Source organism: Emydura macquarii, unplaced genomic scaffold, assembly GCF_026122565.2.
Source record: "Emydura macquarii macquarii isolate MOO-44397 ecotype Brisbane River unplaced genomic scaffold, CSIRO-AGI_Emac_v2 contig_1390, whole genome shotgun sequence".
NCBI lineage: Eukaryota > Metazoa > Chordata > Testudines > Chelidae > Emydura > Emydura macquarii.
In genome coordinates this window covers 8507775-9084490 of record NW_027131527.1, presented here as the reverse complement: position 1 = coordinate 9084490, position 576716 = coordinate 8507775, and the positions used below count along the sequence as shown (strand labels likewise).

Genomic DNA, 576716 nt, shown 5'->3' with positions numbered 1-576716 from the left:
GAGCTGAACAAGGCTATTCATATGAGTAAGGTTTGGCAAGATCAGGCCTTTTAATTGTTTTTGCAAACTTTATAAGCATTAATGCATATAATTTTTATCTTTGTCCTAGGATCACATTACCTCTTGTGAGAAATCACCAGTTGTACAGGAATTTAGATCAAAACTACAAATTATTCCGCCCTATATTTGCTGTGTAGAGGTGGACTTTTGTGGATGAGGGAACATCATCCACCTCCGTATGATCAATCTTCCCTTCTCCTAGACCCTGAAAGAGCCTCCCACATGGATGGAGTTCCATAGTTGTGAATAACAATGACTGGGGCCAGGCTGGAAGCAAGATGACTCATTCCTACATCCCCATCAAATCTCATGAAAAAAAACCTCCCCCTTTCAGCCTTTGAGATGCCCCTTAAAGGGGGGTTCCCTCCATTATGATAGCCTGGCTTAGGCCCTTGCAGCCTGACTCTAACACAGGCACACTATCAGCAAGTCATGGGAGTTGAAGAGCCAACACAGAGACTTGGGGCCTCCATGGCACATCTTGGCAGATTGATATCTTCTGCAGCAATACATAGGTGCTGGAACTAGGGATGCTGGGGGTGCTTCTGCACCCCTTGGCTTGAAGTAGTTTCCATCATATACAGAGTTTGCAGTTTGGTTCAATGGCTCTCAGCACCCCCACTACACAAATTGTTCCAGCACCCCTGGGGCAATACCACTGTCTATTCCATTGCACCACAATCATAGAATGGCTCAAGGGAAATTCATTAGTGTCTTTCTCCCTCCAGAGCCTGTCTCCCACAAGTATTTCAGACGAAAGGAGTAATGGTCCACTTCTGTTTATTCATGAAACGAAGATCAATAAGATTCAAAATCTGATGCCGCTAACATTTATTAAACCTATTTATTTTACTGGGACTGAGTTGCTTTTGACAGACAATATTGCTAGCTCCTTGGGGCTAGATTCATCTAAGTAATAACAGAGCACTACTGTATATTTTCAGTTCCAGAACTGAAATAACTCAATACCTTGCCTACTTTTAAAATTCAGAATTGTAGAGATTATTAGCAATAATTTGGGTTAAAAAAAAAACCCTTCTAATCCTTCAGATTCAGTCAAGGTCTGGTTCAGTCAATTATGTCTCCTTTCCTGACATCCATCTCCTCAAGCTCCTTCACAGGTGTCAAGGAGCTTGATTACATGAACTCTCCCTTCCATTCAATAGCTCTGTAATTTTCCAGGAGGAAGCTGAAGGTAATATAAAAAGTGTTTTCTATACTGAAAGCAGATAGTCCTTTACCTTGTAAAATTTTAGATATTTTCTGCTGCATCAGACCCAAAGAATGTAAGTACACAAAAGCTGAGGGATAAAAGAAAAAAAGATCAGGTCAATTCTTCTATAACTTCTGAAAACTATTTATTTACAACAGATCTGCTTCTATATGCCAGTGCATCTGGGAGGGGCACAGGCAGCGGAGCAGAGAAGGTGAGAAAGGCATCTTTGTTTGGGTTCAGGTTTACTTCTGCTCTAAATGCACATTGTATACAATGGGTGTATAAAAATGCATGGTGCATAAAGAAAAATTCCAGGTAGCAACATATTGGTTAGTTTATGGTCAATTACTGAGGCAACTTTAAAAAAAGGAAATAATTCCTGTTTGTCTTCCAAAATCCTATTCTATCAGTGATCAATCAACAACAAACATTCATAGATATACAATAAAATATGAATATACTATCTCAGAGCAGTAGCCTAAACTGGCAGAGCAGAAAATAGATGTCAATCACATATTTCAGCATTTTCTTTATTGTTGCTGCTGAAAATTTGTTTTTTTTAAAAAGGCAATATATTTTAATATGTTACTATTCAGCTTTTCCCTTGAAACTTTACAGAATAATTACATTTCCTTAAACATGGTAATGGTTGGTAAGACTAGGTTCAGTTTTTCACATGTATCAATAGCAACACCAGTACTGACTTTTTTTTTTTGCTCCACACTAGCTAGTCTATTTTCTTTTCATTGAGAAGCAGAGTAAATACATAAAAACTATTAAATAGATCCACATCACTAATTTCAATGCTTCCATCTTCATTTTCTTTTGACTTTTTCCCACGTATGCGGACATCTCTTTATTATAGTTATTGCACTGGATTTTCATACATCCAGTCTACAATTCAATAAATTAATTACCTACAAGACACTTTAGAAATTCAGAAATCTATTGATACCCTCCAATCCAGTTTTAGCCTTCCACACTGACTAATTGTTACAGATAAATAGTTAAACCCACACTGCTTTTATCTCAAGAGTTTCCATTTACCATTGGGCTGGTAACAGGTAAATTTTCTCAGTACTAAATACTTGCTACCATGCTGCTTATTTCAGTTTTCTGCTTCTGGAGCTACTCTTGTTTGTTTGTTCCCTATGACTCACCCCTCTGAAATTTAGTCTCCCCCATTGTTTCTATACCATTTATATTTGTGCCAAGTAACTGAAGTTTGACCTGTTGTAAGCAGTAAGGTCTTGACTGGATGTTTCCAGTATCTGATGGATTTGTCTGGGCTTTTTTTCCTTTCTTCCACACATTAAACAACATTAATGCAATCTATAACCACTCTCTCTCTCTCATGCCTGATCTCACAGTATCTCCACATCTAACTTTGAGTGAATATGTTTTTTCTAATTAAACAAATGCAAAGTTTATCAAACCTGCATTAAATTGTGATAGGGTGAAATAACTAGGCTTGGACTGTGCTTGGCAAACTGATGTTCCTTGTCCCAGATGGTGTGAAGTCCTTCCAACTTCTGCTGATACCAAAGAATTTTTCCAGATTCCATTTTGTATTTCTGGCTTCCATTCTGAATAAGCAAGAGTCACTCCACCGTTAGAAGCTGCAGCTCACATTGCACTAAAACCACAGTGGGGAAAGGTCAGCAGATCATAACAATGGTGGCAGACTAAAATTAGAATTGACAGTTTGCAATGACTGGCATGCTTGGAACGTTGGCCACTGAGCGTTCGTGCATAAGAAAGATATGACAGGAAGATATTATCAAACGCATCTGGAAAGTTCTGACATGACAGTATTAAAGTCAGTTTATCAGTGGGCAGAGGGGGAACTAGGTGGTTAGGAGCGAAGCAGAGCAGTTGGTGGCTGAGGAGAGAAGAGAACAGTGCCAAAGAAGTAAGCAAGAAAGCAGCAGCAGCAACACCACCACCACTACCTCAAGGAGTCCTGTCACTAGAGCAAAGTCAGTAGACAGAGTAAGCTTGTCTGTTAAAATTTAGTATAGTACAGTATTAGTGTGTGTATGTGTATGCCTGGGTTAATAAAGATTGTATGTGTGTTGATTGTGGAAGAAATGTTTCTGTGTAAGACCTAAAAAAAACCCTTCAATTTTGTCAGCAACCTGCAGCAGTTGGCCATCTGAAGCAGGGCACAGCCATTTAGGATCATTTCAAACTGTAAGGCAATATGATTTGGGGTGCTCTGTAACCTGCTATAAGGGATTTGTGGTTTTAGATTATTATTGTATTAAAGATTGTTATTTGCACCAATAAAAAGGTGCTTTGTTTTGGAAAGAACACTGTCTTTGTGTCAATCATTTATCAGAAAGCTGTGTCCATGTTATCCAGGTACTTCCTTAGCCACCATGGAGATCCATACCTCAGGAAAACAGATCAGCTGGACAGGGATTTTTTTTGTTAATGGGAGCCTAAAAGATAGAAACCGATAAAGCAAGGTTAAATAAGAAACAGAGGAGATGTTAATGTAAGACTTTATATTCTCTTTCCTCTTAAATTGGGGCTAGAGGAGGTATTTGATTGTGTTATGTATTAGTGTTTGTACAGTGTTTGTGGGACTCACAATCCACGAGTCTCTAGGAGAGATTGAAACTTTAAACTGGCTCTGAATGTTGATTCTACAGTTTGTCCTTTAGATTCTAATCTGCATAAATCTTTACCTCTTATATTAATCTGATCCCCAGTTGACTCAAGATTTATTGTCATGTTTGAAGGAGGCCTTAATTTTACACTGAAGCAACAACACATGGTCCAGATTCATTATCCCTAGTTTGAATAGCCACCGACTCAACCAGCACATCCCATGAACTTATGTTTAGGCACACAATGAGGCAAACACATTTGTTTGTTGATGTTTTTAAGAATTTGGAATTTTTCTAATTTTTTAGGATGGAATGGGAATCTGTGCTGGATGTCCAGTCAAAAGTATTAAGTCTGCAGAAATGGATAACAAGAACAGGTACCATGAGGCTTCTGCTACTTTTTCTACCACTGGGACTCAGTGTTTAGGATGGATCCACAAAGTACATGGGCATGCAAACAAAGAGGAATAACTTTTAAAGTTAACTGATTTTTTTTTAACCATAAATGATGGTTTCATTTGAGGTTCAGGCCATTTCACGCATCCCTAGTTTACAGTGTCTTGTTAATCAATTGATCTTCAACCTTTTGTGGAATGTTTATATAACAGGTCAGTAGCATGCAGGGTACAAAGAAGTTAATGAACCACAATCTTCTGTGGTATAGAAAATAAATACTCAGCACTTTCCCAAAGTATGCACTGAATCCTTCTCTAACATATGAATAGGTGAATTGGGCCCCAATTTATAATTCAGGTCATCACCATATATATAGGTTAGGGTCACACCCTTCACTTACATATTTAAAAGCAGTGAGGATCTGCTGAAAAGAAAAGTCAATCCATTAACTTTTAAACTGTTGATAACCAAAGTACTTCCGAAAAATAAATAATACAGGGACTGAGTAGATAATAGAGACCCTATTTAATAATGTGATAATCCCTACTCTGGGAGAGGAAAAATCAGCTTCCACCCAACTGAAGAGTCACTGTGTATCTCTGAAGCACACAGTTTTTAAACGCTTAGAAAAAATCACAAGACAGAGATAATGTACAAGTGAAATACAGGCCCACCAAGCTCGCTCACATAACTGCAATTATGACACTTCTACAAAAATGTCAATAGTAAAGCAATACTAGAAATTATTTTAATAAGATTTGCTGTAATATTGAAAATATTGAAGAGGATTGCTTTCATCCTGGCATAACAGTATTGCACATACCTGTTTAGAACTGTTCTCAAAAACCATTCCACCCTCTCCAGTTACCAACCCTTTCACAACACCTCCCACACCTGACAGTCAGAATCCCCTCCCACCCACTCATTTGATTCCTCCCAAAAAGTGACTTGACACCAGCCACTCAGCTGCCTAGTTCTCCTAAAATTCTCTGTACCCCAATCTGACCACTGCACCTTTTTAAAGCTCCCAAAATTTCCCTATGGGCCCCAGCCTTATAGTCCGGCCAGCTACAGAACGTTTCTACAATTACCCTTCCTCTTCACTGCTGAGCAGTGATGCCTACTCACTGCTTTGCATCCCCAAGCTCCCCCAGTGCAAAACCCTTCCATTTCCCCCTCCCACATACCCAACTTTCCAGCACCATCCTATCTCCTGTCCACTGCTCAAAAGAAATGCATCAATTATCTATTCAACCATCCAACTAACCCACACAACCTACACATATCTGATCATATGACCTTAGGCTAAAACCTCCTAGTTTACAGCTGTCAATTAAAAATGAAAAACAGATTAGAAACCCAGAAGAAAAAACACAATTTCAAACAGTGCAGTTAAATGATCTTTCTGAAGCAACAGTTATTTTACATTTTGTTTCACATCTGTCCCTCTGACACCAAATCACCAAGACAAGTGAGGAAAAAGGAGCAATGGATGAGGTGGAGAATGGAAAAAGAAGTCAGAAACAGCTTCTTTTAAAAAAGAAAAAAACCAAAAATCTGCATTTTGTTCAAAGATTACTTCAAACAATACCATTCCCCTTTTTCTAAAGATCCACAATGAAGGTTGGCACAGTGGATTCTACAGGTGTGAGCATCAGCAGATGCAGGTGTGAGCATCAGTATGGTCCAAGCTTTCAGAAGTATTTCATGCAGCACTGCTTTTTACCTGTCATTTCTGGTTAAAAGATGTATGTGCATCCAGCTTGAGCGACATGCACATCCATGTAAGACCTCTGCACCAGAAACCAAGAACAAATGAGCTTGCTTCTCCAGCTCATCTGGATTAATTCTGAACATCTAAAAATAACTTCTGTTGCCACATAAGGAGAGGTCTGGGTTCGTAGGCTTGAATAAATGTTCCACAGAGAGTAAAGAGAGAAGTGTATTCTACTTGTAGTGAACTAATGGCTTAAATAGTTAGGGGACAAGATTAAAAATTTAAGCAATACACTGCATTTACCTATTACCCATTTAAAGTACTCTTCACACAGATGTATATTAATCCCTAGGAAAGGCAGATGTATTCCTACAAAGAACTATTTTAACTACAGTTAGGAAAGACAGGTTCCAAATAAAAACACAGATGTAACAGAATCTTTAAGGGACACAGGTAAAGCTGTTTGACCCTAGCAAAATTGTACTTATTATCTTATAAATATAAAGTAGCACTCTTCTTTGGGAGCCCCCTGAAACTGGATGATCTTGTTCTGTACTTGTCCTGCTGATAAATAAAGAACTTCACTCTTCAAGACTTTCACTCTGGAACCTTCCATAAGAACCAAACATCACATAAAAAGGTTTTTAAAAAATATACACTCAGACTGATCCTCTCAACTAAATAGGAAGAGCAAAGGATATTAATTATTTCCTGTACCACCTTTTTTTTTTATATATACATTTTATTTTCAATTTCTCTTATTAGCCAGCTATCCTGTCAAATTTATCTTTTAACCTTTCTACCATTTTTAAATATAAGGGCAAGAGACTCCCCTCAACTGAGTTTGAGTCTAGACATACTAGCAGTTCCTATGATAAATTATTACCCTAAATAGGAAAGGCACAACAAGAGCTCAAGACATGGACATCTTCCCATGGGCTGTCTCCTAATCTGCATGCTCCCATATCATCTTAACTACTTTCAGTAAGAAAGAAAACCAAAACTAAACCTCCCCGGAGAACTGTCACTACAGTAATATCCAAATCATAAGATTGATGCATAATGGGGAAAAAAAGTAGCAATGGAGGCAGAGTCAGGGGTGGATGTCACTGATATCTGACTTCAGAAGACTTTGGACAAGGTTACTCTGGTGAAAAAAAAGCAGGATGGCCACTATAGACCACTGATCAGCCAATAGACTACTCTTTCCTGGTTAGTCTGCTCATGTCTTCCTAACACTTCACAACTGTCTATCCTTACAGTCCAATTAAAGGCTAAACAGTCCAAAAATATAATTGATCCCTTTGAGGTAGACAGTGTTAAGACTGGCGAGTGCTCAAGAAATCATAGTCCAAAGCAATTAACATGACCAAATACTGCCCAGAGTCTAATCTCACTTTTCTAAATAAGGTTATCAAAAAGTTATGAAAGGGTAGCACCCCAATTAGATTCTTCCCTTCCTCTTTATATTTAATCTGGATTTCTTTATTACAGATTGTTTCCCTCTACTCCTATTATCTCCAACCATCCAGGTACAGAAGGCCACATCACAACCTTTAACATCCAATTAGAATAAAAGGCACAGGGTATTGGCATCCAATATTGGACTGATGGCAACCTCTTCAACCTCTCTTGCCTCTGTACCAGAACTAAAGTAACATTGGCAACAATAACCGAACTCCAGTACGCAGATGATTGTGCTGCAGTTGCACACTCAAAGGAGGATCTACAAACAGCCCTTAATTGCTTCTCTGAAGCTTACAAAAGCCTAGGGCTATCCCTGAAGATCAGCAAAACAAAAGTTTCCCAAAAGCCTGCTCCCGGTCAATCATCAGACCGAGCAAAGAAGATCTACACTGACGGAGAGGAACTGGTAAATGTAAAACATTTTGCCTACCTTGGCAGCCAGAGGGCAAATATAGATGCTGAGATTTAGCGTAGAATCCACTGTGCCAACCTTGCCTTTGGCAGACCTTCCCACTAGGTTGTTCAACAACCACAACATCAGAACATACACTAGACTTTTAATTTACAAAGCAGTGGTAATCCCAGCTCTCCTCTACATCTGCAAGACTTGGGTGACTACAGAAAACACCTGAAAAATCTGGAATGCCAGCACCAGCACTTTCTATGGAAGATCCTCAACATAACGTGGGAGAATTCCTAAACTATCCTCCTCACGGAGGCCAATATCTTCAGTACTGAGGCCCTGATTATCCAGCACCAGCTGAAATGAAGTGGGCACTGTGTGCGCATGCCTGATGCATACCTACCAAGATAATTGCTGTACGCCCAACTCACCAAATGAGAAAAGAAACAAGGAGGCCAAAAGAAATGCTTCAAAAACACTGTGAAGACAGACATCAAGAGCTGTGGCATCAACAACACACACTGGGAGACAGTAGCCCAAGACAGGGCTAACTAGGCAAGACATGTCAGAGAAGGAATGACCACTTTTGAGGAAAATCTCCTCACACTGGTCACAGAAAAATTCCAAAAAAGGATAGATCTTACAGCAATCGTGGCCCAACCCTGCCTTCCAATACCACCTGCAACATCTGCTAATGAGTCTGCGGCTCAAGGATTGGACTCCTCAGTCACCAAAAGACCCATACAAAAAAAAACCTGTGAAAGAGATCATCCTCAGCCCTGAGGGACTGCCAGTGCCAAGAGTAGAAGGGAAGTGCTATACTGTGTATGTTACTTAAAAAATCCTGTAAGAATGGTATGTCTGACCTGGGCCTTTTCCACTAATAAAGGTGTCATATCCTGGGGCTGTAGGGCAGCCTGATGAGCTTGCTGCCCTGAATGCTACTGTTCATGATTATATCTCACCCTTCCTTCTAAGCACATTATCAGCTCAAGTACATTTAAAAATCTGAAACCCGGTGAGCATCTTTGCATTTTTATCATACGCAATACTTTGTTAAAGGTCCCTTATACATTTATGAATTTATGAGAATTAGAACAACAAGGATTATAGATTAACAACATTTAAGGAAGAAAAAAAATCTGACACTATGTTGTGATCATTACTTTTAACAATCCTAGGTGAAACCCTCCCCCACATTAGAAACTACATATAGCAGACAGCACTAAGATAGGAATTTTGCAGTAAAAACAGTATGTGTGATCAAGGAGATACACCACCTAGTACAGAGAAGCTCCAATACCTGATGGGGGTCCGTAGACCCAACTACCACTATTAAATAACAGCCCTCCCTCAAGACTTAATCATGATCCCTGGCAGAATAAGGACATCACTCATTTCATCATCTTCAATCAAACCCCTATCGCCTCTGAAATACCTATAATCTAGTATGAATAAGGCACTCACATATCTACAACTGGACTTCTACGATAGCCATTTCTAGTCTTCCTTTGGTGCACCCTACTTTAAAAGGCTCATGTGTGTCTAAGATTTGCTAACTAATTCTTTTTAAAAAACAAAACACTGATCACAAACTCTGAGTACACTATAAATTTTTTAAGCACAAAATACAATAAAATTCAAAGACAAAACTTTCATAGCACCAGAATTAAGTCCTTCAATTCACAGGCCCTGATATGTTACACAGTTACAAAATATAAACTACATTAAATTATTTTGCTGCCTTCAACACAATCTCCTTCTTTTTCCCCTCATTCAGTACTCTTACGTTCCCCCACTTGCCCTGCTGCCCTCAAGAAAACCCTATGGATTCAGGAGCATCTCACAGTATATATTAAAGATCATCAAATCCAATTTCTGGTGAACAAGGGCAGGAAATAAGTACTAGAATCATGGACCCCCTCACTGAGGCTGCCCTGCCTCCAGTCCCCTCCCATTTGTATTGGGAAGAAAATGTCAGCTCAAGTGCATCCTACAGAAGTAACTGTTGTGTTACTACATATTATAGGAGAAAGACAGTCTCAGATAGTGCTATGTGGGTCAAAACCGACATATAATGACAGTAATTCACTTCCTGGCTTACCAGCCGAAATTGGTATTTCAATTTTTCATTCTGACCTTATAAGTCTTTAGATCTGAGAAATCTTGTAAAATCCCCATGTTACCTTAGTCTCACTGTTACAAACTCTTACTTTCTTTACTATGATTCCATTGTTTCTAGCATTAGCAATTCTTCTGTCACAGCTTTTACATTAGGCTCTCCCCATATTCCTCTTCAAAGATTCTTTCTGAGATAACTTATGAGGTTCATCTATATAAGACTCGTCTAGTTAGCATGGTTTGAACCAAGCGGGAACCAGGTAACTGAACAAGAAAAGTAGAGAAGCAAATAATCTTAGACCACCTGCCTTAAAGTAGGTTTTCATGTTGTCTTTTCAAGGGCAGCTAATGGAGATAATAATTAAATACAGAGGTGCTTCTCCTTCTCCCCTCCCCATCCTTCTCTCTCTCTCTCTCTCTCTCTCTCTCTCTCTCTCACACACACACACACACACACACTCAGCCTTAAGCAAACAAAGTTTCAGAAAATTATCTAATAATTTAAACCCTTCACTGGATCCAGAACAATAATTGCTAGGAGGTCACAACCACTTTGCTTTATAGCAGTTCTGGAGCTGTAGTTCTAGGAACAAACCAAAAGGTTTGTGTGTTGGTGTGCAAACTCAGCTATTGTCTGTACACTATATTCACAAATAGACTTAGACAACCAGCTGACACTAAGTGTCTAAGCCCAACAATTAGGTGCCACAGAGGTCCTCAAAACCCACATTCAGCTGCCACGTAATCCTATAAGCACCTTAATTTCTGCTGCTTGACATGCACAAAACTTCCTAAGTCCTATCACCACTGAGCTGCTGGGCTCCAGAGTGCATGCCTAAATACCAGCAAGATTCTCAAACTAGGTGTTCCCTGCCCATCTTGCCTGTGGGACCCAATCCTTTAGGCATGATCAGGTCAAACACAAAAACAGCTAGGGGTGAACAGGTTGAGAGTTTATGGGCAGGTTGGCTGATGCATGTGTATGTGTCCCCTTATACCCGTGCTTAATTTGTGCCAGGGCTTGCCAGGTTGAGCCCAGGCACTTCTAGGCTTAGCAGTTCATAGCCCCATCACCTCTGGGCTTGCTGTGTCAGTTATGAAAGTAAAAAAATTGCTTGAGTCCTGGCACCTGAGTGGCCTAACCACAAGGCTTTGGGCCGTGGTATACCGAAGAGATGAGAAGCCAAGCCCCCAGGTGCTGGGCCAGCCCTTCACAATGCACAGAGGACAGGGGGCACAGGAGGCTCTGAGGGGCAGCTGGAGAGAACCATGGTGCAGGCGGAGGGGTGGGGAGCTGTGGCTGACCAGGAGGAGCTCCCTCGCATGCTACCCTGTGGCCAGGGGGTGAGGCTGCCCTGCCCAAGCCAGCGCCAGGCTCAGGGACTGGAGTGGGAGATGCAAGTGCTGCACAGTGGATAAGTGTTGGGGGGAGCGGCAGAGCCGCTGCCATGAATGGCGGAAAGTTCCCCATGCAGGAGGAGGTAAGCGGTGTGTCCCCCATTATCCTCTGCAGGTACAGATTCCTCCCTCCCTAGGGCAGTTGGGAGGTGGTGCCATCTGGTGGGAGCCGGGGACCATTCCTGCTCTGCATGGAGGGGGCGGGGGCGTGCGAGGCCTGGGGGGTCACACATGAAGGCTTGGCTGGAGACCCATGGTACACCACTGGCTTTGGGGTATTCTGGGCGGGGTCTCTCTCAATCTCTCCTACTGAAGCTGTTCCACTTCATATAAATCATTAAATATTATTTGGGCCAGAGAGAGCAAGAGAGATATCGACTTTATACCCCAGTGGTTAGGGCACTCTCCTGAGATGTGGACCTCTCTGGATTGAGCCTACTGATATTAAACAATAGCATTTGTGATTTCACACTCCATTTGTTTTATGGTTTTTATTTGGAATCTTTAGAACTTGTGAAAAGCTTCAAATTCTCCTGACTAGTCAATAACTTTATACTAAGAAAAGAAACCAAAGCAGTCTGAAGGTCCTCTCCCTTGAGTTTTAACAAAAAGAAGAAGGTTCTACATGCACGAGTACTCCCACACATTCTAAATCTATTTGCACAGCAGCTCCTTAGACATCTGTGTCCCTTAGCAGGGGAAAAACAGGTTACCTATATAGTCTACCAACTTTAAATTAGCAAAATCTGACAGAGTTTGGCTTGAGGTAATGCAGACATTACAATTCCTTCCAGAACTGAGTTAACTACTTTACAATCAATCCCATCTCAAAAGAAAAATGAAAACAAGAGTCTGGTTAACAACTGTTAACTAGAATCTGAATGGAATATTGAGAGATGAGTCTAGCAATCTGACTGCAGAAGACACAGGGCATCAGCCATCTAGAAGTTACCCTATATATACTATATGAGCATTGCAGCTTCAATCAGTAAAGAAAAATGTATGCCTGTATTAATTTTTTTTAATCTTCAGTTTTTAAAAACAACAAACTGGGCATTGAGCATTTCTGGAGACTGATGACCAGCTGGGATCTGAGATATCAACTTGCCTCAGCTAGATATTAATGCCTAGGAAATGCCCTGGATCTCAATCACTATGACTTAATAGTTGTTAGTTTTTCCTCAAGATCATTTATTTTAAGGCTGTGTCCTACTAAATATTACCCATTACAATAAGATAACCTCCAAATATCTCATCTCAAAAAAGAAAACTTTCTAGATTGTTAATAATATACAGTATGACAGGCAGGTACAGTGGCAAGATACTTGACATCTAATCTATTATCAGCACCTATATTAAACTGAAAGTAGAACTGTGATGGATTGGAGAATCTATGTACAATTTATTAATGCTGGCTGTTCTTATGAAACTGCTGTGTCATTCAATACCTCACTGTATATGGCAAGGGTTGCCAAACTTACTGACCCTCAGAGCCAGATATGATAATCTTGAGAAATTTGAGAGCTGCAAGACACGCACAACTTTTACACATGCATTTTTAAAAACATAAAACATCCTTATTGTTTCACAGCTAATTACAGCTAGAGCTAGAGGCCTTGTGAGTCTCCATCCTGGTCATAAGTTTTCTGTCCTGTGGTGAGGAGGGGGGGTTTTGGGGCTTCACCCCATGGGAGACACCTGCCAGGGGTTGGGGCTTCTGTCCTGTGGTAAGGAGGGGGGGTCTCAGGGCTTCCGCCCTAGCAGGTGCATCCCACAAGGCGGAAGCCCGGAGAGTCCTGTCCCCACCCCACCCCTCGGCTGGTAGGCGGAGAATGGGGGAAAAGAGCAGGGGGGCTCCACAAGCTGCATTTGAGCTGTCAAAGAGCCACAGGCGGCTCACAAGCCACAGTTTGGCCATCCCTGGTATATGGAGCCACATACTGTCAAGGCTGTATCATATATTCCACAGACCAGGGATGGAGGGTCATTAAACTTGATGGCTCCCATTCAAGTGGAAATGCCTCAGGATAATAAGATTGCTGAAGCCTAGGAAAACCAATCTGATCAAGTTTGTCTGTATGGCTAGCATTTAGAGCAATGGGATTTCCCCACAGGAACAAAGAAATCAAGTGTTAAAATTGAGACTGTCTATACACTACAGGTGCTACACTATAGCACCATAGTGTGGATGCTTCTTACATCAAGGGAAGGGGTTTTTCTGTCAACATAGATAATTTGTCTCCCTGGGTGACAGTAACTAGGTCAATGGAAAAATTCTTCTGTCGACCTAAACATGTCTACACTGGGAGTTAGTTTATCTTAACTATGGCTCTCATGGGGTATAAATTTTTCACTCTTGAGCGACATAGCTATGTCACTCTAGATTCTATGTGTAGAACAGACTTGAGTCTTAATAGCCACAGAGTCTGAGAGACCCATAGTGGGGAGGTGAGCTGAAATGCTCAAAGGGACTCAGATGCAAAGGCAGCACGGGCAGGACAAAGGAAGAAAGGAGTATGCTTTCATAGAAGGGGTTCTTGTTTAAATGCAGGACCAGCTGAGGAAGAAGGAAACTGGCTGCACAGGGGAGAGAGAGAAAGACAAGACATCCTGATTTGGAGAAAAAGCCATGTGCAAGAGTGGGGGTACCAGCTTTCTTAGAGGACTCTGTCCTGAACCCAAAGAATGCCCACGAGCAGTGAGAAAACTGATGCAGGACAATGTATACAAGTGTTTTTATTGTTTTTTCTAGATCTGTATATTTCTTGTGCTAGCTAAAATAAAGAATGATGAGTTTTTTTAATCCTTAAAGCTAGTGGCTGTTTGCTTCCACTACCATGTGTCCCTAAAGAGGTGAACTGTAAACCCACAAAGTTGGAACTTTGGGAAAATGTGTGCTTAACTTACTAGGGAGTCAGCACAGGTCTTGGACGCCAATGCAGCTGGGCCATTGGGTCTCATTTCCTTAAAGAGGGGACAGACTGACAGCCTCTGTCTAGGAAGTGCACCAGAAAGTCCAACCAAAGAGAATGCTGCAGACTACTCAGACAAAAAGGACTTTAAAGATCCACTATGGAGGGACCCAAACACAGCAGAATGGTGAGTGCCCAGCCAGAGGGAGCATTACCAGAGCTGTGTGACAAGGATACAATAAAATTTAAAGCTGTCAGGAATTTCTTTGAATGGGTTAGGGGCTCTGAAGTAAAAATGTACCTGAAATGTAAATGTATATTTTCTTAGCCATCTCCCAGCTTGCTTTTCACTGCTTATACTTTAAGCTTTGTGTAGATAGCAGACTGTGAAATTTATTAAACTCCTGTAGATTTCCCATTTCACAAATCAGAGTTTGAACTTCAAATTAACACGAAATGATTGATTTGAGCAATAAAAGCTACAAGATACCATAGTCATCAGCCATCTACATCCATGTAGTTTTAATCTATGATGTTCTTATTCATTAAAAGCACACATCTTTTATTTAACCAAATCATGCAGAGGAAATACGTTAATACTCCCTGCCATTGGTATATGTCAATAGGTCATTATCGGACTTCAATTTGCCAAAATCCTTTTCGCACTTATTTCCTTGATCATGTCTTCAAATACAGAGTCTGTGAGGATAATCTTTAATCCATGGTCCACCAGTTCACAGATCCATCAAGGCTCCTTCACTAGTCCAACTGTGATGTCTGCATTACATACGCACAACTGGAACCCACCATCCACCTCAGGAAACTAAGAGCAATAATGTAATATGGGGCCTTTATCTGTTAGTGCTGCCTTGCAACAGGACACAGAGCTACACCACTTGACTCTATCCCCCTTATGCTGCCACACTCATTTCTGTGTTCACCAAGTCTGTTGTCCAGCCCTCTGGCCAAGTCCTTAATAGTCCCTGTTCACTCCAGGATAATGGACAGTCAAGAAGGACAATCAAAACTAAGTGGGCCTCTAGTGGGGGCTAGACAGAGGTATCCCGAGATTAGAGCCATCTTCTCCAAAGTCCTTGGCTGGAACAGATATGGGAATCCAGACCTCTCCACACCACTGGTTTCCAGCTCAGACTCCCTTTTGGAACAGCCAGAACCAACCCTTCTCAGTCCCTTACTGGTCCTGGAGCTACAGCCTACATCTCCTCCTCTGTAGTCTTCCCCAGCCTCTTGCCCTGCTTTTTCCTCTTTGGAGTGTTGATTTCTCAGGTAGATTCTCACCAATCAGCTAGAGGGATCCTCTCTCTGGAAGCTCCCTTATCACCTCTCCTGAGTTCCCCCTCTAACCGAGGTCCTTAATCTTTCATCACATCCAGGTTCTTCCCTGCCTAATTAACTACCTCCCATTTACTTAGTGAATTAACTACTTCCATGTGAACCTGCGCTGTCTCATCTGCCTCTTGTGGAGCCTGTCAGAGACAGGCTGGGCCCCTGACCTCTTCAGAGGGCCAGCTACACTCTGACAAATACCTAGCAATGAATAACAGCAATAATAAATAAATATCTGTCTTCTTTAATAATTCACATACTGTTACAGATTGTACCCCTATGTTCACCACTTTTATAAAACTATGATAAAACGTGTACAAAGTATACCTTGTGAGGTATCATTTGAAAACTCAGTTTGCTGGTCATTATTATCCTGGTAAAATGTGTGTGGCAACATTATATGTAAAGTTATACGATTCTACTGTATGATGTTACCAAAGCATATTCCAAATCTAGGGAAACAGCTTACCAGTTCCTCAGAGACAAAAGACAAACAGACACCTCATCCAGGTGTCAACCAAATCAACTGGACAATCGCCTGGGTAAGCTGCCATTCTTTGGCAGGAAGAGGGGTGTGAGCAAGAAATTTACATCTTGGCAAAAAGACTTGCTGTCACCTGAACCCCAGCTGGAGAGGATTCTCAAAGAAGAGAAATTCTCTAATAAAGGAGAATAGAGGACACAAATCACCCCCGTCTCCTCATGGCATCAACAACATTTGAAAGACAAAAGGAGCATCATTGAACTGAGACAGAGGTCCTGGCTACAAGATCCAGTCAGACTGCTGGAAGCATATGGCAAGAGAGAAATCTTTGCTTTGAAGTCACCTACCTTGATAAATTAGGTATTAGTTTGCATTTTACCTTTTATTTCTTTGTATCCAATTCTGATTTTTATGCCTCATTACTTGTAATCACTTACAATCTGTCTTCTGTAGTTAATAAATTTGTTTTATTGTTTTATCTAAAGCTGTGTCTGTTTAGATTGTAGTGTTTGGGAATTCTATTTGAAATACCAAGGTTTGTGCATATCATTTTCTATTAATGAAATGATGGACTTTCTATGAGCTTGTATTGTCCAGAAGGAAAGAGCAGGGCAATACAAGATGCACATTTCTGGGGACAATTCTGGGACTGGGAAACTGCTAGTGTCACTCTGCAATGTAATTCAGGAGTGACTGGCTAGAAACATTTCTATTACTCATCTGGGAGTAATTTACACGCTAGAGGCTGTGTGTGAGCAGGCCAGGCGTGGTTGTTTTCACAGCAAAGCAGTGTGAAAGCACCCCAGCCCCTCAAGTGGAGAATTGAGGGGACACAGCTGTTCAGCAGTCCAGTTTGTACCTGGAGAATGTTATACATACTCCAACTGTATAACTGACAATGTAACAGTATGATACTTAACCCAGACAATAACCAAAAAAATGAAAGCAGCGAGGAATACAAATAAATAATAATAATAATAATTATTATTATTATTATTATTATTAACAACAACGGAGAAGTGTGAATAACAGGCAAGATTCTCTCCTATGCCAGGAATTCTATTCAGTCCAGAAGAGATGGGGGCATCAGGGAGCCAGTTCCAACACACTGATTCTTGGGTCAACCTGGGCCTGGACACAGCTTAGAGGTGCTGCTGGGAAATTCTAAGTTATGCCATTGACATCAAGTCCTTAATGGATCAGGCATCAATTGAGGAATGGTGTAGCAAAACAGATCTTCACCATGCCTTGGAGGAGACCTAGATCCCACGTGGTTACGTACAGCAGAGACTTCCCCTCACGATACCCAAATGTCTCCCATATTGGTGCACAAAGAAAAAACTGCAAAGCACTTTAATATTAATTTTAAAATATTCTGTGCAACTGATATACCTAGAACAGTTTCAAACTGAGTCACATACAAGGAAAGGCTCAACTGCCAGCAGCCCCATATTTCCCAAGCCAGTTGCAGTGTTCAGGAATTTTTAAAAAATCATGGGGGCACTGTACATTATTCATTTGTAGAGTACCCTAAATGCTTTTATTTAGAAGTCAAATATCAATCTACTATGATAAATTATTAAACCTGTTTGATTTAACATCCAATCAGATTGAAAAAAATTAACGAAAACAAACTCTGCCAAAAAGAGAAAAGATAGCTGTTAAAATATCACATCAGTCACATGCTGCAAATGGAACATATGGCTCTTCGTCTAGCTTCCATGAGTATCTAGGGCTTGTGTAGGCTTCCAACGTCACAGAAAAAGGTGGGAGTAATTAATGGTTATGTCCCAAAGTAAGTACTAATGTATTAGGTAAGACTGTTTGGAGAAAGGAAAAAAAGATTCACAATAAGGTAAAGGGAATGTAGAATCACATAACGTACTATCTGAGAAACAAAACCTAGCCCGAGATCAGAGAAAAACAAAGCAACTGAGCTCAAACCACAGACATGGGAACATTTTCTGAGAAAATATTCTTTTGAATGTGGGAGAGTTGCTGGACTCCATTAAAACACACATTCAGCCTTCACTCTTCTTTAGTTAAGATAAGGTTTGTTGCCTAGCATGACCTGATCATGCTTGACAGAAAGATCTACTTGCTATGTCCTTTTTTTCTATTCTGTGCTGTATCCCTGGAAGAAGCAGGATGCAGTCTCTTGTTTTTCTGTGTCCCTTACAAAAGAAAAATGGATATCCAATTACTGATTAGTTTGGCTGACTGTCCACATTCTCAAGAATGTGCAGAGTCTGTGTTCACACTTCTGTAGTTTAATGTGAATCCTGGTACTATTTTTGGACATGTATTTGCCTTCATTTGGAGTACATGAGAATTTAATTCTCATTTTTAAACTTTTCATATCTCAGATAATCAAAATTTTGTTTTGCATATGGCTGTTGGACTAGTAAAATGCTCTTTTAAAACCTAAAGATTTTGATGGAAGTGAAAATCCTTCTAATCATGAGCCTTTAAATCCAGTTCAAGCAATTTATGAGCTCCACAAATGGCAAAATTATTTAAATGCTGTAACACTAACCTTGCAAACTTCAAATATCTTGTGGAAAAGACTCAGTCCAAAGTCTTGTGACTACAAAAAGAAGTGTTGCATGATTCTTTTTTATTCTTCCTTTTCATTCTTATACATTTTATATAGGATATACTAATAGCATGATATCATAATATATGTGGTTATATTCATTGTTCAATATTTGGTTGAATGATTTGGATTCCTTTCAGCAGTTCCTGCTGAATAAGCAAGCTCCTTTAGAGGTGGTCTTTTCTGTCAGTGAGTAACTAAAGGGATATTTTCCAGCAGGACATTTCTGTCTCTTTCATCATCTGTCTTCTCCCTCTTTTGTATCTTTCCATTTCCCTCATTTCCAACTTCTGTATCCACTTCTATTTTTATTGTACTTACCACTGGAGGCCAGACATCACAAGAGATAAAAATTTGCAATCTCAAAGTTGTGTGTCTGTACTGATCAACCTGCACTTACATGCTCACTTGATCAAAGCTCTCTGAGGCAGTTCCATAACACTTAGTACTTCTACAGTTACTTTCATCCAAGAATCCCAATGTGCTGCAGAAATGTTAACTGAACAACACCATTGTGAAGTAGATAAAGGATTTCTTTAAGATACCAGAGAGCTAAGACCTTCTGCTGTCAAGAAGAGAGACTTTCAGTATGTACAAATTTTAATGAGACTGTGGGCATCCCTGCTTCAAATAAACATAACATGATTGTGGAAGATAATGCAAAAGGAAGAAGTTTCTTCCCCTACAAGTCTTTTATACATAAAGTGATCAGAGAATCATAAAAATGTAGGGCTGGAAGAGACTTTGAGAGGTCAAATATGTCTCAGTTTATCTAGGCTGTTCTGGTTTCTCATACAATGTCCCAGTAACTTAATTTGGGATATTCAAAAATGTCCCAATATTTCATTTCTTCAGTAAAAATTTATTGTGACTATATTTTCTACCTGAGTGAAAATTCCAGCAGCCTACATTAGAGTCCTTCAGCTAGTCTCCATTGGATTCTACTGGAGGATCAGAAACCAGTAGGCCAAACAGCCAATTGCTCTCTTCCAAAACTTAGTTAGTCATGTTAACCATGTGGAACTGATAGAAACTAATTAAATATTTTCGGTTTTAAGTTTTCACTACAATAGAGTGCCAAAACTAATTTAAAAAAAACCAAAAACATTTCCACATGCCAAGGGAATGCAGATGATGTGGAATGCACATAGAACTTTAAGTAATTACATACTAATAATTTTAGATGCCCCTTTAAGAGATCCAATGATTTTTTAATCCATTTTAGTTTATTGAAAAAATGTGAAAAAATTCATATTCTTTAACTGAAAGCTCTAAAGCCACAATAAATAGCAGTTAAACAATAAGGCACAAGACAAACTGTGCAGTCCAGAGGGACAGCTCCTTAGAGCTCTACATGTCCACTAATACCCATTTGGTTCAAATTAGGAGTGGCCAGTTTTAGTTCTGAAATCAACATCTTTCACAGAAGTGTCATTGTTTAAACCTGGACCTGCAAGGGCCCAGTCCACCACTAAATAAGTTCAGTGTGGCCTCCAAACCTATGTTCCCCTTATTAAAGCATAGAGAGCTTGTGTAATTTTTATTTGAACATTATCTAACACTACATAGTACTATCATCCCCAGATGTTCAGAAGTCTTGAGTCAAGCTTCATTTTGGGTTCTTTCTATTTGCCTTCTGGTTTTTGACTCTTTAGGTTGCACTCAAGGTCATCTTTTCAAGCTTTTCTCTGCAGCCATGAAGACCTAGAAATTTACTTCTTTTTAGTTTTTTAATTTAAAATTAAAGCTGAGATTCTTACATATTCAAAATTACTCTAGGACCTCAAGGCTTTAAGAAACTATCATGAGATGCACATTAAAACTGCAAGAGTTGGCAACACTACTAACACAACAGCAACCAGAACCAGGTGTTGGCTGCAGTTTCCATATCCCTGCAGTCCTGAGCCTTCCTTGCAAGTGAGAAATGAATTTAGGTCACACAGCCTCACCCACATCCTTCCATTACAACAGCAGTGTTGGAATGGTGCTGAATCACTATATAGTATTATAATGGACAAGTTTGGTGAGCCTGAGTGCTAGAGGATTCTGGGAGCAGGGCCTCTTAGCACTAGACAGTGGAAAATCACTGAAAAGGCCAAACTCGCACTTGGCATCGACATGAGCCATGTATGTTTGTCCAGGCCGTGTAAGCAGCTGTGCTGATGTGGAAGACCAGTGGTCACAGTCAGCCAATAGTCAGTTCGCCTGGTGTGTACACACGGAGATGCGTAATGGTGAATGTGGGACTAGCTGACTTGGGTCAACTGATCCTATAGAACAACGTGATGTCAGGTGCCTGGGGGAAGAAGTTAATGGAAAGTGAATATCAGCCGATCCTTGTAGCCCCCTCCCAAATTATGAATTAATTATGATATGCTAGATGATATGCTAGCAAAGCATATTTTGCATATTTTGGGGACATGTGACTCCTTTGGGACGATGGTATAAGTACTAGGAAGATCACATGGTAACTCGCTTTTGCTCTTTCTATCTATCTATATCTCTATATACACACATATATCCAAAAAGGCTGGTGATACTGTCGGACGGAAGAGTGATGTGAGAGCAGAGGGCATTGGGGTAGCCAAGACCCCGCTACGAGGGACTCAGAAAACAGACCAAGTACCTGAAGGAACCCAAAAAAGGAAGAGACAGTCTTCACCTAGAAGTGGTAGCTATTCCTCGCTTTGTTTACTAATCAGGATGCTATGTGGGGCCAGCATAGTTACTGAGGGTTAATGCTTATGAAATTGAGGCTTACTAAGGAGAGGGATTGTATAGTCCTTTCTATGTGTTTGTGATACCTGCTTTTCAACAAATAGCTCTGCATTGAAGAGATTGAATCCTAGTTTTCACTGGTATGATCATTGGGTGCCCAGCTGTGGGTACATGAATTGATCTGAATTGATCCCCAGCCCAACATGCAGCTGCTCCAAACAAGCCCAGGTAAACCAAGTAGGAAAGCAAGGCTCCCTTGATAGCATTTTCATTTTCACTGTTGCCAAGTCTCACAATTGTATCTTGACTCTCACAGTACTGTGTTTTTCTTAAATCCCCAGCTGCACAAACTACAGATTAAGAGAAAATCTCAGCTGTCATTTCAAACAAAGTAATTTTTTAGCCCCCAGGGTCATGGAGAAAAGTTTGAGAAGAACCAGACTTATGTGTTTAAAAGTAACTGATACTGGTTTTGATTAAACAAATCAGATACCTTCATTTTAATAAAGAATAAAAAATAGCATTGTATGGTTTATGAGGCTTAGGACAAAGTTAAGGTGATTTAACCATTTAATAAGTGTGTGGTATAATGTGCCTCATTGCTACTATGGAATAGAAGGCAGAAATTAAAAAAAGAAAATAAGGCTCTCACATTTACCATCCATGCTGACGTATGACGTATTGACGTCAGCAAATCAAACCACTTGTGTCCAGAACGTTAAAGCTACTTAGACAATTTTCATTCAAAAGATTATGTATCCCAGCAATACCACTTGTTCCATAAACAGTGAGTAAAACCAACATACTTCCTTACAGCATGTTTCTATTTCAGAGATGTTTTAACTAAATATAATCAATGCATAACTTCACAGTTACACAGCCCATTGTCCATTACTCTTGCATGCCCATTTGACTGTTCTGTCTGTTAATGAACTAAGCTCAAGTCAACACTAAGAAGACTGTCTCAACCCTGGACAGTTTCATTTAACTTGACAATTACCTCCACAGTCGTACATACAACTTCCTCAGTCTTGATATTATAGGCAAGAATGTTCTCAAGGAAAGACCCTGAGTAAAACGAGATTACTTACCAGTAACTGATGTTCTTTGAGATGTGCTGCTCACGTCCATTCCATTATAGGTGAGTGCACAGCACCGTGCACAGTTCCCAGAACTTTTTTCCCCATAGGGCCAGTTCTGGTGCCCCCTGGAGTCCCACGTACATGCCGCAGTATATGAGGCACTGCCGGCCCTACGCCCCCTCAGTCCTTTCTTTCTGCCAACTCCGGCAGCGGGTACCAGGGGTGGGTTGTGGAATGAACATGAGCAACACATCTTGAAGAACATCAGTTACTGGTAAGTAACCTTGTTTTCTTCTTTGAGTGATTCTTCATGTCCATTCTATTATAGGTGAATAACAAGCAATACCTTGGAGGGGATAGGAGTTACCGGTGAGCTGCTGTCAGCATGGCTCTGCTGAATCCCATGTCCTCTGTCGCCTGCTGGGCGTTGGCGCTTGAGCTCTGGTTGTGCGCTGTGATGATTCCCGGAAGGGACACCCTCGCCTGCTGATCACAGAACTTGATGCATGATGTAACCCGCGAGCAGATGCCACCTCCTCTCCTCCTCTGAACCGTGCGGTTTGGAAAAACACGAGGAGAAATTTAGTTTGGTTACAATGAAATTGGGAAACCACCTTGGGCAGGAAGGCTGGATGCAGCCTCAACTGCACCTTATCCTTATAGGTATAAGGATCTGTATAAGGGGTCTCCGAGGTCAAGGCCCTAAGCTCAGAGACCATCCTAGCTGAGGTAATGGCCACCAGGAAGGCTACCTTTCCTGAAGGCATGAGCAGGGGGCTTGAAGCCATGGGTTCAAAGAGGGGCCCCATGCATCTCAAGAGGACCCAGTTAAAACCCCAGGGAGGCCCCGGGTCACAGACCTCCAGGTACAGCCTCTCCACCACTGTGAGGAACCTGACCGACATGGGATGGGAGAGCAGCAGTCTCCCGTCTGAAAGAATATTGCCACCACGTCTGAGTGCAACGGCCAGTCGTGGAGGAGTAGGAACGACTTGCTGAGGCTACCTGCCTCATCGTTCCCCACTCCTGGGAGTCCTTGCAGAGGGGCGCTCTTCCCCCTGCCTGTCTATGCAAATCATGGCTGTGGTGTTGTCCGTCAGCACCTGCCCCACTCTGGCTGTCGGGAATCGGAGGGACACCTCATACGCTTGGCGGATGGCCCTCAGCTCCTTCATGTTGCTGTGCAGGAGCTTCTCCTCCTCCGACCAGAGCTCCTGATTGCCTGGGTCAGTGCTGATGCGGGCTCTCCATCCTATAGTGGAAGCATCAGAATTTAGGGTGACCAACTGGACCAGTTCCTTGAACAGAACACCTTTCATTGCCCAGGGAGTCCGCCACCAGCGGGTAGGCCAAAGGGCAGTGCTAAACTATTTAACTGTTGTTCAATCCCCTGGGGACTCCTGTTGGGGGGCTGAGGACAAGCTGGGGGGTTGATTCCTACTTCTGAACCCCCTATTCCTGTCTCTATTTCTATAAGGTTGAAACGACCTAGAGGGAGACCTTGGCTGCTGCTGCACCTGGAGCCATGCCTACCACCTGGAAGCCTGGGCCGTGTACATGCCCAGGAAGCGAATCGTGGCTCTGGAGTCCTTCAGACCATGCACCTTTGCATCGGTCTGATCGGAGAATAGGGCCAACCCATCGAAGGGGAGGTCCTGAATTGATTGCTGCACCTCCTGGGACAGGTCCAAGGATTGCAGCCACGAGCACCTTCTCATGGCAATGGCAGAGGCTATGGCCTTACCCGCCAAGTCAGCAGTGTCACTGGCTGTCTGGAGCGCTGCCCTAGCCACCGTGATTTCCTCATCCAGGATGGTGGTAAGGTCTGTGGCCTGGTCCTGAGGCAGGGCTTCAGCAAACCACCTGAGGGAGTCCCACAAATTAAAATTGTATCTACCCAGGAGGGCCTGATGATTGGCAATCCTGAACTGCAGGGCTGCCGTTGAATAAATTTTTCTCCCAAACAAATCCAGCTTCTTGTTGTCTTTGTCCCTGGGAATGGAACCGAGCTGACCTTGCCCATCCCTTTGGTTGGCTGCGTCTGCCACCAGGGTTCCCGGGGCCAGGTAGTAAACAAATACGTGAACCCTTCGGCCAGGACATAATACTTTTTCTCAGCCACCTTTGACGTAGGGGCGACCGAGGAAGGGGTTTGCCAAAGGGCCTTTACAATTTTAGGACCCTGTCGTGGACTGGTAAGGCCACCCTCGCTGGGGCAGCCATCGTCAGCACATTGAAGAGGGTATCATTGGCCTCCTCTAACTCCTTCACCTCCAGTCCCAAGTTAGAGGCCACCCTCTTGAAGAGCTCCTGGTGTGCCCTGAAATCCTCCAGTGGCGCCATATGGTCCCAGGAGACTGCCTCGTCCAGTGAGGAGGAAGAGGACTGCCGAGGTGCCTCCTGCAGGCATTCTCTCACCTGACAAAAGGATGCACCCGTAGAAGGTCCCTCCATGATGTCCAACTCCTCATCTGAGGAGTGGTGTGTGAGCCGGAGGCACAGACCAAAGCCCTGCTGACAGGATGGATTGTGGCCCCTGTCCCATCTGGATGCCCCATGGGGCCCAATAAGGCCTTGCTGCAACCATTGCTGTGGCCATTGACCCTGGGGCCAATCTGGGGCTGACTGCATTGCCGGCTGTGGCACCTTGTGGGAGCAATGGCTGTCCTGACAACTGTCCCCCCTGTGGGACCCCGAGCCACTAGACCTTCGGTGCCATTCACGGCCTCGGTCCTGGGTACCGCCCGGTGCCTGGGACTGTTCTCTTGACGCCTCCAAGCTAGAGGATGATGAGGACCGCCTCCATCACCGTGACCGGTGCCAGCGAGTATAGGTGCGTTCCGAGGAGCTCGAGGTACCGGAACACCGTCTCGGCACTGAGGACTTATGGTGCCACTTACCCTTTGGTGACCGAGACTGGTGCCGCTCCAAACTCCGCGGTGTCGAGCCCGATTCCAGCGACCGGGTTCCGCGTCTGGACTGCACAATGCCAAATCCTCCAACAGTGGCTGGGTTCTGCGCCGCCTCGGCACGGGCGAACTCGATGCCATGGATGTGGAGCCGGAGCTGTCTGAGTGTTGCCTGGTGGACCTTGCCGAGAGGGAGACTACGCATCCCAAGTCGAAGCAGGCCAGCTCAACAACGCCAACCTGGAGCGACTGCTGGGGGAGCGTCTTCGCTCTACCTCCAGTGGCCATCTGGCGGGAGATCTTCCTCCTCATACCAGGGGGACCCAACGCAGGCTTGCTCCATGACACTAGCCCCTTCTCCCTTGGCGGAGGTGGCTTGGGCAAGGCCAACAAGCTCTTGCCGCCTGAAATGCCTTCAGTGTCGACTGCATCAGCAGGGGCACTCTCCCACTTCCAGGAGTCAGGGGAGGCTCCCTGCTCGAAGATGCAGGCATCGGAGAAGACTCGACAGGCCATGGCCGGTGAAGGAAAATAATTGTCTGCTTGACTATAGTTACTCCATTTTTGCAGCTTCTTTGTTTATAAGGCAAGGCCGTTTCACTCTGTGCACAGATCATGGAAGTTCTTAGGAATGCAGAAGGAGATAAGCCTCAGCTGAATTCAGCAAGCTCTGCAACCTTGATAGATAAGTTGTAGTTAGCTGCAAAACATCTGTAAAAGTATCTTATGAATAATAATATAGACCAATAGTTATAGAGAAAATAGGTTTGTGCCCTTGTAAGGGGGATATGTATGGTCTTGTCATGAATGTTTAAGTAGCAATAAGGTATAAAACTGTCTGTAATCCTTTGTTCGGGGTCTTTTTCCACTGTCCACTTGTGGGCTTGGGAATTGACCTTCTGCAGAATAAACTCTTTTGGAGACTGTTCAGCCTGAAATCCTGTGTGGGTCTCTTATCGGTGCAAGGTAACGAACCACACTTGGAATCTTTTTCCAACACTGGTGCATCTCCGCACTCGACCCTGCTCGTACCGACGGTGCAGGGGAGTGTCTGCGCTCCGCATGCTGTCTCTTCTTCTTCGGCACTGGAGACGTTGCTTGGTGCTGAGTCAAACCCGGTGCCAGCGGTGCACTCTGCACCAAGGTGATGCTCGGTGCCGTGGAGCAGGATGGCTCGGACACCAGGCAAAGCACTGCCTCCATGAGCAGGACTTTTAACCCAATCTCTCGGTCCTTCTGTGTCCGTGGTTTAAAAGCCCTGCAGATCTTACATTTATCCTTCCTGTGCTCTTCCCCCAGGCACTTAAGGCACCGATCGTGGGGGTCGCTGAGCGGGAAAGCCGTCCCGCAGGAGGCACACAGCTTAAACACAGGCGACCGGGGCATGGCCCGGCCACTCTAAGTCCCTCAGGGACTTCCTATCTAACTACACTTAACACTACTTAACAACTACTTAAAACTAACTAAAGTACTTTGAATAACAAAGAGTTCAAACAAGGGGAATGACACTTGCAGAGAGCAAGGCTAGTTCCAGCAACCGTCACGGGCAGAAAGAAGGAACTGAGGGGGCATAGGGTTGTCAGTGCCTCATATACTGCAGTATGTGCGTGGGACTCCAAGGGGCACCAAAGCCAGCCCTATGGGATCTGCTAAGGTGAAAAAAGTTCCGGGAACCGTGCATGGTGGCGTGCACTCACCTATAATGGAATGGAAATGAGCAATCACTCAAAGAAGAACCAGAAGAAATTCCAAAACAGCTTCTTTTTAAAATGTAAAAATTTTTATTTAAAGCTATAGCCTTTAAATTCAATTTCATTACTCAAATCCCGATCTTCCAGCTCAGAACAGTCAGGGCAGGCCCAACTGTTTATTATTTTAAAGATTACAAAACAGACTGGCATGTATTGTCTCAGAAGTAATCTACAGTGTAGTTTAACATAGACCCTTAGTATCTACATGAGCAATTTTTTCCACTGGACTGCATTCTTCTTAAACTGCTGTAAGACACTTTTAGCTATCAAATAACAAAAGTTTCTTTCTAGCATCTCCAGTGATAGTAACCTAATACATTTGGTCAATTTTCTATCTACAATCTAAAACACAAGCCAGTGAAAAAAAAAGCAGTGAAAGTGATAACTTCCTTGCAAGATACTAACAATGTAAGCTATTTTTAATTGCCATTAGCTCTTGTGAAAACAACTGCACACCATAATACACTTTGTAATGACAAACAGGACTGGGCACCTAAGCTTTATCCTTACCTGTCCTTTAAGTGTCCCTGGAACATGACTAGACTAATAAATCAGATGTGTGTTGTGAGATCTCGGTTATATCAAACTGAAATATCACAAGAACAGCTCACAAGATTTCAGTACTGTTAAATCCAGACTATGCCCTGGCCCCAATAGGCCTCAAACTGGAACTTTATTTTAAACCTAATCCAGGTCTGAACACCACCTCTTCAGCTCACATATCGAGCTTCTATTATACTTCAAGTTGGTGAATTTATGCATGGTGCAGATATCCCAAATAATACCAAAAACTTTCCATTAGTTGCAACACTAGGTTTGCACCACACAGTCCAATAAAGAGTCTAGCTCCAGTCAGTATGTGACTGAATGCCTACATAAATGTGGAATCCACCATTGATGACAAGACCTGCAACAAGTACACACCGGACTGAGGACAACGAGAGAGTACTTAATTTTTTACAACTTGTATGCTAAGTGATCAGCAAGGAGAAGGTGCTTCTGCCTCTTACATTAAGGGAAAGAGGAAGTGGAGAGAGTGGAAAGTTACCCAAACACAGAACAAAAGAAACCAGGTGACCAATCAGGGGTTTAAATAAGGATTCTCAGGGGGAAGAGATGGAGACCAACACTCAGGAATCTACAGGCAGCGGGAGAAAGGTAAGTTACAGGAGGTGAGGGAGGAGACAGTGTTTCAACACAAAAAAGATGCACTGGAACAAAGAGTACTTAGATGACTCCAGATAGCCTAAAGAATGCTCTGGAGTGGTGAAGAAACTGAGGCTAGGAAATGCATGTAGGGTTTGTTATTTTGTATGATCTGTACTCTTGTGCTTTATCTGATTAAGTAATAGAGCAATGGCATTGTAATCCTGTACTAAGTCTCTGCACGTTATACTATTCACAACGATCACAATAATAGAATCACAGAAATCTATTCCAGTCCCCTGCACAGAGAAAGAACTACCCTGACAGGTATTTGTCTAATCTGATCTCCAAGGACGGAGATTCCACAACCTCCCTAGGTAATTTGTTCCAGTATTTAACTACCTGCACAGTTAGAATGTTTTTCCTAATGTCTAACCTAAATCTCCCTTGCTGCAATTTAAGCCCATTGTGTCTTGTCCTGTCCTCAGTAGATAAGAAGAATTTATCACCCTCCTCTTTATAACAACTTTTTCTTACTTGAAGACTCCCCCTCCCCCCGACATACCATTCCTCATTCTTCCTTCTTGAGGCTAAACAAACCCAATTTTTTCAGTCTTTCCTTGTAGGTCATGTTTTCTAGATCTTTAATCATTTTAGTTGTTCTCCTCTGAACTTTCTCCAATTTGTCCACATTTTTCCTTAAGTATGATGCCCAGAACTGGACACAATACTCCAGCTGAAGCCTTATTAGTGCTGAGTGGAAGAATTACTTCTCATGTCTTGCTTACAACATTCCTTCACATACATCCCAGAATGATGTTCACTCTTTTGGTTACAGTAGTACATTGTTGACTCATATTTAGTTTCAGATCCACTAGAACCCCCAGATCCTTTTCTGCAGTACTGCTTCCTAGGCAATTATTTCCAAATTTGTTTCTGTGAAATGGATTATTCCTTCTTAAGTGTAGTATTTTGCATTTGTCCTTATTGAATTTCATCCCATTTAGTTCAGACCAGTTTGTCAAAATCATTTTGAATTCTAATCCAGTCCTCTAAAGTGCTTGCAACCCCTCCCAGCTTTATCATCTGCAAACTTTATAAGTATACTCTTCATGCCATTATCCAAATTATTTATGAAAATATTGACTAGAACTGGACCCAGGACAAATCCCCACTTGCTGTGCCCTTCCAGTTCGACTGTGGACCATTGATATCTACTGTCTGAGTAACATTTTCCAACCAGTTGTAAACCAACCTTATAGTAGATTTGTCTAGCCTATATTGCACTAGTTTGTTTATGAGAAGGTCATGTGAGACAGCATCAAAAGCCTTACTGAAGTGAAGATATATCACATCTGCTGCTTCCCCCTATTCCCAAGCTTGCTATCCTGTCAAAGAAGGATATTAGGTTGGTTTGACGTGATTTGTTCTTGACAAATTCATGTTGACTGTTACTTATCAACTTATCTTTTAGTTGCTTACATTAGATTATTTGCTCCATTATTTTTCTGGGTACCAAAGTTAAGACAAATTGTCTCTAAGTCCTAGGATTGTCCTTATTCCCCTCTTTATAGAGATAGTACTATAATTTGCCCTTTTCCAGTCCTCTGGGATCTCTCTTGTCTTCCACAAGTTCTTAAAGATAATCATTAATGGCTCAGGGATCTCTTCAGTCAGTTCCTTAAGTATTCTAGGAGGTATTTCATCAGACCCTATCAACTGGAAAACATCTAACATGTCTACAATTCTTAACTTGTTCTTTCCCTATTTTAGCCTCAATCCTACCCCGTTTACATGAATGTTCACTATGTTAGGGAATGTCTACACTAGAAAACTTAAGTCAATCTATGTCAGTAATTACTGTGGAGGTTCGTGGTTACACTGCCCTCGTTTTTGAGTTTCAGGTTATTGAAGATATCCTGCCAGCGTGCTCTCTTACCATACTTCCTATTCCTACACATTGGGATAGCTGGTTCTTGTGCCCTTAATAATGTCTCTCTAAAAAACTGCCAACTCTCCTAAACTCGTTTTTCCCATAGACATGCTTCCCATGCTTACCTACCAGCTCTCGGAGTTTGCTAAAGTCTGCATTCTTTAAGTCTATTGTCTTCATTCTGCAGTTTTCCCTCATACCATTCCTAAGAATCATGAACTTTATCATTTCATGATTACTTTCACCCAAGCTGCCTTCCACCTTCAAATTCTTAACCAGTTCTATTTGTCAAATCAAATCTAGAACAGCCTCTCCCCAAGTCACTTTTTACACCTTCTGAGAGAATTAAACAATAAACCAGATGGCTCACACATTGGGGTAGAGTTCTGGGAGAGGGTAAATTTAAGTGACAGGGAAATCTGAAGTGTCAGCCCTGAGCACAGATGTTAAGCAATTTGACAACAGGTTCAAGCTCTTATGAAAGAGTGCTAGACAGAGGGCCTGAGCCCCAAGTGTGTGCTTAGGACATCCCCTCTTAAAAGACTGGGGCAGAAACTGGACTTAAAACATCCAGAGATCCAGAAGTTTGGATTTCCTTCACAGCAGACTAGTGGGCAGACAGTAGGGGGCACATGACTGGATCCATGACAGAAGCCATACTGTACAGGAAATCAGAAGATACAAGAGCTGTTGCATCATAATCCAGAAATTTAGGATCACAGGGCAATCCTCAAATGAGTCTATATACGATTCTTCACTTACTTAAAAATACCTGTAGCAATCACAGCACAGATCTTGTGACCCCATTTTATAAAGCTTACATCCAGTGTATAATTTTACAATGGCTGAATTTGACCCATTGATCATTTCGGATACTGCTTTCCAAATGGACATTAATTTTTTTTTGTGAATTTTCTGAAGCTTCAGAAGTCAGTTTCCCAATCAGCCTTAATTCAGGTATTTCCTAACTTTTGAGCACTTTAACATTCTAACACAGTTGCTTTGAATGTAACATATATTAAGGTGGTCTGAACACCACCCTTTATTTTTTTCCTCACTAGTCCATAAGTAAGAATGCTGGGATTACGCTGCACTCTTGCATGCTTTATGGCTCTTTGGGAAAATGCCCTGGTTCTACAAAAGCACAGAGAAATGTATTTATTCCTATATAATCTTCCCCGAATTTCAGCTCTATGCATAATCCCAAAGGGAGTACAATAGCAAAAAGTAAAGAGAAACAAAAAGAAAAAAACTGAACTGATTGATAACTGAGATATTAACCAGGTCAACCTACCAACATTGTACTGGGGGAATCTGCTGTTTGCTGATTCTTCACATAAAGACTATTGCCTCTGCTATATTAAATATTTTATCTTTTTTGTCAACTATTTCAAGCATATGTGGAGAATTCGCTTAGCTGGGGCTACAGAGACCTAGTAAATACTAAATTATATCTCAGAACCCTCTAGAGGCCAGTCCAGAAGCACCTTGGTCCAAGCAGCAAAGTCCTTACAGGGCTTTTTTTTAATTGTGCTTTTCAAACCCTAATCACCAAAGGGCTAGCAGGGCTGAGAATCCCTCAGTCGCAAGGTGCTTTCAATCTCTTCTGTATATGAAATAATATACTCAGGCCTATTATGTGAGGGTCTAAAGAGCTGGTACTGCCATTTCCTAGTTGCAGACAATTGTCAGCACAAGCACCAAATGCCATGGCTGCAGCACTGTTTGGAGGCAGCACAGGGAATGTTGGCTAATTGCTTTCACAGATGTTTTCATAACACAATTTACAATGACTAATTCCAGTCAGTTTTCCATCAAACTGGTGGTTCTGTTGTGGAATTTATGGGCCCCTACATCTGTATGGCCAGAAGGCCCCAGATTTCCTCCTGCTAGTACTATATCTTTTACACAAGCTCTTAAGGAACTGGAAGCCACGTGGTAGCAGATAGACACAATCTGGAGACGAAGACTTTGCTTCTCTTGTCCTTCCTTCCTTAATTTTCCTACCTGAGTTCTGGTGAACTCTGTCTTCCCTGTCACACCTGTCTCCTGCAGACACCTAAGCTGACTGTTCTGAGGAAGCGTCTCCTGTCTGTGCAAGAGGAAGAAAAGGCAGAACTTTTTGGGAGGTGGGATCTTCTCTCTTCCCTCCTTTTCCTTCTTTCTCTATCTGTTTGCTCCTTCACTCCCCCTTGCTTCCGGCTTTCTCCCTTACGTTTTCCTTCTCCTCTGCCTTGTCTGTGTCCTCCATCATTTTGACACATATATCAGCCTCTCCTATTTCACGCTCATGAGTGCTGGTCTGGGGCTACTCACTAGATGCAACATCACACAAAGCCAAGCTCTCTTCCTTTGACACAATTCATAAGACCCTTGTCCTGTCTCTTTCCTCTTCTCCCCATGGTTCCCCCCCCCCCCAAAAAAAACACACTCTCTCTCTCTCCCCCTCCCCCACATATATGTATTCATTCCTACGCCACATAATACAACTGTAACAGGATGGCTTGCCCATGGGCTGGAGAGGCTGGCGCCAAGATAAGTCATCCATGACTATCAGATTAGTCTCATTTGTGGAGGATCACATACTCTAATAGAAAAGGCAGCAGGAAGCCGTTGGTACAAGTGGAAAACAGAAAAAGGAAGCAGAGGTAGAGGGCTCAGCTCTGCCCAGAAAAGGCTGAGGCGTGATAACTTCAAGTAAAACAGAATGACTGAGAACCAGAGCTAATTATGAAGTGTTGAATTATGATTGTGGACTCTATGTTGAGAATCCTTTGGATTATTTTGTGATTAAGGACTCTAAGGTCTGCGTGAACTATTTAATATTAAACCCACCCCAGAAAGGGGTACTGTGAACCTCAAAACACAGACTGACTGTAGTGTTAAGGGGGCCTCTGAAAAACAGAACTAATAAGGGCAGGGCACCTGTAAAGCCTCCTCCCCAGCCATCAGGGGCCAATCAAGTAGCCACACAACTACAGCAACCTTCAAACTTTAGGACACCTTAGATTTGAACCCTGAATTGCATCTTCTCCCATCCACAGTGTTTAGGGCTCCACTCCAACTGCACCAGCTACTTATTATTCAGTACATACATGGCAGTTGCCCTTCTCCAATATACACGTCAGAATGGGAAGCAGAACACTGATTCCAAGAAGCACTGTGGTGGTAGCCCTAGCAGCATAAGACCAGCACAAAGAGCATCCCATTACTGAGGGTAAATAAGGGAGGATCCAAAGCTCTTGATTTTAGCTTCCCTACATACTCTGTTATCAATTCCATGAGCATAAATTAATTCCCCAGGTTAACATTACACTCTATCTTCCCTTTCACTGCTTGTCTCTAGCCCTGTCCATTTTTAAGTTATTTACCTATCTTAGGCAGTATAGGGTGTATTTAACACCACCACTCCATGGTACTCTTTATCATCTTGTCAGAACGCTATAAGAGGAAACAGCAAAGCAAGATTTTATTAGAGTCAGGAGCTTGTTGTTGCAGACTGAAATGTATTCAATTATTTTCCTGTCCTACTGCAAGAATCTACTAATGAGACTTTTGCATACACATTGAGAGGGAAAGCAGACACACATACCCAGTATATTTGTAAAGGCAAGTAAACAAATACCAGCATTATTTAAAGTCTGACATTTCTCCTTAACAATGGGATACATTTTCCATTTGCCCATCTACATGATGAACTTTCATCTGCCTTGCCGAGTGTCAACACACCAGTGAAATCATGTTAGTTGAGCATCTATACACTTGCAATAAAAAAAAACTTACATTTTCAATCTCTCAATCTCATTCAATACGTTATCTGAAAACTTTTCTATTAAATTAATATAGAATTGTGCTAGATTAAATAAATGATCTAAATTACTAGATTAGAATGCCATTAAACACCTGTTCAACTCTGAGGTTTTGCTAGCACCAAAAATCTGAGTTCAGTCAATAATGCACAGTAAAAAGTATTTCTATTTATATAGCACTTTTTATCCAAAAGGAAACAAAACTCTTTCATGCTTCATATATGAAGTCATTTTGCCCACTGCCAAAAAGAAGTCCCTTCTGGGGTAGAAATCATCAACTACTGAAAGAAATCCAGAGAGTAGGCAGCCAGAGACTCCCACTGGTAGGGGCAGAAGCAGCAGCCAAAATTTTGATCTTTGGGTCTGTGGATGCTGAGAACATTCTACAGCGCTGACTAAAATCTCTCTCTGCCCTGTTCTCTGCTATTTGCTGAAGCCTTGTTGCTTTCTTTCCCTCTCTCCCTCCAAATCTTTTCACCTCAGATTCACTGCATCCCTGTCCCCGCACCCCTTCTTCCCTCCTATGACCCCTTCCTCCTAAACTCGCCACCACAAAAAAAAAAAAAAAAAAAAAAAAAAAAAGGGGGGGGGGGGGGGATGGGACACCCATTGAGGCCCATTTTTGGTTGGCCCTGAAGCACTACCATAAAACTGGATTAATAATTGATAACTGCACCAATATTTCTACACAAAATAGCTCAGGACAAAAAGCATATTTTATTCAACTAAAACCACTCAGGAAATTGAAGAGACAGTATATTTACTTGGTTTGGAATTTGGCCAGAATAACTGCGTTAAAACTTTTACTCTTGGAAAAGTTGCTGTGGGATCTTTTGTTACTATGGGTAGTAAAGAGTTTGGTTTTGTCACATTTGAGAGACAGCATTACTGTTTATGCATTTCCCCCTTGCACAATGCAAGAATATTTACTCAGTACTCACTCACAGAGAAGAAAGCTGCATATTCAGTCACCACTTCCTGCAGCACCTGAGCTTCTCTTGTAGATGTCTAGTGCAAGACACACTCTATATGATTTGTGAGATCTGGAAAGTTCACAGCCTGAGACAGACAGGCTCCTTTACATGCAACTAATTACAAAGTGTAACAGTAATATTTTACACAAATTCAAATTCCCACAGAGCTGCTGGAAAGAATGTGCAGTCTATTTCAGACCAAAAGAATAAAGGATATATCAAATGTCTACACGGTGTACTGTTACATAAAACAAAAACTACTCAGGCAATAATTCCAGAATTCAATTACTGTATAAACTAAAGACGAAAACTGAGCAAATATAGGCAGGGGCTATAGCAAGCTTAGCTTTTGCAGCCAGGGAAGATTCCATGCAATTGTTGGTCAGCTATAGAATTTAGGGCTAGTCACTGAAGCTGCTGAGATAAACTTTTTCTCTAGGCCCTTCCCCTCATTCACCCATCTCAGTCGTTAGAGATGCTATTATTTACTACTCTTTAATATAAGTATCTGCAAAAGTATAAGAAGAAAGAAGGCATTACAGACGAGGAGTGGAGGAGATTAAGAATGTAGAATTGGAAAGGGAGCGTGCTAGCCAAGTAGGCTGGAAAAAACGTATTAAGGGAAATGTTTACAGGCATTGTTAGTCAATCATATCCCTTGATACAATCAGTTCAGGGCACAGCAATAGCTTCTGCATATATCAGAATAAATTCTAGTTCATATTTTCACTGTGTATAATCTTGTGTTTGAAAAAGGTAAAAGTCTAAAAGAAATAAAATAGTTGTAGGTATAGAAAAGTAATACTTTTGCTATATGCATATATTAACTTAGAAAGTTACTTAATCAGCTTCAAGCCTAAGAAATGCGTGAGAAAGAAAAGAAGGGGAGGGCTAATAGATAAAGAAGAAGTTGAAAGCCAAACAGACATCAAGTGCCTGAATACAGATAAAGGGCAAACCACAAGATGTAGAACTCAACGTCTACCCCCTTCCTGCTTTTGCTAAGGCTATGTGCCAACCTAGGTTAATTAACGGGCCCAGTAGTCGGGAGTTGTCTTCCTTGAAAGGAAAAACCCTTGACTAAACAATCCCGCTAGAAAAAGGTCAAAAATGCACCTTAAAAGACGCATGCTTAATGAGGTGTTAGAATATTATCACACACCCTGCATAGAAAATTGGTTCATTAGCATGAACGTGGAATGACGTTTGTATGAAAAAGACAATGTATGTAGTAGGCGGTCACGAAAGGTGAAAACCTTTTAGTACCCAGCCAATGGGGAATGAAGGGAGGGATTCTTTCGGCCGGGATAGGAAATATATACTGCTGAATAATAAAGGAGGGGCGCGCTCCTTTCAGAATAGATTTTTGTTCTGGAGTTGTGCCCAGCTTTGCAAACCTGTTAAAGAAATAAAAAGTAGGTTTTTTTTACTCTTTACCTGTATCCGATGTTCTTTATTAAACCTTTTTAGTCCTAAGTGGACAAATTGAAAAGGTATTTCTTACATGTTTAAAATGGTATCAAGACTACACTGAATTTTTATTTTCTGGTAGTTTAAAGACGAATTCCAGATCATTGGTATGGATGTAAATACTGTTGTGCAGGGGTTCCCGAATTGTTTGCTGGCACAACCCCTTTAATTGCTTCCTTCCAGGACCCCAGACAGCATGGAAGATGCCATGTTGCTCCCCAATATGGCACCTTCTCTACAGCAAGATCTCATATGCACTATACTTGCAAGGTTATGCCGTGCGGAGCAAAATGGCATCCTCTGCACAGAAGGGACACTGCAACCCCATCTGCTGATGGCATGATCCCATTTGGGGTCATGACCGACCATTTTGGGAACTGCTACTGTAGCGTATTCTGAACCAAAAAATAGGAAAAATCTTCTGTGGAGACATATTAAGTAGGGAGAGAGACAGATGAGACAGGTTCCCTTTTATTTTCTCTTTTTACCCCTTCACTGGAGCTTTCCATTGCCATCTTTTTCTGTGTTCTGTTTTTTAAGTACTAAAAGTTTTGCCATGGGTTAAAAGCCCTGTTCCCTGCACCAACACAGGATCATGTGCAACAGGGGGACTGAATGCAAATTTGACAAAAAGCAAGCGTATATTTGAAAGACTCATGAGTAGAAATAAGCAAAAGTGTGGATTTTGGCTACAGAGAGAATTAAAATTGACTATTTTAAAATGGAAATTTTAAAGAGAAATTAAAATTGTGAAAGTGTGCCAAACCATACAAACATGGGGGACGCTTGCTTTCCTCATCACAACTCATTTTTTCATTTACATGAAGTCTTCTAAAACCCTCTTTGCTAGAGAAACTTGAAGATTGTTCATGACAAACCTAGCAAAAGTTCAGACGAGAGAATACCATTTTCCCTCCTCTTTGCAAAGGCACATTTCCTTATTTCCTGCTACGGCCCTGATTCAAGAAAGCACTTAAGCACATGCTTAAGTCCCACTAAAGTCACTGTCTCACTGCAATATGACTTCCACGGGACTTAAGCCTGTGCTCAAGTGCTCTCCCAAATAGGAAATCCCTCCTGAACTGAGGTTTATATGTATAAGACTGTTCATACCTCTTGATAATCTACAGTAGCAAGTCACTCCACTAATAGCTAGAAGGAAAATGCTACAGTTAACAGTGGCCTATTACATCCAAGCCAACAGAGCCTAGTACGCATTAATAGCAAGGAGGGGGTTGAATTCAAACTTTATACAAAGTGTTGTCTGTATCCCAATTATCAAGTTTTCACCTTGAAAAACTTTAGTTTTCTACTCTCTAGATTAAATGCATAGGAGACATCACAGCATTTCTGCCTCAGTTGTCATTGTGAATGGAGCCTGGCAGCAGCAAAAAATATTGAAATCCCTGATGTATTTCTGTTTCTTCAAGAGGGACCATCTCTTCCAGTAATGAAAAGTCTTCCAAAAATAGTGCCCAGGGATGAAACCTCACTCATCGTATTTCCCAAACTTGGCAGTTATGACAGTTTTATTCCAGTGTATTATTAAAGCTTAGAACTATATTTACATAATTAAACATTGATCTGCTTTTTCTCTCTACATCACTCATTTCTATGGAATACATTAATTCAATCTCTTCTGCATAAATGAGATTTAGTAGATATCAAGTGGTGTCACTCAACAGTACAAAAAATTTTGTCCATCTGTGGAAACGTACATGAAAATTTTTAATCATAAAGCCATTGCAACGTTGGGATAAACAGCAGGGTTAATGGAAGGAAATTTCTGTGTAAATAGGTATGCATCCATTTCCATATTCTTCAACTGTGTGTTCAGCATTTTGAACAAAACAGAGTATAGACATGAGGGGTGTATGTAGATCTGATGTCAAAAATGCACCCAAAGTAATTGTGACATTTATATTTATAAGATGCATTTTAAAAAGCATCTACACAGGATAGTAGACACCTTCACTATAAGCAATCAAGTCATACTAGCACAAAATAGCCTCTGGCTCCTCCCCCTTCCCTCAAATGGCCAATCCAGCCACAAATACCAGCCTCAGCTTTCAAATAGCAGAACTAAAGTCTGGGAAAAGAGATGGACTTTGCAGCTTGCTTTGAGGTATGTTACATAAAAGAATCTGTAAAGGCTTCTCAGTTAAGAGGGACTGTGATAAGGCTTTGGCCTTGAGCCTAGTTTTTTGAGTCCATGCAAGAACATAGAGAAAAATATTAACACATGACAATTTTCCTTTGAAGAAAAAAACACCACTATTAAAAGCTTTTGGCAATGGTATTTGTATTATTCATAGTCTGATCCAGAAATTGACTCAAAATGAATATCAGCTGCACAGCCCTAGAATATGAAGATACTATGAATGACCAACTTATTGATAGAAATGGAAGAACGTATTCAAGTATATTTCAAATTCCATTGAACTTTATGATCTTAAATTTATTCAGGGGACTTAACTGTAGAAAAGTTTTTTCTACCGTAGAAGATTTCGTTTTAACTGCACAAGGTGCTTGCAGAGGTTGACATCCTCACAAAACTCAAAACCACTGACTGACACCGAAAGAGGCAAATTCTGATTCACTTATTTGAGGTTTTCCAGTTAGTTCCAGAAGGGAAGGTACCATCATTTTAGGACTCTCAGATGCTATCGAGGGAAGACTGTACTCAGAAAAGGGTAACAGCGAGAGGGGACCTGTGATGCATCCCAGGAATGCCCACCTCAATACCCCCTGCTTTTAGTGTGAGGGAGTCTTGTTTGTGCCTGCTGTTGATCAGCTCCCTGATTCCACCAGCCCCTGGCAAGCACAATCTTCCAAGTCTCCACAAATCTTGCTCTTTCTGTATAGATTAATGATAGGCACACACAACCTCCAGAGTGCTCTGTTCCAATGAACACTCTCAGGTCCTCTACTCCCAATGGAACAGTGCACACTAGCTTAGCATATTCAACTCAGGATCACCAATCTACTTAAGACACAGCACTTAGCTATATTTATAGCTAAAACAAGAATAAATTTATCATCAAAGAAATTCAAATGATAGTAAGTAACATTATTGGAAACAAATGCTTACATATAAAACAATCATAGAACACTTTCTACAGCCTAAACTTAACTCACAAAACTTTTCTGTCTCCTACAGGATAGCGTACTCTTTTTCCCCAGCATTTTCAACCAGGATGGCTGAGAGCTGCTTTTCAGAAGATTAAGTAGGCTGGCAACTTGTCTTCATAAACTGAAGGATGCCACAGCATCTCTCTGCACCCCCCAGCTATACTAGACCTTTGATTTTTACCTGAAAAGGGGATCTCCCCCTACCCTGCTGTTTGCCTCTCCCTCTTAATTTCCTTTTGAAGTCATCACAAGCTCTTCATTAGCATTTAACTCAGTATGCTAATAGATTTCTAATGTCAGACCCACAATGATCCACCACAGAGATAAACGTCTCCTACCTCTTATCTGGATAACTTTGTCTCAATGCATGCTACTTCTGAGGGACCTGCCTTTAACTATAACAACAACATAATTTCTGCAAATATACATAACTCCTCCAACATTTTGCATAATACATCTCATAAGGAGTATGATGACCAGTATGACGCAGGCTTTCATGAGGAACATTCTTTTGGTGAACCCAGGGGATACCTGTGCCCTCTGCCAGCTAGAATCAAGAGATCCTTGGGTCACAGATCCTGAGGAGATACCCTGAAGAAAATTAACATTTCCTCTTATGGAAGAAGAGCATGAGAGAGGTAAAGCACATAAGCCCCAATTTTGTCAAGTATTTAAGCATGTGTATATGAGCTGCCTCGTGGACTTCAGTGGGACTGCTCACATGCTTCAATGATTTCCTGGATCAGAGCCCTAGAGAGGAGAAAAAAGATGGACCTAAGAGCATGGGAACAAACATATAATGGGCACAGCCTTGAAAACAGAAAGGCCTTAACAGAAGAGGAAAAAGTGGAGGGAGAGGAAGGAGGAAGAGAATGCTCTTTAAAAAAACAAAAAGTTATTCCCTCTGAGCAGCAAGAGCTCCAAAGCCAAGACATCACAATGGGAGATACCAGGCTGAGATATTTGCACAGGCAAGGATCAGAGATTTTAGTACATTTATTTACAAGTCATCTCTCTAGGTTTTTTAAAAGTGTTTCTGGAAAAAAATCAGAAGATAGCACAGCTGACAGAGAGTAATCCTTACAGGGCCTGAGATGCAGGGATTAAGTCATTGTGTTGATCATGGAATTCCTGTAGCTATTTGTCCTTTTTCAGTTGAACCTGAATGGGCGGGGGATAAACTCATGTTTATAAACTCATGTGGTTATAAACTCATGTGGATTTTAAACATAGGTCACAATCTGTTTCTTATTCAGCAATCTTAGTTAGTTAATGAGGAATCGGAAAGTCAATATTTCCTGTAGGAGAGTGGTGACCTCAATATAATTACTGACAGAGATTCAGGCACTGATTGCAGAAAGGATGAGAGAAAGGGTGTACAGCAGACTTATGAAAAGATGTTTTCACAAAAACTTTTGATAATTCTATTTCATGGACAAAAAATAAGTTTGTTTGTGGATGACTTTTCATGTGTCATTGAAGACCAACCAAATGGGAACACACAAATGCTGTACCGAAAGGACTCTTAACTTTATTCAGCCAAATGCTAAAATCTATTTCTCTCATATGTACTGATGCTTAAGGGGGAAGGCACTAAGCGAGTCTCCATAACTCAGTCAAATGACAAGAAAAAATTGACACTGCTCATAGCAATGGCAGCATCTGGCCACCTTTTGCCATTCAGAAGAGAGTCCTCCTGAGGCAACATTCTCAGAAAATTGAGAATATTTAGCACTCTTATTCTCACAATGCTGGAGTAATGATGCACCATTATGTCAACACAATGACAGAGCCTGTCACTGGGGAAAAAAAATACCCAGGCTGCCTTCAAACTCACCACAATTTTGTCTGACACTTCCAATATTTCAGGATCCTGAACTTCTCCATGGCAGAGGGTTTTTGTTTGGTTGGTTGGGTTTTTTGGTCAATTATTGCACTGAAATAGTTAGGTCATCTAGTAAATTGTTAGCTCAAGCCTCTCTCTGAAGTTTTTCTGAACAGAATACAGATCAAGTTAGCTTTCAAGTGATAGTAAGGCTCTGAAAGCTGTAAGACTGATCTGCAGTTATCACAGAATGTGGGTATGTGTATTTTTCTATTGGCACTAGTGAAAGAAGATCCCCAAAGGATTCAGTTTCACCCACTTGTTCAGACATTTATACGGAGCTAATCAAAACCTCTCTGGTACAGAAACTGGGCTGAAAGTCTGATAGCAATAGAATTTCTCCTATGATTGCTATTACCATATATCCTGCTTCCAGCTGGGCCACAAGTATTGTACACCATTAGTGTATCCTTTTTTTAAGGATTTTGGCGCTTATGTTTCTGATCGATCTTACTCAGAAGCAGGAATGCCAATGAAAGTGAAAAGTACTAAAAAATATTCTGAACTTTCAGACCTGAGGTTTAAACTTTGCTTAAGTTTCGGGCAAAGGGTCACTTGCAAGCAGAATACTTTCCCCAAGACTGTTCTTGGTTCAAACCATATATGGGCAGCCAGGTGTGGAATACCTATGACTGTAGAGACCTAGAATTGTATGAGCCCATCTAACAATATGGTACTGCTTGTATGCTCTCCAAAGGCTCTAGGATAAGATGGATAGAATGTTTCATAGCTGGCCAAACATCCCCTTCCACATGATCTTAGGGAGATCCACAAAGAGAAGGCTCCATTCATCTGCATAGTGTGGTCCAGTGTTTTTAAGTGCTAATGTTTGCATTGGATCTATATGTTAGTAGGTCAAGTTACAGAACCACTCTATTTGGTTTCCCTCCCAGACCTCTTTTCCACTCAGCTTCCCTAGATCTGTTTGACTCCAAACTTGGGTATCTTTATTTGATATACAGCAACACTATGAATAAGGTTCAAACGTGGAGGGGAAGGAGAAGTCAATGCAGGGTAAATCACAGCTCTAAAGTTACACAGACACCCTCTCTCTACCTTTGTATATATTACACATACGTTGCATTACACATTTTTGTATTGGCTTTGTTTCTTTGCAGGAACCAATCCCTGTACAGCCTATTCTGTCCATGCATTGTCCATGTTCGACCTGCTCTTTACCGCATCTGTCTTCCTAGTTTCTTCACAAATATAGGAAGCTGCTGCAGGTAGTAATCCCTTCAGCTATGGAATATATTTTCTGTCTAAGCTATGCCAACAACTATTAGATCTGGGCTCTTTGAATGAGGGTCCTTTATAGGCCATGCCAAACCATGCCTCTTCTTTAGATATCTCTTTTCTCATACATAAAACACTGTATGAGTTTTCTGAATGGAAATTAAAACTTACCCTAGGCAGTTGATCAGTTGAAACATAAAAATATTCTTCTCTCTTTACATTTTCACTTAACACACATATTTGCTTTGATCTATTTTCTATAACTATAATTGAAAAAAAAAATCACTATTTTTGTCTGGATACAGAAGATTGTCTCTTAAAAGACAGTTACATTTATGAAGTCCTCTCTTTACTCCATATCAGGATTTTTTGTAAATGCACATCCTGAAATCCTGACTAGTAAGTGAGAGATTCGTTATGCTTGACATTTAAGATACATGTTTTGCCTTTTGTTTTGGGACCTTTTGTTTAAAGGGCAGTGAGCATCAAACCTAATCTGACTTCTAATGACTCTAGTAAACATGTCTGAATGAATAAATGCCAACACATTTAAATACTGTATTAAATGTACTTGTTTCTCTACTGACAAAGGTAAAACTACAGCACTAGTCAGACATTGCAATTGTAGACAAAAGGTGACAAATTTTATATTTATTTAAATGGTCTTGTTTTGGCAGTCTACTTGTCTTTGTAAGGCCATTTTTATCTCCAAATGTTATCTTTGTTCACTGCTGTATAGTATGTATTGCAGACATTTGGAACAAACACATTTTCTTGGACCTGAAAGATACTAAGTGTTAAAGAATAGCTCATATTTCAATTTATTTCACATACCTGTTACAGTGCAGTGAAATTTAACAAGCATATGTGAGAGAAATAGTATACCTAATCACATAACAGGGTGTTAAAAAAACTCACTGGATGCACATTTTAAAATTTTCCCTGAAAGGAAAAGGGGAAGGTTGCAGAGTCAGACAATCTGGGTGAATCCTTTGAAGTGGAAGCAGCGTCTCAGGCTCATCTGGTGAGTGGATTGAGTTGTCACCCCTAGGGAGGAATAGCAAGTCCAGATATGCCTTTAGACTGCTGATCCAGATTGCCAAGAAGTAATATCTCCAGTTTTTAAAGCAGCATTTGGAGGAAAACACATCCATTTATTTTTAAAAAAGTTATTATAAATGGGCCTGGTATAACAGATCCACACAGAGCATGACAGCCTACTACCGCTACTGGTTACTCCATTAGCTCAAGCAGCAGAGGACTATGCCATGGATCTAAAAGGTTCCAACCTTGCTAATGAGCCTTGTAGGGCCAATATGATCATTGTGACTCAAAGCACCCTAAACACTATTCTAATAATCTTTGTACAAAATATGCTTTGTGAGGTATCATTGAAATCTAATAAATCACTGGTCAATAATACCATGGTGAAATGCATTTAACACCATTTTATGTAAGACTATCAACTGCCTCTGCAGATTTTACTTGTTCAAAATCAGACAGACCTGCCTAGACAAAAGTTATTAAACAGGCCTCTCCTAAACAAAGGAAAGTAAGTTTACCTCAGTTTACACAAACAGGAAATAGAACCATCAAGACAGCAAGAGGAGGAGGAGGAGATGACAGGAAACTGAACAATTTGCTTTTTAGCAAAACAAGTGGGATGTGAGGGGGAAGAACATGGAGCCTCCTTCACCAAACTCCATGTTACTTTCTTACTGGTTGAATAAACTTTACTTTGAGGAGTAACCTGCAGAAGAACCCATTTCACAGGTTAACTGGACTATAAAAAGAGGCAGAAAACCCCAAGTTCTCTCTTTCAGCCAAGAAGACAAAAGGAAACAGCACCTTTGGGCCCCTGGAAGAGATCGTGACCAAGAGGAGGGGTTCAGCCACCATCGGGCTGGAGAAAGAAGTCAGAAAAGTTATCTTGAACAAAGCCATGAACCAAACCTTGCCTTGCTATATTGTTTTAGACTTTTAGATATACTTTCACTTTATTTGCTTGTAACTATTTCCAGCTTTCTTTCTTATATCTGAGCTCACTTAAAATCCTCTCTTCTTTTGTTAATAAACTTGTTTTACTGTTAATCTAAACCAACACTGCTGCGTTTGTACTAAAGTAAGTGTCAGCTCCAGTTAATGTGGCAAGCTGGTGAGTTTTGTCTCCTTAAAGGAGCAAATGGATCTTCTCATTCCTCTGAGTGTTTCTGGAGAGGGCCGGACATTGCAGAGCACAATCTCTGGAGCAGTTTGGGGCTGAGGGTGTGTTTTAACATTAACCAAGTCTGGTAAAGACAAAAAAAGCGTATCCATGATAACTGTTAGCAAGATGTTGAATTCAGCTACCTTGCATCAGAGCCGTACAGCGCATAGAACATGAAGTGCATGCTGGCTGTATGTCCTCCGCAGGGAGCCACAAGTAGCAGAAGCATTTTGGGGCACTCAGGATTATAATACAAGTGGTGACAAAACCTCTCACTGATCTCAATTTCACCCCAGAATGTGACAGCCACATAATGAAATTTATCTTTTCAGTTTGTTTTTCAAAATGCCATGGAATTACATAAAAACCATGTTTTAAAAAAATGGTCATAAAGGTGGTTAAGTCAAGCACTCAAAAGTTAGGAAATGCCAGAGTTAAGGTTGCCATTCTAACTTAGCGGACAGAGAAAGAGTCTGCAGGCAGGCCAGGTCTGGCTGTCAGAACTTCAGAGTCCAAGACAGGCTAAAGTGAAAACTGGGAGTCAAGTGTTCATGAGGGAGGCCAGGTCAGGATATTAGGAAGTCAGAATCAGGCAGCACAGGGAAAAAGCCAGTTGCACAGATGACATCCTGGGCCTCTGGTTGGTTTACATAGAAGCAGGGAACCAATCAGGACCCACAGAGTTTCACCAACCCGTCACTCATTCCTTAATCTTCTCTTATAATAATAGACTCAAGGAGCTCTATTATTTAGAGGCATATTTTCTAATCCTTTAATCATTCTTGTGGCTCTCCTCTGAACCTTCTCCAGTTTGTCAACATCCTTCTTGACTTGTTAACATTGAGACTGAACACAGTATTCCTGCAGTGGTCATTCCAGTGCCAAATACAGAGGTAATATAATCTCCCTATTCCTATTCAAGATTCTTCTGCTTATACATCTGAGAATCACATTAGCCCTTTTGGACACAGATTCACACTGGCAGCTTATGTTCAGCTGATTGTCCACCATGATTCCCAAGTCCTTTTCAGAGTCCTGCTTCCCAGGATAGTGTTTCCCATCCTGTAAGTAGAACTTAAAATCTTTGTTCCTAGATGTATGATTTTACATTTGGCCTTATTAAAATGCATCTTGTTTGCTTGCACCCAGCTTACCAAGTGATTCAAATTGCTCTGCACCAGTGAGCTGTCTTCCATCATTTACTGCTTCCCTGATCTGTGTCTCACCAGCAAATTTTATCAGTAGTGATTTTATTTTCTTCCAGGTCACTGATAAAAATAAATATTCGAGATAGTTGTAGAACCAAGAACTGATCCCCATGGGACCCCACTAGAAACATACCTGCTTGATGATGATTTCCTATTAGCCCATTTTTAATCTATTTCTAGAAGGATTCACGTCCCAGGGAGACCAATAGGTCCAGGGATGAAACACATACTGAGGTAGAGGACACATGAGGGTAATACTATGATGAGGATTCTTTGAATATCCCTACTTTCTTTCTGTATCCTCTCTAGATTCCCTACTAGATTCTGGTTGAGCCATCCAGGGTGGACAGTGTGAAACATCCACTGTGCTCTAGGGAGGAAGAAGAGTAGATTTTCTTCATAGGTGGGGAGTCCTGTCCAGATACCAAGATTGGTGCCAGGTCAGGTTGAGGCAGAGGAACTTGATGGCATGAAGCTCACATCTCAAATACTCCAATAAATAATATAAAATTTACCCTAGGCAGCTGATCTCTAAGTAGATCAGCCAGTGCTGTGAAAGGCTTTAAGAGTATCTGCTGCCACAATGTTCATCAGTACTGTGAAGGTTGTGATCAGTACCAAGGGTGAAGAGGTGGGTGCTAAAGGTTTTGGTGCTGAAGACAATGCTGACAAGCATGGCACCAAGATGATAGTCCTTGAAGCCTGACTTGGATTCCACCATCAGAACAGGTACACCCCTCTGTGAGAGGGAGGGGACAGAAGAGAAGATTATTTACTTGTAAGAGTACCTCTTTTTGTTATACATAGACAGTGATAGGGTGTGCAGAGATACTCATGAGTCAAGTGTGTTCATTGGCTACTGGGGGCCCATAAAGCTGGTGTGAGGTTTGAAGGGAGGAGCCAAGAAGCTGCTGCCTGGCTGGTGGCAGGGGTAATGAACGCAAATCTTGAGCTCTCATAGTGGGAGAGAAAGTTGGCTGGGACCAAGAACTAGGGAAGACTGCTGCATCTCAGTGCCTCTCTGAGGGAAGGAAAGTGTTTGTATCTGTTTGGTTTGGATACCCTGAAAGAGGTGGAATTGTTACACGACCTAGCTAGAGGGCTGATTCACAACAACCCAGAAGGTGTTGGATGCTAGGTAGGCTACCAAGAGGGGAACAGAAGTACAGCCACTATTGCACCATACCACACCATAAGGGATGCATGGGAGGACACACAACTACATATGTATATTAGCCAATGGGCAAAGAAGATAAACTAATTTTAGTTTCACTAACAATGGAAAGAACAAAGCTAAAGCTATGTCACACAGTTGAGGGACGTGGACACTGCCAATGTTTCATCTTGCGGCTATGAATGGTAAAAATTAATTGAGTGGCAGTTGATGCCACCTTGCCCCTTATACTCTTGGCTATAGTGATTGAAAGGGCAGGTGGGGCACAGGCATAGCCACAACATACACTGCTATTCAAAAAAGACCTTTCATGCTTGGGGTGCATCAAGTGCACCTAGGGAGTGGAATCTGTCAAGACACTCTCTCAAAGCAGTGTAACCCTTCTGCCAGGTGGTGTTGGCACCAACAAGGGCTAGGTTCCCTCTTCAGGGGTTTATCTTAACAGTACAAAATAGAACTGGCTCAAGCTCCAACCCAGTAATCTGGGAAAAAATAGGGTTACTTACCAGTAACTGTTGTTCTTCGAGATGTGTTGCTCATATCCATTCCAATATAGGTGAGTGCGCGCCCCGTGCACTGGTCCCCGGAACTTTTTTCCCCTTAGCGAGCCCCATAGAGTTGGCTCAGGTGCCCCCTGGAGTACCGTGCTCATGCCGCGGTACATAGGGCACCGCAGACCCCGCGGACCCTCAGTCCATTCTTTCTGCCGACCCTGTTTTCTATCTTCGAGTGATTGCTCATATCCATTCCAGTATAGCCATACTTTGGAGGTGGGTAGGAGTCAGTGTTGAGCCGCTCTCGCCAGCACGGCTCTGCCGAAGCCTGCGTCCTCTCTCGCCTGCTGCATGACGGCGTAGTGGGACGTGAAGGTGTGGACCGACGACCAGGTCGCTGCTCTGCAGATGTCCTGCAGGGGCACTTTTCCCAGGAAGGCTGCCGAAGAGGCCTGGGCTCTGGTTGAGTGCGCCGTTATAGCTCCTAGAAGCGGCACCTTCACCCACTCGTAACAGGTCCTGATGCAGGCAGTGATCCAGGTGGAGATGTGCTAGGTGGAGACAGGTGAGCCCTTCATCCGGTCTGCCACTGCTACAAACAGCTGTGTCGACTTCCGGAACGGCCTGGTCCACTCGATGTAGTAGGCCAGGGCTCGTCTGACATCCAGGGAGTGCCATCTCCGCTCCTCCTCCAAACCATGCGGTTTAGGAAAGAACACGGGGAGGAAGATATCCTGGTTATAGTGAAACTGAGACACCACCTTAGGCAGGAAAGCCAGGTGGGGTCTCAGCCGGACCTTATCTTTGTAAAAGACTGTGTAGGGGGGCTCCAAGGTTACAGCTCTTATCTCGGAGACCCTCCTAGCCAATGTAATGGCCACCAGGAAGGCTACCTTCCAAGAGAGGACGAGGAATGGGCATCTAGCCATGGGCTCGAAGGGGGGGTCCTGTCAGCATGGTGAGGACCAGGTTTAAGTCCCAGGGAGGCACCGGGTCGCGGACCTGGGGATATAGCTTCTCCACCTCTTTGAGGAACCTGACTGACATGGGGTGTGCAAATAAGGATCTCCCTTCCAACGGCTGATGGAAGGCTGAGATGGCCGCCAGGTGTACCCTGAGGGAGGCCAGTGCTAAACCTTGGAGCTTCAAATGGAGGAGGTACTCCAAAATCACTTGTATGGGCAAGCAGCTCGGTGGGATACCCCAGGACTGTGCCTAACAGGTAAAACGCTTCCACGTGGCCCGGTACACCACCTGTGTGGAAGGTTTTCTGCTGCTGAGCAGAACCTGCTCGACTTGCATGGAACAGGCTCTCTCTCCCTCCGTCAGCCACAGAGTCTCAATGCTGTCAGGTGGAGGGAATCCAGGTCCGCGTGGTGCAAGCAACCCTGGTCCTGGGAGAGCAGGTTGTAACACCTCGGGAGCGGCAGCGGCATGGCTATGGACAGGTCCAGCAGCATGCTGAACCAGTGCTGCCTCGGCCAAGCTGGGGCAATCAGTATGATGTCCGCCTTGTCTCTCCTGATCTTCAAGAAGACTTTGGGCAGCAGCGGAATGGGGGGAAACGCATACATCAGGGTTCCCATCCATTCTATAAGGAACACGTTGGAGATGGAGCCTGGCTCGTGACCCCTGAGCGAACAGAACCTCAGGCACTTCCTGTTCCAGGACTACGTGAACAGGTCCAGTTGGGGAATACCCCACTTACGGAAGATAAAACTTATCACCTCCGGGTGTAGTGACCAGTCGTGTTGGGGTAGAAACGACCTGCTGAGGTGATCCGCCTCATCGTTCCTGACCCCCGGGAGGTGAGAAGCAGATATGTGGAAGTCGTGTCTCACCGCAAAGTCCCAAAGTTGAATGGCCTCCTGGCAAAGAGCTGAGGAGCATGCTCCCCGCTGCCTGTTCATATAGAACATGGCCGCTGTGTTGTCCGTGAGGACCTGTACCATTCTGCCCCTCAGAAATCTGAGGAAAACCTTGCAGGCCAGGCGGACTGCTCTGAGCTCCCGGACATTGATGTGGAGGCACCTCTCGTCTGGCGACCAGAGCCCCTGGGTACTCAGGTTGCCGCTGATGTGGCATCCGAGGCGTCTGTAATCAGGGTTACTTATGGTGTCAAGTCTCTGAAGGGAACTCCCTTCAATACCTCCCCTGGGTCCTTCCACCAGTTTAGAGAAGTCAGTGTCTGCAAGGGAACCGAGACTACTCTGTTTAAGGGGTGTCTGGCTGGAGCATACACCGAAGTCAGCCCCGCATGGAGAGGCCTGAGTTTGAGGCGAGCCAGCCTCACCACATAAGTACAGGCTGCCATGTGTCCCAACAGCTGGAGGTCATCCAGGTATGGGAATATCTGGACCCCTCTGCGGCGCAGGTGGGCTGCAACCACCGCCATACACTTTGTAAAAACCCTGGGGCCAAAGGGGAGAGCTGAGAACTGGTAGTGGCAGCCAGCTACCACAAACCGGAGGAACCTTCTGTGACCAGGAAGGATAGAAATATGAAAATATGCGTCCTTTAAATCAAGGGCAGCATATCAGTCCCCTGGACCTAGGGCAGGAATGATGGAGGCTAGGGAAACCATGCGGAACCTGAGGCATCTGATGAACTTGTTCAGACGTTGGAGATCTAATAAGGACCTCAGGCCCCCCTTGGCCTTGGGAATTAGGAAGTATCGTGAATAAAATCCCCTTCCCCTCTCCTGCAGAGGAACCTCTTCCACAGCCCCTAGCTGGAGGAGGGTGTAGACCTCCTGTGTGAGGAGATGCTCGTGAGAGGGGTCCCTGAAAAGGGACGGAGTAGGGGGGGAGTCTGGGGGAAGGCCGTAAGCTGGAGACCATAGTCCCTGAGGACTATACCGAGGACCCAGCGGGCACATAGTACTTTTTTTTGGCGCCCTTAGAGGTAGGGGCAACCGAGGCAGGGGTCTGCCAGAGGGCTTTGGCCAATTTGAAGACCCTCTCGTGCACAGGTAAGGCCACCCTTGATGGCCCTGCCGCCCCCAACACCCCGAAGAGGGGGTCTTCCTCCTCCAACAACTCCTTAAGCTTTAAGTTCAGGTTGCTCGCCACCCTCTTGAGCAGGTCCTGGTGAGCTCTGAAGTTGGGCAGTGGTGCCCTATGGTCCCTGGGGGCCACGTCATCCGGTGACAAGGAGGAGGACTGCAGGAGAGGCCCCGTGGAGGGACCCTCCTCAGGGTCCGATCCCTCCTCAGGAGGATGGCCCTTATCCGGCTGGCTTGGTGGGGGGAGGGGGCGTGGCTGGACCACTGATGAGTGGACCGAGGTAGTGGCCTGGCCCAATTGGGTACCCCAACGCCCCCAGTAGAGCCACTGCCATGGCCCCTGTGGCTACGCTGGTACTGGCATTGGTGACGACTGGGACACCTGGTGGCAGGTCCGGGACCCAGAGCCGCTGGACCTCCACTTACCACCCCTGACAGGAGAGCGGCTCTGGGAAGAGGACGATGAGCGCTGGTGCCAACGTCTACGGTGCCGTCGTGGGGATGAACTACTGGCAGAGCTAGGTGATCGCCTCCTCCGCCCCGACGTCTTGTGGCGACACTTCCCACCTCGGGACTGGGAGCGGTGCCGCTGGTGCCGATGCATGGAGCGAGACCGGCTGCGAGGTACCGAAGCCGCCGATGCCAAAGCTGCCGGCTGCTGTGACTGCGGTGAAGCTGTCGTAGCCGGTGGTCAACGACTGGTCTCGGCGGGCACCGGGATTCGCGCCAGGCTGCGTGCTAGGGATCGAGACCGGTGCCGTGTGCTGGTTGGGGTGCGTGCCGGGGATGATGAATGGCGCCGAGCAGGACTCTCTATGGAAGAGTGAAAGCTGGAGCTGTGACCCCTACGCAAGGCGGAACTGGAGCGGCGTCGCCTCGCACGTGAGCCTCTCGACCGCCCTTGGTGCTGCAGTGTCGAGGAGCTCAACGACTCGGTGTCGGAGCTGGGAGGGGAGCCCGCACTCTCTACCCTCCGTGACTGCCTGGGGGGAGACTTCGACTCCTGTCTCCACCACCCACCGGGGCCACCCAGCGCGGGTTTACCCCAAGATGCTGGTCCCTGTGCCCTCGGCCGAGGGGGGGACGGAGGCGTGGACATGCCCATGAGGGCGCATGCCGCGGGGAACGCCTCCGGCATCAACAGTCCCTGCATGGAGATGCTGGTGCCGGAGTAATCTCAACGACATATGGCTGGGGCATCTCCTGACTCCCCCCAGGCCGAATGGGCGGTGCGGGGGAGTCCCGGCGCGCGGCGTCCTTCCCCTTGCAGCGCTTCAATGCCGGGCCCTGGAGTGTTGAGGTCGGTGCCGATGGAGTGCTTCACACCAAGGAGATGCTCGGTGCCACGGGGGAACGCGCCAGTTCCGAGTCTGGCTGAAGCGCAGACTCCATAAGGATAGCCTTCAGGCACGCATCTCTCTCCTTTGAGTGCGGGGCTTGAAGGCTTTACAAATGTGACATTTGTCTCTTCGGTGCTGCTCTCTGAGGCAGCGGTCGTGAGGGTTGCTCACAGGGAAAGCCTTAGCACACACGGTGCAGGCTTTGAAGCCGGTTGAGCCAGGCATGGCCCAACCTGAAACCCCTTAGAGCTACTATCTAACTTCTTAACTACTTAGCTCTATTTAACGTTTTAACAGTCTATTAACAACAACAGTCTATGCAAAACAAAGGGGATGCTACTTGCTGAAGCAAGAGGCAGATGTTCCAGTAACCATCACAGGTGGAAAGAAGGAACTTAGGGCCCGTGGTGCCCTATGTACTGCGGCACGACCGCGGTACTGCAGGGGGCGCCTGAGCCGACCCTACGGGGCTTCCTAAGGGGAAAAAAGTTCCGGGAACCAGTGCATGGGGTGCGCACTCACCTATATTGGAATGGATATGAGCAATCACTCAAAGATAGAACTAAATATTTCCCCACTCACAAGCACTGAGTCTGTATGTAACAAAATAAGAAAAATACAGCAATAGAAAGTACTCTACCAATAAGTAAAACACCCACTGTCTTGGGCACTGTCCTTTTTCCTGGTTTCCCACTGTGATGCTAGGCCCGAAAAAGCCAACCCACTTTACAAATTGCATGGCCCATATCTGACCTTTAAAGATATATTATAGGAAAATACAGTAGTAGTGAGGGTCATTCCTCATAAGTAGACTAGAGCTTTGATATGCAAATGTATCATTGGTAGTTATTTGATGTTGTTTACCTCTCTCTTGTTAGAGGTTAGCAGTGTAGATAAATTGCTTTCCTGTCTATCACTGTTCTATTGATTAAGAGTTCAAAAGGAACATATGAACATTTAGATGGAATTTTGAATGTAACAATACTACTGTTTGTATTTCTCTTTGAAGTTTAAGTAGTAATTATCTGTAAATGGTTGTAAATGGCCAATTACTTTGTGCTAATGTAACTAGCTACCTGTGTACACAGGACATAGGAAAAGATACTTCAGAGTCCCAAGTAATCATCTATTAATTGTTCAAGGAGACACCTGCTGTCAAGAAAATATCGGTCAGCCTGCATGGATCTATAAAAGACTCTAGTGGACTGATTCTTTTTATCTCAAATCTGTCCAAGCTCGTCAGGGAAAGTTTGGATTGCAAGATTTTGATCCCAGCACCAGCCTGGAATCACCCTGCTAATTCTCATAGGAGAATTTGAACAAACTCTGCACATGAACTATTTAGTCTTCATTTCTCTGGACTGGATTTCTAACAAAGAAGCTATAAACAAGGACTGATGACCCCCAAGTTGTTTGGGTAATTTCAGAGGCTTTGCAATTTAAGAACTTTGCAATTCAATTATCATCTTTACTTTGAAACTGACCTCAGAGCTTTATTTTCATCTGTGTATGTATACTGACCTTTTAACCATTACTCTCTTTCCTTTTTTTAAAATAAATGTTAGTTTAGTTAATAAGCACTGGCTTTAAGCATATATTTGGGTATGAACTGAACTATTCATTGACCTGTTTGGTAATATGTCTAATCCTTTGGGATTGGGAGAACTTTTAACATATGATGGATAAAGATTTTCAGTGATTCCCATCATATTTGACTTGGCTGTCAGGGTGCTAGCCAAAGGATTAGGTAGTTTTAAGGGAACTGTATTTTGTCTACTGAATGACCAGTGAGGTTATTAGAACGTGTTTGTTAGTGGCTTGGTATATATTATGGAAGAAAAACCACCAGTATTTAGGGCTTTGCCTGCCCCATTCTTTGCAGTGTGCCCTGTTTAAACTATCTCAACTTGGTTCACCTGGAGGCCAACATCACACCCACCTTGGAGTGTGAAAGTCCAAGGGAGAAGTCCCCTTTTCCCTCTGCTGCATCCCACCCACAGTTTGTTGTTTAAGGTCAGCAACACCCTCAGAGTCCAGTGATGTGTTTGAGTGGGTTCACTGTCCTCTCCTGAGGGAACAGGGTGGTTGAGCGATGCTTCCGCCGCTGCTCATCTGTGTCTCCAGCTCTTTGTCACTGTCATTATTGCTGCCTCTCGCTTCAGTGCTGTGGTCTGAGGTTCCACCACTTAGCCCAGCTCTCAATGATTTCAGCTCTTTAGTGATTTCACTGAGTATTGGGGAACCTCTCTGCTGCTGCTTCTTGTGCTGTTTTTTGACCACTGCATTGTCTCCATACCAGGTCTAAGGTTCAGCCCCTACCTCCATTCAGCTTATCAGTAAGTTCAGCTCTAATGAGCACGGAAGGGGAAAAAAGTCTCAAGTGAGTCTAGGCAGCTCTGCTTTTAAACACCATGAGGGGCAAGCAGGGGGAGAAAGGTCAAATGACTTCTGCCTTTAAACAGGTCAACACCACCAGTTAGAAACACCTATCACTACCCCTGGCTTAGCAAGTGAGGTTAAAATTTACTGTGACCCCTTCAGTCAAGGCATGCTAAGCACAGTCCTGCTGTCCTTTACTCATACAAGATAGATAACATTTCATTATTCCAGCAATCAATACTAAAGTGAATTTTAACCCAAAACAGCCACAATTGATCACTTTGGCAACTCAGGCATGTCTCTTGGTCCCCTAGGAAGACTAGCTGTGTCTGTGCAAATACAGTCAGCTCCTGAGGTCTTTTCCCCCCAGTTTATTACTAGATGTCAGGGAAGAGCTCATTCAGACCCTGCTTACAGAAGAATCAAATGTTTGGGGAGGAGGAGAGGGGGATTGGGTTTTGTTGTTTTTTTAAGAAATGTATCAGTTTCAATTAAACTTTTGTTGGGAAGGTTTCTCGGGTCCAAGATGGAATTTCTGGGGTGGTGGGGAGGGAAGGAAGATACACAGAATAGCCAATAGACCAGTAGTTAAGGCACTCACCTGAGATGTGTGAGACAGAGGGAAAAGTTTTTGGCTCTAACAGATTCTCTCTCTGACCCAATGAATATTTAATTCTTTATACACAGTGGAACAGCTCCAATAGGAGCATTTGAAAGAAACTGACTCCATAGCCCAGTGGTTAAGCACACTTACCAAAGGTGTGGAAGAGCCAGCTTCAAGTCCTTGTTCAGCCCCACCTCTGATTTCAGTTTCACATGTCTCAGGTGAGTATCATTGGCCTATTGGCTACTCTTTTTTCTCCCCCTCAACATATTCAAAAGGTCTGTGAGTCCATAGATAAGGCCTCGGGCCGTTTCTTTTTCTTCGGTGCCATTTTTTGCGTCGGTGCCGTTGTCGGTGCCGGTGGAGCGCTCTGCACCAACGACACGCTCGGTGCCGCCGGAGACCTGGAGGGCTCGGAGTGGGGTCGAAGTGCTGACTCCATTAGCATAGCCTTCAGGTGGGCATCGCGCTCCTTTTGTGTCCGAGGTTTGAAGGCTTTGCAAATTTTGCATTTGTCCTTGCAATGCAGTTCCCCAAGGCATCGAAGGCATCTGTCATGGGGATCGCTGACAGGGAAGGTCTTCACACAGGTCGCACAGGCTTTAAACCCGGTAGAGCCCAGCATGGTTCAGTCCAAGCCCCTAAGGGCTAATGCCCTACTTAACACTATCTATTTAACACTATAACTATTTAACACTAATTTAACTATAACAATTGAACGAAGAACAAGGGTTGCTACTTGCTTGTGCTAGCAAGGGCAAGTGTTCCAGTTACTGTCACGGGTGGAAAGAAGGAACTGGGGACCCGCAGGGTCGGTGGCGCCATATATACCACAGTATGAGCGCAGCACTCCAGGGGACGCCGGAACCGACCCTGCGGGGGTTGCTAGGACAAAAGAGTTTCCAAAGACTCGTGCACGGGGCGCGCACTCACCTATGTTGGAATGCATATGAGCAATCACTCAAAGAGAGAAGGTCTGTTTTGTTCCTGTGCAGAATGAAAACATTCTGAAACCTCAAAGTTTTTCATGAAAAGCAATTCCTGTTTTCTGGCCAGGCCTATGATTTACTGTAACACTGAAAGTAACACAGCTTCTTTCTGGCATGCACCCTCCATCCATCTAGGCACATTGGCTAGCACATTTGGGGGGAGAGAGGACAGCAGAGGCACCAAGGTATCACCTCTTTCCAGCCTACTTCCCACCCACTTATTCAGAGGGAGTGCTAGTGAAGCCTTTGTGTTCTGCACAGGACCTGGATTCAAGATCCCCCTAACAGCAGCAAAAAAGAGGAGGGAAATGTCCCCCACCTATTCCCCTGAAAAAAACATATTAGTGCTGCAGACAATCTAACCCTAATGTAGCAATCCACATTTTTAAGAAGAGGTGTACTCTACCTACTAGTTGTATTTTAAGTGGTATTATGAAGCTTCCTCCCATTGTTGTTTCCTATAGTTTGTTGGTGTTAGTTGTCAAATAAGGGAACTTCCTCCTTTTAACTGCTGCAATACAATTTCAGTATCAATTTCAATAATCAAAAATATATTAGTAGCATTTACCTTTCTCCTGTGCAACTGCAATGCAAATCTGAAATCTTAACAAAAAATTACTGGTTTCTGTCCACACTTTAAAAGTGAAAAACAAGTAGTTTTCATACTGCTAAATCAGCTACTGCATACTATATGATACACTATTTAATACAAAAATCAGTCTCCAGGACCCATCTGAATTAGGAGAGAGTGGCTGACCATAAAACAAAAACCAGTCAAAAACCTAATACTAACTAAATTAAATCACAAAAAAATAATAATTTTCTAAATGCAACTGTTGCCAGAATGCAGGCTGAGAAAGTTGTCAGACAGCATTTGACTTATACTTGTATTACTTTTGCTAATACCACTAAAAAGATAATTGAGGCACTTGTATTATACCACATTGCTGCACAGAAATGGAAGTGATTAAATCAGATCAAGACTAGAGTATTTTAAAGAATGAAAAAACCCTGACAATCTAGAAAGAATACAGTACTTTTCCGCAGAAATATATCACGCACAAAAACCAGGTATGGCTTAATAACAGATCACATTAGTTGAGTTTTAAATATCTTCTTTCCACACGATCAGTGAAGTTGACAGGGATATACTGTATAAATTTGTCCTCAGCTGTAATATTCTCACCAAACTCTTCTGTAAATGACTTAATGCATGGTAAGGAGTTTATTGCAGGCTGCAAGAGCCCAAGTCTTCCGCACATGTAAACTGGCGGTTATGTTTTGGAGGTATGCTGATTTACACAAGCTAGGATCTAGCCCTTTGTTTTTTAGATAAAGCAAATCTAAATGCTTAGGGGAAAAGAGACTGAAATTATACAGGACTAAAAGTGAATACCAGCAGGGTTTACACAGACCAATTAATATGCAACACATTAGTGCACTAAAGGCATGTGATTTCTAAAGTGCACTATTACCTCATCATGTAGAAAAGTCCTTAGTTTTTAATCACTAGTATAAAAAAAAGTATTTTATTACAATTTATATTTTTCTGGTTATCTAAATCTTGTTCGATGTTTTTTCTCTAACATACATTTTGTCAAGTTCCAAATTCTTAGTTACAGCAATTCACAAAATCAAATGGATATAATACTTTGATGTGCTAAATATAAAGATTGTTTCCTTAAATACCTTGCCTTTTATCCAGTTAGAACAAATAAATTCAATCAATGTTTTAGTATTGTGCTAATGCTGTAAAGAGTTACCAAAAAACAAACCTGAGTAGAGACACAGTGCTGTGCATTCAGAAGTGAGCAATGGAATGTTATTAAAATTACTGGAAACATGTTACTCTCCACTCAACAGGAGTTGCCAAATCCTTAAAAATACAGAATGTTGGGCTTAAAAAAAATGTTTCACACAGAGATTAAAAAATTGCAATATGCAAAGCCAATCTGGAGAAAGGGAATTAAACATATACTTTCTGGTATCTTACCCCTTGCTGCCATCTGCAGCTCTCATAAAAATAGTGTTCTCTAATTAAGAGTTTCCATTTCAGAGCCCTAGACACTGTAAATTGAGGAACCATTTCAAACACACTAACCATAAACTCTCCATTACAAAACTGTGATAACTTGAATAATGCTATTGCCCTGATTGTCAGTTCCAGTATAAATGTTGTACTCCATTTAATATCCACATAGCATAGAGGAATACAAGGGGACAGATTCTGCTCCCATATACCCCAGTGTACATCAGGAGTAATACTACCGAAGGCAGTGGCGATATAATACCAGTGTGAAAGCAGAATCAAAACATGAATCTTCTGTCCAAGGTTACCAACTGTCTTATCAGGAATCACACAATATTTAATATTTTTCTAAAGGCCCCAGTCCATGGAATCATGTGATTACAAGAGACTCTCAAAGTAGTCTTGTTACAAGGAGAAAGCTTGAAAACCTGAATTCTACAGGATCAAAAATAGAAGGTAAATAAAGAGAACCCAAAATGTATGTTTAAGATCTTGTGATTTTTTAAGCCAATATCATGACCTCTGTGACCTGAGTTTTGAATGTTTGGCGTTGACAATACGTAACTCTCAGATTTAGCCATGTAGATTGTTGTTGACAGCATGTTTTTACAAAGCAAGCTATGGAGGATAATGTACACTGCATATGATCCATTTGATCTTGATCTTCAGCTAGCTGGCCTGAGTTAGCAGTCTGTGGAGGTGTGCCCACTTGTCTTCTCTTCACTGCTATGGCCCTTTATATTCATTTTCTGGCGGGAACTTGGCCAGAGTCATTCCACCTCTGGACAGTTATCAAAATACACCTAGATTCTACTTAGCATCACAGTAAGCCAAACAGCCCCTTGCTTTGGTCAGCAGCCAGAATAGAACCAGAGTTGCACAGTATCATTGTGGCTGGGAAGCTCCTGTGGTCAGTTGCTCCCCAAATTACTTCTGCCATAGAATATTAATCCTGATTTGCAGAACAGAGGAAATACGCCAGTCTGTATAACTATGATTATGGCTACTCCAGGCTATACCAGATTAGTCCTCCAGGATTCTAACCATAGATATCCAGCCAGGAGGAATCTACCCAGAGATGTAGTCTAGAGCATAATTTTCTCATCCAGTGGGTTGTGACCCTAGAGGGTCACAAAAGGTAACAAAGAGAACTGAAAATTGTATTACAATTTGAAACAAAGAAAATCTGACTCCTCTATACCTCGCACACTCTTATCCTTCAAGGTCACATGTTCTCTATCAACCTCTCAAAACACCCACATATATAAATTGTATAAGCTTACCATGAGTACAGTTTTTACTCATATTTTTATAGCAAGTGTAAACAGGTCACAAAAATGTTTTGATTTTGAGTAAGGGATTGTCAGCATGAAAAGCCTGAAAAACACTGATCTAGCACATCATCTCATAGCTAGCTATAGGTTTGGAGCTATGGCTGGAGCACTGTCTCTCCCCCAGGCCTGGCAGCAATAACCAGGAAAAAGCAGGCAGAGCCCACCCCACAAACCAGGGAGCAGTCAGAGCTAGACATCTAGCAAGGAACCGGTCTCTCAGGAAGACCACCCCTCACAAACCAGAGAAAGGAACAACTGGCACTAGGGCCTAGCAACCCCACCACAACCTTCCACCCATTCAAAGTTTAGCACACCTGCTGTCAGAGACCAGAATGTGGGTGGTAATACTTAGAGGCTAGAGCAGGAGGCAGTACCAGAGTCAGAGCTGGATTCAGAGGCCAGAATCAAGGGTCAAAGCCAAGGGTCAGGAATCAGTGCCAAGGGGCAGGCCCAGAGTCAGGAATTGGAGCTGATGGTCATTACCTGGAGAGAAGCAAAGCTATGCCCAAGGCAGGAGCAGGGTTGGGAACAAACAAGGACAGGACTACCACAGCTATAGGCAAATGTTTAGAGCAGCTACTGCACTGCCGCTACTGCTGGACTTCTGAGCTGATCTGCTGACACTTCTAACCAATCAGGCAGTGTAGTCCATCTGAAAGCCTCGGACAGACCAGCTGAGCTTGTTAAATTGCCTGAGACTGGCTCTGCTGCAGAACCTGATTCCCATCAAACAGCAGCCAAAGTTTCCTGGAGAACAAAGTCAGGGAGATGATGCAAAAAGTCTGCCAGAAGCATAGCAAATCTTATGTTTCTGAAGCTCATGCCACAAAGTATTCAGATTTGCAAATTAGGGTTTGATTCATTTGCATAAAATCTCCAGATTTCTATGCCTTCAGCCTTAATGGGCATTCCTGGGACCTTCAGTGCTACAGCACAGATCATTGCCACTTTACAGAGCCTGAAGAATATCAGAGAAAGGTTATCTGTTACAGATAAAATATAACAACTTATGTATCCATGTAATCCATTCATGGCTTTATGGACAAGTAGTCAGTTCAGCATTCAAATCCATATAATGTTCCTGTATGCTATAATTTCCATTTTCATTGCTGACACGTGAAAAACTATATATTACCACACAACTCTTCTGTGATTACAAATATCCAGGTTCTGAAAAGCACAAGTTATTTCAGCTAAAGTCAGCAACAATGCTTGCTCAAAATGTTTCATTCTGATCCACTCTGCGATTACATATTACAGTTTGCTGTTTTGTTTTACGTTTTTTAAAGATTCCATTAACTTTTGCTAATACCTCTTTCAACAGAGGTAACATAGATCTCCAATTCTTCTTTCTCATTTTTTGCAGCAGAGGAGCATGGAAACTGAGCCTAAATATATTGAGAAGATGCTGTCAGGTTTTCAAACACATGAATAACATGACAGTTCAGAAATATGCAGTGCATATTTATTTATATTAATATGTCATTAATATTCTGGCATTTTGAATCATATTTAATATAGCATTTTGGAATGGAGTTAATTCCTGTTTTCCCCACCTACTGTCTATTTTTGATTATCACAACCATTCTGCTACTTCTCTAGATCAGAAGGTGAATCAAGATTTGAAGCTGTATCTCAAATCATTGTTACTTTGTTCTGTATCTGAAATGCAGGCTAGAAATCTCGTGCAAGTATGTCACCATAGGCATTAGTCTAAAAAAGTTACAAGTGTTCTCCATGAGTATATTCTACAACCATAGCAGAAACAATGCTCTAATTTGCTCTTCAGATGTTATCATTTAGTATATTATGGTCATGTTCAAAGGCCCCAACTGTGATCAGGGCCCCATTATGTTAAATACTGTAAAAACACAGTGAGAGATAGTGCCTGCCCCAAAAAGCTTACAGCACACCTCCCAAAAGTTCTGTATTTCCCCCAAAACCTCCTGTTCTAGATGAAGCAGGACATTTCCTACATTCACAGACATCTGGGGACAGTGTGCCCCAGACCCCCCATTTGAGAGGGCCTTCAAACAAAGTGGCATTGCAACCTAGCACATGGTCTCAATGCCACTCAGGTTTGGCTGGGTCATCTCTCTATCTATCTACAGAGGTGTGGCCTGGCCAAACCTGAGTGATGCTGCATCCTGCTTTAGCCACTTGAAATTTTGGAAGGCATGTTAAAGTCTAAATAGATGAGACAGACAGGCTGAGAAAGGAAACAGAAGATCGTGCAAGGTCACAAAGCATAGGAAAGAACAGAACCCAGGTCTCTGATGTCCCAGTTCAGCGCTCAACGACTGGACCACATTGCTTCTCTGATATTTAACTAGTTGTTTAGATGTTTCAATCAAACCTAGCTTCAATAGGATCCTATCCTTGTTGCCTTGTGTTAGGAATAATTAGGCAGACAACGTTCTTAAAATATAACTCCTTTATGGTAATACTGCTAACGCTACTGGCACTTGTTTTCTTAGTTCAGCCCCGTTTCCTCATTTCTAAAAACCTTCACTCCAGGAGCAGGGAAGCAGGAATGGTTCTCAACCATTCAATGATTAATGTGTTATAGGGTACGTCTACACTGCAGTTAGAAAGGTGCTTCCCAGTGCAAGCAGGCAGACTCACGCTAGCTCTGCTCAAGCGAACACACTAAAAATAGCAATGTAGCTTGAGGCAACCTGGGCGGTGGCTCATACCCAAGCAAAGCTAGCACATGTCTGTCTATCTGCATAGCGAAGCATGCTCCCAGGTGCAGTGTAGACATACCCATACATAGGAGTTAGTTCTCCTCATATTCTCTAGCTTACCTAATGAGCACCAGCTATCTTTTGTTGCATGGAGCAACAACATAATGTACTGGAGACAGCTTGTTGTTGAAATCTAAGCAAAGGAAGGAATGAGAGCTGCAGAACAAGAACAATGGACTTCAAAAAACAGACTTTAACAAACAGAGAACTGGTAGGTAGGGTCTTATGGAAAGAAAAACTAAGGGGGGAAAAGGAGTTCAGGAGAGCTGGCAGTTTCTCTAAGAGACAATATTAAAGAAACAGCAAACTATCCTGATGCAAAAGAAAGATAGGAAGAACAGTAAGAGGCCAATAGGGCTACATCAGGAGGTCTTTAATGACCTGAAAATCAAAAGGAAATCCTACAAAAAGTGGAAACATGGACCAACTGCTACAGATGAGTACAAAAGAATGGCACAAGCAGGTAGGGACAATACCAGAAAGGCTAAGGGACAAAACGAGTTATACCTAAGTAAGTGACATAAAAGGCAATACGAAGAGTTTCTATAAATACATTAGGAAGAAGAGAAAGATGAGGAAAAGTGTAGAGAGTTAAAAAAAAAAAATACAAAAATAAAGAGTAAGTGCAAGGCTGAAAGGGTGAACTGCAATTAGAACTCTACATATTATATTTGCTGCAATTCAAATCATATTTCTGACAAGAAAACAGATTTTCAAGTTGACAGCACACAAAGTCTGATGGTTTTTGGAAAGTTAGTGCCATCTAGTGCATCAAGATGAACACTACATGATGTATACAAAGATTAGGAAGAAAATTAGAGAGACAAGGTGGGTGAGGTAATATCTTCTATTGGACCAACTTCTGCTGGTGAGAGAGAAAAGCTTTTGAGCTTACACAGAGCCCTTCTGCTCTGGGACATGTACTCAGAGCATCACAGCTAAATACAAGGTGGAACAGATTGTTTAGCATAAGTATTTACATATTTCAAGGGACCATTCAGGATGAAGCGGCCTGTTAACACTCCTCCAGTCATGGGGGGAAAGGAAGGAGAGGGGAAAAGCAGCTGGGGAGGGGGATTGTTAGAGGAAAAGTCATTTCTCTGGCAAGTATCATGTACTTGCTAATGAATTTTAACTAGTAGAAAATTTATGTTTTTAATCAGAATACCACAGAGTACGGAACTTTTTTTAAAAAAAGGTTGTTTATTATGACAACACTGGCTAAAATACAGATTGAGAAAAGTCAGGCACATTTTAGTAGGGTAATTTTTTTTAACAGCTGCTTTAGTGGTGGTATTATAAGATCCCTGATATGGTAGGGAGTCAAACTGATGTATGATAAGATTATACAGCAAGAAGAGGAATAAGTCTTTCCGATAATTCACATAATTTTATCAACCATGTTTCTATACCAGAAATAGAATGTGAAAAAAACCTTCATTTACCTCGAGAAAATCTTTAATAAAAATTAGCATAATGTTGAATCTGTGTCCAGCACAAGCTGACAAGAAATAGTTGTGGGTTTTTTTCCTTCCTATTTGTAAGAGGCTGAGAATAAATGGAAAAAATATCACTGAGTTACTCAGAACTTCATTACTTTTTAAAAATAACTGCTAGAGCATTTTAACCGCAAAGAAAAAAAAGACAAAAATAAGGATGAAAGGAATCTTCTGATGTTCTAGTAATTCTATGTGACTCATTATATTGGGAATAAACTAGCAACACTCCTTTTCTCTACACATAAAACTGAATCCAACTCCCATTTAAATCAATGGCAAAACTCCCCTTTGATGTCACTGGGGGCAAGATCAGGTCCACTATGACTTGCTGTTCCTCTCTCCCAGTTCCTTAAAGAATTTCGAGTTAGCTGGACATGTTGGGTATAATTGCAACTGGCTAATAAATAACCTTGCACCAAGGCTTTAGGATCTTTGCCATTTATTTATAGAGCCATGCAAATCTGTGGATATCCGCAGGCCATTTTTTGTGGATCATGGATCAGATGTGGATCTCAAAGGCGGGGAAACAGCTTTCTACAGCTCATAGCCTTTGAGGCCTGCCTTCACGATCCAGGGGTGGGGGCTGGCCACCAATCAGCAGTTCCACAGAGGGTCCCGAGGCTGGGCTGGAAGAAGAATCAGAGCTGCCCTTCTCCCCTCAACCTCCCAAAGCAGGAAAGCGTTGCGGTGCCAATGCAGACACTGCTGCTGCTGGACAACCCTTCTCCAAACTGCAGCAAAACTCATGGGTTCCTAAACCGGTGCAGCAGAAGTGGGGCTGTTTTGAAAGAGTATTTCATGTCTCAGCATGCACGCGCCCTGTACCATGGAGAGCGCATCTCAGCCCAAGGATAGCAGTGATTTTACCCGCCTCCCTGTATATTGACTCCATTTAATGTAATGACTCTTAAGACCTGTCAGCAGAACTGAGCCAATGGATGCAGCTCCATAGGCAGACACTTAGAAAGCTGTCAAGATGCCCCTCCTTCCAGTTTTTCGTTATCCATCTGGAAAATTGCAGAGGTTACAAGAGCTTTTACAATATCAAGATGAAATCATCTTGTCAGCAACAAAAGGGCCAGCTTCTTTACCCCAATTCCAGCAGCTGTCTTACTGCCACAGGCTCACTCCCTCATGTGTGGAGGAGTCTCCCATCAGCTCACCCCTCCCCATCCCACTCCAGGATTGCCCAGGCACCAGGATCTCAGCCTATGTTATGCTCTGCTCACTCTACACTGAAGAGGCAGGAGACTCCAAATTCAGATTAAGGAAAAAGTATTTGTCCCCACTCCAACTCACAGCCTCCTTCTGTCTGTCTGTTCCTCCCACCTGGTCTAACCTTCCATTTTAGAGGGAAGCAAAGGAAGCAAAATGGGCAGTTCCTTTTGTAGGGAGATCAAAATCATATGGGCCCCCTAGCACCAATTTCCAGCAGAGCCACCATGGGTATGAATTAGGGATAGGTGAACTGCCGCCCCCTTGGGGCCAATCAGCTGTTTGGCGGGGCCCAGCTGGCTGTCAATCAGCTGTTCAGTGGTGGCTGGCCGCACAACAGCTGATCAGCAGCAGGGGGAAGGGAGGCTGGTCACCAAACAGCTGATTGGCAACTGGTGAGGGGCTGAAGGTGCAGTGCAAATGTGGATAAATATAAAATAGGAAGTATGTATAGTGGGTTGGATAGAAGCTGATTCTCATGGATGCTGATTAGATGCAGATCCACATTTTTGTATCCACGCAGGGTTCTAGTTATTCATTTAAGAGGAATCTGCTGTTTTAGGTAATTTACTGTAATTTGATAAATGGAGAATACATTTTAACAGATCTTGTATAATATCCATTTTTATTGCATTTTACTTTTTGTGTTCTTGAGATTTATTTTTTTTTAACTCAGTGTTCATTTTCAATGCTTTCAATGAATTTCTGGATGGATATTGGTTTGGTGCATGGAAAATATTATTTTAACTTTCTATTCCTTTACTGGGTATCCAATCACTGTGACCTCTGCATACTTGTTCCACTACTCAGCACGTACCACGAACCAAAATTCTAAGAGGAAAATCAGATTTGGAAAAGGATTATAATGAATACCTAATGGGTATCTCATAAGCAACAAAAGCTTTTTCCTGAAAGATGAGGAGACTTCTCCTGATGGGAAGAAAAAAAAAGGGAACCATGTACTGTAATGAGAAGGTTGAAGAACATGAATCAAGCTGTCTCACATGAAAGCATATGCAAGTTATTATAACTGTGCATCACACTGTACGTGAAGCTGTAAGCCAAGAATAGCAAGGAATGTGAAGTGAGAAGAGAACAGAGATTTCATCTTGGAAGCAGTAAAACAAAAGTCAAAATCAAGTCTATCCAAAACATAGAGTTTCTAAAAGCCATGTTTCAAACTCTTTCACCTCTATTTACAAACCCATAATATGATCCTTTCATGGTTTCATATTGTAGAATGTCTTATTGTCTAGTTGAATGCATTAATCAAAATCATTTATATAATTTATTGTTGTAACCTGAAGTAGCAACAGTCGATCATCAAACACACTATTACAAAAATGTTCTTTTCTCATTCACAGAAATAAAGTTAATTAATTCGAATTCAGATTAATCAATTCAGATACTACAGTGACAGCAGCCAGGTAAATACCTGGATAGATAGACAGACAGACAGAAATGTTTTGCCAGTCCATGGACTTCTTAGATACTAGCTTAACTGTGAGCTCAGACAATCAGACACATATAGCTGCATTTATGAACAAAGGCAATTTTACTCAGTACAAAGCTAATGAGCTTTGAGACTCATGAGCAACAAGTTCATAATATATGAGTCACTTTGTTTGTCATTACCCCAATCTACCACCATATTTTCAAACGTGAAAACACAGTACACAGGCTGATACACTCTCTAGTTGCAAAGGTTTTTAATTCAGCATGGGAAGCTGTTATTTTTTCATTTAACACATAAAAATGCAAATTATGCCATGCCATACATAAATGAAAAAGAACTGGCTTGCCATAGTGGCACAACAACGTGATTCAGCTGTGAAAAAGGCTAATATCATTCTGGGGGCTGTTAACAGAAATGTCATGTGTAAGATATAGGAGATAATTGTCACATCTATTAGGCACCTGTGAAGCCTCAACTGGAGTACTGTGTCCAATTCTGGGAAACACAGTTCAGGAAAGATGTGGACAAATTGGAGTGAGTCCAGAAGAGAGGAACAAAATTGATAAAATTTTTAGAAAACCTGACCTATGAAGAAAGATTTTAAAAACTGGGCATGTTCAGTTTGTAGAAAAGACTGGGGGGGGGGGGGGGGGGGGTGGTGACCTCATAACAATCTTCATATATGACTATTATAAAGAGGATGGTGGTCCATTGCTCTTCATGTTCACTCAATGTAGGACAAGAAGCAATGGGCTTAAACTGCGGCAAGTGAGATTCGGGTTAGATATTAGGAAAAACTTTCTAAATATAAGGGTAGTTAAGCTTTGGAATAGGCTTCCAAGGGAGACTGTGGAACCCCCATCATTGGCGGGTTTTAAGAATAGGTTAGACAAACACCTGTCAGGAATGGTCTAGGTTTACTTTGTCCTGCCTCAGTGCAGGGGGGCTGGACTTGATGACTTCTCAAGGTCCCTCCCTACATTTCTATGAGTCTATGATTCATACATGCAAATAATATTTTTAGTTAGAAAACCCAATGTCAATTCATCAATCCACATTTCAGCTAAAGGAACATGAATTGCGAAAGCAAAACGTCCTCTTTATAAACAGCAACTTTTTAAACAAACTTTTTCCTCTTTTTGTTACAGAATGAACACTAACAAAAACATACACTCCCCTTATAGATTTGGGTTCACACACATGAAGTGACACTACAACCCAACATTTCCACACACTTATTTTGTTTTCCTGAACTTTCTAAGATGCCTCATCATGGGATGAAGAATGGCCCAGAAACGGCTTAAATTCTGACAAAATCCTGACAACCAAAAATCTTGATAGGGTCATAAATTTCACATTTAACACTGACAAATCAAGTTCTCCACTAGGTCAATATGCAACAACTTTCTGATCCCCATCATTTACCTGGTGGATCACAACAAAGGGTCATTAGCCAGGTCACTGGCCCTATAATCAGCGCAATTTTGAGGGAATTCAACAGAAAATAGATGAGGTGACCCAAGCTCATACCAACAGAAGTTAGTGGTGGATCCCTCCGTTCTTCATTAAAAAGTAACCATGAAGTGCTGTACATGGTTACACACAAACAAATACAGCATGGACACAATACTGTTGACCCTTTTGACCTAAGTAGTTAGCCAAAAATTTGGGATCTAGTAGGTTGTTACATTTAGGGGGTGAAAGTCATGTGTCTCTGAACATAGAAGGAATCAATCAGCAGGAAACAGTTTCTTTTGTTCACAACACCAGAACATTCTTTTCAGGCACACCCAAAAAACTCTACCCAAGTTTTTTAGCTGCTCATTCAGGATCTTTCTCTCTGTCAGGACTTATCTCTACAGGGTATTTAATCCAAAACTTTTTGATACACATCAGAAAATGCACAGTATGCAAGTCATTCAAATAGCAGGCACAGGTTGCATCTGTTCAAGTCTTTCAATTTGCATCGTGTGTACAGATGGTGGCAGTTTGCTATGTACTAAGGATTTGGTGTTCTCAGGTTTTCCCATGGTCTTTTGCTTCACTGCAGTGTGCACCCTGTGCTTTTTTTCCACTGTGAATTTTGGAATACAAAGTGGAAACCAGGGTAGTTCCTTTTTTTTTTTTAAATCCCATGTTTCCACCGTCTCCACCTCATATTACCTTTCTGGGCTGGCTCATGCCATTTTTGAATGGCTGTCAGACAACATGGACCCAACAATGCTTCGCATCGCTTTGGTGACATGCATAAATATGCATTGGCTGCTTGGGCTGTATTTCATCACTCAAAGCCAGATAAATTTGCCAGACTTCACCCATCACACCACTGAGCAGATATTGCAGCAGCAGCAACTCCTCCAGCTGAATCTCACTGAGGAGATTCAGTGGCAGAGGCAGCAGGAGGAGGAGGATGAAGAAGAGGACACTCAGCAGCTGATAATAGTGGACCAATTCCTGGAGCAGCTTCCCAGCATGCAGCACCATTTCTGGGCTTGAGAAACCTGTGTGGATTGGTGGGAATGGATCGTTCTCAGACCTGGGATGAGCAGCAGTGGTGAGAGAATTTCAGGATGGGGAATGCAATCTTTCAGGAGATATGTGCTGAACTAGCCCTGGAGCTGTAGCGGCACCATGCCAACATGTGATGCCTCAGACTTGTGAGCAAGCGGGTCGCCATTGCTATCTGGAAGCTGGGCACCCACAAATGGTCCATAACCAATCAATTCAGCATGAAGAAATCGACTGTTGGGACCATTGTCATGCATGCCATAGAAAAAGTGCTGTCACACTGAAATAGAAAGCTTGGTAATGCTCAGGAAATTATTAATGGCTTTGCACACATGGGCAAACAGTTTTGGGCAATTGATGGGACCCATGTGCCTATAATTTGATCCATTCCCCAACCCTACCACCAGGGTGCAGAATTTATAAACAGAAAGGGGTATTTCTTCATGGTGCTCCAAGGGCTTGTTGGCCAAACTGGGTCATCTGGAAAGAGCCATGATGCTAGGATTTTTCAGAGCTCAGCTCTATTTAAATTAATGGAAAAAGGACCGTTTGCCCTCTAGGATCATTATGGATATTAATGGTGTGGAGGTTGCTATGGTTATCTTGGGAGTCCTGACTCATTCTCTGCTTCCCTGGTTATGGAAGCCATACACAGCCACCTAGACAGAAGGAAGGAACATTTTAACTACTACCTCAGAAGCTGCAGATTCCACTTTGTTGTCCATGTGCCCATGCACACAAGATGAGGTTTTTTTTTTGATGAGCAGTGTCCATTGGAACCATGCCTGAACCCTAGGTGCCCTTGTGCCTCCCTGTCCAAGAACATAAATTGTGAGTGCACCCAGCTGCACCTCAGTTCTCTCAGCAACACAGAAGTGAAGCAGAGTAGGACTCTGTATTAGTGGGGAAGAAGGGAGGGTCATGGAATCTGCAAATAGCACATCTCAAAGAACAACAATTATTGTAGGGTAAGTAAGCATTCCTGCAAGTGCTCGTCCACATAAGTTCAATTCTTGGTGACTAACATGCAGTTGTGTATTTGCTTCAAGGTAAAAGTAGCAGTATGTTAGGCAAGATCATGTATCTGTTAGGAGGTTTTGTATCCTCACCACTTATTCTAACTATGAATCAAACTACCACCCGCTTTGCATTCATATCAAGCTTATGGTGAACTGTACTGTAACCCTGTTGTTTGTGTTTCCAGAACCTTTCAGAAATTATGCCAAACATAAACCAAGTTTTTTTTTCTAGTGATAATGAGGATAATTGGTGCAGGTGCTAGAAGTAATTGGGGGCGGTATCTCTGTATCCTAAAAACAGGAGGTACAAAGTAGAGAAGAGAAGACAGGTCTCTAGTAATTTTGGGCTTACCGGCTGTTGTAAACAACTTGGGTATAAAATAGGTGGTTTTTGAAGTCATACTTTTCAACAGTGAAAACGTAAGCTGCAAGTCTGTTTCACTCAACGGGCTAAAATATAAACCCTTTTTTATAGTACTGCTCTGTCTTTAACTGGTAAACGTTGATTGAGCTGCATTATCTGACATCTGAACAGTAATCTAAATCAAACCCTCTTACAAGTCCTACTGAGTGACTGTAGAACAGCCCTACCAAAACTGACATTTGACCTGGAAGTCTGTACTAGGGAATAGTGACTGGTACATGTGTGACTCAAGCTCTGTGTAGCTGCCCTACAAATTTCAGGTATAGAAAAGGCAGCAGATGGTGCCTGAGACCTAGCAGAATGAACTCTAATATGGCTAAGAGGATTTTTTGTGGTTAACTCATTACAAAATCACTGACACCCATTTGGATAACCTCTGTGTGGCTATAAGTTGCCACTTAATTCTGTCAGCAAAAGCCACAAATAGCCTGGGTGACCTGAATGACCTTGTTCTTTGTAGATAAAATGACAACACTTTCACTACATCAAGAGCATAAAGCTTCACTTCACCCACGGTAGAGTGGGGTTTAGGAAAAAAACTGGGAGCTGAATAGATGGATTTATATGAAACTGTGAGACAGCCTTGCACAGGAACTTTGGTAGAGGCCTAAAAGTAACCCTATTCTTGTGAAACACCATATGCAAGGGCCCTGCCATAAGGGCCTGAATCTCCCTACCCTCCTAGCTGAAAAGCAGTCTTCATTGACAGGTGGTATAGGGAGCAGGTTGCTAACAGTTTAAAGGATGGGGCTGAAAAGAAACACAGTGTTGCCCTAGATAGGAGGGTGATGTGCAGATATTGTTGCTAGATGAACTCTTATAGAGCTGTTGGAATGTCTAGATTGCTTCAGTCTAGCAAATTGCTAAAATGGTGATGTCAGGGAGAAAGCTTGTGCTGAGAGGCCCAGATTGCGAACATCTTCCATTTAGATTTGTAAGTCAGTCTGATTGAAGGTTTCCTTCAGGGAAGTAAAATGTCCTGAACCTCATCTGAGAACAGCTTCTTTTTGTGGATGTCTTTCAACCGGCATCAAGGCTGTCTTGCAGTTGCCAGAAAACTTATTGCTGACCTGGTCTGTCAGGGTATTCTGAAGACTGAGAAGGTTCAGAGCTACTGTTGTGACTAGGTTGAGAATGCATCACATCCATATCTATTGGCTTCCTGACAAAATGGGGCTGATCTTGTTTCCATTGCCTGTTGCCATAGTGCCCCACAGTGGTGTTGTATGGCAGCCCTTGGATTGTTGATCCCTGAATAAGAGGCCAGAAAGCCTTGCAAGCCAGATGGAAGTGCACAGCTCTAAGATGTTTATATGCAAACAACCTTTTTGAGGGGACCATAGTTCCTGAATTTTCAGGTGAGCTAAATAAATTTCCCCCACCATTCCTGAATGGAGGCATCTATCACCAAAGTTTTGGTAGGGAGAGTATGGAGAAAGATACTCCACTGCATACTTAAAGAGGGTCTTTACATCAGTTTAATGAGGAAAGGACTTCTTGTGGGACCATCATGTCCATGGAGGGTCTACTGACTAGATGTATGGATCTTAATCATCCTTATATGGAGCGAAGGTGAAGTCTGGCATGTTGTTTGATATAAATGCATGATGCCACCTGATCTAGCAGTTTTAAGACTGTCTCACTGGTGTTCTTAGATGGGCTTGGGGCTGACTGGTAAGATACATTGTCATTTGGGATCTGTCCTCAGGTAGATAGGCTCTTGCTGTTCTGGAGTCTAATAGTGCTCCTATTAACTGTATGTTCTGAGTCAGACTCACTGTGGCCTTCTCTCTGTTGACTTTGAGACATAGTGAAACAAAGTGAGTTAGCACTACTTGAACCAAGTTGGGCACGTGTAATGGTGATCTTCCTTGAATTAGCCAAAGTGAGGATATATCTGGATTCTTTGTCTCCTTAGGTGAGCTGCCACTACCTCCAGATGCTTGACATCATAGAAAAACCAAAAAGCAGAACTCTTTACTGGTAGTGGGATGTTCCTACCAAGATTCTGAGATATTTACTGTGACCTGGGTGTACTGATATATAAAAATAGGTATCTTGCAGATTGAGAGCCATAAGCCACTCTTGAGAGTTAATGAAGGAATTAGATGGAATTCTGAATTTGAAAAAGTGGATGGTTTTGAGACATCAAATATTGAGAATGGGCCGCCAATCCCCTTTCTTCTTTAGGATTAAAAACTAGTGGAAGTAAAAGCCTTTGCTTCTGATCTCTAAGAGAACCTCCCACAGCTCCCAGTTGTAAAAGGTGCACTTTTTTCATGTCTTAACAGACCTTCATGAGAAGAGTCTCTGAAAAGGGAAGGAGAAGGGGTAGAGGAGTTTTTGAGGGACTGAAACTGAATAGAATATCCTTTGTTGATGATCCTGAGAACCCAGCGGCTGGAGAAGATCCCAACACAAGCTTCTTGAAAATAAAAAAAGACAGTTACCAAGTTGGTAGCAGTGTGTGTCGGAAGAGTAAGAACAAAAAAGATCATTTCGTGGTTTGTGTAGGCTCCCTCTATTGGCATCAAACTACAGCCTGGTGGAAGCCCCAGCCTTTGGGTCAGCAGAGAAAAAGGGAGAGGGTTGTGTGTGATGGAATCTCTGCTTCTTCATCATTGGCTTGGAAAATCTCTGTGGTTAGCTACAGAACTGGTTCAGTAGATCTGCCTAAAATATGACTGCTGCTTCCCCTTAAGAGACTGAGACATAGAACCCAAGGAACATAGAGTTCCCTAGAATCTTCTAAAGTGTAAAGTGCTTCGTCTGTCCTGCTACTGCACAGCTCATTATTAGAACTAATCAAAACACAGAATTTCCCTTTTCATAGGAAATTTCAACATTTCAAATTTTCCAACAGAAATTCCATAAAATTTTTATTTTGGAAATACCAACACATGGTGAATCTGAAACAAAATATATTCTCTGAAATCCCAGTAACTTCCAATACATGATTGTTTCCAGGACATCTAGTCAGATTCTGGAGGACTGAAAACTTGACAGCTTCCTCATGACCCAAACAGATACTACTGGCTAAAAGAATCTTATTTCACATACACAAAGCCCATTAGTAGAACCAGTGCAGACAATCACCCAAAGGAGGATAATAAGATTCCCTTAATCTGCTCAATTAATCCTCAAACAATTTCACGAATTTATTCCTCAATCAGATTGGGGAGAATGTAATAGGGTTATATATGGAGAAAGTTTCTATTAAATATTTTTTTCACAAATAAAACTAGCATTTCCTGAAAGCAAATTTCTTATTCTTTGCTGATGGTGTTCACAAATATAATGTTATGGCTAATAATATAACCATAAGTTATACTATATTCACTTTCAACAGCTCACAGTTGGAGATAAAGAAAACATCCATGACATTTCAGAAAGCTAATAGCTTTCTCTTCCAAGAGGTCAGCTGTTTTCTTTTTCTTGCTGTCAAAAGGAGAATAATTTTGTGTTCAAGAACCTCGTGATCACTTAAATCCAAAACCACATGTATAGTCCCTCCCAACATCTATCAGTTCAGCTGGGAAAAAGTACAGCATATATAGTAAATGAACTTCCACCTAGTGACATTTTGAATCAACTAAATAAAAGACAGAACTAAATTCACTGTATAGATAGTAGCTTCCCCAAGACAGAGCTAGAAGAATATCTAAAGAGGCCCAGCAACTGCTGAGCCCAATCAAGTTTACCTTCATGAAATGTTCCACTACTGCATCTTTGGTATTGTTACTAACCCAACACAGGATATGGCTGTGAGTATTACGATACTCTAGGCCTCAGGTGTCTGGTATCATTTTGGATGTACCACAGTCTGGGAGGCAAGTGCTGTAGGTGCTACAAACACTACGCTTTTCAGGCTCCTGCCCTCTGTTAGTTCCCAAGAACATCCACACATTTCAAGTAATCAAGAGTGTTTTTTTTACTAGGGCCACCAGAAATAAGAAATGCAACCCTTCCACATTGTCCTCCTGCCTGCAGGCCACTACTTTGTATCCTGTTGCAGCTACTGCTGGCCACCTGCAAGCAATAGGACGTCTCTCTGGTCAACTTTTGGGGTGGCCTGCTATCCAGCTCTCCCTCCATAGCCTGCTTCCAGGCTGTGCCTCCAGCCTCCCTCCTCAGCCTGGTCCCCTCTTACCTAAGGATATTAATTCCCATTCCTGTGGTTAAATGATTATGGAGCCCACTACTGGCTGGAAGTTAAGCTGGATGGGAAACATGCCCAGAAACGACCTAGCAGGTTACAATACAGAACTGCAATATCTATTTGGCATATCTTCAGACTTAAAAGCTTTTATTATGTTGGTTCCATTGTCTTAGGTCACATTGATAACGTATTCAGCAATCTGCTGTTTATCAAGCATGACCAGAAGTGTCTCCAGAATATATATGTCCATGAGCTTGCTATCAAAATCCTTGGCATGCAGCATAAGTGTGTTCCTTATTAACTCCTTTTCTACCGATACTGTTTCATGTCCATGTAGCCACAGTAAGACCCCAATCAAAGAACTTAAGCCACTGCTTCACTTTAAGGTTATGAATAAAAGTCAGTGGGGCTATTCGGATGCTTAAAGTTAAGCACATGCAAGGTGCTTTGTGAGACAGTCTTATAGGAGTAGAATTTCATGCTTTTAAAATCTAACTTATCATTTGGTTCCAAAGATTTTCACACATCTAAGACATAACAGCATGGGGGAAAAAGCTTTGGGACTGGAACAGGTAATGAGGGTCCAGTAGTTGACGTGGTCACCCAAACACAAATCTTCAGCAATTGAAATTGGCTACTGAGCAAGCTTCTCATCAAGGACTGTTTCTCTTTGGGTTTGGAAAGTAGATTTATCAAAGATTCCTTTGAGCTGTATATTTGTGTGCAGTTTATGCTTAGTGACATGCTTATCTTTAGTAGGATTACTGTTCTAAGACTCAGTGCTCTTTGGTAAATTATTTTATAGTACAGTTACATTTCAGAAAACCTAATCTCCATGTGTCCTCATAGCAATTGTGGCAGAATCTGCTTGATTGCCACAAGAGGTTGTAGTTTTGCATTATTGTAGTCAGCTTTTGCTAGATTGGAGGACCACAACAGAGGAAATCTGCTATGTTATAGTCTGCTTTTTTTCCCCTAGTCTTTTTTTAACAAAATTAAAATACATTTGTTCAATATGCAAGCAGAAAACAGTACAGTGCTTTTATATCATATACTATAATAAAAAAATTAGTGTGTCCATGAGGAAAGAAAGTAAAAACAAAATAGGGCTACCACAGTTTTGCTATATTAATTACAAAATAGTTGATGATAGTTAAATAGATAATAATGATAGAAAAAAGAAAAAGCAACAGAGTTAATGTGTTCTGTGTTCCACAGTGCATAGGGCTGTAGGGTATATGGTGCTTATATTATTAATACGGCATAGCATGCAGTAAAATATATTCATAGTAATAAAAATAAATACAACTGTACAATAAAACAAAACTATGACAAACTCCAAATGTTTAATTAAGCTTGACTTCTGTGCCACGCACTACTGCTCATGCATCTTTGTCCATTTTATATAGCAATTTGAGTATCACTTGACTTTACTTTCCCCCAAAAGATGTGCTCATCTCGGCTATTGCCACCCAGAATTTTGCAAGCTATTCAAGGATAGTTTCATTTTCTTCTTTAAAGGCTATGATTATAGGCAAGATGTCTCTTCTTGAATTAGGAGGCCAAAGTCAGAGAAAAACAGAATGGTTCTAAAGCTGGATTTCTTTGATCTTTGATCTACCACAATCACTAAACTGGGGGGGGGGGAGAGAGAGTTTGTTGTTTGATTTTAATGGAGATCTGATCATCTAAAGATAATTATATTACTGGAACTAAACTCTGTACTGATTTGTACCCTTTATAATGCCACTTATATTAGGTGGTTTATAGATTTGCAGATATTAAGGTCTGGGGGTTGCCTAAATCTGACATCCTGCACAATACAGGTATATATTACAATAATATAATAAAGTGAAACTTTATTATAAATCAGCAGAGAATTTATCACAGGAGAAATCAAATCCAAGGGTCAATCTGTGGCTCACTGACTGAAAATGGGTTTTCCAGAATCCATTGTCCCAGAAAAGGAAACAAGATCTGCCCCTTCTCCCTACCAAGCTGATACTAACTTTACAGTAACACTCTATTTTCAAGTATTTTCTTCTCTAAATTTAGCATTTTATAACTTTTCAGTAGGCAGTCCAGCAGTTTCTTTGTAAACAGGGATTAAAATAAGGGAGTTTGGAGGCAGAGTTTAGCTTCCCCCACCCAGCCCCCTTTACTGCATCACTGTGGCCTTTGGTAAATCTTAACTATACTCCAGAGTGCTAGCTTTGTTCTCCCAGGTATTAATCCAGTATTCAACAATCCCAAGAATTCTGCAAGTGGCTCATTTTTCACTGTATGCCCTCCAGCAGCCAAACGGTATTTTCTAGTATAGTAGCTGATGACTCTTCTCCTTTCTCCTGGACTCAGAACACCTTGTGGGAATTTCAATATATTAATCTTTTTACTTTCAGTATTATTAGGATGACCATCACTGTCATTTCTGAATAGGAAATATTTACAGATTTGAAGAGAGGGATTTGAACATGATAGTGCAGTAGCAGTAGTGCTAGCCTAAGCAGTCTGTTTTGTCACTGTACATTTCCTTTTGTTAGCCCTCTTGATTTGCCCAGGAGTTGCTTAAACTGTTCAAGAGAAAAGAACATACCTGGTGTCCTGAAGCTGTAGAATAATGATTCATAGTGATAATGTTCAACAAGAAAGCAGCCCCAAATATGATGAACTGAGAGAGCAACAGTTAAAAGTTTAGCGGAGGGGTTCTCAAACTAGAAGTCATGAGGTTATTATGGGGGGATTGTATGCTATCAGCCCCCACACATGCCGGTAAGGATGACATGGCATGGGAGGGTCATCACTTTATGGGGGGGTGTCACAGCCTGAAATATTTTCAAAGGGGGATCCCCAGCAAAAAAAGTTTGAGAACCCCTGATTTAGAGAATACTCCCTGGTTTCTATACTCCACTTATCAACTGAGTCCTCAAAGTAAAAATAACAAATGTCTTATTCCCAAACTTGCCTCAATGGATACCATTGAATGCTGAAAGTCCTAACATAAATTGCAAGAGATTAGGCAGAGTATGCCACTACAGCATCCCTGATAATTATATCTATATTTTTCTCAAAACCTTATCTGTGTAATTCCAGATATGAGCACTATCAGTGGATTCATGCACTATATGAACTTGAACTGGGATTTGTTACGTTCCTAAAACGTCATGTATGGAAATATTAGGCCTAGATCAGAATCTGAACCAACAGTCAAGTTTTCAGAGCTGATCCCTTATCTCTAACCAAATTTCTACTCACTGCTGTAGATGTTGTTTTAGGAGAAAAGTTGTAGCTCATGCCAGAAGGGGAGATAGGAGATATTTGCTGGCTGATATGGGTAGACAAATGGACTTGGAGGTGCAGTTGCAGAGCTGGATGAAGAATGTGGCCCTGCGAATAGAAAGAGTACTGCAGCTCTTATCTCTAAGCTGTTCCTGAAAAGCTACTAAATTGTTTTTTGGGGTCTAAAGGGCTAACTACATTGCAGGGACAAAACTATATAAAATTTTCATTCTCTGTCGTACTCATCTTGTGATCCTGGAATGGTGCAAAACTAAGGAGTCATTTTTCAGAATGTAAATTAATGAAATGCCGCACTGACACTTTATCAGGTTGGTTCTTTCAGGTGACTATATACAAATATTTTTCAGATACTAGCAGATAGCTAGGCAGGCTCAAGTGTGGTATTTCAAAGATTACGTATGCTTAGTTTAATTTTTTTTTTTTAATGAAGAAAATGGTTTATTCTGAACTTTCATAAACATTTACTTCAGCATTCAGAGGCTTAATTTCATAGGTAATTGTGAAGAGTATTAATTGCTCCACCTGTACTGATAAACCTTCTGCACCCTACCATGGGATCCATTTGAGACCATCCATCAAACATCTAGTCATTTTTTCTGCACATAAAGCCCTGCCACGAACATTTTATTTTAAATGCTTTCCATTATTCCTCTACGCTAATTGGCACATTAGTCATAGCAAAGGAACATTTGCCTACTACCTCATCAAACGTCTTCTAAATGCCTTAATTTCACAAAGCTTCTCTAGATTTACATGGCACTGACTTCTGGAGTGCATACAATGGGGAGAATGAATGAGAATGAAACTCCATTCAAAATAAAACTATAAATGCTGCTCTTAACATTCAGATACTCAGCAAGTTCTTCAGTGAGTAACCTTTTCACAGCTGGTAGTCTATCTCACCAGTAATGCTACCAGTTGTCCATTATCTTTCCATTGAAATCAGTGTAATGTTAGGCTATAATGAGTACATTCAATAACACAACAGATAGTTCTATTTGGCTATACGTCTGTAATAATTCACAGCATTCAATTTTTTAACACATTTGCCTTTCATTTCTAGAATTAGCTTCAATTCATGGCTAAGTGATATGAGTTTTAGTTGTTAAACCCTTGGTACTAGTTACTCATTTAAAGTTTTAGTTATTAAACTCTTGGTCCTAGTTAATGATTTAAAGTGCATGTTTTGACCCTCTTCTCTCCTTCACAAGAGCAACCTGTCTTCTGGCTCCTCCAAATCCACAATAAAACCACAGACCTAATTCACAGGCTACTTCCTCTCCTGCAAAAGCCACCAAAAATTTCTCTGGTTCTCATAATCCTTGTGATGGGGTGTACAAATCATGCACCTGTCTGGCCAGGGTTAATCCCACTTTGTGGGCCGAGGAGGCCATGACCTCTTGGCTTTACTGAGCATGCTCCACCTGCAGCTCCAGTACTAAAGAGAGTAGTCCAGCTCAGTTGGCACAGACCACTGAGGTGAGAGGATGCCTCTTGCAGGTTCCTGCCCAGGAACCACCAGAGCCCCAGATCACCGCAACCCAGGCAGCTGCCTCACTACCTGAAGGAGGCTCAGAGGGAACAGAGTCACCAGGAGCAGCAGCCCACAACCCCAGAGAACTGTGAGAGCTACAGACTTCATTGCCAGGGAAAGAGGTAGACAGTAACCCAGGGGACTTAAACTTTGCTAGACAGGGGAAATCAGGGAACCAGTCACACCATGTTTCAGGAGGACCCCCACTGGTGGCAAGTACCCCTGACACTGCTCGAGGGAGCAGGGAGGGCCAGAGCCCCCTACCCTGGGTGCCACAGACCCCTAGGTGGCACCCCACTGCCCCACTCCTGCTGCCCTGACTGAAAGGACTGCTTTATTGATTCCGGCCACTAGGCCTTGTTGCCCTGCAAAGCAGGGCTATTCTACGGACTCTGGCCACTAGGTCACACAGCCCAAACTGCCCTGAAACACAGTGTGGAAAGTTAGATCCAACCATGGGGTCACAACACCTTGCCCCCAGTCCCAAAGAGGGGGGGCACATACAAGCACAACAACTGGTGAAGAATGCGGGCAATGATCTGGCGCTGACAGTAGGTTCCTAATTGGAAAGAGGGACGGACGGCATCAGACACCCCACATCCTCACATCTCACAGCCATGGAAACCGAAAAGCTTTGAAATGGCTATTGGAGAGCCAGCAGCAACAGACCGCACAGCAGCAACAGTAGCAGGTGGAGCTGCTCCAACAGCTAGCCTCCCAGCAACCCCAGATGGCGCAAGAGCAGCAACAGCAGCTGATTCAGGAACTGGCCTCCCAACAACAGGCACAGCAGGAACGGCTGACCCAACAGATGGCAGTGCTGCTACGCCCCCTGACCCTTTACCACCCTCCACCCTGGCAGACCAGAGGTGAGTAGCAGTGAGGTAGGGATACCGGTATGCCTAACAAAGATGAGACCCAGCGATGCCCCCAAGGCATTGCTTGTGACTTTTGAGCAGGTCACCACTGCAGCCTGATGGCCACCAGAGCATTGGACCACCCTCTTAGCCCCATCCTGGACCAAAGGGGCATGAGCCCTGAGACATACCGCCAACAGCTTCGCCACGAACGATACCCAGCTGGGGCCAGATCCATGACATGGCCCAACGATCTGGGATTACTGTTGCAGGCGGTTAGAACCAGAGCAATGGTCGGGAGTACATGTGGCAGAGGCGGTTGCGCTAGAACAATTTACGCAGATCCTGCCCACTGGGGGGAGAGTGTGTGTACAACGGCACCACCCAACAACTTTCACAGAGGCCATCTCCTTGATGGAGGATTATATGGCCACCGAAGGACTGGAGCAGTCAGCATGTAACCCTGGGAGTCAGAGGGACCGAGATCAACCTCTGGACTAAGGGCCCACAGGGCCGGAAGGGGGAGCCCATGCCACCACACCAGGCCACTGACCCCTACGATGGATCCAAGCATGACAAGACCTGGACAAAGGACAAGCCAATTGGGGGGCGGAGCATACCCCGGACCACAATGCCTGAAGCGGGAACACAAGACTGGTGTTATGAGTGTGGACAGGAGGGAAATTTCCAATGCGATTGCCCCTACATGGACTGTAATTACGGGCAGGTATGGATAGCTGGCCACCGAGCCCAGAAGAAAGAACTTGGCAAGATCCTGATCCCGATACAGGTGGATGGAACCCTGACAACCATCCTCGTCAACTCAGGATGCAGCCAAATGCTCATCCAGGCTGGCCTTGTCAAGATCATGGGCCTGGCGGAAGTGCCCATACACCTACACTGTATCCACAGAGATGTGCGCCCGTATCTTATGGCCAGGGTGCGACTCAAAACTGCCGATGGGGAAGAACAGTGTCTAGGGGGTGGCCCCAACACTGGCGTACTCAGTGATCTTGGGGCACGACTGGATGGGGTTCGTGGACACATACAAATTGGAGCGCACACCCCCTCCCGACACAAAGGAGGGTTATTGGCCCTCTCAGCGGGTGATGCCACTGGAAAAGACCCCAAGGGAACTCCCACCATACCGAATACGAACTGCTCCTGGGCCGAGGCCCCGGTAAAGGAAGGACCTGATAGATTGGACATCGACAGGGACTTCCTAGAGGAACAATGGACTGACCCGACCCTCAGCCGGGCATAGGAGCAGGCAATGACCACCCTCAGGAAGAGGATCAATCCCAGTGTCCCCCCTCTCCTCCTGGGACCCGCTTTGAAGTCTGCAACAACTTTCTCTATAGGCTGGTCCAAGAACCACAGACAAAGGAGGAGCCGCACCAACTGTTAGTCCCTGGAGGTTCCAGCAACATCTGCTTCGCCTGGCCCACTCAGTGCCCTGGGCAGAACACCTGGGGAGGAAAAAAACACTACAGTGGGTGGCACAGAGATTCTTCTGGTCCAACATACACGAAGTAGTACAGGCCTACTGCACTTCTTGTTCAGAGTACCAGAAGGCCAGCCCAAGGGCCCCTCTCTTTTATGCCCCTGCCAGTGGTGGGAGTCTCCTTTGAGCGTATCGGCCTGGACCTGGTGGGACCCCGGAAAAGAGCAGCTCAGGTCACAGGTATACCCTCACGTTGTGGATTATGCAACACTACCGCAAGGCCATCCCACTGCAGACAACTACAGTCTCTATGATTGCCAGTGAGGTCCTGCAAATTTTTGCCTGAGTTGGACTCCCTTGCAAAATATTGATTGACCAAGGAGCCAATGACACATCTAAACTGACGGTGAAACTCTGCCACCTGCTAAATATCCATGCCCTCAGAACCTCTGTCTACCACCCCCAGACAGATGGGTTGGTGGAACGGTTCAACAGGACTCTGAAAATGATGATGAGGCAGTTCACAGAGGACGACCCGAGCACTGGGATAAGTTACTGCCAGCACTGCTCTTTACGGTGTGAGAGGTCCCACAAGCGTACACCAGTTTTTCACAGTATGAATTCCTCTACGGGAGCCAGCCTTGGGGCATCCTGGACCTTCTGAGAGAGACCTGAGAGGAACAAGAGACCAGGGTACAACAGTCCATCCATTATATACTGTAGATACAGGAATGATTCCAGGAGCTGGGTTCCATAGCCCACAAGAACCTGCTGTGGGCGCAGCATGCCCAAGAGGAACAGTACAATCAAGTGGCACAGATGTGGACCTTTGAGCCCAGATATTGGGTCTTTCTGTTACTATCCTCCTTCGAGTTCAAGTTGTTGGCCAGATAGCAGGGGCCCTTCGAGGTAACCAGGCGGGTAGGACCCATCAACTATGAAGTAAGGCTGCCTGGGAGCTGGAAAGTCTACTATGTAAACCTCTTCAAGACCTGGAAAACTTGAGAAGGCCTGATGATTGCTCCGTACCCTCCTGAATCAGAATTGGGGCTACTAGGCAATGAATCCACAGAGCCTGGGCCAGTGGCCATCGGGAAGGAATGTGACCTTGAACAACAGGACCAGATATGACAGCGAGTCCAGGCCTTCACCGATGTATTGTCCACCCATCCCAGGAGAATGCACGTGATATGCCACCACATCGCCGTCATCCCTGGACAGAAGATGAGGGATAACCACCAGTCACTCCCCAAGATGATATGGGAGGATCATACAAAAGGAATTGGAGATGATGCTGGCCATGGGGGTAGTCGAGGACTGGCTGGGAGGAACACCTCTGACACCTTGCCAGCATGCTGCAAGCCATGGGAGACACAGGCCTCACAGCGAACCAAGCCAAGTGTCAGCTAGGCCAGCGGGAGGTGACCTACCTGGGCTATACCAGAGGCAGGGGAGAGCTATGCCCCTTGGTGTACAAGGTGCAGGCCTTGCAGGAATATCCAACCCTCATGACAAAGAAGCAGGTACAGCAGTTCCTCCAGCTGGCCGGTTACTATCGCTGCTTCATACCTAACTTCGTGATGCTTGCTACCCCACTGACGGACCTGACAAAGAACACTCAACCATGGAAAGTCAAGTGTACAACCCCACAACAACCCTCCACTGTAAACCCCAGACTCTCACCAAGCCTCACTCCTCCAAATTCAGGGGTACAAGATTAGTCCCATAATTTAAACAACTGTGAACTTTTTCTTGCAATACATTCAGATTAGGCTTCAGCTCTGTTTAATAACTTGCAAAGGACTTCCAACTCTCAGAAAGCAGAGTTCATTCACCAATTACAGTTAATTAGCTTCACTTCATTTTCTGACTTGCATGAGGAAATTCATCCAGTTTTACATTTTCTGAAATAATTATTTCAATATTCCACATTACAATTTTTAACAAGTTGATTAATGGCCTAGAAAAAACAGCAAAATATTTGGCTTCATACCTGCATATTATTGTAAAAGTGATAAGATAGTCTTTAGCGAAGCAATTTCTCAAATTATATATACCTTGTGGAATGCATGCTATAAACCCAGTGTAAATTTAATTATTTGTAATTAGTTGTGTGTTTGTAAACCTAACAGTTCAATCATGTTTAATTAGCCTCATTGTAATTGAAACATTTGATAGCTGCATGTTATCTTGTTAAACTGATGAAGAACACCTGGAATGTGTAATTAGTTCCAACAACAAATTAACTTGAACTAAAATCTGCTATTAATAATTATTCCCCTTCCTTCCTGGTTGATCATTAAGCTGAGGATCATAACAAATAGCCAGTTTAAAGCCCACGTAATTTATTTAAAAAATAACATGGCTGCATAAGCCAAACTACTACCAACTTTACTCTTCAGAAACACATCCTAAAATACATGGGTGCCTTAACAAAGATGCCTATGTATTTTTCACAGGTCATTGTTTTTCCTGTTGAAAAAACAGCAGACAAAAGTTTATCTGTATTTCCAAAACTAATTTCCAAACTCTAGAGACTAGGTGAGGTGGAAATGGGCAGGTGGAAATCAAACCAGATGGAAGTCCCTGAGGATAAATTTTCATGTACTTCCTCAGCACTGGGAATTCCTACATGGCATTTTCAACTGGTAGTCTTAGGCTTTGCCAGCTATTTTGATAAATAACTTGGAAGAGCAAGGTTTCTTCTATACAAATTGGTATCAAAACCAAAATTAACAGAATAGTCATATGTGAGAAGAATACTCCCTCTCTGCACCTAAATGGAAAGCTCCTTCTGTCAAAAAAATAAAAATAAAAAGAGTTACTCATGTGTAACTGGAGTTCTTCTTGATGGGCTTTCACGCTCATGGGAGGTGCCAAAAGTACTCATGAGTGGGAATGTGCACAGACCACTTGAAGAAGAATGTTTCAATTTCTAAATTCAAAGGACTCTACCAGTATATCTATATTGCAATTAAACACCTGTGGCTTGCCCACATCAGCTGACTCAGGCTTGTGAGGCTCAGGCTGTGGGGCTGTAAAACTGTAAAAGTTCAGGCTCAGTCTGGAGCCAGGGTTCTGAGACCCTCCCCCCTCACGGGTTCCCAGAGCTCAGGCTACAGTATGAGCATCTATACTGAAATGTTACAGCCCCGTAGCCTGAGCCCCATGAGTTCAAGTCAGCTAATAGCGGCCCGTCGCGGGTGTTTAATTACAGTGTAGACATACCCAAAGAGGGAACAGTATCTTTCCTAAAAACTGCAGTTGAAGCTATTTTTTCCAGAGTCATCTCTCTAGAAACTCAGAAGAGGAAAGATTAAGAACTAACCTCATATAGCTTTGCTAGCAGATGACTAAGGGTGGGGACAGGAGAGAGATATGAAAATAGTCTACCAATATTTGAAGAATGCAAACATCAAGAAGGAAGTGGAATTTTTACAGTGGTATAAAGGAGTGTGGTAAAAGATACTTGATTGTGAAGGCCTGATGGACAAGTATAATGCCTCCCTCCTTCACTACTGCAGCACTGAAGCTGTTCCCAGCATCACAGATCACAGGACCGGGGATATCATTTGACCCACACTACATAAAACAGCATAAATATTTTTTCCAGATCTAAGTCCAACTACCCAAGTCCTTATTCTCTTGATAGAGCCAGTTCTGCAATGTGTGGAGCTACTTCTATAGGAGTCCAAGGTACCCATCCACCTCCTGAGGACAAACAGAAAATTCTACATAGTGAGAGAAGCTTTCTTTTCTTTAAATCAAAGGTTGCAAACTTATTACATCAGAAATCAGGGAAGATCACCTATCTGCAGTTTTGGAAGGCAAGTCTTGTGTATGTTACAATGGACCGGCGTGACCCTATATAAACTACATAAAGAACATCAGTAATTTAGACAGTCAGTTCTTCAATTAAGGAAAATTGATCACATTTCTGGAAAAATTCCCAGACAAATATTTAACTTTTTTTCCCACTTACCTGCAGTCAAACAGAAGCAAAAATTTATTAGAGGCCTGGGAAAACTTCCATATGAAAAAACAACCATCAGGCTGGCTCAACTAAAAGCAACCTTTAAGGACATATTAGAAAAGTACTGAAATGGTAAACTGTAGATTGTTAGCATAGCCATGTTAAATAAAAGTTTGGAAGGGATATAAAACCTCATGATTAAGGGCATAAATTAACCTCCAATTGAGAAGGTTAGAAAGAAACTTCCCTATTGTCAGTTTCTTGCTCCTTCCCCCAAAACATCTGTACTGGCTCCTGTCAAAGAAAGGATACTGGACTGGATGGATCATTGGTCTGATTCAGTATAACAATTATGAATGTTCCTAAACAATAATTTAAAAAAAACACTAATGATGGTACATCTCCAGCCTTAATGGAAATTACTACTGCAGCAATGGCTCTGAGTCAATGAATACTTATCCTTGTCATGTGACATGAAACTTTTGTAATCCTGACTCATGTTGGGTGACAGGAAATGTGGCCAGTGTCTTTCCAACACTCCTGTGGTTCCACATTCTTATCACAACTACAGCCCTTCTTGTGCACCTCCAGTCACAAGGAAGACAGAGAAATTTACGAATTAAAAAAAAAAATGTATCTGCTGCTCTTTAGAGCAGGAAGCGCCTTTCTCTGTCAAATGTTGGTAAGTGGCTGCTGTGGGATTCATGCACCCAATCAATCTTTGTTCAACTAATAGTTGCCTTCTTTATCTTCTCTCATCCTTCCACCTCCCATTTGTCCCAAATAAAATTGAGAAAAGAACACCTCAGCATAATGCACCCATGAGCCTTTTCTGGCTACCCTGCATTTCTAAGCTGTCAGCCAAGGAAGATTACTCTGGCTCTATGATCCCTTGAAGGATTTTCCCTGTCTGATTTGACAGTTAGCGAGGGAACGCAAGCCCATGTCTAGGGTATTAGGCCTAGTATAATTCAGTATAATCTTAGACATTATTCACTATATATAGCATAAACTTAAAAAAAAAAAATTAGCCCGAAGTAGACACGACATGGAAAATTTTACTTCAGCCCAAACAATCAAGTTTCACAAAGTTATAAGCAACTGAAAACTGGGTTTTATAAGTGTAAGCGGGGGATTGGGCCCACTATTGTGGGGAACTTTCCTTGCTTGTACAATACCCCAGTAGAGTTGATTAGCAAAAGGATCTGAGTCCCTGCTCCCACTCCCTTTACCCAGAGGCCCCACTTGACCTCGAGGGCTCCCCTCCCACTCTTCTGTGTGGTGGGGTGCCCGTAACCCTGACAAGGCTGGGCCCAGGATTTCTGGGACTCGACCCCCAATCTTGCCATGGTCCCTTAGGGCAGGGGCTAGGGTGTCCCCACTCCGGGGTACTAACTCTGCGCTGGGCACTTCCCTGACCCACTGATCAGTGCATACAATACAAAGCAATACAATTTATTACACAAACAGCAATCAAATCAATTAAAAATTAAGAAAAGAGTAAAAAGGTTAAAGGAAAACATCCCAACACCGCCCCCTGTCCTGGGGCACCACGAACAGTGTCTCTGGGGTTCACAGTCTGTCACACGTTGCAGGCCCACTGTCCAGGCCCTGGCTATGCTGCAGGAATGCAGAGTCAGCCCCCTGCTCTGCCAGTAGCCACACACTCCCAAAGTCCCTTTTGTTCTCCCCAGCTGCTCACCACACCCAGCTCCAGAAGGCTCCTGACCCAGCTCGCTCTGCTCCATGTAGTTGTGCTTCGCTTTCTGGGATGCCCCTCTGCTCTGCTGCTGTACTTTGGGTCAGCTTGGCTCCATTCAGTTTTCTGTGCTCCTCTTCCAGCCTTCCAGCTGCTGGCTGCTTTGTCCTTAGCTCCCCTCAGTTCTGCCCCTGCATGCCCCAGCAGGCAGCCCCAGCTCACAGGGAGGGCTGGGCTCCCCCCACCCTCCTGGCTCTCTCATTAGCCTGCCCGCCCTGTCAATCAGGCTGACCTGAGTTGGCCTCTCTCCACTGGCCCTGGGGGCTGTCCGTTCCAGGGTCCTGCTTCCTCCAGAGATGGCCAATCAAAAAGACCCACTAAGTTTCAGCAAGGGGCTAATAGACCCCTTACATAAGGTAAACTGTCAGACAACCTTAACTATGAGCACATTACTACTTGCCCTACCTATTACACAGAGCACATATTGCCATTAGGAGGTATAAAGTTTGTCTGTTTCCCTGGACTGGGACTAGGCTGCCCCATAAGAATGATACCAGCTTTACACATCCCCTCTGAGGGAGAAAGTCTCAGAAAAGATTGCAGACTTCATTAGTTGAAGGGATTTTGAATCCTATGGGGTTGAGGGGGGTGTGTGTGTGTGTGCGCGCATATATATATGTATTGTGACAAAGCTCTTCCTCTACTTGGTGGGTCCAGCGCTTCCTTCTAGCGGTAGGTCAGGGAACTGTTTTACCCTTTAGTGTTCTTCCACCTTCTAGTGGTGGGGGAGGGTAATATAGCCTCTCTAAGATGGCCACTCCCTCTTGGCTCCTGCTCTTATGTCTGGTTCTCACAGGCCATTGCCTCTTCACTGAAGCTCTTGCCCCTCCAGTGAATGGCCGGTAGGAGGTAAGGGTTGGGGGGGCCCAGTCCCACCCTTAACTCCGGGCCCCAACCCAGGGACCCTACAAGTAGCAGCCTCGTACTGTGGCTTCAGGAAAGTTGCTAGCTTCCTTGTGTTACTTCCCCATGCCCCTTGACTTAAGGGCTGCACCCTGTCCAGACAGGGGTTCTTCCTGGCCTCCTTGCGAGGGAAGGCTCTTGACCACCACACTGGAGTGGTAGTACCAAATGAAATGTCCAATTCTATCTTTCTCCTTCTGGCAGGGTCTTTTCTCTCAGGCTTCCAGGCCTGGGAAAGGTCCTTTGCCCTCTTCGGGCAGGGTTTTCCCTCCCTCAGTCTTTGTACCTGCAGGGTTCTCTTCTGCCAGTATTCTGCTCCTTCTCCTAAACCTTCCTGCCTCTTGACAGCATCTTGCCTGCTCACCCTCTCAACTCCAACCACACCCTTTCTCTGGTGGGGAGACTTTTAACAAGTCTCAGGGGGCCTTGATTGGCTCCAGGTATGTTAATTAACCTGGAATAACCCCTGCTCAGCTACCAGGGGAAAAGGGACTTGCTGAGCCTGGGGTTGATATATCAGCCTTCTCGCACTCTCCGGTAGCTTCCGGGAGCAGTGGGCACTGTCCAGGGTTCTCTGCTCAGTGTCCCCTTCCGGTTCCCTCTGTCTGACCCTTTGACCCTCACGCTCCTTCCTGTTTTCTCATTTGTTGTCCCACGCAATCAGTTGAGTCCTGGATCCAGTGGCTCCTCCCCTTAAGATGGGGAAGGGACCTTTAGTGATGGGCCCACCCAGCCACCCTTTACTGAAATAGTAGCACTCTCTGGTAGCCATCTAGTCTGACCCTATCACTATATATATATATGCTATGTTCATCAAAAATCGTTTGTAAGAAATTGTTCATCTCCTCTAGCAAATGATCCCTATCAGGTTTTTCCAAAGAGTAATGACATTTACAGTGAACTGTGGCTAAATCATTGTATGGAAGAATTTAGAGCTCTCTTACATGCTAGAGTTTTAACTGACCATAGAATCGAGCTATTTAGCTAAAAATTGACCTGGCAGAGCCAGATGGTTACAGTTGGCAGTGTGAAAGGATACTGTACTTTTTTCTCTGATGCATAGTTGCAACAGCTTTAGTCAACAAAGCAAACAAATATTTATACTTCAGATTATAAAACACAGTCTACAAATTAGTCTCAATATTACACTTCAAGCAATAATACACAGCTCCAACAAACAAACATCTCTGAAGTAAAAGCATCAAATAGGATACTGACTCTGGCCACAGAGATTAGTTTGATGTGAATGTTATGCAAAGTTTTTATTTCTAAAAAAGGACAAGGGCATTTCTATCATATGTAACATGATTTTCCTTCTGAAGAAGGTGGTGGTGGAGATCAAGCAGATGAAGTCTGTGAGAGAAACCAAAGAGACGCCATATTGGATAGAATACCGAAAGCTATCCTCCAAGACATCAAAGACTGAGCCCACTGATGGGGTAGTTATGCAGAAAAAGGAAAACAAAAGATAGATGGAAGAATAAATGCAACCAGAAAGAGTTATACTAGGATCAGAAGGAAATATATATGGAATCTAGCCATCCACAGTAGACATTTTCCTTAAAGAGGAAACTGAGGAAATCAAAATGGGGTCAAGTAGCCTGACCAGTGAGACTAAAAAACAAGCACTGAAAGAAACACTTCACAAAGAAAGAAGGGACAAATAATCCTGACTGGTGACATCACTGAGAAGAACCTGAGAAATCTGTGATGAAGATGCAAGGAAGCAGACGCTACACAAATTTAGACTAGAAATTATCACTTTTTTTTTTTAAAAAAAAGTGATAATTAATTATTGAAACAACTTACGAAAGTGATAGTAGATTGTCCATCACGATATTTTTAAATCAAGATTGTATTGTGATAGAAGTGGAGCAGATAGATAATAAGGTTCTGAATACTGTAGGTTTTGCTGTGTATTAATCATAGAATCATAGATACGTAGGGCTGTAAGAGAGCTCGAGAGGTCATTTAGTTCAGCTCCCTGTACTGAGGCAGGACCAAGTATAACCTACACCATCCCAGAAAAGTGTTTGTCTAACTTGTTCTTAAAAACTTCCAGTGACAGGATTCCACAACCTCCCTTTGGTCACCTATCCCAGTGCTTAACTACCCTTACTGTTAGAAAGACTTTCCTAATGTCTAACCTAAATCTCCCTTGCTGAAGATTAAACCCTTTACTTCTTGTCCTGCTTTGAGTGGACATGGAGACTAATTGATCACTGTCCTCTTTCTAACAGCCCTTAACATATTTGAAGACTGTTATATGGTCCCCCCTCAATTTTCTTTTTTCCCAGACAGAATGTCTTTTAACCCCTTCCCCATAAGTCAGATTTTCTAAACATTTTATCGTGTGTTGCTCTCCTTTGGACTCTTTCCAATTTCTCTACATCTTTCCCGAAGCAAGACACCCAGAATTAGACACAGTACTCCATCTGAGGACTCACCATGCCAAGCAGAGCAGTACAATTACCTCTCGTGTCTTACATACAACACTCCTGTAAATACACCTCACAATATTAGACTTTTTTGCAACTGCAGCACCCTGTTTACTCATATTCAATTTGTGATCCACTATCACCCCAGATTCTTTTTAGCAATATGACTGCCTAGTCATTTATTTGCAATTTTGTATTTGCGCATAGAATTTTTTCTTAAGTATAGTACTTTGCCCTTGTCTTTATTGAATTTCATCCTGACTTCCCACCAATTCTCCAGTCTATCAAGGTCATTTTAAATTCTAATCCTGTCCTCCAAAGAGCTTGCAATCCTGCCCAGCTTGCTTTCATGCACAAATTTTGTAAGTTCTTTTACCAGTTCTTTCTCTGCTCTGGCTTGTATTCCTTCCCCGCCGTTGTTAATATTGGGTTAAACATCTGGTCACAATAACTTCTTTAGTGAAGACTGATGCAAAATAGCTTTCTTAGTGTCATCTGTTATCTCTCCTTCCCTTATAAGTAGCTGACCTATACCTTCCTTCATCTTTCTCCCATTCCTAATTATTTATAGAACTTCTTCATATTGCATTTTATGTCCCTTGCTAGATGTAGCTCATTTTGTGCCTTAGCTGTTCTGATTTTGTCTCCACATGCTTGCACTATTATTTTGTACTCATGCATAGCAATTTGTCCATGTTTCCACTTTTTGTATCATTCTTTTTTTATTTTCAGTTCATTACAGAGTTCCTGATACAGCCATATTGGCCTCTTTCTGTTCTTATCTTTCCTTCGCAACAGAATAGTTTGCTGCTATGACTTCAATATTGTCTCTGAGAAACTGCCAGCACTCCTGAACCCTTTCTTCCCTTAGATTTTCTTCCAAGGGAACTTGCTTACTCGTTCTGAGTCTATTAAAGTAATCTTTTAAGTCCATCATCCTTAGTCTGGTGCTCTCACTCCTTCCTTTCCTTAGAATCATGACAGTGTTTCACAATCATTTTCACCGAAGCTCCCTTCCACCTTCAGGTTCACAACCAAGACTCTCTGTTAGTCATAATCAAGTCTAAAATGGCTGCCTTCCCAGTTACTTCCTCCACCTTCTGAAAGAAGTTGTCTTCAACACATTACAAAACCTCATTGGATACTTTGTGCTTTGCCCCATTGTTACCCCATTATTACTATGAATCTTAAATAAGATAATGGTATCTGACCAGGTGAATGAGAGAGGTTATTTCATATTGGATTATCAGACTTCCTTTTGTGAATACTTTGATCTAATTTGTATTGGAATAAGTGGAACATTTATTAGATGCCTATAATGCTTGAAATCAATGGGAAGGCAGCACAACAGCTTCCCAGATAAGAATATATAGCTGCCCGCTGGGGAGACACTGGTGGCAAGCTGTTAGCTTCAAAGATCTTGTATCTTGTCTTTAACACACTGTAAACCTTATATTTTGATGCTGGGGACTACCAGATCAAAGGACTACAAACCATTTAAATGTGTTTAGATTCCTGGAATGGGGCTTCATTTGTGAGCAGCTGCCCAGGCAGAAAGGCTGGCACAGACTCACTCTGGAGCAGTCTGAAGGAATTTCCCCTCCCCACATCAGATCCAGACAATGGTAAGCTTTACAGAAGAACTAGATTTGCATATAGTATGCTTTATTGTTTTAAGGTGTTTTCTCTGAAATACTTTTGTTCTAAAATAAATATTTTGCTTTAAGGAAGCTGCTTGGTCACTAATTATCACTGTCATTTCCCCAGAGGGAACAGAATTGCAGGATCTAAGTCCAAGTCAAATCTGGTCTGAGAGCAGGAGGAACAGATATTTTCACTGCAAGAAAGAGATGATGTCTGAGACTTAAAGGAAAAATCCATTTGCATATGAGGTGCATGTTGCCTGGTAACTGTGACATGGATGTTTTTCTAAAAGATATGGTCTACTTCAAACAGGAATTAATTCAGGGAAGTCCTAAGGCCTTGTTACACAGGTGGTCAGAACAAATTAACACACTGGTCCTGTCTGGCATTATAATTTATGAAGATAAAGATTAAAAGATAGGGATACTTGTTTCTGCATGCCAGGCTATGAGATAGGCCACGAAGGGTGGAACATAATCATGAAAAATGCTAAGGAATTTGTAGTAATATGGCCCATGTGGGCATTTGACATGAGTAAAGGGAAATTCAAGAATAAAGATGAGACTTGGGAAGAGAAATGAAAACTTAAAATCAGACATAGCTATCTTTTTAGAGAGTCTGCTGGCACCATTCATGAGTTTAAGGGGACTGCACTGCAGCCAATTGATGGATTTACTCATGATGTGAAGATGATTTCGTTGACCACTGAAATATGTTCTGGAATGAGAAGAAAGTGCTTGTTTTAGAATGACAATCTCCACTTAAACACAAAGGGAACTATTTTCCTGGATTCTAAACTGTCAAGACTGATTAGGCAAGCTTTAAATAGGAAGGAAGAGGCAGAGGAGATTCCACAAGCATTGTATTTCCACTTGGTAAAGTATGAGGTTGAAGGGGCTGTTGTGCCTCAGAAAAGGATAACTAGTACTGTAGGAGTATTAATGTACTGAATTATCCATACACAAATAAGGAGTATGGGAAATAAAAACTAAAAGTGGCACTAAAAGATAGGGATTGTGAACTAATGGGCATAACTAAACTTTTTTTATTTTATTTTTTTTAATTTAAAACTCAGCTCCCTCTGTTCTCTTATAGTTTGGAAAGAAAAAGTAACAAATGGAGAGGCGTTACACAATGACTAAAGAATTTACTAGGACGTTCCCAAACAAGCTTTCTTCTTTTCTTAAATGTAATAGAAAAAACAGTTGTTCTAAACTAAGGTGCTCTGATTTTAAGGCCAAACATATGAAATGACCACAGCTTGGAAAGGAGATCTATTCAGAAAAGGAGTTATTTGATTAAAATGATGCTTTTCTGATCTTTCACAATATGTATAGTAAGTTAGTGAAATTGTTGGTTTCCTTTAGCAACTTTAGGCTCATGAAGCAGTAATCGTGCTAGTCCAAAAAGCTAGTCCAAAAGCTGCAAAAGATCCCTCTATTGCAATACCTAAAATGAAAAGGGCAGATATTCACAATAAACTGCCTTTTCATTTAGCCATGCAAAAAACACAGCAAGGTAGTGAAGCATATACTGTAACAAGGTGTTAAACATATACAAAGTGTTAAACAGACCTCAGTTAAATGCAGGAATACAAACGTTAAAGGGAAAGGGTGTAAAGAGGTAAGAAACATGCATGCATATCTGTTCAAACTTTGGCCCCCTTATTTCCCTCTGTTCTGGGCTTGTAATGGGAAACAAAGCAGCAAAAATTCTTGCCAAAAGTGGCCTAAATTCATAGAAGGAGTTGAAGCTGCAAAATGTGACTCCAAAGAGACACACAATCAGAGGATGACTCAAAATTGCTCAGAATAGCAGAGTTTTTTCCACCTCCACAAAACAGAGACTAGTATATTAGCCAGAAGACCATCATGACTTTTACTCCTGGGGGAATTCTGTATCACTGTGCAAGCACAGAATTAATGTGCCTCGCAGATTTTTTTTCCCTGCAGAATAATTGATTTTGATGTGGAGGCGAATGGAAGCCACGAGGGGGGTATGCTGTAATTACACCTTTTGCCAACCAGGGCCTAACGTAATGCCAGAAAAGGGGGCAGCTGACTTAACGGCTGGAGCAGCCAGCCGTGGAAAGGGAGGGGCAGTTACCTTCCTCACAGCATCCTCTGCGGGGCCAGGTGAGGAAGTACACGATATGGAGGGGGAGAGGTAAAGACAGATCAGGCACACAGGGCTGCTGGGAGAGGGGAGGGGGGTCACACAGACGAGTTCAAAAGAGCTGGGAGGGAGGCAGACTGGGGTAGGGTCACAGGAACTAGTGGGGTGACACTGAGCCAGGGTTAAATGGGAGTGGGAATGCAGGGCCACATGGGGATGGGGGAATGGGAGTGACTGAATGGGACTGTAGGGACTCAAGAGGACAGGGGCCACTATGTCTGGCTGAGTGAGGGTGGAGAGACATATGGGGACAGGGGTGTGTGGAGTGTAGGGCAACATGGGGTCATATGCAGATTTGCAGGGCTGAAAGGAGAGTGGGGGTTCAGGGAAACATGGGGACAGGGACAGATGTACCTGACTGAATGGGAGAGCTTAGGGGTCAGCCAGGGTCTGCATGGGGAAGGCTCCACAACTTCCTAACAATCCTTCCAAAAACCATTCCAAACTTCTCCCACCCACACCCAACAACCCTCCAGCTTCACTCCTATGCTCCTTCCCAACAATTACTTCTCTCCCCCTCTGCTACTCCATTTCTCCTGACTCCCCCAAGCCTTTGCATTGCTTCTTAGGGGTGCAGGAAATACGTTTCTATATTGTAGTTTAAATAAATTATTTCTCAAAATTCTGTATTAATATTCTTAGTATGGAATCTATTTGTCAAAAAACATTTCCTGATTTTTTATTGTAGTCTGTATTGCTGACAGGTATTTTGAAACAAATTACCAAAATAATTGCAACTTGCATGATTATATTGTGTTATTTTTTACAAATAAAATAAGCAGAATTTTGCAGAATTTTAAAATATTGTGCACAGAATTTTTAGGTGCAGAATTCCCCAAGGAGTAGACTTTCACAAACTGTCACATTTACAAAAATCTTAGTAAATGCTAAGTAGGATAGATTCCAAATTTTAAAAATTTGGGAGATATAAGCACTTTTAAATACAACTGATTTTTATTACCAGTTTTCTATAAGAACTGGAATTAAAAAAGGGGAAAATTTGTTATTGAGACTGATACATCAAACATCTGGCAGAAGGGGGATATGAGACACTCACCATATAATGATGTATTTAAGGAGATCCTGTCTGAATGTCTTGCTTCTGCTTCTAAGAAAATGATATTTAAGATTTATTTTTATTACCCAAAAAATGAAGAATCAATGGAGCTTCCCATAATAAAAAGTTCTAAATTGACAGAAACATGAGTTCAACTTTACCATTTCCCTGATGATGTAATTTCCTTTGAAGCAGTATCCTCAGTTGTGGTTATGAACATTAAAGGAAGGTAAGAGACTATCAGAAGATATTCAGGAATACTTTCACCAGCTGAGTTCTAAAGCCCACAAAAATGGAACATAAGACAACTAAGTATATATATAAGAAAATATGAATTCTGTGCTTTGTGTAACTATTGAACTTTGGGACAGGACTGAAAATAAATGCACATATATAGACGTTTTATGCAATCTAAATAACAACTTTCTCTGCAAATTGTATTTTGTGATTTTAAATATTTTTTTATATAATTTAAGGACCCAATCATGACAGTTACAACACACAGATGGATCGTTGTGTCCCTGAAGAAGACTGCTTACGTCAATGGAATTGCAAAGAGACACAGCAGTCTGCCCATGTGTTGTAACTTGCAAGCTCACAGTCTACATATGAAAATTATGTCAAAATGCAGTATCTTTGCCTTAAGCTTTTCCTATCAGGTGCATTAACAAAAGGACTAAAGTTCAAATGATAGGAAACAACCTTATAACAACATGGCAAATGTACATGTAAAAAAAGTAGTAACTTAATATTTATTATTTAATTTTTTATTTAATTACAACACTGTTTTGGCTAAACAATCATAACAACTATGAAATACCTACTCCAAAATAAATAATGTAGTTAGTCAGTGAAATCTATTAAAATTATTTTTCTATTGCAGATATTTCCAATTCTTATTGAAAATAATAATTTTGATTATATCTCATAGTTGATTAATTTTTTATACATTTCTTCTATCTCTACAATTATAGCTAGCATTTAGCTACTGGCTAATTGCATCTTTTGAATTAATATTTCACTAAATGTTCAGTTCTAATCTACTCCCTCTTTTAAATATACCTCTGGTCTGCAAAGACCTCTTTCCCCCCCTCCAATGTTGCAATTTGTCATGTTAAATTTCTTTGTTGTTAAGTGGATTTTATAAAAAAAAACCCTACTGTACCCAGCATTAAAGATAATTTACTTCCTTCTGAAATTTTCTGATCAATTTGATAGAATTTCTCACATTATCCATGTTATTGTCAGGGCAATAAACTATTAAAATCTTTGGTCTTTTTGTATTGTGAGGTATGCAGTAGTTTAAAGCAAATGGAACATGAAAAAACCTATTGAGTACATTAGCATGCACAGGGAACAATTATTTCTAACGATTAAAGCATGTCTGAATATACAAGGCTGCCCTGCAACCTTCCAATCAGAAGATATCTTTTAAAAACCACTTAATTATTACATATCACCTCAATTTCATCATTATAGTTCAATTTAAAGCTAACAGTTACATATTACAAAACAAAATACCGGAATATTACATTTTTTTAAAATAAAAATTGTATGTTCTATGTCCAAAATGTGTGGTTTATTAAGTCATTACATTAATGCATAGATTTGTCATCTCTTTTTTCACAAGTTTTGGTGAACTTTTTCCATCTTCTCAATTGCCCTCCACATAAAAATAAACTGTTCAACATACTGGGAATGGCATTTTACTTTATGCCCCTTGACATTTCCTTTCTGGTATCTCAGTAGCTCCACACCTTCATTATGAAAGCACCTCTCCAACAGATGCTTGATTTTTTCACCAGAAAGATGTTTTTTGAAACTTTAAGTGTTTTCTTCGAATGGGTTTACCTGTTAAACAGATGAAATATAAATTATTAAAACAATTTTAAGTATCTTATTTTTCCTGATTTTCATGGGTTAATGTCATATGGGGAATTCAGCATACTTTCCGTTGATCAACATAATTCAAAAGTGAAGTGAAATTAAAAAAACAAACTGCACAAATGTGAGTATAAGAGACTTGTGTTTCAATTTTTCAACTGAATTCAGTACTACATTAAGTATATATCAGGGTGGCCAAACCGCGGCTCACAAGCAAAATGCGGCTTTTTTACAATTAAAGTGCAGGTCACAGAGCCCCCTACACACTCCCCACCATTCTCTGCCTACCAGACTGAAGTAGGGAGTTAGAGGCTTCTGCCCCATGGGAGTCTGGGCTCAGGGCTTCAGCGGAATTGGGGCAGATGCCCCAAACCTCACCATCCTGCTGCAGGGCTGAAGCCCCGAGGCCCGGCAGATGGGCTCCGTCTCTCAAACTTTCAAAGACTGTTGTATGTGGCTCAGAGCATCAGTAAGTTTGGCCACCTCAGGATGAATTTTTAATTTGTTAAAACTCATTAATTCTTTAATATAATAATTAACATAACTAACAAAACTCATTAATTTGTTAGTGTGTTAAGGACACGTAGTATTCTTTTATTTCCAAACTACCTGTATTTACTTCATAGGATAAACTTTGTTGCTGTCATTAGAAATCCTATCATTCATATTAATCAGAGTAAGACACATGCAAAATTTTTGAGTGCATTACACATTCTATATCATGAGCTAAGTAAGTTTCAATTATTTACAGTAAAGTTTATATCACCATACAGGATTGGAGGGGAAAAAATTGTTGTTTCTACAGTATAACAGAGATACACAGATGCTTGCTGAATCCTCTGAAGAAAACTTTATGCAAATTCCAGCAATTTGCATGAAGTCACTGTACTGCTCACTGCAGTAATAGGTTTCAACTAAACACTAAAGCTACAGTATATCTTTTCAAATATTCACAGTTGTATTTTTGAACCTACAGTAGAACCTCAGAGTTATGAACACCTCAGGAATGGAGGATGTTCGTAATTCTGAAATGTTTGTAACTCTGAACAAAATGTTATGGTTGTTCTTTCAAAAGTTTACGACTGAACATTAAACTTAATGCAGCTTTGAAACATTATTATGCAGAAGAAAAATGCTGCTTTCCCTTTATTTTTTTAGTAGTTTACGTTTAACACAGTACTGTACTGTATTTGCCTTTTTTCTCTCTCTGCGGCTGCCTGATTGTGTTCTGCTGGTTCCAAATGAGGTGCGTGGTTGACTGGTCAGTTCGTAACTCTGAGGTTCTACTGTATCATTATTGACCATCAATCAGACAAAACTAAGTTATTTTTAGTTTCAAAAGTTTTACTGGGTGTTCATCTACTAGAGGGAAGTGCTCCAGATGGCTTCTAACAAAGGTAGAGAAATAAATAAGGGATTAAACACTTCCTCAAATAACATACACTGTTTTTTAATGTTATATTCCAGTAAAGGACTTAACATAAATAAAAAGAGCTCAATGCAATACATGAGACAGTGACTTAAATTGGCTTACTGGAGAAGCACAAGTTATGTTATATATAGTATCACCTGTGGTTATTTCAGGTTGCTTTTAAAAATTATATTAAACAATAACAAAAATGCATTATGGTTTATGTGCAGTATCTTATGCATAGGTGAAAATGAGTGAAAGAAAATTTATTTTAAAGCTTTCTTCTTTGCCATGCAAACAATTTTTTAAAAAATGTTAAGCTCTATTTAACAAATACAGACCAAGGACATTATGAACAAAGAAAAAACAGATTTTTAAGATTAATGCCCAAGCTGAAGAGCTTAGAAATACAATGGGACTTGCATAAGATGTACAGAAATTGCTTTAATAAAAAGCTAGATTTAACAAAAAATGATTTTTACTCTGCCTTTTTGTTTTTAAGCATTTGGTATATGGGACTCTGAAGGTCTTCAATGCTCTCTGCAATTGGCTTATTAAGAGTTTCTGGAAGAAGAAGAGTCAAGAATCCTGCTGATAATCCACTGATTCCAAACACCATGAATGGCACAAATGGGCTAAGAGATTTCTGAAATTAAAAATCAATGATAAAAACCCCAAATTAATTCATGCTCCACATATCTTAAAATACTGCAGCATTATTCGATCATGTTTCATATATTAATTAATTATACATAAAAACAAGTTACATCAAAAGGTCTGTTCTTCATACCATTTATGTATGTAATATCCAATAACATTAATGGTAATTAGACATATATTAAGAGAAGAATTACAATACAGAAATTATTACACAAGCAATTATTCATACCAAAACCTCCATTATGAACATTGGCAAGCCAAAGAGCATTCAGGTACTAACTAAATAGCAATATAAAATTTGCTGACAAAGACATCACCACCAGATAACTAGGTAACTCACTTCTAAGAGATAAAATGTTAATTTGTTTATTTCTCAAAGGAATGAAGTTTTATTAAAAGATATTTTATTTTATTAAAACAAAAAAGAAAGAAAAGAAAATCTAAAACACACAATAACAAAAACATCTTCTCTCATTAGTTAAATCTGAAATTTGACCATATCAACATAATTAAATATAGCTTAAAAATATATTTGCAGAGGTATATAAACATCCCTTGAAAAATATCTACATGCTATACCACAGTCAGGAAAGTAATTCTGAGATTATTCCAATAAACTAGAAGTCTTGGAAAAAAGTGTCAGTAATTAACATCAACAACATAAAAAGTTAACTTACCAGGGATGGCACAAATGGAGCCAAAATACCACCAAATCTGCAAGCCATTGAACAGACACCCAAGCCAGCATTTCTGTTCCAAAGGGGGTAGGGGAGGGAAGGAAGGATATGTAGTTTCAAAACGTGGGTATGATTAGAATAGATCCTTAACAAGTAATTCTACTGTAAATATCATCCAAGCTTTATTGTTCTTTTCAAAATGAAATGTATATAAATACTTTCTTAAAATGTCAGTCCATGACTGTAGAGATCCTGACAATGTTGGTTTTGTTTGGTTTTGTTTTTTGTGGGGAGGAGGTAAAGAAGAAATGTCTATTCATGTAATTAATATAAGTCCAGCAGGTAAGTCAACCTGTGTAGCAGCAAAAATGTACTATTAGCCAACCAATGAAGAAACAGTAAAAATGTACTATTAGCCAGCCAATGAAGAAAATTTACCACTCATCTCCCCAAGGATATCCATGCCAAAAAATCCATCCTCTGATGCAGTGCAGTCCTTCCCAAAAGCCTGACCAAAGAGATGGGCTTTACATCATGCCCTACAAGTCAATAAATGTGGGCTACTTTAGACTGGGCTACAGAATGATTTCCAAAGTTGACAGGAACCTCTCAGAGAATGATCTAGAACTACTCCTTCCCTTATAAACTGAGTGAGCTCCAGCTTAAGAGTCTCTATTGTAGTATCTCATAGAGAAAGAGGTAATCTCAGATACGGGCATGGTCCTAATTCATTTAAGTCTTTATAGATCAAAAACAAAACCTTAAAGTCCACACAGAAGCTAGTGGCCTGTCAGTGCATTTCCTGGAAAACTAGTGTGTCAAGCTCCTGTGGATGCTCCACTTTAGGTGACTATAGAGCAGTGCCCTGTACTGGAGGAGAGACTTCAGTGTTAATTATTTTGTACAGATGACAGTACAGTTAAGCCTAATGAGGCATCCTTGGCAGATGCCTAATCAATAGCATAATGTTTTATAAAAGTATGTGCTAATGCCCATGTTGCGGCTTTGCATATGTCCGTTATAGGAACATCATTCAGAAAGGCTACAGAAGTGGCTATTGCTCTCATAAAATGAGTTCTGGTCCCTGAAGGAACTTGTAAACTCTTTTGTTCATAACATACTTGAATACATGTTGAAATCCATTTGGATAGCCTTTGGCTGGATATGGCTTTGCCTTTCGAGCGGTCCGCTAGAGATATGAAAAGTTAGTTTGATTTCCTAAATGTTTTCATTCTCTCCAGGTAGAAGGCTATGGTCCTTCTGACGTCGAGAGTATGGAGTGCTACTTTTGGTGGATTGTTATGAGGTTTCAGATAAAAGGTAGGTAGATGGATAGGTTGGTTAATACAGAAGTCCGAAACTACCTTTGGTAAAAATTTTGGGTGTAGCATAAGGGTGATTTTATCTTTGTGAAATATCATGTAGGGGGGATAAGTCATCAACACGCTAATCTCCCCTACACGCCGGGCTGATGTAATCACAATTAGGAATGAAACCTTCATGGACGTGTGGAGGAGTGAACATGTTGCTAGAGGCTCGAATGGTACTCTAGTAATGGATCTGAGCACTAGACTTAGGTCCCATTACAGTGTGGGGGCACAAACAACTGAAAATACTCTCTACAGACCTGCTAAGAATATTTACACCATCAGATGAGATAATATGGTTATACTGTTAATTTTGTCATGAAAGACAATGATTGCTGATAGATAGACTTTTAAATAACTAATAGATAAACCTGATTTCTTTAGTTCTAATATGTATTCAAGAATTATTGGGACAGAAGAAAATGTTGCTTCAATTGGTCTTCCTTCGTACCATAATTGGAACCTGTGCCATTTCTGTAGGTAAGTCTTTCTTGTTGTCAATTTTCTGCTGTTTATTAATATCTATCTAACCTGTTCTGAGGAGATCATGTCTCGGGGAAGCGTAATCTCTTTGCATACTGACATATTTAGGAGATCCGAGAACCACATTTGTCTCAGCCAAGCTGGAGTTATCATTATGGCAGTTGCCTTGTCAGTTCTGATTTTGTGTAAAGTCTTGCATATCATTGGTATGGGTGGAAATGCATAGAGTAGTCCATTGCCCCATTTGAGTAGGAAAGCATCACCCATCAATCCTAGTCCTATTCCTGCTCTCGAGCAGAAAAGATGACACTTGCGGGGTTTTTTTGCGGCAAAAAATCTATCATTGAATGCCCTCATAGGTGAAAAATTTCCTTGAGGACTTCGTTGTTCAATTCCCACTCATGATAGCGTGCAAAATGTCTGCTTAGATTGTTTGCAGTTTTGTTTTGCTTGCTGGGCAGGTATGCAGCCGATATGTCGATGTGTTTTATACACCAGTTCCATAGCTTCATTGATTCGCTGCAGAGGGAGTGGGATCTTGCTCCTGCCTGACGGTTTATGTAAAACATACACACTACGTTGTCAGTCATTTTTATTGACTTATTCATTATATGCGGTAGAAAGTGGCGGCAGGCACTGCGCACTGCTCTAAGTTCTAATATGTTTATGTGAAGATAAGTTCCTGCTTCTAACCATAGGCCCTGAACTGTGTACTCCTGCAAGTGTGCTCCCCATCCTAGGAGTGACGCATCTGTAGTAATCATGATTGAGGGAGGGTTTGGGGAAAATTGAATTCCCATCATCATGTTCTTTTCCCGAGTCCACCATATAAGGGAATCTTTTAATTCGTTTGGTATTGTCAATAGTCTGCCCAGACTGTGTCTGTTTGGTTTGTATACTGAAGCAAGTCATCCTTGCAGACATTGCATGTGAAGTCATGTGTGTCGCACCACGAATGTTTTAGCTGCCATGTGACCCAGAAGCTGTAGGACAACACGTGCTGTGACAGTATGCCTGTTCCTTACTAACCATATCAGGTCCGTAATAGCTCTGAATCTCGGCATTTTAGTGGTGCCCTGGCTATTGTTGAATTCAAGTCTGCTCCAATGAATTCCAGACGTGGAGTCGGATTCAAAGTGAACTTTTCTATGTTTATTCTTAGTCCCAGCTCCTGAAACATTTTCGTGGTTTGATCGGTAGTATACTTGTCTAGGCTTTGGGTAGATGCCTTTATGAGACAATCATTCAAATATGGGAAGATGAAACTCCCTGTCTCCTTAAGTGTGCTGCTACAACAGCAAGCACTTTGGAAAACACTCTCAGTGCCATGGAAAAGCCAAATGGTAGAATGCTGTATTGGTAGTTGTGGCCGGAGACCATAAATCTTAGGAAACGTCTGTGCACTGGGTGGATAGTAATATGAAAATACACGTCTTGGAGGTCGAGGGCTGAGAACAAGTCCTGTCTTTGCAGTGCCAGTATTATTGTTGTTAGAGTGATGATTTTCAATTTTTGATGCTTCACAAATTTGTTCAATGCTGAGGTCTAAAGTTTCTTACCACAAAATAGTGGGAATAGAATCCTTTCCCTATGTGCTGAGGTGGTACACATTCTATTGCTCCTATTTGTAGAAGATGGTCTATTTCACGTAGCGAGACTTGCACTTGAGATGGGTCCCTGAAAAGGGACAGGAAAGGGTAGTGTGTGGGAGTGGGGGGGGGGGGGGGGGTTTTGGATAGAAATGGGATGGTATATCCAGACTTTATTATTTCCAAAACCCATTTGTCTGTTATTGATGACCAATTCAGATGGAACGGACTTAGGCAAAATTCAAAGTTTTTCTTTAATGAGGCTGGCACTGCATGGTGTTTGGGGTTTCTCAGACCCTCAAACAAGCACTCAAAACTGTTGTTAGGACGTCACAGGTTGAGAAGTGGTGGATGTCTGCATTGTTGTGATCTTTGTTTTCCCCTTTGGGGTTCGTACTGCTTATACTGTGGTTGGAAGGGATGTCTCTGAGGGTAAGGCTGAAACCTCTCCTGTTTCCTTCTCGTTCCAGGTGTATATATATGCCTAGTGTCCTGAGGGTTGCCCTGGAGTCCTTCATAGAATGCAGGATTTTATCAGTCTTGTCGGCAAAAAGCTGTGTTTTTTCGAAGGGAAGGTCCTCTATTTTTATATGCAGTTCCCTTGGAAGGCCTGCGCAGTGAAGCCAGGAAGCTCTATGCATGACAACGGCCATGGCTGTTGTCCTAGCCACAGTATCAGCCACATCTAAGGCTGCCTGCAGGGATGTTCAAGCTACGAGTTGTTCCTCATTAATCAACTTTCTGTGTTGGTCTCTCTCAGCCTCTGGGATGTCATTAATGAATTTGTGATAACTTTTCATAGATGTTATGATCATAGTTTGATAGTAGTGCTGCGTAATTAGAGACCCTCATTAATAAGGTGGAGGACGAATATACTTTTCTGCCTAATAAATCAAATCGTTTCCAGTCCTTGTCGTGTGGCATGAATTTATAATTCGTCTGTTTTCCTCTCTGGTTGGCCGCATCTACAACTAGTGAATTCAGAGGTGGATGGGTAAATAGAAAATAATATATTCCAGCCACAGGGATGGAATTTCTATCATTCCTCTTGGTGGGAGGAATGGTTGCTGGTGTCATCCATATATTATTAACCGGTTCCATTAAAGCCTCATTCATCGGGAGGGCGATTTTTAAGGAGCTGCTGTATGCAATATCTTCAGCAGTTTATCATGTGACTCTGTCACTTCTTCAAGAGAGATCTAAGTCCTCAGCTACCCTCTTGAAAAGATCATTAAATTGTTTTGGATCATCTACAACAGTTGGTGCAGGGGGAATCACAGCATCATCAGGTGAAGATGATGACTCGTTTGTGGGAGGAGAGGTATCCTGATCCCCAATGGAGATCTCTGCCTGAGTTTCTTTCCCTGCTTCAGCCACTGTACCTTAAGTTGATGGTCTCATTGATTTCATTGTACTCACATGGGAGCTGATAGGTCTTTCCTAAGGTCTAGAATAGGAGGAGAAAGCATCCCAGTTATGCCACTGCCGAGGTCGGTGCCATGGTCCCAATCAGCTCCGTTATGGTAGTCGGTGCCGAGACCAGTGCAGTATCAGAAGACGGTGCTGTGATCAGTGCATTGCTAGGAGTTGGTGCCGCTGTCAGTGCCGTCTTGGTCACTGGTGCCACGGCCGGTACATTCTCTATCACCAGTACCGGGTTCGGTCTTGGTGCTGGCGTTGGTGCCGTAATTTCTCTTGGCACCGTATTCTTCTTTGATGCTGTTGGATATGGCGGTGCTGTAGTAACCGTTGGTCAGGCGGTTTCTGCACCATATTTTTATGTGGTGCCGTACCAGAGGATGGCTTTTTTAAATCGCTCAACTCCTGGCCAGGATCCTTTAGGTCCTTGGGTGGCACTGACCATTCTGTACCTCAGGATTCTTTTGCCTCTTTGGTACTGCATTTAGGGGACAGCCTCTTAGGTGAACGCTTTCTCTTTGATGCAGAACTAGAAGTAGGAGATGAAGCCATTTTCCTTGGCAAGAGTTCTGTGTCAGGCTTGCCTGGTTCCAGGTCAGACGACGGTCTGAGGGATTTTTTCATTAGGATTAACTTCAACCTCAGGTTTCTGTCTCTCCTGGCCCTCGCTTTAAAATGTTTGCAATATATAACTTTTTAAGTTCATGGGTTTCACCCAGGCACTGTACACAGAGTGAATGTCCATCCGACACTGGCGTAGCCTCCCTACAGGAGGTACATCTCTTAAAACCAGGGGAACCTGACTTATACTATTCCTATATGTTCCGCTACACAGAGAAATAAAATAAAATAAATTTGAAAAAAAAAATTTTAACCAGGTAAGTAACTAGTTAGTAACTAGTTTTTTTTAAACAGGTAGTTACTAACTGACTAAAACAGACTTAACTACGGCTAACTGCAGGAAACACAGGGTTTGAAAACCAGTGACCGAGACGTCCCTCAGTACCCGGTATCGGATGAAACCATCAGGTACGTTAAACAGAGGGAAAGATTTCCAACTACTAAGTGGGGCATGCAAATACCAAGAAGGGAATATACGTGCGATAACTCAAAGAACTTCTGTTTCATGAAGGTTTTTGAGATTTTGAAATTTGGCTTCACTGAACAAATCTGAACAAAACCCAAACAATTCAAAATTCTCTTGAGGAAAATTCTAGAAAAAAATTGTTTTGGATTGAAACATTTTGTTTCAACAAAACTGTTCTGTTTTGAGTTTGACTTTTTTATTTTATATTTTCTTCTAATATATACTACAAAAAATCAAAACAAAGTAATTTCAAAACAAGAATTGAATTTTTTTTTGCTTTATTCAAACAAAATTTCTGTGAAAATAACAAAATTTCAGTGTTTCAATTTTGACGGAGCTGCATTTTCTATCAGAAAATGTTGTCAAAGTTTTTCTAACCAGCTCTATTTATACCTCTCTAAAAATAGTATAAACTAGTACACATTTTAATATTTTGTAACGCAAACTAAAAGTAACAGTAACACAAACTGTAATAGAGCTGGAGAAAAGCACAGAGACATTACTAGGGTTCTGTCTCACTACCACAGGAGGTAAGAAGGAACTAAGTGACAATTGAGGCTGCCCCCACGCTTTATGGCTTTGGGGGACAGGAGGTGGAGAAAAAACTAGGGTTCAAGTGTGTCTGCAACAGAATAATCTCTCATGTGCATAGGACGCATGCACACCTAACAGTAGAATTGATAGGGACAATCATTTGAAGAAGAAACAAGTGTTATTGGGGGTACAATAGTTTTGTGTTGGTTCTAGTAAACTATATTCCTGTACTGAGTCATTTTCATTCCTGGATTGAGTCATTCATTGTTTATTGCAGTGTGAAAAATTTCTATTATTCTTCTATCTATTATAAGATTAGTTTCTGGACCAGCAGGTGATGCACTTTTGTTTTCTTTCTATATTTTCTGGATATTATGTTATTGCACAGATATGCCTCCTAATTATTTAGTTATTTCTGAATGTGTCTATGGTGCTAAATAGGTGTTAACTGAAATTAAAACCTTCGTGTATTTTACTAGTAATAAATTGAAGAAATGGATTATACTATGACATCTCTGCTTTCCTCTTTATTTGTTTAAATTTTTGGTTTTGAATAAAATATTTAATTTAACATACAGCATAGTTGAGCTTCAATATATAACGGGGAAAGGAATGTGGAAGACGGTAGCAAAGCATCATAATACCACAAGGTGGTGCTAAAGTTTTGTTTTCAAATTAACTCTCTGGCACAAAAATTGAAGTGCTAGTGTGACACTTTTCTTGTACAAAATAATGAAAATATTTTAAACCAATTAAAATATCAAGAATATATAAACAGACGTAATCATGAAACTGTAAGCGAGAACATTTTTAATATGGGAGATGCTGCGATGCAATACCATACCATTTTATTAAACAGGATATGCGTAATCAAATTTCAAGAATGAAGACAGTTTAGAAATATGCTACTCTTTTTCCCCCTGCCCTCCACACTCCACTCATCCAAACATAACATTTGGTTATTTTTGTTCCAGAAATAAGTGTGAAGATTCTCATGGGGGCACTGCTGTACATGATTAACTTTTTTCTCCCCTAAACACAAATGACTCATTTCAATTACAGTGGAGTACTGGTATAATTCTTAGTAAATATGGCTGTTGCCTATCTTGCAATAGCAGCAATATGACTTATGGAGAAAAAAATGTTTAAACTATATGATTATTGCGAAACAAACAAAAGCCAACAAATTAAAATGTATCAGTCCAGACTTAATTCATACGGTTCAGACTCAGGGAGAATGGTAAATATGGTAAAGTGAGGCAAACATTAAAAACACACAAAATTTTTGTAGCAAAACCCAAATTCAACTAGTGTTTAGGTGAGTTAATTTTAAACTTCAGTTGTGATATTTTATAAGCTGAGAATTACTATGAACCTCCAGTGCTAAGTGCAATTCAAGGTGTTGGTGGACATTTTTTTAAAACTCTGACTTTCCCAGGACCACCCTCAACTCAATGTTAACACAATTACTGTCAGCTGGGATGCTCTTGCATCCTAGCTAGTATCTCTCCAGTAGCATCAGTGGCTCTTCCTTAATGGAGGACCTCAGCCTTTGGAATTTGCTCCCATTGCCTGCCTCCTAGAGCTCTAGATTTGTGTATTTCAAAGCAGAATAACATCTCATGCATGTACAGCCAGCTCCAATGAGCTGCAGGGAATTACACAGCAATATAGCCTGGAACAGCAACCACAGCAGAGCAGGCAGAGGCCCAGCCAGAGGGGTTTTAACTATCCATGCTCTCCAGACCTTCACAGCTAGCGAAGTCAACACATTGATTTTTACAGTTTGAACTATAGACTTTGTCTGGTTGTTTGGTCCAACCCCTTCTGACCCCTCCCCTACATTCCTTCTATTAACAGCCTCACTCTCTTTGCCTGCTTTCTGCTGCTCCTTCCTTCCCCATTTCACTCTGTGTTGCAACCCCTTCTTTATTATTTACTCATCTCCTAGTGCTATTTCTCCCTATCCTCTAATAAAGGAAAATGAATAAAAGGAAAGAGAAAAGAAACTAACAAGCAGTGTACCTATCATATTTCTGATGACTTTACTTGTATGTGGTTTTTCCTCACCTCTTTTATCCCTGCTTTTGCTTTTACTGTCTTTTTTGACTGCAAACTTTCTGGAGAAAGTACCATATCTTCCCATATGTTTGTTTACACAGCAGCAAGAACAATGGGGCCCAAATTTTGACCAGCACTTTTTGGGCACTACTCCCAGATAAATGACAATATTTTGGGGTATTTCAGGGGATATGCAAGAGGGTGGAGAACAGTAAGGGTATTGTATACTTCATTTCTGTAACTTGGCTGTTAACTTACTCTTGATAACAGCTGTGGTAGTTTTTGTCAACCTATTGTGTGTGAGGTATATATGGCAGGTTTTTTTTGATTCATTTGTTTGTATATTATATTTCTGTAAAACACTGTGTTGCTGCTAAGGGTCTATATAAATTGTTAAACAAATTGTTAGAAATATTTAATTAAATAACATGAAGATATAAACAAGTAATTGTTTTTCAAAAGACATCACATAATTGCTACATAGGGGATTAAGTATACAGCAGTGTTATAACAACGCAGCTTTTTATTGCATGTGCCATACTGAACAATTAAGTTAAAATGTTCTTCCACCACATTAATTATGGTATTTGTATAGAAGCAAGACAAGGAAGAAGTCATGAAGTAGAAATTTGTTTTTCTGCATAAGAATATTACAAGTAAAATTAGTGCTGGAAATAGGAAAAATATATCCAGAGTTATATTTAATGAAGGAAGGATATTTACTGTTCACATTTTTAAAGTGGATTTAGTTTGTGTGAAAGTTGCCAGTTCAACAGTTACGGAGAGTGAAGTTCTCAACCCATAAAATGGTGTAGAACATGTGTATGATATAAAAAGTATATTCAAGTAATACATTTTACTATCCGTTGCCTTGATAAGTGTGAACTCATGTTGTTTTACTAAAAAATTACCAAAGAGAAATTAAAATAACCCAACAATTAGTAGCTCCTTTTATGTGAAAATTGTTTACATACTTGATTTATCAACTGTTTCAGACTCTTTAGCCTAACCAAAGAAGGCTCAGGAGAGATATGATTGCTCTCTATAAATACAGAGGGATAAATACCAGAGAGGGAAAGAGTTATCTAAGTTCAGCACCAGTGCTGACATAGGAACAAATGGCAATAAACTGATCATCAGTAGGTTTAGGCTTGAAATTAGATGAAGGTTTCAAACCATGAGAGGAGGGAAGTTCTGGAAGAGCCTTCCAAAGGCAGTACTGGGGGCAAAAAACCGTAAGTTTATGGAGGGTGTGGTATGGTGAAACTATCTACCATGTCACCAATCTGCAACTGCTTATAGCAAATATCCCCAACAGCCAGTGATGGGACACTACTCTGAGTTACTAGAGAGAATTTTTTCCCAGGTGTCTGGCTGCTGGGTCTTGCCCACATGCTCAAGGTCTAACTAATCACCACATGTGGGGTCGAATTTTCCCCCAGGTCAGATTGGCAGAGACCCTGGGGGGGTTTCGCCTGCCTCTACAACATGGGGCATGGGTCACTTGGGGGTTTAAACTAGTGTAAATGGTGGTTTCTCAATAACTTGAAGTCTTTTAATCATGATTTGAGGACTTCACTAACTCAGACAGAGGTTATGGGTCTGTTACAGGAATGGGTGGGAGAGGTTCTGTGGCTTGCAGGAGGTCAGACTAGATTATTATGATGGTTTCTTCTGGCCTTAAAGTCTGTGAATCTAAATGTTTTCCTTTGAGCCAATATTAACAATTAATAGAGTAATACAAGTTTAAACAAATCATTAGCCAGAAGTTACATTTCATATACCAAAAATGATTCTGCACATGAATTCAGATCTAAATTTTCAATTACCTCACTACTGTTGGGTAGAGCTCAGAAGTATAAATATACACTATGTTGAAGGCAGCACTGACAGCCAATTTTCCACACAAAGCCAACAGAGTTGGACTGAAGAATAAACCTTTGGAAGAGAGAAAATAAATAAATGTGAACATTAAGAAATACAAAAACACCAGAAAACTGTAATGTATTAAGTTGAAAACATGGTCTTTTTCAAGAGACTTACACGCAAATATAGCATTTACTCTTTGCTAGTAAAGTTAGCTTTTATACTGGAAGAACAATCTATCCTGTCACTTACCAAACATCCTCATGAACTAGGATAAGAAAGAATTAAAGTCCTCTTTTCTTTAACAAAAAAAAAAAAAAAAATCCCCTTAAAAAGTGTAGGCCTTTTAAAAAATATATATATATTTTAAACCATTTGTAAATGGGTTTTACACAGTAATTTTTTTCTGGCTTTATTGTCTGACCTTGTGCATGCCCTGTGGAGTCAAAAATTGATGCCCTATACTCAAATTTATGATGCCACTGCACCACATATACAGCACTTCATCACACTGACAGAGGTTTTTCTGACAATTAAAACACTATATTACTTTTTATTACAAATATTTGCACTGTAAAAGTAAAAAAAAGATAATGCAATCTACAAATTGACGCATTAAGGAGCATACGAATGTTTAGCATATCTGGCACATAAATACCTTGAAACACCAGCTACAACAGTACCATACAAACACTTGTTCTCACTTTCAGGTGACATTGTAAATAAGAAACAGGCAACATTATCTCCCATAAATGTAAACAAATTTGCCTGTCTTAGCGATTGGCTGAACAAGAACTAGGATTCAGTGGATTGGTAGGCTCTAAAGTTTTGCCCTGTTTCGTTTTTGAGTGTAGTTATGTGGAAAAAAAATTCTACATATGTAAGTTGCACTTTCATGATAAAGAGATTGCACTATACTACTTGTATGAGGTGGACTGAAAAATACTATCTCTTTTTTACAGTGTAAATAATTGTAATAAAAAGTAATATAAAGTGAGCACTGCACACTTTGTATTCTGTGTTGTAATTGAAATCAATATATTTGAAAATGTAGAAAAACATCCAAAAATATTTATAATACATTTTATTTGGCATTCTATTATTGTTTAACCGTGCGATTAAAAGTGCAATTAATCACAACTTTTTTTAATCTAGTTTATTTGTTTTGCATTAATCACTTGAGTTAACTGTGATTAATTGACAGCCCTACGTGAAACCTTTATTTCTTCACTTGGAGCACCCAGTAGTGGCCCTGTAAATTTAAATCTGTCTGGAGGAATATATCCAGAGGGAAGTGCTTTAAATATTTCTGAAAATGGGTAATTTTGTGCTGCACTGAAAATGATGTTGGAAAAGAAGAAAGTTCCAAGTTTCTTATCAAGCTCAAATTTTTGTCACTTATTTTTATGGCATAATCACCAATTAGTTGATCTTTGCCATTTTTTGTGTGTCTGCGATAACACACTGCTCATAAATTGATGTTAAGGAGCTGCTGGAACACCTGGAATATGGAATGATAATCATGACTGTGCTTTTATGATAATGGCATCCAAAATGTTGCACATGGAAGGTTATAATACACATTAATGTTTTGCTCTGCTTCTTCAATAGGTAAAGTTTTATTCAGTGGTACTTTTGAGTTTGAAGAACACAAATAAATATTTACATTTTACTTTAGAAGAACTATCCGTGCAGGAAAGTGTAGCCCTCAAACTTCCTATTGCACAGATAAAAAATCTGTCCAGCACCCATAGTCAAACACCAGAAAAAGTCCAGGATATGACTAATTCAATGTGAATTGCTTTTTTAAAAACTGCATGGTAAAATTTTCCCTCCCAGATACACACAATAACTTTCAACTTTAACAGACTGCTTCACCACTGACATCAATGGAAGAGCTGCACAAGTTAAAAGAACATTCAATGTAGATCTGAGCAAAGAATTTTTTCCTGATTAGAACTTGCTACCTTTGTTAACCAGAGTTCATTAGAAGAGACGAAAATGGAGGAAGCTGCTCCTACCTCTTAGAATTATTTCCGAAACTAAATAAAATTATAGCCGTGTTTCCCCCACCTTCCAACTTACGAGTTCCAATGAATGAATTTCTTACTCCTAAAATAGTCAGAAGGAGGGATTGGGGGATTATAAGAAAGTTCTAATTGTGTTTTAATTTAAAAAAATAAGCTACTTAATTGATCAACAAACATCATTAATGGCTGAACAATTGTAATTTGTTTTATTCCACATGTGAAATGACTTGGATCTATTTTGGTTAATAAACCAGCTGAGCTATTTAGAAATCAAGTGTTCTGATAGATGGGGACATGCAGTGTATGTGTTTAGTACCTAATTATAATTTTAAATCCACTGTAATAAAAATCAAGATTTTTTGTTAACTATTTCAAGGAATGCAGACTCAGTCTAATAAAAAAATTGCTTTCTTTTAATAATAACAAGGTCATATTAGAGAGGGAACAATCCTCACTCCATGCTAGGAAGTGAATCAGACCATATGATGGTGAAAGCTGAATTGTTTAACCGACTTCAATCATTCTGGGCCAAGAACCAACTTTACTCACACCATCCTGGAAACTGATACACATAGTACCTTTATCAATCATCCACAATACCAAAACTCCAAATGGAGTAGGCTTTATGAAATTCAGCAGTGCTTCAGGAATCAATACTCTATGCTGGTGCACTATCTTTAAAGATGAATTACTTTTTTACTTTTGCTTTGACACATGGATGAACAGACCATCATACTGTTTTTTAAAAACTATCAGAAAAAGTAAAAATTAAGTTTGGATTGAAAGGGACTATAATGAAAGTCACTCAGTCTTAAAACAGCAAAAGCTACTAGTTATTTCTGCCTGCAAGCCAAACAAATATAACTTTTTCTTAAATCAGTCTATTTTAAAAAGTGGGTAGAATTGAATGTCTATGGAAAGCTGATATTTGGAACTGCAGCTCCACACTAGCACAATAAGCTATCTATTCCATTGAAATGGACACCAAGGTTATATGGTTTTAATAAATGTTTATTCCCTCACTTGCTCACCATTGTAAAATAAACTGAGGATGCAATTGCTTAGTGTGGTTTTATATTTCAGATTGAGTGCTCTTCCATTTTTTTAGTATTGTACTGAAATGTGTTACGGTAATATAGTATATCTTATCCTCCTGAAGCAATCATGCAAATGAGATGTGTATCTCATGAGACTATTCCACTGAGAAAAGTTTTAAATTAAAAAGGAAAAAAATGCTTAAGTTGTAGTTCTGTTTCTCTGAAGATATAATTCAAAAAAGATGCCCACTCCTAAGCCTCAGCTCATTACCATAAGCCTGGAAGAGCTCCCTCAGCTTTTAAAGAATTTTGTCCTTGAGGCTTGCAGTAGCAGGGTAGAGAGTGAGTCAGGTCCTCTATTGGCTGGATATAAATGCTGCTCTCTGAACATTCCAAGACTCAAAATATGCCCCACTCCCAAAACACAAAAATTGGGTGCAAACACTGAGACATCTTAAAAGGAAATAACCCCCAAACTCTGAAGGTGTAATGGTTGCTGAATGAGAATCCCTTCGGAATGGTATCTCCAGAGAACAAGAATTACATAGAAGAAATTCTCTCTTCTCTAAAGATCACATTCACCATGATTCTTACTCCTAAACAGTAAGAAGCTGGGTGGAAGCAGTATCTCTGAATGAGGGCCCACATGAATGCCTTAGCTTTAATTATGACTAAATTCAGCACTTTAATGATGACCACCTATTTGGTCCTAGTCAGGGGAAGGATCTACAACAGCCTGGGAGGCGTTAGCACCAAGTCCTGGAGCTCAATAGTGATGGCTGGCTCAGGCTTATATTTTGAGTATTTATTCTTCACCGTACACTGGTCTGGCCTTGGCCTGCACTTACAGGTGTCCCTACGATGCTGTAAAGAGGCATTTCAAGCACGTATCTTTTTCAGTACATTGGGTGACATCAGCAGGCAAATTTGACATACCCACATATCAAGGTCGCCTCCTAAGCAAATGCCATATTGAATACGGTTATGCAACCTGGACACAACTGTGTTGCACTAATATTCATATGCGCACAGAACTTAAAACCACAATCTCTTTCTAGTTTCCATTCTTATATTATTTTCCATTCATTTAGACAGGTGACAACATGACTGGATAACGCTGAGTTAAATTATGCCTGTCAAACTAACAATCTGGCGAAGAATGGTCTGGCTATTTAAATGGCAAATTTTACGGCAAAAGAATTAAATACGGTGGACATGACAAGCTTTTAAAAACAAAGGTTTTGTGTTGTTCTTGTATGTTCGTATAGTTAAAGAAAAATGATAATTTACTTTTAAGGAAAAGTGAATTTCTAATTTATAAATATCAAGGTAATCTTTTTTTAATATAACTCAAAAACAGTCAAAAAGATATTTAAACAACTTACTTCTGGACTGCAACAAATGACAAATGTCAGCCAAAACAATGCATTTTTGAGAAAGTTAGAAGAAACTGATTATAGACATTTAGAATATCTAATTCAACAAAGTATTTAAGCATGTGTTTAAAACCATTCATATTAAGGAAATAAATTAAACACATATTTAATAATAATTACCACAACACAATAATATATCGTGTGTATTAACCAAACATATGCAACCTCTATGTAAACCAGTTTAGTTTCTCCTTTCTAGACTTCTGCCATACAGCAGTTGAAAACACTCAATATTCTTCCTTTAACAACTCAACTTTCCTACCTCCAGGAATGAAAAATCAATGGACAAATCTGAAGCTACACATTGTGCAGCAGAAAGAACTGACCTCCTCTAGAAACATTTCCATTTTTCCCACTTATTTTTCTTTGGAATTCAATGACTACTATATATCCCTATGTATATATTTCTTTTATTTTTGTTGCTACACACATATGCACTGACCATTTCAACGGTAAAAACATATTTTCCTGTCCATCTAGTCAGAAAAATATCCTCTCCTCAAAGAAAATACAATTTTCTGAAGATCTAACAAAACAATGAGTCTCAAGTTACGGTACAGTATCTCTGCAGCAGGAGGGCGTAGCCTCCCTCAGAGACTGACAAGGAGGGACCACCATTCACCCCTGGTGCGCGGAGTCAGGAAGGCCATGCCCACCACACTGGAAGCAAAGGGGCAGGGACAGGAACAATAAATACAAAGGGTGGGCCCTCCAGTTCACTTGAAGCAGAGCCACTGGAGGAGGAGGACGTCTCTCACCCTGCTGGAGTGGGAACCTAGAGAGGACTCCAACTGCACCAAGGACGCACCTGACCAACCTGAGCTGCCTGACAACCCAGACACTAAGAAGCTACTGGGACTATCACTGGTGGTTTAACCTGTGGAGATCGATGATGACCCCGGATGCAGGTACACCCCGAGGGGAGGGTAAGAAGTAGCCCAGAGATAGCTGACTACAGTCCAGCTATGCTCCTGCCAGAGCGCTGGTCAGCGTGTTTCGGCTGCAGCCCCAATGACTCAGTGGCGGAACATTCTGCAACGGTTAGGACCCTAAGCTGGGACGCAGTGGAGTAAGACAGGGCCAGGTCCTCCTATCCCCTGCCACCCGTGGAGTGGCAGACTCCCTCCCATCCCAGTAGGCCAGGAGCCCTAAACTGTTTGGTGCTCACCCCTACCTGGAGCCCTAGACTGTTTGTCTGATGCTCACCCCTGCTGAGGGCCCGGGGCTGCAGACTGCTTATTTGCTCTGCCTTGCCTGCTTATTTGCTCCCCTCACAGACGGACAATTAGGGAGGGCCACGCACTCCTACAATCCCATAGTAACATTACTATTTTGTAATTTTAAGTAAAATAAAAAGTACATATGACTAAATAGCTCCAGTTCATTCATTCCAGTTCATTCATTCTACAATGAATCCAGTAGGATTTTTTAAAAACGACTGTAATAATTGTGAAAATACTGTTTGTCACAACTTTATTCAATAGTTTGCACCACGTCCACTTCTACCACAATCAAAACATCTCCCAAACATACACAATCTTTACTAGTCCCCTACTATTTCCTAACAGATTAGCTGAGTTTAATTGTACAACAGTTATCTGTAGATAGACTAGCTCAAGTTTACTTAGACAGCAGTACATACTTACCAGCATTTTCTGGTAAAAACATGGTAAATATACATGCAAACCCTGCAAATATCAGAAAAGAAGTTGTAGTTTTACATCTTCCGGACCTAAAAGGAAAAAGAGCACATGGTTCGATAAGGTTAAAATCTAAACTCATCAAGACAGAAAACTTGTTTTTTCGTATTTGTCTGTGAAAGGCCAAATATTATATAAGGGCTGTAGTAATAATAATTATAAACATATTGTACCATGTTTCAGATAGCAGTTTCAGTTCTGTAATTAATTTTTTTTAATTACAAGGCATTAGTATTCTCAGAAACTGTTTCTAGCAAAATACTTAATTTTTTTCTAAGAAGTCTTATTGAATTCATATTCATGAAAACTGTCAACTTCTGCAACAAATAAGTTAGGGGGTCTACAAATAGCAGCCTCACTCACCACACAGCCTTGATTCATTCCATGAGCACAATCCATTGTGCACAAAGAATGAGCCAGGGATCCTATGAAAAATATATGTGATCAAGTAATTAAAAGATTGTATAATAATGCATACACACAAGGGGACTGAATTAAGGCTGCATAGGCAACCTTCTTTCTGGAATTGCTAAACTCTGAGTGTTTGAATATGCAACTTTAATGTTTTTTATCATAGTTTTTGTTGTAATATAATGTAAAAAGTATAAAATAAATATAAAATGTCATTTAGTGTAAGTCTTGGCAAGAATACATATGGTTCCACAAAGGCTATTTCCACACCTGTTTACTTTGTAATAAAAGTAAAGTAGACCTGACTGAAGCACCAGTCAACAGTCACATTTGCAGTATTATACTATATAAAATTCATATTTACTAACAAAATAATACAAATACATTTGATTATAAGTTAATTAGTTAAAGAGTTGATAATTCAGCTGAAAAATTAAATATATCATCAGAATGGTCAATGTGGCTGTTACTCAGTTTATTCTGTAAAATATACTAGATGTTTCTACATATTTTCTCTTAGCAGCAGCAGAAGTCTAGATTCCTTACAATCAATATACAGTATTTGCATTAAAATGATCCTTTTCACCCTCTTGAAACAAAATGTAAGAATTTTTAATGCATTGTACATTAAGGCTAATACCAAACTTCAGGCTACCTGGCTTGTTACAGCTAATAGCTATTAAACCTTTATAACTACATACATCACTATGCCCTCATAATAATGGATTTTAAAAAAAGTTGTCAAATACAGTGGAATATATTTTCAACAAATTGCACAGGGACTAAGCTGAATATGTTCCATGAATGTGTATTCTGCACTTTAAATTGAGGTCCTTGATCATTTTAGCTTGGCAGTCTTACAAGCTTAGTGAGTTTTGCCATCAAAACTTAAATGTGAACTCCTGGTTGCACTGAAGTCAGTGGAGTTTTGCCACTGATGTAAATGGGGCCAGGACCTCACTCCAAGTTCCTTGAATGGTAGTGGGACTAAAGTCCTACACAACTGAGGATTTCTAGACCTACCGTTTAGCTTTTGGCACTAACAAACATTTCTATAACTGAAAGCCTCCAAATACAGAGAGAAATATGAAAAATTATGGACTAAGTGATCATGACTTTAAAAATACTAAACCAGTTTTTCTTCAAAACTGGCTTCGTTTTTTAATGCTTGATAAAAGTAAGCTAAGTTCAAAGTTCTTGCTACTTCTGTTTGTTTAGTTATTTTATTAGTTAGTTTAGTTATTTAGGTGCAAAATTTCCAATCCAGATATAGAAAAAGAGTCATCTATGCATACCGACAATTATTTTACTCAGATTTTTCCAAAACAGAAAAAGAATTTCATCCATCGGCTGACACTAAACATTTAAAAATTCAATCTAATATGACAAAGTTAGGACACACCAAAAAGGGAGGGGTAGGAAAGGCAAATCAAATTCCAATCTTAACTACGGGAGGCACTGCATCCCAAAAGAAAGACAAAGATAGTACAGTAACATCTTTTATTGGACCAAAAGACAAGCTTTCAAGCTAACACAGAACTCTTCTTCAAGGAAAAACAGTTTCAGAAGTAAAGAAAAGTACATTAAAAAAAAAAAAGCTAGAATAAGATTTTCTCTATGATATATATACAATTCTAGCCTTACAGTATAGACATAAAACTAGAAAGTTACTCTTCTTACCAGGATTTCTCAATAAAAAACATGCAGAGAGGAAATGCTGGAACTTCTATAAGGCCATAAAGAGCCACATTTAGATACAGATTTCCTCCTAATTCACCAGCATTGAATGTTAGGCCGTAGTATACAAGGCTGCAGACATACCTGAAAACATCCATAAAGTTTGATTAGTTTTGATAACACGCATTTAAAGCTAAGATCTTAAGTTACAATTTGTTTAAATATGTACTAATACAGAGAGAACTATCATTTCACACACAACACTATGGACCCCATTCAAAAATAAAAGGGATACTACAGATCCTGCTTAAATTCACAAGGCAACCCGATCTTCTTGCAAAAGTGTCATCATAAATATATATGCAGAACAACCTGGGGGATTTGACATTCCGTAAGGATTTTTAAAAACTGTTTAACAGACTGAATAGACGTTAACTTCATATGCAAACCAACAGTGCAGAAACCTGTGCAAGAAAAAAAAAAGTATGTATAGCTGTGTCATGGCTGGGTTGTGGGCGACCAGACCTAGTAGTTGGAGCCAGAGTTCAAAATCATGAGACAGGAGTTAAGAATCAGCCAAGTCAGGATGCTCGGAGATCAGAAGCAGGAGATATACTGCAAATCTGAACCACAAGCTGGGAACCAGAGTCAGGTTGCATCAGGATACCAGGGGGTCAGAGACAGGAGCCAAATGGAAATCAGAAACCACAAGTCAAATGCCAGGAGTCAAGCTGGGTTAGGATGCCAGGAAATCAATTTAAAGCAACAAGAAACACAAGGCTCACTATCCAGCGCAGGACAAAGACAAATTGTTCAGGCAGCATCTTATTTCTGCTGCTGGCCCATTGGCCCTATTAAGCCAATCAGCTACTCTGGGACTCTGCCAATCGGACCTCAGGGACAGAGCCACACACTGGGCCCCAAGTAAGTCATTGTCAGCAGGATGCCAGGCTGAGGGCTGGAGCATGGCTGCTCTTAAGAACCCTGCCTGTCTGAGTTCAAGACCTGCGAGACATGACAATCTATTGTTTAGGAGACACTATATGTCAAACTGAACTTCTACCCTTAAAAGGTAATCCATCCAAAACATATAGCTACATTTGCTATACATCAGACAGGTACATGAAAGAAGAACAGACTGTCCAGGAGCAGGAGAAAAGGTCACGTAACAAATATTAAAAGGATAATATAGTGTCTAGGTAGGAGCAAATAGTCACTCTCATGGATCAAATATATTACCTCTTTTGACCCGAGCAATTTGCCAAGTTTGAGGTGTTGCAGATTGTTCCACCAGAGAAGTTGATGAAGTCAGATATTTTCTTTGATGCAATCTTGTTTATTTGTAAGGAATGTACAAAATCCTCTTCTCTTTCTCCCTACACCCTCCCAAACACAGGAAGAACCCCGAAAACAGGAGATAGGCTTGAGGCTGTAAGCAGAGCAATTCTTTTGCCAGCACCAAACCCAAAAACACCACTTTCTCTAGGCTTCTCTCATAGTCACAAACTGTGCTTGTCCATGTTGTGTGTCTCTCTCTTCCTGTATGCTGCCTCCTGCTTCTCTCCCATCTACATGTCAGACAATACCCAGCATATACCTTCGCTCAGTTCATCAAATTTCTGGCCAATCTTGAATTTGCCTTTGTTTTGGGGGGAGACATATGCCTGTGTTCTGTGGTTGGAGACTGCTACTATTTCAGTCACATGTTTACATTAATCCTGAAAGAAAGTGGTAGTCATACCCAACCCATAACAACAAAGTGTAACACAACACACAACAATATACTCAGCAGCAACCATAGAAGTTAGCTATATCCAGCAAAATATGATTAGTCATTCAGCTAAAAGTTTCTGCACGTGTATCTTCACACTCTAGAAGTTTCCTTCAAAACATAGAAATAGATAAAGCAACAGCAGTGAACAACACTATTTTGAAAAAGCCAAAGGTGAATCAATTAGTGAAGTTATTTTGCTGATTACCAATAATATTCTTTAGCAAAATAAAAACCTCCCCTAAACTCCTCCTCCTCTATTTTTTGGTTTCTTGTGAGAGAGTATGTCAGACTTGTTGGTAGGGTGCTCTGACAATAAGCCACATCTACCACACATTTCATTTCACTACCAGAAAAATACTTCCAAAGCCTTGGAAAACTTAACTAATAACCATATAAATTATTTCAAATACATAACTTCTGTAATTATGCACAAGACTGTTTAGTTAATTTACATCAGAAAAGTGTAATTAGATAATGCAAGATTTGAGACATGTGTAAATAGCAGACTAGAGAATGTCAGAAAAACCGAAATTCCTGGGAGTGGGGGAAAAGAGGAAGGGTTGGATTTGCTTTCCTGTTCTTGCACCAGAGAATTCTTGTTTTTCATTTTGCAGCATATGATTCTACAGGTGACATCCTTCTGGAAGAGAGTACTGAAACAATCACCTTTCTTGAATAGTCCATTCTTCTTAAAATATTTCTTCTTCAACATTCAGGAAAGAAGAGACCCTTGACATAGGATTTCCATCTTCCCAACAGGACAGAATGGGAGTTCTAAGGATATTACTACCAGACCTAGATATCAAGGCCTTTGTGGCCAGTTCAATTTATTAATGATATTGCTGCTTTTTAATATTGTATTTTTATTACCCAACCTATGAGAAAAGAAGAGAGAACATGTGTAAGAAGTTATTTTGCCAGAGATGCCTGCAGCACTGAGACTCTGGGAGCCCAACAATGCCAACTGGCAGAAGGTCTCACCTCCTCCCATACTGTAACTCACATCAGGCCTGACATACTCATTGTGCGAACACACTGTTGAAAGGTATGTTATGTAAGGTATCATATGGAAACTGGTGACACACTAGTCCCAATCATCATTGTGAGACATATGTATGGATTGTATACAAAGAGTTATACATGTGTGATGGAAATATGTTCTTAAAATGTGTTTGGGAGGCAGAGCATGAACCCAGCCTGCCCTAGACAAAGGAATGTGTATTTATCTGTCTGATCAGCTTGGTTACAGGGAGAGGACCAAAAGAAGCACATTTATACATAAGGTAAATAAAGCCATCAAGCTAAACAAGAGGGAGGGAAGACTGTTTAACAATCATGCCAGGGGACAGAATCTGCAACCCAGGAAGCCTTTCTGGCTTTTGAGGCAGAGACAATAGACTCTGAATATAAGGGGAGCAAAAAGATATTTTAGTTATCCATTATTGAGGGAATGAGCCTATGAAAACTGGATCTTCTTGGCCTGAAAGTAAACTTGATGGAAGTGAGAAACTGCTTAGCCAAAGACTGTAATTTGCTAAAATTAAGTTTTAGTCGCTAGAAAGATAGGGGTTGTTTGGGATTTTTTTGTAACGCTGCCTGTCTTATATTCATATTTTGTATCACCTAAATCTCTTTTCTGTGTTAAATTCTTCTTTGTTTTATTACAAAACCATTTGCGTGCAATATATTAAAGTTCTATTAAAGCAAAACCAATCATCTTGTGTGTGTTTTCCCTCTTTGGAGGCAGCGAACTTGACCATTTATGAGAGCATCACAGTGAGAGGAACTGGACACTGAAAAGGGACATCTCTGGAGAACTCTGGCTTCACTGATTGTTACTTGCAAGGCAAGGTTTGGACTGGCAGATTCCTGAAGAGTTTGCCAGTAAGGCAGACAAGATGATGTGTCAGGGAACTGATACACAGCATCAACAAAACTCATGCTTGCTGATGCAGAGAGGGGTAATTGTGGCTTACAGTTCTGGGTGTCCTGAGCAAAACTTCGTAAGTACATCTTCCAAGGAAGGCACAAATAAGATACAAGTAGCTAACTAAGCAGAAAGCTGCACCTGCCAGAAGGAGCATGGCCAAGGACATATGCTCAGCATGTTATTTTCAAAGGAGCATACTGGAACAAGTCATTCTCAAGGTACAAGTAGTTTGTGCCATTAATTATTTTCATTGTTCCCCACAACAGAAATCTGTTTGGCCTCTAACTAAACAAAGATACATAGAAACACTTGGCAGCAGTTGATGGCTGGTTTGAATAGCAGAAGTAACATCCTTCCAGCTCACAATATAAACAACCTCAAATACAGTGAGGAGGGGAAAGGAGATGACAATCACAGGCTTCCTAATTAGCACAGAACCCAATGAGATCCTCACAACAGGATTTCTGGGCTACAGATTAATTTCCTCTATATGCCTCAAAAATAATCCTTAATTCCAAGGATTTACAAGCAAATCTGAAAAATCAATTATGTTATGAAAGTCACTGTGCTGCTTGAAGTCACAATTGTCCTAGAGTTCCTGTTCAAGAACCATCCAAGGACAGCCTAGGTATTAAGGGCCAATCTGCCACTTTCATCTGCATAGATCAATCTCTTAGTGCCATTGTCAAGGAGGTGGGTCTTTATGTTAACTTCCAGGGATACTGGTAACAACAGCAGGCCACAAAACACCATAGTCCATTGCTTAGTTGTCCCACGCACTATTCACTGCACATGTTCCCTTCAAGGAACTCACCTCAAGAAATAAGGCTGCTTACGGGACCAGGAAAAGGTTCCTTTCTATTAGCACAGAGCTCATCTGTGATACACATGTAGTGGAACAGTAACCAGATACTTATAATGACATATTTACAGATACGATGAACACAGATCTATGTTGAGACTATTGTATTTAATGTAATGAATGTTATCTGTTATGTTATCTGTTATTTTTGAGCCAGACCACTATATTGAGATGGGCCAGATACGAGCCATAAAATATTGAGAGCCCTTTGTATCACTATATGTTTAGGTATTTATGTGATCCTGGCTCACTGGGGAGGGAGGGGGATTTCATGTGGAATGTGGAATCATTAGGGGGTGATAAATTCAAAATTCCAAGGCTGGCTATGCAGATACCTAGCCCTTTGAAGCCTGACCATGTTGGTGACAGAAGGAAGGACTAGTTTCACCTGTTTTGACAAGGCTGGAAGAAAAAAAGGCTTTTGTTTGACATATAAAAACTGAGTTTAAACAGACTGAGGAGGTTTCCATTTTGATTCAGAAAATGGACAAACTTTTGTATAAGGGGAGGCCCCAACCCTTGCTGGAAGGGTAGAAGGATTTTAGCCTACCAGACTCCCCTGTGGAAGATGGACAATTTCTGGTGAATCTAGTATGCATCTCGAACTTTTATGTTTTCTCTGTAAATGTTTTTATGCTTGAATAAATTAACTCAGCTTATGAAGGCTATGTGGTCACTGGTAAGAATGCTATCATTGTCCTTGGAGGTAAACTAAAGAGCTGGGGCTGGACATGTGTCAGACCTGTTCGTGGAGAATCACAGTGAGATCAAGGGGACTGCAGCCTAAGACACCAGGGAGGAGAGTGAGATATGGGTCCCTGCCTCGAGAGAGGTAATGGTTTTTAGACCTAAGATGGCACTTCTCGAGCACACCATGGAGGGGGGGCATTAAAGGTATAATTACCCTGAAACTGTGACAGAGATACTCTGGCATCTGACATTTGCAGAGTAGTGAGACTTGAGACCTACATGGTGGTGGCTTCTAGGTGAGAAATGGGATTTAGTTACAGATTTATTGTCTGGGATACAATTGGAACAGTCTTCCAAATAAACAAATTTCTATGATGCAGGAGATAAAGCTTATCACTTAAAGACATGGCTTATGTTCAAATTCCAAAACTGCCTTTGAGGAAATTCATATTGCTGCCCCAGCTGATAATAGCGTTCTCTGTGGAGAAAATGGGCTCTCTCGTCATGTCATCCTCTTTTTCCCTTAGGAAACATGCGGCAAATATCTGGGTGCGAGTGTGCCTATGTGTTCACTTCTCAGGCACAAAAACGAGTGGTTAAATGGGCTAAAAGGAAATTTTCCAGCTTGACCCTTTGTACGGTTCCAATGTTGCAAAGCAGCCAGAAACTAGCTGTATCTTCAGATGAGAGGATTCTTTTGGCATGGAAGAGTTTCTAGTGGACATAGAACCAGCACAGCCAGCTCCTATACAACGCTTCTGCAGTCCTTAATGCAGAAGGCATGGTCAAATGCAGCTTACGCACAGCCCTATGAGAGCTGTTATCAGCTGTCAGACTTTTGCCAAGTGCTTCATTTGGTGGTGTACCTATCCATTGGGGTCACCAACCAGTCCTCTTCATGAAGGAGGAAGACAGGTAACTATGCCTCTGCACTGACTATCACACATTGAATCAAGTGACTATTTGTAACCGGTATCCCCAACCCTCATTCCGGAATTGCTGGACCACCTGAGGACTGCCACTATCTTCACAAAACTAGATGTTGGAACAGCTTACAATCTAGTGTACATGAACAAGGCTTGGGGATGAATGGAGACTGATTTTTGTACCTGATATGAGCACTTTGAATACTTGGTGATGCTGTTTGTCTTAACCAATGCCCCTGCAACATTTCATGAACACTGTGTTCAGGGATATCCTGGACCAGTATGTGCTTATCTGCCTCGACAATGTAGTGGTAATCTTTGAGAACCCACAGCAGCACTACTGCATGTCCATTCTGTCTTAGGGAGACTATGGAACCATGGGTTGTATGCCAAACTGGAAAAGTGCACCTTCGACCAGACCACCTTCGAATTTTTGGGGTATATCATCTCCCCACAGAAATCCAAATGAACTCACAGAAGGTGAAAGCCATTTGCAACTGGACAGCACCCTGAACCCTCCAAGAACCTCAGCGCTTCCGGGGCTGTGCAAATTTTATAGGAGATTCATTGTTAACTTCTCCCAAGTAAAAACTCCCTGCACTTCCCTTCTCTGCAAAGCTGTGCAATTCGCTTGACACAGCATTAGGATTCTTCCAATCTTCTGGAAATTCCTTGCGCTCCAAACCTTTCCCATCGATGGAGGTAAATCACTTACCTGGGCAGCAGTAACTAGGTCAACAGATCTTCCACCGATCTAGTCATGTCTTCACCAAGCGTTAGCTTATAGTTAAATACAGTGTTCTGGCACACTCCTGAGTGACACAGCCAGGTTGATTTAAATTTTAAGCGTAGACCAAGCCTAAGAGATATGCTTGCCAACAGTCTCAGAATGCTGTCAAACATACCAGGTAATGCATGGAGGGAGATGGATGAGACAATGTTGAGGTTCAAGGATTCAAGCACAGGTTGTGGGGAGTGTTTAGGGCCTACGTTCAGGGATGGAGAGACTAAGGAAGGCGGTGCAGAGAACAGTAAAGAGAATGAAAGAAGTGTGTGTTAATGATGGGGAGAGATATAAAACTACCAGCTTCTCTCTCTACAGATCCAGCAGCAGACCCAGTTAATTAGTCTGACTGTCAAAAGAAATGACTAGATGATTGAACATCTGTATTCACTACCTTGATAATTTCATATGAATATGTCTGATCAGCCTTTTTGACAATTGACATCATTGTCAATTCTTTATTCTGGAGGCCAGAATAATATGCTCGTGTCAAATCTCCAGTGCCTCTGTTACCCTTTCTTGGTTTCCCATTTCCCTGTTCTGTACAGAATGCTTTGCTTACTATTTCAAATTGCACACTGTATGTATTTATGCCTATGTTGTGACTTATCAACCTGATTCTGAAGATGTTTTATCTAGCAAAGATTACTCTGTCACATTCTATCAATACTTCCTTCATCTCTGCAAACGTGTGTGTGGAACAGCTGATTTTTTCATTTATTGCCTACTAAATGTCTCAAATCTGATGCTGGACTATTACATGAAATTTCCCTCTTTGTTTCATGGAATAGAGCTGCCCCTTAAACACAAAAGTTAGAGTTAGGTGTTCCCGATCAGCTTAAACAAAGTCAGAGATCTTCCTGTGACTTATTTCTGTTTTGGTCAAAGGCCTTTCTTTCCAGATGTGTGATCTCTGCTCCCATTGTGGGCCCATTTTTCAAATTGTTCTTGATGCAATCAAGGGCACTAAGCTCAGTGCATCTCCCATTGCTACATGTGGGCCCATTTTTCAAATTGTGCTAGATGCAATCAAAGACACTAAACCCAGTGCATTTACCATTCCCATATGTATACCAAGCGTGCACTCATATTTGATATTTTAAAAAAATGTTTGCACCTGCATTTTATCTTGTGCGTAGCCATGTAATAATTACAGCAATAGTCCTATAGACCTAGATCTATAAGAACAGCTTAAGCAGTTAGCAAAGGTATAAGGCCTTGTAGAATCATAAAATAGAATCATAGAATATTAGAGTTGGAAGGGACCTCAGAGATCATCTAGTCCAACCCCCTGCTCAAAGCCTGAGTAAGAGTAGATGCTCAATAAGTTGGCATAAGTAAGTAAACTAACAATGACCTTAAGTCACAAAATGGCATAAAACTTTGTTTATTGTTTTGTAATGATCACAAATATTGCAAACTGCTGGTAGGTAACCGCAAGAAGGCAGTTTGTACCAGTTTAGAGTATTTTTTGGAGGGGAACATTAGCAGATGCTCAACCGCAGGTAACCATAGTAATCCAACTAATGTATATGTTAATCGGTTTTGCTTAATTAATACACTAACCTATAGGATAATGGCACCCCAATATTATCAGGGTGAAGAAATTCAGATATGGTAAAGGAGGAAAGACTTATGCATGAGGACAATCAAGGCCTATAACACATCTGATCTCAGGTACAGCCACTGGAGTTCTCCATCAGCATGCCAGAGTTGGAATGAGATCTGTCTCAACCTTTAGAGCTCTCCCTGAGGACAGACTCAGAGTGAGTATATACCTGCAATGGTGCCAGTCGTACTGACATGTTATATTATATAACTTTACTGGTTTGGATTCTTTTACTCATTGGACTAATCATTGTAATAATAAAACATTCACAGTTACAGAAGGTCTTCCTTGAGTGTTGTTGTTACTGTGGTGCCCCACAGGGCTTCCACAGCAGTAATTCTGACAAGAACCTAAGAAATTACAGAGTGCTAATTGGGCAAACTAAATAAATAATCTAACCAATAATTAATCAATAGATCAGGCATCATATACAAACTGATGACCAGATGGTGTGCCCACACTTTCCACACAGTACATCAAAACCGGTCTACTTTGAATTCTGAGTTTCATTTTTACACCTATATTTTGACAATTCATATATTTAGTATATATTATTCAGTCAGAATGTAAGGCGGAAACAATTTTTATGATTTTCTGTATTAGTATTTAATTTTTTTAAAATGTTTTGTTGTCTCCAGCTCATGTCATTACTTTTCGGAACAGTTTCCAGATAACACAACTTGATCAAAGATATTACAATGTACTACCAGCACAATGTTTCAGAAAATCAATACCAGAAATTAACAGAAAAAAAATCAGAATTTTGCTTTGAGAAAGCTATTATTCAGTAAAGGGAAGAAACTGAAAACCTTAATCAGTTTCTCATGTTTGACTAATTCATGCCATCTCAGCACAACTCCTTTTTATTACTTACCAGATATACATCAAGATGACAGTTCGCCACCGAAGGACTGGGTGTTTTACTAGGTTTAGGATGCCAGGTGCGGAGTCATTCTTTTTCATTGTTCCTGCACATGGTTTCAATTTTATAGTCAACCTTTCTTTTCCATTACCCCGGGCCATGTACTGCAGCACATCCTCTGCTTCTGCAGTATTCCCCTGAGAATACAGCCATCTTGGTGATTCTGGAAGCATACTACCAAAGAAAGATACGATATTGAACGTTCATTCCAACCAACAAAGTACTGTATCAAATTATTTCTTTGCAAAACACTACAAGTGTTGTCTTGTAAAGTAACTGTATATTAAATCTAAACATTTGAAATCATCTATCTTATAGTACAAGCAAGTTAAAATGCAGATATTTTCTCAGCCACTTTATATCAGGTACCCAAATTCTTCTTTTTTTTTTTTTAAACCATGTCACATATTATGGAGAAAATGCTATGATTTCCAAGTGTTTCTAAAATGTAATTTAAAGCCAATTCTTGACCTCTTCTGAAATGATGCACAAGGGAACAAGAAAATACATCTGAAACCTTCTCAAATCCCATTCACTGAGCTGCCCAAGGCAGAATTTTATCCTTTGTGTTAAAGAATGTCTTAACTCTTCATTCCCTAACAGAATACCCACATACTCACATCCAAGGAAAATGCCCTCACTTTGGAATTACTTTGACACTATATCTCAGTACCAATTCATCTCTAGTCATAGAAAAAACTGAAACTTTAGTTCCACAGTAACATCAAAATGTTTAAAGCAAATTCCAAAACAGTAAAAATCATAATGAAAAATAGCAATATTGAATTGTTAAAACATTTCACCAATTAAAAAAAAAAAGGCTAGAGCGAAAAATTAGGCCTTGCTGCATATGATTATAATTAAAGTGATCTGTTTCAATGGTTCTCAACTAGCGGTATGCGTACCTAGGGGGTATGCAGAGGTCTTCCAGGGGGTACATCAACTCATCTAGATATTTGCCTAGTTTTACAATAGGCTACATAAAAAGCACTATCGAAGTCAGCACAAACTATAATTTCTTACAATGACTTATTTATAATGATCTATATACTATAAACTGAAATGTAAATACAATATTTATATTCAAATTGATATATTTTATAATCATATGGTAAAAATGAGAAAGTAACATTTTTCAGGAACAGTGTGCTGTGACTCTCTGTATTTTTTATGTCTGATTTTGTGAGCAAGTAGTTTTTAAGTGAGATGAAACTTGGAGTACAGAAGATAAATGAGACTCCTGAAAGGGGTACAGTAGTCTGGAAAGGTTGAGAGTCACTGACCTATTTCACATTTGCTAGTCTAGCAAATAAAATAATGTTTCAGAAATTCTCTGCTCTTCAAAGTCAATATGTTGAAAGCTAATAAAAAAAATACAGACACATTTTTTTCTGGCATACTGAAGACTTAACAAAAACAAACATGTTTGCCACAAGACGAAGGCATACAAGATACATGCATAAAGAGTGTACCTTAATATTTATTTATTTTGTATTTTAATATTTAATATTAATTTCATTGCTGATTTAAATAACAAGCTTCCTACATAATGTTTGACAAGTGAGGAATCAAACTCTACAACACAAAATTCACTTAAAGTCACCATAAGCTAGCATTTCCAGAACAGAGAGACCAAAGCTAAATTGACTTGGTCAGTATGACAAAAACAACAATAAACTAGGCTGTGACATTATACTGGCACTAAAATAATACTGATTTGCTACTTGTCCTAACAGTATCTACCCAATTTAAATATATGGAATATTATTTCAGCTTAGATCATGTTGTGGAATGTGGACTAGAAGTCACTGCAATGTGTAAGTGCACCAGAAGTCACAGCCTCTCTCTTTTTCCTTAAAAAAAAAAAAAAAAAAAAAAAGGTTTTCCTATTCTACCCTAGTGTGGTGGACTCCCCCAAGTCCCCACCAGACCACAATTTAAGTTGTTTATAATATCTTTCTCCTGTTGTAGCAAATGGGGGAATTCTCCAAGCAAAAAACAGGGTTACTTACCAGTAACTGTTGTTCTTCGAGATGTGTTGTTCATATCCATTCCAATTAGGTGTGTGCGCGCCCCGTGCACAGATTCCCGGAACCTTTTCCTTAGCACACCCGCAGGGCCGGGTACAGCGCCCCCTGGAGTGCCGCGCTCATGTCGCGATATATAGGGCACTGCCGGCCCCGCGGGTCCCCAGTCCCTTCTTTCTGCCGACTCCGGCAGCGGGGACGGAGGGTGGGTTTGGAATGGATATGAGCAACACATCTCGAAGAACAACAGTTACTGGTAAGTAACCCTGTTTTCTATCTTTGAAGTGATTGCTCATATGCATTCCAATTAGATGATTAAGTAGCCATACTCTCGGCGGCGGGTAGGAGTCACTGGCGAGCAGCTCTATTCAGCACAGCTCTGCCTACTGGTGCATCCTCCCTCGCCTGTTCAACAATGGCGTAGTGGGTCGTAAAGGTATGTACCGACGACCAGGTTGCTGCTCTGCAGATGTCTTACAGAGGCACGCTCTCTAGGAAGGCTGCTGAAGAGGCTTGGGCTCTGGTCGAATGCGCCTTCACAGGGCCGGGCAGGGGCATTCCTGCCCGTTCGTAGCATGTCTTAATACAGGCTACAGTCCATGATGAGATTCTCTGGGTGGAGACGGGAGAGCCTTTCATACGGTCTGCTACCGCTACAAATAATTGCGTGGACTTTCGGAAGGGCCTGGTTCTCTCCAAGTAGTGTGCCAGGGCCCGTCTGACATCCAGAGAGTGCCACCTGCGCTCATTCGCTGACCCATGTGGTTTAGAGAAAAACACAGGGAGGAAGATGTCCTGATTATAGTGGAATTGGGACACTACCTTGGGCAGGAATGCCGGGCGGGGTCTTAGTCTGACCTTATCTTTATAGAAGACAGTGTACGGGGGCTCCGATGTCAATGCCCTTATTTCGGAGACCCTTCTGGCCGAAGTGATGGCCACCAGGAAGGATACCTTCCAAGAAAGGACCAATAGGGAGCATGTGGCCATGGGCTCAAAGGGGGGTCCTGTTAACATGGAAAGGACCAGGTTTAAATCCCAGGGAGGGATGGGGTCTCGAACCTGTGGAAACACCCTTTCAATTCCTTTAAGGAATCTGACAGACATGGGGTGGGAAAAAAGGGAACGCCCTTCCAGCGGCCGATGGAAGGCCGAGATGGCCGCCAGGTGAACCTTCAGGGAGGCCAGGGCTAGGCCCTGAGTTTTAAGGTGTAGAAGGTATTCCAGGACCACCTGTATGGGCAAGCTGTCTGGGGAGAAACCCTTGTCCTCTGCCCAACCAATAAAGCGCCTCCACTTTGCCCGGTATGTAAACTGTGTGGAGGGTTTCCTGCTACCCAGCAGAATGTGTTGGACCTGCAGGGAGCAGGCCCTTTCTCCCTCCGTCAGCCAGAGAGTCTCCAGGCCATCAGGTGGAGGGGGTCCAGGTCCGGGTGCAACAAGCGCCCCTGGTCCTGGGAAAGCAGGTCGTATTGCCTGGGGAGCGTGATCGGAGTAGCGATGGAGAGGTCGATCAGGGTACTGTACCAGTACTGCCTCGGCCACGCTGGGGAAATCAGTATGATGTTTGCTCTGTCCCTCCTGATTTTGAGCAGGACTTGAGGGAGGAGCGGAATGGGGGGAAATGAATACATCAGACCCCCCACCCATTGTATTAGGAAAGCGTCGGACAAGGAGCCCGGCTCGTGACCTCGAAGCGAGCAGTATCCCGGGCATTTCCTGTTCAAAGATGACGCGAACAGGTCCAGTTGGGGAGTGCCCCACTCTCGGAAGATTGAAGCCACTACCTCCGGATGCAATGACCATTCGTGTCGGGGTGAGAACGATCTGCTGAGGCGATCTGCCTCGTCGTTCCTGCTGCCAGGGAGGTGAAAGGCGACTAAATGAAAGTCGTGTCTCACTGCAAAGTCCCATAGGCGCATAGCTTCCTGGCACAGGGCCGAGGAACGCGCTCCCCCCTGCCTGTTCATGTAGAACATGGCTGCGGTGTTGTCTGTGAGGACCTGCACCACCTTGCCCCTCAGGAATCTGAGGAAGGTCTTGCAGGCCAGCCAGACCGCTCTGAGCTCTCGAACGTTGATATGCAGGGCTCTCTCCGCTGGAGACCACAAGCCCTGGGTACCGAGGTCTCTGCTGATGTGGGCTCCCCATCCCACATCCGAGGCGTCCGTGATAAGAACCACTGACGGAGTCAGGTCTGTGAACGGGACTCCCTTGAGCACCTCCCTCGGAGTCCTCCACCATTCGAGGGAGGACAGCACCTGTGGGGGAACCGTGACCACCTTGGTCAGTAAATGTCTAGAAGGGGCATAGACCGAAGCCAACCAAGCCTGCATAGGTCTTAACTTGAGACGTGCCAGCTTAACCACGTATGTGGAAGCTGCCATATGCCCCAACAGCTGTAGGCAATGCCTGGCTGTCGTCGTGGGGGATCTACAAAGGTCCGCAATAATGGAACCCATCGCCTGGAATCGGGGCTGTGGAAGGAAGGCTCTTGCGCGTTTAGCGTCTAGGGTGGCTCCTATGAAATCTATGCGCTGCACCGGGGTAAGAGTGGACTTCTGCTCATTAATGAGCAACCCCAGTCTGGTGCATGTGGCGCAAGTCAGCTCAAGGCTGTTCTGGACATGGATTCTGGATCTGCCCTTGATGAGCCAGTCGTCCAGATAGGGGAAAATTTGTACCCCATTGCGGCGGAGGTGGGCAGCCACCACCGCCATACATTTGGTAAAAACCCTAGGAGCTGAAGACAGGCCAAATGGGAGAGCCGTAAATTGATAATGATCTCCCCTGATCCTGAATCTCAGGAGCTTCCTGTGTCCTGGAAAGATGGAGATGTGAAAGTACGCATCCTTCAAATCCAGGGCAGCATACCAATCCCCGGGATCTAAGGCGGGGATTATAGAAGCCAAGGAAACCATACGAAATTTAATTCGTCTAATAAACCTATTCAGGCGACGGAGGTCCAGTATAGGTCTCAGACCTCCCTTGGCCTCGGGGATCAGGAAATACCTGGAGTAAAAACCCCTTCCCCTTTCTCCTCGCGGAACCTCCTCTATAGCGCCTAGACGCAAAAGGGAGTGAACCTCTTGCACGAGCAGGTGCTCGTGAGCTGGGACCCCTAAGGGGGATGGGGCAGGAGGAGAATTTGGGGGAAAGGCCGTGAGTTGAAGGGCATATCCGTTAAGGACCACCCCCAGAACCCAGCGGTCCGTAGTAATTGTCTCCCAGGCGTGATAGTATGGCGGAAGCCTGTTTTCAAAGGGCCGGCTAACTTCCAGGGTAAAAGGAAGAGTGCCAACCTCAAAACCGCTGTCAAAAGCATTTATTACCGTTTCCGGATCCAGGCTTGCCACCCTGCTGCACCTGTGCCAAAGAGCCCCGCCGGTCCCGGCGATTGGGCCCTCTAAACCGCTCCCGACCCCTCCTTGGCTGGGTGGCCCTAGGAGGTGGCCTGGGCGGGGGGGGGGGGCGGGCGGCATTGAGTTTGAGTATGAGACTGACGTCCTGATGTCTGAGGGGTGTAGAGTCCCAGTGACCTAAGGGTGGTCCTAGAAACTTTTAGAGCATGCAACTTATCATCAGTCCTCTCAGAAAAGAGGCCTGACCTTTCAAATGGCAGGTCCTGAATCGCTTGCTGGACCTCAGTAGAGAGCCCAGAAGCCTGCAACCAAAAGCAGTGGCGCATGACGATGGCGGAAGCCATCACCCTGCCTGCAGTGTCTGCGGCATCACTAACCGACTGTAAGGCTGCTCGGACCACAACCTCTCCCTCCTGAGCCACAGTGGCGAGGTCTGCAGCTTGATCCGGGGGAAGCGCTGCAACTAAGCGGTGCAGGGAGGCCCACAAGTTCTGGTTGTATTTACCCAGAAGCGCCTGGTGGTTGGCTACCCTCAATTGTAAGGTGGCAGTGGAGTAAACCCTGCGGCCAAAGAGGTCTAATTTTTTCCCCTCCTTGTCTTTGGGAGTACTTCCCTGACCCCCCTGGCGGTCCCCTTGGTTGGCCGCATCGACTACTAGAGTTCCCGGGGCAGGGTGGTTATAAAGGAACTCAAAGTTTTCCTTGGGAACATAGTATTTTCTCTCCGTTCCCTTAGATGTAGGGGGAACAGAAGAAGGCGTCTGCCAAACTGCCCTAACTATTTTCATGACTCTGTCATGAACGGGAAGGGCCACTCGAGAAGGCCCAGATGACCCTGAAGGCCCAAAGAGGGGGTTGTCCTCCTCGGACATTTCCTTAAGGGTTAGACCCAGATTATTGGCTACCCTCTTAAGGAGGTCTTGATGCGCCCGAAAATCAAAAAGGGGCGACTTATGATCCCTTGAGGTCCCTTCATCAGGGGACGACGAGGAGGATAAGGGAGTAGGCCCTGTAGAGGGGCCCTCCTCAGGGTCAGACTCCGCTTCTGAGGGCACGTGCGGAGCTGGTTGAATTGGGGGTGGTGGAGGCTGAACCACCCCCGAATGGAGCGACTCCACCCCCTGGGTTGGATGGGAGCCCCAGGGACCCCAGTATGGCCCTTGCCAAGGGCCTTGGGCCCAGCCCGGAATTGGGTACTGAAAGGCCTCCCCATGTCTATCACGGTGGCCAGAGCCCGCTGACCGCCTCTTACGGGCCTTAGGCGGGGAGCGGCTTCGTGAGGAAGAAGAGGTCGAGACGTGTCTACACCTGTGGGGCCGTCTAGAAGAAGACCAGCTAGAGGAGCTGGATCTCCTATGTCTATGGCACGACCTCTTGTAACGCCGCTTGCCACCTCTGGAGTGCGAATGGCGATGTCTGCGGCTAGGTGCCGGGGACTGAGTGGGAACGCGGCTTTCCCGCCGTCGCCGCACCGGTCGGTACTGTGCCAGGATCGAGCGTAGAGTACGCCGGTCTCATCGGTGCCGAGGGGAACGGTGCCGGTCTCATCGGTGCCGAGGGGAACGGTGCCGGTGTCGTCAGGGTTGGTGCCGGTCCCACCGGTGCCGAGTGCGTCGGTACCACAGTCATCGGTGCCTGTAGTGATGGTACCGAGGTCGTCATCACCGAGTGCGTTGGTGCGGTTGACATCGGTACCGACGACGTGGGGTATGGCAGTACCGGGTACGGCGGTACCGGAGCGCTTAGGGGCACCAGAGGCGTCGGTGCTCTTCCCGTCAGGGAGGCGGCCGGTGCCGTAAGAGATGGAGGTGGTGCCGATGCTGACAACGCAGCGTCCGGTGCCGTAGCAAGGGTGTTCAGCAGAACCTGCTGGCCCGGTGCCGTCAGCTTGTGATGGTGACCAGGGCTGCCAGTAGGCGAGCCGGTGCGGTGTCGAGATGTTTCCCGCACCGGGGTGCTCGAGCCCAAGCTGCAATCGGTGCCGGAGCCGGCGCTGGAGCTTCTGCGTCGGTTCTTGGGGCCTCTTGACCGCCCCCGGTGCAGAGGCGCTCGACGACAGAGTCGGAGCTCGGAGGGGAGCGGCTCTCCACCCTCCTTGACCATCTGGGCGAGGATCGGGAGCAGTGTTTCCTCCACCCACCGGGGCCACCCAGTGCAGGTTTGCCCCGAGACACAGGTCCCTTGTCCCTTGGCCGAGGGGGGGACGGAGGCGTAGGCAAGGCCATGAGGGCCCTTGCCGCGGCGAACGCCTCCGGCGTCGACGGCCCTTGTAGAGGCGCTCCCCCACTCGCGTGAGTCGAGGGAGGTTCCCTACGAGGAGACACCGGTGCCGGAGGAGCCTCCACAGCACATGGCTGGGGTGTCTCCTGGACAGCTCCCTGCTTAGGTGGTCGCAGGGAGGAGTCCATCGAAGGGATCTCCGACCGCTTCTTCTTCTTATTCGGCACCGAGGATTTCGGTGCCGCTGCCGGTGCCGGAGGAGCACTCTGCACCAAAGAGACGCTCGGTGCCGGGGATCTCGACGGCTCGGAGGCCGGGCGCAGCACGGACTCCATAAGTAAAGCCTTCAGTCTCGCGTCCCGTTCTTTTTGGGTGCGAGGCTTAAATGACTTACAGATTCGGCACTTGTCTTTTCGGTGCTGCTCCCCGAGGCAACGAAGGCAGCGATCGTGAGGGTCACTCACTGGAAATTGCTTAGAGCAAAGAGTACAACTCTTGAAGCCTGTGGAGCCAGGCATGACTCCGCAGGAGCCCTTAAGGGCAGTTAACAAGTAACACAGTCACCAATTGACTTTTTTGAATAACAAAAAGAAACTAAATTAACAGTAATGGTTTTGACCAAGAACGATAAGCTAAGGACTGCTGCTTGCAATAGCAAGGGGCAGAAGTTCCAGCAACCGTCAGAGGCGGAAAGAAGGAACTGGGGACCCGCGGGGCTGGCAGTGCCCTATATACCGCGACATGAGCGCGGCACTCCAGGGGGCGCCGTACCCGGCCCTGCGGGTGTGCTAAGGAAAAGGTTCCGGGAATCTGTGCACGGGGCGCGCACACACCTAATTGGAATGCAATATATATGAGCAATCACTCGAAGATAGAACAAGAAAGATCCTTTTCTTCCTTCAGAAGGGAAAAAGAGTAAAAGAAAGGCAAAGGTGTTCTGTATCTTAAACAGTCTTTTGGGGTCGCCCATTTGGGGTGTGGCTTAGAATCATAGAATATTAGAGTTGGAAGGGACCTCAGGAGGTCATCTAGTCCAACCCCCTACTCAAAGCAGGACTAACCTCAGCTAAATCATCGCAGCCAGGGCTTTGTCAAGCCGCAGCTTAAAAACCTCCAACGATGGAGATTCCACCACCTCCCTAGGTAACCCATTCCAGTGCTTCACCACCCTCCTAGTGAAATTTTTTTTCCTAATATCCAACCTAGACCTCCCCCACTGCAACTTGAGACCATTGTTCCTTGTTCTGTCATCTACCATTGAGAACAGCCTAGCCCCATCCTCCCTGGAACCCCCTTCCAGGTAGTTAAAGGCTGCTATCAAATCCCCCTCATTCTTTTCTTTTGAAGACTAAACAAGCCTAGTTCCCTGAGCCTCTCCTCATAAGTCTTGTCCTTCAGCCCCCTAATCATTTTTGTTGCCCTCCGCTGGACTCTCCAAATTGTCCACATCCTTTTTGTAGTGGGAGGCCCAAAACTGGACACAATACTCCAAATGCAGCCTCACCAATGCCAAATAGAGGCACTTCCCTTGATCTGCTAGCAATGCTCCTACTAATACAGCCCAATATGCTATTAGCCTTCTTGGCAACCAGGGCACACTGCAGGGCACACTCATACCCAGCTTCTTATCCACTGTAACCCCCACGGCCTTTTCAGCAGAACCGCTGCCAACCCCATTGGTCCCCAGTCTGTAGCTGTGCATGGGATTCTTCCTTCCTAAATGGAGGACTCTGCACTTGTCCTTGTTGAACCTCATCAGATTTCTTTTGGCCCAATCCTCCAATTTGTCTAGGTCACTCTGTATCCTATCCCTACCTTCCAGGGTTTCCACCACTCCCCCTAGCTTAGTATCATCTGCAAGCTTGCTAAGGGTGCAATCTACCCCATCCTCTAGATCATTAATGAAGATATTGAACAATACCGGTCCCATGACTGACCCCTAAGGCACTCCGCTTGTTACCAGCTGCCAGCTAGACATGGAGCTATTGATCACTACCCATTGAGCCTGATGATCTATCCATTTTATAGTCCATTTATCCAACCCATACTTCTTTAACGTGCTGATAAGAATACTGTGGAAGACTGTATCAAAAGCTTTACTAAAGTTAAGGTATATCACATCGACCACTTTCCCCACATCCACAGAGCCAGTCACCTCTTCATAGAAGGCAATCAGGTGGTCAGGCATGACTTGCCCTTGGTGACTGTTCCTGATCACCTTCCTCTCTTCCAAGTGCCTTAAAATAGATTCCTTGAGGACCTGCTCCATGATTTTTCCAGGGATCGAGGTGAGGCTGACTAGTCTGTAGTTTCCTGGATCCTCTTTCTTGAAGATGGGCACTGTATTTGCCTTTTTCCTATCATCAGGGACCTCGCCCAATTGCCATGAGCTTTCAAAGATAATAGCCAATGGCCATGAAATCACATCAGCCAACTCCCTCAGCACCCTCGGATGCATTGCATCTGGCCCCATGGACTTGTGAATGTCCAATCTTTCTAAATAGTCCTGAATCGGTTCCTTCAGCACTGAGGGATGTTCACCTCCTCCCCATTCTGTGCCGCCCAGTGTAGTAGTCTGGGAGCTGACCTTGTCTGTGAAGACGGAGGCAAAAAAGGCATTGAGTACCTCAGCTTTCTCCACATCCTGTGTCAGTAAGTTGCCTCCCGCATTCTGTAAAGGGCCCACACTTTCCCTAATCTTCCTCTTGCTGGTAACATACCTGTAGAAACCCTTCTTGTTCCCTTTCACATCCCTTGCTAGCTGCAACTCCAATTGCACTTTGGCCTTCCTGATCTCATTCCTGCATGTTCGAGCAGTATTTTTATAATCCTCCCTAGTCATCTGACCAAGCTTCCACTTCTTGTAAGCTTCTTTTTTGTGTTTAAGCTCACCAAATACTTTTTTGTTAAGCCATGCTGGGCGCCTACCATATTTGCTATTCTTTCTGCACATCGGGATGGTTTGTTCCTGTGCCCTCAATAAGGTTTCTTCAAAATACAGCCAGCTCTCTTGGATTCCTTTCCCCCTCATATTATCTCCCAGGGGATCCTGCCCATCAGCTCACTGAGGGAATCAAAGTCTGCTTTTCTGAAGTCCATGGTCCATATCCTGCTGTTCTCCTTTCTTCCTTTTGTCAGGATCCTGAACTCGACCATCTCATGGTCACTGCTGCCTAGGTTGCCACCCACTTCTACTTTCTCTACCAAATCTTCCCTGTTTGTGAGCAGCAGGTCAAGAGGAGCAGGGCCCCGAGTTGGTTGCTCCAGCACTTCCACCAGGAAGTTATCCGCAACATTCTCCAAAAATTTCCTGGATTGTCTGTGCTCTGCTGTATTGCTCTTCCAGCAGATGTCAGGGTGATTGAAGTCCCTCATGAGAGCCAGATCCTGTGAACTGGAAACTTTCCCTAGTTGACTGAAGAAAGTCTCATCTATCTCGTCCTCCCGGTCTGGTGGTCTATAACAGACACCCATCACGACATCACTCTTATCGTTCTTGCTTCTAAGCTTAACCGAGAGACTCTCAACTGGCTTATCTCTAATTTCATACTGGAGCTCAGAGAAATCATAGTGCTCTCTTACATACAGTGCAACTCCTCCACCCTTTTGCCTTTATCAGCTGATATAATGTCTTTAATTAGGGTATGCTTCCAGGCCCTCCTCTTGGGTCACCCAGCTTTATGCATGGTCCATGAAGTCTCAGAGGCAGTGAGGCCTGCAATTCTCCCTCTTGACTGATCTATTTCTGTCAGTAGTCTCTGAGGTACAGCAGTCTTCTTCCTATTCTGTAGCCTGTAGCAGGCTCTGTCTTTTTAAGCTCCCCCTCTTCAAGAGCACAAGCCTTACAGGTGCACCTGGTTAGTGCTGGCTGAGCCCATAAAAGCTCATTAGCCTCCTCTCTATTAGAATGAAGATAGGCCCCTTCACACCTACTTATTTTATAATTAGCTTTTCCTTAACAATTCTCTTCACCAAATAATTTATCTTTTTTGCTCCAGATGCTACACTCTGTCTCAGAGCATGGGTTTTACAGAAGGATTTTAGGTAGCATGGCATGCAGAATTAAGGATCTTACCTTCTTCACGGGGAACACAGTTCTAACAGTTTTAAAATAGTAAATCAATTAAATCGGATACTCAGTGAGCCTAATTATTTTAATTTTTTGCAATAGTACAATAGTTACAGTTAACAGACAATATCTGTTGATTTCTTACCACTTGATTTCTCCAGTTTCTAGAAACACATCTTGCTACTTTACTTTGCAAGACAAAAATGTCTCAACTATTTTTGTTGTTTTAAAGAGGAATTAATGTATAATTGTCTGCCTGGAAGTATTTATCAAGCCCTTGTTTATACTTCAAACTTCTGAAATGTAACAGTGCAAAGTAAGAAGCCCTATCATCCACTCATTATTTTTCCAAAATGCTGTTATTGGATTAAAATGGTCATCAATAAGAAAAGCTTTAAATTGCCCATCAAAATGAAAGGAGTGGGTTCTCTTCAAACAGCTTTATCCCATGATTCCTCCCCATTTTATATTTCAATTTGGACATTTTGATAATGTATTTGCAGAATACTATTCCAATAAGTCATAAGAAACAAACTAGAAAACAAAAACATTTTAACTTAACTCTGTTTTGCTCCATGTTGTATTTCAGTGTATAGGTTACTCTGACAGATGCCTTGAAACCAAAGTTAAACTTTGCTCAAAATCCCTGATGCTCTTTAATTAAAATGCAATACATTTTATTAATTATGTTATGTGTGGGCTCTTGAAAATAACATTTGAAAACAAAAACAGTAGGTTTGGTAAGACTACCTGCATTTCAATTTCTGAAGGAAATTAAATTATTTTTGTATTTGGGCCTTTCCTTTTTGCCAAATTAATATTGGGCCTTACAACGAAGTATCTCAGAAAATAAATTCTATATCAAAGAGATAGTTATATTTATGATAGAAATGGAACATGTTAGAGAAGCAAATGATGTTATATGAGACTTCCTCTCATCTCCCCCCATCTGCTTTTTTTTGGTGAGGGGAAATGGGGAGTAGGAAGGATTTTTGCACATTGGAATATCTTTGCATGACAAATAATTTCAAACACAGGCCAATGTGGCGCCAATAACATGAAGGTGAAACATTGTTTTTGATATTTAACTAGTGTGCATATTTTTATATTATGAAAATACTATATTATGCTAGCAGCTTTAACTATAGTTTTCATTACTAATAACATTTATATGATACATGTTTTCTTTTCACATAATACTCAAGTGTGTCCTGTGACAGCACAAGCCAGATAAAAATTTATTCGACTCGTCAAATATTCATTTATCCAAAATTCACTCTCATAAATAATGCATATTAGAGAATCCACTTAATATCACCCATCTATCATATAAACAGCAACCATTTGTGGTACTTTCAGAGCCAGATATAGGGACACTCAAAACAAGCAAATTCTCACCTGAAATTTTAATGGCAGATGCAGAACACCTTTGATAACAGAGAGCCAACTCTCTTGGCTGGCTCACAGTTCATACACCCTGGCAGCCCTCATCTTCCTCCTACAGATTTGCTACTGCACTGTATTGGACAATTCTCACACAACTACTTCTTGGGTCTTTGCCCACCACAGCATTAACAGCAAGCTGGCAGACTACCTCCTCTTCTGGGTTTTGCTGTCCCTACCCTACACTGCTCTTGTCCCTTTATTTCTCCATTTTTACCCCAACTCCTGGTGAGTCACTCCTACTTCATTTATTAAATCAGAAGAAGTTAAAAGATTTCTGTGTACCATTACGAATCAAATGGGAACATATTTAACGACATGAAGGCAAAGCTTTTGGCTTCTAGCTTCGTATGCTTCCATGTCAATAAGGTTAACATCTCTATTTACATGATAAGGACAGGGTAGGCTTCTTTTGGCATTTTTTCTTCAAAGTCAAGTAAAATCTCAAAGCCTTTATTAGTGAAAATAACTGCCAAAACCTCTTCCACCTGTGACCTCATATATGCACTCATCTAGTCTTGCTTGGCACATAAAACATTTGAAAAATCAGCTGTACTTCCACTTCTCTATCTTTCAATGACAAAAGAAATTTTTTTTGTTAAATAGGTACACATTATAGTCTTATACACGTAAAAAATTTGAACTACTTACAAAGAAAGAAGAAAGAAGAAAACCCCTGGAGAATTTGATACAAATGCGAGGAAGCGCCATTCCCTTATGTTGTAACCCAGTAAGGCATAAACTGCTATGCCAACAGCAAATGTCAAATTTGTTAACGAGCCTGAAAATAAAAACAAAAAAGCCACTACATCAAACAATGATGAAAGTCCACATTCACATGCCTCAAATTTCTAAACAGTGAAATACACTAAGTATATACTCTTCCTAGAGTATATAATGACTTTACAACATTCTTATTGCAGTTGGCATATTGCATATTGCAGTGAGTTAATTTAAATAAATTAACTGATTCTAATAGTATATGGATTCTGTATACGTATTTACAGAATTTTAATATTTGTTTTGTGGGAGGCAGCCAGAAAGGGAAGGGCAATGAAAAATTGTATAGAGAAACTGGGGTGGGAGAGGAAGTGAAAGGAAATACTATAATTGATTTAATTGGGTGCATGATGACAATCTGAAGTGGTAGTGAGTCAGACAAAATTGGGAGAGAACTCTAAAACTGGAAGGGTAGTTAGTACTGTATAGAAAAATAATGAACTAGAGAGATACTAGGGTAAACTTACCAAACCTTTCTGAAGAACAAATATCAATAATAAGTGTTATGGAAAACATGTAGTCAATGTCAATTACAAAAGCCTAAGAGCAAACTGTTAGCAGTCAATGATGTGAGATAATAGTACTAAACTGGAAGTTCTCAAACTGTGGTCGATGGAGCCTTGGCCACTGCTGGCAGCTAGAAGCTCTTCTTTAGCACTGCTGTGAGGAGCAGTATTCACTAGCTCCCTCTCCCTGGCAGCCCTTGATCTGTTCTTCAGCACTCCCTTCTCAATGGCTGAGAAGAACTAAAACAACAAAGCACCTGAAATGGCAAGTGAGTATCTCTTCAGCCCATCAGGAGCCAGTCCTGCAGGGGAAAAGACTGGGGAGAGCAGAGATAGACAAACAGGAGGCAGACAGAAACAACATGAGTTGGAAAAGCAGAGACAAACAAAGGAGAACCAGTAAGGGAGAGGGGGAAATCAGAAAAATTGGAAAAACAGGAAGATAGAAAAAAATAAAAACCTACTCCCTCTTTCCCAAAAAAAGGCAAGAAAATATAAACCAGAAAAAAAGAATACAAAGACTGAAGAAATACAAGGGGAAAATAGGCTCACAGCCATTACAGTTAAACATTTAGGGCCAAATTCTACACTCAGTTAGTCCAATGCAAATCCACTAAAGTCAGAGTTTCTCTAGATTTACAATAGTGTGATGGAGAGCCAAATCTGGATATTTATTATTAAATATACGTTAAATACTCGCACTATCAGAGCAAAGAGACATTTTTAAAATATTGGATTTAGTACAGAATATGAAAAAAGCACCAGGTATGTGCTAGCTTACTTTTGTGGGACAGAAAAAATAAAAAGTACTTTTAAAAAAAATGGAGATGGGGAAAGGAAGAAGAGTTCTTGTCATTATAAATATTTTCCCATAATACCAAATCACGAGATTGGGAAGTTGGGGGAGAAGAGGGTATCTTGAAAAAAATTAATGAAAAATAGTCCACAGATAGTTTGGGGAATCACTATGTTAATTTTGAAATAACACCATTATACTGTGATTAATCATAGCGGTCCCAATCCTGCAGATTTTATTCAAGCAAAATTCCCACTGAAACCACTGGGAGTTTGGGCAAAATATTGCATTTACTTGACTCATGATAGTCTTTATATGTACTTAAATAACTTCATACATTTAAAATTATTTCTAAAATTGCAAGAATTTACAAAAAAAGCCAAAAAGTCTTTGTAAGATATTTGCAGTATTCTTAACTCTTACCGGTTAATGCCCAGAATGACTTTCCTACATATTCTTGTGTCAAGACAAAAGACACTAGAGACATTCCACCATTCATAATCCCAACAATGAAGCGTGACACTGCAAAAATTTCATAACTTGGAGAAAATGCTGTGACATACCCAAAAATGACATCAAAGAACAGACCTGAACAAAAGAGAGTATAAAAATCTGATTTATCAGTCTTCAAAAATAGTGTAAATTCAGAAAAGAGAGAAGGAAAGACAGGACTGAATTACTTTCAGTAACTACTATTCTAAAGGTAGTATCTCTGTGGATTCACACACTTGGGGTTACAAACATCTCAGGTAACGTGAGTAGAGCCCTGCAAATTCACGGATATTCGTGGATCATTTTTTGCAAATTGTGGATCAGATGTGGAAGGTCAAGGATTCCATGACTTTCTGGGACCTCCCTGACGTCTGGGACAGGGCTGGAGCAGCTGTCAGCCCTGGGGCTGCGGCTGAACAACTGATTGGCAGCCCTGGGGCTGCGGATACACCTAATAGAGGGAGCGCAGATTGCGGGTGGGATACAAATTTATTCTGGCAGATGTGGATTGGATACAGATCCACATTTTTGTATCTGCGCAGGGATCTAAACATGAGGACTCCAAACTGTTTAGTCTCTATTACCTCATCTCCAAGTCTCACACCTGAGATTTGTAATACCAAGCATGGAGATCTACAAGAGGACACTTACCTTTAGACAATACCATCTTTCAACAATAGACCCTTCAACGGGAAGTATAACTGCAAAATAAATGACCATGACAGAGTTATCCATCGTAATCCAAAGATTAAGTCCAGATCAACTAACCCTACCAGTAAGAACTACTGGTAACTAGATGACCTGACTGGCTGATGGCAATTCAGCTATGGCATAATAATCACATGACTTCAGTGTCCTAAAATATACTTTAAATTAACAAAATGATTTAAGAAAACTACTATCTGCAGGAAATGACAATTACACAACTAAATTTCTTCCTTTAAAACGAAGTACAACCACTGACCCACAATCTTTAGTTTTGAACTTTAGAGCTAAATGGATGCTTCATAAAACAAGGCACTATGAACAAGTTAGAAATCAGAAAATTTAGCACAGAGGGGAAAATGGGCATCACTGTTTTATTTCATAAAAAGGTTAAAAATGCAAAGAGAAACGATAATTTACGAAAATACAACTGTGCCTCAAGAACCTCTTAATGAGAACCCATCTTAATGCCGTCCGGCAAAGGGGCACAGAGGTAGTGCACAGATATTACAGGTAGCTGTCCAAAGTCTGGCATGTACATTCTAGTTCACCAAAAAGAGCCATGTGAGGTCTCTACTAAAAGCTTATATCATTCTGAGCCTCTTACTCATAGTGAGATGTATGTATAGATGATATTTAAGAAGCTGTATATATGTACTGAAAATATGTTTTAAAGTCTGTCACCAGCCAAGCAGGAAAACAGGTTTTCTTCCAGACAGGAGGTAAGATGTGTATCTCTCTGTCGAAATGTAAGTTAAGCATTGTAAGCCAACGCAGTGGAATTCCCATTAACATACAGAGTCAACAGCAAAGGCAGGACACTGAAGAATAAACTACAGGGGGTCATCCTGACTCATACAAACAATGAACTTGGGGAAATATAAGGAGAAAGCAAAAAAGAGACCACTTTATCCTGCACCTAAGTAGTAACTGGGCAGTATGATTACATCCATGAAAATGGGATATCAACCAGGCCTGGTTGAAAACACTGCAAAGGACATATTGGGTGAAATAAACTTCTTTAGAGTAGAAGTTAGCCTATTAAGTTAAATTTAATCTCTACAAATCATGTTACAATGTTGTTTTTTATGTAACCCTTCACTCGCTCTTAAATCTTGATGTGATAATGATAAACTTTTCATTCTTTTCATTATAAATATATCTCAGTTTTATGGTTTTATACAAGTAACTGATCCTGAGTTGAATCAAACAAGTTCATGTGCACCATGCCCCCTTGGGGACAGTAGGCCTGGTATTTCTGTGAGTGTTCAGCGGATAAGGGGCTGGACCCTTCTGGAGAATGCTTTGAAGGGACTCAGGGACTGGGGTACACCTACTGTTAACTTGCTAGGCAAAGTAGGGGTTGGCGTAGCAGACTGGAGAAGTCAGAGAACTGACACCCTGTTAAAGCACAAGCAAGTTTCCCTCTTGCTGGAGGAAAGGAGATAAGGTGACTCACAGCTCTGGGTACTCTGAGAATCAGCACAACAACGTTTTACAATAAGAATACACAAGTTAAGGAAATATAATTAAGTTTCTGGAGAAGGAAGGAACTGAAGAAAAAGCAAGATGGAATTTTAAAACTCATGATAAAAGAACCATGATAAAGAAACTATTGATAAGGTTTCTCTGGAACATATGGAAGCACTATGGTATGTGTATGATCAATCTTGAAAATATATCATCAGGCCAAGACATATGCTTTCCTTATTAATCAAAATGGCTTCAATACTGAGTGAAAAAGGGCAAGAATAATAATGTGTTAGTATTCTTTCCTCAGATAGAGTCCCTGATGCCATGTGGTCTTGTGCTACACAAAGGGGATCTAGGAACTAAAGTAATCTTTTCTAAGAAAAGCAGAAGCAAGCACAGGATTTCAATGGAACTGACTGAGAAATATTATGGGGATGGTAAAATGCTACCTCAGTTGTAAGGATGCAAAGAAGTGTGGCTAAAACTGACTTTCAAAAACCATGAGAAGTGAATTCCAATGGGATGAAACTGTGCTGTTTAGACTACACATTAACATAGTTTGACGTCTTGCCCCAAGAAGTAAAAAGCTTCCACAAAGAATTTGTCTGAGTGCTACTAACTATCTAGAAGTTCTCCTTTACTTTAAGCAGTAGGATTAGTTGTTTGGGATCCAAATGTTCAAATCACATCAGGTCTGGATTTCTTACACACTGAAAATAGTGTCTCTTGAGGAGCCCAAATCACTTTAAAAACATTAGAGGGACAAGGTGAATGAGGCAGTATCTTTCATGGGATCAACTTCTGTTGGTGAGACAGATAAGCTTTCAAACTTACACAGAGCTCTTCTTCAGGTTTAAAATAAGAATGCTTATGACAAAACAGGAAGAAAATATATTGTATTAATGTGCTGGAAAAAGACTTAGCTTTACACATCTGAAATTGATAAGTCTATGTGTTGCAAATTCTACAAGAAATTGCAACATATTTTATCTTCTTTTGATGGAAATAAGCGATGATTTGTGAAAATCCATGTTAGTACAGTTTACTTGGCCAGCATGAACTCCCATATGATAGACCAATGGTTTCCAACCTACAGTGCGCAACCCCCTGGGGGAGGGCATCAAATATTACAAGGGGTCCATGCGGCTTCAGTAATAATAACCACCCACCACCTCCATTACCCTCAGCCCATGAGGGACTGAAAGAGGCAGGGTCACACGAGGCGTGTGGTGGTGGTTGCGCCTGGGAATACTTAGCTTCTTACTCAGGTAAGAGTAACTTATTATTAATTTCCAAAGGGGTAGCCATGTTAGTCTGTATACAGCAAAAACAACGAGTCCTGTAGCAGTTTAAAGACTAACAAAGTCAGACAAAGTGGGTTACAGCCCACGAAAGCTTATGCCTGTAGAAATTAAATTTGTTAGTCTTTAAAGTACTACAGGACTCTCGTTGGTTTTGCTTATTATTAATGTAATTTAGTGTTGTTATTAGTATCATTATATGTGTTTATAGGAGTTATATGTGTTTATGGCCGGTGAGGAGGTAGGTCGGGGGTTGTAGGGCATGTGTTTTACCTAGCGTTAACTAGTGGGGCTTTCACTCAAAAAGGTTGAGAACCACTGTGACAATAATTACTGGAAGGCTGAAGAATGTAAGTCAAGTTGCATTATAGCTGGCTAAGTAGTAGAAAATTCAAATTCCAATAGGAAGGTATCAAACATGAAAAAGTTTAACAATGTGCTGTACAATATAGCCAATTTCATAAAACCTTTTGAACCAGGAAATAGACTGTCAAGTAATACTGAAAAACAAAACAAAAGCAGACAAACAAATTCAAATGCTTTTTTTAAGCCACAGCTGGTGGAAAAACAATATAATCAACACAAAACACAACAAACTTTCTTCAGAAATACTCTTGCCTCAAAAACATTCTTGTTCCCATCAAGGAAATAAACTTTTATTTGAAAAGTATGATGAAATGCATATCTTGTGTAACCCCAATGGAAAAATACTAAATGCTCTTATTCTGACCCTCATTTCCTTCAGGTGCAAACATTCAGATATTATGTTCAATTAGAAAATGTGTAAGAAACAATGGTTTTACTTTAATATTACCTGATATGTACACTTGTTTCCTCCCCAATTTATCAGACAATGGTCCAAAAAATATATTTCCAATAAGCAATCCAGCAAAATACAAGGATGATGCTAGGCTCACTTTATAGGCTTCATGTTTGATTAAGTACCACTGTTGAAAATAAAGGAATCTGTAGTTTAAAAACAGGAATATAGATTCATTGCTTCTTGAAAATATTCAAGAAAACTTAACACTTTTACAATATAGAGAATTTTTAGAGACACTTTTATAATAGAGAATATCTCATGCCATTATTCTGATCTTGCATTATGTTAAACTGAGTTTAAAGCTCAATGACAGATTATGGCCAACAACTTTTTAAATTTACAATCTTCTCTTAAGAAGTTTCATGACAATATATTTCTCATGCTACATTTCAATGTTATATGTTTGAGCAGAATAAAAATGCATAGCAACAAACGGTGATCCATCAACAGCAACACAGTCAAAGTTATTAGAAATAGGAGATATTGAATGTTTAATAGCATGAACTGGAAATTTTCTGACTTGTTTCTGAAGCACAAGATTATAATAAGTATGCTAGTCAAGCCATTTTGACAGCTTCAAACTAAAAGGTAGCAAATAATGTTCATCAGTAACAAAGCAATATAAGATATACTTTACTTTACTATTGTCTTGCCCTGAGCAGTATTTCTCAGACCACCAGAGATTCATGAGGGCCTTTCTGGTAGTCTACAGAATAAAACACTGAAAACCAAACAGAAGGGGATCAAGGGATTGCATGGGAAGGTTGTCTAAGAGGATTATTCTCTTGTGAGAACTTTGAGAACCATTAACCCACATTACACTATTTTGTAAAGGCAGAACAAAAAACTTATTTTTTCTTGCTCTGTACAAAATGAGACTCTTTGTGTGAGATGGTACAGTAATATACAAGCTATACAAAAGCCACTACTGAGATCTCCTGTTAGCAGATAATGTAAGTATGACAGGTTGTGTTAAAGAAGGAGCTAGACTTCCTAACTTAATTTTTTTGTGTGAATTTACTTCAGTTATGTTAATTTAAAAGATACTTTTAAAAGCAAATGAAAACATAAAGCAAAAAAAAAAAAAAATCTAAATACTTGATAGGCCATGATTACTAGTAGGAAGTCAGCCAGACTAAATTCACATTTGGACATTTAATATACACAATTTGGTTACTGATAGAAAATGTTTTTTGAGCAAAAGAACTCCTAACTATAACTGTTAGATGGCCTACACCAGGGGTTCTCAACTTGTGGCTGGTGACACTGGAATTTCACAAAAAAGTTTAGGAGGCTTGTAAACCACCTTCTCTCTTTCTCCCTATATTTTCCTTTCATTTAAAAAACAAACAAACAAACAAACAAACACACACACTTTGGTTTGGTCCCCCTGCCTTGCTGGCTGTTGCCTCACCATTCTCAGCTTTCCCACTGAGGAGAAGATATTTGGATTACAGTGCATGCCTCCTGCACTGTTCCATGGAGCCAAACAGCAAGGCATTCATGGCTACGTCCCTTTCTTATGTCCTCTATGGAATTGCCTGACTTTCCTCTCTGCTAGCCTCTGACCAAAACACACATCAGAATGCTTGTCAGCTACTGCACTACTTCAAAAGGGTGACTGCAGTAGCTGAAAAAGGATTCTGGGGCATATACATAGCTAGTAGAATAATTTAAAGGCCAAACATCCATCTTTCCAAAATAATCCACTGAATTATTTAATCAAAAGTTTACAAAATCAGGTGATTTTCATTAAATGGCAGTGTTATAAACATGAAATCCCATTAAGAATTATACTTGGTGTCAACACAAAAAGCAAAAGCCTCCAAGCCTCAGACCTAGGGACCACCGATTGTTCCCTCAATCTCCGATATTAGGATCAGTTGCTGCCAGTCTAAAGCACTATGCCCTCTCCAATATCAGTTAGAAAGCTGACAAATTAATGATATGGCTGCAGGTGTTTGGAAACAAATGTTTAGAAGCCAGTAGTTTTCAACACAACTGGATAAAACTACAGAAGTGTCTGCTGTTCAAACTTTCAATATTTGTCCAGTATGAGTGGGAAGCATCCATACAGACTTCCTGTTTTGCTGTCCACTATGAGGATGCACTACAAAGGACAAAAAATCTTTGAAGCTTTCCAGTAATACTTACAACTGGGACAGATTGGTATCGCTGTACTGATATTCACACTGATGATGCCAGAGATATGACAGGAAAACACACTGACTTTATGTCTGGGATGGCATACCTAGCCATTGGAACACACTGATCAATTCAAGGAAAAGCTTTTGGCAGCAAAGATGGATGGCAGCAGAACTGAAAACAGGTACTTGGAAGAGGCTGTTAGAGTTATAAACTTTACTAGCTCTTAACTATATTGTATGAAGAAATGGGCACACAACATCAGCAACTCCTCTTCCACACACAAGTTTGTTGGTTTTCACATGGAAGTTTTTAATCTCTTGTCTGAGCTCAGAGACCACCTTTTTTCCCTTGTTTAATTTGGCTTTGCCCTTGCTGAACAATTCACTGATCAGGATTAGATTATTCTGAGACTTTCCAGGAACAGAACATGACATGGTTCCTGAAAATGGGAATTCCAGCATCCTGGAGTGGTGGTTCAGGGGAGAGTGTTCATAATTCCTGGGAGGATGCAACCACCTTATATTTCCCATATTGCTAAATGGAAAGAGAGGAACTGGCTTATAGGTTGCCGTACCAGGCCAAGTTTGACAACCACAGGCCTACATGAAGTGTGCTGGTATATTCAGCCCTGGTCATAGTGATCTGGTGTCCACATACCTAAAATCATTACCACAATTAGCACAAACTGACATTGTAATTGTCAGTCTCAATAGATAGGTCAATCTGAACAGACACGGAAGTGACCTATCCTCTCATTCCTAGATGTGGCCTCTTCAAGTCACAGTGAAGGCAAACTGAAGGGGAGTGTGGGGAAGCATGAGTGTCTTGTGAGATGCATGACATCTGGCAGGATGAGAAAATAAGTATGGAATCCCAAAATGCCATTCTGACACATTCATACTTGAACTGCACTTTAAGAAGACTGAGCAGCTACTGCAAATTCACAATAAAATATTTCATAGCCATCTTCAAAGGATCCACACAATCAAGTCCTAGCATCTTTTGCAAAACCAATTACACTCACATAGTTACTGTTGCTCATGTATATAATATGGAAAATAAATCAAATAGGAAGATCACTAAAAAATATAGATAACCACAACACTAAAAATGGACTGAATAGAGACACTGGATTTATGGCTTATTATAACAATCTAACCCATTAACAACCCTCCCCGCAACTTCCTTTCCTTCCTCTGACTGAAGGGGTGTTAACAGGCCACTTCACCTTGAATGGTCCTTTGAAATATCTGTTAACTACTTATGCTAAACAATCTGTTCCATCTTGTATTTAGCTATGCCACTCTGAGGGCAGGTCTATGCTTAAAACACTGCAGTGGTACAGCTGCAGCACTTCATTCAAGATGTTACTTTGCTGAAGGGAAAGCTTCTCCCCTCAATTCACTTCCCTCACCTGTATAGAGTGTGGGGCTGGTGTGATGGGTATTTGGGGCCACAGTTCTGGTTCAGAGGAATAGGGGACAATAAACAAGCTTTTTTGCTCTTTCCACAGCTTTAGAAGGTTGACATGGTAGATCTGGGTATGTTTCTTCTTGTCAGACTTCATAGTTAACTGGCCCAACTATGCATACTACTTTGTACTAGCTTTGCCATTTGGCAAGTAACTTGGACTTCATGCCTGGGAATAGAAAGAATACCCAATCACCTAACTTAAATACATGCATACTTACTTGCCCCTTTGTTGTAGGCTTGCTCATGGGTCAGTTGAGCACTGAGGAGGTGTTCTTTGGCAAAGGCACTAAGGGCTTCAGGCCTCTCCCAAAGCTTTAGTACATACTGTAGAACATTTTCCATCCTAGGAGCCTGTCCTTCCCAAATCTCTCAGACCAGATAGAGGATCCTCTGGGGTTCTCTCCTTTACAAGAGACCAAACAGGGAAAACTCGATAAATGATTGGGGGACTTCTTGAATAGCAAATAATTGGGAAAGGAGAGATAATCAGCTGATCCCAATACTAGTGGTCCTCCAAAAGAAACTTTTTTAACATCCACTTTGGGGTCTGGATGAATTGTTCAATCAGACCATCCATTTATGGGTGATAGACCAATGTATGTAGGTTTTTATTTTTAGAATATCACATATCGGTTTCAGCAGCTGAGACGTAAAGTTAGTGCCATGAGGGTCTCTTTAGTTACCACTACTTGAGCAAAGATTTTCAGCAGTTCCCCAGCGATAGTCTTTGGATTGGTGTTGCACAGTGGAATTGCCTCAGAATAACGGGTAGCATGATCGACTATTACTAGTATGTGTCTGTATCCCACTGAACTTCTTTCAAAGGGGCCGATGAAAGTCTATCCCGATGCATTCAAAGGGGACATCAACGATGGGGAGGGGGACCAGAGGAGCTTCTGCTCTGCCTTTTGGTCCTATTAGTTGGCATGCAGGACAGGAGTTGCAAAAGGTTTTTAATTTCCTGGTGTATTCTGGGCCAAAAGAAACTATCTAAAATCTGGACCAGGGTTTTCTCATGTCCAAGGTGACCCATGGAGGGGATAGCATGTGCCAGTCGCATGACATTGAATGACCCTTCCCATCAGTCGGTCTTTCTCCCGCCAGTACAATCACTCCACCTGGAGCTCAAATCAGGGGTACTGCTCTGCTTGGTGAAGGTGTATCACTTCCCTGTTGACTTCTAGCAATTGGTCATAAACCTGACTTAAGGTTTCATCCTCCCTCATTTATGAAGTCCATCTCTCTGACTAGGATGTCCCCCTCCTGGAGGGGGAGGTGTCAATATTGCCTTGTGGTTAGAAGGTCCGTTAGGAGGAGCCTCCCTTTGGTTGAATCCCCCCGCTCTTCAGGGTCCAGCTCTTCATCTACAATGGCCAACATTGTTGGCTGTGAGCTCCCATCTCCTCAGGTCTCCTTGATTATTTCCTCTGGGATCTCTGGAGTTGGGTCAAACCCCCTCAATACCTCACAGAACACTTCCAATCCCAACCCAAGATAATGAGGTAGACTAGTGTGGAGGTCAGTTCCACTACAAGGGACTTCATGTTCTCCTCTACAGTCAATTGCAGTTGTGCACTGGGATAGGGTTTATCGTCTCCATGGATGCACTGCAGGAAGACAATCTCCCCGGAAGCTTCAGGGTCTAGGATCAAGGGTCTGCTCACACCCAGAATCTGCTAGGCCCATTACCTCACTTCCATTTATCTGCACAGGGATCATTATCTCTGCGGGCATTTGTTTATGGGTACTGGTTTCCGCCATCCACACCTGTCCAGAACCACATTCTATATGGGGCAGATGTGAAACCAGTGCCCCAGGCACCCACATGAGAAGCACGCCCCTGTAGTTAGCCAAGGAACTGCTGGCCATGGGCCTGATATCTGAGGTTGCCCCTCCTTCAGTGCCCAGCCTGCTCCCCACTTCTGGCTTTCATGCAGGAGCACCTAGAGGGGACCCAAGGGCCTTTGTCTGGGTTGGGGTCTGAGAGGCTAGGTTTTCCTACCAAGGTCCGGGCCAGAGCTTGGCAGCTATCTGGGCCCCTTAGGGGCCACTGCTTCGGAGACCACTCCATCTGCTAGCCAGTTACCCTGGCTGGGCTCTCCCTTGAGTTGAGGGGTCTCTTTGGCCTCAGACAGTTACTCTGTGAGGCAGTTAGACCCATCTCAGCTGCTAAATAGTTCTCCATCAGTTGGACTGCGTTGGTTAGGGATTCTGGCTGGTGTTTAAGTACCCAGTCCCTACCCTGTCAGGAGTATGTGGGCAAACTGTTTCACTAGGATGAGCTCAGCCACCTCGACTCCAGTTCATGTATCTGGCTTTAATCACTTCCAGCAGAAGTACCTTAGTTTCTGGGCGGTGACACAGGGCGCGGCTCTCCGAGGTCTCTCTCCCCCCAGAACCTCTGTTGGAACTTCTCCTCCATGATGTCGAGGTAATTAAGTATGACCACTTTCATCTGGGCACAGTCTCAGAAATATGCAGCATCCAGTTTCCGATATGTGGCCTGCACTGGTCCTGTCAAGCAAGGTGCCAGCAGGATAGCCTATTGGTCAGGTGGCTATAGGGCTGCCATTGCTCCTCATTCAAATGTTCTCAAGAAGGCTTTTGCGTCATCCTCAGGACCCATCTTTGTGAATTTCACAGATGGGACCCCTGGGCTCGGGCTTATAGACTCTGGAGGGGAAGCCTGGGGAGACCCTGAAGGTGCATTAAGACCACAGCCTGTTGGAGCAATCATTGGTGCTGTTCCCATTGTTGTGTCCCTAAGTCACAGACCAATTTGGGTCAGTCAGTCCTCCCTTCTCTCTTGGGGTGGGAAAGTGCCTGCATTCTCCACCAAGTTGTGATGGTCTTCACTTGTGGAAAGCGTTGCCTAGTGGTCAGAGCTTAGGCTTTTCAAAGTGCAGAGGAGGATCTTAGGGGGGTCCAGGCCATCCCACTTCACCAGGCTCCAGCCCAGGGCCCTGTGAGGGCTATCAAAAACCTGACAGCCAGGGGTGCCTTAAGGCTGCCCTCTCTGGACCACCTCTTACCACCCCATGATTGTCCAAAGTTCACTGTCTATAGTGAGGAGATACTCAGGAGATCAGCTCACCTCTTGGCACCTCCTTCTGGCCATGAGTGACATGGCAGCTCCTTCTTTCTCCGGGTGCTGACTACCTCCTCCTGTGGATTGACCCTCCAACAGGTCAGTGCCAAGTCTCTCCCCTGCTTGGGTAGTCCATAAACAAAACAACGGGAATTGACACAAACAAACTGAGTCCATGTGAGAGGTGGAGGGGGGGGAAATGCCTGGTGTATCTGAAGTAGGTCCTCCCTTCCCTTAGAGAGGAAACTTTGGGCAGCTGTTGTAGGGAGAGCTGAGCTCTGTTCTCGAGAGCTGAGAGTTGCAAGTTTGCTCTCTTCCCTGGTCTGCCCCTAAGTGAGCTGCTCTGCTCCCTTTTAATTCCTCCTCCAGTCTGTGCATCTCTTGGAGGTAGGATGGGATGAGGCTGGCTGAGCCCAGAGCAGCTCCTTTCCCCCTTGTGGCATTCCTTCTGGTCACATTTTCAATATCATCCATTCTGCTTTTAAGCTCAGACGGGGATGGACATATTGAAGAACCCACGACAAGTCACAAAATCTGTCACAGAGAGAACCTGAGTCAATGTTGCATCATTTCTCCCTGCATCTAGTCTTTAAACCCTTCCAAACATTATACAGCCAGGTTTAGGGAGAACAAACAGAGGAATAGTTTCTCTAAATCAGCAGTTCCCAGACTTTACTGGTTCACATAACAATTCTTAAAAAATTGTGAAGTGAATGGATGAGACATCACACTCATGTACCAAAGTTTGAAAACCACTGGCCTAGATAACATTCCTTAGCAAGTTCACTGAAAATTGCCCGTGACAATCAATCAGCATAACTCCTGCAGTTTCCTTTAGAAGCCAGGCAACCCTCTCAAAAAAGAGTTTTGATGCAGACAGGGATGCAGACAGGGGTGATGAGGACCCAGGAGGGAACACAAAGAACACCAAGCCTTATGCAAGAATGCCACAAAACACATAAAACTAGAGGGCAAAGCACTACGTCCAGTCCCCAGGATGCAAACCTTGGTCCAGTTCATCTCCATCCCTCAAGATGGCATGATATTTTGGGAAATTCAGAAGAGTCGTGTGAGCTTATTTTTCAGAATAATTGTAATCTTCCTATAGGGAGGACATGATGCAGCTATAGTTAAGATTTACTACACTGAACAGTATAAAAAAAGAACAAAAAAATCATTCCAACTCATTCCTGAGTGATAAGTATTCTTGAGAAGCTGAATTCATTCTCAGCAGGAAACTGACTGTACAATGAGTTGATGTAAGATTTCAAATATGTAATTAAATGGTGTAAGCTACAGTAAGTTGTCCTCTTTAGTGAAGGGCTCAAAAAGATTTGGGGTGAAAAAAAACCCCACTAAAAATCATGAAATTAAGACCAAAGAGAATTTAAGACAAAGCATCTCACTCAGAAGAATATTGAACTTACGTTCTGTAAAGCCAAAGATAACAGTATCCATAATTTGAACCATAGTTTCTCAACCTGTGGTATGTGTACCCCTGGGGGTACACGAGACAGGCAGGGGGTACCTGGGGAAAACCAGAGTGAAGGGGAGGCGGGTGGCAGCCGCCAGCTCTTGAGGGAGGCAGGAAGCAGCCCCCTGCTTCCCGCTGGGTCCCAGCTCCCAGATCTGACTAGATCGGACATCTGTCATACCACGCATGGCCTTATATGCTCAGCCCTTCTTCCAACATATGGCTCACATTAGTCTATAAATATAAAATCCTGTGGAAAATTGAGTGTTGGAGTACTCATTAAAATTCTCAGAAGTCAGGGGGTACTTGCTACTAAACAGGTTGAGAAACACTGATTTGAACCATTAGACATGTTTATAGATTGAAGAAACTGAAAGAAATAGTAATAAAGCAGAAAAATGTCAGTTCTGATAAGTATAAAGGTTAGATGCCTGGCCCAAGTGACATTTTTATCTTCATCAATTCCTATGTGCTCAGGTACAGAAGAATTTGTGCAAGCAACATATTCAACTAAGTCTTCTTCAGGCTTCACAAGAGAGAATCCTGCACTGATGATAAAGGAATAAACCAGAAATACAGAAAAGAATCATTAAGCAATGATAGAGCACAAAATACTTGCCTCAGTTGCTATAGATGTGAAGTTATCTGCAAATCGGACACGTGTGGCAAGCTCCTTTGTGCTAGTAGGAATTTTTCCTTGGTCAATATGATACTCTGGCACAGCCCCCACTAGTACAATAAGCATAGACTGACAGGCCACATATACCTTAAAAGAAGAGACACAATTGTTTAGAATAAACATTGACATGTTGTTTTTCAGAAATATTTTAACCTCTTCACTGAACAAATATTTAAAACTTGAGATACAATAGTTCTGCTAATTACAAATCACAATGTATTGACTTTGAGTCCCTAGACATGAATTCACAGGTCAGGGCATTCTTAAGGGACAGCAATCATATCATAGATAAGATTTGCAATGTTTCTATTAAAATTTTTATTTTGCTACCCTCCCTCAAATTTCAAAATTCTTTTAACATATTTTTTGCTGCTTTGTAATAAGAAAACAGAAGGGAAATTAAAAATTACTTTACTAGGGACCTCTAGCTGATCTAGCACTGAAGCCAAAATTTAATTCAATTAAAGTCTGTTTTCAAGAGTTATTAACATTCTATTTAGCAACATCACTAGGAAATATCAACTCCAGCAACAAATCAGTACAGCAAAACAACAGAGTTAGAAACCTGTTTTCTCTAGCACTTTTCCTTGCAGAGATTGAACTTGATCACTAGGGAGGCTAGACAGTAGAAAAAGGAAGTTTCCATCAAAAGGCTCATAATGATGCTCTCCCTTCCTGCAAGCCTCAGGCGGTCCACAGTAAGTTCGAATGCCTTGTACAAGAAGTGAAACCTTAATTCTGTGTTTCTAATATTTAATTTTTTTATTTAAACCAACATTCTTGAAAATTAGTATACCCCCAAAACATAACCAGTTATTGATGCTGTATTGTCAATGGAAGGAACTCAACTCTGAAACTAACTTCTCCCAACAGGGCCCAATATATCTAGTTTTGCAGCTTGATTAAGGGATTGAATCCATTTGTATTTGGATCAGTCAACTTTGTTGTTGTGGCTGACAACGTGTTTACATGCCTACTTGTAAATGGGACAGACGCAATTCAGAAATTTAAAAAAAATATGGTGTACTCAGGAATGTAACAAAATTATACAATTTTTCCTAAGGTTTGAGATTTTAACAAACCAAGTAATAGAAGTTTTCAATTAAAAGGTCTCATTTAAAGGAATATTTAAGATACACTATTCAGAGAAAATTTTTTTTTAATATTACCTCTGAAGTTTCAAAGTATTTATATTTCACCTTTGTGGGTTTTTTATTTGGCACTTTTTTTAAAAAACAGTTTGTATATGAATCATGCCCAACTTCCTCAAAAATGGGTACCTAAAGCTAGGCTTTTAAGTCAATAATCAGATCAATGGAAGTTACCGAGAGTCCAGATCATCTGAAAAACCAAATGAGCTAGAGACAGCTGCCTTGGCATCAGCCCACAAGACTTAGGGGCAGAACAAAACACTTATGTGATTCTTGAGCCAAAGACTATCAGTCCTGAAGCAGTTACAAAAGAACTATAAGTGAGGAAACTAGCACAGAAGAAATACTACAATAAGCACGCCAAACAGTTCAACTGCAAGTGCAAGAGAAGGTTAGATTTCAAATAAAAAACACCCAGAGACCTGTGAAAGTAACAGCTATACTATCTGGACCAAGGTCATAAATCATCTACCTCCCTTGAAGTGCCTTTCTACTGGAAGAACTGCAAGTCATCTAACTAACATCATGAAAGCCACTAACTCTTATCTCTTGATGAAATCTAGAAAAATGACAGTGTTTTTCTGATGAGAAAAGTTAACATATGCCCCCAAATACCCACTACATCTCTGACAATGAAAAACACAAGGAGCAGCAAACATAGGCTCCATATAGAAGCTCCATCTCAGCAACTAGCACATCACTGCAGAAGAAATTCTGAACAAGAAGTGGCTACGTGATCAAAAAAGACACTGATGGCTTGTTTTCTTTGCATTTGATTTTTTTTAAAAGGGAAGATTTAGAAACAGTAAACTCTAATACTTGGATCCATCACATGTGAGTGGGGCCATGAAATATCAGCCACTTTCCAACACCATCCAAACTTTTTTGTTACACTGTGGCTACAAAGCAATCTTCCTGGGGTGAATCTTGAAAGACCAGTTGTAAACTTCAGCTACAACAAAATGTGGCAATTACTCCCCACAACAATTCCTACAGGGTAGTTAAGTACTATCCCAATTTTACAATAGGGAAAATGAGATATAAAGAGGTTAAGAGACTTGCCCAAAGTCATACAGCAGGTCACTGACAGATACAAGAAGAGAACACAGCAGTTCCTGATTTCCAGCACAGTGGCTCAATCTACTAACCTATAGAGCTTCTGATCAGAGGGTGGAGGCATCTCACACTGGACTGCATCAACATATTCACAGGTTCAAAAAACAACTAAAACATAAAACTTACTACCAAAGATTACTTGTATACTGGCTCATGCACATCCAGGCTTCCATCTTATATTAAAAAAACAGATGTAAATTTTGCCACCCTGGCACTCCAAAGTGCAAGGAAACTTCAGTAGATACACAACAAATGACATCATTTGTTTAAAAGGATAAGTACTGGTTTGCACTATAGGTAGGGCCCTACCAATTTCTCAGACATGAAAAACATGTCACAGACCGTGAAATTGGCCCTTTCCCATGAAATCTGTCTCCCCCATGCTGCTCGGAGCACCCCAGCCAGAGGCCCCTAGCTGCTAGTCCTGGCTGGATTAGGGCGCACGCTCCCAGCAAGATGAAGGAATTTGGAAGCCTCCTTTAGATACAGAAGCCTCCAGGGCTGCAGCCGAGTGCAATGGGGGAAGCACTGGAGATGGGATCAATCTCACCCATGCTGCTTAGGAGTGCCCCAGCCCAGCCAGAACTAGCAGCTAGAGGCCCCTGACTAGGGTGCTGAGGAGCACAAGAGACATCAGAAGCCTTTTCTGACTGCAGAAGTCTTTTGATTACCCAGCCTGGAGCTTCCTGCACAGGGGGAAGTACCAGAGGTGGGTTCAATCTCCCCAGTGCTGCTAGGAGCACCTCACTAGAGGGCCCTTAGCTGCTAGTCCCAATCAGACTGCAGCACTCCCAGCAGCACAGGGGAGATCAGATTCACCTCCGTTGGGCTACCAACCCTAACAACACTTTTGTGATCCCTCCCTAACCTCATTTTGGGTCAGTGTTACATCACCTTGAAATTTCAGATGAAAATATCTGAAACCATGAAACTGACCAATTTTCAAATCCTATGGCCATGAAATTGACTAGAATGGAAGATGAATTTAGTAGGGCCCTAAATCTAGGGGACTCATGAACAAGGACCATCTTAATTTAATATGAAATAACCTTTTTGCCCCAAACATATAAAACTATTCTAACAGAAATGTCATTTAAACACCTGTTTTACAGTACAGTATCCAAAATATTTCTTTTGTAAGCACTGTGTATTATGATAGGCTGGACTCTGAGCTAATCATGTGAGAGAGGAAGGGAGATCATCTGTTTGTCTGTTATTCCAAACGTGGGAGGAGGTTACAAAGTGAGGCTGGCGTTGGGAATCCGGGATTACAGCAGGGCTCCGTGGCCAATAATCCAGAAGGAAACCGAGCCTCGCGGCTGCTAGGGGAAATCACCCTCAAAACCAGGATTCCCTCCTCGGCCAGCCCTGGTGAGTCACGCCTAGGTCCCCTCCGGGTTCGGCTCGGCTGTGAGGGCCAGTAAAGTCACCCGCACTCACGGAAGCAGGATACGCGATGCAGGGTGTCGCGCGAAGCCACGCACACTCCACTTTGAAACCGCCCCCTTGAAGCGTGCGCGAGGCAGCCAAGCATGAAGCCAGACGGGTTTAGTGAGAAATTAAAACACGCAGTCCGGGGTGGCGCGGATGGACACATTTGCTGGAGCTGAGGGAAGGCCAAAAACCCCCCAGCAGGAAGCGCCTTCAGGTTCTCCCCCATGTCACTCACTCTCTCACACACACACCCCACGGCACCCACTCGCCACGCCCCTCATACCATTAAAAACCCTCCCCAGCCCTAGCCCCAACGTGGCGCATCTGGCTCCCTGCCCCAGCCTCCACCCCCAAGCAAAAACGGCGCCTCCTGCCGCCACCGCCGGTCCCGCCCAGCCAACGAGGAGGGCGCTGGGCAGGGGTTCGTTGGGGAACTTCGCCGACCACAGTAGGCTGGGCTGAGCGGTCAGCGCGTCCCCCTCCCACCTGCAGCAGCACCAGGAAGGCGGTGAGGCGCTTCTGGCTCCGGCCGAACTCCCCCACTAAGCCGAACGCCTCGTCCAGCTCCATGGCTCCGCCACATCCCCGCCAGCCAACACCAGGCACGAGTGGGGCCGGGGGGCGGGCGCCCTCTGGCGGCAGGAAAAGCCTCAGCTGCGCTCGCTGGGAAGGAGGAGGCCGCGCGTGGCAGCCGGGAGCGGAGCCCGCCCCGCACGAATAGCCGTGAGGGAGACGAGCGCGGCCTACCGCGCCTGTAACGGTCTCACTCCGTCTCCTCCCCGCCCCCGCCTACTACTTGGCTGAGGAGGAGGAGGCGGTGGTTTCAGAGCACCGCCCCCTCCCTCCCTCGTGTGGGCGGAGACTCGGCGAGAGGAGGACGCGGGTTAGCGCGGAGCCTGCGGCTGCAGAGAAGTGAGTAGGCTCCCGGAAAGAGCGCATAGCGGCGGCTGCGGCGCGGGTGTCTCGCACCGTCAGGCGTGAGGGAAGCTTAGAAAGTTAAACAGGCGGAAGGCCATAGCGGAGCGGGACCGGCCCGGAAGAGGCGCTGAAGGCTTCGCTGCCTCTGCACTGCGTCCACATCACGCTAAGCTCGGACTCAGGGTTCCACAGTTGGGGCTTCTCCACACCTGAGTCAAGCCCTGCTGCTTCGCCGTGTTAGATGCAGCCCCACTGCCACTGTGCTGTAGGACTCCCCCGAAAGTATCCCAGCCACCAACTTTCTTAGTCCTCTGCATAGTCAGGTAGGGTGTATAGTAACAGGTTTTCCCACACCACCCCGCACAAAGGACTAGAGTGGCCACATTTTTGGAGGGCATGAACAAGTCTGGGGTATGGATGGTTGGATCTGGACCTGCATAATGTAGGGTAGAGGCAGGAACTGTAGGTTGGGACCCTGGGTTCAACAGTTCTTAACCTGAGGTCACAAACTAGTGTAGACCCTCATGCCTGAGGCTAATGAATCCAGTGTCTGTTAACTCCCATTCAGCTAATCCTGGGCATACATTGCAGTGTAACCATATGCTTTGAGGCCCACTAGGAACCAATACAGCAACTTTTCATGGAGCTCAGATACTACATCATTGGCTGCCACTATAAACCCATAGCAAATTTAAAGGAACTAGCCAAATGACACCCAGCATGCTGAAAATCACATTGTTCCTCCAGAATTAGAATTAAATTCCATGGGTGATGTAGTCTTAGCTTCATTTCTTTTCATGATGGTATTCTTTCCCCACTTCTGAAAAGACAGAGTTGACAGTTGGCCCACTTTCAGCAGGTGATCTTGAATGAGATTTTAGTCCATTTTCACAGCACAACAAAAATGCCCTAGCCTCATAAAATTATCATCACACAGCTTACTTGTAGAGGTCTGCAGCTCCCTCCTGTATTAGGAGCATTTTGAGAGGTAAGGAAAGATTTCAGCAGCATTGCCTCATGGGGCAGAGCAGAACACCCATTCTCTCCATCTGAGAAGCACAGAATAGTGGGTCCTACATGGGTAGTACCCTTCACTCAAAGTCCATTTTAAAATGTCATATTACAGTATCTTTTCTTTGGATGTCACTGCTGCCTCTCTGATCCTCTCATCTGAATCTTTCCACTAACTTTTGTTGCTCCAGAGCCAGTCTAACTTCCCATAAAGTATGAGTCTCACTAACTATAATAGAGTTGGAGGGGAATCCTATGCACAGCTTCAGAGTGTGCCAGTGCTGCCTCGTATCTGTTAAAATACTTATTTAAAAAAAAAAAAAAAACTTTCTCCTGTAAATTGCTACATGGATGTTGAGTTATATAACAAAGGTCACTTCTCTGAAAACAGATTTCTAAAAATATTATAAATAATTCTATTGAGGTGATGTTTTTATGCAAAAGCCTTAGAAAAGCAGATTACTTTCAAGAATTAGTTATGCCATGGAAGGAACAATGCCTCTTTTCCCACCTGTGTGAAGTTACTTTCCTTTGTAATGTGCAGTGAGTTCTATAGAGAGAGCTAAATATTTAATTAAAGGATGTTAACTGATGTGTAAGAGGGTATTTCACAGTCTATATTGATGGAAACAAATGGAATTGCAGAATGACAATGAATATAAATTCTCATATGCTTGGGAGAGGGAAAATGCAACCGTCCTCCTCTGCTTCCATGTCCAGCTTGATCCCATCTCTCTCGGCCCCCTTCCAATTCTTTGCAGAGCTAAATCTAATGATCCCAACGGTAGCTTGTAGAAAGAAAAAACATGTTTGTTGGGAAAGTTGTAAATTCCTGTGTGGCAGTTCCCAGTAGTATTACTGCACCTTGTCAGCAACACTGAACCCACCTTATCATCTGCATAGTACTTTTTTAACGAAGCACTGTGTCTGACGGCAGACTGTAAAGAAGATGCAGCACCATAGTGGGACAGACACTAAACAACTGAAGGGAGAGAATCTTGATAAAGAACTGTGATTAATAGATTCCAAAGCCCAAAGAGACTATTGTGATCATCTAATCTGACCTCCTGTATAGCACAGGCCTTGATGTTCCCCAAAATAATTCCTAGAGTGTACTTTATAGAAAAACAGTTGTGATTTAAAAATTAAGTGATACAGAATCCACCACAACCCTTAGTAAAATTGTTCCAATGGTTAACTTAAATGTATACCTTTTGTCATCTGAATTGGTCTAGTTTCAACTTTGTCATTGGATTGTGTTATACCTGGCTTTCTCTACTAGACAGAAGAGCCCATTATCAAATGTGTTCATGTTGGTAGTTAAAACTAATTTAGTCACCCCTTAATCTTGTTAAATGAAATAGGTTGTGCTGCTTGAATCTAACCACTATAAGGATTTTTCTAATAATTGTAATTAATTCTTGTATTTCTGAACCCACTCCCCTTTATGACCATGCTTTTAGAATTGTGGACACTAGAGCTGGACACAGTACTCCAGCAGTCATCACTGCCACACACAGTGGTAAAATCTCTACTCCTACTTGAGATTTGCGTGTTAATGCAGCCACTGATTGCATTAGCCCTTTTGACCACAGCATTGCCGTGAGACCTTATTCAGCTGATTATCCACCATGGCCCCCAAATGGTTTTCAGAGTCACTGCTTCCCAGCATAGAGACCTCCATCCTTTCAGTATGGCCTACATTCATCGTTCCTCCATGTATACATTTAGTTGCATTAAAATGCATAGTGTTTGCAGCGGTGACCTGTCCTCTTCATTATTTACCACCAGCACCACTTATCTTGGAAGCTGTGTGAAACCATATTGACGCTGATGGACATGATAGCCACTCTTAATTCAGAATAAATACAAGAAGCAGTTAAGCTCCCTTTAGAGTAAGATAGCTAACAGTAGGACTAACACCCAAAACACAGGCCACGTACAAGATTGCTAAGAAACTGATCTGAGTGGGTGAAGAAGTTTCATGGGGGGAGAGGGGAGGCTGACTGCAGACACAGGCCCTAGGCCATTATGGATACAGTAATATAATTTTTCAAAGTGCTACTTCTTCCTGGTACCCCTTTCCTCTCTACCTATCTTCCCTCAGGCTTTTTGTAGCAGAACATCCCAAACTTTTAAAGGGCTATCATACCCTGTGCTGGGAAGGACTGACCAATAGGTAGGATAATCTGCCCCTTAAAAGCAATCCGTACACCAGTGCCATAGTGTGGGACATTTTCTATATTGACAGAAAGGGTTTTCATGATATAGTTAATTCATCTCTCCAACACGCAGTAGCTAGGTCAACAGAGGACTCCTTCCACTGACCTACCCGTCTACAGTGGGGGTTAGGTTGATTTAACTACAGCATTTAGGGTGCAATGTTGCTAGATAAATCTAATTTTAACTGTAGATGAGGCTTAAGTTTAGGTAAAACAATATGCATGTTGACCTTTCAGTTAACCCTTTTTCCTCAGATTACTAATTTTTACAAATAAATAACTGTTTTCAAGAAAACATTGTGTCACTACATACAACTTTCAACTCCTGGAAGGAATTATAGGAGGGCAAAATCCAGCTGCCAAGGAAACACTGCTGGTAAACAGGGATTCTGTAACCAGGAGACCCACTCTAGAAGTGGAGAGAATCACAGAGGAGCCTGGCCCTTGGAAGGATGCCCATGAAAAAACTGAGCAACGGTCAAAGATTTGGCTTACTCCGGAACAATGACAGTATGTAAATATAGAACACCACTAGTGATTTCCAGAAGGTAATTCACCAAATACAGATACAATCAGGGATTTATTTAAAATCTTTAAAAATTTGGCCAGTGTTTATCAATATTACTTTTGCCCTTGCTGTTTAAACATGCATTTCTGGAACACTGGTGTTGCTGAACATGGGCTTAAAGATGAGCTACAAAGGTTTTTTGTTTGGGTGGCTTTTTTTTTTAAATGGGGCATGCATCCTTTTTGCACCTCTATGGAGGTATAAAAGTCAAACTATTTTTTGAGTCCTGCTTTTTTGCTGTAGAAATATTTGTATAAAGTCTGTCCCTCTCCGCTTATGCTGAGGAACTCTAGTTCTCACAGTACGCATAATGTAAGCTGATGTTCCTTGGAGATGGGGAATGAATTGCTACCCAAAATCTTTTGCTTAATTTTTTAACGTTTAATATAAATGGTTAGTAATCTGATTAAAAGCCCCTTCCCCTTATATTGCGATATTTTCACTTCCCTTTAATGTCATGGTTCCACTAATTCTCCAGTCAGCATAAAATTCTCAAGAAGGACGTGAAATTTTAGTGGGGGACACAAACAAAAAACCTTAAATAGCTTTCATTGTCTTTACTGTACATCAAAGCAGCCAAAGAAAAGGTGCACTTCATTTTTCTTTATAAGTCCTCTCATAACAGAGTACCAAGCATGCTAAGGAGTACTTTCCTTAGTTAAAAGGGACTTCATTTATGGACTTTTACTGATAACACTTCGTTCTTCTAAGTAGAAAACGGTGTCTGCAGGATCAGGCCCAAAATAAATTTTCTCCTAACTTCCCACCATTGCTATGGCTGCTTCCTCTCAGTCAGTGTTAGCAGTGCTGCTTTGCCACCTGTTCCTGTTTTAAACATTTTCTGTGGCTACATACATTTCACACAGTTTAGGGGATCTTTTAAAGCCAACAAGATGAAATAGTTCTAAATTCCAATTAGAGCTGACGAGAAGAAACAGAAGGAGATGCATGCTTGGTACATACATTAAGGAGCATGCTATCTTAAATTCCATGGCCATGAGTCCTTGTTCAGTAAAGGCCGTGTAAGTCACAAAAATGAACTAAACATATACTGCCAATAACTAATGTAATGACAAAAGCAATCAATGAATGAACCTTAACACACCAAAATTAAGTTAGCAAGGTTTTTCATTGGGATGAGAAGGGGGCATGTAGCAGTAATCTTTAAATGTTATACAGCATCCTCTATTGGCTAATCCATATAACTTTATTTTGACTTCAAAGATGACCCTTTGTATCAGTCAAATGAAAAGCAAAGTGGTAAAAGCAGGCTGCCATTTCAGATTGAGGGGGCACTTTAACCATGATTCCAGGGTTACTTAGGCACCTGAAAACTAGGATTATTTTTTTTTTTTTAATCTAGAAATTTGTTGACAGGAGCACTGTATCTAATTCCTGTGAAAATATATACAAACATCACTTAAACCCATATTGGAAGTTTATATGCAAATTTAGAACAATCAGGAGATAATATAGCAAGACACTCCAAAACTGATACCTGAAGGCTTGGGATTGGAAGCCTTAACACATAAGGAGCACAAATTTTGATACTTTGTACACTCCCTCTAGAGAAAGAAAGAAAGGAAATCTGCTTACCTCTGCAAATGTTTTTTAAATGTAATGTTTAATTAAAAAAAATCCAGCTGAATATCGATTGATAAATACCTGTGTAGGCTTGCAGTTTCAAAAACAAAAACGCTGACGTTTCCTCATCATATAACTACCCTAATTTTATTTACACACTTAATGTTTTACTTATTTCAAGTCAATGTTAATGGAATAACAAGCTTTTATGCACACAACAAGTTCCTCTCTCTCTCTCTCTCGAATCAGGCACTTAAAATATTTAGTGACAGTTTAACCATACATCAGACATTCCTTAAGGAGCTTCCTACAGCTAGTGTGCTGTTTAAGATGAGGGATTTATAATAATAAAATACAAACAAGTTTGGTTCTAGGAAGTCTGGAGTTTATTTTACATTGTTTTAAAACTGCATCCTGCTCATAAAGTAGCATACACAAGATCATTTCAAGAGACGTTGATACAAATGTTAAAAGCTTTTTCTTTACACTCAAATATGTAAACAAGTTGACAGTAATTTAATATTATAAGAAAAGTTAAAGCTTATATTTCATTATTTTTAAAGCTACTATCTTCAGTGTCAATGCAGACTAGTTTAGGGATACTTGTAGCATTGCACAATGCGAGTTCTTGAAAATGTTACAATACTCCCTTCACAAACACGTATCTTTTATAGAAAAAGTATTTCCAAAAAATACTGAAGTCCTAACTGATAAAAGCAACATAAAAAAATGTAAAAGGCATCTAGTTATGCAGTCACTGCTAAATACATTTTTAACATTTGCTGTGTCATTCTGTATACCAAATTTTTCCTATAATGCTCATCCACATTAATTCATTAATGTTGTTGAGGTGTTCAGGATAACATCCGATCACTTGAAAGGCAGGGAAGTAACAAATAAAATGGTCAACACTGGTAGTTGCTTTGCTTTCAGGGTCTGCATTACACTTCTATTCAAAGAAGGTCATCAACAGTTTACTTTTTAGATTGCTACTGGTGGTTGTACATGTGATCAAGATGAATCTGTTAAACATTAATACAAAATTCAAACCTTTTCCAAATGCATCTTGTTTCTCTGGCTAAATGTTTTCAAATTTTGTATAAACTTATCTTTAAGTAACTAACATTACAAATACTGTAGACAAGGTCAGAGTTCCCTGAAAATACCTTCTTCTTTATACCATATTTGAGTTATTTAGTTTATATATTTCTATTTGAAAAGACATAGAATAAAGTGCTAATTTCCTCAGAAGTAGACTTACATTTTTATTTAACATTTTCTGCGAAATCTAGTAGCTAGATCACTTTCACCATTGCTAAAGCCAAATCCTGAAGATACTCTGCCACAATGTTTGAAAGATTGCATAATATTTCAGATAATTGGTTGACTAAGTTTGTCTAGCATGGTAAGAGGACAGCAAATAAATAGGTAGTTTGGTTAACCAATGACTAACAGGACACAATGAGCCTACAAGTATCTGAAGAGTGTAAACTCCAGGAGAGTGAGAAATTTACTACGAAGTAGTCATTAATAATGAAGGATTAAATTAACAGAGAAAAGCATAGGCTGTCAGGAATGACTTGATAGTAAGATCTATGAGAATGAACAACAGTCTGAAGCAATTAAAATTAGGTAGGCCAGCATACAAGTAAATTCATATGCCAATATCTTCATTAACATGGACTTAAGAGTGCCAGCACTTCCCATCCTGTACTTCTCATACCATTCCAAGAAAATTTAATTCCCAGAACTCACACATTGGAAAACCAGGAAATGCAGACAACCAGCTTCTGTTCCGGAGCACAGCAGAAGAGCAAACCCCAGAGCACTTTCCCTTGAGTGAAACTAAGAACATTGCTAAAGTTCCTTCTTACTGAAGTGCTAAGCACAAAATGCTCCTACGCTATGGTGCGCTTGGCAAGTCAAGTCAGCTACAGAGAAACCAATCTTAATAGGCCCAAGTGTAATAGACTGTGTCAAGTATATGGCTGTGCAATTGTGTTTCAGAGTCTCAGCTTTAATTTAAAAATTTTCTAGCCCTTAAAGTTACAAAGACCCTAAAATGTTAAGATGTAAACTAATAGAATAATTATGCGCAAGTCTGCAGACAACCTGAAATTACAGCTCTGAAAAATAAGAATTGCCCCATTCTGCTACATGGAGTGCCTAATGAGAACAACTTGACATTATCACATTAGCAGAAAACAAAAGCCAATGTTATCAATTATTGGTGGTTATAGTGGCAAATATTAGGATGCAATGGTGAGGTGGGGAATGAGGAATTCAAATATTCTTTCCAAGTTTAAAGTCATCTCTGCCCATTCAAAGACTGGATAGGGAAAGATGCACCTCCAGCTACAAAAGCCTCAACTGACTCATGTCTTCCTAAGCATCACAAGGTATGAACATCCTCCTATCTTACCTATCCATTTGTCAGAACATCCAGCTTTAATACTCCACAATGGTTACAGTTTTCAATACAAAAATATGCAGCATATTCAAAATTTGGAGCTAGTATTAAATCAAATTAATTTATCAAAATAAAGACTACTATGTTAGCTAGACTGGGATGACAGGGAGGGACAAAGGATTTAGGAAGGCAGTGCTGTATAAATCCAAATGTCTCTGCTGCATAATTTAAGTTTAACAGGCAGTGAAGCACACAAAGCCCAGCTGATGGTGCTAAGATACCTGGCAATAGGCATTGTGCAAAAACCTAGAAGAACCGAACAAGTCTCTAACAAAAGCTGTTGCCCAAGTATGTAAGAAAAGCATATAAATTGGGACTAGTCACCTTAGTTCTATTTGGTAGCATGACTCTGGTGCACTCATTTGGGAGAGGGTGGCTGTCATCTGGTATTTCATCACATCTTTTAGTAAAGCTGTGTCAACCGTAGCCCTTTAGTCCCTTATGGAATGTAACCAGTACCAATTAAAGGGTTTCCAAAACTCCCTTTGTACAATGCTTCCACTGTTCCCATCAGTATTGTTATTGTTCTCTATAACAGTGGTTCTCAACCAGGGGTACATGTACTCCTGGGGGTTCACAGAGGTCTTCCAGAGAGTACTCAACCCATCTAAATCAGTGTCTCTCAACCAGGGGGTTGGAATCCCCAGGCAGGTCACAGGACAGGTTTTGGGGGAGGGGAGGTTCTGCAAGTGCAGGGCCAGCATTAATGGTGGCAGGCAGGGTCCCATAAAGCTAAGTTACATGCTTCAGCTCCAGGCAGCAGGGCCTGGGCTACAAGACAAGTGAAAAACAGGTTCAAGTATCTCACTGAAATGTAAGTACAATATTTATATTCCATTTATTTTATAATTGTATTGTAAAAATGAGGAAGTAAGCATTTTTTCAGCGTGCTGTGACACTTATTTTTATGTCTGATTTTGTAAGTGAGTAGTTTTAAGTGAGGTGAAACTTGGGGTATGGAAGACAAATCAGACTCCTAGAAGGGGTACAGTAGTCTGGAAAGGTTGAAAACCACTGCTCTATAAAGCTGTTTGCAGTAATTTCACCAAATTTACTGTTGCAGTTCTGCTCATAATGCTAATGTAAACCATCCCTCATTTTAACAAACAGTGTCCTCTAACTCTGCTCAAATTATCTACATGACCCTGTGGTTAGAATGCCAGCAGCTGCTTATGCCTTATGTATACTAGTATACCAAAAGATGCTCCCACTAATGGAGCTGCTCTGCTGGTGGTAACGATAGAAATAAGAGAAAACATCTAGCTAAGACAAGATTTTAAAATCTGTCAGTGGGCCGCTACTGAATGGGGGTAGAGGGAAGGGTCCAGAATGAAATACCTTCTATGTGATCTTACTGTATTCTTACAGTTTCTACTTGCTGGATCTCTCTCACATCTGGGAAAAGATCTGAAGAGCAGGAAGTCTTTGGAAGTGATCCTATGACATGCCTTCCTTTAAATTGAGACTGACACTTATGTCAACACTGAATACATTTTAAATTCCATTTAATTTTTGAACATAGTATTTTCCTTCCATCCCTACTGGCTACAGAGATATTTGTATAAAAAAGCTTCTACACAATAATATTTTCCTTCCATCCCTATTGGTTAGAGATAGTTGTATAAAAGATTCTTCAGAATTAGCCTGCCTCTCTCATGTCAAAATCCAAAACAAATCACTTCTGTGAAAGAAGTTCTGATGTTGGGTTACAACATTGCTGACTGAATCAGCTAGAAGGCAGTCTTGAAAAGAGCTATTTATACACAAATATCTTAGTAATAATTTCAGCAATAATGAAAAGTACATATTTTTAAACATTTGTCAGAAGGCTTTTGATATAAAAAAAAGCTATTCTGAAATATAATATTGTAAAATAAGCCATAACAAAAACCTATAATCTAGAGCAGGGGTGTCAAACATATGGCCCGCGGGCCGCATCTGGCCCACGAACCTTTTTGATCCTGCCCGTGTTCAGCCAGTGTAAGTGAGTCGTGCGGACGCATTTCTCTGCGTATGGCATTGCCACTTTAAGAGATTTGTCAGTGGAGAGCATTGCCACTTTAAGAGAAAGTCTTAAAGCGGCAATACCTTCCTCCGCAGAACCCTGCCACCGAAAAGCGGAAGATGCCCTGAATTTTTCGGCGGAGGGTATTGCTCCTAGAAATCCCTTAGAGCGGCAATGCAGTCAGTCCGGCAACAGGGTCCCTAGTGAAATCTCACCGTCGAAAAGGGGAAGATGGCCCAAATTTTTCAGCAGAGGGTATTGCATGGCCCCTGTGAAGCGCAGTTTATGTGAATTTGGCCCATCACCATCAGCGAGTTTGACACCCCCGATCTAGAGCCTGAATAGTCCATGAGATGTGCATGCATTACTCCATTCATTTCAATGGAAGTTGTACCACACAACTGATGAATTCATCAGATCCCCAATATCTAGCAATTGCTGCAAATTTTCATCTTATCTTTTATTGAGAACTGTCTATTAGTTATAAATCACTTTACATCTGAATGTGCTGTAGAAAGAGTACTCACAAAAGGCACCTGACTAAATTCTTTAAAAGTTAGTAGCAGTTATCTATTGCATTTTCCATGTGCTTAAGTAACCAAGAGCAAAAGATGTGGTAATACAAGGATTAAATTGCTGTCATTTAAAAATACATTGGTGAATTTTTTTTTTTTTTTTTTTTTTTTTTTTTTTAAAAACACCACTAATGTTACATGTACTGCTGTTAAACAGTAAACAAGTAGGCAAAACTGTTGTACAGATATCAAAGTGCACCTATTAGTATTTAAAATATTAAACCATGGTACACCTAGTAAATAAGGTGTAAGAAGGTCTTTTAAGGACATGCCAAATATAACTGGCTTTTCCTTTTTCCTTCCTCCACTCTCATTCACTGTCCTTTAAAACTGTACATTTTTACACCACTATCAAAGATTTTTCAGGAATCCTGGTTTAGAAAAAAATTCAAGTATACCTATTTTTGCATTGTAACACTACGGGCTTAATTTTCGTAAGAGCTGCATACCCCAAACTTCAACTAAAGTTAATGGAATTTGCAGCTGTTCAGTACCTTTGAAAATCAGGCTTTGTTTTTGTCATTCATTAAATTCTTACAAAGTTTAATAAGTGCAGAAATATAGGATTTTTCCTAGCCAGATGTAACAATCAAGTCAAAATAAGTCATAAAAGATAAGTATCTTATCCAGCTGTTTAGAGAAAAATGAGTTACCACCATGCTTAAAGTTTTTATACACGCAAATCCTCATCACATGATGTGCTAAGTCAAGTTACTGTAAAACAGCAGTTTGTCTTTAAAGTGTAGTATACTTAAAAATACACTGCAGGCCTCTTCTTTACTTTATATTTTAATGAACCATACCGTATCTGAAAGAGAAAGTTGTGTTAGAAATCAAGTGTTACTATTTAAGTTGCATAAAAGTTAAAGACAAAAAAGGGGATTTAAAAAAAAAAAAAAAAATCCAAACATTTGTTATGATTCAGTCTCAGAATATTTAAAATCAGTTGCCACAAGCAGGTTTTAAATGTTTCGACCATTTGATACTGAACTAGATTGAATAAATTCATCCAGCTATCATGAGTGACTGAACATGTTAGTTGTTAAGATCTTACAATAGTTGTGAAACTCCCAGAGAGTTGTTTAGGGTATTTGCCCTTCAGTCTGAGAGCCTCTTCTGTGGGATTCTACATAGTTTTGTTTTGTACATTTTAACACATATATGGGATTACTAGGAAGCTGTTTGAGGAGACATGACAATAATATCCAGCTGTTTATCTCACCTGATCCCACCAATGCTATCACACCTTACCCAGGGGTAGGTAGAGGTTGGGGCATGGAGGACTAGCTGACAAAAATCAGCAAGACCAAGATACTGTCAGGCTGGACAAGCAATCAGAATATATATCCTCTTACTTGTGATTGTGTACTGGCCATCTATTATTAAAGTTCATTTCCTGGTGATACTGATGGTCTCCCAGTTGGTGTCACATAGCTTTATTTCAGCTATAGCTGGCTTGAAACATGGAGCTATTTCTTTGTATGAAGACCCTCCTGTTGCAATCCATGCATCTGTTCACCTCCAAGTCAGATAATTGCAACAGGCTTTTCCTGAAGTTTCACCTTAAATCAACTCAGAAGCTGAAGTGTAGAATGGCAGAGCCTATAGTTGGCAGCCCACTTGTTAAAAAGGTATCACTCTGTGGAAAATGACAGATACTCTACGATCTGCTCTGGCAGTCTCTTGATTTCCAGACAGAATTTAGAGTCATGTTTTGAGTTACAAAGCCCTAAATAACCTGGGATGTGGCTATGTGAGGGACTGACTTTTCCCCTATTGTCCTGTACGGCTGTAGTCAAAGGTGCTTCAGCCAGAGCACTCACTATGAGAGAGAGCTGTCAGCAGGGTATTCTCCATGAGAGGCTCTCTGCTTAGAAAGCTACTCTTGCCTCCTCCCACCTCCATTTGTATCTAGAACAGGCCAAAATTTGGTGACCTTCAGGGTGTGCTGAAAAGCCCCTCTTTTCACTCAGACCTTTGAAGGGAAGAAATGCTGTGATGGGGTCTGGCCTGTGTTTGTGTTGCAGTATTGTTGGTTGGTCATTTGTTTGAGGAAGCTCCTGATTCTCTTACTGTATCTTTAAATTTGTAAAGTGCATGTGGAGCCCTGCATAGGAGCTTTTTCCCTTTGCATTATAAATAGAAGTATCCATAGGATACAACCAAAAATGTGAATGGCCCCGTCCCTTACAAGATCCCTGTGTGTCCAGGAAGGGGCAGCAGGATGCATCAGCCACACCTCAAATGCAGGTGTCATGACAGTCAGCTCCCTCCCTCCAAACTGTTTCCAAACTCTGGGCCTTACGTTCCACTATTACATGACAAGCACACATCTGGGAGACAGTGATCAGAGAAAGAGCTTAATATCTTTTCAGTTATTTTTACATGTCCAATATGTTTTTCCCTGACTAGCTTATCCTTCTCGTTTCTCTTTTAGAAGACAGAAATGGGAATGGGTCCAGGCTTGGGTGCGGCTTTTTGGACCATAACTACATGCTGTGTTCCACATTCCACTTAATTTAGAACCACTCTTTGTCCTTTAAAAATAAAATATTCTGATTTCTTGGACTACTGTGATTTCAAATTACATTACTACTAATAGAATGCAATACTTTCAAGTAAAACATTGCACTTGCCTCTTTACGGCTTTTAATACTTTTCACAGATTTCATGCTTTGTGATCTTCGGAGGCCCCTCTGAGTGAACATCTCATCCTCTGAATGAGTCCCCTGCATATCCTCATCTGTTTTATCATCTCCAGAATCTTTTTGCAATGGAATTCTGTAACCTAAAATAAAGTACATCAGGTAGACATTTGGATGAGATAAGTCCATATAAATAACGGTAGCACAAATGTTAATGTAAATATTTGTAAAGAGTGCAAATAATAAAATTTAGGAAAGTTAAAGCTATTTCTTAGCTTCTTAGATGGTATAAGCTTTTCAATTTACTAAACTGTCAAACAACAAAAATTAAGTCCATTTTAATAAATACATTCTTGACATCTAAAAACATAGCTGAGATTTTTTTGCGGAAAATCCATCCATTGTCAGTCTGTTCATCTGTTTCAAGCGAGGAGGGCAAACAATAGTGCACTCTAAAATGTCAGATGGCACAACAGTCATTTACTGGCCCAGGCCACGTAACTCTTAAAACTCTGCCATGATACAGTGATGTCTCTACTGGCAGTCTAATTGTTTATATAGTAAAGATCAAAGCCACCCTGCTACCATTTGCTGTTTTCCTGAGCCATTGCCGTTTGGGATTAACATCAAATAACTGCACAGATATACCAAGTATAGAACTGCCTTTAAGTAATAGTTGAAGTTTCAAATCAGTATTTTTATTGCTGTTTTATAAGACACTTTTTTTTTAAATTTCAATTTTCAGATAAAGAATTCTTTAAGTAGTATGTCAGGTAAAATGTAAGATGGAAGGTAGAAGGGCTGAGATAGAACTTGAACAAATAGTCAAAAATATAAAAAAACTATTTAAGTATCAGAAAAACATTTTTGGCTAATTGCATAGTTTGAGGGCTTAAGAGGGTTTTTAATTATATATTCTCAACCTTAGCTTCAATGTTTTGTGTTTGGGAATATATATTGAAAAGAACAACCCACATCATTAGCCCCCCTCAGCTCTACTATTAAGAGATTTGCAGCTAGAGATCACCTTATAGGATTTATAACAGGCAAACTCTGGAATGTGTTAGATGATAAATCCTAATACAAATAATTTTTCAAATATCTGTGCATGGAAGTATGTGCAAGACATCCTTATCTCTATAAAGAGAGACAAAACTTGTTGTCTCCCCTCAGGTACAGTATCTTCTGATAGCTACAGGAATGGCATCAAAACTGCTAAAAGAAAAGGAACTCATGTTTAAGCGTTTAGGGTTAACAGGTTCCTACCTTTTGCATGCTAAGTGCAAATTCAGACTACACCTGTCCTAAATTTAACTCCGTTATTAAGATTCTCACCAGAGGGCGCAAATGGCTTCCAATACGCAATTTCAAAGCTTAGCTACAACCTTTCTGAAACATCTTATTTTGTACCCATGCATAGAAAAATACATATAAAATACAAAAAACAAACAAGTGGATTACTAAATGGATGAATTTTAACAAGACTAAATATTGCATGATTTAATACTATAGATAATTTAGGTGATAAACATTTATCCTAATACAAATGACAGTATTTACTCAAACTGGAATGTCAAGAGATCGTTGTAGTGTAATAGTTATCTAGAAACACCATGTACATAGCAGCCGCATCACCTGTAATGCAACCATATGTACACATAAAGGGAAAGCCCAGAAATTCCTAGTGTGACCAACACTCGTATCTTATTAACATGATGGTCTCTACACCAGGCACTTCCTGGGAATTAATCCTCAGATCAGGTGAAGGCCATCACCTTCCCCCCATCACTATTTATCCCCAGGATGTCCTGTATGGCCATTATTTAAATAATGAAGCTATTTTTATGGAAGATTTACCCCAGGCTTTTCAATATTTAAGTGAAACAGAAAGGAGGAAAATAAAGCAGAACTATTCCTTGTAAAAGGCATCAACTATTTTAAGTCAAGCTTCAGCTATAAGGGAGGATTTCCATCCTTTTGAAATTTTTCATATTTTTTAAAGTAGCACAGAGACTATTAATAAATTAAGCACTATTAATGAAATAATGGATACTTTCCAGAATCTTTACTGTTTAATATACAGTATCAAAAATATCCTGGAGAACCACCTGTTAAGTTGTGCATTTGCACTTATACTGCATTTCAGTTTCTGTGCTATCACTAAGTACTATTCATCCCTCCCAAATTTTATTTTCCCATGACAACTCCTCAAATGATTAAATTTTTTTTTTTTGGCTGCAAGAATGTTCACCTTTTAACCAGTGACTTTTATAACCACCTTTTATAAAAGCCTGTTAAATTCACCCTTATTAGTTTGTTCTCTTCCTATTTACTTAATTGCCACAGTTTTTCCACATTTCATGACACTAACAGTGACAACTATGGGTTGCATCCAATATATTTGTCTTCCACTTCAGCTTTACTGTTTTATTACAAACTCAACAAAATACGTAGGAAATAAATTATCCTTGTATCTCACCCAGTATCGACATGCGGGGAAAACCACCACCAAGAAGAGTTCAGAACCTTAGTTATGATGGATACCATCCTAATTGAAAGTGTTCCAGATCAAGCCAAATCTATTCAAATTTGAAGGAACAGATTGGCATTTTCTCCATCAACAATATTTAAGAGAATATAAAAGTTCTTGTTATTTCCACTTCCTGGCTTTTACATATCAGAAATTTAACTACAATAAAAGTAGCCCAAAACTTTAACAAGATACATACCCAGAGATTCATTGACAGAGCTTTTGGTTTTCTTTTTGGTTTCAGGTAAAGTCTGATAAGGTCTTTGTCCCACTGGCTCATCTCCTTGAATAGCTGTTAAGTCATGCATACTGAAACTTCTCAACCTTTCAGTTATTGCACCCTGACCCTGAAACACAATAATAGCACTTTTCAAGAACAAATGGAGAAGCCTTTAGATTTTGCTCTTCAAATTGAGTTAAGAAGGTTAAGTACATGCTTTCTTGCTGTGTTACAAAATTCTTTTCAACATGCAGTGGATGTTCATTTGTTTTAAGCAGCATTCATTTTTTTTCCCTCATGTAAATACAGTGACCTACCATGTAGATGGAGTATTCAAGGCTATTTATCAACTTTATAAATGTTACATGTGTCTTTATTGGATTGTATGACAGCTCCATGTTGGCGTTACAGGAGCTAAAATACCGGGCAAATCCTCAGGCACGTAACAAGTCTGGAGATGCTTTACCCTCTGGGGAAACCGTATATATTGGTGTGGCCTGATTAAACAGGCTGTCAGAGAAAGAACTAAAAATATATATAACATGACCAGCCTAACAAAGAGAGATCATTTTCTTGATCCAAGAACTGCTGGACTTGAGACTGTGACCAGAGGGGCAGGCCCTCTGAGAGGACCTGAAGTACTTTAAAACCTGCCAGGGTCTCCATGTGGAAGAGGACAGACACCTTGTAAACCAGACAGGCATGTAAGCTGTTTATTAAGATAGGTTTACTCTACAATGCATTTGTTCTCGATTAATACTTTGCTTTACAAAGACTGGCTGGTCACTGGTTAATTCAGTCATTGCCCCTGAGAGAACAGGACTGCAAGTGCTGAACTAAACTCAGACCTGCTGAGATGAACACAGTGAATTGAAGAAGAATTGCAGCCTAAATCCCCAGTCTAGACAGAGTTGTGGGACTCTGCCCTGAGAAAGATGATGGCTAGAGGCCTGATACCTAAGTGGGGTATCCTGAAGGAGGCCACAAAGAGGTCAAAAGTGCAGTTACCTTGAGAACTGTGACATAGTAGCATTTTGCTCAAGCTTAATATTAGATTATACCTTGTAAAAGGAATTTTTAAAAATCATGAATTAAGTTAGTGTCCAAAAGCATTAGGGAATTGGACTACTTATTATTTCTGATTTATTTATTCCTTATTCTAGATGGATTAAAGAGATTTCCCCCTCCTCCCCCCAAAAAAAACAAAAACAAAAAACAATGCCTAATGCATCAGGCAATGTATTACCTAGCACCACTTTTCAAATATCTGAATATAGTTGTAATAGCCAAATTACCAAATAGTCAAATTACCAAGACATTCTATAACGATGTACATGTACTTGTTTATCCACAGTATAAAAAGTATTTGAAACAGAATATAAAATCAGTAAACATACTGATAGATACTATACTTTTGCCCTACATTCAAATTTGCATCAGTAGTAGTGGAGGAGCTATAGAGAGTTATAACAGTAATGAAAGTAACATAAGAATTGGCACCGATGACATTAGAAACAGCAGACTGAAAAGACCATATATAACCTCTGTCTGTGCTAATGGCCTAGCTGGGATGCTCATCAAAACATCTGTGCTGATGTAATATTACAAAAACAAAATATGTCTAGTACCTCATGCCAGCATAGCTACAAAAGTACTAATGATCAAATACTGTATAGTCATCTGATGATTGCATGAGACACACCTTTGGGATTTTTTAAGTGCCCTTTCTGGAAAAAATTGTTAAGCAAATAGTTATTTGAAGTGAAATTACAGTAACAGTTGAAGATAAGCAATTTAAAGATATTTAAGCCAGCTTTGGATTGTTCAGCCCTAACTCTCAAATGTATCTTCGTATTTCTATAGCAGGAAAAAATGTTTAGGTGGCAGTTTCAAAAGCTTGGCTAGATAATTCAAAATGATCTTCCTGCGTGACCTTGGACAAGTCATTTAGTCTCTCTGTGCCTCAGTTCCCTATCTACAAAACAGGATATTGGTACTTTCCTACCTCACAGAATACTGTGAGGGTGAATACACTGAAAATTGTGAGGTGTTCAGATACTAGAGTGATGGAGCCATACAAGTACCTAAGATCTCTCTCAAAAGATCTCTCTCTCTGTTGATTTGCTCTGAGGGAAACCCCTCCTTCCCTTTTGACAGAAATTGTTGTCCATGTGATTCTCTGAACTCCTTGAGGAAGGGGATTCTCAGTGACCAGCCAAGTGCAACTGTCCTGACATCATCCTCTGGGGATCAACCTGGGTACATGCTGGGAAGCAGATACACTAACTCCATCATAAGAAGTTCACCAAGGCAGGGAGACAGGCCGCCTCATGGCCATCTGTAACACTCTGGGCGTAGATGTGGAAAGCTACATAGTGTGAGTTGTCCCAGTCCTAAAAGAATTTCTGGAATTGCAAGCCTCTTTCTACAGGTGTCAGCTAATAAAGGTATTGTTCTCTTCACTTGCTGGCGGCAGGAACAACTGAGTTGCCCTTTATATACACAAGGAACGAAGTCACCAGAAAGAACGTATGTACAGTGTTTAGGAATGACACTCAAGATCTTTGAATGGCATAGGCTAGGGCACTAGAGAGAAAATTTTTGATATTAACAATACAGTTTAACAGTTACGGGGACTTTCCTCTTTCTGCACTCTAAAAATCGCACTAATATCTTAATACGTCTTTGGTACTAGGACTCATTTTTTCCCAGGCAACTTATTATTTGCCCTGGACTATTTGTACAGATATTCATGAGAATGCATAACAAATTACAGAGCAAGTATCCTGCCATTCACAGTAGAATGGCTCTGAAATCTATACCGCATAGACATGGAGGCAGAATTTATTCGTTGCCTCAGAAAGAAAAAATGGGTCTGAATGTAATTTCAAATTCTGTATTTTTTAATATTCTTGACTAGCCAGAAGGAATTAGAATTAATATGATGTAATCATGGCTAGCCAGGCAGCCAGGTATTGGAGACAGGGAATGACCATAAAGCAACAGCATATTACTGCAGGTGGTCATTTTAGCTATAAAACGTATTCTGCTCAAACAGCAATATTAACCTTCTTTTAAAAGAAGGCCTCACCTTACTTAAATAGCTACTCTTGACATTCCCTCCCAGCCTCCCATTCCTACTCTGGATATTTAGGGCATATTAACATCAGAATATATTTTGTTTAAAATTGTTATGGTTTCAGGCATGTGGCATTAATAACTTAAAATGATTAATACATAAGAAAAACCACCAACATGAAACAGTTTTCCAGCAAACGTAAGATCACCATGCAATTTTCTTTATAATTACAGTGGTCTTTTAAAGCACCATTCATAAAGTAAATCTCACTTTTAAAGAGTTAAGGAGCCCCAGAAAATGAAAGTTTGGATACTTCTTCCAAGTCTTATTTAAAAAAGACTAATTAAAAATCCGATTCTTTTGTGTAAAGCACTTTAAAAGGTGAACAGCTGTTTATACTAACTATAGTAGTAGTATGAGTTACAGTATTCACCAATTTTATGTTTTATAAGTTATACGTCAGTAATAAGACGTAAGGTGAGAGAGCTGTTGGGATAACAGCTTACTTTTTTGCTGAGCTGACTAGCATCACACCAGAGACTGCTGAATCTATTTACTATGTCTTAAATGATACAGGTGAATAGTTAAGTTTCTAGATACAAATTTTACATTTCAGACCAAGGAAAATATAATATTTATCATTAATATTCCAATGGAAACTTGAAAACATATTCCTTGCAGTGTCTGAACACCCGAACAGTGCAACATGCCCTAGTGTATGAAAACAAGAAAGTAAAACTGCTTGCATTGTCAAGAGAATTGCCAAATTCAGGACAACTTGAGACATGTTATCTGAGATAGTAATAAAAAAGACAGATGTCTAAAATGATATAATGTGAAAATATTCCTTTTATGGAAGTCTGTTTAATTTTCTTCACTGGATCCAAAGCCCAGTAGTCAAAGGTTTCTCCCAAAACAATAGTAAGTTACAGGTAAGTGGTATTTCCATTTTGAGAATTTTACATATTTCTATATGATGCTTTTTGGTGGCTTATTTGGCGCTTTAAAACCATTTCAATACAATTAATAAGCATATTAGTTTCACTTGTTCTCATTGGAAATTATGTCTTATTAGGCCTGAAGTTGTTGACCAAATCAGAATGTAAGAATTCCTAATTCTAAATGCTATTTTCTGCATTTTTACTGAAAAGTGGCCAGTTGAACTGATCAGTATAATTTTATCTGTGAAGTGTAAATTTCTCCAATCTCCTATGTTAACCAAAACACACCGTTAAAGTGTACAAGTTGTTTCCAGACTTATTTCACTAATTATAAGTTGACAGTTTTCTTGTTACTTTCATCAGTGGCTTTTCAATCAAATATTTTGGGAAATCCCCTTCATTTATTTCAGTTATGTTGCAGGCAACCAGGAATATGCGTACGTTATTAAACTGACATTGCACTTCATTCAGCTTTACGATTTAATATAAAAACACTACTCAAAGCAAGAATATGCAAATCAGAAAACTATAATGCAAGCTTTCAGGAAGTGCCTTACATTAAAAAAATGGATCTGAAATCACAAAACAGGAATTAATTGCACACAAAACGTTTATCTGTAGTAGTAATTTTTCGTGCCTTGTTGTAGATGCAGTTACCTCAACTTGATTGAAGGAAAACAGCAGAAAGAAGCCAGAAATCCTGTAAACAGTGTGATTATCAGCAAGAAAGTGCAACAAAAGACAGAAAAAAAGAATGATCTTCCACTTGCTTGAACATAAGTGTATATTTTGATTTACCATACTCAACCGATATCCATTATCCAAAAAGTTACATGCTTTTTAAACTACTAGACATAATATAAAAATGCCCACAAAAATGTAATCCTTAAATTATGTCCCCCTATTTTTAAACATTACTTTTAGAATGAATCCTTGAATTAAGTGGAGTAATTACCCAATATCACTTTTCTTTTTTGTCCATAATATTTACACCGAACAGTTTAGTATAAGTGAAAGTTACCTTTACAGCAGCAGTCACTGCAGCAGTGGCTGCCAAATTTAAACCCTGCCTCCCAAAATTCACCATAGTTTCATAACCTCGTTCTTTGGCTTGCACAATATACTCATCAATCTCCTAAAACAAAAAAACAAAATACATATTTAAGTTTGTGACTGCATACAAAAATCTCTGAAAGTCATGTGATTGCATTACCCCATAGCATTACTTTATCATCAAAACTTTGATAGAAGACTTGAAGGTAAAATATATTTATATTTCAATTTATATTAAGTGTATTAGTTAACATTTTAAAACACAAAATATTTAATTCTTGCCTTTAATGCTAAATTTTGAAAACCTTTACTTACCCGTTCCTTTGAGGAAAGAAGAGGATGGAGAAACTTCCTATACATTAAACTTGCCCCCCTAGTATATGGGGAGAGCAACCAAATAACAAAAGCAATCTTCAACTCATAATATAATGGAAACCTGCAAACAAAAAGTTATGCAATAAGTGTGATAAGAAGGTAGATGTTAATTCACCACCAAAAACAAAGCTTTGCAGAAAACAAACAAACTGGTTATACATTTTTGGCAACAAAATGTTACACTATCTTTTCATCTAAGGTTCTTAATATGATCAGAAGGAGGGGGGAATCTATCTATATTGAGTAAAGATGGTTTTTTAACAGATGAACATCTGTTTAATTGACTTGGTTTTCATTTAATATAATGCCATCAAAAGCAACGAGGGTAAGATTTTAAAATCTTTCCATGTTTTCTTGCACTATACAATTTTTTTTAAGACACTAGATTTCTTCTACATGAGTTTTACGATTCCATTCTCCTCTCCTGTGCTTTACTGCATGGGTAGCATTTTTCTATCCCTACACTTTAGGGAATTAAAGGCACTGCAAATTTAGAAATGAGGGACACTATCTATTATGCAAGGTCCTGACAGCAGTTCTTGGAAATGTCACCCACAAATACAAGTTGGTAATTATATTACCTTCTCTGCACTAAATCATCAGAAAAATTAATTATATCCCAAGTTCTATGCAGGATCTTACCAAGAGATCATTAGGTCTGCTACTGTTTCAGTAACAGTATAAAGAGCAAACACAATCCAGTACATCATCCATCGAACCTGAGAATGAAAAGATATGATCTTCAATAGAAAATTTTTAATTTAAAATGTCAACTTCTAATAAAAAAAATTTTAATTGGTCCATCAGGACACATCAGCTGCTACAACACAAGAAGTTAAGCAATGTCTTTCCATAGATGATACTGAGTGACTAAAAAGAAACCCACAAACCAAAATTACCAAATGACAAGAACAAGTAGGTTTTTTTTGTTTTGTTTTCCTGTTGTTCTGAGCAGATGGTCTGGCATCTGGAGGCAATTGTCTGAAGCTGCTAGAGGCTAAGACAACTAACTGTGTCCTCAGGGGTATGATCCCACCCAACCTGCCTTGACTGACAGATCTGGTACTGCTTCCAACTAGCCACTATCAGGGAAAAAACATTGTGTAATTATGCTGTGGCACTTCCCTGCAAAAAAAAAAAGGTCATCAAGTGGAAATCATACTGCATCCTCTCTAGTTCACTCTCCCCTTCCAGGACAGGGTATCATTTAGATACCCTTTCCAAAAAATAAATTTTCACTAACCAAGAGAGTCCCCAAAACCTAAACTCTCCCCAGTATGTGTGGCTAAAAAATGATTAATGTTCATTTTCCATCATGGTTCTACAAAACACCTTCTCCACAAGAATATAGGTGATGAGGGGTGAAACTGAACTCCATCATAACAGAGAAGTGGCTTGGCGAAACTGAGGTGGCCCCAGGTGGATCACAAAAAAGAGAGAAAAAGCACTTGGTGCATCACCTTGTAAGAAATTTGAGATTCACTGCTTTAGTATACACAAAACGTTTAATGTCGGGAAAGTAAGTAGTATACACCATATTACTTGTTAAATGGCTGTATTTTAGGCTTAAATTCTACATGAGTATTTAGCTCTTTAGGCAGCATTGACACTGCTGCAAGCAAGGGGAAACAAAAGTACTTGCAATCCTATTCATGCACTGAGAAGGACAGAATATTGGAGTAAGAATAACACCCATGCCCAACAGCAAAATTTTGCTTTTAAAAGGATATATTCCCATGAGATATGCATGTCATGATCACTAATGACAGCCTGTGCATCAAGGATTATTTTGTCTTCTCAATGTATTTGTGTGTACAATGTACCAAGATAGAAAGCCAGATTAAAATAAAGGATATGCTCAAGAAGAGTGAGCTAGACAATAATGACAAAAAAAGGCAAAAATTAGGAAAATCCAATTTCAGAGCATAAACTGATTTCAGGGGTCAGAAATGAAATCCATCTCCCATTCGCATACAGAATGTTAAGCAAATTGGTGTCCTACTTTTGGCAGTGTCTGACCCCTTATATTTCAGAGGAAGAAAATACACCCGACTTCATGAATCAATTGACTGACCCAAAACAAAAGATATTTTCTTATTAGTAATGAGTCATCAATATATTTTAAATATTCCAATGCAATTTGTTTTTATGAGTAAAACAGAAAATGAAATGCTACCTATGAAGGAGACAATTCTTTCTTTAATGCATTTGTAAATTGAACAAAATAGAAGGGATAATTTGTACAGCCTCAAAGCTTCTTCCTACACTGCATTTGTCAGACAATTTAAATGCTGTTTCTTTTATTGTTATTCTCTTTTGAAAGAGAAATAAAAGGGCATACAGAGAAGACAGAACAAAAATATTGTTAACATTTACAATGGGCTGGTCTTACACTACAGACTTTTGTTGATCAAAGTCGGCTTTTTGCACCGAAACAATGGTGGTATACACACTACAATTCTCCCCCAACTCCCCAATGACCCACCTCCCCGAATTTTGCCACAAAATAAAACCACCTCAATGAGAAGCATAGAAAGATAGAAGATTAGGGTTACCAGGGACCTCAAAAGATTATTTAGTCCAATCCCCTGCTTAAAGCAGGACTAACCCCAATTAAATCATCCCAGGTAGGCCTTTGTCAAGCTGGGCCTTAAAAACCAAGAGAGAGATTCCACAACCTCCCTAGGTAACCCATTCCAGTGCTTCACCACCCTCCTAGTGAAAAAGTGTTTTCCTACTATCCAACCTTGACCTCCCCCACTGCAACTTGAGACCATTGCTCCTCGTTCTGTCATCTGTCACCACTGAGAACAGCCTAACTCCAGCCTCTTTGGAACCCCCCTTCAAGTAGTTGAAGGCTGCTATCAAATCCTCCCTCACTCTTCTCCAGACTAAATAAGCCCAGTTCCCTCAGCCTCTCCTCAAAAGTCTTGTGCTCCAGTCCCCTAATCATTTTTGTTGCCCTCAACTGGACTCTCTCCAATTTGTCCACATCCTTCCTGTAGTGAGGGGCTCAAAACTGGACACAGTACTCCCGATGTGGCCTCACCAGTACTGAATAGAGGGGAATAATCACTTTCTTCAATCTGTGGCCATGCTCCTACTAATGCAGCCCAATATGCCGTTAGCCTTCTTGGCAATAAGGGCACACTGCTGACTCATCTCCAGCTTCTTGTCCACTGTAACCCCCAGGTCCTTTTCTGCAGAACTGCTGCTTAGCCAGTTGGTCCCCAGTCTACAGCACTGCATGGGATTCTTCCATCCTAAGTGCAAGATTCTGCACGTGAACGTCAGATTTCTTTTGGTCCAATTCTCTAATCTGTCTAGGTCATTCTGTATCCTCCCACATACCTACCGCCGCCCCCAAATTTAGTGTCTTCTGCAAACTTGCTGAGGGTGCAATCCACCCCATCCCAGAGATCATTAATGATGATGTTGAACAAAAATGGCCCCTAAGGCACTCCGCTTGATACCAGCTGCCAACTAGACATCAAGCCATTGATCACTACTTGTTGAACCTGATGATCTATCCAGCCATCTAGCTACCTTATAGCTTTTTGTGCCAAACTTTAGCAACACTGCGCTTGGTTATGTTGCGGTAAATGGCCTCCAGGAAGGTCCCACAATGCCCATCCTGACTGCTCTGGCCATCAGTTTGAACTCTGCTGCCCTGCAGCCATCCACCCGTTCCCTTTTAAAGTCCAAGGAACTTTTGAAATTCCACTTCCTGCTTGGTTGACATGGAGATGTCACATCGCATCCTCCCAGATGACCATGGTGATTCCATGCACCAAACACACTCCCACTCGAAGCACACCAGAGCTTCTGGATCTGATCAGAATTTGGGGAGAGGAGATTGTACAGTCCCATCTCCACTCCAGCTGAAGGAACTTTGATACTCAGTCAGATTTCTTGTTCCATGCCTGAGTAGGGCTGCAGTGCTGTGCGAAAATCAAGGAGCTGCAGTAGGGATATAAAAAGGCTAGGGAGTCAAACCGTTGCTCTGGTGAAGAACTAAAGACCTGTCCTGCCACTTCTATAAGGAGCGGGAAGCCATCCTTGGTGATGACCCACTGCCACCACCAAGAGACCCGTGGATACCTCTGCAGGCCCAGACAGCAGACACCAGACTTAACCCCGATGAAGAAGTTGTATATGAGGAAGTAGAGTTGGAAGACAATGTGGAGCAGGGGACTGGGTCATTTGGTGACATGGGGAGTCAGGACCTCTTCTCAACCCCAGAGGGTTCGAGCCAGTCCCAGCCCTCTAGCTCGGTCAGGAAGGATGCAGGAAAGGGGAGCTCGGATAAGTGATTTTTTTTTTAAGCTGATGCTGCTTGGTTACATGAGGTACAGCAGTCCTTTGCTTTATTTCATTATATAGCTGGTTGAAGGGACAGAAATGCACAAGAGTAGCCGTGTTTGCATGTGCTTCCCATTCCACTGCGCAGCTAGACAGGGCAGTGGAAAAGTGTGTTAATGCACACTAACATTTCACAGGAATCCTCCAGAGAGATCTCTAGGAACCTTTCTACAAGGTACTCGCTAAACTTCTGTGGGAGATTCCTTAGCACAGCTGCTTTGTTTCTTCCCCTGTTATAGGAAACTTTCCTGTGCCAATTGGCAATCACTTATGCAGGGACCAAAGTGGCACACAGGTGAGCAGCATAGGGATCCAGTTTGAAGCTGTTCACATGGATGAGCTGCACCCTAGCATCTCTGCTTACTCAAGAGAGATCAACTTCTATGGCCCCCACCTGTGGAAAATAATGGCACAATCTGAAATTTTGTCCCTATCTACCTGCCTCAATATCCTCAAAGAATCACCTAGACCCTTTTCCCCAGCATGAGTGCCCCATCCCCTCAGGCACAATTCACCATGACCTGAGCAATTTTCGAGCTGTGCACTTGCCAGGGGACACTGAGAAAAAAAAGCGTATTTGCACTCTCAGTCATGATTATGTTAATACTTTATTGTGCTTCTACAGATGTGCCCTGGAGGGGAAACCCCTACACTCCTGCTGAGCACTTATGGCTGATAAGGAAACAATCATGGAGAAGCAAAGAGGAAATGTTCCAAGAACTCTTCCAGTCCTCTGACGGAGGGGGGGGAAGAGGAGACCCAGTGTAACTGAAAATAAAAAAATGGAGGAGGGAGAACCAGGAGTAAGTGGTAGTAAGTCATGAGCACATGATAAAAGCCATGGAGGAGCAAACAGAGTTGCTAAAGTCACTAATAACACTACAGACTACATTCATGTATGCTCGCCCTACCCCCATTGCAGCCAATCCACAACTGCTTTCCATGCCCTCCCCAAACTCCACCCACACATTCCCACCACATTCTAAGCCAGCCTCAGAACCTACCCCTTCACATACCTTCCCGAATGAAAACTGGACTTACACCCATCTGTCATAGCTCACACGGCCCTCACTGCTTCCTCTTCTATCCCAGCTTTTTCTGTGTGTTGTGAATAACTTATTTAACACAGACACTGTGAAGGATAAGCAATCTTTATTTGTCTCTTGCACACGGAGTTTGCAGCTCACAGATACACACTGCAAGCTTGACAGCAGTCATAGCATGGCAGAGTGCTGTTTATAGATACTTTATTGATGCTCATTGTCAAAACGGTTCTTCAAGGCCTCCCTGATTTGAATGCCCACCCTCCACTCCCGTTGTGTCCCTCTAATAGCCCATATATCTGGTTGTTCATAGTCAGCCTCTGCACTTCACCCAAGAGGAAACTTTTCACCCTTATCTTCACAAATATTATGGAGCACACAGCAAGCGGCTATAACTCTGGAAATAATTTTCCTCATTTAGCTTTAACCTGCCATAAAGGCATCACCAATGATCTTTCAATCTGCCAAACGCACATTCAACAGTCATTCAGCACCTGCTCAACCTGTTATTGAAGCACTCCTTGCTGCTATCCAGGTTGCCCCATACAAGGCTTCATAAGCCATGGCATTAAGGGGGAGGCTGGGTCTCTCAGGATCACTATGGATATTTCAACAACCCCCACTGGAATCTTTTGCTCTGGAAAGCAAGTCCCAGCTCGCAGCTTTCTATACAGGCCAGTGTTTCTGAAGATGCATCAAACATCTTTTACTGACCAACCCACGTTGATGTCATTGAAATGCCACGGTGATACACAAGCACCTGAAATACCAGGGAATTACCCCTTTCTATTGACATATTCTGTCATAAGATGGTGTGGGGCCAAAATTGGGATATGAATGCCATCTATCACCCCACCACAGTTAGGGAATCCCATCGCTGCAAAACCATCCACTATTTCATGCACATTTCCAAGACTCTCAGTCCTTTGTAGCAGAATGCGATTAATGGCCCTGCACACTTACAACAACAGCGCTAGCAGTTGACTTCCTGACTGCAAACTGATTAGCGACCGACCAGTAGCAGTCTGGAATTGCCAGCTTCCACATGGCAACAACTACGTGCTTCTCCACAGAGGGCAGTTCTCATTCTGGTGTCCTTGTGCCACAGGGCAGGGGCGAGCTCCACATACAGTTCCATGAAGATGGCTTTGTGCATTCGAGAGTTCTGCAGCCAATGTTCTTCATCCCAGATCTGCATAACAATGTGATCTAACCACTCAGCGCTCATTTCACGCACCCAAAATCGGTGCGTCACTGTGTACAGATGCTCCGTGAATACAAAAGAGTAATCTGGCATTTGTTTGCATGGCACACAACAAGTCAGATGCCTCTGATTCCTGTTCTGAATGGGAGCTCATCATATACTGCATGAGCAGCTGCAATGTATTTGCAACACTGACAACTGGAGAGCAATGCAGATCCATCCTTTTAGATGGAGATTGTGTGCGCACAGGAAATAGAGACCATTGAAAAATGCCACAAAACAGTCAGAAACCCATGAAATGATGGGATGGAAATCAATGCATCATGGCATGTTGAGCCCAACCCATGATGCACTGTGATCCTCTCTGCCTTCCTACAACTCCTAGTGGCACAAGGGGGCGAGTTGCACAGTGGGACTGTGCAATGTGAACGTGCTTTGGCAACACAAGTGCTGTGTGAACAGGCACAAGCATTGTAATTATAGCACTTTTGTTCGTCGCTGTACTTGTATTAACACCACTCTCCACTGTAAACAAGGCCAAAGACAAAAGAAACATCAAAATCTGGAACCATTGGATGCAACAGGGCAATGAGTTTTATCAGTTTTTACAGTGTCAATTTGGTATCATTTGCATGAAGGCAGGTACTTTTAAAAATACGAGAATAATCTGTCACCCCAAATGTACCTCTACTTTACAGCACTATTTACATATCTCATCACTGGCCACTATTCTGTGCAACACACCTGCACTTGCTTTGTTATAACTTGAAATCCATCAAGTTTATAAAGAGTTCTTAGTATTTCAATTTGAACAGAAACCCAGACAACCATGTGATGACATCTTTTGCTTCAAGGAATTAGAAGTTATTTTAAACCTGAGTCAAAGTAAAATCAATGTACACAAGAACTGTCATTACTACACACATGGGCCATGTCACATTTAAAGTGGTGATCATCCTATGTACTTATACAACCTATATCTGGACAGAAGTGCATGGTTTTTCCCTTTTCTTTGGCATTAAACACTGATGCAATGAAAACTTTTGATATATTACACTATAAATACATGTGTGTACTCAAATGTATTCTTGACCATACTGAATTTGAGTGACTGTAGCCCTTTGAATTTCAAAAAATTCTCATATTGGTCTAGGAAAAATCTTACCTCGAAGCCCAGCATGGCAGTGTAGACCAGGTCTATGACCAGTGGTTCTACACCTGGACTGTGGACCAGAGACCACAGCCTTTACTGCAGTCCACAAAATGTTATGTTTTGAGAACTAAGCTGAATTATTAGTGTGACGTGGAAACGGAAGTAGGTCTATTAGAAGATCTAATATTTTCCTGTTCTGTAACTAAGCATATATGAAAGTTGCCTCTCTTTCAGCAACAAGATCTGCAAATCTATTACGATGATTACTTCAGCCTGCTCGCAGCTTCGGGACAGAACCAGACCTCTCAGTCAATGGCAGCAGGGAAAGTCCTCTCAAACTAAGAATTATCCACAGCCATGTAATTCAAATCTACTTTCTCTAAACATTATGTTGTGTAAATTACATTCTGAGGTGAAAAAAAGCACAATGATTTCTACTACCACCACCAAGCATAGTAAATTCCACATAACAAACCCAAACCCTGGGATGTGAATTTCCATCTCTATTTTGAATTATCCATTTGTCTCCAGGTGGGCTGGATCTGTGGACATTATTCAAAGAAAATAAAGTTTAATGAAGGCCTAGATAAGTCTTATTCTTCTTCATGTTAAGATCCACCAACCCATTACAATAGTTTTCATAGTGTGCCATTAAGGTAGGAAGCAGTATCATCCTTTTAAATATGGACATCCAAAACAAGGTAGATTATACATAAAAATCTCCATCTTCCACTGGGCACTAAGGTACTGCCAAAAGAAAAGACATGGCAATGGATAAGATGAAAAACCAATATGCAAAATCTGAATTTATGCATTGATGGCCATGTGACAGTCCAGCATATCAATACAAAAGAAGTGACTATTCTGCTCTGAGACTATCAGTGTTCCTAATGACTGGACTCGGCTTCTTAATTGAAGGAGGCATCTTTCTTGTTTACACTTAAGTTACGTCTACACTAGAAACCTAAGTCAACCTATATTAGGTTGCCTTACAGCCACTGCGGTAATTACTGCAGTGGTTCATGTCCACATTGCACTTCTGGGGTCGGTAGTGCATGTCCTCACCAGAAGCGCTTCCACCAACTTAAGGTGGCAGTGTGCGGAGCTGAGAGCTCTTTTTGCTCTCAAATAGAAAGAGTCTGGTAACAACCAAAGGTGTAAGTCCAGATAGGGCTACCTGAAAGATCCGCAGACAGCTCTGCCATCACAGAGGACAGCTGATGACTTCACACTTGTTCTAGCTACCACTTGCTAAGAAGAGTTTTCTCCTGTTGTACCTCCTGGACTGCTTCAACTTGCCATATGATCTGTATTGCTTTCTATAGTGACTGGCAAGAGCCAAAACAGTAAGTCAACTTTCCTGACTCTGAAGAGCCTGAGCTTACTATAGTTTCCCACTGTATCAGTAAGAAATTGGGATTTGTCTGAGCAGTTGATCCAAAGGATCAAAGCCCCATATAACTGCAAAAAACAGATTTGAATCCCACTTTTTCTTCTTTCAAGGGAGAAGCCCAGAGACTGAATTTTTGGGGGGACCATGCTTGCAATATCCATCCACATAGGCATTGCTTATGAAAGCATACAAGAGCGCTTACGGTGTTAGATTCAGTTACATGTTTGTATATTTATTTTTGTTGGTCTGATGCAACCTGAAAGTTTTCATTCCCAAAGGAAGAAACCAAGACAATGTCTGTCTGCTTGTGAAGGGCCCATAGAGTGAAGCAGACACTCTTCAGATAGAAGTCTGTCAGAAATGCCTAATCTCTGACCACCAGGAAAATAGCCATCTTTACCTTCAGTATTGGAACCAGGTTAAGTCCTGAGTGGTGCACACCAAGGAACCTTCTAGGCTAATGAAGTAAAGGCCCTGGGAGGCGGGAGAGAAAAAGAAATAGTAGGCCAAGAGGTGCCTTACTGCCTTCCAGTTCTTCCACATCTAGTTTACTGTCCCTCTCATCACTCCATAGCCATCTGCTGGGTAAGGAGGCAGGGAGGCCTGGCTAAGTGCAACATAAACTGGGGACAATAATCTGGGCATTAGAGCATAGTGACCTATAGTGACAGCTGAAAGTGACAGACCAATAATCAGAGCATGAAGACCTGTAGCAACAACTGAATCCTGCTGTTTTCCAGTCTTTTAGAGGTCTCAGAAAGTTCCTATCCATCTATTACACCTTGCCAAAGTACACGAGAAGGGTATATTACTTTTCTAGGGCAGCTGCAAATATAAGTGTAGTTTCACAACACTCTGTACACTCTTGCCTGAGTATCCTCTGTTCTTTAGTTCAAGTATATTTAACGATTTGATTCTCTAAACTTTTTTTTTTTTTTTTTTTTGGGGGGGGGGGGGGAAGAGCGGGGCGCGCAAAGGGCAGGTGAGATAAGGGAATGTTGCTTCTCCGGGGCCAATTCTTTTCAGTTCTGCCTGCCTATTTCCTACTGAGGGAAGGAGAGTTGAGGCAGCCCTTTCTGGACTGGGTTGTGCAAGGCAAACTGAACTCTGCTATCAGTTCACCAACAAGATACTCAGGAAGGTGTGACCATTCCTTTTGCCTTTGCCTTTTCTCAGCCTCTGTCTGCCACCTGCAGGCAACCACCACCACAAGTGCTTCAGAAGGGGAAGGGAGATGCAGCTCTCGGAATCAGACACATTACAGAACCAAATTGTTAGTCTAAAATTTGAAATAAAGTTTAGATTTTTCCTCAGAAAAGCTGTACAAACAGAAAGGTCTGGCTGAGCTCTTAGTCACTGCAGAGGCAGAAAAAACTAGAAAGAATTTAAGAGGCAGGGCACTGACCTGCTACCAGCCATTGACAGGTCTGGTTCTCTTCCCAAACTACCAACCGACTGAAGTTCCTATTGTAATGGATCTGTGGGCATTGGAGCCAAGAAAAATTAAGAGCTGGAAAACCACTACTGCTACAAGGAGGAAAAAAAAGTATGGTTTTACAAATTAAAAGAGCAGACATCCAGTTATGCTGAAGACCATCAACCTTGACAATTGTAGTATTTCACTGGAAGACTAACTAAATTTTAAACTGGCAAAGGTTAAATGCCAAGAATAAACTTAATGTTTGAATGATCATATATACACAATAGCTTTTTAGATCAACAAATCTAAGAGAGTAACTCATGAAAATGCACTGCTTGCTAACATTCTGGATTCTGTACAGCATAAATAATTAATACCAGGAGTTTACATAAACACAAATTTGATCTATGTATGGAGAAAGAGCAAATAGATGGTAATAGCAGCAGTTGTGTATTAGGTATGATGGAAATCGGAAAAGCTGCTTGTAGAACATATATACCAAACTGTCAGCCTGCATTTTCAGTGTTTTTAAGCCAATTTCTTTTATGAATGAATGTGTGTCAAGTTTTGGTTCTCAATGTTGTTTAACAGCTACTTTTCTTCAGGATCGGTTTTGTAATATATTCAAAATTGCACAACTGTTGTGCAGTTTTATATTGTGCTCTGATCCCATGGTTATATAGAATTTATGGTTTCACTTTGTTCGTTACAATCGTTTCAGAGTGGTTAGATTCTAGACATGCTTTTTTTCAAATTTTGCATATACACCCATCCAATTCATTTAAGAAATTTTATGATAGAATACTCTTTCCATCTACAGAAGCTGGTACTTAAAGTGAATGACCATTATAGTTGCCGGGACACAAGTTGACAAATTCTTAACACTATTTTAAGAGAGTTTGGTCTTTCAGGAGTGCTGTTTATGGTTCATAAACTTAAGTTACTTCAGTAACTGCCTGTTCAATGAAATATGTAAACTATTGCTCTGCAAGTCATTGGATGCATTTGACATACTTTTAACTTTGTAAAAGTTGGCTACACCCAAAGTAATTTATTTTCACTTTAACAATACTTAATTAAAAACTTTCACACTTTTCCCAAACAGAAGAGGTAGCATCAAAATGACCATGCACATTCAAAGAGAAAGCACACACAAGAAACTAAGTAAGTAGCTACAAAGGAGGGTAAGTTCAAGGAGCACATAAGTGTCTTGGGTCAGATCACTCACTGAACCTGAAACGTCTAGATCTGAAAGTATGCATCTCTACTGCATGAGATAAAATTTTAAGTCTACCACCTCTAATGCAGTAACATCGTCCAACATGTATCTGCAGTCTAGACATTAGAGAGGGACAGTCATACTGTGTTAGATTAACTCATTCTAATGCCTTGTAAAATTTCAACCACAAATTGAAATTCTCTTCCCTCAGAGTGTCTGCTACATCCCAGTTAGCTGCAGGAGCATACGGTTCATGGAATCGTAGACCTCCAGAGTGCATTACATAGGTGGAAAGAAGTGGATTGGTCTTCTATTTAACTTATACAACAACCAAAACCTTATATGCAGGTTACGTATAACACCAGTACTATGGGTCAACCACCTTCTAAGAATACATTTCTTTCTAAAAAGAGGATCTAAAAATTCAAAAGATGGGAGGATATCGAGATGCCAAACAGTTTATATGGCAGAAATAGATAATTAAGGCAGTTTGTCCAATTTTAGAAATATTTACCAAAATAGCCAAGAATAAAGGAAGTAAGCAACACCTGTTCAGCAAAACAAAGTGTATTTTACAGAGGACAAAAGCAGTGTTTGTCTTGATTGTTAGACAAAAGCTACAGCTGTGCTCTACTACTACTAATTAAATATTGTAATGTGAGAAACATTCTTGTTGGGAGAAAAGCATTTAAAACATACTCTTCTACTGAGTATTAATTACCTTGTTTGGTGTTTTAACCACCATCACTCTGAACTCAAACCTGGTATAATATGGACACTTATACTCACTGCATTTACCATAAAATGCTAGATATGCTACCAAAAATGGGTGGGGAGAAGGGGAATGAGAGTCCAGGCTACAAATTGCTACATTGAAAAAGAGACCACCTCCATGAAATATTATATCCATGTCATGTAGTAACTGTTGTATACAAAACCTTAAATTGCATAAGCTTTTACAACAGCATGAAAAATAAAGCTAGAAACTGGTTTCTTAAGGTTTTTGTACACAAGCATATTTTAAACAAGTACTATTTGAATACTACAGGAGGTTACTTTAACAAGACTACAAAACAGAGAAAATAAATCCAAAAATCAGTAAAAAAAATGCTGCCAAAATAAGCTTTTGGGTTTTTGTTTTTAAATACAGGCAAAGTATAATTTCCTGAAAAGGAGCCATGTGTACAGACAATAAGTTTTAAAAAACAACATTTTCCAAGGAGCCCAAATGACTTAGGCTCTTAAGCATCCATTGGAAGTTTGACTTTCGACGTGATTGACATGGAGCTGCTATCTAACAATTTATTACTACTGTATTATGTCCTAGCTATAGCATAGTTTATTGTAGGACTATACAAAAAAAACTGTTCGACAAAAGCAAGAAGCAAACAGCTCAAGCCTCACCCTCCATTTTGGCCAGTCAACAATTCAGGGCTGTTAGAGACAATGTCTGAGCTAGTACCTATGAAGGTCCTACCTCTAGGCTTCAGCCAAGTTACAAAACTTGCTTTGCCACACAGGGCCAATGTTTGGAGCCAGCAACTCAATGCTTTTTTTTGCCTCGGTCTTCACAGACAAGGTCAGGTCAATGATCAAGAACAATCAGCATGAAATCAGCAAGAGCAAGTTATGCCTGACCAACCTGATTGCCTTCAGTGATGAAATAAATGGCTCCGTGAATGTGAGGAAATTGGTGGATGTGATATATCTTGACTTTAGCAAAGCTTTTGATACTGTCTCCCACAGTATTCTTGCCAGCAATATAAAGAAGTATGGGTTGGATGAATGGACTATAAGATGGACAGAAAGTTGGCTAAATCATTGGGCTCAATGTGTAGTGATCAATGGCTTCATGTCTAGTTGGCAACCAGTAACAAGCCGAGTGCCTCAGGGATCAGTCCTGAGGCCAGTTTTGTTCAACATCTTCATTAATGATCTGGATGATGGGGTGAACTGCACACTCAGCAAGTTTGCAGATGACACTAAGCTAGGGGGAGTGGTAGATACGCTGAAGGGTACGGATAGGACACAGAGTGACCTAGACAAATTGGAGGATTGGGCCAAAAGAAATCTGGTAAGGTTCAGCAAGGACAAGTGCAGAGTCCAGCACTTAGAAGAATCCCATGCACAGCTACAGACTGGGGACCGACTGGCTAAGCAGCAGTTCTGCAGAAAAGGACTTGGGGATTACAGTGGACAAGAAGCTGGAGATGAGTCAATGTGCCCTTATTGCCAAGAAGGCTAACAGCATATTGGGCTGCATTAGAAGGAGCACTGTCAGCAGATCGAGGGAATTGATTATTTCCCCTCTATTCGGCACTGGTGAGGCCACATCTGGAGTAGTGTGTCCAGTTGTGGACACCCACCGCCAACCCCACCCCACAGAGAAGAGGTGAACTAATTGGAGAGAGTCCAGCGGAGGGCAACATAAATTATTAGGGGCCTGCAACACAACTTATGAGGAGAGGCTGAGGTAACTGGGCTTAGTCAGTCTGGAGAAGGGAAGGCAGCTGCTATCAAATACCCCCTCACTCAACTACCTGAAGGGGGGTTCCAGAGAGGCTGGAGCTAGGCTGTTCTCAGTGGTGACAGATGACAGAACAAGGAGCAATGGTCTCAAGTTGCAGTGGGGGAGGTCAAGGTTGGACAGTAGGAAAAAACTTTTTCACTAGGAGAGTGGTGAAGCACTGGAATGGGTTACCTATGTAGGTGGTGGAATCTCCATCCTTAGAGGATTTTAAGGCGCAGCTTGACAAGGCCCTAGATGGGATGATTTAGTTGGGGTTGGTCCTGCTTTGAGCAGGGGATTGGACTAGAAAACCTCCTGAGGTCCCTTCTTACCCTAATTTTCTATGATTCTATGAAAACAAGACAAGTAATATAAAACCAACAGAATGAAACCAGTGGGCTTGACAGCAAGGAACAGACAACAGCAGCAGACAGATAAAAGTAAGTTTTAGCAGGGTAAGCAAGAGTGTATTTGTTGTGGTTAGTTATTGTGATGTTTGCATGAGTGCTTTAATTTGGAGTTTAGAGTAGATAGGTACACTGGAGATATCTTGGTAAATAGACTGCGCAAAGTTACAGAACAAGGGATAGAAGCATAGGTGATGGGGGACAAGAGAGTGGAAAAGACATAGGGGAAGAACATAGCAGAGGCCAGAGATTTGAAGAGCATTGCCCTGTTCTCAGAAGAGGTAAACTTGCTCAATTATCTTTCTTGCTTATTTGTTTTTGCATGTATATGTTATTAATAAACAATAATAGCATCATCCTAAAACATAGAAAAATAAAGGCTAAAAAACCGTTTAACCCTAAATTTAAGTGTATTTCTTTTTCAACAAGGTGCAGTGTTTTCAGGACAGGAAGGAAGGAACATTAAAGATGGTAAAAACATCTAAAAAGTAGCCACACTCTAAAAACAAGTCCGTATTCATATATCTGGAGACCAGAATATCTGATTCACTATTCTAGAAGCAGGAGGAGTACATATACCAATAAGATCAGATAATCATGTGCTTATCACTTCATTATAATTATTATTCACTATTTTACTCCATATTGCTCATAATGTCAGTTTTAGACTTAACTGAATATTTAATTAAAATCACATCTCTAAAGTCTAGTACTTCAGATTTTTTTAAACCCAATTTATTCCCAGGGAAGGAGAGACAAGGGATTTGGTTATGTGCTGGAAGCCTGTTACATAATTTCCAGCCACAGGAATTCTCTCCTTTACAATGCAAGGCTCATTTTCAGTACAGAATGCAATCTACCAGTGCTAGTTTACAAGTGACTATTAACATTATACACAATTATACTTTATTTTCAGGCTTATACTGTAGTATAAAGCCAAAGACCCTAATTGTGGAAGACCTATCCTGCAAATTGTCAGTAAAGATAAGCAGTGCTACGGATCTGTACTATCTCCAAGCTAAGGGTGCTCTGTTCTTAAATTAGGACAGATGAATTACAAGAGTAGCCAGTTAAGTAAACAAAATATTTTTACTACCAAGATTATGTAGCTGTGAGTACAGTTAAGCAGGTACACTTTTGTAGCATGAGGGCTAAAACTGTATTTTTAATAAAAACTTCAAAAAAAAAAAAAAAAAAAAAAAAAGTTTGTGTCAATTCTAAACACAACTGCTTCAGTTTTAGCACTGCAACATTTAGACTTTCAATACATTAGAGCAATTTTGAACATTTCACACACCCCTGAAGGGTTCAGAAATAGAAACCTTAAATTAGGGTCCTAAACCCATATTTAAGCACTGCAACGTGGAATTTTTCTCGACGACATGAGTGATTTAGGTGTCAGAAAAAAAAAAAAATGAGTGCAACTCTGAAGTGGTAATTTAATAAGTTTCACACTTCAAATGCTCATCTGCAATGAAAAAGACAAGTCCAGGGCCTTCCTAACATCCTTACTGCAGTAATACCACAAACTCAAATGCAATTGATAAGCAAATACCTCATGCTATATCCACAAATACAATATAAAGGTGGTGTTATTTCCATAAATCAGGAAAGGCAAAATGCTTCTGCTAGCTTATACTCCATTAGGATTTGTAGTTTGAAATCACTGGAACTTCAGCTCCAGAATGACCTAGGAGCACAAGTTCAGGTTCTACTGTGAATACTTGGGCTTGTGTGAAAACCAAAAAAAAAAAGCATATACACCACCTTTCCAGTTCAAGTCTTTAAAAGTTTTCATCTAAAATTGCAGTAGCCCAAGTTCTCTAATTAGTTTTACAACCTTTTCATGTGATTTAAAGCTTTTTTTTTATTTTAAATGAAGTGATTTAAATTACATGGATATAAATTGCTCCACCCTGCTACAAAGTAGTATTTTCATTTCATGAAATATTTGTGGACCTAAATCAATTAACTGGGAAATACTGTAGATTACAATGACTTCCCCTACTGATGCAGATATTTACTTACCAAATAGCAGTATTTTTATTAAATATTTTATGCACTAAACATTAAAGAAAAAACGTTAACTAGATTTTGCCCTAAAAGAAATAAAAATAGAGTTCAATATTACTTGACATTACTCAGCTGCCATTTCAATTGTCCTCGTCACATAGCTGAATCGAACTAAAAAGCTACGATACCTGTTTTAATATGCGAAGCCCTAAAAAACTCAAATACTTTAATAAAGCTGCACTGATTCACAATCCTAATCTGTCTGAAAATAGTAATTTAGATCCAAAATTTGTAATCACCATTCATCTAAGGGACCTGCATAAGGTACACCAAAACTAAACGTATGTCCTTGCAGTAATTACTGAAGTATTTGCTCAAAATCCTTTGAGGTTTAGAACCATCCATTTTCTCTCTCTCTAAAATTTACAGGAGAATCCAAATGCAGCTTCATATTTGGAATCCAATCATCAGAAAAAATGACCTAAAACAAAATGGAAAACTTTAAACAGCAATTTTAACAGCTACAATACTTTTCAACCCGTTTTCTCTCCATATTCACACTGGAAATTAGTTTAAGTGAAGACAGCAACACTAGTTAAATAATGGCTTTGTTAGAATAGCAAAAGAAATCTTGCAATTGTTCCTCTGACTTTAGAGAATCAGGAAAGCTCAAAAACCAAACTCAAGCATTCAGAGGATCTAAGTCAGCAGTTCTCAAATTTTCAATTTGTTTTTTAAATATAGAAGAGCTGCTCCCCTTCTGATTGCAACTGCATATCATTCCTCTGGTAATTACATAATTAATGTTCTTACTATTCTTTCATAGAAGCAATTTTTGTATTTTTAGATTTTTTTATTACAGTACAGTTAATTACTGTGTACTGTAATCCCCCCTCTTCTCTGTTCTGGTCCCTCCTAGGCTACATGTACCCCTCTTGCTCCTACTGCCTAGTCCTCTTCTCCCTGAGCATTTGCTCTCTCTCCTGGACATGCCAGTTAGGTAGCCACTTGATCTTCTTTCCCCTTGCTCTCTTGGGCAAAGTGTCCAACTGCTTCAATCCCATTTCCACAGGTCTCCTACATATTCCTCTGCAGGTGGCTAGCAGCTGCACTATCATTGGCTCTGTCTCACAATGTCAGCTACCATTTTCCTCTCTCTGTGTGTGGCAGCAGACCCTAATCAAATCTTTCAGGCTGGCACCTCTTTCTCATTTTTAGTAACTTATAAGGACTTCCAGGCTTCTCTTCAAAATATAACAAAGGGTAAGGACACCATATAAGGTCACCAGCCATAAACAGCCCATCATTTAAAAACTACTGATCTAAGGATTAATTTATTTAACCCTGTACACACCATTAAGTTGCACACTAAAATATACTACATATTGATTTCAAATGGAAGACTGCTCCTTTTCAGAATGCCCCCACACTTTGCCATACTGTACAACATTTTAACTACGATAATTTTCACCTTCATTGTAGAGGCAGCCATCAATATCAATTAACGTGGAGCTTCCCTTACCTAACCGTACAGACAACCGGCATGCAAAAATCTTAAAAGCTGCAATAGTGAAAGACCATGCCTCATTTCACCTTATCTAGGTGTTTCCTTAACACCTAATTGGACCCCTTAAATGCAGTCAGTATTTAAGGAATACCACCAAATCACACTTGTCTGAAAATTCTTTATCTACTGTTAATAAGATTACTACAACTGCAAAATTAGGGTGTATCTTTTGTATAGGATGTCACCTTTTGCCTGGTGAACTTTACAGTTTCCCCCTGGGTAGTCAATTTCACCTATTGGGAAAGTCACACATCAGCAATAGAAAAAAAGCTTAAAGAGGGAAATGTGATTTTCAAACCACAAAGCTGGCTGGGGAAAGGTCATGTTTAAATACTAAAATCTCCTTAGAAACTGAGTAAGCTTTGACATTGGTGTTCATACACTTCTTCTCTGAAACATGACTGAGGGTATGTCTATACTGACGGCAGCAAAGTTGCTGCCATCAGATTGACCTTTCTGGATCGACTGAGCAGTCAGTGAAGACCCATTCAATTGATCCAGAAGTCAACACTAAAACCACCCCCCCAAGGGGTGTAGTGCTGCACCAACAGGAACACAGGTCCCATCGGCGTAGTGCAGTGAAGACGTCGCACAGAAGGGAAGCACAGCACTCTTCGTAGCTTGCATAACTCCCGTCAACTGCCCCGAATCGCCAGGCCTGAAAGAAGCATTGTTGGGCTATTTTAATAGAATCAGAAATGTAGGACTAGAAGGGACCTCAATAAGTCATCTAGTCTGGTCCCCTGCACTCAGAAAGGATTAAGTGTTATTTAGGCCAGCGGTTCTCAACCCTCCCATGTGAAACTCTGCCGCGGAAAATGGGGAAACGGCGGAAGGGTTTCGGCGGCGGGTATCATTTCCGCCGCAAAACCCCGCCGCCCATCTCTCCCCGCCGCCGTGAAACCCCACCGCAAATCCCTCCCGCCGCCGCCGCGAAACCCCGCTGCAAGTCCACTCCCTTTTTTTTCCCTGAGTGGTACTCGGGTCGGGTACAGTCGGGTCAAGTGGTACTTGACCTGACTGTATCTGGCCCGAGTGGTACTCGGGGGGGAAAAAAGGTTGAGAACCGCTGATTTAGACCATCTCTGACAGGTGTTTGTCTAACTTATTCTTAAAAACCTCTCATGACTGAAATCACACAGACTTCCCTAGGTAATTTATTCCATTGCTTAACTGCCATTACAGTTGGTTTGACAGGAGGAAAAAGCTTCCTAAATCTCCCTTGCTGCAAGTTAAGCCCATTACTTCTCATCCTGTCCTCTGTGGATAAGAGAGCAATTTATCTCCCTCCTCTTTATAAAAATCTTGTATGCACTTGAAGACTTGTCTCCACTCAATCTCTCTTCTCTAGGCTAAAGAAACCCTAGTTTTTCAATCTTTCCTCATAGATCATGTTTTCTACACCTTTAATCATTTTAAATGCTCTCTTCTGTACTTTCTCCAATATGTCCACTCCTTTCCTCAGGTGTGGTGCCCAGAGCTAGACACAGTACTCAAATTAAGGCTATATCAGTGCTGAGTAGAATGGAAGAATTACTTCTCATCTCTTGATAATTGGTTGGTGAAATCTAAGTATAGAACCTATGTGGGGCTTGTGCCTTACTCCTTAACAATGTGCCCTCATGTTGGTAGTCACACTCTTGAGCCACAATGGGACAGCTTGACACAGAGAACAATATCTGCACCTTGGATGGTGTGGTTCCACCTTTCATTTTCTGAGTTCACAGGTGGAGTCTTGTTAAGACTCAAATGCTACTTGATTAGGTAGCAGCAATGTATAGGACAGCCTATGTCCATCCAAGACCAGGAAAATGCAATTATTCCTTTGTTGTTATCATCATTCATGCCTTTGTCACGGAGACTGGACTATTGCATTTAGTGTTATATCCAAGACCTATGATTTGCAATGCCTGCTATCTGGATTCTGGGTGGAACGTAAGGTGTTCATTTAGAAATGCTAGTTGGCCTAGAAACTACCTGAGACACTATTTATTTCCCTGTGATTGTGTGTTGCAAACCCTATCCATACTTTTGGGCGTGGGGAGATCTGTAGGAAGGAGACAATTTTATTTTTCCTGGCCAGTATAGGATTATGTGGACTAAAGGAACAGTAATGATTAGCATTATTATAATAGTTTTCTTCCCTATTAGGGACACCTAAAACTTTGGATAGGAGATCTTATATTTTATGCATAATACAAATAATGTTGCTGCAGGGCTAATTAAAGCTTTTGAAATCTGCAACCCCTCTGCCTTCAACAGGTTTGCACAGCATAGACAGTTGGAGCAAAAACAATTATGTTGACATAAAATGGAGTTAGACCTCTGCTCAACCTTAACAGTTTTCCTTCTGAAGTACTAATATGAGAAAAAAAGCAATAAAAACCTCATGGAAGTGAGAAGTTATGACTGAATAGACCAAAGGGAAAGATTAGTTGAGTAAGGTGGTAAAGTATGGTTCTACTTGAAAACTTTAGTGCCAACCTCTCCCCGTACAAAACCAAGGAAGTTAGTTATTAAAAAACTGAAATGTTTCATTAAGGCAGCACAGTTAACATCACAGTCAGGAAACCCAAAAATTAAGCATCTTATGACATGAAGCCCAATCCTGCAAATACTTTTACACACACGAATAACTTTACACACAACTACACCTAACGAAGTCAATGAGGCTACTCACCAACATATAGTCACGTGACGAAGTTGGCAAAACCAATGACCTAACTTGACCATAGTTCATATTGTTGGAACATATTTTATGTTGTTCTTCTTATATCATAATCATGTGTGCTAAGCTGTGTGACTTGTACAGAAACCTTAATTCCTAAATCAGCTAAGCAACCTTGATGTTGCAAGTATATAATTTTTGTAATATAGCCTTAATAAATATTAGATAAAGTCATGTCATGTCAAGGCTTTCATTTGACTACAGATTACACTGCATAACTTGGTGAAATTTACTTCCACTAAGTTTCAACAGAAGCATTAAGTTTCATTGGACAAACAAGAAAGGAGTGGGACTTACATATTCCTTCACATTTTTTGTCTTCACAGCTTTGTAAGAATAATAAGCAGGGTACAGCATCCCGAACACCAACCTACAGAAAAATAAACCATTTTTAAAATCCAACAAGCTGTATATAAAACAAAGCAATTCTCATTTATACCATTAAAAGGATGAACAACTTAGACACAGCATTTTAATAGCTTAAAACAAAAATATTTTAAGACAGTTTGAAGGAAACTCTGAACAACGTATAATGGCAGTGTTTTAACTCAGGATGGCTAAATGCCCCTGTACAGGCTTATCTATTTCTTAAGTCCTGCCTCTAACAGAAGACTGCAATATCACTGATTATAGAAACTGCACTGATAGCAATGGTACAGTGTGTGTGTGTATACACCAACCATCATGTTTCAGGTGTAGTTCTACCACATATCCACATGCAGCTCTTTGGTAAGTCATGTCACTATTCCATAATTGCCAACCCAGCTCTTTGAAGCAATGTCTCATGGATGGTTTTGAGAGATTCTACAATATCAAGAGAATTATGGAAAGTCCAAATCCATTTCCCTGGAACTCCCTAGGAAACCCAGACGTTTTTACAACGTATTGCTGAGATGGAGGCTAATCCAAATGATAAGAGCTCATTCTTTGCTCAGACATTTTGAAAATTCTTGAAGCCATCCACAGGAGGCAGAAAGGCACTGAGTGCTGCCAGGTGCATTCAAAACAGAATTGAGAGCCAGGCCTGACAAATGAGGGCAAGGAGGCAATTGAGGACGACTAGAATAGACACAGTGCTCAGTGAGTGGTGGTGGTGGGCCACGCTTGTGAAGTGCTCATTTAGCTCAGTAGCAGGCTCTGGCAGCTTCTCTCCAGTTTTGGGTAAAGATTTGAACTGGGGTAAAGCATGCACGGTCTGCCACTGATGCCCATCCAAATACTAGGCTGTGAGGTGAAGAGGGCCCAGATTGGGATGACGGAGCCTCCCCCTATACTGTGTGAGCAGAGCCAAGAGTGTGAAGAGGTGGAGTGGCACAGTCTGAAGAGGTCCATGAACCAGAACTGACAAGGCCAGAACAAGGCTATGAGTAGGACAGTGGCTCTGTCCAGCAAATCCTGCACAACACCAGTGGTAGGAAGGGGAACAGGGGGAAAGGCATAGCAGAGGCTGCCTGTCCAGGGAAGGAGGAGAGCATCACCATGAAAGCAGGGCTGGATTCACACCTTGTGTGCCTGTAGGCACAGTATTTTCAGTGCCTCTCCCCCCCACCCTGCCTACAGCTAACTTTCATGTTTTCAACATGTGGGAGCACGATGGGGGAGATAAGGGCTGGCCAGGCCAGCTCTGCGTGAGAGGTGAAAGAGGAGCTGGGGCAACCAGCTCTGCCAGTTTCGTGTGGGCAGAATATGCTCACCCCTGGGCTCTGACTTCCAGCCTGGCTAAGGGCAGGGCCCCAGGAGAGACGGGGAGGAGCAGGGTGGCGGGACCAGAGTTCCAGCGCTCATGTGGGGGCTCCAAGCATAGGCTCTGTTCACCCAGGCAGTAATCTGCCACTGTTTAGGTGCCCCAGAATGCCAGCAACCCAGGCACATGCCTACTGTGCCTACTTGGAAATCCAGCCCTGCCTGAGTGTCCTCCCCTAGAGCTCCTCTGGAGCAATAGAGGGGCAGCTTTCAGTTCTTTGGAGTAGCAAAGAGGTCCTATCATGGGGTACCCTACTTCACAAAGAAGCACAGGAGCATGGTATTCTGTAGCTCCCACTCGTGACAGAAGTAAAGTCCTGCTGACCACATCAGACAGGGAATTCTGGGTGTCCAGTAGGTACATGGCTTGAGCATCACGTGGTTCTTGATGCACCAGTTCCGAAGGCAGGTTGACTCAGAGGGAGGGAAATGTGGCACGGCCCTGCTTGTTGACATACCTGACAAGATTGCAGCAGTGTAACAGTTGAACATGGAGGGACTGAATGAACAGGAACAAGACCTGCCATGCTAAATGGAATGCCCCCATGTGCATCATGGTTTCCTGTGGTGTCCACATCTCCTAAGCTGTATGGCAGCCAAGAGTGGGCTCCCCAGTCCACAAAGGATGCATCCATCATGATGGTGGCCTGTGGTGTAGGAGGGGTGAAGGAGGTACTGATCATGATCTTGAAAGGATCAGACCACCATGTGAGGGAGGACAGAATGGCCTTGGGAACAGTGACAATGTACTCTATATGGTCTGTTGGGTCTGTAGATGGAAAGGAGCCAAGCTTGAGGACAATGCATATGGAGACGTGTGTGCAATGTCATGTAGGTGCAGGCTGCTATGTGACCAAGGAAAGAGAGAGCAGAGGACTATGGTGCGTGGTCTGGGACACGGCCCAATGACTGCTATCACTGCTGCAAAGCGGTCCGCTGGGAGAAAAGCACTCACCATGCTGGAATTGAGTCATGCCCCAAGTGTATTGTTTGTGTAGGTGTCAACACTGACTTTTTCCTCATTGACGCAGGTACCTAGAGATGCCAGGAGACTGCAAAGACAGGATCCTGGAAAGTGCTCCCTTTCACAATAGTGCTGCCAAGAGCCAGTTGTTGAGGTACAGAAACACAGGAGTAGCCTACGCAGCACATCTGGGCTGCTACCATGGCAAAAGACTTTTATGAACACTCTTGACATTGTTGCTGTGCCAACCAGGAGGACCCAAAATTGATAATGCTGTTGCCTTATCCAAAAAGCAGAGGGACTTGTGGTGGACCAGATCAACATCCACATGGAAGTAAGCCTCTTTCACATCGAAAGCCATGAACTAGGTCCCCAAGGATAGGAAGGGGATAAATCAATGCCAGTGTTAATTGCACTTTCTGATGAACGTGTGAGCTCCTGATGAAGGGCGGTACTCTCCACCCTTCTTCAGAATGAGGAAGTAAGGTGAGTAGAGGCCTCTCTCCCTATAGAGGGGCGCAACAGGCTCTATCCATTTTTTGTGGGAGGATCAGTTTTTGGGATTGGTCCCCAAGGAGGAGTCGGATGGGGTGGGACAATGTGGTAGGATTGAGAGTAACTATGGAGTATCCATGGTGAATAATCTCCACTACCCAACCGTTCATGGTGATCTTGCCTCAACTGTGGGCAAATAAGGCAAGATGGCCCCCAAAGACAACATGGGGCGCTGCAGGTGGCATCAGTGAAGGTTTGAGAGTCTTGACCTGCACATCAGAACTGAAGTCTGGTCTATTGCTGGGAGAGGGTTGAGAAGATGGTTGTAGTAGAGGCAGGGAAATGAGGCCATTGTGATCAGTGTTGTTGACATGGGAGCTCTTGCTGGCACTGGTAGTAGGCCAGGAGTGAGCGCTGGTGGAAGGGTTGTTTCTCCAACCTCTGCCTTGGGACCAGACATATAAAACAAGGCACCGCAGTGTGGCTCTGGAGTCCTTCAGCTAGTGGAGGGATTTGTCCATCTTATCATTGAATACCTTGTACTCATCAAAAGGAAGGTCTTTGTTCATATTTTGGACCTCCCTAGGGAAGCCAGACAATCGTAGTCAAAAGTCTTTTTGCGTAATGATCCTGGTTGCTAGAGAGTGAGAGAACATGTCAACTGCATCCACAACTGCCTGAAGGCCACATTGGCAACCAGTCACCCTTTGTCTAGCACCACCTGAAATTGCTGTTGGTGCTCTGGTGGCAGCTTGTTCTGGAATTCTGCTAGCCTATTGTAGTTGTTAACATCATACTTTGCTAGCCAAGTCTGGTAGTTGACAACGCAGAATTGTAGTCCTGCAAAAAAATTGACCTTCCTGATCAGCAGGTCCAGTCTCTTAGCTGCCTTGTCCAGAGGAGTACTTGGCCTGTTCTGCAGCTGCTTGGACAGCCAGGGAGCTGAGGTGTGGATGGGTGAAAAGAAAAATCTGTCCTTCAGCAGGCACAAAATAGCTCCTCTCTCTGCCCACTTACATGTGGGCGCTCATGAGACAAGGGTATGCCAAACTGCTCGCGCTGGCTGGAAGTTGGCCTTGTTGATAGACAGGGTTATCCTAGATAGCCCCTGGGGTTGGAGGACGTCCAAGAGTTGATGTTGTGGGTCCTGAACCTCCTCCAACAACAGAATTCCCAGGTCTGCCACTACCCTCTGCAGCAAGTCCTGCTATTGGTGTGGTCATCTGGTGGAGATCATGAGAGGAAGATGATCATCTCGTCCAGTGAGGAGGATGCTACAGTCAGGACCAGCAGAGCCAGCAATACCGATTTGATGTCTCCCTCTTCTTCACACACTAGACAGCGTCGATGGGTGTCGCGGGGGGGGGGGATGGCCAGTAGGATGCCCGAAATAGTACCTGGCGGCTATGATAGAAATCCCAACGTCTCCAGTATGGCCAAAAGGAAGGGTCTGATGAGGTGGGCCCTATAGGAAGCAGTACCAGGCCTCTGTTTTTGGGTAATATGTTGGAGGTTAGAGCAGCCTGGGGTGTATGCCCAGACTGGCATGACATTGGAGAGAAGGAAGATTCCACCTCCAAAAATTCCTCAGACATTCCGGTGGAGGGATGGAGAAGTAGGAAGAGCATTGGTACCAGAGGGCTGTGGTGCACCAGAGGGATGGGCTTCTTTGGCAACAGCAGAAGAGGGTTCATCCTCCGGGGTTGGGATGTCACAAGTGAACAGGGGGCCAGACAGAAGTAGAGACAACTCTTCCAACAGAAATGCCTCCCAGCATCCAGGGGTCTGTGGAGAAGCTGGAGGGGTCTGGCAGGGTCTGAGACGCCGGCATGCCTAGTAGGTGCACAGGTGCTGGTGGAACTGGCAGCATGCACGTTGGTGAGCATTCCAAATGCTTGTGTGACAAGGTCATTGTTAGATCCCATTTGTGCCTGGCCTTACCCTCCATGCAGAGAATCTTGGGTGCCAGTCCAACTGGATCCATGCATGACATCTCCCCTGACCTGACACAGCTCAGGGAGGAAACTGAACTTGGGAGCATCCACGGTAGGAATTAGGTCCTGTGCCTGTGAGTGTTGTTTGCTTTCACGCCGGGACTTATCCTTGGTCTTCAGTGCTACTGGTTCCAGAGCGCTCACTGCTGGTGATGGTCACTGTACAGGAGAGTCTCCCACACCCAGATCCCAAGTGCACCCTGGGACTCATCCCTTCCTCCATCAGATATTTACAAAGGCTGAACTCACAGGCTTCCTGAGTCCAGAGCAGGAAGGATTTGCAAATAGCATAGTGAGTCACAACGTGTGCCTCACCCAGGCAGTAGAGGCACCGCTGGTGCTTGTCGCTCACAGAGAAGAAGCCCAGGCAGGAAACAATTTTTGAAGCCATGAATCTGGGGGCGTAGAAGAACTATACTAACTGTACTTAACAGTATAAAAGCTAATTACAATTATTTACAACAAAGCAAAAGTGAATCACTTTCTTAGAACACTCAGAGCACAAAGGACTCAGGCCATGCAGCAGTAAGAAGGAGCTAGAGAGGTTTTGACCCACACACTCTCTTATACACTCAGCTGGGAGCACAAGGAGACACACTATGCACCTGTGGGTCAGCGGACTCTGCTAAGAAACACTTCAGGGCTCAGGTGTATGGTGCACATGCACACCCACCTGTGGAATATACATCACCTGAAGAAGAGCTTTTCTACTATGATCTCTCATAGACAGAAAAGTTCATTCCCTTGCAGACACATCTTCTCCATCTATAACACTATGGATTAATAACTTTGGGGACCGTTCAGTGGGGCAGATGTATGAAATGTCTTCCTCAAAATTAGTATTCAAGCATGCATCTCATTTGAAGTACTTGGAAAAGTCAAAAAAAAGTCATTTGTTGCTACTACTTGATTCCAGAGGTCTCTCTGTATAATAATCCAGAACTAGACCAGTACATCCAATTTAAACCTTACTCTTGACTGATTTCAAAATTATTAGGACCAATGTAAGTGGGAAAGAGTACTAATCCGGGCCATCAAATATTGCCTTTTCTTTTGAGTTATTCTTCAGAGGTTCAGATGTCTGGAGCCTATATTTAAAAATTACCTTAGTCCTTAGATCACCAAAGAACAGATTAAACCTCTAGAAGCTAAATCCTCTAATCAGTCTGGTATGAGCAAAGACTTGTGGAATTTCTTGAAAACACAGATCCTGGGAGAAATGATCTTCAAACGTCAATTGAAAAAGTGAGTCACTGTAGTAATGGCACAAAGTTCTTTGATTTACATTAGTTGAATCCTCATGATTAAAAACAAGGCAAGGACAGGATAACCCCATATAATCTAAACCAGTTGTTGGGATCCTCTTGCTGGGAAAGCACAAAACGGAACTCTGGTCTAGGCAAATAAGGGGTGGGGAAAAATGGATTTTCACATTTAATAAATGAATGCATGATTTTTAAGTGCTGGTTGATCAAGACATCTGAACAGTGTAAAGAAGAGTTCAAACTCAATTGTTTCAGACAACTTTATTTTACAAAAGGGCCAGATGAAAATACAAGCCAAGCATCTAAATGTTTTTTTTAATAGCCAGAATCACATTAATTAATTAATTAATAGCAGTAGCCAGAATCACATTAGCTAGACAGTCCAGAAACCTAGTTCATAATTATAGCCCGATGTTTGCTAAAATTACGTCGGAATTAAGATGCCAAAAAGCAAGATAACATCTCAAGCAGCCAGTGTTTTTGTAACCTTACAGTCAGAGTTTAAGACCAGAAGGAACACGAGATCAACTGACTTCCTGTATGTCACAGGCATCCAACATAACCCAGCACCTGCACAATAAACCCAATAACCAAAATTAGACCAAAGTATTACAGCCCACAGGAGGAGACTAGAGTATGGTGGGCCAGAACAGGAACAGTAGAGACTGAAGTGCATAGTGCCAGAGGGACCTCCAGTGGCTGGGAAATCATTAAGTGAGATGAATCCACACAATGCAGAGGAAGGTGAAAAACCATGAAGTCACTGCCTGTCTGACCTGGGGGAAAATTCCTTCCTGACCCAACATATGGCCATCCACTAGACTCTGAGCAGGTGAGCAAGAACCAGCCAGACAAGCAACTCAGAGAGAAGATGCTCAGTGCCATCTCAGAGCCCAAAACCAAACAAACCACTACATTTTTGGGGTAAGGGGATCCCTTCCTGACTTGATAAAGCTCTAGCTGGGATGATTTAGTTGGGGTTGGTCCTGCTTTGAGCAGGGGGTTGGACTAGATGACCTCAAGGTCCCTTCCAACAGCAATCTTCTGTGATTCTAGGACTCCTCAACCTCTACAGCAGCATATTATTTTTTTTGAAAGAAAAAACTCCATTGCAATATAAAATTCTGTTGCACTTTACATAGCATAGATTAAGAGGGTCATTCTGTAGTTTCAGACAGTAGAAGGTGGATTAAAAAGTTTCTCTATTAGCTTGCTAAGGAAAGGAAAGTAGGGAACTAAGCAGCTATTTGCAAGCTTCTTGATCGATATGGACTGTTGCTTATTTTAGAATAAAAGGCATAACATTCTGTTAGTAGGGGCCATAGGCATACCTTATTTTTTCAGCAGTCAGGGTAAGCAAAGAACAGAGTTGCAGGTTGTAGCTCGGAAAGCTGTCAATGCTTCAGGTCACTTCTTATGTAAATAGACCAAATTATTATAGAACGTTGGGTTTCTGATCCTAACTTGGGCTGTAATCCCTAGTGCTTTGAGAGGCTCTCTCCCAAATGCAAATGATTTTTGAGAAATAAACTAATAGTTCTTCACAATGAGAAATGATATGCGCTAGTGTTAAGACATGTATTTAGTTATTTAGCATACAGAAGAGTTCGAAGGGATGAGATTTTGCTCCATCTCTAGCATGTAACTTGTGGGTTTTTTGTCTCCACCACCACAACAGGGTAGATTTGGAGGAATTTACTGAGTGTCTGAATCAGACCGTGATTCTCTAGCACTGCTAGTTTTCTTCTTTTCTGATTTTCCTGCCACCAATCATCCTAAAAACCATGTAGATCTGCAAGTACTGGGATGGGTGCTTTGGTACTACAGAGTCTATAGGTGTCTCCGGAAAGTGGCTGTAATACATCACTAATTTGTCATACCTCACACCAACTGCTTCTGGTTCTCAGCTAAAACACTTGCTTCCAATTAAACAATATAATTGACAATGTACAATTACACAGGAGAAAGAGAGAGGGTGTATATATAACCCAAACTCCAGTCTTTTTAAGTCACACTTTGCTGAAGTGTAATTTTTTACCTCCTTCTGCATGGATGGTGAAAATCTAGAATTAAAAGTTAGTTGTGGTGTGGCCCAAGGTGAGCTAATGCACAAAGACAGTAAACGGTTTGGGAGAATGATTGAGTTTGTGTGTTTGTGCAACACCTACCGCAAAGTTGGGGCCCTCAGATACTACTGTAATGTAAACACAATTTTTCCGGGGCATGAAAGTCATCTTAACTTAAAATTAATATGCTTTTTAATGATGAAGTGGTCAAAACCATAACTCCAACAAGTTTGTGTGTATGGAAATAGTCTTTGCAGTGTAGAGCTGGCCAAAGTTTCAAACCCGTGTTGTAATACCAATGGAGCTGCAATGGTGGAAGTGCTAATGTGAACTAGAATCAGGCACTCTCCATACTGTTGTGAAACCCTGCTCCTTACACTAATAAAAGCCCACTGTAATCCTATCTCCAAACAACCTCGGTGTTGGCACCACTAAATTCACACTAGTGCAGGGGTTCTCAACCTTTTTTCATCTGCAAACCCCTAGAAAATTATATTATATAGAGACTGAAAATTTACTGAACAGAATTAGACTGTCTTTCACAGATCCCTTAGACATGGTCCACAGGTTGAGAACCACTGCTCTAGTGGGCTTTTCCATCCCCATGGAGCTAGATGGTCATGCTCCAGGCTCAAATGCACCAATTTACATCAGTCCACGGATTCTATACATATTTCAGGGTGAGATGGTTGCTACAACCCCTTTGCCCTGGTGTGATGGTCCAAAGGTTGAATCTCGATTCAATGCCCTAAATCACAATATAATCAAAACTGATTAAATTATCTGAGCAGTCACAAATCAGTTCAGAATCTTCATAGTGAGAAAGAAGCACTTCCGAACCATCCTTCCAGAATATGTTGCCTGGATAAGAAGTGACATTTTGTCAGGAAGTAGAACCCCTAGTCAACTAATTACAACAATTACCTTTCAATTAAATTTCACAAGTTTCACAAAGACCCACCTATAGACTGACCCTCTGAGAGGCACACAGCATTACTCCCTCAATAGCTTACCAAATAAATAAATAAAATAAAAATAAAAAACTATCAGTGGAAACACCAACATGGTTTCCCCCCCCCCCCCCCCAATATCATTTATCACTATATGAACCCAATCATGTGCGCTAGAGAGATCATATAAAAAGCTAAGTGTCCTGTGACCTACTTTCGGAGACTGCCCTTAGATCTAACTTTCTGGTCACACATACTACCCTGAAATATACTTTCCAACATGTGTCATGACAAAGCCAGCTGGCTAGATCATGTGAAAATATCCCACAAACTCTGCAAAACACCTATTAAAACCTTATCTGCTAGAGAACACTGAACCACGTAAGGCTCAGAAGAGAGATTCATACTTAATATCTAGACAGACATACAAGATATGAGTAAAAGCATAGCGTAAGAGCCTGCAAATAGAAGACACCTTGTATTATCCAAGTGCACTTGAACATATCAGTGTGAATCTAAAAACATAAATATAACCATTTCAAGGGAAGATGGGGTTTAGGAAACCTGTTACTCAAAACACCACACGACTCATCACCAGCACCAAATCAGTCACCAACACAAAATAAGTCTGGCTCTACAGGGATTATAAAATAGATACAATCTTAACTATATTATGCCACACCAGTCTCTATATTAAAGGCTCATTTATCTGCATGCCCATTACTAGTAAACAAATTGATTTATTTTATCAAAAATACTTCTGACTTCTTACTTCCAGTTTAACAATGGACTTATGTAATACAGAAATTACTTACCAGGGTAAATACATGAATATTTAGTACACCTAGATGTTTAAGTCAATTTTTTAATCTTTCCATAACTATTTGAGACCATTAAAGTTGAGTGTGTACCCTAATTCCAATTACTGTTGCCATTTCTCGACGATAGAAAGCTTCATAAAGCTTTTAGATGTACACTAGTGTAACTTCTCCACCAAGAACAGAATCAGAACACTGCCTCAGTCAACTCCATCCATCTCCAATTTCAGGCCTAGTTTACACTAGAAAATTAAGTCATCTTAACTACGTCACTTGGGCTGTGAAAAACCAATACCCCTGAGAAGCGTAGTTAAGCTGACCTAACCTTCCGTGTAGAAATAGCACTGGATAGATGGAAGAATTCTTCCACTGACCTACCTATCACCTCTTGGGAAGTGGATTACCTATGCTGATGGAAGAACCCTTCCCACTGGCATAGGCAAAGTTTCTATGATTAAGCACTCCAGCGCCATGATGCAGCTGTGCCACTATAGTATTTCAAGCGTAAATAAACCCAATCTGAAGGGCCTATTTCTAAAGCTGCTGGCAGCCACTGAAAAGTCTTCAGAAATCATTGTTCTGCTTTTTTTTGGTTGCTAGATTTTTGTTCAGCTACACTCATGAAAAGCACAAACACCAACTGCCTGAAAACTGACTCATTCTGAGTTCATCTGTTCCTGTGGATTATTCACCACTGCAAGTTGTAACTGTTTGAGACATCACAGTAGCCATCTTTGGTATCAGACAGATAATGGTAAATTGGAAGTTAGTAGTAGATCAGTTCAAAAATATATCTTGTTATCATTAAGATACTCAGCACACTCTACTCTTCCTGCTCAAGTATTGAAAATACTATGTTTACACTGCACACCTGGTTGCAGCATGCCAAAGTAGGATGCAGCCACACTGTAGCACATAGCTACATGTGTTAGTGAAAGGCTCTACTGGATGGAGGCAGCTGGGAAAGGATCGTGTTTATTTGTAATAGTGAATTGAAGGAGTCAGTTACAAAGAGTAATGGACAGACTAACCAATGATTTTCAGGAAAAAGCTATGACAAACTGAACTGTAGTTTCAGTTTACATTTTGAATACTTTCAGCAAGTAAGAGGACTAGAAACAATTATTTTGAAATATGAAAGCTGATGTTTATGACAAATCTTTTTTGTGGTAAGGTGGATGGGTGAATACCTCAATTAGTGTGTTTGGGGGGTGAGGAATGGAAAGAAAAAAACAATAGGGCGACAGTTATACTGAAAGACATCTATGAAATGATGAAAGGAGAGTTTATTTTTAATTGAGAAGAGGTAGTAGGTGTCAAGAGAAAGTAGCTTCCATGCCTTAACACTCATCACAAAGGCATGATGGCTTATCAATTTAGGATGCTTTCATCAGGATCTTAACACCTAACAGCAGGTGGTGTTGATCAAGGACAGCCATCAGAATACAAACTTGAATATAGCGGATATACACAAATGAGGGACAAGGAATGCCACAAAAAATTATAAAAACAGAATTAGAAGTTTTTGATTTGATTGTAGTGAGGTAACAAGCAAGTTAAAATATGTTCTCTATATACCAGCACACAAAGAAATACAGTTTAGAGTTCACCTCACACTGTCCCATGCATTCTCACTGAGAAAGAATGGTTTTCAACCCCTTGGAAAAAATAATTTCTATCTATTAAATTTATGTTTTCAGTATTTTTAGTTCATGTCGAGGAATATCTGAGTGCTGTCACTATCTTGATGGACACACAGAAAGTGCTAAAACAGACCTTAAATAAAAATTTACCCCTCTCCCCAACTGTACACTTGAGAATTTAGAGTTTATCAAAATGACTTGATACCCATACTCTGAACAGGTTCAATAGCCCTTTATTTTGTAGGTTTTATCTTGGGGGAGGAAGGGGAGCTCAGAAACAAGTAATGGAAAGATTAAGATTCTGAAGATCCAATTGCAATATTTAATAGATATGTCTACATTAGTACTGCCAAATTCTGTGATTTTATCTTGAATTTCATATTGTTCTTAAAGCCCCAGCTTCTGGAGTGAAATGATTACATGAGAACCTCAGCTGTGAAGCTTTCTTAAGTTCTAATCCTTGCAGTGGCAGAGAAAAGATTCAAAAACAATCATCCATGTGTACACTTAAAGGCTCAAAAACCAGAAGACAAGCAAGGAGAAGTTTCTTAAAATTTATTTTTAAGTCATGATTTGAGGACATGATTTGGGATTTTTCAATCCCAAATCATGTTCACTACAGATCTTCTGTACAATTACTTTAATGCAAAAATTCAGCAACTATTATTTTTCACTGGAGAACTTGAATCTAGCATGTTCAGTTGTAAGAGGTTTCTACAGTCCAGCTACACCACTAATGAGTTTGCATTGAAACCTGACATACACTGGTTAAGGTGCATGCACAAATGCACGAAGACTTACTCAAAAAAATTCATATATTCCTCATTATACTGGTTCTATTTAACTTTCAACAGCTTTAAATATTGCTCTGTTTTCTCACAGAAAAGTCACCCCAGTACTCTAAGCAGCAATTATCCATCCATTCTCTACCTGTATTCCCAATGTGTCATTCCTGAGGAAAACCTAATCCTTTTATTATTTAAAAGGCCACAGGGTACAGAATCAACCTTTTTCTTTCCAGAGTTTCCTTGGATATATTTTTCTAGAGTTATATTGTTCTCAAAACCAAATTGTAAAAGTTAGCATGGAAATTATCTAGTGGTTACACAATTACAAGATAGACTTCCACAGTTACCAATCACATCAGCTGCAGAGAATTTCTTTATGCTCTTAAGTATTTGAACACATTTGTTCTATTGCTTCACAACAGTTTATGCTGGAAAAAAATGTATCCAGTGTGTTAAGATATTGTTGCATCCTATGAGCTGTCAAAGCACCAGCATCTCAAAACTTTTAAGATGATCTTTGTGATGTAGGAGGTGCTTTAATTTAAATACACATATATAAGGAGTAGACAGATGCTTATAGCAGGAAAGACTTACAGATTAGGGTACAAAGCCATTTCCATTCTTACTGTTTTCAGTGAATATTTTCTGCAACTTCTGCAACTGGTCTGAAGTTTTCCAGTTCTGTCCTCTGGCTGAAGATTGCTTATTTAAATGCTATCACAGTTCCATCATTTTTGAGTACAGGAGAGTGAGAAAATGCTCTTCTCCACTACATGCATCACATATTTACAACAGCCTTGGTGCCCAAACAGCTGGAGGCAGGAAACTAAAATTTAGGACGGAAGTGAGCTTAAGTGAGAACTGCCTCTGAATGTTTCAGGGGAAGACAGATTTTACTTATGAGACTGACACAAAAAGCAAAAGACACCACACTTCAAACACATAATACATTTGGTACAAGTCTAATACCTTTTAAAGTAATATTCAGAGTATTGTGCAGCCTGCATTCACACGTGGAGTGGTAAGTTAGCTGTTTAGTGAAAAATTTAGTCAAGGCTCACATTGAATAAAGGCCCACAGAAGCCCTGGCCTCCTTCACCGCACATCTTGTGAGGTAAGACTGTACAACTCAAAGTTCTATGAAGATACCCACCAGGGGCATGTGCAAGGGGTGTGCGCAAGCAGGGGCACAGGCCCCCCCACTCAGCAAGGGCACAGAACTCCTTCACGGTCAGGTGGAGACAGCCAGCTCCTCCTGCTGCAGCTGGACAGCCAGCTCCACCAGCATATGTTCCATAGCACATGGGTCCTCATTCTGTAGAATCATCAGTTAATCACATAAAATTAAAAGAAACATTTTTAAAACTAAGGGAAATGTATGAAAATTCAGTTTAGAGTAATATTTCCTTGGTGACATGTTTTAAGTGTTACTGACAATGTCACAGAACTAAACAGAAGTGTCCTGCTGCAGACTGTTTTCCTACAGATTCCTTTGAGGCTTTGATTGAAAAGTTACATAAAGGAAAAATATGACAATTAACACCCAGAACAAAAGCCAGAAAGTGAATGGAAAGGAAAGGAGAAAGCATTTTTCCTTTTCTACTCTTCCCTCCCTAAGCCAGGAGTTCTAATAGAACAGCCACATTAACAAAGAGAAACAAAGCAAAAAGCATTATGTTGGAACTCTCAACTTCAGATAAAGTTCTTCTTTCTTGGGGATTCTTGTGCTTACCTCCTATTTTACTGATTTTTATTATTAATTATTATTATTAATAAGTAAAAGCAGGAATTGCACAACTCTTCCCAAAAAACTTTAACTCTGTCATCTGGACATGGGAGCGGATTGCTGATCTGAAGTTAAACACAAATGGGGAATGTTCAATATTAGTTTACCTCTTTTCTGTGTCTATACTTATGCCTATTATGTGATAGTTTTTCAATCTTGTTCACAAAAGTAATTCTCTATTGCTTTTAATTGAAAGGTGGGAAATGCTTCCTAGTTTCAATTACTGCTACCTCCTACACATTTACACTTATACAGAAAGACAAAAAGACCCAGTGTTGGGTTTAATATTATGCACGCCTGGAAAACATTTTCCAAAATGTTACAGGCTACATGATGTATTTGAATGTATTTCCTTTGCTGTGTGGAGACAAAAATCGCATAGTGGCATCTGCAGTGCCACATGCACCGCCCCCCCCACACGGATAAAGAAACAGCCTAGGGAGGGTTGACTCAGCAGCACGAACCGCACGACCCACACGTACCTGCCTCCTTATAAGGGGATGAAGCAACCTCACCTGCTGGTGCATGGTCAGCAACTGCCCAGGAAAATTGTAATCACCTGGTTGGCCAGTCAGTACCTGCCCGGGAAAATCATGAACATCTGGTTGGCTAAACGCCAAGTCATGACCTTAAAAGGTCATGAAGCAAATAGCAACCAATGGGGCTTAGCCTCTGCTGACCACGGGAAACTATAAAAGTTCAAACTCAGGTAGCAGAGAGCAGAGAGCAATTGTATATACCCGGCACCCTGCGTATCTCTTGGTCACGTCGGTTCGGCGGGCTGACGCATCTTCCCCAGCCTGCTTCGTTGCGAACTGATCACTCAAAGCGGCTCTCTCCCGTCTGCAGTATATAAAGCAAACGGCAACTGAATTTGGCCAACATGGTATACTTTTACATAATGTTTGTGAGTATGGATTAACTGTTCTCTGTTGTGTTTTTCTTGTAACTCCTTCGGGGAACTCCAAAACCGGGCACCCTAGTGTCACACGCTGGCAGCCATGCGTTGATCCGGAGAGATCACAAACGCAAGAGTCTTGGGTGGTGCACTTTGTCCTTTCGCACACGGAGTTCTCCTGCCCTTTGCTATCACTGTTTGCTGTGCAATTGCTTGCTGTGGAACTGAACTGTTTATTGTAGAATAAAAGGTTTATTGATTAAGCAAACCTCTAGAATCATCACTGTCTCGCTGACCCCCTGTATCCCAAACTGAACCTATCAGAGTTTCTCTCTCCGTTTTCACATGGCGTCAAGAACAGGATACGGGATGGTCGAGCAGGATAGTAATGGTTACCCATGCCCCTGGGAGGATCCACTAAGGATAGGGCACGCATGGGCACATCTCCATCATATGAACGAGACCAGTAATGGCGAAAATAAGCACCTGCACCGGTTTATTTTCCCAGCTGGATCCGAAGAACGGACCTGGATGGCTGAGCTAACTAACTCACAGCTAAAGTGTCTCCTAAGGTGCCATCCCAAGCTGGAATGGAGCCCGCATGGTCCTGTTATGCCCCAATTGATAAATATCAAGGTCCTTAAGCAAGACCATAGTTTAGAAAATCAATTAGGTGCAGTTAAAAAGGCAGTAATTTCCACCTTTGGGGAACCCGCCATCAACCCAGTTATGCTACAGCAAACTGGTCCAGTCATCCGCGACCACGTGGGTGAGCTAGTTCAGGAATTAGAAAATGTAAAAAGCCTAAACAAACTGGGGATGAAAAAATATGGAAAGGGACCTTTGGGCCAAGTGCTATTTCACGCTCTGGTGAGAGCATGGAATGCATCCAGCCTGCTGGAAGGGAAAGAAACGGTCCTGCGGAAATTGTTAAGTCCCATTAATAAAGAGGGATAATCGGACTGGGAAAAACCAGACCCACCGCCCGCATACCCGTGGGTGGATCTGGCCAAGGCAAAGGAGCTCAGCTTTGTTCCTCCCACACTCTCTGCCTCACAGAGGGATGAGGTAGCCCAGCCTCACATGGAAGCCATGCTAATTGTAGTCACTAAGACTGTGATTGATGCAGATGGGGACAAAACTACCTCTAGTGTTATGAGGGACAGAAACCGAGCTGAAATGAAACAATTAATTGAGGAAACACAAATCAACCCTAACGAGCCCTTTCCCATATGGGGAGGTAGAGTGACCATGAATTCAGGACAGGAATTAGTTAGCAGGGACGAGGCTCTGCGGCTAGTAAGAAACATACAGTGGAGGATGGGGGCTGGTAACGCAGCCGCGGTCGCAAATAAGGGATGGAAACCTTGCCCTCCCAGCCCTGTTAACAATAATGACGGAAGGACAAGTACAGGCTTATGGCTTACCCCCAGGTAGTATTACAAACGTCATTGACCTTTTATATGCAGTGGCAGGGTTTTCAGTACTATTGTTTGGGGGGAGGACTGCCCCTAACGGAAGCACAACAGAACAGCCCATACCCAATCCGTAATCTGAGGGACCCAGGTCAGGTTCCCATAACGGAACAAGCAGTAAAAGGGGCTATGGCGGGGTTAAAAATCACCGGACGCCTAGACCATCCTGTGGCTCCGAACAGCTGTCGGTGACCCCATTAACACTCTTTATGATATTGGGAACCAAATTCAAATACACACTGCTAGAGCGTTCCTGCAGGACAGTGGCAGGTATAAGGGAAACAAGGGAGTTAGCAACAGATCTCCGCTTACAAAGTTAGTCCGTGCTTTGTTTGGATATCTGTTAAACAAAGGGCTAGAACGGAACCAACTCAGGGGGAAAAAAAAAAAGTGAATTGCTGGAAATGGCTAAAGAATATGGATGAAGAGAATGGGACACTGATGCAGATGAGTTGCAAAAAAATTAGGTAGGGCCGAGGTCCATCTATTTGGCCCAATTACTAGAGATACCAGACCTCACCAGTCCTTAGAGGTATTAGACCATGCCCATAAAGTAAAAGTTATTAAGCTCTTCCTGGATAGCTGGGCTCAAGTATCTGTAATAGCTAACACCGTTCCCCACACCCCAACGTCCTCCAGCCTCTGGGTACAGGGCATTAACGAACTTAAAGAAACCCCAGTGGTATGGTTTACAGTCCTACTCCACAACCGGAGGTACAAAATCAAGGGAGTATTAGGGGGCACCAATCTGTTGGGGGTTGAAGATATACGGAAATTCCAGCTTGGTAATAGAGTTTTACAAGCCCTACCGTGTACTATCGTACCCCCACAGCCCACCGAGGCTGATAACCGCCTAGCCCATGAGCCTGAGTTAACGAACCCTACAGCTTGGAAGTATCACCATATCCCGCTAAAAGCGGAACCTAAAGAGGCGATACAGATCCTTATCGCCCAGTTAATCAAAAGCCACAGAATAACACCCACAGTCAGCTCCACTTATGTTTCTAGCGCGTGGGCAGTTAAAAAACCCCATTCTAATGCATACCGCATGGTGACCGACTACCGTCAAGCCAATGATCACATAATGGCCATCCAGGCGGTTGCTAAACATACAAAACCAGAGATAGAGGCAATATTGTCAAAAGATCCACAAGTAAAGTGGGGATGCACGTTGGATCTGAAAGACATGTTTTTTCAAATTCCTATGGTCGACCACAAGGGTGTCCTAAATTTTGTAGTAGGGAGTCAGGTCTATAATTGGCATGTCCTCCCTCAGGGATATAAAAATTCACCTGCAGTGGCTCAGATCTGGTTACACAAAGATTTAGTTGAATTTTGATGTGTCCAGTCAGACATAGGTGCCACCGTCATTTCCTACATGGATGACATGTTGGTATTTGGAGAGCAAGAGGCAAAAGTGTCCCAGGCTACTGCCCTACTGGTACAGTGGCTACAGGACAAGGGGTGGGAAATCAATCTTGTTAAGTCTGCTCTGATGCCCAGTCAGTCATTTACATTCCTGGGCTATCAGGTCACGCCAGAGTCCTTACTAGCTACTGCTGGCGAAGCAGAACTTAGAGGCGGCGTTGGCAGTGGAGGTCAAGGACTGCTGGGTTTGTACCAGAGAATACACTTCGACAGGCAAAGATCTTGTTGGGTTCGTTCCATTACCCTTCAACTCCTCATTAAACCAACCCAATGAGTCCCAGTGGGATCATCACGCCTGGCTTCACTCTCGGTCGCCTGCACTGACTACCCTTGCCCTGACTACCGTTGCCCTGGCCTTTGAGTTGCCAGGTGCTGAACTGTGCTTCGAGAGGGTGCCAAGCCTGACAAACATGAACGTCACATGACATATGGTCGGTTGGCAACTGAACTGTACTTGAACTATCACCCCCACCATCATAACGCATCGAAACGGATCTCATGTTGTAACAGACAGGGAAGGGGGGGTTTAACCTGTCTTCACTGTGTTATTCTCCTGCTAACCGCGGGATCAACGAACCCACTTTTAACTTCTCCACCTATTATTTGGACTTAGGTGCAACGTGGAGTTGGCAACTTAAGAGAACGGGTTTCTCCATGTGGACAAAGCACATCAATGTTAGTGCAGATTGTGCTAGAATTTGTGCTAGACCTTACAGATCTTTCACACTCCAGGAGATCAGATGCATCAAACCCCGACTAACCAACACAAACACCCCCCCCCCCCCCTTATGGCCCGGACATTGGATTTGTGGCCCTAATGCCTATTCAACTTTACCTCTCACCTTTCAGGGCCGTTGTACCATTGGCTCTGTTGGGCTGTGCAATTGCTTGCTGTGGAACTGTTTATTATAGAAATAGAACTGTTTATTATAAGAGTAGAATTGTTTATTGTCGAATAAAAGGTTTATTGATTGATTCTAGAGGTTTGCTCATCACTGTCTCGCTGACCCCCCCGTATCCCAAACCAAACCTATCTGAGAGTTTCTCTCCATTTCCACATGCTGGTTACATTCAAATAAAATCTGCCATCAAAAACATATATTAAAGAAATAAGGGGTATTTTGTGCATCATTACAGCATACACCTGTCTTTAAAGTAGAAGGCATTTATCATATAGATGATTTTTCATTGGCAAATTGGCATCAAATTGTTTAGCATCCCAATTACAATAGCTAATGGTTTGCTATAACCTAAAGAAACAGGTCTTTAAATTTAAAAATCATTGACAATCCCTTTGCACCGTTTCATCCATGTTCTTTTTCCAAAAATCAAACGTTTCTACCATGGCAAGTTATCTATATAGTGTAAATTCTGGAATTATTTCATGACAAATCGCAGATCACTTTTAAAAGATCAAACAGCTTGTCTTGTGGCCAACAGTTTCCCTTTAAACATGAAACATATGGGAAAGAGGCTGTTTTACAGATTCACATATTTTAAACTTTTCTTTTTATGACTTGCTCATCAGGGATTAAAAGCCATCTTGATCCAAAATCCATATGAGGAATTTGGATACCAGATTTGTCTTGGGACCTTTAAGTTACCAAAACATATATCTGTATGAACATATTAGCTGTTGGTTTCACATAAGACTACGAATGATAAGTTATTCCACCCAAGATGTGGAAGTCTTTGTGAAATTGAAACATGCCTCAACTAAGCATATTCTGGATAGCGGAACATGCATGAGTGTTGTTTTGCACCAGGAACACCCTTTTATGCCATATCACAATGCTTTTGGTATTCTTACATCTGAAATGCAAGAGACGCATGCATTTAAACACTGTTTTCTAATATGGAATATATGCCAAGATGATGAACTAAGAATGTCATCCCCCCTCACAGTATACCTCTAGCAATGCTCCATCTGGAGCAAGTATGCTTCAGTCCCTCAGCTTGCTATGGGCCAACTGCATTGAGCATGCTCCCAGCCCTACCGAGTTCCCAATGTAGTACCAGAGGATACATCAGCAAAGCAGCAACTACAGAATATCATTTGACCTAAAAGACCATAGGTGTGCTGGGCTGGGGAGCAGAAGACTACTAAATTCCAACATTAGCTCTCCTAACGTTTAATTATACTTCAGTATTTCAAAGCTTTCTGAGCAAGTTCTTATATGCCTACTTTAAGAAACAGGTATTCACCACCACCACCACCCCCCTTTAAATATAAGGCAACAGGCAGAGTGTCATTTTTGACAAAAAGAGTGCTCAAATGACAACTGAGAGATTCAAGATTTGGCCAAAGTTAGGTGAATTTTCAGTTACCACTCTAGTCCTGGGATCAGAGAGATGCCTTATTATCTAGACAAGGTTCAAGTGCCCACTACAAAACATGGAGGTGCTAGAACTCTTGGAAATAACAAAACCCCAGAGATTGGGGTTTTTTGGAAAAGCATTAGGAGAAAGTAATTTTCCTAAATGCATGTGCAGAAATGGCTGAGCTATTCTTGCTGGAACTTTATTAAGTTCAGCCTAAGGCAGGCAGCAAGCATGGACATTTTTATCACCTGGGAAAAAAGTTAACAACTGAGAACAATGTCTTATTGGAAAGCGTTACGAAATCTAAGTTCTAGGCATCACTTGGGCCAAGATTAAAAAAAGGTGACAAAGTTGGACCTTGATGACTTCATGTTTGGGCAGTTTGGAGTGTAGCTTAATTTTCAGGGACACTGGACACCCAGTAGCTCCCACTGAAGTTGTATTAAAATCAACAGAGCTTCTGGGAATCAGACCACATACTTGGGTGCCTGGGGAAGAATTTGTTTTGGAGCCTAACTTTGGGAACCTGTTTTTGAAGACCTTGGCCTTGAACATTTAGATGTCAAACTGCACAGGTGCAACAGTAAATTGTGTTCCTGGAACCCCTGCTTTCAGCAGCTCCAATGTCTGTAATAATCCTAGTCTCGCCAAGTGCTTCTCCATCCTTCCATTATTATTGATATTACAATGGCACCTAGAAGCCCCAAGCAGCTAGAGGGATTATTCTAGGCACTGTACAAACCTTAAGTGCTCCTGCCTCAGATTTATAATCTTTGGGTTTTGTCTATACCAAGAGAGTTTCACAAGCTTAAATCAATTTTAAAATTACCAGATTAAGGTAGAGTTGAACCCGAGTAAGTGCATCTATATTAGGAGTATGCACCAGTTTGACTAAATCGATTTAAGAACTATTTAGTTAAGAAGCACAACTTTTCTAATCTAGACCAGACCCACATTTAAGATGTAATAAAATGGACAAATAAGGAGGGTTAGTAATATCTGAGCATAATCTTTTCATAGACTAGCTGGGGGTACACAGGATTGGTTTACTGCACGCAGCCATGAAACTAGGTCTGTCCTTCCTTCCCCCCTTGCTATACTTGCTCTGAGAGGGAGGATACAGTGGAGGTGAGAGTGGAAATATCAATTCCTATAGGAAGCCTAGATTTTCCCTCAGATCAGACTGACTGCATCCTAGGGAATTTTTTGCTTTCCTCTGCAGCATGGGGTGTGGTTTGCCTGCTAAAATCATTTGGTCATCTCTCTCCTCAATTTCCTGCCATTGAAGGCAACTATGTCACTGGCGGCCCCTTACTCTCACCCATTCTCTCCTTCAGCTCACAGTTTACTATCCCAAAGACTGAAATGTTTTAGTTTAGCGTCAGCTTTTAGATTTAATACAGTGGTATCTGGGTGAAAGCTATGGACATGATATATAGGAGGTCAGACTGGTGATATAAAGATCCTTTCTGACCTTCCTCTGTGAAACTACTAGCTCCATGTGTAGCATGGAGAAACTGTTTTTATTCCTGCAAAAAGAGTGTAACCCATTTTTACAGATAAAAAAGGCAGGTTATCTATCCTCAGAGCCACTCAGTTTGTTGCACAGAGCTGGTATCAGCAATCAGTGGCAATTTATCAGTGAGACTGGATAACATTCCATTTGCAGACTGATAATGCCATTTAATGACAACAGGCTCACTATAGCTAATGCAATACTAATATAATACTATTACAATGTTGTACTTGCAAAACCCACAGAGATAAATTCACACCCAATAGGCTGTGCACAGAAGTGTTATTCAGGAATCTTCATCAGATAGCCAATCTGGCAGAATTCCTGCTGGATTCGGATGGCAGAATGCACATGACAGCCCAAATGCACTATTTTTACAGTCCATTTGTACACAACAACAACAACGGCTGGTACGTAGCAGCTGACGACATCTCATAGCTGTTCCTTACGGGTATTCCATGTACTTTTCCGGAGTTCTTCAACTCATCTACATCAATCTTCAGTTATTACTTACATTATTCATACTATCAAAACTAAACTGTTTGTTCTTTGATAATAGACCATAGCAAAATAGTTTTAGCCTGTAAAAGAATGTTATCATATTACTCCTAGAGATGTTCAGACTCAAGGTTGCATTTCCTCAATAGTTTTTCTTTTTGATTTAGGCATCTGGCTTGTGAGCACGTAAGTCGTCTGTAGTTAGAAAGCTGCCAGCATACAGGCTGCAAAATGTGGTCAGTACTGCAGGACAGAACTAGGCCCATAGCCTACAAGTTGTCTGCAAAATAATGAAACAGCCACCATTTTTTTTTAATCAGTCAATATTAAAAACTGGACTAAGAAAAAAACCCTGTTTAAAAAAGAAAGACCATATGGAGAACAATCCTGCTTTGGAAGGTAATACACAACATGGCACAACCCATCCGTCACCAGCTTCTACACTTAAATGGATTACCAGTGAGATTCCAATATAGCCTCTGGACAAAGGTATAGCTATGTTTAACTACACTATGAATGGTACCATGCTAACTCCAGGGTTTAAAGGCTGCTGCACTTGCCCATCCCTCTCTTCCTTTAATATTTCAGGTTGGTGAAATATACCATGATGAATTCTAATAGTAAGAAGAAGCAAAAGGAAGCCAAGAGAATCTTCAGTTCTAATATGGACCAGTAAATTACTTTTTGACAAGACATTTGACCTTCCAACTCAATCAATCAAGTTGGGTGAGTCAGAGACCACCTTATTGAAAACAGGTTGCACATACAATATTACAGCTTTCTCTCAGTAAAAAGTCACAGGTATGGGAGATCTCTCTCTCACTTCTAAAAAGCATAACATGGTAACTAGAAAAAATAAACAGATCAGTGATCTTCACAGGGGGGTTTTTGGGCCATTTATGCAAGACATCACATTCTTACTAGTGCCAAACATGCTGCTACAGAGTAGTCTGATCTTATCTATACTATGCTGTAACTGACAGCTAGTAGGGTTGTTTTCTCTTTAAATAATTTACTTTCATGTTATGATGATATAACTTATTCCACTAACTGGTATATACACAATTGCTCAGACCCTACCAGTAAGAAGGAATGGTTTGATTCAGAATTCAGATTAGAAAAAAAGTTTTAACACCAGAAGTCACCAAAACAGGTAGAAATTGGATTGCTAATATACAGCTACCATTAAATAAGCATTTTAAGAAGATATTTAATACTTATTTGCAGTTTTACAATAAGCAGTGAGGTTTTGACTTAAGGTATTTGGCATATCTTTCAAGTGTTCGAGTATTATGGGATAAAGGCTACACAGCCATTAAATCAACAACTCTGGACTTTACTCACAGCCACCTTTAGTAGAGTTGAGAGCATTCCATCAGCCTGAATACAGGAGCTTAAGTATTCTAATTTTAAGTGTTATGTCTGTATAACTGCAACAGAAACAGAGGTATACAAATCATACCAGTACATATCTATTAATTCAGTTAGATAGTTATTAAAATATTTGCATAGACAAGTGCAGATATTTCATGAAGCATTAGTCAAAGCACAGACAACGTATGGGCCAGTTACTTTACCCCCTTCTAGTATTTTTCAAAATTACCCACATTAGTCAAAACTGTGGTCTAGCAGTTGAAGCACAGAACTAACAGATGGCTCTGTACTCTAATTCTGGCTGTAACGCCGTTCCCTAGGCCAGTCACTACATATCACTGTAATCTGACTAAATCTTAGATCACAGTTCAATTTCAGGAGGCTCTCCTAGACAAATGTTAGGTTTTTGTTTTGTTCTAAAGATATTTGGGGGAAATTTCAAATAATATAGCAAACCCATTGATTGATAATGGATCTGCAGAGCACCAAGTGATGAATCTGCTACAGGTGAATCTGCTGCTGCTCTTCTGGCCGCTAAATGGAGAACAGTAGGTCAGCCAGCAAGCTACAGTTCAATGGCAGCTGGGACAACAGTTGGAGACCTGGAGGGACAGTGATGAAGGCAGCTGCTCAGTGATTAAAATCAGGATTTCTGGTGTTACTTGAGTCCTGTATATTTTAAATGGAGATAGACCTGACTGCACACATGTACATAATATATATACGAACAACTGCACCATACATTATTTTCCTCTCCAAACATTAGACAGCTCAACTTCTACAATGTCCTGAGATAAGCACTGTTTGGCTGAGGAACACCAAAATTTATATTTTGCCACCATGTAGTTCCATTTCCAAACCTACCGAATAGGGGTCAACAGAACAGGGCCAGATAAGGACAAAGTACTGAGCAGGTAGTCAGGGAAGGAAGAGATCAAGAAGCAAGAAAGGGAGTTTATCAGGGCAGGGAGCCAGAGCAATCTTGGGAGTTGAATGAAAGTAGAAACAGGAAGGAGACCATTTAATTGAAAGTCTCCTCTTATAGCATGCCATATACCTGCTCCTAACCTACTTCCCCCTTTCCCACTCCAGTTCCCTTCCCTCAAAGTGGATATAGTCACTTTGTCAGGGTTCTGCAGCTAGGAAGCGGGGCAACCAGAGGATGCAGGGTTTAAGAAGTACACTTTTAAACATCTTCCCCTCTCCCAGCAAACACAAAAATTATCTGATCCTCTCAAGAGCAGAACCACAGTTCTGCCTCAGTTCTTCTCCCCCCCCCACCCCCCACCCCCCCAAAAAACAAACAAACAAAAAAAAAACCACTGAAAAGTCTGCTTCTGTCACAGACTGCTTTAGCACTAATTTATTTTTTAAGTCTCTGGATGACAGAGGTGGCAAGTACAACATTTATTCAGTCATTTTGTGTAAAATAATGCCCAACTTTATGGCATATGGACCATAATAATAATTACAAAAAAGCTCTCAACCATGTTTATTCTAGCACTGCTGCTTTCAACGACACAAGAGGCTACTTACTACACAAGATTGCTGATTATGCTTTTACAGTCACTGAAGTTCTTATCAAACATTATATTGCTTTGTATTATCTGTGACCTTATGCGATAACAGAAATAAATGGAAGCAGGTGACTGCATAATTAGTTCTACATATTTGATATAGAAGGATGTCTACATATTACTACTGTAGCATTGAGTATTTTAATAGGGATGCTTGCAGTCAGAGTCTACTTTAGCCACTGATCTAAACAATGACTAGCAATATCTTTGACAATAACATTTGTTTACAAAATGGGTAAGATTTTTCTGGACTAGTTTGAGTATCTGCTATCATGACTGAATAGTTACAGTTGGGGCTTTTTTCAGTATGGTTTGTAAGACAAATTAAGCTTAAGGTAGAGGGACTACTGGCAGAATCCAAAATGAGGGACAAAACAGCAGCAGAGAAATAAGCTTGACAACATGGGAATAATTTCCTTTTAACAAATAAAAAGTTTACAGCCTCGGCTTCATGACTGTTACTTTTTTTGCTGTTTCTGATGTAAACTATTTATAGTATCAGCTTCCTGAGAGAAAAACCATCTAAAAGGAATAGAGACTATTAAGCAGTTTAAGTCAAAGTGTAGACATTTTCTATACAATATAGCAGTCAATATTTGGATATATAAAAGGTCTAACTTTTGGAATATATCGTTTTCAATACCATCTTACGGTTGGTACTGGGAGATCCACAAGAATGCTAGTACACCAGTACATCTTCCTTCACCACACTGCGGCCATTCACTTACTCAGCAGCCCTCCCATCCTCTCCACCAACACCTATTTTCCCTTGGTGCACCCAGGAAAGGATGTGCTGAAGCCCAGATCCCAGGTGCCAGGGCAGGACACAGCCTGGATAGCGCAGGGAGAGATACCATGCAGCTCTACAAGCCCCAGAAACCCTGCTTCTGCTAGAAAGACCCAGCATCCAAGCTGCAGCCCCTTGCCCTGCTGCTTCCTTGTCCTCAGCTTTTTCTCCCAGCCCAAAGCACTGGGACACTCCCATGGACTCCCCCACAGGGCAGGAATGTGGGCATTGCAGCCAATTATTTCCCGAGAGAAAAGAAGGTCCCTGGTCTCAGGCAGGTTTGCAGCGAGGGAAGAAAGTGCTGGGGCTGGATGGACCTTTCCCTGGGCAAGTCCCAATGAATCTTTCCCTAGCTACAGCCTCACAAATCTGCCAGTGGCCAGGGCCAATCGCCCCAAAAAAGTTGTCTATATGCATTATGACAGTTGTGAATATCTAAATCCCATTAACATTATAGTTAGTGAAACAGGATAGCTTCTCAGGAAAACGCTGCTAATAACCCAAAGTTGCCTTCATCAAGATTAGTAATACCCAGTATCACTTGTATCTTCTGACAAGTTTCTTTGGTGGGTATTTTTTTATTAAGTGTTTCTTATGAGCATTTTGAACCCTCTGAAATTTAAGTAGCCCCACTGCAGTTGTTTCTAAAAATTCTACAAGGTTCTTTTCCATTAAAACTGTTATTAGACAAATGTTTTAAACAATTACTTGCTTCATTTTCTAAAGAATCATGTTATTGAAATGTAATTATAGCTTAATAGTAGGGCTGTCAATTAATTGCAGTTAATGGATGCAATTAACTCAAAATAAACTAACACTTTTTTTTTTTTTTTTTTTAAACGAGTATTAATCTCACACTAGGGTGCCATGCTCACAGGGCACCACCGCTGCATCTCTGGGGCAGGGGTGCCCCTCTTCCCCCCCCACTGCTCTGCTGCTGCTCCTCTCTGTAGTCTACCCCTTCTGCTCCCCACCTTGTCACCAACAAGAATAAGCTGTTTGGGACCAAGAGCCTCCCCCTCTGCAGCACAGAGCAGGGCTGAGGGGCAGCTGATGTCAGGGTGTCCCCATCTCCCCACCCCTGGTACCCAATCTCTGCTGAGCTGGGGAGGGGATACAGGGAGCCTGACTGGGCTACTGCCCCCGAGTCAGAAGCAGATTGATGAGTGCTCTGCTTAAAGACACACACACACACACACACACACACACACACACACACACACACACACACAAGATATTCTATTATTGAACAACAGTGATTAGAACTACAATTAATCACGTCTTTTAATCTTGCAATTAATTTTTTTTACAAAATCATTTGACAGCCCTATTTAGCAGATTTATTACAGTAAATGTTTAAGCTACATGGCTATTGCATACACTAATAAAGGTGAAAAAGGAAACTTGCCAATCACATTGTGAGACAAGCTCTGGTATTGCACAAAGCTACTCTTAGGTTAATATGAACATGTATCATTTGTGATCAGGGAAGCAGCTGTCCCCATAAATTCAGCAGATACAGCTTACACAGTTATGATTGTTAGCAAGGTCTGAAGGTGTAATGTTATAGAATAAATTAGTAGCTGAAAGTCCCTGTGTTGCACAGGTAGGCCAATATTCCACCATCTATGCAGTCTTCCCCCTACAAACAACTTGTTTTATGCAAATTAGCTATAGAATCAATGTGGTGATAACTAAATCAATCTCTGATAACTCAATGGTCTAGGACTCTTGGCATAGCATTGATATCTCAGGACACCCGCACAAGCCAAAATGGCTCACAGGTTAAATTGTAAGATAACAGACTTCCAAACCTAGTGACTACATAAGTTTCAAAGAACCCTCAACCATGCTTGTAGCTCTTTCCAGCCATTCACACTGATTCAGACTTTGCAGGTGTCGAGTGACAGTCCTGCCATCTTATTCTATAGATACCTACTGGCCAGCTGCAGAGTTGAGTCTCTCCCCCATTGGCCATTAGAATCACAGAAAATCAGGGTTGGAGAGGATCTCAGGAGGTCATCTCAAAGCAGGGCCAACCCCAACTAACTCATCCCAGCCAGGGCTTTGTCAAGCCTCACCTTAAAAACCTCTAAGCAGGGGTGGCCAACCCATGCCTCGTGAGCCACATGAGGCTCTGTGTTCTATCAAATGCGGCTCCACACATTGTATGGGGCACCAAAAAGTTTTTACTCTCAAATGTGAAATTGACAAGTTGCCACCAAAATTGCAAATTTTCGGTGGAGGGTAAGGTAAATGTGGCTCTTTGCGATATCTATACCTATTTTTGGGCTCTTCGTCTCTGACTGGTTGGCCACCCCTGCCTCTAAGGATGGAGATTCCACCACCTCCCTAGGTAACCCATTCCAGTGCTTCACCACCCTCCTAGTGAAAAACATTACAGCATCTCAAACCCACAAAACATCTCCCATGTGTTACTAAGCTGCAGGAAGGGTAGGCAGACAGAGATCCAGCCCATACACGACCACAGGCTGCCTCAGGGCACAGGGACGTGGCTCAGACGGTCACACCAGGGAGAAGGGGCCCTGGGGACACAAAGACCCTAGAGGCACATTCCCCAGGACCCGCCTCTCTCCCTTCTCTCCACACCCTCCCCCCCCGGGATGCCAGGCGATAGCAGCCAAAGCTAAACAAGGGACCGAGCCGGGGACACCAGGCCGCCAGCTACCACTGGCCCAGAAGCAGAGGGGCCACGGGGCGACGCTTTGGCTTGACACACAGGACGGTCCTCGCGTCCCACCTAGACGCCACTAAAGAAGACGCTAAGAACAGCCCCAGGGAGCTGCACCCACCGGGAGCTGCACCCACCGGGCGGGGAGCTCAAAGCTGCTCTGCCGCACGGGCGGCGAAGGGCCTCGGAGGAGCCGCCGAGGGCGCCGCTCTATCGCCATAGCTCTGTCAGACCGACCCTCCCCACACAGACCACGAGACACTCGGGCTCCCGAAAACGACTCCCCACCCCTCACACCCCACGGCGACAGGAGGAGCCCCCCAGCCCGGCTCACTTACACAACCGCTCGGGAGATCGCCCACGACACCATCTTGTCCGAGACAGTGATCCCCCCTCACCGCCAGCGGTAGCAGGACTGTCACCACCACGACTCCAATGCACTCCCCAGCTCCTTCCTTCACAGCCCTACAGCCCCAGGCCCAACCTCGCTCCGGCAGAAGACACGCCCCCCTCCCCCCCCCTTAAATAGCTGCAGCACAAAGCGCGGCCCCGAGGCTCATTGGGCTGCGCATGCGCATGAGTTACGTCCGGTGGGCGAGAAGGGGACTTGATGATATACTGCACCAGTACAATACGTCTCTAGACTCTTATGGGGTTGGGGCCCTGGCCTTAGTTGTTCCGGTCCCGGACTTGGGCGGGGGGGGGCGGTTCTGATTTCCTTCTGCGGGACCAGAGCGGGGCACTGCGCTGCTATCTAATCCTGCCTCTGCTAGACTGGCGTTTAGGGCGCCTGGCGGAAGCCCCAGGGGCGCAGACGCGCGTCTGTAGCTGTGCAGGGCCGACGGGAGGGAGAGAAGGGGGGATAATTGTAGTGGGGGCCCAAGCTGTGGGGACCCAAAACGTCTGTACCTGGAGTGATGGGGGGGCTCATTTCTCTTCACAGCCCCTGGCACGACACGGACCAGAGCCGGTGGAGACAGGACCCCGAGTGCGGTGGGGGTGTGTCAGTTCAGTCAACATGTTAAAATAATTCAAGCTGTCAAAATAGGGAATGTAGAAACATAGATTGACATTTATTAGGCTTTTCACAAAGCCTTTATAGTCCTTCTGTGAGGGACTATAAAGAATCCATGAGTACTGGAATGAGAGGCAATAGACCATCAGATTAGAAACTGACTAAGAAACAAATGCCATGTATAGGAATGAAACATTTTTTCACCATGGCAAAGGTTAATAGTACAATGCCTCTATGTACAAAGGGTGGTAGTTATTAATGATGTGGAAACAGGTGTGAAACAGCGAGGTGACAACATTTATAGATGACATTTAAGTCAAGCTAAAAAAGACTGTGGAACTCAAATACATAAACCTAGGTGAAATGACAGTGCAATAGCAGATACTCAATATTGATAAATGCAAGTTGATCAACATAGATGGAATTAACTGAGCTACTCATATCTTACTGGTTTCTAAATGAACTGCATCAGTTTAGGAAAGAAACTAGACAGTTCAAAGAAAATCTCAGCTCAGAGTGCAATAAAAATCAAGCAAACAAACTTGTGGGATATATAAAAAGTGATATGACAGTGTTAAGTCATCTCATAACTAGCTGGTGTGCCCTCACCCAGAACACTCAAGTTTTGATCATACTGTTTCTAACAGGATATAGCAGAAGCATAAGGGGTTCAGAGACAGGCAATAAATTTCTATATGAGAAGAAATTGGGACCACTAGAGACACAAAAATAATGGTATAGAAAAGGTAATCCGGGAGCTTCTACGTTACCCACCTCTGCCAATACAAGAATAGGAAATGTTGACAATGTCCTCAGCCCAATACAAGACACAAGAGGACAGTGTCTATGTAGGAATTTAATATGAGGATTAAGATTGTTAAATAATTACTTTAAAACCCAGTTTATTCAGTGACTTTTGGGGGGGACTGGAAATTGCAGACGAAGTTCTATTTATATCCATATTAAACTGAAAATTCCTTACAGTTCTTCAGAGTGCTTAAGTTTCATTGTCCCACTATCATTTAACAGCACTATGGCAAAAAAACTTAAGATAAATACTGCTTCTGTTGAATGTGTTGACTAGTGATTAAAGCAGAGGACTGGAGGTTGAGATTCCTGTGCTCTCTTCCTACCTTTTCCATTGATAGACTTTGGGGAAGTCACTTAACTTTAGTGTCACCATCTGTAACAGAAACAACTTCAAGATATGTTAAATGGGGATAATGTCTGCCTTGGAGCAGCTGGGAAGTGGCTTAATTAGTTAGTGTTAATAAACTACTGACTTCTTTAGAGGAAAGTTGCTATGTAAGTGCAAAAAAATGGTTTTCATCCCATTAATGAGTGCTAGAATGGAGAATGCCTTACTTAACCTGTCCCAACCAAACCAATTCAGGTATTGCTAGTTTCACTACCATATAAGCACATGTTTTACCACTGTGTCTTTTAATTAAAAACACCTTTCAAAACAATACATAGAAACAAAGCAAAATGGCTGGAGGTGGTACATGCAAAGAAATAGTGGACTAAAACAACAAAGTTAACAAAAACTGAGTATTTTAAGTTTTGACTATATTTCCCTTGTAAGCGTAAAGTTTCATAGCTCAGAAAGCTGGAAGCCAGTGTAAGATAAATCTCTACTCCCACAGTGATTGTTACTCTTGTTTAAGGACTTTGGGAAGAAAAGCAATGGTGGTTACAGAATAAAAAATTAATTTAGACTGTAACTCAGGATTGCAAGGGATAACTTGCACAAAAAAGGGGATAGAGGAATGTGCTTGTTGCAACATCATTTAATGTACTGCCTCTGAAACTAATTTTTTTAAATGAGCTTTCCCAGGTAGGATTTTTCTGGAAAAATTCATGAAATGAAAGCAGAAATCTAGTCCTCCATTTATACACACTTCAAATAAGGAAACATTTCCAGTTTTGCAACTAACAAGGCTGACTTCAACAGTGAAGCTTTCAAGATATAAGTAGACTAAATTACAGATTAAAATTTAGGATCCAATTCTGTAAGGTGTTCTGTGCAAACAGACCCTTTTGCACCCCCATTCACTTCAGTGGAGTTCTATAGGATTCTACACCACCCAGTGCATAATGCAGGATGGGTGGGTTAAGTTTCCAGCAATTACATTGAACTAATATACAATATCACTCCTTACTGCAAGCAGGGTATTTGTTAACATCTCACAAAGATCCCTCCCAAAAAGAATTAAACATTATTGTACTTATTTGATGTAACTATATTCAGTAATTTCATAGGTTGCATACTACATTTTATTTAATACAATCACTGTCTGCTTAAGAGAGAAAACTATTCTTTACACAAAAGGGCTATCCCCTCCTCCAACCCCCATAACCTTTTCTGAAGAAAAGGATTTATTTTTCTTTTGTTGCCATGGAAACACTGTCCATAGTGGAAAGCAGAATTTACATTTAAAGACATTTTTAAAGCTAAAGGTAGATGGCAGTTAAATGTAATTTCTCTTAAGATAATACTTTATTTTGTAGGATGTTTGAGACAGATAGTACATTACAACAAGACTAGTAATTTGTTTAGGTCATTTAGGAGGACAAATGAAAAGAAGCCATGAAAGATTCCCAATACAATATTTTAATTCACATAAGCCATAGATGACAATGGACAGTGGAAAAATAAGATGCAAGTTGAGAATTAAATCCATTTTATGTATTGCCTTCAAACTCCTTGGTGGTCTTCTATTAAACTAGAAATCCTAAAACAAAAAGAACAAACAAACAGAACAAATCCCACAAAACTTTGGCCATCTCGTTACGAAAAAACTTTTCACAAATCTGAGATATCAAACTTTCTCTTTTCATAACTAAGAGTTTTTAATCACAGTATGGTTTAACTGTATTTTGATAATCCCTTTTATCAGATGCTTGCCCTTACTTTCCTTAGTCTCACTTGTAGAGTGCTTTAAATATATGGACATTAATGATTAATCCTCGACAATCTTTTGAAGTGGACAAAGTGTTTTCCCCATTTCACAGCTGGGGAGACAGACATTAAGTGACATGCAGAAGGCTACTTATTGAGTTTGTGGCAAAGCCTGAATTATCTCAGAAATTCTTGGATTTCAATCTCTTAGACCATGCTGTATTTTATAATATATCAATAGGATACAAGATCTCATGCAAAATCTACATGTTGTGTTCATTAACTTCATGTATTTTCTTCTGTTCATGAAAGCCTAGCAAATTTAGTCGCTGATCAGCATTTGGGCAGACCCATGCTCATGCAGAGCCCCAATGACTTAAAGGGACTCCCCTTCTTGCAAGAGTTAACCTCTCGGTGCTTCCAGACATTCTGCTGAAGTACAGCAGCTGAAGCTTTTTGTAAAAGTGAGATTCCCAATTGTGACATTTCTTGCTATGATATTGTGTTCTCACATGATACCACATCACATTATAGAATCAGTCTGTTATAACTGGTAATTAACATTACTATGTTTTATAGTTTCCACAAGGACAGTGTAGCCTGGGCTCTAGGAGTCCATAATGTATTTATAGAAGTACAGTAACATGACACCAGCAGTCTCCCTAAAACAAAACAAACAGTTATACATTTTCCTCCTCCTGTTCATGAGGTGGCACGTTCTTACAGTTAGAGTATTATTTGATTTTGTAAATACTTACTAGTTTGGACATAGGGAGAAAACCAGAAATTGCAGTGTTACAAGTTCTCATGCTCTTAATAACAAGTTTCAAGTCAGTATGTTTAATGTTTTTCTTTAAGCTCCAGTTCCTAATGTGTGTAAAAATCTCATTTTGCAGTTAAAAGAGGTTGCAGAGAAAAGCTTGAAAATATGAGCCCTAAAGTCTCAAAATTTAACAAGCTAATAAGACTATCTAGAGTTTGTTACTTTTAAAAATCATATAATTTTAAAACCAATTTCATGAGGTTTTAGGGCCTGCCTGCCTCAATGTTTGAATACTTATAAATGACAATACTGAGTACACTGTTGAAAAAGTGTTTCTTTACATTTTGCAGAGCCAGATAGTAGTAGCTCTAAAGGGCCAGCACCATGAAGTCATGCTGGGGAAAAAGTACAAGTAAGAGAGTAATCCTGAATTAGTGAGGTGGTAGGGATCAGGCCGTCATTTAAGAAGGTGAAGAGGTTTTTTGGGAGTGGTGCAAGAAAGAAAGCTAGTTCTCCAAACCCCCAGTACTGTGTGTCTTAACCACAAGACCATCTTTCACCTTACTGAAAGAAACACAAAGCCCTACCATCTGGAATTAAATCATAATTTGAAATTAAAACAATTTTTATTAACTCAGGATTAGTTTGTTTTGAATGCAACATAATGGAACATAAGGAGCTCCACTTGTGTGCTTTCCATGAGGTATCTGAAGCAGAAGTTGATCTAATTGTAAGTGCAAAAATTAAAATAGTATGGTACCTACCATTTTAAAAAAATGACAGACCAGTGTAACATATTGTTTAGCACTTCTTGTACTTGGAAACTTTTATCTTAACAGTTTAGTCCCTAATTATGGATTAGTCATTTTGTTCATTTTAAAGACTAGTTCATACTAAGGCTGTGATGAGGTTAAGTGCCCTTCCCCTTTCTTAATGGAGATGGAAGAAAAAGTTTCTGGAGTTCCTTTCTTACAGGAAAGAATATCTGGAAAGGAAGGGTGGCTCATTTTCAGGCCTATAATTATAGCTGCAAAATCTTATGGCTATACTGTATTATTGCTTCCATTGTTAGAGGGAATCTGGCAGTGTAGTCTCTATGAGTTGTGAGTGTGAAGAGCTTCTCCTTTCTCCACTTGTTGTTGAGAGCGTATTAAAATAATAACTGTAAAGCGGTAGTGCTACATCCAGACCACCCCTACTTGAGTAGTGCTTCGCTGTACTTCTAGGCTGTAGGTTTTGTGGGATGGGAGTGGCTCTTATGTCCTGTGTCTCTGTCTTCCTTGTTTCTACATTTTGGTAGGCTGCATTACAAGCTAGAAGGACCCTAAATTTCTTTTTAAAACCAAATCCTGTACCAGGAATAGGAATTTCTCTTATACATGCAAAATAAGGGGATGTGCTTTTTTCCAAGGCTAGGTGAAGTTGAAGTTAGAAAAGAGACTTCTCTGGGGCTGACAATACAATGGTGACAGATAATATATTTGAAATTACTTGCATGGGGCCAGCTAACAAAACTCTTTGATAGGTAACATGGGAGCTACTTGCTCTGGCTGCAGAGAAGTATGGCTCAGGATGGCTAGTCTCAGCCACATAGCCTTGTACTGTTTGCTTTTCTGAGTAGAAAAATACTGGAGCTGATCACTCACTGGAAGAAACTGATTGAACACTTCAATAAGTTATACACCCACCCCTTATTGAAGAAGCCACACATTTTTAGAATAAGTTGCACACACTTCACTAGTTGGTACATACGGGACATAGATTGATGTTTGGAATTTATGTACTGCTTTAAAAACTTTAATGTACTTTAATTTAAATACACTTTGTACTCTTGGCATTTCTGATATTCAGAAAAGCCCATGCTATGTTAGAGTCTACTCACTATGCATGTGTGTACACCAGCTGTATTTTAGGCTAAGCGCAGCATTTGCCTGTTGAACTAGTTGATAGATTTGATTTAAACTATAAACTAGATACAAATTCTCTGGCAACATTTAAAGCTCAGTTCAGCACAATATCTGATGTGTGGAAAGCCATGACTTCCTATTCATGTTGTGCTAGATTTTGGCTATCAATCTGCTATGAAAGGCCGAAAAAACAAAACACCAAGAGGATAATTCAGTGCTCTATGCCCAGGCCATCTAGTTTCTCCTCTCCCGCAAAAAAGCACAGTATGATCCACCAAGGGAGTAACTTCATGACTAAATGGACTGCTAATCTGATCCCATAAGGCAATTCTTATGCACAGCAAAAAATTAATTACGTTAGACATAGCTCCCAGTCCTAGCTTGTGATAGGCCAGGCTACACAAGTATGTTAAAGTTATTGATGATAGGTGTTGAGGACCACTCTTCTATTCCATACATTTCTTGTTTTTCTATGGGAGGATTACCTCCTTTTATCTCTTTGATTAATTGATTCCTTTCCTTCAAGTCAGTTTTTATGGGCACATAAAATTGATTTTCATAGATTTTTAAGACCAGAAGGGACCTTTAGATCATCTAGTCTGATTTCCTGTCTAATATAGGTCATATTTCTGAATTTAACTCAGTTATCTCTGCATTGGCCCCAATAATTTGTATTTGACTAAAGCATATGTTTCTGAAAGCATCTAGTCGTGATTTGAAGACATCAAGAAATGGAGAGTTCTACCAATTCCCTCAGTAGTTTGTTCCAAAGGTTAATCACCCTCACTGTTAAAAAATTGTGTGTAGTTTTAATTTATCTGGCTTCAGTTTCCAGCCATTGGTTCTTATTATGCCTTTCTCTGCTCAATTAAAGAGCCCTTTAGTATCCAGTATTTTCTCCCCATGAAGATAATTCTACACTATGATCACGTAAATTCCAGATTTTTTGATAAGCTAAACAGTTTGAACTTTTTAAGCCTCACTGCACAGCATTTTTTTCTGTCCCTCAAATAACTTCTGTGGCTCCTCTTTACACTGCCTCCAGTTTTGCCAGTATCATTTTTGAGATGTTAACATCAGAACTGATCACAGTATTCCAGTATGCATCTAACCAATGTTATATACATGAGTAAGTTCGCTTCCCTATCTCTATTCTCCCCTTTGTACATCCAGGATCACATTAGCCCCTTTTGCCATGACATGACATTAGGAGCTCATGTTCAGCTGTTTCTCCAATATGACTCCTAAATCTTTTTCAGTCCCTGTCCCTCATCCTGTAGATATGGCCTGGATTCTTTGGCCCAGATCCACAAAGGGACCTAGGTGTTGTAATGCTTGGTGTCATGGCATCTAACTTTTAGACACCTTTAAAAAAAATCACAGGAACAATATCTACTGCACAAAGCCTGAGTTAGACTCCCTAAACAATAAATGGGGAGAGATAAGCACCTTAGAATGTGATCCAAGCCAATGGGATATGTCAATGAGAGGGGCGTGTGCGTTAAGCCCCTGTTGCCCGTCCCTCTCATGGAAATAGGCACTTAAAGTTGTGTTGCAGGGAAGTGCCTGTCTCTGCTTAGTGATCCACAGACAGGACCCCTTCTCCTGGAATCAGGCAGCTTAAGTGCCTAAGAGTTTCTGGGGGAAAGAGTTAGGAGCTTGCTTCACTTTACACACAACAGCTGAGGGAGGAGTTGATGGTCAGATTTTGTATAGGAACTGATGTAGTAGATGGCCTCTGAGCACACCTACCAGATCAGGTTCCATATATGAGATACGTGACCAAATGCCTATCTTTCCCCTATTCGTGAATCACTCTGGGGCTTAGGTGAATGATAGACATCTGGACGCCTAGAGTGAGGCAGCTGTGTGCCTGCTCAGATGCAGAAACTTAGGCACAGAGGGAACCTTTCCCTGAAAACTTAGGTACCTACAGGGTTCAGTGGAAGTTTTGTGGTTCACGAGGGAGCCTAAAACTGGGACCTAGGCACCTAAACCCAAGATTTAGGCACCCACGTAGCTTTGTGGATCAGGGCTATGCTAACAACAGGAGCACCTGAGTCCCTTTGAAGCATCCCAGCACTGGCTGCTCATGGCAATCGCAGATCCTCTGCCCCCAAAGGTAAAATGTACCCCCGTTTATTAGCTTTACCTTAAACCCCTGCTCCTGTAATACACATAGCACTTGTAATGAAACAAAAAGTTTATTTAAGAAAGAATGGTGCATTAACTAAAAATGAGAGAGTGACAGAAACAAATAGTTACAATACAAATCAATATTATTAATAAATGTAGACCCAGGATTCCATTTTATTGTTACCTTGATTAATAAAGTACGTTCCTCCCTCTGCCCCTCTTCTCCCCACAAAGTTCAGTCTGGTGCAGTGCTGGTTGGCTTCACAGGAATCAGGATGCAATTTTTCATGAGAAAATGCCTGCACCCGAAGATGTATCCTCACTTAAATGATCCAGAGGGTCTTTCTCTCCTTCTAAGATACTGAATCAGTCTTTTGTCTTTATTTACAGAGTGAACCTCTTGTCTGTTGTAATGTAATATTGGAACATTTTGTGACTTATTTGAGGGGTCCCAGGAAGGATGAGGTGGTACCATTCTTTAAAGCACTATGACCCTGCTAACTCTTTCATTTTTATCCTGTCTTCAATCCCTGGCAATAGGTTATGAAGTATTAGGAAATCTCTTATCTACTGGAGAAGATGACACTGTTTAATAAAAGCCAGTATTCATTTATGAAATAGTGTTATATTCACAGCATACAGAGAAGTTAATAAAGACATAAAATACTCTTTCTATAAGATTACAGTGTAACACTTCTTTGTTAAGGTTCTGGCTTTTAAGACATAAACAAGAACCAAAAACAGACGGACTGCTGCTAGACCAGATCACATGCTTCCCCTGCAGAGTTTCCTGGCCTGCAAGCAGGACCAGGAAAACCCTTGACAATTTAAAGTGATAACTTACAGTTTTAACAGTTTTCAATATACCACATCCAGGTAATGCAATAATAAATCAGGCTTTTTAACACAGTAACCAGACTGGGTGAGTAGCTGGAACACAGTTAACAAATATAATATATAATTTATATAATATATAAATATAAGTTAAAAATTTTAGTAAGATCTTTGACACAGTGCAATACAGGAAACAAGTATATTGGAGAATCATGTGGATAAGTGAAAGTGGTAATTTGCTGACAGATGGGTAAAAATTGTCATTAGTGTAAAGTGCCAAGTAAAATTTGGTACTGGAGCAGTTATTGAGTATATTCATTAGTGATCTTGATGAGGAAAGTTAACTCAATAGTGAACAGGTCTATATATAATATATGAAGTAGGAGATAAGCGAACACTACAGTTATATTAAAAATACAGAGGAAACTGGATAATGTGAAATATTGGTCATACCAGAATGATGCAAAATTGAGTATAAGGAAGTACAAGTTAATCCTTTGGGGGAAGAATAACTCAGAACACAGACCTATGTAAATGTTTGTCTAGAAAGCAGCCATGAAAAAAAGAGATTTGAAAGTAATGGTGTGTAACAGCTCTTACTCAACCAGTATGAGACCCTTTCCCTTTCCTCCATTAAGAAAACAAACTGGTGCTTTCAAATGATCCTACCCTTCTAGTGTTTGGTTTATTAACATAAAATAACAATTAAACAAAGAAATAGAAATCCTAACTTTCTTTTCCAGACTCAGCACTCATGATGTTCCTCCTGGCCTCCTAATTTGTTCTTAGGGGTTTTGCTCCTGACTTTCTCTGACCATAGCAACAGACAGACCTTTCATTTTGGCTGGCAGCAAAGCTTCTTACCCAGAATCACCTGTTGATCTGTCTCTCTTCCCACAACCCCCTTTACCCTGGTATCAGGCTGGCTCACTCTGTCCTGGACTAAAACTACATGATGCCTGGTCATTAGTGCAAACTCATATCCATCAACTAGGAGGTGGATAAGTAGGCACAGTTGAGGCTGAGCCAACTCACATTCAAGGGCCAGCCCAACGTGTGATATGCTGAATAATAAAAGTGAATCAATTCACTATTCACTGTGATAAAAAACAAAGGACCACTCTGATGACAGCATCAGATAGGTTCAAAAGACAAACAAATTGCTACATAGACTTAAGAAAGTTATTACAATGAGATTAAAAAAATCAAATGTATCTTGCCTGAAAATTATTCTGGGTGAGGGGGACATAATTCTTCTTACTACTTTTTAGGTAACCATATAAAGCAGTGTTTCTTAACCTGGGGTTTTAGAGGGGTCGCAAGTGCAGAGCTGGTATTGGGGGGTGGCAAGAAAGGCAATTGCCTGGAGCCACAGGGGCGCCATGAAACTAAGTTACATGCCTCAGCCCCGTGGTGGTGGGACTCAGGCTTCAGGGGTACAGTAGTTTGGAAAGGTTAAGAACCACTGATATAAAGGTACATTTAGCTTTGATCTCAGGGAAAATATTTTGACAGTAAAAACAATCAGTATGAAACATTTTGTCTGGTGAATGAATTAAGTTACATAAATACATCATAGAATCTTTTCTGTTTGATGTATGGGATTGAACTATATAAATTAGGTAGATAGATTAGGTAGTTGAATGGAACTTCTTGACTATCATTATCCATTTTTGTTTCTGTAACCTTTCTTTAACCAAGGAAACCTCATGCAACTATTATCACCACCATACTCTAATCAGAACTAAGGGCCTGATCCATCTCCCAATGAAGTCAATGGGAATTCTTTGTATTGATTTCAACAATAGCTAGCTCAAACCCTTTGGTAAGGGTTAGTAAATCTCTAGGAATGTACAGTACTGTATAGATCCTTCTTTTATAGGAGAAAGATTTAATTATGGAAAGTTGATTTAATATTGCTCTGTTGAACTCCCTATAAACATTCAAATAAAACTTCAGTTGCAGAGATGGTGGTATAAACAATATCTACCTATCTTAGAGGGTTCTCCTTTTTTGGCATACAATCTCTGGTTGGAGGAGGGCTTTTGTTTTTTAAGATGTTAATTTTTTTTAAGGGTGATTTGTTTCAGGGTTGTTTTTTGTTTGATGGGTTGGTGTTTTATGGGTGGAAGGAGCTATTAATGTTATGAGTATCATTCTTGTGATGGAATGACCTTTTTGAAGAGGAAGGTTTACTATGTATCCTAAAGATAGTCATACCAGGGTATTACAATCTTCAGCAAACACTGTAAACCTCCTTCTTTGAAAAGGCCTTTCTAGCATAAGAATGATATGATATTAATGTGCCTTATCTTCTCTGGAAGGTTGTTCCATAGCCAAATCCCCTTAACTGAGACTGGTTTGTCCCCAGCTGTTACACATTTCCTCTTGGGCTTTGTGATCTACATTGTGCCAGAAGAGCACAGCTGTCAATTTCCCTGCAGTTCTAACCTGGTCAGGGGAGAAGAGCCTGACTTCTACTCATTCATCACCTCCTTGGTTACCCCCTGGAGGACCAATTTGATTTTTAATGTATATGAGGCTTAATCCATAAATTAATCTGAAGATTAGTATCAAAACCTTCGGATGGCATCAGAAACTGACTGGGAGCCAACGAAGGGACTTGAGCACAGGTCTGATGTGCTCATGGTGACCTAAACCATGGAGAAGGTAGGCAGCCACATTTTGTACCAGCTGGAGCTTGCATTCTCTTCACATTTAGCTTCAGATGCAGCTAATTACAGTAATCAAGCCTGGAGGTGACAAATGCATGGAGGTTACAAATGCAGGTCCTTACATAGAATGAAGGGCTGAAGTTTTCTAATGAGCGGGAGGTAAAAAGAGGGTATTTTTAGATGTTAATGCAATGTGGTCATCCAAGCTTTGAAAGGAATCAGACAAAATTCTGAGGCTTCACCATACCAACAAATAAAATCTATACACCTTCAATGGAAGCTGGAGACATCTTGGCTAGTTCTTCAAAGTGTTTTTCTGATCACTATCATTTCAATCTTAGTGCATTCAGCTTGAGATAGCTGCTCTTCATGAAAGAGGTGATCTCTTGTAGGCATTGTGACATTTTAGTAGTGGTGGTGGTCAGATCAGTTGAGAATGAATTGACTGTCATAAGTAGACTTTTGGCTGCTGAGCCCATGGTCTCTCTCACTATATATTTCAACATCTCAAGAGACTGAGAGAGAGGGGAAATAATATAGATGCTTGTGCAACTCTGCAGGTGAAAGCCTTTGGAGAAGAGGAGCACTTACCCATCACAAGATCCTGAACTCTGCTCAAGAGCAGCAATTGAAGCCATTGGACCATCTCCTCCTCCTATGTCATGTAGGTAAAATTGGCAGAACCTTGTGGTTCATCATGTCAAAAGCTGTAAGGTGGTCCATAGTATGAGCATGGAGATCTTACAGCTGTCTCTGTGCTATGCCCTGGTCTAAAATCTGATTGAGAGGCATCCAGGGCATTGGCTGATCTCACATATTACCAGAGCTTGGTAGTTTCTACTTTTTCAATTATTTTGAAAGAGGCTGGAGTCTTCAGGGTCTAGTTATGTCATCTTCAGGATTGGTCAAACTACTGAGTGTCTTAAGGAGTTTGGTAGGTGTGCTTCTCTGAATGGGGCATTCGCTATTTCCATTAGCAGTAGGCATAAGTGCATTTATAGTTGTACATTTATACAGGAATAATGTTTTCTCTTCATTCTACAAAGGAAGCTCCTAATTTGATCTGATTTCCTCTTGCTTTATTTTTACCTTTCTAACTTGCCTTTCATGTCATGTACTGTACACAATCAACAGCCTGCTATCTCCAAACCTCTCAAGAATATCCCATCTCAGACATCTCTCCCTAGGCCCTCCCGCACTCTTATCAACTGTGTTCACTACCACTGAATGTAAGGAGGAGGGACAAAAGAAACACAAGGGAGAAAAATATACAAAAATATGGATTTTGAAAGTAAATGCATTAAATGTAATTTCAGATCTTTATCCAACCATACATTTAATGTGTAGTTTGAGCCCTATGATGTCACCTACTTGAAGACAAATTCTGGATGATGTGGTTGTACAAATTTACTGAATAATGATTTGACCAGTATAGTGCATTTCAACACAGGAGTTATACAGCCATTTGATACTGAGAAATAATCTGATGAATGAACTGTATTCATTCATCTGTACTGTACTCATATCCCTTTATTTCTTTATATGTTTTCTTTAACTGTTAGTAAGGGGTCAGTCATCATTCTACTAAAAGTACAGAGTATTCTGGGGTAAAATGTCCTATAAATCTATTTTATAAGCCACCAATAGCTCTTAATTTGGAATATATCTGCTGGTTAGTAGAATAATGGCTCCTTTTTAATGCTTTCTGCACTCTTGGTAGTGTGGGCACCGTAGCTGAATGCCAACAACTGGGAACAAAGGAGGCAGGATGTTCTAGTAAATAAGACAGAGTTCTGTTTCCAGCTCAGTTGTTGACATTGGGCAGGTCACTTACCTCCTGTGCCTTCATTTCCCATTTCTATAATGACAGATATTCAGGTTTATAAAGTCCATTGATATCTATAGATGAAATGTGCTTATATAAGTGTTAATAAGTATTTAAGTGTCGTGTGTGTCCTATGGCCTTGATTGCACTACTGCACCTGTGTAGATAAGGCATGTCACAATTCTTGAAATACTGACATGCACCTCCTGCTGCTTGGGCATTGCAAAACCTGTAGGGGAACCTCCCCATCACTATAAACAGGAGTCTCCAAGTCAAAGAGTCTGACTGCATTTGAAAGGGAAGGAGCTCCTGGCTCCCACTCCTTTCAGTTTAGTTACCTGATTCCCTAATCCTAGGAGGAGTTGAGAATAGCAGTACAAGCCACTTGACTGTTCACCTTCAGGCTTGTCCAACCTATCCTACCCAACTAGTGCCAAAGTCTGCTCTCTCCTTGTAGGATCAGAACAACCCTGAGGGCAGTTTCTCTGAAGTCTTCCAGGAATCTCTTTTGGAAACTGTAGAACTACCACCTTCTCTCTCCCAAAACTGCCCAGCAACTGACTGGAACTTCCTGCTTTTAAAGCCTTGTTCCAGCCCTGAAATGATTGACAGAGCTGGAGGGGTGGGTCCAGCCTTGCCCACAGCAGCTCTTTAACTCCTTTGTCACTAGTGCGGGTTTATGCACCCTGTCATAGGCACTCTACTGGAAGTCTGGAGACATGAGTTCTATTATTGTCTCTCGTGCCACTCTGCTGTGCAACCACGGGCAAGTCACTTCACCATCTCTATTTCTTCCCCCACCTTTTGTCTATTTAGAATGTGAATTCTTCAGGGCAAGGCTCTCTCTCACTATGTTTGTACAGTGCCTAGTAAAACGACTCTCTCCAGTCTCAGTTGGGGCCCGTAAGTACTACTGTATTACAAACAAGGATTGTAAAGAAAGCTACAGTCTGTGTAACAAGGCACATATAGGGACACACCCCTTTCACTAATTCTATTATTCAAACATCTTTTGGTGATATCTTACTCACCAAAAGCAGAACTAAAATGTTGGAATTGGAAGGTTCAGTGGCAATGCTAGTTTGCCATGCTAGTTTGTGAATGAGGAGGGAGTCAATTAATTGTAAAAGAAGATCACACAGAGAGTAAACAATACTCTTTACAGATACCACTGATGGAGCTGTACCTTGGTGAATTACAGCAACAAAGTGTGCTAGTATAGACAAGGTCGAAGTGCTTTACAAAGTGCTTGCTTCTGTGTGAGACATCTTTGGAGCAGGAACAATGTCTTCCTATGTGTTTGGTCAACACCTAATATGATGGGGCCCCAATCATGCTCATGGCTCTGAATGCTGTTGCAGTATAAATAATAAATAGCAATGTTAGCCATTTCATGGCTAGGCTAAGAGTCTGATTTCCTGAAGTGCTCAGCAGTAAAACTCCCATTGGAATCAATAGGAGCTGCAGGTGCTCAGTGTATGTAAGTAACTTGCCCAAAGTCATACACACTGTTAGTGGGACAGCTGGGAATGTAGTGAGAGAGAAAGCCTGACTCTCGGGTCCCAGCTCTAACTTCAAGGCCACACTGGATTTGGGATTAATGACATGTCCAGTTGACAATCAGTAGCTGATTTATTACCTGGGGTGCATCGATGATCCTGCAGTGTAGATTGCCTAACATTTCCCATTATAAACGTTCTTCTGACTGAGAAGGTCCTCCAGAATTTGCAACAGGACTGAAATTGACAGAATAGCCCTGGGGTCAGGAAGATGAATTCTGATGACTCCATGGAAATCCATTTGCATTTGGCCAAGTTAAGGTGGTGGTCTAGACTTGGTGCCAAAAACCATTCTATTAATGCCGTGCATGCATCATCTTGATGTCTCCCTCCAGTACGCCACACAGAACAAAACCTCCAGATGGGACACAGACAAAATGGTGGTGGTGTCTCTTTCCATCATCAAAGTACTTTTTGGCACAGGGCTAGGAAGCAGGATCTCTAGATTTCTTCTAGTTGTTAATGTTAATCATTCTGACCGCTCCATAATCCTTATTATTGAGAAAGGCTTTATACCCCACTGAGAAGTTAACAAACTGGGAATAGCGCTAATATCTAATCAGACACAAGACTCAGTCCCTTTGCCTAACTATCCCTGAGAAAGATTCTGCAAAGTCCTTGTGCTTGACTATGCCATATGTAAAATATTGCAGTTCATGCCTACATTATTCACTGTTTCAGTGTCATGTGCAGTGGCGTACCGAGGTGGGGGGAGGGCAACCCGGCCCAGCCCCTCACAATGCGCATCGTGAAGGGCCGGCCTGCCTCCCCCAGCCCAGGCTGGTGGAGTGAGGCCGCCCTGTCCGAGCCGGTGCCAGGCTGCGGAGCTAGAGCAGGAGAAATGGGCGCCGTGCAGCAGGTAAGTGCGAGGGACTGAGCTCTGCTGCAAAGGAGGAGGTAAGCGGCGTGTTCCCGACACTCCCCCACAGGGCAGCTGCGAGATGGGACTGTCTTGTGGGAGCAGGGGACCCTTCCTGTCCTGTGAGGGAGGGCCAAATTGCAAGCTTGGCCCCAGGTGCCGGAGACTCATGGTACACCACTGGTCATGTGTCTTCCTCTAGTAGCTGGGCCATGGAGAATAACAAACTTCTGCTGCTGCCTAATTACTAAATACCTGCCGTTACTCCTTTAGCTCACCACATAGCTGCATTATTCAAACCCTGCTAATGATGTATGACTCTGTGTGTGTGTGTGTGGGTGGGTGGTGGGGGTGGGGTTGTTAGTTTTATACAGTAGGATTTGTTTTTGCCTTTTTTAAAGAACAACTTAGGAATTTACGTTTTTAAAAGTGATGTTGAAAAATTGTTATTTAAGTTGCAAAGTCAAGCATTCAAAAGTTAAGAAATGTCAGAATTTAAGATTTCTAGGCAAGATTAATTCAGCTTCATTGTGTATATGTATTTTGATACATTTTAAATTACAGAATCACACAGGACCCCTCCCTCATTCATTGCATATGCTGGAAGGTGCTCATGGAAAGCTTCATGGTTGTGTAGTGAATGAAGTTACTGTTTGTGGGACTTCAGTCACTGTAGAACTTGGAAGATGTGTTGAAAATAAGCAATCTGCAACTAAAAGAGAAAGGATGGTCTTGTAGTTAAACAGTTGAATGCCTGCTAGTAGAACTTGGTTCTGTCTCTGGCTTGGCTATGTACTTCCAGAATGACACTGTGTTTAAATCACTTGAATCAATTTTTTTGCAAGTGGATTCTAATTATGTGATCATAATTTGTGAGATGCCAGCCTTTTCTGCTGATTAAATGACTAAGTGAAGTCTAATGTTTGACCACGAAAGCCGTTTGTTGCCAGTGTGAACAGTACCATCAACATTTTTTCAATTATATGAAAAAGAGGAAGATGCTGTGATTTGTGAAATCATAAGAACATTTTATTTTTTGCCCGAAGCGTTGGAAAATTCAGTGCAGTTGTTTTCTCATACTTTCTGTTGATAATCCCTTTGGGACAGGACATAAGTAAGTAACTATTTTAGGGCAGATTCAGATAATGAATAGTTGTTGGGGGGTGGTTTATGTGGAAAAGAATTTATCTGAGTGGACATATATAATATCAATGTTTGTTTTTTCCATTGCTAGGATTGTCTGAAATTTTTCCTTTTACTGTAAGTCCTGATAATTGAATTGATCATTTGCAGCCTTGAGGCATTTAGCAAATGTAGAAATAAAATGTCATTATCATAGGTTTGCCATTAACACCTGTCTACAAACAGATTGTGTTAGTGACTGACAATGCCACTGAAAAGATATTGTTTATTGACAAGCTTTAAAACAAACTACGAAACTCAAATTTAGCTAGGACAGAAATAAGAGGCTAACAGTATGTCACAGTTTAGAACTTTCTGGAATACCTGAATAGGCTGTACTTTCAAACAATGGTGTAGATGGACTCCATTATCCTATGTGCATTCACCAGAATGATGCAGTTTTCCTCCTCTGCAGCAGCATCACCGCAACACTGTTCTGCACCGTAACCATGGCAAGACCATATTCATTGAAAAACATGACTCTGGATAGGTAGAATTTTTCCTGGGAGGGCTTTTCATTCAGTGAGAGAGATGGTGACCTCATCTGGCATGAATAATTCTGCAGGGATGGGAATGGTAAATAAAATAAAAAACCTTCTACGATGAAACTAAGAAGGAAAGCAAGGCAGGAATAGCAACATCTTACCTTACTGTTGCTGCTGCTTTCCTTACCTTTGTAACTCTTGCTCCAGCTGCAGCAGCTGTAATAGGAATACTCCATCCATGGATTGCTGCTGCTGTACTTCCCAGGGCAGCAGCAGCAGTCGGAAGAGCAGACGTAACATGTTACTATTATTGCTGCTTCTCACTGCAGCCCCGTCTCCCGTAGGAGCAGCAGTTTGTGGTGGCTGCCTTCCCACTGCAGCTCCTGCTAAAGCAGACGTATTTGCCTCCATCGCAGCATCAGCCCCCACTGACTTCCCCAGCCAGGTGTAATATTACAAACTGCTACCGTCACAATTTGCTACTGGTAGCAGTTACTGACATCTATGGACCATGTTCTTATTTGCTGCCCAGTCACAATTTGCTGCCTTTGCCTTTCACTATCCTCTGATCCAGGGATAGCAAGTTATAATGGATGGGTGCATGCCTGTCATAACTTGCTGCCTCACACTTTGCAATCCTCTGGTCCAGAGGTAGCTAATTGTGATGTTTGGGGATACACCTGTCACAATTTGCTAGCTCTCACTTTTTCCTGTCTCTTGATCCAGGGGGTGGCAAGTTGTAATGGTTGGGGGCATTCCTTTCACAATTTGCTATCACTGTGAAATCTCTATTTTAAATTTGGACACAAATAATGAAAGATGTTGTAATTTGGGAAAGCATTCTACAGAGTTAAACTGAAGGGCTATTGTATGTAAAACCCTGAATGAAGGTATTGTGTTCTCTTTATTAATCTCTTTCCATTGTAGATTAGAAACTGTATGGCCTATAGTAAACAAACATTTAATGCACACAAAATATTGGAACTAGTGCAGGCCTGCCGACAGCAATTCCGGGCCCCAGGGCAGAACAGTTAAAGACCCCCACCCCTAGAAAGGGATGGCTAAGTTTTATGACCATGGGTGGTAGGTAAGGCTTCCCCTCAAGGAGGCTAGCTCCCTGTCCCACCTGACCTCTTCGCATGAGACCCTGCCCACACGCCACTCCCACTCCGCCCCAGGCCCCTCCCCTCCCCCACACAGCTCACTTGCCAGCATGTCCCTCCCCCCCAGTTGGTTTCCCTCCTCTCTTCCACACCTCTCTGCCCCCAGGTGGTGAGTGACAATATGGGCGAGCTGAGTGGGGAAGGGGGTGTGTGGAAGAGAGGAGGATGGTGGGGGGGGGGAGGGATGTGGCGAGAGGGCTGAGCGGGCAGGGGGTGGGGTTGGGGCCTGGGGTGAAGTGGGGGTAGATTGTGGGCGTGGCCATGGGCAGAAGAGGTGGGATAGGGAGCTAGTTTCCCTGAGGGGAAGCTTCACCTGCCGCCTATGGCCCGGGTCCTTTTAAAATTGCCCCCCGTTGGCGGTACTGAATTAGTGTAAAGCATTGTATATGGTATTTGAAATTCTTATGAATACATTTTAAACACAAGCTATTAGGCAGAAAATCTGCCATTGTTCTTTACAGAAGCACCTCTCATTAGCTCATTGTTACTGTCAGACATATCGATCAAGTTTTCAGGACAAAATTTGCACTTCTCCTACTTTGGCACAAACATGAGCATATTGCCTTCTGCTCTCACTCCAGAAACATTTTCTCAGGTCTTTTCTTTATTGCTAAAACCCAAGTGCCTTGTCCTCACCTTAGTTATCCCAAGTTAAACAAAACTAAAACCTCCTTTTTTAGCAGTGAGGAAAAAACTTTGGAGCTAGAGTTACAAAGGCACTTAGGCATTGCAGTGCTCAGTATCACAGTGTCTGGCTTTTGAGTACCAAGAAAGTCACAGGAACATCACTGAAATTCAGATCCTTTGTTACATACCTAAACTCCCTACACAATGAATGGGGACAGAGAGGTGCCTCACAGTGAGATCCACAGAAACCAGCGTGTTAGGTGGAGAGCTTCATAAAACAGCCAATGGGAGATGCTGACTGGAGGGGTGTGTGCTAAGCTCCACCTCCTCACAGAGTTCTGTGCTACAGATAGGTGCCTAACTCTGCCTGCCCATCCCTCAATGGTAACCCCTTTCCTGAGTCAGGCGGCTTAGGTGCCTAAGCTGTTTCTTGAGAGAATGAGATAGGCAAGTGCCTAATTTAGGGTGACCAGATGTCCCGATACTCAGGGCTTTTTTTTTATATAAGCAATTATTACCCCACACTCCCTTCCTGATTTTTCACACTTGCTTGCTGATCACCCTAGCTTAACTCCACACAAACAGCCAGAGGAAGGGGAAGTATCCATCTTGTTTCTTCTAGTGCAGTGGTTAGAATACTTACCTGGGATGTAGGAGATCCCTCTTCAAATCCTTTTTCCCTGTTGTCTGAGGATGGGAATTGAACCTCAAGTGCCCATATCTCAGATGAGAGTGCTTTAACCCCTGGGCTAGAAGTTATAAGGTGGATGGAGACCTATGTCCTCCTCCAGCCAGATTTTGAATGGGACCTAATCCAGTAGGCAGCTTCTGTGCACACCTACTGGATTGGGCCCCACAAGCAAAATAGCCTCCCCCACAATCTTCCCTGGTTTGTGAATCGCTCTGGGTCTTAAGAGGTATATAGGCATCCAGATACCTAGAATAAGGCAGCAGTGCATATGTTCAGAGGCAAAAACATAGGCACCAAAGCAATTTTTACCCTGAAAATGTAGGCACTGAGTGGGTTTAAGGGCTGGTTCACACTTACCGCACGATTAGGCGGCGGTCGACAGGAGTTACGCAAACTACACAGAGTAGTTTGCGTAACTGACATCGACTGCTCTGCTTCCCTTCTGCGCACTGTTGTCACTGCGTTGAGCCCATCGGCTACTTGAGGGGGTGGACTTACTCAGTTGACTTCCTGATCGATTGAGCAGGTCTCACTGACCGCTCAATTGATCAAGAAAGATCGATCTGGCAGCGGCGATTTTGTCGCCGTCAGTTTGAACATAACCTAAGTGCCTAAAGGATTTGGCAGTAGTTTGGGGAATTGCTTTGGAGCCTAACATTGGGACATAGGCACCTAAACCTTTGTAAATCTAGCTTTAAGTCTCTATTAAAAGGAACAAAGATGACCCAGGAAATACAGAACAGTCAAACTAACTTCAATTCCTGGAAAGATACTGTAACAGATTATTAAACAATCCATTTGTAAGCACCTAGAATATAACTGGGTAATCGGGAATAGATAGCATGGATTTGTCAAGAAAAAATCATGCCAAACGAACCTAATTTCCTTCTTTGACAGGGTTATTGGGCTACTGAATAGGGGAGAAGTAGTAGATATGATGTATCTTGAATTTAGTAAGGCTTTTGACACTGTCCCATATGACACTCTCATAAACAAACTAGGGAAATGTGGTCTAGAATCTAGACTCCAGATTAAACTACTATAAGATGGGTGTACCACTGATTGGAAGACCGTACTCAGCGAGTAGATTTGAATGGTTTACTGTCAAACTGGGAGGGCATATCTGGTGGGGTCCCGCAGTGGTCAGTCCTATGTCTGCTACTATTCAATATTTTCATTAATGACTTGGATAATGGATTGGAGAGTAGACTTATAAAATGTGCGGATGACACCAACCTGGGTGGGCTTTTAAGTGTTTTGGAGGACAGGATGAGAATTCAAAGTGATCTTTACAAACTGGAGAAATGGTCTGAAAGACATAGGAGGAAATTTAATAAGGACAAATGTAAAGCCCTACACTTAGGAAATCAATTGCACAAATACACAATGGGAAATAACTGCCCAGCAAGCAGTACTACAGAAAAGGATCTAGGAATTCTAGTGGATCACAAACTAAATATGAGTCAACAATGTAATACTGTTGCCAGAAAAGCAAACATCATTCTAGGATGTGTTAGCAGCTGTGTTGTAAGCAAGACATGAGAAATAATTCTTTTACTCAGCACTGATAAGGCCTCAGCTGGACTCCTGTATCCAGTTCTGTGCACCACACTTTGGGAAAGATGTGGACATATTAGAGAAAGTCCAGAGGAGAGCAACAAAAATGATTAAAGATGTAGAAAACATGACCTGTGAGGAAAGATTGAAACAACAGGCTTTTTTTAGTCTGGAAAAGAAAAGACTAAGCGGAGGGACATAAGTCTTCAAGTACCAGAAAGGTTATAAAGAGGAGGGTGATAAATTGTTGTCCTTATCCCCTGAAGACAGGACAAGAAGTAATGAACTTAAATTGCAGCTTAAAAAAAGATTTAGATTAGACATTAGGAAAAATGTCCTCACTGCAAGGGTAGCTAAGCACTGGAACAAATTACCTATGGGATTGTGGAAGCTCCATAATTGGAGGTTTTTATAAACAGGTTAGACAAAAACGTCAGGGATGGTCTAGATAATACTTAGTCCTGCCTCAGTGCAGGTGACTAAACCAGATGCTCTACGGAGGTCCTTCCAGTCCTACATTTTCATGGTTCTGTGAGTGCTCCATTACTTCACTCCTTCTCTTTGGACTTAATAAAATCAAGTGTGGGATACACCAGGATTACACAAAATTTTAAAGATGTTCAACATCTGTTTAAGGTCTGATGATTAATAGCATGTTGGGAAAGGACTCCTGCAATCTTCTATAGTTGCCCTGACTGACGTTATCAAAACTAAAGCCACTTTACTTCTGAAGGAGTGTGTCCATACTGGGGTTTAAAGAGCTGTAATGAATGTGCATTAACTTCACATCTTCAGTGTCAGACCCTGTAGACATGCCATTAATAAGGGCAATTGGCGGGGGGGGGGGGGGGGGGGAGGAGAAGCCTCTGTTAATTGCTTTAGTTTAAAACACTTTAACCGATTTTCCATGACACCCACACAAAGGGGGGGGGGACGGGACTGCAGACATTCAGATGCAAATATGTCTGATGTCGAAGGAGCAGTGTTAATCGGAGTTGCCAAGCTCTGAATAATAATGGTTAATTTAACATCTGCATGATAGTCTGTGTCCTCAGTGTTAAGACAATGTGTGTTTTTACCATGGGATAACTAACATGCATTAGTTATCTCTCTATGAAAACATAGTGGAGACAAGGAATTTTAGTTTTTCCAAAAGGCAACCAATGCAAAAGAGTAACAGGATAATTCATCCTAACAAATCCTTGATTTTGGCAGTACAGGACAGTAAACTTGTCAGAATGAAGAACGTCACTGAAACGTACCATAACAAAATACATAAAAGGCTATGAAATTAAAAAAAGCAATTAGAAATATAAACAATTAAGTAGAAAAATCAACATTGATGTATGCAACAAATAAAATAATAGAAAAGTGTGTGCTTCAGTTGTTTGCAGGATGGTGAATTACTTAGAGAAATAAGGATTTTTAGTAAATTTTCAGTTACAAAGGGAGAGGGGAATCATGTTACCGGAAGTCCAAAATGGTATTGAATGTTATAGGAATGTACAATTGTTTTAGGTATATGGATTCTTTCGGAAAGATAATAGCAAAAGTATAAAGCTAGTGCACCTTAAAGGCTCAGAAACAAAAAGGCAAATTAAAAGAACCTCCAGTATATTTATTTATATTAATTTCATGACTTTCAGGTGCAAAATACATAGTTTTGTAATACTGATGGTTGTCAGTCTATCTCAGGCTTTTATACCTATATTTAGTAGAAATTTGTTTGTTGAGAAGAATTTCACACACCATAGTATAGTGCCCTTTCGGCCAGATTTTTAAAGGTATTTTCAAAAGCATCTAGGTGCTTTTACTCTTTAAAAATTTGGCCTGTGGTGACTATTTGGGAACTAAATTCTACCCACATGGTGACATGTGAAAAAGTACTACCATGCTGGCTAGAGAGGCAAAATAATAATTGACAAAGGCAATCCTGAGTGGTGGATCAAACGAAACTGAAGAAGTTTTGATACCAAACAAGAACATCAGTCAGTCAGAAGTCACATGATCCCAAAGAATAAACTTGTGTATGAAAAAAGAACAGCAATTTAGAATTAAAAACTGTCATTATGCAGACAGGAAGTGCTATACTAAAACACTGTGAGATATGATTGCTGATGCTACTGGAAACTACTAATGTTTTCAATGATTATTTGGTGTTAAAATATCAATTAAATAGCACAATCTCCACAATATTAACAAATGTAAATGATGAAGACCTAAGAGTAACAAAAATAGCATTTAAAAAAGTAAATTTAAAGGATTGAAACTGCATTTATAGTGGATTACAAGAAAAAGGCAGTCCAACTGAGGCAGTGAGAGAATTGTAGCGAAGACGTGTGAACTGCTATGAGGCTTTATGAAGAGGTATACATGGAAAAGGTATTCCTTTAAAGACTAAAAACACATAAGACAATTATAATTTTCAGAGTGGTTGTATGTAAAGTATTTAATTGAATCAAGACTCCTTTAGCATCTCAACACATCATAGCAGATGGGGAAGAGATGCTGGGTCTAGGCACTGGGAAGTACCGTGCCTCTAAGACCACAGCCCTGGGAAGTGGGCACCGTCCTGCCAGGGAAGGGAAAAAGCTCCTCTACCCCAATACCTTATTTTTGCAGCCACTGCAGAAGACTCACCCCGACTGGGTGACTGTCACTCCCCCCCTCCCCGTCCTCCGTAGCCCAGGAGGCTCCTCTCAGACCGTGCATGGCAGCTCCCCTACTCCCAATCCTGACCCTCTCACTCCCTCACCTGCTTGCCCGTCCTGTGCAGTCAGTCTGCCCCCGCAGAGACTCTGCCCATCCCCCCTCCGATTCGCCCCTCTGCCCCGGAGAACAGCAGGGAGCAGCCCGCGACCCCCAGGGAGGGCAGAGCCAGGGCAGCGGCTTCAGCGGATGTTACTGAGCATGCTCAGTACTAGCAAAGCAGCAGTTTGTGGGGCCGGACTCTTTCCCATGCAGTAGTAGTTCCTCCCTCCCCGCTCGCGTTGTCTGGCGGAGGGAGACGGCGCGTGGTGTCGGTCTCCATGGCAGTGGGCTGTGTGGGCGGAGTGGTCGGGTCCGCAGCGATGTGGTGAGAGCGGGTCCCGCGCCCCTCCCCTTCGTGTGTTTGTGTCAGGCTGGTCGCGGCGGCGGCGGAGCTGCCCGGGGCGCCCGGCTCGCAGCGGGCGCGGGGGACGGACGCAGCCAGCCGCAGAGACAGCCCCGCTCCCCTCGGCTCGGCCGGGCTCTTGGCATGGGCGGCCCGTAGAGGAGCGGGCTGGGCGGCTGGTGCGGTGCCTGTGCGGCGGCGGCAGCAGCCATGGCGGTGGTGGAGACGCGGCCGGAGCTGGTGGGGAAGCGGTTCCTGTGTGTCTGGGGCGGCGAAGAGGAGCCGCCGGAGCGCGGGGAGAGCGGGCGCTGGCGAGCTGGGGTCATCCGCGCCGTGTCCCACCGGGATTCGCACAGCCCCGAGCTGGCGGTAAGAGACCGGCCCCAGGCCCTCCCGCGGTGTGCCCCCACTGCGCGGCTGGAGCTCCGGACACCCCCGCGGGGCCTTGCTCAGCAGGCGTGAGGGAGGGGAGGGGAGGGGAGGGAGAGCGGGTTCCCCCTCCTGCGGTTCTCACCCCGCGGCGGGGGGGTGTACAGGCGTCTCGTCCCCTCTCCGTAGGGCTGAGCTCAGATCCTGGGGGTTGGGCAGCGGGGTGTCCCCTCCCAGCTGGGGCCCTGCTCGGTGCGAGGGGTAGCAGAAGTGGGAATGGTAACAGGACACCCCGCTCTGCTTGCAGACAAGAGGGTATGACACAGCCTGTGCTTTCCTCTCACTAGGCACCCAAAATGAGGTACGGAGTGCAGTGGTAAACACACAGCCCCCTTTTGCTCTCTGTAGCATGGAAGTGCATGTCAGCCTCTTCTTGCTGCATGCACACACCGTGGTGTGTGGTGGAGAATCGGGTTGACGTGGATCACTAATCATAGAAATTATCCTGAGTGCAGCAGCAAGAAGCGGCCGTAATTTGAGGATTGAGATTGGGGTAAGGTTTCTTTCGCTTCCCAAGAGAGATCGGCACCCCTAATCTTAATGGACAGACTTGTGTTGTGTGTGTGTTTAGCATATGTGAGGAGGACAGAGGCGGTGGCATTGATTAGATTTATTCTGTTTGCGTGTAAGATAGGGCTGCTACTCTGATCATTTTAGTTCTTCAAATTTATATTTTACTAGGAAAGGTTGAAAATAAAATCTAGTTTCTCCGTGGAGTGAAAATAACCAGCCCTTTTATATGTCAGGTCTAAGAAACAATTATTTACTTGGTTGAATATTCATATTAAAATGGTCTGTAAAAGCTGTTTTTATTTAATATTAAGTGATAGGTTTAAAAATACTTTTGCAATAACAAAATAATAAAATATTGTGTTGCGTTGTTTCCTTTCCTTCTATGTGCAGTTGTCAGTGTTTTTCTAAGGGGTGTAGGAATGTGTGTGGAGGGAGAGGACAAGCAAGGATATATTCTGTTGTGTTGAGACACATTCTCGCTAGGGGAAGAAACAATCAGGATTTCCTTGGGTTAGTGTTATGAATACGTAATCTGTAAAATGGAATTCGTATGCTATAGGAAATTAATCTTTAATTTTTAAATTCCAGACTCTTGTAATATATGCATTGGTACTGTTGCAGTTGTACTGTTGCATATTTTATATTATTTTGAGCATCTAAGTGCACACTTGATTAAACATCATGGCTACATAAATTCTTTCAGTACAGATAGAAAATCACAGAACTGCATTGTGCAGTTTCCTACTACTGTTCAAATGGCACAACAATTCAAGATTTAAATACTGTTCTAAGTGTAATTCCTTCTGTTATATGAAAAATCAGGTAGCCCAAAATATTTACACAATTTTAGAGGTTATTGATTGCTTCATATGGTGGGGAAAAAGTGTGGTCTGCTAAAGTAATCTATGCTTGTCTTTGTTCATCACTGGGTTTAAGCTTTATTTGTACAACTAGAAACATTTACACTTCAAACACTGGTGTCATTACCATGGTCTAGTGTAGATACTTTAATTCACAGTTGCATATCATCTGTCCCTTCCTCTTCTTTGTGAGATGTCTGTTGTCTTAATCTTTCTAATATCATTTGGTTTTGTATGACGCTGTGGAGTTCTATAGATTTGTTACTATAAGGAATGCTAGTTTTGTAGAATATATATCTAGTTATGGAAATAAAAACATACTGTGCAACACAACGAAAAATGTACCAACTCTTACTAGCTAGAGTCTTATACCAATCAGTAAACTCTAGTAAGAAACTGTGCTGAATAGAGGAAAGTGCTATCCCTAGACCTTTTTTTAAGGGGATTTATCCAGTGGCATACCATGGGTCTCTGGCACCCGGGGGCCAATACTTTTATTCGTACACACCCCCGTTTCCTGCTGTTCCCTACTCCCCTGCTGTGGGGGCAGCTGGCAGCCCCACAGGGGTCGTGGTGATGGACTCTGGTCCCCGTGGCTCGCTCGTTGTGCCCAGCATGGGGGTGAAAGGGCCAGGAGGACACTTGCTCCCACCGCATTGGGAGCCCTTGGCTGCCGGTGTAGTGCCAGTAACCAGGACCTATCAGACTTTGGGACGTAGGTCTGGAATGGTCTCAAATTCTGATAGGTCTTAGTTATTGATACTACACTCGGCACAGACGCAGAGCCCTGGCCACGTGTGACAGTGAGGGGTGGCTACTCCTCTGTGGGCTCGGTTGGTGGCCCCTTCCCCAGGATGGCACCCGGGGGCATGGGCCCCCCATCTAGCCCTTGGTACGTCACTGGATTTATCTTTTGTGTTTCATACAGTACGCGGAAAGTGCTAGTTGCTATCTGTTGTAGGTATTTACATGGTCTCATTACCGCACATTACTAAGCACTTTTCCATCTTCTAAAGTGTTTATCCTCACATCCTGTTTTACAGATGGACAAGCCATTTTACTCTGTGGCTCAGTTCCCCAAGTCACAGGAAGTCTGTGGTAGAGTTGGGAACTGAACTCAGGTCTCTCAGGTCCCAGACTGGCACATCATTGGACTATCCTTCCTCTCTCTAGGTGCTTTACAGAATGTACATAATTCATGATACATGATAAGGTACAAATGAACAAAAGAATAAAGGGGTTAAGGAGAAGAGAGAACAAAGGTTACAGTAACAAGACTGTAGGCTTGTTTTTATTGAATTTTCTTTACACTTGTAATTAATATGTCTCATGGAATGTCTGCAGTACTGAGCCTATGCTGGGATAGCCCCCTCGTGTAGAGACAACCTACACTGACCAAGGAAGGGTTTTCTGTCAGTGTAGGAACGCCATGTCTTTGAAGGACGTTAGCTATGTTGACAAAAGTCCTCTTCTGTTTTTAGAGTTATCAATATTAGAGGTTTGGTTAGCATAGCTTATATTGATCAGAGGTCTCTTTCTTTTTTTTCATTTCTCTAACCAGTGTAGCTATACCAACATATGTTTTAAATGTAGACCAAGCCTCTGACTAGCAGGTGTTTGATATACATGAAATCCCTCTTCCAAAGGACATTTCTGTGTCTTCCCTATCTCCACAACCATTTGGCTGTGTCTCTAATCCTTCCACAGCTTCCATTTTTAGGTGGTCCTCCCTGTGAATAACTCCAGGTCTACTCATTAGCAGAGTGAAATTGAAATGTCCTTTGGTAGTTTCACTACTTCATACAGTGTTCTGAATAGTAACAGATTGATGAGCTTTGTCAATTTCTTTGATGGTTATAATGTAAAAATTAGTCTATTTTGGGTGCATTTGTTGTGGTTATTATACTAGCCAGCAGTGATCCCTTCCATGTACTCCCAAATCATCTGGCAGTGCCTCGGCTTTAAATTACCTGGCAGCACCCGCACATGGGAGCAACCCTTCCCCTCAGTCACACTTTGCTCTGTTTCAGTGAGCTCTCCCTTGTTTCTCCTTGGTTCCATACCTCTGGGGATGTGGAGAGGCTCATCCCTCATCCCCTGCCTGATGTACTAGCCCCTGGGGATCAGACAGATGGAGAAGGCCCCCCACCTGCAGAGAGAGGGAGAGGGCTACGTGGATGGGGTTCCCTGTTCTGTTCCCTGTCCTCTCCAAGCATCCTGCTCCCTGCTTATCTTGGGTGCAGGCGTGTGAGATTTAGTGAGGGAAGCCCCCTCCCACCCAGACTATGGTGACTGCCAGTGCAGTGGGACAATCATGGCTGTATTGTGAAGGTGCAGCTCTATGAAGCAATCTTGGCATATGCTTGGAGCACCAGCTAGAGCCCATCCTTGGTGCTCAGGTTGGACTCCTGGGATAATTGGCAGGGAAACTGCTCTTCCTCAGTGGTGCCCCTAGCTCCGGCCTCAGCCCCGGCTCCCTGTTTCCCAGAACCCTGGAGAGACCAGCACTGGCTAGGGCTATGGCCAACAGGGGTGGCCTGGACACCCCTTAGTGAGTGATGAGTATGATAATTCACACTTCTTATCAACTACATTGAAATCGTGAATAATTAATGTATTAACTTGCATAGAACATAATGAACTGTGAAAATGGAATATTTGAAAGCCAGAGACTGAGTAAAAGGGAAAAGTATTGCATTGTCTTGTCCTCAGTATTTTACGGAATTTTCCCTTTCCTCCATTTTTCTATACTGGCTGTAGTGGTTTCTGTACTGGCATGGAGGATGGCTAAACCAGCTAGCAGTGGTTGCTATACTTCTGGCATCTGTCATTTGGAAAATGACCATGGTGTGCCTGCAGTGCACACATCTTCCTTTTGCCCAGGATTTGGAACCCCTGGCTGTTCCTAAATGTACTCTGTAGTTCATGTTGTAAGGTGTACTAAACACACTGTATAACCCAGTATACATACATACATACAACCCTAATGTAAAATTACTCTTCTAACCTCAACAATTAATTTTAGCACCTTTTTTTAAGGGTCTGCTGAACTTCTTTAAGCAGTGGTTCTCAAACTTTTTTGTAGTGTGAACCACAGGTCAGTAGTGTCATAGACCACCTCATCTTCCATTTGTGATTTTGGAACATCCCTGTGGTAACAGCAGCACTTGCTTATACATGGGGTGGGAAAAAGGAAAATAAATATATATATTTTTAATGGTCTGTTCATGGTTCTTGTCTGTGAGAGAGACTCTTTTGTGATCTCTTTTCCTTCTTATTTCCAAGTGCTTTTAAAGGCCTCCTACTGCTATTTGTAGTGATGATTCTGGAAACCTATAGAAGTAGCCATTAGCAAGGAAGTAGAGTCAACACCATATGACCTATCAGTTCTTTGCTGACCAGTATCAGTTGATTTTCAGGCCTCAGTTTTGCAGAACACTAGTTCAGTCAATATTATCAGGATTGAATAGAAAATTATGTCAGAGGTTCTGCTATTGTAAAAGGTAAGTATTTAAAGGTACATTGTCTATTTGAAATCTAGTCAAATTAAAAAATAATACACTTTAAAAAATTGGTTTGGTTTAAACATTGACCCATGAGTTCTGCCAGTTTTTGTAGCTTTGCAATATTTTTCCTATTTAAATTTTTTTTTCCTCTACTCAAAGGAGAAACTAGGAAATAGGCTTTTAAAGTTGAGGGTACCTCTTTTAAAAGGTCATGTGCACGGGTAGTCTTTTTTAATTAAAAAAGTGTGATTATCAGTTATGGTGAATTTATAGTGAAATCTGCTGTTTTTCTGATTTCTAAAGCTATGCATTAAGTACACCAACATAGTTTGATGCCATTTCTATATGGCAGTGTCGGACAACAATGAAATCAAGAATCCAGTAACTTGAGTCTCCTGGGAATAGTGTTTTAAGATAAGCAGATGTGGTAACTTTCTGTATATATCACCAAAGCAACCAATAAGCCAGCAAGTTAAAGGAGAAGATTTAATTTCTTTGGGGAGAGGGTGTGGAAAGTACCTCCAAAGATTTGAAAAAATACTACTTTAGCATACAGAAGTTTTTTCTGTGGCTTTGTTTGCTGTTTACAGAATAATTAACACATTCTGTTACAGAAAATGTACAATAACAATTCTGATCCAACTTTTCACATGTATTTTTAGTTTCTCATATCTGGTGGTATGTGAACAAAGAAATCGTGTAAAAGTTATGTTCTGTTAGTTTCTTGAGAAGAGTGATGGTGGGCTTTGCATGTATTTATCCTTTGTACGGTATCTAACAGAATACAAATGTGCAAAATTTTGTAGTATAAAATATAAACCTGATTGACACACTTTTACTTTTACATTTCTATAATTCTATTCTGTAGAAATGCTCCTCATGTTGAAAGTTTTTGCTGAAGATGTAGCTAAACATGATGACACGGTATACAAAGCTGTATTTTCCCAGACCTGGTCTACACTTAGGTTGACCTAACTATGTTGCTCAGGGGTGTGGAAAAAAAACCATACACCAGTGTAGACACAGCTGGAGTAGCTGTGTAGACACAGCTAGGTTGATGAAAGAATGTTTCCATCAATGTAGCTACTGTTGTCTGTGGAGATGGTGTTCCTATAGCAAAGGAAAAAACCCTTTCTATTAGTGTAGGCTGCATCTACATTATGGGGTTATGCTGGCATGGCTGCAGCTCTGTATCCTTGGCCATATAGGCCTTGTAGTACACTCTACACCCCCAGTCTTTTCTGGTCCTGTAAATTATGTACTCTCCCTTCTTTTGCTTACTTTTCCTAATGGGTGATAACATTACTGTAGTTTAAAAGTTTAAAAAGCATAATTTTGGTGATTGTGGTAGTTTTTGCCATGTGTCAGTGTTAAGCATTTCACATTTGATTTTAGGTAGGGTCCTGCATTTTAGTCTTTTACTAAACTTACTAATAAGATAGGTTGTGAGAGAAATTTTTAAAGCAAGTTTTACATAATACAAATCAGAATCTAGCTTTGTTTTTCCTTGTTTAAGTTTGATTGCTAAAAATTAACAGAGTTGTTGAGGTATGAGAGGATTTGGACTATCAATATAATGGAAGTATCAATTGCAGAAAAAGCTTCAAATAAAAACTATTAATGTCAGACAAAGCAGATGGTGAATCATAGTTTTAAAGCTAGTTGTGTAAGGTAAAATAAAAAACAATATCAAATTGAATGATTGTTGTTAACATAATCGGGTAAGGTTGTGGTTAAAAAATTCTGTGCTTTTCAGGACTTTGTTACCTCAGTTCTGTTTAATATTGGTCTGATTATGGATGCACCAAATAGCAATGTGATATGCCCTAGATGATAATGGATGTGTTAGTAGGACTTGAAGAATGTACTAGACCCCAAATACTCAGAGGACAATACAAAAAGATGGAAGCTTCTTGTCTCTCTTTGCTGTGGGGCCCAAGAACAACATCTTGGTGAGAAGCCCAGTATGTGTCTCAAACCAGCTCTTGGCAAGAGGTGCTAAACTTACCACTAGGCTGTTGTCTTTGGATCTGGTGGGGGATGGGAGATGGGATACGTCTTTTTTTTTTTTTAACCATAGCTAATCAGTGTCAGAAATATGGAAGAATGTGGGGAAGATTGCAATTATTCCTTTTCTTGTTACCATGCCCCAAGAGATTTTCAGAAACTAATCAGGATTTGAGTAGTTTTTTAGGTACCATTCTGTCCAGCAAGAATGAAGTTGACAAGATTCTTGTAAATGTTACTGTGCTATGCACCTCTGGATGAAAGCATGCATTCTATCATCTATTTCTGGGTGTATGGGGGAAGAGAAGGAAACATTTTCTCCTCCTGCTCCCCACCTTCAGTAGAGGAAGAGGATTGGGACTGTTGTCACAACATTTCTTTTGAGAAGCTCATTTTCTTTTCAGTTTATGCTGACAAAGAGGTGAATACATTTTTCAAAGGCCAGTAGGTAATTTCATAGCTTAACAACAGCAAAAAATTAAAGTAGTTCAAACATAGGAGCATACCTTAAAAAAACTGAGGGGATCAAATTGAGAGGCATGAAAAGGGGGGAAATAGTGGTAGTTGTGTAAGCTCTGCTCTAAAATAGCTGCCAAAATGAGATGCTCCTCTTTGTAGATTGTGCATATGTTCAGAATCTATGCTCTTCAGGCTCTGCTGGGACCTTGGGCTTGGTTCTCCCTCAGTTGGGTTCAGATACCCTGCTGTCCTGCTTGGATTTAGTTGGTGGTGGCTCTCTCCCGTGTTCGCCTATCATGGCAACAAAGACTATGTGTACACTGCATACTACTGGCAGCAGCATGTAGTGTCTGTGTAGCTGCACACCTCAGTAAAAAGCAGGCTGTGTCCACACTGTGGTATGTAGCTACATGTGTCAGTGGGGCTATGGTAGGGGGATGCAGTCGGGAAAAACAGCAGCTGTCCACTGTTAGAGCCTCTCACCGTGGCAAGGAAAGGCTCTGGCAAAGGAGGATGGGGGGAAAGGCTCTGGCAATAGACAACTGCTAGAGCCTTTCCTTGCTGCCTCCCCGCTTCTATGGAGAGCTACTTGGAGCCTTTCCCTGTAGCAGCGGGAAGACTCTACACTGCTAAAAATAGCAGTGTACACAGGGGAAGCACTGCTTGGGTGTGTAGAGAACGGTGTAGGGTACATACCCACAGGGTTCAAGTGTATCTGTGCTCTACTTGCCTAAGCTATGCTGTCTACACTGCTATTTATACCCGTAGTAGACTGGCGTGTAGTGTATGTCCTCTGCATTCTGCCATAAAGAATGTGGACATATCTCCAGTGAACTGTCAGTACAAGGAGACGTTGTATTACTTCATAATATACTACTACTACTCATGCTTTGAGCATAGTATCATCATTGCATTTGGATTAACACCTATTGAGATTAGATGAATGGGCAGATCACGGCTTAAACTATTGTTTCATGCTCTGTACAAGTGGACAGATGCTGCTGTATCATTTGTATTTGGTTCATATTTTCAAACAACCATAACAGCTGGAGACTTCGTTTTTAAATGAGAGGAGATTCTGGAGAACAAGAAAGCACCTAGGTAGATGTGCTAGTATTTTTATTAACTTTTTTCAAATATTTTTATGAATTATATTAATAAAACTGTTCTGGGTTAATATTTGGGTTCTGTTCTACTCCTCTTACTATTTTTCAGAGTAAAATGAAATACTGAAGCTTGCTGCTTACTAATGGGGGTGTCTGTGTTTTACTTTTACCGATACTTCTGTGACAATGAAATTAGTGACATTTATCCTTCTAGAATTCTCCTATTTTTTTTTTTTTTTTTAAGAGAAGGAAGATATTCTTGGCAAATAAGAATGCAAAGTGTATAGTGACATTTGTAGTACTATAGTTGAAAAGTCATGTTTCGGGGGAGAATAATTATGAAATTTGCTTGTGTGCGCGCGGGGGTTGGAGGAAGAATGTGTAGTCAAGCTCCACCCATTTATGATGCCAGAATGCAATGTCACTTAATGTGATTATGCATATCTTCGTAATGTGGTTCTTTTTCCTTGCGTACTCTGATAAGTAATGAAATTGTCAACAATGTTGACGTTAAAATTACCACAATTTAGGGTTTGGAGTAAACCCCTTATTAGGATCTCTGAAAACTGATGTAGGCATTACTGAATTGGTTCCATTTGGATTAACGTTTTTAAGTTGTTAGGTGGTATTTTTTTGCATCTATAAGAGAGAGAGACCGTTTTGTAAATAATGGAAGCTTACATTCTGGAGCTCAATATTTTAGCCACAATGGAAAATTATCAGTTTTTGTGAGTCATTGCCAGTTGGCCCAGTTCAGTACCTGAATGCAATGTGTGTGGTGTGGGGGGTGGTAAGAAGGAAGGAAAGAGTTGGAAGTGGCGGTAATGGGAGCATTAGCAAAGATTACTTTGAAACAACTCTCTTCCAACCTTTTTCCTGTAATTAAAGGTATTCTACCTATCCTGTATTGTGGATGGCACCTTTTGCTGGACAAATACTTTTTTGTTACAACTTCTTAATGAGAACAGATGAGTTCTGTGTATGTAACACTTAACATAGGAGTTGGTTCTTTTAAACACTGTGTATGGTGTGCTTTATATGTTTGTCAGACTATTTTACATAAATAAGAATCCCAGTGGTCCTTTGAAATCAATCAACTGCACAGTTAAGCCTAGCTCTGTCCAGACAACTTCTTGTGCTTTTGTTGGCAGAGTATGCTTCAGCTCATAGTATTTAGATACATCCCCAAAGCCCTGTGAAATAGAAGATTGACTTGTTGGGAGGGAGGGTATTGATATATACTCTCCACTGAAAATCAGAGTAGTTATAGTGCAACACAAGCAACACAACACAACATAAAAATGTTGGCTTTGTAGCAGTGTGGCCTGGGGTAATGAGGAGAAGGGACGAGGTTGTGGGTCTATAAATCAGTGTTCTCCAAAGTGGTGGGGTTGACCCCCTGAGGGGATATGGAAAGACTAACTGGTGTATACAAGATGCGTACATTAAGGTTGGCAGTCATTGAACCAGCACATAATGAGTTTGAAGGGGGGCATAAAAATATCCTCCTGAAAGAGGGCTCAGCTCCCAAAAGTTTGGAAAACACTGTAACTAAGTGACACAGAAATTTACTTCTCTTAATCCCCCCTTCCCAGTTTCCCAAAACATACCATTACCTCTTAAATAAAGGCATTTTTGAGGATATCAATAGGAAATGTTTGATTAGTACTGTTGCACCATAGGAAAAAAGCCTACAGTGGTAGCAGAAGAGAAGAAGCTACCTTTTGTCCTGGTCAGTTTGCAGCAACCACTGCTTCTTTTATCTCTGTCATCAAAAAACCCTCTACACTTATATTCTGTTTCTGTTTTTGGTAGTTCTGAATAGTGGAAGACTGGGTGAATTGTCAGGGAGAGGATTAAATGCCATTTGAATAGTGAGGCATGATGGCAACAAAGTATAGGGTATAAGACCCATCTTACAGGCTCAATTTTGAAAAGGAAGGTTCTGCATGAATTCAAAGGGCTTAAAGGGAACTAATTTTGATGTTAGTAGTTTCGACCTTATTTCTTTTTTTAATTTTGGGTTTGTTCATATTAATATATTAGAACGGTACTAAAAATAGCAGTCAGTGCATTTTATGCCAGGAACTCTTGTAAAAGTTAAGTCTTTCTTAAAAGTATATGTTGCAGTTTGCTATAATTTAATAATAGAAAACGTAAGTGCTTTAATTTTGCCATTTAGTATATTTTTTTCTTTTTGAAAGTTTCTTAAAACATATTAACCTTTCTCTTGTTCTTCTTTCTGTGCCTTTATAAATGTTGAAAGTTGGTAGTAATCAGGGGCTTAGACTATGTAAAGTGTCACAATGAAGAGCTATTTAAACTAAAAAATTATTCTTTGAGTAGACTGTTTATTTCTTAACCTGAGCTCTGTAGTGTAAATACAGTATTAAGAATTGCAGAAGTGTTTTTGTATTTCACTGTTGTAAGAGCTAAGATTTTTTTTTAACAGTTTGCAAGGGAGGACAATTGTAAATACTACATAATTTGCTTTGATTTTCAGTGATATATTTTTTAATTATGTTGGGCCCATAATAATTACTGGCTTGAGACAGGTAAAATGGGATGCACCATATGTACAGTGGAGTGCTATGTAGTGTACATGTATGCCCCTTTTGTCATAATTTTTTTCACGAGTACAGTAACCAGTATTTTTTACATGGAATGGGTGTGTTTGTATCTAATCTTTGATTTAAAAATGAGTTTTTAGCTCTCAAAGTTTTGGGGGAGAAGAGAGGATGGGGGAGGACACCTAAAAATGTCAACTGAATACTGCTCACGCCCATATTGCCACCGCTCAGCGAATGATGCTCTATTGCTACAGTAACATAGCAACTCACTTGCCTGTTCTCCACTTTCCCACCAAATCTCCGTTCCTTCATCTGTGTTCTATAATCATATGCTTGCCTGCATATTAGCTGAAGCTTTCTGCTAAAATGATAAGCAATGAAGTAGTTAAATGTTGGCATTTACATTGCCATTTTTAGGTTTCAGAGTTAACTAACCCATTTAAATCAATGAGGCAGCTGAAGTCAGAGAGGTCCAATTGATTGCAGACTTCGGGGGAGGGGGAGAATGGCATTTGGGATACTTGATTCTCATTTTCTAGGTTATGTTTAAACCATAATGTCTAGAAATGCATATAAAGCTTAATGTAAGGTTAGATGTAGGAGCATCCATTTGTGATCAGAAACATTTGGTCACAAATATTTGAAAATATTTGGCATTCATTGCAGTGGAAATGGGAAATTAAAAGTGTTAATAAAAATAATCAGCATATAAATAACTGAAATAGTAGTCTTGTGCTTAGATTTTTTTCCCCTAGAATTTAGTTTACAAGAAGATGATGAAAGGGCAGTCAGGGTTGGACAGTTAACAGTGGATGGGAAGCAGAAGCAGGGAATGGAGATTGCTTGAGGGTCTGGGCTCAGGAAGCAGGATTAAAGGAAATGAGGAAGTGAAATAGCATCTCAATCTAAAGCTTTCTCTGCCAAGAAGTGTAAAACTTTAACTAGTGCTTGAGCTTTCTCTTCTCATTGCTCCTTGTGAATGCACTTGGGGTGGGCAGGGGCCAGGCCATGTGGGCTTCTGGCAGGGTGTGGGGGAAGGTGAGTGGCAGATTTGTGCTGGCATAACTTCAGTAGCCCATAAACATACCCTGGCAGAAGTCCATTTCAGCACAGCTCCAGACATTCCACTCCATGCTGCGCCCACTTCCCGTAGCCCTGGGGCCATCCACATCCTCCACCATATTGGTGTGCTGTTATATGCTTAAACATTAGAAAACCTAGGAAATCAGTATGCAGATAACTTAATTGTGAAATAGTTCTAATTGCCCACCCACCCCACACAAGTACAAAGCAATGAAACGAAAAGTTAAGACACTTACAAGAGCATTCCTTGTACTTCTCTCCCCACAGAAATAAATCTTACTACTACTAAAATCAATAACTTTAACTGTGCCTCAGTAGGGATACCAGCATCCAAAACCCTACCGGGTACATTGTTGCCAATAGGATTTATTTTTTACTGCTTCAGTTTGTTTTTCTGTAACTAATGATACCCACATTTGTTTGTCCACTGCTGCTGTTAGTGCTGTTGATAGCGTTTCAGAGTTGGACTAGTGTGTTTGATAAAGTCAGTTTCTCTTTTTGCTTATTTGTAGTTGTTATGAAATTTAAGGATACATCTATATTGGTTGCATTCCTCTTGTTCCTGCGTTCTCTTTAAGAAATCCTTGTGATATGTGGAAAAATGTATGAAATCTAATGTCTTTAAAAATCAGTTTAATCTTATCTGGGACTACAAATATTAAAATGTGTTAGTCATAAGTGTATGGTTATTTCATGGTGTTACTAAAAGGCGGAGTTAAGGTGGTTTGTGCATTTCCATGCCTGAATGTGAGTTTAATTTCTTTTGAATTTAGCTTGAACTCAGTTTCCTAGATTTATAACGCTTATTTTTGGGATCACAACCATGTAATGTATTTTACCCTAGTTTTAAGGTTGACAGTACATATCTGTAGATGAAGTTAATGTAGTTTTTGTCATCCTGGCCACAGAATTGTGTTTCAGAATTTCAACTTTAATTTAAATAAAAATAAGGTTTTAATTCTTTATAATTGCAGCGAGAGCCTAAAATATGTGACATTGTATACTGAGGTAATATTGTCTTCTGAGTTTGCAGAGAGCCCGAAGCAAAAGAACTCTCAACTATTTCCTTTTAATCATACGGACTTCTTAATTCCATAGCTGTGAATGATATTTTTTCCAAGATGGCTTAGAATTCAGCATTTGGCTGCACCCTGATATCATTTTCTGTTTCCCTCCCTGCCAGGATCTGTCGGCAGCTGCCCCTTGCTCTCCAGTTTTTGCCACAAGGGAGAGTTGACTGGATTACAGTGCCTGCTGCCTGTGCTGTTCCATAGAACCAGTATTTGGGTCAGGGATCCACAGCTGGAGTCTTTTTTGCAGCCAGGGAGAGCAGGGAGTGAAAACTGTAGGCTGGTAAGTGAGGCAGTTTGGAGAATAGTACGGCAGCTAAAGCCTAGGGAGCTGGGGAGATATGACTCTGAAGCTGCCTGCTCTTCTCTACTGCCTGGGCAACATCATGGGAATGGAGATGGGCTGCTTGGAGAGCATAGTGCCAAAAAAAACCCCAAAAACTTAAATTACTGTAAAAAATAATCAGTGACTTTTATGTTAGAGTATTCTTAACCTGATCTAAGCTGTATGTGTTCGTGTGTGGGAATGGGAATGAAGGGTATTTCTTGGCGATAGAATAAACTAATGTTGCCACAGAACTTGGGAGTTCCTTCTGCAGAATTTGGTCCTGTTGTGCTGTGGAATACACAGCACCCTGTCTATAGGTTATGCTTTGCTGGTTGGAGACTCTCACTGATACAAGAATAGAATTGAGGTTGTGTGTGTGGTCGGTAGTGTACAATATTTGTGGTAGTGGAAAGGGGTTTTGGTGGAGCAGGAAGAGTGTGAATTATTTGTTAACTTTTGTGTTTCTGTATTAGGTATGTTGCATGTAGCAATCTTAACTGTTTCACATCAAATTTTCTTTTGTTGTGAATATGGTGGGTGGGTGGTGTGTATGAGGGGCTAGAATTGTTCTAAAATTGGAAGTGTTTTACACAAACATTCTTGCCAAATTTTGCTTGGATTTTACTTGCACATTCTTAGATAAAAGAAAACTACCTTTGGGCAGAGATCAAGCATGAAAAATTTCATATTAAAAGGTGAATATTTTGGTAAAAGATAAACATATGAAATAGGCTTTTAACTAAAACGCTTTTATAACCTTAACTGTAAGAAGTGTTATGGAGCATCTGCTGTAAGTTTACAGCAGAAATTTTTTCCTGTTTAAATTTTAATTGGGCAGCTAAATTTAAAGTAAGAAAATTATAACTTAAACTGTAGGATAAATTAATTTTGCTAGAAAAAGAACTTCTGGATCTTCAACCAATACAAATAGTCATTTTCAGATTTCAAAAGGCATTGTAAAGATGATTTGGACTTAGTATGAAAACCATATATGTTACTTCCAAATACTATCTCATTTTCTTTTTCTTCTCTTCTCGTGTTAGAAATGCCAAATCACAAAGGTAGCTACCATAAGCATGTAGCTGCTGTGTATCTCTTCAATAAGAGTGTATGAATAAGGAGGAGAAAAAGGATTTATGGGGTGGCAATCCATCTGTTGTGGCGTGGAATATGGATTGAGGAAGAGTGCACCACCACCTTCTTCAGAGCGTGGAGTGGAATTATTGATGCTGCTCTTCCACTTTCCTCTTTGGCTGCTGAATCCTCCAACTGAGAAGTTACCTTAAACCTTTTCCTGTTGCCTCTTCCCCATCTGCTTCCATTCATGAGCCCTGTTTTAACTTGTTCCCTTCAAGTAACTTAGCTCACATTCCTGCTTCTTCCTATGGCAAAGCTTTTCCAGACGCCTCACAAACATTATTCTTTCCATCTCAGTAGGTGATCTGACAGTTCTACCAACCCCATCTCGTGTAACGAGACATGAAACCTTGTTTTAATTCCATCCAATTTAAGATTCAATAGACAAAGGTAGCGGACAACTACTGATAATTTGGTTGGTCATAGAATTGACATTAACGCTTCATGTAGTATCAGGTGGTGGCTTTGTGACTCATATGGTCCTTTGGTCTGGGACGTAATTATTTGAATGAGAGCTGAAAAGAGGGTGTGTATGTACTCTTTGTATTTGATCAGAAATATAGGAGAAACTCAATTTCAAATATACATTCATTTGTGCCAGTCTCATATGAGAGTCTTGGGGATAAAACAAATCTATGAATTCTACATAGTGAACAGAGGACACCATTACACTCCAGAATGTATATATGTCAGGCCTGGTATTAGAATTGCTGAAGCTACTTATTTTGTGCTATTAGTGTCCATCTCTATTATTATTTTTTGTCACACCAAGAAGCTTCAATCATGGACTAGGAACCCATTGTATTAGGTGTTCTACAAACACAGAACAAAAATATGGTCCATGTCCCAAAGAGATGACAATATAATAAGATGACAGACCCAGACAGGAGTACAAGGAACCAGTTGAGACAATACGGATCAGCACATGATAGGCAGTGATATCGGTGCACCAGCAGCCTAACCATTGTCATGTTTTTGTAGGCATCATGGCAAAAGAGCAATTTGAAAAGGGATAATGAGGTAGCTTTGTGGATATGTATGGGGCGCTCTTCCAAGTGAGAGTCTGGGGCAGCATGGGAAAAAGCAACAAGTGGACAATGCAAGTTGGTCTCATGGGCCGATCAGAGGTGGAAGTTGACATCTCATTAGTGAATGAGAGATGCTGATAGGTAGGCTGTGAATGGCTTTTAAAGTGAAGACAAGCAGCTTATATTGAGGAGCCAGTGAATGGATGCAAAGAGAGGGGTTATATGCTAGGAAAATGATATTTGTAGCAGCCCACTGCATGGATATGAGCAGGGCAAGATTAAATTTGTGAAGGCCAGAGAAGAGGATGTTGAAAAATTAGGTAATTTAGAGGAGTCTGTATGAGAGTGGTAGCTTTGCAGCTGGATAGGAAAAGCCATATCTTAGAGATATTATGCAGAAAGAAATGGCAAGACTTAGTTGTAGCCTGGATGTGAGGACTTGGAGAGAGGTCTGAGTCAAAGATAACACCTAGGATATGGGCCTGAATGACAGCCAGGATAGTGGTATTGTTCACAATGAAGAATAAGCAGGATTGCGGAGGAGGAAGAGAGCATGGAGGGGGAAGATTGAGGTCTGTTTTAGCCATGTTGAGCTTGAGCTAACTGCTAAACATCCCTGAGGAGTTGTCAGAAAGCTGGTTTGGAATCTTGGCCTCTGTGAAACCATGGGATCGTCTCAAGTAGTTTGATTCAACTCATAGCAGTAGATATATTCTGAATCTGATTTTTTTTTGTGGCTGTGTTGGGTCAGTGGGACTGAACATGAGGTGTGAAATCATACTATGGACCTTAGTCTCTTTTTTCCTAATTCCTCAAGGTTGGGTTTCAAGATCTCTCCTTTCTCCTTTTGAGGTGGTGAACTTGTTTCTGTGATCTGAGCTCAGGTAATGAAATGCTCAATGAGGTCCTAGAATGCCTTATGCAATTTTGTGCAGTTCTGTTAGTGATCTAGTGAATAATTGAGTCATCTGTTGTTCAGAACCACTACAGTAACATTTAGATGACTATGCATCATTCTCACAGGTTGCCCACATATACAGATGATCAGTGGTAGTGGCAAAAAACTGAATACTGGTAGTCTTGGTGTGAGTCAGATCACAGGGGATTTTTATGTTCCTGTGCCATGGCAGTGATTGAGGTAAAGAATTCTTGGCTTCCATTTTGGCCACAAAATCTGAACAATCAGGACCAGCTGAATAGTTGAGTCATACATTAACCTGGTCTGCCTAAGCATGGTAACAATTGAGTTTTTTGTTCTTGTGAGGAATTCACAAATTTCTCAGGATGTCAGTTGGATGTAAGCTGTTTTAAGCACTTATGTGGGAGGCATGAAGTGAGAGAGAAGAAATAATCCATCTGTTCTGATTGGTGTTCACTGAGTTTTGCCTGATAAAGTTTCAGATATTGACTAGTGAGTTGGCACCCTTCCTCTCCCTCCTTCCCCGACTCCCCCAACCTATGAAATCCATGTCTTTTATAATCAATAACTTGACAGCAACTGAACCTGTTAACGATCATTATTAATACTAATCTTTCCCCAAGACTGTCACATCTTGGGTCTCATCTTGTCACCTTCCTGTTCAATGTCTATATGAAGCCACTGGGGAGACAGACATCCTGAGGTGTATTGTCTGCAATAGTCCAGTGGTTCTCAGCTTCATATTTTTTCCCTTAGGATCCTGATGTGATCAATTTAATACTGGCCAGTAATTTATGAATAGTGTGTGCTGACCTGGTTGTTGGGATGTTGTGCTGTATGAGTATATTAGTTTAATTTATAGGGGACTATCTGGAAAAACAAGATAGAAAGGAAAGAAGGGTCAAGATAAGCTGCACTTAACTAACACTTGAGGGATGTTGAGGGACAATGACAGAGCATGGAAATGCAGAAGAACATAAGAACTCTGGCAGATTAAAAAAGGAGTACACTTTCAAGGGCAAGGGGGAGTTAAGGGGAACCAGACTGTGATACAGGGACTCTGTTGCGGCTCTTTGAAGAAGTTAGGCCTGTCTGGGTTACCATCGGGGTTGGTAAGCCTTTAGGTAAAGTAGACATGGACTATTTTAAAAAAGCTTTCTCTGATGCTTTGTTCCTACTGTTAAAATAACTTCTAGTTTGGTTTTAAGAAGGCAGTCACAATCTGATCCTTAGATACTATTGGTTACAGATGCATGAAGGGAAGAGCTGCATGAAGGGAAGATGTCTGAACTCAGCTGGTCCTGTTGGGTAAGAACAGTGTGTATGCAGGATGCTGTAGCCTGAGGCTTGGTCTGAAAGTCGGAGAATTGTGGAATTTTATCCTGGGGATAGGTGAAGGCACCAAGCTTGTCACCAGAGGGCTGCAATCAGAGACCAGAGAGAGGACAGAGAAACGGCTAGCCCTGTACCTGGGACATCTGGATCTGCAATCTCGTCACTCACAGTGACTAACTTAGGGTATGTCCACATTGTAGTCTGAGGTGTGAGTGGATCTTGTGTCCATGTACCTGAGCTAGCTTGAATAACAATAACAGTGCAGCAGCAGCAGCACAGACTGTACAAGCCTGCCCAGCATCCTGGGTATGTACTTGAGAGCGAAGCCTTTGCTGCGTTGCTTTGGCTTCATTGCTAGTGTTACTCAAGTTGGCTAGATCAAATCTAGCTCAGGTATATCTACAGTTGTTGCAGTCACACTTCTGATTGCAGTGTAGATATACCTGTAGGGTTTGTCTATGCTTGGAATTAGGGGTATGATTTCCTAGCTTGCATTGACATACTTCCACTAGCTTGATGAGAGCTAGCATGCTTAAAATAATGGAGCTGCAGTACCACTGGCTGCGGTGAGCAGCAGCACAGCTACCCTGTGCTACTTCACTGCTGCCTGTGCTGCTATGACTTCACTACAGTTTTTAGTGTACTAGCTCTCAAAGTAAATACCCATGGGGGTCAAATGGTTTGTACTTGGCATGCCTACCCTTTGTCACTGATGCCTATGCTACTGAGGTTGTGCCATTATTTTTAAGCACGCTAGTTTGATGATTACTAGCGTGAGTCTGTCTGTTTGTGCTGGAGAATCACATCCCTAGCTTCTAGTGTAGACCTACGTTTAGATAGGGATCTAGAAGAAGATGATCCCAAGCTCCACATTTTTACAATGGATGTGATGCTTGTTGGTGAGGGGAGAGCTTTTAGAAGGCAGACCTGGTGGCAGTATTTGAAGTATATGTTAAAGATCAACACCTGATTTTCAAAAAAATGGATGGCAGCCTCTTGGTTTCATTTTTGATTGTGACTCCATATTATAGAAGTGGTCAATATGACTTTATAGCTAAGGTTGAGTTCCTTACACTTAAAGCAAGGATTCAGTCTTTTCTATTTGTATGAGAAATATAGCACATGCTCCCCAAACTTAGAATACTTACTCTTTCAGTATAGAATTATTTTTCGGAAAGTCTACAATTAAATCCATTACGTTCACTTTATTTAATTTTTTAATTAATTTTTACCTTAAGAAATTTGGCATCTGTCTTTTCTTTATCCTAAATATTCTTAACAGTGGAATAATGCAGATGTCGCAATCTGTGTTGTAATTAAGCTAAGTTACTAATGGCTGTTTTATCTAATTATTATGATTTGCATGGACTACAGACCAGTTCAGGTCAGCCAATCAAGTCAGCCTTAAATGAGACCATTGTGACATCACAAGTAACTGAATTACTTGCCACACTTCCTCTACATCAAGCATGCCACAATTCTGTTGACTGCAGTCACTCCGTGTGACGGAGACTGGACATTTGTATCGAGAGTTCTCACTGTCAGAGTACTTTGCCGAATTGTCAGTGTTCTCGAAAGTCTCCGTAGTTATATACTGGTTTGTGCATCACTGGTTGTAAAGCTTCCTATGGTATTGCTGATTTGGCTATACTTAGCATTGAGGCATCACTGGTGGTGGAACTGAGGCAGGAGTGTGCAGGGGGCACACAGACAATAAGATTCAGGGTCTGGTTTCTCTCTGCCTCCTTTTCCTATAGCAGTAGTCTCTCTAACACAGCCCTCTGAACCAGTTAGTCAATTAAAAATTAAGGGTCAGATGCATAAGTATGCCTTTGCTGCTTCATAGTGCTCTCGAATTGTTTTGAATCCAGAATGTGTGTGTGGTTACAGTATATGGTCCAGAAAGGCATCTAGTCTTGATCTGAAGACGAGAAGAATAATCTACCACTTCCATTGGGAGTTTATTCCAGTTATAAATTAACCTCACTGTTAAGAATTCTTATTTCTAATTTGACTTTGGCTTTAACTTCCAGCTATTGTTTCTTGTTATGCCTCTCTCTGCTAGACTAAGAGCTCTTTAGTACCCAATATTTCTATCTTCAAGTGATTGCTCATATCCATTCCAATATAGGTGTGTGCTCGCCCACAATGCACGGTTCCCGGAACTTTTTTCGCCTTAGCAGACCCCATAGGGACAGCTCTGGTGCCCCCTGGAGTGCCGCGCCCATGCCGCAGCATGAGGCACTGCTAGCCCTACGCCCCTGACGGTCGGATGGAACTAGCACTTGCTCTCTGCAAGTGCCATTCCCCTTCTTTGATCTCTTTGTTAATCAAAGTACCTAGTTAGTTTAAGTAGTTGTTAAGTGTTGTAGCTTAGGAAGAAGTCCCTGACGGACTTAAGGTGGCCGGGCTATGTCCCGGCCGCCTGGGTTTAAACCCCCCCCCCTTTCCCCTACTCAGTACCTTAAGTGCCTGGGGGGACAACAGACAAGAGTAAGTTTTATGCAAGGCTTTAAACAGTGAGCAAAGCAGAGAGATCAGGTTTAAAGCCTTGCTCTTAACGCAGCGCTCCGCTCTGTGTCCGAGTCGTCCTGCTCCCCCTCGGTGCGGAGCGCACCGTTGGCACCGGATTCCACTCGGCACGGAGCAGCATTCCCGGTGCCGACGATGAGGAGAGCGCATGGAGCGCGGACACTCCCCTATGCCGTGGGTACGGGCAGGGTTGAGGACAGAGATGCACCAGCCATGACCCGTCGAGTCCCCTCCGGATCTGCATCTCTGTGCAGGGGTCCACCCCCGACTCTTCGGAGTGGGAGAGTGCCCCTGCCAATGTTGAGGCTGGCGGCATGAGCCTTGTTGGCCGGCCTATGCCACCTCCGCTCCCCCCCCGCCGAGGGAGAAGGGGCCGGGGTCCCAGGAGGATGAGGACAGTGCATGGAGTGCTAACATTCCCCTGCGCCCTGGGTACAGGCAGGGTCGAGGACAGAGATGCACCAGCCACGACTCGACGAGTCCCCTCCAGGTCTGCATCTCTATGCATGAGCCTTGTTGGCCGGCCTATGCCACCTCCGCCCCCTTCTGCCAAGAAAGAAGGGGCTGGGGTCCCGGGGCAAGCCTGCGTGGGTCCCCCCGAAGGGCGGTGGAGATCTCCGGTTCGGGGAGGAAGATTTTCCGCCAGGCGGCCACCAGGGGTTGAGCGAGGACGCTCCCCCAGTGGGTTGGCACTGGATCCCCGGCAGCGGTGCTCCCCCGGCACCGGACCCCCAGTGGCGGTGCTGGAGCCCCGGGTGGCAGCTGGGCTCCAGTCGGCCCCGCCAAAAAAAACCAAAACGAAAAACAAACAAACAAACAAAAAACTGCTGGCTCGCACCCCCCGCTGGATCCGCACCCCCAGGCGGGGCCGGAGCTCCTGGCGGCAGCAGGGCTCTTGCCGGCTCCGCTGCCCCAAGCGGGGCCGGAGCCCCCGGCGGCAGCGGGGTCCACATAGCACTGGGACTCTATGCCGTGCTGCAGCTCTCCACAAGGCTGAGGGGCTCTTTGGAGCTCCCCTCGGCAGTAGGCAGCGGCAGCACGGTCCCCAGCGTGGGCAGGGCACCCGGGACCTAGGACAACCGCCTGTGTGGCGGCTTGGGTCCCACGGGGGGGGGCAGTCGTCGGAACAGCCGATGCCCCCTCAAGGTGTCCAAGGAGGCGGCAAAAGTGCTGGTAGGGGTACAGTCCATGCCTTGGCATAGTCTGAGGCCCATGAACACCATTCCTCGGTTGAGGAGTCAGACCCCATGGAGACACCCTCCTATGGGTGTACCCCTTCGGCAAGGGGAGCACCCGCAAGACTTGACTCAGTAGTCCTATTACCCCTTCCCGGACGAGGCAGTCTCCGGTGGCCACGTGGTGCCACAGAAGGATTTCAGGGCGCTCCAGGAGTTGCCCAATAGCGGGGCCCCTACCTTGAGGTTGGCTTCCGTCATCCTGCATGGAGGAATCACGCTGGCTAAGGCAGCGCTCCAAACGTCAAACGACGCTGCTGCTGCGGCGGGTAGGACCATAGACCCCGCAAGTTCCATGAGGAAGTGCTCATGGCTGCTACCATCAGGCCTGTCCAAGAGGTGCAGCAATCTATCCAGAATGCCTGGATCCAGGAGACTAGTATGCCGCCCTCGCCCTACAAGGACGCATACTTTCATGGGTCCATCCTCCAGAGCCAACAGGAGCTGGCTCCTACTACCAATTTACAGCCTGCCCCTTGGCCTATCTTCGGCTCCAAGGGTGTTCACAGCTTGTGTGGCGGTAATGGCGGCCCACCTCAGGCGAAAGGGTGTGCAAATCTTTCCCTTCCTGGTCGATTGGTTGATAGGGGGTAGGTCCAGGTTCCCAGTGCAGGTCAGCGCAACTTACGCTGTTCCACGTGCAGCTGGCTGGGTCTGCTCATAAACGAACAGATGTCCACTGACCCCAGTGAAACGCATAGTGTTCCTTGGGGCCACCCTGGACACTCCCCAGGCCAGAACCTTCCTGCGTCAGCCATGTTTTTAGGTGCTGGTCTCTATCATCTCCCAGCTGCACCGATACTCCATGACAACAGCCAGGCACTGCCTACTGCTGTTAGGCCACATGCCAGCCTGCACATACATAGTGAGGCCGCTTCAGGCATGGTTGGCCTCGGTATATGTGCCGAGCAAACACCCATTGAACTGGGTGGTCCAGTTCCCCACCTGCCCTAGTCTCCCTGGACTGGTGGAGATTCCCCAGGGCAGTAGGGAAGGGCGTTCCCTTCACGGAACTGATCCCGTTGGTCACCTTATGTTCCGACGGCTCGTATGTGGGATGGGAGCCCCCATGGGTGCCAACCTGAGCACTCGGGGGCTCTGGTCGGTGGAGGAAAAGTGCTTGCAGGTCACCGTGGGGGAGCTGAGAGCCATTCACCTAGTGTGCAGGCTGTTCCTCTGATCCCTGACAGGCAGAGTGGTGCAGGCACTGCCGGACAGCACTGCAGCCATTTCACATGAAGAGGCAGGGAGGGGCGTCCTCCCGGCCTCTCTGCGAGGAAACTACCCATCTGTGGGGCTTTGCCATCAGGCACGATTCTGCTGGAGTGCATCTCACCTCATGGGGGTGAAGAGTGACAAGGCGGATCGCCTCAACAGGTCGTTTCTACCCCACCACGATTGGTCGCTGCACTCAGGGATAGTGACTGCAATCCTCCAGAAGTGGGGTGTCCCCCAACTGGTTCGTGTCGGTTGGGAATGCGCAGTGCCAAGGCTCGGCTTGCGCCGGGGTCTTGAGACTGGGTTGCTTTCAGATATGTTCCTCAGTAATGGGATGGGGACCCTCAGGTATGTGTTCCCGCCCACTCCACTCCTGCCAAAGGTCTTACTGAACATAAACAGGGGCAGGGCGGATGTCATATTCACTGCTCAGGCCTGACCGAGCCAGCGCTGGCTCAGCATGCTGCTGGACCTTTCGTTTGCCCCGCCTATGGGGCTCCTGAGGCGGTTTGACCATCTCTCCCAGGACCACAGTGGCCTGTTACACCCGGTCCTGGATTCCCTGCAGCTCACGGCCTGGAGGCTCTGTGGCTGCCGGAGGTGGGGGGGCCTGTTCGGTGCAGGTCCCACAACTCCTGCTGAGCAGCAGGGACCCTTCTACACAGGTTGTGTATCAAGCTAAGTGGTCATGGTTAACCTCTTGGGTGGAGTCCCGGGGCATTCCGCCAGCCTCTTGCCTCAGCAGGCGACCTTGGAGTACTCCGGGGTCTGGTGCTGGCCTCGTTGACAGTCCGCTTGGCAGCTGTTTTGGCCTTCCATTACCCACTAGCGGGGAGATCCCCGTTCTCCTATCCCACATTGGTCAGGGTGCTCAAAGGGGTGGAGAGGCGGTATCCCCAGGTCCACAACCTGGTGCTTCCTGTGGATATCAGCCTGGTCCTCTTGACTCGTAGGGGCCTCCCCTTTGGAAGCCATGGCTTCACGCCCTCTGCTGCGCTTTGTGGATGGTAGCCTTCCGGGCGGCCATTACCTCAGCTTGGGGGGGTCTCCAAACTTAAGGCCTTGACCTCGGAGCCCCCTTATACACTATTCTATACGGATAAACTGCAGTGGAGGCCATGCCCAGCCTCTTAGCCTGGGGTTGGTTTCCAAACCTCGTTGTAACCACGATTGATCTCTCCCTGTGTTTCCCAAACCACACGGTCTGGGTTTGGAGATGGCATTCGCTAGATGTGAGACGAGCCCTGGCCTGTTACATCGAAGACACGGCCATTCCAGAAATTGGCACAGCTCCTCACTGTGGGCGGGGGACTGGATGAAAGGATCACCGGTCTCCACCCAGCACATTTCTGTGTGGATCACATCCTGCATCAAGTGCTGCTAAGAGCAGGCAAATGTGCCGCTGCCGGGTGTCCTCACAGCGCATTCACCCAGAGCTAAGGCCTCATCTGCGGCTTTTCTGGAGAGAGTGCCCCTGCAGGACATCTGCAAAGCAGCCACCTGGTTGTTGGTCCACAGCTTCATGTCCCACCACGCCATCGTTCAGCAAGCGAGAGAGGACGTACGATTCGGCAGAGCCGTGCTGAGGGCAGCTCACCGGTAACTCCTACCCACCTCCGAGGTATGGCTATTTAATCATCTATATTGAAATGGATATGAGCAATCACTCGAAGATAGAAAACAGGGTTACTTACCAGTAACTGTTGTTCTTCGAGATGTGTTGCTCATATCCATTCCACACCCACCCCCCGTCCCCACTGTTGGAGTTGGCAGAAAAAAGGGACTGAGGGTGCATAGGGCCGGCAGTGTCTCGTGCTGCGGCATGAGGGTGGCACTCCAGGGGGCACCAGAGCCGGCCCTACGGGGTCTGCTAAGGGGAAAAAAGTTCCGGGAACCATGCACTGTGGGCGTGCACACACCTATATTGGAATGGATATGAGCAACACATCTCGAAGAACAACAGTTACTGGTAAGTAACCCTGTTTTTTTTACTGTGTAGGTAGGTACTTATATACTACATTCAAGTCACCTTTCTGTCTCTTTTGATGAGCTAAACGGATAAGTTGCTCAGTGTAAAGCATTTTTTACAGTTCTTAAATCACTTTTGTGGCTCTTTGCTGCGTTATGTCCAGGTTTTCCACATCCTTCTTTTTAAAATGTGGACATCAGAAGTGGATTTTAATCATGTATCAATCTCACTTTTATGTCATATATAGAGGTAAGAGTATCTCACTACTTCCCTCTTTATTCATCCCAGGTTTGCACTACCTTTTTTTGCTACAGCGTTTCACTTGCAACTCATGTTCGGTTTGTTTGTCCACTATGGCCTTTAAATCCCTTTCAGAGTCATTGCCTTCAAGGATACAGTTTTCCATTCTGAAGGTATGGCCTGCATTATTGGTTCCTAGATGTATGACTAATCTCACTAGCTCAGTGGGGAGAGCATTTGATTGGACCTGAGGCAGTGAACCCTAACATTCAGAAGGGGGAGGGGATATTGAAAGCCCTGAAATGATGGAGCTGTGCCCCTTCTGCAAACCTGAAACAGGCAAGAATCTACCTGAGGGAAACAGGAATGGGGTTATCAACCTTTGGTTGTCTGGGGGGAACAGGTGGAATTGGCCCTCCTTCCCCATTCTCCTGATTGAAGACTTTGCTGGGGTTTTGGGGGGCCATTTTGACTGAAGGTTAAGGTAGCTGCCTTGCCATCCCTCTCTTCATCCCTCTTTATAGTTGTATAGAGTTTCCAGGATGCTGCGAGTCTGACCCAGTAGCTTGTTGGGATCAGGAAGGAAGTTTTGGGCCAAACTGGTTGAGGTCTAGTGGGTTTTTGCGTTCCTTGTAGCATTGTGGAGGCACACGTGTATTAAAAGGAGTAGAAAGGGGAAATCTAACATGGGGAGATAATAGACAAATATTTAATTGGTTGTGACTTGCAGCTGATGTCCAGTTCAGATAATGGCTAAAAGGCCCAGCTCCCGAGATAAATGTGAACTGGGTTTTCATTGGGTGGGCCTCGTGTCAGTAGGAAGGGGAGACCTGAAGTCTTTGGTATTCTCAACCCACCTTGTGCTGGAGAGGATTCAGAAAAGATATATGCCCTTGGGGAAGGCTGATGTGGGCCTACCACATTTAGTGGTTATGTGGTGGGATCCCTGTAACCCCACACTGGACCCAATTAAATGCCTTTTATGTGAGAGGGAATAGATGTATAGTGCCCCTTCTCATTGTCAAGTTAGTAAAGTTGCAGCTTGCCATTTAAATCCATCCCTGTGTATGTCTTTCATTTGCCACATGTCCTGATCGACATACATTTGGCTATATTGAGTGAAGATACTATACATCTTCAAATTGCTCAAAATATCACATGGCAGCATTCTCTTCAGGTTTGTTTTGTGTTTGTGTATGGAAATTTTAATCTCAGAATTAGTGACACCTTTGAGCGGAAGAAATATGGAAACATGTTCAGCAAATCAGTAATCTAATCTGGAACCACAGACACTGAAGTGTCTTAGTCATAGTCCTATCATTATTACATGTTGTTGCTACAGGGCAGAGTTAAGATTGTTTGGGTGCTTTAACTCTATTTCTTAAAAGAAATCTAAACTTCTTACATTAAGTTTAACCTTAACTCTACATTGCCTGAGTTTGTAATGCTTGGGTTTTGGAATACATCCCTATATCATCTGATTGAATTACAAGTTTTTGTAAAAGCTTACTAGTGTAAGGAAGTTCTAGTATTTTAAATTTTTCTCCATCCCCCACATAGCCGCCTTAAAGAAAAGGAAAAAAAATCTAAGTCAGATAAGAGTTTTGTGGTCATTATCTTTGTTGTCTAGGAGTGAATCCCACGGTTATCTTCTGTGTCCAAAAGTCTCATCCTTGTGGTTGATAGTTTCATTGTTCTAGTGTAGTGGTTCTCAACCTTTTTGTATTGATGACCCTTTTCACAGAGCAAGCCTTTGAGTGCAACCCCCATTTAAATATAAAAAATGCTTTTTAAAATTTCTAACGCTATGTTCAATGCTAAATTTAAGTGCTGTTGCTTAAAATGAATTTACCTTTTCTCACTGTTTTCAAATTAAGACTAAAACACATTTTATCAAATTATTGTTGTAACTTCTATTTGGTGCCATTTCTTTGAAGGTGGAACAGGGCTGATGGGGAGGTCATTCGCAGCACCTCATCTGGCTAGGCTACTGGCTGAATCACAGCCTCTCCGGTGGTGGTCTGGGCTGCAGAAACTGATACCGATCACAAACTCTGGAGGTAACGAGCAGCCAGGATCAGGGCTGTCTGGGGTCAGTTCTTCTAAGAACTCGCCTCCTGGCCAGGTTGGGGCTTCTGACTCGGATGGAGTTGGGGTTGCTGCTAACAGTCTCCATGCCCAGCCAGGGATCGGGGCTCTCACAGCCCCACCTCCCAGCTGGGGGTAGGGGCTACTGCTGGCAACCCAGTCCCCGGCTGGAGGTCAAGGATGCTGGCAACCCTGCCACCTGGCCAGGGCTCTCACACCCCTGCCACTCGGCCAGGGTCCGAGCTTCTGCTGGTATCCCTGCCTCCCATTTGGGGCTCTCACAGCTTCGCTGCCCAGTCAGGGGTCGGGACTGCTGAGAACCCGCTGCCCAGTTTGGGGTAGGGGCTGCTGCTGACAGCTCTGCTGCCCATTCAGGATTGCTGGCAACTGCGCTGCTCTCTCAGTCCCCTTGCCTAAAGTGAGTCCAGGCTGCTGCTGGCAACCCCGCTCCTGGCTGGGGCTCTCACAGTCTTGCTGCCCTGTCGTGGGTCGGGGCTGATGAGAACACGCTGCCCGGCCGGGGGTCCGGGCTGCTCACTCACAACCCGACCGCTCGCAGCACCCCTCGCCCGGCTGGCAGCTCGTGACTCCCAGTTTGAGAACCATTGTTCTAATTAAACGGAACTATCTTTGGATAGTCATGGTCATGCAGGAGGAGAGGATTCCTCAGGTAACTAGTTCCAATGAGAGCTTTGAATATAGAATCAAAACCTTGAATTGGAGTCTTTATTCTACCGGGAGCTGATGCAAGGAGAGGAACATGGAAGTGATTTGCTGTTAGTGGCTTGTGTTGCTGAGAAGGCAGAATATCTGCAGTTTTAAACTACTGGAACGTTTTTTTCAGGGTTATTACCTTCATTCCTAGGAATAATGAATTGCAATAATTAATTCACAAGATTATTTGCTGCTGCTTCATACTTTTCATTTCATCCCTTCAGTTTTAAACACCCACAATTTTTTCTTCCATGGTGTTGGCCCCTTATTTGTAATCTTCACCATCCCACTTTCTCTTTTCTTGGATACATTTAATTTATTTTAGAATGGATTTGGAGGAAGCTGGTTTATTGTGGGTTTTTGTAATACAGCACAGTTTCCTGATTTTCCTCAAAAAGGCTGAGAGAGTCCTTTTATAAATACTGATCCTATTCTTCAGCTTGTTTCTTGGCTCCTCCTGTATTTTCAGCTATTCTGTTGTAAATTTCTCATTCCATTAAATAATGTTGTTGAACTTAAAAACGTTTGTTTGTTATACTTCAGCTTGTCACTGAAGTTTTCAGTCACTATTGTTTACTTTTTATCTTTTTTACTTTCATTGTTTTTGTTTTCTACTCACACATTTCCCACTCCTCATGGAAAAGGTAGCAGATCAGGACCAGCTGTCACTAATTATTACTCCATTTTCTTAGAATGTAGGCATTTTTTGGTATAATTTTCTTTAGAAGAACATGAGTTGTCTGCTCTGCTGAAGAAGATATTTTCAATTAAGAAAAGCAAAAAATGACCATTTAATTATTTAAAAAAAATTATTTTAATGTGGCAAGTGCATGAGATTTCAGTGAGTTATAACTACACTGGAAGTGTGAATGGTCTGCATTATTCTTTTAAGCCACTCAGGACACAAATATGATCTGACGCACTGTGCTACATATTTTAAAGGACCAAAGCAGTCTTTCTTAACTTTAATCAAATGATATTCTTACTGATTTAAGGATCTTCCTGCTTGTCTCCTTTTTTTTTCTCTCCCATCATTGGGATCCTGCCTCACTGACTCTTATTGGTTGAGATGATGACTAGGTGTAGTTTTTTTACAGCTCATTAGAGCTGTTTGTAAGTCATCTTAATTGGTTTTGCTTGAGAGCAGTATGAGTTGCACCCTCTACAGACTGTTCATATTGCTTCTACTGTGATGCAAGATCATGAGCACACTGATCTTTTGCAGTGGCAGAGCAGGACACTGCAACTAACCAGCCAGACTGATTTTTCCGATTACTTTGTTTGCCTTGTTAATAAGGTTAGCAAAGAGTACAAGATTCTAATTGTATTTGCTTTTAGGAGCTTCTTGAGAGAGAAAAAGTGAATTGAATCATTTTGGACTCAAAAGCAAGAGTGCTCTTTTGAAACCCTATCTCAGGGATGGGACTCTTATTTTTTTAATCGATTTAAAACAATTAAATGTGATCAACTAGAAGCTTTTTAGTTGAGCTCTTACTTTCAAATGTTTATCTTATGATTTGCTTAAAGGAACATTGTCAACTTTAGGTGTTTTAAATTGACTACAATTTAAAGGAATTCAATTTTCTGAAAAAGCATCCTTTAAATTAATGTCTTAATCTTTTCTTAAATTTATTTTATAAGCATTTATAAGTTCCTTGCTGGTTGGAAGAAGGTGTCTTGGGCTTGAGAAACACTGCATTTGTAGGGGCAAGTACTGTTTTTTTGGTCCAGTTTATACAGCTCCTAGTACAATGGGGTTCTGGTTCATGATGGGAGTGTCTAGGCACTATGGGAATATAAAATAGTAATAATCACCAGAAATGATTGGGCTGATCTCTACTTTCCTCTTCTTAATGTGCATGTTTGCCTGCTATCTCTTTAGTTTCAATTCGTTTCAGCTTTGCTGCTGCTTTTACAGGTAAAAATTCTCTTTCAGGGCTTTGGGGGAGAGCAGGCATGTGAAGTCTTTGCAAGGCAGTGAATGATAGTGATATGCTTTGTGCATGAGATGTGAACTATAACTGAGCTATCAGTAAAACTCTGAAACTTACTTCACACAACTTCGTTAAATGTGCAGTGCAAACGGAAAAATAAAGAAATATATATTTTTATCTGTTATCAATTATAGTAATCTGTAGGGTTCTAATAATTAATTAATACACGTATTTCAACAGATATTTCAATTTTCCAATGTAACTTCCATAACTTTTACAAATTGTACTTTTAAAAAAGAACATGTAAATGCAAATCAGAATTTTGGGTGTGTGTTGTTTGTAGAAAGTGTGTGTGTGTGTGTGTGTGTGTGTGTGTGTGTGTGTGTGTGTGTGTGTGTGTGTGTGTGTGTGTAAAAGTAATTTCTTTGTGTGGAATATAGATAAATTTTCCTTGCCAAAACCCCATAGTTCTATATTTGTGTCCATAAACCATTCTTATTAGTTAAATCAGACATGCACAGTATTTATAAATGTTGGGTTTTATAAAATGCTGGTACTCCCTGTGTTTTTCTATATATATAATTTCAATAGAAATGTATGAACAAATGATAAATTGTGTTTAAGTAAGACAAATATAGACTATTTTTAGGTGCATGCTGTTTTTGAAGCTGTCATATGCAGTGCGGATAAACTTCAAGTGAAATATCAAGACAATATTATCCTTCGTTATTTTCAGTTCCATTAATTTGGTTTTAATAAAAAGATTACTCCTAAAAGTCAGTCATAGCTGACTTGGAATGACTGAGCATTCTTCCATGATGAGACCAGTTGTAAAGACTGATGTAATACATGGATACTTCTGTCCAGTCCAGCAGAATGGAGGCAATTATGGCTCTTTGTTAGCATGGTCACTTCAGCAAACATATAACCGTTTGTCTGACTCCATAGAGGAGAGCAGATGTTTCCTCTTGCTATCTGTGAGAGAGACTTTTGCAAAAGATTTTTTTATCTTGGGTAATGAGTTTCCCGTTGGTTCTTTTCCACTGGCAGTTTTCTCCCTCTACCTTCAGCTTTCCCTGTAGGGGAAATGGTCTTCATTGAAGCACACTGTGGAAGTCTGGGACTTCCTACTTTGGATCCACAATTCACTGCTTTGGTTTAGTGGCTGCAGCAGCAACAGAAAATAACTCTTCCTTCTGCTTCCTTTCTCAGAAAAAGGAATTCTGAATTTGGATTAGAGTGCGTTGCTCAAAGAAGATTCTTAGTACTGGAGGAGTCCTCAAGCATTTATTAGCTTGTGAGGGCAAGCTAGGCCACTTACTCCTATAATCAACAGCTTAGCTGTCTCTGCTCTGTTGTACAATACAGTAGGGTCTCATTCAGTGGATTCAGCAAGGTGGTTTTGGTATTTGACATTAGCCTACCTCCTTTTCAGGATGATAATTATGCCTCCTTTGGGAGACGCTGCTACACATTCCTGGCAAACAGTTGGTGATCATATTCGGGAAAGAAGCATAGCAATTTTTTGAACCAGTACTACTGTTCAGCTTCCCTTCTTCACCTACATCATACCACAAAGCCTTAGAAAGGTAATGCAAACTCATTCAGTGGGCTGATCAGAGGTGATCTACATCTTTCTAGTCCTTTTCCCATGACTGGTTACACTTACACTCTGTGATCTCCCTTCTAGATTGATAGTTCATTAATTGCCTTTAATTCAGTTGACATAAAGGTGGGAGTAACTTCCTGTGAGTATGCTTCTGTGTGAGGGCCAGAATTCTATGGTTCCTTTAAAGAAACCAGTCTATTCCAGATTTACATGTCAAGAGTCCTGCCTTCTCATGCCTAATCAGCAAACTTGAAGTGGGGTGAGCATGGAAATCTACTAAATAGTTTTCTTGCTCTCAGGAATGGCCTTTGCTTCATAACTGTCAGTTATAGCAAAATATCAGAAAAAAGAAGAATCGGCAGTAAATTTTAATAGTATACTTTTAAAAGTCCTCGGGTTTTTTTAAGGCATTTTTCAAACTATATGTATACTTGAAGGCTCTAGATGTTTTCACTGTATACATGCTAACCAACAAAAAATATTTCTATCCATGATGATGGAAATTTACACATAGGCAAAGTAAGAAAAATGTTTCTTGAGAACTTAGTTAGATTTAAGAATATTTATTTTGTATATTTTGACATGGTGATAATTTGTATTTTAGTAGTTATAAAGCTTTAACTTATTGAATCTCACCATCTGCTATCATTAAATAGTTATTGTCTGTCACGCCCCATAATTTTCTCCAACTGTTAAAATTTAAATTGATAAAAATTGAAGAAATACTTAAACATCAATAATTTTTGTCAAAATTATTGTAAAAAAAGTCAAATTTTGCAAAGGCTTGCTATAACAAACAGTTCAGGTTGTAACTATAAAAATAAACTTTAGAATGCTGTAGTTCAGATGCCACCAAAACTTTTGACTTTGATTCTTTTGTCAGTTTATTTTCTGGTTAGCTATAAATAATCACCTTACGTAAAGCATTAGTAAATGCCTCAGTGTTGTATTAATTTATCTATAGCTGTAAATGTGTTCTAGCAATTTTTTGTTTAGCTACATCTTGAGCATTTTGATAGTTCAAACATTAAGTGCAGTGAAAATTGGCATGTTACTCCTAATACAGATCATATGGTTTTAAAAGTGCAATGGAAAGGGAACTGGTTGCCTCAAGAAGCTGGTAATGGAGTTTGCCAGTTCAGCTATGACTTAAGTTGGTAATAAGGAAAAGTTAGACTTTAAAATGTTAGGCGGCCTGTGTAAAATTAGTTGATATAGTCATAGATTTAAATGCCAGAAGGAACTTCCTGCACCGTAAAAGCCATAGATGTTCACCCAGTAAATCTTGCATCAAATGCGAACTTTTTGGTGAGTTAGAACTTGTTGGTTTAGCCAGTCTCGATTTTAAAGACTTCAATTGATGAAGAATCTGCTTCATCTTATGGTAAGTTTTTCCAGTGTCTGATTACCCTTATTATTTAATAATAATAATAATAAAAAGTAAAAATTTACCTTATTTCCAGTTTGAATTAATCTAGTTTCAACTTCCAGCTAGTGGATCTGTTTATGCCACTTTTATGCTAGATTAGAGTCCCTTAATGCCATACATCTTTTCTCCATATAGGTACTTGCACATTGTAATCAAATTGGCTCTCAACTTTCTCTGATAAACTAAATAGATGGCAATTCCTAAACCGCTCACTACAAGGCAGCCTTTCCAGTGCTTGAATCATTTTTGGTAGTTATTTTCTGAACCCTTGCTAATTTTTCAACATCTTTTTTGAAATGTGGACACCAGAAATGAACACAGTATTCCAGTAATGTTGTATACAGAGGTTAAAATACCACCTCATTACTCATGTTCTTATTCTCCTTTGTATGCATTCAAGGATCATGTTACACTCTTAGTAACAGTATCACATTGGGAGTTGATGTTCAGTTTATCAACTGTGACCTCTAAATCTTTTTCAGGGTCGCTGCTTTCCATGATACAGTCTCTTATTTTGTAAGTGTGACCTACATTGTTTGTCCCTGGATATATGACCTTGCATTTGCCTGTACTAAAATGCCCCACCTACTAAGTTCTGCATTCTGCTCTGTATAATTGTTTTTTCTTTAGCGCTGTTTACCACTGCTCCAATTTGTCATCTGTGAATTTTACCAGAAATGGTCTTATATTTTCTTCCAGATTATTAAAGGTATTGGATAGCATTGGGTCAAGAACAGAAATAGCCCCATTCAGTGTTAATTTCCTTTTTACAATTATTTTTTGAGATCTGAGTTTATGTTTGTAATCCATTTCATGTGTTTTACATTGACTTTGTGTAGTGCTGATCTTTTTGTCAGGATGTTATGTGATACTAAGTCAAATGCCTTACAGAAAGTATATTATATCAGCAAAGTTACCTTTGTCAAATTTGTAATCTCATCAAAAAAGAATGTCAAGATTGTCTGAGATCTGTTGTCTGTAAAGTCTTGTTGGTTCACAATTATTTTTACCTATTGCATGTGTAGCAGAATTTCTATGATATTCCTTGGCATTGATGTCTGGCTAACTGGTCTATAGTTATCTAGGTCATCCTGTAACCCTGTTAAATATTGACATATTAGTTTTATTGCAGTCCTCTGGAATGTCATAGGTATTAAGATTTATTAAAAATCATCATTGGTTCAGAGAGCTTCTTAGCCAATTATTGTAAAATTCTTGGGTATTGGTTATCTGATCCTACAGTTTTAAAAAATGTTTAAATTTGGTAAGATGTAGAACATCTGCCTTTGTTATAGGTTGAATAGAAAATATTTCATTATCCTTGAAAGATAAGAATAAATCATCTAGTTGCTTTCCAAATGCGCAACAAAAGTTTTTTTGAACACTTCTGCCTTTTCTGCACAGTTAAAAACTATCTTACGATCTCCGCCTGTTAAGACATAGTATTGCTAGGTTCTTAGTCAACAGATGTGAATACCACAAATCCATCATATCCACAAATAACATTAATTGACAACTTTTCTCAGTAGGCGTACAGGTAAATGATCTGGCATTTCCCCTTGCTCCACAGTAACCAGACATTTGATTGGGGTGCCAACCTTAGGTTTTCCAGGTCCCAAAAACCAGACACCTGGCAACCCTAATATGGTACCCAGACACAGAAGCCAAAAAAACAGACTATCCGGGTAACACCTGGACGGGTGAGAAGCCTATTTCTCTTCTCTTCCCTCGGCCCCATCCTCCAATACCCTTCCTCTTCCCGCCCCATCCCCTTTCCTCTCTTCATGGTCCACTTCCCCTATCTCCCTCCCCCAGTCTCCTCTCTGCCCCATCTCTTTTCCTCTCCACATGTCCCCTGCCCCTATGCCACTTCCCCAACTCCCTCCCCCTGTCCTTTTTCTCCCATCCCCTTCTTTTCCCCCTGCCCTTTTCTCCCATCCTCCTTCCTTCCGCACTGTCTCTTCCCCCCACACCACCCTCTGGCCCTGTTCCCTCAAGAGCACTTACTATTGTACCGAAATAAGACCTAGCACATGGTGAAGAGGACGATGACAGGCACGAAGATCCAGAAGGCAGCATCCTGGAGCTGCTAGTCTCAGCCAGGGAAAGGGGCTGTGAGTGAGCAGTGGGAAGAACACTTTTTCTCCCCCCAACAGGCTGTGCAGAGCAAGCTCGACTTGGTGCTCACAAATATTGGGGGTGGGGACCAAATTACACTCTGGCTGGCACAGGTTGACTCCCCGCCTGGTGGTAACTGGACGTTTAGTGTCCAGTCAGCAGTGCTGACCAGATACTGCCAGGTTCCCTTTTCACCCATGACTTGCTGGTTGAAAACCAGTCACCTGGCAACCATACACACTGTTACCAATGGGGAGCATGATAGGTTGCTTACCTCTGCTAAAGAGCTACCCATAGTTCTAACACATTTTATTTTATAATCCAGTGGACATATCTGGACTCAAGCCAGCACAGCTGAAAGATGGAAACTTGACTCATGCATTTAAAAACAAAGTGCTTATGTTTGTTTCTGCGATTAAGTGAATAAAAAAGCTTGAGAAGCAATCTAACTAGTGCATTTTTTTAATTAACTTCTAATGTGCCTGTGAAATCATTTGTTCCACTCATGTTTTTAAATGTCTTCCATACTGCAAAAAATCAGTGAAAATGTTCTGAAGACCTTTTGAGATTTCTGTTTAGTTCATTTAGGAAAGCAGTTATATGTTACCCTATAGACCAAGGGTCTAACACGGTGAAGTAAAATAGCATATTAAGAAGTATATTGAATCTAGATCCAGATTGTGTTTTAAAATATTTGACTTTCTAGATACTTCATTTTGAGTGCAGATTTTATTATAAGACAAATCAAAGTACATATTTGTATCTTTATTTGGAGTAGAAGAGTTTTCTTAAACATGCTCTGAACAGCAAATAACAGCAAATATATTCACATGTACCGACCCTATGAAACTACAAATATAGCACTGTCTTTTTCAGCATCTAGTAAATATATTTGTCTGTTTCATAGTCTCATTTCCTTTAAGCCTCCCTAATATTATAAAATGAATTAAAATCTATTAAATAATGGCTGTTACAGCATGAAGCTCTCAAACATCAGAAAATACCAACGCTGTTTGGTCAATCCAGACTTCCACTTTGTGTGTAATATACTACAACAAAATCTTTAATTACATTCCTAGACCAAAATTATGGTAAGGAGTTAGTTGAGTACAAGAGCAGTAATTCAGGGAAAATTATCTCCCAAACAAGCATTATAAAACTGGAAAATAAGTAAAGGTTTGAAAATAAATAAAATACAATTAAAATAAATCCAAAGATGTTAATGCAACATTTCCTGAGTCCCATTGAGGAAAATTATTCCAGTCATGGCCCTTTTCAACCCTGCCCTAATGGATAAAGTTCTATCTGGATTTTAGAATTTCAGTTAAATGAAATTGTAATTTAAAACATGTCCTTAAATTTTAACTTTGTATATCTTCATAAGATGCTTTCTATGACACTAAATTAGTGATGGGTGCTCTTAACCTTAACTCCATCTTAACATAGCTCTTGCCTGAGAATATTTGTTTTAAACAAAAAACCAGAAAAAAATTTTCATACATGAATAGTAAAGAAGAAACCCAAAGTGTTACCACATATCTTTATTTATTAGTACAGCCATTCTTTTATTACAGAGATATTATAAATCGTGTTTTACCAGTTAGAGAGATGTCCTTTATATTATATACAAATATGCAATTGTATATTGGTTTATGGAAGTCCCAAAGCTTTATGGACAAGACCTGCTACTAGTCACTTTCTTTTATGATAGTAGTCACATATAGTTTTCCATTTCTTGTCATCCATGTCTTTTTTTCAGTTGATACTATCAGTTAAATTTTCATTTAATGTTTAGGTCCAGATTTTTGTTTTTTACATTTAGATTTGTAACTTGTTTCTTCTCATATCAAAACTTTACACAATATTGTTTCTTCTTGCCCTCTGTTTTCCTTATTTTAATACCTTAATTTTGAGTTTAACTTTGTTGTTGAAATGATTTCTCCCTTCCTTAGCATTATTTAAAAAAAAAAAAAAAATCTAAAACTAGCAGGTTTGGTGGGCTAAGACCCCTTTCCAGCAAACTCTAAAAAGTTCCAGATTTCTATATAGCATTTTTTTCTCTTCTTCCCTGTAAAACTCTGACTTGATGAGTTAATTTTTCTAGTACCAGAATTTCCCAAACTTTTTTATACCAGTCTACAGATTTAGAGGAGTCACTCCTCTCCTACCACATTGCTAGTGTAATTCTGATAGCATCTAGATGATGAATGATTGGTTCTTTATGGCTTTTATAAGATACAGAGTTTTCAGGACAATTAAATAGAAGTACTGAAATGTTATGTGACAGGTATGGTGCCTCCGATGGCTTTCTAAAATGTCTTAGTTTTTGGGCATATCCCTCATATATGGAAAAATCCTCTCATTTTGTTATATCCTGTCCAGCATTTGCCTGTTCCTGTACCATCAACTTGTTTAGTTTTTAAGGGTTGTTAAATGCAATTGATAAAAACTTTAATGTAGTTGTATTTTATGAATGTGTGTGTTAAGATCTGGGGACAATTTTTCCATATGGTCTCCCATTCCTCAGTTTTGTTGTCTTATGCCTATGTCAACTGTTCATCTTTTCACGAGTGTAGTTATTTCCTCTAAGAAACTGTCAGAGGTTACTTTGTATAGAATGAAGAGTAATGTTTTGAGTTTCATGGATGTGTTGTGAGTAGTTTCTCAAATTCTATCATTTTTTTGCTTCTGTTAACCTTTTTGTTGAGGTGGGTTATATACTGGAATTTTGCTGTCTATTGTGAGTTGTATGTCGTCAAGTGATCAAAAAAATGTTTTAAGCAGTTGGCTGAATTTTGGTATACTTACAAGATCCCAAAATGTTAAAGCTTCCCAGGCTTTTATTGGGGTTAAATTCTATATCTGCTATGAGTGTTAGAGGCAATGGGCTTGGGCTTAGCTTTCTAAATAAGTTTATCTCCAGTTCCTATTGTTGCTTTCATAAAAGGATGGTTATATATTGATTTTGGCCTATAGGATTTCTTCATAGGATCATGTAGTGTTTTACTGAACAATAATGAGCTTGTTCTATTTCTATCCAGCGCTTGTTAGGGTTTGGCGTTACCCTGTTCTTCAGGTTTCTGATCTGACTAGCTTGAAATTAGTGCTTAATGTTTGGCAAAGCCAATCCTCCCTTTTGCTATGGCCTTTTTAAAGTAGTTCCAGAGGGGTAGCCGTGTTAGTCTGTATACAGCAAAAACAACCAGAGTTCTGTGGCACTTTAAAGACTAACAAATTTAATATTTGCAGACATAAGCTTTCGAGAGACTTCAGCTCTCTTCTTCAGATGCATCTGATTAAGTCTCTCGAAAGCTTATGTCTGCAAATATTAAATTCGTTAGTCTTTAAAGTGCCACAGAACTTTCGTTGTTTTTGCTTTTTAAAGTAGATTGCGTAACCTTGAGTTTCTTATTTCCCCAAATGAATTTGTATATCATGGATTGTCATTGGTCTAAAATATTTCCTGGGACTAAAACTAGGAGTGTTTGGGAAAAGAGAATTTGAGTAAGATATTAATTGTAATTGCCACAATTTTGCCTACCCAGGAACTTTCATATTTCATCTAATTTTCCAGATTTTGATTTTCTTGATCAAAGGAGTATAATTAATATTATGTAAGTTTTGCCATGTTTTAGAAATGTATATTCTCAGGTATCTTATTGAAGCAGTTACACATTTGTATTTGCATTTCTTTTATATCTTTCTGTAGGTCAGAACCCACACCTACATCCAGGAGTTCTGACTTGCCATAGTTTATTGCAGTTTAGGAGTTGAGCTGCTAAAAAGTTTGGTTCAGTTCTGGTTTGGGTTCATCAATATTTCCTAACTCTCTGGTTCAGACATTAACCTAGAATAATGGGTTGGTAAGCCATTCAACCATTTTGAACTTGTTTGAACCAGTTCAGATGTATTTCCTGCAGATTAATGTCACACACTCTTAACACTTGCAATGTAACTCCTAGCAAAAGAATACAATGATAAATATTTCTTTGGCTATAGAAAAATTATTTATTTTATAAACAAGTTATTTATAAACAAGTTACAATATCCTTCAGAACCCTGTCAGTCATATTTGACTACTGAGATGACAAAATGAATTTAAGACCAGAAAATGCCCTTCTTCACTGTGTGTAGGAGGAGCACTAAGCATGATAGTAGCCACTTGATATAGTTCAAGTCTCATTGTTTTTTGTTTCCAGTAATGAAGAATATTTTCACTTTTATGGATGAGACTCATCAATAAAAGAATCCAGGAATGGACTAACATGTTTTTTGGCCTTGCTTCAACCAGAATTTGTCTCTTGTGTCTTAGATTTCACATGCTTTGAGGAGGAGCTAAGGGTTATTGTCTGACTGTCCAGAGACTTTTCTGACTGAAAGTCAGTCAGTTCATCATTTGGAATAGCAGATTGTAGTAATTCCCAATTAGTCCATGTTTTAGTTAGATGAATTTTTAGCTATTTCTTGTCCTCATCTGAGAAGCAGCAGTCTTTACTTGGGATCAAGGTAAATGCAGAATCGAAATGCATCATTGTACAACAACATTTTCTCATGGTTCTTCATTGAGGCCCATAGTATTTCAGTAAAAGGGGAAGACACCTTTGACGGGTTGAGTTGGCATTTTAGTTAGGCTTTGTTTTAAAAAAAAACAAAAAAAACCCCCCAAAAAACATCCAGAGTACGTTGTTCTGTTTGAAGTGCCTTTGTTGTTAACTTAGCAGACTTTAGTGCTGCCATAATATTTTTAATGGCCTTCCATTTCATATACTCGTATATAGGTCTTGATGTGAAGAAATGACTGCCGTATCCTTGGAAAAATTCTTGAGTTCTGAAGTTGTTCAGACATGTCACATATGGAGTGCCATCTAGTTTGACAATTTAGGACTGACTTCTTTAAATTAAGCTTTTTTGGGACCACAATAATTGTTGGGTTACTAAGCTTTTTCCTAACCAAATGAGTTTTTCCAGCTGTGTGATTCACAGAGCATTCTTTCATAGTATCCTCAACAGCAAGCTCCAAGATATTAGCAGAATGGCGAACTCTTCGTAGAGTAACTCCACCAGCATCCACCATGTTGAATTCTGTCTCTAATCATCTGAAGCAGGTCTCGTTGGGTAACATCTTCTGAAGTCTCTTTTCCACAAAAGTCCTCATTTTCTTCCTCTTTTTCATTCTCATCAGTTTCATCTTTTTTTCCTCTTCTTCCTGATCTGCAATCAAACACTTGATAGATATGACCATATTAGCTGTATTATCAGTGGTCATGCAGTGGATCTGCTTCAGAGAAATTCCATAACAGATTATGACTTCGAGTATCATTGCCTTCAAGTGTTCAGAAGTGTGCCTCTCAGTGATCTGCTTCATAGCAAATGTGAGGAGAACAATTTTTCCATCTGCAATGTACTGCATATTAACTCCTGATATGGGTCTATCAGGATGGTTAGCACGATCAGCTTTCAAAGAAATAAGCTTGCCTTTGACTGACTGCTTAATTTCATGACCTACTCTGGTTGCCAGGGCAGCAACTTGGTCTCGAATATTTTCAGCATTTATTGACTGTTGCCAAAACCTTCAAGAAAAGGGTTAAGAATTTTTCAGAAGCCCAAATCTTCATCGAATTAAAAGATCTACCATACACTATTACTAATTCAAGGCCAGGTTCAAGCAAAATAGACTCACCAGTCTTCACTTTTGTTTTGCTTTTCAATATGGAATCTAGAATACATTTGTTTAAGGACAAATCCATTTTTTTGCACAGAAGGTTTGGGTTATCTTCATTATTTGAACTTGTCTCACTTGGGGATTAGCTTCTCTTGAGGAAGCATGATATACTTGTCTGTGTGATGTCTTTGAATATATCACTGTAAATTTAATGTGTGTGTTCCCATCATAAGTCCTGAATAACCAGCTTTACAAGTAGAAATATTGTTGGCCTTGTCAAATGAGAATTTCCTCAAGAATTTTTTTTTGATTCCTACTCATAGTTGCTTGAAGCCTGTTAGAAAAGAATAATAACTGTATATTCCATTTTTTTTCTTTTTTCGTAAACATGCAGCCTGATGGTCTCACCACCAGTGTATCATGATGATCAATGGAAGGGAAACTGAGTTAGGGCCTATGTTCTCTGGAAGAATGGTTATCAGTGACACACTGCAGGGACTAGGTAAAAAACGCCTCAGTTTGGGGTTGGGAGTGGTTCAGCAACTGGCTTGTAACATGGCCAGAGCAATGCACTGTGTTTAGTTGGTTCTACTTTTGTGTAAGCCAATCAGCTCAAAAATTTAATGCAACTGAAAACATTCCAACATTCTTGTAAGATGAAGAATGAACGAGAAAGTTATTAAATACTTAGCTTTGAAATATAGGAACCAAAAATGTAGCCAAGAGAAGCAGGCCTTATTTTTTTAGTAGTATTTCTTTGCCTATATTAAACAATGAAAGATTCTAAACTATGGAACTGGCAAACTTTAAAAAAAAAAAAAAAAAAAAAAAGGTAAAATGCAATTATTTTATTCTGGAAAAAAACTCCTCTGACCCAGTTGACAAAGGGGAGGAGTTCTAGGCTCTGCCGGCTAGGGAAGTGAAGTGACAATGGGGTTGTTATTAGTCAGAGAAGAACTGCTATAGAACCTCTCCTCTTTCAGACTGCACTCCCTTCCCTCCCTGCTTTCCTCCTTCTAGAAGTCCTATCCTTCCCTCCCCCAGTCACTCCTTTCCTCCTTCATAGATGATGGGGCTCTTTGGTAGAATCTATGAAGAGGATCAGATCTGAAGCTTTGTGAATGTTATCTGATAGCTGCCTGTTTAATACAAACCTTGTCTGGTTGTATCTAGGTAATTTTTCAGTCTATTTGCTAGCTTGAAAAGCTTTTTTAAAAACTTCTGTTATGGTGTAGAATGTAATGACTTTTAGCCATGATAAAAGGATGTACATTGTTAGCTGGGAGATAAGATTGCATTAAGAAAAAGTAAAGCCAAATACCATCTAAAACCCTAATTCTGATTATTGGATTTTTTTTACTGTTGTCTGATTCTCTTCTCTCTGCCCGTTTCCCCCTCTCCCTACAGTAATATTTTTAGCTGAAACTGTATATGTACTCTCCTTTCACTTAAAAATTAGATCTGCAAAATCTTCTTTAGTGACAGGGATCTCTATCTAGCTCCCTTTCTCCTTTGGGGGGGGGGCCTGGCGGCTTGCATCCTGAATGTTTCCAGTTGACTTTCCTCTGCAATCTCGCTGCAACTGAGAATTGGTTTTCTGGAAATATTTTTTCAGATTGGTCTCTTTATGTGGCATATCCATCGAAGTTAAGAAAGGCTTTTTGGGAAATCGTGGGAAGCTGAGGAGTTGCTATATCCATGGACTGTACCACCTTCAATGTAGAGCTAAAGGCTCAAGCAGCCATTCAGCTCTGGTGATGTCACTGTTCCCCCACATAATATTTCTAATGATTTGAAGATTTGCAGCATCAACTTTAATTTAAAAAAAAATTTAGGGCCAAATTTACCTGCATGCAATGGCTGCTTTATGTACTGTGTGGGAATCACAAAACTGAAGAATACTAGCTAATTAGCATGGATTTACAGCTGTTTTACATTATCAGAATAGTGCAGTATGGCTGAAGTGTTCTCTCCATTCCCCTTCATGACCCTTCATTGAGTTTTCCTTTCCCTCTTGTCATCCACATACCCCACCTTCTTTCTCCCTTGTGCCCTTTTTGTTGAGTAAAACCAATGCAATAGGTAGTTTTAAAAAAAAATTTGTTTAATGATGATTTTTTTTTCCATTCTTCATAGCAAATTTCTCTATCAGAGGGAAACAATTTCCCTCTTTTCAAAATGCCTGCCATCTCCCATTATTCTCAATGGAAATGAGGCCTCAGGCTGTCTTTAGCAAAGATGGCCACTGTCTTCCAAATTTATTATAAATGAGAGTAAAGCCAAGCTGCTCTCAGGGAAGATAGTGACTTCCTATGAAGGCAGAAATGAGCCCTATGAGGATGAAAAAAAGGCAACAGCTATTTTTGCTAATTGTAACCGGTGGTGTCATTCCCTTTAAGAATATTAGGAAGTAGCATCTGTGTGAAAAAGAGGTCTGTAATTTGGAAATTTTTCTGAACAATATTATTAGTTATCCTCTTAAGAGCAACAGGAGAAATGACTGCTAATCTTAAATTCTTTTCAGAAATGACCCATTGCACTGGATACATGAGAAATAAGTGCTGTGATTTTGGGGAGAATAATTGTAGTTGAATCATAACTTTTAAGTACAAAACTCAACTCATCCACAGCAAGGTAGCCATGTCAAGCATCTCCATAATGATCACATGATATTTGTTTTCCAGAGACTCCTTTTTTGTTCATTGCACAGATTGGATGGTGTATAGTGAATGAGCGAACAGTTACATTTTTATTTTCACTGTTCAGTGAGTTCACCTCTGCCTCATTCATTGCAGTCCAGCAACCTGTATCTTGACTGAGGCAGGCATCCCCTGGAACACACGCTACACGGTCCAGTCCAGTTCTGTCCTGTCCTATCCATAGAAGGCCTACTTCTGCACTATAACACATATATGTATATATGTGTATTTATATAACACAAATGTGGAATAACTCCGTTGACTACAACTGATTTACACCGTGGTAAATGTGAATAGAATTTGGTCCAAAATACGAGAGTGGTCCACTGGACCATATCCAGCCTTGTTCAATGCATGCCATCCAAACTATGCCCTAAATGGTGAAGTGAATGCTGTAGAGGAAAAGTCTTCAATTACATGTTCCATCATAAGATACAAGCACCGTGGTGTCAAATTGAGATTGCTTGGGCAGTTCTTGACTTAATGCGTCAGTTTGTGGCCTTAATAGTCTTTTTAATGTAACATTTTTACTTTTTTAAAAATTTTTACTGCATGCTTAAAAAATTCTCTAGAATAAAGAAACTCTGATCTTGAACTATTTGCTAGAGGTACTAGAGAGCCAAAAAAGGTCATCTTGTTCCATATATAGTTTCTAAGATAGAAAATTCCACTCTTTGTTGTTGTTTTTCGTGCCAGTGTAACAAAGGGAGATTATGAACACGACTAAACAAATGCCAGAAAGAGAGATTTACCTGGTGTTTGATTTAAGGACTCTCACCCTACTAATTTCTAATTTTCTACTCCAGATCACAATGGTAGCATAAAAAAGGTGCAGAATGCTTTATATGGAGGTAAACATGAATGTTCACTTTGTTGCCATTTTTGAGAACAACAATCTCTTTGGTTCAAACTTTTAAAAAACTGTTTGATTTGTGGCTTGAGAGCAAACTTGGAGAATTTGAGCCTGAAATGTGACAGTTGGACTAAATTATTCAAGCCCTTAGAATAGGAGCACTTAGGTAGCCTTAGCTATAATTGGTACAGTCCATTCCTGATGTAATATATAGAAATCTTAATGAACTGTGTGATTTAATAAGTATTATTGCAGCTATTTCTAGAAGATGCTTATGTTGCAGCAGAAACTCAATGATTTGTTGCCAGCAGTATGAGTGATTATAAAGCCACGATGTCAGTTTAAGCAATGCCATAAAATTAGGAATTCAAATGAAATAGAGCTGGAGCTACCAGGCTGTGATATAAAGCAGAGTTTCTTAACCTTTTTTTTCCCCGGTGGTCACACCAATTTGTTATAGAAACTACACAGCCCAGCGGCGGAGCTCTAGGTTTCAGCTGTGTGAGTGCTGTGGTCTTCAACTGTGTGTATCGGGAGGGAAGGGTAGAGGCCTCCAGGCTTCAGCCCCACGGGGCCAAAGTGGGGTGGGGGAGGCGCCTCGAGAGCTCTGCGGTGTGGCTTCTGCTGGTGCTTGGGGCTTCAGCCGCACAGGGCAGCTTCTGCTGGGGCTCAGGGCTCTGAGTGGCCCTGCTTGATGGCCCCCCTGAAATGGCTCATGGCCCCCCAGTTGAGAACAGCTGATATAAAGGACCAAATCCAGTCTTTTTTCCATCTTTTCTGAACAGAAATGTTTTGCCTTAAGTTTTGATTTTCTGACAAGTAAACTATCGTAAATAGAAGATAGTAAACATACAAAATAAATTAGTGTACTTGCCTCATGTCACTTTTTTCATGAATTTGTTGAACTCGTCCAAGTATATCAAATACAATACTTTGTGTATCTGTATGCATACTATATTTAGTTTGCTCTTTGTGTGATTTCCTATGTCTTTGCTTTAAACACAAGAAGTGGCCTGTAATAGTTACATGCTTTCAGTATAACCTTGAATATGGATAATACTTTTTAAAATGGTAATTTAGGAAAAATAACAAAATACTTACTTGTTTTAAAATTACTGAGGAAGTAGGCCAAGTTATATTCTCAGAAATAAATCGATTTGAAGTTTAAAATCTATGTTGAAAGATTTTGCCCAGTACTCAAAAATACTACATAATTGTAAAATAAAACTGAAGAAAAACAAGTTTGAAAATAAGGAAATTAAAATGTTGTAGTATTTATAAAAATAATTTAAAAATCCTAACAAAGAATGGTAACAATAAGATTCCTCCTCCAATCTTAACTTTGTCTTCATCACTTAATGGCAAATGAGCCCTACTAATTATAGACTTAATTTCTCTTCTTGTGTATATGAAATACATTTAATGTGTTATGTTGTATGATGATGGAATTGTGCCTACTCTTCTGGCTTGTACTGACTTCTGGGATTCCCCAGACCTGCATTTTGAGGGTGTACCTGCCATTGAGGGAGTGGGGCAGGACTGGATATCTGTGGTCTACATGTTCAAGGAAGTTGTGAAGAACATTGATCACTGCTGTGTACAGGGATAAATTATTTTTAAATAAGACTGTTAAATAAGCATTTGCACTATTTACGTATGTCAGAATAAATGAATGTGTGAATTATCGTGTTTATAAAAATTGTCTGACTTAGATCAGTTACAGAATTTACTATATGGTAATTTGTCACCCCTAGGCCTACATACTAAGGCTTCATCACTTGGTAGTGATGTGACCATTCCAAACTTATTTCAGTAAAAAGTTTGTAATGGTATGTAGTGATATTAAAGATTTTACATTCCCATTGTGAGGAGAGGGTGGGGAATGATTGAAATATAAGTTTCAGGAGATGGTGGTTAATGTCAGAGTGGCATGTCGATGTTTCCTCATTTCCCCTCCTCCCCCAAGTGGTTGAATACTAAGCAGACTGCTTAGTGATGAGAACCTTTCCACTCACCCCTCTGTTACATCTGCTAAACTTAAATAGGATAAAAGTTGCCAGCTCAGGTGAGAGGCCCTCGTGGACTCCATACCAATGAGTACCCTCCGCAGAGCAGCTGGGATGAGACTTAATATTCTGTGCTAACTGCCAGATGAGTGAAAAAGTGAATATAACACATAAGTCACTTCAGATAACTGGTCATGTGTTTCCACCCCCCCCTTCCCCTCCCCAAGTTTGTTGAATGATGTTAGTATGTGCAACTTAATACCATAGCCTGAAATAAAGATTGTTGATTTACTGTTTAACACTGAATTTCCTTGATTTTGTAGGTAGACTGTTATTTTGAAATGGCACCTCAGTAATTTCAATAGCTTATTTTTTGTTTCCACTGCTGGAAAATTTTTGCCTTAAATATATTTGGCCCGTTTCCATTCTTAAGGTACTAAAATAAATGTATTACAGCTTCTTAGTTTATAAAGTCACCATTTAAACTTGTGGTACCTTATCATTCCATACTGCATTTTATGTAACCAGTGCAGTCTAGGCTCTGTAGCATAGCTCTGAGGTTTGAACTTCTGATTCAGAGGAGGAACCAAAACACTGGGGATAGTGTAGTATCTACAAAACTAACAACAATTGTGTCCCCTCATTCTCTTTTCACTTTCTCATACATTGGGTATAGAGTGGTAGCAGTTCCTTTTATTTAAAAAAAGTGACTTGTAAATATAAAAATAGGAACTAATACCTAAGTTGAGGATTGCTAGAAAAGTAATCACTATATCATCTCCTTTTCAGGTTCCTTAAATATTTTATTCCTGGCTTATGCTCCAGCATGCACTATGCTTTTGATATAAGCCAGTCATAGATCATGGATCTAGAATATTTTATTCCTGGCTTATGCTCCAGCATGCACTATGCTTTTGATATAAACCAGTCATAGATCATGGATCTAGCCTATATAAAGTAATTTAGATGGTTCTTCCAGTGTACTGCACATTGTGGTGTGTGTTTTTTTTTTTTTTTTTTTTTTTTTTTTTAAAGACCTCTAATTAAATAATGTATCCCTCATAGATACAGTCCAGTTCAAGCACAGATTTTAGGTATAATGTGTTATTCCCAGTATAGCACACACTTCCCACCTTCAGAAGGAGCCATTTATCTCCTACTGTGTGTGTGCAGGATGAGGAACCTTAGTATAAGGATTACATTTCTAAAATAGCTTAATCTTGATTTCTTCTTCGAATGATGTCCCTGTGGGTGGTCCACTTGATGTGTCATCACATCCCATATCCTTGATCAGAGATCTTTACAGCAGTACTCGTCCGGATTGTGTGTGCGCAACTCCCGTCTTGCAGCACTTCTGGCACGCCTGACCTGACCCCCTCAGTTCCTTCTCAACGTCCACGATCTGAAACAGAGCATTCAGCATCTACGAATTTAACTCATCTACTACGAATGTACTTAGAAAATAGTTTCGTTTAGACATAATTACCTTAGTTCAGTCAGCATTTTACCTTACTTATCTTCTCCCCACCCCCAAAGAAAACCAAAAACCTTTGGAGTTCTCCTCTCTTCCATCCAGCAGATAGAGTAGAATAAGTCAGAAATTTAGCATTTGACCATGCTTGGGTCACCAGGATTCAAGAGGTGTACCTCATGTAGGGATGCCATCCCAGTGTCAGACAGCGACTCTCAATGTGTCTGCTGCCCGGGAGAAACACACGTGCTGCAAAAGAGCACTCGTAAAAATCTTAAGGCCAGAACCAGGAGAGAGAGGGATCTGAGGTTGAAGCTCATTTTGATGGAGAAGTCCCTAAGTCCCTCCTCTGACCCGGGACTGAAGAATACACATTCAGAAAAAAATGAAAGAACCTCGAGGGAGAGAGCCTCAACCTCCCTAACCATGAATACTGCAAAGAAAAGGGTTTGTTCAAAAAACTATCAACAGCCCTTTCACCTAGTACCCCTGAGGCTGTATGTTCCTCGGGACAAATCAGGCCATGATACCCAAGGACTTGAAACATACAGATGCAGAGTTGAGAGACAAAGGTAAAGCGCCGTCCTCCACCATGGTACCGAAGAAAGACACAGTGTAGAGATGGAGGGGTCAACCGTACCGACTGCGGTACCGTCAAAGACCATGGCACTGAGTATGGCACCGAGAAAGAGTATGGCACCAACAGTACCCACAACCGCTTCAGCAGTGGAATAGGCAATGGTGCCCACAACCAGTGACGTGTTGATCAAGGTACCTAGCGCAAACACAGCACTGACATGGGATACTGCACCGACATAGAACACAACACTGACATTGGCACTTTCCCTACAGAAAAAAGATAAACAACACCACTGTCATCAAATGGAGACTGGCAATGTCTTCTCCACAGTCACCTGTGGCAGGGAAGCTTGATTCCCCATTGCATTTTGCATACGGTGAAGCCTTCTCACTAGTACCCTCCTTAAGTGGAGAAGATAGTGAGGCAGATGATGTGCAATTTTCGTCAGAGCACTCCTCTCCCACCAGACCATCCTCATAGGCACCCAGATATATGCCTTGTGAGGGAACCAAGGCATATCCATGGTATGGACAGCCGTGCTTCAGACCACCTATGCCATATCCCATGCAATGGCAGAACTAGGACACGTGGTCAAACCATTTTAGAGTTATAGTAGACTGCACACCCCACAAAAAAGTAGAATGAGATCTTCTATGCACTTACCTCAATCCACTTCTGAACCAGCCGCAAAAGAGGCTCAGGTGATGGAGAGTAGCATGGACCAAGAAACTTTGCCTCCCAGACATGACTCCTTATCGTTGCCAGATGAAGCTGTAATCCCCCTCTCCTCCACGTGCACACACCTGTGGAGGATTCCACACAATTCCATGACCACCTCAAGAGAGTGGCAGAAAATCTAGAAATTCCCCCTGAGGAGGTCACAGAATCCCATCATAAACTGTTGAAGATCTTTCGTAATGCAATGTCATCTAAGATCGCTCAACCCATGTATGAAGCACTTATGGAGCCAACAAACAATATCTGGCAAACACTTGCTGCTGTCCCAACTACTAATAAACAGAATGACAGAAAGTACTACATTCTTGTGAAGGGATGGAATTTCTCTTCACTCATCCACCCCCAAATTAACTTGTCATTAATGCAGCAAACCAGATGGGTAAGCAGACCAGTTACAAATCAACACCACAAGATAAAGACTGGAAGAGAGTGGACATGTTAGGCAGAATAGTTTATTCGATATCAGCAGTACTAATGAAAGTATCCAATTACGCACTTATTTTCTTATTACGATCACATCATCTATGAGAAGATTTCAGATTTTATCAATGAGATTCCTGAGAATGAGAGAACTCAGATCTGTTATTGACAAAGGGCCTTGTGGCTTCACTCTGCTGGTCTCCCAAGAGAATTACAAACTAAAATAGAAGACCTCCCATTTGACACAGTCCAGGTTTTTGCGGAGAAGACTGATGAGGTTCTTCACTCAATGAAGGATTCACGAGCAACATTGTGAACCCTTGGAATATACACACCTGGAACAAAGAGAAGACAATACAGATTTCAACCTTATGCTAGGAGATATCCGTTCTATTCATAGTATAGACAATATGAATCACACAGAGGTGTAAACAAAAACCATGAAGATGCAGACAAGCACAACAAACATGTTCAACCTCTCAAATCACATCATCCAAGCAACATTTTTGAAAATTTGTTCAAGGGTCTTGAGGACCCCCCCTCATCAATTAATGCTACCATCATGACCACCTAGTTCAAGTTCTGCCTGAGAAAGTTCCATGAAAACTGGTTAACAATCACCTCAGACAAATGGATATTAGAAATCATTCAGTTGGGATACACAATCCCGCTCATATCCATTCCTCCTACCCAGCCCCCTTTCCCATTCCTCTTTAAGGACCCATCTCCCATGCAAATACTCCATCAAGGAATTGAACATCTTCTACAATTGGGGGCAATAGCACATGTCCCATTGCAACATAGAAGGAAGGGGTACTATTCGCATTATTTTGTGATCCAGAAAAAGAATGGAGTTTGGAGACCCATACTAGATCTGAGGTCACTAAACAAGTTCATAAGGTGACAAAAATTCAAGATGGTCACATTGTCCACCATAATCCGGCATTGCAAAGAGGGAATTGGTTCTCAGCCCTTGACCTTCAGGATGCCTACTTCCATATCATTATCCACACCCCATCTTCCCATACGTAGATGAATGTCTAATAAAGGCACCCAGTCAGACTCTGGCCAGACAAGCTACTTGCCAAACCATAACATTGTTTCAAAAACTAGGAGTCAAGATAAACAACACAGCAGTTAGAATTCATAGGAGCAGAACTGAACTCAGTAATAGCCAGGGCATCATTGCCACTGCCCAGATTCAAGGCCATTACAGACCAAATACTATTAGTAAGAAACAATCCAACAGTAACAGCTGCATTGCCTTACAGCTCCTGGGACACATGGCAGTTACAACATTTATGGTCCACTACGCCTGACGACATATGCAATGTCTTTAGGGATGGCTCGCTTCGGTCTGCAGACCACACAGACACAGTGTAAACAGAGTGTTGACGATGCCAAACAAGGTCAAAGGTTCCCTACTGTGGTGGATTCAAGAGAACAATATGATGACAGGAATCCAATTCTCACAGCCTCCACCATCGATCGTGATTACCATAGATGCGTCACTCCTAGGATGGGGAATGCAACTGCACAGACATACAATACAGGGGAGATGGTCAAAAACCGAAACCAACCTGCACATAAACATCTTAGAGTTCTTGGCAGTGCGCAATGCCTGCCTTCATTTTCTGCCATTCATAAAAGACAGGTCAATAAAGATGACAGACAACATAGCATGCATGTTTTATATCAAGTGTCAGGGAGGAGCAAGATCCCAGTGCCTGTGCAGCGAATCAATAAAACTATGGAAGTGGTGCATAGAGCACATCATCAACATATCAGCGGCTTACCTACCTGGGAGCCAGAACACCACTGCAAACAGCTTCAGCAAACATTTTGGCCAGAATCATGGGTCGGAGCTGAAGAACAAAGTCCTGAAAAATATTTTTCATCAGTGGGACCATCCAACTGTTGAGCTTTTTGCTATTAAACAAAACTGCAAACGCCATCATTTCTGCTCGAGGGTGGGACTGGAACCGGGCTCGATGGGTGATGCATTTCTACTCAACTGGAGAAAGGAGCACCTGTATGCATTCCCACTCAGCCCAATGATACCCAAGACCATCCACAAAATCAGAGTCGACAAGGTGACAGTGATAATGAAAACCACAGTTTGGCCCAGACTGTCATGGTTCTCAGACATTCTGAACATGTTAACCTACAAACCAATCACGCTTTCTTCATGACACGATCTCCTATCCGAGGACAATGGTTGGATTTGTTACCCTGAGATACAGAAGCTACATCTAACGGCATGCTTCCTAACTGGTTCTGCCCGGATGAGCTACAATGCTTGGAACAAATTAAACAGATACAATTAAATAGTAGAAGACCAGCAAGGAGGAAAACTTGCCTTCAGAAATGGCACAGATTCGACTCATGGTGCAGAGTTACACAAATCTTGGCTGCATCCTCATCCATTCCAGCTATCTTAGAATATATCCCAGAACTAAAAAAAGCAGATCTATCAGTTAGCTCCTTAAAGGTTCATCTAGCAGCAATTGCTGTCTTCCATGACAAGATCAATCACATAACGGTATTCACTCACCCAGTGGTAAAATGGTTCCTGGCAGGGATACAAAGAGTTTGTATGTGCCTCAACAACACCATGGAATCTAAATCTAGTACCAAAAGCCATTACTAGGACACTATTTGAACCCTTAGCAACATGTTCACTTTTTTATATGTCTACGAAAGTTTCCTTTTTAGTAGCCATCACATCAGCCCAGCACGTAGGGGAGATTAGTGCACTCTCTCATGGACCACCCACTCTACATGATATTTCATAAAGATATGATCAGTCTTAGACCTCACTCAAAGTTCTTACCAAAGTAGTGTAAGACTTCCATATTAACCAACCTATTCATTTTCCTACTTTTTATCCGAAACTGCATACTAATGCACAGGAAGCAGCACTCCACACTCTGGATGTAAGACGGGTGATAACGTGTTACCTAGAGAGAACAAAAACATATAGAACAGTGATTCCCAACTCTACCATGTTGCGTACCACCAACATAAAATGCCAACATCTGTTGTACCACCATCTGTAGGGGCGGGGGAATGGCTGCTGTGCTACTTGGGGGGCGGGGCTGACACTGGAACAGGTCCTGGCCATCTGCTTTTTGTCCGGGAGAAAGGGGGCAGAACAGTTAGGTTGCCATGCTGCTTGTGGGTGGGACAAGTGCTGGAGTGGCTCCTAACCAGCCCCCCAGCAGCAGGTGGACACACACCATTGGGTGGTGGTACGCGTACCACAGTTTGGGAACTGCTGATTTAGAAAATCAGATAAGCTTTTCATTTTGGTGGCGGAACACATGAAAGGCAAAATCATATCTAGCCAAAGGCTATCCAAATGGATAACAGGATGTATCCAGCTTATGCTATAAACAGAAAAACTTACAAGCTCCCTCAGGAACTAGAACACACTGAACGAGAGCAATATCCACTTCTATAGCGTTCTTAATGACGTTCCTATCGCGGACATATGCAAGGCAGTAACATGGGCCTCAACGCATACTTCACAAGACATTATGCAATTGATCATGAATCTACTAGGGATGCTGCTCTAGGACTAACAGTACTTTCATCTGTCCAAACAACTAACACTGAAGTCCCTCCACCAAATGAGCAGCACTGCTCTATAGTCAGCTAAAGAGGAGCCACCCACAGGGACATCACTCGAAGAAGGAGAGGGTTAATCACCTAGTGCAGTAACTGAGGTTCTTCGAGATGTGTCCCCCTAGAGGTGCTCCATTACCCACTCTCCTCCTCTCTACTTCAGAGTTCTAGCATGGGACTCTATGGTAGAGAAGAAACTGAGAAGGTCAGGTCATGCATGCACCAGAAGGGGCGCCAACAGCGCCGAGAGCTGCGCATTCGTGATCCAGACGAGTGCTGATGTAAAGATCTCCGATTAAGGATGCAGACGTGACGACACTTAAAGTGGAGCACCCACAGGGGGACACATCTCGAAGAACCTCAGTTACTGCACAGGTGAGTAATAGTTTCCTTTTAGTATTTTATGATTGCAGATCATCTTTAAATTAGGTTTTCTATTTAGAAACAGAAGGACTTTCTCAGTTGAAAACTGAATATCACTGAGTTTGAATATTTTTTATTTATATTAAGGTTAGTTATTTTTATGAAATGTGTTAGATTGTGTGTGAAGATAGATGTACCTAAAATTAATGTAATTGTGTATGTAAATTTATTTCTTGTCCATAGTGGTTCCTTGTGTGTGACATCAGCTTTACAATATCTAAAAAATTTTACACTTTATTAGACTTTGAAAAGTGGGTCTTACTTTAGAAATGCTGACAACACTATGTGTTGTGTGCTGACAACACTAGTGTGTGATTAGAGTTGATCTGTAGAACAGTGTGATTTATAATTGAAATATTTTTGCTAAATAGTGGCATACTTCTAGAGAAGTACTTGTAACATAATGAAAATAAGGATTTTCTTAGTTAACATAGAATAACTTTGGTTTCTGGTGTAAAAGCCAAATCAAAAGAATTTTAACAAGACTTGCCAAGTGTGTGGATATTAAGTGGCAGTGAAGGAAAAGACTTTGCTAAACAGCGTGTTTAAAAATGTAGGTTAAATTTCTTTACTTATGTAAAACGTTGGTCTTTGTCTGGAGCGTCTTATGGTGCTGAGAGAGTTGTGTAGCTCCATTGATTGGTTCCATGCAGTGGAAATCTGACCTTTAGCAGATGTTTGAAAAACTGCCAACTTTCAGTGCAATCAGCAGACCTAGATGATTTTTTCCTTGTTATGTCGACAACAATCTCTGTTTAGTAATATGCCAAGACAATGTTAGTGCTTCTTAATGCTAAAGCTTTCTGAAACAAGGCAGACATTTTTCTGAACTGTTTATTTTTTGTAAGCTTCTATATGTAAAGTTGTTCGCAATTTATCTGCTCAGTTACACAACATATTAGAGGGTTTTAAGTTGTCAAAAAAAAGTTACATTAGCAAAGGAATATAGATAAAATTTTTAATTTTAAGGTTTTGGTTTGTTTATAGTCTTGTTAGAGCATGAACAGGAGATAAATGCTTTTAAAGAAAACAGAAAAAGCTCTATAGGAAAAAGAATAAAAGCAGCAATGAAACATACCCCATCTGGAGCTTTTGGCTAGGAACAGGATGTTGCTTAACTCCATGTGAAGCCTGCTTTCAAGAGCAGTATTTTAGGGGATGTAGGAGACTCAACTGCTTAGTTGTGGGAGTTTAACACACTACAAGCTCTGTTTTCTCCAACTTCCACCAGTTAGCACTATAGAAAGCGGGGGGGACTTAGTGTGAGATTTATGTGATGAATAACTTGACAATACCAGGAGTTGCCAAATGGAACCTTTCCTTCAGGTGCTAGTTTTCCTAAGGGGTTTACAATTGCTTTTCAGTGTATTACATATAATTTAAAAAAAAAAAAAAAAAGAAATAAAGCTTTGATATGGAAAGATAAAATGTCAACAATACACATTTCTAGTCTTAGATTTGAGGAGAATCATCTGATTGACTAATAATTGATCTTGTGTAGGCAATAAATGTCCAGTATATTTACTATACATTTACTTTTATGTTTTAGACACAAAACAATGCATTATGATTTCCACTTACATTTACTTTTGGTTCCTGTTACTTATCCATTACATCAATTATTGCACTAGAAGTATGAGTAAAAACATAGTCACATCAAGTGTGCTTAACGTAAAGTGTTCTATCCTGTTAAATAAAGGTGAGGTGGTTCAGTGTCTGAGTAGAAATGGTCTAATGGTATATTTATAATTTCTGCCAAAAAAAAAAAAAAAAAAAATGAAGTCTTAAATTAGAAAGAGAAAATTGCATCTTAAATTATTAAAAGGATTTAAAATGATTTCATTTTAAAAGCTCATATATAAAAATAGCATCTCCTACTTCCTATTTCTATAAATCTGAATTATGTAAAAAAGTGACATTAAAAGGTTGCCCCACAAGGAGGCTACAGGAGACCACTTTGGCATGGCCTGTTTAATATTTTTCCAGTTGTGTACAGCAGGTATGATAGTGAGGCATCTTTTAATGCTATATCTCCAGCTTTATTATATATTGCTACTTGTACATTTTTAACCATCTGAGTTTATCTTGCTGGTTCTAAAATTGAACTATAATATATAATTAGCTTTAAAAAGTCTGGTATTTGCATATAGAAAAAGTGATACAAATATCAGTCTAATTCTGGTCTTCCTTAAAGTTGGTATTTGTTTGTGTTTGGGAGCAGCTATATTTATTGTCAGCATTCAAAACATATTGCAGTTGCATAGTTATCTATAAATAGATAAAAATCAGTGCTCAAAAATTTTGCCACTACCAATACAGAGCATTTCTTCTTAAACATATTTAGCTGGTATTAAATAATGTTTTCATAACCAAATAGAACAGTGCTAATCCACACATTGTTAAACTACACATTTGTAATCTGGATAAAAAATACCTCCCTGCATTGCAGATTTATCATGGATGCTAAAGTTGGGTCTTTCATTGATAAGATTTAGCTTTTATAACCACAGTAAATTTACTAGACTATTGTGATGTGTAAAGATACAAATGCAGTTTAGGAGAGGCCAAGATGGACTATCAGATATATTGTCCAAATTGAGGATGTTAAAAGGCCACTAGAAAGCATCTGTTAAGTCAATGTAGAGACCTTGTCTCTCATTCCTTATCCTTGTGTATGTTTTTGGAAACTGTTAAAGAAACATGTATTAATTCCTATACCTGCTTCTGCTTTTCCTTTTCCTGTTTCTTAAACACCTCTATAATACCTCTGGATCCTCTGATGGTGACTTCCATGGTCAAAAACTCTATTTTAGTTCTCCCCTACAGACCTATGGGTCAGACAGCTGCTTCTTCACTTTAAGGTTAAATCATGGACATACGTCCCAGAAGCAAATAGTACCCTTGATACCCAGCAGCTTTCATTCCCCTGATCTATTACAAACAATAGAATTGTTGCTTGCAGGTTAGCTGTAGAGGAAACGTGGTGATTGGTTAAGTTACCCCTGGATGTTGCAATTCTCTCACTTACGAGCTAATTCAGTTGACCTGATGTATCTGTAGCCCGTACAATTGTAACACGTAAATACACAATCATTAATTTAATAAAAACCTAGTTTTTTAGCCAAATTTAGGCTGTGCTCAAGATTTTAATGGAATTTTACTATAATAGAAGGTTTGAAGTTTGGTGTTATATTAATATCATTTGAGACAAAGTAAAGGCTGACATAGATGTTGAATTTGTTAAATGATCCATTTTAGAATTATTTAAAACCCATAAACTAATTATTGGCTTACTAGTAAATTCTCAAAGGAATCATTCTATGTATGGAGTAAATGTTGTCTGTATCATAGTTTCTCAACCTGTGGTACACGTACCCCTGGGGGGTACGCAAGACACAGGCAGGGGCGTACTCAGGTTAAAAACAGAGAGAAAGGGAGGTGGGCAGCAGCTGCTGACTTCTGGGGAAGCCTGGCGGCAGGAGCCCACTTCCCATTCAGCCCCTGGTTTCTGGGGAAGGCAGGCAGCAGCCCCCCCTGCTTCCTGCCCACTCACAGCTCCCAGCTGGGAGGCAGGCAGCAGCCCCCAGTTTCTGGGGGAGGCAGGCGGCAGCCCCTTGCTTCCCACCAGGTCACAGCTCCCAGCTGGGAGGCGGGTGGCAGCTGCTAGCTTCTAGGGGAGGCAGGTGGCAGCCATCCGCGCCCGGCTCCGAGCCGAGGGACAGCCTCCAGTGCCCTGGCTTGAAGACTGGCAGCAGCTGTCTGCCCACCTCCCTGGGTCCCAGCTGGTGCGGAAGCCTCCTCTGCCCACTTCGGAGTGGGTGGCAGTCAGGCAGCAGCCGCCTGCAACTTGCCCAGGTGACAGCCCTTCTTCCTGGCTCAAAGCCCAGTGCCCAGAAAACTTGCCCTTTCCTGGTTACTATGTGGCCAATCCGCCGTCCAATCTAGTATTCAGTAGCTAAGATAATCTAAAATCAAGATCTAACCTATAAGTAATATTTATTATTCAATTAATTTTAAAATTAAATTAAATTACATGAAAGGACAGTTAAACATAGTCAACAGGTCAATAGTATGAAAACTAAAGCCCATTGATAAAATTTAAAATACGGAGAATAAATATATATCTAAAATATATCTAAAATCCACAGGATACACGAAATGAATGTTCAGGTTCACTGTTTATCGCTAAAAAGAGCCAACATATCCGTCGTAGCATACATAGCAAGTCTGCACACACTTTCTTTAAAACTTTTAAATTTATCAATACCTAAAATTTTAAAAATTTCATCATTTCTTTCACTCCATTTACCTCTCGCCCCAACCACAAATCCAAAAAAGTGGATGATCTTCCCATCAGTGAGCTGCAGCACCTCCTCCTCCAACTCAGAGTAGTATGCCTCCTTCTCAATGTGGGCTGCCTCCACACTGTCAGCGTTGTCTTCCCAACTAACTGTGACATCCACAACGGCTACCACTCCTTCCTTTTCAATAATGAGGTCGGGTTTTCTCAACTTCCCTTCTTTATTATGAAGGTAAGGTTCAATCCAAATTTTACATCCTTTATTTCCTACTTTATCAATTAGTGCTTTAACTATCCTATTATGTCTTTTAATTCTTGCTTCTTTCATTTTTATGCACTGACCAGAGATATGAGGAATTGTCTCTTTGACCTTACCACACCATCTACATAACCCTTCCTCCATCTTCCGTCCTCTTGCTAGAGCTTCCCTGGTGGGAAAAACATTCGCTCTCGTTTGCAATGCCGCAATCAGAGAGGAGGACTTGGTCAAGCAAGGATATTTTAAAAACGAATTACTAATACCATCATTTTTAAAATATTTAATACCAATTCCCTGACATCTTAAATTACTCCATTTTAAAAACTCTTCATCTCTCCATGTTTTAGGATTAGCTGTTTTAGCACTATATATTAAAATTTTCTCCACTAAATTTTCCCCAGCATATAAAAACAAGAAATCTATCCAATCATCTTTGGAGACAATATGTCTCCTCCATTTACGAATTAACATGTTTGGAATTTGGGTACTAAATTTTGTAACTGCTAAACCCCCATCTCTAGTTCTAGCATAGAATAGCCCGTCAGTTGTACACTGGGGAAGATGTAAAATCTTTTTAAGAGTGTTCCTAACTAAAACATCTAATTCATTTAACATATAAAGTGGCGGCTCGATTAAAAGTAATTCATAAAAAACTCTCGTTAAAATGTAAACTTTTAAAATTATCAATTTCTGCGCAGGTTTTAACGGAGCCTTACATAAACTTTCACACCAATCAATTAATTTTTCCTTAGGGGAATTATTAGCCACTCCCACCCATGGATCTATTCTTGCACCTAGATATCTTTCAGACTCACCAGGTTGAATATAATCAAGCTGAGCAGTGAAATTGACAACTATGACAGCCCCAGATTTTACCAGCTTAAAAATGTTAAGAGGGGCCCACACAATGTGATTTGCCCCTGGCCTGCACCTCCCTCAGAGATGGCCATGGGGAGCGCTGCTATCCACTCTGGGCTACTAGTACCTGCTCATACCTCAAAAGTTCACACCTGTGTGAGGAAGGCACCATGTTACCCCTGCCATGAGGCCATAATGATTGGCTGGTGTTGACCTTTGCTGCTAGTATGGAGGAAGGGGAGGAAAAAGGAGGTGGGAGAGAGCACAGGGGGTTTTCTGATCTGCCACAGCCACACAGCGTTGCAGAACTCAGAACTCTCCTGCTTTATGAGAAATACTGTCGTCCAGGAGTAAAGGGGGAAAAAAGACTGTTTCTCAGAGTTTAAGCACATGCCAGTTTGCTGTAGTTTCCACTTTGTGTTTGAATGTAACTGGGCTTGTGTTACTGTTTTTTAATTTTACTGATTGTGAGTGTGTTAAAATGGATTGTTTTCTTGTAAAAAGACTTGAGATTTAGAAGAAAGTAGTTCCCATACAAATGTGGAACAAGTGTTGGATCCAGAGGATCATATTTTGGAGAAGAAAAAAAAAAAAAAGCATCAGTAGTGAAAGTACAAAATCTTCACAGGTTCATAAAGCACGTAGCTTCGATCTCAGTTATCTGGCTTTCGGGTTTATAACAAACAGAGGTATACGTCCATTACCACTTTGTGTGATCTGCAGTGAGTCGTGTAATCACTGTATGAAGCCTTCCCTTTTGAAAAGGCGCCTTCGAATGAAACATCTTGATCTAAGGGACAAATAAATAGATTTGTTTTCACAAGAAAATGTGAAAATTTGACAAAATCAAGTGCTGCTATGAAATTGTATTCTGTGATCCCTAAACAAGCTCTACAAGCTTTGTCTGAAATCGCACACATGGTGGCAAAAACGAAGAAATCACATTCCATTGCTGAGAACCTTGTCATTCCTGCTGCTATCAGAATTGCTGAAATCATGTTTGGCAAAACAGAAGTAGATAAAATTAAAACCATCCCACATTCAGATGACACCATGACAAGAAGAATTGATGGCATGGCAGAAGACATAATTAAACAAATTTCAGAAAAGCATCCAGAAAAAACAGTTTGCTTTACAGATTGATGACTCTACGGATGTATCCAGCTATGCACAACTGATTTTGTCAGATACATTGATGATGAAGACGAGCAAGGAATACAGGAACAAATACATGGCTGCAAAAAATTGGACGCAAGAACAACAGGAGAGGACATTTTTAAGACCTTAAATGAGCACATTGTAAAAAAAAAAAATGGATTGTCATGGGAATGGTGTGTGTCTGTATGCACAGACGGAGCAGCAGCAATGGTAGGTCAACGAAGTAGTCTTGTTGTTTGCTTAAAAACTATAAATCCTTCAATCAAGTGGAACCATTGTATTATCCGTAGACAGGCACTGGCTGCAAAGCAGCTGAATGAAGATTTAAACAGCGTGCTAGGAACGGCCGTGAAAACAGTAAACTTCATAAAAGTACGGGCTCTGAATTCACATCTTTTCTGATCGCTTTGCTATGACATAGGATCTGAACATATTACTGTACTTCTTCACACTGAAGTTTGGTGGTTATCATGTGGAAGGTTATTGAATCGCCTATTTGAGTTGAGATATGAAGTTCCTGTCTTTCTCAGAGATATGAAATCTGAATTCTTACAGAATTTTGAAGATGAATTATGGATCTGCAAATTAGTCTATCTTTGTGACATTTTTGATAAAAATCAATAACTTGAACCTTCAGCTTCAGGGATACAACACAAATATATTTATCTTGAATGACAAAGTAAGAGCTTTTAGAAAAATTGAGGTTCTAGAAAAATCGAGCTTCATGTGGAAATTTTATTTCATTTTCACAGCTCTTAGAATTCTGTGAGGAAAAGGAAATGACTCTGAATGAAGGCGTGAAAGAAAATATTAAAGAACAGTTGGTAAATTTGGAGTCCAACTTTGAACATTATTTCCCTAATGTTGAAGAGCATGAAGATCCACAGAAACTGTCGATTTTGAATCCATTTAATGACAGCGCTATTGAACAATCAGGGATTCCAGAAAGCATGAAGGAAAAACTTTTTGAGCTTTGCACGTACAGTACATTGCAGAGGATGCAGAGCATGGGACTGGGTGACATCCCTGAATTTTGGCAGAAAATGAAACGGGAATACCTACAGCTGAGAAACATGACTCTCCCAGAGCTTCTCCAGTTTGCCTCAACATATTTGTGTAAGACCAGTTTCTTGCACTTGCCTGGGCTAAAATGTAAAATAAGGAATTGTTCGTGTCCGGAAAATGATCTGATAGTAGCAATAAATAGTTTAAAACTGAGATTTGAAATGCTTATGTCTTCCAAACAGGCCCAAGTTTCTCATTAAATACAACTCTTACAATAACTCATTTTTGTTATTTTGTTAAAACTAGCAAAAAGTCCAGTCCAGTCCCACATTTGTAGAACAATTCTAGAGGGGGAGTATCCATTCCAGTCACAGATACTTATGTTTAGAGAGTTTTATTAATATAAATGTTTGAGTGATATTGTTTTTACTGTTCTATAATTTTTATGATTCATATGTTTTGTTTAAACAAGTGTTGTAAAATTCAATAAAGAATAAATCTTATATTCTGAATTGTATGCCTATTTGTGTGCGTGTGTGCGCGCGCGCGCCTTCAGGTCTGCCTGCACGTGCGGGTGTCTCAACATGTTGCTGCCTGTATCTGACTACGTCCATGTCTTTTTATCTCTGAACTACAGGTTCAAACACTCCCTTCACCCACTGCCATCACAGTACTCCTGCAGACATACCTTTTTTAGAAAAAGAGCAACCACAATCTTCCCTCTTGCCCTCCTTCCCTCTGTCTGTCTCTCTCTCTGTTTCTCTCATCCTTTTTTCCTATCTCTCTCTCTCTCTCTCTTTCTCGCCCTCCTTCCCTGTCTCTCTCTCACCCCTTCCTCCTAAATCTATGGCAAAAAATTTGGCGTGCCATGCATTGCGCAGCACTTTGTCCCCCAGCATTGGCATGCAACTGAAAGCCTCCTACCTTTGGCCAACATCATCTCTAGCGCAGGTACATACTTGAGTTGTGCACCCCTGGTGTAAAAGTGGTAACCCTACCCACACTTGATCTGACATCTGTCATGTCATATGACCGTATATACTCAGCCCTTTTTCCAACATATGGCTCCCATTAGTCTGTAAATATAAAATCTTGTGGAAAATTGAGTGTTGGGGTATTTATTAAATTTTTCAGAAGTTAGGGGGTACTTGCTACTTAAAAGGTTGAGGAAACACTGGTCTATATGGAGAGGATATGCTGTATTTTTCATACATAACAAAGATTGAATCTCTGTTTTAAGCATAAAATGCAACCCTGTCTTACTTCTGGAGCTATAACTGGTGTCTTGATGATGATGATGATGATATACCTCATGCACGCTGTCAAGTCTCAAGCTCCACATTATAACTGTTCAATTAGCTTTATAAACATCCACCATCCTTTTCGAAACTCCACAAAACTAACACACAGCCTAAGCAAGGAGGCATGTTTATTGAATATATGGTTTATAGGATAGACAACTTTCTCCGATATAATGCAAAGATTTATTTTTTTGTTACAGAAACTTAAATAAATGGTAAGCAAATAATGTGTACTTCTGAGTTTATGCTTTTTATCCCCTTTCCTGCAGAGTGCATTTTGTATTGAAGGGTGAAATTTCTTCATGTAAGGCCTAGCCTCACATGCTTCAAAAGTCACCACCTGTAAAAGAGGCTTTCATGAAGAAATCATAAATTAACTTATTTTGGACTCTACTTGAACTTGAAAATGCTTTGTTTGAAAGTATTTTATCTAAAGTAGTTACAAGGAATACCCTAATATTACTAAAGAAGAAATAAATTAATGAAAATTGTTTCCAATTCTCTTCGTCAATTCTCTTCGTCAATAACTACAGTAGTTTTATTGTTTTATTCATTGTCACTTCCACTTCCTGTGTTGGTATTAACAGTTCAGTGTCGCTGTTGAGTCTGTTCATTAATCCCTTGCCGATAAGGATTTTCTGTCCCCCATTAATGTCTATAAAGCATTTAACACATTAATAATAAAAAAGTAAAGATGCAATTTAAAGAGTAGTCTGAACACTTGAATTTTCAAAAATTAGAAAATATCCCTAGAAACACATTGTATAGTTTTTATATGAACTATTCATGGACTTAAAGCAACTTTATGAAAGGTATTTTACAAAGGCCTTCTCTACACTCGGAACTGTTGTCAACACAAGTTACAGCGACAATCAAAAAGCATTGTAATTTTGCCTGTTCACAAGCACTCGTGTCACTGAAGTGCATCCACAGTTGGTGCTTTAGCATTGACAGTGAGAGCAGTGCACTGTGGGCAGCTATCCCACTGTGCAGCTCGCCATCTTGTGCCGCTAGGAGTTGTGGGAAGGCAGAGAGGTTCACAGTGCATCATAGGTGCAGGCTCAAAGTCCCAGGATGTAGTGATTTCCATCCCGTCATTTCCATGGGTTTTTAACTGCGTTTCATGGCATTTTATACGGTCCATTTCCTGTGCACCTGCCACCTTTATCTAAAAGGATGGATCCTGCTGTTACACGCTGTACCCCACATACACAAATCATGCTATAAGACTGTATCATTCATGTTCACCCTTATGTAACTGCGTATTGTCTAATGCAAAGTATGTCATGTAAGGTGTGTTTGGAACATTCGTGACATTCTGAACATTGTTGTTATGGTAGCATGTTTCCTGCAATATCATGCATATGTACAGATACAAAACTCTATTTCATATCCTCAAATGTGTTCCTCACATGGCTTGAATAGATGCACACAAGCACAAAGTTGTGGTTCCACACCCTGCAGAGGCATGCATACAGGAACAGTGGACTGGCCTAAGCACCTTTGAGCACTTTGGCTCAAGTGGAAGAAATCATGCCCATTGCTGGGCATGGCTGATCACCTGACCCCAAAGGGTCAAGGAAACTTTTTTTTTTTTTTTTTTTTAAAGGCATCCCTGGAATCCATCTTCTAAGCAACATCAAGGACTGACAATAGCCCACCCTGGCTGCAAGGGGCATCGTAACCAGCTGTGGGTAAGATAACATCACAGACTGAAAAGCTACTGAAATATTAACCTTAGTTAGGATGCGAGTTACCTTTTAGTTGCTTGTGACCAACTCCTTGACTCATTATTAATCTCTTGATTTATATTAATCTGATTTATGATTACTTAAAATCTTGCTATAGTCATCAAACTTATTTATTGGTTTTGTCTAAAACAGTGCATGTGGATTGAGTGTGTGCAAAGACTTCACTTGGAGTGACAGAGCTGGTGCACGTCAATTGCTTTGATAAAATGACGGACAAATGTAAATGAGCTTGCAGGGTGTAGTGTACAACACTGAACCCTGCAAGATGGCAGCTCCTGGAGCACGTGGGGTAGGGGGTCAATCTCATTAGTGGCTGGCCAGAAGCACTCCTTCACTGGGCCAGGAACCGATTACTCACAGGAGGCTGGGCGTGGGCTGACCCAGGAGTGGGTCATTCACACAGCAAAGTGGAGTAAGTCGGGGCCCAGGAGTGAGGAATTGGGGTGACACAGCTACACATCAGTCCAGATTGCAGGGGGGGTGAGCGTCACACCTGCACTGCTCTCCACTGTTGTTGTCAGTATTGTGAACGCATCACGGCTGCTGATGCAGTATATGATGAGCTTCCAATCAGAACAGGAATCTGAGGTGCCTGATCTGCTGTGTGCCATGCAAACAAACACCAGATTACTGTTTGTATTCATAGAGCATCTGCACACGGTGCACTGCTGCTTTTGGGTGTGTAAGACAAGCACCAAGTGGTGGGATTGCATCATTATGCAGGTCAGGGATGACAAGCATTGGCTGCAGAACTTTTGAATGTGCAAAGCCACCTTCATGGAACTCTGTGTGGAGCTCACCCCTGCCCTGTGGCACAAGGACACCAGAATGAGAGCTGCCCTCTCGGTGGAGAAGTGTATGGTGATCACTGTGTTGAAGGTAGAACTCCAAACTGCTTCCAGTTTATCTCTAATCAGTTTGGCATCAGGAAGTTCACGGTTGGCATTGTGTTATCGCAAGTGTTCGGGGTCATAAATCACATTCTGCTACGAAGGACTCTGAGCCTTGGAAATATGTGTAGAATAGTAGATGGCTTTGCGGCGATTGGATTCCCTAATTGTGGCAGAACAATAGATGACAACGTGTATCCCAATTTTGGCCCCGGACCTTCTGGTGATTGAATACATCAATAGAAAGGGGTATTTCTCTATGGTACTGCAGGTGCTTGTGTATCATCAAAGGCATTCCACTGACTTCAGTGTGGGTTGGTCAGGGAAGGTGCATGACGCGTGCATTTTCAGGAACACTGGCCTGTACAGAAAGCTGAAAGCAAGGACTTTCTTTCCAGACCAAAAGATTCTAATGAGGGATGTTGAAATGCCCATAATGATGCTGGGAGACCCAGTCTCCCCCTTACTACCATGGCTCATGAAGCCATATACAGGCAACCTGGATAGCATCAAGAAGCGCTTCAATAACAGGTTGAGCAGGTGCTGAATGACCGTTGAATGTGCGTTTGGCTGATTAAAAGCTTGATGACACTGCCTTTATGGCAGGTAAGACCTAAATGAGGAAAATATTCCTATGGTTATAGCCCCTTGCTGTGTGCTCCATAATATTTGTGAAGCTAAGGGTGAAAAGTTTCTCCCTGGGTGGAGCACAGAGGTGAATTGCCTTGCGGCTGACCTATGAACAACCAGATGTGAGGGCTATTAGAGGGGCACAACGGGGGGCCATTGAATCAGGGAGGTCTTGAGGAACCATTCTGACAATGAGCAACAATAAGCTGTCTTTGTAAACAGTGCTGTGCCATGCTATGACTGCTATCCAGCTTGCACTGTGTATCAACGTGAGCTGCAGTCATCATGTGCAAGAGACAAATAAAGATTGCTTATGCTTCACAGAGTATGTCTTTGTTAAATAAGTTGTTCACAACACACACAAAAAGCTGGGATAGCGGAGAAAGCAGTGAGGGGCCATGTTAGCTATGACAGGTGGGTGTAAGTCCAGCTATGATTTTTGGTGCTATCTGAAGGGGTGGCGTGAACAGGGTACTGAGACAGGCTGGGAGTTTGGAGGAATGGGAGGAGTTTGGGTATGGCATGGAAAGCAGTTCTTTGTTAGCTGCAAGGGGGGGGCAAGCATGAATTCAGACTGCAGTGTTATTGGTGATTTTAGCAGCTCCATTTGCTTCTCCATGGCTTTTAACATGTGCTCATGACCTGCTAGCAGTCAGTCCTGGTTTTCCCTCCTCTCCTGCCTATCAATGTTTTTATTTTCGGTCACACTGTCTCCATCCATATCCATCCCCTCCCTCCTCCTCCCCTCCCCCCCCCCGGCCTCAGAGGACTGCAGGAGTTCTTGGAACATCTTTGCTTCTCTGTTGTCATTTTCTTATCAGCTGCAGGCTCACAGCAGGTGTGTAGGGGTTTCCCCTCAAGGGCACATCTGTAGAAGCACAGTAAACAATGAACACAACCATGACTGAGTGCATTAACAGGATTGATTCATTACTGTAAAATACACGTCTTTCTCACTGTCCCCTCACAAGTGCACAGCTCGACCATTGCCTAGTGCATGGTGAGTTTTGCCAGGGAGAGGGGATTCTGAAGCTGGGGAAAAGGTTCTGGGAGATTGTTTGGAGTATTGAGGCAGGTAGATAGGGACAAAATTTCAAATTGTGCCACCATTTTCCACAGTTGGGGGTCCATAGAAACCAACGTCTCACTCCTAACTAAGCAGGATGTTGGGGTGCATCTCCATGCGAGCAGCTTCAAACTGGGTCACTATGGTGCTTGCTTGTGTGCTTTTTGGTCCCTGCACAAATTATTGCCAATTGGTGTGGGAATGTTTCCTATAATGGAGAAGAAACAAAGCAGCTCTGCTGAGGAATCTCTGGTAGAGGATTGGTGAATACCTCCTGGAAAGTTTCCCAGAAATCTCTCTGGAGTATTCCCGTAAAATATCAGTATGCATTAACACGTTTCTTAGCTGCACTAGGAATAGGAAGCACATGCAAAAACAGCTACTCTGGTGCATTTCTATCCCTTCAATCAGGTGTATAATGCAACAAAGCAAAGGACAGCTGTACCTCATGTAACCGAACAGCATCAGCTAAAAAAAAATCACTTACCTGAGCTCCCCTCTCTCCTGCATCCTACATGCCAGAGCTGGAGGGCCGGGACTAGCTTGAACACTTTGGGATCAAGAAGAGGTCTTGGATTCCCATGTCACCAATCATTCCAGTCCCCTCTTCTGCATCGTTCTCCATCTCGAGCTCTTCATCCATAACTACTTCGTCAGAGTTGTGTCCAGTGTCCACTTGCCTCTTAGTCCGCAGAGTTACCATGAGTCTCTTGGTGGTGGAGAGGGGTCACCACTGAGGATGGCTTCCATCTCCTAATAGAAGCGGCAGGTCTTTGGTTGTGCACCAGAATGGCGGTTTCACTCCCTAGCTTCTTGGTACCCTTGCCGCATGTTCTTGATATTTTTTTCACACTGCGCTGCACCGTGTCCCATTCTTAGCCATCATCTGCCATTAACGAGAAATTTGACCCTAGGTATCTAAGTTCCTTTGGTTGGAGTGGAGCTGGGACTGCACAACCTCCTCTCCCCAAATGCTGATCAGATCTAGAAGCTCTGGTGTGCTTCAATCAGGAGAGCATTTGGTGTGTGGAGACATAGTCAGCTGGGAAGATGAGAAGTGATCTTTTCACTCTAGCCAGGCAGGAAGTGGAATTTCAAAAATTCCAAGGACTTTAGAGGGTGAGGGGTGGGTGGCTGCAGGGTAGTGGAAACCAAACCGATGGCCAGAGTGGTCAGGATGGGCATTGTGAGACACTTCCTGGAGGCCATTTATTGTGACAACCAAGTGCAGTGTCTACACTGATGCTTTGTCGCTTAAAGTTTGGTGCAAATAGCTCTGCCTCTTGTCGAGGTGGGTTTTTTTGGTCGCAAAATTAGGAGAGTTGGGTCAGGGGGTGGGAGGGGGATTGCACTGTATACACCACCAGTATTTTGGTGCAAAAAACTGACTTTGGTTGACAAAAGTCTGCTGTGTAGACGAGGCCTAATCTGTCTTTGGGCTTTGCGTAATGTCCAGATGATTGTGTTGGTTAGGATTTAAAATTGTTGAACTAACTTGTTCAGATATTCCTTGAAAATTTTAGCCATTTAATATGCGGAAGGACATGAATATAAAAATGGTATATTACACCTCTTTATCTTTCAGATGTTAAAGACTTAGCTAGCTTCAGTTGTGCTAATTCATGGAAATGATTGAAAGTGTGTGTATGATTGTGAGGTGTGCCATCCTACTCTGTACGTTATATTTCTTTGTGTGTGTGTGTGTGTGTGTGTGTGTGTGTGTGTTATGGATCCCACTGTAGGTGCTCATATGCTTTGTGTAAGACTGGATTGTATTTGATAAGTGTTTGTCAGGCTGCACAAACAGCTTGATCCCCTCCTCCTGCTCCTGTACGAGGCCATGAAGGGTGGGGAAACCACAACCCTCCCTCAGTTTTCTCTTATGACCCAGGGCAGCAAGTCTTCACTCAAAAGGACCTCTCTCTTAAATTGTAAATTGTTTACGGGAGGGGACCATATCATATTCATACAACATCTAGTAGAACAGGGCTGATCGGTGTGTTTGGGTGCTACCGTAGTATCAATATTCACTAATAATAAAAGGGACAAAGAGGTAATTCAGTATATGGAAATTGTAATGTTAACATGCATTTGTGAGTAACTTTTTCCCCATCTTTTCCCTACTGTAGGAATTAGTTAAAGAATACATATAGAATTTTTTAAATAATATATAATGGCTTCTATTGAATGTTTATTTAAACTCAGTCTTCTTTCTCATGCTTTATTTCCTTTCATCTTTTTAAAATGCTGTTGAATTGCAATCTTAGCAGTAAGGGTCTGACCTTTGAAACTGTTTGCCCAGCCTCGACATGCAGATAGCCAGTGTATAGTTAGCCTTCTGCAGGCATGCCTCTAAATGGTATGAGTACAATGAATTATTTGTAGATTTAAGCCAGGGGCACCTAAAACACATCCGTGCTTCTGAAAATGTAGTGTACAACCTACCATGTTTTAATTAAGTGGATGGAAAATTAATATAGATTAGGTGTAGGAAGGATGGTATAGCGCCTTGGAGATTGGACTGAGGACTTGGGAGCCATCAGATCAATGGCTGAATGAGGAACTGAAAGAGAGCACTTAGCCAAACCATTTGATCTACCATCTGCTTCAGTTTCTTGTTTGTAAAATAGAGCTGATGATGATTCCGTATCTCTCTGAGGTGTTGAAGATAAAATCCATTAATGATTGTGGGACACTCAAATGTATGATGATGAGAGCCGTATTAGTTCTTAAGTTGGCAGATGACAACTGCAAATATTCATTGTAAATTCATAATCCAAATTGAGGTAAGGAAATAGAGAACCTTTTTCCTTAGACTTCTCACAACAATATAATGGAAAACTGTTTGAACTGAGAAACTCCTGTTTTGGGTATCTACTTTCATTTGGATGCAAAGCTGTTTGCCTTCTAGAGATTTTTAAGTTGTTAGAGCAGTGGTCCCCAAACTTTCCCCGTATGACTCCATCCTCAGATGTATTGCTTTCCATGACCCCAGACAGCAGCCATTTTTAAATGGCATCCTCTGCACAACATGACCTTGAACACACTATGTATGTGAGGTCATGCTGCTTGGAGGATGCTATTTTGTAGAGCAAAACAGTATCCTCCATGTGTGGTGTGACCTCGGAAGCACTGTAGGTGCAAGGTCATGCTGTGTGGGGGATGCCATTTTTAAGTGGCATTCTCCGTGCTTGCTGGGGTCATGGAAAGCAACATATCTGCCTGTGACCTACAGTTTGTGAACCATTGAATTAGAGTAAAACAGACAATTTTATGATAAAGAACAAAGGTAGTCTGTGTATAGCGACTTTGGAAACTGTGATTCCATTTACTTGTAATTCAGCAAATAGAGCTTTTTGGTGTATGTGTGGAAGACTGAGTATAGTGCTCTGAGCAAATTTAGGGAACATTCCTCTAGCAGTCATTGCACTACATTATAACTTCTATTTTCCCAAGGTTAAGTATTGGTAGGAAAAATTATTTTTCTGTGAACTGTAGTCACGTGGTCCTATAACATTGAAGCTATAAAAAGAATGAGGATATTCAGCAATATACAATTTATTTAATTTAATTTATTTGATTGCTCTTGGGTAAAGCTATGTTTATACTGGGGGAGATGGCCTTGTTTGGAAAGGTAGCAATTTTTACATATTACTCCTGGGGGAATTCTGTGCCACTGTGAAAGCAGAGAATTAATGTCCCGTGCAGATTTTACTCTGTCCTCGCAGAATAAATGATTCATGTGCCCCCCAGGTCAGTGATCCCGAGCAGTCACATGTGGTTTGGTCCTTGGGAGGAGCAGCCAGGGGAGTTGTAAATCGTGGCCTTTGGGGGTTGAGCTAGACGTGCGTGTGAGACTGTCCATCTTGTTCACTATCGTGGTGCGCCCAGAGCTGGGGAGGAGCAGGGCTGGGGATGCCCCAGCCAGTGGCTCCTACTATGTGCTGGTCTCCAGCTGCTAGTGCTGGCTGGGTTGATGGGGGAATGGAAATTCCTCCTCCCCTCCACAGAGGGGCTGGAGCTAGGTCAGACCCACTTCTGGGAACTTCTCCTGGCTGCAGGAAGCTCTGCACCCTCCCACCGCTTCCCGCCCCCATCCCTCCTCATCTGTGGGGGGAGGGGTCACTGTACAGGGAACTGCCCCCCATCTGCCCCAGCCTCTACATCCAGACCCCTGCCCTCAGTGAGCCTCCTGCACTTGAACCCCCACCCTTCCTGCATCTGGACCACTCCACTAAGCCCGCTGAACCCAGACTCTCACCCCACTGAGCTCCGACCAGGTACACCTGGATCCCCCCCCCACTCTGAACCCCCTGCTAAACCCCCTGAACCTAGACTCCTCTGCCAAGTCCTATTTCTTCCACACTCAGACCTCCTCTGCTGAGTCCCAGCTACCTTCACCTGGACCCCGTGCCCCGCAAAGTCCCTTCCTCCACACCTGGCACCTCCCCAAAGAGCCTCTGTGCATCCAGATCCTCCTGCAACCAGACCCCTCACCCCCACCAAGCCTGCACCCAGATTCCCCTGCACCTGATTGCCCCACACTTGGATCCTGCTGGACTGTACCTGCTTGCCCCATACCTTGACTGGGGGACAGGGTTTGGGTATGTAAGACTCTGTCCCCCTCACTTGCTATTGCGGTGTTCCAAGCACAGAGGGGCAGGGCCCTGGAGAGTTTTTGAAGCAGGCCTGGCCCTTGTGCTGCATCAGGGTTGGGTGCAGGCTCACCACCAAGTCCGGGGGGGTGGGAGCAGTGAGGGCTGTGGGGTGATTCCCCTAACTCTGTGGAGCCAGTGCCCTGCGCTCCCCGTGTGTTGGAGCCTCCACTCCCATTGCCCTTTTAATCTATTGTTTGCAACAATTTCAGTTCTAGTCCAGTGACTGTACAGTGACATGCTGAATACTAGATATTAGCCATGCCATTATCTAAGTCAGCATTTCTCAAATGCAGCCACTGGGGCCGCATGTGGCCAACAAGGGCTTTTCTTGCTACCACAGCCTCCTGGGCGGTGATTGGCGGGGGTGAGGGGAGCAGTGGCACCTCCTTGGGGACCGCCAGCAGGGCTTGGGCGCTGTCCCACTCTGGAACGAGAAACACTGGAGGAATAGGCAGCCGGTGTGGGTTTCCCACTTTCCTGGGGGTTGTGAGGCTCGGGCTTCTGGCTTCAGCCCTGGGATGGTGGGTGATAGGCTCTGGCAGTGGGGTTCACCATTTGCCACATCGCCCCAGTCCCCGCCGCCTCCTCTGGCTCTGGGTTTCAGCCATGCGGCAGTGAATGCTGTCTCTGGGCTCCCCAGCACCCACCCATCGCCCCTTGTCCTTGCTGCCTTCTCTATCCTAGGGCTCTGGCCATGGGACCCCAAGATTCGGCCGTGGGGCTTTGGGCTCTGGCACTGGGCTCACTCCCCTCCTCCAAATCACCCCTGGCCCCTGCTGCTTTCTCTGGCTTCCCATCCATCACCCTTGGCTCCCGCTGCCTCCCCATCCAGGGCTTAATTTGTTCCCCAGCTTGCCAGGGCTGCGTAAATTTGCTATGAAAAATGATAGGTATGTTTAATAGCGCTTTTCACTGCCTCCTAGCTAGCTAGTAAGACTACTTCTGTTGAAAATGATATTAACAATAGAAATATCCCTTTTCACAGCAGCAAACTTATGAGCTAGCAAGTCTTTATATATATATTTAAAAAAAAAAAAAAGCAAGCAACCAAAAAAGCAAGAGACGACAACAACAAAAGACAAGAATATGCAAAACACCTTGTTTTGGTTTCGATTCTGTTTAGAACCAATAGAGACAATCATGCATGATTTTTATTATTGAGTTTGCAAAAAAACCCAAACCCTACATAAATAAATTAGTGATGTGGACACATGTAGGTGCATACTTTTGTTTTTCCTAAAGTTAATTAAGTATTTTAGGAAAAATTGTCAGAGAAGCCACCAGCAACAGTTGGTGGCCACACTCTGAGACCACCAAAAAATGTGTTGAGAACCCTTGCTCTAAGGCCCCAGTCTGGCAAAGGCATTAGTTTCAATGGGAATACTCAGGTGCTGAAATCTATGCCCATATTTATGTGCTGTGCCAGATCATGGTCTAACTTCACTTCTAAGGATGTGCTGCCCTTTAGGTATGTCTACAGTGCAAAGAAAAAGCTGCAGCTGGCCTGTGAAACAATCCCACATTTTGAGCTATGCGAGCCCAAGTTGGCTGGCATGGGCCTGCTGCATGTTTTTCTTTGCTGTGTAGACATACCATTGAAGTCTTCTGTGCTTAACATACATGGAAATATTAGTATTGCCATCTGCTCTGTGGAGCTATATAGATGTGCTAATATACCTAGAAAGGAATCTTTTGTGTGTCCCCCCCGTCCCCCCGCCCCCCCCCCCCAAAAAAAAAAAAAAATTCTGAATCTATTTTGTTGTCTGTATTGTTAGATGTACTTTTTGATTGGTATTTTGAAATAAATTTACCAAAATAATTGAAATGGCATGATTTTATTGTGTGTTTTGACAAATAAAACATGCAGAATTTTCAATTATTTGGTGCAGAATTCCCCAGGAATAATGACATATATATTTTATTGTGCTGCAGCTAGACATTTAACTATACTGTTGCCAGACATGGGCAGATGGTTTGATTAGAGTATGTATATGTCCAGGCCATTAAGGAGCTGTCAGAAGTGTTAATAGATTTAAAATATAAAGCTATGTTATGATAAGGAGTCTTTTATACCACTGCAGAAAAAGAGTCAATTTTTAGTAAATGATGGTGTTTTTCCACTTAGGAAAATTTATTGTGAGCTGTTATTAGGACAATAAGAAATTGAAGAATGCCACTTAGCATATTTTTAAATCTGTATTCAAACACACAAAGATTTCAAGTAGGAAAAGAGATGTGTAATGATAAGGTAAAAATTATTTATATTGCAGGCTCTGGTCAGGATTGGACCTTGTTGTGCTAATTGCTATATAGACACCTAGGAAATCACATTCCCTGTCTTGAAGAGTTTACAATCTAAAAAGAAAAAAATTGAGCCTTGGGGAAGGAGAGAGATACAGAAAAAGTGACTGACAAGCCTGTATCATTGTAGAACAAGTTTGATGAAGCAGAGAATAAGGGATAGAATGAAATTAAGACTCTTTGGAGTTCCAGAAAATGTTGAATGGGGATCCAGATCTATGTCACACACAAATTACCTAAAAGTTTCCTTTTGCACTAGTTAGTGTTAGCTAAAAGAGATGTAACCAAGATCATTGTCTTTTCCTGTTCCTCAAATATTATTGTTGGCATATAATAACTTTTAGTATGAAGAGGCACTCTTGAAGCTGGAAGAAAGATAGGATTTTGGAAATATATCAAAATTTTCCGACTTCTGGTGTTGTGCTTTGGTTTATCTAAATAATGTTTTCATGTTTCACAATTTAACAATTTTTTCTGGATTATAGATTGGGATAATCTGCATTATAAATTCTGAATTTATGAAGAAACAAGCTTTTGCTGTATATAGTAAACTTTTTGGGGAGGGACAGGGAATTTGTGTGCTTCTACGGTGCCTATCACAGTGGGGTCCTGGCCCATAATCTGGGGTGCCAAAGCATTTTACAATAGAAACAAATAATAAAATCTCTATGAAGAAAGACTTAGAGCATTGTGTAACATTTGCTGTCTAGATGAATGAGGTGATTAAATGTTAACTATTTTTTACTTTAGCTGGTACTCTGGAGAAAGAGGATTCTTAAAACATGTTTTCATGGCAATATTTAATTACCCTGGATAATCTTTGGTCATGTCTTAATATGAATATCCTTGTTAGTATATATGGCTATGCAATGTACACCTGGGAAATAAGAATTTGTTGCAAGTTCTTGTGCATGTCTCGATTACAGTATCTTTGTAACAGCTGTGTTCTGTGAGGAATTTCTCTTTCATCCATATCTAGTGTCATAAATTTTCTTTAATACAGGTTATAGTCTGGATTTAGAACAATGTGTATCTCCAGTTTAAATTTTCACTTGAGGTCTTGGTTCTGTGGGTTACTGTTATAAAGTAAGATGTATTTAAAATACGGTCGTATTTTGAAGGACATTAGAATTGGCATCATGAGGTTCCATATTTGTCTATTGTTGGTCCATGTAACTTTTTGTTCACTTTCAAAGTAAAGTTTTTCTAATCATCTTGATATTTATAGGGCTCCATAACTGTAATATTTCAGTTACTGTCATCGTATGTGAACTCAACCTGGAATCTGAAAGTTAAGTTGTGTATGCTTGGATTCATTCCTTAATACTAGCAATGACAATCTTTCATGAAGTTGTCTCTGCAGATGCTGGTACAGATGTGAGATTGTGATTCACAAACAATAACACAATTCCATTGGTGAAGCGTGTGTGAAAAAGGTCTGTGGCAAACAGCAAAATCTCTCATATCCAGTCCATCTTTGTCAATCCAGTTGAAAAAAAGGCAGATAAATTATAGCAGTTCCCATATGGAGCAGTTCTCCTGTTTTCATATGCACCTTTAGCTTCATTCTTTTGTGGTAGTGGTAACAGATCAGAGATCCAGGTCAGGTCTTCAACACTCAACCCCTTATGATAAGGGGAGGGAAGGGGGAATTGGAGACCAGGAAGAAAATTATTTTGTCTGCTTCTCTAAATATGTGTGTGGCTCATTACCAAGCAGTAGTGGTCAGATATCAATTTCACTTGTGGGAGATCTGTTTTAACCAAGCACCTGCCAGAGGACTGGAAAAGTCTAAATGCAATTTTCATTAAGGGGAGCCTTAAGGCTTCATTTGATATTTCTGATGCTGCTTCAAGATCTGTGTTGCTAGTGAGAGCTCTCTGCAGACACACATGGCTACAATATTCATATTAGCCTATGGAAACAAAGTCAAAAATTGAGGATTTTCCTTTTGCAGGAGATGGACTAATCTATGCAAAAACTGATTAAATGTTGAAGAAAATGAAGAAAATATGCTCCACTGAGAGTTCTTTAGGATTGCTACTTTATCATAGAAAGACATCTACATCTGTGTTCCAGTTTCATAGACAATACTTTTCATCATCATCATTATTATTATTATACCCATAAGAGACAGCCGTATTATCAACTGCATCAGCAACAGACATCCCCTCAAATGTAAGAGTGGGAAAAAAAGAATCATGTGAGCTCAGCATGAGGGCAAAGAATGCTTTGACTACATTTTCCTTATCTAATGTCAGACCGCAGATTTGACATGAAGAATGATAGCTTTGAACCAATTTCAGTAACTATGACCCATATTTATGGTAACTGACTCATTTCTATATTATGTGGACAAATACCACCTCTGACAGATGGGTTTTATATACAGTGAAAGAAGGTTATACTACCAAATTCAGATTCCTTCTTCCATGCAACCCTCCCCCTTCAGGGACTCTATCCTTGAGAACATAAGGATAGATATGCAAGTTCTACTGCAAACTGTGGCTACTGAAGAAGTTCTATTAGATTCTAGCAACAAGGGATTTTACTCTCAGTACTTTTTAATACCAACAAAGAATGGAGGCCTCAGACCAATTTCTGTACCTTAGAGCTTTAAACAAGTTCATCAGACAGTTTCAATTCAGGGTGGAATTATGGTGCTGATTATTTCCTCTCTGTCCACTGTGGATTGGTTTGGTGCTCTTGATCCCAAGGAACATCTTCATATTTCAATAAGATCTTCACATTGAAAATATCTGTTGGTTCAGACCATTTTCAGTACACAGTTCTACCCTTTGGCTTTTCTACAATGCTCAGAAACTTTACCAAATGCTTGGCTTGGCTTCGGTAGCAGCATATCTCAGAAGACAGAGAATTTTCATCTTCCTGTATTTAGATGATTGGGTTCTAAAGGCTTCTTCCAGAGAAGAATTATACAAAGCCATATGAGTCACTGGCTCTTGGGTTATAACCCTCCATTTTCTCATCAGCAAAAGAAGTCTCTTCTCACACTGCCACAAAAGATTCTGTTCTTTGGTGCGATTCTCAGCTCCATAAAAGGAAGAGCTTTTCTTCTGAAAGAGTTTTAAAGTTAAAAACCATCATGTACAGACTGCTGCAACATCAGTCCTCTCAAAAGATAGTTTATTTATTAACTTGATTAATGGCAACCACAACATAAGTGTGCCAGGCTCAGTGAGATTTCTTCTACACTGGCTACAAAGGCATTTCAGATCTAGTATGGACAGTATGGAAAAAAGTAATCACTCTTTCAACAAAGTTTTGTCGTCTACTGAAATGGTGACTGGAACCTCAAAATATCCTCAAAGGAGTTTGTTCAGCCCACCTTGTCCTTTAATAATAACCGCAGCTGCACCAAAAACAGGTTGGGGAGTGTATTTTTGCAATCTGTACATTTGAGGTCTTTGGAATGACAGATAATCTATTACACACGAATGTATTGGACCTGAGGGCAATCTGACTAGCTTTCAGAGCATTTCTCTTGCATGTGCAAAATGTAGTAGTTCGTGGTCACGGACAACATATCAGCAGTATATTATGTGAACAAACAAGGAAGAACCCAATTGTCTCAACTTTGTAAAGAGGCAATAAAATGTTGGGATTGGTGTATCCACCACAATATTACCCAATTACCTTCCATGTAGTGGGTCAACGTGATGTGATTGCAGATTGGTTGAAAAGAGATTCTTCGTGGATGAATGTATGGTTCGGTCCCTAAAATTTGCTGATTCACAATATTTTCAATACTTGGGGATTTTTCTGACATAGATCTGTTTGGAAGTAGATTCAATACGAAATGTCTCCATTTCTGCCCAAGAGTGGGCTCAGACAGTCTTATCACTGGCAGATGCATTGGGGACAGGGTCTGACTTTTGCGTTTCCCCTCATTCCCAAAGTCCTAAAAAAGAAAAAGCAAGATTCAGGCTGTGTGATTCTCATTGCTCCAGCCTGGCTGAGACTACAGTGTTACATTGAGTAATTCCTTTTATCCCAAGACAATTACAAAGTGCTTCTGTTATCAAAGGATCTGCTATTCCTGGAGTGGGCATGGGAGGAAGGTAAGGTAGTCCACCCAGATCTTCAGTCATTATATTTGATGGCTTGGGTGATGGGCCTTTGACAGAAAGATTGTGCTCAATTGAGATGCCAGAAAACTATCAACTAGAAAAAAAATTGAGTTCAAGTGGAAAGAGTTGTTTTGTGGACAATTGGAAGAGGTGCTGATCCAATTTCAGCTCCAGTACAACTTATTCTGGAATATTTATTACAATAAAAAAATAAATGGGTTGTCTCTGCCCTGTATTAAAGTTCATTTAGCAGCATACCATATTCATGTTAATGGCATGTTTATTTAGTTACATATGCTGATCAATAACTTTTTGAAAGGACTATTTTAACCTGTATTCCCCCAATGTGGGACCCTATCCCTCTGTTGAATCTCAATTTAGTTTTGACTCAACTGATGTTGCCACCATTTGAACATATAGTGAACTCCCCTTTGTTCTATTTATCTGTGAAGAGAGCTTTTATAATAGCGAGTCCTTCTGCAAGAAGAATTTGTGAGATACATATATTTGTGATGGATCCCTATTCCTCCATGCTCCTTTTTTATAAAGACAAGATGTTTCATAGACCACACCCTAAATATCTTCCTGAAGTTGAGTTTTCTTCTTTCTGTGGTATTCTTCTTTTCAAAACTTCAATGATCTAAAGGAAAAGCCAGGTTACATTCATTGGATGCTAAGAGTGCTATCATATTACTTGGAAGAAGACCTACAACTCTTTATTCTGTCTAAGTTAGACAGCTCATCGAAGAGTGTTAAAGGAGCTTCTCTCCTTACTCCTAGTCCATTTTGAGCTCATTCTGCTAGGACAACAGTTATATCTACAGCTTTTAATAAATGCATTCTCCTGAGTGAGATATGCAAAGCTGGAAGTCTATTCATACTTTCATGGAGCATTATGCACTAGATATGTTATCCAAGTTGGAGCCCAATTTGGTAGAGCAGTACTCCAGTCTTTGTTTAAGAAGAACTCCACATTCCTCCATCCAATTTACCATAGTGCTCACCAAACCCTCTCAAGAGTGGGAATATGCAGAGGACACTCGAAGAATTGAAGGTTACTTACTTGTAGCCAGAGTTCTTTGATATAGACTCTGCATATTGGGACTGACTGACGAGCTTTCCTGCCTCTGCAGAGTCTAAATTAAAATATCTAGGTTTTTCCATTTTAAAGGTGGAAGAACTGAGGCGGCAATGGCATCATGCCCCCTTCATACTCTTGCCCTCAGAGTACATTTGAGCGCTAGATGGGAGATGGGCGCACCTAATAGGCACTGCTGCTAGAAAGTTCAATTTGTCCTGCTGCATTGGTTGGAGCAAGTCCCAAGAGTATGAATATGCAGAATCCATTTTGAAGAACTCTGATTACAAATAAAAACCTTCAGTTCTCATATAGCTTTGTTGTCTGTGCAGTGCTAAAAGGAATACAAAGTAGTAAAAAGTTGTCTTTAAAGTTTTACTAGTACCTTCTGCTGGCTGACTGAAGGGTGGCTATAAGTTGAATGAATTGCCTGGTCACTTCATGATGCTGTGTTGTCATTAAAGTAAGAAGGCATAACCTGGAATATTGTATGTTCAGTAACAATACTAAATCTCTTCTGTTCATTTATGCAGTTTTGCTTGCTTCACCTGTGTTGGTTTCATTTTCTGATAAAAGATTACCATAGGTTCTTTCTGAAATAAATTCTTCAAATAAGACGGGCTAAGGAAGCACCTTAACTCCCCCCTTTCAGATTGCAAACCCTAGCAATAGTGAAGTAATAAACTTCTGGCAAATCTTGCCTTCAAATGTTTCAGTAAATAATTTTCAGAAGTAGATGAATGTTTAGCTATATTGATTTCTTTTCCAAAGTAGTACCTGTTGTCTCTAGGGCCATTCTGAAGAGTTTGATATTATCACATTTTAAAACACACCAGAAAAACTAATATCTATATGTAATACATGTGGAATGTCCTTGTTAATAATTATAGTGCCTGCCATAAATGCTAATATAAAAATGTTTGTAGTACTAATGGTGCTGTGATACTCTTTTACTCAGCACCCAGGAGGGCACTCCTTTGCAGCTCTTGGGTACTGTATTTCTCCCACCCCACCCCATTCCCTCCACCCCTTCCTCCCTTACCTCACTAGACAGGTTTTTTTGTTTGTCAGTCAGAAGACCAGGTCAGTTCCCTGACCTCTTGTATTTATTTGTGAGTCTACATAGTTCTACTAATACCTTTTGCTGGCTGACTGAAGAGTGGCTGTAAGTTGAACGAATTGCCTGGTCACTTCATGATGCTGGGGTGTTGGGATATTTTTAGAAAATAATGAAGACAGAAAAAGAATTTAAAATCATTTTGCTGATTTCTGTCTCATAGTGCAAGGTGAGAGAGATTCCCATCAGGGTTTTGTAGAATAAAATAGGTGTGTTTCAGTATTAATAAAATAATTTAATAGGATCTCAGTACAATACTGTCATGAATCTTAAGTGTGCAGAAATATCATTGTGGAGGATTTGCAGCTGCCCTGTAATAACTTGCTGATACCGGATTTTGGCTTAGTTATTGAGAGGTTGTTTTTTTTTTAATTACTGTGGTGGTTTAACTCACTTGGGGTTGGGCTGGAATAAAGGCAGGAGAGAGCTGAAGGCTCCAGATGGCCAACCATCAACTGACATTGAAGATTAAGGGACAATGGCAGAAGTGTTAGCCTTGATTCTGTCCCCAGCCTACCTGCAAAAACTGGTTCTGACTAATAATTACCAAGGAACCGCCAAACATAGAAGAACAAAACTGTGGTAGGATTTAAAGGCACACTTCTCTGAGGCAAGAGGTGGTTGTTTGGGGCAATAGGCTGAGACCCAGGAAAGAGCTGGGGATGGAGGGGCGGGGTGGTATCCGAAAAACCTAGATTACCATCTGGGACTGGTGACCTATTAGATAAGATAGACATGTATGTAGACTGTTTTAAAATCCTATGTAATGTTCTGTTCTGTTACTGTTAAATAGTACTACTTAAACAAGAAGAATGTTTAGTCACTTTACACCTCTGTTCATAGACTCCCGAAGGGAAGAATTACAGGTGTCCAAACTTAGTTGGCCACCAGTTGATCAAGAGCAGTTGATCACCAGAGTACTGTAGCCTAAGACTTAGTCTAAAAGTGGGAGAATGCAAAATTCCACCTTAGAACTGTGGAAGAACCCAAACTCAGGGGTCCTTACTTACACGTCTGTTGCCCAGCGGATAGTCCAAATGCACTAGACAGCAGTTTAGCAAAGTCAAAAGTTTATTCTTTACGTAAAGAAGGTGGTCCCTATATTCTAGGGGCGACCTTAAACATTCATTTCTAAAAGCTTTTATAGCTTTATACAAACAAGTCTATTCACGTCACAGTTTCCATGGCAATACATACTAAAAAACTGCTTATCTAGGAATATTTTGGCCTAGTACTTTTCAACTATGGTTATCTAAATTGCAAGGTCTTCCTCCGCATTCCATCCCTGCCGGCGCCTAGGCCCCATAACCATTGTATTACTGCTAAAGTTTCTTAGACTAAATAGCTGCTAGAAAGACACTTTCCATCTCAGGCTTTTGCAGCCATTCCTATAGATCAGTTCTCATAAGAAATAGAGACTCCATCTTCTTTTCCCTCCACAGACCAGGTTTGAGGTCTAACATCTGAGGGGGTGCACTCAGAGAGACCACAAAGGCTACCTGCACCCTGGAAATCACATAGTGATATAACTTTATATTCCTCTTTGAGTAGTGTCCCTCTGGATGCTCCACTGTAGGTGTGTTTGAGTCCCTGGGCTGCTGATTTTAGAACTTGGGTAGCCGTCTGTCCAACCCTCACATGCTGCTCCCCACCTGGCATGAGAATAGACAGCGTGCATGGGCAATTTCTCCTCACTTCCTTCTCAGCCACCCCTGGCTAGAAACAGAGCTAGAGCTGTCTGTTTGCAGATCATTAACTATCTAAGAATTGCTAATAATTTAGCTTCTGTTAAATCTGTTTCTCTTTTCTTTGCTTCGTTTATATTTTATTGGCCATTGCCTGGGGGGTGGTGGGTGGGGAGAGGAGAAGAAAAAGACTTTGTCCTCTCAATCGACTCCCTTTGAGGGGGAGATCCCTCTGGACAAGAATATGCTCAGCTCCCTAGGCTTCAAAAAGTGCCTTAGATGCAAGAATCAATCCCAGTGACTGACGAACACTCGCAGTGCATTTGCTGCCTGAAAGAGCAGCATATTCCACAGAAATATGGCCTGTGTCAGCAACTGAAGCCCAGATCCAGGAAGGACAGTGAACTGAGGCTCAAACTCCTACTCATGGAGTCAGCCCTTCATCCTCCAGAGTCCTGATGGGAGCCCTCACCGCAGTCCTCCACTTCAAAGAAAGGTGAGCTCATAGAGACCTCTGCAAGCCACTCATGTAAGTCTTCTAAGAAAAGCTCTGTGAGTCCCCATAGCAAGCCCTTATTGAGCTGAAAACAATCCCTGGCTTGGTCAGTATCATCGGTACTGATGGCACCAAAGCAGTGTAGACCTGGTATCCAGGGCATGTATGGTACCGAACTGACAAGACAAGTGGTACCAACCACGAGGCTCCTTCCCGTAACAATAGCTGTAATGGATCGCTTGGCAGGCCCAAAGGCAACAAGCCTCCATCACCTGTAGTGTGGCCTGTCAACAGCCGAGGACGTATCCTCCTTCAGTTGCCGCATCTGAGCTCACCAAGCAGGCAAGGGAGGAACCGGGGCTGAAGTTGAGAAGGAAGTCACTCCTCCAGCCCACTTCTCATCTTTGTCACCAGACAAGAGGTGATGCTGCCCTCCGCCATCTATGGCTGATGACTTTAAACTGTTCTAGGACTTGGCACAGAGGGCAGCTGAACCACACCAAGAGGTGTCTGAATTGCACCACAAACTGGTGGACATTTTACATGCCTCCCCCTCCTCCAGAGTGGCCCTCCCATGTCTGTTCCAACAACTTGTAAGAGGGCGGACAAGAAAAATTATGTGCCAGCAAAGGACATGGAATTCCTGTTCTCTCACCCGCCTCCCAATTTGATCATTGTGGGTGCAGTTAACTCTAAAGGCTGCTAACAACACTTCACATCCACTCTTATGACCAGGACTGGAAGCACCTGTTTGACAGGAAGACCTACTCTTTGGCCACCCTCCAATTCAGAGTAGGAAACTTTAAAGCCTTGTGAGCTAAATATAACAATCAGAACTATGTGAAGTTTAGTGTTGTTGAACAGTTCCCTGATTCTAATGAGGACCAGTTTAAAGCCTTGGTTGTTGAGGGCCAGATGGTGGCAAAAAGTCTCTCCAGTCTGCATATGATGCAGCTGACATGGCAGCATGTTCTGTTTAGACTGTCATTTTGATGAGACGGGCCTTTGAGGGGATGAAATTATTTGCTGAAAAGACTGATACTTCCTTCCACATGTTAAAAGATTCAAGGGCCACTCTTCGATCCCTTGGGATCTATACACATGAATATAAAAGAAAGTAAAGCCCTCAGCCACCGTTGAAGCCTTGCTCACAATACTCATCCCAATATCCATCTCAGCATGCACAGAGATCATATGAACCCCAGAGGAAGAAGCCCAGGTTCCCCCAGGCAGAAGATGTCAGGGTCTCAGCAAACTTCCTCTTAGTTCTCCACCTTGAAGAGGCAGTTTTGACGTGTTGGTCGAACTACCTGTAGAACACTCTCCTTACTTAACACTAGAAAATCCCACCCATCCCTTCGGAGACTATCTCACCCTGTTCCACAACACCTGGGGACAGGTAACCTCCAACAAATGGGGGCTGGAGATTATCCGAGATGGATATTCTCTATCCATTTCTCCTCTCTCCTCCCTCCCAAACGCCTTTCCCCATCCTTCTTCAGAGACCCTTCTCATGAGCGCCTGCTATGTCAGAAGATAAACCATCTCCTCACCATAGGAGCCATACCAGTGCCCACACATCTAAGGGGCAGAGTCTTCTGTTCTTGGTACTTCCTGATTCTGAAGAAAAAAGGGGGTAGAGATGCATGCTGGACCTCACAGCACTCAATAGTTTTATTAAGGCTCAGAAGTTAAAGATGGTCACATCATCAATGATCATTTCAGCGTTAAAAAAAGCAGACTGCTTCTTGGTCCTGAACCTCCAAGATGCATATTTTCCACATCTTGATCATACCAAGCCACAAAGGTTATTTCAGGTTCATGCTAGGCCAACACCACTACCAATACACAGTACTCCCTTTTGGCCTCTCCTTGGCCTCCAGAATATTCTCCAAGGTCCTCTTGGTAGTGGCGGCCCATTTATGCTCTCAAGGTATCATGATTTATCCTGGATGACTGCCTTCTCAGGGCATGGTAATTCGCAGAAACCCAATGAGTCACTCAGACCGCACTGGTCCTGTTCTAGAATATGAGCCTACTGATCAACGAACACAAGTTGATTTTTACACCAGTACAGAGGTTAGAATTCATAGAAGCCGACCTGAACTCCATTCAGGCGAAGGCACTCCTCCTACATGACAGATTTCTCAGTCTCTCTTCATTGACAGAAATGGTACAGTCTAGCCAGATATCAGCCAGACATTGCCTCCAGCTCCTGGGGCACTTGGCCGTAGGCACATCAGTTATTGCCAGACTATGCATGAGATGCCTCCAAGCACGGTTTGATTTATAAGGCTGAACAGAGACTACATAAGTTAACTACTGTCAGTGTCCATCAGGGTCAAGGAATCTTTGGACTGGTGGAAGGACCCAATAAATGTCTGTATGGGAATCCTGTTTGTTCAGTCTTCCCCATCTCTACTCCTGACGTACCGATGCCTCCCTCATAGGATGGGGGTGGTCGTCTTAATGGTTGCACAGTACAGGGCAAATGGGTCTCCAGCCGAGATATGCCTCCACATCAGCCTGCTCAAACTCAAAGCGGTCAAAAATGCTGCGCTCACTTCCTTCTGCTGATCAGAGATATTCACACCAGGGTCATGATGGACAATATGGCTTGCATGTATTACATAAACCGTCAGGAAGCGCTAAGTCTCACTCTGTACATAGAAGCACTAATACTATGTAACTGGTGCATCTCCCCCAATATCTTAATATCGGAGGCCCACTTACTGGGAGCACACGCTCAGCTGCAAATGCCTACATGACCACGAATGGGAGATAGATTCAGTCGTACTCCACAGTGTATTCTGGCAATGGAGGACACTGGTGATAGACCTGTTTGCTACTTACCAGAACAGGATATGTCCACAGTGCTGCACTAGACTGGGAATCAGACAACACTCCATGGGAGACGTTCTTCTTACATGGGATAAGGGCCTTCTTTATGCCTTCCTCTCATTCCCACTGATACTGAAAGTGAAAAGAGAAAAAGCACACATCATACTGATTGCTCCCACCTGACCCAGACAGCCTTGGTACCCTTATCTGTCACAGCTGGTCCTATGTCCACTGATGACTTCCAGGAGAATTTAGCTGCAGATGCCAAATTTGGTGCCACTGTACTATCATCCATATCAGACTCTTCTCATAAGTCCCAGCCTCCAGTGGTTGGCACTGCTCAGGAGTCACCTAAAGTGGAGCAACTATAAGGACACTACTCATTGTTACTCACCTTGTGCAGTAACAATGGTTCTTCGAGATGTATGTCCCTATGGGTGTTCCATGACCCACCCACCTCCCCTCTACTTCGGAGTTCTAGTAGTTGACTCTGTGATAGAGAAAGACCTGAGGAGGGATTGGTGGTGCATGTTGACTAGCCTCGTGGCAGGCAGGGATCAGTGCATGCGTGGGCCGGATGGATTGCTACCAAACTTCTCTGATCAACAGTGCAGGGATGCAGACACACCTACAGTGGAGCATCCATGACCTTTTGGCAAAATAACTTTCTGCACTGAAATAAATTCTCACTAACTATTGGAAAGACTGCTTCAGAAGTACAGGGAAGAATTAAAATCCATAATGCTAGAAAAGTAGCTGATAGCTACCACTTTTCTGGAGGCTGTAAGCACCATGGCCACATTTGAGGTGATATCAGAATTCCTTTGAATCCCGTCATTGGGAATACCCAGTGAGGTCCAAACCATGATAGATAATCTTCCATTTGGGGGTCATGACCTCTTCAGCTCAAAATCTGATGAAGCCCTCCACTCATTAAAGGAGTTCAGAACGAACCAGTTTGCATTCTCAATGGGCTTTGTATACTGCCACCCCAAGAAAGTAAGCCACACTTCAAACCTCCTTCAGACCACATCCCTCTGCTTCACACTATTATTAATCACAGAGGGTATCAGTGTCAGAACTGGAGCATGAGCAGTCTTGCCTAGTGGCTGGCGCTGGAATGAGGAGGTATGAGGAATAAGAGCTGAGGATTGGAGCTGGAGTCAGAAATTGGAAGCTGGAGATAAGGGCTAGAGCCAGAGTCAGGATTTGGAGCGAAGGGTCAGAGCCGGAATAAACTGGAGTGAATCAGGTAATCAGGCTGCAGCAAGGGTTGAGGGCTTGGCGGGATCAAGGCTAGAGTAAGGCTCAGAACAAGGCAGGAGCAAGGCAGGCCCAGGGATAATTGCAGCTGTGGGCGAAGCATTGAGTAGCCAATAACATGCTGGTGCTTCTGGGTTTAAAAGCATGCCTGCTGGCACCTTTCAACCAATAATGTGGTTCTGCTGTAGCCCATCTGAGCTTATTAGGCTCCCTGGAGATTGAATTAGCTAGTCTCAGCTGCAGGCCCTCATTCCTGACGATCAAAGGCACTGGGGGGGGGGGGGGGGGGGAAAAAGCAGAGGTTCCAGTTCAAATTATCCATCACCTCTTCCTTAGCTACACCACAGTTAATCTTTCTTGTGATTGCAGATGTGCCACAGTTGAGTCTGGCAGAACCTTTGAAGGATGCCTGTCAATTCCCCACCTACCCCTGCCATCCTCGTTTTAGCAACTGCCTTTCTTGTTTTACCAGGAAGGCCAGACTGAAATCATGCAGACTAGTGGATCAAAGAGATTGTCATGCAATTATAGTTTTTCTATCTCTATTCCCCATCCCTCTTCAGGGACTCTCCTCCCAAATTATTATTGGAGTAGAAGGTGGATTCTCTCGCATCTCAGAAGTGCCCTTAAGAGTTCAGGAGCTGGGTTTTTGATCCCCATTATTTTCTCATTCTAAAGAAGACAGGAAGTTGATATTTGTCTCAAGAGCTTCATCCAGCAGTGCATGTTCAGGATGGTGCCTTTGACGTCTGTAATTTCCACACTGGATCCTCAAAATACCTATTTTTTTTATGTTCATTACTTTCAGTTCACAGGAAATAACTCACAATCTTAGTAGGAACATTTCACTATCAGTTCAGGGTCCTCCCTTTGGTCTTTCCACAACATAAGGTTATTTACTAAGTGCTTGACAGTTATGGAAGGAGATACAGGATCCAGTTCTAACCATACTTTGACTAGCTGATTTAAGTAAATGATCCCGGTAGATGACCAGCTTTATCCAAGTGGCATTTTAAGTTCTTTGCTACAAAAGGACAGATAGTATGCAAGTATGGCCCTAACAGACACCTTTGGCCAAAAGAATCGGATCTCATGCATGTACGCCAAAAGTGGAATCCATATTGACAACATATTTTTAACCACCACAGTGACTGAAAGGTAAGTAACAATTTTCTTTTTCTGGATAAGGACTCAGCATCCTCAGGAGCAAGACTATTTTTCTGTAAACAAGCTCTAGTGGCATTAATAAAAAAACTGATAAGTAATGGCCATCTTAAAGCTAAATATCTACATCCAGAAGATGTTAGTTAGGATAGGATTCCTTTGATAGGAAATCCTCCTCTGCGTGTCCATTTTATTAACTTTATCCCTTTTACTAAGTATTGGGTTTAATCTGGCATAATTTGTCTTTGTGTCTGTCCAGCCATGATGTCTATGAAAATCCAGTGTCATTAGAGAATGAGTGTCCTGAAATGGCTCTTTGAATAGGCATTTGGAATGGACAATAAGAAATAAGTTTTCTAGGCCTCTGAATGTTTTGCCCTTTTTTCCTTCTTGAGCAGAAACTTGTCTGCTTTCAGTGATTACATTGGCCCAGTGACTCAGAGCTCAGTTCTCTTTTGGAATGGACTTCTAGTTCATTTGATTTTACTGATAATATACATTGATTCCTTTTTCATACCATGAATGGCTCTCTAATGGCCCACCATGCCTTAAGGCTGTATTCCTATTCATCTGATCCAGCTGTTATTTAGAGAGGGTGTAGAAATGCTCATAAACTCTCTCTGAGACGTTCTGTTCTGGTCTTCCTCGAGATTGACTAGAAACCCACACTGGTTTTATTGTAGAAATAGGTCCTGCAACGGATAACAGGGTTTCTTTAGGTTTTATAACTTGACACTAGGCAGTCATACGCATTTTCAAAAATTTCTATTCTAATCAGTTGATAAGGGAAGGAAACCCAAGGCAGGGAATCGTTTCATTTTGGAGTCTTTCTTGTTCTGAAGATAGAAGAAATTTGTCGCATGGTAAGGGCCAATATTTTTTTAGGTGTGTGGGCACTACTAATAAGGAAATTAAAACTAGTAAAATGTAACTTTATGTGGGGTTATATTGTAAGAGAATGAGAAAACTTCAGTAAGAGAAGAATGTGGCTACTTTTGTGCTTGCCATTGCTTATCACAGAGAGCATGTTACATTTGTGCTTTGTATTGTGTAGTGGCTTCCAGTTTTTCTGGCTCACTTAACAAATGAACAATTAAAACCTATAAAGTCCTAATTGGCTTAGGTCTTGGGTAGCAGAAATGATTTCTGTCCCAGTGTTACACTGTGGTAGTTAAGATCATCTTAGGTGCATGAACTAACACCTCTACATTAAATTAGAAGGAGTTGGGGCCGGACTGTTCTCAGTGATTTATTATTCTTTAGTCTGTAACTTTCTCTTTCTCTTGGTCTGTCAGAGCCTGATATATTAATCTTCAAGTCATATTGAAAATGATTTTCTTTGCCCCCAGGCTTTCTTAAAAACGTATCATTACATTATTTTCAGGAAAAAGGAATTGTCTTGGAGGATGGGAAACCCCTTGTTTTGGTGGGATTAGGACATTTGATCCCTCTTTGCATTCTGTATTTATTTTTGTGCCTGTGCCCATTCAAAGCTCTTGGCACATTTTAAAATGCAAAAAAAAATTAACCTGTGTGCTAGATACGACAATCCATACAGTTTCTCTGAGAGTCATGTCTATGCCTTTCTTCCAAACCTTTTGCTTTTTACTCATTGGAACTGGCTGGTGGTTGTAAAGTGTTGGTAATACTTATTACAAATTCAGGCCACCAGTCACGTTCTATATCTTACTTCATCTGTTTTATCATTTGAAATGGAGGCCTCATGGACTGTCCTTTAGGCCATGAACCAATTAGAGTTCTTTGTCTCACTGCATTTTTAGGAAACTGCTTAGGCATCCCAATTTCTTTTCTTAGCAGAAGTTATGTGCTAGGAGGGCATTATATATGCTTATAATGCATTATTATAATTTTTAAGTTCTCTTCAAAGTGGTCACTACTCCTTGGATCTAGTTGAAAGAAATTGTGGTCCTAGCTTTAGCATGTCAAATTGAAACACTGTGTGTGTACAGACAGACCTATCTCTGTGATGAGCTAATATGTGTTCACTCAGAACAGGAGGCCAGGTTGGTAATAGTGAAGAGTAGGAATATGCAGAGGATAATCACTGTTGCTATGCTCAAGTTAAACTACCTGTATGGATGTACAAAAAAACCACCACATTTCTTTTTAGACATCAGTTAACTCTGGTATGCACAATGTAACAAACAAAGCAATGAAATAAGTTGAGATATCAAAAACTATACAATTTCTCCTCCGCCATTTAGAGGCACACTCCCCAACTCGAGCACAAACACTATACACAACAGATAATGCAAGACAGCTTTAACTCTGTCTTATTAGGAATGGTAGTCTTCCACTACCCTTTTCCCCAAATTCACTGCCACCACAGACACTGAATTTTTGCACTGTCATGCTTACGTTCTCTCTTCTTTGGGGAATAGCATGTTTTCTAGGGCCTCTTTATATCTTGCCTTTTTTCCTTCTCAGTCAGAAACTTGCCTGGTTTCAATGATTACATTGGCCCAGTGACCTCAAAATTCTCTTGTTCTTGTCTCTGTTCCTTTTTCCTAATAAGCATTCCAGGTTTTTCTATAGCCAATTTTGATTGGTTGGTTTAGCCACAATTTCCTTTTTTTTTTTTTTTTTTGCAAATTCAGATTGTTGATTTGAAAGTCTGCCAAATGGTATGTTGGTGAACAAAAGTAATCGAAGCTACATTTTTATTTATGAGTAACATTAATATTTCTATTAATAAAGGATAGGATCTTCAGCAAAGCAACAGCTGATTTAACAAAAATTAGCCTCCTCCTGAGCTGACAGAATACTTTCATGATTTCTGTTCCTGAGCTGCTTGGGACTTTCTCAAAGATCCTGGCTTTAATCAAAATAGCTGTTGCTTTGTCAGAGAGCCTCCTCCAAGAAGCAGCACAAATACTGCAGGAGTCCTTTCCCCTCAACTTGCTTCAAAGCTTTTTCCCTCTAGTGTATTTTAAAAGTTTCCATATGCCATGTTATCCAACAGAAGTAGCTGACATGTCATCCATCAGCTCTGTTGTGCATAAGTTTTCAGTTATGGTGACTAATGCTATTTTTTTCTTTGTGTTAATAAAATAATTATGTATCACCAGAGAGAGGGAGCCCCTAAATCTCACTATGTACACATTTTAAACTTTCTACTGTCTAGCTTTTAAGGTATACAGGCCCAAGAGTTGAAATTCAAAATCTTAACTTTTTTAAGGTTTATTTTTAATTGATTAGAACTCAGACTAAGATTTACTTGGAAACTTTTAGAAAATTTGGTCTTTACTTAGACTGAGTGCTTTAAATTTGGGGTTAAACTGTTCTTCTAACAAAACAGAGGTCGAATCCCTGCCTATCTATGTAGATAATTATAGGCCCTCACTGCCATAATCTGAGCACCTCACAGTTTCAAATTTATCTCTGAGCTTCCCTGTGAGATAGGGAAATATTATGTATCTCCATGTTATAGATGAGACACTAACAGTATGTCTGCACTGCAGCAGGGAGGTGTGATTCCCAGGACAGGTAAACAGACTGGTACTAGCTCTGCTCAAGCTAGTGTACTACAAATTGCAGTGTGGGTATGGTGGAGAACAGGTTGCTTCACAGTATAAATCCTCCTGTTTCTTCCTGTGATCTCATTTTCATCCAGATTTGATACATCACTCCTTTTAATCCCAAAGAGATGCCCATTTGCTTAGCTATCAACAGCAGTTGTAGGGCCTTCTTAGAAAGAATAGGAGGGGATCAGGATTTTTCTTTCAATTACCCTTAATTGTTTTTCTGCTGAGACAAGATAACTCCTGGTGGTTGACTGCCCAGAGCTATGATTAAACTTATTAGGCTATTCATCTGGAGCCTGTCAGCCATGAAGCTGGTGTCACCAGTAGGTCTCTGAGCTTAGTTTTCTAGTCTCCTCCTCCTGAAAGTGTTGTGTAAAATTGTTGTGTGGTCTGGCATTAGAGTATTCCAGTAAAAGTAATTAACAGAATTATCCCCTAGTTGTGGATTGATAGTTGCGCATTGTTCAACTGATGATATAATGATCTTCCCCTACATTTAAAAAAATATTGGCATTATCTCAGTCTGTTTCAGCTACCCTCAAATTTTCTGGTGGCCCAGAGTCATTTTCAGGTAGTATTCTTTAATTCTTTATATCTTCACAGTGTTGGAAGACCATATTCAGAACACTGTAAAGGTAACTGTCTTCATACTAAAAATCAGTGAATGATATAGAGGTGGCGATGTGCCTAAGGCACAGTGAATCAATATCAAACCAGGGATTTCAACTCAGAAGTAACTTATTCCCTCTATCATGCCCTTTCCTTTAACCATTTGTAGTGTAGTATGTCCTTCTAATGAATGTCCTTCTAGTGAACTTAAAACTTAACAGAAAAATAATTAATTGTTTAATGTTGTTAATGACTATCAAGCAATTCTGACAGGTTCAAGATCTCTTAGTGTTCTGAAATTGTGATATCCCCATGATGTTCCTATTTTTCAATCTTCCATTGAAATATTAGTGTGATTTAGGCCACTTTGGACAAGATGGCCAGTTTGAGAAATCTTTTGTCTCTTTCTATAACTCTCGTTGAATTTGTTAGATAATAGCAGCAGCTGTTTAATATTCATCCTTTTCAGTGCAATGGAGATGATCCACATATATTGTATTACATGATTTTATTTAGCCATCTAAACAGTAGTTTTCAACATTAATGAGTTATTTGAGATACATGATGTTCATCTTGCCTTGACACATCAAAATGCTGTATTCTCATTTCATACATGGCTTTAAAGAATATATGGGAAGTTCAAAAGATGTACGTCACTTTTTATACATCATGTTTACTTTTAAACATTTGGGTTTTGGAAACGTGCATTCTGTAAATGTTCCTTGCATTGCAGGAATACAATTGTGAAAACTGTGTGTTGTTTTTTTAATCTGACTGACTAAATATCTAATTGATGATGTTAGTAAGATTTAAATTTAACATTGAATTAGCAGTTCAATCTTTTAAAAAAAATTAGGTTTTTTATTCCTTTATTTTACAAGATGAGGAACACAGGAGCTAAAAACTAACTCATTTTCAGTAGCCAATACAGTATAATTTAGGCTGAAAATTCCCTTGTGTATTCAATAAATCATGACTGAGTTGTTGGTATGTTTTGAAATTCCATTTGTCTGCTGCTGAGATCTGGATGAGAAAAGATCTTGTTCGATATTTTAAGTGCTTATTTTGCACCTTTTATTCAAAAGGCATTTTTGTAATGATTCAAACTCCTATATTTTTTCAGTGAGAAGTGCTTTTGAGAAGTTTTAAAGAAACTTGGCTATCCAAATTATTTTTCATAAGTACTATAAACTTGTATTTTTGACTGCATGGTATGTGATTTTTCTGTGAATTCAGTGTAGTTCACTGCTTCAGATACAGGATTTTTGTTCTGGGCACATGCGTTTTGAAATATAGTGGGTTCCTCCCCCAGTTTAACTCACATTTTAAAAATCTTTTACTTTATCAAGATGGCATTGGCAATGTCCTAATGGGATTGGCAGCTTTTCTGTTTTGTCATCTTCTTCCCTGGATCAAAATTTAAACTCTGTATCATATGTGGGTTACTCTGCACTCTAGACCAGCTATAATTATTGAGGGACATGACGATGACAGCTACTACTACTGTGCATAGCTCTGCCTGCAGTTAACTTATTTTTCTATATGAAAGCAATAGAAATAGAAATTCATTAATTTGTTCACTTTGCAGTTGTTCACAGAATAGGGAATCTCTCCCCACTTCTGAGCAGAGATGTGATAGAATGGTGCAGCAGAATATTGTCTTACTAAGACATTATTTTTACACAATGAAATGTAATACACAAGTGAAGCAGCATCAACTAAATATATAAAGTATTTAAATAGGAAGTACGTCAAGTATTAAATATGAAGTAATATGATGTACATTTTATGAAGCATTTTCCTTCTTTTAGTGCTTGTTCACTCATTGGTTAATTCACAATCTGCCTCCCACTTATTTGTGTACATTGGTGAGGGCTTACTGTTTCCTCAATAGGACTTGCATATATTGAGAGACAAATTCCTATCTTTTACATGTCATCTTTACTCTTCAAAAGTCCATTTCCAGTATTCACTTAAAATTCCCATTATTAAAAAGACATAATTAAAGAACCTGCTCCATATGTTAAAAGGAGTCTGTGTGTTTTTACTTGAATGACTCCAGCAATTTGGATGAGACTAGATATTACAAATTGAAATAAAACTATTAAATGTTTGTTTGGGTTCTCACAATTGAGAAATCTTTAAATATGATGTAAGTCAACTATCTCCCAGATGATTATTTTGTAATGCTAGCCTGGAAGAGAGAGATTCCTGGTTAACAGCAATTGAAGAAGTGCGACTCATTAGAGCCTTGCAACCTGACCTGAATCTGATGGACCTCAATTACAAGTTGAGTCATCTCTGATCACCTTTTCCTCCCTGTGAGGTCTGTGCAGCGGCAGTGGATGTGTTCTCTGCTCCAGCCAGTTGCCACCACCCACTGCACTTTGTGCATGCTGCGGAGTAAATGTGCTGATGAGTCACAGATCCTCTCACTCCATAGTGCACACAGTGCAGTGAGGCAGTGGTGGCTGGCAGAATAGGGCATGCAGATGCTGTCAGGTCGATTCCTCAGGCAGGAGACCAGAGATAGATTGCGGGAATGTGGTTTAGGCAGCAGGAAACCCCTCACCAGGCTGAGCAAGAAGGATGAGATGTTGGCGACACTGACACAAGTTCGGGAAGGGGGAAGTGTTGGGTTCAGATCAGTTGTGTTTGGCTCGTATCCAGGTCAAGCTTTAAAATTGATCCATTCCAAATGACGCTGATGAAATTTTAACTTTATTTCATATTTTGAGGTATAAGGCTACTAGGGAGTATTACTATTACCTATCTTATTGCTTTATTTGGGAAATATTCATGATAATAAAGTAGGGAAGGTAGTGGAGTTAAGATGTCAAAAGTAATTCCAGGCTGTTTCAGACCAGGATCCTTTATTAGGTGGTTCATCTGATTTCTAAAATGAAATTGAAACCAGGATCCTTTATTAGGTGGTTCATTTAGTTTCTAAAATGAAATCGAGAGAGTTAGTAGCATAGGTAGCGATTAGGTAGAGTAAATCTGCTTTCTTTCTGGCAAGAACGAAGGGCTGTTTGGCACAATATTCATATGGCAGTTTCATGTGAAGTTTGAAACACTTAGGTAAGTCTGTGAACACTCTACTAGTATGGGCTATGCAAGCCAATAGATATTGGAGTAAATATGCCACATTACTCTCACATTTGTAGGTTGGTTCCTCCATTTTCTCCCATTTCTTCTCCTGTCTTCTCAGTTTAAAATAGCTTTCAGTTCCTCACTGCTTTGAGCACAGACTTTAGCAGCAATCTTTTCTGGTTTGAGAGATTAGAGTAGCTCCTTTTGAAACCAGGCAGTGGTATCTAGGTGCTTGGTTGAGTTTTATTCACTTGAGCAATATAACATACTTTTTTGCTGGAGCTCAGTGTACTGCTGCAGCTGTGCTACAAGCTCGGTCAGTGAAGGATTCATCTTGGGACCCACACTGAGTTAAGACAAATCATTGGCCTAACCCACTCACATCCACATTGCTAGTTGCCTGAATCTACCAGGATAGAAGTGGAGGAGAATTGCTGGAGGTCAGTGCTTGATTCCTGTGGCTATCAAATATGGATCATCCTCTACTGTTAACTGTTGTAAAGGCAGAGGAGGTATCCACTAATGATCCTGTTCAGTAACTCAAATTTGTGGTTTTATAGCTTGACCCCATACACTTTTGTATGTTCCTAATAGGGAAGTTATAAATATAGCAGGATCAGAAAGGCATTTCTGATTCCTTGTCCCTTACTTGTGGAATATAGAAATTGTGCAGCTGAAACAAGCTGAGGGAGCAAAAGCAGCTGTGACTTTTGTCTGCATGCATATCCTCTTTTTTACAGTACGTCTCTTTTTGTTGTACGTCTGTGTCCATTAGCCTGCATTGTCTGAAACAAATGCTTAGCACCTGGTGCTAGTGTAACAGCAGTGTTTCTAATCTGAATAAGATTTCTGTGTGAGCTGTATGTACTTAAAATGGGCAAGCTGGGATACTAGACATGTAGCTTATCCTCTTTTGATAAGGTTTCTCGGTTTAAGATCTACAGTTATATTTTTCTAATGGTTCTTTTCATGGTTTTTGAACCGTTGTCTGAACACCAGATATACATAGCCTGTGGCCAGATTGTTTTTACAGATGAATGTCCTAAGAGAGGTCTGTATGTGTGCCTAGATTTAAGGAGAAACCTTTCCTTTTTATAGAAATCTCAATTCTTGCAGAGGAGGAAGTTGAGACATCTGTACTGAAATGAATGCCAGTTATACACCTCATTGAAAGGGACTTTGAGCTCTCAGTAAGCAATAAAGTCCATTTCAAGCTAAAGTAAAGGTGATTGATAACAAATTTAGTAAAGGTATAACTAATGGCAGTGTAATAATAACCGTATCAAAATAAATCTGGCATATCAACATTTTTCATATAGAAAGTATAATCTAAAAGTCAACTGACAACAGGATGGTGACCCAGATTTAGGGGTAGGTTTCAGCATGTTAGTAAATGAGTTACTGAAGAGTGAGGAATTACAGACACCCCAAATATACGCAGACCAGTTAAGCTTGGAACCCTTGGAAATTAAACTTCATACTACTTTCCATGCTAATGCTCCAAATAAGGTTATGGTCTATACTATGAGCTAGGTGTGTGATTCCCTAGCTCGTGCAGACATACTTATGCTAACTGTCATCAAGAGAGCACGTTAATAGTAGCAGTGTAGCCACAGTAGCCTGGGCACTGGCAAACAGCTGCATGGTCTGGCTGGGTTAAGTATGTGCCCACATGGTTCAGGCTGGTTTGTACTCAACATGGCTAGCCCATGTCATTGCTTACTACTGCCTGTGCTGTTGTGGCTACACTGCTATTTTTAGCACACTAGCTAAAAAATGAGTGTGAGTATTTCTACATGAACAAGGGAAATTACACCTCTAGTTGCTAGTGTAAGCATACCCTCAATGTATCATGGCTCTTGAGACTTCTTTGTGTCTTGAGTTAGGCAGCTACTTCCATTGACAGAATTGTATATTCTTCCTTCCTGCTTTTAAAACCAGCCTCTCAAATACAAATGTTGGAATCAAGATTTAGAAAAAATGTGCAATGTCTTTCACATTGTCACTAGGTTGAAACACTTCTTGCTAATGGTGCTATGTAAACACTTTTACATAGTGATATTTGTCAATAATCTGACTTTTTAAACGGATATTATATAATGTCTCGTCATCTCAATGGCTATCAGAATGCAACAGGTATGTCTAGCTGTGCTTGGATATGTGCACAAACTACAACTTCATTGCTTATAATAAATATTACTGTCCACATGTTCACTATTATTGGCTGTGCAGAGTTATTTTTTCCTTTTTTTCTCACTTCTGCATAAAGTTCCTAATACATGGAATTGCTTTTGGCACTACTTGGAGTGTTTGGCATAGCTGAAAATTCTTAAAGCTTGCTTTTGCATTGTGTGAAAGGGCTGAGTGTTTTGAAATGCTCGGTCTGTGCATGGCTAAACACAAGAAAGGCTCCTAAACATAGGCAGTCCACCCTCCTGTATGTTTTGATCATATAAACTGGATTAATGAGCAACTTGGAAGTTCATCCAGAGTGAGAACTGCAATTTTGTCCAACCAAGCCTCTGTAATACGTGCCAAATCTACTGTCAGAGATTAAATCTAAGGAAATTTTTTCTAATAATGAAACTATCATTTATTACCAAAGGCTTGTTTAGAGCCTGCTAAAGAACCAGCATTTTTATTACTGGCCTTTTTTAACCAGTGACAGTATTCCTAGAAGAGTTGGGCACAGCGATATCCCATCCCACTTCCATCTGGATCTCAAAGTTCTAACACCCCTAATCTTCCTTTAAGCTTTATTCTTAGTCCACTGCCAGCATCCTATGTAATGTCTCATTCTCCTAGTGATTTCAAGGCCTCTTCATGGGGATAAAATAGTCCCTAGGAAAAGAGGGGGTAAAGATCGCAAGCTCAGGTGAAGAACTAAAAATCCTTCTGATGTATTAATGTTTCGATTGATCGTTTTCAGTTAGACAACAGGTTTGATGATGATATAGGTTTTGATCAATGAGTTGCAATTTCTGAAGTGGTACTATGCTATGTGGTGATTAAATTATTGGCGTTATCTCTGAGCACTCAGCTTGAAATTTAGAATTCAAGATTTATAAATAAAGGAAAGCAGATGTACAGTCGTTCCTCATAGGATTGAGCCTGATGATTCTATGTACCAACCAGTGGTCCAAGGGTCAGACTGATATATTGTGTCTACACTGAAGGTAGGAAACCATTTGTAAATCAAGGTTCTATATATTATATTGGGATATTTTAGAATGTGCACAGGAGTAATGCTTTTCTTGGGTCAGTGCATCAACCTACTGTGGCCTTACGAGTCTTGCCAGGGGACTTCCCAACCTTTAAAGCCAAAGAATATTTTTGTGGGCAGTCTGGCTCTCCTATTCATGTCTACGATTGCTTGTTCCTAATGAGTGAAAATAAGATTCTCAGCCATGCAGTAAATCTAAATAGGGATGGTTCTTAGTGGATTAATGACCCATTAAGTTTTATCAAGGTTTGCTGAGGTGCTAAGTCTTTCAGAAAGAATAAATAATACCCCTTGCTCTTCTGCCAGTCCATGCTTTCCTTTGCCAGTTTCCTACACTCTGCTGCACCCATTACACTCTTCTCCACACCCCTCTTCACTCCCATAGCTCGTTTCTTCCCCCTTCAGAAGATTTAAAAGAGTGCCTTTAGGAAGTCTGCAGGAGGTGGATATACTAGGCAAGCAGGCAGTAGGGACGGGATGTAAGGTCAACAGAGCAGGAATGCATTCTGTCCCCCATTAATAGTTAAATTTAAAACAAAAAACAAAAAAAACCCCACCCTTAATTTCACTTTAATAGATTTTTAGGCCGGAAGAGATCATTCGGATCATAGCATAAACATAACAGCTGTCAGGAGTCCTTCTATTTCTTAGTCACAGAGGAAAAGCCTAATCTTTTAATAGCCCAGCAGTCCTTCATTTCCTGATAACTGTCAAACTCTCTGACCCCTTCTATTAGCCTGCTCCATTTCTACTCAGGAGCCAAATGACCACCCTTCAAATTCAAAACTCAAAAGTCCCAAACTAGCCTTCTGTGTGGAGCTTCTGTCCAAGAGACTAGCTTCTGTGTCTCTTGTGCACCCAGTGGCAGATGTTGTTTTGGTTTTCATCTAACAACCTTCACCATACAATGTTGCTTAACATCACTTATCCTGTAATATCTCATATCATACAATTTCAAGATAACATAGTCCCTTCTCCACATCAGGTGTGGCATTCCAGACAAACTCTTCAGAGTCTTCTGCATGATAACCCCACAAGTCCAATATACCTTTCCCTGAGTTCAGTTTTAGCTTTACTTTAATGAAGATAGGAGGCTAATTCTTCCACTCCTCAGACACAGAGCCAATTTTTAAAAACCCCACATGGAAAAAGGTCTAGTTATGATAATAGCTCCCTCTAATTATTCCCTGGGCATACCTAGACTAGACATTTTTTTTTCTCAGTCTTCCTTGAAACACTAAGTCATTAGTCACTTTTGAAAATTTGGGCCAGTAGTCTGCAGTACTGTTAATTGAAGTTTGATAAAACCTTGCAAATTGTCAAGAAATGTCTGAAATTCAAGAGCAAAAGAACTTCTTTTTGTCGATAACTTGTGTTTTCCCAAGGGTTACATGAACTGAAAAGGGACAGGATGGTTTAATGAAGAAAAACATGAAAAGCAAAACAATGAAATGTTCTCGTCTGTTACATCAGAAGAATAAAAAAAGTACCTACATTTAAAAAAATTGTTCCTCAAGTGTTAAAGCCTGTAGAATATATTGAGTATAGAATGTAACTTACAATATTCTCCTTTTCTCTCTTAATCACTCACATCTGTCCAGTTAGGCTTTGTCAGCCATTAGATATTGAACACACAAAACATAAAAGCCCCACAGCTTTGGAAGGGAATTATCTTAAATGAAGTTTTATTTTTACACAACCATGAAGCATATGTTTTCAGAATTTGGGGGTAAAAAGTAAGTGAACCTGTTAGGTAGGCCACAGTTTATAGCAGAACATGAAAACCTCAGGCAACATTACAGCTCAATTGCTCAAGTGAAAAGTAGAATGAGCGGGGAACATCTGTAGTAGTGTATTAAAAAAGTTTGTTTTTCTTAGTCTCTTCATTTTCATCCTTTCCATATAGTGTCCTCTGACAAAAGATCTGCTAATGTAGTGGTATTCAAGCCCATGTTTCTTAACTGGTACTACTTAATATATAATTCCCATATGAAGACTCTTTGGCTGTGTTTTCAGTTGTTTGCTTGTATAGAATATACTAGGTTTTTTTAAATATCAGTGAGATTTATTTGTCCACATCTCATAAAAGAACTATAGCAACACAGTATTAAAGGGTATTTATTTAAAAAATAAACTCAGCAATGAAGAACTTATGTGACATTTTGGAGATATTTATTTGGTATAAATACATTATGAATTTCTACAGCAGAAAGATCAGAACCCTGAATTGTAAATGTGGTTGCTATGTTACGAGAACATGGTCAGTTTATTAACTATGCATCTCGACAACAGATGTGAACACAGTTACCAATTCTGTAAATGTGTAATACAGAAAGCATAGGAAGAAAAGTTGTCAGCTTGTCAGAAGAACCATGCATTCTCGAAACGGAGAGAACAATCATACATCACTGCTGTCATCAAATACAGTTAGACTCCTGGCACTTCATGGAATAACCTTCCCTCAGTAGCTGTGATTGTCAGGTGCTTTTTAAAGAACTAAATGAAAAGAATCACCATTTTTCTTCCTTCTGTGTATTGGCAGGTAGCAGCATGTTTGATTTAATTATGTTTAATTTTCCATAAAGTGTATTGAGATTTAAGTTCTTGTACTGAATCCTTGTGGCATTGGAAATCAGGCTAAAATAACTGTGAATATGAATATAACAATGGATGGTTTCTTTTTAGCATCTGTGTATAGCAGTGCAAAAAATTAACTCCTAAAAACATTAGGGAATCTAGGGCTATAAACTCTTGTAGTGTGAAGGGGGGGCACACTTTAAATTCCATCTAGCTAAGTGTGAAAGTATCAGTTTGATATCACTACTGCAGAGAAGCTGCATAGTTATAATTGGCTTCCCTGGGGGGGAAGAAAAACACATTTGGGGGCCTAATTGTATAATGGTATTTAGAGGCAACACAATGACTGTTTACACACTTAAATGTGCATCAGTCTTCCTTCAGGGTAATAGAGAAAGCTAATAAAGGCTCTCCTTTACAGTGGAGGGACCTGAAAAGGGACCTGAAATGATACTTGCTTAATTCTTATTTGAGTGTTTGCTCATGTCGATTCCAAGTAGGCGTGTGCGCACCACATGCACAGTCGTTGGAAGGTTTTTCCCTTAGCAGTATCCGTTGGGTTGGTGCAGGCGCCCCTTGGCGTGGCACTCCCCTGGTGTTGTATTTAGGGACCTGCTGACCCACTGCCTTCTCAGTTCCTTCTTACTGCCTGTGACGGTTGTTGGAGCTTCTTTCCTTCTCCTATCGGCAAGCTTTCTGCTAGCGATAGAAAATCATCAACTTGTAAATAACAGATAGTCAGTTAGTTTATAGTTAAATAAGTTTAATTTGAGGGCCCTCCCTCCCATTACTCCCCAGTACCGTGGTATGCTTGGTTCCAAGGATTCAAGGATGCAGGACCTGCTGCAAGCCTATGCCAAGGGGTCATCCCCAAAATCCTGTCTGAAGTGCCTAGAGGGAAACCATGAGGCTGACCAGTGTAAGATCTGCAGGGGTTTCCAGCAAAGGACCAAAAAAGACGAGTGTCAGGCTTAAGCACCTCTTCATGGAGGTAGCTCTTTGCCCTCAGCTCAGCCATTTGGACTTGGTACCCAGTATACAGATGCGGAACGCCCCGGCCTCTTTAAGGGAGGCTATGGTTCAGAAGAAGAACCCGGCACTGATTTCCCCAGCACTGAAGACCCAGCACCATTCCCACTCTCTAGTGCTGCACAAGAGATGGAAGAAAACAGACAGAGGGTGCTTGCCTATAGTAAAGGCTGCAGGGAAAGGCACCTAGCATCTTTCCCATGGGGGCCGGTACTGTCGACTGCGGCTTGCAAGTGGTAACGTTGAATGCAGTGCTGATAGATTCACCCGACAGGGAGAGCCATGTGAGAGAATTGCACTCTCCTTCCACCCCAGACACATTTGAGGTGGCTAGATACCTGATAGCCATGACGGCATAGCTGTCTCCTGCTAGAATGGAGAAGCCGAAGATAAGATCTCTGGCACCACAGCAGAGTGCAGTGCTGTCTAAAGGCAAGCCTGCCATGATGCAGCATTGCTTGCCCTCTCCCCAGCAGTGCTCCCGGCTCTGCCTCAGTTGGCACCGCCATAGTCTCCAAACTCTGAGTCGCAGTCATCTGTCTCATAGGTGGAATCCTACGTCTCCAGGCATAGCCGGCACCATTCACATGGGAACGGCTACAGACAGGAGAAAGGGTAGAACCCTTTCATGGGACTTTGGCCAGTGCAGTGGTAGATGCCTATGCAACAGCCATTCTGGACTCCATGGTTGTACCTCAGGTTCAAGAATCCCCTTCCAAACTTGGTGTCTCCTCTTAAGCAACGGCCCCACGACTTCTGGTGGCCTGACCATCTGCCCATGGCACCGATCCGGCGTCGTCATCTTTGTCCCCCAATGAGACGGTGGTGGGAACTTCATCTGTGCCACCACCAGTGGATAATAGAGCTCACCAGGAGCAACTAATAAGGGTGGCCCGAAACCTGGGTCTTCAAGAAGAAGAGCGGGAGTCAGAGGACCCATGAACATTCTGGCACCAGAGGGCTGCTCTAGGGTAGCTCTACTCCTTATTAAAATGATCCAAGCCATCAAGACACTCTGGCAAACACCAGCCTCTATTTCCCCAACAGCTAAGGGTATAGAACAGAAGTACTTTGCCTCCTCCACAGGGCACGAGTATCTTTTTACCCACCTGCAGATGGGGTTGGTGCTGGTGGCAGCGGCAGATGATAAAGAGAGGCAAGGACATTAGGCACCAACACTTAAGTCCAAGGACTCAAAGAAGCTGGATCTCTTTGGTAGAAAAGTGTACTCTACCAGAGGGCTCCAGCTTCACAAAGCTAACCAACAGGCTGCTGTTAGTCACTACAACTTCAACTTAGGAGGCTATGACAAAAGTCAAAGAGTTGCTCCTGGATGACTTCAAACAAAAGTTCGCCACAATCATTGAGGAAGGTAAGGTCGTGGTGAGGTCATCATTGCAGGCGGCTTTGGATGCAGCGGACTTAGCCACGCTGCCAGTGTCCTCAGCAATTGCTATGAGGAGGAGCTTGTGGCTACAGGTGTTAGGCTTCCTCCAGAGGTCCAACAAAAAGTTCAGGACCTGCTATTTGAAGGCTCGGAGTTGTTTTTGGAGCAAACTGACTCCAAACTATACAGCCTAAATGATTCCAGGGCTACACTGAAATCTTTAGGTCTGTATGCTCGGAGCACCCAGAGGAAACATGTTAAACCCTAACCTGTGCCATGGTTTTATTCTGTACAACAGAGACAGTAGTACTTTAGAAAGACGGGCAGGAAAAACAGGAGCAGGATGCCACAGCCCTCTCCTAATCAGGGTTAGAGTTCAGTGACGTATATGTCTAGCTCCAAACAATTGTTTTGAGGATGTGCCTAGGGGTGAGACATGGGTCCAAATCCAGGATCCTTTCCCTGTTTCCAGAATCATCTATCCCATTTCTACTTGGCATGGACTCACATCACTTCAGATGCTTGGGTGCTGCGCACAGTAGAATTTGGATATTCTCTCCAAGTCTCATCCTTCCCACCCTCTCGTCCGTCCCCGCCCCCCCGGTCCCTCTTCAGGTTCTCCTCTCACGAGCAACTCCTTATACAGGAATTGCAAGAGCTCCTAAGAGCAGGAGCAGTGGAGGAGGTTCCTCAGGAGCTAAGGGGAAGGGAGTTTTGCTCTCGATACTTCTTAATGCCAAAAGGAGGGTCTCAGACACCTTCGATCTGCAAAGCCTCAACAGATTCATGAAGAAGTTGAAGTTTTGCATGGTCTCTCTGGCCGTGATCATCCCCTCCTTGGATCCAGGAGACTGGTATGCTGCCCTTTACTTAAAGGATGCTTACTTTAATATTTTCATTGTTCCGGCTCACAGAGGGTTCCTCAGGTTCATAGTAAATCATGCTCATTATCAGTTTACAGTCCTTCCTTTCGGATTGTTGGCAGCCTCTCGAGTTTTTACCAAGTGTTTGGTGGTAATAGCTGCTTTCCTCGGGAAATGGTGGGTTCAGGTGTTTCCATACCTAGACAACTGGCTAGTCAAGGGCCGCTCCAAGGAACAAGTAGAGACCCATGTCAACCTGATATGGTCAGCCTTCAGCAAACTGGGTCTTCGGCTAACCATACCCAAGTCAATATTTATCCCTTACTCAGGCTTTATAGGTTTGGTTCAGTCCAGGGCACTCTTACCGGAGTCTCACTTCAGGACTATGTGCTCCACTGTAAAGCCCTTGAGTCAGTTTCTCACCATAGTGGAAAAACTATCTTAAAACTCATAGATCACATAGCCTACTACACATATGTGGTCCAACATGCGAGGCTGCAGCTCAGACCTCTCGAGGTGTGGTTGGTATCAGCTGATCAACCAAAAAAGGCAAATTGGACAAGGTGTTTTCGCTCCCTCTTCGGGTCATCAAATCACTTCAATGGTGGATCACCACTCAGCTGCTGTGTGTAGGAGTTCCATTTTCCAGGCCCCAATTCATCACTGTCTCTTGATTACGGATGCATCTGTATTGGGATGGGAAGTGCACATAGAGACCCTTAGGTCTCAAAGCCTTTGGTCCCCAGCAGAGCTGTCACTCCATGTTAACATCAGGGGGCTGAGAACGGTTTGCCTGGTGTGCCAACCTTTCAGCCTCACACAGAGGGCAGATGCGTGTTAGTCATGACAGACAACGTGACAGCAATGTTTTATATAAACAGGGTGGCGCACACTCCTTTCCCCTTTGTGAAGAAGCCCTAAAGCTATGGGACTTCTGTATTGCTCACTTTATGCACCTGGAGGCATCTTATCTTCTGGGATCCCAGAATGTGCTGAAGGACCATCTCAGCAGAACTCTTCACAGTCATGAGTGGTTCATCTATCCAGATATACTGAACATCATCTTCCAGCAGTGGGGAGTTCCCCAAGTAGATCTGTCCGCGACTTGGATCAACAGGAAGTGTCAATAGTTCTGTTCCTTCCTGAACCACAGCCAGGGTTTGGTCGCGGATGCATTCCTCCTTCCATGGAACCAGCACCTGCTTTACATGTTTCTCCCGTTCCCGCTTGTGCACAGGGTCTTACTCAAGATTAGAAGGGAAAAGGTGTCCTCCATACTGATAGCCCCAGTGTGGTCCTGGCAACATTGGTATACAACACTGCAAGAACAGTCTGTGGTTGCTCCAATAACCTTGCTGTTTGGTGCCTGACCTAATCATGCAGGATTACGATTGCCTGCAGCATCCGGACCTTGAATCTCCATCTCATGGCATGGAAATTCCATGGCTGAATCCCAGGAAATCTGCCTGCCCACGGCCAGTCAGGGAAGTCTTCCTAGGCAGCAGGAAGCTTTTCACCAGGGCTACATATTTGGCCTGGAAGAGGCTTTCCATTTGGATGACGGAAAGGGGCACTCCTGCGATGCAAATACCACTGCCATTCATCTTGGACTATCTGCTGTACTCTAAGCAGCTAGGGCTGGCAGTATCATCTATAAAATTACACCTGGTGGCGATCTCTGCATTCTACCAGGGTATGAACAGGAGTTCAGTCTTCACTGATCTAATGTTGACCTGGTTTCTCAAGGGTCTGGATAGACTCTACCCTCAAGTTCACCACCCGGTGCCAGCATGGGAGCTTAACCTGGTATTCACCAGAACAGTGGGCCTTTTGAGCCCTTAGCGTCATGTTTGCTCCTTTATCTCTTGTGGAAGGTGGTACTCCTGGTTGCAATTATCAGTCAGATGGATGTCTGAACTCAAGGATTTGACATCCGATCTTCTGTACACACTGTTTTACAAGGAAAAGGTTCTGTTGCGACCCCCACCCTGCCTTCCTCCCTAAGGTGATGCCCTGGTTTGTGTGAAACTGGGATATCTTCCTCCTGGTGTTCTTCTCGAAACCATCTGCCAATAAAAGTGAGAGAAATCTCCATTCTTCTTCGAGTGATTGCTCATGTCCATTCCATTATAGGTGAGTGCACACCACCGTGCCTGGTTCCCAGAACTTTTTTCCCCTTAGCAGATCCTATAGGGCTGACTCTGGTGCCCCCTGGAGTCCCACGCACATGTCGCAGTGTATGAGGCACCGCCGGCCCTACGCCCCCTCAGTTCCTTCTTTTCGCCCGTGACGGTTGCTGGAACGACTCTTGCTCTTTGCAAGTACCATTCCCCTTTGTTGGACTTTGTTATTACCTTAGTATAGTTAAATAGTTAAGTACTGTTAGTTTAGAAGATAGATTAGAAGCCCTGAGGGGCGTAGAGTGGCCGGGCCATGCTTTAAGCCATGTGCCTCCTGCGGGAAGGCTTTCCTGCTCAGCGACCCCCGTGAACACTGCCTTAAGTGCTTGGGGGAACAGTACAGAAGAGAGAAATGCAAACTATGCAGCACTTTTTAACCTAGGACCCACAAAGACTGGGACAGTAGGTTAAAAGCCATAATAATGGAGGCAGCGCTCTGCCTGGCCTCCGAGCTGCCCCGATCCACCTCTGCGCCGAGTGTCTCCTTGGTGCAGAGTGCACCCCCGGCATCGACATTGACTTGGTGCAGAGAGGCATCCCCAGCGCCAAGGAAGAAGCGGCAGTGCATGGAGCGCGGACACTCCCCTGCGCTGCCGGTAACGGCAGGGTCGAGTATGGAGATGCACCAGCCACGGCCCATTGAGTCCCCTCCGGTGCCTGCATCTTCAAGCAGGGAGCCTACCCCAACTTCTGGGAGTGGGGGAGTGCCCCTGCCGATGCCGTCAACACTGAAGGCTTTTCTGCGGCAAGAGCCCTAATGGCCTTGCCTACGCCACCTCCGCCCCCCTCCCACCCCGCAGAGGGAGAGAGGGCTGGTGTCATGAGGCAAGCCTGCGTTGGGTCCCCCTGAAGGGTGGCGGAGACCCCCGGCGGGTGGAAAAGTCTCCTGCCTCACGGCTATTGGGGGTAGAGCGTGGACGCTCCTCCAACAATTTCTCCGAGTCTATCTCACTGAGCCGACCGTCTTCCTGGCACCAAAGCCAGTCCTCGATGCCAGAGGCAGTGCAAGCAAGGCAGCACTGCTTGAGGCCCACAGCGCAGCATGGGGACAGTTCAAGTTCTCGATCCCCAGTATCGAGGAGGTCACCCACAACGAAGCAGCACAGAACACGGTTGTTGTCGAGGAGCCTGGCACCGAGGAGTTCGCCTTCACTGGTGCGGCATAGAACCCGGTCCCTCTCAAGGGCACGCAGTGCCCGGTCACCGGAGTTGGGTTTGGTACCGCGAAGCTCCCAGCAGCACCGCTCCCATTCCCCAAAGGGCAAGCGGCAATGAAAGTCATCGGTGCCGAGACAGCATTCGTCCACATCGAGCTCTTCGGAGCGCGCCTCTACCCGCCAGCACCGGTTGCGGAGACGGAAGCGGTCTTCGTCGTCCTCCACGTTGGGGATGTCAAGAGGGGCGGTCTCCGGCACGGAGCGGCACCAAGGGCTGGAAAGGGGCTCGGCACCACCACTCCAGCGGCTCGGGGTCCCGCAAGGGGGGCAGCCATCGGGACACCTGTAAGGGCAACCAACGCCCCCATGACACACCTCGGCCAGTGCCGCAGCCAACTCCTGGTTGACCATAGAGGCAATGGCCACAGCAATGGCCTTATTGGGGCCTATGCGGCTTCCAGATGGGACCAGGGCCACAATCTGTACTGTCATCGGGGGTTCAGCCCATGCCCCCTGCACTGGAAAAGAGACATAAGAACCATTCCTCAGACGAGGAATCGGACCCAGGGGAGGGACCCTGCACGGGTGCACCACATTGTCGGGGGGGAACAGCCACAGGTCGTGCCTTGACAGTCGTCTTCCTCCTCCCCAGATGAGGCAGCCCCCAGGGTCCACATGGCGCCGCTGAAAGATTTCAGAGCGCGCGAGGAGCTGCTTAAGAGCGTGACCTCTAACTTATGGCTGGAGGTCAAGGAGTTAGAGGAAGAAGAGTATGTCCTCTTCAATGTGGTGGGGGCAGGTGCCCCAACAAGGGTGGCTCTACCCGTCCACGACAAGGTCCTTAAAATTGCCAAGGCCCTGTGGCAAACCCCTGCCTCGGTCGCCCCTACATCTAAGGGGGATGAGAAAAAGTATTATGTCCTGGCTGAAGGGTTTGAGTTCCTGTTCACCCACCCGGCCCCGGGAACCCTGGTGGTGGATGTGGCCAACCAGCGGGAGAGACAGGGTCATCAAGGGTCCACTCCCAAAAACAAGGACAATAAAAAACTGGATTTGTTTGGGAGAAAGGTTTATTCAACAGCAGCCCTACAGTTCAGGATTGCCAACCACCAGGCCCTGCTGGGGAGGTATAATTTAACTTATGGGACTCCCTCAAACGGTTCGCTGAAGCCTTGCCTCAAGACCAGGCTGCAGTCTTTGCCACTGTCCTGGACAAAGAGATTACAGTGGCGAGGGCGGCACAGCAAATGTGTAGTGATGAGGCAGACTTGGCGAGTAGAGCAATGGCCTCCGCCATCGCCATGAGATGGTACTCCTGGCTGCACTCCTCAGGACTGTCACAGGAGGTGCAGCAGTCTGTTCAGGACCTCCCCTTTGATGGGTCGGGCCTGTTTTTGGACCGGACCGATGCTAAGCTGCACAGCCTCAAGGATTCGAGGGCCAGGCTCCGCTCGCTGGGCCAGTACACGCCCCCGGCTTCCAGGCGGCAGTCTCGACCCCAGGCGCAGCAGCAACCATGGCCCCTGACTAGGCCCTTCCAGCCCCACAGGGGCAGGGACAGAAATAGGGGGTTTAGAAGGCAGAATCAGCCCCCAGCTCATCCTCCGCTTCCCAGCAGGGTCGGGCAATCAAAAAGGACAATTTTGATGGTGCCCCCAAGGGTAGTGCCTCCACCGTCTCCCTGGATCCTCCCCGCCCCTTCCGGGACAGATTAAGATCCTTCTGCGCAGAATAGGCAAGCATCATGTTGGACCATTGGGTCCTTGGGATAGTCCTTTGGGGCTATGCCCTACGATTTGCATCACCTCTTCTCCCCCCCCCCCCAACAACCCTCTTCCTCAGTCCCTCTTCAGGGACCCCTCTCACTAGCAACTCCTCTTGCAGGAGGTGGTCACCCTTCTCAACCTGGAAGCGGTGGAAATGGTCCCCCAAGACAAAAAGGGGAAAGGGGTTCTATTCGAGGTACTTCCTCATCCCCAAGGCGAAGGGGGTCTAAGACCCATATTAGACCTGCGTCATCCAAACACATACATGAAACGACTCAGGTTTCGCATGGTCTCCCTAGCCTCCATTATCCCTTCTCTGGATCCAGGAGACTGCTATGCCGCCCTCGACTTGAAGGACGCATACTTCCATGTGTCTATCCTCCCCAACCACAGGCGCTTCCTCCGTTTCATGGTGATTGGTTCCCATTACCAATTTACACCACTGCCCTTTGGCCTCTCGTCGGCCCCCAGGGTGTTCACCAAATGCATGGCGGTAGTGGCTGCCTACCTGAGACGCTGGCATGTGCAGATCTTCCCTTACCTGGATGACTGGTTAATCAAGGGCAGGTCCAGGTCCCATGTGCAGAACAGCGTGACCCTCGCTTGCTCTACGTGCAGCAGGCTGGGACTGCTCATAAATGAGCAGAAGTCCATGCTAACCCCGGTGCAGTGCATAGAATTCATTGGGACCACCCTGGACACTTCCTAAGCCAGAGCCTTCCTCCCTCAACCATGGTTTTAAGTGATGGCCTCTATCATTTCCCAGCTGCACCGGTGGCACACGACAATAGCCACGCACTGCCTACGACTGTTAGGCCACATGGCGGCCTGCACGTATGTAGTGAGGCTAGCTCACCTGAGGATCAGGCCGCTTCAGGCATGGTTGGCCTCGGTATATGTGCCGAGCAGACTCCCCTTGGACAGGGTAGTCACAGTTCCCCCACCAGTCCTCTTTAAACTGGTGGCGGACTCCCAGGGAGGTGATGAAGGGAGTTCCTTCAGAGACCTGGTTCCGTCGGTCACCCTAATCTCAGACTCCTCAGATGTGGGATGGGGAGCCCACATCATCGCCAATCTAAGCACTCAGGGGCTCTGGGTTGGGGAGGAGAGGTGCTTGCACATCAATGTGAAGGAGCTCAGGGCCATTCGTCTAGCGTGCAAGGTGTTCCTCCGATTCCTGACAGGCACGGTGGTACAGGTAGTGACCGACAACACCACAGCCATGTTTTATATAAACAGGCAGAGGCAACATGCTCCTCGGGCCCTCTGCTAGGAAGCCATCTGTGTGTGGGACTTTGCTGTGAGGCACGACTTCCACTTGACTGCCCCTCACCTTCCGGGAGTGAGGAACGACGAGGCAGATAGCCTCAGCAGGTTGTTTCTACTCTGCTACAACTGGTTGTTGCATCCGGAGGTCGTGACTTTGATCTTCCACAAGTGGGGTGTTCCCCAACTGGACCTATTCGTGTTGGCCTGGATCATGAAGCGTCTGAGGTTCTGCTCGCTCCAGGGTTGTGAGGCCAGATCAATATCCGACACGTTCCTCATCGAATGGACGGGGGCACTTATGTATGCGTTTCCACCCATTCCGCTCCTGCCCAAAGTTCTCTTGAAAATCAAGAGGGACAGGGCGGATGTGGTACTCATCACCCCGGCCTGGTTGAGACAGCATTGGTTCAGTATGCTGATGGACCTATCGATCGCCCCACCCGTGGAGCTCCCGAGGCGGCACGACCTTCTCTCCCAGGACCATGGTCGCCTGCTACACCTGGACCTGGACTTCCTGCACCTCACAGCCCGGAGGCTCTGTGACTGACGGAGGGAGAAAGAGCCTGCTTGCTGCAGGTCCAACAAGTTCTGCTGGGCAGCAGAAAACCTTCAACACAGGTCGTGTATTGGGCTAAGTGGAAGCGGTTTACCTGCTGGGCGGAGTCCGGGGGTATTCCGCCAAGCCTCTCTCCTATTCAGGAGATCCTGGAGTACCTTCTCCAGCTAAAGCTTCAGGGTCTGGCGTCGGCCTCCCTGAGGGTTCATCTGGTGGCCATTTCGGCCTTCCATCAGCTGCTAGAGGGGAGATCCTTGTTCTCTCATCCCATGTCGGTCAGGTTCCTGAAGGGGGTGGAGAGGCTTTATCTGCAGGTCCGTGACCCGGTGCCTCCCTGGGATCTCAACCTGGTCCTGTCGAGACTCATGGGGCCTCCCTTTGAGGCCATGGCTTCATGCCCCCTGCTCATCCTTTATGGAAGGTAGCCTTCCTGGTGGCCATTTCCTCAGCTAGGAGGGTCTCTGAGATTAGGGCCTTGACCTCAGAACCCCCTTATACTGTATTCTATAAGGATAAGGTGCAGTTGAGGCAGCATCCAGCCTTTCTGCCCAAGGTGGTTTCCCAGTTTCATTATAACCAAGATATTTTTCTCCCTATGTTTTTCCCCAAACCACGTGGTTCGGAGGAGGAGCGAAGATGGCATTCGCTGGAGACGAGCCCTGGCCTACTATATCAAGCGGACAAAGCCGTTCTGGAAATTGACGCAGCTCTTCGTCGCAGTGGCGGACCAGAGGTGAAAGGATCACCTGTCTCCACCCAGCGCATCTCCGCGTGAATCACATTCTGCATCAAGTTCTGCTATGAGCAGGCAAAGGTACCACTTCCGGGTGTCATCACAGCGCACTCTGCGGCCTTCCTACGGAGAGTACCCCCTACAGGACATCTGCAAAGCCGCCACCTGGTCATCAATGCACACCTTCACATCTCACTATGCCATCATCCAGCAGGCGAGAGAAGACACGGGATTCGGCAGAGCCGTGCTGAGGGTAGCTCACCGGTAACTCCTACCCACCTCCAAGGTATTGCTTGTTAATCACCTATAGTGGAATGGACATGAGCAATCACTCGAAGAAGAAAACAAGGTTAATTACCAGTAATTGATGTTCTTCGAGATGTGTTGCTCATGTCCATTCCACAACCCACCCTCCGTCGCCGCTGTCGGAGTTGGCAGAAAGAAGGGACTGAGGAGGCGTAGGGCCGACTGTGCCTCATATATTGTGGCATGTGCGTGGAACTCCAGAGGGCACCAGAGCCAGTCCTATGGAATCTGCTAAAGGGAAAAAAGTTCCGGGAACCATGCATGGTGGTGTGCACTCACCTATAGTGGAATGGACATGGGCAACACATCTCAAAGAACATCAGTTACTGGTAAGTAACCTTGTTTTCCCTAGATGTTAGGAGGGCGCTAGCTTTCTATATAGAGAGGACAGGCCCTTTCGTAAGTCAAACCAATTCTTCGTCGCTATATCAGATTGGATAAAAAGTCTCTCGGTGTTGTCCTAGATGATCTCATCATGGATCACCTTCCTGTATCTGGACCTGTTATGACTGGCTAAGGTGCCAGCAGTAACGGTGCACTCTACTAGGGCGCAAACTTCCTCAGTAGCTTTCTTGGCGAAGATCCCTACATAGCAAATCTGCAGGGCTGCAGCCTGGTCATCAGTCCACACATTCACTGTGCATTATGCCATTACTCAGCAATCCAGAGATGATGCCACTTTTGGCAAAGACATGCTTCAGTCAGCTATTCCATGAGCTCTGACCCCTCCTCCTTGGGTCAGCTTGGAATCTACTTGGAATCCACTGACATGGAATCGATATGAGCAAGCATTCAGAGAATAAAAATGGTTACCTATCTTTTTGTAACTGTTGTTCTTCGAGATGTGCTGCTCATGTCCATTCCAAGAGCCATCTGCCTTCTCCTTTGTTGGAGCCCTCTGGCAAGAAGGAACTGAGAAGGCAGCAGGTCAGCAGGGCCCTATATACAGCGCCATGGAGGCGCCACTCCAGGGGCCGTCTGCACTGATCTGACGGGTACCGCTAGGCGAAAATCCTTCCGACAACTGTGCATGTGACGCACACACATCTACTTGGAATGGATATGAACAACACATCTCGAAGAACAACAGTTATGAAGAAGTAGGTAACCGTTTTTACTGGGGGGCAAATATTTTGCTACTGCACCCAGGTGAGGTTTAAGCAATTTTTAATCACAGAAATATTTTGAACATTGAATTCATGATGAGGAATATTAATGCAACAGTATGGAAATGCAATGCCTGTCCTTTGTTGCTCTTTACGTTCCTCACTTAGGAAAGAGAATAGGAAACTATTCTGTAAATGCCAGCCAATTCAGCAAATGGGTCATTTTAGCATACCATAGTAGGAACTTAGTAGATAAATGTGGTATAGAAATCCATTTGCTTATTAAAGAAAATTGCTTTGTCTGAAATTGTTAAAATGTTATACAATTAAAACAATTTTTAGTGTTTCTAGCTGTGTTGTCTAGACCTGTTGTTGGAGTAAATGTTGTTAAAGTAAACCTTCAGATTCTTAGTAGTCCAGTTGTCTACAACAGATAACTGGGCAGAAGAGTAATTGTATATAGTATTTCAATGTGGAGGAGTTGTAAGCAATATCCTGCTGACTCTTACTAGTTTCAAAAAAGAGGCATATGCTTGAGCTATACTATTTTTCTGGCATTAGAAGTAGAGTGAGCCGGAGGATGACAGTTCCTGTTTGTGACTTTCAAGGTTTCGAAAGTTGTTTTCCTCATTGGAATGAAAATAAACTTTTGAAAGTTTTCACAAAATGGGATTGTTGACGCATCAGTTTTCAGATAGGAATGGTCAGGTTTTCAATTCAGGTCTCTCTCTGTCTGGTCAGAAGTGACCAGAGTGCTCTGGACCACAGAAACCTTCCAGCTGAAAACGTAGACTCATAGGCTTCAAAGTCAGAAGGGGGACCATTGTGATCATCTAGTTTGACCTCCTGCACATTGCAGGCCACAAAATCTCACCCACCCCCTCTAGTAATAGACCTCTACCACTGACTGAGTTACCGAAGTCTTCAAATCATGATTAAAAGACTTCACGTTACAGAGAATCCACCATTTATACCAATTTAAACCTGTAAGTGACCCGTGCCCCATGCTGCAGAGGAAGGCAAAAACCGCCCAGGGTCTCTGCCAATCTGACCCAGGGGAAAATTCCTTCCCGATCCCAAATCTGGCAATCATTTAGACCCTGAGCATGTGGGTAAGACACACCAGCCAGACACTAAGGGAAGATTTATCTGTAGTAACTCAGAGCTCTCCTCATATAGTGTCCCATCACTGTCTGTTGGAGATATTTGCTGCTAGCAGTCACAGATTGACTACATGCCATTGTAGGCAGTCTCGTCATCCTCTCCTAAATAACATATCTGAACTTCAGCAAGGCTTTTGACACTGTCCCACATGACATTCTAAGAAGTAAGCTGGAGAAATGTAGGCTTGGTGGAACTATCGTTAAGTGTGTACATAATTGGTTAAACAACCACAAATGAAGAATAATTATTAAGGGAATGTCGTCAGATTGGAGGGAGGTCTCAAGTGGGATTCCAAAGGGATCTGTTCTGGGTCCAGTGTTGTTTAATGTTTGTATTAATGACCTAAATGTAGGAATAGAGAGCATACTGATCAAATTCACAGAAGACACAAAGCTGGGGAAGGAAGATGGTTGCCAACACTTTGGAGGATAGAGCTGAAATTCAGAGGGATCTTGATAAATTGGAGAATAGGGCTATAAACAACAAAACAAAATTCAACAAAAACAAATGTAAGGTGCTACACTCAGGGAAGAGAAAACAAATGCACAGATATAGAATGCGGGATAACTGGGTTGATAGTAACACTGCTGAGAAGGATCTAGGAGTTGTGGTAGATCACAACCTCAACGTGAGTTAGCAATGTGATGCTGTTGCAAAAAAAGCAAATCCAATTTTAGATTGCATTAGTAGAGGCATAGCATGCAAGTCACAGGAAGTGATAGTACTGCTACACTCAGCACTGGTTAGGCCCCAACTGGAGAACAGTGTCCAGTTTTGGTAACCAGTGTATAGAAAACCAGAAAGGATCAGATGAGCGACAAAGATGATATAAGGGAAGGAATGCAGACTGTACGAGCGAAGGCTGATGGAATTGGGTATGTTTAGTTTGGAAAAGAAGATGAAGGGGCATAGGGGTGATGTGACATTATAGCAGTCTTCAAAAACTTGAAAGACTGCCATAAAAAAGATGGAAAAAAGTTGCTCTCTTGCCATAGAGGGCAGGACAAGAGGCAATGGGTTCATACTACAACATAGCAGATGTAGATTAAATCTCTGGGAAAACTTCCTAACAGTGAGAACTTTAGGACAATGGAATAGGCTGACTAGGGAGGCTGTGGAAGCTCCTTTACTGGAAGTTTTCAGAAGGAAGCTGAATAGCCAGCCATCTGTCTTGGATGGTTAAGCCACAACAAATCCTGTATCTTGGCTGGGGGGTTAGACTAGGTGACCCTTGCAGTCCCTTCTAACCATATGATTCTATGAAAAACTTATCAAGCTCAGTCTTGAAGCCAGTTAGGTTTTTTGCCCTCACTGATTCTCTTGGAAGGCTGTTTCAGAACTTCACTTTTCTGTTTAGCAACCTTGGTCTAATTTCAAGCCTAAAGTTGTTGATGGCCATTTTGTATCCATTTGTTCTTGTGTCAGCATTGTTGCTCAACTTAAATAACTCCTCTTCCTCCCTGGTATTTATCCCTCTGATATATTTATAGAACGCGATCATATCTCCCCTCAGCCTTCTTGTGGTTAGGCTGAACAAGCTCACCTCTTTGAGTCTCCTCTCATAAGATAGGTTTTCCATTTCTCAGATCATCCTATTTGCCTTCTCTGCACCTGTTCCAGTTTGAATTTGTTAAACATGGGGGACTAGAATTGCACAAAGTATGCCAGGTGAGGTCTCACCAGTGCCTTGTATAATGGTACGAAGACTTCTTTGTCTCTACTGGAAATACCTCGTCTGATTCATCCTGGGACTGCATTAGCCTTTTTCACAACCGCATCACATTGGCAGCTGTGATCAACCAATTCGTCCAGATCTGGCTTCTCCTATGTTGCTTCCAGCTGATGTATCCCTAGCTCATAGCCAAAAATTCTTGTTGTTAGTCCCTAAGTGCATGACCTTGAATTTTGCACTATTAAATTTCATCCCATTTTTATTACTCAAGTTTACAAGGTCATCCAGTTCTTCTTGTGTGATATTCCGGTCATCTTCTATATTGGCAATACCTCCCAACTTTGTGTCATCTGCAGATTTTATTAGCACACTGCCACTTTTTGTGCCAAGGTCAGTAATAAAAATGTTATGTAAGATTTATCCCAAGACTGATCCCTGAGGAACTCAACTAGTAACCCTGCTCCAGCCTGACAGTTCACCTTTCAGTAGTTTTTCCTTTAACCAGTTCCTTGTCCACCTTCCAATTCCCATATTAATCTCCATCTTCTCCATTTGAGTGAAAATTTCCCATATGGAACTGTATCAAATACCTTACTGAAATCCAGGTAGATTAGATCTACTGAATATCCTTTGTCTAAAAAAAAAAAAATCTGTTAATCAAACTTGATGTTCCAGCTTCAAAACAGCATATTTAGAATAAAAATACATTCCAAGAGTGTTCCCACCAGCTCTAAATAGAAGATAACTTGCAACTTTGCTTTAATTGGAAAAAATATTGCTGAAGATTTTTCCCCCCTTCTGCTGGAACATAGTAACAAGAGTTATAAAAACTAACAAGCTAAAGCCAACTGTATTTATAAAATATTCCCGATGTAAATTTCTCCTTTGTGTCCAGTTCTTCAGTTCCATGTTGCTGGATCTTCAGCTTGTACTGCTTCAGGGAGGCAGAACAGAGTTGTCCATAACTGTGAGGCCTGGGAAGCTGGGCTTCTCTGAAATTAGTGTCTGCACAGAACACAATGGCATTGCAGCATATGCTGCTGCAGAGAGCTAGATCAGTCAAGTGAAAAGGAAAAGGGTTGAGAATTTTGAGCCTTGGCACACCTTAGAGATCCCAGTTTGTCTACAGATTTTATTTTGCTGGTTCAGGGGCTGCTATGTTGCTTTTGTCTTGGCTTGGGGACAATGGTGAGTGACTCTTTTGAACATGGTTGACCAGCCTTCAGGGTGGATAAAAATCTATTTTTTAAATTTAAAAATGGAGTTGTTGGGGGTTTTTTTTATTTAATTTTTTTATTTAAATTTAATACCTCTTTTTCTCTTTTTTAAAATAAAATTTTAAATTGACCATTAGTATTAGAGCCTAAATTGACTCTCCAATGGCTCTATCTCCAGTGTACTCAAGTTCTGTTTAGGTGGGGTGTTGAATTTACACTTAAATCTTTAGAGATGGACACATTTATATCCTCCTACTTATTAATTTGGCTAGTATTCTAGAAAATGTAAAGTATTAAAGACAGTGATTTGTAAAGTGCTTTAGTCCATGGGACTGTTTTTTTAAATGCATTTATTGATTTTAAAAAAAATCAAATTGATCTTTCATGCCTCCCCTTTTAAATTTCATACAGAAAGGACCACTGTGATCATGTAGTCTTTCTTCCTGTGTAATACAAGCCATATAACTTCCTCAAAATAATTTCTAGAGCATATTTTTTAGAAAGAATCCAGCCTTAATTTAAAAATTGCTAGTAATCATGATGCTTGGTGAATTGTTCCAATGGTTAACTACCTGCACTGTTAAAAAATTACTTTATTTCCAATCTGAGTTTGTCTAGGTTCAACTTCCAGCCATTGGATTATATTATACCTTTTGTCTTCTAGATTGAGGAATCTATTATCAAATATTAGTTCCCTATGTAGATAGTTATGGACTGTAATTGAATCACAGCCTAGCTTTCTCTTTCTTAAGCGAAATGGTTTGATCTCCTTGACTCTATCACTGTAAAACATGATTTCTAATCCTTCAGTCATTCTCTTGTTTTTCTCTGAATCCTATCTAATTTTTCAACTCATTTCTTGAATTGTAGACATGAGAACTGGCACAGTATTGTAGTAGTGCACACACCAATGCCAAATATAACTTGTTGCCACTTTGGAGATTGACTAGCCATATTTTTTCAGGGATAGACTAGCCAGGTGCAAGTTATCCTTGTAAATAGCTCTTGACCAGTCTCAGAATAATTTAATACAATTTGCAGGGAAGGAAAAATAGAACACAGTTTTTTGTAAAAGTGTCTTGGACTATCTAACAGCATAGCAATGTTTAATTGCATGCCATTTGATGCATTCCAAAGGTAAAATCTTTCTCAGAAAGACTAGAGAAAAGAATTACAACTACTATTCAAAGTATGGCTATTAGAGACAATACTTTAAGATGCAATTTGTGTTCTGCTTCTGCTATGGTTAAAAAGGTGTTACTGTAATTTAAACTTTAGTGAACTTTACTGAAATATTTCGATCACAAAAACGGATAACACTTAGGTAATTTTTCTGTAAGTTAGGCTTTGTGTTTTAATAAATATTGTAATAAAATTGATAATTAGGTACATCATTTAGTTCTGAGTTTTTATAAACACTTTCCCAGTCTTGCTAAATTAAGTGGTAGTCCTGTTAAGGAAGCACAAATATAAATTAGGATTTGGGTGGAAGGGAATTGTATTAACCTGTTGCCACTTAATTTTTTTGCTTTATATTTTTATATACAGAAACATTATTGAGATTTTTGCTAAGGTTAGCATTCATATTTGAGCTCTGTGGCAGATGGGGGTGGAGGAGGTGACGGTTGCAGAGAGCAGAGTGCATGGCGATTGAGTTTATCAACAAGAAGGGATAAAATGGGGAAATATAGCAGGAATAAGTGGTAGGAGTCATGGACATTGAATTATTGAAGTCAGGTGGGCAGGAGGTGGGATGGAGTCACTGGGTCAAGTGGAGATGTTAGAGAAAGAGAGCAGATGAGAAACTTATTCATCTGAGACCAGGGAGAAGGAGGACAGTGTTGAAAGGGGATAAGAGGAAGGGCCACGTCATATTTTGGTCCATTTTTTTCTTGAACTAACTTGGCAAGATCATGTGCAGATAGAGAAGAGCAGGCAGACAGAGGGTTTGAGAATGTGTCAAAGGAGCAAAAACGCAGCTGGGTTGTGATCCTGAGATTAATTTCAATTAGATAAGTAGAGTTGTTTAACTAGGAAGATGGCCAAACTGAAGGCAGGAAGTCAGTCTGGTCATGGGATTTTCACCAGAGATGCTCTCCAGCACAAGAACAGGAATGTAGGAAGTGGATCTTGGGGGTGAGCCAGAGCTTGTGGGAGTTGGAGGGCGGTCCTGCAATAGGAGAGAGGAACAGAAGTATCAGGGGTGGAGAAAAGTGAGGAATGGAGAGAATCAACAACCATATCAATGGAAGAAGGTGAAGAGAGGACTTAGAAGAAGATGAGAAATCCTGAATGCTGATGGACTGGAAGTCATGGGGAGGCCAAGTGATGGCATGGGGGAAGGGGACTCATGGTCATGTTGAAGAAGAATGGGTGATAGTCAGAGAGGGGGAAACTCAGCAACAGCAAAATCAAAGAGAGGGCAAGCGCTTGATTAGGACCAGGTCAGGTGAATGGCTCTTTCAGTAAGTGGGACAGTTGAACCCATGCTGTGGGTCAAATTAAAACTATAAAGTGAGGAAACCTGCATCTGAGGGGTCAGATGGGTCATCAACATGGAAGTTGAAGTTATTGAGGATGATTGTCAGAGGTTATGAGGAGAGGAACTGAGAGAGCCAGGAGCTGAAATCAGAGAGGATAGTTGATGGGGCGGAGTTGGGTGGATGGTAGATGACAAGAAGGCGAGGAAAGAAGAGATAAATACAGTGCTGTTCAGAAGAAAAGAATGAATGGGAAGGAAGCGGAGTGGGAGGGATTGGAAACGGCAGAAATAGGAGAGGAGAAGCCCAACATTGCCACCACCATCTGATCCAGGGGATGGAGTATGAGAGAAGGAGATGCTTCTGTAAGAGATGGCAGCTGCGGATGCAATGTCAGATGAAGAGATCCAAGTCTCTCTCAGAGCTAGAGCTTGGTGGGAGTGAGATGTGAAGAGGGTCATAGATGAGAGGGTTTTTAAGAAATGGGAGTAGGCATTTCAGAGAAGTAAGAGAAATGAAAGGGGGAAGAAGGAGGATGGGTGTGAGGTTACAAAGAGAGGCACGAGACGGGAAAAGGTGGTGGGGAATGAGGCAAATGTCACCAAAGGTCAGGAGAAGATGGTAGAGGGTGTGGATATGGCATCTAGATTTGTGCTGGTGGGTCATGAGTCATGGGTGTGTGGCTGATGGACAAAGGTGAATACACACAACAACAAAAAGTTGGAAAATGATATGAAGGTACACTTATAGAAGCTCCCCCTCAGGTAACTGGAGTGTATTGCCTCTCTCCTTGCTGGAAAGGAGGGTACAGATATGTCCAGGCTGAGCCACTTGAAGGATCTGAGTGGGGTGGGCCACTCCAGGACTGGGACAGATCTCTGGCACTGGCAGAAACTCCCCCTGAGGTAACTGGACTGTAGGGTGGTGATTTTCATTGAGATTGACAAGGTATTTCAGATTAATTTACTGAAATTCTTGTATTTAATTTTATAATGCAGGCTTTACAAAATGTGATTGTTTGTATATAAAATAATAAATAAATATTTTGTCTTATCTAATTTCCTCAGGTGTATGTGGAATTTGATGACCTTGAATGGGAAAAACGAGAGTGGGTTAAAGTTTATGAAGATTTCGCAGCCTTCTTGGTGGAGTACCAGCTGGTCTGGGCAAAAAGAAAGGACCCTAGCCAGACTCAGGGATCAAAGATCAAACAAATTCAATGGCCTGCATTGGTAAGACATTTGAACAGTGTCATTTTTAAGCTTTTCAGCAACACAGAATATTTCTAGGAAATTGTCTAATTTCACTGTAATTACCTTGATGTTGGAAGTTAGTGTTTTCTTATTCTTCAGTTGTGAGTCCACCAGTCGAGCAAGCTCATGTGAAAGGAGGGAATGATATACTAGTCACTCATTTTAACTTAATTTTTGACATGATCTAGACTGTTAAGATTAGTCTCTCTTATTGATACAATAAAACTGATAGCACCTCTCACTGTCAAAGCAGTTTAAGTGTTAATCTAGTAGCAGCATGGTGCATTGCTATAGGGAGATTGAACTTGAGCTTAGAACTTGCTCCCCAGAGCTCATGTGACTAAGGAAGGTTGAGGAGGCAGTGTAATTCTCCTCATGGAAGTAGCAGCATATCTAGAAGTGGAGTCAAGGTCCAGAAAGATGACAGGTGAGTAAAGACCCATTGAATCAGTGATAAGACAGTTGTCTCTTCTCTAAGAACCTTATCCCTCTGACTATCTGGAGTGACACACAGATGCTGAAACAGCTGAGAGGGTTAGTGATGGCTTTTTTGCTCTGTTTACTTAGGAAGCCATTCTCATTGCTGATGGTAGTTCTAGGCTGTGGTGAGGCTCTGATGAGGTCTTCTAGAAAGGAATAGACATGGATTCCTGTCTCCCTCAGAGATGCTGCTAGTACAACCGGGATCTTCATAAAGATCTAAGTAAAAGTTGAGACCATTAAGGAGAATCTTGTATTGAAAATGTTTTCCGTGGTAACAGTAGTGTACACATCCCCCATAACTTCTCAGACTGGAATGTGAAAGGAGAACTCCAACAAGTCTGTCAATTACATGAGTTATGGAGATGCTTAGCCATGATATGATAGATTTTATTGTCTGTATCTGGAACTGGTTAACTTGTTGAGTGATCTGTGATTTAAGATGGCCTCTAGATCTCCATTCGTCTGTGGAACCATAATGAATATGTTCTACAAAACCTTTGTCTTTGTGGGGTAGGTTCTATTATCTCAGTATTGATGAGGTGGGAAATTGCATTAATGTTTTTCCCTTGTTTTGTCTGTGCAAGTCAGTGGGCAAGCTCACATCCAGGGAAATTAGAATAAAACTCTCAGCAGTCATTTCATCCATGTCACTTTCTTCAGACTGGCTTTATTAACAAAAGATTGAAAAACCTCAAAATATTACGAACACTGGGTAAGGGAGGCCTGTTCCACTTTCTAATATCTGGTAAGGGAGAAGACTTGCCTTTTCCTTTAGGTCTTCTGTCAGATTCCAGGGAGGACCTTCCCTCAGGGACTTAACTCGACCCTCATCTATCCCAGACTGAGCCAAGAGCATTCTTTATACAGTCTTCAGCAGGCATTCACATGATTCTAAATCAGCTGCCTCTTCATCATGTGCCCTGTTAAGCAGTTGCTGGGAGTTGTAGATTCTAGTCTGAAAGTCCAAAGCTTGGAACATGTTGGAAGTGCATATGACCCAAGGACCAGCAACCTGTTAATCAGATTTCCCCAAGATGAAGGAACCTAAATGGGGAATTCTGCATGTGGTAAAATCTCTAAAGCCAACTCCTCCTTTTTACAGATCAGGTAATCTCCTTTAAGGTAAGTGGCCTGTAGTTGCAGGGAATGCTTGAAGCTGGGTGGGTTTTCAGCTTGACCCTGCCTGGATTTTCTTGCTTTTTCTGGTTGAAGCAAGACCTTTTCACTTTGCCTGGTGTTAAGTTTTTGGCCTCTGGAAAATTAGTAGTTTTGACTTGGCTAGATGATTGTATGGTTTTCTTCCCTTTCTGGTTATGGCCATTATTTTGTGCATGTTTTCACCAAATTAATTCTCTTTATGGCCCTTCTTTCCATCCTGAGAACTTTGTGGGTGTCAGGAGTGGCCTAGCATGTGAGTCAACTTTCTGGAGCCTTAGTTGTCATTGGGTCAAGCCTCCTAGCATTAGCTGGGGTCAACAGTTACTTCCATGCCTACCGCATCTAGCTATTCACATTGAAGATTTCAACAACCATTATACAAACTGAGGCTACAAAGTGGCTGATGCTGGCGGTGAACAACTTGTGGACTGTGCTTCACGAAATGGTGATCCCTTCGTTCATGATCCAAAACAGCTTGGGATATTCTATTCTTTTAAATGGATCCACAGGTATTCACCTGATACATGTGGGGTCAGCTCAGTACATGGCAACTGACATCAGCATCATGCCAAGTCTTGCACAGCTTTCCAGACAGCCAGCACAGATAGTCACTGATCCATATTGGTCTTCAGCTACCAGTCGTCATGAGCACAAAGAAGCAGCAGTGAAACCTGCACAAAGCCAACTAGGAGAAATACACTAGAGGCACTGGAACGGAGCATTGTAACAATGCCACCAACCACATCCCAATAGAGCAGGCTTATGGGTGTTTCTGTAGAGCATCTACAAAACAGCCACCTGAGCCATTCACCCTGTGTACATCCACTGCTTTGAAGAGGAGTGCACCGCTCTATTCAAGCAGTATGAGTCAACCAGTTACCTGGACATGGCCGACCACTTAATCAAAGCTTTGAGCTGTGCACGTTGAGCCAGATGGGAGGAAAAGACCAACAACCTGGATTTCACTTGTTCCAGCCGGAAATGCTGGAGCTTACTTCGTTGTCTTGGAGTAATCTAGCAACCACTGACACCAAGCCTATCATCTGTGAATGCTAACCAAGTAGCCAGCCATCTGCTTTGCATGGGAAAGACACCCTTGGAAAAAGAAGTGAAGAGTAGAGACCAGAGCGAGTGGAGGGTCTTCTGCAGGCAGTACAGATCCAGAGCTTTCCCTGAACCTTTCACAGTTCCAGAGCTGGACAGAGCACTAGTATATAACATAAAGTTTAGCCCTGCTGCCAGTTATGACAACATCCTTCCAGAGTCCCTGAAATGTCTTGGCCGATGCGCCCGCTCTTGGCTGGCTCAATTCTTCACAAGGGTCACCAATGAAGGAAGACTGCTGAAAATCCGGTGCATATCAAAAGTTATCGGCCTCCCAAAACCTGGTAAAGACCCAAACCAGGCATCAAACTACTCCTCAATATCGCTGCTTTCTGTGTGTCTCAAGGTTCTAGAGCACCTAGTTTTACAGCGAATAACACTGGAGGTGAAGCATGTGCGAGCAAGTACTTGCGCTAACCACATTCATTGAAATGGTTTTCAAAGAAAACTGAAAACAAGCGCTATTTTCCTTGACCTCACTGCAGTGTATGATATGATGTGGCACACAGGTCTGCTTCTTAAAATATCAAGAGTCCTCCCACCATGGATTTCTGATGCCATTGAACTGCTACTCCAAGACAGATGGCTCTGGGTGCATATGTGTGAGAAAACAAGTGCTTAGAAACAGATGAACGGGTTACCCCAAGGGTCTGTTCTAGCTCCAGCATGTTCATTCCGTATATCAGTGACCCGCCACCAACCCAGTCACAGAAGTTCATCTACACAGATGACATTTGTTGCGGGCTACAGGCTCTGACTTTCTCTGAGCTGGAGAAGACCCTATGTGACGGTGCTGCAAAGCTGGCCAACTACTGCAAGACATGGTGCTTTCAGCCTAGCACCAGCAAGACAATCTCCAGCATGCTCCAACTCTAAAAGGAACTAAACATCATAAGGAATGGCCAGAGGCTGAAGCATGAGAGGGTGTGTCAACCCAAGCCTGCTTTTGTTCAACGACCTTTTTAGCCCAGCAGCTAAACGTTTTTCATCATGACACTCACTGTGGTTGAGGCTGCCATGCCAGGACCTGACAGCAGAGGACCTGTGGTGGGAAGACTGGTTGCTTCACACCAACCAACAATCAGTTCCTCATCACAGACCATATTGCTTGCCTGCCTGCCTAGCTTTGACCTGCCACACTATCAGTGGGCCCTTCTTAACAGATTCCGGGTTGGGCAAGGACTCTGTGCAGCCAATCTGCACCATTGGGGTCTTTGAGACAATCCAAGCTGCAGCTGTGGTGCAGATCAAATAGTGATGCACATTGTTGAGGAGTGCCTACTAACTAAATTCAGCGGTGGGCTCAGAGAGCTCCACTTGGCCCCTAAGAACACAATTGCTTGGCTTGGTGAATATGCAAATGCTGAATAAATTGGGTTATCATACTGGAGGCAATGGAGCAAGCAGGTAAATGGAGCAAGTTGAGGGAAGCTTCAGCTCTGAAGGGAGCACATAAAGAAATGGTTTGGAGTGGACTTGATGCCTTGGCGATGTATAGTGTTCACTTGGCCCAGTTTGTCTGTTCAGGTTAGGAGAGCTCACGTAATTAAAGAAGTTGAAGTGAGTGCAAAGGCTGCCATATTGATGGTCCTTCAAGAGAATTCCATTTTTGTGTCAGTGGGTTCCTGGAGCAGGAACTCCTCCTTTTCGGGCATAAGTGTCCTTGTCCAGTGGAACTGTAAATACATCTTGGGTGAAGTAAAAGTATTTTTTGTCCTTTGGTAGAGTGCTGAAATTTTTAATCTGCCTGTGAGTCTGATTTATTTGGGCACTTGCCTGCAGTCTTAATCACATCCTCAAAGGGAGGATGGGGAGGGACACAGAATTCCTTCTTGAATGTAACTGGGATGTATTTCTGGGACACACATTCTTGTTTGCCTCCTGAGTCCTCTGTGTGGTGTAGAAGCAGTTTCAAGTCTGCTAGCGCTCTCTAAAGTATGTGATCAAATAGATGTGATGGGAACCGCTTCTTATTGGAGACTTTGCAGGTTTGGCTTGGTCTAGTTGAGCTAGCTGAGGAGCAGCAATGAGAGCCTTCTTTCTTCCATTCTTCATTACTTCCCCAATGGGAAGAGTTGTGAATTGTATCAGCACCCCTATTTGCCATTTGCAAATTAAATCCAGAACATGGCTATGTTAAATCTAAGGTTGCTTCTGAATGACCAGCTAGCAGTGATGGCCAGTTAGACGCTCACTTTTATGCTTTGCAAGAAATGTGCAACCTCTTCTCAGACCTTGCCATAGTTGTTGTTATACATAGTTTTTATGTTAAAAGGTTTATTAAGGTTTCTCTAAGTCAAACATCCAAGTTAGGAAATGCCAGAATTAAAGTTGTATGTGCAGTCTTAGTTCAGCCTTTTTATGCATATGCTAGTCTTTAATTGCATAATCACATACCATATTTTTCACAGGACCCTCATTCAGTGCATAGAATTGGTGGTACTGACTTAATGAACAGCTATTCAAAATGTTCTCTTTTCATCGTTTGGTGTATGGCACCACGCCGTATTTACTGCACATTGTTCAAACCCTGCTGTGACGAGTTGTTTATTTTCTCATGGGCTTTTCTGTGCGTCTCATCATGATAGAATCTGACTGCTTCATAAATACTAATGCATTTATTTTCACAACATCCCTGTCATATGAGGGGCTGTTATTCTCATTTTATGGATGGAGAGCTGAGGCATAGAGAAATTAAAGTCAAAAGTGTCCAGTAATTTTGGGTTCTGAGTTTGAGACACCTAGGATCTGATTTTTCAGAGTATTTAGCATTGTATAGCACTTTATATGTTCAAAACACATATCCCATTGACTTCAGTTGCAGTGTGAATTCTCAGCACTTCTGTAAATCAGATCCCAGGGTCTCAAATTAGATACTCGGAACATAGAATTAATGGCCAGCTGTGAACATCCTGATCATAGGCTATGGCTACCCTACAGAGTTACAGCAGCTGCTGCTAGTGCAGATGCCCTAAACCAATGGGAGAAGCTCTCCCACTGACATAGCACTATCCACACTGGCGCTTAGATCAGTGTAACTTATGTCACTCAGAGGAGTGGCTTATTCACACCCTGAGCAACATAACTTACACTGACGTAAAATGTAGTATGTACGTTGCCTACGACTTAGCCATCATCACTTAGGAACTCTCAGGCAGAGGCAGAGATGGAATCTAGTTCTCCGGAGTGGCATTTGGCTTCCTTAACTATGAGAATATCCTTTCTTTTTCTTCATTCCCATGCTTCAATCACTGAACACCTAACTTCTGCAGTGAGGCAGAAGTCCTACAGACAACAGCCTCATTCACTAGACAACTCTGATATGTTTCCATAGCACTGTCCATCCTGTGCATGGAATCCTGTAAGCTCTTTCTCACATGAGTAGTTCTATTGACTTCATTATGAAAGCTTCCATGAGTGAAGGTTTTCAGGATAAGGCCCATAAACAGCTTTATTTATATTTTTAAAAGGCATTTAGACAATTCTAATTCTATTATTTCCTAACTTTTGAGTGTTTGACTTTGCAACCTTAACAATGTTCTTTTAAAATAGTTTTTTGTATACAGTTTCCCAAGTTTTTAAAAAAGTAAACTGAAAAAGCAGAGCTTCCATCATGTGGTGTCTTATTGATACTCACTTGTGTCATTGGCAGGTTTTGAACATTTAGATCAGCACGCAGACCTTTGAGCAAATGGAGTAACTGACAGCAGTAGTAGATAATTCTTAATTATTTATATTACTGGAGTGCCTATGAGCTCCGATCAGGAAACTTGACATTAGAGAGCTATTAAAGAGGAAGGAAAGGTGAATAGAAGTTGGAGGGAAGATTGCATTGTATTTTGTCAATTTTCTCTTGTAAAAAATTGGCTAGATCCTATGCTGATGAGTGGAGGCAGGAGAGGGGTCTGGGGAGTGAGATGAGTGGCAAAAAGGCATGTGGGATTGAGAACATAGAATTCAATTAAGTTGGAGAAGTAGAGTTGTTTAGTTAGGAAAATGGCTGAAAGAAATAAGGAGACAACTAATCTTTAGTGGAAGAAGTCAGCCTGATTCGTGGGATTTCTGCCAGAGACATCTTCTGTGTGGATAATTACTGGAAGGAATTGTACATTTTGGTTTTTCACAAATATTTACTGACAGCAGAGAAGAATGGTCAGATTTATGACTCTTGGATTCTATTCTTCACTCTGGAGAGAAACATACTCTAGTGGTTAAACTTTTCTACCCATTCTCCTAAGTAGTAGTATTAGTATTATTTCTATTACCATAATGTCTAGAAATCCTAGTCATGGACTATGACACCACTGTGATAGTTGCTATACAAATGCTGAACAAAAAGACAATCCCTGTCCCAAGGCGCTTCCAATCTATAAGACAAGAGGAGAAAAATGAATACAGACAGATGAGGGAGTACAAGCAAACAATTAGGCAGTATTGGTCAACATGATTGGCAGTGCTTTCTTTGCTGTAGCAGCCTAACTACTGTGAAGATTTGTAGCACAGTTGCCTGATATATTGGTTAGTATTATTTAGAGTTTCCAATTTAACTTTCTGTGGTTTGGCAGGGTCCAATTGCCTCTAGATCAGACAGTTACTACTGTGATGAGGACCCTGTGCACATGGGAGAAACTCACTGAGGAAAGATTTTTTTAAAATCTGTAAGGTGTATTTCAGTTCTATTAGCACAATTAGCAATATCACAAAAACTACAAACCAGCAAAGTCGTTAAGGTAATACACCATGTCCAGCACTATAACTTGCATACACACATCACCCTTTGCAGAGGAACCCTGTTGTAGATAATATGACCCACATGGGGTCCTTTGGCTTGGCAGGTTCCAGGAAATCTCCGTAGAGTGGACAAGCCAAGTACCACCTTTTGTTATAATTAGCTAATGCCTACCATACCTTATGCATATTCAATAAGGATTTCAGCCTTTTTTCCTTATTTGTGTTTTCTCACCCTTACTAATGGTGGGATGCCCTTCTACTGTAGGTCACTAAAACCTTTGCTTCCAACTTATTTGCATGTACATCAAATAGTTATTTTGACATTTATGTGGAGGAACATCAGCAGATGTTCAAAACTTAAAAAGTTGGTACAAACTGGCATCTTGTGGTCACCTATCAGCAATTTAGCAACAGTTACTTATAACATCGCTCTCTCTTGTGATGTCTTGTAATACAAGTTAATTTAAGAGTTAGCTTCTTATGCCAAGTCTTTAACCTTAAGCCTCTGTTAGTTTGGTTTAGTTATTGACTTACAGGCTTGCGAGCTGCAGGCTTTTATGTTACTGCTTTAATTCACACCTCCCCCTTACCTGTATCTGGCTATGCGGCATGAACCCTTCTGCCTGTCCTCTCTAACCTGTCCCTGTCTCAATCACATTACTTCAATCTTCCTTCCTTACCCTGCCAGATGCAATCTCCTTGCTGAGCCAGTTCTAATTTGTCCCTTCCCAGCACCTCATACGATCAGTCAGTCTCCTCTACCTTGGCCTCCAGTTGCTCTCCCCTACCTCCGTCCATGCTTGGGATCTTCATCGTGTTAATGCTCCCACCATTCTCTGGCTCTCTGTCCCAGTCTCTTTGCCCAGACAGTCCATGTTACTCTGTTCCATCCCCTCTCCTCCCATGCTGCAGGTCTGGCTCTTTTTCTCTGTGCATTGGAATCGGACAGTTCTATCTTCGAGTGATTGCTCATATCTATTCCAATATAGGTGAGTGCGTGCCCCGTGCACTGGTTCCCGGAACTTTTTTGCCCCTAGCAAGCCCCGTAGGGCTGGCTCCGGCGCCCCCTGGAGTGCCGAGCTCATGCCGTGATATATCAGGTGCCGCCGGCCCTGAGGGCCCTCAGTTCCTTCTTTCCGCCCATTGATGGTAGCTGGAACGTCTGCCCCTTGCTCTTCAGCAAGCAGCAATCCCTGTTTTTCTAGTTGTTGTTACAGTTGAGTTAAATATAGTAGTTAAGTAATTAGTAAAGTAGTTAGAGTAGTCAATAGATAGTTTGCCCTTTGGGGCTTAGGGTTGAGCCATGCCTCGCTCAACCGGTTTTAAGGCCTGTGCCATCTGCAGCAAGGCCTTTCTGGTGAGCGATCCTCACGACCGCTGCCTCCGTTGCTTCGGGGAGCAGCACTGATAAGTGCTGGATCTGCAAGGCCTTCAAACCTCGCACACAAAAGGAGAGGGATGCATGCTTAGAGCCATGCTTATGGAGTCCACGCTCCGGCCAGACTCGGAACCTTCTCGCTCCCCCGTGGCACCAAGTGTATCGTCTGTACGCAGTGCACCGCCAGCACCGGGACAGTTGGTACAGCAGTTGGTGGTGCCGAAAAAGAAGCGGCAGGGTGCCACTCCCATGGACTTGCCCACGCCACTGGTACAGCTGGGGGTTACGCAGGAGATGCCCCAGCCACGTGCAGTGGAGAGTACTCCGGCACCGGCATCTCCTCTCAGGGAGCCTCCCCCAACTCCTGGGGGTGGGGGAGTGCCCCTGCAAGGGCCGTTGACACTGGAGGTGTTTGCTGCGGCACGCGCCCTCATGGGCATGCCCATGCCTCTGTCCCCCCCTCGGCTGAGGGCGCGGGAACTGACGTCTCGGGGTAAACTCGCGCTGGGTGGCCCCGGTGGGTGGTGGAGACAGGAGTCCAGGTCTCCTCCCAGATGGTTGAGGAGGGTCGAGAGTGTGGGCTCCCCTCCCAGCTCTGACACTGGGTTGTCAATCACCTCGACACCACGGCACTGAGGGCGGTCTCGAGGCTCTGGCGCGGGGTGACGCCGTTCCGGTTCCGCCTCGCAAGGGGCTCGATCTTTGGGATCCCGCACCAGGGCACCAAGCACACAGCGGCACCAGTCCCGCTCCCGCGCATACACTCTGGTGCGGATCCCGGCTGCCAAACAGACTGGAGGCACTCGGCGCCGGTCCCGATCCCTGGAGTGTAGCCCAGCACAGACGCGAGCGTCCGACCGCCACCACGCCCGGCACCACTCCCGCTCCCTAGATGCTGACAGGGAGGCACGGCACCGGTCTCGATCCCCAGCATGCAGCCTGGCGTGGATCCCGGTGACCCAAGAGTCCCGGGGCACTCGGTACCGCTCCCGATCCCCGACACACCCTCTTAGCGGCCGAGGTCCAAAAACCCACCGCGGGCACCGCTGAGACCGCTCCTCTTCGTTTCGGAGCAGGTCTTCGGGGAAGACCGGTAGGGACCGCAAGTCCCAGCGGCACCGGTCCCGTAGCTCAGAGTGCCATCCGCACTGGGGCCCTCCCCACCCGGCACCGGAGCCGGTCCCAGCATGGCCCTACTGGGGTCCCTGGGGAACTCACACAGTCCCCTCCTCGACGGCCCACTCGCCACCATGCCCTCTGAGCCAGCCGGACAAGGGCCATTCCTCTGGGGAGGAATCTGACCCCCAGGTGGGTCCCTCTACGGGGTCCCTCCCACAGTCGTCGTCCTCCTCCCCAGATGATACAACCGCCAGGGATCGCAGGGCACCCCTCCCTGACTTAAATCTCACGAAGAGCTACTTAAGAGGGTGGCGAATAATTTGAACCTGGAGCTCAAGGAGCTCTCCAAGGAGGAGGAGGACCCCCTCTTTGGGGTATTGGGGTCGGCAGGGCCATCCAGGGTCACCCTCCCTGTGCATGAGCAGGTTCTAAAACTTAAGGCCCTCTGGCAGACCCCCGCTTCGGTTGCCCCCACTTCCAAGGGCGCCGAACGGAAGTATTACGTTCCGGCAGAGGGGTTCGAGTTCCTCTACAATCATCTTGCTCCGGGGTCACTGGTGGTGGATGCCGCCAACCAGCGAGACAGACGGGACCCAGGCAAATACCCCCAAGAATAAAGAGAACAAAAAGTTAGACCTCTTCGGCAGAAAGGTCTATTCTACGGGGGTCCTGCAGCTGAAGAAACCAAATCACCAAGCGCTCCTTGGCTGCTACAATTTGAACCTCTAGTCCTCCTTCCAGAGGTTCGTGCAAGGGTTGCCTCAGGACCAGGCAGCAGATTTCACCACCCTCATTCAGGAGGGCGCAATGGTGGTGGGAGCGGCCCTCCAGTCAGCCAGTGACACGGCGGATGCCGCTGGTAGGGCGATGGCATCGGGCATTGTTATGCGTCGGTGCTCCTGGCTCCAATCATCAGGCTTGTCGCAAGAGGTCCAGCATTCAATCCAGGACCTGCCATTCGACTGCGCTGGCCTCTTTTCTGATCACATGGATGACAAGCTGCACACCCTATAGGACTCCAGGGCCACCCTGACGTCTTTGAGGCCGTACACACTGCAGGCCTCCAGGCGTCAGGCACGACCATATCCCCAGCGTCAGCCCCAGCCGGCACCGAAACCATCTCCCCGACCTGCTCAACCCAGGAGGGGTCGGGACAGATACAGGGCATCTAATCGCCGGTACCGCCAAGGCCCCTTGGTGGGTCCGCAGCAAGGGCCCCCCAAGGGAAATAACAAGAAACAATTTTGATGGTGCGCACAAGGGTGGCACCTCCCCTATTCCCCTGGATCTTAACTTTCCCTTTGCGTACAGACTGAGGCCGTACTTCGCAGAGTGGCGGAGCATTACCTCCGACCGTTGGGTGCTGGGCATAGTGCGCAGAGGTTATGTCCTGCAACTCTCGGCCTTCCCCCCCGGACTCTCCCCCTACCTCGTCCCTCTTCAGGGACCCCTTTCACGAGCATCTCCTCATTCAGGACGTGAATTCTCTTCTCCTCCTCGGAGCAGTGGAAGAGGTTCCTCCTCAGGAAAGAGGGAAGGGGTTCTACTCCTGTTATTTCTTCATTCTCAAGGTAAAGGGGGCCTGAGGCCCATTTTGGACCTTCGCCGTCTGAACAAGTTCATCAGGCGCCTCAGATTCCATAAGATTTCCCTGGCCTCCATCATTCCTGCTCTACATCCGGGAGACTGGTATGCTGCCCTCGACCTAAAGGACGCCTATTTCCATATTTCTATCCTCCCCGGTCACAGAAGGTTCCTCTGGTTTGTTGTAGCTTGCTACCACTACCAGTTCCCGGCCCTCCCCTTTGGCCTCTTGTCCGCCCCCATGGTTTATACAAAGTGAATGGCAGTGGTGGCGGCCCACCTGCGCCACAGAGGGGTTCAGATCTTCCCCTACCTGGGCGACTGGCTGATCCGGGGCAGGTCCAGGGCCCATGTGAGGAACAGCCTGGCACTCACCTGCGTGACATGCACCAAACTGGGGCTTCTCATCAACGAGCAGAAGTCCACTCTCACCCAGTGCAGCGCATAGATTTTATCGGGGCCACCCTGGACGCCAGCCAGGCCAGAATCTTCCTCACACAGCCTCGCTTCGAGGCAGTGGCAGCCATAATCAGCCATCTCCACAGGTACCCCACGACAGCCAGGTACTGCCTTCAGCTGTTGGGACACATGGCAGCATGCATGTATGTAGTAAGGCTAGCTCGCCTCAAGCTCAGGCCTCTCCAGGGGTGGCTGGCCTCGGTATACGCACCAGCCAGGCACTCGTTGAGCAGAGTGGTCACTGCCCCACTCAGGTACTGTCCTCCCTGGATTGGTGGAGGAACCCAGGGGAGGTACTGAAGGGTGTTCTCTTCAGAGACTTGACACTCTCAATAACTCTTATTACGGATGCCTCGGATGTGGGTTGGGGGGCCCACATCAGCAGTGACCTCAGCACCCAGGGGCTCTGGTCGGCACAGGAGCAGTGCCTCCACATCAACATCCGGGAGCTCAGGGCAGTCCATCTGGCCTGCGAAGTGTTCCTCAGATTCCTGAGGGGCAGGATGGTACAGGTTCCGACGGACAACACAGCGGCCGTGTTTTACATAAACAGGTTGGGGTGGGGGGGGCGCTCCTCGGCCCTTTGCCAGGAGGCCATTCGACTTTGGGACCTTGTGGTGAGATATGACTTCCGCATATCTGCCTCTCATCTCCTGGGGGTCAGGAACGACGAGTCGGACCGCCTCAGCAGGTCGTTTCTACCCCGCCACGACTGATCACTGCACCCGAAGTTGGTGACTTCCATTTTCCGCAAGTGGAGTGTTCCCCATCTGGACCTGTTTGCGTCGTCCTAGAACAGGAAGTGCCCGAGGTTCTGCTCACTCCGGGGTCGCAAGCCGGGCTCCATTTCCGACGCGTTCCTTATAGATTGGACGGGGACCCTTATGTATGCATTTCCCCCCATTCCCCTGCTGCCCAAAGTCCTCTTGAAGATCAAGAGGGACAAAGTGGACATCATTCTGATCACCCCGGCCTGGCCGAGACAGCATTGGTTCAGCATGCTGCTGGACGTGTCCATCGCCACGCCGATGCTGCTCCCGAGGCGTTACGACCTGCTCTCACAGGACCAGGGTCGCCTTCTGCACCCAGACCTGGACTCCCTCCACCTGATAGCGTGGAGACTCTGTGGCTGATGGAGGGAGAGAGAGTCTGCTCGGTGCAGGTCCAACAGGTTCTGCTGGGTAGCAGAAAACCTTCCACTCAGGTGGTGTACCGAGCCAAGTGGAAGCGGTTTACCTGTTCTGTGGAGTCCCGGGGTATCCACTGAGCTGCTCGCCTATACAGGCGATCTTGGAGTACCTGCTCCACCTGAAGCTGCAGGGCCTCCCTGAGGGTACACCTGGCGGCCATCTCGGCCTTCCACCAGGACTCAGAGGACTCGGGCTTCGGCAGAGCCGTGCTGATGAGAGTAGCTCTCTGCTGACTCCTACCCACCTCCAAGGTATGGCTATTTAATCACCTATATTGGAATGGATATGAGCAATCACTCAAAGAGAGAAAACAGGGTTACTTACCAGTAACTGTTGTTCTTCGAGATGTGTTGCTCATATCCATTCAACACCCACCCTCCGTCACTACTGCCGGAGTCAGCAGAAAGAAGGGACTGAAGACCCTCAGGGCCGGCAGCGCCTGATATACCACAGCATGAACGCAGCACTCCAGGGGGCACCGGAACCGGCCCTATGGGGCTTGCTAGGGGCAAAAAAGTTCCGGGAACCAGTGCACAGGGCGCGCACTCACCTATATTGGAATAGGTATGAGCAACACATCTCGAACAACAACAGTTACTGGTAAGTAACCCTGTTTTTCCTCCCCCAGTGCTGTGTGGTTCCAGCACAGGGGTCTTTGTTTCTTCTGGATTTTCAGTCTTCTTAATTTCAGTTGTAGTGCCCAGACTCAGTATGGCCTACAGCAGCCCAAAGTTGTAATTACAGGGGAAGTCATGGACAGACCTGAGCTGGCGTATGCACTATGCAGATGAAATGTTTGAGGAATTTAGCTTTTAAGATTGAAGAATTCTCTACTGAGCATGTACAAACTACTCTTTTTCAAAGGCTTATAATTTGACCAAATTTGGGCATCCTTTCTCAATGGCCTCAAAAGACACATCCCTGACATAAAAGCCAACCCTTTCCAAGTGTCATGTCTCTGCTTCAAACCATGGGGGCACTAGAGTTCTTCAGATAAAATGTTGCCAGAATTTAACATGGGCAAAACGTATTTTTCCTAGACTCATTCTCAGAAATGACTGAATTAGTTTGACTGAAATTTTCCCCAAAAAATTAAGTCTGAGGCATACATACAGCATGGAAAATTTCAGTGAAAGATTTGTGAAGTTATAAACTGAGAACATGATCTTATAATTCAGCATGTCAGATAACCTTAATATAGTTATACTAGCCCAGCCACTAGTATAGGCCTAATGCACTCTACATTTGACTGTGTTAAAACTCAGTTTGAATCTGAAACTGGTACAGAATGTGACCACCTGCTTAATCACTATTTAAAACATGCATAGTGTGCTGCACTAGTGCTTGCATTGGGTCCCAGTATGTGGAGTTTAAGATGTGTGTTCTAGCCTATAAAAGACTAAAATGTTTTGGACCAGAGTACATGAAACACTTTTTCTTGCCATTTAATATTGTCTGAGTTGTGAATAGTGGAAGCATTTGAGCTAGTGGTCCCTTAATTTGAACAGGAGGGTGCAGTTGATAGGGCTTCTTTGCACAGGTCACTTGACTTTTGAGTTCATCAGAGTCTAGATTTGTTAACATTCCAGTCATTCTGCAAATCCCACTTCTCTTTGAAGACATTTGAGGAGGCGGGAGTGGGTTGATGGACTCTTAAATTGGGTTTGTGGGAGAGAGAAAGAATTGGATCAGTTAATATGCCAGGTTAGTACATTTTCTATTAGATTTGTTTTTATTTTGTGAAGTGCCAAGAGTTTGATAATATACATGTAAAAAAAAAATTGCTTCATAGGTTTTGCTGTAAATTAGGTAAAAATTCATGTACTCTCGGAAAATATCAAACTCATTTTCTGAGTGTTGATTTAATGTTTGTCAGATCCATGGGTCAAAGTAAAATTTTTGCTGTTTAGAGATGTTTTGCACACTTGTCTGACTGCAGAAAGTTTCTGTTTTGTTAACAAAGTTAAATATTGCATTTAAAGACAATTAAGCACATTGAAGGTCCAGCCTCCCGCACAGTTTTATCCTACGCAGCCTAGACAGGACTATTCCAGGAAGCGGGGCAGGAACGACAGGTGTAGGACACTTCAGTTCCGTTCCAACCATGGCCGGGGTTCAGCAAGGCAGTCCTTTAGACCCAAGCAACCATTGTGAGGGTGCGCCTGAGGGCGACACACCAGGCCAGATTTTGGATCCTTATCCCTGCTTCTTGAACCGTCTATCCCATTTCTGTCGTGCATGGGCTCAAATAACCTTAGATCAGTGGGTGCTGCGCAAGCTAAAACTGGGATATTCTATTCAGTTCTGTTCCTCTCCCCACCATCCCTGTCCCTCTTCAGAGACCCCTCTCATGAGCAACTACTTATACAGGAGGTGCAGGTGCTCCTAAAGGCAGGAGCCATGGCAGAGGTTACTCTTTGAAAAAAGAAGCCACAGAACTAGTGCCATGTCATTATCAGGGCCATGGCTTCTACTCCCTCTATTTCCTTATACCGAAGAAAGGGGGAGATCTCTGCCCCATTCTGTACCTTCAGGCATTACACAGATTCATCCGTAAATTCCGATTTCACAATTACCTCTCCCCCAAATTATTCCTTCTCTTGACCCTGGAGCATGGTTCATGGCTATCAATATGAACGCTGCATACTTCCATGTGGACATCCTGCCCACTGCAAGTTTCTCTGTTTTACGGTGGGACACTTCCATTACAAATTCCATGTACTCCTCTTCAGGATTGCCACCGCCCTTCGAATGTTCAGAAAGGTCTTCGCCGTGGTGGTGGCACACATGAAATGTTTGGGCCACTCCCTTTTTCCTTACCTGGATGACTGGCTCTTAGTGGCACTGTCCCGGGTCCGCCTTCTTGTCTCTATCAGCACGCTACTAGAACTCCTATCCAGTCTGGGAGTATAGATCGAGGCAAAATCTACCCTCGTCCCAACAAGGAAACTCACCTTCATAGGAACATGCTTGGACTCCCATGCAGGTAGGGCATTCATTCCCAAAGACTGTTTTGCCATGCTCACTGCCTTAATCACATGCTGAGACACTGTCCACACATGCACTTCTACCAGTGTCTGTTGCTCCTGGGGCATATGGTGGCATGCACATCCATCACATCACACGTGTGTCTGCCCGTGAGATGTCTTTGGATGTGGCTTTATGTGGTGTATGAAACACAAAAGGCCCACCTTACCAAATGGGTCCTCCTTCCTCCTACAGTATTCATTTCCCTCCAAGGTTATGCTGGGCTTTCCCATCAACCTCCCTTCTACCCACGCCACTCTCACCATGGATGCTTCCCATGTAGGCTGGGGCTTCCACATACAAAGCCACATACGGCGCAAGGTCTCTGGTCCCCCAGAGAAGCATGGATGTACATCAATATCCTGGAACTATGGCCGATCCAGCATGCCTGCCAGGCACTCTTTCCATTTGTTCGGTCCCAACACATACAGCTTCTCTCAGACAACATGACAGAAGTCAACTATATAAACAAAAAGGGTGGCGCTAAATCACCTGCTTTCTGTTAAAAAACTGTACGGCTGTGAAATTGGTGCCTCACACTCCACGCAACACACCTACTAGGAATAGACAACAATGTAGCGGACACCCTCAGCTGCTCTTTCCACTGCAACCACGAGTGGGAACTGCACAAGCCCATTCTCTGTGCCATATTCCATCAGTGAGGCATACTGTAATGGGACATCTTCATGATACCCACCAACCACAAACTTCCCTCTCTTCTGCTCCACAGGGGCCCTTGGGCATGGGTCACAGGGGGATCCCCTCCTCATCTGGACATCAGACTTACAATATGCCTCCCTCCCCCTCATCCTGCTTCTTCTACAAGTATTGTGCAAAGTGAGGCGAGACCAAGCAACTCTCATACTAATAGCCCCCTTCTGGCCCCTTTTATACTAATTCACAGATCTACACCTGTCAGCCCGCTCACCAATATGCCTTCCCCTCCTCCCAAACCACCTTATGCAACAATAGGGCCTAATCAATCACCCCAGTTTGGACCCTCCTCACCTCATGGCCTGGTATTAGGATGTGGATCGCGAATAGACAACACGTGCTTCATGCCAGTACTGGACGTACTTACCCATAGTTGCCTCTCCACTACCTGGGCGTGCTACCAGGCCAAGTGGCAACACTTTACGGAGTGGGCATCATGCAATTGTCATTCCATGGACACAGAGTCCATACCGGTCATCCTCGACTATCTACTTAACTTTTGCTTTTCAGGCGTCGTCCACTCCTCCATTCCAGTGCACCTGGCAACCGTCAGTGCATTGCTCCCACCTGTGGAAGGTTTCTCCGTCTTCAGCCACCCACCCATAGCGAGGTTCCTTTGCAGTCTCCTTAACACCTTTCCCACGGCTAAAAGACTTATCCTCTTGTAGTACCTCAACCTTGTCCTCTCAACCCTCACCAAGCCAGCCTTTGAGCCACTGGCTACTTGCTCGCTCACCCACCTAACAATGAAGGTAATCTTCTTAGTGGTCATCACCTCTGCCCAGCGAGTGAACAAATTAGCAGCCTTGGTGGCGGAGCTACCTTTCATGTTGTTCCATAAGGATAAAGCATCCCTTTGGCTCCACCCCAAGTTTTTCCTCGAAGTAGCCTCACCATTTCACTTCAATCAGGTCATTCATCTCCCAACATTCTAACCGAAACCTCACACATCCACCAGGGTGTACCCTACACTCACCTGACATCTGCTGCCTGCTAGCCTTTTATCCTGAGCGCACTTCTGAAACTCATGCAAACTATTTCTCAATATAGCAAAGCACTGCAGAGGCCACTCCCTTTCATCTCAACACATACCCAAATGCATTTCCCGCTGTATCACGGAGTGCTACTCTTTCATGATACTCTGTGCCACCTTGCATTATGGCCCACTCTGCCAGAGCTCAGGCCACAATGTCAGCCCTATTTACAGAAATCCCATGGCAAGACATTTGTAAGACAGTGACATGGTCCTCCATTCATACATTCACTACTCATTACGCAATATCCCAGTCAGCAGCTGCAGATGTGGCAGTCGGCTGCGCAGTCCTACCAACTCTTGCATCTACTGAGTCCTCGTTCCCACCTCCAAACGGAATACTGCTTGCTATGCTACCCATGTATGGAATCCACATAGGGACCAACACTCGAAGAAGAAAGGAAAGTTATTTGCTGTAAACTGATGGCAGATTCCCAGTCCCTCAGAGCAGCTTCTGGATGAGAAAATCCAGCAACAGAATCCAGTGTAATCAGCCTGCAGAACATATTAAAAATGGCTCTGCCATCTTGGAGATGTTGAGCTGAACCTTCATTATCCTGTAAAAAGACAGTTAGTGAGTGCAACAAGATTTTAAAAATATTAATTCTACTATTGTGACTGGGGGAGAAAGTATGGCAGTGGCCATTTTGGAAAGATCAGACAACGGGGAAGTGTGGGCAGTATGGTGACCACTTTTTCAAAATGCAAAAATGGGGCATGCAAGAGCCCCACCCCCCTCAAAGGCCCCATCCCTCCTACTCTTCCCTCTGAGGCCCTGCCCGCTGACCAGACCAAAAGCTGGAGCCAGGAATGGTAAGCGGCCCACCAAGGGAGCCTGGGACACTGTGGAGAGTCCCAGACCCTACATCTGCCCTGGGTGGGGAGTTGGGGTGCCCAAGAGCATCCTGTGTCCCCAACCCCTGGGGCACACTGCCTAGGGCAGGTGGAGGGCTTGGGGCTCCCCACAGCAGTCTGGGCACCTAGCTTCAGCTTCTGGCCTGACCATGGACGAGGCCTCAGGGGGAAGAGGAAGGACAGGGCCTTGTGGGGGAGGGGGGCACTAAGGCCTACCTCAGTCCCCCCACCCCTCCGGAAGAGGCTAGCGCCGCTCTTGAGCCTTGGGCAGGCATGGAGTGGCGACGCAGGGAATCTGGGACAAATGCTCTCTTGGAGTCATTCAGCTCAGGACTTGAACTCTGCATTTTGGGATTGTCCCTCTCAATTAGGGATGGGTGGTCACCTTGGCTGGCATCAATCTGTAGAAAGCTTTGGGAAGCAGCAGCAGCCATGTTTAAAGATTTTTGTAAAGCAGAGAGGAAGTGTGGCAGGAGTCATCTTGAGAGACACAAGAAGCAGGGAGGAAAGAAGATGATCTAGATGTCTTGAAAAGGAAAGAATCCACCAGATCTGTAAAAATCTCTCTCTCCCACCCCCATAATAACACAAAAACAACACCATGACAGAGAGTGATTTCCCCCTCCAGGAAATTAACTATGGGGGCAGGTGAAGACATGCCAGTTACTAAGGCTAACCTGAAGAACCTGCTTTTAAAAATTAAAAAAATGAATAAGGAGATGAGAAGAAGTCCAGGCTTATGTTAAAGATAAAAAATGAAATTGAGATAATTAGGAATATATTAGATGTGAAAAGAGGATTAAATGAGCAATTGGACAGCATTACTAATCTAGGTGAAAGAATTCAAATAATTGAAAAAAGAGAAAAATAGAATTAAAGTTGGAGGATATGGAAAATAGAAAATTCAGAAATAACGAAGATTAAAGGTATTTCAGAGGAGACTGAAGTGAGAAATCTTCTTGACACGTTATATATTTTCCACGGGCAAATAAGGATCTCGTTCATACTGAGAGGACTCACTGATCTCGTTCCCAGGCCTTTTACTGACTCCAGACCAAAAGATCTGATTGTCTATCTACACTACTATCAAGACAATGGTAAAATACTGAGGGCAATGAGCGAGAAAGCAGAACCGTTGATGATTCAGCCCATACAAATTTTCCCAGATCTGTCAACTTCAACTCTTTGAAAGCAAAGAGAATTATACCAGATGACCACAATTCTTAGAACAATATAAGATACAAATGGGGGTGCCTGTTTAGGCTGTCCTTTAAATGGAAGGACAGATATGTCTATCGCAGACCCAAAAAAAGGAAAACAGATACTCATGAACATGGGAATAGGCAAATCAGCTCAAGAACAATCAGAGCACGATCAAAGGCGTCAGTCGTCATCAAGAAATCACTGCACATAAGCACGATCAAAGAGATCCAGAATGGCACCAAAAATGCATCATCAAGACAACAGAACAGACATGAGAGCCCAAGAAACTGTCCAGATCTAGAAGAACAAGACTAGAATATGGGCTAAGACATTACAATAAATTATGGGTACTGTATCCATGTGGATATAAAGATAAAGGGCTAATTTAAATTGATACTAGTTTGTGTAGCATCCAGGATTTTTCTCTGGATACAGTATGCTTACTGGATATAAAATTATAATTAAATTAATGTTGCGATATGTATTATAAACAAATTTAATAAAGTAGCAGGAGATCCTGATCTTCCTACTGAAGAAAGTTTGTTTTTACAGTTCTACATTTTAGAATGTTTGTGGTATTTTTTTTAGAAGTCACCTGGGGTGGACAATTTTAGGAATGAGTGAACTGAAAGATAGTATAATCTCATAATACCTGATATATAATTTGATAGAATTAGATGAGACGTCTTTCTTTTTAAGAATTAAAAGAAAGGAAGCAAACAAACAACTTTTGAGCAGGTAACTAACACACCCATGGAGGAAGTAGAGAGCTTGGGTTCCAACAGTTAGAGGGGACCAGGCAACAATAGGGGGAAATGAATAGGAATCTATTTACAGGAAATACCCTTGAAGATAAATGATGATAGTTATCTGATTTCTTCTTGGACACAGCTACCATATGTGTCTCAAGGGAAACCTAATAGAAGAGGAGCGTCAATAATCTTTGATAAACAGTTCCCTTTTATTGTTTCAGCACAACTCACAGATACATTTTAATGAAGGGGTCCTTGAAAGGTAGACTTCTCACCTTAGCCAATGTATATACTCCCAAACAAGGGTAAGCTTTTAAAAATAATTCTTTTAAAGATTTAGGAAACTTTATGTAAGGGTATATTATTTTGGGGGTAGTGGGGCATTTTAAAGAGGTGCTTAGATCGATTGAATATATACAGAGAGCATTTGGAAGGAGCAAGTGCAGATTTGTTGCATCACTTAGAAAATGAGGATTTGGTGGATGTTCGGTGGGAGATGAATGCAGATGTCAGGGACCTATACATATTATTCTGCTACTCATGGATTTTATTGCAGGATTCATGTGATTTTTGTTTCTCGGATATTGTCTTATTTAGTCTAAAAAGCTAGTCTGAGTGTTATAGGTTGATTTGATCATGCCCCTGCATGATTCAGTGCAAGAACAAAGAGCTTGGAAGTTGAATAGAGCTTTTATTGTATGATCCACTGAGAATTCAAGGACTTAAAGAAAATTTTCAGAAATGTATAGGAAAAAATAAGGAGAAGAGATCAATAAGTATCCTCTAGGATGCTGAAAAGTTGGTAATGAGGGGGATCCTTCTAAATAAAGCAGCATAGTTAGTAATGTCCCCTCCCCCCTTATGCCTCTGGCGTTTAGGAGTGACGAAGCGCCTCCATTTCTGTCTGTTTCTGGCAAGTCTTTCAGGGGTTCCCCAGCTGTGCCCCAGATTTTTCAACTCAGCTTCCACAGCTCTTTGCAGTGTTGTTTTCAGGCAACTTTGTTTTTGCTGGCCTTCAGGTGTCCATCTTATTGCTTTTCTGGTGATGGAACCAACTTCCATCCGGTTCATCATCCTATCCAGAATACAGCAAATTTTCTCCCAGGTGGCTGTTAATCTTCCTGATCCAGTCCATCTACTCACTGACAACCAGGATGTGTAATCTATAGCATCTTATCTCTGTGACTTGAGCTAGCTTCCCCATTTCATACATTGTCCATATGTTCCGAAAACCAAGTTTGGTTTTTGTGTTGGTGTTGTGCACTTCAGCCTTCATGCCGGTGGTGTCCTTTCGGCTTTCATCACTGGCAGTCATATGAGTCATTGACTCCTGAAGGCCATCACACATAGTAATGGTTGATTTCTCCGCCGCTGTTTCTGTAACATTTTTTACAAGACAGGGTTGTTCGCCTTTTGCCTAAATAAAGCAGCATACCTTTAAAACAAAAAAGCAAGGAAAAAAAGCTCTGAGTTTTGTTAAAGAACTTTCTCATTTGGAAAAAAGACCTTAATCCACAGGATCTAGAAGAGTGCATAAGAAAATAAATGAGATAAGAGGTTAGATTAACCTATTAAAAACAGGTAAGGATGAGCAAACAGATATATTAAAAACATTATTGAATGGGCAATAAAGCTGATAAGCTTTTAGCTAGAAAGTTAAAAAAGAAACAGAATAAATCAGCCATCCCTCCGACTAGCAATAAAAAGGGAGTTCTCTGAAACTTTTGCTAACTTTTTCCATATTTAGTAACCTTCAGGACATCCAAATCTTGACTTAATAAATATCTGAGAAGTGTGAAACTACTTCAGTTCTCAGATGATGATCTGGCAGCTCTTGATTGGCAAATTGTTGCAGTGGAAGTTAAGATATAATTATGAATTTAAAATCCAAGAAAGCTCTGGTTCCTGACAGATTTTTTGAGAAGTATGATAGAGCTGTAAAGCAATAGTTCATCCCTGTTTTAATTGAATTGTTTAAGGATATGTTGTAGGGGATTCAGATTGATGGAAAGAGGCAAAAATTGTGGTCCTTTACAAAGAAGAGATCTTACCAATTGGGTATCAGATGAACTAATCTTTTTAATTAATGCCTCTGCTAAAATTTATGCCAAATTGCTAGCAAACAGATTGTCATCTTGCCCAAATATGTTCACCCTGACCAATTTGGGTTTATTGCAGGCAAGCATCCATCTGGTAATATCAGAAGAACTCTAAATTTGAACTATAATATTAATTTTATCCATTTTTCCTGTGTGCTGCTTTCAAAGGCTTTTAACAGCTGGAGTGGGAGTACTTCAGACAAATTTTGGTAAGGTTTGGTTTTGGAAATCAATTTTGTAGAGGCATATCAGCTCTGTATATCCATCCTTGAATGTCTGTTTTGGTTAATGGTCATGAATCCCTGCCCTTTAATTTCTATAAGCTTATGAGAAAGGGTTCCCCATTATCTCGCTTGGTGGTTTGCTTTAGTGATAGAGCCATTTGCAGTAAATGTGAGAAACAGTGCCTTGGTAAAGGGCATCAAAACATCTTCTGGATTAGAACAATAAATAGTATTGTATGCTGCTGGAGTCTTGTTATATTGCAGGATCCAGAAGCCTCATTAAGAATTATAGAACAATTGACTTTGGAATTTGATCAGGTAGTAGATTTCTAAATAAACTATGATAAAACGGAAATTTGAAGAAATAATTGTCCCAAAAGAGTTCAAACAAATAGTCAACTACATAAAATTAAATGGGTAAAGGAATCTTTAAAATATTTAGGAATAAATATTGTGGAGAAACCTACAAATCTTTTAAAGGCAAATTACCCTCCACTATGGAATAAAATAAGATTTGGAGGAATTAAACAAATATGAAAATTCTTGGCTAGGTAGGGTATCTTCAGTAAAGATGACTCTCCTCCCAATATGATGATTTTTGTTTCAGTGCATCCCTGTTGTTATCCCTGACATGATATTAAAAACATGGCAGGATGCCCTGTTAAAATTCATACTGAGTCATAAAGGACAAAGGGTGAGTTCTAAAGTTCTGTATTTGCCTAAATAGTGGGATATATTTGTTTTTCCTAACCTGGCTCATTATTTTTATGTACCACAATGAAAAGATGTAATCAGTTGTGTTTATGAAAGACCATCCAAAGACTGGGTAAAACTCTAACAAGACTGAAGCCGAAATATAGCTATTTATAATAATTTTTAGGTTAAAAATAAGTTGAGGTAACTAAGAATAAAAAGACAATCTTACCAGCTTTGGACAAATTTTCTAAATTCCTGTCACTGAGACCCTCTCCTTTAGCTAATTTAATTAATAATTAGGAATGTATCCCTAGGAAATAGAATGTGACTATGCATTGTGGATAAGAACTGAGATTATTCAATTTGGGCAATCGTTCCTTCATTCTGATCTGAAATCATACCAAGAGGTATGTAATAATATAAATAATATAATAATCATGCATTTTTAATATCTACTAGTCAAGCATGTTATTGTGAAATCTGGATACTGGAGATCTCTATCTATACCTTAAACTAAATTGGAGGAGTTCTTCCAGGAGCAGGGTGGAACAAAAGGCTTAATTTTGAATATGTGTACAGTTTTGACTGAAAAAGATGTTAAGAAAACAACCCAGATGAAAAAATGGGATAGGGATTTAGACAAAGAAACTGATGTGGATGAGTGGGTCTCTATATATAGGAAAGGGGATATACATCTTCAATTAGTGTAGTTCATAAAGAGAAGTTTTATAAATTACGGTATAGATCGCATCTGACTCAAGTTAAAATCTATCATATATTTTTGCTACTGAGGAAGCACTTGGTTGCGGGAAAAGGGGAACATACTTGCACATGTGGTTGTGTCCTGGCATTGCATGGTTTTGGGAGGAAATTATTTAAGAGATTCATTTTATGGCTAAATCCTGGCTTCCCTGACCTGCTTGCTTAATGCTTCAGTAAAGGATCTACATTTTAAACAGAACAACAAATTAATTTTTTATACTGTTAGCAGCTAGACTTTCTATTGTACATTATTAGAAATGTCATCTCTTTCCTATGGATTTGTGATATAATAAAATATTGGACTGTCCTTGTAATGGAAAAGCTTTCATGCACGAGTACGGATGGATGTCAGAAAGGGATCTTCAATTGATCTACAGAACATTCTATATATAGGAGAAGACTTCAACATGAAAATGTATGCTGCTAAGTGGAGAAGATTTTTCAGCTTGGATGAACCAATGACTTCAGCCACTTGAGACATAGTTCCCTTCAATTTTGTATTGCTTACCCTCTCTAAAGAATTTGGGGCTTTCTATTAGTTCTGTCAAGGTGCACCTCACAGCTATTAGCACTTGCCATCCACCTTTAGGGAATGTATATAGTCAGTTTTATTTTAACACAAATTGTATGTAGAATGTCGAAGTATAGTTGATTTGATATTTTATTTATATTAGAGTACTTTAATTTGGCAGAGGGGAATAAGTGCAAAGATGATGATAATTGTAAGTTCAGGCTATACAAATAGATGTGTGGCTGCATTTTTCCAATGTTAGTCCATTGACTTAATCCAGTGGTTCTCAACCAGAGTTACGTGGGGGGTACATCAACTCATTTAAATATTTACTTAGTTTTACAACAGGATACATGAAAAGCACTAGCAAAGTCAGTAGAAACTAAAATTTCATACAATGAATGTTTATACTGCTCTATATACTATATCAGTGATTCTTAATCTGGGGTCATGATTTATTTTAGAACTATATGGTAAAAATGAGAAAGTAAGCAATTTTTCAGTCATGATGTGCTGTGACGCTTATATTTTTATGTCTGATTTTGTAAGCAAATAATATTTATGTGAGGTGAAACTTGGGGTACGCAAGACAAATCAGCCTCCTGAAAGAGAGACAGTGATCTGGACAGTTTGAGAACCACTGACTTAATCAATTTTTAAAAACAGAATGGTAAAGTATTTAATTTTTTTAGTCAGATTCAGATTATTTTATTGCATAGTCCAACTGGGTTTTATTTTTCCTTGTTTGGATTTGAGAGACAGTAATATTGTCACTTAGCAATGTTCAATGTATTAACAGAGAAAGGTGGTTGACCTTAGCTAACCTCAGATACATCTGGCTTCTCATTTACAACCAGATAAATCATTAACATAGTTAATAGCGGAGTTTTCACTTCAGGACTTTTGGCTTTCTTAGAGCCTGTATCAGTCATTGCCAGAATGAAGTATTTCATTATTAGGAATTTCAGTCTTCTGTTTGTCATCCTGGTGTTCCTTTCAGATTGTTTTGAAAGAACCATTCTGTCCATTAGATAGTTAAACAAATGGCACTTATCTCCACAAAGCTGCTTATGGCTGTAATTTCTAGCTAGAACTGTAAAATTTAACAATTTTGCTATTTTTCTGATACAATTTTTGTGTAGAGTCCATACATCCTGAAAATATTTCTGATCAAGCATTTTAATTTAAAATCTAAATAATCAGTTGTGAGACTAATATATTGTAAGCAGGTATTATATTTCATCTAGTGAATTAGACAGCTTATAAAGATGTTAATGGAAATGGCTTCCAAGAGACTTTGAAAAAACAATTTTAATATTAAAATAGTCATCTATTTTATAAGTCAATAAGATGCAGTGAGCTGCAGTTACTGTATTTTACCAGCATCCTTCAGACAAAATAAATGATGAGACAAGGTGGGTGAGGTAATATCTTTTATTGGACCAACTTCTGTTGGTGAGAGAGGCAATCTTACGAGCTACACAGAGCTCTTCTTCAGGTCTAGGAAGAGTACTAAGACTGTCACAGCTAAATACAAGATAGAACAGATAGTTTAGCATAAGTAGATAGCACATTCTCTAATGGACCATTCAGGATCATAGAATCATAGAATATTAGAGTTGGAAGGGACCTCAGGAGGTCATCTAGTCCAACCCCCTGCTCAAAGCAGGACTAACCTCTGCTATATCATCCCAACCAGGGCTTTGTCAAGCCGCAGCTTAAAAACCTCTAAGGATGGAGATTCCACCACCTCCCTAGGTAACCCATTCCAGTGCTTCACCACCCTCCTAGTAAAAAACTTTTTCCTAATGTCCAACCTAGACCTCCCTCCCTGCAACTTGAGACCGTTGCTCCTTGTTCTGTCATCTGCCACCACCGAGAACAGTCTAGCCCCATCCTCCCTAGAACCCCCTTTCAGGTAGTTAAAGGCCGCTATCAAATCCCCCCTCACTCTTCTCTTTTGCAGACTAAACAAGCCCAGTTCCCTCAGCCTCTCCTCATAAGTCCTGTGCTCCAGCCCCCTAATCATTTTTGTTGCCCTCCGCTGGACTCTCTCCAACTTGTCCACATCCTTTTTGTATTGGGGGGCCCAAAACTGGACACAATATTCTAAATGCGGCCTCACCAATGCCGAATAGAGGGGAATAATCACTTCCCGTGACCTGCTAGCAATGCCCCTCCTAATGCAGCCCAATATGCCATTGGCCTTCTTGCCAACCAGGGCACACTGCTGACTCATATCCAGCTTTTTATCCACTGTTACCCCCAGGTCCTTTTCTGCAGAGCTGCTGCCCAGCTCGTCGGATGAAGTGCTCATCTTTGTAATCATAGGACAAAAGGGAGTTAGTTGGTTTCAGATTGTTGTAATAGGCCATAAATCCAGAGTTTTTATTAAGACCGTGATTTTTAGTGTCCAGCAAAGTTATGAATGTAATCTCCCAGGCTCATCTTTTGAAAGAAATCTTTCCTGAACCCTCACTTCTGGCCTTCAAACGACCCTCTAACCTCTCCAAGCTCATCATCAGAAGCAAGCTCCCCACAGACGAGAACACACAAACTCAAAGTGGCACCAGACCCTGCCATAACAACAGATGCAGAACCTACAGACATATCTCCAGTTCTACAATGATCGACACCCCCCACAACACACCTTTCAAGATCCATGGGTCCTACACGTGCCTATCACAACATGTGGTATGCCTCATCCAGTGCACTAAATGCCCCCAATAACAACTATATGGGTGAAACCAAACAATCACTATGCTCTCAAATGAAATCTCACAGGAAAATGATTTAAAAAAAAAAATCCCACAAAACCCTACCATATCACCTGTGGATGAACACTTTTCACAAAGCAATCACTCTATATTTGACCTCTCAGTCATCCTCAAAGGAAACCTGTACAACACTTTGAAAAGATGAGTCTGGAAACTTACATTCATAACTTTGCTAGACACTAAAAATCATGGTTTTAATAGACACTGGCTTATTACAATAATCTATAGCCCTCTAACCCCCTTTTTTGTACTATTTCACTTTGAATGGTCCCTTAGTTTAGCATAAGTAGTTAGAAGATGTGCTATCTGTTTGTTCTTGTATTTAGTTTGCAATCTAATATTTTTCCCAGATCTGAAGAAGAGCTCTGTATAACTTGGAAGCTTGCCTCTCTCACCAACAGAAGTTGGTCCAGCACAAGATATTACCTTACGCACCCTGTCTGTCTAATAACTTGGGACTGACACAACTACAACACTGCATGAAATACATGTCAATCATTTTGTATAGTAGAAAGGCATTGTAATAGAACATGTTTAAAAGATCATGTTTACTGCTTTAAAACTTTTACTTAATATTTTATGCCTCGTTGAATGTCTGCTAACTTGTAAATGGCAATGGAATAAGACTTAAACTTAATACTAAAAAATCATTGGGAATGTTAAAAACTATTATCTTTGGGGAAAAGTATGTTAAGGCCTTGTCTACACTAGAAAAATAACTTGACCTAACATAGGCTGATTTATAGCCACTGCAGTAATTACTGCGGTGGTTGATGTTCACACTACTTTATTTGGGTGCATCTTCACCAGGAGCACTTCCACTGACCTAAGAGGGGCAGTGTGGGGAGCTGAGAGCCTGGTTTCCTTACAGACTCACGGTGGGCTGCCCTCCCTCTCTCAGTTCCTCACTGTGAGCCAGCCCGGGCTTCTCCCCTCCCTGTTCCCTGCTGGGAGCCGGGGGAAGAATGGCAGCCCCACAGCTGATGTAAGGGGGACACTGTCTACATTGACACTGCATTGCCTTAACTAAGCCAGCATAAACCTTACATCTCTTGTTGAGGTGGTTTTATTATGTCGACATAGCAGGGGAGTTAAATTGGCGGGAGGAGCATTTTAGTCTGTAAACCTCCACTTTTTTGTTGAAAAAAGCTGATTTGTCAATAAAACTCTCTAGTCTAAACCAGCCCTAAGAAATTTTCATCACAGTCATATGCTCTTGTGAGTGTAGGTGTCTCAATAAGATTGTGATAATTCTTAGTCACTAACTACTGCTGTTGTCTACTCCACTGTGATGTTAGCTCAACTTTTTAAAGTTAGTTATCCACCATTCACTTATTTTTTTGGGGGTAATCATTCAGTCCTCTCCAAGACTGAGGACTTTGGGTTATAATGTAGCTAAGGAGGTGAGAGAGGGATTATGAGCAAGGAGTTCTTATGATGTTTGAGTGACTACACACTGCCATTATTGGGAGATGTCCCTATGGTGTTGCTGGCCTGGTGGGAACCTCTAGAACCAGTGCCTGTTTAAGTGACCTTCTCATGGCTTTGAATGTTCTAGAGGTAAAACAACAAAAGGGGAGGGATACTTCACCATCATCAGTTCCTTCCATCTGCAACCCCAGCCTCCAGTAGTGAATATTTGAGGTCTTTGAGGTAGAAGAGAAAATAAGCAGCTAGTGTAAATGTTCAGTAGCTCATCTTGAAGAACTGGCACTTGTAAGTAGAGCTGGCCAAAAGTTGTTTTAGTGAAAAATGTGAATTTGGCAACCCTGAAATGTATTGTGAATTCATGTCAGTTTTGCTGAATTGTTTATATTGGGGAAAAAAATTCCAAAAAAATCAAAACTTTTCATTTGACTTTTTTCTAAATGAAATATTTCTTTTTTTATTCTTAGATGACTTGTTTTGAAATTTCCTTTGATTTATTTAAAAAAAAAATTAAACATAAAAACAACTCAAAATGAAATGATTTGTTCAACCGAAAATGAATTTTTTTTAACTTTTCGATTAATTGAACTCTTCAAAAAGATTTTTGATTCAATGCAAAATGGTTTTTTTGATTTTTCAGCATTGCCAGTGAACCAGAAAATTCATTATGTGCACAGTTCTGTTTGTAAGTAACCTTCATTTTATTGAATGGCCTGTGCACATTCTCACTATTGGGAGTTTACCAAATACTGCATGTCCTCCCCAATTCTAGTTAAATAGGGGTTGTAAGTCTTCCCTCCCAAATTAGGCATCAGTTCTGGGTACCAAATGTATGGAGTAATGCTTTATGGAGATATGGATTGAGCTCTACGTAGCAATACCGTAGATCTCGGCTATTGGGTTATGCCTAAAACAAACCTTAGAGGGTGTATTGGACCTGATGAAATGATCCCTAAATCCCTCTGTCATGATGATGATAGCCAACCTATATCATTCCTCAATACGAAGTATGATTAATTTAGATAAAGTGCTGAGCTGTAATGGCCTGACCCGTGTGATTATCCCCATATGATACCAATAATCTAGGTGTGTCTCTAAGCACCTTTGATCTAAATGGGTCAAAAGCTGGTGTCTTCTGAACATATACAATACACAACTTTGCCTCTCGAGGGTGAGATCTTGGGTAGAACAGTGGCAGATTCAAGGTCTGAGATGGGAATTGGTTACCACCTTTGGCAGAAATTCAGAATGTGAGCAAAAAAATCACATTATGATAGATAGTAAAAGATGATGTCTGGGTCACTAATTCTCCTAGCTGATGTTATGGCTGTGATAAAATCTCTCATGATAGAGAGATGGAATATGGAACATTTTCCCATGGCTTTGAAGAGAGGATGTGTCAGCTGTATGAGGACTAGTGAAGTCTCAGATAGGTGTAGGAACCTTCACAGCTGGGCAGATACATCATTCCATTCAGAAACCTTTTCATTGTAGGGTGACTGACCATAAACTTGTGTTTCACTTCCACGTGATAAGCAGAAATAACTTTGAGGTGTACTCCTGATAGAGGAAAGAGACAGTTCCAGGGACTTGAGGTGGAGCAAATATGGAAGGACAGAAAAGGAACCTTGGACGGAGCTATGTTATTTCTGACTGCCCACAGAGAGAATCTCTTCCACTTAGGGACATAACAGGAAAGGACTGAACTGTAGTTCTACAGCATTTTCTGGACTCTAATGGCAAAGCTCAGAAGTCAGTCCTATAGCCCACACTGTCAGATAAAATGATTCTGGATCCAGGTGTTGAATCTGGTCTTTCTCAGATGATCTTGCATGATTTATAGAGGGGTAAGTTCCAGGATACATCTACCTATTAATTTTAACAAACGTGATGAGTAGTGCAGAACTTACTTTCAATATCTAGCTAGGTTTTGATGTGTGTTAGCAGTTTTGATCTTTTCTGATAGGACACAGTAGAAATTTATGAAGTAAATTGGTCAGTTTTACTTAGCTATTTCAATTTGATTCATGTTAAGAGGTTGTCTTATAAATGTTCTTAACTTTTGAGGCCATAAGGTCACGGTATTCCAAGAATGGTCTCACTAGTTGTATACATGCAGGCACCCTCTCTCTCCTCCTAATTAGGTCACATTAGACCTCATATGCACAGCATTACACTGAGAGCTCACGTTCAGTTATCCACCATGCCTCCTAATTCCTTTTCAGAATCCGTTTTTCCAGACAACATCCATCCAGAGAGTGGAACTGGATCAGTTTGTGACAAAGGCAAAGTTTTGGGTTTGGGTTTTTTTTGCCCTTGAACTACTATGGCATAAAATTTTTAAAACTTTTTGACGCATTTAGTCAGATTTTTCATGTTCCCTACGTTAGGCAACCTGTATTAGTCTCTGTATAGAAACAGAAGTCAGAAAGAATGCTTTTTGTTTGTTTAAAATGGTTTTGCAGAATTGTCAAGAAAAATTAATAGCCTAGATAATCTGCTAATGATCTTTACCATAAACTTCAGTGGGAACCACCTGTTACTAAATACACTATTTCACCTACCAGACACACAATTTCTCCTTTACATGCCTGTCAGTACTCTAACATGCACACTCAGAATTCACATGAGATTTGACATGAGTAGATATTTGGATTGTTACAGTGCTTGGGAAGTAAATACAATTTTATAGTCTTAAACAGTAAACTCCTTTTTCTTGTCTGTTAGAAAGGAATAGTGTTACATTCTTGTTACATGTTGTACCCTGTGGTGTAAAATAAACTTTGGAAAAACCACCTCTGTTTTTTAGAGTTTAACAGACATTAAGGAGATTCTAAATGTGTTTTCGCCCTGACTGAGTTTCCTCCTTGTTGGACACCAGCCTGCTGTGTAGGATCCAGTCTTTGTATCGTGCGTGCTTCCTAGCCTACTGGGTCTGAGCAACTTCCATACATCGTCTCTCAGTCTGGCCTTTGAGGTGCACTGCCTGTCTGACATCCCTTTTCGTGGTATTGGACTCTGCCGTTGCCCAAAGCCCTAGGCTAATGCTGTGACCACTCACCCCAAACCTCTCTATAGTTTAAAAATGTCCTCCCCATAACTACATCCTTGTGGGTACTCTGGTTTACAGTTTAACTCCTTGGGCACTTTGTGACAGTTAAAGCAAGTAACATATGGACTTGGCAAATGAACTTCTACAACCATAGACTTTACTCATAGAAAAGCACAAGAGTTACAGATCTAGACAAGAACAACAAACACCAGCGCACAGTTCCGTCCCTCAGTTTCTTCACCACTCCTGAGAGCCTATTGGTTTTTGATCAGTGCCTTCAGGGAGTCCAGGACCTTCATGCACTCCTGCTCATGCTCAGCCATCTCATCATGGTGCTGGTTTCTGCCTGATGCTTAGAAAGCATGTCTCTTTTTATAGTCAGTCTGAGACCTGTGTTCTTTTCTCTTACACTGAGATTTTCCACGTTCCAGCCCTCCTAAACACCATGTCAGTGGGCCTTTTAGAATCTCTGGAACTATTACGCAGACAAGTTCTGCAGGTTTCCCAAGATGTTCCCAGGATGTTTCCCAGGCACCATAATGAATCTATGCAAAATTTACTTCTTTTATTAATGATTTGCCACAAGATGAATGATTGGTTCCAAGTCCTCAGAAAAGGGCTCATAGAAAAGACTTTTTTACAGGCTGCCATTGATGCTGTTGATACAACTTCATGCTCTTTAGCCACCGCTGTTGTGATGAGGCGAGCATCCTGACTCCACTTGTCTGGCTTCCCCATAGAGGTACAAAACATGGTGGAAGATCTCCCATTCCAAGGAGCAAAGCTGTTCATCTGTGATACTGACACACCTTACTTCAGCTTCATTCCTTCAAGGATTGAAGGGCTACCATGAGGTCACTTGGAATCTGTTCCTTGAACAGAGTCATTTCAGTAAATCCCCACCATTCCAACTTTGACACTACCAGGCCTGTGCCAGACCTACACCACCTTACAGAGCAGAGGTCTGCAAACCCTAAGGTGGGAGTGGAGGAACATTTGGGTGGTGTGGCGTGGCCTGTGGCTGGGACAAAGCACCACTTAGCTCTGGTCTGCCCGCAGCTCCGCTCTGGCCCTGCCCCTAGCTGCGGCTCTGTTCTCTGCTCCCAGCTCAGCTGTGGCTCTACACCCGATTGCAGCTCCACTCCTGGCCCTGGCCCTACTCACAGCCCAGCCACAGTTTGCCTTCTGGCCCCAGTCCAGACCATGGCCGGGCCGCAGTTCCGCTTCTGACCCTGCTCCCAGATTTGGCCCCAGCCCCTGGCTCCCAGCCTGGTTGTGGCTCCATCCCTAGCCCTGGCCCAGACTGTGGCCCCACTCTCAGCCCCAGCTCCTGGGGGAGGGGGAGACACAGACAGGTGGTGGAGTGGGGGGAGAGACTCAGTTCCTTCTCAGTCTGGGGACCATAGAGCCAGTTACCCCAGAATTTGTGGAAAGAGGCTTTTTCTCCAAATATTTGGGACTCTGGTTCCCAAAAGAAAGGTAGTTGGAGACCCATTCTAGATTTCAGGATCCAGAACACTCATATCCTTTTGCAGCATTTCAGGATGGTGACTCTTTCTACTAGACTCATATCCATGAACCAGGGGTATAGGTTTATTGCCCTTGACCTTCAACACACGCATTTTCACATCACCATGCAACCTTCTCACAGGCATTTTCTGCACTTCATCGTTGGCTTAGAGCATTATCAATAATACGTCCTCTCCTTTGGATTCTCCACAGCCCCACAGGTTTTTACAAAGGTTCTCTCAGTGGTCGCAGCTCACCTATGTTGAGAAAGCATTGCATTCTTTCCCCATTTAGATGATTGCCTCCTTAAGGGGTACTCTCCTCTGGAGGTATAATGAGTAACCAACAGATCCCTTGCCTTGTTTCAGTTTCTTGACCTTTGTATCATCCTAAAAAGTCCACACGGATGCCTGTTCATAGAATAGATTTAATTGGATCTACTCTGGATATCCAACCTGCCAGAGGTTATCTACTAGAGGACTGATTCTCTGCCATATTCAGTCGAGTCATTACCCTGCAGTTGAGTTCTCAGACAACATTAAGGACTTCCCATCAGCTCTTAGGCTACATGTTGGCCTTGACATTTTTCTACATCTTTGATGTCTTCAGGCATGGCTCAAAACCGTGTACACACCAAACAAATACAGCCTTACCTAACGACTGTAGATACCTCTGTGGGTGCTGGACTCCAAGTGATGTAAAGACCCCATGAAGGTCTGTGGGGGTACTCCCATTCTCATGTCTTCCACCAACATGAATCAACACAACAGACATCTCCCTCCTAGCTGAGAAGCCCATTTTCAGAGTTCCACATTGCTAGGCAAAAGATTGCCACAAGAAATGCTATTTCAGATCAATATTCTAGAACTAAGGTCAGTTTATTATGGATGCCAAGATTTTTTCTGTGACATTCAGGGCTGTCGTCAGGGTAATGGTAGACAACAGGGTGGTGATGAACTATATAAATTGACCAGGGGAAGCAAGATCCCAGTCCGTGTGCACAGAATCACTAAAACTATGAAACTCACTGCATAGAGATCTCTGTGATTTAACTTCCAGACCTCCAGAAACCTTTAGCACTTGCCCTAAGCAGACACTTCCATCAGGACCATGAGTGGGACCTCAACAACCTGGTCTTGTATAACATCTGCAAAGCTTGGGGCATCTCCACAGTGGATCTTTTTGCAACCCCAGACAATACAAAACACGCCAGATTTTTTTGTACTGGGGGCGGGGGGTAATATGGCCACAACTCCTTAGTGGATGCCCTCCTAGTTCCCTGGCCCTGTGCCCTTTTCTATACCTTCCCTCCAACACCATTAATTCTCCAAGACGCTGATTAGATTACGGCAAGAGCAGGCGATGGTCATCCTGATAGCATCTTCTTGGCCAAGACAGTTATGATATTTGGGGCTATTTAAACTTTCTATAGAGATGTGCCCTGGTCCTATCTGACCTCCTGACACAGAACTCCACAGGCATCATGAATAATTCCAAACTCCCAGCCCTGAACTTCAGGGTCTAGCCCCTTGATGGTCTCAACCTTGGAGTTGGACTGCACAGAGGAAGTCCAGTCTGTACTTCTCAAGACTGGGAAGCCTTCCATATGTAAAACTTAGCTGCAGAAGTGGAAGTGCTTTCTTTTTTGGTGTTCACATCATTCTATATCTGCTTCTGAAGCTCCTCTCTCCAGAATCTTCACTTACCTACTGGAATTCAAAACAAATGGCTTATGTATGAATTTGGTCTAAGCACACTAGGCAGCTATGATATCTTTTCATTTGCCTATCAAGGGCATGCCACCATGGTCAGATTCCTTAAGATCTATCTGTTTTCTCATAGCTGTAACCTCATATCTTCATAGCATCTTAATTTGGTCCTCAATATCCTGAGAAAACCCCCTATTCAAACTTAAGGTCATCTGTTCACGCCACCACCTCTTCTTTAAGATTTAATTCCTGGTAGCCATCACCTTGCATAGAAGGGTGAGAGAATTGGGATGCTCGTGGCTGACCCACCTTATGCTGCCTTCTATCATGAGATGGTCACGCTCTGCCCCCATTCTCCATTCCCCCTGAACATCTTGCCTGACTTTCATATTAATTAGGCTATCTGTCAGCAGTATTTTTTCCCAAGCCTCACTGCTCAAGAGAAGAAACTAGACACACACTTCACATGTTCAGAGGGCATTTGCTTTCTATCTGGACAGGACTAGATGCTTCAGGATTTCTCATAGACCATTTGTATTCTTTTCTGAAAGAATGAAAGGACAATCAGTTTCTTCTCAGAAACACTTTGGGGTTTCAGGTTTCATCCTAGCCTGCTGCAAGGTCACTAGGGTACAACTATCCCTAAGGTGAGAGCGCATTCCACCAGGGATCAACTCATTTCTGTTACCCTCCTCAAGGATGTTCCCCTGTGGGAATTTTCAGGGCTACAACTTGGTCCTCTTCTCACATGTTCTCTAGACATTACATTATCCTATCTGCATCCAGGACGGACATGACCTTTGGCGATGTTGTCCTCTGCACTGTCTTGTATCTGCCTCTTCTGCATACCCCTCCTCATTGAGTTACTGATTGGGAGTCTCTTATGTTGGAGCACTTATAGGGACATATATTTGAAGAAGAAGGAAAAGAGGTTACTTACCTTGCAGTAACTTGGGTTTTTGAAAGGCACTAAAGTTAGTTTTTTTCCTATGGGTGCTCCACCTCCCACCCTCTTTTCCCTCTGCTGCAGAGTCTGACTTTGTAATTGTGAAGGAACTAGATTGGTGGTGGGTCCTCTTCTTCCTGTATGCCCTCACTTTGGAGCACGAGTCTGCATGGTGCGCAGGCGCAGACCTGCAACACTGTGATTCAAATTTTCTATTGAGATTACACAAGTGTATGCACATGCTACAGTGGATCACTTATAGGGACAAAACATCTTGAAGAACTCAAGTTACTGAAAGGTTAAGTAACCTTTCCTTGTCAAGCCCTAAATCTAGATTCCGTCATGTAAACCGTAACTATTTATTTTTTACATCGTCAAATACTGGGGAAGAGGTGACAACTTTCTCTTCTAAAGAAAATACCGTCTTAAATTCTGAGTACCAACATTTATTCCTTTTGATCCGTTCTCGATTTACCTGTCTTACACTATAGAAAAGAAGCTACTTAGTATCCATACTGCTGTCCAAAGTCACAGTAATCAATTAGTACATACAAAATGTGGTTTCCCCATAGCACCCCATTAAGTTGGAGAAGTATTTGTATTTTGGGCTTGTCCCCCTCCCTTCACAGCATTCTCTTGAAAGATGCAGCAAGTGCAATTTAACCATTTAGGCTTCAGAAGCTATTTAGGGCTTTGTACTAAGTGTACCCTTGCGATTTGCCGATACAGGAAATTAACACATCCAGATTAACTGTTTCCAGCTTTTTGCAGGGTAAAGGACTCTTTCTTCAGCACTGTGTCTGTTCACAGAACCTCATGTTAGGCCAGTGTGTGTTGGCAAGAGTGTGTTGCTATTATCCAAGTCTGTCTCCTCACTGATGTTACTGTCAAGGTTGAAATTACCTAGTGCTGTACTCTCTGATAGCATCACTCAGAAGCTCTTTGACAGCTGTGCTGCACTTGACCTACCTACTATGAGGTAGTGTCTCTTTTTATGGGTCAGAATGAATAGCTACCTTTTATAAAACCTTAAGTTTCTCTTTACATGTGAAGGATTTTAACTCCTGGGTGCCAGCAAGTGCAAAACTTTCACCCCTGTGTTCTAGTAATAAGCTCTTAATGTAAAACATTAATATATGCTTTTCTGCTTAGTATCAAGATATTTAATTATATGGCTGAAAGTTGTTTACATGCTCACAGTATATGAGTGCATGAAAAACTGAAAGTACAGCAGAACCTCAAAGATACGAACACAAGAGTTACGAACTGACCTGTCAATTGAACACCCTGTGAAACCGGAAGTACTATAAGCAATCAGGCAGCAGTGGAAGAGAGGGTGAAAAAAATAAAATAAAACGCAAATACTGTGCAGAGCCGAAACGGGCCAGGGTCTACGCTATTCCTGTAAGCCAAGGGCACTGTTTCACCCCCTCCCACCCCACTCAACTTGGAGGGAGAAGCTGGTTTCACCCCATCCCTCACCATGGACTGGGCCTGGGAAAGAAAGCTGCCTGCTGCAAGGAACTGAAAGTTGCAGCAAAAGCCTGGCCTGGAGCTAGAGTGGGATTCAGCTGTGCTCTGGAGGAGTTTTAAAGGGCCACAGCCTGTACACCGGTACCTTTACCTGTGGCTGCACTCCTGGATCTTGCCAGCAGCACCTCTGGGAGTGCAAGGGACAGGGGAGGGCAGGATGCTGACAGCAGGCTATGCAGTGCACCGAGTAGTGTGAGCCTTGGGGAGAGGTGGCTGATGGCTGGGGCTTGTAGAATCATATAATCATGGAGTTTGAAGGGACCTCAGGAGGTCATCTAGTCCAACTCCCTGCTCAAAGCAGGACTAACCTCAGCTAAATAATCCCAGCGAGGGTTTTGTCAAGCTGTAGCTTAAAAACCTCTAAAGATGGAGATTCCACCACCTCCCTAGGTAACCCATTCCAGTGCTTTACTACCCTCCTAGTGAAAAACTTTTTCCTAGTGTCCAACCTAGACCTCCACCACTGCAACTTGAGACCATTGCTCCTTGTTCTGTCATCTGTCACCACTGAGAACAGCCTAGCTCCATCCTCCCTGGAACCCCTTTTCAGGTAGTTAAAGGCTGCTATCAAATCCTCCCTCATTCTTCTCTTCTGCACACTATACAAGCCTAGTTCCCTCAGCCTCTCCTCATAAGTCTTGTGCTCCAGCCCCCTAATCATTTTTGTTGCCCTCCACTGGACTCTCTCCAACTTGTCCACATCCTTTTTGTAGTGGGGGCCCCCAAACTGGACACAATACTCCAAATGCGGCCTCATGCCAAGGGTGTGGGGCAGGCCCCCCAGTTCAGCCCAAAAGCAAGAAACAGGAATAGGGCAGAGAGCTGCTTGCAAACCAGGCAGTGCTGCCAGGTGCCACCTTTGCAAAGATCTGTCCCAGGCCTCAGCTGAAAGACACTGACTGTAGGGTACTGTACCATAATGTTTTGTTCAGAGTTACGAACATTTCAGAGTTCCGAACAACTTCCATTCCCGAGGTGTTTGTATCTTTGAAGTTCTACTGTAACGAATTTGTAAAACTTTTATTAAGGTTGAAAAGCAAGTTGCTATATACAGAATTGTATGAGTTTATTTGCATTTTGTATTCAAAGTAGTACAGGCTTGAAAACCATGCTGAATGTCTTATGTTGATCTGTTCTTTTGATTTTGGCAGAGTGATGCAGATGAATCAGATTTAATGGTACAGAGAGAATACAGCATGCTGAAGGGGGAATGGAAATGTCTGTCGCATCTGCTTGACTCAGCAGCTAGTGCTTTCTGCTGCAGCCCTTTAGTGTCAGAACAGTCTGAAGGTTACTTGAGCATATTATGAGTCACTTCACTGACTTCCTCACTGGTTGTTATTCTACAGGATGGCATGTTGTTTAAGCACATATTCTTTATTTTTGGGTCTTGAGAAATTTCTTTGATTAAAAGGGAAGTAGTTGGGAAAAATATTTATTCCAGTATAATGGCTTATTTCAAAAGCAAGAGTTAGAATTAATAGTTAGAAGCCCACAGGGTTCTACATGTGGAAAAAATCTCATGTTCTATCTTGTGAAATATTGCTAGGACTTGGAAAAACTCACTTGTACGTGAGAAGATTTCCCTAGTAAAAATGGAGTGTAAGCATTCAATAACTGTAGAACTTAAGTTTTCTTTAAAAAAAAAAAAATCTGATACTGATTGTTTTGTAAATAACTTTAAATTTATAAGCTGGCATGGTGTTACCTGTGTCTGAAACCAGCTCTAGTGCTTCTAGTGTGCTGTCTTTCTGTTTTGTGTTTGTACAGCATCTAGCACAATGGAGTGCTAGGCTCTACAATAATACAAATAATAAATAACAATACTAAGAAGCAGCAGCAACGTGAAACTAATCAAACAAATGCTGGTCATTTTCACTGCTATTATTTAGAACCCTATGGGCTGTAGTGTGGGCGTTCAGAATCATGTTTATATAATGCTGATGCTACTATTGGAAAAACCGAACAGCTGCAGAGACAAGCACTAAAGTTTCTCTTGGTAAAGGCTTGTTGGGAAGGAATGATAGGATAAGAAGGGGACAGGTTGGGAGGAACAAGGCAGAAGAATCTGGAACTACTGAACCACACTTGCCTCCACAACTTGGAATACAGTCTCAGATTCCTAAGAGCCAACATTCCTCTACTGACAGGCAAATAACTGAAACTCATTTGAAAATTGTGCTTCAATCTCTGAAGGGGCTGGTATACATAGACGATGATAAGGAAGAGCAGATAAGGAATTTACCATCAGAATGATTTTCTGAAAGAAAGCTCACGTTCCTTAAAACTGAAATTTTTAATAGAAATAGTTTTGCTGGAAAATTTTGATTTTTTTTTCCCCCTATCAAAAAATTGTTCCCAGCCCCCCTCCCCATTCTTCAGCAGCCAGGGCTTCCAAGTTCCTAGGTCTGTGGCCACTCCCAGTCTTCCCAAATTGCCTGACTCCTGCCCTCCTTGATTTGGCCTTCAGGTCAGTTTGTTTGCCCTGCCCTAGCCCCCCTGTTAGTTTGTTCCTAAAAATAGTACACTGCCTGTAAGCAGCATGGGCTCATTGGGTACAGAGGCTAACTAAGCTCAGCTGCAACCAATTCCTTCCCCTGGGAGGAGAGTGCCTCCTTGAGCTGAAACTTGCCCGCATGGTTAGGCCTCTCTCAGGAGGTGACATGGCTGCAGGGCTGTGCGCCATTAGTGGGAGCCCCCTGCGAGAAGTGCATCTCTGCATAAGGAGAAGGTTAAAAATATTCTGATTTTGAGGCCTTTGTTAACCGAAAGATCCCAGACTACCCGGCTTCCTGTCTGGTGGGCTGACAGGGCTCTGGGTAGCTCAGGGAATCTCAGAAAAATTTTGAAGAGGTCAAAACAATGTTCTTTAGACTTTTTTTAAAACAAATTTGGAATTCCTATTCCACTGGAAATTTTGGGTTTTTTTCTCAGTTTAAGAATGACTTTTTAAAAATTTCCCATAAAACAGGAATTCTATTTTCTACTCAGTTCTAGATGATTGTGTACTCCTACCAGTTTCTCTGTTAGCAAAAGTGATAGAGGTTTGTGAATCTAAAGGTTCCAACCCTACCATTCACATGGCAGTCAGTGTGGTTTTATGGTAGATTTTGTTTCTCAATTTGCTTTTTTTAAAAACTTAAGAAATCTCCTATAAAACTATGTCCACATTAAAAGAACATTGTTAAGGTTGCAGAATCACACTGAAAAATTAAGAAATGCTAAAGTTAAGATTGCCCGTGAGTGCCCCTGGGGCATGCATTATTATAGTCTTCAGTTACAAGAGCACATGCTATTTTTTTCATAGGATGGTCAGTGCTCAGGGAATGTATTAGGTTGCATAGAGAATAAGGCTGTTCTGTGTAGCATCCCTGCTTCATTTGTTGCAGGAGTTGGAAGGTGTCCAGTGAATGAGATGATAGATTGCAGGAAGAGAAAAGATGGCTTGATAAATAAGGCAATTGAATGCTATCTTGGATAATTAGTTTCTATCTCTGTCTCTGCCACATGATTCCTGTGTGAACCTAGGCAGTCACCTAAACCAAACTTAGGTGGCGACTAAGGCTATGTCTACACTGCAGCACTAATTCGAATTAGCTTAATTAGCTTAATTCAAATTATAGAAAGCGATTTATAGAAAGCACTGCAGACTGTCCACACTACAGTGTTTGTGCTGGTTTCTTGCCTCCACACTGGCCAGCCTTAATTCGAATTAGAAAGCAGTGAAATGTGGGAATCTATCCCCCAGTGCAACTAACCATAGAGGCTGTTGTGATGAGTGTCATCATCCCAGGATGCAGCGCTGCTTCTCCCACCCCCAAACAAACAGGAAAAGGATTTTCATGCTGTTTTTTTACTCCCCCGATTGCCATTGCTGCAGGCACATGGAGCCAGCTGAACTATGCTCTCATTTTGACCGTGACAAATACATCGCAGCTTATTCTGGATTACTTTAGAACTGTATGCTGTTTGCCATTTATGCTCCCCCCACCACCCCCTGTATATTGCTTTCCGTTTATTTTTATTTTGATTTTGATTCTACAGGTGTCTGTAGAATGTAAGATAAATAAAAACGAGTCAGTTAGTATATTAATACAGTGATACAAATGTTTCCATTTCACTGATGGAAAGCATGATATAATGTATCTACATGTGAATAAACTCTTAAGAAAGTATCAATTTCCATGATTGGCCACTGAAACAATGTAGCAAAGAATTTCCTCTCCTGGCATTTAAAAGGCATTCACCACGCAGGGAGGAGGGTGGATGGTGAAATCTTTCAAAGGGACAAACTTTAAAGGGCTAAACTTTCAAAGGGACAGATCTTAAAGGGACAAACTGCAAAGGGCTTGCTGGGCAGTTAAAATGCATTCACCACGCGGGAGGAGGGTGGGTGGTGAAATCTTGCAAAGGGACAAACTTTAAAGGGCTAAACTTTCAAAGGGACAAATCTTAAAGGGACAAACTGCAAAGGGCTTGTGTGTGTGTGGGGGGGGTTGATCGCAGCTTGGATTTTAAACCCATTCACCGCAGGAAATGAAGATTTAAATCTTCCTTCTTTGGGGGAGGATACTGAAATGGGGCATCATGGGATACAGTCTGGAGGCCAATTAATTCAAATTAAGTCCCATTGCGTCTACACTCACATTAATGTGAATTAACTGATGCGCTTCAGGCACTAATCCACTTGCAGAGGTGGTTTTATTAATTCGATTTTAAAGACTCCTTAGTTCGAATTAACAATGCGCAAGTGTAGACGTGGGAGTAATTAATTTGAATTAAGGGACTTTAATTCGAATTAAGCCACCAGTGTAGACCAGGCCTAATTGTTCCTCATATTCAAGATGACCAGCTTGAGATTCCTGTAAAAATGCTGAGTGCTTTTTAAAATCAAGTCCTCGGCATCTCAAGTTGGGCAACCAAAATTAGTGAACACTTTTGGGAATTTTGACCTTTAATCTTGATCTCTGCTTTTCCAGTTGTAAAGTGGGGGAATAATTCCATTTTATCCAGGCGACTGGACTAGAAGACATCTCAAGGTCCCTTCCAGTCCTACATTTCTATGAATCTATCTTACAGGACCATTGTGAAGATAAATTCATTAATATTTGTGAAGCACTCTGATACTATGGTGATGAGTATAGAAAAGCCCATGAAGAAATTAATAATTCTATATTCAGGGTTTGTGCTCATGTGTTCATGTTCATATTCATGTGGCAGGGTTTGGATTGCATGTGGTAAATAAGGCCTAAGGTCATTCACTGAATGATGATGTTAAAAATAATATTCACTGAGCACCACCTATCCTGGTGTTACCAGATTTGCCCTTCACCTTGGGGTATGCTCATTTATTAGGGTTACCTTTCTGGAAGGGGGAGGGGTGTGATTAGGGGTGTGATTCTACTAATGTACTTCTTGTGTGTTCATATGGCTACATGCCCACTCCCAATGGAGCTATCCTGCAGGATCTAAGGTTTTCAGGGCTGGGTTCGTCCGGCACCAGATTCAGATAAACCCCCCACAGATACACAAACACATTCCAGATTAACCGAGTGTGTCTGAGCGGACTGGGCTATCAGCACTCTCAGCTGACCCCTTATGTGTCCGTGAACTCAGCAGGCTGGGTGACACCACATTTTCAGTGGCCACCCTTATATGCCCCTTTGCAACGCACCAGAATAGAGCACACTTCTTGAACAGGCTGAGTCCAAACAGCACTTTCTGGCTACTCCCCTTATCTGCCCCTGTCAGGCTGGGTCAAACAGCACTTTGAGCCGCATTATTATTTGCCCCTGGACTCCATAGGCTAGGCAGAGTAGCACTTCCCGGCTGTCCCCTTCATATGCCCCTTTACACCACAATTGTTCTAGCAGTAATCACCTTAATGAGCAAACACCATAGGATTTTTGGGCACTCCAGAGATCTTTGGCTTAGGTAAGAGAAGTGTTGCTGTAGAGCAAGATAGGGACCAAGAACATAAAGCAGTACATGCAGTTTGGCGAGAGAGAAAGTGGCAGCCAGCTTGATTATAACAGTTATTTTATTGCTAGGTATATAAAACTTATGATATTAATAGTAATACCATACAAGGAGAGAAAAACAATCAAATGCTTACAATACAACACAGTTATAGTTGGGGTACTGGAGAAAGCTATCCCAGGTTTGATTACAAAAGTAGAAAGTTATACCTGGACTAAGAGAGAGAGAGGGAGGGAGAGAGACAAAAAGTGTGTTGGGGGAAGAAGGGGGATGGGAGCGGTCTCACCACTCCATGCAGTTCGGAGGTTCCCAGGAAACAGGCTGGTCAGCTTAGGATCTGGAGCGCTTTCAGTCAGGCAGAGTCCCCAGCACGATCAGACAGGAAGAGGGGAGGTTCCACTGGAACTGATGCAGAATTTGTATCCAAGCAGCAGAACAGAGGTTTGACTTTGATAGGGGGTTTTGCAGACACCAGGTTTGTTTATGGATGAACAATGTCTGGACAAAAGGAACTGATCCTTCCTGGAAGGGCATCTTTCCTTGAGAGAGAGCTCACAGTGCAACAAGGATTCAGTGTTTTGCATATCAATAACTAGAATGGTCTGATAATCGTGGAGCTGGATGTGCACAGGTGTCAGTTTATTTACATCAAGAGCATAGATCTCCCAACGTGCAGTGCAGTCCTTGCTTCAGCAATCCCAGAGTTCAGTGCGTGTTCCATCTTTGATGTAGATGAGGCTTCTGTATGCCCCCTTTTTACATCTTTGATGTAGATGAGGCATGGGGAGTTGTATCACCCTTGATGGTAGGGTTTTCCACTGCATTTTCATATTGAAATGCCTTTGGTTTCTGATTCAAGCAGCCTGGGGAAGGTGAGGGGGTATTCAGGTGAGCCAGAGAGACAGTCAGGGTTTTGCGCCCTGGTTCCCCAAGAACACAGAGCTGCTAGGTAACACTGGTTACTGAATGGCAAAATCATGTGAAAAAATGTGATCATGCTATTAATGACTGTATCATAATACATATACACAAAGGGGCTGAATTAAGTTTGCACAGACAGCCATAATTTTGACAATTCCTAACTTTAAAATACTTGGATGTTCAACCTTAACGTTCTTTTAACATAAGTTTTTACTGTATAGAGTTAGGTAATATACCATGCATGGGGGCCAGTATTCCTGTTTAATACTTTTATAATCCACTTCCAAAATCCAAATATCAGCTATCCACAAATTTTAAGTCCCCATTATCCCCTTCACTAACAGTCCATCTTCTCTTGGGTCATACCTGTAGTCCGGTGGTCCCAGATCGCAAAATTTACTGCCTGAATAGCCTTTGAACAATCCTCACCTTAAATCCCCATTTTAAAAATTATCAGTGGGTGCTTTTTTTCCTTTTTCTTTTTCTTTTCTGCCTCCCATTCATCTATTCAGGATCCTAACTAGTGCTAGGAGGTGGTGGTGCGCAGGGAAATGTTATTATTTCTGTAAATTCACAGGGCATACTACAAATGCAACCATTCTACAATAGTCATAAACTATAGAAGAAATATGGAAAACAAAATTCCTGTTCAATACCACAAACCATCCTGTGCAGATTCAATATTTTTTAGCTGACAGCATTGTATGCTATATAATTTATTTGAAGATGGCAAATTTAATACCTTGGAATGTTTACAAATCTTTTTCTTCAATTTGTTTTAATATATGAACAGTTTGGTAAGCATACTTGTATAAGGTGAAGCACGATCTATCCTGCTTACAAACATTTTTGTTTTTACATAATTCATTCATAATTCATTTAAACTGATTACAGTTTATCAAAATAGTTTGTCAGGCTAATACTGAAATATATTGAAATGTAGTTCTTTATTGCCATGTTAGCATTTGTTGACTGTATTAGTGTTTTTGAGTATCCTGTACACAAGTGCAAAAATGATTTATAAGTGTATTGTAATATATTCAGAGATTCCATTTACCATATTTTGTTGCTTTACATTGGAGATGGCTTCCAGTAAGCTTCCTTGTATTCTGTATGTTAAAAGTGCTTTAATCAAAAGTTGTGTGATATACTTCAGCATTAGTGTTGTAAGGATACAAATGGTGAGTGTCCTACAGTATCACACAGATACAAAAACTGAAAAAAAAACTCTAAAAAGTAATGTATGAAAACATTTGTATATGTTTTATTTTTTGTTTATGTTTTTTTATCTTTTTATAAGTATGGTAGTTCATGATGTATAAATGATAATTTCTGATTTAACTTTCCATTTCCTGGAATTTTCCTTTGTCGTTAAAAAGGACAGGTTACTAAAGGGGTCTTTATCTTTTTGTTCCATATAAGAATTTGTATATCTGATTACTCGATAGAATTTGTGTTAAACGAAATAAAATTCATATTGAATTGTTGTTCATTTCTGTAAAATGCTGCTACATCCTTGCTTTGATCATTATAACCAAAGTATTCATATAGATAAAATATTAACTTTTTGAAAAAGGAGAATTTTTGTATTGATCAAAATTATATATAATATGCTTGTTTATGTAAATAAATTTTATCATTTTTAGACTTGCAGAAAACTGAAATAAATATACTTTATTTCCCTTCTAAAAGGTTCTTTCTTCTAATAGGCAACGTAAGAGTAGTTTTCCAATGGCATATTGTCACCTTTCAGAATAATGTTTTTTGACAGAACATCTTAAAAATGGTAATCATAATTTTTTCTTATTTTTTTAAATTTAGGAGGGATTTTTCTGCTATTCAGCTGATGTTTAGAAAGGTATTTGGGCATCCCTGAGGGCAGTATCAAACCTGCTTCCCTATCCCATTCTTTTGTGCACACTATTTCCTGCTGCCTTTTCCATTGCAGTTTCCTTGCCCTTCTAATTGGTAAACATCCTCTACCACAGCTGAGGAAGCATCTTCACATGAATGTGACCCAGGACAGTGATTGACAGTGTTGTCTTCAAACTTTTAGGCAGAAGGTAAAACTGGCTATCAAGAAAACAATGAAACTTACTATACACACACTTCTGTCAAAAGCACTAAGTACACACACTGAAAAAGATAATTTTTTTCTAATCTTTCATTTATAGTAATCTAAGGTGTTACTTGTTATAAGATTAGTTATAAAACTTTCAGAAGGAAAGTGATTTTTTCAAGCTGACAGTGTCTCTTTAAACACATACGGTCCAAGCAATGGTAACTGAAAAATAGTCTGCTTTTAATTTTAACTATCAATCCTAGCGAGGGATTTCAAAGTTGATGTACTCCTAATTTGTTTTGTACTCCTAGATGCTTACAAAAAAAACAAGCTTGTGGCAATGCACTGAAATAATAAGAGCTCAGTCAGCAACTTAATATTTCTTTGATTTTTGTAATACTGATTCAGTCTTAATACTAAACATTTTGATTTTGTTCTTTTTTCCTTCAGTAATTTGAAGTGGGGAACACCCCTCCTCCCATTCCTCCCTCCCTCCCTCACGCCTCCCCCAAAAAAACAAAAAAAAACCACAGCAACAAAAAAACGCACCTTCCATTGTTTGGCTTGCATTTTGTCCCACAAAGCAAGTGCACATTTATATTTTATCCAACAGTTGACTATATCAAGTCCCATTGAAACAGTTGTACATGTTATTCAAAGAACATTATTATAATAGCTCAGCCATTAACCCCTAATCACACTATCTCTAACACCATTTTCCCAATCCAGTACCCATTTGTCAAGTTGTCTGAGTTGACAAATGACAAATATCTGAAGCCCTTGCATTAAAAAAGACCTATTTTACTTTTTACATTTGTTTCTAATAATGAGAAGACTACCAATAATCCTCTAATATGAAAATGTCAAGTTGCATTTTGGTTTACTTCAAAGCACTCATTTTGGAAGAATGATAATTACCATATGCCCTATTTGACTGACTTAATAATTATGCCTTGATATTTCTGAGTCTTGGCTGCCTCACTGGTCAGGTAATAGCAACTAACAGGATATAGCTTTTTATATCCTCTAGAGCAGGGATAGCCAACTCATTCAAATGGCAGACCTGATATGATACCCTGCCACTTTGTGCAGCCCACATTCAGCAGAAGTTATTAAAATAGAAATAAAAGTAAATCATGTTGCCAGGTAGTTACATTTATTTTCAGTTTTAGTGATTGCTACTGCTGCTCTTCAATACCTGGCACCTCTTAGCTTGAACCAGAGTGTCATTTGGAACGAATGCCTGGGCTGAGGCTATTTTGAGTATCAAGTTCAGGTGTTTGTCACTTAGTTGAGAATGTAGTTTAGATCTGTTGACATTTATGATTGTGAATACTTGTTCACACAAGTATGTGCTCCCAAACATGGAAAGAGTTATTGATGCGAAGGACTTGATTTTGGGATAATTTGATCTCAGATAATGATAAAACTTGGGAATACTGATATCAAGTAACTTGCCCTTCAGCCAAGTATTGCACTGTAGTTCAGTAAGTTCCATTTGGTGCTCCTCTGGTACATCATGCACATTGACAGAAAATGCTGTGCTGAAAATTGGAAACTCTTCTATATGGTTTAAGTCAGAAATTTCAAGAATGATTCTTTCTCAGTTCATCAGTTTTGCCCACATACTTTTCTGTGGTGTTGTTGCACTAGTAGTGTCACATAGTGATTTCAGAGGGGGAAAATGTGCAAAGTTACACTGGAAAAGTTTCTTCCATAGCTGAATCTTAATTTCAAAGGCACAAATACTATCAAAGTGTTCTGTCACTCTGTGGTTGTACTCCTACATTCTTGTGTTGAGCGAGTTCAGATACTCTGTAATATATGCAAAGAAAGCAAGGTCTTGAAGCTCTTCATTGTTGAGAAATTTAGTGACATCTTGCATGTTCTGATCCCTGAAAAGCTGAATCTCACTACTCAATTAAAAAAAGGGCTTCATCTCTGCCCCCCGACTTAGCCATTTAACTTCTGTGTGATACAGCACTCCAGTGTCACATTCTTCCAACAGCCGGCTGAATTGCTTGTGGTTGAGACCATTAGCTCAAATAATATTTGCAGTTTTAACAACCATATCTATAATGAGTTTTCAGAGTTTTACTACAGAGAGCTTTTTTGATGTAAAATGCAGTGAAAACAGTTAAATTACTGGTTATTGTTGGTTTGCAATTTGGCCTCTTATTTGCATGGGGCCAGACTCTCAGCTCTTTTCCAGCCCACAGCAATTTGTTCAGTGCTTCCACCAAATTGTTAGAGGTCATTTGCTGCTGTTGTCTCTCATCAGCACCAGTTCTAGGAGCTCCTCTGCTACATACCTATTCTTATCAACTCTGCTAGTGAATGTTGCAAGCTGAGACGTGTCACTTACATCTGTGATTTCCTCAATTGTGAATGAAAAAGCAGCAAAAGACTGTTCAAATTCTCAGCTACATCATTGGTTGTCTTAGCAGTTATGTTTCTTGAAAGCTGATATTTGCAAAAGCTTGCTGTTTATCTGTTTATGCTATTTCTGTAGCTTTTAGCTCACAGTTCGTCAAAAATTCTGCCTAAAAAATGGTTTAGATGACAGCTATTTCATAGGCAGCCACATAGTTTGCCTTAACAGCAACATCACTTAAATGTCAAGCGTCACTAAACATTTGATGGCTGCTTTTTCAAAAAATGTGCTAATTCATGGTATTTATCTTCACATAACTTTCCTATGTGTTTATCATACTTCTCACCATGGTTTGCTTCATAGTGTCCTTGAATGTTTTCCTTTACCACAGCTACTTGTTTCTTACAAGTTCAAGCACCTAGGTTTTCCATTCATGTCTGTCAAAGAAATAAGAAATTCTTCATTTCTCTTGAAATGCACGACATTCTTGATCTACCTTTCTCTTGGATAAAGAAGTGATGACCACTTGTCACAAGCTGAATAAAGAAATGAAGGGGAAGAGAAAGGTAGAAGGAGGGTGATTCTCTCTACTTTTATTTTTTTTAATATTTATTTAAAGATGAGTCTGCAATTTTGAGTTTACCAGCTGCAATAAGCATTCACCCTTTGCTGTATTTGAAATTTCCTTTTCTTTTGATTTGGCAGCTTGGAGTATCTACTCTCCAGCCACTGGGTAAGTAAGCACTTTTCAGTGCCACTTCCCCTCACTTGGATCCATATCAGCTTCTGCCAGTACTTCTTAAATGCAGCCAAGTGGTTCTACACCTGTATGTGAGCTTTTGATGGATTGCTTCACCGGAGTCTGTACTACAGGAATCTGAAGACCAGTAACTCCCCAGTGTGCCCTGCTGGTGCACGCTAAATGTTGCTTAGTGTGCAGTGATGTAGTTCTCTTTCCCTATATGAGGACATTAGAACACCAGTACACTGGTGTGTTCTACAAATCACATCCACTTAATATGAATTAACCAAAGACATGTATACAAGCCTGAAGATTTATGAGATTTATGACATCAAAAGTTTGCCACCACAATCGCAACACTGTGTGGCTTCAGTAGCTGGCTAGTTAATTCACTCCACTTCTTTCCTTTTCTTATTCCATTACAGGTTTGATTCTACAGCATCAAATTGAATATATAACCAAGGGTTTCAGTCTAAAGGACTTCCTTCCCTCTGGCTAAGGTAAAACATGCAGGGATGTCCTTGAGAATGACTCTGACAGTTTCCCATATAAAATTCTGAGGTGGACTGAAGGAATATAGCTTGTCAGTGAAGCTAATGCATTTGGTGAGACAAAACCAATCAGCAGCACTTAGTTTGTGATGTAGATGGGAACCTGACCCTTAAAAAATAACATCATCTTCCTGTTTGAGTCTGAACTGTTGCTTCCACCAATTCCTCTGCCTTTTTCTCATAGATAGTAAATGAGACCTCTGTCTTACTAAGGCTGAGCTTCCCTGAGCTAGCTGTCTTTCAAATCTTAATCTCTACTGGATGCTGAGGGAAGCCTCCCAACTCCACCATCTAGGAGTGATTTATGAGACCTAGAGGTGAAGGCACACTGCAGTCTGCACTGCCTCTCTATCTTCACTAACAGGCTCATATACATATTGAAGAGGAGGGGTGATTAAATAGAAACTCGTGGCACTCCACGTGAAAGAGCTCTTGGAATAGACATACAGTAGTTTAATACTACACTCAGGGCCTCTTGAAGAGAAAGTGGAGCCATTCAGGAATAACTGTGTCCCAATTAATGTCAGCATGCATATGAACTATACCATGTGATCAGTGGTTGCATAAGCAGATGATAAAGGTAGAAGAATGGTCAGGACACCAAAGGAGATTATTAACCAACAAGATGACTACCTTCTCTGAATCAATGCCATACCTGAAGTAAGCTTCTGACAGGGAATCAGGAAATATCAGAACTCCAGGTGTTGCCTGAGTTGCCATACCACAACCTTCTTAATCTTACATTAAAATGGGTAATTCAGGACTGTACAATAATATGATGCTCTCAGCACCAAGAAATGGTTTCCTGAGCAAAGGCTTTTACAATCTATTATTTAAGAAAATACTGGCATCTGGCCTTCCCAAAGTGAAGTGTTGACAAACTCTTCCAATTAACATCTCCACATAGGATGTTCTCGGATGGCAATATGGATCCAATTTGCATGTCATAAATCAGTACTCTCAAGTATTGATAGATCCTTAATTATGAACACAGTCTGAAATTCAAGCAGGAAAGACTGCAATCACCAGACATAGTTCTTACACAACATAAATAATCCAATCCCATCCAGATTTTAGCAGTCTTACCTGAGAAATAGACTGGACATTCCTCACAGCATCTAATATTTAATTCTGCAACTAAGTATAGACAATGAAGATTCACAAAATTGTTTACTACCCAGAGTGTGCTTTCATTTGTTGGGACTTTGAGGATATTATGGGTGAGACAAATAGACTGTTCTTCACTCTTGTGCACAACCATGATATGATATCCTCTTAGCTTCTTAGTGGAGACTATCCTAAAAAGAGCTTCCAGATTTCTCTTTCACTGTAGCCAAACAGATTAGGAATTGCGTTGCAGACTCCTACTGACTCTTGAAGTTTCTGACATGAAAAAGGAGTCATCTGATCAGTTGTGCACAGCAGCTGCTTGAAACTTCTTGAGCACATTCAGCAAACACACCACACAAAGTGTTCTGTTGTCTTTCTATAACACCTATCCATGTGCATCTTGGGGCTTGTGATTGATTTAGAAAGCATTTCTTACAGACCTATCCCAAGTTCGTTCTGTGAGTTAAAATATAACAGGTTCAACTGTTGGGAAATTCTTAGTGGAGTTGAAACAGTTCTTCCAAACTTACTGCCTCACTGTATGTGTTCATGCTAGATCAAGGAGGTATTAAGGCATAGACACAGTAGGCTCATGCCTGTGAGTCCCCCTTTTGGAATCTTGTGATGAGGGCATTAAAATTTTAAATGAAGATTTAGGATCTCATAGTTGCAATGAAAAGCTTGAAATGTGACTCAAGGGTAACTATTGCCATTATATCTGTCTGATTGTGCATACAGCCTTATAAATTATAAATTGGTTGTGAACTGCCAACACCATACCACTCTGAAAGAAGACTCCATTGCAGCAGGAAAAAAGTACAGTGGGTCTGGCCTTCCCACCCAAGCCAAATTTTGTAATGAGTCTGTCATTCAAAAAGGCAAGATGAAGTTAAGAACATAAAAATGACTTTACTGGGACCAGTGGTCCATCTAGCCTAGTATCCTGTCTTCCAATAGTGGCTGGTGACAGATGCTTCTGAATGAGTTAACAGAACAGGGCAATTATCAAGTGATCCATCCTGTCATTCAGTCCCAGCTTCTGGCAATCAGAGGCTCAGGGACAGCAAGAGCATGGGGTTGTGTCCCTGACCAGCTTCACTAATAGCTATTGATGGACCTATTCTCCATGAATTTACCTAATTCTTTTTTGAACCCAGTTATGCTTGTGGCCTTCACAATGACTTCCACTGGCTGACTGTGCATTGTGTGAACAAGGACTTTCCTTTTTCTTTTAAACCTGCTGCCTATCAATTTAATTGGGCAACCCCTTGTGTTAAGTGAAGGGATAAATAAATAACACTTCCTTATTCACGTTCTCCACAGCACCCCTTTAGTCGTCTCTTTTTTGAGCTGAACAGTTAGTCTTTTTAATCTCTCTTAATATGGAAACTGTTCCATACCCCTAATCATATTTGTTGTCCTTTGTATTTTTTCCAATTCTAATATATCTTTTTTGAGATGGAGCAACCAGAACTGCATCCCGTATTCAAGGTAGTTGGGCATACCGTGGCTTTATATAGTGGCATTATGGTATTTTCTGTCTTATTTTCTATCCTTTTCAGTATCCTTAACTGTAAGTCTAAGAAAATATGGTATAATTATGGTCGTCTCTGCATAGGTGCATCAGAGAAAGTCAAAAGGGCACTTCTCCAGCACAACCATGCAAGAAGCTGTTGAGTTTCATGTTTAGATAGGAAGTAAAAGCTGTGGGGAATGGAGTTTTGTGTGTGTGCGTGTGTGTGTGTGCATGCACACATTCCCCAAAGGTGGTGTATTGAGGAAAATGGCCATAACTGTGCCCCTTGCATGACTTGGCCCTGCTCCTTGTGTCAGGAGGTGTTATGTCTTACACAGTACAATACTCTTCTCCGCAGCGGCTGGATGTCAATATGATTTTTCTCCCCTCGCCTCAGCCTCTTTGTACTCTAGCTCTTAACCCATAATTTAACCCTAAAAGAACCAGTGTTACCTCCTTTGACCTGAACATTTAACCAAATTTCGGGGCCCTATAAGTTTTTGTTAGGAAGAGAAATTAATGATGGAGCAGAGTATCTTTGATGCAATCCTGTTTTTCTGAAAACAGGAGGAATCAAACAGGAGATAGTTCTTTGCTTACAGCTCCAAGTTCCCTTCAGCTAACACTCAGACCAAAAGTTCTCTCTAGTCTATTCCCAGGTCCACGTTCTGAGTGCTTGTCCAGGTTGTGTCTGGCTTTCTGCTTTATCAGGTAGTTTCTTTGGTGTTTCTTCTGCTTCTCTCCCTTCCCCTCTTCCCCAACTCCATCTACTAAAAACAATATCGATCCAAGGCCCTCTCTCACATAGTTCATATTCCTGAGCAATTTCACATGTCTTTGTTTTGGGTGGTGATAGGTACCTGTGTTATGGTATGGAGGATGCTGCTGTTTCACCAAGGAGCTTAACTGTTTCTTACAGCTGTCTTAAATGAATGTCATTTACATTCATCAGTTTCAGTGATGTTTCACCCAACATGCAACCACAGCCTGCAGGCTAGTGTACAGAATCCAGTGAAGTAATTCTTAAGGTAAAGGTGAAATATACTTTGTCATTTATTACATTATCTTCTAGAATTCAAAGAGATACATGCCTGTCCTTCAAAGAAAATTTAAAAGATTTTTTTTTTAATTGTGTCACAGTGTATAAGAAAGCAAGGATCAAAAAAATATTGGAACATAAAATTACCAACCTGGAGTTAAGGAGGAAATTATAAATGAGAAAAATCTGACGATTTATTTAAAAGAATTATAGCTATAGGAAAAATTATTTAAATGCTTACTAAAATTTGAAAAGGTTTTAAATAACTACATGTCTTTAACTTCTTTTTATTGGCTACTGTAAAGTTAGATTTCATGATTTTGAATTACATGATGAGAGTGAATGTTAAGATATATAATATAATCATAGTATAGCATAAGTCAGCATTCTATTCAGTGCTGACCTGTTCTGGGTAATTTTACAGCTCTCATGGGTTATTTTCGTCTCTTATGTTTTGTGGTTTGCTTTGCATCATTTAAAGTAGTTTCCCTACAGATTGTCATGATGTAAAACCAGCTTATCTGAAATGCAGTTAAGGTATCCTTGTGCTAGTAAGATAAATTCTTAATAGGTTGTGCCTTCACAATATAGGGAGGTGAACAAGTAGTTTCCAACTTCATTTCCAATTCAGCATAATAGATGGCCAGCTTTCATTGCAGTCCAACTTTTTGGGAGGCACAACCTACTTCAGTAGAATTGTTTTTCTGCATTAGAGTATCTGCCTCAATGGCATACCAAGGGCCTCCAGTGCCAAGGGGCCAAGCCTACATTTGCGCTCCCCCTCAGGCCTCACGCCCCCTGCCCAGGGCAGGAAGGGGCCTGGCGCCACCCCCCAACTGCCCCGGGGAGGGGGAGGTGTCTGTACCTGCACCGGGGTGGGGGGGGTGAGGCTTCGGGGGGTGGCGCAAATGCAGGCTTGGTTCCGGCCACGCAGCACCCCCCTCTCCTGCTGCAGCCCAGCACCAGCTCCAGCTCGGCTGGGGTGGCCACATCCCCCAACCTGGGAAGGGGGGCTGGGCCAGCCCTACACGATGCACTGGGGGGGTGAAGTGGGAGGGGGAGGAGAGGAGGCAGCAGCGCTGGGCCGGCCCCTTATGATGGGGGAATTGGGAGGAGGAGGCTCTGAGGGGTGCCCCTGAGAGCCTCCTGTGTCTCTGTCTCCCCCTCCCCACTGCGTGTCCTGAAGGGCTGGCCCAGCACCCCCCTGCAGGCTGGCGTCTGGGGTCCTCCCTCCCCCAGTATGCTACTGAGCTGCCTATCATTAAAATTGAAATAGAAATAAACAGTGGAACAGGAGGTGATAGTGGAGGAACTGCTGGAGTCTTTGAATCCAAAATTTAGGAGAAGGTGAGTGATTCTAGGGTCCTTTGGAATATTTTTGATAGATGCAATCTGGGAGCTATGTAATGGTGAAAGAAATGGCACAATAGTACTGTGAAAAGCAACAACATCAGAGTAGTCTTCACTCAACATGTCTACTTAAAAATGTTTTTTTTTCATTTCCAAGTTCAGCTTTCTAAACATCATTGCAGTGACCTAATATGAAGTAATGGATATGAGAGGGAAAGAAAAGTAGTGAATATGAGGTGGAAAAAAATCTGTGTTTGGTATTTCATATTTTCTTTATTCTTCCCCACAGTGAGTTAAAAGCCAGAGATGTCTGGTAGTATTGCTGATATCTTAACTGATTTTGTTTGAGAGCTCTTAAATATAACAAATTGAGTAAATGGTTGTCTAATTCCTTATTTATTCATGACTAGTTAATTAGTAATAGTTAAGCCCATTATCTTGAAGCATATCCTCTTAACCAAGTACAAAATTCATTCAAAATAAATAATTTTTAAAAAGTATGGGAGCCTCTGTATTACACACCCACCCCCTTTTCATTTTGTTTGGAAATAGAGGATAAGAAAAACTGTGCCATAGTTCTGTTTTTAAAGGCTGTATCAACTTTTATGATGGAACAGTTATGTACTTCCTTGAAGCGCACATGAGGACTCAAAAGCTCTTATGCTGACTGTTTGTGATTGTTAGTCCTCTGTCCTTCAGCAGGGTGAGTGCATTGCCGTCCTCAAAAGAGGGATGTGCCTTTGAACATAGAGATTGAATGTAAGATTTTCTCTGACGATAAAGGTGTCCATTTCTTCTTTGCAAATAAATATTTAATCATCAATTTAACGTACACATACATTATATATATTACATTACATATATTACAATGGATACTCCAGTCTGCTTGCAGCTTGAGGGCAGAATCAGACCAGGCTGTCATTGGTAATAGAAAGGTGCTCTGCCACTGGAAGTTCCTTGCAATTGAGACAATTTCCACAGCCAAGATAATTCTCTCTTACTTTCCTAAATTAGAGATTGTGTTAACTGTATGCGGGGAGAGGGAAGGGGGAAACAAACAACAACTCTTACTGTGGAGTATGTGAATCTTTTCCCTGAATGAAATAAATTAAAAAATTTGGATGTCAGTTTCCTTCTCTGTTTTGGCTGATCCCTTTCTTTCCAGTAGGCTGGATCTGTGGATCTTATTATTCAGAGAAAGAAAACTTGCAGGTAAGCTCGAATACATTTGCCTTTTTCAGAGATTTAGGACAATTCTGGCAGTCTCCTGGGAAAAATTAAATGTACATTCTTATTACACTCTTATACTTACTATTTTTTATTAGAAAAGTAGTTCTAAGGACAGCTGTACATCCTTTTCAAAATCTGCTCATTTTATATTAATCAGGAATTCATCTTGCCTCCTTTCTGTCCCAATCCAGTTTTTGAGAAAGAGAACCTGATGTTTGTAGTGAGAACTTTAGGCTTTTTATTCAGGGCTGTGTGACTCACCGTTTGAATTTCTTCACTGATCAAAATAGGTCACATTGTTTGCAGGTTCTCCCTTCTAAGTCAATTTGTTGTAATGATCTTAGATGGCTGAAAGGTAAAGGAGGATTTTGCACATTAGAGATTTAAGGCTTATGTAACTAGATCCATTATTTTCTTAGGCTCAAAGAAATCTCTGACACAGAACTATGAATCTGTAAAATGGAAGTCACACTTTTATTTCAGTTTTAGATATAGGATGTGCAGGGGTCCATATCTGTGATTTTTGGCTGCAGAGTTCTTATTTCATTAATGATGTATCCTCCTTTGATGTTTATCTTCTGGTCATTGCTTGAACGATTCCTTGAATGTGTATTGCTAAGCTTCATGTCAAACAAGGAAAATCCCTTTTTTTGTACTTATAAATTGGGATACTTGAATCAATCTACTGCAGTGCAGATTCCTTACTTCATTTATTAATGTTTTTTGTGGCAGTAGTGTCTCTCGTGTTAGTCCTAGGAAAAATTCATTTGGAATATTGCATACATAATTAAAACATTTTTACAAAAAACAAACTGAACATGCTCAGAACAGAAAGAACCTTTGGAGAATTAGCTGCCAGTCTCCCACAAATCTCTACCAAACCTCTCCAAACTGCAATTATTGAGAGACTTATATTATAAATTAGCCAAATTTGGGCAAAATTTCATCCATTATAAAACGTGAAGGCAGTAGAGCTTCTTAATGAAACAGCTCTACTAATCTTTTTAACTTGGGCAAAACTGTGATGAATGGCTGAACCCTTTTAGCTGACACCTTAAAGTAAACTAACTCAGCCTCATGCAGGCATTTAGCATTGAAAATTTCAGCTCAGGCAGTTAAAGTTTGAGGAAGTTTTATAGATAACTGAGAACAAGGTTCTATAATGGAAAGTGTATAACTACAGGTCTAGTTAGAATTTCCTCACATAGTAAAAAAAAAAGTATATTTTGATCTTTTCTCTAATATAGTGCACAGATGAAGCAAGAGGTTCCCTAGGCTCATAAACTGACCTTGGGACAAAGGTTTAGAAAGAATCATAAAGGTTCAATATACAGTGTCCAGTGAAATTTTTTCATATAATTCTTAACATACTAGAATTGGAACACAGAAATAAGAAACATTTCCACTTAGTGGAACAACTTGGAAGTGAAGCATATTTGTGTGAACTTTGAGTCTCCAAAGAAAGATTAAAAGGATCCTGATGATTTTGACTTTAGTTTATACTCACAGCTATCAGTTTGAAGATGAGTGAATTTATAAAAAAGGAAAAAATATGTTGGGTGAGAAATAGTTACAATGCCATCTGCCCTCTGTGTTTTTCTGCCAAGAAAAACCTGTGTTTATCCAGAAAGGTCTCTGTTAGGGGAAAGTTGATAATGTTCTATTATTGGGGAGCCCCGTAGTGTGATACCTCAATTGCTTTAGAACATCACATAAAGTATAAATGGATGAAGTTCCAATCCTGTTTCAACATTGCACTGACACAATGGATTGTTAGTCTAAACTAACACCCCCTGTCCTGCAGTTTTCATTATTTTTAATAATAGCATGAATCTGAGCTCCCTCCTGAGGGGATTGTTCCTAGAATTTCTCTCTGCAGGACTTTGTCTCTTCTTTCTGTCTTTTATACTGGAAAGTTGGACATGGTGACACATCGGCTCTGACTGCCAGTCACTTAGCAGGACAACTTTGCCCCTCCATGACACACATCCTTGAGGTGATTTTAAAGTGGCCAGAGGACAGGCTAGAGGAAAACATTGGTAAGGAAAGTTAAAGGATCTTCTCAGAGTTTAGTCTGACCCCATAAACTAGTAAGTAGTTAGTTGTATGAGGCCAAAGGCTACTTTAGAAGAAAAGTGCAGTTTCATTCACAAGGAATAGTTGCAAGTAAAGAAGTCTTGCTTTTTGTACAGAAAATAATTAGGGCCTTATACATTCCTTGTAATTGCTGGAAACTGGATGCCTTTGGGGTTGAACAGAAAGTGAGAATACCCAAAGATGGGTGAATGTTTAAAAAACAATCTATGTGCCAGAGTGTGAGTTGAGAGTGAGGCATGGGTGGCCATCTTAATGGAAGGAAAAGTATCATGACAGGGAAAGGTTGTCCCCAATATATTTGAAGGACAACATGGGTCAAATGTCATTAAGCTCTCACATTCAAATATATTATTGTTGTTTTAACTTATTTATTTATTTAAGAAGTTTTAACAAGTTTACAAATCTTTGGCCTGTAAACACTCAAATATTTGTAGAAAAACTTATTTTACATACTTCATTTCAATAATAATACAAATATGTAAAAATATATTAGCAAAACATGAATATACAAACTTCATGATAAACTATTCACTTCAAAATCTGTCACCTTTCCATAATTGCATTTCACTTATTTGTAAAAATGTATGTTAGCCTGTAGTGATGGATTGATCTTTGTTTGCTTTATAATTACATGTGTGATTTTTGACCCAAGTGGCTAGTTAAAATTTGGGGTAATGTAGGGGATGTTCCAGTAAGGAATAGAAATTGAGGTCTGGTATTTTTTTTGATGCAGTCTTCTTTGTTTACAAGGCATGTATAAAGTATTGCTTCTCCAAATGCAGGAAGAACCAGAAATGGGATAGCTTCTGTGCTTATAGCCCCAAGCCTCTTAATGCAGCCCCAGATCCAAAAGCTCTCTTTCTAGGCTTCTCCCAATGTCACACCATGCATACAGGCTCCTGCTTGGATTTCTTTCTCTGCCTTTGAGTTTCTGCCAGTTTTTTGTCTGCCCTCTCTAACCTCTGGCTAGAATTTTTGACGCACACGCATATGTCAAAACATTATTCAATGGAATCCACCATCCACATGGTGCTAATTTGTGGGCAGAGTTCATTTATGCTTTCTGTTGAGTGTGCCCCCCACAGCAATCTTAAATGAAAGGTGTGTTCACATACCAGTTTTAAACGAGGTTTTAACTCAACACATAACAAGGTTTAACCCAGCTCATAAGACATAAGTGATTCTTCCAATTTATATACTGATGTAATAATTTTTAATATTTAATAAAAATACTATCTAAAGATCAGCACTTTGAAACCTCAATCATTACAGGGAAGCATTTGTTCTGACTAGTACTTCTTTCAAGCAGTATTGACAGTAGTTCATCCTGATTTTGACTACTGTTAGCAAATATGTACAGCTGCTTATTACACTCAATTTTAAATCTTCTAGGCTAAAATTCTCTCCCAAGTGCTCCTCCCCCCCGTCCAGAAAATTCTAGGCCGTGGTAACCTGGAGGTGGGGAAAGAAGACAGAGGCACTCGTTTTCCCCTTGTCCACAGAATTGCTGTGCAGCCACTACTGTAGCCTGTTGTGGACCTGTGGCTCCCTCCTCCCCCGCCCTTTACCCTCCAAACTATGACCGTTCAGTGGTTCCCAGCCTTTTTGAGTGAAAGCCCCACTAGTTAACACTAGGTAAAATATCGTCCTGCCCCCTCACTGGCCATAAACACATGTAACCCCTATAAACACATATAATTATAATAACACTAAAATACATAATAATAAATTATTCTTACCTGAGTAAGAAGCTAAGCCTTCCCTGGTGCAGCTGCCACCGCATGTCCTGTGTAGCCCCACCTCTTCCCATCCCCTGGACTGAGGGTAATGAAGGTGGGCTCTGGCGGGTTGGCCGGGGCTACTCCAGGCCCCTCTGGTGTGAGGCTGCTCCTCTCCGGCTGAGCACGTGGCCTGTGTAGGGTTGAGGGGGGCTGCTTCTCTGCTACAGCTGGTGCAGAGCTTGAGGCTGCTGCATCTGGTGTGGAGCTTGGAGGGCTAAATGACCTCAGTATTACTGAAGCCTCATGGACCCCCTGGAATCTTTGGCACCCCATCCCCCCGGGGAGTCCCGCCCTCCAGGTTGGGAACCGTTGGATAAGAGGATCTGTGTGATGTTCAAGTGAATCCTCTGCTGCTTGCTGTAGGTCCCATTGCTTGATGGCATTTAGGGAGGCCCCACTTTAGTGCCTTCCCTTGCTCTGTTTGATTGGTACTGGCTATGGCCAAATCAAAGAAAGGATTTGAGGTATGCCTCTTGTTCAGAAATACTTCCAGAATCTGATGCAGATTCATGCCTGTTATTTCACTGGAAGTTGATCTAAATCAATATGATGTCTGCTGTGATTTCACCAACAGGAAGCAGCAAATTAGTGTAAAAATGAGAATGGTAGAGGGGAAATAAGGGGTGGTGAAGCAGGAAGTTTGGATGGAACAAAGTAGGTGGAGAAAGGGGTAAGCAGGCAGACATATGATATGCATTATTCAGGAGAGAAGAATTTCATAATACGGAGAGACAAGAAATGATCAATCAGAGAGCTCTAAAGAAATGCTAAGAGATGGTGGGAGAAGGGGATTGAGAGGTCACTAAAGGACACATTAAAGAAACAGTCAGTCTGGTAGGAGGAGACCCAAGGGAGCACAGAGGCATTGAAACCAAAAAAGAAGGATCATTCATGGACTCATGTACAAGATAGTAGGTAGATCAAGAAGGATTAGGAATAGGTGCTCTTTTGATTTAGTGGTCATTAGTTACCTTTGTTGAGGGGTGGTTTTATTGGAGTGGACAGGACTGAAACCAGCTTTAAAGGGAATCATGAGATAATCAGAGAAGGGGGAGTGACCTGTCCATGCCTAGGGTAGACCACCTGAAAATGCCAACCAGGGCAGGCTGCAAAAGGAGAGCAGATTCTCCCAGCACTGGTGGGTGACACTGAAGTCAGACTCCCCAACCAGTCACAAACAGTGCTTCTGATTCCCCATACTGGTTATCAAGAAGCTAAAATAAAAAATACACAACCCTCTTCACTGCATTTCAGTCTCTGGCTTCCAATTAGCAGCTAAAGAGTTGTTAAAACTCTATGCTTTTACCAAAAAGGTTCTCCTGGTCCCCAATGGATCAGCCACATTACTAGATCAATACAAGTTTGGATCTTACCCAAAATACCACACTGCCAGCCAATCCTTTAGTAACTAAGACTAAGATTTATTGTAAAAGGAAAGAAACAGGGCGAAAGATGTTATATGATTAAAGAAATCAGATACATACAAATGATTTGAAAATCCATATATATATATATACACACTCACACAAATAAAATATCAGGTTTTCAATAGAATTGTGGAGTTTGCAGGCTTGTACAGTTCCTCTGGTGTACATCCAGCACCTGGATGGGTCTCAGTCCTTTGTTTCACAGCTTCAGTTGTAGATGTGCCTTTTATGTCCCTTTGTCATGTGGTATGTGGAAATTCACAGAAACAAGATGAAGTCAAGGGTCACCTGGGCAAATCCTGGTGACTCGTAAGGTGTAGCCCCTGGATTCTTTCCCTGGGTTCATTTTACATTTGAGTTCTTTAATGGGCCATTAAGGAGGCATATTGCTGCTGCCATCCTGTCTGGGGTGTTGCCCAGAAACACAGCACAAGTTGAAATACATATATATCAAACATATGCATAATTTACAATATAAATATGACACATACACATAAACAATATAGGGGAAAAGTTAGAGATCAGGGGCGATTAGCAAGAGGAACTGAGAAGCAGCATAATTAGCATTGCTGGGGAAATTTGTCACCCAAGATGTGGGTGCTGAAAGGTGAGGGGAAAAAAGTGTGATATCAGTTTAAACTGTGAAAGAAAGGAGAGGAGGGGCTGAGAGGAGTAGTAAATAAGAGCCACTATGAGGCAATAAAATGTCCCTAAGATCTGAAAGAGTAGGGATGTGGAGTGAGATGAGGCAGGAAATAGTGGGAGGATGAAAAGCAAAGCCCAACATTGCTGTAATGGCTTTCAGGTTGTGGAATGAGAAAAATGGAAGGCAGTGACAGATGCTAAATCAAAATGAGAGCCCAGAGTTCAATTAATGTAAGAAGGTGAAGAAACTAGTTGTTGGGATTATGGATCAGTTTGAGTTTCTCAGAGGTTGAGCAGGAGTATTGGGGGTGGAGGGTGATTAAATCACATTTGGAGCCTGATAGGTGAAGGTGCTTTTAAAGGTTCAATTTTCCAAAGTTGAATACAGATATGCATGAAATCAGATGGGAGGTAGCATTTAAATACAAAAAAATGTAAATGATAATTGGGAATTGTTTAAGAACACTTTACTAGATGCCCAAAAAGCCACAATCCGGAATCAAGAAAGAAGGCCATACTGTTTTTTAAAAAATAAAACAACTTTGCTTGCAGGGGAAGTGAAGGCAGCTATAAAAAAAATTATATAATAAATGGAAGAAAAGGGGAAGTCAGTACTAATGACTATAAGTCAGAGGCTAGGGGTTGTAGAAAATTGATAAGGGAAGCAAAGGGATGCAAGGAGAAATATTTGGCCAGCAGAGCTAAGGACAATAAAAAGAAGTTTTTAAAGTATATTAGGAACAAAAAGAATCCTAACAATGGTGTTGGTTAATTACTAGATGGAAATGATAGAATTACCAATAATAATGCAGAAAAGGCAAAATGTTCAATGGATATTTCTGTTCGGTATTTGGGAAAAAGCCAGATGTAGTTATATCATATAAGGATGACACTTTCCATTCAAACAGCAACTCAGGAGGATGTTAAACAGCTATTAATGTTAGCCATTTTTAAATCAGTGTGTCTGGATAACTTGCATCCAAGAATTTTAAAAGAGCTGACTGAGGAACTCTCTAAATCATGAATGTTGATTTTCAATAAGTCTTGGAACGCTGAGGAAGTTTCAGAAGACTTGAAGAAAGCTAATGTTGTGCTGGTATTTAAAAAGATTAAATGAGATGATCTGAGTAATTATAGGCCTGTAGGTTTGACATCAATCCTGGATAAGATAAAGGAGTGGTTGATACAGGACTCGATTAATAAAGGAGAGTAATCTAATTACAGACAACATGAGTTTATGGAAAATGTCTTGTCAAATTAACTTTATATTTTTTAGATGAGAAGGTTGATAAAGGTAATGTAATATACTTAGACTTCTGTAAGGCATTTGACTTGGTACTGCACAACATTTTGATTAAAAAACTGGAACGATAAAAAAAATTAACATGGCATACATTAAATGGATTAACAGATGGCTAATTGATAGGTCTCAAAGTGTAACTGTAAACAGGGAATTATCATTGAATGGGTTCTAGCAAGGATCAGTTCTTGGCCCTAAGCTATTTTAACATTTTTATTAATGACCTGGAAGAAAACATAAAATCATTACTGATAAAGTTTACTGATGACGCAAGATTGAGGAGTGGTAAATAAATAAGAGGACAGATCACTGATACAGAGCAATCTGGATTGCTTGGTAAACTGGGCACAAGGAAGCAACATGCCTGTTAATTCATGCTAAATGTAAGTGTATACATCTAGGAACAAAGACTAAGCCCGATGGGGGACTCTTCCCTGGGAAGCAGTGATTCTGAAAAAGATTTGGGAGTCATGGTGAATAATCAGCTGAATATGAGCTCCTGTTGTTATACTGTGGCCAAAAGAGGTAATGCGATCCTTTGATGCATTAACAGGAGAATCTTGAATAGTAGTAGAGAAGTTATTTTGACTCTGTATTTAGCAGCCACTTCTGGAATATTGTGTCCAGTTCTGCTATCCACTGTTCAAGAAGGATGTTGATAAATGGGAGAGGGTTAAGAGAAGAGTCATGAGAATGATTAAAGGATTAGAAAATGTGCCTGATAGTGATAAACTCAGGGAGCTCAAATTGTTTAGTTTAACAAAGAGAAGGTTAAGGGGTGACTTAGTTACATAGTCTATAAGTACCTATGTGGGAAGCAACTGTTTGATAATGGGCTCTCCAGTCTAGCAGACAAAGGTATAACTACATCCAATGGCTGGAAGTTGAAGCTAGACAAATTAAGACTGGAAAGAAGGCATACATTTTTAACAGTAAGAGTAATCAATCAATTGAACAGATTACCAAAGATTATGATAGTCTCCATCACTGGCAATTTTTAAATCAAGATTGATTTTTTTAAAGATAAGTTCTAGTTCAAAAGGAATTATTTTAGGAAAGTTCTATGGCCTGCATTATACAGGAGGTCAGGCTGGCTGATCACAGTGGACCCTTCTGTCTTTGGAATCTATGAAGGAAAGTGGAAGACAGGATAAGAATGGTTGGTAATCTGAATCTAGAGTAGGTATCATTATCCCCAGAGCAGGAAGCTAAGAATGAGCTCCTTGATTGGTGTCATGTACAAATTTTGTAGCAATACTGTACATTCCATTATCCAAGACATTAATGAAAATATTGAGTACTGGATTCAGGACTGTCCCCTGCAGAACCCCATGAGATACACTCACCCAGTTTGATAGCAAACTGTTTATAATACTCTAATGGTTTTCAACCAGTTGTGCCCCCATTTTATAGTAATCTCATCTAGACCACATTTTCCTCTTTTGCTTCTGAGAATGTCATGTGGGATTATGTCAAAAGCCTTTCTAAAATCAAGATATATCACACCTACTGCTTTTCCCCCTGTCCATTAGACCAGTAATCCCATCATACAAGAAAATTAAGTTGGTTTGGCATGATTTGTTTGTGACAAGTAAGTGCTGGCTATTCCTTATAACTCTGTTATCTTCCAGATGCTTACACATTGATTGTTTAATTTCTTCCAGGATCTTTCCAGATATGTAAATTGGGCTGACTGGCCTATAATTCCCCATGTCCTCTTTGTTTTCCCCCCCCCCCCCTTTAAAGACAGGTACTTTGCCTGCCTCCAGTCTTCTGGGACCTTACCTGTACTCCAGGAGTTCTGAAAGGTAATTGATAACAGTTCTAAAATTGCTTCAGCTGGTTCCTTAAGTCCCTTAGAATGAATTTCATCATGTCCTGCCAATTTGACTACATCTAATTTACCTAAATATTCTTTAACCTGTTCTTTCCCTATTCTGGCTTGCATTCCTTCCCTCTTGTTAGTGTTAATTGTGCTGAGTATCTAGTAACCATGAACCTTTTTAGTGAAGACTGAAGCAAAATAAGCATACATCGGTTTTCTGGATGTCATCAGTTATTAGCTTTCCTTGCCCGCTAAGTAGAGGACTTATGCTTTCCTTTGTCTTTCTCTTGCTTTTAATATATTTAAAGACCCTCTTACTGCCTTTTATGTCCCTTGCCAGGTGTGCCTTAGCCTTTCTGATTTTTGTTCCTATATGCTTTTGCTATTCTTGTGTACTTTTCCTTAGCAATTCATCCATGTTTCCACTTTTTGTAGGAGTCCTTTTTGATTTTCAGATCATTAAAGACCTCCGGATGGAGACACATTGGCCACTTACTATTCTTCCTATCTTTGCTTCACATCAGGATAGTTCACAGTTGTGCATTCAATATTGTCTCTTTGAAAAACTGTCACCTCTCCTGAACTCCTTTTTTCCTTAGATTTTCTTCCCATGAAACCTTACCTACCAGTTCTTTTGAGTTGGCTGAAGTCTGCTTTTTTGAAGTCTGTTGTCCTTATTCTGCTGCTCACTCCTTTCTTTCTGTAGAATCATGAAATCTATCATTTCATGATCATTTTCACGTAAATTGCCTTCCACCTTTAGATTTGCTACCAATTTGTCTCTGTTCATCGGAATCAAGTCTAAAATGTCTGGTCCCCGATTACTTTTTCCACCTTCTGAAAGAAGTTGTCCCCAACACATTCCAAGAACTTATTGGAAATTTTGTGTTTTGCCATATTACTTTTCCAGCAAATGTCTGGGTATTTAAAATCACACATTACTACCAGGTCTTGTGTTTTGAATAGTTCTGTTGTTTGTTCTAGAAATACTGTTGCTGCCTCCTCCTTCCTGATTTCGTGGTCTGTAGGAGACCCCTACCATGATATCACTCCTATTTTTCACTCCTTGTATCTTTACCCAGAGACTCTCAACTATTCTGCCTCTCACCTCCTTCTGAACCTCAGAATAAGTGTGTATATTCTTGATGTATAATGCAACACCTCCTCCCTTTTTATCCTGTCTGTCCTTCCTGAACAAGCTATGTCCCTGGATACCACTATTCTAGTCATGAGACGTATACCATCAAGTCTCTGATGATAGTTAAATCATAATATATTTTAGGAATAACTAGAAATATTAGTACAAGTTTATTCTCTATAGTCCTTGCATTTGTGTATAGACATCTAAGATCTAGAGCGGATTTCCTCACTGATTTCCCTGTTGTTGCTCCTGTGACCCTATTGTAACTTTTCATGTCCCCGTCCCACCATCTTAACCCTATGGTAAGAATGCCTTTTTTTATAATTATATATGAGCTTTTGTCACCTGCAGTCTTTGAACCCAGTTTAAGGCCATTCTCAGTAAGTTGCCGAGCTAGTGTGCAAAGATGCTCCTCCCTTTCTTTGTTTAGGTGAACCTGATCTCTTCCCAAAAGCAGATTCTGTTTTAACAGTTCTTCAGTCATGCATCATCATCAGGATTTGAATCCTGAACATTTAACACCACAGCACACACTTACAATGCTTGGGCTAGAGGGCTAAATACATGTCAGTTGATAGATTGAGTGAGTCCCCCCTGTGTCAGCTCAGGCTGTCTCTTTATATAATTCATAGTCCTTCGTCTGCCGGGCCTCTTGAACTCAGTTAAAACTAGTATATGCAATTCCCTGTTGAGTTATTTACCTGTCCAGGGTTTTGCATTAATAACTTCTCTCCAGTGATTTTAGTTCCTACAGAAAGCTCTGTAAACCCTTCCCAGTGGAGATAGGATACCATTATAACAATTATAATTACTGTATAATGTATTAATACTAATGAGATAATATTCTAAGAATAATCTATGTGCCCGGAGTGTCGAGCACATCTCATAATATTTGAAGTTTCCACACTTCTAAAATTTTATGTCTGACACAAAAGATTGAAGAACCTTCAGGGTACTTTGAGAAAAGAAGGTTGAAGAACATTGGCAAAACAGTGTGAGAAAGCATTCTCTCCTTCCATGACTGAGTTCTGCTTGCTTTGTGGAAGATAGGCATTAGTCCCCCTGCTATTAGGAGCCCTAGTCATAGACAAGGTCCCCATTGTGTTAGGTGCTATACAAACACCAAATTAAAAAATAGTCCTTACCCCAAAGATCTTACAGTCTAAGCTTAAAACAAAAGGCAACAAATGGATGCAGACTAACAGATGGATGGGGGAGTTCAAGAGAACAATGAGGCTATGGTCAGCTTGATAGGCAATGGTCTCAGCACACCACCAGCCTAACTTGTCCATTTTTGTAGGCATCACAGAAAGAGAAATTTAAGGAGGAATCTGAAGGGAGACAATGAATTAGTTTGGCAGATATTCATGGAGAACTTCCCAAGCATGTGGGGCAGCATGGTAGGAAGCACTAAGGTGCTTATTTAAAAATGTAACTAATGGGCAATGGAGGCTGGAATCTTGATCCCATCAAAGGGAGGAGTCAGCATCTTGATAGTGAATTAGAGATAATTGGTAAGGTGAGGATGGGTCATGAAGGGCCTTGCAAGTGAAGACAAGTAGCTTACTTTGGTGTGAAATAGACGAGGAGGGCCAGTGTAGGGATTCAAATAGAGGGATAGAATGGTGAAAAAGACCTGTTACAAGATTTATCTTTGCAGCAGAACTCTGAATGGATGTGAATGGGACAAAATTACATTAGTCAAAACTAGAAAGAAGGATGTTGCAATAATCAAGACATGATACAAGAGCCTGTGCGAGAGTTTTAACTGGTCAGATGGATATGAAAGGCCTTATTTTGGAGGTTTTATGAAGAAAGATTCTTCAAGATTTGGATATGTTCTGGAAGTGAGGACCTAGAGAGAGGTCTGAGTCCAAGATGACACCCAGGTTATTGGCCCAAGTGACTGGCAGAATGATAGTGTTGTGTCCATAGTGATCCCGAAAGGAAGCAGCAAGGAGGTAAATTAAAAACTCTGTTTTAGTCATGTAGATCTTGAGCTGATAGCTACATATCCACAAGGAGATGTCAGAGAAATAGGTTGAGGTTTCAGTTTGAACAGAAAGAGACAGGTCTGAAATAAACAGGAAATCTGAATGGTCAGCATAGACATGGTAGTTGAATTTGTGTTTGCACATGAGATTATCTAGCAATAAAAGATAGAGGGAAAAGAGATGCAGTTAGGGTCAAGGTCAAAGTCCTTTGGAACCCCCAAAGAAAGTGGGACAGGATGTGGAGGATCCTCTGAAGGGAACACTGAAGGAGTGATGAGAGAGGTAAGGAGGAGAACCAGGAAAGGACAGAGTCATGGAAGCCAAGGAGGACAAGATTTCATGAAAAAGGGCATGGTCGACTGTATTGAAGGCAGCTGTTGGGTCAAGGATGTACACCCCTAGTGGTTTGTCTGGACATGTTTATTGTCTCTTGTTTTATATTTAAACTGTAAGCTCTCTGGGGTAAGGGCCATCTTTTTGTTCTGTGTTTGTATGGCACCTCACACAAGGGGTTCCTGATGCATAAATGGGGGTCCTAGGCACTACAACAATGCAAATAATAAATACATATATGTTGATATGCAGCACATTGCAGCTGAACTTCTTTACTTTATCCTGAACGCAAACCTCCTGGTGTCATGTATGTTTTTAATTTCCTCATGCCCATACTGTTTTTGGCTATTATGCCAGTAGCCTACTTGAAGGCCAGTGGCTCACAGTTGCACTGCTTGCTATCAGACATCTTGTAGATAAGAGCTTCATCTTGCCATTGAGACTCCTCTCCCTCCATTGCAACCAAGAAGTTGAATGAGGTTCTGCCACTGCCAATAAGAAATATTCCCCTCCGTGGTGGTGTATTTAAATATTGTTCAAAATTTGGGTAGAACCTGAATGAACAAACATGACAGAAAATGCATTGAAGATGCAACTGTTGTATGTTGCTTTCTTTGAGTAAGGAATGTTTAAAGATTCTTTGGAGAACCTTGGAGAAATATCAAATGGGTTACAAAACTGCCTCCCTCCCATTCCTGTTCTCCCTGCTTAAAAAAAAAAGAAAGAAAGAAAGAAAACACCTATAATTGTAAAATTGAAATTGCTGTTGTTACATTATTTCACCTATATTTTTTTAACCAAAATTCTAAAAACACAAAACCTGAAAAATACACTGTCTCACATATCCATGGTTACAGACTAAAAGAGTTGGGTGTGTTCTTGGAGTACACCAAAGCAATTTTTAGTAATAGCTGAAGTTACAAATTGTGATACAATTTTCTTTAACGGCTGGAATGTTTGGATTTTCTTCACAGATTTTAAGCTAGTTTGAAGGGTTTTCTGTAAAATAGGTACACTGTGTTACTAGTAATACATGAATCCTATGGCAGTAAGCCAAGACAGTAATTGAAGGTCATGGATTGTTTGCCAAGTGCAGTTCTGTGTACTGCTTGATTCCATGGGGACTGGCAGTGCCGAGGAACAAAGACAGCTCTGTTTTTTAAGTTGATGGTATGGATCATTTGACAGAGTTTATGCCTGATTGTGAAATGAAGCAAACTCTGATTTAAACAAGTGCTGAAATAATGTATATCACTGTAAAATAAGCTGGTGTTCAAGAGTAAAAGTTGGTGTTTATCAGCAATGATCTCGGATATTAGTATTTTCTGTCAGTCTCAGAAACAAGTCACCTACATATTGTATGCTACAAGACACTCGTTTTAAGTGAAATATTAATTTTGTCTTCAGTATATATCAATGGTTTTGTAAAAATATTGCTGTAAATTACATGATGAGGCCACACTGGTGTAAATCTTTTTATATTGGTGCAGTGGATCTATTTTAGCTGTTTGCACCAATTTTAACTACATGAGTATATAGAGGTCCTTAGCATGCTTAGTGGATGTTCACGGAGAACACTGCAAAAAAAAATTATTAAAATGGAAATTAGTTTACTATTTATCTTTTACTACTATTCCATGGATATGTGGTTCTAATTATGTATTTTTAGTAAAACATATTTTCATGTGTGTGTGTAAAAGCATTACTATACTAGATATTAATTTTCTTTGTTATTAAGTTGCAGTCTATTAATAAAGCTTTGTCTAAACACTCAAACTTGTCAGCCCTCCAGACAGCCTTGTGATTTATATTTTAACAAGTGCCTGTCTTGGATATTATTAAGAATTGTCTGCTTTGTGACAGATGTACTGTGCAGAGTTCAGAATTTCAGTAATTAAATATCACAAAAATATATCATGCTTTCTAACAGGCATATTCCAGTTATTTACGCTTACTGAAATAAATTGCAGCAGTAGAACTCTTACTCAGAGGCTCAGTAAAGGTGGGGGGGAGGCCTACATGAATGGAAGTAGTTAGTGAAAGAAGTAGCAGTATATTTTTCTCAAGGGATATCTACAACTACAACCATCTTATTAAAGGTTGACCTAAAATGCTTTTTAACATTGGCTAAGACCACAAAGTATTAGCTTAATGCAGGTATAGAATTAAAAGTAATAATTTAAAACAAAATACTGTTGTTTATTTCTTGTTCGTTTGAGGAGATATGAAGGTTCTGTTTCCTATGAAAGAACTGATGATATCGCTAATATCTAAAGTCCTGAGTTTTGTATAGCTGCTGAGCCCACAATCCCAAGTCATGTAAATAAGAGGTGCTTTCATAGAGCTAAAGTATTTGATAGAATTACCCCTCAAGCATAAGGGAGGAGTGAAGGAAGTCCTGCTCAGTGGTAGAGAATTGATGAGCTGCTCAAGAAATGTATGAAGCTAGTATAAATGAAGTCTAAAGAAGTGCTATTTCTTATTTTCTACTGCCTTCTCGTCTCATGACATTCTTGGTGCTGATGAAAGTAGTTGCAGCAGTGTTTCTAAAAAAGATAACAGAAGGAAAATCAAGTGAAGTTAGCATCACCAAAGGTCAAGTGGTCATCTAGGCCAGCCTCCTATGCTAAGGCAGGACCAAGTATATTTAGGAGAGCTTCCACCTCAGATCATCTGCCAGTGGTGGAAAAAGGCACCATCCATCCCTCCTGAACACTCCCACACACATTCCGTTAACTCATTGTGAGGAGACACATTTATTTTAATAGACCCCTTGAAATCACTTTTCCCTGGATGAGTCCTGTTAAAGATGTAATTTGGGGTCCATGCAGTCTGTTTAAATTGATCTCCCTAGATATTGAAATTAGACAAACAATTGTCTGGTCTGCAGGTATCAGGAATGTATTGGAAGCATTCCTGATATTCCTGAAAACCTGATTGCCATATGTGGCAGTTGGGTTGAGCCATTCCAATTCTATCATTTGGAAGTGGCAGGCCTAGAAGGCCAAGGAACACCAAAATTGAAATTACATTTGAGAAGAGGATAAGTGATCCCTTGAATTAAAGTGTAGTCTTCACAGTTATGTAGCTTTAATATAGGCTTTAATATAGGCTAGTACAGGTATAATGGTTTGATACACTGGTTTTGTTTATAAGGTATCATGTACTGTTGTGGAAGAAACCGTGACCTGAAGAATGTCCTTAGTGGGTAGAAGACCTTTCAGTTCATCTTTAATTTTTAACCCCACTTAATATTTTATGGTTTCATATCTCTGTATGTTTAAAGCATTCCGATTCACCATTATATCTGTCCTTTGGAATAATTCGATATGAAAACAGGGGTAGTCAATAATTGATTTCATATTATTTTTCTTGGCTAACTGTATGCCTTATTTTTTCCATAAAATAAAGAATGTACCACTGTTTTATGTTTAGAATTTAGGGAAAATAATGTTTGGCAATCCCAACCTCCCTTGTGATTTTTTTTCTATTTGCTGTGTATGTGAACTAAAACCAAAGAGTAGATTATAAGCATCATTGCTAAATTTCAGAATAACTTGTTTGGAAACGGTTTTTATATTATATATTGCACCCCCCACATTTTTTCCTTCTTGGAAAGTCTGGTGCATTATTTGTTTTTAATGCAAACAATAAACTAGTAAAAGCACAAAGCATGTAGATTCAAATTTACAGTGATTTATGGGAAATTATCAAATACAAAATCTGTATCATTTTTTTTATTGTAACCAGAAATGTAAATTGGTAATCCCTGCACAATAGCAGCAAAACATACATTTTTATTAAGTTGTCACCTAAGGGCAGTTAGGACGTTGTATTCAGAAAGTGAGGGGAAAAAAGGTATACTTAAAACTCCCCTTTTCTTTTGCATCAGTTATAAGTTATTAACATATATTGTGAGATATAATGCTACTAAAGGGCTACCGAATAGTAAAACCCTGCTGGACTTCACAAATCCATTTTACCTTGCAGCAAGGTGGGGTGATGGCAGCAAAAGATGTATAGTTTAATCCTCTGGCTGTGAATGTAGTTCACCTTGCAGTCTTCTGATCTGAGTGCCTATTGACCTTAAATCAATCCTGTACCTCTCCCACATAAAGCTATTCCCTTCCTCCCCCATCTCTTCCTCTTTTTTTTTTTTTTTTTTTTCCGGTTGACAGTTTTAGAGCAATTTGTTGGTACTCTTATAATAATAATAATGAATGCACAGCAAACTAAATGGTTTCTGATGTGTTTCTAAAAAAAAATCAGCAGCCCCAAAGCCATTTATATTGTTTATTATAATGAGACTTGAAAGAAAGAAAGAAAGAAAGAAAGAAAGAAAGAAAAGTTACAGGTTTGTAAAAATGCAATTTGCCCAATGTATTTATTAATATTTTCTTATCTTTACTAACAAATAAAGATTAGATTGTTTTGAGATCTAGATCCAATAACTGCTGTTGTTTAGTATCTCAAACAGTTTAGAAAGTCAGAATTGTTTAGTAGCAATTTGCTATAAAATTGTAGAATGGCTCGGGTGTTAAAATCCAAATCGACATTCTCCTTTAGGAGCCAGACAGACACCAAAGGCATACCATTTGTATTCTTACACTCTGTCTCTTTCAAGTAAATCGGGAAAGTGAAAACTTGAGATCTGCATTTGCTGTATAGCAAGGACGGTAAACTTGAGCTGTCAGTCTCGCCACTAGTCTGGCTTTGTAGTTAAAATTATGACCTACTCTCTCTGGCCAGCCAAATGAGTAATCAGTAATGTGACTCGTGCTGGAAGTGACTCCATCACCACCTGTGACGGGGGATTAGTTACAGTTTACAGAGCACCGCCTCTTCCCTTCTTTCAACATGCCCTAAGCAAAGGGCTCGCTGGCTGGTTGGTTTCTCATTTGGGTGTCTGCGCTGCTGGAAGCCACTACACTGTGTTTTCAGGCAAAGAGAAGTATCGTTCGAGAGGTGGTTTTTTGTGTGTGTGTGTGGATTTCTAGCTGCTGTCTGTTCGGAGTGTCTGCTTAGTTATGTAAGCGGCTTCGGCAAAAATTATCATGACCCAGATCTGGGGACGCAGTAGTGCTTCAGCTGCAGGATTTCTCAGTCGTTAACACCACACTGTTGATGACAAAGACCGACTTGTAATCCGCCTCCGTGCCAGGGTTGAGACGGAGACAGTATTTGCTCGTCGAATACTTACAGCCAGGCTTGGTTCTGCTTAGTTTTTTCTGCATGTTCAGTGTCAAAGATGCAACTGAATCCGGAAATGATGGAGTAAAAACCATTTTCTTTTGATTTTTGAAAACCAAAGCGGTGTGTGGGTGGGTGATATCCTGAGAAAACACTGTTCTAGAACAAATGGGAGATTTACCAGCCATACGTCTGCCATGACTTGTAAGAAAGGTACATTGAGACTATCGAGGACAAAGTAAGATTTATATTTTCTTTTATTTTTTAATTAATTCTTTAATTTAGTTGTAGATTTTTTTTCCACTGGGCGTGGAATGGGCTATTTTAGAGTTCTCTGTTTTAGAAATGTAGCAAAACAGTATTTTACGGTTTTTAAAAAAATAGCTTTTAATAAAACTCGGTTCTCATAGGACATTTAGAACAGAGTAATTTAAAAAATATATACAGAATAAAAAGCTGCTGATAGGCTGTATATGCTGTGCTAACCCCTACTTTACTAAGTGTTTTTAATCAGTTTTATTTTTAATCCAAATATGCTGATTTTCCTTTTTGCAGCACCAAGTATTTTCTAACAACTGTGGTGGTTTTCCTAATTCCCTAACTGGCTGGGATGTTAGACTTGACATTCCTACAGGACGCTAATATTATGTTAAACAAAATTTGCAGTATCATATTAAAGTATTGGTTATATTAATGGTTATTGTTTGCAAACTCTTATTTGTGAGACACAATGTGTCAACAAAACCGATTTTTATGCAGATAGTTTTCTAAAAATACTTAAGGGGCAGAATAGTCTTAAATTAAAAAATCATGGAAAAATCATGTAAACGATGCATGTATTTCCTGTTACATTTTAAATGGCGTGCTTTCAACATGGTGTGTGCTGAGCAGCTGAATTGTGTTGTAAGGACTGTGGCTGATTTATTTTAAAAATGCCTTTCAGGGAAGGCTCATCTGGTCTGCTTTTTCTCATGTGAATGGAATGTAGTGCAGCATGGAGCTCCAAACAGGATACAGTTGTTCTAAGCATTTTTCCTATGCAATGGTAGGCCATAATAGAAAGGCAGACATCTACACACTATTGGGAATTTATTTTAGTTTGTTTCAGTGTGTAATGTGCTGGTGAACACATGTTAATGCCATTTGTGTAACCAGTAGTTAGATATTCTTTTCCAGCTCTGACTATTGAATATAAAATAAATTTTCTTTGCTTTAACAGTCTTCTGCTGTAGTACTGAATTATAGACTTTTGTGGCCAGAACTGTATTCCACAGTGACTTTCATCAGATGGCAGTTCCTTAAAGCTGTGGAAGTACCTGGCAGATTGATAGATCTGCAGAGTCCTGAATTACTTACTTATTCAAGTGTTATATTTACATTACTTTACATTCCAATGCATTTAGACCTATGAAATATTTGCTACTAATTCACTGGAAAAGCCAGAATAATGTAAGCCAGAATTTAAAGTATTTGCTTTATTTAAATGCATACATAGTTTCTTGTTTTCATATATGAAGTGGGTGTGTTGGCATGTTAGTCTAACACCTAATTATGCTTCTGATGATTAAGTATTTAGATGAATAACTGATACATTGTTTGCCACTTAAAACTGGGTGTATGCTGAATTTACATGATTTTAGATGTGCCCTGCGTTTTGTTTTTGAAGAATATGGTGGAAATTATTCATAGATGAAAATGTATCTAGTGTATGTAGAAAATACTAAAATACATGTATATGCCAGAATGTATTTAGTTGATTTTAAAGGTGTGTGTTGTGATGATTTTTGTGTGTGTGAAATAAATACTTTAAAAATAAAATTTTGAATTAATTCACTTTTTTGACTTACAAGATCAACGCAGTTACTTAAATGTAAATATCTAGCTTATCTTTTCGTAAGTTCAAGTTATTTAGTATTGTAGAACTAGCGTATTATGGTAAAATCAAATTATTTAAATAATAGTTGAAGGAATTTGTATGTTACAGCTTAATATATCAAAAACAGAAAAACAAAAAAAAAATACCCCACCAGTTTGACCTAGAAGAATTGGAAACTCTTGTAGATTACCCCTGAAGTTCCAATAATTTTAGTTTCTAATTTTAGCCACTACTGCCAGTTAAACATTATTGTCAGAACCCTTTGACCTAAGTTGAAAAGCTGGGATGTGTCCTAAATTATGTGTTTTTCAAATTGGAAAATGACTAGTTCTCTCACAGGAAATACAAACAACCTGTGTTATTTGTGTAATAGAGAGGGTATAAGAAATGAATTTGTATTTCAAATCCTATTTTATTTATCTTTTATCTTTTGCCACTTGGTAAAATTATTTCTGAGTAGAACAACTATGGGAAAAATATAGCTGCTTTGAGGTTTAATGATTAAACAGCATAATGAAAATGTGCCAGTGTTTGTGTTACCTTAGAGTAAACAGCTTGACTAGAAAACAATATATGGAAAAGTAAGTTTACTTACTAGCATATATACAATTAATTATGATTTAAATAACTATTATGGTTTAAACAGAAAATGTATGACGTTTTCTGTATTTTTTGCTAAAGAAAGCAAAAGCTAGTGAATATTAACCTTACAATTTTTAGATAAAAATTAATTGTTCTTTAATTTGAATCCATTTTTAATGGATACAATAGTGTACATTTTTACTAGGGAAATGGATATTTTAACAAGGTCAATACACCATATAAGAATAATACCTATATTATGTGTGAGATGAAGAGTGGGATTTCAGTCATTTGAGTTCAATAGTCACCTAAACAAGATGTAATAATACTAATTCATATTAAGTATTTGTACATGCTCTAATGGACTAACCATACAATTATTTATTCAGCTATAACGAGTATTCCTTGCAATGAAAATTAGCCACTGTAATAATCCAGAAATTCTAAAAGTAGTATTCTTTAGCCAGCAGTTCTGAAATTTGTGGTTTATGGACCATACTGGTGCCCTTTGAGCTCTTGCTGATGGTCTTCAGAGAGCTGCTGGTCACATAGTAGTGGACTACCTTGTTTCCAGCTGCTTAATTGTGTTCAATAGAGCTAAAATACACTATATACTTCCTTGATAATACGACTTCACGTCTGTAGTTGTTACAGGAATGTTGTGATCATAATAGGAAAGGTGGTTTGTATGATTGTGAAGGTGAGGGGCAGTCGTCCACAAGATAGTCTCTCTCCTCTGTTAAGATTTGACCCACAATATGAAAAAGTTTGAGAACGTCTGTTAGGCAATGAGAACAATTTTAAAAATATGTTAATCCACCTAACTTCTGCATCAAGATCACAAAAGCCTGAAAGTTACATGGTGTTATCAGCCTGAGAGCTATACTACATGCCCCCTCCAGGCGGATACTTTCCTGCATGCACTGGATAAAGCTGTGTTAATCATTATTTGATAATGTAACAAAGGAGTGAGTAGATTTAGGCACTATTAATATTTTAAGTATTAATAACATTGGTAATAAAGTAACTAAAGCATTTATATTCATGAAACTTCTTTTGACCAAGCACTGGATCACAACAGGATGGGAGGCCAGTTCAGGAAAACTCCAAAGTACTATGTTGCTTAAAGTTAATCATGTGCTTATGTGCTGTTTTGAATAGATATAGCCCTGGCCTACACTTACTTGGAGATTTGGCGGCAGTCGATGGGAGTTACGCAGAGTAGCTTGCATAACTCCTGTCGACTGCTGTGCTTCCCTTCTGCGCGCCATCTTCACTGCACTGTGCCGTCCCGTCGACGCAGCGCTACGCTACTTGAGGGGGTAGTTTTACTCAATCGACTTCTGATCGATTGAGCGGGTCTACACTGACCGCTCAATTGATCCAGAAAGATTGATCAGACGGCAGTGACTTTACCGCCGTCAGTATAGACATACCCTTAGACTTGAGCATGTGCTTAAGTGCTTTGATTAATTGAGGCCTTTAGTGTTTTAAGTCCCAGAAGCAGATGGCCACACGAAATAAAAAGGGAAAGCTGTGTGTTGTTGCCCATGTAAAACAGGCTGAAGATGTTCAGTTTTTCCTGTTTCCAGAAGATAGACATAGTTCTCCAGAGAGTTATCCTGTGATTTGTAAAGAAGCTTTTTCTGTACAGCCTTATAAAGAGGCAACTTGGACCTCCTTATATATACTTTCTTGTTATATATATTTGACTTGCTAACCTCTGGGTAGCTGAGTCCTGCTTGCTGTAGTTGATTAGTCTCTCAATTTTTTACCCATTTTTTGTCTGCTGTGGAATGGGGTACAGCTTATTGGAATTCCCACTGTCTGGCCTGGCAGATAGAAAAACGAAGAAATAGTTGAAGTATGGCAGTGCTTTTACTTGATGCTTTGCTTCTCCAAATCCCTTATGATATTCCAGTTCAGGTGTCTCACTGCTGTTCTGGGTGTCTCACTGAGTTGATGGAATCTGGCCTGTTTTTCTCAGAATTCAGACTTCTCTTTATAGATGTTTTATATAAGAATATTTTCCATTACTGCTTGGGAAAATTTCAAACTAAGCACATGCAGCTGGCCAGCCATCCCTGTTATAAGGATGTGTGGCATTGCACAGATTTGGTTTATTTTCTGTCTGTCTGCTTGTAGGAGGACTTATATCCCAGACTGTCTGGGCTGGCCTATTAAAGGGGTTAGAGAAACTAAGTAGGTAGCAAATTACTTTTCTGAGGAGAGAACCTAATTCACAGAGATACATGATTTGGAATCAGTTCATACAATACCTGCAATGAGAGAAACTGGTGTTTTATATGGAACTTTCTACGTAGCATTGCCCAAATACAAACATTAAGCCACACTCCAGATAGTTTTTTATTTAGTGAATTACATTCTATGTACAGATATATGTATGCAGAATCATTTCTGTTGACTTGAAAATTTTTAAGGCAGTGTAAAGAAATCAATTTGAAGAGGAAGTAGAGTATATGTAAATATGCAGATGCTAATCAGTAAATGGAAAAACTAAACCATCAGAATTTTTAAATTAATCTAATTGTTTTTTAAAACCATATTTTGGCACACATAGTTTGTTCCTGATTATAGGGTTTGAACTCCCTTCTTTACTGACTCAAAAGACTAACTATCCAAAGCCAGCTATGTGTAAACAACTTGAGTAAAGGAATTCTGTGAAGTATTAGGAGTTACATAATTACCAACCATTGAGGATCCAGGATTGCCCAACATTCCAGCACATTCTTTCCTTTCTATGTCTCTTCCCTTCCCATTCTTGTTCCTCTCCCTCAAATAATCTACGGCTATCAGACTTTTGAGGATTATTGATTGGCTAGTGAATTTTTCTTTCTCAGAAACCGTAATAGAAGAGGCTGTAACTAAAAATACAGAAACCAGCAATGTAGCATGCTAAATCTGAATGGTAGTGACAGGAGCCCCCTTCCCCCAAATAGCACATACTTAAACTAAGATAATATGGCTCTGAGTCTGTCTGTCTCCTCACTTGCTGTGTAAATGCCGGACCTGTTAAGCTCTGCAAGTTTTTTTTGTTTTTGTGTTACCTTTTACTAATAACCAGTAACAAGACGACATCCTAATAAAACAAATAATAATTTCTGGTGACATATTCTTAATTTGTAAATGAGTAACAGTGAAGTTAATTTTGCCTTCCAATTGTGTTTTGTGCAGACTTCATATTGTGCTGTAAAACAGTTCTAAGAGGAAGTGTTTAAGAAGGTGGGGTTTTGTTTTCATTTCTATTATTTTAGAAAAGTTATTAATACTGTGTATGCTTTCTCAAGGAGAAATAAGTTCCTCTTTGGGATGATTTCATAGTACATTCCCTGTTTGGATTTAGATAAAGCAAGTGTGAAATTTCTGATTCGCATTCAAACTAAAAGGGGGGGGGGAAATTGAAGGGACGGATTCAATGTGTAAAACTGTCAGTTTTGTGGAACAGTGATTCATAATGGAGAAGCTCCTGCCTGGCTGGTGAGATGCTACTAGACTAATGGTTCTCAATTTGCGGCCTGCGGGCCACTTGCTGCCCAGTCAACACACAGCTGCGGCCCGTGTGACATCCTCAGGGCCATACAGGTAGTATATATAGTGTGTGGATGCAGCCCACATAACACACAGAGAGCTGCATACAGCCCACAATGGTAAACAGGTTGAGAACCACTGTACTAGGCGTTTTAATGGAATGACGCTACAGAAATGCTAGCTCCCAGTTTTTCTTGTTACATGTTTCACATATTAGTGTAGATTATGATTACTGTACTATTTAGGTGGCTAAAGTAAAATTCTGTGTGTGATTGTCCAAGGCACATTATTTTAGCGATCTTATTTGCCCTCGCTCACACACGTTCTCGCACGTGGCATTTTCGCTAATTTTTATATTAATTATACGTTTTCAATGTGTATGTGTTTCTTATTTTTCCTGTTTCCTCCTTTATTCTTACCTTATACTGTTTGTTTTGATGTTTTTTCTTTCATTGTCTCTGTTCCCTCAGTCCTGATTTTCTATCTTGTACAATTTTCTTCGCCTGCTCTTTCTTTCCCTTTTTTTCCCCATTGCATTATGCACTTTGGCTTTGCTAAAAGTCATTCCCCTCTTCTCTTTCCCCAGTCCCCTCTTTCTACTGTCTGTCCATTTTCACAACCTCATCATATCTCCTTCCTCTACACTCAATCACATCTCCTTCCTTTGTGGTCAGTCACTTCCTGGGATTCCTTCTCACCAATCTCTCATCTAACTCATTCTCTTCGTACACCCTTGCCCAGTCATACTGTCACTCTACTTTTTCGGTCCAGAAAACTCCACCACTAATCAGAATGACTCCTTAGGGGAACATTCTTCTCCCCAAGTTACACTTTTGTCCCATTCACTCTCTGTAAGATTCTTCTTCCCATACTAAATGAGAGGGTATGAAAGCATTTTGGGGCCAGAGGCAGCAGCAGGAATTTCCACTTGGGACAAGCACATCATTCTCTCACAGTCAATGTGCAGTAGCTGATAATTTTCTTCTTTAAGTGTGGAAGAAGCCCTGCCCAAGGAGAGAGGGGTGCATGTCACTGAAGGCTTAAAAGTTGTCCTGTCTGAGGTTGCTATATTGGAGTGGCTGAGTCTGACTGCTGGAAGCGGGAGGACTAGCTGGAGAGAGTGTAACAGGGAGGAGTAAAGTAGGAAAGGCAATATAAGCAGCAGAGAAAAACAGGAGACAGGGGAAACTGACCAAGCATGGTGGAAGAGAATTTAGCAGACACAAAGGGAGCAGTTTCATGCATGCATTTCCTTCCACCATGTTGTCTTAAGCAGATGCTGCTGTGCAAGTCTGACCTTCAGGCTGAAAGAGAGGACCTGAATGTGCAACTGTGTGGCCAGAGTACAATCCTGTGCTCTGAAATGGAATATTGCGTTCCTGTGGTAAACAGCGCTCTCTTGTTCAACAACTATGTGGAAAAGGAAGACTCTATATTAACGTTCTGTTTTCTCATCCTAGTCTTTCTACTGACAGTACAAACAAACAAGCAAAATACATTCAGGTTCCTATCTTAAATGACTAGTTGTTCTGAATGAGCAAGAGGTAATTAAGTATTAACTTGGGGTTTTGATTAAAGAAATAATTGCTAATATATGGAACATTGGTTGATAAATAACATACATGATTTTATATATGCTGGAATAATGGGGGGTGAGAGGGAGCCAAACCTTATCTTGGTCCTTTGAAATGCTTAGCTTTGTTAATTTTATTTTTTCAGACTTTCAAGCCCTTGGTTGGAAAAACTGTGTACAGTTCAATCACTGCAGTAGAATTCCTTGTGGACAAACAACTGGATTTTGTAACTGAAGATAGTGCCTTTCAGCCCTATCAGGTAAGAAATATGGGTAGTGTAAAATACAGTCCATCTAGTTTAATTGAATCCCATGTGCTTTATTTTTAAAAAGCTTTTTATGGGCCAACCCCTGTGTAATTTTGATCCTGTTCATTTCTCATTGATTAATGGGAACTAAAGACCTTAGAGGTGAATGGTGTGAGGAGGGGGCTATAAATACTGTGTCACAGAACCTCCTTCAAAATAAAATGTCTAATCTGTTTGTTAAAAGTTAATCGATATAGCTAATTGTGGAGTAGATAACAGTATATTGTCTTTTCTTCTGGACCTGTGCTTTGGTCATTGAGACTCAAGTAGTACAATTATACTTAATTATTTATTGCTCTTCTCTTAAAACTAATTGCAGTAGTTTATTTTTTTTTAAATATGATTCCTCCCTCATCATTGACATAAATGGATAATTGCTGCTGTTTCTAAGTTTGTTTTCACAATTCCAGGATTCCAAATTTCTTAATCATAGCCCCAATAAATTAGAAAAGTACTTTCAGTATAGCTCGTGTGTGTGTTTAAAACATGGTGTTTGTGAGGGATCTGGTCACTGGAATCCTAAGAAAAATATAATTTTCTTTAAAGATAAGATTTCAAACCATCTCTTCTATGGTAAATACAAAGGGATAGAACATTGATTTTTTTTTTAACTCCTAACTATAATCAGTCCAATGCAAAGTTTCCATAAGATATCTCTGTACTGTAGATTATACAAAGGTAATACTTTGTCTGTTTGGGAGAGATTGTTAATGGCTGATGGACACCACAATAATGTTCCTGCCTCCCTCAAAATTACTGTAGTTTTTTCCCCCCCAAATACATGGTTTAAAAAATAGTGGAAATAAGACCTATATGGGTAGAATTTTTTTTTTTTTTGGTTCACTTAATGGTTGGTTGATGATTTTGTTGTGAATCACTAATATTTGAGGAGCCTAAACAAATTCAAAACTTTTTGTCTCAGTCCAACTTCAATCTTCCAACTTGTTCTTAGTTTACTAAGAAAATGTCTGCTATGATTATCTTTTGCATTGCACGAAAGACCCAATTTATTTCCTCCAATCTTGCTCGTTCTAGTTGAGGCAAGCATCCTTTTTTTGGCAGTAGGTGCTTTGGATTCCCACAGAACAGTCTGAGCAAATTTACACCAAAGCAAAGGTGGATGTATGAGGAAGAAATGTTGCATCTTGTAAAGCAATCTGACTTCAGGCCTGTTGCCAGTCACCAAGCTGTACAATAAGTGTTTGGGCTCTTCCAATGTAGTAGATAGGTGCCAGGAAGGTTTTGTCTTCACCCCAAAAAAGCTTGAATTTTGTTTGGGGTTGTAAATCAGTATTGATGTAATACAGGAGTTCTTGAAACAATGGCCATTGTATCATGAACAGTTGACTACGTCATAATTAATTATAATTCTGTATTATAGTTACAGCATGGAAAGAAGTAGGATATAGTATCTTATTGTAGCTCGTTTGTATCTATTACATTTTTAAAGTAGGTATCTGAAGGTTCAAGATGCTGCATTGAATTTTTTCTAAGGCTGCCTTTAGGTTTAGGAGTTTTTCATTTACACTGGAATCAGGATCTTCTTTTTACGTAAAGTGGAGTTTTTAGTTGTTGTGTTGTCTTTAGAAAACATTTCAATCTCTTATTTTCTTGTATAAGAGGAGTCAGTTTCCCAGCTATTTTTACTTACATTATTGTTTTGTTTTGTGCCAGATTGTTGATATCATAAATTGAATTCCTGTTTTCACTGAAAAGGCATAGTATGAACAATGCAGTGATGTTGTAGCCGTGTCTGTCCCAGGATATTAGAAAGACAAAGTGGGTGAGGTAATATCTTTTACTGGACCAACTTCTGTTGGTGAGAGAGACAAGCTTTTGAGATACACAGAGCTGACCTGATGAAGAGTTCTGTGTAGCTTGAAAGTTTCTCTCTCTCTATCTCCAACAGACATTGATTCAGTTAGCTATACCTCACCCACCTGATCTCTCTAGTTTGAGCAATAACATATAGTGGACACTAGTGTAAGATTTCTATAAACTCTGCCTCCTGTGTTCCTCCTTTCTGACATGGAGAGGACCACTGCTGAGAGTGAGAGGTAAGTTATTGTTCCATGCATCTCAGCTGTCCACTAGATGCTGGACTTAGATCCCTGATTTATGACCCATCAAATGAAAATGACTTGGTTACAATAAGAATCTAAATTACTATTTCACTGACATTGTAACCAACAGATTATTGAAGTTAGAGATTGATGGAACCCTAAATTCTAGATTCAACTGGATAAAATTTGTATGTTGTATGTTCTGTATACCAAGATGCTGAGCTCACTGACCGCTTGTGCAAAGATTTCATTAAAATAATTACTTGTTGACTTCAGTAGTGAGCTGTTACTGACACATATTTTGTAAACAGTATTCACAGGCATGTCCTTCCCCCCATTTCCAGGGACAGTGTTATCTCATTGCCAATTATTTTGTTTAGCATGTGTAAATAAAAAAGTGCTCCTCAGATATAAAGGAATCCTTCTCTAAAATACATCAGTTAAATTACAGATCAATAATGTAATTGTTAAAATTACATGTTAAAAATGTAAATGTGAAATTGCAGAACTATTAACTGATATGTAACTTATCATTTAAATCAGTTTCTGTACCAGATGACTGGAGGATAGCTAATGTGATGCCAGTTTTTAAAAAAGGCTCCAGAGGCAATCCCAGAAATTACAGGCCAGTAAGCCTAACTTCAGTACCAGGCAAATTGGTTGAAATTATAGTATAGAACAGAACTATCAGGCACATAGATGAATACAATTTGTTGAGGAAGAGTCAACATGGTTTTTGTAAAGGGAAATTATCTACTAGAATTCTCTGAGGAGATCAACAAGTGTGTGGACAAGAGTGATCCAGTGGATATAGTGTACTTAATTTTCAGAACGCCTTTGACAAGATCCCTCAACAAAGGCTCTTAAGCAGAGTAAGCAGCCATGGGGTAAGAGGGAACGTCCTCACCTGGATCAGTAACTGGTTAAAAGATAGGAAACAAAGGGTAGGAATAAATGGTCTATTTTCATAACGGAGAGAGGTAAATAGTGGTGTCCTCCAGGGGTCTGTACTGGAACCAGTACTGTTCAACATATTCATAAATGATCTGGAAAAAGGGGTAAATAGTGAGGTGGCAAAATTTGCAGATGATACAAAACTACTCAAGATGATAGTTAATTCCAAAGTAGATTGCGAAGAGTTATAAAGGGATCTTACAAAATAGGTGACTGGGCAACAAAATGGCAGATGAAATTCAGTGTTGATAAATGCAAAGTAATGCAGATTGGAAAACATAATCCCAACTATACATATAAAATGATGGGATCTAAATTAGCTGTTACTACTCAAGAAAGAGATCTTGGAGTCATTGTGGATAGTTCTCTGAAAACAGCCACTCAATGTGCAGCGGCAGTCAAAAAAACTAACAGAATGTTGGGAATCATTAGGAAAGAGAGAGATAATAAGACAGAAAATATTGTATTGCCTCTTCATAAATCCATGGTACACCCACGTCTTGAATACTGGGTGCAGATCTGGTCTCCCCATCTCAAAAAACTTACATTAGAATTGGAAAAGGTACAGAAAAGAGCAACTAAAATGATTAAGGGTATGGAAAAGCTTCCATGTGAGAGAGATTAATAAGACTGGGTCTTTTCAGCTTGGAAAAGAGACAACTATGGGAGGATATGATAGAGGACTATAAAATTATGACTAGCGTGGAGAAAGTAAATAAGTAATTGTTGTTTACTCCTTCTCATAACACCAAAACGAGGAAGTCACCAAATGAAATTAATAGGCAGCAGGTTTAAAAAGAACAAAAGGAAATATTTCTTCACAGAATGCACAGTTAACCTGTGAAACTCCTTGCCAGAAGATGTTGTGAAGGCCAAGATTATAACAGGGTTCAAAAAAGAACTTGATAATTTCATTGAGGATGGGTCCGTCAATGACTGTTAGCCAGGAGAAGCAAGAATTGCTGTTTGCCAGTGGCTGTGAATGGCCGCCAGGATGGATCACTTACTGATTATTATCCGCTCAATTCATTCCCTCTGAAGCACCTGGCATTGGCCACTGTTGGAAGACAGGATACTGGGCTACATGGACCATTGGACTGGCCCAGTATGGCAGTTCTCATGTATCATACAGATTTTTTTTATTGGCATGATTTATATGGTGACAGTATTCTCTTCTGGAAGATATGTAAAATAGCGTATTCCATTTTTATCTGCTTTTGAAAGAGTTAATGTTCATTATTACTGAGCTGAGTGCCACTACTGTAGTGTTAGCACTGTGAAAGCATAGATGACACATTCCCTGCCTCATGGAGCATACAGTCTAAACTAGTTTCTATTTTTATTGTTTTTTGGAAATCCCTTCCATCTTGCTTTCTAGAGATCCTTGAAAGCTTTGAGGTAAGACTTGTTGAGTTCAGGAGATACACTTATCCATATAGAATGGCCTTATTGTAGAACTAGCAGAACAAAACCATTAAACCACTTCTTTTTGAATGGAGGAGTTAAGAACCCAAGTTTGCAAAGATTGATCTACTTTAATCCTTCCTAACTATACTAACTATATGTAACCCTCTGGTGTGGACTCTAACAGTGTTGTGTTTTCGGTTTGGTACTCTTAGAGACTGTTTTAAAGCTTTATGGTGAACTAGACTTTTTTTTTTGGCCACACATCTCTGTGGTCTGAACACTTAGTTTCAGACCCGTTGGCCCAGATTTGTAAAGGTACATATGCATTGCAACACTGAACGCTGCACACCTAACTAATTTAGGAGCCTAAATCTCATTTTCAAAAGCAATGTAGGCACTTAGGTGCCAAAATCCTATTGACAATTGAAACAGCAAGGTTTAAATCTGCATGGGGAGACTCCATCAAATTTCAAATTCAGTGCTTTAATCCTGTGGTCCATTTCTGTTGTAATTGAGACAATGAACATATTCATCATAATGTTAGTATTCGGAGATAGATGTTTCTAGAACTGTTCACCTGTAGATCCACTGGTATGACTCCTGTTCAGATCAGTTGTGATAAAAATACATGCCGGTGCCATCTAACGTGACCGTGTATCTGGTGGCCTTTATGAAATGAGGTTGTTGTCTTAGTCCAATTTCAAGATGACAGGTGCTCAAGCCAGAGAAAACAGCACAATCAGCATCTTTTTAGTCTCAGCAGACAGAATAAGGGTTGAGTAGGCAAGGAAACTAAATTACTCTCTCCTTTAGAAGTGTTTACTCCAGAATAGGGTTAGAGGCACATTAACTGAGGAATTTTGAATCACAGATTCCTATGCCACCATATCTGTTCTGTAGATCAGTAAACTTTAGTTTCTGTGATAATAGATCCAGCATCTTTCACAAGCATTAAACATACTTATTTTTCAAAAAAATGGGATAGATATACTTGCCAGATCACAGCATCTGGTGATTCTTATAACACCTTCCCCTTCTAACTTGGTTAGTAAATCTTGCACTGCATATGTGCATTTACATAATACATCTAAGTTTCTTATCATATGGATTTCCATTTTTACATATATGTATTGGTGCTGCTTGCAAGTCAGTCCATTTCTTCACAAACCAATAAGAAGTTGCTTTGAGGCCCTTATGCCTACAAGAAGCCTGAACATGTAATGCAGTAGTCACCAGCCTATAATTTTTTTATTGCCCTGCCAAACACACACCTGCAGTTTTTTATTTTGAGAGATATAAAAGTCATTATTTCTTACCTGCAAATTTTGCGTGTGATTGAATGTGACTCTCATTCATTGATCTGGGATGGCTGTTAATCAAGTATTCCCTTGTTCTGGCAAGACTTTTTGCTTCAGACAATTCAGACTTAAGCAGAGGTTTGAGGCAAACTGGTTTGGCAATGACATGAAAATTTTGTCTTGTTGCAGTAAGTGGTGGGCATAAAAATGTTTGCTATTTATTCACTATCCTAGTGTATATCTATAATGAATAAATGAGTGTGAAATGCGATACATAAGACACATAGCCAGTATTTTTTTGTACTTTGGGTCCAAAATATGGCAAATGTACTTTAAAATTGTTTCTATTTTCCACTAACATACAGTACACCCTTGCTATATAACACCCTTCACAATAGTGAACCTTGGGCTACAGCGCACCTGATTTCTGGACCCCACTTCCAGCCCCGCCCACTGCAGCAATGGGGCAGACAGCTCCTCCGGCTCTGGGGCTATAAGTGGGGGTGCAGGGAACAGCTCCACCGGCCCTGGGGCTCAAGTGGGGGTTGGGCTCTCAGTGCCGCTGCGGAGCTCGAGGTATCAACTGTGCCTCCTCCTCCCCTCTTCCCACAATAGGGCTCTTTCCTTATAATGAGCCCCTGACTATAACAACCAAATGACTTGGACCCCCAGGGGTTTGTTATAGTGAGAATGTACTGTATACTGTAGAGTGGTGTGAATGCATATTAAGGTTTTTTATAGCAAAAACTTGTAAGCATTTATAAAATTACCCGCTAATACTAGTTTGTCAGGCATAACGTAGGCAGATGTGGTGCTTCTCCATGCAGCTCTGAAATTTCACCTCAGTTCTGATTTTGACCCATCCTACCAATTACCACTGGAGCTTCTCTTGAGCAGAGATAGCCAGACTCTGTCAAATTTTATGGTGGCTTTTATTGTAGACTGAAAGATTTCAACATGTTGTCAAATATCCATCTAGTATATTATTCTACAATAGTGCACCATTTAGCTCCAGCTTGAAAATAATAGCATGATAGTAGTTGTATTTATCTAGTTTTTTCTTCGACAAATAAGAAATTTTATGCATACTATTATGTCAGTAAGCACATTCCAATCTATAAAACATGAATACTATGGTATATTACAGTGAAGTTATATATTTCTCAGAAATTCACACTAAGCAAAGGCTCACTATAAATAGAACTGCAATTGCACATTGTTATGCATTGAAACAATTCAGGACAGACTTTGACTCATTACAACTGAGTTTCACAATGTTGAGTTCATCAATAATTTCCAGCATTCAAGAAAAATCAATGTATAAATGTGTAGATTAATAGTACTATAAAACACAACTAAATGAAGAAATAGTAAGATACAGAAAACTCAACCACATCTTAAGAAGTACACTGCCTTGAAATGACTCTTTGAAGGTAAAGTGTCAGTATAGCTAGGTGGGACATATATTTTTGCTTTCAACCAACATAATGTTAATTTTGCTTTCTCTCTTAAAAACATGATAGCAAATTTTATAATATTAAGTAATGCTTTATAAAAACAGTTATTCCTATGGTAGATAATTCTGGTGTTTTAAATTAAGAATTCTTAAATATCTGGACACAATGGAATAGGTAAGAGGAAATGTATGAATATTTTTCCTTTCGTTAAACACTAACTTTGGTTCAAACAAAGCACCTAACCTGTTCCTAAAAATAGCTAAAATTATTTGATGTATTCTGACAAATTCTAACCATAACTATTATTTCTGAATATTGAGTTTGCGAAGCAAGATTCCATTATTCATTTTTTGTACTGATTTTTAAGAGGTTGGGTACTTGTGAACTGGGATGTCTATTTTAAAAATTAGCTAACTGCCTACCTAGGCATTTAGAGGTATAGTCTTCAAATAAGTTGTTAATAAAAATATTATCAGTGAATTTATATTAAACTTAATAAAAACATGTGTAAACCAAGGTTGAGTAATTAAAACTGAAATCTGTACCTTTTCTGGAGCCCCATGCCAACAGTATATAATATCCAACACACACATCCATTTAAGCAATTATAATTTCATTTTGTATGATATTCCTTGCTGGTGAAAGATCCAGAATGATAGCAACAAAGCTGCTTATTATTCTCCTTTGTTTTAAGATTTGTAGTTTGTTTGAAAGTAAAAAGAGAGGACATGAAGAATTAAAGCATAACATATTCTATGTGTGGTATTATGAACATGATGTCTTTATCTGAACAACATTTGGCAATATCAGTCTTTCACATGCACTATGATATCTGTGGCAGTGCTTAGTTCTGGCATTATTACCCCTTTGAGGTTGGGCTCCACTTTTTAAAGCCAGGATCAATTGCATTATATTGTGGACAAACAAACAACAACAAATCCTTTAAAATATGTTTCCCACAACAAAATACACATAAGAACCAAAAGCACAAAATATGAACAGCACAAATCTTATTGCTTCTCCACTCACTATTTGGATAGAACAGAGCATGGAATGAACCCACAGGCTGCTATTATGGTTGCCTAGTAACCAATGCTGGAAGTAGTTCTTATACTGCCCGCTGCTCCCAGGGCAGCAGCATTAATATTGGAGGGCCTGCAAACACTGCTTTGTAACCTTTTCTATAGGTTACATTTTATGCAAAGTTTATGAACACAAAATGACCCCAGACAAGAACAAAGGGTGGCTGGTTGCACAGCTGACTGTGGGAGGTTCGCACAAATTCAAATTCCATTTCTTCACATTCTTTACATTTCCTGGAGGGGGTATTTCACCACACAAGGAAGGAAGTGGAAGGGTGTGCACATGACCATCTTCAAAAGTTCATCTCTATGGGTCCTATTAAAAAATCAAAAATGGCTGAGACAAAAAGCTTTGAAAATACCTTAGCAGCTTTTTGTTGAGTTGGACCCTTTAAAGATAGTTATAAATATTAAAAGCCTTACTGATGATGAAAAATATGCCCCCAAAATGCAGACATTGGCATTAGTAAAATCTTTGTTCAGCCCACAGCTAACCCAGGTTCTGAATTTCTCTAATTAGAAGTATTAGGCATGTATATAATACCGTCCTTTCACTTTCCTTTTTCTGTTTCATTGTTGTGAGCAACAACAGGGTTTCACGGTCCTCACAAGTGCCCTGTCCTGGCCATCAAAGCCCTGGCTGGGATGATTTAGTTGGGGTAGGTCCTGCTTTGAGCAGGGGGTTGGACTAGATGACCTCTTGAGGTCCCTTCCAGCCCTGATCTTCTGTGATCCACTAGTACTGCTGTGAAGGGAATCCAAGCCTTTGTTGCTTTGGATCACCGGGTGTTTTAAGCTTCTAGAGCCTCAGTATGCTGCAGCATTGATTTCTCCCTGGGCCTTTCTGGCACACTTCCTGGGCACTGACTCTGTCTGCTTATCCCTTCTCAGAAATGGAGCTCCTTAGTCCACCTGCTGTAGGACCCCAGGACCAGGACTGACCTGACCCCCCTGAGATACACTCCAATTAGTTGAATATACCCCTCTCCCAGAACTCCACCTGAAAGGTCTGAAGCTTCTGGTTTGCAGTTTAACCTTTTCAGGGGCGTGCAGCAGTTGTGAAAAAGTTAATGCACAACTTGCACAGTCTAACTCATGCTGTTTTACTTAATCATACAAAAGCACAGGAGAGTACAGATCTTACAAAACAATAAATCTCTTAAATGCATGTCCCTGTCTCTTTCCTCACCACTCTAATGTTTTTTGGGCTGGGATCAGAGTCCCATGGGTTGTCTAGAGTCCTTGGGGCAGGCTGGGATCAGAGAGCGGGCAGGGCCCACTTCCTCCTGAGACTAGCACATGCTGAATTATCTTGTTCTCTTCTGCCTCGTGCTTCCACTTCCTGTCTGGCACACTGTTTCTGTGTGTTCCCTTATTTAAACTCCTGAGAGACAACGTGGGTGAGGCAATATCTTTTATTGGACCAGCATCTGTTGGTGAGAGAGACAAGCTTTCAAGTTTACACAGCGCTCTTCTTCAGGTCTGGGAAACTCATTCAGGCCTGGTCTACCTTAGAGTTTTGTCGACCAAAGTCAGTTTTTTTCGACAAAACAGTGCTGGTGTACACACTATAATCACCCCTCTGACAAAACTGCCCTTTCTTTTTTTTTTTTTTTTTTTTTTTTGGACTAAATAAAACCACCTCAAGGAGAGGTGTAGAGCTTTATTCGCACAACTTAAATCGACAAAGCATCAGTGTAGACACCGCGGTTGGTTGTCACAGTAAATTACCTCCGAAAGTGTCCCACAATGCCCACTCTGGCCATCAATTTGAACCCCACTTCTCTGCAGCCACCTGCCACTCCCCCTTTTTAAGTCCTAGGAATTTCTGAAATTCTTCTTCTTGCTTGGTCGGCATGGAGAGCTCACTGTTCTTCCCAGCTGATGATGGCAGCTCCACACACCAAACACTCTCCTGCTTGGAGCACACTGGAGCTTCTGGATTTCATTGGCGTTTGGGGAGAGTCAGCCATGCAGTCTCACCTCCAGCTCCAGCTGAAGGCACTTTGATACTTATGGCCAGATTTCTTATTCCATGGCAGAGAAGGGCTATGAACAGGACATGCTGCAGTACCAAGCGAAAATCAAGGAGCTGCAGTTGGGCTACCAAAAGGCCAGGGAGGCAAACAGTTGCTCTGGTGCACAGCCAAGCACCTGCTGCTTCTATAAGGAGCTGGAAGCCATTCTCAGCGTTGACTCCACCTCCACCCCCAAGACACCTGTGAATACCTCCGCGTGCCCATGGACAGCGGACTCGACCCAAATGAAGAAGTCATTGATGAGGAACCGAAGCCGTGGACTGGGTCATTTGGTGACATGGGGAGTCAGGATTTCTTTGCAGCCTCAGAAGGTTCCAGTCCCAGCAAGCTCTGGTAAGTGTTTTTCGGAGTTGATGCTGCTTGTTTATAGGAGGCACATTTGCAAAATGATAGAGGTAGTTGAAGGGATAGAAATGGACTAGAATAGCAGTGTTTCCATGTGCTTCCCATTCCCTTTCGCAGCTAGGCCATGCAGCTGAGAAGCATGTTAATGCACGCTGATATTTCACGGATATTCTCCAGTGAGATCTCTAGGAAACTTTCTTGGAGATACTCGCCAAACCTCTGCCTCAGATTCATCAGCAAGCAACTTTGTTTCTTCCTCTGTTGTAGGACACTTTCCTGCGCCATCAGCATTCATTTGCCCAGGTACCAAAGTGGCGCACAGGTGAGCAGCATAGGGACCCGATTTGAAGCTGCTTGCATGGAGGAGATGCATCCGAACATCCCTGTTTACTCTTAGGAATGAAATATCGGCTTTTATGGTCCCCGCCTGTGGAAAATGGTGGCACGATTTGAAATTTTGTCCCTCTGTCCCAAGCAACCATCCACCCAGAATCTCTTTCCCAGTATGATGCCCCTCCCAACCCTCCTCGGCAAAATTCACCATGCCCAGACTGATCACGGAGCTATGCTCTTCCCAGGGGACAGTGAGAAAGAGATGTTAACAGTAATGCATCTATAGTGTTAGGACACCCACAATAATACTTCTGTTCATTGTTTCCTGTGCTTCTACAGGTGTGACTTTCACAGCAAGCTCCCCCGCAATGATGGAGCACCTCAAGCTGATAAGGAAGTGACCTCGGGGGAGCAAAGAGGTGATGTTCCAAGAACTCCTCCAGTCCTCTGAGGCAGCAAAACAAGAAAAAAGGCATGGAGACCATCTGTGTCAGAAAGTCAGAAAATTGATCGACAGGAAAGGAGGGAAAACCATGACTGGGTGCTTGCAGGTCATGAGTGCATGATCAAGGCCATGGAGGAGCAGACAGCTGCAAAAGACAATCGTGACACTGCAGACAGAAATCATGCATGCTCGCCCCCCCTACAGCCACTACAGAACAGATTTCCATGCACTCCTCAAACTCTCCCCTTTCTCCCCTCCCCCAGTATTCCTACCAAACTCCCGGCCTATCTCATTACCCCTTTCACTCCATCCCTTCAGACAGCTACGACAATGACTGCTGGACTTACATTTAGCTGTCATACATAGCCCACGCTGCCGCTCACTGCTTTCTCCCTTCCAGCCCAATGTTTTATTTCTGTTGTAAACTGTTTTCATTTAATAAAGACAAGTTGTGAAAACAGTAAGCACTGTGTTGCACACAGTACTTTCACCTGTCACTGATACACAGCTCAGGCTGGATAGCAGTCATAGCATGGCCCAGCACTGTTCACAAAAACACCTTATTGGTTCTCATTCTCAAAATAGGCCCTCAATGCCTCCCTGATCCAAATGGCCCCCCGTTGTGTCCCTGAAAGATCCCTCTATTTGGCTGTTCATATTCAAATGCAAGGCAATCCACTTCTGCAGTCCACTCGGGCAAACTTTTCACGCTTAGCTTCACATAAATTATGGAGCACACAGCAGGCTGTGATAACCATGGGAATATTGTCCTCATTTAGCTCTAGCCTGCCATAAAGGCATCTCCAGCAATTCTTTAATCTGCCAAAAACACTGTCCACAGTCATTTGGCACCTGCTTAGCCTGTTATTGAAGCACTTCTTGCTGCTGTCTAGGTTTCCCGTATAAGGCTTCATGAGCCATGGCATTAATGGGTAGTCTGGGTCTCCCAGGATCACTATGGGCATCTCAGCATCCCCCCTATAGGAATCTTTTGGTCTGGAAGGAAAGTCCCTTCCTGGTTGCAGTGTTCCTGAAGATGCGCACATCATGCACCTTCCCTGACCAACCCACATTGATGTCAGTGAAACATCCACAAGTGTCTGCAGTACCCCTTTCTATTGATGTACTCAGTCGCAAGATGGTTCGGGGCCAAAATTGTGATACGCATACCACCTATCGCTCCGCCACAGTTAGGGAATCCTATCGCCATGAAGCCATCCAATATTTCACCAACATTTCCCAGAGTCACAGTCCTTCATTGCAGAATGAGATTAATGGACCTGCACACTTGCGATAACACAACTCCAGTGGTGGACTTCCCGACTCCAAACTGATTAGCAACCGACCAGTAGCAGTCTGGAGTTGCCAGCTTCCACACGGTGATCACCACGCACTTCTCCACCAAGAGGGCAGCTCTTGTTCATGTGTCCTTGCACTGCAGGGCAAGGGATGAGCTCTGCACAGAGTTCCACAAAGGTTGCTTTGCACATTAGAAAGTTCTTCAGCCACTGCTCATCATCCCAGACTTGCATAATGATGTGATCCCACCACTCAGTGACTGTTTTACACACCCAAAAGCAGCAGTGCACCACATGCAGCTACTCCATGAATGCAAACAGTAATCCAGTGCTGTTTGCTTGCATGATGCACAACAGGTCAGGTGTCTCGGATTCCTGTTTTGATTGGGAGCTCATGACATACTGTGCAACCAGCTGCAATGTGTTCAGAACACTGACAGCAACAGTGGAGTATAGTGCAGGATCCAGCGGGTGATCCAGCGGGTGATCAGGAAATGTTGAAAATGTTGCAGTTGAAAAATGCCGTAAAATGCAATCGGGAGTGCAAGGAATGATGGGATGTAAATCAATGCATCATGGAATGTTGAGCCCACACCTGTGATGCACTGTGATCCTCTCCGCCTTCCCACAACTCCTAGCAGCGTAAGGTGATGAGTTGCACAGTAGGATAGCTGTCCACAGTGCACTGCTCTCATCGTCAAAGCTAGAGCAGCAATTGTGGACGTGCTTTAGTGACACAAGTGCTGTGTGGTTGGGCGCAAGCACTGTAATTACAGCACTTTTTGATCACCAGTGTAACTTGTAGAATAAACTTTTCTAGTGTAGACAAAGCCTCAGAGTGTCACAGGTAAAACAAAGTGGAACAGTTTGTTTAAGCATAAGTAGTTAACACATCTCAAGGGATCTTTCAAGGTGAAGTGGCCTGTTAACACCCTTCCAGTCATGGGGAGGAAAAGAAAGGGGTGGAGGAAGAAAGCAGGTGGGGATGAGGGGAGTGTGGCAGGCAGCGGTTGTTAGTATTTTATAGATAGTTGTAATACGTTATAAGTCCAGTGTCTCTATTCAGTCCATGATTTTTTGGTGTCTAGCAAAGTTATGAATTTAAGTTCCCACACTGTCTTTATTCTGTTCTTGGTAAGTTTTCACTGCTCCTGCCTTCCTCTCTCCCTTCAAAAGAGTCAGCTAAACTGATTTACTAAAGATGCAGCTATTGTTCCCAGATGTTTACACCTGAATAGGGCTGTTGAATCTTAAGCACTTTCTGTTGTATTTGTCTGTTGTATTTCTGGTGTGTACCTGCTACTACAGGTCTTATCAGCAGTGGTAGATCTGCATACATATAAGCAGTTAAGATACAGCAGGTTTTCATAACACCACTTCATATTGTCAACCAGAATTCTTAAGTTGTTCAGACATAGCCCCAACTCATCACACAGAGCATAAGAGAGCTAAAGGATTTTGTTTTTGTTACCCTCATCTCACAAAAAGAAAGCAAATAGCGTTGTATAGATGGTGTGATATGCACATATGTACAAATTAAAACTGCACACTTTTTTATATGGTAAATAAATTAACAGTGAAATATTGATGAGAAGAGTGAAATAAAATGTCTGTATGTATAAATGTGTAGAAAGAGAATATTTTAAGCAATCCCTAATCATAAAGAAAAGACTTCTTCCAACCCTTTTTTCCTTCTCAAACTACAGACTTAAAAATAGCTATTGTAACTGAAAAATGTTTTTTTCATGGGCTTACCTACTACTACTCCTGGGGCTTTTTGGTTTGTCTCACCCATTGAGAATGACAGAGACAGCTTGAGAAGGTTCAGTGCAGGCCAGCTGGCATTCCCCACCATCATGTGCTCGGCTCCTGGTTTCGCTTCCTTCACAGATGGCAGAGCAGCATCAAGTTTCTCAGTCTTTAACTCTTCTCAGCATTCTCTTTAAAATTGTTCAATTCTTCATGTTTTTTGGTATCCGGACCACCCAAAAACAGTCCAGCTGGTTTCCTTTGGCAGCATCCTGCATAGTGAGGGTCTGAACAGCTTGCTGCTGATAAATCTATACTGTTCAATGTTTTAATGTACAGTCCCAGCGTGAAGAGAGGCAAAAGGCTAAATCCACTGGAAATGGTTTAGAGGACTTATTTATCTTTAGTCTGCATTATAACTGGGAGAGCTAACAGTGTTGTCATGAAATTCACTGAAGAAGAGGAGCAGGAATGTCCTTATGTCTTCAATCTATTAAATCATTAAATAAATGGAACTAAATAGATACATACACCTCTGCTAAATCATTGTGAATGCCTATCTCACAAAATGAGCTACTCAACTTCCTTAAGAATTTATTTCCTCTTCTCTTCCCAAAATAAGTGGTGTAAAATTGTATGTCCTGGATTTCTCCTCTTACTTCTGATTCTGATCAGTCAAGCTATTGAGTTTGTGGTGCTCTTCGTTTCCAGGAAATGTATAGAAGAAATAAATGTACAAAAATCTAAATCGAGTTTAAAATGCTAAAAATTCTCTTTATTGCAAATTGAAGGTCAGACCCCCTCATACTTGGATTCTATATCTGCTCTTAGTACATCTCAAAAGTAGTCTCTTGATTGGGGTTGGTACAAGCAGATGAGAATCAGACATTTCTTGCATGGAAAAAGTTGTTTCTCTAAATTTGCACATTGATCAGTCTTGAGATTTCTTCCCTGAGGGGAAACAAAGTGTGTTTATAGCTGTCTAAATTACCTTCTAGTCTTATTATTCATACTTTCTTTTTTGGAAGATCTCTCTGGAGCTGAGCATTCTAGCTAGTGGTGGTGAAACATTCAGTATAAGCTCCAGAAAGACTGGTCCCTCCCACTGGCAGCACTGGCACACTCCAGTTCTCCCCAAGCTGGCTCAGCAGGGAGCTGTGGCATGGGGGCTGGGGAGGGGTAGAGAGTGCCTGTGCCTCCCCCCTGCTGGGGAGGCGGAAGAGGGGAATTGTAGTGTGTCATTTCAGCACTGCCAGCCCCTGGATGCTGCTGCCAGTGGCAGGGACCAGCTTTTCTGTAGCTTTTTTTTACAAAATGTTGCACCACCACTAGCTAGCTTGCTCAGTTCACAGAGATCATCTAAAGAAGAAAGTATGAATAATAAGGCTAGAAGGTAATTTGTGTAGCTATAAACACACTTTGCTTCCCCTCAGGGAAGAAATCTCAGGACTGATCAATGTACAAGTTTAGAGAAACAACTTTTTCCATGCAAGAAATGTCTGATTCTCATCTGCTTGTACAAACCCCAATCAAGAGACTACTTTTGAGATGTACTAAGAGTGGGGCACTTAACACACATTGACCAGTGGGTTGCATTTATTTTATTTTATTTTATTTACCATTTATGCTGTTCGTTTATTTTTTGCATTTCCCTCCACTTGGATAATGAAAATAGAGTTGTAAATTTCACTTTTTAGAAACAGTTTTTAGCCAGTATCCCTTTTCATATTTTCACTAGTTGCTGTTGGGGTAGTTGGGGTTTCGCAATACCTTTCTGAAGCAATTCGGCACCTTACAGAATTGATGACCTACTGTTGCAAGGACTGCAGGGGAAAGCTTATTTGTCTTTTTTAAAAACACACACATTCCTAGTTACAATAGGAATTTAAAATAATAATGGGAGAATTTCTGTTGTTTTTGTGTTTTGTTAGAAGCCTATTCTTACAAATCCTAAATTTTAGGCTAAATTTGACCTGACTGCAAAGTACAGTTTGTTAGATAGCAAACAAAAGCATTTAAATATTATATTCTGTTACTCTATTTTTCCCTTGATGATCTAATACTATATTGTCTAAAATGCAATTAAAGTATCTTCTACAAAATGGTACAGAAATGTGTAATTTATTGTTTTCATATAACAAATACTGCACTTTATTAGGAGAATTTTCAGATATTTCTGTGGAAAACCTTAGGTGTGCATACATCTTAAAGTCATAGAGTTGTGGGAACTGGAGTTAATAAATTGTGATTTGGGTGGCACAGGAAGGGAAGGTGGAGGTGCTGAATAACTCAGCTAAGTATACTCTGCGGGAATTCTGCACCACTGAGCACATTCATGTCGCCTGGCAGAATATTTTTTTTCTCTGCAGAAAATATATTCTGCTGGAGAGGTACTGCAGTTACACCTTTCGCTCACTAGGGGCTTCTGTGGCACCAGAACAGAGGGCAGCCGCTCCTGGGTGAGAGCAGCCCTCTGCGGATAGGGAAGAGAAGAGGCTGCGTTCCTCACAGCGCCCTACCCGTGGGGCAAGGTGAGGAGGCATGGGATATAGTGGTGGGGCACATGGGGCTGCTCGGGGGATCACAGACTGGAATTCAGAAGGGCTAGTGGGAGGAGATAGACTGGGAGTTGAATGGGAGTGTAGGTGCAGGGCCACATTTGGTGGATGGGGGGTGGCGGAATGGGGGTACAGTGCCACATGGGGATGGGGGAGAGGGTGGCTGAGTGAGAGAGCAGGGCCATAAGAGAATGAGGGAAAGGAGATGCAGGGACACGTGGGGATGGTGGGAGGAGGGTTGGCTGAGTCGGGGGTGCAGGGGCACATGGGGATTGGGGCAGATGTGCCTGTCTGAATGAGAAAGGTTAGGGGTAAGCCAGGGTCTGTATGGGGGAGGCTCCTCAACTCCCTAACAACCGCACCCTATCTCCCTCCCCCAACCTGTTCCATACTGCTGTCACCCACACACAACAACCCTTCAGGTTCACTCCCAGGCTTCTTCCAGAAATTACTTCACTGTCCCTGAGCTCCTCCATTACCCCTGACTCCCCCAAGCCTTTGCATTGCTTCTGAGAAGTGCAGGAAATACGTTTCTGGATTGTAGTTTAAATGAATTATTACTGAAAGTTCTGTATGAATATGCCTAGCAAGGAATCTTAAAATTAAGTCCTTTGGATAACAATAGTAATTTCCTATAAAGCAGATTATTTAAAAAAGTTATACTTAGTGCAAGTACCCGATTCTGTCTTGAGGATTAGTGCTGTATGAGAATTCTACTTAGCAGTCTTCACCAAGTTGTAATTAGTGGAAACTGAGAGTTAGTAGTTCCAGATGAAATGATCTAAGCATGTGTATATGGAATTCTGATTTCAGGCCAGACATCTGCTGAGAAACTCTAAGTAATTTTATCCAAACTTCACTTTTGTTAAATAAAAACAAAGACAGTTGGTCAATAGCTTTTTTATTTCCTTTGACATCGGTATGACTTACTAACAGAACAAGAAATGCAGTATTTGTTTTAATGTAGGGGACTTTGAATACAATAGATTTCCTGATCAAACCTCATGCCTTTTTAAAAGGATACTACTTAATTAAATACGGTTGTACATTTTTTTGGTAACCATTGTTTGTAAATACTGATTTTTGTCATATTCAGCTAGGCAAATATTTTCTTTCTTTAAAATTAACATTACTATCACTGTTTTCCCCCCTTTTTTGTGCCTGCCAACATTAGTGGTAATAGTGATTTAGTTTGCTGTCACAGAACAAGTAGGAGAACAAAACATTGGTTTCTCTGGATTTCACAAATGTTAGTTTATTTTATAATTTCACATTGACTGAGTAGTGAATTTGAAATCTACATTACACAAATAGTATTTATATTTACAATACAGAGAATTTCTTCCTGTCTCACAGTTCTCTCAACTCCCTCTGCCATCCTTTTCCTCCCGCCTTCCCCAAAAATTCAGATAACAATTTTTAGGATGGGTCTAATATTGGACCTGAAGTTATCTCTGTAAATCACTGGAATTCAGTCTTGAATTGATTAATTTATAGGCTTTTCTGAGTATCTGAGTACATCACAAATTAATATTAATGGATTCATCTGCACAACACCCTTGTGAGGTAGAGAAATAATTCTCCGTTTTATAGATGGAACAGCTGAGGCTTGGAGAGATTGAATGACTTGTCCAAGGTCACACAAGAGTTTTGTGGCAGAAAGAGCAGTAGAACCCATATCTTCTGAGTCCTGGTCATGTCATTCCTTCCCACAGTAACATCCTTAATCTTTTCTTGAAAAGTCAGAGAGCCATTTCTTGAACAGATGAGCCACAGCATTAATCACAATATGATATCTAGATACTGCTTTGCTATTTGCTATGTGATGTTACATTATCATGACATATTACTATCCTCTCTTCATTGAAACATCACAAAGGAACAATAAAAATTTCCATTTGTCATAACTTTCTTTTCTTATAAATAGACGAGTGGAGTCCATTACTGGTTTGGGCTGAGGTTGTGGTGCGTGATGCTCCTTTTAGTGATTAGCACTACCTGGAATTCCACAGAAAAACTGTTTGAACTTGAGAGTTCAAAAAGTAAAGTAATATACTTTAGACAGGTTTTTATGAAGGTGAGATTCTTGAAAATGATTACAATCATGGTTACTACATTTATGACCAAAAAAAAAAATTACAGGTAAGAGAAAAATTTCTCCATTCTTATTCCCCATTCTCATTCAATAAGCCATCCACCATTGCTCCAAAGTTGTAACCAGTAAAAGCAAAGAGGAGTGACCTACATCCAGACCATGTATAGCATGCTGTATCAGGCATATCTCTCAACATCCTACCCTGTTAATGCATGACATTGTGGTATATTAACAGCTTTAATTTTTTTAAAATAATTACTATATCTTGGGTCTCTTTCCTTTTTGTGTTTCCTCCTTTTTCCTTCAGTTTTTCCTAAATTCCAAATTCAAGTGTCCATTTAATTTTTGTTTCTATCCTCATCATTTTCCTATTTTTCTATGTGATTGTTTCCCCTTAAGTCTCTTACGATTGTGTCTTTCCTACTGTCTCTTTCTTTCAATTTTCTTTCAGCAGTTTGTTTTTATTAGCCTTTTACCATGGTGACAGGTACAGTATAAAACCCTGAACAGAATGTTTTATTTCCTTTACTTTAAGCCTCTGCTCTTCTAAATTGTTTCTGCTGGCGTGCTCTAGTTTTGTCTACAGTAGATAAAGACCGTTCTTGCTTAAAGTGCTCCTTAAAATTTGGTTCAGTCAAATGGGCTTCAACTATGTGAAAGATATATACACAACTCTGAAGTGACTTTGTACAACTTCTCATTTAACTTATTTGTCAAAGAGGGGAACTTGACAGCTTTCTCAGGTAGGAATGTGAGTGAGGCCTTTTTCAGCTCTGAGGGCTGTCAAGTACATGGAAATATAAACAGTGGTCTGTAAAGGTATAAAGGTGAGATTTGAATTCATGATCTCCTGACTCTCTCACCTCAGTAAACTTTCCCAGGGCTACAAGGTATTTGGATGGAACAGACAGCCTTATTGAGCCAAAATATAAAATGACCTGCAAAATCTGATATACTTCAGAAGTCTGAATCTCAGCTGTTGTTATGCTACTTCTTTTTCACAGATTGACTAAACTTTGCTTGTTCCCTCTAGGGGAAGGTCAAGGGAAAGCAGAATAGATTAGCAGACTTGGTATTTGGGAGGGAGGAGCAACCAAGTACCCAGGTACTGCATAACTGCTGGCTTTGTGCAGACAGAGCAGGGGAAACTATGAAAGGAGCTTCTCTCTAAGAAAAAAATGCACAACTGCATGGAAACTCTATGTATTTTGAGTTATGACTTCAGGTGTTCCTTATTGTCCTTTAAATCTCATTTGGTTTCCTTTTTCTTAGTACTAGCTGTATATATATTATGGACTCACTTAATATAAATCTAGTCTTGGGAAGTGAGAGCCATGATTATGCATGCCATAGCAACACTGTAACAAATCTACTGAGTCAAAGACCCTCCTTAAGGAGTTTTCAGTATTACAGTCAATCAAGTTTTGAGTTGCTTCCACAACATCTGTTGGGATTAGAATCTCTCAGGATTGTAGATACTGTTGGCTGAGTACCAAGAAAAAAAAATCTCTTTGATAAGGATTGTCTATTCAGTTACCATCAAAGTGCCCTCTGAATTATCATTGGAGTCCTGAAGAAGAGGAAGTAGCAGGCCTAAAGAAGAATTAGCCATTAGGTTGAAAGGAGTTCAGAGAAGAGGGGCAGGGAATGCTTCTGCTTTACAAGAGAGTTGAGGCTCTCTCCAGGCTTGAGTTATGAGAACTGATTCCTGTTGGAGGTCTCCCTCCAAATCCAGAACAATATTGAAGATCTTGGTCCCAGTCTTCTATGTAGAAGCCAGGCACTTAAATTAAGAAATATCTGAAAAGAGGAGGTTATTTCTACACCACCAAATGGTTTAGAACCAAGGCCCTCACAAAGAACAGTAGGCCAGATAATTGCAAAATAATCCAGAGAAGCTTGTCAGGTCTGGCCACGGAGTGGGAGATTTTTTATCCTTAATTTTGTCATCTTTGTTTCCATGGCAAGGCGCTTTCCTACATCCACGTTATTGGTAACCTGCTGAAAAACTGAGTGGTCAGTAGGAATTGCAGGAGGCTCTGTGGGTTGCTCAGCAGACCACATGAGAGGAGTATTTGCCACACAAGCAGTTGTATTGGGTAGGAGAAGAGAGGGAGGGCTATTGTAGTATGCATATCAGAACTGGAAGCTGAAGTACCAGAGATGAGAAGAGCCCCTTCACTTCCCTTCCCTTGAATATACCATGACAGTTTCTATGAGCTCTGGTAGCAGAGAGCGGTGGAACTTTCGGCCTGAGGTCTAAAGGCAGGTGGCTGCTGTTGGTACAACAGTACCGGAGATGGGACCCACCACAATGCACATACAGGGAACCAAAAGTAATGACTCTAGAAATTAGAATTTTCTGTGACATACACATTACCACTGTAGTTTTGTGTTCTGTGAGATTTGGGAATGGGAAGTGGTGGCACCGAGGGAGTACTCTCACCTGGGGTCACCACGCAAATGTTTGCAGTTACAGAGTCCCAGAATGCCCCCTACTTTTCTGAAATAAGATGTTTAGTGTAAAAAAGTGGTGAAGGGGACAAGAAAAAAGCTGTCTGCTGAGAGAGCAGGTTGCCAGAGGTGCTTTCAGTGCAATGGAGGTAGTTTAATGGGGAACTGCAGTTGCTGCTAATCATTAAAGGGAGCCTTATGTTTCAAAACTTCAGCCCAACCCAGCAGTGACCTCTAGAATGGTAGATGGGATATTGTAGAAAAGATATTGCAACACAGAGTTAGGATATTTTGCTGTGATTAGCTTTTGGCTCACTGCTTTTTTCTTCCCCCTCTCTATTACCCAACATCTTGCCCCACATGACTCTGTGATGGTGTGGAGAGAGAGTCTCACAACTCTATCCTGTTTGTTTAGCAATCTCTTTAGCAATTTTTCTTCCTCAGTCCTCCACTCTTTGTGCGTGTGTTAGGAAATGCAAGGAGTGCTCTGTTTTCCGCAACCTCTGCAGCATGGGGCACAGGTCACTTGCTGATGGATTATCTGTATCTTGAAGTCTCTAAACCATGATATGAGGACTTCAATATTCAGTCATAGGTTAGGGGTCTACTACAGGAGTGGGTGGCTGAGGAACTGTGGCCTGCATTGTGCAGGAGGTCAGACTAGATGATCATAATAGTCCCTTCTGATCTTAAAGTCTATGAGTCTGTGTCTTGTGATTAGTATTCTGTTTTTCATATGTGAGAACAGAGCATGGGAAGCTCTAGTGAGGCCTGTGAACTCCACGTTAGTGGTATGCAGGGCCCCAAAGTGTCATGTGATTCCAGTGTTATAGGTGGCGTGTCAGTTATTTAAACTAAGAATTAATGTTTAGAGTAGTGGTTCCCAAACTATGATATGTAAGCTTAATGTTTCATCCATTAACTTCTCAACGATTTTTTAAAACATAGTACATGAACCAATAAAGTTTTGGGATCTGCCAGTTTAGAAAGTTTTGGAAGAGAGGTGTTGAGACCTTTACTCTGTGCAGTATAATACAAACCAAATAGTTCCTGTGGTGCTCACATATTTTACTTTCAGTTAATAGTGGTTGTTCTGTTTCAGCAGTAGTAACATTCCTTAACTTTTTTTATAATGGCACTATTTTTTAAAACGATGCTAATTATGAAGGTGCTAGTTGTGGCTCCATAGTTAAGAATTAATTGAGTTTAGCACTTAAAGTAGGGATGTAGCCACTTTGTTATATAAGAAGAACAGAGAATATCCTCCCCAAGATTGTAGCACTTACTCACTGAGTACAGAATGAATTTTCTGAAATGTTATAAATGCATTAATTAGCTTATGAGTTAAAATTAATTAATTGAAGTAGACCTTTTTTGAAATTTACCTGGTGTTAGACTTTTTATCCCTGATGATCTTAATATCAGAATAGTGCAGACTGTTCAGATTTCCTATACTATTAAACATTACTAAATCTTGTGCAGAAGCTACCATTAAAGGACATTTTAAGTATAATGGAATTTTTTTTTCCTGTTTAACAATGCTTCTCCTTCAGCAAAGGCTGAGAATATTTTCCACCTAACTCAGTGAACAATTAGGCTGTTTCAAAATAGCTGCTGTATCTTATTGTTATCAGTGGGAATGAGGCCACAGGCTGCCTTTAGTAAAGATGTACACTGTCTCCATTGACTTGCTCCTCAGTGTTTCTGTCAACCACCCGAGGCAGCCATCTCCCAGCAAAACCCACACACAAATCAACACAAATTTCCTCAGCACATTCCCCCCAGATACAAATAATCACAGCCACCTGTGCAGCAATACAACCAACATAAACAAGAAACCCCCCCCCGCCCTGCTCCCCCCACACTCACTGCAGACACCTCTCATTCACCACCCACACAGATGAGTACAAATCTCCCAGCACAACAAGCACACACTTACCCAACTCACTTCTGCTTATTAAAAGCATAAACTTGAACGGCAAAGCCATGGGTCATAACTAGATTTAGGATAATTTAGGATACTTTCTAAGGATGGTTGTTGTCCCAGTTACTCCCCAAAACAAGTAGTATAAACCTAGGAAAATTCAGAGGCATGGTTAAAAAAGTTAAATAAAGAATGTTGAAGTATGGAAATCCATGTTTAGGTCACCCAAATAATCTTAACTTTATAGAGATTTGGAAACTTGTTGCACAGTAATTATGGTACATTAACACTTTGAGAGTTCTCAAAGTATTGGGCAACAATGGGACATGCTACAATATTGGAAAATACCTTTATCAAGAAATCACTGACAAGCACCTGATGATTTAAAAAAAATCATAAATGTAATTAGAAGAACTGGGTGCTACTCAAGTGCCAGAAACATTCTAGATTTAACACTGAGTAACTATGACAATTCCTTGAATATATTCTATTTACTTTTGGAATGAGAGTTTCTACCTTGGCTGGGGAGAGGAAAACTGCCATTTTTGGAGATATGAGGTTGTTTCATTTTACAGTTTTCTTGCATAGGACTGGATTTTGATTCATTTTAGTTGTGTTGAGTAGTGTCTTACTCTGACGTTGGCTGGATTAGGGGGGCCCTTGAGGTGTATTCAGGAGCTCGGATTACTCCCTTCTTCACCCATCTCGCGTTGGGGGTTTGACGCTGGCTGGATTGGGTGGGGGGGCATTTATTATACTATTTAACATCGATATGTCAAAATCATAATAATTCATGTGAGATATGCCATACCAGGTACCGCTAGAAAGGCTATAATGTGCTAAGTAAGATGATAATGTTTATGTTCATGTGTTATGTGTGTAATGGAAGTTATGGATATGGTTGATATATCTGTATTTCAAATTGTGCTGTGTCTGGGCGACACCCCAGATAGGATGGCTGCAGCACTAGCCTGCTTAATGGCTCATTAAGAAATGCACAGGTACAGGGAGTCCCGGGGGACAAGTCAGGGATATACTTGATGAGTCACCAGGACTTACTCATGTGACTCTGAACTCCATCTTATTCCTGTGAATTTCCACAAGCAGCATGGCAAAGGCCAAAGGACATAAAAGGCAGCTGCAACACATCCATTTTGTCTTCAGTCAGTCTTCACCTACCTCTAGATCAACTCATCTACAGCTGAACTGAACTTAAGCTGTGAAACAAAGGACTGAGACCCATTCAGGTACTGTATGTATACCAGAGGGACTATACAAGCCTGCAAACTCCACAATTCTATTATAAACCTGAGATATATGGACTTTCAAATCAATTGTATGTGTCTGATTGCTTTAATCCTTTAACACTTCTCTTATAGTTTGTTTCTTTCCTTTTATAATAAACCTTTAGTTTTATTTACTAAAGGAATGGCTGGCAGTGTGGTATTTTCAATATGATCCAAACTTATATTGATCTGGTAATGTGGCTGACCCTTTGGGGTCAGGAGAAATCTTTTTGATAAAGAGCATAGAGTTTTAAATAACTGATCTCTTTACTGGACCTAGTGGCTGATTGGGAGCCAGAGACTGAAATGCAGTAAAGGGGGCTGTGTACATTTTATTTTGGCTTCTTGATAACCAGTGTGGGGAATCAGAAGCACTGTTTGTGGTTGGTTGAGAAGTCTGACTTCAGTGTCACCCACCAGTGTTGGGAGAAACTGCTCTCCTTTTACAGCCTGCCCTGACCTTGGCATTTTCAGGTGGCTACCTTAGGCATGGACGGGTCACACTTACTCCATGATAATTCCCATCTATGGTATTTGGTGAGGAATTATTCAAGAAGTCTCACTGATGGAATTTATGATGGAGTAAGCTGTCAGTCAGTGAGTATGTGTGTTAGAACCTTGCCCTTTATTTCAGTTCTTAAAGACACAATGTATATGAGCCTTCTATTAGCTCCAGCTACTGCAGATAACTTCGATTATTCCTTACCCCTAAAGGCAACTCAGTTTCTGATAGTTAAGGGGAACATTAGGGTAGTGAGGGAAATTACTTCTCCGCCAAGAAAGTACTAGCAATTCTTTTCAACTTCTGGGATGATAGCAGACTGTCCCATCTAGCTACCCTTCAGCCTGGCCAACTGGCTGTCAGAAGAACATGTCTCCTTCAACATTTTTTGCTTGAAGACTCACCCTGTTTATGTAATTGGTTCCTTAGTGAAATGACTCTGAAAATTTTTAGTTACCTTTTGAGAACAGTCTCTCAGTCTGCAGTTAGGGTGTTGTATTTTGGCTTATAATTTCATAGTGTACTATTCAGGGCTCCCTCTACACAGCCCCACTTGCACAGCCAAGCCCCTTGCTGGCATACAGTGTCCTCTGCCGTGCAGGAAGAGACTGCACTTTGGGGGTTCCCCCTTTCCTAGGTTATTTCCAGTGCCACAGCCTAGGGATAAAATGAGATGGGGAGGATATGGAAATAGGAGAGACTGTACTTATTGTTTTAAAGCTTCAGCTTTCATTCATTTTGCACATAGAAAAAGAATTAATAGGAATATTAGTTGCAAGTAAAGTTCTCTGAATGGAAATTTATGGCTCTCCAGTATAGTTGAAGCCACTTGTTTGGATAAGTCCTTAGAATAGACTCTAAAAGACATTGCTAAGCTTGCTCATAGGAAGCCTAAAGCAGTGGTTCCCAAACTTTTCTCTGCCCTGGCACACCTTGATACCTTTGATTATTTTGAGGCATATCACCATATAATCTCCAAATTAACTCATGAATATTCATGAGCCAATTCAGAACTCCTCAAGTAGTTTTTCAAAAAAATCTGTGGCACACCTGCTCAGGCCTGACAGCACACCGGTTGGGAAACACTGGCCTAAAGTACTCTACTTTCCATCCATCCTAAAAATCTAAACCAGATATTTTTCATTTCTTTTCCTATTGCAAGTCATACACGAACTAACATGGAACTTATCTTACCGTACCTTATCAAGGTAACATGTCCTCGTGTTCCAAATTTTCCTAAACAGGAAAGAGGAACATACTAGGATGGATAAAAATAAGTTTTTCATTTTTAGTTTGTTAGCTTGACATTTGAGGATAATACAACCACAATAGCCACTAGTGTAATTTTCAAGTGACTTAGTTGGACATCTGCCTGGCCCAGATTTGCACATCTGGTACACTTATACTTTGATGGGTGTTAACTTCTTCCCAAGGTACTCATTCTCCTTTCCCAAGGATATATCTGACACTGGTAGACCAGGTGCCAGCTCTTGCTAAGGCTGTAGGGATCAGTTGAGCATGGGTGGCGAGTGACACTTCCCCTGGGATCCAACTGGGATCCAGCTAACAAGGGACAATAAGAAGAGGAGAAGTAATTCAGCCTTTTTCAGAAGATGAGAGTCAAATAGAAAAAACAGAGAAGGTGAGTGGCATGGGTTTGGGTGATTTGGAGGGTGGGAGAAGGATGTCATTTTGATTTTTTGGAGGAGGGGTCCACGTCTAACATTTTTTGCTTTGTGTCCAATCCAACTGTTACGTCTGATGAGGAAATTTGCATCCAAGAGGAAAGGATGCAAGCTTTCGGCAATCTGCATAATAAAGATGACACTTGTTGCTGCCATTGCTCTCTGAAAGTCTAGAAAGAGTTTTAAATCTAATAAATTCCTGAGACTGAAGACAGCTTTGATAGTTTGGACAGGCATTTTTATCTAAGGATGTAGTTATAGCCCTTGTAGCTTCTTCAAAATGATTCCCTGTGCAAACAAGTATAACCGCTTTTACCCAAATGATCTTAAACCAGCTAATTTTCAGCCAGGTCTTTACCTACTCCAGATGTTGAGATAACAGGAAAACACCTCTGTCAGGGTTTGAGAAAAAATATATATAAAATGATAATTTCTTATTATGAATCTGGAGTTAAAACTATATAGTGTTCCTTCAAAATCCCTTTGTTGTCATTGTCTTGAGGTAATGCATATGGTAAAGGATAGAGATAATACCATGTAAAACTAAACACTATAATTTAGTTGTGTAAACTGAATAATCTGAAGTGTAATGTTGATAGTTGTTTAAGTGGTGGTATATGTTGTAGAGAACACTGGTTAGAAAATAGATTTCTGAAATGCAAAGAATGTTTATCTGATCAACAGAGACTGAATCTTCAAGTTTTTAAAATAGTTGATCTGTCTGTACTCTGACTATACCTGGAGTCAGTGGGACAAATTCACCTCTTGTTGTAAGCGAACATGATTCCATTGTAGTTACCAGCAGAATTGAAATTGGCTCTCTGACTGAATTCAGATGAGACCTCAGTATCACATTAATATGTAGAAGTTAATATTTAGGAAATGCTAGTTTTTTCTTGTAGCATTTAGTGAGTATAACATTGTAAACATATTTTTCAGGTTTGTTACACATGAGTTTTTATTTAATTCATGTCTTAAATCGTCTGAAAATCTCAAAGCAATCGGAAGAAACTGTAATTAATTAAACTGCAGATGGCAAGGACTAATGTGGTGCTGACCTTTGTGAGGACTGCAAAATCTACTTAGTCTTCTTTTGGTAAAACACTGCAGCTGAGATGAGTTCTTATTGTTACAAAGAAAATGTCCTTCATGCATTAAAGCATCGTGTTGCAACATTCTGATTGAGGAAGGCACTTTCCTTAGTCCACGTTTTCAGATGCTTGTAATATATAGAGTACATTTTAGCTTTGGTTGTTTTTCCATTATTGTATGTTTTGTAGCACAAACGATGGGATCTTCCCTCCTCCTTGGTCAGACACGAATAATTGACAGTAATTGGAGAATTTTTATGTCCTCAAAGCAAGGCTCAATTTGGGCTGTTATGTAGACATCCATTACCCGTCTATTTGCTTTGAGCATCCATCTTGTATTCCAGAGTTGCAGTTTTCATTTTAAAACAAAATCCGTCTCTAGCCCTTACCATTGTGAAGAAAAGCTTGAAAATGTTCATTTCAATGAGGTGTTAATTCAGATATCGTAAGAATGGCCATACTGGGTCAGACCAATGCTTAAACTATCTCAGTATTCTGTCTTCTGACAGTGGCCAATGCCAGGTGCTTCAGAAGGAATGAACAGATTATTTAATATATACATACAAGAAGGCCCATAACAAAAAGCAGGCACAGTCAAACCCTTAGTTTTCAGGATATTTTCAGGATATTTTTCTCAAGGTATACTTTGTTATTTAATTTTGTGGATGAATACACTGGGAGATATTTTGTGTGATCTTTTAGGGGACAAGTGGTTTCACATATTCTGTTTGCTTTTTGTTGCTGTGACCTCATGTTGATGAATATGAGACCTATAATAAGATGTCAAGTGGAGTAAGCTGTGTGTGTTGGTCCCTATGTGGATTCCAGATGTGGGTGCGCATGCACACCATGTGCCAGAGCCGGAATTGTTCAGAGTGGTGTCCATCGACCCGAGTGCACGCCTCATGTTGTCCACGGGTACATCTAAGGTCTTATGTGGCTGCGTAGGTCAACACCCCCTCAGTTTTCTGTTACCACCATATGGCCAGAATCGGAATGTTTTCCCCATTCTTCAAAACAGCTACGTAGCAAAAAAATTTAAAAAAAATAAAATAGTATAGTTATAGTTGTAGTTATAGCTAGTGTACTAAATTACATTAGTTCCAAATTCCACTCTCCCTGGGACTGTCCACCCAGTTTGGGGGATTATGCCCAAACAAGTTGGATTCAAGAACTGCGCCGCCTGTGCACAATCGTTCTCAGTGAGTGACAACCAACACTGCCTCTGTTGTCTCAGTGAGAGCTACATCATTATGCGGTGCTTTATCTGCCACTCCTTCCCGCTAAGAACCCGCAAAGTGAGGGAACCGAGACTTAAGAAACACCTCATAGAGGAAGCAATATGACTGCATGCGTTCTTACATAGATACACAAATATGTTGGTGTGAATATTTAAATTCTCTCTTGCAGTGTGTTTTTGTATATAAAAAAAACCGAATTGGACATTTCAGCCTTCTGATTTTAATAACTGTGTTGAAACAACAGTTATTGTGTGCTTGTAAATACTGAACTCTTTATAGGGTAACGTTAGGTTGTAGGAAGGCCTTATTTATAAAAGTATGATCCTATTAATAGCTTATAAGTCTGACCATGTATGGGATATGGGGTACTTTTTTCCTCATGAAATAATTCTTATTACTATCAAATACAGCTTGCACTTATGAGATTTTTCTAAAAATAACCCATGGATTTGTATTGAACCAATATATTTTACAGCCTTGCTTCAAATTGTACTTTGGAATGTATTTAGGAAGATAAACAATATAAATGTCACGAATAAATACAACGTACAGTTCTTTTTTTAATCTCTGCTTTAGGACGACGTAGACAGTCTAAACCCAGTTCTCAGGGACAACCCGCAGCTTCACGAGGAAGTAAAAGTCTGGGTAAAGGAACAAAAGGTTCAGGAGATTTTTATGCAAGGTAATTTGAGAAATATGTGTGTTTGTATTATTTGCATTCCTTTTTTAGCTACTAGATTGAATGGCATTTATTCCTAAGTGGTATTATGATGGAGAATATCTTAAATAGTTGAATTATTCTAACTATGCCCTTTGAAAAAAGTTTGTTAAAACAATAAAACACAACTGGGAGAAGAGCTATGCTGTAAATATACACCTAGATTTTGAAAAGAATAGGCATAAATGTTCATGCATTTTTTAATAACTTGGGTCAAACCCTATAATAATTATTCAACAGTTTAATAATAGCATGAGTCTGAATGTTGACATTTTATTCATGAATTTGGTGTTGACACTAGTGATGGTGCCTTAATCAATAACCACATGTTCTTTTTAGTACACGTTATACTGTTATGTGCTCTAAAGAAGGAAGCATTCTTTGGGATAACAAAGTATTAGTCAGAAGTATAATTGATTTTCCTTAGAACTGCTCAGCTCTAATAACAGTGGCCTGCCATTTACAGTTGTGCTTCTTTCTAACCAATTACTATTAGATTGTGGTAACTAAATCTGAAAATATATCTGATTTCGTGCTATATTACAGCCTGCTGAGATTTTGACATGTCTTTCAAATTATTATGGTTTTGTAACTCAGTCTCCATTCTTATAGTTTCAGCTAATCCATTAAATCTTTGGTTTTCTAGTTTGTAAAATGAAGTTTTGTGACAGTTTTGTGGGAGGCGATAATTTGGATAAATAACTTTGCTAATAAATAGTTCTAATGTAGTGTACACTTCCATATAGTCATGTAAATGCTTGTAGGATCAAGGACTAAATCATTCGTTAAATAATGACACAAATTTTGAGAAATAATATGCAAAACCACCAGAAGAAATTAAAATTATGAGCATAAAGGATTTTAAAAAAACAATCATGCCAAACTTCATCGCTGCTTTAATAAAATTACAAATTAGTGGATGAAGGGAACACAGTAGGTATAATATCTGAATTTTAGTAAAACATTTGATACCTTCTTACTTACTGAATTCAGATTTGCTTAGACATGATCACTATTGCGTAAATGGTATGATGGCTAATGGATAACAGAGTACTGAAATAGACAAAGTAGTCAATTGTGGGGGAAGTATCTAGTGCGATGACACTAGGGTCAATATTAGATTTGGTTTTATCATATGATCTGGAAGAGGGAGTTAACAGTGTGCTGATTAAATTTGCAGAAGATAATGGATTGGGAGGTAGCATGAATTTAAGTTAGGGCCAAACACAAAGGGAACCAAAACCTGAATTTGTTTTACTTATTAATTTTAATTTTAATATAATAAAAAGACACTTATATAAGGCTGTGGGCAGCCCAACCGCATAATAGAACAAAACCTTAACAACATTAAAATAATCTTTCAAAAGAAATTCTACCAGCCTGTTCTTCCTTTCCACACCTTCATCATTTCAGGAAGCTTACCCTAGTTAAAAACTCTATGAAACAGATGTCTTTGCAGCATGCCCAGAAGATCACCAAATTCAGGCTGTTTCCAACCAAGGGTTTGAGCAAGTTCCAGAGACTCAGACCTCTCACAGAGAATGCCCTGCCATCAAGCCCCTTCTATAATGAAGAGGGTTCCAGCTCAAGTACCTCTACTGACCACAGCTGTGGTAGTGTGACATGGGGAGAAGTCATTCCTCAGTTAGCCAGGCCCAAGGCCATTTAGAGCTTTTGTAGGTCATAACCAGCACCTTAAACTTCGTACAGAGACCAGTGGGTAGCCAGTGCAGTTTCCGGAACATGAATGTCATGCTCCCAGCAACGTGCCCTACTCAGTAAAATGAGACATTATGTTCTGTACCAGCTTCAGTCTCTGAATGATCTTAAGGGGTAACCCCATGTACAACACATGACAGTAGCCTTATATTATTTTAATTACATGAACTAATCTTTCCTTTCCTCCACTCCGTTGTCTGTCATCCTTTATCAAGTCAGCATCTGTCTCCAACTCACTCACTCCAACTCACAACAGACATTACCTATCTCCAACTCATAACTTGGGCAGCATCTTCAAATCTGCCCCCTGTCTAAACTACATAGCAAGATTGTATTTTAATCCTTCCACTTCTTTCTCAGTCAAATTTCCAAGTTTTTCCATCCTTTTTCTTTCTGTCCATACATTTAAAATTGTCATCCAAGTTTTATCATTTTCCATTTTGACTCTTGCAACTGCGTTTTCTCTGGCTTTCCTGACACGCATCTTGCTCCTTGGGTCTATTCAAACGCTGTTTCTAAGTCTCTTCCTGTTTCATCTCTCTGACTGTGTTATCCCCCTTAGTCCTTTCAGTGGCTGTCTTCACCATGTCAAATCACAAATTTGTAATTCAAGTCTTTAAGGTCTTGACAGTTTGCCCCTCCTCTCCCCCCACTTACGTGCTTTTGTGCCTCCTTGTCACTTCTCTGTTCTGCTAACAATGACAACCTTTATCATCTGTTTGTCTGAGCATGTTCACATAGCCCCTTATGCACAGGATGCCCTTCCTGAAATAATCTGTAAAGTCACTACGTCATCCTTCAGTTCCCTCCTCAAGATCCACTTCTACCATGAAGCCTATAGTAAATTGCCATCAGACAATGGCTGGGCAGATGGCCAACAGAGATTACAAGAAAAAAAAAAAAAGAAAAGAAATGTTCAAATTGTGCTCATAGGTAGTCAGTATAACTGTGTGCTACTATCATTACCATTCTCTGCCCTGCCTGCTCCCTCTCCTTCTATTTATGTGCACTTGTTCTGTCTTTACTTAATTTAGACTGTAAAACTCTCAGCACATGGGCTGTCTCTTACATGTGTTGTATAATGCCTCATACACAGAAACCCCAGATTACACTGGAACCTCTGGATGCTGCTGTAATACTAGTAATAAAGAAATATGGGCCAGAATTTGAGAGTGGGCTGGAAAGAATCCAAGCTACAATAATACATATGGAATAAAATAATTTAAACAAAGATATTCAAAATGTAGGGACAAATTCTGAAAGCGATATTTCCAAAAATAGCTAGAGGTGACAGTGCACAGCAAATTCAAAGGGAGTTTTCAAAAAGAGATGAAAGTGTAAAAAAATGGATGCACTTCTGGATGCATCATAGGGCCTTCACATCTCAAAAAGAGGAGGGGATAGTAATTTTTGACACACTGAAGGATTGCATTCAATTCTGGACACTTATATACCAGAAAGATGTATGTGAATTAAAGTTGGGAGGGGTAACAAAAGGAGGCTAAAAAGACCAATTTAAAATAGAAGATTCAAAGAGCTAAATTTTGTTAAGTTTGTGTGAATGACAATTGGATAAAGGTGTGGTGATAACAGTTTATAAATATTTGAAGAGTGTAAACACCAAGGTATACTGCAAGGGAGTAAAACAAAAAGCAGTGGCAACCTATACATACCATAAGCAGTTATATTAAATATCAGGAAAAACCTTCTAAAATAGTGAAATCTATTCAGTTGTAAGTCTTCCAGCAGAAGTGGTGGAAGGCCTCTTAAATGGGGCATTTAAAACAAGACAGAGAAAAGCCCTCAACAGCGTTTTTAAATGAACAATCTTGCATTGACAGGAAGAAGTAATAGATGATGAAATTAGAGATGGAGAAGTATGTAGATTGCATTCATACCAGATAGCATTGCAGTTCTATTTTGATTGAGCGTCACAGCGGAATCCTTTGTTTTCCTCAAAAAAGTTTTGCCCATGTAATTTAGAGATACTGTTCATACCTTTCTGTATGTGGTAGAAAGCCAGCATCACACATCACTAATATATTTGTATTCAGTATCATATTGGCATTACTTTCTGTTGCTTCCTTGTCTGAAAACTGTTGAGTTAACAAGCTTCTGAGAGTCACATGCAAAAAAAGTTATAAGAATTGGTCTAATATAGAATCTTTATCCTGCTGAGTGAGGTGACCTTTCATTCTTCCCCAGGCTATCAAGATCTATGTCTTAAAAGGACCAAGCAAGATAACTTGTTCATTCAAGGCCAGTTTGACCACATACTGTACAGAGAGCAGCAAGATATATTACAGTAACCTTTACAAGTGTAAAATACAGGAGCATTTTTAACCTATCTAATGTTAAATCCACTAATAGTAAAATGTACTTTGAATATTATATCTTAAGTAGGTCATACATGAAAAAAAATTGCCTTTTATTTTATCATCACAAAGGGCCAGATTTGTTAGCCTTATTCATGTTGAGTAATACCTATCTCTGTGAATAAAATCGGTAGGAACTAATGCAGAGGAAGGGTCTGCTCAATGTAAAAAAGGGTAACAGAATCTGGCAGCAATGCATGAATGGTATTTTATTGTTTTATGTAAGTTAATTCTTGCTTTGGAAAACTCAGGTTTAGTTACAAGCCTTTGAAAAATCAGTTTGCACATGGTTCAGTGAAGACTTCTTCAGATTTCATCCTCACTGAGTGTGCTTAAGCCTCTCTCAGCCCTTAGTGCTGACCAGAGTGTGCATGTGCCATCCCCACAGAGTGACTAAGTATACTCCGTCCTCACAGATCCTGTACATGACTGAGCATGCTGCATCCCTTCACAGCTCCTGTGTATGACCAGACTGAGCATGCTTCAGCCCAAGGCTACAAGAGTGAAGCTGGACTTTCCCCTGTAATTGCTGCTTCAGAAACTGGAACTGCATGCAAGAAACCTGTTTCTTCTGTGTTCTCAATGACCCCGTCCTCCTGGCACCCTGGCAGCAGGGAGGAGGAAGTTGTTTGATGTGAATGCAGAGGGCACAAAAGCCAGGCCAAGGGAGAGAGAAAAGGGTAGATTGAGACAAGGAGTCCAGTGAACCTGGGACCTGAAGCAGAGGGAGAGAAATTGGGACTGGCTGGGCAAGAACACTAGGACTAGGGACTGAGAGGTAGAAGAAGTTGGAACTGGGAGTCAGAGAAAGAGAATATAGGAGGCTGGGACTGGGAGCTTGCAGGGGTGAGACTTGAACCAATTAAGCAAGGAGAATAGGAGCCAGGTAGGAAAACAGGATGTGGAGAGGAAGTGGGAGTCAGTTGGCTATGGGAAAGAATGCTGAGATAGGATGAGGAACTTGTGGGCAGGAGAGGAGATTGGGACTGGCTGGACAATGAGACTAATTCTATGAAGCAGTGGTGGGGGAAGAACAGGGAGGGAAAGGAGACAGATCTGATGAGGTAGGGTACAGGAGGAACATTGGGATTGTCTGGGCAAATAGACTGGCGAGGAGGGAGGGATTGGTATTTGGACAGCAAGCCCAGATGGAGCAACTAGGTCTGGCTGGGCAAGGAAGCTCTAGGAAGTTACAGGGCAGAAAAAGGGTCAAACTTGGGGGAAATGGGCAGAAGATGAATCTCTCACCACTAGATACACTACCCGCCAGAGCCAGTAGTGGAATCCAAGATTCCAGAGTCTCATAATTCCTCTGCTGTCAGCAATTTTCTGTGAAATCCAGTGGCAAAGTGTGTGTCTCATCCCTCTCAAGCGCTGGTCCATATATAGGATGACAACCTGTCAGTTGCTTCATTAGCTCAAGTGGCAGAGATCTGTGTTATGGATCTAAGGTTCCAATTCTGGTGGTGAATTGTAAGTGTTAATATGATGCCATGTGATGGAATTTCTGGGGGTTTTTTTCAGTTTGCTCTTTTAAAAATCTAGGAAATTATAGGCAAAAACCTGTTAAAAACATTTGGGTTGCAAAGTCCAGTTCTCAAAAGTTAGGAAATGCCAGGATTAAGTTTGTGCACCTTAATTTGGACCCCTTGTATGCATTATGATAGTCTTTAATTACATGATCACATACTGTTTTTTCCACTGGACCCTTTCTATATTCAGTGAACCAGATGGAACAGCTTTGGGGATGAATCTTGGTTGTGTAGTGAAGGACACTTGCCTGTAGGTTTCCTGTCATGTTTGCTGCAGAAGTTGGAAGGTGTGTAGTAAATGAAGCAATGTATTGCAGAAAGAAGAAGGATGGTCTCATGGTTAAGGCACTTGAATGTTGCCCTGGGAAAATACTATCCTTGTCTCTGCCACAAAGTTACTATGTGATAGTTAGTAAATCACTTACTTAAACCAGACATTTTCATTGATGCCCACTAACTGTGTTTCTCATTTTCTGGAGACCCAACTTGAGGCCCTGAGGTCTGATTTGCAGAAGTGCTGAGCACTCACAGCTGCAACTGAAGTCAGTAGGAGCTGTGTTTTGAACATATCAAGTGCAGTGTAGTGATAGTGATAAGTACTTTTAAAAATTGGGTCCTAGATGTCTCAAATTGAGCTCCCAAAATTGTGGAAACATTTGACCTTTATCTCTGTGTCTCAGCTCCCTAACAGCAAAATAGGGTTTAAACTACCCTTTCCCTCTGACACAGGTGCAGAATGTAATGTAATGTTTATGAAGCACTCAGCATATTGTACTGTATACTGTAGTGATGAGAGAGAGAGGGAGGCCAGGTCTACATTATGGACATGCATCAGTATAACTACGTTGCTCAGGGTTGTGAAAAATCCACACCCCTAAATGATGCAGTTGTATTGAGCTAACCGCGGGTATAGACAGCTCTGTGTCAACGAGAGGGCTTCTCTCGTTGACATAGTTATTGTATCTTGTGGAGGTGGATTAACTATGCTGATGGGAGAAGCTGTCCCGTCTGCATAGTAGCATCTTCACTAAAGTGTAACAGCAGCACCGCTGCAGCATTTTAAGTGTAGACCTGCCCAGAGATAATGAAAGAGGAGCATGTTTCTAATGCTCATGGTTGTGGGAAACAACTTGAAAACATTAACTCTAAAATCTCAAAAACCAGAAGGCAAATGAAAAGAACCCCAAATCAGTTTTTTAAAAGAATCCCTCTGTTTTTAAGCCAGTCTCATGATTTTTTAATGCTTTAGGATGACAGTGCTGAGCCATCTCATCTACGTTCTGTACATTGCCTTCTTTTAGACTTGAATTTGTTCATATATTGTGCATATACTTTTAAAGTACAGCGTTTAAGATTTCTGTAACAAGTTTATACTTTTAAAACTAGAGCACGATTCTTTTTTTTTTTAATTAAGGCAAAGTTACAATAAAATGTTAACATACTACATTATACATTACTTATTCAGGATCAGGTTAATATGCAAAGAACCTGGGAAAAGATTCTGGCTTGCTGGTGAGGGAGCCCTCCTCCTTTAAGTACACTAAAAGTGATAACCAAATTTCTAAATACCTAGCCTCTTTTTGGCATTTCTTTTTTGTACGAACTTGGTATGAAAGCTTTTCCATTACAAGGACAGTCCATATTTTACTGTACCACAGTTCCATAGCAGGAAAGGTCACATTTTTCCAGTAATGTGCAATACAAATTATTAATTGATTTCTTTTTATTGTGATGTTCTGTTTAAAATGTAGATCCTTTACTGGGGAGTAAAGCAGGAGATCTCTACGAAGCCAGCATTTTGTCACAAGATAAATCTCTTTCATAACTTCCTCCCCATACCATCTAATTCCTGAACACAAGCACCGCTTGTGCAATTATGTTCCCCTTTCCCCAAAACCTCTTCAACAGTGTGCTCCCTAGTAGCAAAAATGTGGAGTCAGATGCCATCTGTACAGGAATTTCTTTTTTTTTAAAGTCTTTGAGCCACACAAATTGAAGCTGTATATCCCCATTCCCAGATATAGACCCACTTATCCAGATCAGTTTTTGTCCAAATCCCTATCCTATCTTTTCATCTGGGTTGTTTTCTTTTCAACATCTTTTTCAGTCAAAATGATATATATCTTAGAAATTAAATATTTTGTTTCAGCTTGCTTTCTCAGTGAACTCTTCAAAGGTGGTTAAAGATCTAGATCAGGGGTGGGGAACCTTTTTTGTGGCAAGGGCCTGATGAGTGTCCGCCGCCGAATTCGCCCCCTACCACCCCCCGGGACTCCCCCCGCCGCCGAAAAGGGGCAAGGGGCGGCAGGGTTTCGGCGGCGGGCACGGCCCCCCCCCCCCCCCCCCCACGGAACCGTGCCGCCGCCGAATTCCCCCCCGCTGCCGAATGGGCCCGCGGGCCGGACCAAATGATTTCGCGGGCCTTATACGGCCTGCGGGCCGGACGTTCCCCACCCCTGATCTAGATAGAGCCGTCTTTTATCCAGATTTCACAATAAAATATTTGACTTCTAAAATTTGAATATACTGAATCTTTATATTTACATTATTACATATCTCTTGATATGATTTCAAATCAGATTGTAGAAACAGCTGTCCAAATTGAGTAAACTCAGCTTTTACCCACAATGCATAGTTACTTTGATATATCTGAGGCTTAAACTCCTAATTATTAATGAAAGTAGCTATGGTTAAGGTCCTCAATGAAAGGAATTTGAAAAATTTGTCCAAAGCTGCTAAGGTGTTCTGGATGAATGGGTGGTTTTTTTGGGGGGAGGAAGGGATTACCTAAATTTCTTTTTAACCTAACAGTTACTATAAATAGCTGTATATGGGCTCCAGTTGTGTTCTAGTCTTATCCAGGGTTTGGATGGTCTATCATTAACCCAGCTGATCACATCTTTTAATTGTGATGCATAATAACAATTAGTCCAATTAAGGTATGCTAGCCCACATCTCTTTATAGGCTTGTATAGAACTTTGCAACTCATCCTTTGTCATTTATGACTCCATATGAATTTTTAATAGCTCATCATGCCATGTTTTTAATGTCATGTCAGATAAACCAACAGATATGCACTGAAACAAAAATAACTTTCATCTTTACCGAAGCTACCCTACCTAGCCAAGGAATTTCATATTTGTTCCATTCTTCCAAGTCTTTTATTATTTTATTCCACAGTGAGGTTAATTTGCCTTTTAAAGACTTTTGTTTCTCCACCATATTTATTCCTAAATATTTAAAGATTTCTTTACGTATTTAAATTATGTAGCTGACAACTGTTTTTTACCCTTTCGGGACTATTAATTCCTAAAATTTCAGATTTATCATATTTTATTTTGATGCCTGATACCTGACCACATTCCAAAATCAGTTATTCTATAATGTTTAATGAGGCTTCTGGTTCCTGCAAATATAACAAGATATCCTTATCATACAATCTATTTCTGTTCTAATCTAGAAGATGTTTTGATGTCCTTTACCAAGGGGCTTTTTCTCATGTTTATTTGCAAAGGCTCCATTGCCAAACCAACCAACAAAGGGGATAAGGGCAACCCTGTCTCATGCTCCTGGACAAATTAAAAGGCAATGATTGCTGGCCATTAAGCAAAGCAGACGCTTGAGGATGAGTATACAGGACCAATGTACCCCTACAAAACTGATTTCCAAAACCAAACTTCACCAAAATCTCTCTGAATACTTCCACTCTAGCTGGTCAAAGGCTTTCTCAGCATTCAAAGAAAGAAGTGTACAGGAAGAATTGCAAAAATTAACATTGTAGATCAAATTCAGAGTTTTTCTAATATTATTAGATAGGTGCCTGCCAGCAATGAACCAAGATTGGTCTGGGAGAACCTATTTGGGCAAGATGACACTCAGTCTTTTTGGTATCAGCTTGGCATAAGTTTTAGCATCCACATTAATAAAGAACTAGGTCTGTATGATACACAACTGGAAAGGTCTTTTCCTTTTTTAGGAATGACCACAATTTCTACTTCCCTCTATGAATCTGGAATCTCATCTCCCTGCAATATACCGTTAAATAATTCAGTTAAAATAGAACACAATTCTTACCAGTACATCTATTTGCAGCTTGCTGTGGGGCCAGGAGAAGAGGTTGGACCATTTTGCTTTTCTGAATTACTGCAGTGGAGGCAAACTTTGTGGTTAGTGATTAGCAAGACTTGGCACCTGCAGAACTCAAACATGGAGATCTAAATTGTTTCTCCTGAAAAGTCATCTGGGCGTGTGACCAGCCTGTTAACAGCTTCTGTATAATCTGCTGTGACACTCTTGCCTTTCAGTTTATTCTTTTATAGTTTACCTTTCATGGTTAGGTTTTTTCATCATTTGTCATTACAGATGCAGAAAGAGTTAGTAAGATAAGAAAACAGTTAATTGAGAACATTAGCATCAATGTCCGTAGAATCACCAAAATATTTTAAACATTCCCAAGCATTCCAAAATGTCTTTCTGAATCAGAAGTAAATGCTCAGGCAGCCCACTGTGCTGATACATGTGCTTTGTTACTCTTGCCCTAGGCATTGTATTATAAATGCTACGTGATCAAAAAAAACCCAACATTTTTGGCTGAATTTCTCAATGTCTTTCTGTAATTTTTTCCTTTTAAAGGTCCATATTCCTTAAACGGATATAGAGTGAGAGTATACAGGCAGGATTCTGCCACCCAGTGGTTCACTGGTATAATTACTCATCATGATCTCTTCATCCGCACTATGATTGTTATGAATGACCAGGTAAATATTATATCCCTTATTCAGAAAAATTTTATCTCCAATGTAAATGTTTGATATTTTTAAGAAGTTTTCTGGTGGTGGTAGATTTATTTTGATGTTCACTTCAAGTGGGTACAAGTATATGCCTTGTTAGTCTGAAAATTATGTTTAAGCATGTTCAGCAGTTAAGGTTTTCTGAGTCACCGAGCATTTAAACAATACACATTTTAAGCAATAAATCCAAAGTCTAAGATTTTAAGTTCTCTTATATGGTCATTATCTGACTAATGAAATGAAGTAAACTAGAACCAAGAATCAGTCTTCCATATCAGCTGTGCTTAGAATTTGTTTCTCAACACTGAGGTCTCTATCACTCCGGTAATTATTACATTTTCACAAGCAGTTAAAAACTTGTGTTTGAGCAATGTGATATTAAACATTGATTGTAGTGGTTTCAGTTGCACTTGCTGCTATTGCTAAAAATTCAGTACAAATATTTTCATGGCAAAATGGATAATTGTATTCCGAGAGAAGCCTGGGAGTATTGACTTAGTATTAACATAGTAAATGTCTTGTCTTCCTTGAAGTGACCAACAAAATCAAATGTTAAGATGCAAATTCAGGTCTAACTTCATGTTCAAGTTCTTTATAATTAACCTGTCAAATTTCTTTATATGAACTTCTCTTATTGCTCTGCCTTTTCCATTCTCTTTCACCAGTTACTTTCCTCTTCACTTTATAACCAGATTGTATTCAATTTTTAAAAATTTGCTTATGGACATCCTCTAAGAAGAGTTTGATGGCTTGCAGTTTATCATTGTCAGCTTGGGGAAAAAAAGGAGCCAATGCAGTCCATGGTCTAATAAAAAAGTTAACTTTAACATAAAATGGTAATGGTTGGGTTTTGCTGCTTCCCCATTCCACTGAGAAGTCCTACAACAGGCTAGCTTATCAAGATCAAATAGGGCTTTCCTTTGGATACTTCTTCAGTGTACCAATTGAACTATATATTTGGCACAAACACTGATAGAGAAAATATAGGGTAGATGATGTCTAAACACCTGCTGATTATGGATTTCTTCTTTTAATAAACCAGGTGTTAGAACCACAGAATGTTGATCCTTCTATGGTTCAGATGACCTTTCTAGATGATGTTGTTCACTCTTTGTTGAAAGGTGAAAATATTGGCATCACATCACGTCGCAGGTCTCGTTCCAACCAGAACAGCAACACAGCCCACGTAGATATATTTTCTTTTTTACTTAAGTGATATTTTGGCTTATTATAAATGTTTAATAATGTGTTTACATTGATTAATTAGGATCATGCTGGTTGAATTAATTATTTGATTATATTTAGGGGCATTATACACGTGCTCAAGCAAATAGTCCCAGACCAGCCATGAATTCCCAAACTACAACACCAAAACAGAACTCTCACCAGCACCATCAACAACGGAATGCCCGTCCAAATAAAAGGAAAGGTTCAGATAGCAGCATGCCTGATGAGGAGAAGACGAAGGAAGAAAAATATGATTTTATAGGTCGAGGAGGTAAAAGCAGTTTTGAAAGGGGAGGGAAAGAAATTCTGAAAACTATACCTGACCAAAAATATAATAATAATTTCTTTCTCCTCCACAGAAAATCCCAAAGCTAAAAATAAACACTTTATTAGTAAAAGAAGAAAACCTGAAGAGGATGAAAAGAAACTAAGTATGAAAAGATTGCGGACAGACAATATCTCTGACTACTCTGAGAGCAGTGACTCAGAAAATTCAAATAAAAGATTAACAGATTCTTCCTCAGAGCAAAATTCAGAGAATGAGTTGAAAAGCAAGAACACTTCAAACATAAATGGAGAAGAAGGAAAATCCCAAAGTAGAGAGGGGGTAGAGGAACAGACACTAATAGATGGGCAATCTCCATGGGATGTAATACAAGCAGATAAAAATCATCAGGATGTAGAAAGACTGAAGTCAGCTGAATTAGACCTACAAGAAAAAAATTCACTCCACCCAGCAGAGCAGCTGAAATTTTGTGGTCAGAGTGCCAATGATCAAGAGTGCAATGTAGAAAATCGACATACCATGGAACTGTTAACAAATGAGCAGTTTGTGCCCAGGCCTCCTACACCAAAACGTGTTGTTGATATAACTAATGAAAACAATTCTGATAAGGAGAGCCAGGAAAATGCTGCAAGTACCTTTGGTTTGCAAACATTTCACAAAACAGTGTCTTGTGGCAGCAATTTAAAGCCTCAATTTACAAATGTAAATTTTCTAGAAGTAAGAAAACAAGAAACTGATCAAAATTGGGTTAACAATGTTGCCAGTAAAATGGATTTGTTACAGTCTGGGATTGTGAAAACGACAGTAAATGAACATTTAAATCCTGAAAAAGAAAAAGTTCAGCATGGTTCATTTGTGTCTTCATTCAATGTAGTTTCGTTAGCTGAAGAGGGTAAACTACATAAACGAAGTCCAGCCCCTGATGCTATGAAGTCAAAATTTAGTGCTTCAGTTGATCATCCTAAAACAAAATCAAATTCTTCACCTGATGTTAAGCCTAAACTCACCCAATCTCCTGATACTGTGAAGTCAAAGGTTAGTTTCCAGAACAACCATGTTACTGGAGTAACAAGGTCAGCAAATAAAACTGAGCATGATTTGCCTAAGTCTAGTTTTCATCCAGTTCCAGCTAGAGTTAGTGCTTTAGAAGCTACTAAAAGTCCTCTTATTATTGACAAGAATGAACATTTCACAGTATACAGGGATCCCACTCTTATTGGTCAAGAAATAGGAACTAATCACATTTCACCTTACTTACATCAGCATAATTATCCTCTTCATTCCTCATCCCACAGAACCTGTTTAAATCCGAACACCCATCATTCTGCATTAACTGGTGCACCCCATCTATTAACTGGGTCTTCAAATCAGACCCCATTATCCGCTATTAACACTCATCCTCTTAGTACTGCATCTCATCATTCTGTTCATCACCCTCATCTACTTCCTGCAGTGTTACCTGGAGTGCCTACAGCTTCCTTACTAGGTGGCCATCCACGACTAGAGACTGCTCATGCCAGTAGTTTAAGCCATTTGGCATTAGCACACCACCAGCAGCAGATGTTACAGCACCAGTCTCCACATCTTCTTGGACAAGCTCATCCTTCTGCTTCATATAATCAGCTAGGACTTTATCCAATTATTTGGCAGTATCCAAACGGAACACATGCTTACTCAGGACTTGGTCTGCCCTCCTCTAAATGGGTCCATCCAGAAACTCCTGTTAATGCTGAGGCTTCTTTAAGAAGGGTAAGTGATACTGCTTTCTTAATTATTTTTAAATAGTACTTTAAGATCTCTCCCCATCAAGGTCACTGATGTGACAAGATCTATGTTGCAAGTTTAGTTGCTTACAAAAGTAGTTATCCTATTTCCCAGCAGTTGTCCATTATCCATGAAAATGAATTTTTTCTTATATAATCTTGGCAAAACTGCATAGAAGTATGACTGTGCCAATAAGATGGCTGTTTCATAATGCACACGTGAATGGGGGACCAAACTAACATTGCATTGGCAACCTTAATTCTGGCATTTCCTGACTTTTGATTGCTTGACTTTGTAACTTTAACTGACTTGTAACATAGTTATTTGGTGAGGGAGAGGGCAGCGGTTGTACATAACTTCCTAAGGTTTTTAACATGGAAATTGAAGATATAAACATTTCATCATGTGGAACTATATTATGTCATCAGTAAAGTTAGGACTTGTAGATCCACAGCACAAAACTTTACCACTAAAATTAATGCTGAACTATTAGCAATTCAGATCGCATATTGCAAAGACTTTAAAAAAAATCTTAAATGAATCAAACTGTGCAATAGAATCTCTGTGGCTAGAAATCCCATGCTTGAATATTAAAAGCAGTAGGAATATGCTACTGACCACCTGACCAGGAAGGTGACGCCGATAGTAAAATGCTCAGGGAGATTACAGAGGTTACAAAAACAGAAAACCGAATAATAACGGGGAATTTCAACTATCCCCATATTGACTGAGTACATGTCACCTCAGGACAGGATGCAGAATAAAATGTTTAGACACCATTAATGACTAATTCTTGGAGTAGCTAGTCCTGAAACCCAAAAGAGGAGAGGTAATTCTTGATTTAGTCCTAAGTGGTGCACAAGATAAGGTCCAAGAGGTGAATATACCTGAACAACTCAGTAATAGCAACCAATCTTTGTAGGGGGGAAAATACCAAAGAAACTTACCCTGGTAGCATTTAACTTCAAAAAGAGGAATGACACAAAAATGAGGAAACTAGTTAAATAGAAATTAAAATGAATAGTCACAAGAAGGAAATGCCTATAAGCTGCCTGAAAACTATTAAAAACCACCATAATAGGATAGAGGCTCAAATTAAATGTATATCCCAAATAAAAGAAAAATAGTAAGAGGGCCAAGAAAACGCCACTATGGTTAAACAGCAGAGTAAAGAGGCAGTTAGAGGCAAAAAGGCACCCTTTAAAAATTGGAACTAAAATCCTACTCAGGAAAATAGAAAGGAGCATAAACTCAAGCAAGTCAGGTAATAGGCAAGCGAAAAAAGAATTTGAAGAGCAATTTATCAAGACACACAAACTAACAGCAATTTTTTTTAAGTAATCAGAAACAGGAAACCTACCAAACAATCAGGAGGACCAGTGGGCATCAAGGTGCTAAGGGAGCACTCAAGGAAGACACGGCTGTTGTGAAGAAGCTAAATAAACTCATTCCATTAGTCTTCACTGCAGAGGATGTGAGGGACATTCCCATACCAGAGCCATTCTTTTTAGGCGACAAATCTGATGGATTGTCAGAGATTGAGGTGTCAGTAGAGGAGGTTTTGGAACAAATTAATAAATTAAAAAATAAGAAGTCACCAAGACCAGATGGTATTTACCCAAGAGTTCTGAAGGAACTCAGATATGAAATTGCAGAACTACTAATTGTGGTATATAAATTATTGCTTATATCAGCCTCTGTACCAAATAATCTGTGTAATACCAGTTTTTTTTAAAGGCTCCGGAGGCGATCCTGGCAATTATAGGCCAGTAAGCCCAACTTCAGTATGAAGCAAATTTGTTGACACTACAGTAAAGAAAAGAATTATCAGACATAGAAGAACATAAATATGTTGGGGGAAATTCAACATGGCTTTTGTAAAGGGAAATCATGCCTCATCAATCTATTAGAGTTCTTTGAGGGTGTCAACATGCATGTGGACAATGGTGATCCAGTGGATATAGTGTACTGGGACTTTCAGAAAGACTTTGACAACATCCCACACCAAAGGCTCTTAAGAAAATTAAACACAACATGGGCTAAGAGGGAAGGTCCTCTCATGGATCATCAACTGGTTGAAAGATAGGAAACAAAGTGTTAGAATAAATTATCAGTTTTCACAGTGGAGAGAGGTAAATAACAGAATCCCCCAAGGATCTTTACTGGGACCAGTGCTGTTCAACATACTAATAAATTATCTGGAAAAGGAAGTAACAATTATGTGGCAAAGTTTGCAGATGATACAGAATTATTCAAGACATTTAAGGCCAAAGCAGACTGCAAAGAGTTACAAAAGTATCTCTCAAAACTAGGTAACTGGTCAGTAAAATGGCCATGAAATTTAGTGTTTTTTGATACAAAGTAATGCATATTGGAAAACATAACCCTAATTATACATAAAAATGATGGGGTCTAAATTAGCTGTTATCACTCAAGAATGAGATCTTGGAATCATTATGAAAACATCTGCTCAATGTGTAGCAGCAGTCAAAAACCCTTAGGAAAGGGATAGATAATAAGACAGAAAATATCATGCCACTATATAAATCCATAGTATGCTAACACCTTGAATACTGTATACAGTTCTGGTTGCTCCATCTCCAAAAAGATATATTAGAATTGGAAAAAAGTACAGAGAAGGGCAACAAAAATGATTAGAGGTATGGAACAGCTTCCATATGATGAAAGGATAAAAAGACTGGGTCTGTTCATCTTAGAGAAAAGATGATTAAGGGGGGATATGATAGAGGTTTATAAAATCATGAATTATGTAGAGAAAGTTAATAAGGAAGGGTTATTTACTCCTTCACATAACACAAGAACAAGGGGTCATCAAATAAACTTAATAGGTAGCAGGTTTAAAACAAAAAGGAAGTACTTCTTCACACAGCATACAATCAACCTGTGGAACTCATTGTCATGGGATGTTGTGAAGCCCCAAGGTATAACTGGGTTCAAAAAAGAATTAGTTAGGTTTATGGGGGATAGATCCATCGATGGCTATTAGCCAAGATGGTCAGGGATGCAACCTCATGCTGTTGGTGTCCTTAAACCTCTGATTGCCGGAAGCTGGGACTGGATGAATTGCCCTGTTCTGTTCATTGCTTCTGAAGGATCTGGCACTGGCCACTAATAGAAGACAGGATACTAGGCTAGATGGACCATTAATTTGACCCAGTTTGACCGTTCTTAAGGGAATAAGACACTCAGTTTGCCAGTAGATTTCACAGCAGTTTGGTAGATGGCAGAGGAATGTTGAAACTCAAGAAACTTTGGTTCAATTCCAGGTTCTGTAGGGAAGTGTGCTCCAGTGGTTATAAACTCTTCTGCTCATATCTGTCCGTGTTCCTCACTGTCCCCCTCTTTTCCTGTTCATATACACCCCTGGCTTCTGTCCTTCCCCTCTGCTCTTATCCAGATACATTCCTGGCACCTCTCTCTGCCCCCCCACTCCCACCCTTCTGCATTGGAGTCAGGCTGATTTTCTTCTTTTTCTTGCTTCCTGAGTGCCAGCAGAGGAAGAATTGAGATGGTTTCAACAATATCCCTACTCTCATTTCAGTGCCTGATGCTACAGTGTCCCATGGCAATTTCTGGAAAAGTCGTGCTCAATCCCTGCTGTGCTGGGATGCAGTATGCTCAGTTCAGCTGGCATGTTGGAGCTGCATAGGGATGAAACACGCTCGGTTCAGATGAAATCTTTGAAGAGCAATGCTGCCTGCCTTTATCAAACTTCTGTTGAGCAAACTGATTTTTCAGGGCTTATAATACAGCCTAATTTTGCTTTTCACAGGGACTGCAAAAGGCACGTTCCTAACACTAGGGCAATCTCCCTACCAAATTTTAAGTTCCTGCCTCACAGCATGGAGGTGCTAGAGCTTCCCAGTGGTTATGTAAGGCTATTGTATGGGTGAAACATCTTTTTTTCCAACACTCATTCACAGACATAGCTGAGCCATTGTAGCTGAACCCTTTTCCAAAAAATTCAGTCTGAGACAGACACCTGGCAAGGAAAATATCAAGTGATTAAAGTTTGGCTAAGTCCTAAACAGTTGAAAAAATGACCTCATAAGAGAAAGAGGAAGGCAATCTTAACTGTAGATGACAGAAAAGTAAATTAATTTCACTTAGTGATTTGAAATCTGTTGGTCTGCAGGTATTCAGTTTCTTAATTATCTTGTTATATAGCAATTGTCTTATGCTGATTGTTGTGTTCTAGTTGCAGCTCCAGCAACCTTTTTTGATTTTCTCAAAAGCTTTACTATGTCAACCTTTAAGTCAACCTTTTGGGTTTCATAGTGAAGTACTCACAAGTCAGGAAGTTAGAATTAAGGTTTCACATGCAAATTGACCCCCTTACTTGTGTGTATTATGATACAATTGTTAATTACCATATTGTGCACTATATTTCAATATAAAAATGTTTCTATCATAAACACATTTGTATCCAAAGTAATATGTAATCATTAATTTTACATAAGTTTTCACCTTCATTTAAAACCTCATATATTAGTTTTCAAATAAAGATGATCATAATACATTCAAGCAAGGAAGTAGAGTTAAAATTGTACATTCACACTTAAATTTTGTATTTCCTGACTTTTGAATACTTAACTACACAACTTTAAGATTTCCTTAACATAATTTGTAGTTTTAATAGTACTGTACTGATTGTGCGATTGAGTTGAGCAAACTGTGATTTGGCTAAATATAATAGGTTACCTAGGCTTATCCATAGTTAATCATTTGTAGCATGGAGAAACAACGGCCAGGAAAGGAAATGTTTATTCTTTGATCTGTTTTATATTTACAATTGAAAGGTATTCCCAAAATATATTAAACCTTATTTATTTTTAAAGAAGATATTTGAACTCTAATCATTCAACAAATTAACTAATAATTAAACTTACACTCTACTAAACTATCAGTGGTTTATTAATTTTAAGGAAGTTGTTTAAAGAGAAGCCCTGAGATGAAATTCCAAAAGTAAAATGATCAAGATAGGTATTTGAGAATCAAAGCTCAGAATACATGTGGAAAATGTTAACATTGTCATATGCTATAAATCAAGTCAGTGGCATACTCAGATATCCCTACTCTATCCAAATATGCCTCAAAAACTTGAAGAAAAAGTATATGATTTACAATGATAAAGTATATAGCTTACTCTCTGTTTGTTGGTAAGATTTAAAAAAAAAAAAAAATGATGATGCTGTGCTTGGGTTCCTGTGATAATTTTGAAGTCTGATTTTGTTGCTGTTAACAGAATACTCCCAGCCCTTGGTTACACCAACCCACCCCTGTGACCTCAGCTGACAGTCTTGGGTTACTGAGTCACATTCCTGTAAGACCATCCAGTGCAGATCCTCATCGGCCACTCAAATTGACAACACATTCTAGTCCACCATTGTCCAAAAATATAGTAGATCATCACAAAGAGTAAGTTCACCATTGTCTAAATCATTAAACTGATGTCTAAGCTAATGTTTACAGTACTAGACTGTGAAGTTCAGTAGCTTGTGTTTTCATTTGCCTTCATTCCAATTCACTTGTAAAAATGCATGACCAGGCATATGCAAAAGTGTGACAAAATATGTTCTCAAATAACAGGTAAAATTTTCAAAAGAGTTGAAGTAACTTAGGTGTCTAAATCCCGTTTTCAAAACAGAAAAATTGACTTTCAATGGGACTTAGGTTCCTAAATCACATAGAAGTTTTTGAAAATTTTACTTGGAATAAAGAAATTCATCAGCTTCATTTTGTGATACTAGATAATTTTGTTTGGAAGAGTTGAAGAATATGTCCATAAATTCTGTTGGCATACTATAGTATGTTTGTAACCAAATTTAATCTCTTTTAACTTTTTTCATACAGAGAATTGGAGAGGACAGCATTTAATGAACCTTTACGTTCTGTTACGACTGCACCAGTAAAGACTGATCTGGAACACAGCAGAACACAGACTCCAAAAGAGAATCATTTGCACAGACCTTTTGTGGACCCAATGTTGAGTCAATTACAGAGGCCACCTCAAGAGACTGGAGAGCGACTAAGCAAATATAAAGAAGAACATAGACGGATACTTCAAGAGAGTATTGAAGTTGCTCCTTTTACTGCTAAAATCAAGGCACTTGAGGGCGAGAGAGAGAATTATTCTAGAGTAACACCATCATCATCTACTAGTCCCAAAAGCCATGCAGTAAAACATGAGAGAGAACCAGAGCGTTCTGTGTCAGAACTTTATAAAATCAAGCATTCAACACCACAGAGTTTGCCACAAAGTAATTATTTCACCACCTTGTCTAACAGTGTAGTGAATGAACCACCAAGGTCCTACTCATCTAAGGAAGTTTCAAGTTTGTATGTCGATAAACAGAATAGTTGTCCTTCAACAGTAGCTAATCCCCAGTCTTTCACTTCTTTTATTTCATCTCTTTCAAAACCTCCACCTTTGATTAAGCATCAACCAGAGGGTGAAGGTTCACTAAGCAAAATATCAGAGCAGCTTTCCCATCAAATGACATCTCACTCTGTAAATTCTTTTAGAAATGACTGCAGAAGCCCTTCTCATTTGTCAATTTCTACTTCAAATACACTCCGAAGTATGCCTGCCTTACACAGAGCACCTGTGTTTCATCCTCCAGTCCATCAAAACCTGGAGAGAAAGGAAATAAGCTATAGCAGCCTTTCACCCCCAACCCTAACTCCAGTGCAGCCAGTTAATGCTGGTGGTAAAATCCAAGAATTACAAAAACCACCAACTTTAGTACCTGAACCTAAGGAAGCGCAAACAATGTACAAGAACACTTCTGAGCAGAATTTATCAGATATTTGGAAATCTAATAATGCCTCAAACAATGAAAAAGTTGAGTGGCATGTTGAGCGAACCAGTGGAAAATCGCAATCTGCCACAGCATCTGTTATTGTACGTCCACCTTCTAGTACAAAATATGATAGCATACCAGTAATGCAGTCAGCTTCCAAAGATCGAGTTAGTGAAAAATTTGCAGCTGGAACAAATCAAACAGACTGCCTGAAACCAATGGAAGCCAGAGACACTGGAAGAATAATTCTGCCAAATATGAACTCAGACACTACTTACACACAGTATGAAAAGAACTTTCCGGCTGCCTCACAAGGCAGCACTCCCAATTCTGTCTCACCTACCACAACTGTAATGTGCAGTACCAAAACAGATGTAACCACATCTGCAGCCACAAATACCAATGCTTCAAGCAGGGGTAGTTCAGAAGTGACTTATTCTTTATCAAACACAATTTTGGCCTGCAAACTACTAGAATGTACCTCCTCTAGAGCAGTAAGTCAGATAGTGGCACAGGCACAAGTATGCAAGGTCAGTACTATAGTTCCAGTTACACCAGCCAGTGGCAAGACAGGAAGTGACACTGAGCCCAACTCTGGCCCAAGTGACTTTATCCATTTGAAAAAGCACAAGGCAGCCTTGGCTGCAGCTCAATTTAAAAGTAGTAATGCCAGTGAGACTCAGTCCAGTGCTGTGAAAAATCAGATATTTACAGCCTCCATTTCCCCAGACAGTACTATCGTCTGCAGTACAATAAACAAAGCCAACTGTGTAGGCAGTGGGCAAGCTTCCCAGACAAGTCAGCCGAACTACCACACAAAACTGAAAAAGGCTTGGCTTACAAGACACTCAGAAGAAGATAAAAACACTAATAAAAAAGAGAATTCAGGGAACAATGTATCAGAAATTATTAAGCCATGTACTGTTAATTTAATAGCTTCTACATCCAGTGATTTACACAATAACATAGATAGTACAATCCTAGCAGATAAATTTGTGAAAGAAGATAAACATACAAGAAGAAAAGCAAAAAGGACTTATGAATCTGGCTCTGAATGTGGAGACTCTGATGAAAGTGAGAGCAAGTCAGAGCAAAGGACTAAACGGCAGCCTAAGCCAACTTACAAAAAGAAACAAAATGATTTGCAGAAGAAAAAGGGTGATACAGAGGAAGAAGTAAAACTCAATGGTGTTCTTAGCAGGAGTGCCAAAGAAAGAAGCAAGCTGAAGTTACAGAGCAGCAGTAACAGCAGTAAGTATATCCGTTGATCTGAATTAGAAAAGATAAGAAACTAGATTATAGACACTTGTGAATTATAATACTATTAATAAATGGAGAGTTTGTGATATGATAGTACATGAATGAGAAGAGTTTAAAGGAGCAGTGTCAGAGGTTGGTAGGTCTACAGATTCACCAATCTTGACCCCATCTGTAATGTCTTAGTTTGAGAAATTCATATTTTATGTGTATATGTATTAGCACAATTTGTTTCTTGGTTTGAAAATATGCATAAGCCTCTCAATTTAAAGTAAGCAAACTGGTGTGCGCATACTCTGTCATAAAGCACCAATACGTATGTTTGTAGTCACATTTGGTTCAGTCATACCAATTTTAAAGAATGAATAAAAACTTCAGACCAAGACAATGTGAACATCTGTATTTTGGGGTGGTGGGCTTCCATTTGAGGGTTCATTTTTATTGCCATATCTTATTTCTCCCTCTGATGAGAAGACTACAGGCAATTTCCTCAGAACTCTCTTGATGGGGCTTTTTGTTTACAGTGAAAAGGGTACATTAGACAGAAGTGTGAGAGAGCCCCTTCTAGTCCCCCTCCCCAGATGCTGAGCATACTGCCTCTACAGCACTACCACCCCTGCTGTGTAAGGGAATGAGGTATAAACTCGGAATTTGACTTGAATGGTATGGTATTGTCATAGATACTGGATTGTGACTAGACTGCAGGAAAGACCTTATTTAAGTAAAACTTTTGAAAGAAAATACCTTATTGCATATAAATGTCTAATTTGTTTCTTACAACGTTGGTCTAGTGTGAAAATTCCCCATTAAATCACATTTCATAAGATTTTTACTAAGCTGGTACAAAGGAATAGATTTTAATTTTTATCTGAATTTCTTGGCTTCTCAGTTTCACAACCCTACATGATTTTAAGATTCTGTAATCACTTGAGGTTTAATTTGTGTAAAGTGCTGGGCCAGTTCCTCAATCTGTAGGAGATGCTTCTGGAGTAGATCAAGTGCTGTACCAGCAATTTTAATCTTTTTACGAAGGGGAGGATCAAAGAGAGTGTCACTTTCAAGTTTTTCTAAATATTACTCAATTTGGGACTTGAAATCGAATCTCACATTTGTGCATAGCTTTCACTAATGCTAGATGATCCTCATACTATAATGAGATAAAAACATTTATGGGTTTGTTGTAGAGGACAATCGTGTACTAATGTGGGGGCATGGATTAGATGGTTTTAAAGGGAGGATCCTTTCATATTTTATCTAGTATTCTATCTGCAAGATAACTGAGAATTTCGCCTGCAGCACAGAGTAAGCATTATGCATTAAAATGTGGACATATCCCATAGCATCTATTTCCTGTGATTTCAGGAGAGTGGAAGCCAAGCAGTAGTAGATCTTGGTCCTTCCCATCATCTTCTGCTTCTTCTTCCTCCTCATTGGTATTTCTAATAGATTAGTATTTGATATTCATATCTATCCATCTTGGATATTTACATGAACCCTCTTATATTGTTATCTGAGTGCATCACACTCTTTAATGTATTTATTCCTTAACAGGCCTATGAGGTGGGGAGTGCTATTATCCCATTGGGATAATATAGGAAACTGAGACACAGAGACACTGTGACTTGTCAAAGTTGTACAAGAAATCTGTGGGAAACAAGGAACTGAACCCAAATTTCTGCAGTTCCATGTTAGCACCTTAACATTTGGACCATCCTTCATCTAATATGCAACTTTTACCCATGTCCACAGGATATGAACTTTAAGGAGTAAAGGCAATTTGAACTAATACCCCATCTCTTTGCAGCACCAGGACTCTGGCATGAGCTCCCATGATGGGTGGGGATTCAGGCAGCCCAGCCAGAATCTTGTACTATAGATGGGTCCCTAGCCACTGGGCTGCTCATGCTGCTGTCTCAAGCATGGCTGGGAGGGGAGGCAGTGACTGCTGGGTCTCCACTTAGAGCCAACCAAAACTGGGGAGGCAGGCTACCCCTCCCTTCATTGCACTCTTGTCAGAAGTAGTGGAACACCATTCCTGCTCCCCAAAAAAGTGCTGCAACACAGTTTCGGAGCCTACTGGCACTGAAGCACTGTATGTAAAAGTTATTAAAATGAAAGACTGGCTAAACAGCATTGTAGATTTAAATTGTATTTCTGCTTTGAAATGTGATTGTGAAAATTACAGCATTGTACTCAACAGATCTGCTCCCTGTGTGTATTCAGTGTCAGATCTGCTGAGTTAAATAATAAAAATAAGTTCTTACTGCTTTTTGCTGCTGTTAGCCCTGTAAAGCCAATATGTTTGAGAGGGTGTGAGCTGGATTCTGTTCCTTCTTGTACTTAATGAACAAATTATTTAAGTTCCAGTTACATGTGGATAGAACTTTAAATAGAACTGCACTGAATTAATCATGTGTTTAACTCTGGATGAAAACATTGTGAAACAGCAGGTTTTGGAGGCTTTTGGTTTCATCCATTAAATTGTTACACACGTGTGTGTGTGTGTGTGTATGTGTTCTTACTTGAAATAAAAACTTAATCTGCCTCTCCTGGATATTGAATCCCTTTACTGTCTGGGAATAATCATGTGTTGTGGCAGCAGTTTTCTGTGGAATACTTACCAAAATGACATACCAAATACAAGAGAAAAACACATTCGGTTTACATATGTAAATCAGCAATAAAATGGTTAACATCAGTTTTGTCTATATAACATTAAATTTGTAGCCAAATTTTTCAAACGTTAGTGCTTAAAGTTGTTAATGACTTTAGATGGTCTACTGTTCCTATTGAGTTCTATATATAGATCATTTGTAAATTTCTCGTGCCTTAAGTTTTTGTTGTTTTTGCAGCTGGCATACCTCGTTCAGTATTAAAAGACTGGCGTAAAGTAAAGAAGTTGAAGCAAACTGGAGAATCCTTTTTGCAGGATGACTCTTGCTCTGAAATAGGGCCCAATTTGCAGAAATGCAGAGAATGCAGACTGATTAGAAGTAAGAAAGGTGAAGAACCAACTCACTCACCAGTGTTTTGTAGATTTTATTACTTTCGTCGGTAAGTGCAGTATTTTTTGAAATATTAATTTTTTTTATTAAAAAGCCCTTTATTATAATATGCATGTTTATATTTCTCAGTTCCTTTTGTGTACTGGTCTTGTTGGTTGAAAAAAGTAGGCTTTATGTAAAACCGCAGCATTATACCAAAGATATCTAATCAGCTAACTAGCCTTCCTGAGGCAGAAAAAATATACAGTAGTGTTTCTTAGGTCTAGCTTAGAGTAGAAAGAGAAATCATTCATTTGTCCTTAAATCAGTGGGAAAGTGCCCGTGAATTCACACATATTTGCTACAATCTGTATTTTAATTGGCCGTTGATTGATGCAAGTTGCCCATGTAGAGTAAGCCTCAATGAATGTTAACTCAATTTATTAAGTACCTGTGTGGATGCATCTCACTTATATAGTAATACTTTGGTGCAACAATCCTTTCACTGTTGTCCCACAGTGCACCAGTCACTGCCAAAGAGGCCTGTCCAGTTATGTTTCTGCATTCTACTGTTCAGGAGTCAGTTTGACTGGAAACCATTCTGACGCTTTGGAGTTCAACCCAGACCAGTAAGGAGTTGTCACTGCCTGCCCTGCAACTCTAGATGCCTTAAATGCTGTGTTGCTCTGGCTCACAGCCCTGACACCAGCAGCCAACATACAAGTATGAGGTCACACCCTAGCTTCCACTGCTCAGTTACTCTTTTTGGGGTGACCCCATTATCCTCCCAATCCCGAATTCCCCAAACCTGTCTGTGTTGTGGTGTCCATTCTCTTGCTGAACACTTTCAGCAGTTAAGTTTGCGGCTCTCTTATAGAGATAGTACCCAGCTGCTTGTTACGTTAACTGGGGTTAACATTCACTCTGTTTTGATCAAAGCACTGAATTGGTTTATAGCAAAAGTAAAACAAAAAGTCATAGGTGAAAGTGATACCAAGTATAAAGAATAAAGCTAGAAAGTGTTACAAGCAAACAAGAGTAAAAATATATGTCTAAGACTGAAATCTGATTTAAGAAACTAGAGTCTCTTGTTCAAAGAAGTGTGTCTCATCAAGTCTCTTTTCCAGGATGGTTGACAGACTCTCTGGCCAGGATCCTTCGTAAAGCTTGAAGTGCTCAGTTCCTTTGTCTCCTTAGGTGAAGGATGCCAAAGTGGCTTTTTCTCTCTCATTATATCTTCCCAAAGTTCACTGACCCTGCTTCAAAAGGCAGGAAGGCTTCCTGGGGGTTCAGTCTCTGTCTCCTGTCGAGATTAAGTTATCATCTTTCCCCACTCTCTTGATGGCTCTTGATATAAATGTGCTTTTCTTTCTTTGGTCACACTGTGCTTAATTTACATTGGAGACCCATCAAACAGGTGGAACAACATTCCTTTGTATGGAATAGGCAAAGCTTAGGCAGTGCTTTCCAAATACATTTTAAGAACATAATTTCAGCTCATATCTGGTAAGTTCTTTATGGGTTTATAGTACATACATCACTCAAGAATATAATGATTGGTGAGTTATTAATATTCCAGAGATATTACATGCCATCTTTTGGGTTTATATCATGACAATGGTGTGCCAGCTGGCATTTGGATGCTTTTAGGATCACAGCCACCTATGCATATAAATGGTACTGTATGTTGCACAGCTCAGTGTAAGCCATATTCATAGGGTGCAATTTTCTTGGTTACAGAACTTTTTTTTTCAATAATGATTTGTTGGTACAATGCGCTATTGAATAGTCTCTTGATCAGACTGCGCTGTGGGGTGAGGAGCATATCCAGTCCTAGCTAGGCATATACTGTAGGAATGCCATGGTGTACCACCAGTTGTCTCAGCATCTTTCCATGTTTGTGATCGAGTGTGCTGAGAAGGAATGATAGAAGGAAAAGGAGTGAACAAAGGAGAACAGCAAGTCTAGTTTTGAACACACTGGGTAAGTAGGGTCTTCCAGAATAATGGCTGGAACAGTCACTTTTGTAACATTATCAGAGAAAAGGGTTCAGTCTTGACCTTAATGGAAAAGAGTGCTGTTGCTGAACATCTTTCCATCATGAACTTTTCAGCCAGTCAACAATGATGTTCATGAACTGCCCACAACAATCTACCACGACCTGCATCATCATGTAGTACCTCTTGCCTTTTATGTATGCTACGAGGACACAGAATGACCACTTGGGTTTCATCAGTTGCTTTGTTATGCACCAGGAGCCCTAACTCTTCAAATCCTACAGTAATGTATGACACATCGTCCTCATTGATATGTGTGCCTGCAATGCCCTGTGAATGGCTTTGCATACCTTTCTCACAACAGCAACAATAGCGAACTGAACTATCCCAAATTGCCTCCTAATATAATAGCGGCAATTGGGTAACCATTTTCCTCTTGTTAGTAACTACTCACTTTTCCACACTAATGGGGATCTCATCATTGTCCTCTGGTGCTTACGGTGTCAGGATATGGGCAGTCCAGAGTTCCAGGAGTCACCTTAGGACATCCTGAAGTTCTGCAGCCACTGGCCAAAAAGTGTGTAACTCTCCAGGAATAATCACAGAGAAATATACCCTACAAGCAAAGACTCAAGGCAAAATTGGATGACTCTTAATCGATGAAAGCAGGCAATTCCAAACAGAAGTCTGTACAATGTTCTTATTGTTCTCTGGATTGCCGTTTATGCTCCTACAAAAATATCTGTCACCTCTAGGCAGCTGTCTGAGATGCCTCATTTTGGCCTTTCAGAAGTCAAGCATCAACTTTTCAATCTGGCAAGTTACATGACCAAAGAATTGTACTACTTTCAAACCATTCTAACATCAGTCAGTTCTGGTAATACCCCTCACGGTATGATTATGGGAGTTTCCCTAGAGGACAGTCAGAATTTGACCCCCTCTTCCTACAATTGTCTTTGGCCTACCAGTGCAGAAGAAGATGGTCCAGAATACACTGTACTACAATTAGTGCAATATAATGCTAGTGTGGAAGCAGAGCAAAACTATATGTTGACTTGTACAACTGCAATACCAGTGTAGTCAATTCAATAGGAATTTGAACACTTGTGCTGTTACACAGACTGATTTTGGTAAGGTAAGCAAGACCTTAGTTATATAATGTCTTCAGTGTTGGATTTAAAATATTTTTCTGTATTAAATTATATGTACACAGCAATGATCGGCTTACTAAAGGTACTACTGTGTTCTCCTTAGATTTGTTCTTTTTTTCTTTGGGAAAGAGAGTATTGGATGTTAAGTGAAAGCATAGAATAGTATTGCTACCATTTTAAAATTCAGTCATTTAATTTAAAGAACTTGAATTTTAAACACTGTAGTATCAAATAGAGTTTATTTTCATTGTATCATAGACAAGAGATCTGAATTTAAAGTCAAGATTGCTTTACAATCTTGTAATGACTTGTAAGACTCTGATAAGAATCTTATCAGGCTTTACTGTAATAAAAATGAATGGGTTCTTTTTGCTACCTGCTGATTAAGATGAGGGTCGGTGCATCATTTTTGGTACTGTACCAGTGATTATAAGTTACACTTTAGTTCTGAATGTAGGACATTTAGTTTTAGTAGTGCTGATATTGTTAAAATACTTCATATATGTAGCTGTTTATAAGTAAACTAGTGTAAGTTATTCTGTGTTATAGAGGATTGTGTTGTTCAACAATACTGCTTTGATACAGGCTTACTGACAGACAATTACAACTGCTTGGGAAATATTTTGAATGGTTTTTTTAATTAAAATAATACAAAGTAGGACACCATGCAAATTTTAGGCATTTCAAAGATAAGAAATGAGCTGACCTGGTTGCCTAGAAGTAATGATCTGTACTGCCATGTAGAAACCAAAGTTCAGTTTTGAGACCGTTGTTCACTTGACTAACAGGAGTGTTAATCTAAAGAAAGTAGGAACAGATAGAGTGATCACTGTCAGCCAGCCTTTGAGAATCGTAGGAATGAATTAGACCAAAACTGAGTGAAATGCCTTACATTAGCTTTAGTTTAAGTAATGTAATGATAAATGTTAATAGGAGAGTCAAGTAAATTGGATTGAACAGGTGATTTATCTGAACATTTATTCTTTAGCTTCAGAATTTCCTCGTTATATTTTCTGAAAACTGAACTTTGTAGCAGCAGAATTTGTTAAAGCAAACAGGAAAAATGTTTGCTGTGGAAAGTTAATATTAGCCTTTTTTCAACTCTGGAGGACTTGCATCGAGATTTCTTGTTTAGGTCACGTGAAAATACAAATTTGGTTTCATGCAAGTCTGTTACCTTGAATTGTTATTTTAAGATGTAGGTTATGTCTACACTGCAGGTGGAAGTCTATTTATTTTACATCGACTTTCACCTGCTGAATTTTAGAAGTCGCAGGAGCGTGATCACACTATGGTCATTGAATCGAGGTGTTGCATCCCCACTAGCCATGCTTGGGTCGACAATCAAAGCAGTGCACTATGGGTAGCTATCTCACAGTACAGCTAGATGCAGAGGCTTTTGGGAAGGTTGTCATCCTGCCATGATGCAACGTGCTCCCTCCCCCTCCATTCTTGTCCCAAACAAACGGACAGATGCTTTTTCACGCCGTTTTTCTAAACCCTTCAGTTTCTGCCCTGTGCACACCATTGCTGGAGAGGCATGGAGCCCGCTTAGCTCTGCACTATCATTGTGAGCATCACAAACACCTCACGACTTATCCTGCAGTATTTTCAAGACCGAGACAGGAGCTGTAGTGTGGAAAATTGCAATGTTACTGAGGCTGCCCTGCTACAAGCCATAGAGCGAAACAATTCCCATTTGCTGCAGGCTGTCACATAGCATCTTCAGTTGGTGGAGCGCCAGTTCTGGTCCCAGGAAACAAGCACTGACTGGTGGGACTACATCATTATGAAGGTGTGGGATGATGCTCAGTGGCTGCAGAACTTTTGTGTGCAAAAGTCCACTTTCCTTGAACTTTGTGCAGAGCTGTCCTCAGCCCTGAAGCTCATGAATACTCGCTTGAGACCTGCTCTGACAGTGGAGAGGTGAGTGGTCATCGCTCTGTGGAAGCTAGCAACCCCAGACTGTATTGGTCAGTTGGGAATCAGTTCGGAGTTGGTAAATCCACTGTGGGAGCTGCTGTGATGCAAGTGTGCCAGGCCATTAATAGACTTCTGCTAAGAAAGGTAGTGACTTTGGGAAACGTGCAGGACATAGTGGACGGGTTTGCCGCAGTAGGGTTCCCAAACTGTGGCGGGGCAACAGATGGCACACATATCCCTATCTTAGCACTGAACCACTTTGCCATAGAGTACATAAACCGGAAGGGATCCTTCTCAATGGTGTTGCAGGCCTTTGTGGATCACAGGGGACGTTTCACCGACATCAGTGTAGGGTGGTCTGGAAAGGTGTATGATGTGCACATCTTCGGGAACTCAGGTTTGTTCAAAAAGATGCAGGCGGGCACTTTCTTCCCTGACCAAAAGATAAATATTGGCGATGTAGAAATGCCAGTAGCGATCCTGGGGGATCTGCTCACCCTTTGCTCCTCTGGCTAATGAAGCCATACACCGGGCACATGGACAGTGAGCAGGAGCTTCAATAATAGGCTCAGCAAGTGCAGAATGGTGATGGAATTTGCATTTGCTGCTTAGAGGCAAGATGGCACAGCTTGCTCACTAGGTTTGACCTCAGTGAACGCAACATCCCCACTGTTATCTCTGCTTGCTGTGCGCTCCATATTGTTTGTGAAACAAAGGGAGAAAAGTTCCCCCAGAGTTGGGTCGTGGAGGCTGATAGGCTGGCCACAAATTTTGAGCAGCTAGATTCCAGTGCTATGGTAAGAGCCAACCGTGGAATGCATCGCCTCAGGGAAGCATTGAAACCCCGTTTTTTGAATGAACCACAGAAATGTATGTCATGCTGTACCTTCCCTTCCTATCCCCCACCTTCTCACCATCGGCCGCCTTCCCCTTCTTTCCCCACCGACAATCCTCTATCTCTCAATGAATAAAGAGAAATGGTTTTTAAAGCAGTACAGTTTTATTCATGACCATTTCAGTGGGGGGAAAGGAAGATAATTTAACATTCTCATCAGGCTGCTTGGCCATCCAGAGCAAAGTGTGACTGTGCAAACAGCAAAGCATGCACATTCCCAGTTCTTAAAGGGGCCATCGCCTCTTTCTTCTCCCAGCAGCATGGAGTGGAGCATATATTGCACCCTGCTCAACCTCCTTCTAGAGTGCTTGGAGTGGGGGCTGGTAAGAAAGTGCTTATTGGTTGAGCATTTTGGAGGGGCTGCAGAAGGAGTCTGTCCTGCTGCTGCTCTTCCTGGAGCTCTACCAGATGCCTCAGTATGTCAGACTTATCCCTCATAATATGCAACATTTCCTGTTGCGTTGCACACTCCTGCTCCTGTGCTGATTTTCTGTGTTCCATGTCCATGTTTAGTTTTTCTGACAAGGACATCCTCCAGGCTTTGAGCTCTGTGTCAGCAGCCGCGGAGGCATTCATTAGTTCCCTGAACATGTCATCCCGAGTTTTTTTTTCTGCTTCCTAATCTGGGAAAGGCACTGCATGGGAGTAGAAGGAGCGAAGGCCGAGGTGTCCACTGTAAGGCAAGCAAAGACAAAGTTGCCATTGTTAACTGACCCCAGGAAGTAAAAGAAATGTTACAATGTAAAAAGAACTACCTTTCATATTCACAAGGCAAAGCCAGACCTACATACCAATCTGTACCGATCGCACGGATCAGAGTGGCATTCCAGACATGGTAAGTAAGGGGTCCTTGCATCCATTACAAGAAAGTCTGTATAGCACCAAATTCCCTAATAACCAAGGAGAATGATCATTGGGCTCCCCTTTACCATCCCAAATACCAATTTGGGAGGTGGTCAAAAGGGATTGGAGGAGGGTGTGGGTGAAGTGTCGCTGGAGGAAAAAAATGGGGGCATCAGTTCCCAGATCCATAATACCTATGCCAACAATATCATGGCTAAGAATTGTCTGTGTAGGGGCCCAGGGACACCGTCCAGAGCAGGGGAATAACACACAGTGACTATATTAGTTGGGTACTGTAAACTTGCGCCATCTTCCCTAGGTGACCATGTGTGATATCAGTTTCCTGAGGGGTAATGCAAGTGGAAAGGGAAGATTTCCTGCAATCATCAGGGTACAGGCATGATGCTTTCTCATTTAATAGCAGAGTGGCACAGAAAAGTGTCCTACCGTGGCAGAAGAAATAAGGCTGCTCTCTCTAGAAACCTGCAAAGGACTGCAGAGTACCTATGTGAAAGTTTCCTGGAGATATCCATGGAGGATTCTTGGAGCATCCTTGTGCACATAAATAATCTGTTCAGGGGGTAACCCTCTGCTTCACTGGCCTAACCCCACAAAAACACAAACTCTATTTTTCCCAAAAATAAGAAGCTGGACTGGGAACATAACCACAGAAATGTGATTTGCTATAAACACTTAGCAGATGTGCCTTCCCCAGCATCTTGGTCAGTAATGCTGTCCTGTGTCCAGCTGTGCTGCTGTGTGGTAACTAACAGGTCCTGGCTCTCTGGGAGAATGGATACCCCGCTCTCCTGCCCCCTGTTCCCATCCTCCTCCACAGATTCCTCCTCATTCATCCTGGACTGGGACTTTTTGGAGGTATCAGTGCTGCATGGTGGCACAGTGATGGGGTCACCGCCAAGAATCGCATGCAGCTCTTCATAAAAGCAGCAAGTCTTCAGTGAGGAGCCAGAACGACTGTTCGCCTCCATAGTTTTTTCATATGCCTGCCTCAGCTCTTTGATTTTAAAGTGGCACTGCTGCATGTCCCTGTTGTGGCCCTTCTCCACCATACCACACGATATCTTCTCGTAGATATTAATTTCTTTTGCTGGCTCGGCGCTGAGGCTCTTCACCCCACAGGCTGATGAGATCCAAGATCTCAGGTCGACTCCAGGCTGGAGCACGTTTTGGGTCTGCAGTCGCCATGAGCAGTTAAGCTATAAAGCTCTCTTCACGCTGAACAACCGGAAATGGGAATTCAAAATTTCCCGGGACTTGAGGGGAGGAGCTATTTCCTGTTTACGTGGCCACAGTGCAGGAGAGTGCGAATGTCCAGAGATGTCACAACGGGGCATTATGGGATACTTCCTGGAGGCCAATGACATTGATTTATGTTGCGCTTTGCCTACACTGATGCTCGTTCGAGCCATAGAATTCAACTTCAGCACTATGCCACTTGCAGAGGTAGTTTTATTAAGTCAAATTTTACCATGATTCAGGTTCGTGGAACTGATGTGCCAGTGGAGACACATACTTTAGGTGGTCAATGTAACACGGCTTACATCGATCTCCATTGTCAGTGTAGATCAGGCCTCAGTTTCATACAATTATCAGTCTCCACTCTAAAGAGGAAACAGGATTGAAACAGAAAAGGTGTTGCAAATCAAAAATGAGGGAGGGATTTTGACAAAACAGTGGAAGGAAGCTTGGACAATGCTTGAACAAAGTCAGTACTATTAATTCCTCTCTTGAAGGAATCATCAGAATCACTTATAAATTTGTGTTGTTTTTTTTTGTTTTTTTTTTATGTGTGTGTGTGGGGATGGGGGTGGGGGAACGGGGGGGGGGGGGGGACAAAAAACAGTTTATATGTGTTTGCTACTACAAAGATTGAACCTGATTTGCCTGGTCAGTATTTTTTTGTAATAGCATTGCACAATATATGCAGTCTGCGAATAGACATGTTTGTTAAAATGTTTTTTAATAACAGCAAACAAAGCTTAGGGTGCAAAGTATAGTTAAACTATTTGTTTTCATTTTTTAGGTTGTCTTTTAGTAAAAACGGAGTGGTTAGGATAGATGGTTTCTCTTCTCCTGAACAATATGATGATGAAGCAATGAGTTTGTGGACACATGAAAATTATGAAGAAGATGAAGTGGACCTAGAAACTTCTAAATACATTATAGACATCATAGGTGATAAATTTTGTCAGCTAGTAACATCTGAGAAAACAGCCATGTCCTGGGTGAAAAAAGATGGTAAGGAAATCATAATATTCTTTGTGTTATTCTGTAATTCTGTTCTAAAGAATTATTGACTCCTTTTAATATAGCTCAGTTTTTAGGCTTCTCTATTTGATCCCTTCATATATTCAATGTGGCTGCATGCTAAATACTTGCATTGCCACTACAGTGTATCATATGGAAATACAAGAATGCATTAAGAAAGTCTGTCTGTCTGTGTACACCACACATCCTGTTGAACAGGGAATAATTATTTCTGTATTTTCTACAGAAATTTGCTAGTTAGTATTTTTCATTGTTTTTGTCTCTTATTTTGCATAAATATTGATACTTAACACAGATAATTTTGCTGCATAATATTCATAATGCCATCAAAGCTGTGAGTATTGAAGACTCATTTATATAAGATCACTTTTGGATTTTTTTCTTTCTGTAATTGCTTCTGAGAGGCAAATCATGGTTGGTATTTTTAGATGAATATTCATTTCTGTGCTACAGCTTACAGATGTTTGCCTTTAAATTTCGATACTTCTGTTTACTTGTATTTCAGCCAAAATTGCCTGGAAGAGAGCAGTGAGAGGAGTCCGTGAGATGTGTGATGCATGTGAAGCCACATTGTTTAACATTCACTGGGTCTGCCAAAAATGTGGGTTTGTGGTCTGTTTAGATTGTTATAAGGCAAAGGAAAGGAAGAGTTCTAGAGGTCAGTTTATAATTTTATATGAACTAGAGCATTCTCTGTGTTTATTCTAAAATGTTCTAGAATTGCTGATCCAGAAGGTTCGCTGACTTTCTGTAACCAATAAATACTATTCTTTTTTCATAAAGCATAATTTTTTCCTATTTTTCAAAGCTTCCTCACCTTTGTCATGACAATACATAAAACACAGCCTTCCCAAAAAGCAATTGTCAGTTATGGAGCTAGCTGACCCTCCATCCTTTTTCTTTTCTCTGAATACATCCCCCCAGATTTTAGGCCTCTTGCCCTTACCTATCCCAGGATGGAATCCTGCAGTTCTTCCATTTTTATCCTGGGACCCCCAGTGCTCCACCTATGTACACTAACCACTTAATACCATGAGGGCCTGTCTTGATTTGAGCACTCTCTTTGGGAACCTGTGACTAGTGAAATTAACCAGCAGCCTTCTCCTGATTTCCCCAAACCCTATTATCTGAACCTTCACATTATTCAAATCCCTCCTTTGTCCCACAGCATGAATAATAGAACAGAGTCCCCTGGCCGCGGGAGAGGCCACACTCCTGCTGAATGGCTCATGTGGCAGCGCAGGGAGCCCTCTGCAGTTCCGCTGTCAGGGGAGTGAGTGAGGGGGGCAGTGACAGCAAAGCTACAGAGGGCTATCTACATGCCGCAGGGTCAGTGACACCCAGTCCCAGCAGGCACAAGGTGCAGGGAAGGTCTCTGCCCAACTAGAACTGTAGCCTTCCCCTGGATCTTGTGCCTTCAATAATGGAAAGAGCAAGAGCAGCAACACAGTGAGCCCTTTGCAGCCCTGCTGTTATGGGGAGTGAATGATTGGGGCCATGACTACAGAGCTGCAGAGGGCTCCCTGCGCTGCTGTTCCTGCCCTCTCAATTATCTAAATAAAATCCATATCCCCCCATGCTATTCAAATAATCAGATAATGTAGTTGGAACAAATCATTAGAGAATAAAAGGATTTTAGAACAAACAGCCTGCTCTCATACTTAGTTTAATCTCATCTGATCATAAACTTTGTTACAAGCTGTAGTGTCTACACTGCTGCAGTGCAGCAGCTGTTCCACTGTAGCATTTCTAATGTAGACCTTAGAAAGCAAAGTTCTTATACTTACCCATCATGGTCACAACTGGTTTAGGTGTTCCCAAGGAGATTAACCTAGAGCCATTAAGGCAACTGCCTCTGGCATTGTTTCTTAAAGACCCTTAAGAGGAAGCTTGTTAAGCAACTATTAGAAAGGGATTCCTCCTCCTTTCCCAAGATGGACAGATAGACTGCTAAGTCTGCTACCCATACAGACCCTGGGTGAAATACCAAACTAGTGACAGTTCCAGATACAATATTTATTAATAATAGAGCATCTCTACATTTGTCACACCCACATTTATTTTTACTTATCAGAATATCATTTAAAAATTAATAAAATCAGAATTACTGTAAAACAATAAGTCTTTAATGGCAATAAGTACTGAAAAACTTGCTTCCACTCAGTCCCTTGATGCAGGGTGAGAGGTCCTCCTCTTCTGCCGTGGTAATAAGATGCTTCCAAAGTTCTTCATCAAAGTCCATATCACTTCTACTAGTGAAAGGGAAGTAGTAGTGACTGTTACAGGTGAATCTGGTGTAGTAAGGTTTAGGTATCTCTGAAAACAGCTATGTTTGGAAAACAGCAGGTAGGTTGGCTGTGTAGTTTCCTGATCTGTCTAAACTGATATGCTGCCATTCTGAATGATATTACTTCAAGTACCAATATATATTGCAGTACTTCACTGAATAATGTCATAGCATTGATGATGCTTTTGATAGCTTTTTATGCTTACTGATGGGCCATTGCTGTGGTATAACTTTTGATATTTTATCTGTAGTATATTATTTTTCCAATAATTATTCCAATATTATTGTTTCAAGAATGTAGATCTATTTACTAACTTTGGTGAGTATTTTACGCAAAAGAACAAGGACAGTGGTGATGATGGTTGTTCATTTATTCATAAATGGTCCTGGTACTTTCTAGACTGATAAAGATGTGTTCTTTTCTCCAAAGAGCTTGTACTCTAAGTGACGAATTATGATAGAGAATGTGGGTTAGAGAAGAGGGAGGGAAAAGATTACTTGTAGTTACTGAAGCACATATGCACATATATTAGTTGTTCCCAATATTTTTGCTAATAAGTTTCCTAATCTGAGATTTCTTTCAGAATTTAAGTAGAGAAAATTATGTATTTTTCTCCTAAGAGTTTAAAAGGATTTTCTTGTACATCTGTAGTGCTTAACTGGCTAGAATCAGTGCTTCAGATACTATAAATGTTTGTTTATAAACTCCTGAGTGTGTATTAATAAACACCCCACCCTCAGCCCCCCAAAAGAAGACCATCAAGGAGAGTCAGGGGGCATTGCTCCTCTTCATAATGAATTACTGTAGGTGTCTTTGAACTCCAAAAGCATTTATTATGCTGATGCTCCTCACAGGCCCTTCTTAGCTGTCCAGGCCCCTGTGTATGTGCAAATTGTCTGACTTGGCTTGGGCCTTTGTGAATTGTTAGAAACGGATGTTGGGTAAATCATATGCAAACAGTCAGAGGTTTTAAAAACACACGTATTAAACAGCCAGGAAAAGTTTAGGAAAAGTCTCAAAGTTTTGAAAGCAATATACAGCAGCAGGCTTCTTTTCAGTCTTGTTAGCAGAGGGTAATTTTAATCACTGGTTATCGCATCATTTTTCAATATATGCTAAAATAGAAGTATGCTGGCTTCTCTCTCTAGTTTAATGTTTGGTGATGCATGGTCTGCTGCTTATGTACTGTACCTATGCCCTGGCACCACCAAGAACTTTCAGCAACACACGCTTTTGTCCAAATTAGACCACTTCATATTACATTACTTTTCATGGAACCAGTGTTTGTTTTTACAGTTGCTGAATGTTGGTTTTGGGCAGCCTTGCCAGGAATGTCAGAGATTTAAATGTATAGTGTTTAAAAAAAAAAAATCCCAGACTTAAATAACTAATTTCACTGCACAGAGAAAAGTCCATTCCGTCACCATTTCTTAGGCCTTTCTTAACACCATCAAGCACAACTGCCAAGTATTGTGATATTGCATGCAAATTATTTAATTAGTTCAGTTGCATTTTTGCAAATGACTTGCGTATAACTAGTTGGCTGGAGAGCCCTTATGAGCGAAGTCATGTTTTATCCACTGGACAGCAGGAAGACAAGTTTCCTGTGTACATAGTACTTTCACAATGTGCCTAGGTCTAGTTATGGAGGGAGAATTTCCTCCAGGAGTAACTGGTAGTTCAGTCTCTATGGCCCATGCATTTCTTGACCTCCCATTAATCAAAATACAAACTCTAAAAATAAAACAAGAAGTCAAGTATTAACACAACATCCAAATTCACTTCTAAGTACTATGTTTTATGATAAAAATTATTTAAACAATGGCCGTTATTCCCCGTTATTTAAGAGGTGTGTGTGTGTGTATAATTTTCCTCCTTACATAAGTGAGTAGTAGGGTTTGAACCCACAACAGTCAGTTGCATAGCTCAGACCTCTTCTGATTTAATTATCCGAGTAATTTGTGATTGAAGCAGGCAGTTGTCTTTTATGTGGACGCTCTTGTAAAGGGAGACATGACACAGTGTGCCAGGCGGTTATGCAACTATTTGTGAGGTGATATTAGATGTTAGGGATCAGGATTCCTGAGTTTTATTCCTGGCTCTGGGAGCAAAGCATGGTCTGCAGCCTATGTAACCAAATGTACATTTTATTTTTACAATTGTCCAAAATGTGCTATGTCTGTCAGCATTTTATTTTTTGAAAACACTGCTTCAGCATTTAATAGTTCTGCAACTTACAACTATGAGTGATTCTTCTGTTGTACAATATCTATTAAATGTGTGCAAAATTAAAGACTATGAAAATACACAATTATGAAGCTGTCTTCCTACATATGGATATATAAAATGAAAGTGATGGGTTAGTGATATTTTTAACTTTGCTCTCAGGCAGTTTACGCATAATATTTGGATACTGTACTATGATCAGGAATAAGCCCCAGTTTTGTAAACTGCTTAGCACAGCCCCCTGTGCTGAATGTTTCTAATATCCAGGATAAGAGAGGTATTTGGTGCATTATAAATTTAATAATGTAAGGAAAATATGCTTTAAATGTGCTGAATATGTCTCTTAGCCTACCTATTGGGGGCATGCAACACACATTGCTACAGCTGAGTAAAACTGGCAAATAGATTTGAAGATTGCATTCATTAAAGATAGGCAGCATGGTCCAGTAAATGGAATACAGGGCTGGGAGTCAGGAGGTTTGGTCTCTATTCCCAACTCTGCCCAGGATAACACAGCAGGTCAGGTGCAAGTCACTTTACTGCCTTGGCTTCTGTTTCTTCTTCCACCCTTTGTCTTTGTCTTATTGTGTGTTTGTACAGTGCCTAGCTAAAAGGGGCCCCTATCAGTAGGGCCTCTATGTTCTACTGTAACAGAAGAGATTTTGACAATACAAGTGTTCTCTATTCATCTTTCTATACTATGTTAGGAATTATTCAGTGAGATAACTTTAATTGTCTAAATGGCAGCTGTATGATGGATGTTTACTCATGCAAAAATAGCCAGTCTAAATATAATAAAATGAATAAGTTTTGAAACTCTAATTTTATTAGACAAGGATCTATGTATGTTATGAATGCTACTGTCTTTGCTTCTATTTTTATTAAAACTCCATTCTGATTGTTGCAAATAAAAGGTTTGTTATACAAGATACTGGTATAGAACCTCAGAGGAATGTAGATGTAGAGGTTTCTAAATCATGGATTGGAAATATCTGTGAATTATATGATTTTAAGTAATAAAGCCACAAGTGAAATAAAATAACTGGTAATGTTATAATTTTACAGATAAAGAATTATATGCTTGGATGAAATGTGTGAAAGGACAGCCTCATGATCACAAGCATTTGATGCCCACTCAGATTATTCCAGGCTCTGGTAAGATCACATAAAAACAAATTTTTCATCATTTCTTGCTGTGTGCAAAGACCACATTAATTTTAAATAGAAGTTCTGGTAATTTCTGATATTACTTTTCAAAACTACTATTGCACAGGATATCCTCAGCAAGGAATGTAAGTAGGGAGAACAGTTGGGAGAGGTGCAGAGGAACATGGAGGGCAGGATGGTGGTGAGAACTGATGGATGAGTGTGCAGGAAATTGTAGAGGGTTGGGGGGAGAACTTTGCCTGCTTTGTGCTGCTCCAGAGTGGCCTAAAGCAGCCAGTGTGTCCCAGTAAATCTGTCCCTAAAAGTTAAAATTAAAAAAAATATATTTTGTGTTGGTATTATATGCCTTCCAATCTTAGAAACATTACATGGTAACATTCTCTTTGGAATTCTTGTTTATTATTCACAAGTGAAATTAATAACATTTTTTAAAAATAGAAAATTCTCAGAAACTGTTGAGGTGCAGTTTAGGGTGAAAGTATGAATGAATAATTTAAAGTAAAAAGTGCTACAAGAATGTTGTAATTATCCTCCCCAAAAAATTGTAAATCCCAAAAATTCAGGGTTTAACTTAAAAAGAAATCCAAGCATTTAGTTATGGAAATACAATTAGGGCACCTGAATAACCTTAACTGTGCCCTCTAGTGATGCCATGAGGGGAAAAAATTAAAAATCAGTTGTGTCTTTAAACAGTTTAAGTAAGATCATTCTAAATGGGACGACAAACAGATAATAAATACCATGCAACAACCATAAAATTGTATTACTTCAGGGAAAAGTGAAGGTTGTTTGAACGCCCTAACAAATTTTGATTTCTAATTCTCAAACACACAAATGCCATGCAAAAACTGGGTTAAAAATATTTAAATTGCCAAGTGAATCACTCATCTCAGAAAATGCCAGCATTAAGACACTCTACATATCCTCAGTTCTGTCCCCTTATGCACATCCATTATAGTGTAGTATTTTAAATTATGAGATCACATACCATTTTTTTTTTGTCAAGACTAGTGTCTCAAGTAATTGGGCATTTTCATTGGTGTGCACAGTAACTGAGGAATGTACTCATTGAACAATGAGGATAAAATGGAATAATGAACAACTGGCTCACGTACTGTGTGCTGCACAACATCCACACAGAACCAAGTGGGGATCCTGCGGAAAATGAGCATGTGAATATATAATTAAAGACTGTATCTTAAAGCTTGTGCAGAAAGAGGCAGAATTAAGGCTAAATGGACAATCATAATTTTGTTGTTTCCTGATTTGTGAGGGCTTAAGAATCTTTAGAGCTTTTGGAATGGAATATAAATAGTTCTTTTTTCAGTGTTTGTTCATGTCCATTCCATGTTAGGTGTGCATGCTGTGTGCATGGTTGCTGGAGATTTTTCCCCTAGTGGCACTCATAGGGCTGGCTCTAGTGCCCTCTAGAGCCGCATGCATATGCACTGGTATAAGGGACACTGCCAGCCCCCCACCCTTTCAGTTCCTTCTTACCGCCCATGATGGTTGCTGAAACATCTGCTCTCTTGCTCCGGTAAGACTTCTTCCTTAGTGGATACTTGATCTATTCCATTGTTTTCTTAATAGTTTTTAGTGTATATAGTCAAATATAATTGTGTATATAGTAGTGTGTATAGTTAGTGTTAGGTCCCTATCATTGAGGGACTTCTTGCCCCAGGGGCCAGGCATGCTCCAGTACCTGGGTTTCAAACCCTGTACCTCCTGTGGAAACCACATGCCAATGAGTGACACACATTCTGACTTCTTGAAGTGACTGGGAGAGTCTCATGGAAGAGACAAGTGCCATATCTGTCAGGGATTCAAACAGCACACAAGGAAAGAATGGGAGATAAGACTGAAGGCTATCCTGATGGAAGCCGCCCTCAGACTCGCCTCAGAGCCCTGCCATGCTGATTCCTCTCCAAGCACATCGGCATCAGTGCAGAGTGCGCCACTGGCACCAATCTCTTCCCGGCACCATTCACCATCCTCGATGTAGAGGAAGAGGCACAAAAAGCAGCGAACTGACAGAGGGTGCTCGCCAGCTCAGGGAAAGGATAAAGCAGGCAGAGGGAGCAAGACCTGTGCTGAGCTACTCCGCTACCCCGGGACCCATGTCAGCGTCATCGATTCCACCGTGCATTACCTATTGAAGCAGGTCTTCTCAGACTTGGGCCTGGAAGTGGAGGAGCTCAGGGAGATCTCGCACAGTCTCATAGACGTCTTGGCTGGAGCAAGTCCAGCCAAGGTAGCCCTGCCTATTAATGAGGCAGTAAAGGGTCCAGCCAAGGTCTTGTGGCAGACACCTTCTTCTCTGGCCCCTACATCAAAAAGGGCAGAGAAGAAATATTATGTCCCAGCAAAGGGATTCTATTATTTGTTCTCTCATCCTCCCCCGGGTTCCCTGGTGGTAGCTGTGGCAAACGAGAGAGACAGGCAGGGTCAGGCAAGCGCTACCCCTAAGCAAAAAGACGCAAAAAAACCTGGACCTTTTCAGCAGAAAGTTTATTCTATGAGTAGCTTTCAGCTTTGTATCGCCAACCAGCAGGTGTTCTTAGCACGATACGATTTCAATCTGTGGGACTCCCTGAACAAATTCAAAGACACCCTGTGCCAGGAGTCTAAGCAGGAGTTTGTGGCCCTCCTGGAGGAGGGTAAGAGCGCGGTCAGGATCTCCTTGCAAGTGGCTCTGGATGTTGCAGACTAAGCAGCCCAAACAGTGGCCTCCATGGTCACTATGAGACGCTGCTCCTGGCTTTAGTCCTCTGGTCTTCCTCACGAGGTCCAGCAGTCCATCGAGAACCTCCCATTTGAGGGCTCTGCCCTCTTCTCCAAGAAGACTGACACCAGGCTGCACAGGCTGAAGTACTCAAGGACCACCCTTTGCTCCCTGGGCCTGTACCTGCCTTCAGCCTCCAGGAAGCACTTCAGACCACAGCAATCCCTGCGATTTTCAGGGCCTCCAAGACACAAACCCTACAAGAGAAAGGACACAGGTTACAAATGGCGGCACCATTCCCGCCTCCCTCTGCCTCCCACTCAGAGGCTCAAAGATATCTGGGTGGCCCCAAACAGGTTTTTTGAAGGTGCATCCAAAGGCGCTGTACTAGTCTACACTGCAACTGTCTCCGCCTCAGTCTCCTCTCACCCTTTATTGTTGGACTGTCTTGTCACCCTTCAACCATGCCTGGGCTGCTGTAACATCAGACCATTGGGTCCTCAGCACGTTGACAGTCGGGTATACCCTTCCATTTTTATCCACCCCTCCCTCCCACTCTCCATCCCCATCCCTCTTCATCATTGGTTCGGCATGCTGCTAGACTTTTCGATAGCAGAACCCCTCACACTCCACTCGGCCCAGATCTGATTTAGAGGACCATAGTAGTTTACTTCACCTGAACCTCGCCTCCCTGCACCTGATGGCATAGTTGCTGCATGGTTAAACCCCAAAGAGCAGGCCTGCTCGGAACAAGTTCGACATGTCTTGCTAGGTAGTAGAAAGCCTTCCACCAGAGCGACCTACTTAGCTAAGTGGAAACATTTCACATGTTGGACTTCTGAACGAAATCTCTCCTCATCTCAGTCTTCATTGCAGACCATACTGGACTACCTGCTCCACGTAAAGCAGCAGGGCTTGGCACTGTTATCTACAGAAGTGCACTTGGCAGCCATCTTAGCCTTCCACCCACCAATGAATGGGAGATCAATGTTCTCTCACAAGATGACAGTCAGGTTTCTTAAAGGGCAGAAAAGACTCTATCCTCAAATCTGACAGCCCACTCCACCATGGGACTTGAACCTGGTCCTGTCTAAACTCACCAGGCCTCCTTTCAAGCCATTAGCGTTGTGCTCCCTACTTCTTCTCTCATGGAAGGTTGCCTTCTTGGTCTCGATCATTTCAGCTAGAAGGATCTTTGAGATCAAGGGCCTCATGTTGGAACTGCCCTATATAGCGTGCTTTATGGACAAGTCCAGTTATGACCCCATCTGGCTTTCCTACCAAAGGTTGGTGTCTCAGTTTCATACCAGCCAAGACATCCTCTTACCGGTTTTCTTTCCAAAATCTCACAAGTCTGCTGAAAAACGGAGGCTCCATACTTCAGACATTGGGAGAGCCCTCGCCTTTTACACTGAGAGAACTAAGCCCTTCCACAAGCCCACACAGCTCTTTGTAGCGATAGCCAAAAGGGTGAAAGGACTACCCATGTCATCCTAAAGAATCTCATCCTGGATAACCACCTGTATCAAGGTATGCTACAAGCAGGCAAACATCACAACTCCAACCATCATGACAGCCCATTCCATTACAGCCCAAGCTTCAGCATTTTTCCTTGCTCAGGTACCAATCCAGGACATCTGCAGAGCTGTGACTTGGTCATCGGTTCATACATTTGTGTCCCACTGCGCTATCACTCAGCAAGCCTAGGTTGATGCCTGTTTCAGGAGAGCGCTGTTACAATCAGCACGTCCATGAACTCCGAGCCCACCTCAGAAGATACTGGTTGAGAGGCACCAAACATGGAATGGACACGAGCAAGCACGCAAATAAGAAAAAATGGTTACTAACCTTTCGTAACTGTTGTTCTTCAAGATGTATTGCTTGTGTCCATTCCATGACCATGCTCCTACCCAGCCGGAGGCGCCTCTGATACCAGCGCTAGAGCTGACCCTACAGGTACCACCAGGGGAAAAATCTCCAGTAACTGTGCATGCGATACACTTATACCTAATATGGAATGGACATGAGCAACACATCTCAAAGAACAACAGTTACAAAAGGTTAGTAACTGTTTTTTATAACATCACCGCACTTTTGTAAAAAGGATCATGGAATAACTTTACATTGTTTATGAAAGAACTATTAATGGTTTTCCTTATTCCTACTTTATCTTATAGTTCTGACAGATCTTCTAGATGCAATGCACAGTCTGAGAGAGAAATTTGAGATTAAATCCCATTGTCAATGTACCAGCAAACAGAACATGCAAACTGGGAAATTCCCTGCAATGAATGGTGTCTCTCAGGTGAGTCTATAACGTATTTATGTTACGGAGTTCGATGTTCAGGCATGTTGATATTTGTTGATTTTTTAAATATTTGAATAATATCCATAAATCAACTTTTTCATGAATGTTATATAATTATATTCTGTGTAATTAATATATTGGCAAATTACTATAGTTACTGTTTTTTGCATACATTAAAACAAAGTACTATATTTAAAAATAAAATGTTTCTACTCTGTAGGTTCTACAGAATGTCCTTAATCACAGTAATAAAATTTCTCTGTGCATGGCTGAGTCTCAGCAGCTGAATACCCCTCAAAAGTGTGAGACAAATGGCAACACAAGTCCAGGGAGTGATGTAAGCACAGACAGCAAGTTAACTCCACCAGAATCCCAGTCACCACTGCATTGGTTAGCTGATCTAGCAGAGCAAAAGGCCAGAGAGGAAAAGAAAGGTAAATATTAGACATGCTTATGTTAAGTGCGTGGTTTTGGATGCTCCAGCAATTTGTGTTGAATTTACTAGAAAAAAATTCCACATTGTGTTTGATTTGTGTCATAAATAATGAAAATGTCATATTCCCTAATCTTATAAACTCAGTGCCACCTTCTGGTGGCATCAGAATTGGTTACTAATTAATTATCTGTTGAATATAACAGAAAAGCCACTAGTGGAATGCATATGTAATGTGTTAGTGTTTCCCAGCCTCTCTTAGCTATAGCATCTCTCATTTGTGACAGGTGCATACTCAGCTACATGTCTGAGATGTTGAGGAAGGCCTTTTCATGGTACACTGTTTGACTGCATTTTGAAGGATCTAATTCATCCTCTGATGTGTTTTCAGGTGAATAAAGCACTAGTGCTACAGTATATTGCTACCGCTATAAAATGCAGGATTCTGGTGGTATTTGTATTTCTGCATCATGACATAATCATGTAAATTAAAAAAAAAAAAATTTATTTTAGAAAATAAAGAATGCCCTCCTGGAAAACATACTAAAGAAGAGAGAGACCAAGACAGTTCAGAGTCTCTAAACTGTAAAACATCTCCTCCTGTGTCCCAGAACAACGAGCAGGGCTCAACCTTACGAGACTTACTGACTACGACAGCTGGCAAACTGCGTCTGGGCTCTACAGATGCTGGCATTGCTTTTGCTCCAGTTTACTCTACAGGAGCAACAGTGAGTGTATTACCAGAATGCATGCAGTTTTGATAATTCACACAACTTGCTTTGGTACATTTTAATTAGGACAGCCTAATGACACTTGCTTAGGATGTTAATTTATAATGAAATATGTAAGTAAACATAACTAAAGCTTCCCTGAAAGAAAGGTAACATGCATGTTTAGTGATGATTGATGCATATTGTAAATAATTTGGACACTGATTTAGATAAAACATTGACTTAGTCATTTAAAGAGAGTTGAATATATTCGTTGTCATTTTAACTGCAGTTCTCTGATTCCAGATGATTATTTCAGTAAACTTTTCTATAGATGCAGTTTATTAGTATATAGTATTTATTTATATTTAATGTTTTTGACATTCTGTTGAAGAAGGTAGATCTGAAATTACCTATTAAAATATTTTTGTTTTTCTACAAGGGTGGCAAAGGTGGAAGGACTATGCCAAATATTCTTGATGACATAATTGCTTCAGTTGTAGAAAACAAGATTCCACCAAATAGAGCATCAAAGATAAATGTAAAATCTGAACTGAAGGATGAGTCAAAAGATGGTCAAAAGTCTATTCTGGATGATTGCGGTAAATTCTACAGCGATATTCCACATTCATGGATCTGTGATAAGCACATTTTGTGGCTCAGAGATCATAAAAATAGCAGCAACTGGAAGCTCTTTAAAGAGTGCTGGAAACAAGGGAAGGTAGGAATCGAAGTACGGTTCTGTTCTGAAAAGTGATTCTAGGTGTAAGATTCCATGCTTATATGTCTGAGAGTTTCAGATTCATTCTGCTCAGTTTACAAGTGAAATTATGGTAATTCAAACTTTCAATTGTATTTGGTCAGCAGTGCTAACAGGAGTAAAATGCAAAAAAATCTATTTAGTCAGTAAAGTGAACATGTATTTTCATCATATTATTTCACCATCAGCAGTTCTTTTTCCCTCCACCAGCAAAACAAACTCTTCCTAATTTAATAACATGACCTTTAGACTTTAGAACTTAACCTCCCAAGATTGGTAGGTTTTTTTTTTTGTAAAAATAGGGCATTAGAAATAAATTAATTTAACATCTAAGGATATAGACAACTGAAAGAAGTCTGAATGCACATCTTTGTTCAGCCTTGGCAAATACAGAATATATATGTACTGAAAGTAGAGTTGAAAATAAAAACATAATTACTTGAGGGGGTTTTTTCCACGAAGATTATAAAATATATTCATACTTGATTTGGATCAAGTGATGCAGACTGTTCAAATGATCTTGGATAACTCAAGAAATTCTACGCTTCTTTCTCCTTATTTACACAAGTAGAGAGATATGGGTTAAAAATGATCCAAAGTTACAATATTAATTTGTTTTTCCATTTAATATTCTCCCTAAAATTAGATAATAGGAAGAAAAATCAGATTTTACTTGGCAGTAGGTGCAGTGGGAGAGAAACAGCATATTAAACAAGCTACTCTTCCTAATTATAGTAATAATAGAAGATGGAATTAAATTAGCCACCCTAACTATATATGTTACTAACAGGCATTTGCAATTACAGAAGAAACTGGGGTGGGGGAAAGAAAATAAACGGGACTGATTGAGATTAGAAAGTGAGATTGTGTGGATTTAAAAAAAAAAAAAAAAAGTGCATAGATATGATTTTGGACAGAAATACTCGTGTTCATGTTTGGAATGTTTTTTTCTCAACAGTAAAACGCTAGAAATGTAATTTTTATTTAAATGGAAACTTAAATTCTAGATATTGAAAACTCACATAAAATAAAAGCTCTAAATCTAGGGGAAGTAAGCATCAACACTACCCAGGCACTGGGGAAAATTTCTAACTATTAAAGACCAGACAAATTTATTTGATAGATTATTTGACAAATGTAAGTATTCTGTTCCTTTTGGTACAGTTTGTCCCACTGGTCTGCCACACTTACTAACTTGTAAAGTTGTATAAACAGGAAATATAAATACATATGCTTAGAAGCATGAATTGTGTAAGAAAAAACTTTAGAAATAGTCTTCAGCTCATCAGTATTGTGTTTTTTCTCAGTTCATTAGTAATTACAGCTTTTGAATCAAATACAGGTATTGAATACAATACCTCAGATTTACAAACACCTTGGGAATGAAAACAAATACTCGTAACGCTGAACAAAACACGGACTCAGGAGAGCAGCCATGGGCAAAGCTTGGGCTGCCTCAGTGCATGCGGGGTGCAGTCTGGTGCCCTTTAAAACTGAGATGCTCCTCTGCTGCTGCCTGATCGCTTACTTCCAATTCCACATAGTGTGCGGTTGACCTGTCAGTCTGTAGCTCTTGTGTTCGTATCTTTGAAGTTCTGTTGTATCTACACTGATACTAAAGAAAAATGTTCTCTAACAATGGTTTACAACACACAGTTTACACAAGAAGAATCGTGATGTGTGCAGAAGATAAATGAAAGTGTAACACTATACCCAAAGAGTTTTATACATTTTAAATAGATTGAACCTTTTATTACTGAACATGAATTGTTAGTCTTATGCTTGTTCTGTCTCACTGTTGACTATCTGACTGCTCAGATATCTGAACTTTTGAGGAGTTAATTAGCAGAATGTTTATGTGGCAGATATCGGACCTTTCTCCATGTTGAAAGGTATATTTTTAATAGATTTTATTATTGTGCCCAGAACTTTTCAAGGCACTTCACAAATACAGGTCTTTCAGCGTCAGTGTAGATATCTGATTTGAAGTCTGTAATTACTACTAATAAATAAGAAGGATCCCCAGAAATTGTGTTGAAGATTAGGTAACAGAAAAATTCCGAATGAAATCTTGACTGTTTTGAAGTTAATGGCAATTTTGCCATTGACTTCAGGGGGCCAAGACTTCATTCCAAGACTAGAATGTATTTATGTACTCTTGTTTAATTGAAAAAAGCACTCTCTTGAAATGCAGTTTGTATTAGTCTATTAACATTTCCTTTATTTATTTTAAAGCTGGTATTAGTGTCTGGAGTGCACAAGAAAATGAACATCAACTTGTGGAAGGCAGAGTCAATCAGCCTGGATTTTGGAGACCACAAAGCCGATCTCCTGAACTGCAAAGACAGCATTATTTCAAACACCAATGTCAAGGAATTCTGGGATGGTTTTGAAGAAATTGCAAGTATGTTATTTCAAATATATTATTCCAATAATTATAAATACAATAGTCACATATGCTGTAAACTGCAAACAAAGGATACTCCCTAACCATAGATTTTGAGATTTTGAAAATGTTTAAATTCAAACAAAAAAATGTAGCCAATCCGTTTAGAGAGTACTGAGGCTTTGCATTATATACATTTGCAGGATGACAAAGATACAGTATATATCATCATATTTTCTGTATCATTGTATGAATTTTAAAGCAAATTAAATGTCCACTTTTGAGCTCGTCTATTGAAATGTATATTGTCTTGGAGCTTGTAAAATTAGTTTAGCACATGTACTAATTTTACAAGATATGGTACAATATGCACTTGTATATCTGAGATCAGAATAGAGCAGTTAAAGTTCACTTGTATCTTCTGGTTCAGTATAAATAAAACACCTACAATATGTGTAGTTTTGAACAATTTGTGTGTTTACAGAACGACAAAAAATAAAAAGTGGGGAAACAGTTGTACTAAAACTGAAAGACTGGCCTTCTGGTGAAGATTTCAAGGCTATGATGCCTGCAAGGTATTTCTTTATGTAAAATTAATAAATTCATGATGATGATTTTATTCCTTGCTCAGAAATCAGACGCGTCCAATTACGTTCTTCCTTTTATTCACTAGGTATGAAGACTTATTGAAAAGTTTACCATTGCCAGAATATTGTAATCCAGAAGGAAAATTGAACCTGGCTTCCCATTTACCAGGGTTTTTTGTACGTCCAGATTTGGGACCCAGATTATGCAGTGCGTACGGTAAGTAATTATTAATACCATAGCAATACATGAATTACCATATTCTTTCAGGCCTGTGGTCCCTTTAATCAAGTATTCCATCTCTGACCATGGCCATCATGTGATGGTTTAGAGGAAGGTGCAGTTGTCGTTTAGTGTTCAATTATGGATAGATCATAAAAGAAATTGCTTCTAATCTCTGTCAGTTAATGATTGGTTTATGCCCTGAAGCATGAGGTATTCCTTACTCATTTTATTTTTTATTTTGTATCTTGTCTAATACAGCTATGGATACTCTTCACAGAGTAATATTTATTTTATCGGTTTCATGTATTAATAAACTCGGAAGTCTCTTAAATTTTCTGCGTCTATATTTATTGTATGTTGAAGACTCAAAAAATCTGTTTAGAACAGACTTTGCTTCCCTCAGTCCTTCTGCTCCTTCTACAGTCCAGTGTCTCCCACAGTTCTGGCCGTCTGGGCTGCTCCCCTCTATTGTGCAGCTCAAGGAGGCAAATCAACGTTTTAGCGCTCTGGCCATGCTCCCTCTGTTCTCGCTGCCAAATTCTCTGTCTCTGCAGCAGCAGGCAACTAGCAGGTTGATTGCTCCCACTCTCATTTGTCTAGTTTTTAATTTTTTATCCAGTTTTTCTGGCCGTAGTGAGCAGTTTTCTCTTTTTCAGCTTTCTCCTCCTCCCTGGATTGGTTAAAACTTGGGTGGTTTAACCCACCCTGAGCCTCCACTGCAGCATCTCCCTGCGGGCTCCTCTGCCCCTATGCAGGCATGGCAGAGCAGCCAAGAAAGCCCTGGGTCAAATCCAAGCTGCACTCTATTTATGAGGCAGCCTTCCCAGGCTCAGTAGACCATGAGTTGTGCCCAGATAGCTGACACTCACTCCATGACATCCTGGGACTGTGAGTTGGACAGGTATCTGGGGTCTCCTTCCCACCAAAGCAGGTGTGACTCCATGATGGGAAAAATGGACTGGGAATGCCAGTGTGGAACAGGGAGAGGCTCCAAAGGTGAGGAGGACCCCAGCCAGTTGATTCAGGGTAAGACCTGAGGGAGCCTGGAGAGCAAAGAAGGGAGGCTTGCAGGTCAATAATTTCCCCCTCCTCATTTCCCCCCAAGTCTTAAGTGGGTCCTTAAGAAAGAAAGCAGGGCTCCTAATCAGTCTCCCTCTCTCCCAATTTGACCAGGAGGTCTCTGACAATGTGTCCATCCCCGTCATCCGTGTTTCCCTCCCCTCTTCTCTCCCCCCTCCATCCGCCCCGGAATGGGACCCAACGGGGGAGAATTCAGAGATAGATCTATCAAGAGGGCTTTAGGTGCAAAAGGCTTCACCAAAGCCTTAGCAGAGCTTCTATACCCCCCCCAGCACCCAAAAAGAGCTGAAAAAACAGAAAATCCAGGAGGTACAAGCCTTCTGACTCTTCTTCTTCCTCCTCTTCTCCTTTCTCCACTGAGGAAGGTGAGTTGTCGGGGTCTGAATCCAAACAGGACTGAGAAAAAATAGAGGTTTTTTCCCCCCAGAGAAATTCCAGATTATACAGTAAGATTGTCTCCATGAATCAAATTCAACCTGAACAGATTCCTAAAAGTAAGCTTCAGTGTAAATTGTTTCTGCAAAATCCTCTTCTGCCATGGCTTCTATGTCAGTAGCAAGATGCCACTTATGGCTCCAACCTGGAAAGTGAATACCCACTCTAAGCACGTCCTGTGCTCGGCCAAGTTCACAGGTTCCCTCCTTTTAAAAAAAAAGCTGGATAAGATAGTGGCTACAATGCTGAAAAATCTAAACTTGTCTGTTCCTTTCACTGCTAAGTGCTTTCAGAAAAGAATATAGACTAGCCTTCAGACAAAGGTGCTCCTTTCAGCCTTTGTCATCATAGAGTTACCAGCAAATGGACAACAGATTCCCCAAAGGAAAACAGCGGAATAGAGTTTTGGGGGAAATCCAGAGGGCTCTCAGCACCCCCTTACACCCCCCCCCCCCCCCCACGCACACACACACACACACACAAATCCACTTTGACAAAGATTGCATATAGGCCTCTGCTCAGAACTGAAACCAGGAGGCAAAATTTCCCATTTCCTGGAGGAATGGTTTACACTGACCACAGACAAATGAACGAGGATACTCCCTCAAGGTACAGGCTTCACCCCATCCACTCTTCATCTGGTCTCCCATTTCCAACAACCCCTTAAAGCACAATTTGATCCAGAACGAAGCATCTCATCTTTCAGATATGGGAGTGACAGGGAGTGTTCCCTCAGAAAAAAAGGTTCTCTGGGTTCTGTTCCATCTTTTTCATTTTGCACAGGGGTGTCAGAGCCGTTCTGGACCTCACAAAGCTCAGCAAGTGGATGAAGAGAACAAGGAGACTCTGGCCTGTACAGTGTCATCCCTGTTGCAGGGGGACTTCCTGACTTCAGTGGATCTAGGAGATGCCTTTCTCCATACCCCATCAGCCCATGCCACCACAGACTTCTGAGGTTTGCCTACGTCAAAAAACATTATCAGTACCCAGCCCTCCTGTTCGGTCTGTCCTCGCCCCTCAGGTTTTTTACAACGATGGTGATCATAGCCAGATGCAGCTCGCAGGGAGCTCACTTGGATGACATCCTGATCAGAATCAGCAGCTCAGAGAGCCATGTTCAGATGTTGTGTCTCCTACAGGCTCACAGTTTCATTACCAATGTTGAGAAAAGCTCCTTGATTCCATCTATCAGAATTACTCACCTAGGGGGTGGAAATAGGCACCTTGGTAGGAAAGCTCTACCCTCATTAGAAAGGTTCCAGAAAATCCAGGATCTTATCTGCTCCAGAGACATGGGAGGCCTATCATAGAACAGTGCCTTGAACAGCTAGGCCTCCTAGTGTGTGTTGGATCACTCCATGGCCACAGTCATGCATCAGATGCCTTCAAGCCTTCATCCTAAAGGTGTGGGACCAATCCCAGGAACACATGAAATATCATGAATGGATTCTGATACAGGTGCTCAACTCCCTACAATGGATGTCAGATCAGGGCATTTTCCACAAAGGCATGCCCTTCTGCTTTCCAGTCAACGCCAGCCTGGAGAGTTGGGAAGCACACTTGGAGACCCAAACAGCTCAGGGTCTCTGGAGCCCCAAAGAAAGGGATCATGACATAAATCTAGAGCTGAGAGTGGTCAAGCTGTTTCTGCAGTGATTCCATACCACTGTAGAGGAGAACCATGTCCTGATTCAGTCAGATAGCATGACTGCAGTTGCATATTTAAACAACCAAGGGGGGAAAAGGAGCCTGGTGCTACACATGGAAGCAGTGGAAATAATGAGGTGGATGGAGCAATTTCTCCTTTCCTTCAGAGCATTCCACAAAAGAGGATCTGAACTGAAAGGCAGGCTAGCGCAGCAGGTGCATGGTCAACAACTCCAAGTGGTCCCTGAATCAGGAGGTCTTTGAACTCACAGTTCAGCTGTTTGGCCTCCACTCAACTGACCCATTTATTAATTATATGAACTTGAAGAGGCTGTAATACTTCACCAGGGAGACAGACTCCAGATCCATGGGAGACAGATGCCTTATCCCATAGTTGGCTGCAGGGCCTATTCTACGTATTTCTATCCTTTCCACTACTGGGGAAGGTGGTTCAGAAAATAAAACAGGAATAGGCAGTGGTAATACTGATAACACTACATTGGCTGAGGAGACATTGGTTTTCAGACCTGTTAGAGCTGAAACTGGAGCCTCTGCTCCAGCTTCCATGGAGACTGGACATTCTCTCACAAAGTCCTCTTCTTCTTCTGTTCCTGGAGCGGCTTCACCTAACAGCCTGGCTATTAAGAGGGAAGCTCTAGAAGGTCTGGGTCTGTCCTCCAGAGCCATTAAGACATTGCTTTCATTTAGGAGAGTATTGACACTAAAAGCATACTCCTCTCTCTGGTCCAGATTTAACTGGTGCCAAGAGCACAGTGCAAATCCCAGCAATCCAGAAATTCCAGCTATTTTGCATTTTCTCCAAGGAGATAGTGGTCTTCAGCCCAGTACCATTGCACTTCAGGTGTCTGTTCTTAACAGTGTGCTGTTCTCAGGATCCATGGCAAACAACCTCCAGATAGCCAGATTCCTTCGAGCAGTCCAGTTAGCCAGACTGGTGGTCAAGCTGCCATTTCCAAAATGGGACCTACCTCTATTGTTGAGGGCTTTGAAAAGCCATCCCTTTGAACCTTTGACTTCGATGTCTCCATTTTATTTATCCATTAAGACTTATTTCCTAATAGCTGTCACATTCAGCAAGTGAGTAACAGAGCTGGCAGCCTTTTCTGTACAAGAGCCTACTGTGTGTTCCATGAGGACGAGGTAGAGCTCAGGACATCAGAATCCTTTCTTCCTAAGATACATTCCTCCTTCCACACTTCCCAAGAAGTTGTGCTTTCTTAGTTCTGTCTAAAACCACAGCATCCAATTTAAAAGGCACACCTTACATTTTCAAAGCTCTGCTGACACCTATCTTAGGCATATAGAATCACAAGAAGATTGGGCTCTATGTCCCTCCATCCAAAATGCCAAGGACTCAGAGATTCCATGTCCTCCATTGCTAGTTGGATTAGACTGTGCATTGTGGAAGCCTACAAAGCATCAAAGGTTCCTGTTGCAGAAGGGATCCAGGCACACTTCAGGAGATTCCCTAGTACTTCACGGGCAGAACAAGCAAGTGCATCCACTTGGGAAATTTGCAAAGCAGCCCTTGGTCTACAGCTAACATAGTGCTTTATGAAGGTGAGATGGACTTTCTGTCCTCCGCTGAGGCCTCCTTTGGCAGGAAGGTGCTGCAGGCAGTGGCCCAGAAATAATGTAGCTTTTTGAGCAAGTTTACAAAAAATGAGGGGAGGAAGGTATTTTCTTCTTTCCTTCCCTGCTCAACTTTTTCATAACCTTCCCTATATCTGTTCTCTGCTCACTACTTCCCAGATGTCCAGAATTGTGGGAGATGCTGGGCTGCAGAACGGAAAATTTCTTACTGATAATTTCCGTTCTTCTAGCAGCATCTCCAACAATGCTCCCCACCCTAGATGGCTCATAAGCCAAAAATCGAATCATCACCATGAAATCTTTTTTCTTTGTCTAATGTACATAGTTATTTCATTACTTCAGGCGTATTTGTTAATAATAATGTTGTGCAAGTTTTACAGCTTTGGAATAAGTCATCTGGCAGCAATGGAAGCAGAGGGGGCATGGTCACTGTACATGGCACCAAAATGTTGATCTGCCTCCATGAGCTGCAAAGAGGAGGGAAGCAGGCCAAACATCCATAGTTGTGGGGGAGACAGCTAGAAGAAGGGATAGTTTTGGTAAGAAAATTTCTATTCTCTTGAAAATGAATTTATTCTGATCGTCATTTTGCAAATTATATTAATATTACGAGAGGGTAAGTTATGACTTATTCCATGAAGGCTTTGATTAAAAAAGATTTTCAGTCTCTGTTGAAATATGTATTACAGGTAGCAATCAAAAGGTGTGTTTGAGTGTTACAGGTGAAACATTAGTGACACTCCTGTTTCAAATTTTTGTAAGACTTTTTGTTCCAAAACCTTGATTTCAGATACTTGTGTTTTAACTACACATTTTTCACCTTTTGGACTGAAATTTTATAATTTTCTTCCCTGCTTAAGATTTTTTTTTTTACTTTTGAGGAACAGAAGTATAGCTATTTATTGCAAGAATAAGAGTGGGGGAGAGAGCTGCAGTTTTTTTAATTAAGTATTTTAATAGTGAAATGTCTGGGAGTACAAAGTTTAAATTTTTAAGGAAAATCATTATCAGCAAGTGGCTTTGATTATTCTGGTGAAAATTAGTTTTGTTTTGACAGACTTATTACATAGGGACAATTGCCTGGAACCAGCAACATTAAAAGAACTTTGTTTGAAGTAACACTTTTGAAGATTTTTTTTTTACAGAGATTGTGGAAAATACATCCTAAATTCATAAACCAGAATTTTTAAGGGAAAGTATAGCATCTCTGTACACACACAAAAATTGTCTAACCTTCTGAGTGATCTTCAATAACAATTCTACTTTGTACTATGTAGAATTTTTCATCCATAGATCTAAAAGTGTATCACAAAGGTAGGTAAGCATTATATGTAAAAAATGGGAAAACACTCATGGTGACTTGTCTAAGGTCAAATACCCATTCATTAGCAGGGCTGGGAACAAACCCAAGGTTTTATTTCCAGTCCTGTGCCCTGTTCTGAACTGAAGTTACTTTTACAAGTATGAATATGAAGATAAATATGTTCTGCAATAAATCAAAACCCTACTGAGACTCTTACCTTGTAATATAGGTGTGGCTGCTGCTAAAAATCATGATATAGGAACTACAAATCTCCATATTGAAGTTTCTGATGTAGTGAACATCCTTGTCTATGTTGGCATAGCAAAAGGAAATGGAGTACTCTCAAAATCAGGTAAATAAATTTGATTTGTATTATATGGAAATAGATTGAATAGCAAGTAACGTAAAGGTTTGGTTAAGTATTTCAACATGCATATTTAAAATTTACACACAGTTTAATTCACTGTTTTAAAACATTTATAATGTATAAATGAAACATTACCTTAAATTCATGCTTATAGCTGACAGAGGTACTTTATACACAGTGAATTCTTTCACCTAAATGTACCGTGGCTTAGAAATACACTTTTTCATACTATTTCTCTTCTTTTCTACCATTACCTACATATTTAATGTACCTAACTACTGGTGATGGCAAAGCAAATGGGCAGCAGGATGAAGAATTTCTTTATGAAGCACTGTCAGCTCTAACACCTCAGGATCACTCTGAATTTCCCTACAGTGTTTACTATGTTGAGTTTAGGGTTAAACTACTACATTCTGGGCCAGAGAGTTTGAAGTGGTGTATGCTAATCGTGTTTATAAGATTTACTACTTATGCTATGCTGTAAAGTACTCCATAAATAGTTTTATTTCCTCTCCCCATCTCAGTTTGTTCCTTTTATAATAGCCAAACATTGATTTCTTTTTCCTGGTTAGTGGAGCTAAAATAAGCAGACTCTTTAATTTTGCTTTATTTACTTGTATATGCACCAATATTAATATCAGCATAGCTCTAGAAATAGATAAGAGATTCTTGACTCACTGCTGCAGAAGAATGGGCCCAAAATAGCTTTTGTTGGTTCCCCAAGACTGAATTTTAAATATTTTGATGACAGAAATGTTCTCTTATTTCAAATATAACTCTTTCAGTCAAATTTTAACAATGTTAAATTAGGTTCAAATCTGAGTATAAATTATTTTAAAAGTGTTTACATCATTTGTATTCTGTTAATTTTCTAATTACAAAAATATATGAATAAAAATAGCTTCTGAGGGTTTTCTGTAGTATTTTGGAAAATGTAATAGTCTCATTATGTAGTCAGTCTGCCACAGGAAATTTAAAAAGAAAAGGAGAATATTTCAGCTTTCCAATGCCTGGTTTGTGAATATATTTGTCAATTCTTAGGAGTATTAAAGAAGTTTGAAGAAGAAGATTTGGATGATCTTTTAAGGAAAAGATTGAAAGACTCAAGTGAATTACCTGGGGCTTTGTGGCACATTTATGCTGGCAAAGATGCTGACAAGATAAGGGAATTTCTGCAAAAGGTAAGATTTAGATCAAATATATATTTATTTTATAGACCTGAATAATCAGACTCTTCAAAATTACTTTTATATCTTTAAAAAAAATACTCTAGATACCTTGTTTACAATGCCCATCTTCTAAGTTTCTGTAGCTGCATGAGATATTCTTGGTGAGCAGGCAAACTGACTGTCTTTGATCTTCTATACCAGTCCAAATGGTTAAGGTAGTTTTTTCCAACCAGCGAGTGGAGACACTAAGACTTTTGATGTTGTCATACCCTCACACATAAGGTTTTAGTCATCTCAGCCGTCAATTGTTGCCAGGCTCCAACTCAGCGTAGTGCTGAGAGATCTTTCTGCCTGAAGAACAGAAAAGCCTCGGATTCAGAAAGTCTGAGTAAGGGGAAGAGTCTTCTCTCGGGGAGTCCTGATATGGTAGAACGATCCATAAAGAAACCCACTTTCCACTCCCCTCCCCACACAAGAGTTTGTAGGAGAGGATGCAGGAGTATCTAGCCAGATGAATATCCCTTGAACTCAGCAGTCCCCCTCCAGGGCAGTAGCTCCAAGATAAGGGATGGAGGGAGAGGTCACGTGCAATTTCAGCCCAACATTAAGGAGCGACAGTGGTCTGAGAGAACATAGCAGGAGCTGTCCTCAAACCTTGGCAAGCATCACCCTCTAGCACGATAAGCAGCTCAAGCCAATATGGGACCAAAAGCCCTTCCCTCCCTCTCTCTCTCTCCAGGAGGCAGAAAGAGCTCTCTCAGCAGCAGAGGCTTCTCCATGAGAAGATTCTCTCTCTTATCAGTGAACAGAAAGCCAGGAAATTGCAGGGAGTGCTCAGGAGTAGTAACCCTGAGAACTAGTCCCAGAATGGTATGGGAGCAGAGAGGAAAAGATGATCCAGTTTTTCTGGCTGCTCCTTTAGAATGAAGCATACCAACTACTCTGGAAAATGCTCAAGGGACTCAAAGACTCCTAGCCAGTTGTTGCACTGCCTGCAGACTCTCACCAAACCTGGTCAGATCAGAACCCTCAAGTTCTCTAAGGAGAAAGAAGGGGAGAATAGGGACTAAAGAGCTGAACCATCTTCCAGGCTCCTCCTGAGTGGAGAAGGGAGAACAAAGTAAAGGAGGTCATATAATCCCACTGACCAAGTCCAGTTCACATTGCAAATGGGCCCCCTCTCATTGTTGTACATTGACATTTTGGAATGGAATCTTCTCCAGCTATCACTAGGGGCAGGACCTAATTTTCAACTTTCTCTTCCTATTCCTCTAGGAATGTGCCCCCACCTGCTCATTCTAGAAACTACAGTTCAGATTTACTCAAATTTTTGGACTGTTTCTTCCAAACTTAAAGCGCAGGGAGAGAGAAAGCAATGAAGGGAACACAAAGCATGCACCCGTTCATAGACTGGAAATAACAACGCACTGGCTACTAAATACCACTTAAAGAATATCAGCCCAGCCAGACTCTGACCAGTATGTGATGCCCTACCCAAGATGGATGACGACTATCAGTAGAGTAATAGAGATGAGTAAGAGTAAACAGAGGGTGAGGGCGAAAAAAAGGGAGGTTGTGGAGGATCGATCAGATCATTCTGGATCCCTAATCTAAAAAGATCAAATTCTGCATTTTTAAAGAGGAGGACTTGCCAGTGCTCTTAGCAAAAATAGCAAGTATTCTGGAGCTGCAGCAATAATCTGTCAGGGAACTTATCCTCTTATAGAGCCCCACAGTGCTTTGATGTCCTCCGTCATGTCAAAGAAAAGATCAGCAATGAGTGGTGCATCCCACACTGGAAACTGGCTCTGTCGTGGCATCAAATGTGCTTTATCCTCTCAGAGCATCAGATATAGAGCTGTCCACTCAGAACCTGAGGGGTGGATGTTGCCATTTCAGGGTTAGCAAGGAGGATAACGATTCCTATAGGAAGAGCATCCTGCTTAACAGAAAAAATGAGGCATCTCTGAACAGATTTTTTGAGGTTTCAGGTCTATTACAAGAGGCTTCGATTTACATGTTGTATGCCTCCCACATCGTCAGTGGGAGCTACAGAAACTTAGAAAAGGTCTTCAGAGGCCAAAGATGAGGATCAGAACTGGCCAAGATGCTCCCATTGCTGGGCTAAATTCTCTCATTCATTTGAAAATCTACATATGACATAATCCAGTCAATTTCTGAAGCCATGGCTACTTCAGTGGCAGGCAAGAGAACATTGTGGCTAAAACAATAGACAGCACCTTTTTCCTTCCAAAATCAGACTAGAGGCCCTGCTATTCAAAGGGAGAGGCTTTTCAGGGATGAACTGGACAAGATCCAGCATTCCTTAGCTGCTTCCAGGGATCTAAATTCTGTCCCAGGATAGACCCAGATATGGGCATCAAAATCAAAGTCCAAAAGGGATAGAGACCCAGGGAACTAGAACGAGCATCCACAAGAAAGGTTATAAATACATGTCAAGACGAAGGCAAGCTTCAGCTGGGTTAGCTGCTTTCATTATCAAGGATATGATAGATACCAGGGAGTCCCTTCAAATTTTAAACAGCCAGCCATGTACAAATGGTCCAGGCACATTCTCCGCATCGGTGCAAGACTGAAGAGTTTCTTTCACATTTGTGCCCAAATGACATCCATTCAATGGATCCTGGACATGGTGACTTATGGATATGTGATCTACTTTGATGCAAGATCCTCTCATAACTTATTTCTCTTGCCCTCACTGATCAGCCAACAAGGTACTTGAGGCCCTCTCTTTTCTACATAAGATACAGGTCATGTCTGTTGTCCTGAAGGACACAGGGATTTGATCCATCTGTTTCACTGTTCCTAAAAAAATAGGGAGTCTGCATCTAGTTCTGTCCTTACAAAAGACAGTTCCTTCTTGAGAATCTTGACTAAAGACATTTATTCAAGAAATGAACTCAAATGTATTCTTAGTCTCCCTAGTTCTCCAGGATTCATACTTGCATTCATCGGTGCTGTAGTTTCGGCAGATGTCTGTGATTTGTTGATGTGGACCAGCAGTCGTCGTTTCTTTCCCCCCCCCACTATACTCTTTTTATTGACTAAAGGATAGTAAAGGTTTTCAGACACTTGAGGAGGATGGTATGAATCATGGTAACAGGTAGAAGCTTCTCCTGGTCTTTCAATTCCTTCAGTCTTCTGATGGCAGATTTGACTGTAACTGCAGAGGTGGTATTGTAGGTCCAGCTACTGTCTTCATACAGGATCCACAATGCCAGATACCCACAGCTCTCTTCTTCATTTTGGTCTTGCCACAGAAAGAGCAGGTATACTTGGCATGCTGGTCAGAGCAAGAGTCCTACCAAGTGGTTAGAACAGGAATCAGTAGCCAGGAATTGGAGCCCACGGTCAGAACCAGAATCAAAGGTCAGATGGTGAAGCTGAAGTCAGAGGTCATGAATTGGAGCCAGAATTCTGAAGGCCAGAACTGGGTTACCTGGAAGGAGGCAAGGCAGGAGCGGGGCCAGGAACAAGCAGGTGAAGGAGCTATTGCAGCTGTGTGTGAATGCTTTCAGGAGCTGCTGAACTGCTCCTGCTGGGCTTAAGAGTGTCTGCTGACTCTTCTGCTATTCAGGCAGTGTAGCTAATCAGGCAGCCTACTACTACAGGCCAGCTGCACTCATTAGGTTGCCCAGAGACTGGGTCTGCTGCAGGCCCTGCTTCTAGATGTTCCCCCATGGCCCTAATAAGAGAGTGCACATACACGCTCCCAAACCTGAATGACTGGCTGGTCTAAGATGAGTTGGAAGCTTCATCCAAGATGAGATTGGAGGATGTCTGTATTTACCTGATGAGGCGTGAGTTAAAAATAAATATGGAAACATCCGTCAATCCCAACAGGGTATGTCTTCACTGGTTAAAAAAGTATGTTCTCAACTTGAGTTAGCTAATTCAAGTTCACCAGGATTTACTTTGTGCTGCTTAAGGAAAGTCAGTTTGTAGTTCTCACGTGAGTTAGCAGGTTGTGTTAGAGACTATGGGGGAGCTTAGATTTTACCTAGACCTGCTAACTTGTGAAAACTACAAGTAACCTTGCCTTCACTAGGATTTTACCTCTCATTATCTAACTCAAGAACAAATCTTCAAGAGTCAATGTATCTGGAACAAGATTAAACACCAGTTTAGGTACGGTGGGTTTTTTCATGCATGACACGATGAACAAGTTTGCAGAGTCAAGTCAGAGCCTCAGTTCATCAATCAGATAGCACAGTGTTCCTCTGCCAAGGGGCTCTGTGGCCAATGGCAGTGGGTCTAGAAGTGTAGTGCTCTGAACACGCTTTTTCATGAACTGTCTTCAGTACATTTTTCTGTTACAGTGGAAAATGGAGTTGAGAGATTATTTTGAAATGTCCAGGTTCACTAAGGTGATGACTAGCTGAGGAAAACTTCCAACAAAGGATGTCTTCTGCACACTTTAGTGTGGGACATTCAAACCACAGATGCCATCATGCCTGGCTGGGGGCACCCATCTAGGAAAGACACTGCTCTGGAACAAGTGGTTTCTGATTTAAAAGAAGTAGTACATTAACAAGCTAGAGACCAAGGTGATGAAGTGTGCTTTTTCTTACATGTAGGGATAGCAAGAAACTTAGTAGTCAGAATTCAATTGGACAATAACATGGTACACCTCGTTCACTAGGGAGGCATTTGTCTTTCAGCAGTCCAGGCTGCAGGAAGGATGGACACAGCTGGTGGAATGAGCAGAGTGCCACTGAATCAAGGAAATGGGGAGTTAAATCCCCAGGCTTTGCAAAAGGTGGGGCAGGCCCCAGGTGAGATCTCATGGCATTTAGGGAAAGCAGAGAAGAACCAAAATTTTTCAGCATATTCAAGAAGCAGGGGCACATGGAATAAACATCATTGAAATTCCTTAAATCTTCACGATGGTGTACATTCTTCACCTGTGTATGGTGGGCAGTGTCCCACATAAAGTTGCCAGATCTAGAGGAGCTTTCATAGTGATAGTTCCAATCTGGCTGAAAAGGCCATACCTGGAACTAATGAACATGTCCACATCCACCCCTCCTTAGCTTCTAGTTGGATCCAGCATGTTTCATGGTATTAGTCTTATTGTTCAGTGTACCAGTCTGGAGAAAGAGGGCTTTATCTGACAAAATGATCTCTCTTTGATGCAACCAAAGAGCCATCAATCTTAAAAATGAACTCTAGGAATTGGAGAATCTTTGTGAGCTGGTGTGACAAAGTGTGGATAGAACTATTTGAAGCCCTGTACCAACCTTCCTGTTTCCTGTATATTGGTCTACTCATGGGACTGAGTGCCAGTTCCATTAAGAGTACAAGCAACAACAGTTCTGGCATTCAAAGGTTTGATGGATGTGGTTTCAACTGGATGACGCCTCCCTCCACTTTCTGGTGTAAGCAGTAGTCAGGTGATGATCCTACCTGTATTACAGTGATTAACTGTCTCCAGAGATCCCAGGTGTCTGGACTGGCATAAAAGATTGAAGAGAGAATGGGAAAATTTCTTTAACTGTTCATTTCCTTTCTTTGAGATCTTCTATACCAGTCCAGACTTCCTGCCTTTTTTCTTTAATTGGTTTCAATGTTGAGTTGCTAATATGTTCAGATTCCTACTGTTACTAAAATTATTTGTTAATCTTTACTGAAGAATATCATCATTCAATTTTTTGGTTTGGTGCTGCTTTCAAGGTACACAGCTGAAGACTGATAGATGGCTAGACCCTTAATATGTAAGAGTGTAAAGTCAAAAGTCTTAGTATTTTGCTGGTTAAGAAAAACTAAAATCCAAGCATCTGGACTGGCTCAAAAGGCCTTCCCGATTAGCGAGGCCCACGAAGACTGCTTAAAGTGCCTTGGGGAGTCTCATCGAAAGGACAAGTGCAGCATTTGCAAAGCATTCAGACCAAGGACTCAAGGACCGAGATATCCGTCTGAAGGTCTTGTTAATGGAGGCAGCACTGAGACCGGCATCGGAACTGTCCTGCTCCCTTTTGGCACCAAGCACCAGGTCGGTGCAGAGTGCTCCGCCGGCACTGACTTTATCACGGCACTGGGCTCCCTCTTCACCAAGGAAGAAGCCCAGACTGGTGGCAGGCCCATTGGCTCCTCTGGATGACTTCTGAGCTGCCAACCTCGGGCAAGAGGTAGAAGAGCTGCAGGAACAGACGGACGACCTGTTTAATGTAGTGGCAGGAGCAGCACCATCCCACGTCACCCTGCTGGTGCACGAAGGAGTCCTAAAGCTGGCCAAGGGTGTCGGGAAAACTCCATCCTCCTTGCTCCCAACCTCGAAGAGGGCGGAGAAAAAGTATTATGTTTCTGTGAAAGGGTTTGAATACTTGTTCACCCATCCTGCACCGAGCTCCCTAGTGGTGGAGGTGGCGGCAAATGAGAGAGACAGGCAGGGTCAGCCTGGCTCAGCTCCCAAAAACAAGGACAGGAAGAAACTAGACTTGTTTGGAAAAAAAATTTATTCTACTGCCAGCCTCCAGCTCTGCGTCACCAACCAACAGGCGTTGTTAGGGAGGTATAATTAAAACTTGTGGGACTTTCTCAAGTGTTTTGGGGAGGCCATACCTCCGGATCAGGCCCAGGACTTCTTCAAGGTCTTAGAGGGGGGTAGGACAATGGCCAGAGCAGCTTTGCAGGCCGCCTCTGATGCAGCAGACTCAGCAGTAAGGGCAATGGCCTTGGGGATCTCCATGCGCCATTGCTCGTGGCTCCAGTCATCAGTCTCTCCCAGGAGGTACAGCAGTCCACATAGGACCTAATGTTCAACGGGGCTGCGCTCTTCTCGGAACAGATGGATACGAAGCTCCATAGGCTTATTAAGGACTCTCAGGCAACTCTGCGCTCATTGGGTCTATACACGCCACAAGCTTTGAGGAGGCAGCTTCGTCCCCAGCAGAGCCAGCAGCAGCACCAACCCAGGTTCCCGGTGCAGTGCTTCGGGATCTACAGGAGGAGAAAGAGAGCGAGAGAGGAACATTAGGCGGAAGAGCTGGCATACACTGGATGTACACAGAGCCCTGGCTTTCTACTTGAAGAAGACAAAGTTGTTCTGTAAGTCCACACAGTTGTTTATCGTGATGGCTGAATGGATGAAGGCTTGCCTGTCTCGTCACAATGAATCTCCTCCTGGATAACCACCTGCATATGCTTCTACTACGAGCAGGCAAAGGTTCCGCTTCCGGGCAACTTCACAGCTCACTCCACCAGAGTGCAGGCATCTTCTGCAGCATTTTTGGTGCAGGTGCCTATGCAGGACATATGCAAAGCTGCTTACATGTTGATGGTTAATACCTTTATGTCCCACTATGCCATTGTGCAACAGGCTAGGAATGATGCCAATTTTGGTAGGGCGGTGTTGTAGTCTACCAACCTATGAACTCCGAACCCGCCTCCAAGGTACTGCTTGCAAGTCACCTAGAATGGAATGGACATGAGCAAGCACTCGAAGAAGAAAAGACGGTTACTTATCTTGTTACTTGTTCTTCGAGATGTGTTGCTCATGTCCATTCCATGACCCATCCCCCATCCCTGCTGTCGAAGTTGACAGCAAGAAGGAACTGAGGGGGTGTAGGGCCGGCAGCATCTCATATACCGCGGCATGTGCACGGAGCTTTAGGGGGCACCGGAGCCGGCCCTACGGGATCTACTAAGGGAAAAATTTTCCGGTAACCGTGCATGGGGTGCGCACGCACCTACAATGGAATGGACATGAGCCACACATCTCGAAGAACAACAGTTACAAGATAAGTAACCGTCTTTTACACCTGATACAGAGAAATGTTTATAAATTTATTTATTTATTTTAAAAAACCGTGTTCCTTGAGACATGGACTACAGATGTAGGGTTGTTTTCCATTTCTTGCTATGATTCAGTAATTAGTGGCTGGTTAAGACAAATGTTTGTTCTGTGGGGCTAGCATAGTGAGGAACTGCTTGTGGTGGTTACATTTAAAAATCAACTTATGTCTCATTGGAAATATTTTTAAACCATTCTGCTTATGTCATATTTTCTTAATTCCTTTCCAGTTTAAGGGGGAGGGGGAATCCTTGGGGGGGAGGGGAGGAGAGGACGGGGACGGACGACACGACTCATGTTAATTTATGTACTGCTTTTTCCTGACTTGAAGTTATAATTTTGTTTGTCATGTCATGATTGGAGCCTGTGGAAGTTTTGTCAAACCAGATTATCTCTTAAAGTTTGGAATCTGGAGGCAATGAGCTGTTGGGAAATAAAGATACTATTTTCATGCACGTGAGCCTATTTATAACAATGACAGAACACACACATGTAGGCAAAAATGTTTATACTTAAAATTTTTTACTAAACTTTTCAGAAGGCATCTACTGCTCTTTTGGAGCAGAACTCCTTCTAAACCCTTTTGCTTTTATTTGGGTGCCTGATTCCCATAAGCTCAAAAGCTTGTCCCTTCCACCAACAGAAGTTGGTCCAATAAAAGATATTACCTCACTGTGATATAGCGAGGGCAGAAAGCTGTAGGAAAGTGACTGAAGGCAGGTATGTAAGCCTCAGAATGCTCAGAGCTTTGTTCCCTGCTGACTAACTAAGAGCCATTAGGGGGCAATTAGGAGCAGCTGGGGCCAATGAAGGACCAGCCAGGTGCTTCATAAAAGCCCTCTGCCCCAAACAGTCAGTGCGTGAGCTGGAGTGGATAGGAGTGCTGACTTAAGTGGAGGAGCAGATCAGAGTGCAGAGTTCTGTGGACAAAGGAAGGTACCCGGCTCAAGGAGCCAAAAGGAGGGGGAAAATTAGCCCAGGGGAAGACAGTGCAGCTGGGAACACGGTGCCAGCAGCACATAGCTGCTTCTCATAGGGCCCCTGGGCTGGGACCTGGAGGAGCAGGTGGACCCGGGTCCCTACTCCCCTCCTTAGGGAAGATGGGGTGACTGGAGACGCCCTGGCCCACTACAGACAGTATAAGTGTGGGACCCACTAGAGGGGAGCCGACGGCTTGCCACACTCACCTACTTTATCTCTCTTAATTCCCTTAAGATCTTTTTAAAATACTAGCCAAAATTCTTATCAGAATATTGGGAACAAATTCCTATTACTTTTAAGGTAGGTAAATTTTTGACCAACCAACATAGTTTCCCTTTTTTTAAAAAACGACCTACTGTCTAACTGTATTACAGATTGCAAAAGAACAAGGTCTAGAAGTTTTACCAGAGCATGATCCAATACGTGACCAGAGTTGGTATGTGAACAAAAAACTTCGCAAAAGACTTCTTGAAGAATATGGAGTAAAAACCTGCACTATTATTCAATTCCTTGGTGATGCTATTATTTTACCAGCAGGAGCCCTTCATCAGGTAAAATATCTCTGTTCAAAGATAGGTACATGTAAGTGCATGATTAAATTAGATTTGATTTCTTTAGCAGTGACAATCATAATGTACAGAGATAAACAACACCTACTAGTAGATAAAAATTGCTATCCAAGATTAGTATGCAAGAACTCAGAAGTACTCAAAATAACTTGGTTATTTCTCCAAATGTCAAATAATACTCAAAAACTATTAACTGTTGTACAGCTCATTAAATCTTTCAATCCAGTTAACTTCCTTTTACTAGCAAATTATGGAAGCCTGGTAGTAGTTATAAGTTTCAATATAAGCCTGATGCTCATACACCTTTCTAACTTGTGCAGAAAAAATACTTTGCACTTGAAATTTTGCTTGACTGGTCTTTATCTATGAGAGAATTTTTGGAAAAGTTTCAGGTTAATTGACAAAAAATTTTCGATGAGATTTTTTTAAAAGTGCTTCTTCAATCTGAAACAAATGGGCTACTCGGACTTTCTTTTTACATAGCAGGTATATTAGCCAGCAGGAACTAGCATCAGATTTCCTCTTCAGCAGCCTCCCTCCTGTTCTGTATGTACTGCAAATAGATTTCATTTTCACTTTTGCAAGGAAAAATATGATGGTTAACTCCAGAGAGAAATTATGGGGAAGCAGTGTATTGTGCAGCAGAATTTCCCCATCCTAGCATTAATTTTTTTTCTCTTAAGCAACCAGTAGCCCCCCGATAATGGGAGTCCCTCAAAGTAAACCTTCCTCAACTACATATCAGACAAGAATTTTAGCCAGTAGTGGACCTATGATGAGTCTGAGCATGGCAATACTGGGAAGGAAACCTTGATATGCTGTGTCTTAAGCATGGCATTTCAAATTGACTGGCAATCATGAGTCAAAGAGCCATGATTGTTTTGGTTGATGGTTCCTATGTGTATCCCACTGTGGGTACTCTGTGCATCTGAGACCAGAAAATTCTTATTGTGTATGTTGGGCTGTGCCCTGTGCCTGCTTGTGGTTCAAACCAGGGGCATAAAGGGAGACATGGACCAGCCATCTTTCTGGCTCCTTTCTACCGCTCGTGATCTGAGAAGGAACTCCTCAGTATCTGTAGCTTCGCCAGTGTTCCTGCTAAAAATTTTAGCTTTGTCTTATGTATATAGTTTTTTTTTTTCTTTAGTTAATCTTTTGGTATCTGTGGGTCGGGTTCCCTCTATCTCTGTTGCCCCAACATTTGGGGTTCTTAGCATGCCCAAGATCCCAGACTTCATGTTCTGTGTGGCCTGCCCCCAGCTCTTCCCAGAGAGTGGTGTGCACAAATCTCACATCCCCTCCAAGTACAATGTTTACAATTTGTTTCTTCTTTGAACCTGGCAATTCTGAGTTCCAGCTTCAAAGACATCTAATGGAGCGATTGATGAGGTCCCCGTCTGGCCCTTGGTTTGCTGACCCCCCTGTACATTGGTGGAAGTTGCCTAGTAGTGCCCTTTCTGGTCAGAGGTTTTCTAGCTCTGAACCATTGATTCCAAGCCTCAGGACTCTAGCAAGAGATGGGAGGGAAGATATGGTCAGACCCCCCCCACTGGAAATGGGATAGAGCCCCCTCTTACAGCTACTAAGAAGAGGAATGCCTCCCCTACATTGTCCAAATCGGGTGAGACTCTGTGCCCTGGTATAGGTGTGTCAGATGCTCACAGACAGTGGGTCTGATCTGCTGGGCCAAGGGCACTCTTAAACAGCCAGCCATGGAAGGAATTGGGACTTGCCCCAACACTGGTAAGAGGGAGAAGGGAGTGAACCCTGGGTGCACCGTAGGTACTGCACTGTAGCAGCCAGAAGGACTCAGCAGTCCCTATGTCTGATGCGCAACCTAAATTGACATTGTCTGCTCCACCGAGAAATAGCAGTCCTAGTGTCATTGATATTTATGAAATTGTTGGTCTCTTGGGAAATATCCTCACCTGTTGGTGCACCATTCACTAGTACTATCAACCAGCTGAGGTATCACAAGGTGTGTGATACCAACGGCTCTGTCAGTGGAGGCTGAAGAATCCAATTCCTTTGTGAACTAAAGATTGAATCTTTGGTCCTGCCACTCTCTGAGGGGCAATGTTAGTCCAGATAGGCCATCCCGACTTTCCTGGGACCCTCACATTCCCACAAGACAATATACAGGGCTCAGGATCATTGATGCCTTCCCTGTTGGATACCACCTCCTTTCTGGCCCTGTTGGAATATCAGGAGGAATGCACCTGAGCATCACTGCAAAGGGAAGATCCTCAACCCCCTCATGAGTATTGTGAGGAAGAGAAGGATCAACCCAAGCACACAGAACTGCTCAATCCCCTGCATTGTTCTTTTCCTTATTCTCTGATGAGGCAGTGACACCAGCCTTGCTGTCACCACCTGACAGCTACAAGCAGTTTCAGGACGTCTTTCAGAGGATTGCAGAGTCACTCCAGATTCCCCTGAAGGAAAAGACAGACCCCACTCACAAGTTGCTTCAAACTGCAGGCCCCAACAAAGTGATGCTTTCCATAAATTAAGTGATATTGGAGCCGGACAAGGGGATGGCATACCCAGGTCACCTATGTCCCCAAGCCCAATAGTACTGCAAATAAGTACTTTGTACTATCTATGGGGCAGGGATATCTATTTTCTCATGCCTCTCTAAACACCCAGCTGGTTTGTTAGATTCTGTATGTTGACTAAGACATATTATAATGTAACATGCATCTAGAGACTGTGACATACTAGTGATGACTTGGTCAATATACATGATAGAAGAATTGCTACACATGTATGGTCCCATACATCTAAGAGCTAGAAGCTGTGTGTATGTCAGCTGCACAGGGGCTGATTTGTGCAGGAGACCACTTTCTCTTTAAGGACAGAGAGAGAGAGAGAGAGAGAGAGATATATATATATATATCTGTCGCCAGGAGTTGGGTTGGGACGCTCCCTATCCTTCACACACCAATTCCCTATCTGGGATCTTAGGCTTTCTCCTCACTCTCCCTAATTTTTGGGGTTGTGGTGTAGAATCTGCACTGGCTCAGCTTTTCTGCAAATAGGTGCTTTGGTAGGGGTATTACCTTTTACCTCATGAATCTCAGGAAAAATTGCCTTTTAAATTTGCTCATGTGTGTTAACAGTCTGAGGCATCAGTAGCAGTAATAGCCCTTCTTTAGCTCCCTGGCTCTTCTCCGTTTTGGATATGTCTGCTAAGGACAGGGACCTTCGGCTGTACAGCTGCTTTAAATATCTGGCCTTAACGATTGCCTAACAAACAGCCAGTCAGAGAAAACCCATTGCACAGCAGCATTGTCAAGATACTGATTATCATATGGCTGTGACTCTGCCTTTTGGGAAGAGGACAGGCAGCCTTAGAGGCATAGTCTGAATTATTCCATGTTTTTCCAAGGAGAAAATTCTTGTCTGAGTAGGATGCTGCATTCTCAGCTTTGTAATCCAAGAAACTCAGAGTCTTTAGTGGTAAATTTTGGACTGCAGGGTGAGTGGCTCTAGGTTTTGCTAAATACTGTGTAAAGATGTGCAGGGCTTCCCATTGGCTTTCATAACTACCTGTCTGAGGCTAGGAGGGGAAATATTTGATGGTGAGGTCAGTCAGTTCAGAGACAATTATCATAAGTACAGGAGAGGAAGTTGAGAAGTTGGATGGGGTTGGGGACACTTGGCACTCAGATACATGGGGTTCTGGAATGGAGAGTTCACTTGTCACGGAGGAGAATGTGAATTGGGGAGGGGTTTGGGAGCAAAAGCAGTCAAGGACATGGCCCAGGTTTTTGAGAAGAGGAGTGGAAGATGGAGATTTTGCTGGACTTAATTAATGAAGTGGCTGGCTTGAATGCCAAGGAAAGGAGGAGAGGGGCTGGGCATGCATTCGGGTTGCAGCTAATATCCAATAACATTCCAGCTGAGGAGCATGAGCCTGAGCAAGGTTAGGATTTTAGAAAATAGTGTGTGGAGTCTATTGCTGCAGACCTGACACATGACTTGTGACAACAGATAGGAGATTTAAAATGTTCTATAAATGTCAGTTCAGTACACTTCATTATTGCTAATTTAAAAAATAAACAGGTCCCTAGTCTGATAGTCACGTGGTTTGAAAAATCTGGAGTCTGTACTTCATTCTTTTTGTGAAGAAAAAACATACACATTTTAATTTTCAGTCTTCTTTTTTTTTGGATAGGTGCAAAACTTTCACAGCTGCATTCAAGTAACTGAAGACTTTGTGTCTCCAGAACATCTTGTACAGTCATTTCACTTAACACAGGAACTGAGGCTGTCAGAAGAAATCAATTATGATGATAAACTGCAGGTAAGAAATAAATTCTCAACTAGAACTTGTTCTGAAGGCACTGTATGCTCAGACTCTGATTGAAATATGTAAGTGTGTGTAGCCATTTTCTAGCTGCTGTTAATGCAGAATAACGATGACAATTGATTTGAACCTGAGGGAAACAATCAATGTGAATGCAATGGTGTAAATGACTTTCAGTTGAATTGCTGTTTCGGTATTTCACTGTGTGTTTATAATATCAAGGTGTTTCCTTTTGGACTAATATTTTTAACAATCTTTTTTTCATCCACTAAGCCTAGGGCCCAGTTCTAAACATAGTTACATACCATGCATTTATTGTAGCTTTATTTTATCACTTGTATCTTACTGAAATGTGTCTAATATTTTTGGCAGGTTAAAAATATCTTGTATCATGCAGTTAAAGAAATGGTGAGAGCTTTGAAGATTCATGAAAATGAAGTGGAAGATGTGGAGGAAAACTGAAGTGCTCGCTACTTTTTTATGTTACGCCATCAGATGGAAGTTATTTTTTCAATTAATTATATGATGAACAGTATGCACACTAATTTAAGCTTCACAAACCATCAGTGCCAAGAAAATATACTCATCATATTTACTTGTTACTGACACTGCAACAGTACAGCTTCATAGATCACAGCTACTGTGATTAAATGTTACTTATTAAAAAAAATTAAGCAGCATTCTGCTGTCTTGTATTATAATGTATATGAAGTTTGTGAAATGTCAAAGATTTAAGATGTATTTATTTTTTGAAAAGCACACAGAATTCTATGCTATATTGTTGATCAAATGTAAATGTGACATGTACAGTTTGCTAAAATAACTCTGATATTTTTCACTACATTGAGACAGTTACTGTGAGAGTAGGACACAAACACCAGCTATTGCCTGCATTTGGGACATTGCTGAATCCGCACAGCAGTCATGTCATTATCTGAAACTTACTGCCAAATAATTGTAAACTTTGTAAAATAGAAAGTCTATAAAGTAGATATTAAATACAGACACTTCAGTATTTTATTGAAGCTATTCAGTGTACAATTAAACATTTTCAGAAGGTGTAATTTATTTAAAAACTTGTCTCATTTTGGTAAAATTTATGTGAACTTTTAAAGCTAAATACTAAACTTAATATTCTGTGTAAATATATACATATATACATTCAATGATGTATTTTTTTAAAACATTGGCTTGCTTTAATTTGTTAAGTGCAAATGTTACACATGCTTTGTACATTGAAGTTGAAGGGGGTTTTGCATTTTCCATTAAAATGACTTTATCAAATGTTGTCTCGTGTTTGTTTTTCATGTTTGTGGCACATTTGTGACAGACACACTTGTTTGAGTCATTCATGCCTTCACAGTGATTGCAGATGTCTCTGTTGTAAAGCTGCTTACTGTAAAAGATTGGAATGTTGTATGTTAATTAGTGTGCACCATTCAGTCCTCTCCAGTTTTAATATGAAACTGCTAACAGACATGCTGGAGCATAGTTCAAATGGCTGAGCCAAAGAAAGCTATCTAAAAATAAAAATAATTTAAACATTTCTTATGTTCTGTCTTCAATAACAAAAGATTTTTGGTTTCGGGGAAGGGAATTTCCATAGAACAAAAAAAAAAAAGTTTTAACTTCTTTATTTCTTGTAATTCAGAATTAACCTAGTAAAATAGTGTTACTTTACCAAAGAGTGTATTTGTCTGTGTTTATCTAGTAATATCTAGTAACAAATTATAAACTAAATATATAAAGATTAGGTCAGTGATGAGGAACTCATACTCATTATAAAAAATGGAAAAAATGAAATTGTGTGTATTTTAAAACTAAAAAAAAAAATTTTTTTTTATATTTCTCTAGCTGTTATGCAGCTGGTGATATAGCCAAAATGTGAAAGTAGTAGACATGCCACTGCCAAATGGAACAACATAAGTGATAGTGTTGGAGGTGGGGGGAGAGAGTATTTAAATTGCATTATTAAAAAGTGGGGTAATATACAAAATAATTTCAAGTTTTTTAGTGAAAAGTACAATTATTTTTAAATGGTTAGAAAAATTGCAATTGATTTTGCAGTTACTCAAAAATATTACTGGAATGAGTTGATATGTATCATCAGTTATGTCTTAAGTTTATGTTAAGCTATATATTGCTTCCCCCTGGGTTCTGTACATAGCACGGAGGGTTAGGGAGCATTCCATAGCTAACCGGTTTGTTGAAGTTACAACAAACTGCTGAGGTCTCTCAGCCAAGTCAGAGGAATGGTTTCTTTTCAGGAATAGAATTTGAATAGAAGCAGATGTTAATGGTAACTAGTATTTACATTTAGAAGGTTAAACCTGGTGTATTTGGGTCTTAACCCAAAAAATAACTGTCTCTTGTTTCATTGTTTTTTGGCTGAAAAGATTTAATATTGAACTTTTCTTTTTCCAGAGATGCAAAAAGGAAGCTAAGGCTGTTGTACCTGAGAGATTTGTGGTGAAGCTTGCCTGATGCATGATCATGCAGAAAACGTCAGGTCAGTAGCATCAGTCTTTGTGTCTGTACTTCTCTGGTTTGCCAAGGGAGGTCCAAATTAATGTAGAAACCTCCACCATTGAAGGTAAGAAAATACTGAGTACTAGAACAGCATTCAAGGACTACTTTGAGACAGTTGGGTCTTTACAAGTCTGCCAGGCAATGTACCTTGACCATCAAGTACCAGGTCCAAGGTTTTTAAAGACATTCTGGCTAAAGATCTTTCCAGAATTAAATGCCATTAAAGTTTCATGATGGTTTACCCAAGATATGCATATCACATACAGAATGGATACATGGAGTCAATTATGTCAGAAAATCACAATTTATATGGTGATTCAATATTCTATATTTTAAAAAATTACTGTAGAAAGACACATTTTCTAATATTGCAAAGATGATTAGTCAGTTACTGAAATTGGAATAGAAGGAAAAATTAAACATTTTATACAAGTTGCTTTGTGTCTTTTATACTGTAGTGTTTATAACAGCCCCAGCTGTTGTGTGATGACCTTGTTCTGGGCTGATCTCACACAAAGATTTTTGGTCTTGGTCATACTTTTCTGTTGGTGTGCGTAGTACACAGTTGTGAGAACTGTAGTATTTATTACTATTATTCTGTTTTTAACTTCTATAAAATCCCCAAAACTGTGGCTGGTTGCAGATGTAATACAACAATTTATTTCTTATAAATTCAAGGACTAACCAGTAGTTTGTAGGCAATAACATCATGTTACCATATAGATTCAGGAATGACCTCAGGGCTCCCACAGCCTACATTGGTGGAAAGCAGCAATGCAACAGAATATTGTGAATCTCTTTCATTGCTAACTTTGTTTTACCTCTGACATTCAGAAAACTTTCTACAGCATTTGGCCTCATCCATGTGTGGCCCAGTATAAGTAATTAAAATGAAACATAGTTGTTTGGGTCAATTACTGTATTCCTTTGTACACTATGATTTCTGCATTGCAAACTGCCAGTAACATTGTCATGTTATCTCACAGTTGTGAAATTAAATGACCGTAGAGGACTTTTACACAGAGTAGGTCTGATTACTTAAGGAAAAGTTAAAGCCGGATCCATATTACATCCATATGTGACTATTAGGATGTTTGGCAAAACACCTTCCCAAAATTAGACACTGTTAAGATGGTTTACCCACGATGTGTTTACCCTGAACTTGAAGTGCTGTGCACAAACGGACATCCCTCTATTTACTTTCCTCATCCTGTCGTGGAAAAGAATCACACTGCTACATTTTAGAGTTGGATCGGGTGCAGCTTTAATTGTGACACACACAATCACATAACCATAGCTATGGGGAATACTATAGTCATAGGGAAAACCCAGGTGGCTATAGGGAAGTCAAGCAGCATGTCTGGATGCTGAGCAAATGTACTTCAACTGGTTAACAGATACAAAAGACTTATATAGGGGTTGCTTAGGTTCATTTACATGTTGATCGTATAGTGGGATTGGATTAACAGTTTATACTTAAAAAAGTAGACAATCACAATGCATAGTGGGCACACCAGACGCCCTCCCAGAGACGCCCAATGAGTCACTTGAGTATACAATGATGTGAGTCTCTGTGGGGCCGGTAAGACAAAGGGACAAGTACTGGTACTTATCAAACAGGTGAAGTCTGTTCAGACTTCAATTAAGGCTCATAACAGAGACTTGCCTCTCGGGTGTGGTTCAGAGACCTCTTGTGTGACTTTAACATCTTTATCCTAATTTCAGTTGAGGCATTCTGTTAATGGTTTAGCCTGGGCCTTTTATTTCAGTTTCAGGCTACAACTTCAGGCCAGGCCTTCCATGACCAGTTTCAGGCCAAGCATTCTATTAATAAATGTAATGCTTATTTCTTTGATTCCACAATCCACAATACGGGAGTATGACTTAGTCTGCACTGCTGTTACGCCAGTTCATGTAAACCTCTAGTGTAGATGTTGTGTACAGTTACTAAGAACCCCAGCGTAGACAAGGTCTTATTTCAATTCCTTGACATCAGGCAAATTTTATGCAGGGCCTGTGGGAGGCAGCAGAGGGAAGACAGAATGATGGGAACTAGTTTTAAACTATTTTCTCTTCCCTGCCTTTTTCCTAGTGAAGGCACAGCCTCTGCGTTTTCCCTATTTCAAGAATTAACACTCCTCACACAAAACCTGAACCAATTGTTAATATTTAGTAATCCCGACATTTGCAACACAAAATGGATAGAAAGGGAATCACTGTTAATCTTGAGTGATTTGTCCGGGAATTTCCTGATTTTTTTTATCAGAAATATCGTCAGGTCAATGGAGAGCATAAATAGGTATCAGCTGAAACATTTTATGTGCAGATGCTTGCAAACTTTTTAGGTGCTTGCTATGATTTGTCATTTTCATCATAGCAGCCACCAGGAGCCCCTTGTGCTAAGTGCTGTACAAACACACACAAAGACAGTCTTATCTCAACATCCTCCCTTCCTTTCCTTGCACAGGCCTCAAATATTCTCACTTAAATGCCCTTTGTAGCCCCTCAACCATATCCCTTCCTTTGAAATTTTCTTGCCCCCACTCTCACCCACTCCTTTTCCCTCACCATGAACTTGTCCCTCTCCTCTGTCTGTTCCTTTTGGATACAGACATGCCCTTAAACTCTCAAACCTATCCTTCAACACTCCTCCCCATCTCCCTCCACCACCATACTCAAGGAATGGGCTGTCTATGCCCCTTGTATCCACTTCCTTGCCTTAAACTCTCTATTTTAACAGTTAGAGGAATTGATGATTGCAGCAGCTTACCTGGGGATGTGGAGAACTCTCCACCAGTTGACGTTGTCAAATCAAGATTGGTTGTCTTTCTGAAATTGTTTTAGCTCGACCAGAAGTGAAGGGATTGATGCAGGAATCACTAGGTAAAATGCTATGACGTACTATGCAGGATATCAGGCTAGATGACTATAGTGGTCTCTTCTGACTTTAAAATGTGAGCATTGGATCACTTCAATCTAGCCTCAGCCCTCTCCACGCCATAGAAAATGCTTACCATTGTCTCCGAATGGTAAATGTCTTGACTACGTATTAAGGCCTATACTCCATGCTCATCTTCCTTGACCTTTCTGGTACCTTTGATCCTCCTTGGCATCCTGTCTTTCCTTAGCCTTTCTGACACTATCCTCTTCTAGTTCTCTTCTCTCACTAGCCATTCTGTCAGGGTCTCGTTGGCAGCTCTCCACTTACCCACTCTAACTGCAGTCTCCTAGCTCTGTTATTGGCCCCTACTTTTCTCCCTTGACACATTATTTACAGGTGATGTCACTGGCATGAGTTAACTGCCTTTCCATACTAACTCCTCTCGTAAACTCTATTTAGCTCTGACCCAGTCTCCGTGTTTGTTTCCCAACCCTCTCAAGCAGTTCCTCTGGGATAACTCATTATCTCAAGCTCTACATGGCCAAAACAATCTCTCAATCTTTCCTACCAAACCCTGTCACCTTGCTCCATTCTCCTTTACAAGTGGCACTGCCACCATCCTCTCTCCCTCATAGCTTTAGCCTTGGAAATACCTTTCACTCTTTCCACTAAGTCCTGTCACCTCTTCCTAGATAACATTTCAAAAGTTCCCCCCTTTCTTCTTGACTGAATAGCGTCTGCCTCAGTCCATATTAAATGGCCTGTGCCTTACTGAATGGATTCTTGGGACTAAGCCTGCCCCCGAGAAGTTCTGCCTCAGGTAGAACAAGGTCAACAGTTCAGTGCTCTCCTTCTCTCTTCGAGAGTTGCTCATATGCATTCCATGTAGGTGAGTGCGCGCCCCGTGCACGAGCCTGCGGAAAACTTTTCTGCCCTAGCAACCCAGCGGTCGGTCTCGGCGCCCCCTGGAGTGGCGCGCGTATAGCGCGGTATATAGGGCGCCACCGACCGCGCGGGTCCCCAGTTCCTTCTTTCCGCCCGTGACGGTCAGTGGAACGTCTGCCCCTTGCCTTTATCAGCAAGTAGCAACCTGCTTTAGTATTGTATATAAGTTCTTTATTGTTTTTATAGTATATAGTTAGCCCCTAAGGGGCTCCCTTAGGAGCCATGCCTGGCTCCACCGGGTTTAAACCTTGTGCGGCTTGCGGTAAGGTGTTCTCCATCAGCGACCCCCATGACCGCTGCCTTCGGTGCCTTGGAGAACAACACCGCAAGGACAAGTGCCGCATATGTAAGGCTTTCAAGCCGCGGACTCAAAAGGACAGAGACGCTCGCCTCCGGGCGATCTTGATGGAGACGGCACTTCGTCCCGACTCCGAGCCGTCCAGATCACCCACGGCACCGAGCGTCTCGTCGTTCCGGAGCGCACCACCGGTACCGACACCAACACCATCGGTACCGTCTAAACCGGTACCGAAGAAAAAGAAACGGCCAGCGGCCGCACCTATGGACTCCTCCCTGCGACCGGTACAGCAGGGAGTGATACAGGAGATGCCCCAGCCACGTGCCATTGAATCTGTCCCGGCACCGGCATCTCCTCGTAGAGAGCCTCCCCCGACCCCGAGGGGTGGGGGAGCGCCTCTACAAGGGCCGTCGACGCCGGAGGCGTTTACAGCGGCACGAGCCCTCATGGCCCTGCCCACGCCTCCGTCCCCCCCTCGGCCGAGGGCATCGGGGATAGCGTCTCGGGGTAAGCCCGTGCTGGGCTACTCCGGTGGGAGGTCGAGACGGGACTCGGTGTCTCCCCCCAGACGGTCGGGGAGAGGGAGAGCAACATCCTCCCCCCCCCCCAGCTCCGACCGTGAGTCGTTGAGCTCTCCCAAAGAACGGCACCATAGCTGTTCGGGAAGTTCCCGGGAAAGCTCCGTAACCGAGGTGGGACCTTCGGAGCCCCGGCGCCGCTCAACAAGGCGGGATAAGTCCCGGACGTCGGAGCCACGGCACCGCTCCTGTTCGTCTTCGGGCTCTCGCCACCGCTCTTCACCAGCCCCGGTGCCGAGACGTGCGGCTGAGCGTTCCCGGTCATCGGAACGCAGTCCGGTGCGGATCCCGGCGCCCCAGCCACGGCACCGGTCTCGATCCCCGGCATTACATCCAGAGAGGCAGCGGGGCACACCACGCCGGGCTCGCTCGCCCACCCGCACTCCAAGCCCATCCCGCCATTCCTCACACGACGCCCCAGCTTCAAGGGCACCGAGGACTCAAGAACGGTACCGGCGCTCTGCTAGCCCGGTACGTTCGAAGGCGTCAGGGCAGGCATCTCGCCCCTACCACACCTCCCGATCCCCGGTACCGACCGATACCATGCGGTACCGGACCAGATCGAGGTCGCCAGCTCCCTCCCCGGCGCGGCGTGCGGCACCGAGACAGGACGCGGAGCATCAGAGGCATTCTGGGAGCTCGGTACCGCAGGGGAGCCGGTACCATCAAACCACACGGGGCCGCTCTCGTAGCCCGGCGTACAGCCATCGGCACCGGGAACGCTCTAAATCTCGTTCCCGCACCCCTAAGCGACCCTCGGTACCGGACGCCTCGGCACCGGACGCCTCTACGGTACCGCACCTTTCCACGGGGGAGCGGCGCTCAAGAAGCCCTAAGGCCCACGCCAAGCGCCGTTATAAATCGCGGAGGTACTCCTCCTCGTCCAGTTCATCTCCTCGACGCAGCAGGCGCCACCACCGCTCTTCTAGATCCCACAGCCCATCTCTGAGTAAAGGGCATCGCAAGAGGAGTCGCAGATCTCCCAGCCCGGCTCATCCATCTGCGCCTACGTACCCGGCACCGGGCCCGGTACCGGCGTGGGGGCAAGGCCCTTGGCAGTGGCCTTATTGGGGACCCTGGCCCCCTCAGACAATCCAAGGCACAGGGTCACTCCCCTCCTCCTCCAAACCTCAGCCACCCCCCACCACAGGGTGGACAGCAGGAGGAGCGCCCCCAAGATGGGGATCATTCGTCGGACTACGAGTCTGATCCTCTGGAAGGGCCCTCTACAGGCCCGTTGTTACAGTCCTCCTCCTCCTCCCCACCCGATACAACATCTAGGGACCAGAGGACCCCTTTGCCTGATTTTAAGGCTCATCAGGAGCTCCTTAAGCGGCTAGCGGAGAACCTTAAGATAGATCTCAGGGAGCTCTCGGAGGAGGAGGACCCCATATTTGGTATGCCAGCCTCTGCGGGCCCCTCTAGGGTGGCACTCCCGGTTCATGACCAGGTACTCAAACGGGTGAAACCCATATGGGAGACCCCTGCCTCGGTAGCTCCAACTTCTAAGACCGCGGAGCGTAAATACTATGTGCCGCAGCAGGGGTTTGAGTACTTGTACAACCACCCAGCCCCCGGTACCTTAGTGGTGGACGCTGTCAATCAGAGGGAGCGCCAAGGTGCCCAGGCCAACACTCCCAAAAATAAAGACTTTAAGAAGCTAGACCTTTTTGGGAGAAAGGTATACTCCACCGCGGCCCTTCAGCTCCGCATAGCAAACCACCAAGCTCTGTTGGGGCGCTATAATTTGAATCTCTGGGCCTCACTCCAGAGATTTACGTCGGCCCTTCCTCCAGATCTAGCACAGGACTTCACCACCGTCCTCCAGGAAGGGTCAACTGTAGGGGGAGCTACTATCCAGTCGGCCAGTGACGCGACTGACGCGGCGGGTAGGGCCATGGCGTCCGGCATTGTGATGCGCCGGTCGTCCTGGCTACAATCATCTGGCCTCTCCACGGAGGCGCAACAGGCCATTCAAGATCTGCCCTTTGACGGTACAGGCCTGTTCTCCGCCAAGACAGATGATAAGCTGCACGCCCTAAAGGATTCTCGCGCCACTCTGCGATCCTTGGGGCTTTACGTACCGCAGACAGCGAGGCGCCAGGGCAGACAGCAGCCCCAGAGACAACAACAGCAGCAGCCCGCTCCTAGGCTACCCCCCCGCCAGACCCAGCCCAGAAGAACAGGGGACCGTTTCCGGCAGAACAACCGCTGGAACCGCTCCGGGCCTGCCAAGGGCCCCCAATCCGGGCCACGCAAGAATGGCAAGCGCCCTTTTTGATGGGACGCTCGGGAGCGGCAATTCTGCCATTCTAACAACCCCGAGGGTCGACCAGGATCTCACCCTGCCCTTCAAAGACAGACTTCGGCCCTTCCTCCGAGAGTGGCGAGGCATAACCTCAGACCGCTGGGTGTTAAGCGTGGTGCGGAGGGGTTACGCCTTACAGCTCTCGGCTTTCCCACCGGACTCTCCCCCTACCCCGTCCCTCTTCAGGGACCCCTCTCACGAGCAACTCCTCCTTCAGGAGGTCCGCTCCCTGCTCCGCCTAGGGGCAGTAGAGGAAGTCCCACCTATGGAAAGGGGCAGGGGGTTTTACTCCCGGTATTTCCTTATTCCCAAGGCAAAGGGAGGCCTCCGGTCCATTCTGGACCTCCGCCGCCTCAACAGGTTCATCAGGCGGCTAAAGTTCCACATGGTCTCCCTAGCCTCCATCATTCCCACATTGGATCCTGGAGATTGGTATGCCGCTCTCGACTTGAAAGACGCATATTTCCACGTGTCTATCCTCCCTGGCCACAGACGTTTCCTACGGTTCACGGTAGCTGGTGGCCACTACCAGTTCACGGCCCTCCCCTTTGGCCTCTCTTCAGCGCCCCGGGTCTTCACCAAGTGTATAGCGGTGGTGGCGGCCTACCTGAGGCGCAAAGGGGTCCAGATCTTCCCCTACTTGGACGATTGGTTACTTCGGGGAAGATCCAGACTCCATGTGGCAAACAGTTTAGCCCTAACGTGCGAGACGTGCAACAGACTGGGGCTGCTCATAAACGAGCAGAAATCCACACTGACCCCAGTCCAGCGCATAGAATTTACCTCGTTTCCAAGCCATGACCGCCATCATACGCGAGCTACAGACGTTCCCCACAACAACAGCCAGACGCTGCCTGCAGCTGTTGGGGCACATGGCGGCATGCACATACGTAGTCAGGCTGGCTCGCCTCAGACTCAGGCCTCTGCAGGGCTGGTTAGCGTCAGTATATGCCCCAGCCAGACACTCTCTGGGCAGGGTAGTCACCGTCCCACCCCAGGTCTTAGCGTCACTGAACTGGTGGACAGACCAGAGACAAGTAATGGAAGGAGTCCCCTTCGCAGACCTGGTTCCCTCCGTAACTCTAATCACAGATGCCTCCGATATCGGGTGGGGGGCGCACATTACACACAACCTGAGTACCCAAGGTCAATGGTCGCTGCAAGACAGACTGCTCCATATAAACATTCGGGAACTCCGAGCAGTCCTTCTCGCTTGCAAGGTTTTTCTCCGCTTTCTCAGGGGGCGGGTGATACAAGTCCTTACGGACAACACCGCCACGATGTTTTACATCAACAGACAAGGCGAGGCGCTACAGCTATGGGACCTCGCGGTGAGAAACGACTTCCACTTGGTGGCATCTCACCTCCCAGGGGTGAGGAACGACGAGGCAGACCGCCTCAGCAGATCGTTCTTTCCCCGCCACGAATGGTCACTTCATGGGGAGGTTACAGCGTTTCTCTTACGCAAGTGGGGAGTTCCCCATCTGGACCTCTTTGCCACGCTACAGAACGCGAAATGCCCACTATTCTGCTCCCTGCGCGGGCGAGAACAGAACTCCATTTCGGACGCGTTCCTGATAGACTGGTCGGGGCCACTTCTCTACGCGTTTCCACCGACCCCACTGCTCCCCAAGGTGCTCTTGAAAGTCAAGAGAGACAGAGCGGACATCATCCTGATCGCACCGGCATGGCCGAGACAGCACTGGTACAGTATGCTGCTCGACCTCTCCATCGCCACGCCGATCCCGCTCCCGAGACGATACGATCTCCTATCCCAGGAGCAGGGTCACCTGCTCCACCCAGACCTGGACTCCCTCCACCTGACGGCGTGGAGGCTCCATGGCTAACGGAAGGAGAGAGGGCTTGTTCCGCACAAGTCCAAAACGTCCTGCTGGGGAGCAGGAAACCTTCAACCCAGGTGGTTTACCGGGCGAAGTGGAAACGCTTCACCTACTGGGCACAGTCACAGGGCATCGTGCCTCTGGACTCAACTATCCAGGCCATCTTGGACTACCTCCTACATTTAAAGATGCAGGGCCTTGCCCTGGCCTCCCTAAGGGTGCATCTGGCGGCCATCTCGGCCTTCCATTGCCCAGTGGAGGGGAGGTCTATATTCTCCCACCCGATGTCCATCAGGTTTCTCAAGGGAATAGAGAGGCTGTTCCCACAAGTTTGTGATCCCTTGCCTCTCTGGGACTTAAACCTAGTTCTCACTATCCTCACAGGTCCCCCCTTTGAGCCTATGGCTACATGCCCTCTTCTAGTCCGATCATGGAAGGTAGCCTTCCTCGTAGCCATTACATCGGCTAGGAGGGTCTCCGAGCTAAGAGCCCTAACCTCAGACCCTCCTTACACAGTATTTTTCAAAGATAAAGTGCGACTGAGACCCCACCCGGCCTTCCTACCTAAGGTGGTGTCCCAGTTTCATTATAATCAGGATATTTTCCTCCCCGTGTTCTTTCCCAAACCACACGGATCAGAGGAGGAGCGGAGATGGCACTCACTGGATGTCAGGCGAGCCTTAGCCTTCTACATAGACCGGACCAAGCCGTTCCGGAAGTCCACGCAGCTCTTCGTCGCAGTGGCGGACCGCATGAAAGGCTCACCTGTCTCCACCCAGTGCATCTCCTCCTGGATCACCACCTGCATCCGCACCTGTTATGAGATGGCGAAGGTACCACTTCCGGGACCGATTACAGCGCACTCCACCAGGGCCCAAGCCACCTCGGCGGCTTTTCTGGAACGAGTGCCCCTACAGGATATCTGCAGAGCTGCAACCTGGTCATCGGTCCATACCTTCACCTCTCACTATGCCATCGTCCAACAAGCAAGAGAGGATGCAGCAGTTGGCAGAGCCGTGCTGAGAAGGGCTTCGCACCACTGACTCCTTCCCACCGCCAAAGGTATGGCTATGTAATCACCTACATGGAATGCATATGAGCAACTCTCGAAGAGAGAAAACAGGGTTACTTACCAGTAACTGTTGTTCTTCGAGATGTGTTGCTCATATCCATTCCAAACCCACCCTCCGTCCCCGCTGTCGGAGTCGGCAGAAAGAAGGGACTGGGGACCCGCGCGGTCGGTGGCGCCCTATATACCGCGCTATACGCGCGCCACTCCAGGGGGCGCCGAGACCGACCGCTGGGTTGCTAGGGCAGAAAAGTTTTCCGCAGGCTCGTGCACGGGGCGCGCACTCACCTACATGGAATGGATATGAGCAACACATCTCGAAGAACAACAGTTACTGGTAAGTAACCCTGTTTTTCTTGTTTCCAGCCCTTTTTATTTACTATTTTTGGTGTCGTTTTATTTTCTGCTCTTTGTGCTCTTGTTATACTCACCCCTGCAGAGCACTGAGGCATTGGGTCCTCTCGTGTAGCGCCTACTTCTAGGCCATCCTCATCTCTCTCACAACCTGGGAAAAACTGTCCAAAGGCAGAACGATGCTTAGCTTGTGAGGTGGCTTTAAACGCATAGACACTAATCTCTGCATTTCTTTCACTTCTTGTGTTAGTTTTCTAAAAGGAAATTACAATTTGTTGCCCCCTCTGAGCAAATTGAAGATTGATGCTTTTTCTGGCATGGTATGTGTGAACAGTTGCATTTTAAACACAAAACTTCCCTTAAGCTAAAGTATCAGACAGGAAGCTTTTGGATTGTGATATTTCAGTGTGAATTTCCCTGGAATCTGCCACTTAGGTAAGCACTGTATGTACTCTCCATCCTCCTGGGTTCACCTGCGTGACATCCAGTCTTGGCTGTGCTGCATGTTCACATCCAAGGCCAATGCAGTTGTATGGTAGCTGTGTGTTTTCCTTTGACCTGAAGGCTAGATTTGGGTGGATTTGAGATGGGAAATCCTGCTTTTTGTTTTACAGCAGGATCTGTTATTGTTTAATCTCAATAATACCGAGCCTCCTTTAGCAAACTGGCTTGAGGGACAGTAGTTCAAATGATTCTAAAACAAGTGATAGCATTTTTATGATGGGGGTGGGGGGGAGTTCAAGACTTCCGATCTCTAGAAAGTTATGAAGTCCTATAACGTATTGGGTTT

The 576716-nt window shown here is 41.6% G+C and overlaps 3 protein-coding genes and 1 long non-coding RNA gene across 16 annotated transcripts; 1 reads left to right on the top strand and 3 right to left on the bottom strand.

Moving 5' to 3' along the window:
* Positions 1-96391: 96391 nt before the first annotated feature.
* LOC137156040 (solute carrier family 22 member 15-like) lies at positions 96392-162233 on the bottom strand. 8 transcript variants are annotated; one of them, XM_067552593.1, is made up of 12 exons: positions 161519-162233; positions 157272-157418; positions 148461-148593; positions 144099-144263; positions 142245-142374; positions 128425-128646; positions 118979-119119; positions 116834-116919; positions 110648-110756; positions 100279-100351; positions 99424-99587; positions 96392-97497 (listed from the first exon to the last, which is right to left on the bottom strand). In XM_067552593.1, exons 1-12 carry the CDS (start codon positions 161600-161602, stop codon positions 97494-97496), a joined length of 1458 nt encoding a protein of 485 aa, XP_067408694.1. In that variant the 5' UTR covers positions 161603-162233; the 3' UTR covers positions 96392-97493. The 8 variants fall into 8 exon arrangements, 6 of the variants coding, with proteins under 6 accessions (XP_067408694.1, XP_067408693.1, XP_067408695.1 ...); XM_067552592.1 differs by having other exon boundaries at positions 99429-99587; XR_010920653.1 differs by lacking the exon at positions 100279-100351.
* Positions 162234-167704: 5471 nt separating this feature from the next.
* REEP3 (receptor accessory protein 3) lies at positions 167705-233792 on the bottom strand. The gene is made up of 8 exons (XM_067552591.1): positions 233664-233792; positions 204544-204616; positions 183871-183947; positions 183169-183289; positions 182822-182935; positions 177760-177907; positions 175022-175173; positions 167705-173193 (listed from the first exon to the last, which is right to left on the bottom strand). The coding sequence occupies exons 1-8, from the start codon at positions 233693-233695 to the stop codon at positions 173137-173139; spliced, it is 774 nt and encodes a 257-aa protein (XP_067408692.1). The 5' UTR covers positions 233696-233792; the 3' UTR covers positions 167705-173136.
* On the bottom strand, positions 187865-188682 carry LOC137156039 (uncharacterized). Its single transcript, XR_010920652.1, has 2 exons — positions 188607-188682; positions 187865-187984 (listed from the first exon to the last, which is right to left on the bottom strand). It is a non-coding gene; the product is annotated as an uncharacterized lncRNA (long non-coding RNA).
* A 24717-nt stretch (positions 233793-258509) lies between the features above and the next one.
* On the top strand, positions 258510-564669 carry JMJD1C (jumonji domain containing 1C). 6 transcript variants are annotated; one of them, XM_067552587.1, is made up of 26 exons: positions 258510-258968; positions 379426-379590; positions 461981-462094; positions 492025-492130; positions 502426-502550; positions 503626-503769; positions 503889-504081; positions 504170-505845; positions 511127-511299; positions 511735-513935; positions 516794-516995; positions 525779-525993; positions 526529-526681; positions 531603-531692; positions 536604-536731; positions 536955-537168; positions 537681-537895; positions 538320-538598; positions 540873-541041; positions 541508-541598; positions 541697-541827; positions 548142-548264; positions 549321-549460; positions 558617-558793; positions 562992-563120; positions 563496-564669. In XM_067552587.1, exons 1-26 carry the CDS (start codon positions 258810-258812, stop codon positions 563583-563585), a joined length of 7602 nt encoding a protein of 2533 aa, XP_067408688.1. In that variant the 5' UTR covers positions 258510-258809; the 3' UTR covers positions 563586-564669. The 6 variants fall into 6 exon arrangements, 3 of the variants coding, with proteins under 3 accessions (XP_067408688.1, XP_067408690.1, XP_067408689.1); XM_067552589.1 differs by lacking the exons at positions 258510-258968; positions 379426-379590 and adding an exon at positions 454010-454029; XM_067552588.1 differs by lacking the exons at positions 258510-258968; positions 379426-379590 and adding an exon at positions 454036-454492.
* Positions 564670-576716: the final 12047 nt, after the last annotated feature.

Excerpts from the sequence above, each read along its gene's own strand:
- REEP3 (XM_067552591.1), bottom strand. The coding sequence starts at position 233,695 with ATGGTGTCGTGGGCGATCTCCCGAGCGGTTGT. Across the intron at positions 204,617-233,663 it reads GCGATCTCCCGAGCGGTTGT|GTTGGTGTTCGGGATGCTGT; the intron begins GTAAGTGAGCCG and ends ATTTTTCTGTAG. Across the intron at positions 173,194-175,021 it reads GTATTAAAAGCCGTAAAGAG|ATACGGTATGGTTCATTAAA; the intron begins GCAAGTGCAATG and ends TTTCTCTTTCAG.
- LOC137156040 (XM_067552592.1), bottom strand. The coding sequence starts at position 161,602 with ATGGAGCTGGACGAGGCGTTCGGCTTAGTGGGGGAGTTCGGCCGGAGC. Across the intron at positions 142,375-144,098 it reads GTCATTCTGGGCATTAACCG|GCTCGTTAACAAATTTGACA; the intron begins GTAAGAGTTAAG and ends TTTTATTTTCAG. Across the intron at positions 97,498-99,428 it reads AAATGCTTAAAAACAAAAAG|GTAAACCCATTCGAAGAAAA; the intron begins GCAGAGTAAAAA and ends TCTGTTTAACAG.
- JMJD1C (XM_067552587.1), top strand. The coding sequence starts at position 258,810 with ATGGCGGTGGTGGAGACGCGGCCGGAGCTGGTGGGGAAGCGGTTCCTG. Across the intron at positions 511,300-511,734 it reads ATAGTAGATCATCACAAAGA|AGAATTGGAGAGGACAGCAT; the intron begins GTAAGTTCACCA and ends TTTTTCATACAG. Across the intron at positions 538,599-540,872 it reads AGTGCTGGAAACAAGGGAAG|CTGGTATTAGTGTCTGGAGT; the intron begins GTAGGAATCGAA and ends TTTATTTTAAAG.